General features: G+C 41.4%; 7 protein-coding genes across 17 annotated transcripts; 2 read left to right on the top strand and 5 right to left on the bottom strand.

Annotated features, from left to right (window-relative positions):
- Positions 1 to 35870: 35870 nt before the first annotated feature.
- Positions 35871 to 52656, bottom strand: RNF212 (ring finger protein 212). Its single transcript, XM_058025232.1, has 12 exons — positions 52545 to 52656; positions 50976 to 51037; positions 48268 to 48342; positions 45514 to 45570; positions 42900 to 42958; positions 41463 to 41524; positions 41304 to 41373; positions 40449 to 40494; positions 39632 to 39695; positions 38043 to 38115; positions 37122 to 37310; positions 35871 to 35913 (listed from the first exon to the last, which is right to left on the bottom strand). The coding sequence occupies exons 1-12, from the start codon at positions 52654 to 52656 to the stop codon at positions 35871 to 35873; spliced, it is 912 nt and encodes a 303-aa protein (XP_057881215.1).
- A 2673-nt stretch (positions 52657 to 55329) lies between these two features.
- Positions 55330 to 60687, bottom strand: LOC131083856 (transmembrane emp24 domain-containing protein 11-like). Its single transcript, XM_058024831.1, is given in 6 exon segments — positions 55330 to 55479; positions 56367 to 56513; positions 58582 to 58707; positions 59418 to 59518; positions 60370 to 60537; positions 60540 to 60687. Coding segments are annotated over 6 exon segments (840 nt in total).
- Positions 60688 to 64757: 4070 nt separating this feature from the next.
- On the bottom strand, positions 64758 to 71087 carry LOC131083782 (spondin-2-like). Of its 2 annotated transcripts, XM_058024742.1 has the most exons (6): positions 70908 to 71087; positions 69886 to 70111; positions 69302 to 69525; positions 68843 to 69034; positions 67671 to 67845; positions 64758 to 65638 (listed from the first exon to the last, which is right to left on the bottom strand). In XM_058024742.1, the coding sequence occupies exons 2-6, from the start codon at positions 70106 to 70108 to the stop codon at positions 65460 to 65462; spliced, it is 993 nt and encodes a 330-aa protein (XP_057880725.1). In that variant the 5' UTR covers positions 70109 to 70111; positions 70908 to 71087; the 3' UTR covers positions 64758 to 65459. The 2 variants fall into 2 exon arrangements, with proteins under 2 accessions (XP_057880725.1, XP_057880726.1); XM_058024743.1 differs by lacking the exon at positions 70908 to 71087 and having other exon boundaries at positions 69886 to 70118.
- A 130698-nt stretch (positions 71088 to 201785) lies between these two features.
- Positions 201786 to 438215, bottom strand: CTBP1 (C-terminal binding protein 1). Of its 8 annotated transcripts, none has more exons than XM_058023766.1 (10): positions 438189 to 438215; positions 384766 to 384906; positions 238134 to 238288; positions 229467 to 229611; positions 225429 to 225635; positions 219198 to 219412; positions 215243 to 215373; positions 213002 to 213129; positions 209656 to 209773; positions 201786 to 203258 (listed from the first exon to the last, which is right to left on the bottom strand). In XM_058023766.1, the coding sequence occupies exons 2-10, from the start codon at positions 384812 to 384814 to the stop codon at positions 203075 to 203077; spliced, it is 1332 nt and encodes a 443-aa protein (XP_057879749.1). In that variant the 5' UTR covers positions 384815 to 384906; positions 438189 to 438215; the 3' UTR covers positions 201786 to 203074. The 8 variants fall into 8 exon arrangements, with proteins under 8 accessions (XP_057879749.1, XP_057879748.1, XP_057879753.1 ...); XM_058023765.1 differs by having other exon boundaries at positions 201786 to 203261; XM_058023770.1 differs by lacking the exons at positions 384766 to 384906; positions 438189 to 438215 and adding exons at positions 241624 to 241840; positions 352034 to 352053 and having other exon boundaries at positions 201786 to 203261.
- A 742-nt stretch (positions 438216 to 438957) lies between these two features.
- Positions 438958 to 486714, top strand: MAEA (macrophage erythroblast attacher, E3 ubiquitin ligase). 3 transcript variants are annotated; one of them, XM_058024189.1, is made up of 10 exons: positions 439050 to 439125; positions 446601 to 446694; positions 456478 to 456660; positions 460117 to 460320; positions 473069 to 473191; positions 476113 to 476189; positions 482080 to 482188; positions 485015 to 485148; positions 485832 to 486027; positions 486412 to 486714. In XM_058024189.1, the coding sequence occupies exons 3-10, from the start codon at positions 456553 to 456555 to the stop codon at positions 486505 to 486507; spliced, it is 1047 nt and encodes a 348-aa protein (XP_057880172.1). In that variant the 5' UTR covers positions 439050 to 439125; positions 446601 to 446694; positions 456478 to 456552; the 3' UTR covers positions 486508 to 486714. The 3 variants fall into 3 exon arrangements, with proteins under 3 accessions (XP_057880173.1, XP_057880171.1, XP_057880172.1); XM_058024190.1 differs by lacking the exons at positions 439050 to 439125; positions 446601 to 446694 and adding an exon at positions 438958 to 438976; XM_058024188.1 differs by lacking the exon at positions 446601 to 446694 and having other exon boundaries at positions 438997 to 439125.
- A 14806-nt stretch (positions 486715 to 501520) lies between these two features.
- On the top strand, positions 501521 to 546063 carry UVSSA (UV stimulated scaffold protein A). The gene is made up of 13 exons (XM_058024340.1): positions 501521 to 501741; positions 501976 to 502306; positions 505649 to 505769; positions 506931 to 507368; positions 508435 to 508544; positions 509179 to 509307; positions 522538 to 522649; positions 531152 to 531329; positions 532214 to 532363; positions 536959 to 537142; positions 537989 to 538100; positions 542495 to 542678; positions 545744 to 546063. Exons 1-13 carry the CDS (start codon positions 501644 to 501646, stop codon positions 545835 to 545837), a joined length of 2241 nt encoding a protein of 746 aa, XP_057880323.1. The 5' UTR covers positions 501521 to 501643; the 3' UTR covers positions 545838 to 546063.
- A 12150-nt stretch (positions 546064 to 558213) lies between these two features.
- NKX1-1 (NK1 homeobox 1) lies at positions 558214 to 563641 on the bottom strand. The gene is made up of 2 exons (XM_058025209.1): positions 563218 to 563641; positions 558214 to 558998 (listed from the first exon to the last, which is right to left on the bottom strand). The coding sequence occupies exons 1-2, from the start codon at positions 563639 to 563641 to the stop codon at positions 558214 to 558216; spliced, it is 1209 nt and encodes a 402-aa protein (XP_057881192.1).
- Between the last annotated feature and the right edge of the window lie 13075 nt (positions 563642 to 576716).

Below are 576716 nucleotides of genomic sequence, written 5' to 3' on the forward strand. Positions count from 1 at the left end.
CTCATCACACCCAGGGCAGAGCTTTTCAATTCAAATTTTGCTTTGAATTCCAGTGCTCTGTGAGCTCTTATAGACTGGTCTGTAAAATGGAAGGGTCACACACCACACCAAATGAACTCCCAGAAAGCAACAGCTTTGGAAAATTGATGGATTCCCATAGGTTTCTCAGGGTGAGAGCTACTAAAGATGACTCTGGAGAACTGAAAACAAGATGAGAGGGCACCTGTGAAACCCCATTAGCAGCTCCCTCATGAGCTCCTGTTCAGCTGGTCTGAACCCCTGGCAGGCAGATTTTCTAACGATATGAAGCACAACGACACAACAAATGAATTAAACCAGCAAAGTCCCATTTCGTTTGCAAGGCTCAGTTTTCATTATTTCCCATTGCAAAGGAAGTGCAGGACTAAAACATCTGGCCCTGTCGATGGGCTCTCAGCCAAAGCTTCAACGTCTGCCACTGAGCTGAAACAACAGCAGCCTAATCTCAGTATTGTCTTTAGCCTTCCCAAAAACCTCTCCTCCCCAGTGAGAAAGCAGAAAGAAACCTTCCCTCGGTGTTTTATTTCAGGCATAGCACGTTCAGCTGCATCCAACAGCAGATATTTCCCTTCCACAATCCTCCCACTTCCTAAAGGCAATGAATGTTCAGACCAGGGGGTTCATCAGGGATAAGCAATTCATTTTTTTCTCAAAAGATATTTTTTACCAAGGTCAGTTTTGCAGGAAATGGTACCTTATTTCTGAACTGCTGGGAAATGATTCCAGGGAATGTGGGAGAGCAGCGAGAAGTCCCAGTAGAAATGAAGGAATTTTATGTCTGAGATCCTGATAAGATTCAGGGGAAAATATATTTCAGACTGGATTCTCACACCCATGTTTCTACAAAGTGCCTGAATGCAGATAGCCTTATAAATACATTACATTTTACACTTTTAAAAATGTCTGCCATGTCACTAGTGTGAATCACAATTGATTTTAGCACATCAAAGGCCAAAAGTCTGTTATAAAGTAAAGAGTTGGACAAGTTGGGTGGTTTGCTGAACAATACACACTCAGGCCATTTTGTTAGCAAAAAATATAAAAATAAAAAGCTCTAAGGTCTCACAGGTTTAATCTAAGAAACTTTTGCCTGTTTCAGGAAAGGACAAAAACTCTTGCAATAAGCAGATCACCCGTGTGTAATAAATCATCAAAAAACCTAATTCTATAAATACATCAGCAAGAAAAGAAGAGTTAAGAAAGCCCAGCCAGCACAGGTCAGTGACAGGCAAGGCCCACTTGAATAACCTGATACTTCCTGATTTATTTCTCCTACTTTGAAATAACTGCGTTTCCAGAGGATAAAATGTTTAAAATATTGCTTGCACATTGAGAAAGATGACTACAACTATTGTCCAGCAAAGAAGAGAAGAAAAAATGAACTGATGTGGTTGGTCCCCAGCTCTGCCTGTGGCTTTGCCAGCAGGGCCTGTAGGGGATGCTCAGGAACCCAAAGAAAAATCACATTGGTGCTTTCTTGGGTATTTGGGTTTTAAATCTCTGTGAGTGATCTTGCAGAGAGGACAAGGTGATGGAAAGCCACCACTCATAAAAAACAGCCAGCTCCCCCAGAATCACACTAATACCCAGGAAAGTGCTGCTTAAGCTGCAGCAGCAATCACTTTTCCATGTCATCCAAATGCTGAGAATTTGCTTTCTGCCTGAAACTGACTTCACAGCTTCCTTTAAACAGCCATTACTGCTCCAGATGTTGGCAAATCTTCCTTAAGTCAAACGTGCCCCAGCAGATGTGGTATCTCCCCCTTTTGGTGCTCACATTTTTGGGTGAGCTTTCAGCAGGCACTTCACATTTTTATTTTTACCCCCTTTCCTCTTCCCCCTCAGCAGCACCACAGACTGAATTTAGCTCATGCTGAAGTGAGAAAATTCCAGACAACTCATTCCAATTTTATGTCCTTCCTTCCTTCCTTCCTTCCTTCCTTCCTTCCTTCCTTCCTTCCTTCCTTCCTTCCTTCCTTCCTTCCTTCCTTCCTTCCTTCCTTCCTTCCTTCCTTCCTTCCTTCCTTCCTTCCTTCCTTCCTTCCTTCCTTCCTTCCTTCCTTCCTTCCTTCCTTCCTTCCTTCCTTCCTTCCTTCCTTCCTTCCTTCCTTCCTTCCTTCTTCCTATTGCTCAGAGAATATAAACTACACAGAACAGATGAAAAATGCATTAGTAGCCCCTTTGTTTTTCTTTGGATGACAATACCTAATAAGTTAAGCTTAGCCTATAGCAAAGCAGTCCCAGATGGCCAGGTCTGTTCTAAATAAGCTGCTTTTATGAGACCAGGATGTCTAAAAGAAACACACTTCATAAAGGAAGAAAATGTGCAAGACAGAAAAAGTCCAGTAAAAGAAAATCTCTCTTACAAAACTACTACTGTTCAGACTCTGCATAAACATGATTATCAAAGACATACTTGGGTTTTGTGGGAATTTTTTTCCTTTTGTTTTTTTCCCCAAAGTCTACAAAGGAAATATTTTAGTCAGATATTTATATACATTTCCATTCTCCTGAAAAAGGTCCCTTCACTAGATGTGAAAGCGCCTACCTGATAAAGAGATATCTGAAACCCTTAGCAGTGAGATGCACTTATTATTAATATATTAATTACTGAAATTGCATCATTTTTCTAGAGAGAAAGGTATCAAGGGTATGCTAATTAACTTTCTACTTTAATCCATGCAGACTTCCAACCTAGATTGTACTGTGGCTTTGTAACATGGAGATTTAATCTGATTTTCCTTGCCTTTTACTTTCATAGAGATCCCAGACTATCCTGAAACCATCCTTTAAGAAACAAATAAGCAAACAGGTAAGGATTTAAAGGTTTCTTATCACCAGGGGATAGCATAACCAATGAAACATTCTCCATCAGTCAAGTGTTGCCACTCTCCAAGAATCAAGCAAAACCCATTAATTTGTTCCAAATCCTGTTTAAAGAACACATCCATGAGCAACACAACTATTGGTATCTGCTTCCCATTATTTTGTGCCTTGCAGTTGGATTTTCCATAGTCAAACAGGATTCTCAGTCTTGCTGACATTGGTGGTGAGTTTTTTCCCCAAATGTATAAACCCTGCTGTGTAAAATGTAAAAGAACAAGTTCACATTGCAGCCTGTCCCTCTGTCACATCCTCTCCTTGGGACAGCTATTTTCATGACACAGAACTCTGTTTCTACTCCTTTTGGTTCTACAAATGACCTTGAAAAGAGTTAAATGCCCACATTCTCACACAGTCCTGGATGATCCCTGAACCTTTGTTTCTTCAATAAACCAACAAAAAAGCAAAATGGCAGCATGTTATTATTCATACACAGAATAACCAGAGATTGCGCTGATTCCTTTTCTTTTCATCAATTGAGCAAGAATACTAAAATCTAGGGAGCATGGAAAGATTCAGGTTTCTTAAATGCATGTCTCACCAACAGCTCAAACAGGCAATTGCAGACTAGAAAAATTCCACTCTGAATGGAATTCTTCTGTTTAGGCTGGAGGTACTTTGTTTTAGCAGGGGTGCAGCAGGCACAGTGGTTGGTTTCTTTTCCATGAGAAAAATTAATATGTTTTCATTTCAGGTCAGACTGGGACAATTTTCCTTTTTAATTTCCACTTCAGGCAGCAAATTGAAAAATCAATACTCATCATAGGTTTAATTGCACTGTCTGTGTTCTTTTAACCAACGCTCCAGAACACAGCACAGAAATTGGGGTATAAAAATAGAAAACAGAGAGTGGAAAATCTGCTACCCAATAACTTATGCTGCAAATCTACAGCCCTGTGACTTATTCATAGAATCACAGAATGGTTTGGCTTGGAAGGGACTTCAAAGATCATCCATTTCCAGCCCTTCTGCCATGGGCAGGGATGCCACCCACCAGACCAGATTGCTCAAAGCCTCATCCAACCTGACCCTGAACACTTCCAGGGTTGGAGCATCCACAGCTTCTGTTCCAGGGCCTCACAGTAAAGAATTTCATCCTAATATCTAATATTCATCTACACTCTATCAGTTTTAAGCCATTCCCCCTTGCCCTTGCCAAAAGCCCCTCTCTGGCTCTCTTGTAGCCCTTTCACGTTTTGAAGGTTTTCGTTCACTCACTTTTCATTTCAGTGGGTGCTGCATTTGTTCCATATCTCATTTAAAGAACACATTCCATGAGCAACACAATATTGGTATCTGCTTTCCATTATTTTGTGCCTTGCAGTTGGATTTTCAATAGTCAAACAGGATTCTCAGTCTTGCTGACATTGGTGGTGAGTTTTTTCCCAAAATGTGTAAACCCTGCTGTGTAAAATGTAAAAGAACAAGTTCACATTGCAGCCTGTCCCTCTGTCACATCCTCTCCTTGGGACAGCTATTTTCATGACACAGAACTCTGTTTCTACTCCTTTTGGTTGTAGACAAATGACCTTGAAAAGAGTTAAATGCCCACATTCTCACACAGTCCTGGATGATCCCTGAACCTTTGTTTCTTCAATAAACCAACAAAAAAGCAAAATGGCAGCATGTTATTATTACCACAGCCACCAGGTGAGTGTACAAAGTGCAGGTGCTACTGACCTAGCATAAATGCAATGGAGAGCTGCTGAGCAAATGGATTTTAAACACTGGGAGATGACAAATGCTAAAGGCACAAATTACCCAGCCCATTACTTCAGCGTGTTTTGTTGAGAATAATCACTGATTAAATGCTGGGTCATCAATTGCCAAGCAGTGTTTAGCTCTGTATCATCCCAAAGCATCCCTTATCACGGCAGTGTTTGAATGTTCTCAGTCGGCAGCAGAAACAAGACAGTTGCATTAAGTTAAACCTCAGGATTAAATCTGGTCTCCAGGGCAAAGGCAGAGTGATTAGTACTCCTGTTTATAAACAGAGTTGCTCTAATCTTTTACTTATAAATTTCCTCCTCCATCTGTTATCCATCAGGGAAGTGAAGCTTTGAGAAATTGTGCAGATGGCTTTAAGGCACTGTAGTTCTTTTGCTAAGCAATGTCTTGGCCTGCTGGATGTGTACCTTGGAAATGGAGCTTTATTTGCCAAAACTGCACCTTTTCTAACCCAGGACCCTGCACTGAAGCCCAAGCAAGGCATTTTGTTGTGTTGAAAGAAGCAATGTGCAATCCTGGGCCAAAGGATTAAACTTTCATCATCTGGGTTTGATACTTAGATTCTTGAGAGGAAATGAGTGTTAAGCATCCACTGCATGCCAGGATATATTGAAAGATTCCTTTAGCAATACATGCCAGTATTTTAAAAATAGGGCACATTAGGGGTTTTTATGTGCTAGAGAATATTATCTCTTCTCAGAGCAAAGTTTTTGTGCTGTGCTTGGCTTTTTAGTGAAATGAGGCAATTCTCCACAGTTTTTAAATTATAGCAGTAGAATGCAGAAAGCAGGAAAGCAACCAAGGAAAGAGAGACAAAGGGTGTGATAACAAGCAACTCAACAAGAATGCAGGTCTGGGTAGCTTTGGGCTGCCCACACATGCACATATAATACAGATATCAATCACATCATTGACAGAACCATAAATAGTATTGGGGAAATTATTGAGAGTCCTGGGACCAAAAAAAAAACAAAAAAACAAACACCAAAAAACCTCAACCAACCAAACAAAAATCCCCAAAAACCCAACAAACACCCAAAAACCCAATTAAAAGAAAAAAAAAAAACAAAAAGAAACAAACAAAAAAACCCCAGCCTGACCAAAACCAAAATCAATTGTCCTCATGTTTAAACATCAGAATTCACAAATAATTAGGCATAAGTCTGTTACAGTCAATTCCAGGCTTGGAAAAGGCTTCCAGTCTTAGCCTGGTAGATTCTGTAATTGCAGATCTCTTCCCAACGTGTTTCTGTACATAAATGCAACCTGGTGGGCAAAGTACTGAAAAACCCATTAAGATATCTTAGGAAGTCTGTGCCCTTTGACAGAAAATTCCACGATCTCACAAGCCTGGAAGTTTCTTACTCAGACTCTAGCTTTTAGGATTAAAGGGATGGGTTTTCTGATGCCTCAGATATCACAAGAAATTCACATGAATTCAAATGAATGGCACCATAAAATTCATAGGCACCTCAAGGTACAGGACCTGACTATCTACTGCAATAAACAGATATTAACCTAGCACACTTTCAAGGTCACCTTTGCACATAACATTCAAAAACCTCAGGTCAGCCTGTGTACAGCATCCTGCCAGAACCACCACAAAAGATTTCCAGGACATGTTCTTTGCGGTTAGTAACTGCATCCAATCTGTCTATCATGGATTTCCATGGCACTGCACATGGCCAGACTCCACTCAATCTAAACCATTCAGCTAAATGTAAACCATTCAAATAAATGTATCTTCTGCACAATTTTGCATTTTCCATATTGCACATAATATCATTAAAGGAAATTTCTCTTTTGTTACCCACCCATTCTTAGAAGCCTAACATGGGTGGTTGAACATCATTTGTAGAGAACATGCATTTATTCACAGAAGATTTATATGCAGATTTTGCTATAAGAACTCTGTTCATTGAGGAAAACGTATTTTTGAGATTAAGACATAGAATCAAGGACAGAAAATCCAGGTAAAGTTTTCAGTTCTGTCCAAAGTTTTCTCTGTCGCTCTAGGCAAATCACTTCACACCCCTCTTTCAACTCTGAATCTCTAGGATGAAGACTAAAATGGCTTTTCTTGAGTGTGCAAATGCATACAAAAATGTATTAGAGCCTTTGTTTAGATGAAGAAAACACTCATTTTTTATTTGTGGGAGCCCCTGTAAAATGAAGCTGTCTTGGCTGGGCTGCTAAGTGTCTCTAGAGTGCAAATATAAATTACACACTTGATCCATTAGTACTCCAATTTTTCATGAAGTGTGATTCATTCCACCAGCCTAAAAGCTGCAAGTCCAATCTAGGCTGGCCTTGCAAACCCTGGCCAGCAGAGAGAGGCATCTCCAGAGTGTAATTTTTCCCACTGACAGCAGACACCTGGCGCTCCCTCCCACTGCCAAAGTTCAGCGTTTGTGTCACTTGAGACGCTCCTGCAGTGCCCAGCTGCTCTCCAGGACAGCCCCTGCCTCCTCCTCTGCTCCCGGGTGCTCTCAGCACCCCCCTGCACTGCAAAAGCCCTTCGCTGAAACAAGTAATGCCAGAAAGGGAGATTTCAGCTGCTGCACCTAACGTAGGTGTGCAGCGCAGGTGTCTGAGAGTGAATCGATGCTCCAGGCAGAGGTGCCATCGGTACAAAGGAGCAGGCAAGTGATGCAGCTGCCCTGGAGCAGATGGCCACATCTGCCAGCTGAAAAGCTCTGCAGGCTCCTCCAGCCACACAGACCTTAGATCATCTAATGCTTTGGATTCACAAGAGTTTTTCGCCCCATTTAGAGCGGCACAGAATTTACTTAAGAAATTATTTTAATTTATTTGTTTAAGAAATTACAAGCAGTTATTGGCAAGCCAACTCCTCTATTAAACAGTGCTCCAAAATGCAAAAATGACAGAGCCCTTAATGTGTAAAACTTCCAGCAGAAAGAATGTACAGAGCAAGCAGATACTTACTAATTACAGAAGAATGCCAGCAACACCACTATTTGTTTTAAGAGAAAGGAAGCCCTGAGTGCTAATTCCTCATAAGAGAAACATCTGTCTCACTGGTATTTAGAAATTAAATTCATGTCCCTCCTTAAGACTTGCACTTATTTGGTAATGTGGCAACCTTAATGGAAAATGAGATTTATATGTCTGGCAATTCAACTACAAAGTTAATGACAGCAAATGGGGGATAGAAAGCAGGGTGGGAAGGCTGAAACTGAAGAAGCAGCATCTGACAGGTTTTAAGAAGCACAGTATAAAGGGCAGCCTCCAAAACCATCTGCCAAACTGTCAAGGTGATGGATTTTAAAACACAACTAGATTTTTTTTTTTTTGTACTATAGACTATAATACATGTCAGAGCAGCACAGCAGGCACAGAAAATAGAGGTCAGCGAACCTCATGGCGCTTGCAGTCAGCAACATTCCCATCTTGGCTCATTTGCTTTTGTGCAAAAAGGCTGAAGGCACCACCAGGTGATTGTCTGAGAGCACCCATCTTGCAGAGGCCATGCTGGATGCAAACCTTTTTCACTGGATAATCTCAGGATGCTCTGGTGGAAAAGGACACCCTGAAGTACAACAGAATCATAGAATGGTTTGGTTTGGAAGGGACCTAAAGTTCTTCTAGGTCCAACCTCCTGCCATGGACAGGGACATCTTCCACTTGCTCAGAGCCCTGTCCAACCTTGGGAACTTCCAGGGATGGGGCAGCCACAGCTGCTCTGGCAACCTGGGCCACGGCCCCATCACCCTCACAGGAAGGTAATATCTAATCTAAACCTACTCTGAAAAAAGCAGCTCAAAGAGAAAGTTGCATGGAGAACATGACATTCCGTACCCCATGAAGGAAATCTCTCTATGGATGTGAATTTCTCCCACGACTACTTCAGGTCATATTTAGCACCCAAACCAGTCTTTCTGAGGTCTTTGTTAGAGATGGATGAAAGGCCAAAGCCTGCAAAGCAGGATATTGGTGTTCCCACCCCCTTGATGACCTTGAACTTGTTCACTCTCAGTTTCAGAGAAATGTGTTTTTGTGTTGCAGTTCAGAAGGGTATTTAACTGCACCTCATTTCAGTAAGTGAACAAGGCAGGGGAAAAAGGCTCTCAAGTTACAGGGAAAGGTACTTTTACAGGTAAATTACAGCAACAGGTAATTGTCAAGTGTTTCAGAAAACAAAAAGAAAGCTTTCTATTTTGAAGTAATGCACTAAACTGACTTCAGCCTTTCATCCTGTGGGGAAGAGCAGAACAATTCATTTCAATTCAACAATTTCATTCTTGTATCACTTCCTTTGTGAGGAAAACCACAACCTCCTCTTTGATATCTATTCAATGACAGAATTCGCTAGAGGTACCAGAGGTAGAGCAAGAAATATCTACAAAAAACATTTTTAGTAGTTGCACAGACACAACTTGATCTTGGAGTGTGAACACACAAGTGGTGCTTCAGCAGTGATTTGTTGCATTTTTGGCTTCTGGCAAAATTCAGAGAGGAAAGGCACAAAAATATACTCAAAATAGTACAGTTAGTTCTGATAACCCAGGTTACTCACACTTCCCTCCTTCACCAGTCTGAACCATGTGAGATTTTTTGATACCAGGTGCATGCTGCTGATTTGTCTACCTTGGCCATGGAGAAACACCTCAGCAAAGACAGCAAAGCATAATTAAGAAGCAGAAGAGCAGGACTGCAAGCTCCCAGTCCCACAGCCTGTTGTGGTGGCATTCCTGGGACACCTGAGCTACTCCAAATCCTCTCCACATTCATCTCAGAATGCTGTGATCAAAGCAGTGCTGCTGGTGCTGCGTTTATGCTCCAGTTTTGTTCCTTCTGCTTCCCCATGGCTGCTAAGAGGACAATGAGTTCAGCAGCAGGGTTGTGGGCTGTGTCCTGGGCTGGGACATGGGGAACCAAACGGTGCCAGAGCCCTCAGAGCAGCTCCTCCAGTGCATGCCCGGCCTGCACTCACTCAAGGAGCTGGAGACACCTCCATAACCTCAGCAGGAGCTGGTGGTGGCTCAAAGATCAGTGAATGCCCGGCCTGCACTCACTCAAGGAACTCCAGACACCTCCATAACCTCAGCAGGAGCTGTGGCTCAAAGATCAGTGCATGCCTGGCCTGCACTCACTCAAGGAACTCAAAACACCTCCATAACCTCAACAGGAGCTGGTGGTGGCTCAAAGATCAGTGAATGCCTGGCCTGCACTCACTCAAGGAGCTCAGGACACCTCCATAACCTCAACAGGAGCTGTGGCTCAAAGATCAGTGAATGCCCGGCCTGCACTCACTCAAGGAACTCCAGACACCTCCATAACCTCAACAGCAGGTGTGGTTCCAAGATCAGTGCATGCCCGGCCTGCACTCACTCAAGGAACTCCAGACACCTCCATAACCTCAACAGGAGCTGTGGTTCCAAGATCAGTGAATGCCCGGCCTGCACTCACTCAAGGAACTCGAGACACCTCCATAACCTCAGCAGGAGCTGGTGGTGGCTCAAAGATCAGTGCATGCCTGGCCTGCACTCACTCAAGGAGCTTGAGACACCTCCATAACCTCAACAGGAGCTGGTGGTGGTTCCAAGATCAGTGCATGCCCGGCCTGCACTCACTCAAGGAGCTCAGGACACCTCCATAACCTCAACAGGAGCTGTGGTTCCAAGATCAGTGCATGCCTGGCCTGCACTCACTCAAGGAACTCCAGACACCTCCATAAGCACACAGCAGGAGCTGGTGGTTCAAACTGGATCAGCCTTGACTGAAGCAATGCATGCCCGGCCCACCCCATTCCTGTGGCTCCCTAATTACTCTGTCTTTTACTTAACTGGGGCTATTTCTCCCAGCCAAAACAATCCCACGTTCAAAGAGGCTCATCCTGACTATCAGAGTGTTAACTTTTCCCTTTCTCGTAGATAAGCTGAAGCAGGAAAACAGATTGTGGCTGCTGCACCATCCCCTGTCCCCCCTACACAATGGGAATGTCATTACAGCCCCGCCGGGCCCCCAGGGCAGAATAAAAACCTCTTTCTGCTCTGTCTTACAGGGTGGAACATCATTATTCCGTGAAACATAATAGCTCAACACCTACACCTGAAACACGATCCACTCCCTTCTCTCTCTATTCTCACCGGAGCTACTGCAGCTCCCCTGTTCCATTATGTAAGATATTACTTTCCCTGTCTGAGAGCAGGAGGGAAGACATCAGCTGTTATCTTTCAGCCGATAAAGATCTTCATTCACACCTGATGGATTGCAATTTAAGGGGAAAAAAAACCAAAAATCCTTCCTCCTCCTCCTCCCTGGGGCTCTGTGAACGGCAGTGCAATAACATTGCGTTAATAGCTCCCACTCTAGATAAGGCTGCTCCTTCTGACGGTAGGAAACGGGCTCGAAAGTCACTGAGATGTTTTGATCACCTGTCAGGGAAACATTATATCTAAGTTTTGCTTCAGTAGAAATATGCCATTAGCATCTGCAGCACATTCCTTGTCTGGCTGAAGAGCTGGCACCAAGCACAAGCTTTGGGCATAAATCCACATTATAACAATGAAGGGCTATGGACCTTGAAACCCCTTCATGTTTTACTGGGATATCCAAAAGAGCATTTTCCACTTCCTCAAAGCTTCTGAAAAATCTTTTGCCCCTCAGACACCCTGTTGTGCCTCCTAATTTCCCCTCATGTCATTAGAAGTTAAGAGCATTTGTTTAAGAGGGTCTCTGCAGCTCTTTTTTGATGCTTACCCCCAAATGTACCACCTCACTCGAAGAGGAAGAAAAATCAGATCATCTCTGGTAAAAATTCCTTTGAAAAAGCTCTATTTTAGGTCCATTGATATTTCAGGTGTTACAACTTTTGGGAGTATATGAGTTAATATTGTGAGCTGTAACAACTTTCTTTTTTCTAATGCGTGGTCATAGGGAATTAAAGGCTCCATCCTCCTCACCCTTTAACTCTCTGCTTGTCTCCACGTTTCTCAACACAGAAAGTGCTCCTAGGCTCTGAAGGCTGCAGCTGCCAGGGCAGTGCTGCTCCACTCTCCATCGCTGAGATGAGCTCTAAAAGCAAGCTGTGCTGACGTGCCCAAAGCCAGGAGGGTGGAAGAACTGATTTTTCAGCTGAGTTTTGCTTGCCTTGCCCAGCAGGGTGTAGTTGTGGCTATAACTGTGCACAGCATGTGCAAACCTGTGTGCTCACAGGTATCTCCCTGCCCTGTGGGCACTGTCACACACAGAATTGAACCATTGCACAGTGAATTAGTCCTGATGTGGGACTGCAGCTGCCCCAAACCCAGCCAGTTCTGCTGACAATCCTCTGCCTAAGTCTGGCAGCCACAAGGCTGCTAACAACCCACTGGGCCTGGCTTTCTTCTTTCCCCCATTTCAGAAATATCCAAAACATGTTCTTCGTAAAAGTGGGGAAGAATAGATGATGTGAGACAGGTGAAAACAAATCAATTTAAAAAAAACCAAAACCCTTATGCCTGAATTCTTCCGTATGGACTGGAGATTGACAGTAAGCTGTCTGGAAAGAAAGCAACGTTTTAAAGAAAATGATTGTGGCTTTTTGCTGCATTGCTTGAGTTCCTCAAGGGCTCCAGCTTTGTGAGGTGACAGCAGCACAGCAGGAGTGGTGTGGAAACACCCCATGGATGGAGGATTTCTGCTCTTGGAGGCTAAACCTGGCCCTTCTTTTAGTTAAACACATTCTTTGGCAAGGCTGATTGTCCCCTTCCCATTCCATTGCAGCTTGGCCACTGGGACTTTGAAAGGTTTGTGCTGCATTCCTTTCTCAAGCACAATTCCCACAGACACCAGGGCTCAGAGAGGTAAGCAGAAACAGCCTTCAATTGAAAAATACACTAAATTTTAAGATGAGAAGAGCATCCAGCACTAATTTTTTACATGAAAATGCACTCTAGTTCTCCACACAGCTATCAGCCAGAATAAAATGAGAATACCCCAAAATAAAATTAAAAAAAAAATCCCCAACCCCTGAGTTTACAAGACTTGACAAGTGATAAAACACAATGAGGTGTGTTTCCACTGCATGTGCTGCCTTGGCCTGCCATGAATCATTGCAGCAGCAGAGGTAGGGTAGCTGTGTGAGCAGCAGAGCAGGCTGCCACCTGAATTCCCCTGCAGATTAATAACTCTGTGATTGATGCTCCCCCAGCAGCAGCCCACTGTGAATAACACCTGAAATGCTCAGAACCCCCACGATGTCTCTCTCAGGCCTTTAGCAGAGCTGGCTGAGGCACGAGAGGCTCCTCATGGATTCCAGCAGGCTTTGGTTCAGGCAGATGCTCAGCACAGAAAATCTCCTGATACCAGAGGGAGGGTTTGGGGGTAAATCTGCTGTAAAAATCCTGAATATCAGAGCCCTCTCACAGCCTGCACTTTGCAAAGAGCAGGAGACTACTCAGGAACTGCTGCAAGATGTGTTTTACTTTCAAAGCCATAACTGAGCCTAATTTAAATGGTGTTTTCTGACACGTTTTTTTTACAATTGCTGTGACTGTATTACATTTCAGGCAAGGCAGCGCTCTGGGAATGCAGTGGGAGCAGTGTGCAGAAATCAGTTCTCCTGCTCACAATCCATCAGCTCAGGGACACTGGGCCCAGCCCCTCCTTGCTCACTTATTTCAGAAATTGGATCAATAGTTGCTGCCCAGAGAAGAGCCCGCAGGCTGCAAAGATGAAAATGGTCCCCAGGAGGGTCCTCATGGTCAAACCCAGTCTGCTGCAGACTGAATTATGAAATGCAATCTGAAAACTGTCCCCATCCCCGAGGCAACAGGACTTTGTTTCATGAAAAGGAATTCAATTTTCACTAGTTATAGATGGGAGCAAATTCACACAAATGTGTTTAGCCAGAGAAACCCTTGCTCCCAGTGTATTTTCCACATCCAGCCAGGCATAGCAATGGGAAGGCAGAGCCAAGGCACTCTGAAATGTCTTACGGACAGTTACAACGCTGTTGAGGAGTTTATATTAAATAAATTATGGTAAAGTCAAGGAATTCTCTATTTTAAAAATTTCCTTTGCCTGTTCCCCCATTACTTAAAGATTTCTGGGCATTTCTACTAATTTTTAATTTAAAATACCTATATCAATTAGTTCAACTAAATAATTCTCAAGATTTTCCCTGAGTGTTCATTTTGTGCTCTTGCTGTTCAAGTTGCCTGCTGAGCCCTCTCACAGGGATTTCAGGTGTATTCCCTTTGTTTTAACCAGTACTCCGAGTCCTTGCTCAAAATGATAATTATCATGCCAAAAAAATTGACTGAGCAACATTTAAACTCAGTGGGTCCATCTTCATACAGTAAATTTGAAAATCACCCAGATCAAAACTGGAAAACTGCTCCCTCTCTGTTTACCAGCATAGTTTGTCACCACTTGCATAGCAAGTATTCAGGATGAATCATGGATAAATGATATATCTCTGAAATTTCACTTTTCCTCCTAAGAACACAGTTAAATTTAATTGTTGTTTTTAAGAACAGACCAACAGGCAGCCTATAGCCACAAAATATTCAGTGAAGCACGAGGACACTGACACCCGAGATTTTACCAGTTATGAAAAGATTTCAAGGAATAAACAGTTTTTACTTATAATCAACGCTGCAAAAATCAGAGTATCTTCTCTTGGTTATTTCAGTAAGTGAAGCCCAAATCCCACAGCCTTCTGGAGGCAATGGAAAAGATTGTATCTTCAAAAGCAAAAGGATGTGAGCATTTCAAAACCATCAAGAAGACCCAGTGGCCCATTAGGTGCTCTTCTCTGGCACCAGCTGTTTAAGGAATAATAACAATGCAGTGAGGTTGATGTGAAGTAGAATGGCTGGAACTGACTTCCACAGCTTCCAGCCATGGACCAATGCATGGAGGTAACAACATTTACCTCCAGTAATACCAGTTTGATACCAGGATCACAGAACATCTCAATTGGAAGAGACACACTAGGATATTTGAGTCCAACCCCCTGCAGGCCAGGGGGGAAAGCTAAACTCACAGTCCTTGGCAAGAAACCTCTCCACTGTGGTTTCAAGGGACATTGTGTGCTTTGAAGAGAAGGGGGCTGGCCCCTCTCCCTTTCTGTAAGTGTTGGCCACGTTAGATGAGTATTTTGGTTTGGAGCAGTATTTTGTGTATACGAGTATTTTGTGCACTTGGGGAGCGATCCCCCCTGGCTCCCCTCACCACAGAGCTCACAGAGGCTGCTCAGCTCCTTTTGTGGGAGACAAAATCCAACCCCCTGCTCCAGCACACCTCCAGTGTGGGATGTGAGGCTCCCAAACTGCACCCCCTGGTCACTGCCTCAACCCATGATCCTGATGGCACCTTCTGCAGGAAACCACATTACATACCAATGGAAACAACCGCCCTGAACCACATCAGGACCTCAGCAGCAACCCCTTGGAGACACTAATCCAACCCATTTCTGCTAAGTTATTGTAGGAACAATCCTGTAGAAGCCTAACTAAGGGGTTTGTCCGTCTGCATTAGTCACAGAGTACTGTGGGCAGGGCTGAAGGTCTGGCTCTGTCCTTACCACTTCCTTCTGGCAGAAGTTTTACTTCATTTTGTGTCTGGCTCCTGTGGTCCAGCTCTGACCTCCCTGCAGGTCCCTGTGCCTCAGTTAGGCCAGGATTTACCTGGAACAGCACAAGCACCTGATGGTGACCTGCTGTAAATGCCCGTGTTACTGCACTGCTGCCCACAGCTGAGCACAGCACGGGCTGGCTGGGCACTGGAATGGAATGGTCCAGGGACAGACACTGGAATTGAATGGTCCAGGGACAGACAGACACTGCACGTGAGCTGGTCACACCCTGTGGCACAAATGGCTTCACTCTCAGCATCACCATTAGGAAAGCTGGCTGGTGGGAGCAGCCTGGATCTGGGACACGCAGTAAGAAAGGAGCTGCAAAAGCAAATTTTCCTGAGGAGGAGGAGGAGGAGGATTAGTGTAGGACTTTGGTGATGATGTTTGAATTAGCTTTAACAAATATCCCTCAAAGGGAATAGCTTTTGGCTCTATCCTGAACACTCAGCTGGCTTTGAACTACAAGGGATTCCACAAAATCCCAGTCTATTTGCACTCCTCTCTGGTAGTGTAGGATCTTTTTGTCTTTTTTTCATGCTGGCTGTACAGCTCACGCATTACCTTTGAAATTTCATAACGTGTTATGTAACTTTTTTTCCTTTCTGTCCTGGCCCAGCTTGCTTTTAAAACCAGCTGTGTCTTTTCAGCTGAGGTGAGGCTTTGCAGCCAGCCTGCATCATGCAAACACGCATTGTAACATCCCCAAACCTGCAGTTAGTCAACAAAAGATCAAACAGACTGTGGTGCTTTCATGGCAGCCATCAAAGTCACTCAAAAAGTTTCTCAGTGAAAGCTGCCAGCTTGCTTTTTATTTTCTTTTTTTGTCCAATGACGAAGATAAAGCTATTTATCTTCCTTTCAAAGTTACAAATAAATAAGGAAAAGGACAGTAGTTTAAAATGATATCTTAATCAAACCTGTTCATCTCAGAGTTTATATTTCAAGCCTTTACCTGCATTCCAGAGTGAAGTCAAATGTCAAACTTTGCCCCTTTATCTTCTCTGCCTGACTCAGGAGAAGATCTCTATCTTTAGAGAATGAAACAACTGTTTTCCTTAAAATGTTTCAATAGGCCTTGTAATTTGTAAAACAAGCCACTTCTCTGGCAGGTGCTTTGATTTCAGAGAATTAAAGTAATTGCCACAAAAGGGCTGACAAACCCCACAGCTGCTGGAGTAAAGGGAGCAGGAGCTGCATGGGTGTACACAGCATGCCTGGGCAGGAGAAAAGGTGGGCAGGGAGGGGGGCTGGTATTGACTTCTTTAATTCACTGTCTATTTTTCCATTCAATCTATTTGATCCTAAGAGTATATCAAAGTATTATTTCCTTTCTCCTCTTTCCTAAATCGGCTTTATCGACTGAACCAGTTGTGAGTGTTCAGAAAAAGAACACAAAGCACAGTCAGAGCTGGAGTAAGCAAGATGTACAGATGAGTTCAAGCTGCTAAAAAGCGTTTTAATTTCTTTTTCTTAATTTTTACATCTCAAAATGTTCCTTGAAGGCAGTTCCTCAGCAGGAGCTGAAGGAAAACAGGCTGGTTACAGTTTAATAGACTGGTCCCAGAGATCTCTTCATAAAATAGTTACACTATTATAAATGAGAAATATTGTAAGAATAGCTAAAATGGGAATTTGCACGAAGCATGGTGCCTTTTATTTGCATATGACCTCAATGATTATGTGCAAGATTTGGCTGTCCTCAGGGTGAGTGCCACATTCTGGTTAGAGGAACATGATCCCTTTGTTTTGGCAGAAAATAAATCTCTTAAGGTAATCAAAAATTCATGTAGAGTGTTCTAAAAATATCCCCTCCAAAATTCCCTGTGCCAGACAAAACAGGAGAAAATATTTGCCTTTGACAGGGATATTGATCTATAAAACGTTTCTTTTCTTCTCCCTTCTTTGCCCTCTTGATTCCCTTCCAAGCTCCCGTGTTCTGGTGCTCGCAGAGGAGCGAGGGCTTTGAGGAAGGACCATCCTCAAACACAGCTCTGCCAGCAGTGCCCCGGATTTCATTCCCACTCAGGAAATACAAAATACAAATAATGCAAAAAAAAAAAAAATGCAAAGCTTTGCACAGCTCTGGCAATGTGGAGAGGAGTTACATCCATTTCCAGCTCTCCAGGCTCCTCCCAGCGTGTGCAGGGCTCTTTGTGAGAACAAGGGCTCAGTGTTATACAGCAATGTGTGTGCACATTATTGCCAGCTTGCTTTGGATTCCCTCTGCCCTGCACAGACTAAATGGAAGCGGATCTGGGAAAAACGTTTCACTTCCTGTGAGAGGCAATGCACCCAGGCAGGAACCCTCATCAGGAAAAACACTGCTGGAGGCAGGGATTTCTCTGAATAAACCACAGGTCTAGGTGTTTCAGTCTGTGGGTTTGCTATTCAGTGGTGCACACTAGTGGCTTTATAATGCAGCTTGAGGCACAGCACCTCTGACAGGTTAAAAATCCAAGGTTTGGGATCCCTGGAACAGCTGGGCTGGCCCAGTGCATCTGTCCCCTGCTGTACCAGTGCTGGGAGCTGATTTGGACCAGCTGTGGCTTCCTCGGGTGGGTCACTGCTTGCCTCTCCACTTTCAGGTGAAGTGAGGAGAAACTGCACTGCTGTAACTCTGCAAGATGGGGTTTTCTTTACTCCCCACTCTTCTTCAAAGGCAAAACCATGTCAAATAATCATGCAAGTTTCTGCCTGATATACTCACAAAACAGGGGTCTTGGGGGGGAAGTAAAGTTGGTTTTTGTTCAGCAGAAAACAGCACGTCACTGGAGGGATGGCATTTCCAAACAACACATATCCCACCTGTCTCTTTGACCTGGCACCCTGTCACCCCACAGGAGTGATGGATTAAAGCTTTTATACAGCTGACTGCTGTTTCTGAGTCTCGTTTTTCCACTGAGGGCTCTGTTTCCCCATTAGCGACTGTTTTTATTTCGGGCAGACTCAATGCCTTGTTTGTGTTTGTTTGGCAAGCCGTGGGTCGGAGGAAGCAGGAGACACAGCCCATCCCTTCTGTGGCTGCCTTTTGACAGCTCTGAAAGCCACTGGCAGCCCCTGCTGCTCCCACCCTGCACCCATTATGAGATAAACCAATATCACCTACTGAGCATTAGCTGACATGTGGCTTTTGAGGGACAAAATCAGATAAGAAGGAGTTTAAATATTGAATCTACTTGCCCAGGCTTTAACTTCGGAGGAAGAACACAGAGGCTTATTCTGAAGCCAATCATTTCAAAATGCAGTCAATAAAAGCAGTGTAAAAGAGCAGCTGGTAAGTACAAGCACGTGTCAAATGAACCATTGTGTTTTCTAGGAATGAGGATGTAAGAAAGCCTGGTTATGGGACCACTCTTTTTCCTGGAATACTATACAGCTAAAACAGCAGCTTAACAAAACACCACTGAGATCAAGGGACATTTGCTGTTAAAGCCTAAGGGAATCACAGGCTTCCTTAACTGAGGGACTCTTAAGGCCTGAAGGAGCACTGAAAATGGTGTTTCAGCTTCTTTTGTCTCCTTTCTTATGTATTTTTTATTTGCAGTTATTGGCAGAACTAAATCCCTCTCTCTACTAATTCTCAATTCATACTTTCACATGGAACAGGCTTAACAGTTGTTTAAGACCCATGACAAACTGGCATTCACAAGCCTGGAAATAGATATTTTTGTGCACATGTAAGAACAAAGAGGGTAGCAAGGATTTCAGCCTTAATATTCAAAGGAGTCCTTCAGGTGTTCAGATTTTGTGGCAGGGCTTACTTTGTTCAGTGACTTTTGAGAAATCTTTACCATGTTTCTGGTCCTTTTTTCCATGCAGCCCTCAGAGCTGGCAGATCAGCTCCCCAAAACTTTCATATATTTAAATTAAAATGTAGATTAAATAGATTAAAATGTGTTCCTCTCCGGGGGAAAACACCCTGCATGCCACTGTCACATCCAGTAAAACAGCTGAACTGCTTGGAGGGAGTGAAAGGGAATAATGTCCCTCCTGAGGGGAGCAGGAGGGCTTTCCTGCAGACACCACAGTTTTGGCTTTAACTGCACGTCCAAGTCAAATAATCTTCAACTTCCTTTGCAAAAGCAGGAAGGAGTCAGATGGAAGAATCACTCACAGCGTGGAAATAACAAGATTTGCACAGGTTGGTTGAGTTCCTTCCTCCATCCCCTTCTCCTTCCAGATCCTCCTGAAAAGAGCTAAAACAATCATCTCGGAAAATTAATAATACAATTAATAATCTCTAAAAAATATTCTCTTGAGAGTATCTGTTACTGGCAGTTCATTACTCTACTTTGAATGGGATTCTTGCTTTCACTTTAAAAATGGAGATGGTTTTGCCACTCATGAAGGAATTTGTATTTGTTATAAAACACAGTGTGGTGGGGATGTGTCATTTCAGGAGCAACCTGCCTTTCACCAACACCACTGGTTCCTTTCACAGTATAGTTGGAATCACAGTCTCTGATTTTAAGAGACAGGAAAGCTTCACAGAGTGCTTAGAAACTCCCTCGTGCTGAGCTGCTCCTGACTTCTGGCTTAGAAGATGGGTCAAACGGCGTAATGGTACAGAATTATATCTCACAGTCTGATCTTCATCTCCCCAGGACCTGAGTTAATAAATCAGTGGAAAAGATTTTCATTAGATGTTTAGTTAATTTCTACTTTTATTACTGGGACAATATTTTTCTGTTAACTTGCTGATGTTCAAAATGTTCAAAACTCTTATTTCAGAGATCTGCCAAAGTAATACAAGCAGTTTATAATTTGTAATTGTAAAATAGTCCTTTTTATTTGGTGGAGATACCAGTATTTTGTAATAGAATTTTGTATATTCATGTAATATCTCGTACAAGTATGCACAGAAGAAAATATTGTTGCATTATTTGCCTTTGAATGGAAATTTCCCATGAATATAAATTAAACTACTTCACACAAGTGAATACAGTACAAACACAATAATGCCACTGTGTTTCTTACATATTTTGGCAAATTAGTAGGATCTGGTTATCCAATTTATGATGTTCTGCTCCCATAATAAATAATATGCGAACCCATTAAAGCTACATTTCTCACATATCATTACCTACAATAGACCAGCACGTGTGCAAACATAATCTCCTTCCCAAAGCCAGATACTCTACATCAAACCTCAGGTTTTTCTATGTGGCCTGTTTGTAATATCCTTGGAACCTGGGGAGGGAAAATGATTGCTATGTATTTGAGACCTACAAAATGCTGGGTTAATTTTTCCAAATGTCATATATGTTTCCCACTCGTCAGATTCATCTGAGTTTTCACTCAGTGTCTCCCACCATTAGACACAATTATTAACCTGCTAATTACCAGCAAAGAGCTGTCCCTTTATTGCTGACTTGCCTGGAGAAAAGGCAGCTCAGGGGACACGTTATGGTCTCCCTGGCAGGAGTTTGTAGCCAGGTGGGGATTGTTCTCTTCTCCCAGGTAAAAAGTGACAAAATGAGAGGAAATGGCCTCAGGATGCAGCAGGTGAGGTTTACCTTGGATATTAGGGGAAAAAAATTTTCACAGAAATGTTGAGCATTGGAACAGTCTCAGGGAAGTGGTGGAGTCACCATCCCTGGAAATGTGAAAAAAGGAATGTGGGTATGGTGTTTGAGTGCATGGCTTAATGCTGGTTCTAGGCTGACAAGTGGACTTGATGATCCTAAAGGTCTTTTCCAACTTTAACAACTCTATAATTCTATGAAAACTACAGGTAGACAAAATATTTTCTGCCAATATAATATCTTCCAGCTCTGGCCTCTACTCAGAAATGTCAGACCATTTCTACTCTCCCCTTCCCTTACAGAAAATAGCAGGTAGCTTTCCTAACATTTTTCAGCAATTAATCTTCAGATAATTTTATATTCTTTGCCTTCCCCATTAAAAAAAAAAAAAAATAAACCCACCTTGACAATGTGAAAAATAGAGGATAGAAAGGTTAAATGGTTTGCTCATGGTTGCACTGGAGCTCTGTGGATGAGGCATTTCCTGTGGCACCAGAGCAGTACTGAAAGCCACCCTTCCTTTGGACAATAGACACCAAAACTTTTGCAAATATCCATGAATTCAACCCCAGAGCAGTGCTGCTCCTCCTGCCAGCAGCACCACCTCCCACTGCAAAAAAGCAAATTGCAGTTGGAACAAGAAGAGCTGGTGTTGTCACCTCTGCCTTTGCTGTGCGTGGAGAAAGCAGCACCTGAGCTTGCAAACTCTGCCCTCACCCACAATCATTTGTGAATTATCATTTGTACAAATGTTCTCACCCCGTTCCCTTTCTGACCAAGCTCAGAGGTGTCAGTGCCACTGCAGCCATCCAGCAACTGTTTACTGCATAATCCTCCACTGCATCCCACTGGCTGCTTTCTTTGGAGGGAAACAAACATTCTTACAAATACAGATGACATATGGAATTATAAAACAGCCTGTTGGGTAAATTAAAGATCTCCTTTATCCTCAAAAACATCCAGCTTTACAAGTCTAACGTGGAGTGCTGTACAATGCCAGATACATTTGGAAACCATCCCAGCTATCACTTTGAAACTCTGCCTATTTAAAAGTTTTGGCAACTTTAATCACAGCCACAAAAGCTTCAGCAAAATTGCTGTTTTAATGAGACCAGTTCTGCCAGGAAGCGACAAAGCAACTGATGCCATCTGTTTGCATCTACCCACATTTCATCTATTAATGTGAGCCAAACTTGCAGTCATCAGTATTGTTTTACTGGGATCATTATCTGGCCTAAAATAAGCTATGGGTCTTATTCACTGCTGAAGTAACTGAAATCAGCATTCTTGCACCAAATATAAGCTTGATCCAATGTGTTTTTGGCCAGAAGAGAAACCAGGAATGGTTCAGCTGCACATACCATGAATGCAAGTGAACCTTGGCTAAGCAGATAAATGCTTTCTTCACATATGCATTACAAGCTGAAAGCTAACTACACTCGTGGGTCACAGTGTCTGTTTTCTGAATCGCTGTGAACTTAAAATAGGTGGAATAGAAACAAGTTAAAAGATGTTACTATTTTCCTGCGCTACTATCGAGTTTCTAGTCAATGACCCAACATGAAGTAGCTAAATAAATCCAACTGGCTTCTTTTCTATGCATTCTCTCTCGGCATACTTTTCCCCACTTATTTTATGCAGTTATAAAACCTTTGGACAATTGTAACGATAAAACATGGATATGGGCATTAGTGTCTGTTACTTCAAGGCAAAACCTAAAATCATTAATTGATTTGACACTCCAGGGAAAGGCACTGCAGAGAGGTGTCAGCTTGCATTTGGTGATGTCTCTGTCTGCACGCTGGGCAACTGGAGCAACCAGGGCTGAGAGGGAACTGCAGGAACTGCAGCAATCCCGGGGCTCTGATCTGAGGCTGAGCTCAGGTGCATCTCAGCTCCCACACAGGCAGCTCTGCTGGCACAAATGCCCACTCCCCACCTCCTCACTCCACCTCCCTCAGCTGGACCTCATCTCCGAACCTCTGGGATGCTGACACGGGGACTGAAAGGAAATCAGAGCCAGATCCACCAAGATCCATGCCCTGGTCACAGCCGGGGCTGTGGAGGTGCATTGAAGCACAGCTGACCTGCAGCCTAGAGCAATCTAAAAATTGCTGGGATTTTAGCTGACTAGAGACTGGGAAAGTACAAGGCTGTGGCTAATTCTGAGTCCTGCACCTTCAAGATAGGGTGTTCGTGGGCCCAGCTGTAGCATGATAACAAATAGTGAAAGAGACGTGAGAAAAGAGAGATGTAACCCCTGAGGAATGGGGAAGAGCTGGTGTTGTGGTGTGGCCAATGGACGGTGTAAATTACAGAATATTCATGAGCTCATTACTTGCTGTAAGTGTCTGGTGCTCTCTGCAATAAACGGAGCTTGCTGATGACTCAGATTGAGCCCCGAGTTTCCCCTGCACCCAACAAACGGCTCGTTCTGCAACAAAAAATCTCAGAACCAATTGTTTGGTTGGAAAAGAGCCTTTAGATCACCGAGCCCAACTCATCAAAGACAGCTCTGCACATCTCGTGCTTCAAAACTCCCTGAAGATCATGGAGGGCAGAGGTGGAGCTGTTCAGGTAAGGATGATGTGAGCTCGTGAGGAGCAACAAGCACTGCCTGCCATGGTTGGCAACACACATCCTTCCTCCTGGGACATTTGAACCTAAAAAGATTAATAATTTAATCTCATTTTTGATGGCATGAGATCATCCTCACACAAAAGGAGATGGACAGACAATCTCAACCAAATGTTAACAAAAAATAGGGCTAAGCAAAGCAAAAGAAGAAGAGCTGTAGGCTGTTTAATACCTGCAAGATCTGGAATAAGACATTTCTAGTGGATGGAGAAACTAATTTTCCTGGTTTCCGGCTTGTTTCCCACACATAAGAAAAAATATGTGTGAAATCACTATTCCCCAACATTTAAAAACATATTTTACAATAAGCAAGATGTTAGTTTCCTTGGCTGAATGCAGACATTGTCCTGCAATAGGGATAATTCTTCCCAGTTCCTCGGGCCTCTCATAAATTTATTTCTTACTTGTTCAAAAAACCACTTATGATCACCTACATCCTCTGAGTTAATGGTACCATTTTTTCTTGTTGTTTTCAGCTTATGTTATGATCTCTGAGACTATACTGGATTTAGGGATTTCAATTTGGTCTTTAGTGGCTCATATATACCACAAATTTAATATATATCACTGGGCAAAGGCTAAAAAAAAGAAGTGCAGCTGAGGCTGGCATTTCTGTAAAAGCCCAGAGTGCTGTAGTGCATTGGCAGGCTAATCTGTCATGGCTAAGAATTATTATATTCATAAGTCTATACCACACAAACTGAATCCTCTGATCTAAATTAAATTACTCTGGTTTCATGGCAGTGCTACTTATATTGCATTACAGTCCATTATCCATGGCCTTGTTCTGCCCATAAGTGATGACAGATTCCAGCTCCTTGCACAGTTATATTGGCCATTTGTTTTCAGTGCTACAACAATAGGCACAAACAAGTCTCTTCTGTAAAGCTTGAACCACATATTCTGCTTTTCAATCAAACTTTTTTAAGACATCAATCTTCTTTTTTCAACACTATTTCTTTTATATTGCATGCCTGATCCTTAATCATCAAGATTTCACTAAGCTGTGACATGAGCAAACTTTTCCATCATCTTCTGCCCCCTTAATGCCAAAGTCCACAATACTTCTATTATTCTAAATCACCAATTGTAGTTCACATTTTATTTAAGATATTAGCATGTCATGTTCTGACAGGGCAGAATGTTATAGGGTTTAGTGCTGGTTTCCCATAAACACAATAAGCTGCAGTTTTGAACCCAGATCATGTAAAGCATCACTGGGATGGAGGCTCCCAAGGGCACAAGCACTGCAGCACTGTGGGAGAAGCACTCCAGGCTCCTATAGCAGCCTCCAGGAAAAGAAACAGTGCAGATGAGCAGATTTAGGGTAAACTCCAGAGAAAATTTATTCCTAACCTCCCAGGGTTAGGCATTCAATCAAGCTCTGGAAAAGAAACATAGAGAATAATTATGGAGAATGAGAAATGCAATTTTAATTTTTTTAAAGATTAATATTATTTTCTTAGTGCAAGAAGAGGTTTGTGATGGCTCGGGCAGTGTGGTAGTGGGGTGCCAGCAAGGGAACATCATGCAGCAGTTGCACTTAGAAAGGAAAGCACTGATTTCTAGGAACAGCACATTCCCCTGCTTTGGATGCTGTGCTGCTGTATGGGAATGCCCAAATAATCCCCCCAAATACATTGACAAAACCTCTGCTGTCTAGCATCCATAAACACAGACTTATCCTCCGAACATAAAAGAGAGACAAACCACAGTCTGTTTGATTTTAAAACAGCAATTTAATCACTGCTGTAATAGTCTTTCCTTAGAGTTGAATCCAGCCCACCATCCCTGTTTGGGAAGCTCTGGGGCTGCCTCTGCAGAGCTGGTTGGAGCAGCCCCACTGCAGCTGCCTCACCAGAAATGCAACTGCAGCAGTTCACAGTGGCTGCACTAATTCTCACCAGCTGAGCATTGAGCCTTTATCTTGTTTAGACTGCAGAACAGACACCAGGTTTCAGCAGCGTGAGTCTGCTCTAAACAAAGCGTTGATCTTTTTGGGGTCAGGGTTTGCTGATCCTCCCTGAGCTGCAGGAGAGTGGAGCTCTGGTGGCAAATGACATCCAATACCTGCAGAAATGCTGGATGTGGGAAATGGAGCAGCTACCACATGGGTGCTACTGAAATGAAACCGGCCCCGTGTGCCAGCTCTGCAAAAAAGAGCACTTTGTTCCTGCCTGGCCTTGGCAAGCTTTTAACCCTGGCTAATTCAACATTAAAGGTACACTAGCTGTCTCAGATCCATATTGTTAAAGCCAGCTGGATGTGCCAAGAACTACAAAGGGGAGCAAGCTTTTTGCCTACACAAATAGTACTGACTGTCACTTTGTATCAGGACTTAATCCTGTTAATGAGCTGCAGGCGGGGCAATTTCCCTGATTGAATATGTTTTTCAGAGCCCATTTCCACTCACTGCATTGCCTGCTGATGGCCATAAGGTATGGACTGCAGTCTGGACTCCACTCTCATTCAGCAGCTCATTACTCAGAGTGCCTTTTGCTTCGACATCCACTCAATCCTGCTATCTCTCCCACTGCCACAAGGAAATGCTGTTCCCATTCATTGCAGGCTTTCCAAGCTGTATTCAGGTTTGCACCAGGCTGCACGTTCATCCTTTGTGCTGTGTAAAGGATTCTGGGGGGGTTTCACCTGGTCTCACACTGGTTCTGTTCTGCTGTACTGGATATTGGAAATTTCACAGGATTTCATTCATTCATTCATTCATTCATTCATTCATTCATTCATTCATTCATTCATTCATTCATCAGCAATGAAAATTAAGTAAATTCTTTGGTTATTCCACTTCAGATCCTAAGAACTCACATTGTGCTGCACAGAAACAGGCCCATGGATTGGGTAAGTTTAACACCTGATTATATATAAAGATTAGTCCAGGAAACAGATTTATATTAATAAAAATCTATTCTTATTTTTCATTTATGTTGGATTAATTTGATCCTACCACAGTTTCATGGATGTAGGAGCAACAAGTTTCTCTTTGCCTCTGAAAACAAATGGTTGGATCCATTTCCCTATTTATGTTATATGAACATCCTTGGAAGGAAAAGAGAACTCCAGCAGATAAGAAGATGCTACCTCAGCTCCCTGGAAACGGGGAGAGCAGGTGTGCCTGCATTGGTCCTGCTCAGGGTCCTGCAGCAGGCTCAACAGCTCTTTGCCCAGGCTTTGCAATGTGGCATCCTGGCTCTTCTAGCTCCACTTGCTCTCCCACAAAGAAAGGGATAGGACAGGAGGCAGCCAGGATACTTATTTATCCGTCCTCTGAGTAAGAATCTATTATTTCAGGTAAAACGTTTTGGGTTTGTGACAGTTTTTTTGGTGGTTTTTTTTTGTTTGTGTTTTGTTTTTTTGTTTTTTGTTTTTTGTTTTTTGTTTTTTTACAAAGGAAAACTATAAAAACCTACATATATTTTTCAAGGATATGAATGTCAAGAAAATCACCACTCTTAGGAAAACTCACTTCTTTTCACTGCAAACCAGTAAACCAGTTCTCCTGCTGAAAACCCTCTGAAGAGCAGTGCTGGTTCTAGGCATGGAACCTGCACACACCTAATGTCCCAGACCACCACCACAAATCATTTGCTGCTTGTTTCTAAACCAAGTACCGGAGAAAAAGGGCTATTTTGGATTAAAGGGAAAAAGCACCACCCTGAGCACAGGAACTAACAAAAGGCTGGCCTCCAGCAGGCGACCACCTCATCTTTGCTTGTTTTTACCTGAATTCGATCAGGGCTGCAGTGTGATTTCACCCTTATTGGACACTGGGAAGGCTGCACAATGCAGCACTAAGCTCAAGGAAAAGTTCAGAGAGAGTTCACAGCTGATTAGAGCTCTCACAGCAAAGGAACCTGGATGGTGAAGTGGATCCTTGGGTGTCTGATACGACTGAGCTGCGCTGCCGTGGATTTTCACATGCCTGAACACTGTTGCATCCAGCTGCTGTATTTCCCTCACTGCTGAACCAATAAGTGCTGTTCTTCCCCTCCCAGTTTGCACATAATGTTTACTGAAAAATCATGGAGAACTCTGTTAAAAATATCAGAGTTACACGTCACATAAATGTTTATGTCAGAGCAGCACAACAAGGCATAACTGGGACCCCAAGAATGGGTATGTGTAGCTACTATGCATTTACATAGTTTAGCAAATAGTACATGTTTAGTATGGCCTATTTTTGGTATGACTTCTCTAAATAAATTGTGAAGTTAAAGTGAGTTGTATTTTTGTTCTCTTAAAAATAATTATTGTTAGGCTGAATAATCAGAAGTCAAAGATACATTTGGTATTGCCCAAGAAATACCATCAGGTTTACAGAAAAGAATTCACACACAACCCATGCTAATTGCTGAGAAAACCTTTGTATTTGTTGCCTCACAGTTATAATGATCTGATTGTGAGAAGTCTGGCTACTTAGGGAATGTGTTGCAAAACACATGCATGTGTCCCTGTTTTCACATCACCAAAACCTGGATGTGGGCAGGAACTCTGACTGTGGCTGGCAGCTTTTCACCCTGCCTGACTCCCACAGAAAGGTTTTCTCAGCCTTCAGTACAAAAGAGACTCGTTTCTCCATTCTAAAAGTGACTGTTGGCAGCAAATAGTTGTATCCAAGGCTCCCCTGCCCAAAAGGCTTCCCAAAGAATAAAATTCCCGCTTGGGAATATAAAAAAAATTAAAATTCCCGTCTTGGCTCAGATGGTTGGGCTCACGAGTCGCTCCTGCCCTGCTTGGCTGTGGTTTGGGGCTGTGAGAGGGAGATCAGTGGCTCACGAGATGTTTTCTGTCTCTGCTGGATGCTCTGTGATAACAAAATCTGCCCTGTGCCCACTGACCTGGCTTTATGTGTGCTGTGTTCCTGTGCTCCTTCAGGATCTGCTCATCACTGCTCAAAAGATGTAAGATATTTGTATTCTCTGGAGAGTCACAGTTTTCACTATCTCAGGGTATAAAGAATATGGATTAAGCACTTCATAAAGTTTGGGGAAATAAAGCTAGTACAGCAATATTTCATTAAATGTGACTATGCAGTGTGTCCCATTACATATGGTGTATTCAAAAAGTTCAAGAGCAATTAAGTAAAATAAAACATATATTAGCATATCCCAAGAAAGCTCTAAAGCACTCCATGCAAACTTCTGTGGTTTTTTTCCTTATTCATAAGCTAATTAATTTTTTGGAAACAGGCTGCAATTATGAATTTTGGAAACTAACTGTGAAGCACAGCAGGGACTCCAGTTTACTGCCCAGCAAAAACTGTGACTCTTCTAACAGTTCTGACAGGCACAGCTGAGTCTTGCAAGAGCTATTCCCTTCCCTCAAACATTTATTTTGTCCCTTCAAACAGTCTGTTGCCATATTAACAATCCATGTTGAAAATTTGCACTTACCCCATCATATTGTCAGGAGCTACCTTCTGATTTATATATTTCTCAAGGAAAACTGCAGGCATTAAGCACTGCAAACAACAGGAAGGTTTTCAATGTGTGTATGCTTTACACACAGTCTGTGTCTGTTGGTGACATTTATTTTACAGCCTCTCTCTTTAGTGGTAATATTTGCAGCCCCATCATCAACGACCAAGGTAAGGGTTTTAAGGGAACAGGAGCTTGAAACAAAGATTGCCTCCAAGAAAAAGGGTCTCATCCAGTGTGCAAAAAGGCTTCAGCAGACGGATGCCTTAGCATTAATTGTTATTGGCTGTCTCTGTTTTATGGTGTGAAAGGGAGGGGCTGTGGTTTGCCAGTTTCCAGTTGAGTTAAACTGGAAATGTACAGCAGCTTTCCCCTAAATCTACAACCGTGGTATCAATTTTGACAAGAACACGTGAAGATGCAGCTCCCTGTGCACCCATGGCAGAGTAGCAGCCATCAGCCTGGGCAAACACCCCCTCCTGTCTCACACAATCCTGCAAAATGTGCATGAATGGGCTCTTAAAATTACTTTGAGGGCTCCTGTAGTTCTTTCAGAGGCTGATGTTCTACTACCCAGCATATTGGGTATGGCACAGGTTGGGAAAACACCAATTAGGTTAAAGGGAAAATCCTTATTATATGTAAAAGCTTATTTATATTTCAGTAACACGTTTTCCACAAGAACCATTGAAAACCCTGACAAAGTGATATATGAGCAAATAAAACTTGAATTTACAGCATACAGACTCACATTTTCTGATTTTTTTTCCCCTCAAAACTCAGTGCCAACTGTTTTCTTTGCCATTTTTCTCCAAACCCTCTGTGCCAACCAAATGTCATTGATATGTGACTTTCCACACAGATAGATGGCATTGCAATTTTTCAAAGTACTAGACTGCGGCTATTAAGCATATTGCTTTAAACTTGCACCAAAATGAGAGGATATGAAGGAAGCAGACAGTTGGCAGAACTAGCCTTTCTACCACATATGTCAGCAAGAACTATAGCTTGGGAAAATGATGATTTCTGGAATATAGCACTAATGTATTTACCGTATGCTGGGCTAGAAGCTTTTTACATTCATGTTAGTAATGCAACTTGGTAATTTCACACAGGCAAACTACAGGTCTATTTTTATTTTTTTTTAAGATTTACTGTATAGGGCTGTAACATGGCTAGACTGTGTTATTTTTACCCACACACCCCATAGACTCTACTGGTAAGCTGTGAAATGCTGTCAGAAGGAACAGTAACTGCACTACACTTGTGGAAAACGCAAGTCCTCTGCGTTATAAAGGTTATTTGCCTTGTCTCTTATTCATTTACCTATTTCTTTCTTAGAAAAACTGCATCATTTCTCAATGACCTGCCATTACTAGGAACTGCAGAGATTCTAATAGAAAGATAAATAAACAGATAAAAAGCTGGAAATGCCCATTTCAGAGCTTACGATGAAAGAAGTGAGTAAGGCAGAGCAGGTCTGCATATCTATGCCAAGAATGACACCAGAACACAGAACAGTAGAAGTCTTGACCAGGGGCATTTAAACAACTCTCATTCAGCCATTCCAGTCTCTCTCTGCTTTAAACACCTTCTACTGCTAACATTGTATGGGCAACAGCAAAAAGGAGAACACACAAGAACACCTGAGTACACACAAGGAGCAAGACTTAGGAGGATGTAGTTTACATTGAGAACATTCCTTGATACTCCTGGCTGCTTTTGTTCTTCCTTCCTTTATCCTGTCCTCCATTTCTTAGCCGGGTTGTTCTCCCTCTCCCCTGCACCATCCTGATTTATAATGTCCCCATGGTACAGGAGGTGACACCCCCCAGGCTGGGCCCTGTGTGCAGACTTAGGCCAAGAACAGTTGAAACTGGTCTGGGTAATCCCAAATCTGTTCCTCACTCCCATCACACCAAGCCATGCCTGTCGTCACCCACAATGACTCTTGGAGCTCTGTCCTGCTTGTTTCAAAGTGGTTGAGCTCAGAGGAGCTGGAGATGGCTGAAATATTATTTGTTTTACCGTATTTTGCACAGCCAAATGCATAAAGACACAGATGTACTTCGACCATCTCCAAAGTCAGCTTCTGTTTGGCTCAACACTGAGCTAGGCAAGCATGTGAAACACGGCTAAAATGTGTGCTCGGTTAAGGCAGGGGCCAGAAAAAGCTTTTAGGAATGTCTAGTGGGACTGATTTCCTCCTCTCTTTTGTGTTTTTTCCTGCAGATGACTGAACATGGGGATAGACAGCCCTTGATCCTGTTGTGGAGACTGCCCTGATTGGAAATGTGTTGTGTGCCTTTATCTGGGAGGCCCTGGGCTGGTTAGGACAAAACACTGCCAGTGTGGGGCAATTCTCCAGAGTGCAAGGAGGAGCCTGAACCTCTCAGCATTGCTCATTTCCTGCAGAACTGTTTTACATGTGGGCCTTGACAGCACTGGTGGCTGGTTTTAGAGTTTTGCAAGGTGGACCATGATGTAGGACTGTCAATCCTTTCTAGATTTGGTGGCTTCTGAGCAGTTCTATGGCAGCAAGGTCAGAGGGCTGCTGCTTGCTGGGGACAGGGGCTGTGAGGGACCTGCCCCATGTCCCGTGTGTCAAAAAGGAAAGCAACCCTCTCCACTTGCAGAACAGAAAGATTTTTCCTGTTTTGCTGGTGGTAAACTGTGACTTGTGAGTGACCTGCTAACAGAACTTTTTCACTGACTCCTAACACTGAAAAGCTTTTCACATTTCACACTCAGAGTCATGTCCTTCCCCACCTTGTCACCACACAAATTTTCCATTTTGTTCCAAAAAAGTTATTTGCCCATCCCTCCAGATGCCAGACACCCAGCTGGCACCCTAGGCCCTGGTACTACTTTAGTACTGAAGTTCAGGACAAATATTTAACACCATTTCAAAGGACAGATTACCAGAGCTTTAGACATAACCAAGGGAAGAGTTGCCCAAGGCTCATGTGACACACGAGACAAAGGATCCTCAGGGCAGAACCTTTTCCATGGAGGCACTCAGCAAATCAATCCTGTTGTTACAAAAGGTGTTTCCCTGCAAAATGTTGTAGCAGTCAGGGGTTCCAGTGATGCAGATGATTTACTCACAGCAGTGCTAAGTCTTTCTGGAGTTGGTGGGATACCCAGCAACCCTAAAGGCACAATGTGGAGGAATCCCAAACACTACAGCATGGACATGAGCAGTGTCCTCCTATTGGCACAGCAGTTTTTATCTGCACAAAAGAGATTTGCAGAAAGACTCTGGCACAATGGACCATGAGAAACAGCATGTGCTCCAAAGGCACACAAAGCTGATCCGCAGACTGAAACATGTTGGCATTTTTGACACAGAGACCACAGAAGGAGAGAATTATCAAATTGCATTTCCTCAGGTCAGGAGCAGGTTAAATTCTAGAGGGAAAATAGAGCTATCACAGATAAACCAACAGTGCTGCATCTTGATGAGTTATGGCATTCTTTCCTGACTGCCAGAACAAGAGAGTTCAAAAATAAGTGGTAGCAATTTCACATTTTAATTGGCACAATTGTAGAAAATGCTCCTTGGCAAGTATCAGGTATTATGTCTAACAGACCAAGCATTTGTGTGCAACAGACTTCCTTTGTGTCACACAGGAATAAATAGACATGATGCTGCCTTCTATGGCATAAGCATCACCTTGTGAGGGAGATGTGATGACTGTGAAATGAAGCTGAAGTTGGCAACGATAATGCAAACAAGAGGATACCTTCAGCATGAGTGCTGACCCCATTGCATGAATAGCACGATTCTGTCTGTAATAAAATCCTCTGCTATTGTCTGTGTGTGCATAAAACACCCTTGTAGTGAAATATATACTCGTGTTCTCTCCCAGAAAACTGAAAAAGATAAATTAGTGCCCTCTTATGCCTCAAGGCCAGAAAGCTGCAGACAGAAAATGACAACTGGAGGTCAGTTCAGTCTGTTTCTCAAAGTTACACAGCACAGCTTCTGCTGCTGCTTCCTAATGCTGAAGTCTTGAATATCCACTGTGCATTGCCAAGGTCCTCTGTTCAGAAATTTACAAAATTAATAAACAATTTATTCCTTCAGACCACTACTGCTTACCCTCCCCTGCTTCCATTTTCACCTTTGACATTCCTGAAAACTCCTGTACCCGAGCTAGTTTTAACTTCCAGTGACCTTACATAGTCCCTCACATTTGCTGTTCACCTCCGGGTGCTTTTCTGATGTTTCACATTCGGACTCTGCCTCACATCCTCGCTCATCCCGTCACCATCTGTAGCTTTCCACGCGAGCTCCATCCCGGGTTTCAGTCCCCTTGGCCAGAGAGCAGCGAGGAGTGAATGTCTTTAGAGGGAGCTCAGCACCCTCTGCTGCATCCTCAGCGAACTGCAAAGTTCCTCGCACATAAGGACCAGTTCCTCGCAAAAGCAACAAAAAGTCTGTGAAGAGAGATGCTAGGGGAGTGATACAGGAACTTCTGTGCCTGTTGGAAGGTAGAACAAACCTTGCTTTTTTTCCCTTCTCCTCTTCTTAAAGAGTGAAATACTGAATGCAGTATTTTCAACTTTTTTGAACAAATGATAGATGCATTAAACTTGGCAAATGATATTCCTCAAGCTTTTACCTTTTTAATTATTTTTTCCTACCTATTACTTTATTTTATATAAGAGCCACTTAGATGTAAGTTTTGAAAAGAATCCCATTATATTCAGTTCATTAAAATTTTTTCATTTTTTTTCTGAAGCAAGAGGGAATGACATCCTCTGGGAAGCAAGAGGATGTAATTCAAAAGTGATAGCTCCAGTGCCTTTGATTTCTTCCTCAAACTACATTGTTTCTCTTCAAAGTGAATTTCAAAGCTGTAGAATGTCTGAAGATGAGGTTGCTGGATTTTTTTTTCTTCGGGATTAGACTGTGGGCTCAAATAGATTAGGTAATACATGTTAAGTAGAAGATACTACCAGAAGATACTACCAGACATTACTAAGTAGTTCAAAGCAGCAAGACATAAGTATCTATTTCCATACTACATTTCTTTTCTTTATTGATGTGATGTTCCAAGTTCTCAGCCTATAGCTAAAACACAGTCTGCCTGTGTCCAGCTTTCAGCACAGAAAAGGTAAACTGATGATGACCTGAACCATGAAGATTGTTACTGAATTTGAGTGGAAACCACTGTGGTGAGCAAGAAACAGGAATCATTCTGTTCTCTATGAATATTCCCATCTCTGAATGACAGGGTGATTCCTTGTTATTGTGACTGATGTAGATCTTGCATGTATGACTCTTTCCTACACAAATTCTCTCAGTTATACACACAAATTTTCAGCTTCACGAAGCTCAATTCTGCAATTGATGAGGGTTTGTGGAGCAGGATGGAAGAGAAACAAAACCAATAAAAGCAAAGTATTCCATCTGACTGCAGAATGCATCTTCCAGCAATTATAGAAGTTACAGTGTGACTTCACAGATTTGGATGACAACTCTGCAGTGTGATGGAACAGAGATTAGAGAGAATCCATCCCTTCTTGGGATGCAAACAAACAGAAAACCACTGGGGCACAAATAATGTCAAATCTTGCAATAATTTTTTACCAGCCTCACTTTTCCAGCTATTGAAGCTCACCTGGAATTAAAGGAGAGTTGAATTTCTTTAAGAGTTTCACTACACACCTTTATTTGAACGAGTCTGTGGTAAAATTAAATCTTTTGGCTGGAAGTTTGCTTGGAAGGAACTTGACATTGAGATCCCAGCTAAACTCTGAAGTATAAGAATACTGAGGAGGAGAAAACCTACCAACTTTCCCAGGGTAAAAAAGGAAGTAAAGGCAGGTATACATTGAAATAAGGCAAATGTGAAGTTGAAAATTCCCATGCTGGAGCAGGGCAAGGACCCTTCTCCCTGAGCAGTGGAAGCAACCTGTGATGAACTGATTGCAACTCCCTTTCTCTGATTCCATGCACTCTTGGGGAGGAGGTAGAGCTGGGAAGGAGGGAGGGGTGGGGGAAAAGTTTTCTTAAGATTTATTTTACTTCTCATTATCCTGCTGTGATTTTCTTAGTAATAAATTCAATTAATATCCTCAAGTTGTGTCTGCAGCTTGCCCATGATGGTATTTGGTGAATGACCTCTTCCAGTTCTCATCTCAACTCCTAAACCTTTCATTAAGTTTTCTCTCTCCCATCCACTTGTGATATGAAAAGCAAAACATTTCAACCCAAAAGAAGTTTATCATATATTCAGGGAACTTTATCTCAAAAAAACACACCAGCTTCTAGTTTTATTATACTTAAAATAGTCCAGGTAAAGTTAAGGGTCAAAACAAAACAAAGGCACATCAATTTCAGAGTTGTTTGCAGAAAAAACAATTCTGGCACCCTTCATTCAGAGTCTCCAGCTGCTATTCCTGTGCAGAAGTAAAAGCAGTCTTCACTGTGTTTTGTCTCTTCATTCCAGTTCCCCCATTTCATTCCATTTTGGGAAGAAATCACTGCTACCTAAATCAAATGGTGAACTTTCACTAGCACAGAACAGATACTGTGTTCTGAGCTCAGCAGAGCCTGCTAGAATGTAATATCCCTCAAAACTCAGCCCTTTCCAAGAGTGCAAACAAAAGGAGATGCATTGAGTAAGAACCAAACTTTGGAATTCTGAAATTAAAAATCCATAAAGAAATTGCTTTTTTTTAGGATTGAAGTCTATCTATTATACTGTACAGGCACAATTATTTATCCTGCAGCTAGTCAACATATAATCACGTTTTGCCTTAACACTTAGTATTGAAGGACTTTTATTTATGCAATATATTTGAGGCCAGAATTTCAAAAAACAAAAAAATTTTGTACTCCCACCCAAAATTTCAGTAGATGTTAATCAGAAAGTTCAGTGATGTTTTAAATACAGATTCATGCTGAACAATTTGCTGGTTTATGCCAATTTGACATATTATGGAAGTTACAAATACTTTGATATCCAGAGACTCTGCAGTGCATCTCCAGATCCTTCTTAACCAAAACAATTCACAGATGTTTGCTCATCTCTCTGCTGAACGTCCTCCTAAATTAGCTGATCCTAGAATAAAAATACAGGTATAAATGAAAAAAAAACCCATGGTAAAACTAAAGTTTATTCTTGTAAAATATATGGGGAATTCATATAAGAAAAAGCAAAACTATCAAAAATTTAAAAAATCTACACAACTGATGAAAACTTTTCTGTTGCCATTTTCACGAATGTAAATGTGCTTCTCGGTATTTCCATAAAAGCATTTTTGCCATATTTCAATTTTAGCTACACAAGTGAATCTCTAAGGCATTATTCTGTATATGAACTGAAGTTAATTGCAATCATATAGCCAAATGACATCGATTACTAAAGTTCAATCCACCTACTTTTTTAATAACATTAATTTCTCCTACATTATTTAGAGATCCTATCAGGCTCATGCATTATTTCACATACTGTATCTTTCCAGAAATCTCACAATTAAAACAATTGTGATGGAAGATTTTACAAGCTATAAGCCTTCATTTCTTAAAATATTTTTATTTTGGTTTCACGAACTAAAAACTACTTGGGATTTGCTGGAAGGTCACATTTATTAGTATGGACTAAAGGTGCTTTAGAGATGAATTATTTTTTTAATATAAGTTAAAAATAATATTTCAATGGTGATGCAAACTCAACAATAAGGAGAATTAGGTTTGCAATATGTGATTGGTCAGGGTGCACATGATCTCATCCAGGTTCTCTTTCCCAAAAAGGGCAGGACCATTCAAGGTGCCTTCTGACCAGGGCTGGTCCATGATTCTGTGACTCTGATTCTGTGATTTTATTCATTAATCTGCCCCAGGGCAATTCCTACCCACATCCACCCCCCCTTGTGCTGATGTTTATGCAGCTTTTTGCTAGTTTTATGTTGCACTCAACAATAACACCCTGGACTAGCTCCCTTTTTACTGTGATCTCTGGACATTTACATGGATGTCTTGACAGGCAGATCTTTAAGAAATGTGCAGTTGAGACAGAAAATTTGGACATTACCAGATTTGAATCTCTTAACATCTAATTCTGGAGTGAAGCAAGAACACATTTTCACAGCAGATACCATCCCACACATAAGACCAAGGCAAAATACAATCACAAACACCAACATCTTTTATATTTTGCTGAAAGCCTATTTCCAATTCTGAAATACCATTTTTATTTTGGTTCATTTATTTAAGCTGCTATGCTGAAAATCTTTTCAGGAATGCTAAATGCTTGTTTATAAATCCACTTGCCTTGTTGTCTCTGCAGAAGCCCAGAGATGGTGATTGGCTGCCTGGACAGAGGCAGCTGTGGGGAAGGTGATGTAAATGGATACAGCTGAGGGGTTCTGAAATCAGAATTAGCCCATGATCCCCTCTGGCTGCTCTGGGATCCAGCTGATGATGGACAGGAACTGTGTGGTAATCTCAGCGCAGGGGTGGATCTGTTAATGAAATTCATTCATGCATCTGATTTGAGGCTACTATTATAACAACACAAAATATTTCAATAGGACTTCAATTTGTTGTCTATATATTTTTACTTACTGAATATTTTCACATATTTCAAAAGGCAGACTGACAAAACAATTATGGAATCAGAGGTGGAAAAGAAGTGCTTTGTTACACATATTTAAATTTCTGCTAGGAAGATATGCTTGGCTTAATGATTATAAAGAACATGAGTTTAATTTTTCTGGAATAGTTCAAAGTTATTGATGTTAATAATTCTCACCATTTAAGACATTTTCAATGTTTAAATGATAAAAACAGAAACACCTGTTGCAGGCTGCATGAAAAGTTCAGGTTATTCAGAGAACAGCCCTTGTGCAGATATTGTGCTTTTATCTCTGATTTTTGTAAGAATGACACAGCAGAGACACTGTTAAACTTCCTCATTATAAAATTACCCCTTTTTATAGGAGTACCATGACTGAAGATGCCAACAGCTACAGAAGCACAGATTGTAACTGCATATATCTTTACATCTTTGAAAAATGTGATTTCAAAATAAAACTTTCCCCCAAACTCAAACATTCATGTAGATGATAGCCAGGCTGCACAGCAACACTTCAGATCTAGAATATAACCTCTGAACAAACAGATTAATAAAGGCCAGAGGTGACATTTCACTCTCTTGTAGGAGATGGTAACCTCTTGAAAAAGTATTGAATTACCTTGTAGATCCTGTTCCACTACTCTGACTTGGCTTTATTAGAGCTATCTGAGAAGTCCTGTAGGATACACTCCCTGGTGGAATCAGATTTTTGAAAACAACGTGAATTACCCATTTTACTTAAGAGAAAACTTTGTAAATAAAGATTAGTACTTTTATTGCATGATTTGGGACAAATTCATGATTGATTCATCCAAGAAGTAAAAATGGTGCACAATTACAATAGTCAGTGAGAGAGCTCAGCTGTCACAAAAACATCATATTGCACCATCCCTGCAAATCTGGTTCCAGTTAAACACATGGTGGTTTCTTTCACCTTCTTTCATTTATTAGACTATTATTAGACTATCAGGACAGCTGTGCTGAAGTGCTCCAGTGCTTCAGCTGATCTTTTTTGCCCCATCCACCTCTGAGAAAGAAACTCCTTAGTGCACCATTAAATCATTGTTTCCACTTACCCTTACTTTTGCACATAAACTTTGATTCCCTCAGCCTTGTCCACTGCAAAACTTTATGTGAAAGTTCTGAAATCTGCTGAACATATAACTGTTCTACATAAAATTTTACTGTCTAATAAATATCTATTTATGTTTGGACACAATAAAAAAAAACAGTTAACCTCAGCTCTCTTTATCTTGTTATGCTTAAATTTATAGGCAACCATGGATTTAGGAAGGATCTGAGCATATAAATCAGATATAACATAGAAAAAACAGTTTTTCCTCCTCCATTGAAATTGCATTTGTCTTTGTTTCAGGACACTTACACCATGTAAAAACACAAGAGTGCTAAAAGTTCTTTATGTGGCTGCAGATGGATTCTATGAAGTGCTGAAGCCAGGTGAAAGCTGCCTGAGCACAGACTGCTGCAGAAACATGCTGAATGTAAAACCAAAATGGGAGAGACACACACAGACAGCAGGCCTGCAAAGCATCAGGAATTCTGGGGAAGTCCTCACAAACAAACAGTTCTCAAGAGACTGCACCAGTTCCAGCAGGCTGTTACTCATGCCTTATTTACATCTGAGAGTTACCCAAGCTCAGGGTGTGAAGAAATCAAACACAGGAGTGGCAGGTAAAATGTCTTATACCCTGTAACAGTGATAAGGTGAAAAGAAATAGCACCTTTTGAAAGAAATTCTTGATCTCAACTACCTCATTTCTGTAATTAAATATTTTTTAACTTCCATTTAGTCTCCTCCTTTTTCTTCATCTGATATTTAATATTACATTGTGGGCAATGTTACTCTCTGTTAACCACAAACACACAAAATTAAGAAGCTTAACAGAGGGTCAACAATGTATATTGAAAGTGTTCCTGTTCTGTTCAATATAGTTACAGTATTTTCTTTGCAACTGTTGATTCAGCAAAAATTGGTTTGGTTACAAGTAATCATTCAGGAAAACATTTCATACTTCATTTTAACCATTTCCCAGCTGCTGGACTGAAGTGAATTTACCACGTGGTAAATTCCTCACACTTCAACACAATTCAAATTTTTTAGTAAATTGCTAATGTATGGATTTTAATTTATTCATCCTCCTAATACAACAGAAATGTTACTCAGTTACAAAGTTTACTTTGACTCACCCATACGTCCATCCTGTGGTGGAGTTATTACTGATAATCTTGTTGGACCAGTTGGTGTCTCCAGCTAAATGAACAAGTCATCAACCACAGTGTAATAAGCATATTAATTATTAAGACATTTTAAGATATTTTTAAGGTCTACAGAGCCTGCAGATTTCCAGAACTCTCTGCTGTCATTTTTGTTCATAGCACTAAAATGCAAAAGCTAAGAATTAAGTTTCTATTTTTAAAGATCTATGGGCAGGTGGGAAATATTTGTATTTTGGCTTTATTATATAACCTATCACATTCAGATAAGAAGTGTTATCAGACACTCTCACTTTTCTGTGCTGACATTCCATTTGCAAGCTAGAGCTGTTCCTGGATGTCACCTCTCCTAACCAGGACACCAACACCATGAAAAGCTCCTGCCTTCATTCTCATGTGAGCAGTATCACTCAAACCCTGCAATTCCCTACTCAGCTATCAGAGTCTACACGGTGCTTTCTCTGCTTTCTCACCACTGACATTTTTGCAATATTGAGATTTTAAGAATTTGCATTTACTTTGGCATCACAAGTTTAAAAGCCTGTACATGGCATGTGGAGAATATAATTCCAGAAATTATTGTTGTGATTTATTTGCTTTTGGTTTCTTTTGGGGAGCATCTGATTTCTATCCTGCATCAAGCACATCTGAAACCATCATGCACATCAGAATGGTTTTGAATGGGATGGGGGATGAATCTTATTTTTTGCAGCATTAACAGAGTAAGAGAAATCAAAAGGATATATATGTGTAACTATACATAAACAAGTACTAAAAAAACCCCACTTACTTTCCTCATTGGTGAAGGTACAGGATCAATCTCCATTGCCTCCATCCTTGCAAGAAAGGTCAAAGTATGACATTGTAATAAAAATAACATTTTCATTATAAAGACTGAAATCATGTTGGATTCTAATGTTAAAATTGACCAGTAATGGAAAAGCATAACACATAATGCATAAGACACGTAAGTATTTAGGATTTATTCCAGAACTCAGTAGCAGTAAGAAAAACCTATTCACTGATTCTGAGCTTTGTTTTGGACATTTACAGAGTAAGTTATTTTATGATTAGCATTGTTATTCTTCTATTTGTCTGAATAAATATGCATATTTATGTATTTTTCATTTGTATCCACAACAAGGGCACTCTGAATCTCTGGGTTTTTTTGTACAAAAGGAAGTCACAATCAAAGGTATAAAAATATTTTAGCTTGAGCAAGCTGTACATTCATTTTACTTAAAATTAAATGAGCCTTAGTGGAGTGGCTCATCCCATCTATCCTGAGATCACTACAGTGCACATATAGGTGTCTGTACAATAAATTTGTTTTTCTCTATGATGAATGGAGAGTGTCTCACTAATCTACCTATTTGTGCATTCATCTACATAGCTGTTCATCCTAAAGTTCTTTGGAATAAGGTGCATCATGCCTCAGATTTCTTTCCAGTAACCACCACCCATACAACTGTAATGTACACTTGAATAGATAAGACTTTCCTCAGTTCTTTCATATTTCAACAGTTTGCAAAAACAAAACACAAAAAAAAAATTAAAAAGTACTTTAAAATCACTACAAAAAGTTTACTTTCTGTACAAAATATTAGTGAAGGTTTTAATTGAAAGTGAAAAAGTTTGTACCCACGTTTCAGAAGTGGAAGGACGACTCGAATGAAGAGAATATGAAGAATAAACATTCTGTTTCCTTGAAGCAACTGAAGTCATAAGGAAATTGAATATTAGAACACAGCTATGTCCAGTGACAGGTATTCCACAGTTAATATTTTAAACCAACACTTCTTACTGGATGGATTTCTGCTCGAACTGGAAAATGGCAGCGGTGTAGTGTTTTCAGGAGGCTTCATACTGAAGGGGAAAGAAGAACAACAGATATAAACTGAAAGCTGGTTTGATTAGTTAACATGCCTAACTGGTCAGGAAAGTACAAAATCAAAGCATTTATCCATCAGGAGCAGGTTTTAACATGACACTATTCGCCATGAAGCAAAGTTAGTGCTCATTACATACCCAACAATATCAAATTTAGCACAACATGGCATAACAACGTCATGGCAAAGTACTTTAGAGAACAACAGATGTTAAAATACAACCATTAACTACAGCTAAGCACAAAATTCATTTAATTTCATGAAATTATGTATTTACCAAACTTCAAGAAATCTAGTTATCAAATCAAATATTGGCATTTTCATGCTATTCAACAATAACTTTGCAAAGCTGGTACCCTTGGCAAGAATCATAAAAAGGAGGAATATGTTTACTAGGCAGGCAAAAAGAGGCCCTAGGACACTTCTCTCTAGGTAGAACTCAAAAAAAAAAAATCTAAAATTCAGTAAGAACTCTGTAATTGATATAACCAAGATGCTATTCGTTTGTGATGCAGACAAGAAAATGGAGGCATAAAATGAATAAAAATATATAAACTGCAATAATCCACCACATACAGAGTTTCCTTTATACTGGTTTTCTTTCTGCTACATTACACCAAGCAGCCTGGGAGAGCAAAATACAGTATTATGTGCATTTAAGAGTCAAGGGAAAGTCTGTACTAAAAAAACACAGAAAAGGAATAAAGATCAATTAAAGATCAAATCTGTGTAACTAAAATGCTGGTTTCATGAAGTGGCTTATTAAGGAGATTTAAATAACAATTCTGGCTTTATGTTGAAAGTAAGTAAGATGAAAAGATGAAGGTGTATCAGTCATTTAGCAGAGGGATAAGGATAAGTGACCTCTTGGCTACCAAACTGAAACATTTGAGAAAAGAGAGTAATTCAAGATGAGACAAGAATTTAATTTTTACTAGAAATAGAAACAATGATAACTATGTTACAAAACTCTGGTAACTTTATAAATAGGCTAAGATAGCAGGAAAGGCACCACAGCATTTTCCAGGCTGATGCTATAAAGTCCATTGTAAAATGCACAAACATGGTTATGCAACTGCAAATAAAAAAAACAGAACTTAATATCTATAGAACAGACTTGATTAAAAGTTCATTTTTAGAGTTAACTACAGAGTTGTGTTGTAAAATAAAAGGATTTCTTCCTGACAGGATTGATTACTGTGAATAAAACGGATCTGATGTCAGAAACCACTATGCATTTATTTCTGTAAAAACACACAAGGAAGGCAAACAAAACATGAATTTTCATTCCTTTATCAATTAAAAGTACTGCTGTCTGATTACATTTACTTTTTCTGCATTAAACCTCTTACCATTGTAGCTGTTGAATTTGTTGTGTTACTTTCTTGAGAGACTCTTCCAGCTTTGCTATCTGTGAGATAATCAGAGATTGAAACAAAGTCTGTTTGTGTGATATACAGCTTCATTTTCACCCAGCTAGCATTCTAAAGTGCTGAAAGACTGCTTTCTATTGGTTTTAATGTTAAGACATCACTGCAATTCCAGATTTATTGGAGCTGTTATGGCTGTGTTATGGAGGCATTAAACAGTCAGTCTGGAAGAGATATGCTTCTTTTTGGCACTTAAAGACTTTGTTTGATTACCTTTTCTTAAGTATGCTGGTAATACTGGATAAATGAATACTAGGAAAAGTGCTTAAAAACAGTTTTCTTTTCTTTTGCTTCCTATCTTTCATATCTGATATAAAAGCTTTGTTATGATTAATATAGAGTTATCTGAAAAAGCTACCAATAAATGTACAAAATACATTGTTCCCATATTTCTCATTTCAGATTCAAAATGTATTCAGCTCACTTCAGTATCTATTTGTAGTAAGCCCAAGTGAAAAGTTTTGCTACTCTGTTGAGAAACACAACCAGAAATATCTCCATTAAAAATGTTATGAGCTGGCAAAATGGAAGAATATTAAGGTCAAGAAGACTGGGTCAGCTCCCTAGTATGTGTATTTTTTAGTCTTTCATTAGGTGAACATATATTTTATGAAGGATGTAAAAATTTACTCAATAGTCTGAATACTGCATCGATGTTTTATCCCTCATTTCCATTACGTGACCTTAATCCTTCACACTGTTCTTATTTTGATTTGAAAGCAAATTATGAATTTGCTTGTTAATTTTTCATGCTTCTCAAACTATTATTTGAATCCTTTAATAAAATTACCTGTTTTATAAAATCATACTGTTTGTGGGTGATACTATGCTCTTTTTGCAGATGAAAAACTCTGCAAAACAGATTAAAGAAAAAATGTAATTTATGTAAGATCTGGTTTTTGGTATTTTGGTTTTTTTCTTCCTTCCTAATGAGAGCTAGGTTTGATTAAGAAAGGAACCAGGCAGGAAGAATGTACTTTACCCTGTTGCTCTGTAGGACTGGGTAATTTTAAGACCAAAGTACCTTAAAGAACATGAGCAACTCTTTGATTTTCAGTATTTTGGGATCCTAGCATAACAGGACATCTACACCTGCCAGGAACATGGACAACAAGTGGCCACCACCACCTGCACCCAAATACCTACACAAAGCACAGAAACAACAAGAAAGCAGTTTAATGAAGACCATGAGACCTTGTTGGTCGACAGTGACAAGGATGACAAACTAGAAATAAGGAAGGGGCCCTGGAACAAGACAGCCAAGCAGGAGAAACTGGAATGGTGTTTAATACAACCAGCCTCTCCTGACCCTGATCCAATGCAAGCACTTTTAACATACTAACATTACACAGAATGGGCAAAACAACAACAAACCCGCCCAAAACAGGGGGCCACTGAAGCAGCAACCAACTGTATTTTCAACTGTTTTGGTACTGTCACCTGGACACCTTCCTTAGGTCAGGCAGCACCCCTGAATACTTCACAAACACTGCTGAGTCAATGTCTCAACAGTAACAACTTAAAAAACTGCCATTACAAAGTATCAAAACTCTCCACAGCTTCTTTGGAGATAACATCTCAATTTATGCTGAATTCTATTGAGTTATTTGTTTTACTTTGTCTTCAGGTTTTAGTTTCACCATCTGGAGTTGGTACAATAGATTAGAAGGGGGATGAAATCAGGATTCCTACCTGGTCTGGCTTTGAAAGCAGAAGGACAGGACCCTAAAAGAACTACACACATCACAACACACTATGAGTGATCCCAAAATGCATTCATGGAGAAGAAGGAAGAATGGGCCACAGAACACCTGATTTCCCAAGCTTTCTATCCATGACAATCATACCAGAAACTCTCCTCACACATGAAATGCCAGCTGGGCAGCTACATGAGCTTCTTCTCTGTAGCTTCATACATGGGGCACCCACTCATTGGTCAAGTCACCAATACTGCCAAGTTGCCTTAAACAACATCCCATGTCCTTAGAAATAAAAGAAAAATCCAACAATTTAATCAAATATTTAGAAGTAGCTGAAAAAAGGAAAAGGAATCTGCCTTTCAACCTACACAGGAAGAAGCACAGTAACAAATGCAGTACCTGTTCTCCACAGAATAATTAATTCTGTCCTTCACACTCAGCTATCCCAAATTCAGGGTATCAGCCCTTAGTCTTGTTCTGCATAGCTCAAACTTCTCATTTATTTTGTGTCCTTTTCCTCTGGGCTTATCTGCTAGCACCCCGCTCTCCCACCTCCTCCACTTTCCCCTCCATACAGTGAACTGCTTTCTTCCCTCCCTGTCCTTTGATCCTCCATTTCATTTTAACCACCTTACAACTAGAATATTTTACTAGAAACACTAAGCAGAATTAATAGTCCTCACAGACTAAAAACTGGTATTTATAATGATAGTAATGAGTCAATCCTGATAAATTATTCCAAGTATTCACATAAAAGATTAATATTGTTTCTAAAAATAAACCAAAGTGACAAGGCAAACATAAACAAAAACTGAGACAATCACAATTAGAGTTACCTTTTGTTTGTGGTATTTTAATAAACGCTTACGATATTTTTCTTGAAATTCTGATACCTAAAAATAAATACAGTTATATCAAGCTGCACATAATTACATTTATGCACCTCAGCAAAGAAGTAATGGAAAATAAAAGTATTCAAAGTTTTCTGTCTTTTATAGGCAGTTAAAATACCGTTTTTGAATCCTCTTCAAAAAAATCCCAAACTATTCTAAGTTATTATCACTGATAGAAAAACTCTTATAGAGTTAATTTAATCCAATATGACCTACAGCAGAGCTGGTAGATTTATTTCACCGAAGTTATATTTTAACACTATGTTCAATAAAAAGGTAAAGACATTAGAAAGCCAGTTTAGCTGCAGTGTTTCTTATTCATCAGTGCTAAGCAAACACATAAAATTAATGGCAACATAAAAAGTAATCTGTCTTACTGGCAATTATAATATGCCTTGTAAAAATACCCTGTTAATTAAAAAATAATTGTTAGACACACTGTCTGGTGATGTGTAAGCACTTCTTGTGTCCACATGAGGATCATAAACCATGACAAAGTTAAAAGTAAAAATGACAAGGTAGGCAAGACAGCTTGAGGAACAAATTACTATAGGCAGTAACTTCTAATAAATCTTCTCACATGTAAGAAAACTGCCAGAAAATCTGCAGGAATTGAGACAACCAAGAAGAAACACTCTGAGAGTATAAACCCATAGAGGAGTATCCAACTTAAATGGTTATTTTATTCCCTGTGGAAGGACCTGGGAGGTTCCCACTGAATACTCATCAAAGGATCAGTGTGTCTTTGGAAGAACTGATGGAAGTAATGTTCACTTGGAAAGTGATGGCTCTGAGCTGTCTCTACTCACTCAGAAATGAGTTCTTTGGTCTAGGAGAAACCTGAATTTGTCAGTTTAGTGCTCAGTACCAGTCAAAAAGCAAATCAGATCTTACCAGTTTAAAATGGAATAGGGGCCATCATCATTCTCCTTTAATAAATGCATGTTCCTATATCTTGAGTCTGCCTAACACCTCAGAAAGGACAGAGTAGGTCTGGAAACAGTTCAGAATAATCAGAGGTATGCAAGAACTTCAGTAAAAGAATGACCACATAGAATATGAATCTTCATGGCTGAAAAACAAACAGTTGAAGAAGGGCTGCATCAGCAGTCTAAAACTACTGCTTAGCACAGATGTAGTGCATGAGAATGGATCCTTTTTCCTCCAGAATCAAATTCAAGAGGAAGAAATTAAACTAACAGGTTAAAATCTGAAAAATGAAACAATCATCATGCAGTGAAAAACCTGGGGATCACCCTTCCACAATGAGACAGATGCTAAAATTCAGGGAACAACCTGACAATTATGTGGGGGAAAATATCCACCAAAGCTTCTGAATGCAGAACAATCCCACTGAGAAATCCCTGTGACATGAGCTGCTGAAAGCTGGGAGGCTCTTCTGAAGATGTGTCACTACATCCAGCTCTGCCCTCATGCTTTCCTAGCACCCACAGAAGTGACAAGGTATCAGATTAGATAAGAGATTAGAGAAATTGCTCTTACATCTTTTGATACTGGGACAAGTTCTGAACATACCTCAATGCCTTCACTACACTTCAATATGCTCCCAGCATGTTATCCCAGGCTACAGAAGACCTACCTCAGCCTGGAGAGACTGAGCCCTCTCTTTTCCTTCCTTTGGCACACTCTGGAAGTTTGTGTGACTGGAAGTGTGCAGGTTCCCTGCATTTGCTCAGTTTATGGGGTAACTGCTGATCCTGCTGTTAAAAAGTGGCTATGGAAGGACAGAGGAAGAGTTCACATTTACCTTGTGTCCCTTCTGAGGAGAAGCACTGCTCAGGAAAGGGCCAAGCTCAGCTTTGGAAAAGTCTGTGAAGCCTGGGGTAGAGCAAATGTGAATCCATGACCACTGTTGGAGGACACAGGTGATATTGCCTGGGTTTTGTTCTTCTGGATCAGGAAGCTCACCCAAAGGTCAGCAAGCCCAGCCCAAGGAGATGAGAACAGCCCAAGAAGGCTGCAGCCAGGCCCAGGGACAATGTACTGCTGGTACTGCTGGAGTGGCTGAAACTGCTGCTGAAATGCACAGGGAGAGGGACAAGGACACAGAGTCCCAAAGCCAAGCTGAAGAGATGCAGAAAATGAGGAGGAGAAGGGAGTTTGTATGCATTCATTTAACCCAGAGAGCTACAGAAGTTCTTGACTGGAAACTAAGCCTGACAAAAGTAATCCTATCTGGAATTCACAGAAAGCAGGAGGAAAAGGACCTTGGAATCATTTGCTGCATCTACCTGGGAAAAAAAGAGGTGTGTTTTGATTAAACAAAAAAAAAAATTAGAAGGGAGAGAGAGCACAGTCAGCTCAGAGCTCAGTACTGTGTCCAGCTCAGGTTTTCACTGTGTAACTTCTTATTGCTGTAATTAAGGCACACTATCTAGGCATGTTTAAGCTTCTGGAAGATCTAATTTTTCACTGCATGGCATTGAAAGTGATTTTACACCACTAAAATAACCAGACTAGTGGTCCTTAGAGAGAGTTTGAAAACATAAGCAGTGACCATAATGAATAATTTATGTCTCCTTAAGAACTCAGAAACTGTGGAATTAAGGAAGTTAAGATGGTAATGGGCATACATTCATTTTCAAGCATTCACTCATTCACTTTTCCCATTCACATAAAAGTCAGTAGGAGTTGCTGATTATTTTATAGAGTTAAAAAGTTTAAAGGCAGATTCACCTGTGATATTTCTTTTGAATATTTCTTGCTTAACGCATCTATTGGCATGAACAGTGATTGAATATCAGCACTTGTCTATGAAGAAATGAAAATATACCAAGGTTAGCATTTTTATTAGCAAGTCATATTAAATAAAGTCTTTTGTAAAGAGTTTCTTAAATTGACTAATGAATCTAAATTAAAAAAATTGACAGATTAGACGAGGATAAAGCTGAAATTGAGAATGAGCCTAGTTTTCTTTAATGGCCGTATCAAATACCTGGAAAGCATTGGGATTTTGTTCAATATATTACCCACATATACACTTACAGTGATTATGACAGTACCAGTGCACAGAGGACATTCAAGGAGGGTGCTGTGGCCCTTGGAACAGACATTGCACTCACACCAACAGCCACGCTTCTGGCAGCCCTTTCCAGGCTTTGTGGTTCTCACCACTCCCAGCCACATGGGATGCATCCCGCAATCAGTTTTGTTTCAAAGTCCTTTTTCAGAATGGTTCCAATGCTGACTGGGATCCCTTTATCCCTCCCTGCCCACTGGGCAGCACAATATTATCCCAGAATAAGGACAGAGCCTTAACGTAATTGTTGAATTTTTAAAACTTTTTATGACTTATGTCTTTTAATCAGAGCTGTGCACGCTTTAGGAAAACTGCTTTTCCTTGCTTTCCCCAGCTACTAATTGTTACAGATCTCACAGAAGGTAACTAATTGTATTTGAGACTTCCTCTGCAATTTGACTTTGGTTGACTTAGCCAAAGATTCAAAAATTTCCAGCTGACAGATGGAGAAATGCAGACAAACAGAACAGTTAACCTAACTATGGTATTTCAGGAAAGAAAATAAAAACAATAATATTCCATCTTGAAAACTTAAGAGATTCATAAAAATATATTCAGCTTCTTTAAATGAAATGCATTCATAGGAACCAAGCTCTTGCAATCTATTTAGGGTTCTATCAAAGCAATGATCTTGGTTTAAGTACCTATCAGATTTAAAAAAAATAAAACCCAACCAGCTTCATAGTGATATAAAAACTCTTTCAAATAAAGATTTGTGTAACTCTCTTTATATTTTATCTGCTGCATGGAGGAGTAGCAGATGTTCCTTTGATATTCTGAAATACTGAAGAGCCAGATTCTGATTTATTGTAACACTTAACCATGCTCTGGGGAAAAGCAAGTGGGGATCATGAGACACAGAAGGAAGACATGAAGGTGACAAGAATGCATTACTGTAAAGATGAGAATATTTAATGTGTACATGCTGATTACCCCAACATACAGTTTAATTAGGACTTCTAACACATTTATAGGACCTCCTCTCATTGGGAATTCTTCCATAGCATCAAGCTCATAAAGCTTACCAGGTATATTTCCACTCAGGTTCCTGAATTATAGAGCCATGACTTTTTTATATGCATCTTTAATTATCATTCCAATCATTTTATCTGTTCTTAATCAAGGATAAGCAATCATCATTAATGTCTTTTTTAAAGAATATGGTAATTTGCTTCCTTCCAGCCCTCCACAGCAGTGGCAGGTTCTAATGAAACATCTAATATTTTTCTTAGTATCCCAATCATTGCATTTTTAAATTCCTTCTGAGCTTTTGAAGTAAATGATCAACTTCTGCTGAAATGGTGCAATTTAAGACTGATGTAACTTAAAAATTAACATTGTTTGGAGCAAAGTGTTGAACAAGATGACCTTCAGAGGTCCTCAACAACCAAAATTATTCTTTGACTGAAATGAATAACAACATTTGCAGTGACAATACATTGATATTGAAAGCATATTAAAATATGCCCTTTAGAATTTTTATGAAGGGCTTTTGATTTTTTTCATATTTGATTACTGTGTGCATTGCTCCTTTGTATTATAATTGCATTTTGTTGTTTTGTTGCAATTTTTGTTAGTAACATTTTCTTCTTCAATGTGCAAGACTCCTAGGAGCCCTTCCTGTTTAGCTGTATTGAATTTTATTAAATGTTTTTAATGTTTCTCTTTTATCCTTATAAGGCATTGGCTCTAAGGTAGGCATCGGTCTACAAAAATATGAATGTGTTCACAAACTATTTATGAAATCAGCTAAAGAGAAGATTGCTCCTGGGAGAAATGCAAAATTAAAGATTCCTAATGATTAATCAAGAACGGGAATTAAAAGCTCTTAATTCTCCAGTGAATAACAAAAATTCCCAACAATATTTCAAACCCTCTCTTAATCACACAGCCACAAGGAAAATAGTTAACCTTAAGAGAAAATGGGGAAAAAAACCTAATCCACTTAAAAACACTGCTGAGCCATCAGGCAAGCTTTCAATTCAGTCCATTACATGAAATAATTCATTACAGTTCATTTCTGTGATGCACAAATGCCAAGATCAATAAACATTTTTCCACATTTTGAAAGTAGTCACTGATGTTACACAGTAACCAGCCATATTTCTTGAAATGTTTAGAATGATTTACAGCCTGGCAGTACCTGAAAACCTAAAGTTTCCATAGGCTTTAATTTACAGGAATATTTACAACAAAAAGCAGAGCTGTCTAGTGCCTAAGCATCTTAGTTTAGCAACCTATTATCAGTAAATACTCATGTCACAGTTGGCAAAAACAAAAAAGGAAGCATTCTTTAATGCAAATAGTTTAGCTGTTAAGCAAAGCACAGATTCATGTAATGCAACAAAACTAAAGCTTGATTTACCTCTTTTGAAAGGACTAAGGTACGACAAGCCCTCCTACAGACCAGACATTCATCTTTTTTGCCTGTAAGGTAAAGACACATTTAAAATATAGATCAAACTGAATATATATTGAATACATTGCAAATATAATGTGATGCCTAAACCTCTTGAGCCTGTGGAAGAAATCTGCAGGTTACACAAGAAACATGAATAAACATGAATAAAGAATTTGATTCTATAACCATTACACTGAGTTGTGCAGGAAAAATGTATGTGAATGTCATCAGGTCTTACTCCTCTAAATAAGCATTCATGTAAATGATTTTATGAATATCATTAGTGTCACAGAATGCAGGTGACTTTTAGTTCCCTTGATTTAAATAGGACTACTTGCCTGCTTTAATTAAATGTGTGCTTAAGTGCACTAATGACTTACAGTCAATCTGATATATGGCTTTTTAGACTGGGGCACAGTTGGGTTATCCCAACAAAATATATGAAGCCCAAATGTCAAGAAACTAGTAATTTTGCCTTTTGAATTCCTCCAGCGAGAAAATAATAAAATCACTTTAAAAAACTTTATGACTTAAAGTCTTTATCTGCAAACATATTAGAAAATATCTATAGCAAATGCACATTATTTCAATATTTATAATTTGTAATTCTACTAGCTACTGCTGTTCTGAAGATTCTAGGATGGGTGTTTATAAACATCTTTAAATACATTTTAAACCTCATTACTACTGAATTCACAGTAAAAAGATACATAATTCCTCATATATTTTTCTGCCAAACAGTACTAAGAGCAGAGAGGAAAGTGTTCATGTTCTAGGGGCCTGCAAGCTGCAGAGGCTGCATTTTATGGTCCTCTATCCTCAATAGCACCCCGTGAAAATATCTAGTCAAAAGTTTTTAGTTCTGAAATACAGATTGATCATTTTTTCTGTGTGCCCTTACAAAAACCAGGGCATTTAGCACGATGTGAAAGGGGGAAACATTGATACTCGTCTGCTGCATTTTTTTTCTTTTTTTAAAACAACTTCATTATTCCTCTGCCTTTCCCACGTATCTTTGTCCAAGAGCTTCACATGAGTCCCAGAATATGACTCTGGAATTGTACATAACACAAGAGCTTCAAAACATCACCTCCAATCTTCCCTCCTGCTGCTGAACGTCTTCAGGAACAATACTGAGCCTCAAAACTAATTAAATCCTCCGTTTTTTCAATTGCTCTTTCACTAAGGAAAAAACATTATTTTCCCAAAATTTTCCGGAGCAAAAAGCCATCTATTTGTGGGGTGTTTTTTTACAAAATCATGGATCATAAGCATCCAGAATCCAGTTTTATTAAGCCTCCATTGCGTGTGCCCAAGGCTTGATCTCAAAGCCACATCCACCTGGAAGTGGACACAGTTTTAGTGTTCAAAGCGAATCAACAGCAAGGACTGGAAAGGCTTATCAGTAACATTTGAAAAAGTGCTCAGGGCTTCCTTTTTTTCCACAGCGGGTGAGAAATAGCAATGTTTGGGGTGGATGTGTGCAGGCAGCACAGCCCGCGCCGCCGGGCGCGCCCCAGCAGCCATTATTACCTTTCTGCAGGCAAACCTCACAGAAAACGTGGCCGCAGTTGGTGAAGCAGAACCGCGGCGTGGGGGCGCGGGGCTCGCCCAGGCAGGAGTTGCAGAAGACGGGCACGGCCATGGGGCAGCGGGGCGGCCCGGGGCTGGGGCACAGCCGCTTCGTCCTCAGGCCGAGCCCCGCGGGGCCGTCCCCGCCATGTCCCGCCCGCTGAGGCGGCCCTGAGGGCAGCGCGGCCCGCGCCCCTCCCGCCGCGGGGCCTCAGGGCGGCGGAGCTTGGTCCTCACACGCGCCCCAATAAAATTTGGTTTTTCCGGCCTCTCACTATCAAAGCGGAGCGGTGCCGACACAGACGGTGCTCTGAGAGATTCGCCGTCCCCAGACGTGGGGAACAGAGCTGCACCCACAGGGCTCCGGCCAGGGGCTTCAGCAGGAGCCCCGCCCTGCTCGCTCCTCTCGGGCCAGCAGATGGAGGGGGAAAAAAGAAAAGCAGAGAAAATAGTTGTGGATATCACTCTTTTAAATGCAAGAATCCAAGAAGTTTGTTAATTCGCTGTCACAGGTTTGCTGTGGCATCTTCTGCTGTGGAAAAAGCGCAAAACATGGAGATTTGACGTTCATTTCTTAGACAAAAAAAGACCCCATTGCTAGCTAGTGTTCAGTGATGAAAATTTTAGGCAGAAAGTCCCCTACAAACTTAGTTGCAGTGCAGGCTGTAGCTCTGGGTATGACAGAGCCACAAACTGCAGAGGAAGCTTTTAATTTCCCAAAGGCTTCTGCCCCCAAAGTGCTTCCCAAAAGAGCTCTGAGTCAGCTTGTGCGTTATGAAGTTAATTAAAAATCTTGAAGGAGACTGAAAACATTTCCTGAAAGCAAAGATGATAATGATAATATGATGATGATTATTATTGTTAATAATAGTACCATTAGTAGTAGTAAAGAGCGAAGCAATCACAAGTTATATTCAAGACTCCCAAGTCTCAGTGCTGAGTCTATACTCTTTGAGTATAGACCTAATTAATATGGTGAAACATGATCAGCTCTTTTATGAATTCTGAAATGTTGCTTGTCCTGGATTTCCAGCTGGAGTGTATTGTAAGTGAAATGAGTTATGTTTGTCGCTGGGATGTGGTTAGGAGCCTTACGCTAAATATCAGCTAAAGTCTGAACAACAACCTTGTCACAACACTTTATTACTTTCTGATTGGATTTCACATACCATATACCATACCTAACACATATTTCCTTCTTACCCACTGCCAAAGATGTTATTACAGACATGTTGTGAGTGAGTGCCCTATAGAAGTTAATTCAATAATACTTACTTACTGGTCACTCCAAGCAGCACCTCTGAAGTATCCAAATTTTTAAATATAGGACACAATGCAATGAGTAGCTTTATGAGATTTTATTTGGATTGATTTGGTCCCTGGAACATTGCTTTTTGTCTCTACTTTATATCAACTTTATTGATTCTCACATACTACCAACTGTCTTTTAACTCCCATGTTGGAAATATAAGTAGACTTAAAGGAAAATGTCATTTCCTTGCTAAAGAAAACAACAGGTGGGAAGATAGAAAAAAGAAAGAAAGCTGTGCCTTTACAACAATAATTGGTCTACAGATATTTCACTTTTCACTACCTTTTAAACCAGCAAAGTCTGAAAAGATGGGTAGAAAAACAAACCACAATATTCTGCTATCACAGTGCTCTAGAAACTTCAACTTCCATGTGTTTGTATGTAATCGCCTCCAACTCCTACTACTGCTGCTTTGTCAAGCTAATTAGCTGGAATTTTAACCACAGCCTTTGACTTGTCATTGTATGATGCTGTAGTTACACTGCTATTTGTACATAAACTAGCTAAATTAGGGCATAAAGGTATATGCAACCAAGCTGCAATAAGTAAAACAGAAAATTAAGTCAAAAACTGGTAATTTCTCTAAGCAGTCATAATAAAGTTGCTAAATAATTAAAATTATAAAATTTCTCAGCACAGAAATATTTAGTGCAGGAATGAATTAAAGTAAAATTGACATTGTTTACCAAGAAACCAAATAATTTGGGTTTCTTTGGCATATTTCATGAATACTGTAATTTACATAAACAACTGTGGGAGGCATCTGATCATCATCAATTCCGTAGCCTAATGTTAAAGGCTTTTCTGGAAGAAAAAGCATGATTCCAGATTGCTTGTCTGGGTCTCTCTCTTCTATGATAATTGCTGTCACCACTGATCAGTTCAAACTCTGAATATTTTACAAGACAGCATTCACAATTATATTTACGTGTTACACATACATAGATTGAGTTCAAGACACTCTCACCCAATTAAACACCACAGGGGATGTAATTATTTCTCTGTTTACTATCTCAATCCTAGTCAGTCTGAAGTGCTGAACTCTTCATGGTAGTGCCAAATAAGATTACTCAGCAAGCACAGTAATTTAAAATCTTAGGAAACTTTATTTTAGATTTGTATTTTAGATTTAACGTAAATTAAACATTCTTCAGTAAGTACTGAACTTAAATTCTGCCTTAGTCACTGACTCCTTCTACATCTAGCTTTACATCTGTAGATGGGGGAAAAAATAGTAAAATATGGGATTCAAGGAGAAAAATGTGAGGGGATGCCTGAGGTTGTGACCTAGCTGGAGAAACCAGAGTTAGAACAGAAGATGAGAGAAGGCTGAGAGTTCTATACAAGCAATTTTCTCAGAGGTGCAGGGTTTCTTTGGATATTCAGTATTACATGGTGTGTAATTTTTGAATCTCTGCATTGACTTTATAGAACTTAAACAAGCTTCTTAGATATGAAGAAATCTCTGAGAGATTTGATTTGCCAGATTCCAACAGAGATGAGGATTAGTGTTTGTACTATAGCCCACCACAAAATATTGCTGTTGGTTTCTTCGCTTGTTTTCCGAAACTTTTCTTCACGCTCCTAGAGAATAAAAGAAAAGCATAATTATTACCTTTTGCCATCTGTATGCCTCATGGTAACCAGAAAGGCAGCCCTCTTCTGCATAGTGGTGAACAAAACCATTTTTCCATGTGGATAAAAATGAAGGTTTGTACCTATCTGTGTGGTGGATACGTGCACAAATCAAAACTGAGAAGCAGGCACACTGCATCCTGAAGCAGGAAGGTAAACAGAGCTTCCCTTGTTCACAGAAGATGCATTGTGCTAAACACGTTCCATCAGTACAGATTTTAACCTGTTTAGGTTTATATAATTTGCTGTCAAGAGCCCTTTTGCAGCCAAATTTCTGGTTTTGGGTAACGAGTTGATCCATGTCAAACTGGGTAACGAGTTTTGGGTAACGAGTGGATACATTTCTCAGTCTGTCTGTGTGCATATAGAAAGTGACTGGGTGTACTCCTGTTTGAAGAAGGGATGTATAAATGTACACTTCATGGGGATATATAAATACACACTCATTCATTTCCTTCCCCCCTCAGTGGAGTCTGTGCACCCAGGGCAGTGTGGAAATAACAGCATCACCCACAGTGGTACCTGCCACCAGCTCAGCTGCTGTGGCTGAGTCTGACCAAGAAAACCCTGCTTGGAAAATCCTGCTTTAAAATAACACCTGCTGCTAGAAAATAACACCTGCTGCTACAAGCGTGAGCCCACAGTGATTAATAGTTTTATGTAACCACTAAAAAATATTTTGCAAGGTAATAGAGACTATTTTGGTTAAATATCTATAGATTTTTATGAGTTAGTTAAAAACAGCCCTTCAATTGGATAATAAACCTCATAATACTTCATAAATCAGTAAGCTATTTACAATATTTTTTAACATTTACATTAGGGGACATACATACTCTTTCATACTCTTGTTCTCTGGTTACATGATGAATTTGCTCAATTAGATTCTCTAGTCTGATATTAACTTCATTCACTTTGTCTTTGGCTTGAATAGCAGATTCATCCAAAAAATGTTCTCCAACTCTGATGTCCAAGTGGATGCGCTGCAAAAAGAAAAAAATGTTCTCATTAATGCATCTTCTGCTTTTTCAAAGTTCCTTAGAATAAAAATGAAACAATTTCCCCTTAAGATCATTGCAGGAAAATATGTTTAATTGCTTATAAAAATTAGAATTCCTCCTAAATTTGGATTCAGGTGGAAAATTTGAAGGGTTTCTTAATTTTATTTTTAAATTAGTTATATAAAATTTACAACCTTCACTAATGTTAGGGCATTATTTTATGCTAGTATTGGTTCAACTGCCATTAAAATGTTGCCTTTGTCCAAATACTTTAAAAAAAAGACTGCTCATTATATTTCACATTTCATCCTGATATTGCAGAAATTACTATTTTTAATAGTACTGTTGGAGGCTTTTTACAAATGCACTTCTAGGTTCCCTCACATAACTGTTTTCTTCACATTATTCATCCAAGTTGGAATATCTCCCAATATCCTCCAGGCTATTGTATGATCTATGGCCAAAATGCCTCAAGCCAGCCAAGCAATAGAACCATGGAAAGAAGGGAGAATAGAACTTGCCATTATGCAACTTATTTTGGCATGCATAAAAAATTCTACTAAAATTAGTAGGAGAAGCTTCTCCTAGAGCCAATTGCTACCTAAGAGAAAATAAAAAGGTTTTAGCCAAACAAATACTCTTCAAAACCCTAGAAATTGATATTACCATATTAGAAGTTAGGTCTGCTCAGAGATCAGCCACAAATGAAGAGGGGATTTTCTTGCAGTTGTCTTGAAGTTACCTGACTCTATAGGTAGAAATCCATCTCACAACCTTGTGGTTCATTAATTTCTTTGTTTTTGTTTGAAAGAGTTTAGATAACCATATGGTTCTTACAAAGAACAGTTAAAGATTTACCTTCACTAAAGAATGTTTTTCCTTTTGTGACCTTTATTCCTCCAGATATAATTTAAAAGGACAATATTTTTATTTCTGTGTTCTCAAACAGCATTATTTAGTATTTGTGATATTAATGTTCTCCTTCACTGCATCTCTTGGGTTCTTTTATAGAGGATGGTCAGAACTCTACATGTTGGTGCATGTATCGTAAAATAATGCTAATACACCCCCATCTATTCCAGATAAAATCACCTGCACCTCCTCAGAATCACATTCATGGTGCATAGCTAACTGTGACCAACCAAAGCTTCATCCCCCTTACTCTCTCTAGTTGATAAGCTCCACCATTATTTTTTTTTATGATTAGAGCTAATTGCTTTTGCAATGTATATGATTAAATTTCCATTAATTTCTATCAATCAGCCTGTGAGAACACCTTGTTATTCCAGTGTAATAATCCTACTCCAGTATTGTTATTTCTGGGTTTTCTACATGTTTCTGAAGTGCACAGCTAGGATGAGGTTTAGCTTACCTTAACTCATTTAGAAGATGATATTTATCTGGTTATTTAACCCTTTTTCTGTCAGCTGAAAAGCCCCAAATCACTGTAGAGAGTAATTCTCTCCTGGTTTTGGGAAGCAGCAAATAGATAAAATTTCCAAACAGTACTTAAAAATTTTTTGCTGCAATCAGTAGAGCCATGATATCACCTCTGATGGCTTTTTTTTCCTCTCCAAATCTGTATTAAAACCAGTTTTGCTGGTAGTAGACAATAACAAGTAGGCTGAGATATTCTTTATTCAAATATCTTTCAGAAACTGAAGTGTTACATTTTCACTGGCAATCCGATCTAAGTTACTGAATACATGGAATATCTTTATGTCAAATGCTTGAGTTGGTCAATCTTACATGTATGTCTTTTGGATTCAAATTATTTGTTCTTAATGATCAGACTCTTTCACATTCAAAGCACAATACAAGAATTAAATCTCTCTGTCCTTAGTCCTGCCTCTTGAATGCTGACTTTTAAAATATGACAACAGTCTTTTTATCTTTTTATCTGCATAATTCTATGTTTACTTTCCTTAATCTCTAAAAAACGTTGAATTATCTGCTAGAAGCTAGACCAACTTCTAATCCAGTTTGAAATCTCTGCTGTAGGTAATGATTTCTACTGTTCCAACAAAGACCATTTAGGAAATACACCTACCAGTTTGCTTCCTGCAATCACTACAAATCTTGTGGAGTTAGACTGGAAACAGATGATGTGCTCCCCAGAGATGTAGGATGTAAAAGTAAAAGTCCCTTGTGGCCCATACAGTTTGGACAACAGTACCTGCAATTTAGATATAGGCATTGGGTTTGTAATTTATAATTACCAATAAATAAATCAAAAAACAGTACTGTGAATTGAATGCAAAAAGGAATCAGTTAAGCTGCTGACATCATTAAATTTATCCAAATTTCAGAACACATTTAGAGAAAACAAAACAATTTTAGCTCACAGGGAACATGAAAATATTACAGAATTTTGCAATGTACAAAAGCCAATGCTCTCTAAAGCATTCAAAGTCTGAAAACTGACACCTTGCTTAGGTGGGGACATCAGCTGTCCACTGCTGGAAAAGCTCAGACCTCAGGCAGCTACTCTGTGTGAGGGCTACGAGCAGCCTTGGTGAGCTTGACTTTGGGTTTTGTTTATCATCAGCACTCCTTTCTGCTGCTCAGGTGGATTCTGTACCATCTTACTTCATTAGTGAGTTTTGGGGTTTTATTTTTCATTTACCTTTTTTCTCAGTTGTCACTGATTCTTCTTATGGACGCTGTTTCCCAAATCTGGTAGTAATGCAAAAATTGTCCATACACATATTTATCAAATATCATATTTTTTTTACTTTTATCTTTCAGCATCAAAATATTGAACTAGCTGGTAGACTGTAGATTTATTTCTTCCTCAGAAGTGTCTTTTATTTTTAGATAGTGCTGCCTGCCAGTGCCAGAAGTCAAGTCATAAATCTTAGAGAAACATTCATAAAGCATTTTTACCTCACCAGTAGGGCTTGTGACAGTCACAAACATTCCCAAACCAGGAGCAGATTCAAGAAAGTCATGTGTATGTAAATCCCAGCGTTGTACTTTGTAATTCCCTGAATAAAAACAGAGATAAATCTGTTAAGTAAAACATAGCTTAACATTAAACATCTTTGATGCTTTTTCAGGAAAAATAGACATATGTATATATTTAATGAGTTTATGATTAATATTATTCAGGGGTACTTCATAACAGTGAAATGCAATAAATTTTTACTACAGTAGAAAATGTTCCAAAGTACTACAAAAAAGGGTTAATAAGAAAAACTTTCTAATTACTTTAATGCTCTGGGAAGTTTAACCTCTAGAAGGCACAATGAGACCTCCAAAAGCATAATGTACTGTACTACATTATATTTTATGGATTGTCTTTCACTCTTATCATATTATTTAAAAAAAAATATTAATTTGTATTATATTTTATTATCCCCTTGAAATCTTACATTTTCAGTCTTGTAGATTAATTTAATGTGCTTCTCATATCAGAGGAGAAATGAAACTTTAGTACATTGTGAATTGTCTGTTTTCAGACCAGCACTTACCAAAAAAGTAACTCTCCCATTCATATGGGGAAAGCCATGTTACAGAAATCCTGATATGAATGAGCACATCAGTCAGAACGTGCAGAAGCACGCCTGGAAGCAGCAATCCCACAGCTGTAGAATTAAAAACCATTCTTTTCTCTGTTTAGTCAGTAAAGCACACTGAAAACCTGCTTTTCTTTGTGTGATGTATACACACAGTGTTTGAGGACTTTAAACCCAATCCCTACTGCAGGGAGTTATTTTCAGAGTGCCCTTTTCTGGTTTTTTACCATACTCATCAATCACAGAAATTGCTGTTACATTTCCAGTTACCTTTGTTACAGCATGAGTTAGATCACCATAAAGCATTGACAGGTACCTACCAACTACCAGGGTGTCGCTGGGAATATCTTCAATTATGCATTTCTCTTCTCTTTCTCCCATGTGAAAATACAAAGCGAGTGAAAAAGAAATCCAAAAGTTCATAAGAAATCCTATTAATTTGCTTTTCATGTTTTTTATATATCCCTGCTGTACTGCTTTTGAAGATAGTTACATCCAAGTGCCTGTAGTCCTGTGGTTGTTCCTTGTTTGCTGCTTATCGGAGTATTTTTGAGAGAGAAAAAAACCTGTGAGAAAAGGCAGCTGCTGGTTACACATTTACAAACAACTACAGCATGTTCTGGAGAATGAGATAACATGGAAAAGGCACCTTTAAAATTCTTTCTTCTTTCCCAGCATCTAGATTAAAATTTATTTTATACCCCTAGAAGAGCAAGAACGTGAAACTGAAAGGGCCTCTCAGGTGCTTGAGATCAGTTCCCTAGATTACTGTAGGCAACTATATTGACTACCTCTTTCCATAAACTGCTATATTTTCAACTTAAGTTATTATTTCCCATCAATTCTGGGTGATTATTCCAGAGCTTCACCCCTCCTTTATTAAGCAAACTTTTAATTTCCATCCTAAATCATTGTACAAATGTAGGCACCTGATTAAAACCCACAGGCACTACATAAAAGAACTACAAAGAAGTCAAAAGAACTTGAATAATCAAATAATCCATTAAATAATCAAATAACATTAGTGAATATGATATTGCAGAAAAAAATAACAACATGAACAGTTTCAGAATAAGATTTTTTATATAGGAATGGCTATTTCTTAGATACTTTCTAGTACATTCTCTGAAGAAAGTTATAGTATAAATCAAACAGTGATTGAGGTTCTTATTTTTATTCTTTGTACTAATATAGACCAGTGTGTATGTCTGATGACAAACTCATTTATCACTTAAGTGTTCCCTGTCCTATAAATGGAGATCACTCTGTCTGAAAGGTGGGTCTGAATGGTCACTTTCCAGCAGGTAGGATCCACCTCTGGGATAATTTCCAGTTGGGAGGACCCATCTTTCCTCATAATATTTATGTTATCCCAATTGCACAAGAGCACATATTTTTCTTGTGTCAAAGAAGAGGGGCGCACAGCCCTTCATCTTCAATATCTGTAACCTAAATAAAAATTTTGGGGTAAACTCCTGCTGGATTATTTCACATCTGCAGGAGGAATGATTCGTGTTTATTGCCCTTCACTGCCCCTGCCATCTATGAAGTTGTCTCAATTAAGGAATGTCTGTGTAGCACTGGCACAGGCTTTGGACCATCCTGGGTCCACTCCATTTCACAGCATGGAGTATCTTCATGGAAGTTGTAGCACAAGTATTAGTTCACCTCCAAAAATCACCCATCAGCATCCCCATATTGAAAGGTTGTCAGATGAAGAGAACTGATTGCTTACACATTACTGCTTTGACTTCTAAGGCTGAGCATGGAGGGATAAAAATTGCATCTTGTGGCTGTTAAGTCCTTAGGAGTGTCAAGGGGGATGTTAGGACTCCTTTACTACTTCAGCACTTATCCATCAGAAATAATTTTAGGTTATAAAGGATCTCATCTCATAATACTGGACTTTTGCCCCTCTACCAGAGGAGATGTTGACTGTCATGCACCTGCATAAATTCCCATGCCACACTCATACCTGCAGGAAATATTGATTTGTCTGTACATTGTGAGCTACTTGACCTATCATCTTTTTAGCTTTTTTGGGGTTCTTGTGGCTTCCAAAGTTCTGAGTTCCAGTGGTAGAACACAGGATATACCAAGAGACACCACTTTATCCTTCACTCTGCCCAGACCCATTGGAAGAGGCACATTTCTTCTGTGCTTTTGGCTAGCAAATGCTGGCATAGTAGGGCTGATGGACTTCAAGCAAACAAAAATAATTCAGTCTCTAAGTAATCAGGTTGTTGTGCAGCACACTGAGAGCTTTCATCTCAGCCATTCAGAGTTCTGTAAATTGTCATGGACACAACTTCTGCATACTGCAAAAAGTCCCATTGAACAACATCTGACTGATACCAGAATCGCTGTATTGAGTGTTAGATTTATTTCTTGATAGTGTTAAATATTGTCAAGGAATAGTCTGAGTTACTTTATTATGTTGGATCATTCATGACAGATCAGTTATTCCCAATGTACTTCAATTACCTGGGACTGGGAATATAATGAAATGAAGCTTTTAGCCTTGAATAACATTAGATACTGTCCGATCTTTTATTTTCACACTTATTCCATTATAGGAATTTAATTTCGTGTGGATTATTTTTTTAGGACCACAGTTTAATTCTGTGGTAATTTTTTTGTTACTACACTTTGCCATTAACCACACCTTTCATTCTGCAGAACATTTGCCAAGGCATCAGAGCTGATTCTAAGCTATTCTTGAAAAGAATTGTCTTTAAAAATCCATTTCAAGCTTCTTTCCAAAGTGCTTTCTGAGATTAGCTCAACCCAGGAATTAATTTGCCTATTTCCTTCCCTAAGTCTCATGTATTTAGGACCTCAGCATCTTGGTTGCCAACCATCTGTAACATGAGAAACAAGGGAAAAGGAAGGAAGAGCTTCTCTGTGTTTCTTCCTGGTCCCAAAATCTTCAAGGGAATCCCAAGGCTGCTGAAGCTACAAAGTCCTAACAATATCTGTGCAGGGATAATGTACCTCACGAATCAGTTTAACAGATAAATACTATCAGAAATGTGCTCCATCACTAGAATGCATTTCATTCACTGTATCCACAGCCTTGCCTAGGAATGGCTCCATCCCTGTGGTTTCAAAGGGAATACCTGGAATTATATTTATGGCCAAGCAATGCACAGGGGCATCCTTAAAGAATATATTTACCAAAGTCTCCTGAATTTACAGCTTACAAAAAACCCCATATCCAGGCAACTGGCTGGATAGGAAACTTCTGTTTTTGAAGGAAGATGCAGTGAATATTCATGTATGTAAACAGCCTGAAATAGTAAAGTTATGTATCACTGACTGGAGTTTTCTGAGGTGTGCTGGTTACATATTCTCTTTCCACTCCTTGTCCTTGCCTCATCCTTTCTCCTTCACTGTCCTTTGGAAAACTTTTGTATCCAGGAGTTTGAGCAAACACTGGGACTCCTCCACTCAATTTAAATCTTGTAGGAGTGAAATCCCAGTTTCAGGTCATGTATGTTAATACAAATGCAGGTATTCTTTTACTGGGTCTGGGCCTTTATTTATTCTGGGCATGTGAAGAAGGAAAACTGTAGTCTTTAGAGAATTTCCAGGAAAGTACCTCAAAGGATACATTGTGGGTTTTCAGTTTGTTTTTCCTAAGGCATAATTTAGAATTGCATCTGATGTCTGCCCAAAAACTTTATTGAGCTTAATTTGTTACTTGACAATCAATTTGAAATAAACTCCTACCCTCTGAGAATATTTAAATATATACTACAATACATGGTTATGCTTTCTGATATGATGGTAAATGTGTAAACAGGAAGTAGATAAGTGTAACAGAAACCACAGAATGGTTAAAACTAATAAAAAGAAGAAAGAAAAATACTAACTCTTAACTAAACACATAATAGTGTAGTAACACTGCTCACCTTATAGAGTGGAAATAGAGGGAACTTTAAAAAATAGTAAGTGTGCAGTTTTGTGATTGAGCAACTTGTATAAGTGAACTATTTTGAACAAACAGTGGGAATCTGAAGAATGAGAGAAGAGCAGAAATTCCTACACTTAGTTCTAACAATTGTGTATTTATCAGCATTTGCAGGACCAGTGAAGTTTAGTCTGATAAAATTTCAAATTTATTTGTGTCTTTGCAAGATATCTCTCCTGGAGAAAGAAATACAGAGAAATGTTTAAATATTTCACCTCTGTGGAGAATACAGTGTGCTCTTTTAAGGACAAGAGAAATTATCTTGTATTTGGGATATTCTGGAAAACAACAAGCCAACTCTCCTGTTCAATACCTGTGCTGTATATTTGTAAAATTGCAGTGTGCTGTAAAAGTTTTGTTAGCTGACTTTAAACTTATTCTATTGAATAAGTATTATTCCAAAATTCTTTTCCTAGTTGGTAGCCACAGCTCTTCATAAGACATGTGTTATATTAATTTTATAAGTTATTTGAACATTAAAACTTGCAGTCAGGAACAGTTTCTGACATGTGTTTTGTTAGAGTTGTGCATACCTTAATTTTAGGTAATGTATACACAAATAGCAGCAAACACATATAAAGAAACATGGATACATTTACTGCATATATAAGGTTATTGATATAATTTATGTTATGGTCAACAGTGTTAACTTTGAAATTTAAAGTTATCTAATGAGGGACACACACCAACAATCAGCTTTTGAATCTCAGCTAACACTTTTAATTCAGGTCAGATGTTTTCTACTACTATCCACACTTCAGATTTTTTTTCTAGTAATTTTGTTGGCTGTGTCCTCATGGCAGTTGTTCTTCTCACTTTTGAGAAAGAAAAATAAAAAGACATTTTCATATATTCAAAAGTCTCAAGACGAGTTTTACTCAGTTCCATTATTGTCTTAACCACACTGCAAACATCTGGTCACTCTGACTTTTGTATGTAGTTTCTGAGGAAATGCACATTAAGCAAGGTTAGAAAGATGACAAAAATGCCAATAAATTATAAAAACATAATTTAGAAGGAAAAACTATTTTCTAGGTATAAATAGGTGTAGATAAACAAATTACAATATTTAAGGAGGTTATTAGTTTAGACTTTGTGATTGAAAGATTTTTTCCGTGAAGTAAAAATGAAATACGATCTTCCCAAATGTCTTCTTTTCTGCCACTAGAGGGTACTCCAAGAATTTACAGTGTATTTGGAGGAAGGATTTATTTGGGGGTTTTGTTCTTTAAATTATCCAGTACTGTTGTCCTACTAAACCTTAGGAATTTAACCCCCCAAAATGATATTAAATAAAAACTTTCAAACCCACTCTCATGCAGCTTTTCAGCAAAATAGTGCAGCGTGTCCGAATGATAAAGAATCTTGATTGACATGTAGTTTAGATTTAAACTTATCCTACTTTTAAATTATCTTAATTATTATCTTTTCTTTATTTCAGACACAATTTTCTGGTTCACATCCTGTTTCTTCATCCAGGTTTGGACAAGGCATTCCATTATTGGCAGGCTGAAGAAGAACAAAGCGAGTTCTGATCTTGGTCCCCGTTTCCCTGCAGACCCCTCTGCAGAGCCCCCAGGAGGACCATTGGGAAACCTCACAGTCCAGGGGTGTTTCTGCAACACACAGCAAAGAGGGAGCTTTACATCGAGTTGTGCTTGAGTCAGATACACAGCTGGAAAAGCACTAGGGAATGATCATCAAACAGCATCCTTTCTTATACAAAACACATGTGATATCCATCAAATCAGTGTGTGGTCTCATAAATTAAAAAAAAAATAATCTGGTTTCAGCTCCTAAACTCATCAGCATTATTGTTATTGCAATCTAGAGCCTGTCTGAGGTATTACATCAGTTCTGAAGCATATTATGTCTTGAATGAAAAACAGAATTCCTTAAAAGAAAACTATGCTTAATATGATTTTACTCAAAAATTGAATTAAAAAACATTACTGTCAATTTTTATAACTCATTTTCCTTTTCATGACTAACTAGAACACTGATATTAAAGCTTTTCTTTGGTTTACTTAGGTATATTTATATTTCTTTGAAGGCAGCTATTGTTCCTAGAGTTGTTTGTATCAAAATCCATTTTACTTTTGTTCCAATTTGCTTTGGAAATAAAGTCCCATTTTTTATCATCTTGCTATTTTTTGGTCTGTACACTACTCTTCCCTTTGCCAATAAGGATATTCTGTCACTAGAAGCTTTCTAATGCTGAAAGCATTTCAATATAACTTTCACTCAGTGCAAGAAAAGAAGTTAGAAACTCTGAAGTGCTATCCATAATGTATGCTTCCACCTAAAGTAAAAATCATCAAAAGTAGATGAATATTCCTTAGCAGGTTAAATTAAAATACTGCTTGTCACAGGAAGTGGCATCAAAGCTGCCTGTGCCAGCATTTGTGGGTAAAAGAGGTTTGCACAAGCCCATCCTTCAATGCCACACCAAACATGTAACGCCTGGGATAAATTTCTGGTGTTACAGTGAACTCACCACTTCTGCTGTCATCACTCATTCCTATGTTTCCAGAGGGAATGAGCAGCACTGCTTGACCTCTGGTAATTAAATCTGCCCTTTTGATTCCAGAATAATTTTTTAAACTGGTTTAATATACTGGTTCATATACAAGAAAGTGGGGATTTGTGATTAAAAATTATATTTGGAATACTATACTTTAAATGCAGTTTTAAATTTATATCATGAACAGTGCCAAATGTTCCTTTCAAATCTTATGGGAAGGATATATAACTGTAAGTGAGATGTGTAACATTCACTTTGCTATGTGTTATTTACAAATAGGAATACATTAAACCACTACAAATTGATAAATACATTTATTAAATTATAAATAACACATTAACTGAGCAGAGAATAAGCTGTATTTTAGTGGTTGTAAGGTGACCAGCGCAGTGCTAGAGACATGCTATCTCCAGACTTTCCTGAGAAGCTTCTGGAACATGGCAGATCTTTTGGGAATACATTGGTCCCTTGGAGCAAATATTGTGTTAACAATATATATATTTTAATTCACAGATTTGAAAATCACCCTTATGATTGACTTGAGTCAGTAGTTTGCACATCTTCCTATCTATTCAAGATTATTATCTAATATTTTTGAGAAAATGAAAATGAGAGAGAACTTTATTTTTGTTATCAGGATTTATGTTTCTATTGAAAATATGTCCAAATCAATCAAATTATATAAATTTTATTGCACATAGCTGCCAAGCTCTGACCCAGAAAGAGACAGCAATAATGGTTCTTGGCTTCATTGTCATGTAAAAGCTTAAGGATGAGTATTTACTTCAAAGTTGCAAAGAGTTTGGGAATGCTGATTCTGATTGAGTGTCATTTGTTTCTTATAAAATTCACTGAGCTACACTGATACAAAGGCTTGGGTAGCTCTTACTCTGGATATGGCCCAGTCCTTTGAACCACAGCTGAAATATGCAATCCCTTACTTATTCTTTCAGGAATTCTCTTTCATGTCAACTGGCTTGTTTTATTTCCCATTTGTGAGTCTGGAACTATTCCTGTGCAGATAGGAGAATATTCTGCCTGATCACCTGTTTCACCCACATCACCTGCCAGATTTCCACATACAATGGAAATAACAGAATTGAGAACATCTACTAATCACTTACCTGAGACAGTGTCTATTATTTCATTGCTTTTGGCTGGAAGATTAATAAAAGGTGCAGAAAGACCTAGCTGGGTTTTCTTTATTTTCACCAATGTTACTTGAGCAATTGGTGGCAAAATTTTGAGTTTGGGATAATAAAATGAGTTTGCTGGGTGACTTGGAGAGGAACAAGTGATCTGTGAAAAAAAAAAAAAAAAAAAAAAAGGAATATTAAAAAGACCCTAAGAAGGTAACTGTAAAATCATGTAAATCATGCTAATACTTTTTGGCAAATAATTTGCATACAACCAGATTCTATGAACACATAGTTCACATAACTGTCCTGGTCAGCCCAGAATTTTTAACTCAGGGTACTTGACTGGATACAGAACTGTGGTAGGAGGTCCTGCAAACACAGTAATGTATGAAAAGATTTGACAGAAGGAACTGGATGTTATTACAAGACAATACATGAGTATTAAACAATATTAGGTATGCCATAGGAGCTGTCATATGGATTTGAAAGGCCAAATGCTTCTCTCTTCCTTTCCTCATTATTTATTAGCACAGCATTTGTTGCTGGAAAAACTTACCTTTAAGAAAGGATTAGGTGAATACTAATAGTATTCAAACCATTTGAATCAAAATCCTTCATTTACCACCTCTCTTAAATGGCAAAAGCAAAGTATGGGGCATAGAGAGGATGAAATGAGCAAAAGAGATTGAAAGCAATGTCACCACAGTGAAGTTCTCTGCTTTCCTTTAGGTCCTTTCCCTCAAGTGTTGCAGTTTCAGGTTTCAGCAGTGCTTTCAACTGAAAACTCCTCCTCACAGCAGTATTCACTACTAAGAATTTTCCTGGTTAGATTCACATTTGGTGATGTCAGGACTTCTGTATTTTCATTTTTCCTGGCACTTTAAGGATTGTTAAATATCATCTACAAAAATTGTCAGCTTTTCCAAAAAATGTAGAGACAAATTCTCACAAACCATTTACATTTATCTAATAAATGTCAAAGATTCAGAAGATAAACAAAAGCAGTGGGTTTATCAGCTGTCTAATAAATCCACATATAGAGAGCATCAGCCCTCTCAAATACTGAAACCAGTTTCACTATTTTAGATGAGTTATCTTTTAAAAGGGAGACTCAAAATATAGCAGTATGAAGTGCTAAACTATGTCCATGCACCTACCTCTGTTACTGTGTCCTGTGGAATGGTGGCAAAGTTTGGGGAGGAAAATGTGAATCCACTGTCAGTTCCAGCATCATATGGAAATAGATCCACTGATACTTCATCCATCCAGTGGTCTCCCTCACAGAGATTTAGGCTGTCAATGCCCACAAACCAGTCAGGGCTGGGAACAATTCGTACAACGAACGAAACCTAATGAAACAAAATGATCCATCAGGATTGCATCACTTGCTTTGGAATGCTGCAGTCCTGCTTTTAGTAATTTTCACTCAAAGTTTTTGAAATAATGTCATTTTGCTCTTCTACTTCATGGTAGCTGTACAGTGCTCCCTGCAATGTGACATGCTTTTTAGTAATTCTTTTTCATGATGTTGTTTCTACAAGTGGGAACTCAAATATTTAATTTTGGTTGCTGGTAACATAAAATAAACTTTGAAATGAGTATGTACATTTACTTACTAAGGGATGTCTTGGATGTGCTTCTAATTCAGTTGAGGTTTGTCCTGTACCACTGGAAATTGCAGGAGCAGAGAAGATTCCGTGTACACTCTGAATTTTCTCTCCAGCTTCTTCTATTTCTTTCATTAGTGCCCATGCTTCACCCTTTTCAGCAAAATCACGTACACCATTGCTGGCATATTCATTTTTTTTCCACATGCTGTAGTCAGAACTATGAGTAACACCTATTTGAGTGAATACATGGCATGACATAAAAGTCTGATTTAGAGTGTCCCTATTTCTTCATTTTCTCTGTTTTATTTCTGAGGTTAAAAAAAATGTCTACAAGATTGAGTGAACACTAAAACATTTGGCTTATCACTGCTTCTTTCAGCTGCAGCCAATTGAAAACAGAAGTCAATTGAAAACAGTTGGAGATTTTTGAGAACACTGTGGATACTTCAATATCTGCATTTCATCCTCAATAACTTTGGCTTTTTTTTTTTCTTCCTTTTTCATTTCTTATCTTACATAACCATTGAGGAAAAAGGGACCACAGAGGTCAAGAGGTTTATCTGCTCTTGGCACTGTGCACATTCACTTACCCAGCAAGGACGACCACTGAGCTGGGGGCCGGTAGAGTGGGTACTGCTTGGGGAAGGCAGTCTGGCTCCATTTCCCTGTGAAGATGATCCTGTACCTAGCGAGCTCCTCTGCTGTGCAGAGAGCATCCTCCCCCACGGGCAGGCTGCTGCCACGACCCAGCGCTGTCACAAGAACCGTCCAGATAACTTTACAGGACCAGTAGACAAACATCAGGTTTTCCATTGCCTTCCGCAGGAAAAGAAGGAAAAAAGCATTAGTCATATTAGTCACTCCAAGCTCAACAATTAATAGCAGTTACCTAATAAAATGTGGCATAAGTTATAGCCAAAGAGAAGGCAGATATCTGAAACACTAAAAATTGCTGTGCTTCTGAAAACATTACTATAATGCTTTCAGATTTGTTATTTCCATGGTATACACTGCAAACCTGTAACTTTACCTGGGACAAGTGTTTCTAATAAAAATGAAAAAAAAAAAATCTTATCCTTGTCCATAGTACTACCTCAGAGAAAAATCTGTTTCTGATTTTCTTTTGAAATCTGATTAGAGTCACATCTTGATTTAATTAGAGTAGCAACTGTTTCTGTGGAAAACATTAGTGGTATATTTATTCTTCTAAAGATTAAATTGCAGGTTACTTTGCCAAAAGAAATGATTTATTTTAAATTTGTATTCTACAAAGGCTGTTTTATAGCATAACATTGAAAGTCAAATAGATTTCATATTTATAAAAATTACTTTGCTGTCATAATGTGAATTCAAAGCATTGCAATTCCTTTAGGTTGTTTAAACTACATAGTTTAAAAAATCAGTATTTTTTTTACAGTTACTGTCATAGGTTGTGCAAATTTTGTTTTTAAATTAACATGCTAATTGCATCAGACTGTTGAACTCCACCAATTGTTTAAAATAACAGCCTTAAAACCGATCTTTAAATGTCTTTGTCCTTTGAGAAAACTATACAATCTTAAGTAAATCACTAATAATACATTAGTTTGTAAAAATATCTATGAATACTCACTAAATATTCCTCTGGAGCACTGGCAGGGGGAGAGCACCTGCTTTTGCTGGCAGCTGAGTTGGTCTGCAAGAGAAGACAGTAGGAGTCTTGCTATTTATGCCTTGAGAGGGTCCCTTTGGTCCAACAATTATTGCAATCTTTAGACTTTCCAGGTTTGCAGAAATCGTGCCATCTTCTTGTTTGCAGTCCCTCTGGATGGACCAGCAGAGGTTTCCTGTCTGTCAGCTGCTTCAGATTCCTTATCAGAGGACGGAGATGCCGAAAAGACAAAATGCTTTTTAAAAATACCTTGGATTCTTAGTAACAGTTTGAGTTTTCTGGTGCCTTTGCAGTTCTTTGCTCTTATTAATGCCTCCAAGCTATACAAATGAACTGATTCCAACACTGAAATAGTTCTAGCGAATACTCTTTAAATGAGAAACATGTTTTCTTGTAAGTTTTATTGTCTGACAGATGCTCCTTCCAAACATTTACAGAGAGCTTGCTCACTCTCGCACACCATATGTATGTGTTCAAATAAAAGGGGTGAGGCAGCTAAAAATGTCAAGAGGAAAAAAAAGTTACATTTCATAATTGCACATACTCACACAGGCTGTGTCTCCTGCAAATATGAATTAATTTAAAGTAGTACAGTGTATATTTTTGTGTGTACAGTACTGTATGCTGGATGATGAAAGGGCTCTGTAACATTGTGGTTTCTTTGGAAAGAGTGGTTTTGGGAAGCTCAGAGATTTTTCTTAGCTGTCTTCAGAGTAAAAAACCTCAAATAAAAATCTCATTATTACTGTTAGATCATACATCCTCTATAGTACAGTACATATACCTACATCATTAAAAACTTTTAAATTGTTTATGAAAAATAAGCATTATAGAGTGACCCAATTAAAAAATAATGTTTAATCTTTCTTTATTTTCCCAACTGCTTTTCAAATAAGGGGAAACAGAAGGCTTTGTGCCAAACCTGTAATGTTAACAAATGCTATATGGCTAATCAGCAATTGAAAAATTTACAGTGAACCATGAAAATAACATTTCATAGAGTTTTCTTTAGAAATTGTGAGGAAAGCCACTTAAGTACTTCCCCAGATCTCTAACAGGATGGTGCAGCATGTGGGAAAAGACCCAAACAAACCCAGTTATTTTCCAGATGCAGCTCCCAGGGTTAAGCACACAGCACCCAGCTCCAGTGATCGCTCCTGTCCACCCAACAGCATGCCTGAGCTTTGTGGCACTTCAGCTGGAAACTTCCCTCCCAGCCCGGGGTGGATGCCAGCCAGGAGGTGAATAAACCGGGATGTCTGCATGGAGTTTCTATCAATTATTCTGCTGACAGCATGGAATCGACTGCAAGTTTCAGCACAGATGGCTGCAGCACCTATGGCCGCAATTGTGCTGTGTCTGGGTACATGTGGGAATCCTGAGGCAGGTTAAGGCATCCAGGCATGGACATGCCCTTTATTTCCAAGGTCTCTTCCTCCATCCTTTGTTAATGGTATGCTTTCCATACCTGATTTCTCTTCCAGGAGCCAGACTCCACTAAGAAAAAGAACTGAGATCCTTCATGGATACTTTTATTCAAGTTCTTTGAGTATTTGTTGAAGAATGATACTTGAACTACATCCAGCTCACTCCCTCCTACGCACAGAATTCCAGATCCACAGGTTTCTTAGAGATTTTAATTTAATGACATCCAGCCCGTGCAGCCTGCTAGAACTACACAAATTTCCCACAAATTTGTAAGTATATTGCTAAGTGTATTGTTAAAACTACTCAAGGCTTGCTATTTATTATTAAATAGCCTTAAACTTCAGTAAGTTTTGTTGTCTGTCATCACAATTACTGAGCCAGTGAACTTCACATACTGAAACCTGCTGTGGCACTGCCAGGACAACACAAAATGAGAACAAAGCAACTAGCTCTGGGTCTGGCACAGAAATATTTAATTTATCAGAATAGCCTCATCCTTCCAAAGATAAATTGCTGGCAAAAGGCACATCACAGACTAGATTATTCTGGTCCCGTGGCTACGTGTTCTGAATGCACCCAGGAATGGGACAATGCATGCAGGCTGCAGAACTTGGCACTGGACCTTTCCCTGTTTACAGTGAGGGTTTTACTATGACAGATTTCTCATGATTAAGTTCTTCAGGACCTAGAGCCTCATTCTTATCCTTATTGAATTCATAATGAAATCAATGGGGAAAATACTGTTAATTTATTTAATTATCCTGTCTCCCTACCCCCCACCCCCTAAGGCTGAGTGAAGAGAGAAAAAAAAAAAGAAGAAAAAAACATGCAGAGTAATGTTGTCAGAAAATTCTAACTTGAAGACTCACTGTCCTATTTTTTAAAATGGAAACTGTGCTAAGCATAATCAGTCTCTGACATTGTGAAGGACATCAAAACACCAAATGTGTCTCATAGATGGGAAGAAAAACAAAGAACAGAAAAAAAGAAAATTTCCACTCAATGGATTACTTTCATGGCTGGGAACCACAGATGAAAAATTTCTGTGGGCCAGCAGTAGGAGAAAAAAATGCTGTGGGATCATAACCTATGCTTGCATTCCTTCTTCAGTTTTTATGTCCCATTAGGAATATGCTGAAAACTCATGGAATACTGGAAAAGGAGTTTCCCTTTAGAAAAAAAAATGCCTGTATTATAAATGTGTTTTTTCTTTTTCAACAAAATACCTATTTTTCTTCAAGTTTGTGTCTCTTCTGGTACACCTATTTTCTATCCACATATGTACCTCTACGGACCCTGAATGCTGGAGGGATTAGTCGTACAAAACTTGCTTTATTTAAGCATCAGTGCCAAAGTGTGCCTTGGGTTAAATTTTGCTTGCAGAAGTGTGCAACTTCTGCTGTTTCATGTCAATATGACAACAGTTTTAGAGTTCCTGCAGTCTTTATCCAGATTCAGAGGATGACTGGAAAGTATAAAACAAAAATGGTGTTCGGATACTTTTGGTTTTTAAATGTCAGTCATTACGTTGTCCAAAGTAGTCATTTTGTATTTTTTCTAACCAAAAATAATTAAAGAAATGAGAAACAAACAAACTACTTAAAAATACAGCAGTATCATCAATTTCATGTTGGCTCTGGAATCATTTACAGTGTACTGAAACATTTAAATGAGCAAGTTCAGGCTATCACACAGGAATATAGCACATTAAAAGAATGTAAATTCCATTTTGATTAGTCAGGGAATAATTTAGCCCCTTTTCGGGCAAGCAACCAGATTGCCATGATTAGTTATGACTTTTCTATTAAACCGTGAGATTAAGAGAAAGGAAAATTTACCAAAATGATTAATCTGAAGTTAGTTTGCCCAGATTTACTCATAACAGAAGCTCCAAAACTTTTGTGTGTATATTCCTGAGGTATCAACACACATTTCAGTTTTGTTAAAACAATTTCCATTCTGCTGATAAGGAATATATGTGCAACTTTGATATTCACAGGCTGCTTAACATGCTTATGACTGGCTAGAATCTCTTTGTCTACCAAGAAAAACATAACATTGTATTATTTAAGAAGGATTATACAGATATACTTTCTCTACTGTGGCTACCATGGAGACATATATAATTATGGACACTCATCAATGGCAAAGGTTTGCATTCAGTCAAAACCCTCTGAGCTCTAAGTTGTAAAACCTCAGGACCAGAGTGGCCAGCAGCAGAATGTTTTATGATGGAGAAATTGTGATGTTGGTTTGGGAGCTTTTACAAAAGGAAGCATTTACATAGGAGTTGTAAATGCAAAGGTTTAAGAGAACTGAACACTGGCTATGGAGAACAGGGCAAAACTACAGCAGCATAATTAAAATAATAAAAATTAATTCTCATTTTGTGAAAAATATGGATTGTATTTTCCAGCAAGCCCAATCCTATTATCTTTCAATTCATTTCTAAAGTGAAATGAGCTTGTGCCATTAACATTTGCACTTCTTGTTTGCTGTTGAATTTCCACTGGAAAAAGATTTAAACCCTACAAAACTACTTTTCAAGGTGTTGACCTTCTAAGACCAATCTGATGCTTTCTTTCACTTGTAGAAATATCAGTCCTTTATATCTGTGACAATATTGTAGAAGGCCACCAAATTATATTTCTAAAGTAGCCACCATCAATGCCGCTCTTTGCTTATAATATGTCCCGCTTCACAGTCAGTTTTGTTGATTCATCTTGTATTTTTTCAAAGATCTTAAATCTACTGAATGATAGCTGTGGAGTTATTAGAGTTACATCTTTGATTCATATGAATAATGGGGTACTGAATAAAATGGATTGGTCTTTTCTGGGAACTCATCCATACATCACAGTTTGCACACAGGTCTAGATCAGTAAAAGATCCATTAATTGCCACCACAGCACAGTTTCTTTTTCTCACCCCAAGACTTGTGAGGAGTCAGTGCAGAATAAGGGTTGCACTGGAATGAGGAGTTGTATCCACTGTCAGAGTGGCATCACATTTTTGGGACCAAGGTGTAATTATTTACCTTCTGCTGTGGAAATTGAATAGGAAAACCAGTAAACCCTTCTGCTTACATGTATAATTCTGTCATCATTCCTTAGCTTGGTTATGAATAGGATCTAATGGCACTAAGAAAAACTAGGAATTTCCAATTTAATGACAGCTGATATATAATAGGTTGTGTCATTCAAGGGCATTAGAATATCTTATAGTAGAGACTGCAGGCACTTTCAGTGTTCCATTCAGCATTCATTTGACCTCATCTACAGTGTTTTATCCAGGTTTGTGACCTCATCTAATCCAAACAAGACAGATACTGATAAACTCGAGTCAGTTCACAGGAAATTTTATTCAGCCTGGAGAAGAGAAGGTGATCAAGGCAGGCTGATAGCAGCCTCCCTGTGCCTCTGAGGAGGTCATCAGGATCACAGAATCACAGAATCACTGGGTTGGAATAGACTTTTAAGATCATTGAGCCCAACCCATGCCCTAACACCTCAACTAAACCATTTAGTGAGTGCCCATCTTTTTTTAAAAAAACATCCAGGGGTGGTGACTCCACCATCCACTGGGTAGACAATGCCAGTACTTTATCACTCTTTCAGTAAAAACTTTTTCCTGACATATAACCTGAATTTCCCTTGGCACAGTCTAAGACTGTGTCCTCTTGTCCTGTCAGTTGCTGCCTGGATGCTTCACCACGGTGGACATTGGGAGGCTGAGGGACAATGGACATTAATTGAGGCAAGAGAGGCTCAAACTGGATGTAAGGAAAAACGTTTTCACCATCGTAACATCAGGCCATCAAGTGGTGGAGCAGTTGGTCCAAGGATGCAGGGCAGTCTCCCTTATTGGGGGCTTTAAGGTGAGACAGGACAAAGCCATGAGCAGCCTGATTGAATCTCAAAGCTGGCCCTGCTTTGAGCAGGAGATTGGATGAGACATCTCCTGAAGTCCCTTATAACCTGAACAATCCTATGATCTTGTATTATGAAGAAAATTTGTTTCTGATATTACCTCAATGCTTCAGTTAGTGGCAAGAAATTCTCACCTGTCTAATAATTTCAAAGATTCTCTCCACATACGAGATTTATTTTTCCTAATAAAGGGAATGTAATTGTAAAACTAAGGTTTGTGCAGGAGGAGGATGTAGGGCTCATGATAGGAATTCTCTACACCATACAATGGAATTCAATGCAGATTTGTATTTGCAGGGTGCCCCATGGCAGGAAGGAATGATGAATCTGACTCCATGTTCTTAGAAGGCTAATTGATTATTTTATGATACTATATTATATTAAAGAATACTACACTAAACTATACTAAAGAATACAGAAGGCTAAAAAGATAATAATGAAAACTCATGACTCTTTCCAGAGCCTTGGCACAGCTTGGCCCTGATTGGCCATTAAGTCAAAACAATTCACATGAAACCAATCAAACATTCACCTGTTGGTAAACAATCTCCAAATACATTCCAAAGGAGCAAAACACAGGAGAAGCAAATCAGATAATTATTGTTTTCCTTTTTCTCTGAGGCTTCTCAGCTTCCCAGGAGAAGAATCCTGGGCAAAGGGATTTCCCCAGAAATTTATGACTGTGACAGAATTCCCTGCATTGGAACAAACCAATATTCCATATACTAAAGTTAAATGAGCCTGGAGAATATGGAGAGAATTAAGTGACTGAGAGGTGGTATCTTTGCATTCACAAACAGGGTGATAAAACACAGTTGTGTCTCTTTGGGTTTTGGGGACCACCCCTTCATATGCACATTGTTCTACGACAGCAGCTTCCCCAGGGGTGATGATGTGCTTGTGGAGGGTCTGTGGCTGAAGCAAAAATATGAGTGTAGAGAACTAAATGCACGCCAAAGCACAGTTTATTACGGGAAACCTCAAGTCTTTTGTGACCTCCTCACAAAAAGTAACCAGGCTGGTTTTTTTCAATCTCTTATAAATGGTGTGAAACCAATTCATTTCAAATGGATGTTCTTAATTAACAATCCTCCTATCATTATGCTGCTAGCCACCTTCATTTAAACCCCTTGAGTTGGGAGGTTATCATAGATACATTGTGCTGCATGTAGAAATGGGTTTTTTACTTGTCTATACATATGCCCCAATGCACAGGAAGAAACTTCCAAAAGAATTACCAACTCTGACAGCAGAAAAGAAGTAGCTTTCAGGGCATACCTAGCCAAGAGCACAAAAAGTATTAAAAGTATTGCAGAGCAGAAGAAGCAAAACTATTAAATGTAAGACATTATTGTTTCTGACCACAGGCCAATATCACTTGTCTACAACCAAAAACTTGCTCTTCCCCAGAAATATTGAACGAAATAAAATGTTCTATTTGCCCTTCGGTTCTCAACAAAACTCAGGGGAACGCAAACTGTAAGAACAAATATTTTCTAAATCAGTATTTTTGCCAGCATTGAAGAAGGTGAAATTATATTAAAAAAAAAAGAGTTTGCTGTTTTGAAACTGAAGAAGAAGCGTCTGGTTAAATGATGGGTTATATGATTTCTTGCCATTTTTACTGCTGTTTCAAATCTCTGCATTATTAATTATTCTAATTGCCTGAGTGTGAATTTTATTTATAAATTATTACCATGAAAAATGTACTTTTTCAACAAGGTGATAAGTTTAAGTTTTCTCCATTGTATTCTGCCTTAACTACAAATTAGGGATAAATTGATATCAATTTATATCTCAGGAAGCTTTGCTGCTCATTTACTTCTTTTGCTTCTAAAACTAAATCAGTGTTAAGCACCATTCTAGGACCCAATGTATTGCTAGAAATGCTTGAATGGATTTTTAATTCTGAAGCACTGGTATAAATATGAATTAGCATCAATAGAAACACTCTACAATTATGTCAATGTGAACATAATCTGAATCTGACCTATTCTTTTAAAAGATGTAAAGCTCATATTGTAATTCCTTTTGTCAACAGAAAAGTCATTGCCCAGATCACATTTTAATTAACCACCCTGAATTCCCTTTGCAGATTCAATTAAGGAAAGATATTATTCTTCTCTTCTTGTCCTAAGCTGTCCTTCAAAGTGACAGTGCAGTTTGCTGAATATGGATAATATGGATAATAATCCATATTATCAGTTATGGATTCTGAGGAACTGTTCTAGGAGTTGTTTGGACAACATTTCATAATTATGAATAAAATAGATGATTAGAAAAAAGGGGGAAAATACATTAAAATGTTACCATTTCCCTTAAAACTAAGGGTAAATAAGCACAGAACTGGGGAAGGACTTCAGCAATCTTCTTCACACTTTTCTTTCCCAGTCCCCACATTTAGTGTTCTATATGTGCAGTAATAGCCCTATACAACACTTTTGACATTCCTAACTGCCTCTAGAATTGCTGAAATAAAAAAGCCAGAAGAATCAGAACCAGAAATCTAAAAACATTGATTTACTCAGCTAAATATTGGGCCCAATACTCTGTAATGAGTGAATTGATTCCTGAATATTTTGTGAATATTTTATATTATTGAATATGCGTTGAATTCCATTCAACGCATATTCAGTCACTATAGATCACTCCGTAGTTATGATGTAAAGAAAAGGCTTTTACCTTTTTCGAGTGTGTATCCTCTGTCTTTTCCCAAAGTCCTGAATTCTTTCTCTGTGATTTCTTTCAACCAGACTTGGATAGTTACCAATACTCTGCTTAACATATTTTGTTTTCTGTCACATCTCCTTATTTTCATGTTGACTATTTGGAAGACTTTGATCATCCCCAGAAAAAAATGCAGATATTTTTCCTTTAATTATTATCCCAGTGTTATAAGAACTGATATAAATACAAGCAGTCATTTCATTGCATCTGCAGGCAAGTAGATAATTCCTGATTCTTAGTATGAGGTGCTACTTTTACAAATGTTAGCAAAGGTAACAGCAGTGCCAGGTTTTTCCCAAATAAAATAAAATAAAATAAAATAATAAAATAAATTTCTCATAACAATAGTTTGTAAAATTTATTCCAAAATTCATAGTGATTTCTGAAGGTAATGTTATGTTATATGCACATTGCATCACAAATCTCAAACTATTATCACAGGAATCCCATCATTTCACAGTATCAAGTTCTTTGCACACTTTCTTTGTTGAATATATCAAGAAAGTCCCATCATGTACAGCAAATCAGGCCCTTGGAATTATACTTGTTGCCAACCATTAATCTCTTACTCCAATCCATTATCACTTCAGGGGGATAGTGTAATTCAGCAGATATAACCAAAGCAAAGTACGGTTAAGATTTGCTCTATAAAGGTGCAGACAGGATTTAGGTTTGCTTGTACAAAATATTTGATATTTGGATTTTAAGTCATGTTCATGTTCAGTGACACTAAAATTATACCAAAACAGGAAATCAAGAGGCTTTAAAAAAACATAATTCTTTATGCTCAGTTTACAAGGAGATCAGTATTTTTTGTTGATGGTTTGGTCCTATGGTTTATGCATTTATCTTCCTGGATTGGACCAGGACAGCTTGAGAAAATATAGGACAGCAGACAACTTGGTTAACTGTATAGGAGCCCACAGATCCGTGAGTTTGGAATTTTGAACCACATATTTTATAGATAAATTACATTTTAAACAGAATAGAAAATATACATTGTTTACAGTGTGTATCATATGATAAATGCTTTCTTGGAAAACTGAAATGTTTGAATTCAGCATCTAGAGATAGAAAAGCAGTCAAAAATTGAGGGAAACAGCATTACACACAGCTCTTAAATCTCTTGTAATAGCTAAGACAAATTGTCATCACTAATTAGATCAGCTTCAAGAGATTAAACACCAAAGCTTATTTTTCCATGGTGTCTAGTCCATTATAACAGCTATTTGTCTCCTTCTACCAGCAGGACTGGCCAAATAAATTACACCAGCCATAATTTACTAATGTTTCTTTAGTCTTTTCTGAATTAGGAAGAGAGGCCCACAGTCCCAGAAAGTTTATATAAAAACTTTTGCCTTGATGGGGTTTTGATGGGACTCTGAGGAGGTTGGAACCTTGAGGTAGGACTAATTTTATCTGCAGAATGAACACCCCCAAACCACTAAAGTAATTCTGACTTTGATATTTTGTTACAGCACAGACATCCCACTAATAAATACACCAAATGCAGGTCTTATGATGCAATAAACAAAAGTTTGGAAAACAAATCTTCCCCCTGCATTCCATTTCCTTTCAGAATGAGCTCTCCTTCCAGATGCTCTGGAGCCGAGCAGCTTGCGCTGCTTCCTGGGTTGCAGCAACCCTCAGAGTCTCCCTCTGGGTCTCTAGGAATGCATCCTCTCCTTGACCTCTGAGGCTTGGATCTGCTCCTTTCCACAAGCAAGACATGTGCTTTGTCAGGAGTCTTTCCATGTGTGTGCGGACATTGCAATCTCCTCCTCTTCCTCCCCACAGTCCACCTGACCCAAACTGCCGCAGCCAGGAAAAGCAGAGGCAGCCCTTCTGCTGGTCTGTCACACCATTTCAAAAAAGCAAGAAGAAAAAAAAACCCTCAGCAACCACAAAATAGAGACTAAGACAAGAAAAAAACCTCAGTTTTGTCATCTATCAAGCAAAAAGAAGTCAACATTGGAGGCAGTCTGTAATGCTTCCATCCAAACTGCAAAGTCTTTCCTGGTTCTCTGGCTCAGATGTGCATCCTTTTCATTTTCTTACCTCCAGTAAGACCTGAGGTTGTAGGGCCCTGAGTAAATATATGTATTGTAAATATATGTATGGCAGTAAAAGATCTCTGTATTGTATTGCCCTGATCCTAGTTTTTGTAAATGGGCTGCAGCTGTGACGTCCTTGATTGGGCAGCAGCTGTAGCCCGTGGAGGTAGCTGGGATAAAAGGGGGTGAGGCATTCTGAGAGGGCTGGAGAGGAGTCCTGGATGAGAGGCAACACCAACACTGTTGTGATGATTACAACATCTGGTGACCCCGATGTGATAGAAGATCTGCAGCCATAAGCAAACACTGAGAGGAGGTATGGGAGAAGACAGCAATGCTGCTGTGAAGATTACAACATGGGGTGAGACCTGGATTGGTGAACCCTCCCTAGGCCCTGTTTCTGGGGAGACAGGATGCAAATACACTGGTTCAGGCCAGACTGGTTCAGGCTTCTGCTCATCCTCATCTTTCAGAGTGCGGATTGCACTGTCATAGTCCAGAGTAAGGATGATATAATTGGTATTAGGCAGTACAGAAAAGAGCAGATGGATAGATCTTACAAAATAATTAAAACATGCCTACCTCTTGTCTGATCTTTTAGTCACCTCTCACAGCCATTGATTAATTGTCTGTCCAGCTCAAGGCACTTCTACCTGTTGTCATGACTTCTGACTGCCTCCTAAAATAATGAAATACAAGATTGATTCTAATCTGTGCACAGGGAAAACAAAGCGTAACTTCAAAACGTTTCTATTTCAGAAAAACTCAGTGGAAGAGGTGGCTATTACCAAATGTATAGCATTTTGAAGGAATGAAGGAATTTTGAGTTAAAGTTCTCACCTGAAGCAGGAACAGTCCCTGGGATGTGCCAGAACAGTCTGTTGGATGTTGGGAGAGAAAATAAACAAGAACCAGGAATTGAACCCTTTTGATAATAAGAATGGCTCTGTTATATAACCATCCCTTATCTTTTTTGTAAGCTCAAAAGCCTCCATGGTCTCTGTAAGATTTCCAGAACTGTATCAGTTAGGATAATCTGCACAAAAGTGAGGAATTCCAAATCCCACTTTCTGTAGTTTATCAGCTTCAACTTTGATTAACGTGAGACCTTTCCTCTGCTGGGATTCCCCATGGCCTGAGTGATGCTGGTCCATACCCTGCTCCTCACTGCTTCAGGTTTCTGTCTGTGTCTTATTATTTAGGCACTCAATATACAAAATAGACACATCATGTCTTTACAGCCTTTCTGGTGGAAAGGTTTTTTCCTTTCCGTGTTTCCTTCATGTACATTGTGAACTCTTTCTGAAGTGACCTTTAAAATCCATTCAGACCTAGTATTTTTAATCCATTGTAGCAAATATCTTGGCAGACACCAAGTCATTCATGCCCAAAATGTCAAAGATTAATGTGTTTTTCTACAGAGAATTTCCATATGCCACATGTGTGATTTTTCACTAAAACCCACTGTGGTACTGCCATTCTGAAGCCATTGAGAGCATTTAGGGTATTTATCAGCTTCTATCAGCCTTTAATGAAACAGATTTCATTATCCAACTTTTGCTTTTTAACAGCTGTTCATAAACTTCATACATTTCTGAGGGGATAAGGATCTTTTATCAAAAAATAAAATTAAAACTCCATTGGTAGCTGTTTCCAGGATCTGTGGACATGTTCATTTCACTTCCCAGTCTTCTCATTCCTCAAGGGAAATCCAAGACAGAGATCAAACTGGAGAACATAGAATAAGTCCCACCTGTTAGTACTCAATAAAGTGAGACAGGATTTCTCTAGAGAAATTACAATAAAAGCATGTGGTAAAAGAACAAAAAATTATATTTTCTCTTTTAAATTGTAAATTTTTAAGTAGCTCCAAGATAACAAGTATATATATCAGCATACTAGGAAGATTTTTTCTTTTTAAGTGACCTTCTATTTCCAAAATGTCTAGAGATCCTCTTTTCTGTATAGAAGCAGATGCAACACAAAGAAATCAAACAGCTGTGATTAAAAATATATTAATCTTGCCCCCAAGTCTGAAAGCCCTCACAGATTTAAAACTGGAGGGAAAGAGACCCCATGAGAAAAATTCTAGGAAATCTTATAAATTTAGCTAATTAAACTGTGACTATTCTCACTAGTTTTAAATCAAAACTGCAGATATATTTTTTCAAAGTACTTTTTAGACAGGGTAATGTGGAATTTTAGGTTTGGACTTGTAAATTATCTACCAAGCTATACTAACAGTGTAAATGAAAATATATTATAAGAGCAGATATACTGAAAAGGCAGCCAAAGTATTAGCATACACAATATTGAAAGAAAAAGGGAATGGTATACTTCTATAAACCCACCTCCTTCGATTTATACATCAGACTCGAAGAGTGAGATGGGGCATATTAGGATATCACAAATTATTTTGGCAGTGACAGATGGAAAATCTCTAGAAGGAGCTTCATTTTCTAGAGTGAAGAAATACCCTCTGAGCCATCCACAGTGTTTGGTACAAGTCCTGAAGGCTCCAGTTTTCACTCAAACATAAATGTAGGGAAAGGATGTGGATTAAGACATCTCTTCTCTTGGGAGCGTGCCAAGAAAAGCCTGGAAATTTATTGTAGTTATCTCACAACTGAAGTCCTAGAAAACTTTTAAAAAACATACATAAATACATGAAATTCAGATAGAAAGAAGTATTTTTTATTGTCTTATAGATTTTTATATTGAGTTACTGTTGTCTGACCCTATTCAGTTCATGTGGGTGTTTTCAATAGCTGTTGTTTACATCCTGCATTTTTAACTCTGATGTAATGATTCAGAGCATGGAAAGGTTATTGTGGTAACAATGAACCTTCCTTCTTTTCCAGCATCTTTTTGCTGACCTCTCTTGAGTAATGCTCATGTGTGTTTATAGTTTAAGTGTGTCAGCATTACCAAAGCACAAGAAGGGAGGAGATCTGTATGGCTTAGGAAATGCTGCTCAAATGCAGTTGTCAAAAGAACTGTTTGCTGTGTGCTTTGTTTTTGGGGGTTTTTTTGCATATACAGGCATAACATCTCATATTTTGGAAAAATTAAAATATTTAAGTTAGAAATATCAGGTTACAGAGCACCTCTCATGTGTCCATGATATTCCTCTGGAATGTGTAAGAGTGACAAAATTAATTTATTCAAAAGAATGAATGAAACTCTCAATCATATTTTTTCTTTGAAATTTTAATCTCCTTTCATCTTATTGCATGAAAGTTTAATTTTGTTTTACTGATATACTTAATAACATTGAAATGATGCATTTTTTCTTCCATTCTCTCATAATATGGAAAATTCATTTAAGTGTGAGAGCAGTGCAGTAGATGGAAAATTATTGTTTTCTCTCATGAACTTGGCCTAGAAATGGAGAATGTTTACTCAAATAATCCCAGAATACAGCAATATTTTCAGACTGGACAGGTGCTAAGTATTTTGTTTTGTTAAGCTGGCTAACCTTCCATAAATCAGTAAATCTCTTCCAAGGTTAGTTTTAATAGTTTCTGTCCAGGTTTTCAGTGAGCTATTCCAAAACAATCCTGCCATACTTTTCAGATGACCAAATCTGCTTACTAATGCTAAATTTTCAAGTAAGGACATCAACATGCTCTACTTTTTCAGGGCAAAATTCCATTACTTTTACACTTCTTAGATTGTTGTGTTTCTAAGAATCACAGGGTGAGGCTACATCAACGTTTTAGCTCGGTTGTCAACTTTTGAAGCAAATTCCCTGATTATTCCCATTTAATAATGGGGTTTTTTGTATTTACTGACTGGTCTTGGATTCCCACACAAACTGAATTTTGGAATGAAAGTGAGTAGGAGGTGATCTTTGGCAAGCATGAGTAGAACTAGACCAGCAATAAAGCCTCCTGATATGTGTGCCAGCCAGATCCTTCTTACAAACTGCTTCATTTTATTCATTTGCTTATATTGGTCTGTGCTACTTGCACATGTGGACACTGTTTTTAAATGGGCTTTGATTTCACAGACCCTCACAAGATGTAGAATCAAATTCAAATACAATTTAGGCACTTAAAATGTCATTAAAATGTATATAGGACTTAGAGATAGGATCATCTTTGGGACTTATGAAAATTTCATTAATTGGTTATCTGCATTCTTAACTGCTAAAGTATCTTCAGAATTCAGAACCTTCTATTTCTGTGATGCACTTCCACTTTCTAAAAATAAGTATAAATAATAATATCCAGTTTGACAGGATCTGATGAGGATAAATACATCAAAAAATTGTGAGCTGCTCAAATTATGGAATGAGAGGGTTGAATCATAGATTGCTTTCATAGCTGAGATCAAGGTTAAACAAAGGCTAAAGCTCTGCATACATGATTTGCAAATGCATTTATGCTAATGGCATGATGATCTTAATGAGATGATCAGCTGCATATCTGACTTTTGATAATAAGTCCTAATGTGACTTGCTAATCAATGTCAGGTATGGGAATAGAATGTAGAATTCCTGACTTGTGAATCCCTGCACTAATTGCTAAAGCAGCCTGCCTCCCCAATGTCATCCTTCATTGCAGAATGTTCCATCTCCTCCTTGTACTCATATCATGAATTATTTCAACAGACTTTTGTAGCTCCTCAGTCTGGCAAGAGCAGAAGAATCCACTATAATCATATTTTCTAGCTTCTAAGTAATAAGGACCCAAAACTTGCTATTTCATAGTGGGGAATTTATTTTTTTTTCTTACCATAAACTAACATGAATATTCTTAATTTTTTTTACTGGGCTGTTGAATGTTCTTTTCAAAGACACATAATTTTGACTTCAAGATTCCAGATGATTATGAGTTTGTCACTTCCCATGAGAAGAACTGTCAGTCATTAATTGCCCTCCATCTAGCAAGATGCTCAAAAATAAGGTCAGATTCATTATGTTTTCCAAAGTTGCATTTAATTGGCAGTTTATATGTTTCTGACTTCTGCTTTCAGCCTCAGTAATATCTTGTTATGCCTTTAGATGCTAGATTAAACATTCCTACATCTCAGATCATGGATTGCTGTATAAATCAGACTATGGAAGAAAAGTAGTCACTTTAATCACATTGCTTAAGCCACTGTAGGAAGTAATTCCAATCGCTAAGAAAATAATAGAATTATTTTCGCTTCAATTCTTTCGGTTTTTCTCTTTAATTTAGAAATATTGCAGACAAATCCTAAAACACAACTATTACAAAAATGTGTTTTAAACTGAAAGTGAAATATTTTCCTGGATTGCTTTTCCTTTCCTAAGGACAATCCTTGTATTCTATACCTGAAAACAGGCAAGGAAAGGAAAGAAGCCATTTTTCCTTCTTGAAGCTAAAGTGTGTAATTTTCAGCTGTTTATTTGGGTTTTGTCAACACATCAGAAAACCATCTTAACAACTGTGATTCCTATTAATTAGCTCACTGGAATAAATACAGCTGTCAAAGCAAAATAGGGTATTGTGGAATTTCCACACACACGATAAATCATTACCCCTTCAAAGGATAAATGTTAGAATTAATAAAATTTTAAAAGTAGATGAAGCTGATATCTCGCACTGACAAAAGCTTAGATCCTGCACACTGAATCTAATTTTTGTTTACAGAAAGTATTGCATGAACTAGAAGCAAAATTTCATATCAGGATGATGTTTGTATATAAAATTGCTCCCAACTGAGAATATTAATGTAAAACTGAGGCATAAGGAGTTAAATTACTGAAAACACAAGATTTATTTTTTTTTTCTTCTGAATGCATAGTACTACATACAATGGTGCGTGTGTGGTAATATCTGCAAAACCCAAAATCTATTAAAATATCTGCTGTTCCTGTATTTAATTTTATCTCTACCAAATTAAGTGTTAATAGATGGTGGCCTAATTGTAACATGATGTTTAATTTTTCATCTTAAGCAAAATTTTACTGTGGGGAAGGGGAAAACAGCAAGATGTTTCTCATTTAAAAAGTGCATTTTTGCTGCTGCAGCTGCAGCTTTGGCTTCATTTCATAGTTAGAACTCCCAAAGGGCACAGAAAGAACAGTAACAGCCACTGTGGCCCCAAACTTATCACCTCCTAAATACAAATGGAAAATTTAGACAGCAGGAAAATTAAATGTGGTTTCTCTTCTAGTAAAAATATTTCACTTAAAAAAACCCCAAGAAACCCCAAAACAACACAAAAATAACACCTAACACATTAGATTATATAGTCAGACCAATGTCAGTGAACCAAATTCTAGAAAATAATGTTTTTAGTAATTTTGAGAATGTTGAATTTTCTGTTTTTCCCCTTGTAACACACTTTTCTCCTTTTCACCAGGGAAAATCTTCTGATAAAGAGCTGCATGAGCAGAAATTCAGCTCCCACAGGGGAGGAAAAAAAGAATTCTTTTGAACATGTGCACACGTGTACCAAAAGGTTCCATCACGATAGCAGGAACATCCACAGTATGGATTATGGAATAACATAAGAATGTTCACTTATTGTGAACTCTCTGCTCCTCACCTTTGCCCTGCTGATGAATCCATTCCTCTTGGGATGAGTGGAACAGACTCTCAGAAATCTGCCAAAAGCAGCAGTTCTGAGAGACTGAACAAAAAGATGACTTCCAAAATGAAAGTAACTGGCCAAAAAAAGATCTATAGGGAAGTTTTGTAAAGTAAGGGAAGGGAAGACTGCTGCCTTTCTTTTTCCAAATGCAAGATTCAGTTCTTAACATTTTTGCCTAATTAGAACACATGTAGTAAAATAAATTTTAAAATCCTGGCAAAACAAAATACTACAAACAATAGGGTGGAGAATGGAAAAGTATGAGCAGAGATAAACAGCCTTAATCACAGCTCTTAGCTGTGTATTGGAAACTTCTCAGTGTTACACATTTAGTTTATAAATTTGAATGGAATAGAATGAAATCATATGTTAAATAATAAATGAACCACTGAAAAATAAATTCTGATGACTCCGGAAATAAAAATGTTAATAACTTCAATAAGAAAAGGTCAATAAGTTTTATTTAGCTAGAATGAAATCACATTCTAGCCTGTATTAATACATCTTATAATTCCAGGCACTAATATTCTAGAGAAGATACATTTCTGTTAGTTTTATTCTGTTACAGTGTGAAGAAAAGTCCCATGCATTGTCCTTCCAGTACACCCTCAATCAAACAGGGAAGATCTGAATTATGTTCCTAATATTTACAAGGCTAAGAAAAGAATGCATACACTAAAATTTATATTTTCTAAGGATTAAAAAAGATGGCCGATTTTAAAATCCTTCCTTCCAGAACATCTCCCAGAGGCAGACACATTTCTGCAGGAATTAAACAGAATTATTTTGTATATAATTAAAACTCTGAAATCATTGCTTACTTACCAAATTTGACCTTGGTGCTTAGTGATAACAAAAGATGTAATACCTCCTTTGTTCATCCATTATAAACACATATCAAATATTGCAGGGGGAGCATCTGGTTTTAAGAGGCACTTACTTTGGAATGACAGACCAGAGATGCAATGTACTGAAGTGATGCATTCTGATTTCTATTACTGGCCCTCACAATTATCATTATCAGTATCTCTGTAGTGTGTTTTTCCTATTCTGCCAAACAAACCATATTTCTGTTAATTATATGACTAAATTAGTCATTCCAAAGTTAATCCCTCCTAAAGCCATCAGCAGATGTTCCTTTATAACCATTGATGTCATTCCCTGAGTGACTGAGAGGGAGGCATTGCTGGAGTGCTATGAGAGAATGGTGACTTTGGTGTTCTTGTCTGACTTTAGTGTGGCACAGGGGAGCACCTGCCCTGCCTGCCTCAGACTGGCTCTGCACAGGCAGGAGTTTCCAAATTTCCCAAAGGAAATTCACCCTCACTGAAAACACATGGGGCAAACAGCGCCGTACCCTCCTCCCTGTGTCCCTGCCCAGTTAAACTGCTGCCTCTGGAACTGCAGACTGGTGAAATTCATGCCATCTTTTCTCTGCATCTGGTCACAATCTGCAGGTCAGATTCCCTTCTTCATCCTCGTGATCTTGTTTTGTGCTTCTATGTTTTGTGTTTCTGTGAGATGAGAGGCCTGCCCAGTCTGTCAGAAGAAAAAGGTGTCTCTGCATGGTGAATAATATTTAGCACCTTCCACAAGTGCTCTCCCAGGCAAGTGCTGCAGTCACACGAAGCCTGAGGTAAATGTTCTTACACTGCTGATGCTTATTTTGAAGTCAAAAATAATAGTTAAGTTATCTCACTTATGAGATCAATGTAAGCATTTAATGCAATATTTTTAAAATATGGAGGACGCAAACAATGCAGAGAGGCAATGAGAGGAAATGGGATTTATTTGAACTTCCAGCTCCATCCTTTGAGAATATAGTGTCTTTTCTCCTCCTTGCTGCTCCATCAGTCTGTACCACAATTTACTACTGGAGAAAAAAAATTACTGTTTTCCCTCTAAATAGCTATCATCATGTTCTTTCTCTATAAATCCTAGTGAGATCCCTGGTGGTGGCATAACAGTTTGCAAATACAGAAAGTGATATGGAACAGCTTCATTTCCCCAGCATATTAAAACTACAGTTGTCAGCATTTAATGTCTCTGATATCCTTAACCCCCTACAAGTTGTAGAATTAGCTAAAGCTTTGCCTCCAGGTATCCCATCAGGATGCTCCAATACAGAGATTTACATTCAGTGGAACTCTCTAGGAGTAAAATATCTTTTTTGACATACCTAATGCGTCATAATAACTGCAAATTTATTGTACCAAGCATTAACCACTTTCTCCTTCATACATGCCTGGAGCAAGGAAGAAACATCACTATTACCATAACTGAGCTACACTGAATGAACAAATATGCAGAAGCCTTACTGCACACTTCAATCATTTGCATTATTTTTAAATGATATAATTTTAAAATGCGTTCATTTTAGAGCCATAAATGAGAATGGAGCAGATGGTTAGAGCTTAATTTAGAGTAATTTGTCTATTAAAATACACTGCATTGCCATTGAGTCTTTGTTGTAGCACTAACTCATTACAATGGAGTTGTAATTTATGGGGTACAGGGAAAGGTATTGGACCTTTAGGAAAAGTTTACAATCTTAGAGTATTCACTGGGAGAAGTGAACACAGATAAGCATTTCTGTACAAAATTATTAAGAAAAAAATGGGAAAAGCAAAAATAATAGAATTAAAATTTCCAGTCCTTTCAGAACTCCCAGTGTTCATACACAGAAAGGATATTCACATGCACAAATAAATGACCTTCTTTATTTAATTTTAATAATGGATTTCTTCATTTGCACTGACTTTTAACTGTTGAAAAATGTAGAAACTTACAGCTTCACATTACAGCAATAAAGACTTTTATAAATAACTTTTTAGAAATATTTTGAATAAGCAAGTTTATGCATATTAAAATTCATTACTGTATTGTTCTCTGCATTAAAAACATATTTTAAAGCTTTTTCATCCTAATACAAAAGCCCAATAAGGCTGTTAATGTGTTCAGTCTGTATTAGAATTAATTTTATGTTCATTATCTATCTGTAGGGGAAATGAATGAGCAACAGGGAGGCAAAAAGCACACATGGGATACAGCGATTTAGGTTAATCAAAGCTAAAGGTAATGTGAAGAACTTTAAAGGGACATAAAATATAAAAAGCATAAGTTTCTTCCAGAGAAAATTCACTGCTGTTAATGTCAAACTGGTAATAGGTGAAATAAATCTTTTGGGTTTTCATATACCTTCCCCATATCTAAATTATTTTTTCATTTCAGAAAGGAAATATTTCTGTAATTTTGAGTAGCAAAATCTTTTCCTTCATACTTAGAGGTTGCTCAAAAGATGGTGATTAAACACATAACTATTTCACAAATGAAATTATGTAGAAAACAATACTAAATCTGTTATGAAGCTTGTATCGCATATACACATTCATAAAAAACAGATATGTGTGTATATTTACATATATTTATAACTTCTTATATGAATATGTAGTGCTCATATCTGGTTGCAATGAGAGAACACTGGCAATCGTTAAATATATTTAAAACTGCAGTACCTTGTAACTTGTACAATTATTTAATTGTGAAAAAATATTGGAATAATTCATCAGGGGTGGTGCTAGGTTGACAAGTTCACGTTGTGGAATCCCAGAATGGTTTGGGGTGGAAGGAGCCTTGAAGAGGAGCTGGGTCCAACCCTGCCACGGGCAGGGACACCTTCCACTGGAGCAGCTTGCTCCGTGCAAATTTACCACATCAGGAATTGTCTGCCACAAGTGACTGTGGCAAGGAGAAAACAGAATTTTAGGACAGAAGAGTTCAGTTAAGTGGTTTTTCCGCAAACCAATAATACCCACAAACCCAAAGGCAATTGGATATGAGAAAAACCCACATATCCAAAGGCAATTTCTGATTGAGATATTTTAGAACAATGCTCCTAAAAAAGAGCTGCTGTGCAATATCAATTTTTCTAGCTTAATATGAATGTGTTCTATTTGATAGGAAAGTATTCTGCTCTCCAAGCTGACTGTATAATAAATTAAAGCTTTGCTGAATTTAGAAGATCACACATAAATATTATTAGCATAAAATGGAAAAAAAGTGAAAGGCCAATCCATTCTACAAGGTTGCAAGTTTATTTTAAACAAAACACTAGTTAAATTTCATATAATGGGAGTTTCAGTTGGTGACAAGAGCCTCATGTCCTGGATTGCATGAAACTAGAAGAGGGAAAAAACAAGATAACATTGTGTGATTTCCTCTTTCACATTACTCTGATCTTGCCAAATCTGCATCTTCTCAAGCCTGCTCCAAAACCATGACTAGGTGTCTAATATCCCCCATGGCTTCTATCTAATTTATACAGTACATTTTATAAATTAGTGGATAAGTTTTTATCTTTTTGTCAAATATCCAAGCAATTACTGAAGTGCAAGGCATGGGTGATGACTTTTGGGTAATGTAGTAAGAGAAACCATTTGCAAAATTTTATATGTAGTAAGATCTTTAATTTTTAAGTAGAAATGAGCAAAGAAGAACAAACAAACCCCAAACAGCAGAACATGATGAACTAAGGAAACAGTATTTTCATGGTATGCATAAAGTATTTTAATAAGATGGTGATAAGTACTAATTTTTGAAAGTGTATAAAAATCAAGAGAGTCAGAAATCTAGTCATATATCCTAGCATAATAATTTTAGAGTTAGGATCAAATATTTCAGTTAATCACCAAAAGCATCCCTTCCACTTTGATTTTCTAGAAAAGCAGACTTTGTTTCAATTTCTTTTAAACTGGATGTATAAAACAAAGTCTCTCACAGCTCAGTTCTGATTCTACCTACTGACTACAAAGGGAACAAAGGGGGTAACCAGCTGAGACTTAAATATCTGACTTCTGGGTTTCTGAACTTCTCCAAAACCAATTCTGCCCTGTCAGTTTTAAAGCTGTGATTGTGTTTCATGTCTTGCTTGCAGCATAAATAAATTCAAGCTTTCAGTGTCCCATTTCATGATGGCATGAGCTCCAATGCAAACTGTTCTGCTGTACCAGGAAACTGTGGCACACATCTGGCCCTGCAGCTGGCACACACAGGGCTTGGAGCTTCTGCATGGTGACATATTGGGGGTTCCATGCTTTCCTGGAAAACAGCAACTTCCACCACAAATTCAAAGATCTGAACTTCACTGAGCTTGGCTACAGGCTACTGGGTATTTTACGTAGAGTTTTTAATACTATATATGTGCATGTAGAAACATTCTGGTAGCACATAAGTAACATTTTCAAGCAGTAATCATGCAATAAACTGAAGATTTCCAGCTGCATGAGATCCCTCTATATCAAAGAACATGTTGTGTTTTTGTCAAATATCACTTAGTTTCAACAAAGCATATTCAACTATACTTTTGGAGCCTGTGCTTTTCCAAATTTGAGATAATTTCCTTAATGGTGGTTCTCTATAAACAGAAAAATAAGCAACATGAAGTGTATTAGATTATTTTCAGAAAGATCAAAAATATTGTCAATACTGTTCAATACATTTCATGAAAAATGCATTATGTGAAACAAGCCTGATATCATTCTATAACAGGACTAAATCAAGTCAGAAATTGAACTGTGCTTGGTTCAAACTCATTATACACCTGTGCTCAATTACTGCCTTCCAGTCACACTGAGAGCCTCTGATGAGAAATCCTGGATTCTGTAAGAGCAAAAATACTTTGATGGCATCTCAAAATTTGCAGAATTCCCGAATGAAAACTGTAATCCTCTGGCAGCTGGCAAGACGTTTTTGGTTTGTCACATTGCCTGCATTGGAAGCCTTGGCAGTGGATTCAGGGAGGGCTGGGAGGAGGCTCTTGGCTGTCCCAGTATTAAATCCAACCCCTGAAAGTCAATGGGGCTGTGTGGATGCTGGCTGCATGCCAGGACCCCACTTTGTCCAGGGTCTGCTCTGGACAGGGTGAACATAAAATCAAACAGCAGCAATGAAAGGATGAATACCAGTCCTTAATGCAAAAAATAGTGATGCTGTGAAAGGGCATAAAAACCAAAGCTGTTTGTTCACCTATTAAACATTCCTCCCCTAAACTCCTAGTGTCCTATGTACTCCTGCTTTCCAAAGGTATCTAGAAACAAATCCAAGTACAGACAGATTCTGAACAAGGCAAATGGAAATTCTTTCTGCCCTGGAAGATGCAGTGTTGCAGGACTATTCATTGTGGAGTGGTCAGCACCCCTTCAATGGGCTTTGAAAAGTCAGGGTTTCATTTGATTCCTTGGAAGAAACCATAAATAAATGCTCTGTTCTTTTCTCTAAGGAGTAACAACACTCTAAACAGTGACTAATATAGAATTGCACCACAGATTGTTTCTGAAAGCAATAACATTTTTTATAATTTTAATAGAAATTCATTTTTCTGTATCTCACTAGTAAAAATGATGGCTCCAGATGATTAAATTTGAAGCCTGTGTAAATATTCAGAAAGGTTTTATAAAAATGAAACCTTTTCACCTAGCCAAATCAGTGACATTTTTGCTTATTGCTTTGAAGAGCAACTATAGAGTAAGATTTATTTCAGAAATCTCTTAGAAAAGTGGTCAGGATAATGTTTCATGGAAAAAAATTAAATATAAGACCATTAACTACTGGTGTCCTCAGGCTCCCGACAATGTGGAATAATTTAAAAAATAATTAAGTAGTAGAAAAACTGAAAAAGCAAAATTCTGTTAGAAAAAGGAAGACTTTTAAGCATTGAAAGTAACTGAAATAGAAACTTTTCTTTGTCCTTGAAAATATTTGCTATTCTTTTTCCTAACCAGAATTCAAACTTTAAGTCTGAAACACAAGACTGCGACTCAAAACTTTGAGCAGGGCACCAAAATCTCTCCAAATAGAGACTTTTGTTCTCTGTGTACTCAAAAATTGGTATAGCCCATTAATTAACTTATTTAGATTGAATAGAATAAGATCTTATGCTCTGGGATTTTTAGGTAACGTCTCAGTCACTTGAAATGAGACTCAGCACTATTGACTGCATCCAGTGACCTGAAAATACATTTCCCCCCCAGCTTTTGCTAAAGTCTTCAAACATCAACCCACACAATTTTTATGACAATTGATGTTTGTCTGTAATGTGCATCACTCTAAAACATTTTACAATGCCCTGTATCAGCCCTGAAGAGCAAAGATAATTGAGAAAGCCAGCATGAAAAGTACAAATACTCTCAAAATACTTCATGTCTTCAATGTCTGCACCTGGTGCACAACACATACAAATAACTATTAGAGGTTATATTAAAGCTTTCTGTTACAAGTAACAATAAACTTTGATTTATCTATTCTATATTGGACATATAATTTTAAAAAATTATATTTTATAATTATATTTTTAGGAAATTAATGGGAATGACAACAGAGTTTGAAAGTCTTAACCCATTCCCCTGGAGAAGTGCTGCAGTCTCACTTTGCTCCCCTCAATAGAAAGTTTGGGGGTAGATAACTGACTCTTAAATGCTCCTAGAGAAGAAAAGAAATTACAATGGTTCTTCCTCTTTTGCATAGACCATAAGAATATCACTAAGATCCTGGCATCACAACACTATAAAATTTGGAGGTTGTTCAAGTGTCATGAAATTAATTTAAACACTTCTTAGCAGCTTTTAAATGTGCAATTCAGTACTTTCAGAATTGTGCTGGCTGGCCAAGCTATAACTGGAAGGAAGAACTTAGTAAAGGGAATAATTTGTTAAGAAAATTGAAAATGCCATCACTGTAAAATTCAGGTACCTTTTTTGATTGGTTGGTTGGTTGGTTTGGTTTGGTTTGGTTTGGTTTGGTTTGGTTTGGTTTGGTTTGGTTTGGCTTGGCTTGGTTTGGTTTGGTTTGGCTTGGTTTGGTTTGGTTTGGTTTGGTTTGGCTTGGCTTGGTTTGGTTTGGCTTGGTTTGGTTTGGTTTGGCTTGGTTTGGTTTGGTTTGGTTTGGTTTGGTTTGGTTTGGTTTGGTTTGGTTTGGTTTGGTTTGGTTTGGTTTGGTTTGGTTTGGCTTGGTTTGGTTTGGTTTGGCTTAGTTTGGTTTGGCTTGGCTTGGTTCGGTGTGGTTTGGTTTGGTTTGGTTTGGTTTGGTTTGGTTTGGTTCGGTTTGGTTTGGTTTGGTTTGGTTTGGTTTGGTTTGGTTTGGTTTGGCTTGGCTTGGTTTGGTTTGGTTTGGTTTGGTTTGGTTTGGTTTGGTTTGGTTTGGTTTGGTTTGGTTTGGTTTGGTTTGGTTTGGTTTGGTTTGGCTTGGTTTGGTTTGCTTCGGTTCGGTTCGGTTCGGTTTGGTTTTTTCCCGGCATTCCCTTGACATCTTTGGTTTTAATGGAATTCCAGCTGCCAGGTTTGTGCTGAAGTGCTCAGAGTTCAAGAGAGCTGAGATGTCTCTGTGCCTGCCTTATCTGTGCTGGGGTGGCATTGATGACCTAAACATTTTCTGAATTATTTTTGCTGTCAGGCAGCACTGACAACACACAAAATGTAGACAAAATTTGGCAAGCCTCTGGAGGGCTGAGTATTATTTCTTTGAAGTGTTCTTCTTGACACCTGGAAGCGCCAGTGCTCCAGATGCATCTGATGGAGCATCTGACACCTTGCTACCAATCCTCTCTAAGACAAATTTATTGCTTGGATGAAAAATAACCCAGCAGTTTCTGAGTCCCCCAAATGCAATGTTGAAGACATGCACTTCATCAGGCTCTGAGTGAGAAATGCTGCTGATTGTTTCTTTGACCACAGTTTGCTGTGTGTACAGTGAATATTACACAGTATTAGAGAGGATGTGGTGGGCAGGATGGGTAATGACCTGTTGTCATTATGGCCTGTTTGTCTCATCCCGCCTAAACACACTGGATCAGAAAGAGGTCACAGAAAGGAGAAGCAGATTTCTGAATCCTTGAAGAAAAACGATCACACTGAGCCTGGGGAATACTCTGGAATGAAGGTAGGAGGAGACACAGGGAAATGGGAGGTTCAGCCTGGAAGACTGAGAGGAACAGGAGGATCTTCCTGCGGTTGTCAGCAGAGCCCAGAGTGCTCAGAAGCAGTGAAAGGTTTTCCTAGAAACATAACTAACTTTGACTGGAGCATATGGCATTGAACCCATCTTAGTCACACTTTTGGGAACCCTGTGTTCCCCGGGGAGGCTGTGCAGGATAAATAATCGTCACCACCAGAAACCTCATGAATCATCGGGAACATAATTGAATGCATCATTACCAAAGGAAAAAGAGTGAAAAATTTCCTGTTCTGCTTTAGATTCTTTTTCAGAAACATCAATGCAAAAGAGAGAAAAATAGTACAGACTGCCTACATTCATATCAAAAGAACAAAGTACCCAAAACCTCTAAATATCTTGAGCTGCAAGGTATATTATTCTGCACATAACCATTTAAGAGTGACTGAATGCCCAGCACTCCTGAGGGTACTGCTTTTCAGATGAGCCAAAAATTGTCTCAGTACATAGACAGAGTTGGAAGAGAGAAATGTTGGCACTGGAAATAGAGGAAACCTCTGCTTGCAAAGAGTAATAAGGATATGAGCAAAGTATTCCATAGAAGAAAATGTCATCTGTGAAAATGCAAGAGGAAGAAGAACTGGTTGGGTAGCAGCTCCTCAGAAATAAAGCTGAGTTATTACAAACCACAAAGCATACTGGAATCAGTGATACACAATCACAAAATAATAGCAATCATTTGTTGGAACATATAGAGAGTCATACAAGATTATCTCCCGTGCCTCACCACTCTGAGGAGCCCTCACTTGGTGTACTGCATCCCACCCCAGATTTACTCAGTTCAAGAAAGCTACAGATTGGCAAGACTGCACATCTTGATGCCACATTACTTCTGATTCCTGACTGAGCTGTCTGCCCTTTGTTTGACAGGACACAGAGCTGCACTGACATGTTTTTAGAAACTCAGTGCCCAACACCAAAGAAAGCACAGCTAATACATGGCTAATACAGCTAATACATGTGTGAATTGTCTTCTAACCATAATTATCTCTAATTGATTACAAGGAACAGAAATTCTACATCATGTTTTCCTTTATATCCTCCTGCAGTTTTTTAAGTCAGCTGATGTTCAGCTCATTAAAATCTTCATCCTGCAGAGGACAGCTCATTGCCATTTGCTCCTCTCATAAAATCAGGGATTTTTCCTCTGTACCTTGCAATACTAACAGCTCATGAATAGCATCCAAATTTACACTAACCTTGCCAAAAAATTATTCATGAAAAGATCATCATAGCAACTGATCCAATTCAAGTATTTCTAAACCTCATTGCTTTGCTGGGGCTGAAGGTCAAGAAACAAACACTCAAGCACACTAGAAGTCTGGGCAGAAGAACATTGAGGAACTGAAGGTCAGCAAGTGCTTATCTCCTGTGAGACTAAATCCAAAGAGCCACAAGTCTCTCTATTCAGATTCAATTCCGTCTTTCTTGAATTCTTATAATCAAGCTCAAGCCTATCTTTTTTACATCCCCAGATACACTGTTCTTGCCCATTGGCAAATTTCAGACATTATCTCAGCTTTTCAGATGACATTTCCATGGATTATTATGCTGCAAAGCTGTCAACTTCTAGTGTTCATGGTCTCTCACGTGGATATTGTCCAACAGTTAATCTCTTCTTACAACCCCTGAGGAATTGGAAATATCAATAGAATATCCTGGAGCAGGTTCTGGAAAATTTCTCAAGTCTTTGAAAATATGGCTTACCAAAAAAAAACAAAACAAAAAACAAACAAATCTCCCTGGCCCCGTCAGCTGTTTCTCCTGCTAGAATAAAGATAGATAATTATTTCTGCAATAGAAGGTGGAAAAAAAACATCTGACCTAATTTATGGGCCATGGGCTGATAAATATCACATAAAGACTAATGATTGAAAACCTAAACAAAATTTTTTATTACAACAGGGTTAATAGCTATTAATCCAGTAAAATTAATGTTGACTTCCAGCTGCCTCCTGCAGACTAAGACCTCTTGATGTGTATCCAGGCTCCTTATGGTTTCTTTTATTTCCTTTTAAGTATTGCTTTTTGTGTTTCTGTTTTTTCACATGTTTTTGGTGAGCTGTTGGGACTACAAGTGACTGGAATGTGGATGGTGGGAGCCACATTGGCACTGCATGGACTTTGCCATCACGACCCTTCCAACCTGGTGATCCTCAAAGGGTTTCCTGTCAGTGGTGAAATCAGTGGGACTCGCCCCAATAATTCACATCCTCGGTGTCTGGTGGGATCACAGTAGTTCTTAATAGACATTAACTTTTACATTTCTCCTGCTCAAGCCAAATGGTACCCAAGACTCTTCTTTTTTGAGGCCCTCTGGCTGGTTGCCACTGCTCTGCTGGGATTTTCAGCCTTGCAGAGACGTTGCAGAGTGTTGATAGCATTATCTCAGGATCCACTGCTCTCCATGTCCTGGAAATTTTGCCATTTGCTATATTTGCACCAAAAGTGAATTTTTATGAGTAACTTTCAACCTTACCTCACAGCACAGGAGTTTCCAAAGCATGTCCTGTAACCATTCAGGCACACTTTGGTAGTGCTTTTTTACAGCCATTTTATAATAACTCTGAGATAGGATTGTAACTCAAATTATTCAACTACTCCAGGTGCATTTTCTAAGTATATTAAGTATCTACTAGCAATAAATTTGGCCTCCTAGTTTTTAGATTAAATTTTTTCTAATTTGCCATTGCAAGTCACATCTGTGATCTAATCATTTTGCGGGATAGAAGCATTTTAGTCATGATACTGGTTTCTGGTTTTTCTTAAAAAATTTGGGGATTGAGCACTTGACTATTTTGTGCTCACGAAATAGTGAGAACTTTTTGTTCTCACCAGTTCTAGGCAGCTCTGCTGAAAATTTCAAGGGCTGAAATGATGCCTCCGTTGTAGGCAGCTGCATCCATCTCTCTTAGCTACAACACTGAAGACATTCTGTGTTCTTGTAGGTTTGCAGACTGTGAGGAAATATTTCCAGCTTCATCTTGCCTCTAAGTGAGCCATTTCCTTGGTTTCCTTCTCTGTTGGTCCATGGGCTTCTCACCAGGAGTCTGCATTTGTCCCCTGGCTCCTGAGTTAATTGTCAATGAGCAACACTTGGCTTCAGTTCTTCAGTCTAATGTTGCTGTTCACTTGATATTAAATTTTACCTGGCTCCCTAAACCAGTAGCAATTGAGTTTACTTACTGGTCTAACAACAATCATAACAATTGAATCATTGGCATTGTTCTGCAAAACTTCATCCTCAGCACTTCCTTGTCTTCTAAAGTTACACTGAAGTTTTCTCCTTCCCTTTACAAGGCATCTTTGCAGCCTTGTTGGTTGTTACTTCTTCCCTCTTGAGACAGCATAACTTTAGAGGATAAAATTATTCCCTTTTCTACACATTGTGCTTTATTTTTCTAAAAGCAGGCAGTTTTTCTTTTTGCACATTATTTTCTACATAACATGCACCATGACAAACATGCCTGTCTTTCAGGTCACCTGCTTTCCTCCTTGATTGTCATGTTTTTGAACCCTTGTATTTTAAATTTATTATCTATATAATTATGTTGGTATTAATGTTCATTTTGTATTAATTCATTGTCTTGATCCTTTTATTTGGGCTTGTTTTTAATGTCGTGTTGTCTGGAATCCCACCTCTTGTGTACAGTTCTACTCCTAGCTAAGTATTTCTAATGTATTTAAGGTTACATGTGTATTTTGGATTTCTCAGCAATGAGAAGTCCCTTTTTTGAGCTCCTCAGTTGTGGAAGTGAGGCCAGTGTTCCTTTCTACTCTTATTAGATATGTATTGTTAAATGGTACTGTCTTAGATCCACACCCAATAAAGATGAGGCACTTTTCAGCTAATCCCTGGCAGAGGAATGAATGATTAATTAATTACCTGATGTGTACCAACAGGGTATTGGAGGAGTGGGCCTGCAGGTTACCTGTGCTGCATCCACACTGGGGGGCAAATTTCAAAATTCATTGGTGTGGACATGGAGCCTAGACTGAGAACAGCTTTGGAAAATCACTTTAGCTGCAGTACAGATGTATAATGACATAGATGACTGAAATTAAAGTCCTATATAAATGCCTTTTCTGGACTTTTAGGTGTGCTTCCAATTAATGGCACATTGCTGATTTGCCCTTTCTGTATTTTCCCTCATTTTCCTGTCTTTATCCCTCATTGACTTTGCACCAGACACCAGTCCTGCTTTCCTGTTGCTTTCTTGCTTGTAAAAGTAGGATTTTAATTAGAACTTAATAATTCCCAGGCATCTGAGACTTTCCCTGATACCTCGTATCTTTGTTTCCAGTGCTGATTTTTTTCCATTTACAGCATTTTTCTGTTTGCTGATGATTTTACTAGATTGGGCACTGTCACACTGTCACTTCATTTACTTGCTAGCTAGTTACTTGCTAGTGAGTAGCATGAACATAGGAAAACCCTTGTAAAACTAAAAATTTAGGCATGTAGGTAGCTGAAGATGAGTGAGATTATTTACATCTAAACTATCAACTCATCTGTAAGCTATTAATGCAACCAAGACCATTTTTGCACAACGCCTTGGATATTTTTCTTGTTCTTACAATATGCTTGCCTTAGACATTTGTTCTTCCTGTTCCTTTTATGAGTGGAGGCACTAAAATCTCATAAAATCCATGTGAACCATCACCTCCTACATTAAAGCCTTTCATATCCAGGGCTGCACAAAAGGGGAGTGAGCCCAGCAGGTCACACGAGGGAGGTGTCTCTGCTCTGTTCTGCTCTCATGAGGCCCCACAGGAAATATTCTCTCCACTTCTGGAGGGCCCAGATTAAGAAATACAAGATCTGTTAAAGGGGGTGAAGAGCAGGGCCATGAAAATGGTGAGAGGGCAGGAGCAGGTTTCCTGTGAAGACAGGGGGGAGCTGGAGCTGCTCAGTCTGGGGAAGACTCTGCACTTACCTTTTGAAATAAAAAGGGGCTTATAGGAAAAAAAGGAGAAGAACTTTTTACCAGGTTATGTAGTGACAGGATGAGGATCAGAGGTTTTATACTGACAGAGGGCAGATTTACTCTGGGTATAAGGCAGAAAGTGAGACTGGAAGGGCCTTTGAGCAACCTGGTCTAGTTTAAGTTGTCCCAGCCCATGGCAGAGGGGTTGGATTGGATTTTTGAAGGTCCTTTCTGACTTTAACCATTCTATGATTCTGTGATTCTCTGTCACCCTTTGAAGAGGTTTACAGCTTGCCCAGTCTTCTGAATGCTTGCTCAATTCCTTTCACACCTCCAATCGATCCAAACGGTTCATCAGGAATACTCTTGTCATTGCTTTGTGGTTTTTTACAATGAATTTTAGATTTTTTGAAAAGTGAACTTCATTGATAATGTATAAGTTTAATCAATTAACTTCGTATTGGAGTCCATCTCTGGGGTAGAGAGTGAGATTGGTAATAGAAGAGTTGCTGTCAAATGGGTCCCATCACCTGTGGTGCATCCAATCAAACCTTACAGCATTTCAGTCACTGTTTGAAGTGGACATTCTTCCACCAAGACCACGATTATGTAGATGGGATTCTTATTTCTCCTGACTGCAGCTCTTCCATTACATCAATAAGTGTTTATTGGAGCAGAAAACTGGACAAATGCCTGACATACTTAGTGCAAGTTTCTTAACCATAGCTCTTTTAAATGAAGCAAGGAGAATATATCCTTCTTGGACCTAGAGCTTTCTGAATTAAATTTCTGAATTTCCAAAACAACTTCAGTTTCCAATTTACCACTACCCTTTCTTTTTTCAGGGCATTGCAGTGTCATTTCAAATTCAAAATAAAAGAAAGTTGGAGACTGTAAAAAGTGAGGAACAGTTGAGTCAACTGTAAAAGAAACAAGTGTTATACATAATAGAAGCACACTAAATCCCACTGATTTCTGCATCAAAATTATGTCATAAATGTCTCATGCCACATTGGTTCTTTATGGGTACATCAGTAGTTTATTCCTCTTTATCCTAATCTTAAAGAAATAAAGTAACATGCACTGTTTTCAGTTTTGGCTGCAACAGATCAAGAAGGCTGAAGTTGAGCTAGAGATTATCCAGAGGATAGAAAAAATAATGAACAGAGATCTGGTGCAGTTTTTAGTCTTATTCTTGCTCTAGCTAAATTATTTTAAAGCATCTAAATATTCATTGTAGGCATTGCTAAAATTCATACACAAGTCTTGCATGGTATTTGTCACAGGGCAACAAAGCACAAACTATATCATTATATCTCTTCTCATCTTCCCAACTGGAATAAAAATATGTGGTTTTTTGATATTCCAAAGAGGCAAAATCTTTTATTATTTAATCTTGACCTCTCTTTTTATAGAATAGTGATATCAGTGGGCATAAGGAAAAGATGTATATAGACATAGATAACATAAGGAAAAGTTCTTAACACCATTTTCTTGACTGCAATTCTCCATCTAAAAGAAGAGGCTGTAAAAGTAGGAAATACAGAGACCTTGAGGGTCAATATAATGGCACAATAGGAAGTAACACATACCCAAAAGATGTACAGTACTATCATGAAAAAAATATAAATGAGAGTTTTATTTATAAATACTTGCTATTCATGCAGAATATTTAAGGCTACAAAATAAAAAGCCCTCTTATTAATATATTTGGTAGGAGCCTCAAAGTTTAGATGAGCATTAAAAGATAATAGCAATTTAACAGTTTCTAGGGTTCCTTAATCTCAGAAAAAGGAACGTGCTGTAATCATGGTAACTTTATTCTTGGGTCAGTTGTGTTTAAACAATATAGTCCAAAATTCACTTTACATATCTTTAAAAATGTGCAGCTTTCATATTTCTCCTGGTACATATTTTGCAACATTAGTGTTTTAAAGAGGCTGTTGTCACAACAAAGGCAGCATAAAGCTGAAAATATAATCTAATCAGGAGATATAGTGGAAACATTTCCTGTGAAAAACTTGAGGAAGGGGAGGAAAAAGCAAGGCAATGAAATATTATCTCCAACAACCAAACACAAGAATTGCAAGAAGACCAATTGCCTGAATCATTGCAGTTTGCAGATATTCCATTTTGGGCTACAGAAGTGCCTAGAGCAGTTACCATCAGTGATTTTGGTAAGGAAAATGTCAACAAGGAGTCTCCAACATGTGTCAAATTTAACACCAATTACAAAAGACAGCCAATTTCACATGCTAGATGAGATGCTGAAATATCTGAGGCATACCATTACCGTTAGTGGGTTAAAATTGCTTCCAATCTGCTTGCAGTTACATTTTTAATTTTGTTCAATTTTTCTAGCAAGCAAATCTAAAGTGTTTTAAAACTCTACCTAAAGCTAAAGCTTGCTTCTTGCTAAAGCTTGTCTTTTTTGATCTGGCCCGTAGTAAATTTTCATTTCTGCAGGTGTGGCACTCTCTAAAGCCAGGTTACCACGCCACAGCTCCATATTCAATACAACATTCAGGAGATAAAGGAAGTTTGCCCCCTTCTCTGCACAGAAACACCAATGTTTGGTCATGGCCATTGTCAGTCTGGAAGAGAAATCTTCCTATGAGTAACAGTCCCTGGCTCCCTCACAGGCAGTGGTGTAGAAAACCCTATAACAGCCTGGCACTTGCATGTTGTCTGAAGAAAAGACACATTTGTATGAAAAAAGGAGGAAAAGTTATTATAAAATGGTTCTTTTATTTCCCCTATGGGGAAAATCTTCACTGAAGTCTGAATTTTCTTTGATTCTGTCTGTTTCATCCTTCCCTCAGCTAAAAAAAATATTTGAGCAAGATCATTAGGCTTAAGGATGGGGTTTTTCAGCATTACTGACTGGATGATAATGAAAAGGGTTTCAGGATGTGCTATGAATAGAATGAATGGCAGAATCCTTGTATTTTAAGATGGAAAAGACTTCTTAATTCATGTGCTCCATCCTTTTGATCAAGAGAGACTCTTTGTAAAGCAAGGTAAAATTCTTGGGTATTATATTGAACTTTCTAGTCCACAATACCTTCAAAAGCTTTTTTCATTACTGAAACTAAAGAAGCAAAGATCTTATTTTAAGCATTTTCTCCTAAAGGCCTTATTTACTCAAAAGTAAATTAAACCCTTGGTATCAAAGATAACATGTATGCTACATCAACAAATAAGAGCCAAGATACTTCTGCTACCAAGAAAAATTAGACATTTGTTTATCTGCACATTCTTTTTGCTATGTGAGTGTTAAAATACAAAAAATTGCAAAAAGTTGATGAGTAAAACATTAAAACAAAGCATTTATTTTTTTAAAAAAATTGTTTAGTAGAACAGAGGGAAAGGTCTCAAACCTTTGTGCTTTCAGTTCTGTTAAGCAGATGTGTTCACTTGTGATCTCCTACTTCAAAGATTTTTCCTACACTATTTATTTATATGAATTGCTGAAGGTTTTCTAGCTGCTTTGTACTTAGAGCTACTGCAAAATACATTTGTAAACATCATAGGAAAGAGAAGAGGAATAATCTTTGTATTGACTAGTTCCAAAATATGTCATAATGGCTTTAACAGCACAAGAATCTCTGGATTACCTCTGGCAGGAGAAGGAGGTGGAGGAGGGAGGATGGTGGGTTTTTTCTCTGTTTTAACATCAGTGGTATCATCTGGAGTTCATCAAGCACAGGTCTGTTTCGAGTATCAGTATTTTGAAACATGCTCTGTAAATGCTATGAGGTTACTCCATTGGAGCTTTTTCTTCTTTCTCAGCTCAACCAATTAACTGAATTAAATAGACTGCTGAGACCTTTACAATTCTTTTCCCTACAGCCACCATATCCATATGACTTGTCTATCCACTGATTCTTTCTTATGGCATCTGTCACTATCAGCAGCAGCATTTCAGATTTCATGAGACAGTACTCAGCAAAGGAATGAGACAATATGTCAGCTGAAAATTGACAAAATATGTTTGCCTCAAAAGACACTCTGTTGTTCATAGACTTCAGCTCATTCATGAGAAATCCAAGAGAAATTCTGGTGTAAAATATTTTCTGCCAAGCTGTAGCCCATTGTGTACAAAATAAAAATAAATTTGTGGTGAGACATAGCTAATACCATAGAAGTGGAGACTAGGACTGTTAAATATTTTTCTAATCACTTTGTCCTGTTGCAATGGCTGTGGGAAAATAGCACAACTAAATGAAGGATTTTTAGGCTTTCTTGAAATAGCAGAGATTTCACAGGATGGGTAGGAAGCAGATGCTTTGCAGTGGTAGCCAGGGCCCCTCCACACTGGCGACACAAAACCACGGATCATTCTGAGGCTGTGATCCTGTCCACATTGCACATCTGGCCTGAATTCTGATTTAGAGAAAACATTAAAAACAAAGCAGAATCCTTACTCTCCATCACCCCATGAGGCTCTGAAGCCTTTTTCCCTCCCTTTCCTTTCTATCAATATCAATTTTCCCATCAGTTTCTTTCAGCACAGGGATCAGGTGATGTACTGAAGAAGTCTTTTTATCACCTTCTCCAATTAAAAAATGAGGAAACTGCCCCAGAAAACTCTTATTTGTACCTGCAGATCCTGAAGAACTTCCATTAGCTGATTATAGATTATGCTCAATTTTCTGGCCCTGAACACTAAGAAAGGAACAAAGCTTTGGCTGCAGTCATCAATGTCATTTTCAAGGACTGAAATGCACAGAAAAGCTGAGATGGGAAGGGGCCTTTGGAGATCCTCTAGTCCAACCTGCTCAGACAGCTTAAGCAGATTGCTTGGGACTATGTCAAGTTTGGTCTTGAATTTCTCCAAGATGGAGACTCTAAACCTCTCTGGACAACATTTTCCAGTGTTCAGCTGCTCTCATAACCTGCAAAACCCTGAACATTAGTTGAATTATGTGGTATTTCTCATACTTCTGTTTGTTGCCATGGCCTTTCTTCCTTTCTGTGTGCAGCGCTGAAAACTGAAAACTGTGGTTCCACCTTCTTTACATCATCATCAGGTATTTATACACATGGAAATGATCACCCAGTGAGCCTTCTCTTCTTCCAGCTGAACAAATCCAGCTCATTCAGCCTCTCTTGAGTGTCTGATGTCCCAGTCCCAATGAACTTTTCTTCACCTTTGCTGGTCTCACTCCAGTATGCCCATGTCTCCCTTACTGGGGAGCGCAGTGCTGGACTCTGGACTCCAGATGTGCCTCAGCAGTGCTGAGCAGAGAGCAAAGACCACCTTTCTCAGCCTGCTGGCAATGGTCTTCCTAATGCAGCTCTTACCAGGGTTTCTCTCTGCAAATCTGCTTTCCAGATGATTATTCAGTCATGCTTGAAGCAGTCAGGATCTCCCCTGGCAGCACCATTGGTGCCCCTTTGAGGGACCAGCAGGAAATAACAATCCAAGGGCTGTTCAAGCCTAGGCAGGCTCTCTACAATGTCCCAGCCCTGAACTCCCAGCAATAAAGCAAACATCCCTGGGCAGCAGGTCTGGTCATCAGATGGGACTAAAGCAGGACTTGCCGACTGCTCTCACTTGCTGCTTCCTCCTTGCTCCATCCTTTGTTGGAAAGTGCAAGGTCCTGAGGGTCTCCTGGTCCCTCATCTGAAGTTTGGCACTGAATATATGCAGATCTGCGAGTGGACATGAGTTACCCACGTGATGCCAGAAGCCATCATCTCGGAGCACAGATTCTGCCTGTCCCTGCTGGGGGCTCAGCTTGTTCTCCCTGCAGAGCCTCTGGAAGGTCTGACCAGCCCCTTCCTGGCCGTCCCTGGTGCTGTGCAGTCTGCTGACCCCTCCCGTGGCTCTTTCACCTGGAGCACAGCTCCTGCAGGCTGGAAGGTCATCTCTGATGAGCCTCAGCAGGACTGGGGCTTGTGGATTGCCTCTCACATTTTGCTTGGGGTAAAGAGAGCGTGTCACACATGCCCAGGTATGTCCTGCAGGGTACAGCTCTGTGACAGTGACAGGATCTGTCACACTGGGCTGTAGCAGCATCACTTCATGTCCTCACTCACAAGAGCAAAATGGGTGTTGAACTCATTTTGCCTAACAAACAACACTGTGACTGCATCACCCCAGTCACAAGGAGGCATCCCATGATCTGGTAACAACTGCCAATCCCATTTTTTTATTTTCTTCAAACCAGCAGCCTTGACTGCCTGCAAGATTTCCTCATAGATGTAGCTGTCACCTTCTCTGACCTCACTTCTGTGGTCTCTCCCTTTTTATAGAGTCTAGGCACTGTTGAATGTGAACATCTTCCAATATTTTATTTCATATAACTTTATTACATCCATAATCTCCTTATTTTTATGTCTCAATGATCCCTGATCACATTTCTAACCTCAGAGGTCATCACATGTCTTGTCTTTTTAATTTCTATTTCCCTGGGCTCTCAGTTAAATGGGGCTGGGATGAGAATTTCTTCTGTGTTTTTAATTCTGTGAAGTATTTTAAAATATGGTTTGTGAGAAGGAAAAAAAAACCAGTATGTGAAATACATCTGTTCTTTATCCTTGACACTGGATTTCTAGTTTGAATGTAATCTTATATTTTGCTGATTAGAAAACCCCATGATTTTATTAGTCATTGTAGTGCTGCTAACCTCAAGCACACAAACACTCTGAGCAAAACCCCAAAATTCCTGCAGTGAAGCTGAAAGCCATGAAATCTAAAAATATATATACATGAGGACACTTCATTTCCTGGGCTAAAGTCTTCAGGGCATATTGAGGTCAAATTTTGAGACTTTTTGAGCAAACAGGAAGACTATAAATAAATCTCTTTTAACACAAGTTTATCTATCTCCTTCCTTTTAGGAGCATGGACAATGAAAATCATACTAGTCACAGTAGCATAATAAAAGCTAGCAATAATGCCATTTTCTTGTTTGTGGGCTGAACAATTTGATAGTTTTTTGTCTGTTTAGGATTTTTTGTTATTTTTTCTTTTTTTTTTGTCTGTGTGTGGGTTTTTGTCTTTTTTTTTCTTTTACTGTTGTGTTTTGTTGGTTTTTTTCTTTTTTTCCAAGCCAGAATTTACAGTTTATATTGAACCAGGCTTTATTAATTTCAAGTGTGATGGACCTTAGGTCAAGTTCCAAAGGCGGGGAATAAACCCACAGAAGAAAATTGTTTCAGACAGAAGAAAGATGAAAATAAATCATCTCTGTGGCAGTAGAGGGCTTTGTCTGTGGAGATGAGGCTCAGCAGTACAGTCATTCAGTAGAACAAAAGATAATACTGGTAGGGCTTAACTTCAATGACCCTTTTAAGGCTTTACTACTTGGAGAATTTAAAGGGGAAGGAAAAAGTGGCAAAACCTAACATCAAGAAGGAGAGTGTCATTTCAGAAGGTAGAAAATTTGGTCTGTATTTTTTTCCCACCATCTCAAGCTCCAGCCATTATAATTTGCTAATAGAATTGGATGCTCAAGTCACATATTTGGGTGTTTTGGGCAGTTGTGCTGTCTCGAGTCCAGCTTCCCCGAGCTGCATTGTCTCCCTGCATCTGAATGACATCCAGCCAAACTGCTGCCACCCAGCCACAGGATGGAAATGATTGTGAAGAGTTTGGGGATGTAAGCACATGGAGTGATGGCTGTGGGGCTGCTGTGAGGCCAGTCTCCCTTGAGTTGCAGGAAAATCCTTATTTTTAGAAAGTGGGAGCACATTTGTAGGTGTGCTTCAGCTGCTGTTTTAAACATGCAGGGGCTTATACTCTCTCCATACCTAAATGGGTAATAAAAAAAATGTAGAATCTTCAGCACAAAGGTTCAAACATCTGATGACAATTCAGATCTGCAGAAAGAAACTGGAAGATATGCCAGTACTTCTAGATATCTTGGGACTAACCTGAGCAAACACATCTTAATTACAATACATAAAATATTTTTGGACATCTTCATTATTCTCAAATACTACTTTGATTGAATCTATTTCTTAGGGGGTACCCTGCCCATGCTGCTTCTCTTAAATAACATTCAGCTCAGGCAACCACTGTGCATAAAAGAAAAAAGTAGTGTATTTGAGCTAGAGCCATGAAATGATTCATGAGTTAGAGTAGTGAAGCATCATATATCTAAAACTTTTGGCAAGCCACATTCACAACTCTGCATTAGGTGACTGGAGTCTCAAAGTGATGCCAGGGAAGTATTAAACATCTCAAACTGAGATTCAAAAGAGTGAAGTTTCTGAAGTGGGAACCATCTAGAACTGAGCAATAAAAGGAATGCCTAGGAGCACATCCTAAATCTCTCCTCTTTTCCAACCTGCAGAAAAACACCCTCTGAGTTAAGGGACACTCCTGAACATAGGCACAACCACATGTCCTTCAAAGGGACAACCATAATTATTATTTTCTCATTTTTTGTCCAAATTTACCCCAATTACCATGACTCCTCCCTCTCCTCACACTGCAGCCCCAGCACAAACCTGAACTTTCTCCTTGACCTGGGTATGGAAGAGTCTGGCTCAGATTCTCCCCTCTGTCCGAGGACGTTTCAAAGCAATCCCTCAGCTGCTCTGGGGGCCATCAGCACTCATGAGCCAGTTGCATTCTCCATTCTTCTGGCTGAAAATGCTCTATTGCTCAAGAATGTGCAAACAAATCATGATGCATTGGAATAGCAAAAGCAAAAGTTAAGAGTGATTCTTCATCCTAGTGCAACACAGGAAGGGGACATGGTCCAGTTTCAGTCCCAAAGTCAAACCCTGCATTTCATCCAGTGCCTGCCTCAAGTAAAATGCATTTACCATTATGAATTCACATTGCATTTGCCATATAAACACAGAATCCATTCAGTTTTCTCTTTTGTTAATTCACTTCCCATATAAGGGAACAGGCACAAGTACTGAAATTTGTAGAAGCAGCATGGAAAAAACCACAGAAGTCACCTACATCTAACTGTCCCACTTTGGCTACCAATGAGCCAATATTTGAAAATGCACAATAAAAATATCCACTAGCAACTGACAGAATATAGCTCAGGTCCTACAATGAGGAGCCCCCTCTGGCCACACATGGTTTTAAGGGACTGCTGCCTTCTTTTTTAACCATCTCTTTGTAATACAAAGAAACCAAATACAACATAAAATCTGGCTTAAATACAGTGGTGAAGAAAAAGGAATTTGCAAAACTCTAAAATTCCAACATGCATTTTACCCAAATAAGTAGTTTTATCTTTTTCTTTTAATGTACTCAAGGATATTTTCATAAGTATAAACTAGCTTCTTAAAAATCAAGGGATATATTGTGGCTTATTTCTATGTCACATTTGGAAAATAATGAGCCATCTAAGAAGAAAAGACTTATTAGATTTTTTGAGACTGAATATAATCTTGAATTAGCCGATTAAAGCTGGAAACAGACATTCTGACCTCAGTATAACTAAAACACCCTGCAAGTTATATAGTGAAAGGCTGCTGGCTCTAGGTAGTGCTTGTTAAATGTGTTCTGTTCTTTCCATAAAAACACAAGTCAATTTTCGGTATATGGTTTCAATTTGTTCAAAAGTCTGTATAAATTACATTTTATTTTTCCTTGGGAAAATATAGTTGAATATCACGTCAAGAGAAGTTGACTTTTTTTATTCTTTTCAATTCTTTACCCCACCCTGCTCAGCGGAGCTGCAGTTTTTCCTTTTGTATTTCCAAGTCAATGCCATTCAGACACAGGCTTCTCTTTGTTGCCATTTTTCATGTGCAGCAGCCTCTCCCAGGAGCAGTAATAATCCTCGTTAGCCCTTGCTCAACTCCTAATCAAAAGGAGCAAATTATTTAGGCTTATACTTCATGGCTCCCCCACCTTTCCTCATAAAATATCAGAATACCTCCAGGATCAGGAGATAAGCAGGTCTTTGCTCTCAGTCTGCCCTTCGTTTCTCTCATCCTGATCTCCTCCTTCCGCAGGATGCTGAGGGTTCTTGCCCTAAACCCCACAAATTCTTGAGTAAACCCATTGATATGAATGAGCCTCCTGAGGTGCTGAAAGTTAAATATGTGCTTAAGTGCTTTGCTGGATAATGGCTGAAACACTCAGCACTACGTGGAGTTAAGATCTGGGTAATTTCCTGTACCTCTTATGCCTACAGAAAATGGCACAATTCCTTTATATTACAACACCAGGATTAGCAGAAGGGTCTTCTGTTTGAACCTGGAGGTTAAGGAGGAAATAGAGGTGGAAGGAAACATGAACAGCATTTTTTCCAAAGTTAGTAATTTTAAAATTATTAAAAAAAAAAAAAAAAAAAAAAAAAAAAAAAAAAAAAAAAGGTATGGTGGTAGATTGTGTCTAGTTAGTAATAGGTCCAAATCAGAAATTTCTCACAATTTTAGGGCATGTTTGTTTAAGCTGTATAAGAAAAGTAATGCTGACTCCAAAGGTCTGGATAGAAATACTCATGAAGTGAGAAGTTTAGTTTGGAAATATGGCCATGTAACACTCTTTTATTAAATAAAGAAACACTTTTGGCTTAAAAAATGTTGCCTTAGCTGGTCCTCCAACTGTTCATTTTTGCAGAACTGGATGGGGCCACAGGGTACATTAAGGAAGAGGTGCTGAAGACACAGATCCAAAACCCTGAGATGGCTTATGACCAGCCAGAGAAAGTCCTTTGCTCTGTGTTAAGGGGCTGTCATGAGCATGCAACCAGAAATTCAACCCACATGGGTATCAAACATCTCCATTTTTCACTCACTTGTGAGGGAGGTGTAGCAGTCCTACACCTGTCTCTGTGTAGTGTGGGATTTCAGGGCACACTCACTATAGAAAGGGGACAGGAGGAAAAAGGAACAAGGCTTCCAGGAAGCAAGTTTAATTACCTGAGAAATACAAAAACAAAAACTTGGCACAAGAGGGAACAGCACCTAGAAACATTCTGTCTGCACAGAGGGCCTGCTTTTCCACTTCCTTATGCTTTATAATGTCATGGCTACATGAAGAAATTAGAAATTTGTTTCTCATGCTGGTAACATTTTGCACTCACTTTTCAGAAATAAATGATGGCTCATGACTGAATGGAAAATGGGGTGTCCATATCTGGGGTTGTGCTTCTGACTGGAAAAAAAGATATTCAAAAATGTTGTCATGTCACTAAGAGTCCAAGGCAATGATTAAATATCTGTGCTCTTAAGCCCTTTCATGTGGGTAGGTAAGTGTGTGTATGTATATTTATGGAGAGAGAGAGAAAAGACAGATTATTTCTGACTGAGGCTTTGCTCATGTGTCAAGTAAAAAAGTACTCATTGACCTCAGCAGGGAAATATCAGGATCAAAGTTTCTGACAATCACATTTAGAAAATGTGGATTTTTAATAAATGGAAAATTATTTTATGCACACATCTCTGCCTCTGTAACATTTTAGTTCTTTCTGGATTTTAATTGACTATCATGGCCTCCAATTTCTTTTGATATGACTGTACTCAGAATGTAATGCTCAGTGATATTTTCCAAGATGTTGCAGGGTCCTGCTTCTGAAAAACTGCCAAGGAAAAAGGAAGAGCTTTTTGTTGTGACTTACTTTCCTTTGAACAAACATGTAACACCCATGAAAAGTAGAAGAATGGTCTTTTTAGTTTATTTGAGGTAGGTAAATCCATGTTTACAGCAATGCATTCATAGTACATTTTGACTGGAAGATACAGAAATATCTGCAAAAAAAAAATTTCTAAAACCAGTGAGAAATTCCAGGCTTTCCAGGCTTTCCAGTGCAGAAATTCCAGGTTTTCTTTCTGGTATTTTGTGTTGACACTGTGCTGAGCAGGATGAAGTTCACTTCTGTTATTTGGGGCTGATTCAAAGCCAGGCTGCACCATGTGTGACCTCTTAGTGTAGAAATGCCCCTTTGTAAGGTACCTAAAACTTGAGTCTCCCAATTGTACCTGCCTCAGCCAACCATTCTGTTGTGTTTTGCACAAATAATTACCTGGAGATCCTGGCAGGGAAAAAGACTGAGACAGTCACACCTGAGGGTATTACAAAGGAAATTATAGTGGAACAATAAGATGTTTGAGTCACGTTGGAAATTACCCGACTTATTTAAATCTTAAAAAAATTCTCCCCTCTCATGGATTATTTTTTTAAATAGAAAAATAACTCTATATGTAAAAATAGGTAAATAGCTAAAAGCATCTGATGAAATCATTCTTATCTGAACTGGTTTACCTCTACCAAGTCAACCCATTGCATACCTTGACACAACATTGGCTCTGCAATAACCAGCTCCTGCCTCTGGACTGCAGTTCAGAAAGTGGAATGCATTATTACAGCACAGGGAAATGTTGCAAACCATTGGTGACTCTTTACTCATAAATTACAAATAATGAGCCAATACCATTTCTAATGTAAGCCCTTAATGCTGGGATTAATTTGATGATGTGTTTATGTGCTGAGGAATCTAGGCAATGAGAAAAAAAAAAGAAAAAAAAGAAGGCAATGCCAAACTTGGTGTCAATAACACATCAGAGGACTTTCTAGAGATTGTCCACAATGGTTTCGTTTTGAGAAATTATTATCCCAACAACTCTGCCAAGTCTGAGCAGAGCACTGCATAAATTAGACTAGAGATTAATGAGATTTATGTACCTGGGGTGCTATTCTTACACCTATTAAGATTATTGACTTCAGAAATGTGCTTTTAGAGGATGTACTTTGTGTCCTAGTCACAAAGTGGCCTGGGCTGTTCCAGATGGCTCCTGTTCTCTCACCACATATCTGTCCCCCTCTCAGCCAGCTGCTGCAGCCCTCAGCCCTGTGCTGGACAAAACCTGCAGCATTTTGAATTAACCCCAGGCTGACTCCTGCAATGTTTTACATAAGTTGCATTGAGAAGACATCAGACATTTCCTATTCAGTTTACAATTTGTCAACAAACAGATCATGTTCAGGACTTTGTAAACACAGAAAGCAACTGTTCTTCGAATCTGATGGCTAATGACTTCCCCATCTGTTGGCTGGAAGTCAAGGGCTGTTTGAACAGCACAACGTGTAGAGAGCACAAACACCACCCATAAACTGTCCCTGGTAACTTATCAAACACTTTATCCACATAAACAGATGTTTCAGAAACCCACACTCCCAGAATGTTGATTATAGTACCTGGAGCTTTCTCTGTGTACAAAAATCCACCAGTCAAAATCTTAAGGAAATGTAAAGGAGGGAATACTTAAGGAATGCACAGAGTTTCCACATCTGCCAGTTACAACTGAACTGTGGTTTATTTGTGAAAGTGCCACAGGAAGTTCATGTCGATGATAAAAACTGAGGATTATCAGATACTGAGCAAAAGATGGCACAAGTCAAGGAAAATGTCACAGGAGTTCAATCCTGCTGCACTCCTGTATCTCTCTAGGAAGCCTGTACTTAATGATAAGAAGCTCAAGAAGAGCCACTGCTGACTTCCTGCACTCCTAAAATTTGTTGCAGGATGGAGTGGAGTGACAAGGGTTCAATGGCATTGCAGGAAGTCAGAAACATTCACTGTCTTGGAGGTTATTGCAAATCCATAACCAAGATCCAGATGAGCTGTTGGTGAAGTTTTATTTGCTTCTCTAACTATAAATGCAACATTTTGTGAACTGTCTGCCACGCAAAGCAGACACACATGTTCTCCTCAACTCCCAAATGTTCTGAAAGCATCAGGCATCACATAAGACATTTCAGTTCTGTGACTCTGTGTGTAACACCCATTTCCAAAAACAAAAAACAAACCAAACAACAGGCTCAGGAACATTTGTTTTATTTTGAAAAGATACTGTGCATTTTTTCTGATGAGATTAACTTTTCCAATAAAGGGGTCAGAAAGTAAAAGATGTGCATGTTTGTTTCTAGTCAATGTTGTGAAACTGCTCCCTGTCCCCTCCAAACTACCACAGATCAACTCTCAAGAAGTTGCACAACAGTGCTTGTTTTGAGCTGGAAAGATCTTTTTCAGATGAGCAGAGAAAGATACCAGAAGATACAAAACTAACCAGGACAAACAAAAACGGAGCAATATGCATCTAGGCAACCACGACCAAAGATTTCACCCAATGTCCAAAAAGCCAGTGCTTGTGACAGAGGCAAAGACAGCTTCCATTTCATGCAGGGTGTTTGAGTATATGCTGGAAAAATTAGGCAATGTGCTAAGAAAACTTAAAATATTCCAATGTGCAAAAGAAGAATGAGTTCTGAATAAAACTCAATTGTTTGCACATTCGATTCCAAAAGTTCTAGCTATCTCCACCCATGTACTAATGTGCTTTCCAGGTAAAATAGATCTGCACAACAATACCTCTAATAGCCTTCATGGAGCCAGATGAACTCCTTTCTCTGTCATAGGCACCACTTACACAGAAATCTATGTGTGTAACATATGGCCAGGAACTACATGTTGTGCCTTTTGATGCCCAGGCAGATCAAAAGGAATAAGCCAGGACATTAGATATTTTTCCTTTCTATTCAAGCTAAATTACATTTTAAAATATTCTCTTTGGATTTTTTCAGAAAAACTGCCATCCAACAGGGTAAAACAATGTTAGGAGAGCATTAACCACATCATGACTGCCCTCCAGAAAAGCACCACAGAAATGACCCTTTGCTGGTCCAGCCTCATTGAGTAGATCATTGCCAGAACGAGCTGCAGTAGCCCAGCAAGTCATCTCACAGAGGACAGCCATCCCACAATGATTCTCCCTCACAGCAAAACTTTCATTCAAAGTCCACTATTTTTCACCAGTTACAAAAGATGGATTATTCCTTTTCCCTTTTTGTCTTCCAAACATGGCTTGATTATCAAAGGATTTTCCATTTCAAAGGAAAGTAACCAAAATCAGGGAGGGAAAAGAAACTCTCTGGGTTGTTTCCTCCTCAGTTCATTCTGAAGCAGAACAAGAATTTTTCTGTATTTGGTCACACCTGCCCTTTTAGCTGGAAGGTGGTAGGTGTAAGAGTGGCCTCAAAGCAAGGATCAAGGCAAATTTCCTTACACATCCATATTATTTAGGTATTTATATGTGCATTCACACATTTTATGCATAGAATCATAGAATCAATTGGAAATCAATGGAAAAGACCTATAAGATCACCAAATCCAACTGCTAACCCATTAATGCCAAAGCCATCATGAAACCATGTCCCTTCTCCATGTCCGATACCTTGCAAGAAAGCACCCGTCTTCTTATAGCACTTTTCCTTGTTCTAAAAACTGTGACTAAAATGAGGAAAATCTATAGAATTTACAACTTTTCTTCCTTGAAGTAAGTGTGGCAATGGCAATGTGTGGATTAGATAGGTACAAATCTAATTTCTGCAGAGCATAGCTGGAAGAAGAGATCTACAACCATGGAATAGTGCAAGAGCAGCAGTAGTTTTTTTAAAGCATCAGACATCTAATGCAAGTTCATGGCAAGCAGCTAAGGTTCATATGACCCATTAGTCTTTGAATGATTTTATTTTTCTAGGCTTTTGAAAAGCTTCTATTCATCGCTGACTCTACAGCCAGTGTTTGTTGTTGCTGCTGGAGGCTCTTTTCAGTAAGAGCATCCCATCATGAACTCTATGCTCATTTTATTGAAGGCTATTTTTTGTAGCTCTTCTCATGGAAAAACTCCATTAAATGTTTTTAAACCATCCTTGGGAAGAAGATCTTTTGCCCTGAGGACACATCACTGGAGTTAGGGAGAAAGAGCTCCAAAGTTGTAGATGCATTCAGTCTCACACTCTGCATCCTCCTATGGGGTCCACATTACAGAAACCACAGAACAGCCACTCACTGGCATGCTTTTAATTATCTATATTTTTACTTTACTTTGTGGCTTTCTTGTAGCTTTTACTTCTGTGACATCACTTTTTCTTTTTCACATTGAAAGTGAGAGACAGAAGGGGAAACAGACCCAACTGGCCAGAAACGTTGGGAAAAAGTTTTCGTATTAATTCCAGAGTTTGCAACCTATTTTTCTATACAGTTTCTAATGATAAAACAAAGTCCTCTGCCTCCCTCCCAGACTTTTGGGTTTTGTCTCTGGACTGTGTGTCTGTGCACTTTCCAGCACATGCAGTTCTTACAGCTTTAAATGCATCAACAAACAGATTAAATTATGTGTTGTCCTTAGAAACTGATTGCTTGATGCCTACAAAAAAAAAAAAAAAAAAAAAAAAAAGAAAAAAAGAAAAAAAGAGGTTTTTGGCTCATATGTTAATTTTACTAATTTTATTTACAGACCAACCCATAATGAAAATCTTGTGCTTTTTGCTGTGCAAAAGGAAAACTCAGCATAGGTGGCATGACAAGTACTTCTGCCAATCTTTACCCAAAGAACTTCTCCTGTATTTACTACTTCTTTTACCTGCATTCTGGCTGACAAAGGAGTGGATCAGACACATTTGCTTCACAAGCAATGAAAGCCCGAACAGCTGTGGTTGCAGGGAAGTGTTAAAACAGTGCAAATACCAAATACTTTTTGTGTGATGGGAACCACCATGTGTGGTTCCCATCACACATAACAGAAAACAAACTGAACTCTATCTGGAAAATCTCTCTCTTGCAGTGCTCGAAAAAGGAACATCATGTCACAATGATTCACTGTTACATGCTGATTTTGAGTGAATGCTGGAGAGCACACGAGCAGAACCCCATTATCTGCGTCGCAGAGCACGGCAAAGGCGAGGGCCAGGCCGTGCTATCAGGCCCACACACGATGCCCCAGGACCCACAAAGGGCATCCTGGTCCATGCACTGATGCCTTCCCCCACAGTGATTTGGGGCCCAGCGTGTCCCCCAGCTATTTCATCATGTCTGCCATCACTAGGTTCTCTGAGCCAAAAAAACACTTCTTTTTTTTTTTTCCGACTCTTTGTGATACAACTCGAGGTTTCCTTGTTTGTTTTATGTTCCAGGAGACAAATGATGGGGAAAACATTTCTGAAGCTCTTTCATTTGTCAATGGCAAATGCAGAGATTTATATGAAACAGCAGGAAAATGGAAATATTGACTCTGAGCCTTCAGTTCAGATGAAAAGTGCTACCTAGGTGAAGAGTGTCATTATTGTAATGAATCAACTGCACACACGTCACAGGCATAACAGTAATGTTTACTGCCAGTAACCTTTGCAATAATCATAGTTTCCAATAAGGACTCTTTAGTTAACCATCAAACTCTACGGGTGAGATTTCAAGAGTTGTCTAAGTAAATTGGTGCCAGCTCAGATGGAAAATTGATGAAAGATGGGTGCCTGACTCCCACAAGGCCTTTGAAAAAAGGCTCATCTTGCATTAATTGAAAGTGGGGAGAAAAAGAAATTCAGTATACTGCCACAGCAAAAGCAGGGGAAAGAAAATGGCATATTAAGCAACTTTGAAGGAAAAGTTCTGTGACACTGAAATACAAATAGCTGCAGAATCTTGTTATTTACTGGCATTCTACTTTGCTTCACCGCCAGGAGACAGCAGAAATTAAAAAAGATGGTCTGCAATGTCTCAAAGTCTTTCTTTCTGTTCTACAGAGCCCTTCGTGACAAACTCCATTAACTCACAATCCTGTCTCCAGGACTATTCAACATCTGTGCATCTGTATGGAGTAAAGGGAAGAGAGAGGAGATGCCACAGGGACGGAACCAGGAGAACAGCAGCACATGCTGCTGCTCAAGTTTCTCTCTGCCTCACATTCCAACATCACTGTTGGTGCTCCTCAGTGCATACCTGGAGGGAAAACAGATAAAAATGTTCACTAGAGAGAAGATCAGGGTGATGCTGATGAGGTACATTTCAAGCAAAAACTTTCTACAGCACAACATCCATCCTCATCTTGGGGCATCCATCCTCAGGCTGCTCAATATCTCTTCTATGCTCCTTGTGCTTTTGGAAGTACCACTTAACGGCAGCATGAAAACACTGATTTGCATCTGGAAGGGGACTTAATCCTGCATGAGTCCAGACACTGACCCACACTTGATAAGGAAAGCTTTTTTACTCCCCCATGAGCTTTACTCTCACTGCTCTGTCCATAGAACCTGCTGTGCTTGGGGTTTTTTAAACATCTGTGGGGAGAGCAACAGAAGTCACCACTGGAGGGTTCCATCCTCTGCACTTGCTTATGCCTTGTGCTAATGTCATTGAATGTCATCTTCACACCCCAAATCCTCCCAGGATTTCACTAGGATTGGCCGTTCCCTCCCTCCTCACTAAGGACTGTCCAAAGATATCCACTTTCCTGTGGAAACTCCAGAAAATGGTCACACCACTTCCTAGGGAGAACTGGAAACTGCTGAGGAACCACACACAGCTGGAAATATACCCCAGTGAGAACTCAGGTCTGGAAATTTACCCCAGTGAGAGCTCAGGTCACACCAACCTGCCAAAGCCACCACGTTTCAGTGAGCAGATGAAGGGTTGAGTGAGGGTATTGCTGTTCCATCTGGGTCTGAATATTTAGGGGGTCAGATCCCACAGTGAAAGAGGTTCCCCAAATCAGCTGGCACTGGGGCAGAGACTTTCATTTGACTCACTTATACTTAATAATGGGAATAAACACAGGTAGCCATAAGGACATGGACAAGGCTCTGCACTTACACTGTGCTTACTTCTAAAAATTCAGTGATGACAGTGACCTACAGCATCTTTACTCAACTCCAAAGATCATTTTTCACTTCTGAAAAGCATACATGACCTGATATATGGTAAAAATAAGCCCTGTAGTAGCAATTTCAAGACTTCCATAGCACCATAATGACAGGACAAGAGGTAATGAAGTTATACTGAAAGAAATTAAGTTTAGATTGGCTATAATGAAGAAATTCGTGAGAGTGAGGATGGTGAGGCACTGTCACAGATTGCTCAGAGAAGCTGCCTCATCCCTGGAAGTGCTCAAGGTCAGGTGAGATAGGACTTGGAGCAGTCTGGTCCATGTGAAGGTGTCCCTGCTTATGGCAGGATCTTGGTACAGGTGATCTTTAGGGTCCCTTCCAACTTAAACCATTCTGAAATAACTAAAAATTACCATAAAATATTATTACTACAACGATTCAGGGTTTTTTCACCTTACTAAGCTGTCTTATGAGCTTCCAAATTAAATTTGTGGTAGAGCAGTGGGCTAGCAAGGCTTCTGCCCAGATTTTGTCAGGAAACAGCTGACTTGCAAGACAAAATATTTCATGGGAATCTTTGAGAAGGTGCCAACCCTCACAATTATACTTGACCTTTCTCTTGCACACAGCTTCTCAGCACACTCTGGCAAATGCTGCAGCTTTGCACAGGAAGAGCTGAGAAGCCTAATGATGGACATCAGGGTTTTCTGAGTGTGTTTTCAGCACTCCTTTCATTTCACGATCATTTATTTCCTTCTATTTTTAAGTTATTCTTGTTGAACTTCCAATTTTCCCACTTAGTAGGAGACTGCAGTGGAAGTAGTCTGGTGCCAGAGCATGGAGAGGGATGATGATGTGCAGAATCTTCTTCAGACTGAAAAGCTGCAATCAGAAGATACTAGACACTGTACAAACCTGATTTAAATTAGGGTAGAAAGATTCTCCCATTGCTGAAATGTAAAGAACAGGTAAATATCAATTACTTTGCAGCTGGTTCCTTTCTTGTCTTAAGAAACAGCACTTGATTAGGTGAAGGCTGTTGCTACTCAAAGAAAATTATTTTCCCCTCCAAGTTCAGTATCAGGTTTTGACCTGAGTTTTGACCCACAGGTTACAAGAAGGTGGCAGATGTGCAATGTGAGGAAAAGGTGGCTGCACTACAGAACCAGAGTACAACTACACGATTTCCCTTTTCTCATCCCTTCAGTGATGCAGTGACACCAAGATGGAAAATGCAAAGCTTGACCTTGCTCAGAGCATTTGAAATCCCAGGGCTGCAGCCTGGAACAGGGAGTGAAAAGGGCTTACAAGGAGACAACAACCATGTCAGAAACCTCAGAGGGCCTCATTTAGGTAAGGGCAAGTTTTCAGCTGGAAAATAAACCCTGCAAGTATGAACCTGTAGCATTTGTGAATAATGCCATGCATGGTGAATCCAGGACGATAAAATCCCCCAAAATTTGCTATATGAACAAGGTATTTGGAAAGATCTCTGCTGTAAGATGACAAAATCAGTTTGCAAGAAAAAAGTGGAAGAAAGAAAGCTGACTAAGGTTGTTTTTTTTATTATGAACATCAGAAGTCTCAAGAAACCTCAAACCACTGTCTGTATTTTATTTTAGCTGCATTTGCTGATACATGTTGACCACAGGGAACAATTTCCATTCACTTTCCAAAAATTTAGCTGTCTATACATTTACATATAATATATCAATATCCTGTAGTAAGGAAAGGTTGGCAGCTAAGTTTGAGAGAGTAGATCAGGATTTGAGATCCAACATTTGCAACAATCTGACTGTGGCATTAAAAAAAATTGCTTATTTTGCAAATGGTTCTCATTTCTGGAGCCAAAAATGATTGTAGAAGAATTACATTAGTAATCAGGAATCCAGAGAAGCTTATTCAGCTTATTTTACTGCTTGTGTTGATTACACTGTCTTTTGTCTCCATCCAGCAGTGGGAAGCACTTTATCATCTTCTGGTTTGGAAAAAGACCCAAGCAGCTAATGTACAAAAAAAATACATTCTCCTAGTAGCTACAGCGTGATTAATTTTCCACCCCACAAGATCACTGTGAGTTTGAAAGCACCCTAGAGCTTTATGTGCTACATTATAGTCATCAAGGATCATAAAGCATCCTCTTCCTTCCGCACCACTAGCACTTCAGAGGGCTAGCATGGTTGAGTGCAATGAGCAAAGAGTTGAATATCTGGAGGTTTTTATGATGAACCTAAAACAGCTTGTGTCTTGCCTTTGGCCTTAGTTACATATTGCTGGACACAGTTCTCTGAAGCACTGCAGTCCTAAACTCCAGCTAAAAAAATCAAATAAAAAAATAAATTTAAAAAATCCTGTCCATACGACACCCAGACCTTGATATCTGAATTATAAAATGCTGACAAGAATACCAATGTTTTTTCATCATGGATATTGTGGTTAATTGATGAAAAGCAGTAGGTAACAGCAAAGCATTTTAATTACGGTCAGTAAATCATTTTCCAAAGAAAAATTACTCATTATTTTCGTTCCACATCATTCCCCACAGATAGTGGATGGAGGAAATCCTGCACATTACATTTCCCCTGTTGCTGCAGAGAAAGTTGACCTGGGGACAGCTGCCTTTTACACATCATTAGGACACTCCAATCCCAGCAGCAGAGAGTGAAAACTCTGGGATTTAGGCTGCCTCAGGCTTAGAAGTATGGTCATGCCTAGGGGTACAGTGGTATTTAGAGGCACCTAAACCCCTAAAACAATAAAAGACATTAATACTGTAAGAGTTTTTAAGCTTGTCCAAAAGCAATTCAACTGTCCCATCAATCTGCAAGTCTTCCATCTCTTAGGGGGGTAAAGGCAGCTGCCAAATGGAAACCCACGTGGGACAGAGAGGGACAGGCTGGCGCAGGGACAGCAGGGCACATCACCTTTAGTGCTGCCACCCTGGGAACGGGCCAGATTTCGAAAAGGGGTGTCCAGATTGCATCACATCCAGCCTTGGGTGGCCTCCAGGATGATCCTTGGAGGAGCAGTCCCTGCTGGGGAATCTGCAGGAGAGGGAACATCCACACCTGTATTTAGGGAGCTGCACGGTTTGGAGAAGGAAAGCAGACTCACTGCCCTCCACCAGCGATGACAGCCACACTGAAGCCATCAGGACTACTCACAGAAGAAAAAGCTTAGACAAGACTTATCAATATTAACATCCTGATATTGATTTAGGTCAGTTCTGCCTGCAGTTGTGCTACAAAGAAAAAGATGTACAAATATGTTCAGGACATGACCCTCAGCATTACTTTTTAGAAAATGTGTTTCTCCTTAGCATCTTCTGGTTCTGTGTGCATGAATTAATTATACTTTAGACATTCTGTCAGGTGACACTTAGGAAATTTATACAAAGAATTCATTCCTGTTTTCCAGGATGGTTTTCCTTAAATAATTTAAAACATGAAAAAGGCAAGTCATCTGAAGCTAAGTTTAAATTTCATCTGCATCTTTTTAAATTGCCATTATACTGGATTTTTCCCCATTTATTTTTATTCACATAATTTTTCCCATCCTTTCCTTCCATCCTCCTTCCTCTCCACATGAATATTTTAGGTGCCAGCAGAGATCTGTTTGGCTGCATGACTTCCAGTGAAAATGAAAAATAAAAGCCAGCAGTGGCTTTTTATTTATACCTTTATATAAAAAAATATTTAATTGAATTAAATGTAGCTTTAATTTTCACTTTGCATATTGGGTAAATCTTGCTGAAAGCCTGCTCCTTGCTATACAGTCATCCCTTGAATTTATTTTTTGCTCACTTTGTTCCATTTTCTGAGGTGATGAATTTAACACCTGGTACCATTTTCCTCACGCCTCTTGTTCACTTAAGAATATCAATGCAAGCCACAATCCATGAGTGTTTATGTTCAGTGTCACCCTGACACTTCCAGCTGAAGACAGCTTTGCATCATTTAAATAGATTCATTTTCTTGAGATGGACCCTGCTACTCGTCTCTTCTCCAGCTGGACAGAATAATCAGGTTGTCTCACACCAGCCAACAGAGAGTTTAGTCCTCAAACCCTCAATCTTCCATAAATCTGTCTGCAGAGAGCCACTGCTAGAAATTCTTTGTCGTTTATGTCATATCTTGTAAAATCTATTGAGCCTACTTTGAGCATGTGTCTGTTTTGACTTTTCCTGAAGAACAGTCTCTGGAGGGAAAATCTGAACCCTAGCATTTATCTTTCCATGCATTGGGATAGGAGGTTGTGAAAGGCTCTTTCTCATGGGGATATTTTCCAGTGAGTCAGACTTGCTTTCTCTGGATTGACAGGCTCTGACAGCAAAGTATTAATACTGTCTTGCAGTATTAGTCAACTGGTCTCCAGCTGAGAGCTGAATAAAAAGACAGACCTTCCTCCTAAAACTGATTCCCAGGCAAGGCTCCCATTAAAGAAAAACAAGACCTTTTCCTGAGTAATCAAGAGGGACTAAGAAAATTAAGAAGCATTTCAGGTGTCTCCGGGTACATGGGGAACTGTTATTTGGGCCCACAAAACTTAATTTGGTTTTAAAATATATGATAAGAAACAGAATAGATGCACTGTTTTTGACAAACCAGAGCAGTCAAAAATCAATAGTTTGTTCTGCTGCATGGTAAAAGATTGCTCACAACAAGAGTTGGCCAAAAAAGAAAAGCTGAAACATCTTTTCCTTATTTTTGTCACGGTAGCACAAGTCAGATAAATGAAACAGCTAAGTTAAAACCTATAAAAGTAGCATTCCTTTCAGACTGAAAAATGAAGAGAAAGAAAAATAAATTACTTTACTTTCTAATCCTATTCATATTGGCTTTTTACCAGATTCATACTAAGGTCATTTTGTTCTAAACAATTTCTATATTTTGTATGAAACTTCTTTCTTTCTGAAAGTATCTACCATCTAGCAAGCATACAAATGTCTTCATTTCAGATTGGTTTCTGTTATTTAAATTGGAAATCATAGTGTCAGATTAGTCAAAGAAGTGATTTCTCAGAATCACAAGATCTCTATTGAATATTACAGCTCCTATTTCTCAAACTGGATCTTCATTGAAGAGAATTTAGAAAAGAGTTCTTCAAATCCAAGAGCAAGGTTATTTTACTCAGAAGAATGAAAGAGAGAGGAAAAACGAGAAAGAGGGAGAAAAAGAGCCAAAGAGAAGGAGAAAGAAAATCAGCAAACCTGAATGGAACAATCTAGTCACACCTGAGCTCATTCACTGAAAAATGGTCACATCTCTTGTGCTGCTTTTAGATTTGGGATTTCTGCTGGATGAGATCCGTGGTTGCAGGTCCCAAGAGTGAGAACTGAAGTTCAAATATGCACCAGCCAGCCAAGAAACGTAGCCAGCCCTGATGATAAGCTGCTAGATGCCTTCCTCAGCAGGAAAAATGTCAGGGGAACCTGCCAGGGGAAAGGAACCTGCTGGGACACAGGAGTTGCCTTCCTGCTGGCACAGAGCAGATTCCAAATCCATGGTGACGATCTGCAGGTTGTGGTCATGTTCTTCCTTGGGGTTTGCAAGAGCAAGTGATGGTTGAGCAGAGGGCTGCAGCAGCTCAGAAAGAGCTGTGGAGTTCAGATTCCCAGCCAGGAGGGACATCCCTGTGCTGGGGACATCAGGCCCAGCATGGCCGGCCGGGCAAGGCAGGGATTGTCCCGCTCTGCTGGGGCTGGGGCGGCCTCACCTCCAGTGCTGGGGCAGCTCTGGGTGCCACAAGGCAACAAAAACATCAAACTGTCAGAGAGTGCCCAAAGGAGGGCACGGGGAGGGTGAAGGGCCCTGAGGGGAAGCCATGTGAGGAGAGGCTGAGGGCACTGGGGCTGCTCAGCCTGGAGGGGCAGAGAGGAGACCCCAGTGCAGTCACAAATTCCTCCTGAGGGGAACGGGAGGGACAGACGCTGATCCCTGCTCTGTGGTGACAGTGCCAGCACTGAGGGAACGGCCTGAAGCTGTGCCAGGGGAGGTTTGTGTGGGATATCAGGAAAAGGTTCTGCCCCAGAGGGTGGCTGGGCCCTGCCCAGGCTCCCCAGGGCCGTGGGCACAGCACCAGCCTGGCAGAGCTCAGGGGGTGTTTGGACAATGCTCTGGGCACAGGGGGTGACTCTGGGGACGTCCTTGGGGGTCCCTTCCAACTCAGCTTGTTCTGTGATCCTGTGATCCTAAGTGTGATATGGAAGTGATCCAACCAAAACTTGCTTCTGTCTTAGGGGCTCAATGTGATTCCCTTTTCCCCCTGCATGCAGACATCTCCCAGTCCAGTCGTGTTTAACCCCGCAGCATTTTTCTCCATTTCTATATTCTTTGGGCAACTGAGGCAGAGAGATTAAAAGTTGCAGGGGGGAGGGAAGAGGGAAAGAACTGTTCAGTATTGAAGCATTGTTATTGGGTCTTCAGAAGTGCCTGGATCCATGAGAAATACAACTCTGTGTCCAGAGTTGCTTTTAAGTGTTCCCTGCATGCTGGCTGCATTGTGTGTGCTTAACACTGTTCCAAAACATGGCTCTGAATCATTCCTGTCAGCTGGGTGAAGTGGAGAGTGTCAGAGCAAGAAATCCCAAGTCTCATACTGGCACTGACCATTAGTTTCTTTCTTCCTTTTCTTTTTTCTCGCTCTCATTTTCTTTCTCAATGACCTTAAAATAACGTTCCAAGGAAAACAGAACCATATCTTTTGCTGGAAGAGGAGCAAAAGAATGGAAATTGACTCAATATGTTCTGTAACAACTCACAATTGAAATACATGAAAGGTGAAATCAGACTAATTTAGACCAAAAATACAGCTCTGCCTCTTTTCGTTTTTTTTTTTTTTTTTTTTTTTTTTAATATTGAAAATTAATCACTGCCACAGCTTAAAGGTGTCTGCAAGATTTTCCATCACTAGTAACTCCTATATCAGCATTGGATAGCTTTAAAAAAGAAAAATAAAGTTCAAATATAAATTAAATCAGGGAAGACCTATGACCTCCGTTACACAGGATCAGATGGCCACAGTAGTGTTTTTAGTTTTACAATCTATTAATTAGATCTCTCTATTCCCTTCTCTGGGATTACCCTTTCAATTCCACTTGTGTTCCTGTAGATTTTTCTTCTCAGGCACCTAGACAGGAGGCAGGTCGATTAAAAATGCCATTAACCCCTGCAAAGCTCATTTAGCTGCTACCATTTCTCATCAGGTGGCAGTGCAATGTCCAGAGGGAAAGCCCACACCCCACAACAAAAAGGCAAGCCCTGGAAAACCCTTGTGACTACCGGGGCACCAAACACATTGTGGAGCACGCTTGCAGTGGCAATGACAGCCAAATGTGGCTGTAGCCCAGTCTCAAACTCAAATTCATCTTCCACCTATAAATCTGAGAACTATGTATGGTTAGAACTTCAAGTAGGAAGCCAGTCTGAGCACAGATGGTAATTTATTCTTAGAGTTTACTCAAATCAGGCAGAAGCCAGCCCACCAACAGGTATATAGGAGTAAGAAACACTTCATCCCAGCATGCTCGAATATGATCATTGTTTTCATTTAAACACAGAATTTTTGCATCATTCTTGCTGACCATCCCCAGTAATCACAAATCTGTTCACACTGGGCTTTCACAAGAGCCTGGATAGCACCTGATTGTTAGCAAAAAGGCTTTTCTTCCAATCAAGTTTCATGGCTCGAGAGTATTTATCTTCTGGGGTTTTGTTTTTGTTTTCTTTCTCATTATTTTCAAACACCATCACTCAGCATTTGAAACCACTCCATGAAAAGTCCATCTTTGAGACACCTTTCCTGTCTGAGCACACCCACCATTCTTTCCAGGGTGCCTCCAACTCCATTATAGCTAAAGGATAATACAGAAACAACCAAACCAGCTCTAAACTCACTTCTTCAGACCCTGTGGGTACTTCAGACCAGCAGCAATGATTTTTCCTCACATGCATTTTATTCTGCAGTATGACTATAAAGTAAGAACACATTCATCACCAGCCAGCCCACACCAAGATAAGACAGAACTGCTAATTCTGCATGAATTACTCAGCCCCTAAAGCAGGTAAATGGTTTAAATTATTTGGTGGTTTGGTAAATAAGTTATTTCAAGAAACAGCAGCAATTGTTAGTGTTATCCTTATTTCCATTTATATCCTTATTTATAATGTTATCCTTATTTACAGGGATAATTTTTACAAACAATTACTCAATAATGCACTTTGTTTATTAACTCAGGAATGCACTTTTTTACAATAAGGGGGATTTTATTGATGACTCAGACCTAGAGCAGATCATGAGGCAAGAAAGTGAATTAAATCTTCTCCCTGAATGATAAATACGAAACACAATATTTTATATAATAACCCCATGCTACACTTGGTTTTTCATCACAGCGAGGTCCCAAGTGCTGCCAGGCCAAAATTGTTCCAGCAGGACAAGACTGATCTCATTGAGTGTATCCATCTGCAGTGTGAACCCTTCTACCAAAGGCAGTCAGCTTCAACTCCTTTGTGTCACTGCACAGTTCTTCATCTGCCTTATTTCAGATGTCCTCTGTAGGGTGAGCTGGATCACAACCTGCAAGTGCCCATTTTTCTGAAAAAGCCCTTGCAACATCTGCACACATCTGCAGTGCAACCCTTCCCTGTTGATCAGCCTTGTGGCTGCTGCCTCCAACGATTGCCATTTTAATGGTGTGAGAGGAAATGCGCCAAAATATTCAGGGGCATTAATAAAATTATGTAGGCAGCCAGTGCCAGTCACACAGCAGATGTTTAAGTGCTGCAGAAACACCATGACTTTCTGAAGGATGTACTTGTAGGTGGTCTGGGGAAAAAAAAAATAAAAGTCATTTTTTATGCAGTTACTCATTTCCGTGCATCAAGTATGACAAAAAGGGTTTAGGCAGTGAGTTTGGAAGAGCGGCCAATCCTCCAGAAAATCTGCGAAGAACTCCCAGATTCAGTTGTTGCATTCACAGAGATGTGGATTGCACAATGGGTAGTTTTACTGAAAATAAGCCATTTTTTAAACTTTGACTGAAAAAAAGATTATGAAAGAGATAACTCTCTGTTGATTAGAATAACTGCTTTATCTGGTGATTTCAGAGATATCAATCGCTATGTGGATGAGGAACATGATAATCTTCAAAGACTTCTCTTTGAATTTTTATGTCATTATGAGTACTTTGAAAATTTCCTCAGAGTGTCTATTCAGTCACTAAAACTGCTGCTTTCTTGCACAGGTAGGAAAACAAAGAATTACAGCACTCTTTTGGGGGGCAGTTTATTATTTATCTATTTATTCTTATTTTTTATTTATTGTTGCCATGTTTCCTGAACTTGTAACTACTTCAATGTAACAATCTAACATGAAAAACTGTTTTCCCAGCTCATAAAATTCACATTCTTCAGAGCTGGTAGCAGCTGTTTTGTAGCTGTCATACCACATAATACAAGTAAGGTCATTCCCTGTAGCAAACTCGTCAGCCAAATTAGAGAATTTGATCCGGTGCCAAATTTTAAAAGAAAAGATACCCCATTATGATGAACTGTGGTGTCCAGAGTTTAATGTATTTCTTATTAAACTCAATGGGAAGTTTATTTCAACGAGGGTTGGATGGAGCTCTAATTACCTGTGGACAAATGCTCCCCATATGCCAGTTCCAATGCTAGAGCTGCTGTTGATTGCACGTCCTGACAATGTGCTCTTCAGTCCTGTGGCCAGTGAAACAATTGATTTCTATTGTCAACATTAAATTTAATCAAAACAAATTTTTATATTGAACACCATATACTTCACCCTGGTAATTTAGTTAGAGAGCAGTCCTGTTTCTAGTTCAACCACTGCAATTTTCCACATTTAAAGAGTGTAACTACCAGTGCTAATTGCACAATGACCAGTGACTCTCAAATTGTTTTCCAGACATGGCAAGATCATAACAACCCTGATTACAGTTCTCCTCACTCAAGAACAAGTTGCACGGCCTTTTTCTGCATCGTATTTCTTCCATTGTCAGTAATATTAAAGAGTCTGAAAAATCTTAGACTGCACTACAGGTTCAAGTGTGGGTCTTCCTGCTGGCTCTAGTGTGGGATAGATGAAGATCTAAAAGGAATAAACACAGGAAATAATATGGAAAATCAAAGATTTTAGAACAATGAATCTCTGATGTCACTGTGGGAAATGATCACCTGGACTTTATATTGGGTTTGTTTATATATATATTTCATGTTTTACTCTGATTGGTCCCATGTATCAATATGTGTGTGTGCATGTGGCACGTATGTTTCCCAGTCATTTTTCTCACAGCTGTTGTTTGATGGTTGATCTTTCCTGCCCCCAATGAATCACTGTCCTCTCTTTTTTCATTTCTGTGTCTCTGCATTCAATTTGTCCTCTGTGTTGGGGGCCACTGCTGGCTGAGGATCTGTCCCAGTGGTAACCGAGACACAGCTATTTCTGTTCCTCAGCCCTGCTGAGCACAGGATTTATGGCTCTGTGGGTTTTGGGCACTGGATAACACCACTGAAGGAGCAGTTTGGGAGGTAAGGAATGCTGGGAACAGCTTTGTGTCAGCTCTGCTGAGCTCCAGTGCCTGATTTTCAGTCTCTGGTTTCAGATTTTCCAAATCTAGCTGTCAATGACAGGAGACTCCACTATTTCAGGAGATGTCCTTGCTCTGCCCAGTCCAGAGTAATCTTTCAGACACCTCCTTTTGTGTGCCTGTCTCCACACCAAGCAACGAGTGAAGGTGGCCTCTGCAAAATTTCCCTCCAGGCTGAAATGGGCTGCACAATCAACAGAATTATGAGTGCACCAGGCAAGAATCTGCCTCATGTTCCTTCCAAACGTATAAGAATTATGCTTGTTGACAGCACAGTAGGTCCATATGGAAATGGTAAGCTTTCATGAAAAAGAAAAAAAAAAAAAAGTAAGGCTAAAAATTAAGACATTTTGATTCAAAAAGGAGTCAGGATAACTTCAAAAGCAGCTGCTCAGAACTTTAAAATTATTTCACCATCCAAACTGTCTGAAGGAAATAAAATGTGACTTCAACTATAATAAGAAATCACAAGGTGGGTTCAGCAAGAATAAAACTTGTGAGACTTGTAATTAACAATAAGATATATAAATTAATGAACAACTGTCAGTGTGGCACAATAATCAAACATCAGATCCTCACAGAATCTGTGAGGTGGTCCCACTGAAAAAAAGGTGAATAAAACCTCAATGAACTGAAGACCACAATGCAGACTGTATTCAGTAGAGAATATAAATTCTTTGGCATCCTTGGTAAAGGAAACTAGAGTGTTGCTCCAAGTGTTTTATAAAGCCAGCCAGTATGGCTGAGTGTAAAGTCCAATATATTCTTCCTGCAATTTTAAATCTCCTCTGAAAATATAAATCAAACCTTCTTCCTTTCTGCCCTTCCTAGGGACAGTGATTCCACATCACTAATGTTTTGTCAGTGCACTTCACAGTATATACTTTATTTTTTTTTGGTAAAGAAAAAAAATTAGCTATTTTTTTGATAGCATTATCAACAGCATTGCAAATATATCAAGAAAGCTGGAGTGAAGAATGTCTGTAAGATAAGGCTTGCATAGAGTAAACTAAATTAAACAAAGCAGAAAAGATTGCATATGGTCTAAGTAATGTTATTCTTCCTCCTAATCCTCAAATAGAGTCACTAAATTACACTTCCAGATTTAGTTATGATATTTTCAAATGACTTAACAGTGCATTTAAAGAGGGGAAACTGGCTGCAAATGGGGGCAAGCTCATAATTTAAGGTCACAGTGGTGCCAGTACAGAGCAAATGCTTATTACTGGGGTATTTTTGGTCTTGAGGAATTCTCTTTCCCTAAGAACTAATCCCAGAAAAGCATATTTTCATTACATCTCCCAAATCTGGAATTCAGGCTGTATGTAAATATACAAGACAGAAGACCTTTCTTTTTAAAATGCTAGGAAATACAGAAACAGCTGAGATTTGTTGAAGAAGATTTCTTTTTAAATCATTTGTATGAGCAGCCCAAAAACTAAAATATATTAAAAAATATGCAAATAAGAATGAATAGGAAAGTATTGTATGAAAAAAATGGCATTTTGCTGGAGGCTACATAAAATCACTTCTTCCTTCCTCTCCTAAACATAGCACCTCTAAGTAGAAAAACAAAACAAGTTCAAAAGAAATTTACCAGTTTTGTTCCTTTATAACTGAAAACAGAAGATGGATATTTTTTTAGGATTGTATCATTTTTGACTTCAGATGCCCAGTTGCTCTCCTAAAAACTCCCTCATCTTTTGATATCCATCACAGTTTCAATATTTTTTTTCCTCCAGAGTACTTTCATCTAACATCTGTCTCCTTTTTCTTGGTAGAGAACCACACTGCAGACCTAGAATTTGGAAAAGGTGTCAAGAAATACAGTCCCCCAAAAGCTCAGAGGCAGCACTGTGATTCGCAGAAAATTAAACATAGTTAATTTAGACAGGAGCTAAATAAAGGCTATGTCATACATCAAACTGGGCAACTCTCAGAAGCACTTTGGAGGGCAGCTAGAATCCAGAGAGCCCAGGCTGGCCAAGCACAGGTTTTATTTTAGCAGGAATTTGGTGGGTAAGGAAAGAAAAATGGCAGCAGCAGCTATTGCTGGATGTCTGCTGGGGTGAACTATGATTTCTGGAAGTTACCCCGTTTTTGAGGGTCTCTCCCCACCACGTGCACTCTGCTAAGGAGGCACTGGCTGTAACACAGCACACAAAATTATGTTCTCATATTTGCAAAGTTAGAAAGATACACCATTATATTGTGGTGCCTGAAGTGAGCCCCAAACAGACCCTTGCCGTGAGGTGGGAGGTGTCAGCAGGAGCTAAAACACCTGAAGGCTTTATTCTTATAAATCATTTTACTGGCATTCTTTACTCCCACAAGAAAAAAAAAAGTGCCTTGTACTTGTGAGATTAATTTCTAACAAATCTTACCATCAAGCAGCTTAAAAATGAGTAAATTTAATCTCTGAAGCAACAGTGAGTGCAGGATGATTGAGTTGGAAACAGGACAGAGAGCACAGACACCAGTCTCCTCCCCTAAAAGTCATTTAGGATTTCCCCCAGCATCCAACTCTGCAAGCTGAGACCAAAAGCAGCAAAAGTTCATTTCCTGAGTGTTACTGTTCAGGACTGTCCTCCAAAACCAACTTGGTAAGCTGAGCCTGCCTCTCTGTCTCAGAAACTCTGCTCCAAACCATCTCCTTCCTCCTTTTCAAAAATGAAAAGGACACATTTCCCATCTTTTTTATCTTTTTATTCAGAATTCATGCATTTTTCTTCTTTTCTTTTTTTTCTTTTTTTTTTTTTTTTTAAATCTGTTAATAAACATTATGGACATGATCCCTTGGTCTCCCCTCCTGCACTCACTGGGATGAGTCTGAACACAAAACCCAATCACACCAGACACAACCCTCTACTACACACCACCTTTGAGGTGATAATCTGATGGTAGACTTAATCATTCTAGAACTCACAGAAACTTAAGATAATTGCAACTTTTTTTGGTTTTTTTAAATGTCATAGCAATTTAAAAATCATATGAGTATTCCTCACCATCTTTCCTTTGCTTCTGGGTTTGCAGCGGAGACAACACATGAGAGATTAATCAGAGATCTGGTATTTTGGGAAGATTTGTCTGGAAGCTTTTCACACCTTTACACCCTGCTCCCCCCAGAATGGTTTAGCACTGGTTGCTCACACTCAACATTTACATCTCCCCCCCAGATCTAAATGCTGGCATTTCTTCCCTCCCATGGCTACTTTTGCTGCCAGACCAAGGAATTTGGTGCCCCAGCTCACACGCCAGTTTGGGAGCCTCTGGGAGCAGCAGATTTTTCCTTTCAGACCAAGAGATAAAAGCAGTGTAGCCATTAAAGCTCTGCTTTAATGTCCCAGATCCAACAACCAGAAGCTTTCAACTCTGTTCCATGGAAGGTGCTGTCCTTGTTCAGCTGATTACAACCTCATGAAATCATGGATGCAGGGATGAAAAGATCTCCTCTGTGTTTAGGTCTATCTTAGGATCACTTTCAAGTCCAGATTCAGGGACTAGCCATTAAACAGCCCCAGAGCAGGCTGGCCAGGTGCCTCCTCCAGCCACATCAGCTCAGATGAGCATCCTGCCATGCAGAGGAGCCTCCTCCACCTTCTTGCAGGCATAGCTTTCTTCCTTGCACCTGCTCTGGAGCATCACCTGCCCCTCACAAAATCCCCTGAAATCTTTTTTTCTTCCTTTTCTTCTTCCAAAAGGAAGAGGAGACAGCCTGTGTATCATCACTAGAAGAGGGCTGGAAGGACGTATTTTATGCCAATGTTCAGGAAACAAGCCTATTCCATCGGTTACACAACACCGCAGAGAGAGGGAAGGGTGCTTGCGTTTCAGACTGGTCAAGGATACAGAACCAGCACTTGCACCTCCAATTCTTTCTGAAAAATGTGAAAGATAAAAAGTTAAAACAGAGAGCTCCCCAAAACTACTATTTAAAAATTACTATGGAGAGGTCTGGCTTCTCCAGCACTTTCATAGGTATTGAAAAAGTGGGCACTAAATGATCCATGCCAATCAAACTCAGAGGTGTTTCTGGAATTTCATTACTTGTTTGAAATTACTTGCAGCCTCAAAAGCAGCCAGGGAAAAGCAAAAGAGATCATTCTCCAGGTCTGTGTGCACATTTCATTTTTTTGGTGGGTTTGTTCAGGAAGAAGTTTCTCTATACATAACCTTCTGGCTCCCAAACAGCAGTGGTGTGCTGGGCTCCTTGTGTTGCAGAGGGAAGAAATGAGTAAAAATCACCTCAGGACTTTCCCACAGGCATTGAATGACCTTGGGCAATTCACTGCAGGACCATGTGAAGATCTGATATTAAACAGCAACACCCATTTTTACTAAAATAAATGAGATGCCTTTATGCTAGCATCTGGCAGGCTCCTCTCCTTCCAATGAAAATCTGAGGGCCTTTTAATGAAGTGTGCTGGAGCCACGAGCCCAATTCTGCTTCCAAAAAGAAAAACAAGAAAGGAGAACTCGTTAGATGCCAACACAACCTTTCAAGTACTCAAATTCAGAATCATGAGGATTTTTTCCTTGGTACTTCTCTTTTACCCTGTAAAACAGTGAGATCTTTTTACCCATCAGACACAACTTCGTTCAACTTGACTCTACGGAAAATTCAAAAACTTCCAGCTGCAGAGCCCCACCAAAGTTTACAGCTCTGCAATGATTGCAGCTATTAAAACACATATTTTGCTTAAGTGTTTCAGTGTTTGGTGTTTCTACAAACAGCATTCATATAAGCAGACACAGTCAGGCAGGCAGGAATGAGAAATGGAAATTTTGGAAATGGGCTTTTAGGCTGGGGGAAGGTTCAGGAAGAGGAATTCCTATTAGTGAAAAACAGACCCTGTGCATGACCTATACATAGAGAATCACCCCCCAGAGACATTAATAATTTTAATTCAAACCTCACCACAGCTATCACAATGGGAGAAGTGAATGACCATAACTCATATGGTCCTCACCCTAATTTTCGAGTCTCTATTTTCTACTAATTACTCTAATCAGAAGAGTCACCAAAAATGCATAGTCAATGATTCAGCAGGAAAATTACAATGTCCTAAAAACTGAGTCACATTCCTATGCCCACATTCCTGCATTATCTCCTTTTAAGGATGCTCATTGCTAAGCCAATACAGACTGAAATTAAATTACAGGCTGACTGAAAAATATGAAATGCAAATTTGTCTTGAGGAAACTTCAAGCACTCAAGGACAGTTGCAATCCAGAGAGAATTTTGCTCAAAATTATGTAATTATTGCATTTTAAAGCATTAATTTCTGCCCATTCACACTGGAAAATTTTTCTCTCCTTATATTTTGTTATGTCTCTAGTTATATTTGGGACGATATTTATCCCAATTTACCGAAATCTGTGTTAGCAGTTTACTGTGCATTTCTGACAACAAAGAAGAGAGAGCTCCATCTTTTAACAGGTTTCCATTTTTCTCTCTCAGCAAAACTCTTGCAAACTCCAACTACAAGCAGTCACAAAGGAATATGAAACCTCATGGGAAAAGGCCCATTTGTTACTCCTATTTTGCAGTCTCACAATCAATCACTTCATCATGAAGTGATAGATAGATGTTATCATTAGCAGTTGTTCTGCATTCATGCTAAACCAACTCTCCTTATCTTCTTTATATCTTTGTTTAATGCCAGTATTCTGAACTGCACTGTCAACAAAATACCTCTTTTCCAATGAGAAAATTATTAATTTTCATGTGACTGAAACTAATGAATTTTTAGAACTTGGTTTCTTCTCCTTGATGTAACCTTGAGTCTGAATTTTCATGGTTTATATTACGCAGTTTGGGTATAACACCTCTATAATTTCTTTCCTGCTTAGTACTTATCTTCTCAAAATTAATCCCATCTTAGAAAAGCTTTTTGTCTTAGAATGTCTGCAAATAAATCACTGTATTCTTAGATAATGGAAATTGTCAGTGATTAAATTCAATTTGATAGGGTATGAGTGAAATTCCTCTGACTACTTATCAACAGTATCTTGATGTTAGGTTTGGATTTATCATTATATTTCCTACATTTACAGCTGCCTGCACTTTTCTTCAGTAGTTCTCCATATTTATTTTTGCAGATTGTTTTCTGCAGGCTCGTGAATATATGGGTATTTGGCAGTGATTTTGTAACATATAATCAGAACTGAAAATTACAGTGATCCCATTTGTGTTATTATAGCTGAAGAACGTGTCAGACTTTCCATTTTAAACCTTATACTCCAAAGATTCTGACTGGTCTTTCTTTGCTGCCAAATATTTCTGCAAAATTTTCAATAAGAATAATGCTATTTTATTAGTTTGAAATTTTTCTCAGGATTTCTGGCAGGAAGTGTGAGGAGATAGCTTCTCCTGCAATCCAAAAAAAAAAAAATCTCTAATTTCCTGTCTCTTTATTCAGTGACTCCATTTTAGCAAAAAATAAAGCTAGATGGGTTTCTTTTTAAGGACCTGTAGTATTAATGCAGCAGTGGATAAGAGGGATTACTTGAGAATGACCGGAATTATTTCCTTTCACTGGAAACATAATATATTCCTTCAAGATAGTGCCAAGATTTTTCTGCCAGAGGAACAAGAAAATGGATAAGAGAATCATCTCTCTACTCCGCGCAGACTTATTTCTTTTTAAGGAAAATATCATCCAAAACAAACCAGACCTTGTCATGCTCCAGAGCATCCTCTAGGTAAGGGGCCTGTAGCTGTAAAATAAGGAAGTGCTTGGCTAGAAATGGGGACAGGGGAAGGAACATGGAGAAGAACCAAGGTGAGACTGGCCAGGAGATACTCACAGCAGAAGCTGCATTGACATTTCCCACTGGCCTAATTAAAAGTCAGGATCCTCACTTTTTAGCCCTTTACAGCATCTCCAAACACTGCATACATGTCCTGCCTTCTCTTCTCTTTCTGCCTTCAGCAGAAGGAAAAAAAAACCTGCACAAATGTAGTAAAATTTAGCCTTCCAGCTTCTCAAACCTATTGGTGAAATAACAATGGCAAAATTCCATCCTAGAAGAGAATAGAGTGGGTTATGCCAAGTATCTCTCACCTCATCGCTCAAATTTTAACCTGTTCTGAATTTCCAGCCCTTTGTTCTGCCCAAGGCAGCATAATCAAATTTCCTTTGAGCTTCAGCTGCCGGTTTACCATCAGCTCCTGGGGGACCTTGGGCAAGTGGTAAAAGCCAGGTTTCCTGCAGAGCTGGGCAATTCCAGCACCCTCAGAGAGCAGGAAGACAGGTCAGCCTGCTGTGGTTTGGTGAGCTCAGCCCTGAACGCTTTGGCCCTGGCTAAATTTAGGCTTTGAGGCTATCAGAGATGGCTCTCGAGCACGGAGAAAGAAGAAATGCCAAGAAGCTTTGCCATGTCTTCACTATCTCCATTTACAAACAGGATATTGCAAGACCTCAGTCCTATGGGAATTGGTTGTGCTGAAGGAGAGCTGTAGAAAATGTACTGTGGGAAGAAGACAGACTTCAAGCTCCATTCTGGTGATGCAGAACTCTTGGGTCTGTAAATAATTCAGAAATCTTGTGAGAATATTCCTGGTTCTGAGGATCTCTTTGTTTTCTTTCCACTACTGAATGGAAATCCTTAAAAAATTGAATTTTGCCTCCTAATGTTTGGACACATCCAGTTCTGGTCCTACTTAGTGAGAAAGATTTCTTGCTGAGCTGGGGGGGTTTTGCCAGTTAGTTTGCATAAAATGCCAAAGATTGGAAGAAGTCAGCCCTCAATGTACTTAACTCATATATTTTACATAACTTTTAAAAAGAAAATAGTGGTTATGAAGACTGTGAGATAACACATGCCAGTTTTTCCACTATGAAATACATCCTGCTGTCAGTATTTCCATTCACTCTCATTGCCTGTAATCAAAGGCAGTGGGAATAAACTCTGCAAGTCTCGCCTTGGGTGGATGGACTCCAAGCCTCAGCATGGCAGGTCTGACATGACACATATGGAATACTCATTGCCTTTGAACCAAAACCTGCAAGGAGAGGTTCTCTAGAGCTGCAGACAGAGAAGCTGCCAGCAAATGGGAATGAGAGCTGGAAGTAAAGAACGAGGAAACTTCAAAGCCTCTCTCCTCTGCTCTCTCAGGTGATTCCCTGGCTGCCGCGTTAGATCCTCAGAGTGGCAGGTATTAAAGCAACCTTAAATATTGTATAAAAAACTGGACAAGGCAAAAATCCCTGTCCTAAAAGGCACTGCCCTGCAAATATTTCCTCACATCTCCAAGGCGTCTGATGCCATTAAGGGAGCTCACATTGCCTAAAACTCATCCACAGGGTCCTGCCAAGGGCCCTGTTGGATATTCTACAACAGGTAACCCGTGCTTTAGGCAGGGGAGAGGACTCACTGCTGGGCTGGCACCACAGCACACTGTGTTGGGAGTTGGCTGGCTTAAAAAGACACGGACAAACCTGCCTTTGGTGGTGAAGGAATATTTTTAAGGAGTTGCCTACAAAGGCATCACTGACTCACTGGTATCCCAGTGCATTGCATTCAGGGAGCAAACTAAAACCCCTGACCCCAGAGTGCAGCCCTACAGCTCTGCCTCCCTGGGCTAAGAGCTCACTCCTGAATAAAGCACTGTAGTTGCAAGGGTTGCTTTTTACCTGCAAACTCTGCACTGGGAACCCTCATGTATGTGGCCCAAGCTAAACAGAGAGTTCATAAGCTTTAGGGGGGGGTAGCATATTCCATATTTTCCCTGCAGTTTATTGGCAAATTAATTCTAATACATTTAAATTACATCATGAAGTGTAATGTAAAGATATTTCATGAAGGGTACCTTAATAGGGTGTGAAAACCTGATGAAGGGTAATTCAGAGGGAACTGCTTGGCCCATCTCCTATTTACTTGGAAACATTACTGCCTTAAAAAACCCTTAAAAATATTACTTATTTTTATGGCTCAAAACCCTTTAATTTGAAGATTTTTATGACTCCCTTACAATACACATCGATTTAAATAATGTTTTAAACTAAAACGGATCATTTACTGCCAACTGTGCTTCAGGCATATCATTGATTAGTCCAAGTGTGATAAAACAACCTTGTTTTTATTCATACTTTAAGAGAATAATAAAACCTGCATACTTGAAAATACTGAAGCCATATCTTGGCCCAGAGCTATTTAACTATGAATTATTCACATCTAGTTTATTTTTTCTTTTAAATTCATGAATCCCCAGAATGGTTTTGTAAAGTGTATCAGTGAAACCGTGCTTCTAATTATTAAAGAGAGTGTGGAGGAATCAGAATGAATCATATATGTAACGGGGTCTTTTTATATTTGTCTTCCTTTGCGAGCCACTGTGAATCTCCTTTGAAATTAGTTATTCAATATTCTCACTATATTTTAATTTGTGGTCCATTGAGAGAGAATATAGAGATCTACTTTTTTCAAATAACTTTTTCAAACAAACTTATTTTCACATGCTGTAACACTAGAACTGCTTAAATATAGGGATATTTAGGGATTTCAGAGAAAAATGACTGGTAGCTTACTGCCCAGAACTGGCCTGAGTGATCAGAGGAAATTACTGAAATAAAAGGAAATTTTTTTGTATCTTGATAAGAAATGGTTCCAGTAACAGTGATAGGGTGTCTGTCTGGATATCACACTGCTGCAAGGGGGACTTTTTCCTTAACTGTTGCAAAATGTCATAGCCAAAAATATCTTTTGTAAGTGAAAGAACCCAAACATTCATCTGACTCTTGCAATCCTTCCATCCTGTGTAAGCTTACAATGCTTCCTGCTCACCATGGTCTGAACCCTAACAGTGGAAAGAGTGAGACTGAGATAAAACTTTTTTCTTCCATATGAATTCTACCGAATTTCAGTAGAACATCAACAAATCACTTCATTTCAGTGCACCCCCAGTCCCTACACAAACACACACACAAGACTTTGTTTTTATTTGGAACATAAACTCTTCAGTCTAAAAAAACACTTTTCTCTGTATAGTGCTCAGTGTAATTCTGCACTTGGTAAATACTGATTTTTTCTTTCCTTATACAACCACAGAAAACTATATGGGTTGAAAGGACATCATCTAGCCCAAAAAAAGAGTTCAGAGCAGGTCCAGATAGATATACAAAATACTTTCTGAGTTTTGCATATATCCAAAGCTGGTGTTTGCAAACCTCTCTAGGTCTGTGCTCTCGAATAACCACCTCATGGTGAAAACCCTTCTCCTTTTATCACAGTTTCTTCTTTTTCAGCTCAAGTCCATGGCCACAGGACTCCAGGTTACTATGGAGAGTTGAAGATACTCAAACACCAACAATTCACTGATCACAAGTGCCACCGTATGCCGTTCAGTCTTACAATTAATAAAATCATAAACAAAAAGATATTACAAAAAGGCATTAGCAGAGTGTGTGGAGCTTCTAATGGATCTATGCTGAGATTTTAAATACTCACAGTTCTTTCTAGGACTTACAAATTTATCTGAATGTTTGTTACTGAAGACACTTAAGTGTTTTCTAAGGCTGGAAAATGCCAAGAAACTCACAGAGCTTGCAACAATGAAAAATGAGAAGAATCCAACCTTTTAACTTGGCTTCAGGGCCACATGTGGTTGCACTCTCCAGATGCATCTGCCATACTGGGCTTAGCACAAGATTAGCTTGGAAGAATTGTGTCTTTTCTCACTTTTACTCCACAGCCAGATGGGTTAGAGGACTTGTCTGAGAAGGAGAAAGCTCACATTTAAGTTAAACTCTTTCACTGCATGGCCCTCTTTCTAGACTAAAGGCAATTCTTCAGTACATGGCTACAAGCAAATGTCTGTAAGTATGTGAAATGTCTGTAGGAAAGATTTAGCAGTATCAATGGACAACAAAAATGTGTCTTCAAGGTGCTAAGATTGGAAGATTTAATTTGTTTTACATTCTCTTGGGAATCCAGTGCCAGGTGTTAATCTTTAAGCAGGCATTAGCCTCCTCACTGCAGAATTGCATGTTTTGAAAAGAAATCCTGGCCCCTGATTCAACTCATCAAAATCTATGTGCCTCAAATTCTATTTGTCAGATTTAGTCCCAACACCATGATGTGAATTCTCTGCACAGTTTGAGGTAAACCAAGCCATGTGTTTGAATACTTTCACCAAGGGAGTTGAACAACAGAGGTATTCTCACCTCATTGACATTTTCCTGGTTTTATTTGGCTCATGAAGCATTAAAATGCTGAAATTGGAAAGCAAAAATGATTTTAAGCTGCTGGACATGATGAAAAACAATGCTTTCGTGTAGCATGATGAATTTGTTGGGGAGTGATTACACATTAATAGCAGGTTTGTATACTTAATAAAGTTTGCATAGCCAATTTGCACTTTATTAAGTGCACTCCATTGTTCTGGAGTGTGGCCCTGGTTTGGACTTTATGAAGCATGCAGGAGGCAGTACAGACTTTATGAAGTCCACATTGAGGATAAGTATCAAATTAAGTGGGAAAAGCACACCAAGCTCTGACGTGTGGCTTGGAAACTCTTGTCACTGAGGTCACCCTGGGGCACAGAAATCCCCACAATTCCCACTGTAAAGGCAACCAAAGTATCCAAATGTGGTTTCTGCCAACCACAGGCAAGGAGGCTGGGCACCTAAGGGTGTAGGCTTGTGCTTGAGTATTAGACAGGTACATTCCTCCTTGATGTCTTGACCCCTTTTGATCAGCATCATGTTTTTATCTGCAGTGAGGGTGCATTGGTTTTGAATTTCTGTTCTTTAAGTTTTAAATTGGACAAAAATTGCTGTATCAGAAAGAAAACCCTGCTCAGTGAAAGGCTACAGGTGTTGGCTCCCAAAATCACACTAATTAGGCAGGTTACTTTTTCGTCCTTCTCCTCACACCTTCACGATCCCCTGTGCTAATCAAAGTTTGCGACTCTCCTTTGAAAACACTACAAATGCTTTAATGTCTTCTTGTAAATATAATCTAGATTGAGTTTGGGTTACATTGTAGATAGAAAATGAAACTTCCCTAATGAAAGTTCCCTTTTCCCTTTTTTTTTTTTTTTTTTGTTTTAATTTCTCAATGCATGAGTTGCCAGTGAAATACAGAAACCAGATGTTTTATTAAAAAACAGACACAAAAAATTACCAGCTCTAAACTTGCACGGATTTTTTCCCTATTTATTTTTTTTCCCTATTTAATAAGATTATAATCTAATCCCTATCGATTAGATTATTTTAACTCACTTTTGAGGAAAACTGGCCATTCAGATTCGTATTTTGATTGATCACTCCACAAAGCCTCTTAGTTTACAAATTGGTCATTTCAGAATTACAGTTTTAGTTGTCTTGCACGCAGCAGCTTAGCAGGGTTTGGGTTGCTATGCTGTGAACTCTGGAAAGGATTTTTTCCTTTATAACCCAAAAATTATTTCAAGTATGGCATTGCAATGCTGATGAGACAATCTTTCCAGCTACCAAATCCATGAGCTAAGATGATTGATTTTATCTAGCTTAAATCAGTATGAAATTGATTAAATGACCTGGCAAATTCTGTCACTCAGCTTGAGAGAGACAAATCCAGCACGATGTTCCAACAGCTGCTTCATTGCTCGTCCATTACTTAACAACTGAAACACAGCAGTTTGTGTATGACTGGGTGAGGCACAGATATTGTTTTAGAGCATCATTATGAGTCTGGTAAATAGGTTTAGACTAAGGATACGAACACAAACTCACTGTAATGTCGTGTAGCAGGGTTTGAAGGGCTGGTGATTGGCAGCATAACTGATTGTATTGACCAAAAGAGCCGAGGACATCTGGCTTTCTAGCCCTACAGCTGAGAGACCATATGTTATAAAAAATACAGTGTGAGAGGGGAGAAGACAGTTGTAGACTGATATAAACGAGGAGAGGTCAAGGCTAACACAAGTCCAATCCTGTCACCAATGTTGCTCCAACAAGGCGTGAGTGATGTGGGGCTGTTGGGCAATGCAGAAGTGTTGTTCTCTTGTAAACCAACACAAAGTTGAGCTGGTGGCTGAATATTGGTGAAAACCTCAGGGACCCCTCCTCCTCACCTGGTGATGAGAAGAAAAATAGTTTACAAATGCCTACATCTTACCAAAAGTGTCCCATGTTTGTACCTCCAGCTGTTTCACCAAGCTTCAAGTGAGTACGGCATAATTATTTAAGAACAAATAAGGGCATATTGCAATTTTCAACAGCAATCCCAGTTTTCCCTGCTTACAGCTCTGGAAACAATGCATCCATTCAAATTCATGGCAAGCCCTCCATTCACTCATAATTTACCGTTTGGTGCCCTTTTTTCAAATGCTAATGTCAAAGTTGAGGTCATAAACATAAAATCCTTTCCTTTGCTGTTCACAAAAAGGCATAGCAATTTTATAAACCCTTCTTACAGTATGGGCTGAAAAAAAAGCAAAACCTCCACTGGATTAGGAAAAAAAGTTATTTTTATACATAAAATAAGAAGTGAAGGTGTTGTTTTACATAAGACCAAATGCTACAGGCTGGTGTATCTTTCCTTTTTGCCAGCAACCAATGAAAAGGAAGATATACTGAAAATTGTGTATGAAAACTGTGCACAAGAAATGAGGGAAGTAGAGATATTTGCTCTCTCAAAGTCACAATAATACTTTCAAGGGCTAAAGAAACAAAATTCACACCAAGTTGGCTGGAATTTTGAAATGTGCTAACTCAGCATACTGCTGAAGTTTCTACTGAATTGAGCACTTTTTATTCTTTGAAACAAACATCTGTGATTCAGTGTGGTAGATTTCAGTCTAGAGAGACAATACAACAAGATGTTTTTTAGAGGTGAACGTCAGTATGAATAAATGCTTCTTGCAAGCTCACACACTTTTAACTTTATCGAATAATGGATTTCTCTGCAGATTATTCCTACCAAAAGAATAATCTTTTATATTATTAAATGAAGTCAACAGAGCAACAGGTAAAGGGGTAATTTTTTAACAATATATGGTATCAACCATTTTCAGTTGGAATTTTTACACTAAACTATAGCATTTGTGTATGTCAGTGGTCTAAAGTTACTTAATACACTGACTTGAAAGCTGCCAAGGTGCAAAATGTAGTGCAGCCAAGCACTTCACTACTAGCCACAAAATCATTCACTCCTATTGCTTGTTTTCACAGGTACAGTTAATCAAAATAGCACTAAACAAGAGCAAGGACAGGGTGGGGGGGAAAGCAAATTCATTTCAGAATCCTTAGGAAACTGATGTTATTTTCCACTTCCCAAGATAATTAGCAAATATGATCCCCAAGCTTGAATCAGTTTCAGTCTTGGACTTTTAATATTTTCCTAATCAAATTAGTCCCAACCACTAGCTATGTGTGGCATTTTACAGTTCTTCCACCAGATTTCATAAAAGATTTTATGCAATATGGGCCCCAAATTAGACAACTGCTTTAATTTCAAGGAGCACAGGCTGTAAGCAGAACACATGGTCATTACTCCTTGCAATCCCAGACCCACCATCCTCAAGGAAGCATTAAAGTTCTCTAGATACTTGCAAAAGACCATTGCATAACACTTAATTTAGTGCTCAGTATTAATTTCGTCAGTGGGTTCCGATGATAAAGTGGATACAGATGTTCATTAGCAATGGGAACGCAGGCAAACAATGAAGCATTCCAAGAAGCTGCTACAACTGAGAAGTCCAAGGCTGACCATCACGTGCTGCAGAGTCACAAACATCTCTCTTTAGACCAAAAAAAAAGAAATCTGACCATTCCACCACCCATAGGAGTCCAAACTGGATGTTCTCCTTCTGCCCATGTGTCAAGAGTAAGGCCATTTTATACTGCATATCTTTAAGTCTCAGTGGCCTAAGACAAGTCTGGAAGTGTCCAAAAGGATGTGGCACTTGGGGATAATATTATTCTAAGCATGCAGAAACATTTGCAACCTTCCAGCCAAGCAGGATTTGCTCCTACACATCTTTTCATACAAACAGGCTTCCCTACCATCCCTTTTCCCAAAAAATCTCCACTGTCTGAGAGGCAGGGATTCAGAGCCTGGCTTTGCTGGTCTTATTTCTGGCAGCAACAATAGGTAATGAGAAAGATTCCTCCTGGGGCCTTCTCCAGAGGTATTCTCTCTCCCAGCTTCCCAGTGGAGGAGGTGAACACAAAGAGGATCATCTGCAGGGAGCGACAGCTTCGTTTGTCGTGTCAGACATGCCCGGCTCTATCCCCGTCCTCTGGAGGGAATCATTCACGTGGAGGAGATTAGCCCAGAGGATTAGCATGCAGCCGGATTATCCACACACGGGCTCAGCCAGCTAATAAATCTGCACCTTTGTACATGTTTTGCCTTTCAACCTCCCGATTTCCAGGCTTCTGATAGTCATCCCTTTGAGCATCACCGCGTTTCAGGGGGTGATGAACGCTGGACGAAGAGCTGGCTTTGGCTGTTCTGGCGTGTCTGAGCCATTTCTCATCAGCCACAAGATGTCAGTGTTGCTGAATGTTATTATTCTCACCTGCACAGAGGCATCCGGAGATGCCAGGGGCAGCTGTCAACACCGGGCTCTATGCAGTAAGCCTAACAAAAAATCCACGACAAACAACACACAACCAAGGGCAATAAAAATATCCATAGCAAAGTGTGATTTGACCATGACAGTAATAAGTAAAACTTGAACTACATGGAAATTGCTGCCATCTGCTCTTTATCCTTTTGGTTTTCTACGAGCCCCAACTCATGATCCCATGAGCACAGTAGATGGTCCTTGCATAGCAACATCACCAGGAAAGGAGCAAGCAGAGATGACATCAGGACTGTTTCATCTTGAAACAATCAGTCCATCCCTCCAGAAACGAGGCTGTCCACAAATCCTGGCTCTACCCGCTCTCACTAGGCATGGCATCTGAAATTAAAGCACATGCCAATGCCCATTTCCTTGTTTTACTCCTGGCATTTGCTTCCACACCCGTCTGGCTCTGGCAGCAAGCTCTGCCCACATGGCTCTATCGTGGAGATCTTCCCATGCCCAGACTTGTTTCCTCTCTGTATCACCTCCCCAATTGTATGAGCACACATTTTTATAAGGCAAAATCAGTTTCCTGGACTATCTGGTTTTAAAACACCCTTTTCTCACACCCTTTCCTCTTTCCAACCCTTCCCAAAAGGTCAGGGTCAGGCAGAAAGGGAACTTTTGAACCAATATTGTTTTGGGCTTAATGCATTGTGAAACTGCACCTCGGATTTCCTCTGCGGACCGACCGACCCACATGTTGATTATTTTTCTGCTTCCTTCTTGGTTGCAGGAGGTTTGCTTCACCAAACACTGGCTGGACTTCCACTTCTAAGTATAGCAGAGCATGGGTACATTTAGCATGAGAATTCCTGTTGACATTGTTTGCTGCCATTCATGTCCTCTGAACTTGTTTACTTTTGGAATCACAGGAAACGACTTTGGTGGGAGTGGAGACAGGACTGTTCACTCTGCAAAAAATTTTAGATGAACAGAGACAGATGAATTTATACTGACTTGAAATTAAAAAAATCTGCAGTGGCAACAGGGTTATTTGAGCTCACAAGTAGACAATTTAATACATTTGTTCTGTCTCTATTTTCTTTTCACAATTGGAATCATAGAACAGTTTGGGTTGGAAGGGATCTCAAAGATCATCTAATTCCACCCTTGCTGCCACAGGCAGGGACACAAATCTATGTCCCAGCAGCAATACTCAAATATATCTCCATGAATGTATCTCCCAATATGCAAATATATCTCACAAATCCAAATATTTGAATTATGGGGGGGCATATTTAGGAGCAAAAGAAGATTTTTACCTAATTCTTATAACTTTTTCCTGGCTATGCTCTCTTTTCCTCCCCAAAACAGGGCCTCTTCCTTGCAAAATAGTTTACATAGGTAAAGCCACAAAAATAAACCTCTGAGAAACACTTTCCCACTTCCAAATCTTCCCTTGTGCCGAGCACCTCAGCTAGGAAAATCCATTCCCACTCTAATAAAAATCATTCTTCATAACGACAACTCCTGACAGCTCCTCCCTGTTCCATTGAACATTCAGGTTGCAGAGACCATCAGTCGCTGTATTTGCGTCCGTCCCATCTCTGCATTGTGCTGGAGCTGGAGCGTCCCTGCCTCCCCGTGAGTGCCAGAGGCACAGACACGCTGATATTCACGGCTTCAGGGGCTGGCATGCCCGGCTGCTGGGCAGAGGCACGGCTGGAGCACAGTGAGCACAGGGACCATTTGTCTGTGCCTGAAAACCTGCTGCGTGCATGCCCAGAGCGGCAGGGCTGGCGGGAGCGCGGTGGTGAAATTCTCAGAAAAGCCTGATGGTTTCTGCCGAACTCGCTCGCCTCGTCTGAAAGCTGCATTCGCTGGGGTCATCTGAGGATGAGGGTGACTGGGATTTTTTTTTTTTTTTTTTTTTTTTCTTTCCCTGGGGTCTCACTTGGTTAAGAGTGTTTCCAGGCAAATCCTAGCATTTCCAAGATATTTTATAAATATCCTAGCATTTTCCAAGCTATTACCAAAGTTCCATAGGCTTGCAGAGACTGTGCACTACACACCCCTTGGGGAGATGGATGTTAGTTTTCAACAGAATTCCTGGAAAAGTTAAAGAGGTGACTGAAGCAGGGTTATTTGATCCGGTTCATATGTAGGTAGCAGGCCAGCTTAGCTAAACAAGGTATTATGCTTCAAATAACTAGAGCAGTCTAAGAGGTAAACGTTGGGACGACACGGGAAAGGATTTCATCAGCCCAAAACTAATAAAAACAGGGATGGAAACACAAGACTTAGGAACTAGAGAGTGGAGAAATATCCAGTTTCAGGCACTCTGGTGTAAAGGTGAAACTGCCTTGTTAATGTGCACTTTGGCATCAGCCAGTTCTGGCATCAGAGCCTGCCCTTGGGGGATGCCTTTTTCACCTGCTTTTGTTTTTCTCCACCCCTAACAAACTAGTGATTGTGCTGGTGCAAGGGAGGGTGAGGCAAAACCCTGGATTTTCTTCATTTTTGAGAGTGGACTTACAGAAAGAAAAATACAGTTCTTCTTTTACATTACAAAAGGGCAAACTTCATCCATGTGGTTTAATTCAGTTTCACATGCAATAACCTTTCAAATGGTGCTTGAAAGTCAAGTCAAATTTCAATATAAATGATATAGTCAGGCTAACATTAACGTATGAGACACTGCCCTTTATGTTTTTCTATCATCCCTCTGAATGTGTTGAACAGTAAGTTTAATAGAATCATAAAAATCTTCAATTTCCTCTGTAGATTTAAGCAATGCCAAGAGCAGTAAAAGAGTTATGCTTTTGTCTCGTTTGTAAGGTTTGTGATTGTTTTAACATCTCCATTCTTGCAGGCCGTGTGTACACAGAGCCTAAGCCTATTACCTCTTTGCTTAGAAATACCATCCCAGGAAGAACCATTCAAATTCCAGATTTTTTTTTAATTTATTTTTTTCAATCAAAAACATTGGTAGGGTTTTGGGGGATTTTTTGCCTTGACATCTCTGGTGTAAAACCTTCATCAAAAGCTCCTCTGGTGTTTCCTAAAGAAAAAACATTGGTTTGGCCATGTGAAAAGGCAAAATGAAATATTGCATCTCACCCCAATATTTCCAGGGCATCATTTCAGGGGTGGAAGAGGCAATTTGCTGATTTTATGCATATTTGCCTAAATTTGGCCAAAACAGCCATGCCAACTAACAGAATGATACTTACAGTGAACTTATTAAAGTGCAAAAGTACAACTCCCAAAAAGCTGTGGAGCTCCACTTGCAGTCTGTGGGCACAGGACTGGAGTTACTCAGCCTTCAATAGTAGATATTGCAAGCTGCCCTCGGAAATGGGTCATGGGCACAGGTTTCACAGCACCACAGGACAAGTCTTCCCTGGATGAGAGAGAGAGAAAACTCTCTATTCTTATTTTTTCAGACACCTTACTACAGACACCAGCTCTCTGATTTCCATTTATCTTTGCTCTGAACACATGAAGAACTGTGAAATACTGAAGGCTCTGAAATAGAACATCACAATCATCTTATCTTGGTCCCTTTTTTGGCACAGAGGTGTCTGGCTCCACTTCGCACCTGTATGATTTGTGTATTAATGCCTCTTTACAAGGCCTTTATGAACAGAAATGCAGTAGTTTGGGAAAATTGATAAGATCCTGTAACAATGAGAAGGACTGAAGGAAGTCCAGGATGAAACTAATAATCTCATATTAGTTGCTAAACAAAGCCAGAGGCAATACTTAATAATGGGACTAAAATACCTGTGATCACATCAGCTAAGACTTCAGCATGATGCAAAAGAATTAGTGTAAATCTGTGATTTAAAAAATAATCGTTAATTATTTTATTTCTTAATCTTAAACACTCAATTCTTACAAACAACCCTTAATGAATTCACAGAATGGGGGATTTTTTTCTTGTAGTCATGCATTAGCTATGCAATGTACCCTTTCTAAATTCACAAATTCAGGCTGAAACAGCCTGAATATTTGGAGATGATTTATTGTGTGCCTAATGATTGAGTTATTTTCTAATGACAGACTATTATTTTAATTTCTTAAGATTTGTCTTTAATGTTTTGCATGGTTAGCAATAATTTTGTAGGATTGCATATCTCTAGGTTAGGATTAGCTACAGGAAACCTTATCCTATATTTATTTTTAGCAGAGAATGTCTTGATTTTACACTTTTAGCATCAGTCATGCCATGGGACTAACCCACAAGAACAATCTGGATGTTCCATTTTATAGCAGACATGTGTAATATCAGTAGGACATAAAGCTTTGGGTCCAGAAAATGCTTAATTGTGTTTCTGAATTGGGCCCTGGATATAACATCAGTTATGGTTATTTGCAATTTCATTTCAATATCCAGCTTTTCAGGCTGTGTGTTTTTGTAGTTGCAACTTTCCACCTCCCCCGCACCGATTTAAGTGATGTTATTCTTGGCTAATAGTAATTGTGAGAAAATTGAATTCCATCTGTTTCCACCAAAAGCAGAAAATAGAATGTGAGAATCAATAGAAGACTGCACTTGTTACACACATTTGTCACAATCAGTGACTTTGCTAAGGCAACATGTCCGCAAGTATGATTTGCAAAATAAATAGCAAGTCACAGCATCTGATCACCAGCTGGCTTATTTAAAAGTCAGAGCCTCTTCTGACAGCTACAGATCATGAACTTTTAGGCATTGCACGGCCCCTCCAGGCTCGTTCAAGGGAACAGACGTCGTGCAGCACACAAATGGAGGGAGGAGAATTTTAATGCAGGTCTGGATGTGCGCTCCTCATCACAGTTTTGGGTTTACGTCTGGTGGTTTCCCCATGCTTTCCTTTCTCCTATCTGTGCTGATTACTCCACATCCCCTGTAATTTCACATGTACTTGCTGTGCGTCACCAGAGATCTCTCTGTGACTAATGCCAGCATCATTTCAGGTTTTCTCCTCAGCTGATGTCAGAATTGAAATCTCTGTGGCTGCCTTTGGCTGAGCTGTCCGACCCCAGTCATTCACTGATTCATGGCCTTGACCAAAGCACAAAAAAGCAAACACTGAACACTTCAATAAGTCCTAGCAAGCCTGTGTTTCATGCACAGGCACAGCACCACTCATTTTTTTCAAACACATATTTGAGCCACCTCGTAGGACATACCAGTGTGTTATCTGCCTGTTTTTATCTCAACCATTGGCTGGGTGGATCATTTCAGAAGTCCTTCAGCAAGAATGACTAGATTCCTGCCCAGAGCACAGCGTGTACTCTACCACAGTTTGCAACACCTTTGCCTAATTCTGCTGCAGTCCCCGTGTAGTGCAGCTCATTTTTGCAGATGGTGCTGTGGCACAGCCAGTCCCAGCTCATGGTTTCTGGCTGTGGCAACAAAGCCCAGCTCAGCCATGGCAGCAGAGCATCTCCCATGAACCACCCAGTGTGCAGAGTGCCCATCCCCAAAGAAAGCTCAGTCCTGGGGTGCACGGAGCTGTCAGACTGCCTGCTCTGGGGCTGGGGATCTCCTCAGCACCGTGCAGAGCTCAGGCCAGTGGCACAGATTGAAGGAACAGTCACAAATTTAAAAGGTGAACTGGGCACTCCTCAGCCCTTGGGAGACTCACACTCACAGAACTAGTATGGTTTTCATAAAATGGATGCTCGACCTAAAAAGCTCAAGGGCCTTGATCTTCAAAGTTAATGCCTGTTGTTTGCCAAAATGTGTAGGAAAAAGGTGTGTGTGGCTGCTGCCCTGCAACAGTAAAAACAGGAGTGGTTAACAAAGAACATTGTTGGATGAATAATGCCGTTATGTTCATTAACAGCATGCCTTCATCTGCAACTCTCTTTGCCATACCTGGGCTTGAATTTCAGCCGAGCATACATGCACTGAAACCTGGAAAGTCCAAAGTGGTTAATTACAACGTTCAGCAGCCTAAAAGGACTCCCAAAGGCAGAGATTTAAGGCAGCACAACAGCCTGCAATTTAGAGGGAAGCAAGTAAAAAGGGACAGAGCAGAAGGTGTAACAGAAAGAACCACTTGGCACAAATAGAGTAAATTTAGGTGTTTAGTTTTTCCTCGAGGCTTCACTATATGTTAGGCAGTTACACCATAAAAATTCTTAAATGAGTCAGAGAAATATTTTCTACAGTGCCTAACAAATATTTTCAGTTCAATATTAACAGTGCCAAAGAAATATTTTCTACAGTGCCTAACAGCTATGAAAATGTTGGAGGGAACAAGGAGTCAACAACTTTAAAAGAGGGCAGACACTTAAATTTATATCTGTAATTATCCCAACTGAAATAAAACATATGGAGATGGGTCTGTAGCAGGGTGCAGGACAAAACCCAGTTGCTAAAGGCCAGGCTCCATATGATAAGGACTTTCCATATCAACTGACAGAAAGGTGAATAATTTGATAATTTCATAACAATAAGCCAGAGTTCCATGGTACAGTGAGTGCCAGATGCAAACAAGAGTTTCCAAGCCTTACTTTTTAAAATTTCAGGGGTTTACAAATGTTAGTAGCACACACATTAATATAATTTTCGTAGAGGGTACAGAGAGACATGCAGCTATTATTTCTTTCCCAATCCTTGCCGAGTCTTTCTCTGCCTTTTCCAGCAGGAAATGGCCAGCTTAGGAATGGGGACAGCATGTGGCTCCAGTCAAAGTGAACATAATGGGAAATGGAAAACCCTGAATGGGGCAAAAGTTCATGAGTTTGGTGCCAGTAATCAGTTACTTCTAAGCTTGTTTGGGTTTTGTTGGGGGATTTTTAGGCTTTTTTAAGGGGAAAAAAAAAAGTGAAATAAATCATATCTGGGAGGGAAATCAGGCTCTCTGAGGATGAAAGCATGAGTAAACTGAAGTGCCAAGATCTGAAGGCAGAAGCTGTGGCAGATCCATATCCTGCATTAATCAAGCAGATACAGGGAGATGTACTGTTCTGACCAGCTGGTTATCTGCTTCCTGCCCTCAGAGGCAAGACGTCCTGACCACATGTGCCCAATCCAATCCCAAAATAATGACAACCAACATCTATCTTGAGAACAACAACTGAATCCAGGACACTCTTAGTAAAAATATGAATCCCATCCTTTGTTAAAAGTAAGGGGGTTTTGAAGCATCCTGATTTTAAAGATTTGGTGTCTATTCTTCCTACATGAATTTCTGAGTTTTGAATCTTTCTGGTGTACCCAAGCCTGATTTCCAGGTCACTTCTCATGATTCTTCTTTTCTGATTCTTCTTTTATTACCATCTGCTTCCAGCTGCCTGGTTTCCCAGTCCAGATTGTAGAGATATTTATTGTTTCTGACTGCAGGCAGGTAAATCCCCAACATCCACTGAAGCAAAGTTCTGATTATGAATTGTGTCTGATTGTGTTATTAGGGTTCTGGGATTGCCCCTCCAGGAGAAAAAAAGGGCAAATATTGACCCAAGAAGCATCCAGAGGAGCCACTCTATAAAGAGATGGTAGATAGATAGATAGATAGATAGATAGATAGATAGATAGATAGATAGATGATAAGATATTAAATTATATACATAAAATTCAATTATGTATATATATATAGATATAGAGATACCAAGAACACTCTGAAAATGCACATGTGCTTGTGCATGGGGAATTCCAAAACTAGTTTGACTGTGGCCCAGTAAAGATGAGAATTGGCTTGGCACTCATGATGGTCACGCTCCTGTTTCTCAAAATGAGTAATGACTAAACTCTGAGTACAGAATTTCTTCCTAAAGTCTGACCTAAATCTGCCCTTTTGCAGGTTAAAACCATTGTCCCTTGTCCTGTTGCTGCCTGTATAAATACTCTCTCCTCCTTTTTATGAGCCACCTTAAGGTACCGGAGCCTTTGGAATACCGGAGCCTTTGGAAGGGTTCCCGCGCCAGCTTGCACTGCTGCCCACCACACCAAGCCACAGGTGATGTGAATCCCCTCGCACAGAACCCCTGCTTGCTCTGGGAAATCACCTCCCCAGGGCCCTCTGCTGTTCCCCCTCCTTCAGCAAATGAGAGGGAGCAATCCACCCAGCTCACACTGAATGGCAGAGGTCAATCAGCAAGGTCTCGGCGATGCTGAGCACACCCTCTGAAGGTTCAGGCTGCAATGTGTGCCTGGGGTGTCCTGAGCAAAGCAGCTCTGGGTGATTTGTGAAGAACAAAGCTGGTTCCAGCTCATTCTTGCAAGAGCGTCTCAGCACAGAACTTAGCCACAAAACATTTCCCGTCCTGTGATATTCGTCAGCCGAGCAATCTGCAAAAATCCCTGAGTTTCAAGGGGAAAATGTGACAGATTGTTTGTTGAATGCAAGCTACTAAAAGTGGTAAATGACTCTTTTTTACTACCTCTCCTGATACATGCAGCTGAACATACAAATCACTGAGTTCACTGAAGTCTGGAAAAACTCACAGTTGCGGAGTTAATCATTAATATTGTGGGGTTACAAGGAGGTATTTTTGAGATTGCCACAGCATGTGGGAAATTCCCATGTGAATTCCCTGCAGGTTTTCAAGAAATAGCCTTTTCTATTTGGCTCAGATGCTTTTGTAATTGTTTACATAAATTGAATATGAAGTATCAAGGTCAGATATTTTCCAGAAAGCCAAAGCAAACAATTTACCATTCTGTTGTAGAAGAAAACACCAGAACAATTCCAGCATAGTCCAGCTTCCTTTTTCTTTCTCTTGCTTTATGTGGTATTACTCTATCTTGCAGAAAACACTGGAACTCTGATCACTTAAAAGCATGTCAATCTACTGGGTACAGAATTTCCTCACTGAGAGAAGTAGCAACAAGTTTAACCTCACATACTCAAAGCAAGTCTATATCTGGAAAACAAAATTTCCTACATTTTGTTTTCCAGATATCCACCATGAGCTGCAGTGTCAGCTCAGTTCCCAGCATAAGCTCTGAGAACCTAAAAAATTATATTCATACAATTACAATGGCTTCATTTTTATGGGCTCTCTATCTCCCAGTTCATATTATCAGCGGAAAGAATAGCCAAGAACAATGTTTTCTTTTTCTTCTCAAATTGATAAAGTTTGTACCCAATCAGTGCATTCTCGCTGACATCTTTTCCCAAAAAACCCACTCAGAAAATGACCTTTGTGCTACCTAACCCCAATGGCTTTGGATGCTTTTTTGGATGACTGGAAAAGTCACGCAGTCCTTCGGCTGCTTTGGAAAGAGAAATCCTTTTCCCTACTAACCCTACTCAGCTGGGATAGAAACCCTCTCTGTGGCACCCTGGCCGTGAGCCCTAGTCAGTGTTTTGTCACCAGCAATGAGGGTTTCAGGATTAAAGTAGCCTAATACCAGCCAAAATTGTCAGTACTTCTCCCAGGAGGGGCCAATCCTCTTGACCAACCCCATAATACGTAGATCACAAATCTTGAAGGAGTAAACAGAAGAAGTTGGCATCATATCTGCTTCTCCTGACCCCTCTCATGCCCAGAGGCTCACACTGGGAAGTCGCTTCTGCAGATAGAACCATAAAATCCTTTATGTTGGAAAAGATCTTAAAGATCACCAACTCCAAGTGTTAACACAGCACTGCCAAGCCCACTAAAATATAAGACAACATATTAACAGCAAAAGGTAATTAAAAAAAAAAAAAACATAAAATGAAACTTCTGAGTAACACCATCAGTTTAGAGATTATGTATCTTATGAAAGTCTAACACTTAATTATAGAAAATTAAATAAGAAGAAGTAATAGTTGAACAGTGGCCCCTCTGACAGATTCACAGAACAGAATTGTGTTATGTAGAGGTGTTATGTTAGAAAAGATGTTATGAATCCAGGGAAATTATATATGGGTCAACTTATTGAAAAACAAAACTAAACACAGAAAAACCCCAAAAAACCCCAAAAACACAGCAACAACAGGAAGCCAAATTTCACTTCAAATACATATTCAAGCATCTGCATCTACAATTCCTTCTTCAGCAGGCTGAGCATCCAGAATTTGTACTACTTGAGAAATTTCAGCTGTTAAAAACAGCTGGAAGCAAATATAGGTCAGTAAAAAGTATGTTTAAGAGTTAGACAACTTCGACAATGGTACCACTATGTATTTTCACCATCTTTCTCCTTAAAATCCAGAACTCCTTAGGGTATCAGGGTTCAACAAAGACATGGAAGCCCCCTTAGAGGGTACTGCCAACCCAAACTCCAGGTCAGATTCAACACTGGGCATTTACCCAGGGGTGCTTTAACTAAAATCATGGAAATCCTCACTGCAATGAGACTTGGAAAATAAATATCAGGATGAGAAAATAAAGCCACTGAAATGTAGGTTTGGGCCAGTGCTCTCAGGAAGGACCCAGGCCAATTAGTCTGAGTCCAGGCAAGAATGAGGGAAGGTTTAAACGCCATAAATTATGAAGAATGATTAAAAGGATGGGATTTGTTTAGTCTAGAAAGGAGACAATTAAGAGGAATCATGATAGCAGTCTCCAAACAGAGGGACTTGTAGCTGTGTAAGAAAGGAAATTACCATCTCCTGTGATCCCTGGGAGCCTGAAAAGAAGCAATGGTGTCACACTGGCCCCCGGGCAGCAGGAAAGAAGTTTGTAACATTAACCAGTGATAAGCCTCAAAAACATTTCCTAGGAAGGCCGTGGCACCTCTGTCACTGCAGGTTTTTGAAAACACGTGAAGCAAACATATGCCAGGAGTAGTTAGTGTGAAGCCAACCCCACCTGGGTGAGGCAATGGACTGCGGGACCTCCCAGGAGCTTGCCCAGCCCTATTTTCAATTATTCTGTTCTTCCTTTCTTAAGCTGTGTGGAGAGATGTGCGATTGCTTGTCACAACCTGTTTATAAAAAGCAATTCTCTTGCGAAATTCCAATAGGACACCCCAAGACAGCGCGTTAGAAGCAAACACTAAATCTTATTTCTCTTCACTGCTGCCTTGACACCACAGGCTTCTTGTCCTGTCCTGTTTTTCATCTGGCTGTCACAGGTTGGCTCCAAGATTTTTAAGAGCCCATTCAGAAGCACTGTTAAACTATGAGTCTCAATCTCAACGAATAATTAACAACAAAGTCCCAGATGTTTTTAGAAATAGAAAATGTAGTTAACTAATGCTGTAATGGAGGGGAGGGGAAGGGAAGAGGAAAGGAAAGGAAAGGAAAGGAAAGGAAAGGAAAGGAAAGGAAAGGAAAGGAAAGGAAAGGAAAGGAAAGGAAAGGAAAGGAAAGGAAAGGAAAGGAAAGGAAAAGGAAAGGAAAGGAAAGGAAAGGAAAGGAAAGGAAAGGAAAGGAAAGGAAAGGAAAAAGGAAAGGAAAAGGAAAGAAAAAGGAAAGGAAAAAGGAAAGGAAAAAGGAAAGGAAAAGGAAAGGAAAAAAGGAAAGGAAAAAGGAAAGGAAAAAGGAAAGGAAAAAGGAAAGGAAAAAGGAAAGGAAAAAAGGAAAGGAAAAAGGAAAGGAAAAAGGAAAGGAAAAAGGAAAGGAAAAAGGAAAGGAAAAAGGAAAGGAAAAAGGAAAGGAAAAAGGAAAGGAAAAAGGAAAGGAAAAAGGAAAGGAAAAAGGAAAGGAAAAAAGGAAAGGAAAAAGGAAAGGAAAAAGGAAAGGAAAAAGGAAAGGAAAAAGGAAAGGAAAAAGGAAAGGAAAAAGGAAGGAAAAAGGAAAGGAAAAAGGAAAGGAAAAAGGAAAGGAAAAAGGAAAGGAAAAAGGAAAGGAAAAAGGAAGAAGGAAAAAAGGAAAGGAAAAAGGAAAGGAAAAAGGAAAGGAAAAAGGAAAGGAAAAAGGAAAAGGAAAAAGGAAAGGAAAAAGGAAAGGAAAAAGGAAAGGAAAAAGGAAAGGAAAAAGGAAAGGAAAAAGGAAAGGAAAAAGGAAAGGAAAAAGGAAAGGAAAAAGGAAAGGAAAAAGGAAAGGAAAAGGAAAGGAAAAAGGAAAGGAAAAAGGAAAGGAAAAAGGAAAGGAAAAAGGAAAGGAAAAAGGAAAGGAAAAGGAAAGGAAAGAGGAAAGGAAAGAGGAAAGGAAAGAGGAAAGGAAAAAGGAAAGGAAAAAGGAAAGGAAAAAGGAAAGGAAAGAGGAAAGGAAAAAGGAAAGGAAAAAGGAAAGGAAAAAGGAAAGGAAAAAGGAAAGGAAAAAGGAAAGGAAAAAGGAAAGGAAAGAGGAAAGGAAAGAGGAAAGGAAAAAGGAAAGGAAAAAGGAAAGGAAAGAGGAAAGGAAAGAGGAAAGGAAAAAGGAAAGGAAAGAGGAAAGGAAAGAGGAAAGGCAAAGAGGAAAGGCACTGCAGACTAGGAAATATCCTCCAATCATGTACTGCACTCTGAGATAAGCAGATACTAAAATTAATTCAGTAATTTGGTTTGGATGCACCAAAACATCTCTGGAAAGAAGATGTGTATTCTCTCTTCTGTACTCCCTGCCCAGCATCCTCATCAATTCAGGCCCAAAGCTACTGAGGTGTGTAACTTTTTATCTCTGTTCCATTGGGAGCCAGGCATCTGAGCACCACTGCAGAGCCTGGATTTGTACAAGCCCAGTGTCGTCCTGAAGGGCCTTCCCAAGGCTGGCCATGGACCTCAGGACCCAAAGCAATGTCTGACCACAGCTGTGGCCATGGAGATGTTCTCTGAGCAGGCTACACCTAAGTGCAAACAAATACACTCACACAAACACACATAGTTTGACATTTTATGCAGGCCTGGAGTGTTTGGTTAAAGGTCAGAAAACCACAACAAATAACATTTCAGAGTGTTTTCATTACTTCCTTCCACCTAAAAATGTTCCTCTGTTTTTGAGGCTGCAAACTTCCTTCTCAGAAACATTCAGACACTAAAATCTTTCTCATTCTAGGTCGCATTTCTTTTTCTATTTTTTAAATCACCTCCCTAATTTTTCAGGAATTCATCTGGAAATTCAAATTATTTTTTGGTTTTTTAGCTAATAAGTGATTGTACAATGCCTACATTGAGCAACCATGCTGTTTTTTGGGCTGCCTGTCTGAATTATGTCCCTTTTCCTTTCTTATTTTAAGAGTTTTGCTGCCTTAAATCCCCATTTAGATTTCTTGTGACTGTTTTGACATATGCTGTGTCCTGCAGACACTGCTGTCATTTGCAGGCTTTGTAAGATCAAAGAATAATTCCTAGTCTTTGAAGTTCACCACTTTAAAAATCTACTTCCCAAATTAGAAAGAGTTGGAAGAGTTTTTCTTCAACATCCTGGCTTCCTGTGATACCTTTAGAAGCTTCTCTTCCTGACCACACGAGCCCAATGCCAGCCTTAATGTCACCATTGATTAAATGCATTTTAAATGTGGTGCCTGTCCCTCTGCTCAGTCTCAGCTGGCACTCCACAGTGCAAAAACAAGAGAGGGAGAGAAGAGTACCTCCAGGTTGTAGGTGGAGAGCAGGAAATTCAGTTTGCCACACTGATTGCCCACTTAGTGTCAACTCCAGAAGGAATTCTCCAGTGAAGCTTGGTTGCAGACATCCTGCAGGGTCACAGAATCATGGAATGGTTGGAGTTGGAAAGGACCTTAAACACCAGCTCATTTCACCCCCTGCCATGGGCAGGGGCACTGCCACTGGACCAGTTTGCTCCAAGCCCCATCCAGCCTGGCCTTGACCTTCTGGGATGGGGAGTGCACAACCTCTCTGGGCAATCGAGCATCAGTGATAATTGGTCCTATGGTGGATTTTTTACCTTGATCCATCCCATCACAGTGGGAATCCTTCTCAGCCAGAGTGGTGACAGAGTCATGTTTAACCATCCATAACTCTATGCAGCCTGTGAAGTAATGTGTGTGTTTTGCTGTTTTTAGTGAACTGCTATTTAAGCTTTTTTTTTTCCCCTAGATCACAATATCAGAATAATGATGGGAATATTTTAAACTAATGAAAGGATATGTTCTGATCATTACTCATTAACTCTGGACTGAAAAGTGCTACCATCCAATAATCCTAATCCTAATTACAAGTAATAATGTCTTTCTCCTTGGAATGGATAGTTTCAATTCACTGCAAATTCAAAGCAATTTAACAATAAGACTGACAACGGGAACAAGAGAAGAGCCACATCTATTTAGACAGCACAAAGCAATGCTTGCTGTACAACAGTGGCTTGTGACTGACTGAACAACTGGGAAAACTCAGCAGGGCTGCTTTTTGAAGAGAAAGATGGATAAATGTGAATTCATTTGGGCACGACAAGGCGATAGCGAGCACAGCAGCGACACAATTATCTGCCTTCAAAAGACAATGAGGAAGGCACATTTCTTTATTCATATGATGCCATTAAAAATAAATAAACTAACCAAGTGACAAAGGCACGTGGGCTGCAGTATTATTCCACCACAGAACACTGGGTTTCTCAGAGACCTTCTGCAAGGGCAGGAGTCCCCCAGGCTCTGCTGCAGAGGAAAAGCTCTTCCATGCAATAATTAGACAACAAACCCAACTGTGGAAAGCTTTGGGAGCCAGAGTCCCCCATCCTCATCCTTCACAGTAAATAAAGGGTAAGTGATTGCCTTTGCACGAAAACAACCTTCCCCTCTACACTGGAGAGTGGCAATGGGAATTACAGACGCCTCCAAATTTGCTCAGATCTCATGCACAGTGCTGTGTCAAGGCAAGCCTGGAGGATTATGAAAGAGTAATTGCTCTGCAGTAGTTTCTCTTTGGGCTGCTTTGCTCTTTGGATTGCTGTATGGATTGATCTCCTCTCAGTTCCCTGAGCAAATTGCCTCTCCCAGCTGTTCCATGTGATGTTTTTGGGATATCCTGAAACAAAATGGCTCAAGGCTGAGGTCTGCTGGGACCCTGGAGATGTCCAACCCAGGGTGTGTGTAAGTCATTGTGTGCATATTGCAAAATAAATGTCAAAAGTTTTCTGTATTCACAGGCAAATGCAGAGCAGCCTTAAAAATAAAAATAAATGCAAAGAAATGCTTTACACTTTATCAGGATGAGAGGAAAAGACTTCACATCCCTGCTGATACATGCAGGATCCCCCCTTTCCCCCATTCTGGCTGCATCCACCCACCTCCCCTTCAATCTCACTTTGAACCAAGCAGGACCAGCTGATGTTTCCTCTGAGACCACAAATATGAGAGCAAGCACAGCGAGCAGAATCCCACACCGTCATGGAACCAGGTTTTGCAATCCTTTTTGCTCCACTTCCTCCCTTGAAATTAAAGCCTCATGTGTCACTGTCACCCTGCTCCAGCCAGGATCCTTCTCCTCCTCCCTCCAGCCCAGTTTCTCCTGGTCCAAGCTGACATCAAGGACACAGCTCCCTACAGCAGCAGCCTGAGCACTGGAAGGGGATGTTGAGGGGATTTTCCATAGTCCTGGTGCTAGAAAGAAGAGTTAATTCAATCCATAAGGCAAGAGGCTCTTTCCACATCCTTTTCTGGAATATGGCAAAGTTATTGATTACCTCTCTTTCCTGTAAGGCCTATTTCCTGTGATGCATTTGAAAGCAAATTTAGAAAATACAATTGGCTGTAAAAAATATGAAATACTCTTGTGTTGGGGATGGAAGCTGAGAGGGTTCTGAGGCATTTCAGATCAAGCATTATCAGTCTTCAAAAAAAATTAAATTACACTGTGAACAGTAGTCAGGATTAATGAGCCTTTAATTAGCCCTATTTTCTCAAGCTTTTCCCTTAGATTAATAGACTGCCAAAAAGAAAGAACATAAAGGTGCTCATTCCACCACATTCATGGCATTTGACCATCCTTGAGATTTAGTCTCCCTAGAGCCCAGTTTGCTGCCTAAAAGGGCAGCATAGAATCCACCTCTGGGAAGTGGCAGCCAATGATCCCTGGGCAGTGCAGGGAAGCTTCCATCACCTCTCCAGATGCTTGACAAGAGATCCTGCTTTTGGAAGGCCAATCTAAGATGAGATGAAAGCAAAGGGATGGTTTTACAAAGAACTTAGTCTGAGCTCCTACCCCAGTACTCTTCCTACTCATCTCTCCTGTTTGACACGAAACATCTTGTACCCAGTCCTGCTGTGCCTGCAGCCCTTCCTGTCTGATTTACTGGGGTGAGAAGGACCACAGGTTCTGCTGGAACATAAGCTGGAAACCCTGGTTGGGGAAAAAACTGCTGCCCAGGACAACTCTCAGAAATTCAAAAAAACCCAAGGAACAGACTTGTTCCATGAAGAAGAAAATGTTGCAATGTACAAACCGAAAACACGCAAAACTCAGGCTGGTCAGTCACAGCACTTCATCTCTATGTTTCTGAGAAGTTCACTGAAATACCAATCTTTTATTGCTTTTTGTTTCCAGAAGGGATGTGGCAATTTCAGAATATCAATTTTGAAATGTCACTGTCTTTCAAACAGTGAGGCTTAGCCTTTTCTGCCAGTGCTTCTCATTTCAAACAATTGGCAGGTCCTGAGGAAAAAGCATTTAGGTAAAAAAAAAAAAAAAAAAAAAGTGCTTCTTACAAGTTCTGAAAACCTTGCAGAGCACACTGCAGCATAAATGTGAGCTGCATCAATCAAGTGCAAATATTGCCTTGGTTCTTTCCCACAGATTCCCAAATGACGCATACCCAATGGCTGCTTGTCCCTTCACCCAGCCCTGGAAGTGAGCAGATGACCTGGCATCCTTGCATCCCTGCTGAGTCCAAATAAACCACTCAATAAAATAACCAGGAGGGTCATTCTTCAATTTACTTTTCACTACGCATTGAGCATATAGAAAGGTGGTGCTGAAGATGGTGGCTTGAGAGGACAGTGAATCTTTAATCAGGGATTATATTGTTTTTTGGAAGACATGCACTGGCAGATATTAATCTGTGGTATTTTAACTGTCTTGTCTTTGGATGATATTATTTTCTTTAAAAAAAAATAAGTTAGAACATTAACATGGATGCTTGCTCATGGGAACTGATTCCAGAACAATACAAAGGTCTCAGATGCTCATCTTCAGCAAGGCCATTTATACAGCAAAACCATAGAATGGAATCACAGACTACCCTGACTTGGAAGGGACTCCCAAGGACATCCAGTCCAGCTCTCCTGGCCCTGCACAGCCCCATCCCCAGAGTCACCCCCTGTGCCCAGGGCATTGTCCAAACACCCCCTGAGCTCTGCCAGGCTGGTGCTGTGCCCACGGCCCTGGGGAGCCTGGGCAGGGCCCAGCCACCCTCTGGGGCAGAACCTTTTCCTGATATCCCACACAAACCTCCCCTGGCACAGCTTCAGGCCGTTCCCTCAGTGCTGGCACTGTCACCACAGAGCAGGGATCAGCGTCTGTCCCTCCCGTTCCCCTCAGGAGGAATTTGTGACTGCACTGAGGTCTCCTCTCTGCCCCTCCAGGCTGAGCAGCCCCAGTGCCCTCAGCCTCTCCTCACACGGCTTCCCCTCAGGGCCCTTCACCCTCCCCGTGCCCTCCTTCGGATGTTCTCTAATAGTTTAATGTCTTTCTTATGTTATGGGCCCAGAACCCAAGTCCATCCCAGAGCAGAGCAGGGCACAAAATCTCCTCCCTCCACCATCTCATGATGCTGTGCTTGACACACCCCATTGAAAGCCCAGTCCTGGTTCCAGGCTCCATCAGACAGGAGCTGACATCCTGGAATCATTCCTAAAAATGCTAAAGGTGCAACTTGAGTCTGGGTAGCAAAAAGTTCACAGATCTGTGCGCCCTTAGATCATCTCCCAGGAGAGGATGCTCAGTTCTGTGTGTGCAGAGCTGACAGGGGCTGGGCTCTCTACTCCCTCGCCTTGTGCAAGTGTGTGTTTATCTTCAGGCACAAAGTTTTTTAGAAGCCTTCATTGGCCGGCACAGGGTGGTAGATGGCAGGATTAATGGCTGTTCTTCAAAGCTATAAACTGCACGGTGTGTTTGCTCAGACTTTGAGCCATGAGTTACTGCTGTAATTAAATCCAGAAGGAGAGACCATAATAACATTCTGACTTGATTTCCAGTGGCAGAGCAGAGCACTGATTAAGAGAGCTACATAATAAATGAGAGGCATTTCAGAATCACACTGTTGATGTTATCTGTAATTTTTTTATAATTAGAAAAGCCTAAAGAAAATTGTATATTATAATTACATGCATTATTAATCCTACTCTAATATGAATTCTTCTATGATTACAGGTTGCAGCACGATTTTTGCAATTTTTTGTACGAGGTCCAGTGTTTACCAAGTGTGTCCAGGTTTATAAAAGCCCTTCTAAGCAACAGATAAATTGGGCTATATTATTTCCGACTCATGCAAAAGCAGAGAAAATTCAAGTTTATGACTCAAAAATCCAACAGGAAAAAAACAGTTTAGAGTCAATCATTTTGCTGTTTAAACTCCATGGCATGATGAAAGGAACATTAATATAACAAGCTTCTATGCAATCCTTCACACAGAGGTCTTGAATAATTGAATGTGAAAGGAGGTACACAGGATATTTAATGATTAAAAGCCCACAATTTATGATTCATTCAGCTCTTTTAGAGAAGACTGACCTGACCACAGGGTTTTGTTATTGAAAAAAACTGTGTTCTACCATTTTCCATGGCTGTTTAGTGCATAATCTTTTCAACATTCTTCATTTAAATCAGAATGGAGTTAGCAGAAGATAAACAGAGAAGCTGTGGATACCTCACCCCTGAAGTGCTCAAGGCCAGGCTGGAAGGGGCTCTGTGTGAAAGTTTCTCTAGGGAAACTTGTCCCAGCCCATGGCAGAGGGTTGGAATGAGATGATCTTTAGGGTCCCTTCCACCCAAGCCATTATATGATTCTATGAACCAAGTTGTGCCTTTTATTACCTTTTTTCTATTCACAGTTTAATTAGAGGTAAAAGACCCATAGGAAAAATGGTAAGATGCTGGATTTCCAAGCAATGAAGACTCCAGCATTTGTGTTTTAATACTCCTATTATGATCTATATTTTCTGATCCGTATTGAATAAATCTTTCACCCTTTTGTTCATTATTTTACTTACTTTTTAAAGCAAACAGCTTGGTTAAATTCTATGCTGACCTTTTTCTGAGGTGTTTTGGAGCACTGCAGAAGTCAATATTGTCTTGGCTTCTCTGTGATGGGAAGATGCATTAAAATCCCTTTGAGTGCTTGATGGTTACCACAGTATCTCCAAGGCTTCTTGCTCTCACATGGGACAACAGGCAGAGGTCACACAGTACTGGAACTGAATCATTTGACACGTTTAGGTCAGCTTCACCGTGTCTGCTAATGTCTGAATCCCATTTTAACTAATTTGGTGAACAAACTCCGTATCCAAAAAGAAACAAGAAAACCCTTACCAAGCAGCAAAGCCAAAGCAACATCCCCCCAGCATCCTAATTAACTCAGAGGTAACAGGATCCACTTGGCTTAACCACAGACCTATCCTGAAATATCAGAAATGACAATATGAGTGTGGAAGTGGACAAGTGCAAATACACCCAGGCAATTCTCTCGTTTCTGACCCCGCAATGTCAGTACCACCCAACCCCGGCCAAATGGAGCTCCAGACCAGCTCTTCCCAGGACTGAAACCCACGACCACCAACATCCCAGGACCACCCAAGGCCAGCTCTGCCAGCCAGAAGCACACAGCTCCCACGTGGCTCAGGGAAACAAGGCTAATGCCTGGTGAAGGCCATTTGGAGAATGGTTACAAGCAGGCTCCGAACACGTTCCAGTCGCTGAGTGTTGATTCTGGCAGGCACAGCCTGAGCCAAGCTCAATCCCGCACCGAGCCTCTGCACTGCACTGGGGGGCTCCCTCCAGATGGTTACACATGCCTCTGAATGGCCACCAGCTGGTTAATGTTTTCTTGCCTTGGTTACAAGCAGATAAAACCATTTGCGTCATGGTTACTTCTGACGGAAAATGGTTCTGCTCAATTCACTTTTGGCTCAGTAAAGGGGGGGTGGTTTTAGCTGGAGACAAAAGGGTTATTCTGTCAATTCGTGGAAATGTTTCACACAGGTTTGCCTGGCATTTAAATGCTCAGTCCAAACTCAACTGAACTTTCTTAAGACGATGCAAAGGCCCTGCTGGTGCTGTCACATTAAATGCATTGGTTGTCTCCTTCACTTATTAGTTGCATTTTGCCATAACATGCCCTGACTAACAAAGAGCTTTGATTTCAACTTTTCTGGAGAGATTCCAACCTGGAGGAGCATTAGTCCCCATTTGTGTTTTGTCTTCCTTGACTTCTCGTGGTATTTTGCAATGTTTACCTTGAAAAACAGATACTTCTAAACCCATTTCTTGCAGGTGAGCATTTCCTTCTTTGATTTTTGTAACTGATCATAATTTAAAGAAGGGATGAAGAAACAATATGGAGGAAAAACCTTCTTACTGCCCAGTTGCCCAGGATTGTATCAGGACAGAGGTTCACCCAGCTGGAACAACACTGATTAGACTGGGAAAGGGGAATTTATCTGATCTTACCTTAGGAGTTCTAATGCCAGACCTCATCCCCAGAATATATTTGACTTTATTATGAAGCAGAGAGCCCTTCTACCAAGGAAGATCTTGCAGTTTCTCCCTATTTTCTGGGAAGAGTTTACTTTTGTCTGAGCTGCCACATCCTACTCTATCAAACCCCCTAAATACAGGATTCCTCCATACAAGCATTTTGAAGCACAGGTGTTATTCTTTACAGCTTAAGTGGAGTAACTCAATTAATCTGATGAGATTTAAACACCAACTAATGATTAATTAGTTAGGTCATTTCTCAATTCAGATAATTTCTTAATAGTACTACGTTAAAATTATTAATTTCTCAATACATTACTTTAAAACTCAAAAATTAATATTTTCCTTGGTCATCCACACACAAATCAGATACCTTAACCTCTAAAGTACCCGTATTTCATTCGATAGTGAGATGTACACAAACAGCACCAGGAGTGGACATGTCTGGGTTTGGTCAGATTAATCCTTGGTGGATCTGGACAAATCTTGAGGATTATAAAAACAGACCTGCTACAAGCATGAAGAAATGAGAGCCACAGTATGAAACAGTTCATTTCAATAGGAAAAAATTATTTCTTGTGAAGAGTTGTCATTGACAATGGTATGAAAATAACCACAGATTACCTTAGCTGTGCTGGGAAATGTGCTTTGCTGGTCCCTAAACGTGGAAGTGCAATATAAATCGTGTACATTTTCCTTTTCTGCTAACTGCTTTCTCTGCCATAAAAAGAGTCTCTGACTGCTAAAGCAAATTGATTCCATGTGCCAGCTCCCCCCCAAAATTAGTGAATCTACCAGTGGATGCACTGCCCCTTTATGGATGCCTGCATCACTCACTGCTCTGGGAATGGGTCTGATGGGGTGATTCAAGACCATCTTATGAAGCACACATGCAATTATTGCTGGGACAAGAACCCATTTTATACAAAGCTGTATTTATCCTTGGTGTGAAACGACGCTGCTTCAAATTACCCAAGTGACTCTACAGAGACTGTGTTCAGCAGTTAACTGATTAACATTGCAGTCTCCAGATGGGCAAAGACAGATCACATGGATTTACACATTCATGGAATAGCCAAATTCAGCAGCTCCTTTAAAATTATATCTAAATATTTTCTAACATAGCTAAGAGGTCACTCTGATCTATTTTGGAGTACTTACAAAATCTGTATTGCCTTTGAAAGCAATTTATGGGCTGGATTGTGTTTAAAGGTGCTGTAGTTCTTGCTGAATATAATTGGCCAAATTGCTTGCCAAATTATGGCAAAAACTGATATCCTCCACCTTTGAATACATTTTGCTTCATGTGTTTAAACTCCAGATGTGGATAATACCTATGGTTCATCTACATGTGGTTGTATTTCATCTGCTACCCTGAGTGCCTGAAGCTAAATCAAGTGTGACAGATTGAGAGGTGACACTATATTCCCACTTCAGAGACTGCAGAGCTTCTCATAAGAGAAGCCCAGAAAATATTTATTCCTGCAGTATTCCAAATCACCTAAGAAAAAGGTGAGCATAGAATTTAACCAAGCTGTTTGCTTTAAAAGAGAGAGAAACAAAAGGGAGAAAGAAAGATTCAGTGCTTAGAAACTGGAGACAAGGCAAATAAAAATAATTATCTTCACTAAAAACAGGTCTTCAAACAGCTGGGAGAATCTTCCCAGTGATGGTAAACTCTGCTTCTTCCAGTGAAGACAGATATTGGTCAGGACTGAGGCAGAAGTTATGGAGAAAGGATTCACTGGGTGATGGTCGATGGCCAGGGTTGTGATCTGTTAGAATTTCATTATATGTTTTGAAGTGAACATCCATGAACCTAAATAATTTCAAGCGTCATGATTTTGATTATGTCATCCCTCCCCTCTTTATGAGGCTGTTTATCAATCTGCAGGACCATTGTCTGATCCTTTCATCTGCCCTAAGTCTGCTGTTTCCCAGAGAAGTGTGTGGGGTTATTTACTGGTGTGCTATGAAAGCCTCTCCTCGTAGATGGATGCATGCTCATATGTTGCCATGTTAACAGGAGTTATATAAAACATGCTCTCATTAAAAGCTCCTGCAATAAAAAGATTACTTCAGCTACACAGAACTGATTTTTTTGTGATAACTGAACATCCTATCCTGCATTGCTTCCTGACTCCAACACTGCTGAGAATGTGAAGCTCAGAGAGAGAGGGAGAAAAAGGGAAACTAGCACCTTGCTTAACTTCCAGCCCGGTGCCAATACTCTTCTTACTGCAAGACAGATTAACCAGGGACCCAAAGTAAATTAATTCTCTGTTCAAACATTGCTATCAGAAATTATGTATGGCAGAGTTCCCTGAAAATCACCAGCATATGGAGAGTTTCTTCAAAGATTTACAGTTCCCCAGGCTCTCTCAGATAAAGACAACATATTTAGAGAGGGGAGCAGCAAGCAAGAGTGACGAGCAGCGTCGTGTTGCCTTAACAGGATGTCTACCATCCAAACGATGGCATCTTTGATCACTTGGAGCCAAGCCCTCCCCCAGCAGTGTCTGACAGCTGCCCTCTCTCTCCCTGCCCACCTCAGGTGTTTCATTACACATAGGAGAACAGCAATAAATGAACAGAATTATGCAAAGCAGAACCCTCTCAGGATGGAAATAATGACACAGCCAGGAGAATTTCTCTCAGTAAATCACTTCCATCCCTAGATCTGGACAGAGTTATCAAACAATGGCCCTGGGAGGAATAAAGGATGCCTTTACTTGAAGGCATATCAGCATATGTCATTCCTGGCCAAGGGTTTCCCAATCTGTACTTAATGACCCTACAATCACAGGAACTTCACAATCTCTGCAAGAAACCTATTCCACAGCCTCACTGCCCTTGTCCTTCCAGAGCTTTTCCCAACACTCAATTTGAGTGTCCCTTGTGTTATTTTACAAACACTACTGTTTGTCCTGACTATTATGAACACAGAAAATGTTCCTGTCCTCTTTGAAATGGCACTTTCTGTGGCACTGCATAACCCCAGGCCTTCCAACTTTTACTCACAGATCAGAGATTAAAGAAATAAAATAGGCAAACCCCTCACACCCTTTATCAGAAGAGGACATTAAACTCTGCCTTGTACACCCACAATTCCCTTAAAAATTCATTAATGAGAGCTGGCCATTGGTTTCCCATGCTGAGCAGAGCAGAGAGCCCTCCTGTCTGACCCTGATGTGGGATGTTTGTCGTGCTCACAGCACCAAGCCTTTGCCTACTCACAGGTGATTTTTGATCTGTTTACCAAAAGATCATTTTCTAGAGAACTGTTTTTAGCCAGTTCTTTCCCAGCCTATTTTCTTAGCAAAATATATCCAGTTAAGAATAATTTTCATGTGTCCTGCACTGAATTTAGCCCCGTTTCTTCAGAAATTTGTCTCATGTATCACACAAATATAACCTATTCCTCCAATGTGCTTCCAGTCCTTCCTAGTTTTATGCCTGCCAGGAACTTACCAAGCAAACCTGAAATTTTTTTCCAAATCAAGCTATGCAAACTTTGTGCTTCCCCAAACCAACCCACAAGGGTTTTTGCAAAGTAAGAGAAATTAAAATAGTTTAATACAACTTATTTTTGACCAACCCATTTTGACTGCTACTTGTCTTCCAACTGTTTTTTCAAAAGTTACAGAAAATTTGTTATGGTTGATTTTATTTTCTTCTAGAACTGTTAATCTGACTGGACTGTAATTCCCAAGCTACTTTGGGAAAAAAATAATTTCTCCCCTTCTCCAGTATTCTTCAAGTTTATTTTAATTATCTGCAGACAGCTTTCATTCTCCATTGAGTAGCAGACCAATCCTCCCTTTGATCTTCCTCATTCTATTAATGGATCTTACAGAATTATTTCTGGTTATCTTTGAGGTCCCATTTTGTGACTTGGCCTTTCTGGTTTCATCCCTGAATGCTTGTACTGTTTTTTCAGATTTATTCTCAGAAATTTGACCTCTTCTTTTTTTTCCTGTGTGTTTCTGTCTGGTGTTGAAGCAACAAAAAAACCCTTCATCATGTACCCAGCTCAGCACCTACTGAATTTCCTGCATTCTTGCATTTGGGCAGTGTGAATTCAGCCCTCAGCTTACTCTGAAAACCTGACAACTTTACCCTCTGTTAGTCTCACCTCTTAGGAGTTCTTATGTATCCCATTTGGGTTCACTGGTATCTGTCTTCTTCAAACCCACTGCTTTTATCATGATCTCTCCCACCTTCCTCTTCTGACACAGAAGTCTCTAGGCAATTAAAGAAAAAATCCAAGAAATCATCCAGCAGGTATTACAGTCATCACTTAATGACAGTAAAGGTGGATATGCAGAGGAACAAGGTGCAGCTCTTCAGCTGCCAAACAGGACAAAACAGGAGTTAGGAGAGAAAGCTTTATGGAAAGGAGAATCTAGGATCATGTGCTAATGTAGTGTGAGCGTTTCAGAGGGTTTGTGACAGTCTCCATCCAAAATAATGAGAAATGTTCTGATCCTTGACTCAGCGAGCCATACTCTCTCAGTCCTGAAGTTCTGTGCTCCTGATGACCCTCCCAAAAAACCCTAATAATCTCAATAATTCAACTGAAACCAAAACCAAAACAGGAAGTGAAATCATGACACACTCTTTGAGCAGTGGCACCATATTTCAGCACAATCTCTCTGTGTGTTTGCATCAACAGCTTTCAATTTCTTCTGAGGACAAAGCTTAAGTTTTAATCTTGAACTTCTCCTCTGTACCCCAGCACAGAAAAGGAGCTTATCCAGGTCTCTTTTAAGGTGCTATTCACCATTAGCACATTGGATTTTAAGCACTTGTTTCAAGACACAGTTTCCCCTGATGGGGCAATTAACCCCAAATGGAATAAATTCAGCAATTGGCAATTAATCCAAATCATCCATTCACTCAAAAGAATTTAATCGTTGCCTGGAAGTAGACATTTGAACAGCTGTGAGTTTGGAACAGCATCCCCCCAATACCTAAAATAAGCCAGCAAGACCTAGAATCCTGGAAATCAGCACTGACACCAAGCCCTGTACACTGCTTACTCCACACCAGCCTTCCCTTCCAGCTGCCGTGGATGGAAAGTGAAAGAGGTTGGCCACCTTCACAAGGAGCTTTGCATCATCTCACTGAGCTTCCATTCCTAGAAAGACACATCCCAACAACCCTGTGGCTGTTCTGTATATTCCCCTCTGCAGGTGGGACTGACCCTGACTCTTTAAATGTGGTCGTGTCCCCTCGTGGTGCTGCCCAGAGACCCTTGGGCTGCTGGGGATGGGCACAGCCTGCAGCTGATGCTCGTGGAGGTGGGGCCTGCCACAAGAGCTGACAGGGCATGGAGAGTGCTCAGCAACACTCTGCACACACCTGGGGACAGGTCTGGGGGTGCCCTCAGCTCTGCAGGAGATGGACGCCTGCTGCAGACCTTGGAACACAAGGCTCATGACATTTGAGAAAGAGAGGGACACAGCGGTGGGGTGTTCCAGATGCCTGTAAAACTATAAGTGAGTTATGAAGAGCAAAACAGCATCAGCCTTTTAAATGTACCAAAAAACATAAAACACATAAAACATATTAGGAGAAAATACCTCTCTCTTCTCTCTCTCTCTCTCTTTTATTTTGTTTTTTAATTGGCTTTTTTTTTGCAGTTAGACATTTTAGTCTCTGGCCTCTGGAAGTAGCAGCAACAGCTGCCCTTTTGGGTGGACAGACAAGCCCCAAAATACCCATGTCCAGTCATTTCTGGGAAGGCATCCGGGGGCTGCCCTCTGTCCCCAGCCTGGGCAGGGCTTGGGAGCAGCCCCTGTGCTCAGCCCTGCATGCATTTTGTTCCTCTGGCTTTTGGGGGATTATCAGCAGAGAGCCACGCTCACAAGGCAATTCTCTCAGCATTTGAAGAGGCAGCAGGATACCCTGGGTGGAAAATTCCCTACATCAGAAAGATCCTGTTCCTTGGAGCTGGCCAGGGTTGCTGGCCTGCAGACCCAATTGTGAGATTCATCTCTGCAGCCAAGAATTTTCCCTGCTGGACCAAAGAAAGGCAGGAAGCCATTTCCAAGCAGCAGCAAGCAGGGAAAAAAAAAGTGCATGGGATGAGATGAGCCCAGCCAGTGCACAGCAGGAGAATGTGAGGTGATATTCTGCATTCCCTGTCTGCTGTGTGGTCCAGCAGCATCGGACTGGGATGTCAAGAAGGACCAGGTGTTAAAGGACAGCCTGAGATCTGTCAGGGAGAGCTGCCTGCTCTGACCATGGGAGAATGAGGAATTGGGCTAAGCCCCTGTCCCTCCTTCCACACTGAATCCAGCAACTCTGCCCGGAGCCCAGACACCAAATGGTCTCTCTTGAACAAAGCCCAGCTAGAAGAGATGGTGACTCCCTTTACTCTGTCACCTCTGGACAAATCACTCACCTGGGTCTCAGGTATAAACCCCAAACTAAGCTGGGATAACTTCAGCCCCGTCTTCCACAAACTGTGGGGTATTTCATGTGGGACACTGTAAAATCTGTGAAAAACAGCACAAGCAATTACTTGGAAGCAACTTTGCCTATGCCACCCCCTTTTTTAATTGTTCTTGTCCTCAGAGCAGTCCTGTGCAATGCAGGGGGGTCCTGCAGGGAGCCTGGAAGAGCTGCCTCTGAGGGGTCCCCACTGCACCCAAATTTCACAAACTTGTTCATCTCTTTGCTCCCCACTGCAGCTCTTGGTCCAGCTGGGGAGGGAGCATGCTGAAAAATTAAATATCTCATTAAAAGAGAAGTAGATGGAGGGAGATGAAGGAGAAGAAGGAGGATATGTTTTAAGGATTGCTCTGGTTCTGCTAGGTGATCCTGCAGAATGGATCTAAACACATCCTCTGTGTTAGAGACCAGATTCTGCCTGGATCTTTATTTTGTCCTCTATTTTCAGAGGTCAAACTGCCCCTCCTGTCAACCCAGAGTGGCCTCTGCTGCACCAGCTTTCCTTTTAAATTATCAGCTACCTATTTTTGAGACACTTTAAGAGTCAATACCAGGGGAAATGAGATTTTCTTTGCTTTCCATAACTGCATTTCTCACAGTTTACTGGGCCAGAGAGATGTAAACTTCTATTAGTAAACCAGATTTTTTTGTTACTAAAACAGTTTCATCACTGCTTTAGGAGAACAAATTGATTGACCAGGCTTGCAGGTACAACTCTGGGTGCCTGCAGGCTTGAATCAGTCCCTGCACTGACTGTGCTCCACCAAGAAAAAATCCCATCCATTAGAGCTGATCGTATCTTTTCCCCTCCTTTGCTGAAAAAAATAAAGGGCAATTAAAAAAATATAGTAATCTGAGAGAAACTAACACTGCAATATTAAATGAAATGATATCTGAGGCAGAGTCTCATGCAGAAGGGCATGAGAACTGAGCACTCGGGGGCCACACCATTCCCAGGCTGCCCTGCACGGGCAGCTCTAATCAATGGCACATGGCATTTCTGCCAAACACAGCCCAAAGGCATGTCACTGGCAATTAGAGAGGCTGTGGCAGCCCTGGCCTGGGCTTCCTGCTTTTATGAGTATAAATCTGCTCTTTAAGTCTGTTTGAAAACAAATGTTGTGGTTAAATTATGCAGGGTGCCAAGAATCAATAGCCAGTCTGACACCTCCTGGTCTCCAGTCCATGAAGGACTGAGTCTGAGGCAGAGCTCAGCCTGTCTCTGCATCCCAGAAGCCTCCCAGCTCTTCCATGTGTACCAACCTGCCAAATGTCCCTGCATGTGCTAATATTCTCAGTTACCACCTTCTAAAGCTAGAAATAACATATCCATGTTTTTGTTCCAAACCCACGTCTAACAGTCTGTGATTTCATAGTTTGAATCTTCTCTTGCATTTGTCTAAGTCTTGCATTAAATTGCAGAGGAGGCATGATTTAATCTGAAAGTTATTGATAAAACCAACTAATGGCTGGGATTTACATAGAAATAATACAGGCATCAAAAGCTTTCCAGGAGTTTGAAGCATCAGAAATAATCACAGTGCAACGAATAAGATCATATGAATAATTCAAGAGCTTCAGCATCACAGATTTGGATTCCTACAAGATCACTGGGGTTTTTTTTTTTCCAGAATTGTAAGCTTAAAAAGAAAAAAAAATTGCCTCAGTCCTTGTACATATATTTAGCTCATCTTAAAAAAAACTTTATGTTCCTTGTAGTTCCCTGTGATTTGTAAGAGTACATGTAGGTGTGTCAGGCCAAAACCAGTCCTGCTTTAAGCTAAAGTTTTCTAAAATATCTGTGAACCACAAGGCAGCAGATCATTCTCATTCAATGAGAAATAAAAAACAGGCATCACCCTTAATTTTTTGTTTTATTTTTCAATTTTCAAACTTGTCCTAAATATTTTTGTCTGGCAGAAGAGCAGAATGCTGGGCTAGCCTTGGGCCCCTTCTGGCCACTATAAACACCCTTTTTAAACAATCTCACTCAATTCCTCTTTGAATGCAGCCTGCGTGGGAGCTGTGCCAAAACTCTCATTGCAGTGGCAGTGCCCAGGGCTCTGCAGTGCTGGCACCATCCGAGCTGCCCCTCACTGCTGTCCTCTCCTCAGGCCACTTGGCAGATGTGTCTGGGCAGAGAGAAACCCTGGATCCCCATCCCTGGAAGTGTCCAGCTCCAGGCTGGACGGGGCCCTGAGCAGCCTGGGCTAGCTGAAGGTGTCCCTGCCCATGGCAGTGAGATCAGCTTTAATGCTCCTTCCACCCCAAACCATTCTGTGATTCCGTGATCTTCCTCACACCTGAATTTTTGCATGGCTCTATCGGCCATTTCTATTCTCTGCTGCCCATTTTCACTCTCTGTTGCCCTTTCCTCAGTGCTTCAGCCCCATTTTCCAGTACTCAGCAGGCTGCTCTGCTCCTTGCACTGCATGGAAAGGGTGGCCCAGACTGCAGGAACTGGAGAAGGGCAGGCCCAGGTTCCAGCCCTGTCTCTGAATGTGTTTGTCAGAAGTGACACAGCAGGATCTTGTTTGAGTAGACGATAGACAGGAAATTAACAGTTAAGGCTGAAACTGAAACCTTCATACCTGTGATTAAAAGAAAACAGATATCATGCTGAAAGAGAAATACAATTCCAGCTTTCATGTAGCACTGTCCTTCAAACAGTGCTTCCCATCAGGCATTACTCCTCTGCAGATACCAGCCGTTAATTTCCTTCATTTAGAGTAAAAAATGTCCACAGAAGATTATAAAACACTCTGTATTCCCAAACAGACAGGTCATAATGGCTCACCCTGAATATGCCATTCTGTCTCTCCACGCAGATATTAAATGGCTGAGATGAATCGTGGCTTGGGGGTTTGCAGAGGCATCATGTCAGCAGCAGCAATGGATTACAGACTTCCTCCTTTAGACAGCAAACACCCAATTACCAGCATCATCTTCCTTCATGCTCTGGATAGAGAAGGGAGGGTTGCCATCCATAATTTTTCATTTCTCAGTCGACAGACGCTGATACAGCAGCGTGTGTTGCAGCCGAGCACTGATGCCCAAAGCCATCATTGAATAAAATGCCACCTTGCACCACCCCTGGGGTGAGAGCAGGGATCCTGCTCCATCTTTGCATCCCTGCAAAGTGGGGCCGTGTGTGGGGAGGCCTGATTTTTAAAGATTCTCTAAGCCTTCTGATGTTTACATTCTTATAACAAACTTTCTCACACACTTTCTGTAAATAACTTGTTGTTTTGCATTTTTTTATAGAATAGGAGAAATTCGGTGGGCTGCTGGTTTGTCCAGTGTCGTTGGAGAGGTGGCACTGTCACCCTCCACTTTTGGAAATCTATAAATGTTGGAGTCAGAAAATAAACTTCCCCTTTTTACCTTGAGAACAGCAGCAGCTCCACGTCGTGTTATTTCGTGTCTTGCAGTGACATGGGGAGGCCTGCAGATGCTCTGGGCATATCTGCACCACGAGCAAATACAACACTTGTGGTAAAACACATTTATTCAGAAGGGCCTGGAGGAAAAGGCTGATGGGAACCTTGAGGAGCTCAGCACAGCAAATACCCAGTTCTGCACCTGGGATGGGATAACCCTGTACAGCATACAGCTGTACCTAGGGCTCTGAAATCTTTGGAAATAACCAAAATTTCACTGGGCGAGGATTGAGCAACCTCAGCGTCTTTTGAGGATGGCCCAGCTGTAAGCAGAAGTCAGATCAGATATCTCCCAACCAAAATATTTCAGGGAATTCAAGCCCTGACCTTCCCAAGAGCCCCAAGCATGGGAGAAGTCTCCTCAGCGAAGCTCTCTCTTGCTGGGTGGTGTTAGGCTTTTCAGCTCAAGCTTAAGAGATCTGTCTGGAAACAATAACTAAACATAAATGATTAAAAAAAGATTGATCCCACTTGGAAGCATTTAAATGTGCCAGCTGCTAAACTGACCATTGGCACAGCCCTGGGTGCCTGTTTCAGACAGTGCTGGGCGAGGGCTGTGCAGAGCTCAGGCTGCCCAGGCTGGCCCTTGTCCTGTGAGCACATCAGCAGCCTTGAACCCTCTGTGGGTCTGGTGGCTTGAAAATAGATTGGGCTTTGGTTGGGAGAAAAAACCAAGGAGAACGTGGGAGCAAAACCCCCAAAGGCTTCACTGGGACATGAGGAGGTGACAACTGTTCATCAGCATGGCCAGGAGCAGGGGATCATGACTCACAACAGTGTGAGGGTGGTTAGGAGGGTCTGGAGATTCTCCTTGGAGTTCCTGCCTGGGAAAGGCACCCAAACCTTAGGAAGAAAGGAATGCAGAGTGAGTGGCACCTGGAAGAGGATGGCTTGTTGGTGGGCACATTTCTAACGATAGCATCATAAATTCAGAATGGTTTGGGTTGGAAGGGACATTAAATATCATCTAGTTCCAACCCCTCTGCCACAGGCAGGAACAATTTCCACTGGACCAGGCTGCACAAAGCTCCATCCACTCTGGCCTTGACCATTTCCAGGGATGGGGCATCCACAACTCCTCAGGACAACCTGTGCCAGTGCCTGCATGCTGCAATTTAACCTATGTGCATCAGGCACCCACAGGTATTGGAGGTACAGCTCACAAGCCACTCCAACAACATCCAAACTTCCTCTCCCAGCAGTTGTCCCAATCCCATTTTTGCTGCCTAGCAGAAGCTTCCATTTTTTTAAAGTATTAAGGCACAAGGGTGGCACACATTCCCAAGAAAAACAGGATAAAGCTGCAGATAGGAAGGAAACAATCCCATTAGCCCCTGTGAATAGGAGTGAGCAAACAGGTCTGTTTGACCCCTTTCTGCACCCCTTTGCAGGCTGAATCACTCCAGCATGAAGAGGGGCTCTCAAAAGGGAGCTGGGGCTCATTTGAGGGGCTCCATTCCCAGACAGGACTCATGGCACATTCAAATTGCTGAGAACACAGCGTGAGTTTTCCATACACCCATGCTGCCAGCTGGAAAACAAGGAATGACAGGCATGTGCAGCCCATCCTTGGAAATCATCTCAGGTGCCTTTCACCATCACTTCTGCTCACAGGTGTGTGCCAGGCTGCATGTGCTGTGTGTCTCCTGCTCCCGTTCCTCATTTCATTTGTAGGCAAGGGATCGTGCCTGCTGCTCCCTTAATTATGGAAAAGTTGTCTGTGCACAGTTTAAACAAGCCCCTGTTCTGCTCTTTATCAATATTGCACACACTCCCTGTCTCCCCAACGCTCTGCTTGCAGCCACACAACATTTGTTCATAGCTGCAGGCTATGTCAGCAAGGCTTTGGTGGAGCAACCAAGGAGCTCCCTGCTCAAACAAACAGCACAGGGAGAGTCAGCCAGAGAGCTCTGAGTGCTGCTGGGATGGCAGCAGCATGGAAATGCTGGGATTGGAGCTGGATGGAGCTGCTGGGATTGGAGCAGGATGGAAATGCTGGGATTGCAGCAGGATGGACATGCTGGGATTGGAGCAGGATGGAGCTGCTGGGATTGGAGCAGGATGGAAATGCTGGGATTGCAGCAGGATGGACATGCTGGGATTGGAGCAGGACAGAGCTGCTGGGATTGCAGCTGGATGGAGCTGCTGGGATTGCAGCTGGATGGTGTCACAGACATCTTTTCATGAAAATCCTTTCCTTGGGATTTTTTCCCTTCTGAGAAGCTGTGAGGCCTCAGGGACAAGATGTAAATAATGGTTATCTGCTGCTGTGCAATGCAGCAGGTGGGTCTGTGGATGTTTGGAATTAATGGCCAATCACAGTCAGCTGGCTCAGACTCTGTCCGAGCCACAAACCTTTGTTATTCATTCCTTTCTATTCTTAGCTTAGCCAGCCTTCTGATGAAACCTTTTCTTCTATTATTTTAGTATCGTTTTAATGTAATATATATCATAAAATAATAAATCAATCCTTCTGAAACACGGAGTCAGATCCTCGTCTCTTCCCTCACCTGAAAACCCCTGTGAACACCGTCACAGGATGGAGCTGCTGGGATTGCAGCTGGATGGAAATGCTGGGATTGCAGCTGGATGGAGCTGCACCAGCCCAGGGCTGGAAATGAGACTGCATTGTGGATATTTTTGCCCCCAGCGTCCAGGAGGAATGATGAAAAGGATTCCATCTTATCAGAAGGCTAATTAATTACTTTATTATACTATATAATTCTATACTTTATTACACTATATTACATTACATCTTAGCTGAATCTGCCAAGCACTCAACTGCACTGCACAGAATCTTGTGACTGTCAGCTGACAGTCCTGACACACTCAGACACACCCCTGGCCCTGATAAGCCAAGGAAACAAAACTCCATCACTTTGGGTGAACAATCCCCATGTTGCATTCTACTTTGGCACTAACACAGGCACAGCAAATGAGGTAAGAATTGTTTTTCCTTTCTCTGAGGTTCCGAGAATCTCAGAAATACTCTTGGGAAGAATTGTGCCTTGCTTTTCTCTGTGAAGAGAAACGTGGCTGCAGGACTGTCCAGTGTGGGCAGGGCATTCTGGCAGAGCTGCTGGAGCTGCCCTGGGAGGTGCTGCCCGTGCTGCCCCCAGTCTGGGGCTTCAGCTGTGGGTGAGCATCCAGCACATGCTGCTGCTCTCCAGGAGGCTCCAGGCTGCTCTGCCAGGATGTACAGGGCAGGAAAACCTCCCCTGCAATGGAGGGATGTGCACACCAGCACCTGGAAGGACTTGAAGCTCCCACTTTAGGTGTCCAACTTGGGTTTGCAAAGCTCACTGCTGTCAATACCCCCGGGCAGCCCTCACAGCCCTGCAGACAGGGCACCAGCAGCCCACCCGTGCGTTTGGCAGAGGTTCCTCCTGACCTTCCCATCCCTGGAGGTGTCCCAGGCCAGGCTGGATGGGCTCTGGGCAGCCTGGGCCAGTGGAGTGTCCCTGCCCATGGCAGGGGCTTGGAATGGGATGGCTCCAAGGTCCCTTCCAGCTCAAACCACTCTATCATTTTGTGATCTTCAACAAGAAAGTTGTGAAGCTTATGACAAGTTTCTGTTCTTTGCTTCTCTCCACTTAGAAGAATATTTGTAAACACAAACTGTGCACCAGCATCGTCACCCACACCAAGAAACACTCTGTTCATGCCCTGAGTTTTTTCATCACAGAGGCAAAATCAGGCTTTTGCTGATTGCCAAATACCAGGAAACTTTAATGCATCAGTTTTGTCTTTCTTAGAGGATAAATGCCATCAAATCTATCACTGTGAGTGAGGCCTTACCTTTCATTTGCACGATGATTAAAACAAACTTGTGAATCACATACTTACAGAGGTAATAATTACCTGCAGTTTTTTATGCAAGTGTTGATTTATTTCTGGTGGCTTTAGCACCAATTTTCAAGTGATTTTTGGACCCTTCTGTTCTGAGCTATCTGGACCAACCCAATCTTAAAAAGGCTTTAAAGGTCAGCACTTTCTGAAACTGAAACTTTGCTGAAGTTCTCTTCCTGCACACACACACACACACAAATATCATCATTTGCTTTTTTAATCCCCAGCTGTCACTGCTTAGTCTCATGACCTTAATGAGCAAGAAGAAAGGAAACAGAAGATCCATAGCCCACAAAAATGCTAGCAGGGTGTGACTGTTTTACTGCAGGAGCAATACCAGGGTGCATAATTCAATATACAGAAGAAAAATTGCACTAAGCAGGACAATCCAAACAAATGTCACATCCCTGACAAGTGCTGGCACTTCAGTTTTCACTCACATCATTGGGACTTGCTGCCTGGAGAGCATTATTCAGAGCAAAGGTCCATTCAGAGCCCAGCACCTTGTGACTTGCACGAGGAGGACAGAATGCAATTCCTGGCCAAGGCAGGAGAAGAGCAGCAGCTGGAGCAGGATGTGGCATCTGGACCCCTCTTTTTCTGATTGTCACCATGTGCTGATCTCCTCACCCTTTGCCAAAGACCTTTCTGAATCCACCTTTGTTTTTCCAACAGCCTGAGCCAGGATGCTCATGTGGCCTCAGCTGACCCATATTTTGGGTTAAAACCACTGCAGCCCAGGCATTTTGATGCTACTGCTTCTTGCCTCGAGTAAAACAGCAATGAGTCAAAATTATCTCTTGGCTGACCAAGCCATAACCCCTGAGAGGGCCTTGGAGAAGGCCCTTGTTCTTCCACAGCCATTTCCAGTCCCTGGACCTTTTCCAGTTCTGCTTGGTTCTCCTCAGAGAGTGTGGCCAGCTCAGCAGGAAGCACGTAAGCTGGGAGCACAAAATGATTCCATGCAGGAGCAAAATGAGGCGCAGATGATAGCAGCACTTCCAAATGCATGTAAGTCAGGTAGGAATACTTTCCTTTTCAGATATGACTTGACTCTCAATCCACAGCATGTTTTGGGAGTTAACTTGTGGTAAGACATTAAATTTTCACCAATACCCATGAAAATCAAAGTGGGATTGTTAGAGAGGAAAAAGATTGTTAGAGAGGAAAAAGAACAAGAATCTTTCAGTACCAGGGTTTAGGAGTCTAAGGACCAATGACCAATGCTCTTCAAATTTGGTCCTAAAGATCCAAAACTGGTTTCTATAAACAGAGCCCCAAAGCTCTATGGGCTCTGCAAACTCACCTGCCCACCTGTACCACAGAGTTTTTCAACAGCCTCTCAGGAGTCACATCTCAGTGCCCTGGAACTCCAGAATGGTTCTTCAAGCAGGCCTGCAGGGCAACAGGATGTCTTGTCTCTTGGTTTATTCAGCAGCACAGGGACCTTCAGCTGTGGCTTCATCATCCTCCCTTTGCATCCAAATGCTTTTCCCTGGCACAGCAAGGAATCAAGCAGAACTCAGTGACCCCTGGTATTTAAACAGCTTTGTATTACATTATCTGTCCGTAGTGAAGAGTGTTTTCCTCTTTTCCTGGGATATCTCAAGATGTTTTAAAGGAAGGACTCACAGCGGGATAGCAGCCACAGGACACCTGAATCTTTCAGAGAAAGAGAATTTATTGCTCCATTATCTGGAGAAATGAACTTCTTCCCACCTCAAAGGCGCTGTCAGGATTCAGAGGAAGAAGTTGACAATGACCACCTGTGTTTGAATGGAATTTATGCATCATGTATATGTGTATGTGTGTGAATATGCAACAGGCTGTTGCTTTTAAGGGTTAATCCTTTGTTAATGTGGGTCCTTTTTCGGGCTTGTGCTGCCCAGAAAAGGTACCCAGACTGTCCATAACTCTTTGTCTCTATTGTCTCATATTGTCCTAATTCAAATTGTCCAAATTATTATTACTCTAATTGGATTACTATTTTTATAACCATTTTATTACTCTTAAACTTTTGAAATTTTAAAAACAAGTGATTGGCATTTCTCACACACTCATCTCAATGCCTGCTCAATTTAACCAGCCCCTGTGAAATTTAGGCTTGCAGATCAGTGGGATGGGAACTTGAACTGCAGATGCCAATAGCACAAAGGGTGGATTTCAGTGTCTGGCATTTGGGATTCTGCCTGGGAGTCCGTGGGAATGCCAGAGCCCTGCATTGCTCCTCTGAGGGCTGCAGCTGTGTGAAATGCTGACAGCACTCTGATGGGATCCACCCCTGCAGCACGGCCCTGCTCTGCAAGCTGCAGTGTCCCGCAGCCAAGCCTTTCTAAAATGCTCAGCAGATGATTCATGCGAGTTTCCTCTTGAGGAAAAATAACAAATGGGGTGTGTGGATGCAGTAAAAGCCAATAAAGCTGCAGAAGAGACATCTTGTGTAAAGCCTTGCAAACACAACTGAGCCCTGATGGATTATGGCACCACACCTGCCAATAAAACCCTCTCAGACCATCTCCAGAGGCCTAATGCAGGTCATGGCCTGAGTGTGAGGTGCACTGGATGGGGACAGGCACTCCTGGGGTTCTGGGGGTCCTGCTGACTTGAGAAGACCCCAACAGGCTGCATAAAGCACAGCCCACACCGTGTCCTGGTGTCACCAGCAGCCCTAGGGACATCCCACATCTCTGCTCACTGTGTCAAAGCCCTTGGGAAGGAGCCAAGGCTGGTTCATTGACATGACACCATGGGATACAGAGCAGAAAATGTTGTATTTGCATTGCCCCCAGACCAAGGCAGGAATGATGAATCTGACTCCATGTTCTAGAAGGCTAATTTATTATTTTATGAAACTATAATATATGAAACAAATACTAAATTAAGCCTACTAAAGAGTACAGAAAGGATACTTAATGAATGCTAAAAAGATAATAATGAAAACTCGTGAATCTCTCCAGAGTCCCAACACAGCTTGGCCCTGACTGGCCAAAGAGTGAAAACAACTCACAGCAGAATCCAATGGAACAATCACCTGTGGGTGAACAATCTCCAAACACATTCCACATGAGCACAGCACAGGAGAAGCAAATGAGATAAGAATTGTTTTCCTTTTCTCTGAGGCTTTGCAGCTTCCCAGGAGAAAAATCCTGGGCAAACGGATTTTTCCAGAGAACTTTTAAGTCAGGCCTTGCTCTGTCCCCACTGTCTACAGCTCCTGGTGTACTTAAAATAGCAATTAGAGATGGCCTTAAGTGTTAATAGTCATATAAGCACTTGAGATTAGACAGGCATCACAGTTTTCCCTACTTAAATGCAGCTCGCTTTATCAGTGATCTGCACATTACTCTTTTTTCTATTAAAGGCACTAAAACACCCCTAAATCCCAACATCTTGAAACACCAGTATCAAAACCAGTAAGACAGAAGACATTTAAATACAGATTAAGACTAAGGGACCATTGTAAGTGCAACATGTATATCAGAACTTCACACTCACCTAAGGTGACACGTGGCATTGTACAGCTCTGCACACACTCAGTGGGTCGGGGCTGGCCTTGGGTGGGTGAACCAGTCCCAGGAACAATTCCTGTCAATGCTGTACTGCCTGCATGTATATTTCTGGTGTGGTGGCTTGGAGGAGAGAAAGTGGAAGAGTTTTTTCCCAACCTTCTGCAGGAAATGGGGCCAAGTGCAGGTCCCTCCTGCTGGAGATGCCCAGTGAACAACCAGCAAAAGCCTATTATGCATAACTTAATTGAACACAGTTCAAATGAAACTTTGTGCTCCTGAAAAAAAAAAAAAAAACACAAACAAAGAAAAACAAACAAACAAAACCCAACAACAACAAATCCCACCACCCCTAAAGAGATTTTGAAACTGTGATCAACTGTGCTCCTGAAAAAAAAACCCAAACAAACAACCCCTAAAAGGGAGATTTTGAAACTGTGATCAAACTCTTACATAGATTTTCACCAAATTCAGAGGATCCATTCCATAATAATTTCTTAGGGCAAGTGAACAATCCCACAAGCACTGGTGGAAGTAACTGAGCAGGATAAAGGTGCAAATGCACTTTCCAATGCCATGAAAAATCTAGAGAAAAGCCAAAGTGGATGGATTCCAAAGTATTTGAATGAGGCAAACTCTTCAGTGCAGACATCTGAGAAAGTAATTGATGGTTAGAGCATGAATGTCAGCCTTAAAACAGTTATTGACACACCTTGGAGTCTGTGACAGCTTCACTAAGAGGGGGAAATTGCTTTACAAGAGGAAAGGCACAAAAGTGTGATGAAATGTGCAACTTTACTTGGTAGGTTTTGGGTAGACAATTTAAAAGACCCATTCATTCCTCTTGTAATTAGTTTCAGAATGTCTCCACCAGCAGACAGCAATATCTGCAGTGCAGGTGTCTGGCCAAAGAGGACACCCCAGGCACCCACTAACAGTGGGATGATGAGCTCTGACATGGCTTTCATCTCCTTGATCATAAAGGGAGTGTAAATTTCTGAGAGCTGCAGCCACCACAAGTGTAAGCAGCTTCAGATTAGGGCAGAAGAAAGGTGGGTAGAAGTTAAATGGATGGAAAGATTTTACAATGGCAGCCTTTGGAGTTGCCTTTTCACATACCAAAATGCTTCAACAGCTCATGAAGCAAGCAAGGAAGAGGGGCTTGTTTCATGGTCTGGAGGATTTGCTGCTTTGAGTTATTCCTTCATTAAAAATCAGGCTCTCCATCCTGCATCTTGCCTCTTTTCCATCTGACCCGTGACAGAAGCCTTCCCCTGCAGGCAGGAGCAAGGAGGGGCTGCTGGGCAGGGTCCCTGTCCCTGTGGGGGCCTGGCAGCACTGACAGGCTCCTCCAGATGGAGGAAAAACCTCAGGACATTCTGGGACCATCCTGCTCCAGGAGAGGCAGCTTCTGTCCGGGGCACTCAGCAAACCAGACAAGGGACAATTGAACAACTCAAGGGGACACAAAGGGATGCTGGATCAAGGAAAAGATCTCAACACTGCAAAGAGAGATGTTCTGAGCAGCACAGAGCACACACATTCCCATTATTGGGGATCTTTAGCACAGCCACATCTGGGTTCAGGCTTCAAAGGTTGCTGTCAAATACAGAACCTCACTAGCACAGCAGCAGTTTGTGGTACCTGAAGAACATCACCCCTCCTTGCTTCTCCCTTCCAATGGGAACTCTTGGATTGCTGCTTTTCCTCCAGAATCCCTGCCATGGTGAAAAGCACAAGCTCTGCCTGCTCAGGTGTTTCCATCAGTAACTCACTGAAAATCCCCTCCCAGATCTGCCACTCTCACAGCAGAGGAAATCAAGAGGAGGAAATCAGAGACTTGAGGAGAGAGCTGTGGGAAGGAGCATTTTCAGATCTTGTTGTTTCACGTCTGGTTGGCACACCCCATCTGTAAGTGGCATTGATCCACAGCTACCAGGAGAGAACTGGAGCCCAACAGCTCAAACAGGCAGCCACTCCTGGAAGAGCTTGGATTCATTTGTGAAAAGAAATTTTTGTAGATCCAAACTGCAGCGAAAGATTTTATTTCAATTTTACAAATCAAAGCTGGAATATTATTTTTTGCAGGTACTGCTTTTTCCATCGAAGGAATTTTCAACTGAACATTTATGACAGTTTTTAAAATTGTTTTTTAGTACTTTTGAGACTGTCAGGAGAGGTTTCTGCATAGACTCAGTTTACTTTCCTTTCTCTCTTAAAGATATAAAGTCTGATGCAGTTTGAAAATTCAGTAGCACTTTGATTAAACACTGTGATTATAACACTCAATACATGGTGTAAATAAAAAAAAACAAACAGAGTTATAGATTCCAGAGTCTGAATTGTTTAAACAAACTTTCCAGGGCCCCAATGAATGCATCTCCAGGAGTGGATTGAGATCTCAGAGGAGCAAAAAATCGTCAATTTTGTAATTCAAGAAGGAATTTTTACTCATATAAACTGAATGTAGCCCGGACAAACTCACAAAGCATTTAAACCATGTAAGAGTTTGAATATTCAGTTGAACACTCTAGATGGTGTTAACTGCAATGCCTGGAAATGCAGTTTTGTGTTTGGAAAGCATCTCAGCAGGAATGTGGCACACCAAAGCACTGCACCCTTCTCTTGCTCTTTGGGACAGTTTTCAGATAGGGAGTTTGAAAGGGATCACAGCCTGTAAAAACACACATTCTTTCTTCTGATGTTGCTGATACTGCTCCACATGGTTCCAAATATGAAAATATATTCAAATAAATGCTTACTTAATATCTCAGCTTTTACTCTTCCAGTTGTACAGTTGGATTCTATTGTAGAATTAAGCTTGAATATGTTCAGGCAAGCCAAATAACAACTCACCAGGCTTATTTGTAGGTCAGATTTTGTCTTCCCATCATGAGGCTCTGAATAGACCTTCTCTTCTTGCCCATGACCAAAGCTTGAGCAAGGTCTTTCTGTCCTGAGAGAACTTACCTCAAAGGAGGAATTACTGTGGTGGAGTTCTGTGTCAGCCTCTGACACTGACGTGATACATCCTACAAATAAATCCTCAAATTTATCTATTTAATTATTTTTACCCCAAATCTTTTCAGCAATCCCATTACATGACTGCACCATCAGCAGCTGTCTTGGCATGAACGAAGGGTCAGAAAAAGCAGCTGGAGGGAGGAAGGTATTTCTAAAAACCAGGTTTCCATGCTCAGCATGTCCATTCTGCCCATGTGCTGCTGAGGTTTGCTGTCCAAGGCCTTGGGGGCACATCCTGCCTCTCTACCATGTAAGACAGGTAGGACAGGACATTCCCTGTCCTGCTACCCAGGATGGACAAGCCCAAATCCCCACTGCTCCAAATGCAGCCCCACAGGGTGAGAACTTCTCACCTGAAACCCTGCTGGATGCCTGATACCCTCACTGCCTGAGTCTCCACGAGCAGCACTTCCAGCAGTGCCACCACATCTGCACATCAGGGTTTCATTCCATTTCATGTTTATTTGCATACATATAAACAAGAAAACAGCTAAATGATTGACTGCAGCCGTCCTAGCCAGCTCAAGCTCCACACAAGCAACCTGCTGTCGTGTCCCAGGCCCTTCTAACAGAGGGACAAGCAGGAGCAGGGCCAAGGAAGCTGCCCCAGCTGTGTCCCAAGTGAGAAAGCACCCGGGGCTTGCAGCAAAAGCTCTTGCTCCTGGGTGAATGCAGAGAACATTCCCAGTGCAAAGCACTTACCTTAAAAGCACAGCTTTGAGCACACAACATAAATCAGAATTCTGAGCGCTTCTCATCCCTTACTTTTCTCAAATCCTGCTGGAGGGGCACAGAAAGCTCCAGTTACAGAGCCCCAGAGCTGCTGATGCAGAGCAGGAATGAGCAATAACCACTGCAGCCACAGCACCCTCTCCATGACCATTCTGACCCAGGACTGGAGAAAGCACAGCTTTGATGGGTGATGGAGAGCCCAGCCTGGCTGATGTCTCACTCCAGTGTGAAGGTGGAAGAAAGCTCTTTTCCCTTGCCTCAGCCCCTCAGAAACTCATCGTGGCTGGGAATGTGCAGAGAATCAGACACGAAGCTGCTGCTGGAGCAAAGTCGCAGCGTTTTACCCTGCTGATGAACTTTTCCTCTCATTTCCATTTTCATTGAAATATCAATTTGCATTTATTAAAAAGCTCTTACCCTCCTCTCCAGCAAAAATAAAAAAAAAAAAAAAAAAAGAACAACCACCCTGATCTAAAGAAAGAGATTGGTTTACATAAAATCCTATTAGTTTAGCTGATTGCTTCCAAAACATTTCTGAGAAAGCCTTCCATTACCATACAAATGGTGCTGGGCCTTTTGCAGGCTAGCTGCTAGAAAGCATAATGATTTGGGCAAATATTCATCGAGGCAGCTGCTCCCGTGAGTGGGTGCGAGCCTGCTGCACACCAGGAAAGGCAAGAGCAAGAAGGAGCTGCTCTCCTCCTCTGCTCCTCCCCAAAGGCCCCAGCCCTCTGCCCACATTCCTGCAGCAGCACCCCAAGCAAACACACCTGCGGAGCTGGGAAAAATGGGAACACAGAGGGAACAGGGAGCTTGGGGCAGGAGGAGGCTCCGGCAGCCCAGAGTGAGGAGCAGTGTGAAATGTGCCCACTGTCCTGGCTGAGAGCTGCATTCCTCCCCGCTGCCATCATTTCCCCTCCTTGCTGGAACAACCACGAGATCCCACAGGCTCTGCCTGGCCCGTGGAGCCAGGGGAACCATCCGTGCTGGAGGTTCATAGAGACCTGTGGAGCCTTAACAGCCTTTGGAGGTGCTGGCATCAAGTGAGTCCTGATGCTCTGAGCCACCCGACCTTGGTGAGGATGCCCCTGCTCACTGCAGGTCCTTCCCAAGGTCCTTTCCATTAAAGGTCCTTTCCAACCTGATCCATTCTGTGATCCCTGAGGCTTGCTGGTCACCCCTCTGGGACTGCAGGGTGTAACCTGGCTGATGTGGAAGCAGCCAGCAGTGAGGACATCACCACTGAGGTGGGCAGGAGGTTCTCTGGGTTTCTGAAAGGGAAGCTCCACACTGAAGGTCTTGTGCAATCTGCAAAGGTTGTGCCAAGTCAGGGTTTTTGGTGACTGGATGACCACAGCTCCCTGCTGTCATGTGGATGGTGCCTGACCCTTTCCTGTAAAGGTAAAGCCTTCCTTAAGCACTCCCCAGAGGAGATTTTTGTGAATCAGACAGCCACGTGAACAATGCAAGGATCCACGTCTAAAACACCCCCATACATTTGGTGAAGATCCCAAATCTGGGAAGAGAGTCTGCACACAGCTTGTTTTTGTATTTAAACATCAATCATTGAAATCACCTTTGGGAGAACAAACATCTCATTAATAGCTGTCATGGGATGCAGTAACAACCTCAGCAAGTACTGTAATGCAGAAAGCCACAAACAGATTCACTGGCAAAAAGAAAAAAATATGTGGGGAGGGGGGGAAATATCAGTGAGCACTAAAGATGCAGCATGAGAGAGCAGTAAAAATTTAAACATTCAGCAGCTATTCCACTTAACATTTATAGGCAATTTCCTATTCTAATAAGCCAAAATGAAAAAAAAAATATAATAGAAGAGCTATGGTACCAGGGAGATATCATCAACCATTGCTGAAAATAAAATAAAACATCAGATCCCTAGGACTTTTCATCAAGGGGGTGAGTGAAGGGAGTGTGCCAGTCCCAAGGCTGTGTTGCAACTTCCCTGAAAGCACCTCCCAGTGTCACAGCCCCAGCTCCAGGCAAATGAGCTCTGATGACCCCATTTGAGTCTGACCAGCACTGGAAACCACAGGGTCCTCACTGCCAGCCTGCTTTAGGAGCTCTGTGTGGAAACAGAACACAGGGGCAGTGAGGAGATGCTCTTCCATCTGCAGCATCTCAGCCACCAGTGGTGCAGCACGGGCTGGGCTGTTGAGGAGAGCCCCCCAACAGATGGTGGAATTGTTGCTTTTAAAACAAACACCCAGTCAGTTCTGCAGCTTTGGGAACATTTCCCCAAAGACACCTTTCTCCTCAACTTATAATTTTCTAAAGACTGAACACATCATCTGGGGGTCAAAATGACACCAGAGCTGAGCAGGGACCTTTCTGCTTTTCTGACTGAGGTGACAGAGCACAGAGGGGCCACCCAACAAAAGAGACTTGCTCACATCTGGCCTTGAGCCTGACCTGCAGGGGAGCTGGAGGGATGGATGTGTGGAGGGACAGCCTTCCAAAGCAAACCCAGCCTGTGTCTGCCGCTGTGTTTTTGCTGTTCAAGGCCACCAATAAGCTCAGAGTGGCACTGCCAACACCAACAGCAACCTCTGTGTGTGCCCCTGGCCACGACAGGAGAGCACAGCACCCTGGCAGGGCCGGGGCTGCCCTTCAGCCTCTGCCTGAGCAGAGGGCTGGGCCTGGTGATCCCTGGGGTCCCTTCCATCCCAGCCCATTCTGGGAAAGCAGGACTTGCACTGACAGCCAGGCTGGGCCCAGGGCAGGCCCCAGCGCTGACACAGGACATCAGCGGGTGCAGAGGGGCCACCAAAACCACACTTTCCTTTGCCTGCCTGCTCCCAGCCTGGGTGTGAGCAAGGAGCAGCAGGCAGGCAGCAGACAGAGCATCTTTCTCCTTCCTTGCACTTCCAACCCTGCCCACAATTCTCCAGCTGCAGCCTGTCCCTGATGCCATGGGAGAAATAGGGGGGAGCCAAAGGAAAAAACAAAAAAGCCCTTTCTGAAGACACCAGGCCAGCTGTACACTGGGAGGGAAGGCCCTCACTGACGTGAGACCCCTGCCCATCTGCTCCATGGAGGTGACTGGCCGAGGCAGCAGAGCGTGAGATTTGATTATAATTATTGTCTTAACGCAGAGCTGGAATTGTTCTGAGCACATGGAGCTTCTGGGAACAGGCAAGCATCCAAAATAATCTTTGGGCTGCAAACTCAGTGAGGAAGACATGGCATAAAGCGACAGACATCACAAAACCCTTTGGAGTCTCTTTCCCATCGAGCAGGGCTATCCCTGTCAGTCTGCAATTTCTCCTCCAGACAGTTCCCACTTTCCTGCCGGCCTTGGCAGACACATTGTGTTTCAACAAGGAAAAAAAATAGGTTTATCAAGGGACCATAAACCAGCCCAACCCAATGAAATCAAACCCTGTGGCTGCTGGGCTGTGCTTCTCTCCTCAGTCCATTCTGATCTGGGGCCTGCTGTGACAACCAGTGACACTACAGAGTGCAGCAGCACAATCAGGACCAAAGGCCACATCCATAAAGGCATTCAGGTGCCAGCTGGACATCTGAATATCTCTGTGGAGTGACATGCAGCTCTTGGGACAGAGGCAGGTTTTTTTCCAGAGGAGAAGCCCCCTCTATTCCCATGGATATTGCTGGGAACTCCCTCACAACTCCACGCTGAGCAACACCTGTAGCTCAGGTTGTGGGGAGCCAGAGGGGCCACAGTGCCTTCCCTGGCCACTCCTTTCTCTCTTAATCTCCAGAAGCTGGAAGCATTTATTACTCTCCTGCTTCTCATTAAACAAGCCTGACTTCCTGGAGGCCGCGCAGAGCTTTCAGCATCAGCAGCACTCGGCAAATCGGAGCGAACAGGTCTGCTGGAACATTTCACACTCTGCATCCTTGGGAAAGGACATTTCCAGCAGCCCACACCACACCAGCAGATGCTTTTTGTCTGCTGGGTCCCTCCAGGTGGCAGAGCAGAGCTTGGTGAGCACCATGGGCATTTTACACAATAATTGGCCAGTGTGCACAAGGCTTAGGATTCTGGCTGCTGGCACCAGTGAAGCAGGATTTGGCTGCTCCCCCTGAGTCTTGTTAATACCCAGATATGCAAAGGAATCTAAATGGCTTATGATATTCCAGGTGGGCAAAGCACTGTGTAGGGTAGGAGCTCACAATCCAGGAGAATTATTATTTCTTCTGGCTGCTGCATCCTGCCTAACTCCTCAAGGAGTTATTCCACCACAGCATCTGTAAAATGAGCTGTGAAATTCCTATTGTGTTGCCTTGGCCATGGGTACCCCTGCAAGGGAAATTCACTCACAACACCCTTCAAAGAAATTCAAGGTTGGAATGGACAAGATCAATCTGCAAGCAGGTTGGGTGGTTACTGCTCTGGGAGGGGAATGAGAGCCCCTGTCAATGCCTCATGTTAAATCGTCCTTTTTGTGCCTCTGCAATAACGCATGGCCATGTTTCCCCTTTCCAGAGTGCTCCCTCTGAGTCACATTTCCTGCTGGCCTGTGGAGGAGCAGGCAGCAATAACAAGTGTGAACCCTCTGTGGCCCTGCCAAGTGTGAGCCAGGCTCCCTGCCCTGCTGGGGAGTTGTAGGAAAGGCCCTGCTGGACAACAGGAGCAGGCAGCGCCAACCTTCTGTCCCAGTCCTTGGGTGTGATGTGTTTTTGGTAATTTCCCTGCTGGGGCAGACCTGTGAGCCCTGCCTGCTGTGCCAGGCTCCCCTCCTGCCCACCCCACCTTGCACTGGTTCCCTCAGCCCCTGGGTTCCTGCACATCTCTATTGCTCCATTCACTCAGTTCTTGCACTTCTCTATTGCTCTATTCACTCAGTTCTTGCACATCTCCATTACTCAGAGAGAGCCCTGCCTGCTGATTGCAAATGCTGAACAGCTTAAAGACATTTTAGATCTGATTAAGCACTTTATAAGTTCTGTTCTTGCAAGTATCAGGCCAAATTTCCTCATTCTGTAGGCACAGGAATATATTTTTTGCTTAGTTCAATAAAGCCATTTGTATTCATCTCTACTGATTCCACTATTGTTTTCCCTTGCTCAGCAAGATGTATATTACAGTTTGTTTAATTGTGTGTTTGATCTTTACTACTTAACCAGCTCTATTTATCATTACAATGCATCAGTACATTATAAAGCTTTCAGGCACATTTATCAACATAACAAAGCTCCCACTGCACAAGGGTCCTCCAGGGAAATAAAGCAACAACAACAACAAATACTTCAATGCAATTCACTTAACAGTACAAATATTTGTAATTACAAAAATCTTTAAGAGTTCTTCTTCCATAAATGGCATGTTTTACTTAAAATTGCTTTTATAATGTGATAGCTCCTCCATGTATGCAGCTGATGAGTTCCTCAAATTAAAGAAAGCAGCCAAATTAGCTGCTTTCTCATATATTCCCTTTTGCTAATGTGAAGGCAGAACTCAAGTTCACTGATGTGCTACTGAAAATTTAGTTATCCCTAATAAAGTGAATTTAAAACATTTAAAACATTTAAAAACCACTAGTGTGTGATTAATAACTAATAAATACATTACAGTGTAAATGCAATGCTGCAGATAGCTACAAGCCATGTGGGAACCAAGCTTACAACAATCAATTAACTATTGATTTCAATGCCTGTTAATCATTGATTAACCCTTTACAAATAACAAATACATTACCCTTGCTGTAAACCATCAGGTTCTTTTGCATGGCTCTTCATGATTCTCATGTCCATCAAAGACAAATATGCGTTGTCAATCTATTTTAATTTCAGAAAAATAGATTTATTTTTATATTTAGCATTCTTGGAAAATCTGGTTTTAGTCCATTAGGAGGTTTTTTGTTTTCTTTCTTTTTTTTTTTTTTGCTTTTGCCTCAAGGAAATTATTGCAAACTGAAGGGCACCCCAGGAAGTCAGCTGAAAACTGTCATCTTACCTGATCAATCACACTATTAAAACAGCCAGAACTCTTTGAAGCCACGAGAACTAAAGGTGAATTCATGAATACAACTCTTAAAATATCAGCACTAAGATTCTGAAGGCAAGTACTCAGAAATTAGCAAATCCAAATCTGTGATGTTTTGAGAACATCAGCGTGGCCACATGAACATCACGATGCTGAAGGGACAGCACCATGCTGCATTTTCCATAGCACTGTCCAGAGCCTTCCATCAGAAATCCAGCAGCCTTCCATCAGAAAAACAATGCTCCATTAATAAATGACCCGTCAAAAAGCTGTTGCACATCTACTGCTTTTTTCTAGACCCAATCTACTGGCATTATTATCGTGGCTTATTTTAAGATTTTAATGTCCAGTCTGCCAGCGACACAGAGAAAGAAAATAAATCAAACACTGCCCATGTTTCTCCAAGTTCCAGACCAGGAGATTGCCACCACATTCCAAAACACAACACATCAGATCATCATTTTGGGGCTTGCCTTTCCCAGCAAAACCACGGCAGAGGCAGAGGAGGTGCCGCTGAAGGCACGGCAGGGCCCAGGTGTGCAGGGGGTGAATTTCACGTCCCAGCAGCTCTGCAGAAGAGGCACCACCAGCCACAGGCAGGCTCAGCAGGGCTGCCAGGATATGGTCAGGCAATGGGACAGCGGGGCTGGGAGAGGCTGGCATGTGTGGGAGATGTCTGAAAGGAGCGGCCAAAAGCGCTGCTGTCACCACAGACAGGGAACTGGAAACTTCCCTGCGAGGGCCCCTGGAAGCTGCTGGGAACACAGAAAAACCCTCCAGACTCCGATGGAAGTCTGTAACTTGAGACATTTCCAGTAGGCAAAAGCACAAGGGTGTATTTCACAGAGGACAAAATCTCATAGAGTCAGGACAACAAACAGCATAATCCATGCCCCAGCTTTGCAAAATGCTACGGGCGTCTATGTTTCTCCTCTGATTTCTTTGTTTCATTTTTTCCTCCATAATTGTGCCTCTAAAATTTTTGGCAAATGAATTATCCAATATTCATTTATTTGTTTATAAATAAAAGAAATAATTTACAGACTCCTGTCCTGAACAGATCCCATCTGTAATTTAAGAATGGAAATGACACCTGATTTGTGATTAACAGGGAAGCCAGTACAGGCACAGCTTTTAAACAGCGAATTCTGTGAATTTATCAGCCCCACCAGGCTGGTGAATACCCGATCCTCTCCAAACTCGATGGCAGAATCTGTTGCCAAGCTCGAATGACCAACCCACAAATACGAACAGGGGCATTTACACACTTTCGAAGGGAAAGATGCTCCATGGGCAGCACCTGAACACTCCAAAATACCGTGTAAGAAATGACATCGATGGAGGGGCTGAGAGCAGCGGCTCGGGGCCCGGGTTCCCGGGGCTCCCACTGCTCCCCATGCCCAAAGGGCCTTGCCCGGGTTCCCGGGGCTCCCACTCGGGGCTCCCACTGCTCCCCATGCCCAAAGCGCCTTTGGCCTCCTAGCGGATACCGCGGGGGCCCCTCCGGCCCTCGGGAGGGAAACGGCGAAGGGACCGCGGAAGGTGAAATAAAATGAAGCATTTGTGACAGGCACAAGCAGCAGATCGCCCAGAGGTGTGGAAGGAATCGGGAGGAAACCCAGGGAACCCGTGCGCTGCGGGCCGGGGGATGCGGAGCCAGGGCGCGATCCCGGCGAGCGCCCAGGGATTCTGAGAGGGGGAACTGGGGAGCGAGAGCTCGGCTCTGCCCTCGCTCCTGCTGGAAATGCAGGGCCTGGCACGGGATATCGGAGCCGACATCACCCCTGACTGTGCCAAGGGTTTGGGTTGGCACCGCAGCAGCCGCCACTGCACCAGCCCTGGGCTGCCGTGGGGATGGACGGACGGACGGACATCGATCCCATCGTTCTTCTCCTGGATTTCCAGGTTTCAACTTGCTGAGAAGGTCAGGCAGCAATTTCTGCCCCCTGACACGTTTTGCCAAGAGGCACTGCAATTCTGAAAGTCCCTGGAATGATCACACTGAAAAAGCATTAAAAACCCCCAAGATATCCCAAACAAAACTTTCCACCCAGGAATCTGCATCCCCAAAGGGATTCCAGAGGCCGATGGAGCTGAGCCTAAGCAGCTGTTCGGGAGTGCTTCCAACATCTGGAGTTTTAAACCTCACAACAATAGATTTTGGGGGTGAATTATCAGATGTGGGTTATCAAAGCAGTTTTTCAAACATAGCTCTGCAGGCTGGAGAAGTTTCATCCTTCTGTTCCTCTGGGGAGAGTTTTGGTGGGGCTAAATGTATCTGGAGAGAGAGCAGCACACAGAGGTACCTCTTCTGGATGATATTTTATTTCTGCTCTGTGCATCTCCTAAGTAGCAAATCCACTTTGAAACTAGAAAATTAAAGAATTACAATGAGAGGTTTACTCTGACACACTCAGATCTGCAGAGACTCTCCCTGGTTTGCTCCACTGTAATCTCAAGCACTTAACTGGAAAAACTCCATGCACGAGGAGCCGTTCCTCTCAGGATCTCACTTAGGTCACTGAGGACAAGCAGAAGAAAGAGCCCAGACAGATGAATCAAGATTTAAGAGCAGGCACCATCTAATGGCTCGACAGCCTTTTTCAGAGGGAAACTCTGGTGTCCCCTTAGTTCTGAACTCTGCTGTGTCACACAGACATCACAAACTGCTGGGGGCCACTGCAGCTCCACTGACAATTAACTGCAAATGGAAACTACAGAGCTTTGGGGATCACTGCGACATCAGAAACCTTATCCTACTCCCAGCAAATTGGGATGTAACACATGAAGAGAGTTCTCCAAGTGATGAGGCTCAGCCCAGACCCCGTGTCACTTGGGAAGGCATTCACTGGAATGACACATTTTGCTCCAGGACACATCTAAAAATCCAAGTGGTGTATGTGCCACAATCCAAGGGGGAACAACTTAATACTGCTCTTTGAACAGAATCAAGATTCTATTTTTCTGTAAAATAGGATAAGAACTTACCCACTAGTTACATGATGCAGAACCATGCCTTTTTTCTTTCAATTCACAGAGGCTGAAAAGCTCTGAAATGAGCTCTGAGTCACAGTGGAGGTTTTCACTCTTACCTGTGCTTCTTGCAATATGAGGGCTGCGCCCTGCTCTGAAAATGGCTGGTCTGCAGCAGGAAGAGAAAAAAGAAAAAGAAAACTACAGCTCTTCAGAATACGTGTACTTGCAAACCTCGTTTCAGCCATCAGTTTCAAAGGACAGGCACTCCATGCTGGGAATGGGAAGTGATGGCCTTGGAGCCAATGACACAGTGCTGCGACCTAAGAGACAAAAATCTATCACCAGAACTTCATACACAATAAACACATTTCACATACACTAGGCCTTGAAAAACATGAGCAAGCAAACAGCAAAATGAATTAAAACTTGTATCAAAAAGAGGCTGGAAATCCCCTGACCCCATTTTCACATGGAAACCACTGGTGCTGATAACTGCAAATGTGTTACTGGAAAATACCACGAGCAGATTTTCTTTCTGTTGTGGTTTAAGAGCAGTAAAATACAGCATGGACTTAGCTTTACATGAGGGCTTAACTAAAATCCTACTGAACAGCAGCAGGGACTTAAATGGGATTTCCTCTGGTGCTTTTAGGTGTGCTGAGGAGGAAGTTTGTGCTTCCTGAGGTCCCAGGGATGGGGATGGGAGCTGACAGCTGTGTTGGAGGCAACTGGCTTGAGAATGCAACACATTCCGTTGGGTGGGACACTTTGGAAATGGCTGGAGGGGTTTGGAAACACAAGTCTGGGATGTCAGCTCCTCAGGAGATTTATTTTTAGATGCTGATTTGCTGCCCTAACTCCTAGAGTGTATCTGGGGAGCCAGCTCTGTAAGCTTTCCCCAAACTCTAAAAGGTCTCTGTTTACACAGCAGAAATAAATAGCACCGTCACACTGACACATAATTGTCTGCTTCTAATGCATCAAATGTGACACATAACAAAAGGTTATTGTGGCAATTTAAGCTATGATCTTGCTCCACTTCATTGCTTTAAATCTTTGACCTTTGAGACATTTGATTTTGGGGTTCTTCCTAAACTTCCTTACTTTATTTCTTGAGCCAGCAACTCCTTATCCTTTTTAGGCAGCATATGAAAGAAGGGGGGTGGGTGTGTAGTTAAAGACAGTGTAAGTAACAAATATCTTCAAGGGACTGGCACGCTCAGAGAACTCTCTGCGTCATCTTGGGCACGTCCCAGATGCCTCTGACCATCCAGGGACACTCTGCAGTCTGTTTGTGCTGGCCATGACACCACCCTGACCCCCCAAACCAACAGTGCTGCTTCATCAAACCACTCCAGGGTGGCTCTGAGCACAAGGGTAAAGGCAAAGGACAGTGCTGAGATATGAAGAGGTTTGTTTGGTTTTGTGGTACAGAAAATGAGGGAAGGAAACTCCAGATGAGGACAGATGAGGATCTGCGTTAAAAAAAAGAAGAGCAGCTGGGTGATCCCAAACCCCGAACCGGATACAAAAAATGTGATATATGACATGGGTTTGGTGAGGTGCTGAGCAAGGAGGTCAGCCAAGGAGAGCTGAGCCTGAGTCAAGCTGGAACTCACAGATGGGAAGTGGAACTGCCTTCCAGAAAAGGGAAGAATTCTCGGGTAACATTCCAGGGCTCCCAAAGGCTGGAAGGAGACAAGGAAGGACGGGAGGCAGATGCTGAGGGGCTGATCTGAAGGGTGGGACCCAGCAAAGGTCCATTCTGCAAGAGGCAGACACACAAAGTGTGCAGATGGTGCATCAAAGGAGCAGGACCACTCAATGTGGAGCTCTGGCTGCTAATGAGGTGCTACCTGGGCAAAGAAGGACAAAGAAAAGGAATAATTAATTTCCTTGAGCACTTGTGACTTTGAAGGAAAATTTTTGAAGGAAACTTTACCAAGGAAATTGGAAAGCTGATGGAGGGAAGAAGAGAACAGCCGAAAGACTGAGATCAGAAACTCTGAAATTCCTGCAGAAGATAACCATATTGGACTATGCCATTCCAAAGGGCAGAAATACAGAGCCACAAAGAAAGGATGGATAGGGCAATGGAAGCAACTGGAAAAGAAAACAGATGAATAACACAGTTTGTTCCTCCTGGAAGATGTGTCACTGACCTCAGCACAAAGGCAAAATGGCTAAAATGTGACATGCTCACTAAATCCAAGCCAGCCTACATGACCTCATGTTTAACATGAAACAATAACTGGAATTTAGAAGCAGGGAAAGCCAAATTAAATAAAGCCATTTAAAAATTACAGTGACGGTCATCCCTTGTTTAAACAAGCTACTAAAGGAAACAGCAAAAAAACACCCATCACTTGACATTTTCACATAAATACTAGAAATATTTCTGAAAGATTTACTGAATTCAAAACATGGTATCAGGTTTAAGGAAGACTCATATCACATATCACACTGGACAGCTTTACTAGGTGGTCAGACAAATGATCTAATACTACACTCTGCCCTTAAAACTAATGACTTCTTTGTTTTCAATTTACAAAATAGAAAGGTTGGAGTGAACTGAATAAAGGAAATACAGGTAGTGCTGCCTTCTCCTTCAAGCAGAACAACCAACACTATGCATCCACTGAAATGAGAGGAGAAAACCCTTCAGTCTGAGGAGCAAGCTGGGAACAGATAAACTGCAGCAGTCAAGGTCATTTGGAAAGCCAGCCTTAATAACCTGAGATGGAAACTGGACAAGAAAATAAGGCATTTTTGCAAAAAAAAAAAAAAAAAAAAAAACAACAACAAAAAAAAAAAAAAAAAAAAAAACCCACAAAAAAAAACCAAAAACCAAAATCCTGTAATAAGAGAAAAAGCCTTGAAGCTTGTTAAAAAGGAAGTTAAAGTGTTTCATCCTGAATGGAAAAAAAGCCTCTAGTTGTTGGTTTGGCTGCAATCTTGTACAACCTTTAAACAACATTCTCACATTCTGGATTATAAAGACAAAGTTATATAAAAAATCAAAAGGACCCAAACACAAACCAAAAACCCCAGCCCAAGCTGCAGAGACTGCAGGACTGGGTCCCAGGACCTCCCTGTTGAGAGAACTTTTCCTAACCCCACTTAAACTGTCATGTACCAGCATTGCTTTAACATTTCTCCTTCCTCCACAGCATTTATTACTTATAGCCACTTCCCCAACTCAGCCTTCAGTTGAAACTGAAAATATCCAGTTACTCAGATTTCCTCTCCTGTGAGTCCTGCACACCATCAGTGAATTTGAGAGCCCATCTGTCCCATGACTTCAGCTCCAGCTCAGTTTTTTGAAAATGCCCGACCAGAATTACTCAGCAGATGTACCAGGACCTGTGTGACACCTCTGATCCATTCTCAGTCCCACCAAACCCTGTGCCAGATCAATCTGCCACCACACTGCTCCTTCCCACAGCACCAACCCACCAGGCCTACCCTGGGGCCTTTTCCTGCCGAGTTTTTGTTGGATTTGCCACCACCTGGCTTTGCATCTGCACAAGTGGCACCTTTCTGCTGATTCTTGGACAGCACCAAATTCCTGTGCAGCCCCAGAGCCTCCTGCCACCCTGCTGTTGACATGTTTAGCTTCATTCTCCATCAAGACCCACAATTCAAATAAAGCCACCAAAAGCAGATCATGTAAAGGCAGGCACATTTACCAAACTCCTCTTTCAGCACTGCCTCAGGTCACCTGTAGCCTCTGCTGCCATCACCTTCTCCACTCTGTATTTTCCCACTAACTGCATCCTCTGCTGTCTACACTTATTTAGCACATCCTTCACCAAAGAGAGGAAAAATCTCATCACCACCCAATAAAAGCAGTCATAAAACAGAGAAGGTTGCTCTGGCTTAGCAGTCTTTTGTTTATTATGGGCCACTTTTCCAATCAGTCATTTAACCCAACTTTGGTTTTTCACTACCTCTCAGATTTTCAGACCATAGCCCAAAGTCAGGGTCCATCAGTCTTGTCCCTGCCCAGATGTTTTCCTTTCTGAAGCAGGAAACTGGATTACTCTGCTGCACTCAGACAGAGATAACCTCAAACCAACACAAAAACATTGAACGTGCATTTCAGGCTCAAATCCTGGAAAGATTTTGTGCTTCTGAACTGAGCCCAATTAGTGCACACAATAAATACCATTTCTAGTTCAATTATCAATCCAGTAGGAACAAAATGTACTTACACAGGCCATGTCCAAACGATGCAAGAACACTCCTGGTTTTTCCTTGGGAAATGGGGCTGCAAATGCGGCTGTCAGCAATTCTTGGCAGCCAGATGTTAAATGTTTGTTTTACATATGTTAAAGAAGCAAGTTCAGTCTGACAAAGCAGCATCTTGAAAGATGAATTACCCAAGAAATATGAAATCCCACTTCAACAGAAGGAGATTCCATTTGGTTTTTTGCAAGTTTTTGGCCCCAAAGCTCTTAGAAGTCTTTGCTGGGATAACTTGCAGCTTTAGGGCTGTTTTCTGTTTTGTTTCACAGAGGGAACAGGAACAGTTTTACCATCAAATAAATTATAATAGATGACATTTTTAGCTCTAAATGTTCAAGGCAAAAAACCTCCTCTCTTCCATAGATAAAATTTCACTGTACATTGTGCTCCCTGCATAGAGACCCACAAATTCCAGTTTTGTGATTTACAGCCTCTTACCCTTTCCTGAACTGAGCTGGAGGCTGCTCTGCAGACCTGCAGGAATGGGGGCCAGAACTCCCCACAGATCCCATGAAACCAGCTCACCACGTTCAGGTGGATGCTCTGCACAGACCAACAGTGAAAAAAGAGACAACACAACACCAAGGAGGTTCATGCCCAGGGTCAGGTTTGCCAACCATGGCCTTCCCTCCTGAAGCAGCTGAACTTCTGATTTTTTAAAAAACTTTCAGAGATGAAGGATGCCTTACCCAGGAGCACAGGAAAGGTCTGAACAGCATCCAGCTGGAATTTAACCTGCCTGGAACACACTTCTGCCTGTGCTCAAAGAAACAAACTCCTCCAATAAAGCAAATACAATTAGATCCTGCTGCAGCCTTCCATCATCGCAGAACCAAATAAAACAATGGACACTTCTTGTGTTGGACTTCGGCAAAAGACATTTATTATTATTATTATTATTACTGCTGTTGTCGTGTTGCTGTTGTACCTCCTCTGCTCTGCCCACAGTGGTGGCATAAATGCTGTTACCACATTGCAGCTGATGATGCCGGTGTACAAATCAAAATCCATCTTAATTTCAAACTCCATTAGAAACACAGGAAAAAAGATCAACATTTACGAAATGTAAAGGGAAAAATGGTATGGAAAGAATTATTTTGTTTTTATTTTTCAAGCTTCCAAGACAGTATTACAAACAACAGAGAGCAAAGTAAAGCTAGAAATGAAATACTTGACAGCATCTGTTTAAAAATTACAGCTAAGAAACCTAATAAAAGTTGAATAAACAGTTACTAGAAATAAAAATTTTTACACATATGATATTTGTCTGGGATTTTTATTTCTTTAAAATAATTCATACAAATGGTTACAGTCACAAACATGATTTTAACCAAAAATATTGCTAGCCTACCACATTACCAGGAAGGAATCAATGTAGGCAATGAAATGCTGCTACTTTTCAGTAGTCTAGTGCCTTTTCCAGATACCACCAATAATATATACTTTAACTGGTGACAAAAAGCACAATGCTCGTTTATACAAAACCTTTTTGTTTTCCTCAAAATCTCTTTGCAAGGTTGTCTTCATTTTGAAATAAGGGAATTCATGCCAAAATTAGGAGAAACTGTTTTTCTTTTGTTTACTAAATTATTCTAAAAAATAAGACAAGCAGGTAGAAAAAACAATGCACTGTGTGGCGTAGAAAGAAAAATGGGAAAAATTCATTGTCCTGAGAAGTTTGCCAACTGCCTCATTTTTGGGCATGTTTGAAAATATAAAAGAAAGGATTTTTAATCTCAAAACTGGTTTGCTGAATGCCTCCCTTATGTTTTTCCTTGTTGACAGCTAAGCAAACAAACCCTTTTTAATGTTCTAGAAACTGTACACAGACAAGTACATTCATGATATAATTAACTACTAACTTCTCTTGCTTAACAAAGAACCCATAGGACACAGAAACAGTGAATCAGTCCACTGGACAGGGACAAACTACAATTTATACGGAGGAAAAAAATGTTTCCGAATCTTCTTTTTGTCTCCCACCTTTTCCTTTTACACTGTATATTGGACCAGTTTCTAAAGCAATAATCGTCTCCTCCTGTAAGTCCACGGTTTTGCCTTCCATCCGAATCCAGGGTTTTGCCTTGAGTGGAGCTGTTTTCCGCGCGGTGGCCGGCGTCGGGCGCGGGGAATGCTGCTGTGGGCTACAATTGGTCGCTGGGGTGCTCTCTATCAGCCTCTGGTTTGACAGTTTGGCCGGGGGAGGGAGCGTGGGGCGGGTGGGCCACGGCAGGCAGCCCGTGTGACAGAGACATGGGGTTGGGGACGATGCCTTCCACTGCCGCGGGAATGCCCGTGGAGGCCACGCTGACCACGCCCGGGGGATACCTGCTGGGAGGAGAGCACAGAGCGGCGTTAAACCAGAGGGGAGGAGAGCACAGAGCGGCGTTAAACCAGAGAGACACCTGTGCCTGAACCAGCTGTGCTGTGGGAGGAGAACAGCAGAGCAGGATTAAACCAGAGAGACACCTGTGCCTGAACCAGCTGTGCTGTGGGAGGAGAGCACAGAGCAGCATTAAACCAGAGAGACACCTGTGCCTGAACCAGCCGTGCTGTGGGAGGAGAACAGCAGAGCAGCATTAAACCAGAGGGGAGGAGAACAGCACAGCAGCATTAAACCAGAGGGGCTGAGCAGAGACACCTGTGCCTGAACCAGCTGTGCTTTCTCTGGGTCTGCACTGAAGGCACTTGAGAGAGTAGCTCATGTTCACACTCAGGTGTTCATTATTTCCTATCAGTAAAACAGTCTCACTGCTGTGAGTTCTGCAGCTTTTCATTAGAAGGCACAAAATGGCCAACAATCTCTTGGTACAAGGGCTTTTAACACTAAAACATCCAATTAAGAACTGACACCTGGATTATTTTCCCTTTTAACCCAATAACTGATCCCACAGAGCCCACAATGCAGACTGGTCTGCCCAATTACAAAATGCCACCCAAACCCATGGAGAAGAAGGAAGAAGAAGCATGAAGAAATGAGACCCTGTGCCCTCCATCTTGCTGCCATCCACAACACACTAAAAATCCCAAACCCTCAATTTCTCACCACGTGATACACCTACACTATGATCTATTTCACACTTTGTGGATTCCAGTCCATTTTGAAGTCTGGGAAACTTTCTCCATGGATGAGGGTTTGAGTCAGTGCTGCCCTGGGGGTCAGGGCACCCCAGAGCAGACACAGAAATATTCCCTGTGGTGCCCTGGGTTTCCACATCCACCCTGCCTCCTTCCAGAGCTACAGAGATGCTTCTTTTGCTTTCAGACCAGCTAGAGACACAGAGTTCAGCTCCAGGCTAGATGCCACATGCAGATGCTGCTACATAAAGCAAATCATGCATTGTATTTTAACCAAATGAGACATGCAAGTTTGCCAGATTGTTTCTTCAGATTTAAGAGCAGGAGTAACAGCACAGCAAAGGAAACCACCTTCAAGGTTTGCCCCTCTCAAAGCATAACCTCAACAAGAAGTAATTCCAGCTGGGTCTGTGCAACATGTTCTCTACAACTTTTCCTTTTCTTCCTCTCTCATTCTCATGTAGGAATTTTAAATTTTCATTGTTGTGATTTGAAAAATAATTGTTTACACTATTTTTGCAGTCTTAGCTTCCTGACAGCTCTCCCAAAAAGCCAAGACACCCCCACACTAATAAGATGACAAACTATTGCACCTGAGTAACTTTTTCAGCAGCAAACTTGGCACTGCACTTGTCTGAATGAGAACCAGAGCCAGTTACACAAGGACAAGTGCTTTAGGCAGACTACAAGAAAGAGAAATGCAAACACAAAATTTATGGATGCTTCTAAAGATTTCTTCCTCTATCTGGACAAACACTGAGGCTTAAATATTTTGTACATTCAACAAAAGAATCACCCTCTGATTCAGCTTGATTTTATGATGGTTCTGATGTTATCAGGCTAAAAAAATCTTGCAAATCTACTGTTCCAATCACAACCTTCAGATGTAACCGATGAACACTGGTACTTCACAGTGCTGTATAAAAACAGCTATGCATGGATTTAATAAAAATATGTGGGGTTTTTTTAGTCAAATATCTCAATATCTATTTGCAAGTTATGTCACACTGGCCACCAGCACTGACCCTTTGCCTCCCCTGCTCATCATAAAGTTGCCCACTCATCCCTCATGCCCCTCATTCTCTCCTGCTGCCCTCTGCCCACCCAAGCATCCTGGGGAGAGCATTATCCATTTGAAATCCTGAACACAAAAACCACCACTCACTGCAGCTTTTGCTGCCCAAGGACTTACCCAGGACTACCTGGGACAAAAGGCACTTGTCAAGCTTTTTTCAAGTTCATTATTCTGCTGTTGATCTTCTCCTCATCACAGCTCAGTGCACCTGGGAATTTCACCCCTTTTCTGCATCTTCTCCACGGTAATATCTGTTTGTGCTGCTCATCCCAAGTTCCCTCAAACTGGCAGAAAATTAGTGCAGAACTTAGGCAAGACTCAGGAGAAAATGCAAGCACTCTGAGTCGTTTTCTTGCCTCCAGCACAGAAACATCATGGGAAGCACTTTTGGATTGGGAACAGAGGCAGAGGGGCTCAGCAGGGCTGACGTGCACAGGGACAGGAGGGACAGCACACACTGCCCTGGCCATGCTGGCAAAGCCCCCTGCACACCCAACATCTGGGATGGGGAACGAGGCTGAGACTGATCACACCTCCTGCAGGACAGGTAACTCTGCTCCCAGCTGTACACGTATTTATTTACAGGGCTTCCTATGCTAATTCCCTCTCCACAGAGGTTCCTTGGAATTCATTTGCACTTGCTAATGGAATTAGTTGCTTGTTTCAGTAACTCCATTTGAATCTTATTAATCAAATTTGCTTCAATGCCTATGAAAACTGTCAGACAGTATTGTTTTACCTAAATTTAATTTTGAAACAGCTTTTCTGTTATTCTAGGTGCTGTGCAAGACACACAACACGACACAAATTTCCATTTAAAAGTCCAACACTGCAGCTGTTCTCAACACAATCTCTACTCTCTAACAACACATTCCCTCAGAATCCACACACCAAAGCTGGAAAAAAGTCAAGGAGAGAGCAACTTCTGCAACTGTGTTTTCCTCAGGAAGAAAAGCCAGAGCCTCCCCTTGTGAACATGGACAGTGCTGGATCAGCAGCACTAAGAGTTACCCTATGAGCACATTAAACATTTCAACCTGCACATCTGTAATTCTACCGACTCCAAATATCCTTGCTGAATATAAGGACATTCCCATGGACACCAAGTCATAACCACCAGGATCCTACCTGCAAGCACCTCACCTCAGGTACAGGTTTTCTACAGACTTTTAGTAACACCCAGAGGCCCTATATTTGTTTTTTCTTGTCCTAAAGCCACACAGTGGCAGCAGCCAACATACAGATACCATACTGTTCCACAGAAACTGCACTGAACTTGACCACTCCTAACCCTGCTTTGCAATCCTCTTTCTGTAATTTTTGTCCCTTTTTAATCATCAGTGTTGCTCAAATCCTGTCTCTGAAAGGGCACAGAAACTCCAGCCTCTATCCATGAGCACATGTATTCTATACAACTTCCCCTTTTTCTGCTATTTATTGCTTTTCCAGTCTTTCCATTTTTTCTATTCTTAACCAGCAAATACATCCTCTCCAGCACTTCATGAAGTTCCCCTCTATGTTCCTCCTCTGGCAGCACTAAGTTGAAATGTTTTCCAGGTGGAATGTCCACTGAACTAAATTTCTGTGAAAGCAGAAGTGAGCAATCAGTTACACTTCTTAATTAATTCATACTCTTCCATCCCCTTCCCCTATGTAGTCTTAATTTAGGAGGAAAACCACACTAGCCCTCTTAATTACAACAGATAGGTAACTTTAATTTCTACTTTACTCTCATCTATCTTTTAAATGGCAGAAGCACCTTGAATTCACTGTATCAAGCTCTGTTAAAGTAACTGAGTCTGTCCCAGAAGAGTTGCAATTTTTAAGTGCACTCTGATATCATGCACTGAATCTGAAAACCACCAGTGAAGCACCTCAACATGAATTAACTCCTGAATTACCAACATCCAGCCATGCCCATCCAAGTACCTCTTCAGTACTTAGGTATTCACAGAATCATGGAATGGTTTGGGATAAAAGGGACTTAAAGATCAACTTGTTCCAACCCCCTGCCATGGGCAGGGACACCTTCCACTAGCCCAGGCTGCTCAGAGCCATTCCAGCCCTATCCTCCACCTGCCAGGAGGCAGGAAGATGTGTGGAAATGTCTGTAAATGGTACAACCACTGTTCCTGGCTGCTGAACTTCCCTGTGCTTGTGACAGAAGTGGCAGGGAGTTATTTCACAGCTCAGTAACAAATACACAGGAGTAACACAAGATCAGGGTATGCTATGCCTGACCACTACAAACAATTCCTTCTCAGGAGTATTGTGGATCTTTACTCATGGGATAGGTCCTGTTTGCATGACCTTTAGTGTTGATAGGGTGTCTTGCATTTCACACAGTAAATGGTTTTGTTTTCCCCAGAATATGACGACATTCAGATGATCTAGATTACAATCTGCTGACTAATGCTCAATGTTCTTAGCTTGTGATAATATCTGTAATTTGAGATTACTGTCCTACATCAAAATACAAGTGAATTATATATCCAAAATAAAACAGCCAAAAGAGATATCTGCATTTTTTAATATATCAATTATTATCCCAGGTCTTATCTTCTAATGCAATTACATGAGTATGATACAGTTATTAGCACATCTGAAACACTGTACTGTCTGTGAAAGACTCCAGAACTCACTTAGCTAAACATCATCTTGGATTGCAAAGAAAAGATGGAAAAACTTGGTTTGAACAATCAGTTTAAATGCTGTACTTAATCCAGGTAGGAATTAACCATCAGCAAACACTGCTATTGAAACCAATTCCTTCATAAAACCTGGGCTTCAAGTGATGCATATTTTGCACTTCACACAGTAGTAACTGCCTTTACCCACATTCTAAAGCTATTCTATTGCCCTTCCAAAAAGCTTTTAACATTTATTGTATAACTATTAACTCCTGCCTCAAAATTCCTAAAATTACTTTTATTTTACATTTGAAAATAATGAAATCAGAATTTTACAATAAATTTTCTTTATCAAAAAAATGGACTGAAACAATGTCTTAAAAGGCCACTCAGTTCTGTGTTTACCCTGCTTAAATTGAATACATATGGTCTTTACCTTGTAAATCATTAACTCCCCCAAACATTCCTAAGTTAAAATTAATTTCTGGCTGCAAAGCCTGCTGCTGCTGGACTTGTGACCCCCAAAATGAGAACAAAAAGCTGCATTTTATTTGGGCATGGACCCCTGTTCTCAAATGCCACGACAGGGTTGGAGTTATTACCTCCTGTCCAGCAACACCTGCCTTTAAGCCCCAATTACATTCAGCCATGTCCTCACTACCCCAAACTGCAGTCCCTGAAACCAGATGCTGTGTGGAGGACAACATGTGTGCTTGAGCTTCTCATTTAAGCAAATAAAACCACCCTTCTTGGACATTTAGGGCTATGAGCATTCTGCCAGAAATAAACATCAAGTGCTGTGATCACCAAATCCAAATTATTCTTTTTCCTTGGTGCACTTATGGCTCCTGATGTGGCAGAGGGGGTGACACTCATCCCTGCCACCCCTCTATCCCTTTCTGATGAGACTGTTCCAAGTCACTGGGACAGGATAATTTTGCTTCACTTCTCAGCTGGGTTCCCATGTGGAGTAACACAAAATCAGGAATCCTCGCTCTACTAAAAGTATGGGGAGCCCTCCTAAACAACAACAAAGGCAAAGCAGCTGCCTGAGGAAGGACAGTGGAAGGATGAGGATTAGGATAGTGAGCTATGACAAAATAGTGACAGGACTGCACTGCCCCTTTCCTCAAGGCATTGAGGGAATCTGGCATTTGGAGCTTTCTGCCACCTTCATCCTACTTATGTGCAAATATCATGCTGGAAAACACAAAAACCGCAGGTGTTTTTCATAAATAAAAACTGTCTGAAGCTGGCTACTGGGAAGAATCTGCTGCTAGAATAGCTGCTAGGGGTAAAGGGACAGAGAATGACTCTGGAGCAAACAAAGTCATTCTCACAACTAAGGAATGTGCATATTAGATGTAAAAAATTGCCCCTTTCTATTAATTATTAAGACCTGCTTTCACAGTTGACTGAGAATATATAGATCAAGTCTCTCAAATGCTTCTGCTTAAAAATTAAACATATAATTTAGAAAAAGCTATTTTAAACATATTTTCATAATCACCACAGGCTGTTGCACTGTTTTCAATACTGGGTTACTTGCTCTCTCTTGTGTCTGGAGGCCACAAAACAATGCAAGTTGATTACTCAAAGTCTTTGTGTAACCTACAGCTGCATCATTACCTTCAGCAAAAAACCAGAACACTTCCACTGCAACACTGGAGAAGACCAGAACTGTTTTCCTTGAATATACAAATATTGCTCACATACTAACCCAACAGAAAAAAGACTGTAAGAGCATTTACAGCCAGACACAGCATGACTGGTATCAACTAGCAAAACAGGATTATTCTCCTGAACACAACGATTACAAAACCAATACAGCTGGTGTGCAATGCAAAAGCACTTCTATCATTAATAGCAAACTCTTTTATCTATTCTTGAATACCTACACTGAATTATGGAGGTATTTCCTCTACCTCTTCAGCACACTTACCTGTATGCAGCACCATTAAGCTCTGGATGAACAACTCCAGGGTCCATACTGGCCCAATGTGTAGCTGCAGTCAAGTGATCTTTGTTAACACAGTTTTTCAGACTGTCTGGAATACGACCTAAGATGAAGCAAGGAAGAGGAAATAAAAATGTATTAAAATTGTGTGCCTTATACTCTTAGTATGTTTATGTTAAAAATACTTACAAATATTTGTGTATTTAAATCAATACATAAAATGATACTAAGAGCTTGTTTCTGATCCTAGCTGTAGCCTTTTGCCTGGGACTTAGGCAATAATGGCTGAAATGCTCTGCTTAATTTTGATTTTCCTGTCTCTCTTTATCTCTTGGATACAGGGTCTCAGGAGAACCAAAATCAGTTGGAGTTATCTTTCCAAGAAGCTGTAATTAGGATATAGAGCATAGCTACCAATCAGATTCAGTAATCTAGCCCCCTGCTTTCTGTCCTTAACATCACTTTCCTCCTTTTCCTTCCACCTGTAACAGCAACTAAAAACACTTTATGAAAAATACAGAATTCTGAATGGAATTGTGCCATAAACTTGAATATGACCAACACTTATTCCCTGTCCTCCTGAACTTTCCCATCTTTATCTAAATTGCTCTTCACTTTTATTTACTGCAATGTATCAATCCTCAGCCATGCCTTTCATTCCTACATAAAATGAAAATACACCAGAATTTCCTTTCTTCACTTCATTAAACTCTTCCTTAACCCCTGAAGTATAACTGAAGTTTTAAGACTGGAAAATCTGTGAACCTGAATCCTCAATTCAGCACTGGACAAGCCTGTGACTGTCATCTGCAGAACTATCTTCAGCCCTGCTACAAATGACATGAGCAGATCCAACACAGATTTTCTTCATAGCAATAGGAAAGTTCCCACCTGTTTTAAATGGAGAGAGATCAATTGGAGCATGTCTTTTTTCTGGCATCTGTTTTAATGTGCCTTCACTGAAGTTCAATCTCACAGTGCATTTGCACAGAGGGGCAGAAAGAGGTAATTTTGAGTCCACCCCTGCCACTGCTGGCAATGGGACTCCAGAAAGCCTTACAAAAACTGACCATGCTCCATCATTAAAGAACTCAGCCTTTTGTCTCCAGCTTCCTGCTGGAAATCTGATTAAGGACTTGACTATCTCTGCCTGCTCTTTCTGTCCATCAGCCTGGTCACAATGGGGCTGTAAAAAAGCCTTTTCACAGAACTGCTTTTTGTGCCATGGATAGCACCAAATAGGGTTACTCCATGCTTTCAGCTGATGTCCCTGAACCTGGCACATCTCCTGTGCACAGCTTGAAAGGGCCTTTAGCTCAGGACTGAACAAGGTGAGGTTCATGCTCCATTACAGGTGAACCACCTAGAAATCATCTTCAAAATGTAGCTGAAATATGCATCCATCTAAACTTCTGCCAGAACTGTCCACAAATTTAAACACCATCTTTCTTCTTCTGATGTTTATCCTTCTCAATCCTGTCTTCCTCTTTGCCCACCTCGTTCTTCATTTTGCTAACTTCTGTAGGCAACTGGACATGGAAACCCCCCACAACCCAGGAGTTTTGTTTTTTTTTTTTATTTTAAACTTCTAATTATCTTTTCACTTGCCATGCTTGCCTATCTCTTACATCCATTCCAGTGGTCCTCCTTATTTCATACTTGGAATGCTTCAGAGTTTAAAAATATATTTCAAGGTATTTAATCTCTGCTGGTTATTTCTGTTTTACACATCACAACATCATTGACTTTTAGGCAACAGCAAAAACACTTAACATTTTTATTGTCAGATGGTAGTCATAGCCTTCATTCCTACGCTTCACACCTTTTTCCAATTATTCTCCCTCTCTACACCCTCTCTTCTTTGTGCTCCCCTATGGTTTTCATATATCCAGCTTTATCCCACATTTCCTGTATCTTTCCTACATTTGTTTCACTGCAATTCAATGTCATTCTCACCTCCTTAATGCTGGTCTCAGTTTGATTTTGCTAAAAACCATATGCAAACACTGAAGTGCTGACAGCTTCGATACAAATCAATGATCCAGATCGCTGAGAGCACCATCACACTTGAAGGAACTGTGTCTGCCTTTCTAGGCACATATGCTTGGCTACTGCACAAATTTAACATAAAACTGGCTCTTCTCTATTTTCAGACAATAGCCCATTAATGCTGGTTTGCACATCAATCACAGGTATGGGATGCTGGCTTGTGCAATCTCTCCCAGAGCTGTCTGGGAGCAGGCAACAGTTACTGAACACCCTGACAAACAAACAAATGTACCACTGCAGCTCTGGAGTACAGCCACAAGCACCAATTCCAGGAAAAGGATGGTCAGGCTCTTCAGGTCACCTCTAAAACAGAGCGAAATCGTCCAGTAAAGGACAATTCAGCTCAGGAGTTTAAGAGGTGTCTTTAATTAGCATCCAGAAGAGAATCTTCTTTCTGCACAGGCTATAAACGAAACTAAATTGCCTGGCCTCTCCAGGCACAAGGCAGAGGGAAGGCTACTGCCAGTGCTTTTTGTGTAACAGAGCAATGTGCTGGCACTGAACTGCTCTCAAGGTGACACAGATGGCCCTGCATGTCTGCAGAGCATTCAGACACTATTGCCAAGGGGGACACAGCAAAGTCCAACTAAAGGGAAAACATTAGTGCTTAATGAATCATTTTCCAGTATGAAAATCCTTCCTTTTATTTTAGGCTACAAGGGATTCAAACCCATGCCAAATGGCTCAGTCCTCTCATTTTATTTATTAGCAGTGCATGTTTGAGACGTAGCTGTTTTCTCTTATGTGAGCAGTTTACAATTACATGGCAGTTATATAACAAAGACACTCTGCCCTTTAAAATGCCAGACTTCTTTAGCAGGGCTTTAAGGAGGGGAACATCTAAAACAGAATAACCTCCCAACAAAATACTGAAAACTTTACACAGAGAACTGCTCATGACAAGTATAAAGGAGTGCCTAGGAAAGCTAAGGAAGATACCAGCAATACCAGGAGGACTTGCAAATCCATCAATGGGTAATAGTTATATGCAACAAAAAAAAAAAGCAGATGATTTTCCACATAAAAATACATTTCCTATACATGAAAAAAGGATATATTCTGCAATGCCTGCCTTCCCTACATAATTGCAAAGAACCTCCAAAATTACTTGTTCCAATTCTCAGAATAGACTTAGTGAGCATTTGCTGATTTCTGTGTTCCAAGTATTAGAAACAAAACCCAAGGCTGCTGCTTCTAGGCATCTTTGCAGACTGAAGAAATAGGTTTCTTACCCAGAACTACTCAGTGAGGGAGCTAATGCAAGAGCAGTGTGAGGCAGTACCTGTGATCGCCCTTCGGATCTCCCGCGCCGCTTCCTCCCGCATCTCAATGGAGGCCTGCTCGCTGTACCAGGCTGCATGTGGGGTACAGATCAGGTTTGGTGCATCCTTCAAGGGGCCCTGACTAAAGCTAAATGGAAATTTAAAACAAGATCAAATGACAAAAAAATACTGGGGGGCAAGGGGAAAAGCAAGGTGGGCAATCCTGATGGATTTGTACATACACAGATTAATTTCTACAACACAAAATAATTGCATTTCTATTCCTTATTGAGTTTGTTTATAATTCTGTTAATTTAATGTATTATTTAGCAACAATCACTTTCTATAGACTCAAAGGGTGGAACTTAAGTATAGCAGCAACATTAGCTTCTGTCCAATGCACTTACTGTAACTACAGTCACTGCCACTCCAGTTCTGGGGCAGAAATGCATAAAGGAAAACCCAAATTAATTTAGGATGCCATTCCATTTGTCTAGGTCATCACAATTTTACTTTTATTGCATCAAATAAAAAAGCTCTTCTCTTTCTGTCAGTATGACATTTAATCATTTAAAGAAAAAAATCTCACAATTATTTCCAAATCAGAGGCGTGTCCATCAGCAGCCTCAATTCTTTTTTGATAATTCAAGTTTTTTGTGTTTTTTTTTTTTTTTTTTTAATTTTTAGCTGTTTTGTCTTTCCCATTCCTTTATAGAAACTCCACAGAAAGAAGGAAATTTACAGATTGTTTTTTAGGGAAAGCAATGAATCTGTGTAAAAGATACACAGATACAAAAGATATCACAGATACAAAGCAGAGAAACTGAAAATAATGGAAACTTGCTCCTCCTAGTCATTTCCAGTTTTAATAATCTTGCAGTCAACTGTAACAGGAGAGCAAGTATTTTAAGACAAAAGCGTGCTTTCAGGGTTGGTCATAATTCATAAAAGGATAGATTTCATCTGTAGTTCAATAAACATCAAAATATCTGGCAAAACTCTTGAATAGAGTGCATGCTGCAATCAGATGGACATGCAGCACTGCAGCCAAAGGAAACTGTGGCTGCAATCCTGCAGCTGGATCTCTGCACGTGGCATCTCCATGCAGGAAATGGGGATTCTGGAGGGGCACTGGGCTGCTTGTGCACATCCCAGAGAGCAATGGGGAGTGAGGAGCTGCAAGTCCCCTGAGCTGCTACACTCTGGCTTTGCACAGCACCACGGCATTGCAATGACTACCTTGAGGAGTAAATGAATCCAGGGTATGCAGAAATAAAATTAAGTTTTTCTGATGTGGCATCATGCCTCAGCAGATATAAAATTTCTGACAAAAAGGATATTATTCTATTTTTTCAAAGGTTCTATTTCCCCCTCAAGCTGGAATGAGAGATACTGTCCTCTCTCCAGTCTTTGCAACCTGCCCTGAATCTGTTCTTCTTCAAAAACTTATGTGGATTGTTCCAGTTAAAAATAACAATTTTCCCTGCCCAGCCTGAAAAAGGCTTGTCACATGCAAGGACTAAGCCACAGCAGTCTGTTCTCAGGCCTCAAGGACATAAGAAATGGGCTCATTTTGATGAGGAGTGCTGATATGTCAATGGCAATGCCACTGAGGGGCGTGGTGCATTTCTGCCTGAAACACTGGACTTAGTCATTCAGAAACTCAGGCCTGTGCTACCAGCCCTGCTGCTGGCAGCAGAGTGACTACTCCCCTTATGAAGGGTAAAACAAAATAAAACCTGCACTCTGACAGCCTTCCTGAACCTTTTTTTGCAACCTCTCACACACTTATGGCTTTCCTGCAGAGGCAATCTGGACAAATGTATTTTCCTTCAGAAAGGTGTCATAAAGCACTTCCCACACCACATCTCAACTCTTTGCCTTTGAAAGAGCCTGTTCAGGCATCAGCTGCCTCCAGAGCTGCATCAGTGGCAGAGGGGCACTCTCCTCAAAGCCATGGCCAGGATTTGAACTCAGGTTCCTGATATTTCTACTAAATAAACCCACTGGCTTTGTTTTAGTTTTCTTTTTAAGGAATTAAATCTTGGATGTCACTTTTTTCACTTCTAACCACATACACAAACTCTCTCTAGATTTGCATTAATCCGGTGCTGCACAGATTCATGCTGCTTTGCTAAGGAATATTTAGCTACCAAATAAAACAGAAAACTCAATTTACTTGTTGCTGTTGATTGTATCATGCACTAAGACTTAAAAATAAGAAAGTGAACAAAATAAAAAGAAAAGAAAAGGAAAAGCACCTGAATGGTTCTGACTCATGTACATCTAAGGCTGCCCCTCGTATCCTTCCTTCCTTCAGGGCCTGTGCAAGTGCTTTTTCGTCTACTAACCCACCTCGAGCTGTGTTGACCAGGAAAGCCCCTTGTCTCATCTAGGGAAAGTTAAAAACAAGAATGATGAAATAAAAATAAATGAAATAAAATCGTTGTGGCATTAGTTTTTTTACTCAAAAGAAGCATCCATTACAACAAAGGCTATTCAGCTGGTTTAAACTGTAACAGTTGTCTTCCCTTTCCATTGGAAAGTACCATCAAATGTGATGCTTCTAACATAAAATGCTATTTCACAGCACTTAATAACCTTTTGTTTCTTGTAAGTAGTGTCTTTTAATAGAAGCCTTGTTTCAGATATTGAGCAGTAACATGATCAAAAGGTACAACTGTGCATATGAAAGTGACAGATCATTTTATGCCTTTTTATTTCACTGTGAAATTGCATGAGACAGAAACTACAGCACATTCTTAAACAAATTCATATTTTGTGGCTTTCAACTTTCACACAAATAAAAGCCTACATGAATTTTTCAGAAAAATCAATGCTTTTGGATTTTCAAACACTTTTCCCTTTAGTTGCCAAAACACAGTAGATGTATGCATTATTTATTTTCGTTACTTCAGCTTCCTCCTCCCCTGTGAGACTTCTCAAATAAAGGTCTAAAGAATCCTTCCATTATTCAATTAAAAGGCATGAAAATGAATTTGGTTGAGAACGCCGTGTGCCCAGGAGAGAAGCTGTGCTGTGCATTGTGCAGATTAGCATTGCAGATGACACTACCATCAGTATGGGGAGAACTACAACAATTTACACCATAATACATCCACAACTTGAAAACAAAGTGGCAGTTTAAATAAGAGAAATGGTACTGAAATAAACATAAATTACAGCATCCTGCTTCCAGCCACCCTGGTATTTCATCTTTGACAGATGTCTCAACACTTCTGTGCATGAAGGAAAGCACATGAAGGGCAGGAACCATGGAGAATATGAATAATGGAAATCTCATTTTGTACCAACTCCATCTCTCAACAGAAAAATACGCAAACCCCAACATTCTGACACCAACTCAGCTTCATGAAACCTACACATCAAACTAAACCTTAGGTAAATGGATCCTTACACTCAAATACTGATTCAAAATGCCAATTTCACCAACAACAAGGAGGTTTGAATAAGTCAGTTGTGGTTGTTTTTTTTAATGAGGTCATACAGAATATTAATGTGCACATGCCTGCAGTGTTTTATAAAGAAAGAACTCACCATATTTTACTGGCCAGCTCTCAAGGTTTAATGTGGCCCTGCCTCTGTCCATCCTGGGCCTACAGGAGATCCATCCACACAGCAAAACCCAACTCCAGTTACAGGGGCAGAACTAAAGGATGCTTCTCTCAGCTTTATGTGATTAATTTGGGAATCAGAACAGCACAAAAACTGGGGCAGGATCTTAAGCTGCTCTGGTAACAAGAGATTCCTTATGGGAACAATCAGTGCCCCTCCAGTTCCTGGGTCAGTTGTAGGAACTGCACCAGAACCAGCACAGGAGGGCTCACCCAAGAGCCCCTCACGGCTGTGCAGACACACCATAAAGGTTTGTGGGAGCTCATATACCCTTCCCATTTCTGGGCAAACTCCTAACTGCAGTTGTAAGTACAGCTTGGTGTATTTACAGGCCCTCTGAAGGACATGAACATTTTACTTAAAGTGAACCCTGCTAAAATCTTCTGTCCAATCTGTCCAACAACCTTGCTTGAGTTTTCATTTTAGGACTATTTACAAAACTCCAGAACTAGCACTAAGACACTTTCAAATCAAACACAACATGACTGCATAAATGCATTCTAGAGGGAATGAATTGTGTGAGTCATGATAAACTGTCAGGGTGGATGCAGCCGGAGATGATCCTTAACAATGGGTGGAAGCTTGAAAGAGCTTCAGAGCTGGAACTGCTGACGCCTGGTAAATTCACCTACACTGAACCTGCAGAGCTGCTTTATCAAAGTATTGTGTTTAAACCGCAGTTTTTTCTCCAATCTGTATAACTAAAGATGACCTCAGTCTCTTAAGAGCACAAGTTCATTGAAACACTTCTCTGAGCTACTCTGGGACTCCAAGGACAAGCAGGATGGCTTTACAGAATAATGATAAATTCACTAGAAAAGTTAAAGAGAAGACAGACACCAAATTTTCAAAGACACTTGAAGTGTATGTCAGTTCAGACTCCACAAAGTTCAGGGTGAGATTTCTGTGAAATGAGATGAACCATACTTCTCTGTACTTTGTTTAAAAGCTGGTTATGACATGAGCATGCAGTATTGGACAAGAAGGGTATGCAATGCTCTCTAGAAATTCCAGGCCAACTCCAGCATCTGTCAGCCTAAATCAGAATATGCTCTACACAAACTATGCAGTCAGAGGGTTACAATTTCATGGGTTTCACATCCACTTTACTATCCAGACTGCCTCGCCCAAACTCCTACCCAAAGCAAGAACTATCATCTAACACTTTAATTAATCCTTGCTTTGATCATGAAGGATAACAAATAGGAAGATAAATGCTTACTTAAGATACTTTCCAGTGCAGTGTTTATTACAGGCATTTCATTTCAGATGGCACTACTCAGTTTTAACATGTTTTCCTTTGTTTGTTTCTCTGATTAATGTGCTGTGCCTTCTCTGAAGCTCAACACATTTCTCTGCCTCCACTCCAAAACTTTCTGTGGTGAGCTGGCCCAAAGTTCACAACTGCTGTGTAATAAAGTGACCAATGCTCAGTGGTCCCATGGAATTCAGTGTGATACTTTTTGGTTTGATGTCTGCTTGAAAAGACATCTCACTATGTAATAACCACTGAATGTACCCAGCCACACAACAGAAGACAATATTCAAGGCAGGGTGACAGAGCTTTGGTTTCTTTGGTTTCATTTTAAGCTTCTTAATTTTTTAGAGTTTTAAATTCCAAATCCTGATTTTATGTTGTGATGGATTTGCAAAATCCCTAAACTCTCAAATCAAGAAGTGTGTTGTACTGTCAGTTTTGTGCCATGATCCTACATGATTGTGGAACATGCTCAGTAAGTTCTGAAGTTCTATCAGGAATAGTGGGTACAAACTATTTCTCAGAAGACAAGCAATGATTTTACTGCAAAAGAGTGCTACTGTCATTGTTATCAACATATAAACCCACTATATATAAAGAACAGCCAAATCAACTATGCTGTCTTAGGGTTTCTTTACATTGACTCCATTCTTATGTCTCAGAATTTTACTTCTGGCTGTTACCTACACTAAAGCTGGAGTCAAACATTTTCATTAAATGTTTGGCTTCTATTATCAAATTTTTCAACAATGGAGCAGTTACTACACCCAGATTTTGAAATTATTTTATTATTTTGTGTATTACCTATAACTTTATGGAGAAGTTAGTACTAATTCCAAGAAACATTATTTTTCCCAATAATGCAATGCTGTAAATGAGCTCCATCCATGAAGTGCTCTGTCAGAATCAGGACTGAGCACAGGGGGGAGCCATTTAGTCATAATCCTTAAATTGCATCAAAGGAACTCAAACTGAGGGACAACGGTGAAAGGCAGAGTTGCCACCTGAAAATACACATGTAAAGGAAGGAGCTACTACAAGACACAGAAAAAGTGCTTTTACATCAATGCCACTTCATTAAATCTCAGTAATCTTTAGAAGAGCAAATTATTTCCACAAATGCAATGTTACTGAGCCAAAAAGACAGTAAAAGCAACAATACATAAACAACCAGCTAGTTCCTAATCAATTATAGGCCTGTTTGATCTTAGAGCAGCAGCAGAGAAATATTTCTATCAAATGAGAATGTACCTGTGTACAGAAATGAACGCGATGCAGAGCTGGCAGGCAGCCCTGGTGCGGAGGCACACAGAGATGGTTACCTGCTTTATGGTGAAGTCGTTAATGAGATGGTGATTGTGCTCATTGAGGTTGCAGTGCAGGGTGACACAGTCGCTGTGGAACAGCAGGTCCTGCAGAGTGCTCACGCGCTGCAGCCCCAGAGCCCGCTCCATGCCGTCCGAGAGGTACGGGTCGTAGAAAATCACACTGAAGCCAAAGGCTTTGGCACGGAGAGCCACGGCCTGCCCAACACGCCCTGCAACGAGACAGACACGCCGTGAGAGCAGACGGGAGGCAGCTGCTGGCTGTGAGGTGGCCTCTCCTGCCCAACGGGAACCTTGTACCAAACCCTGACACTCTGTACAGCCACTGCAGAAAAGGGAGGCGTCTCCCCATCCCGCTCAGATCATCGCTGGGATCAGAAATGGCACATCTGGGCTGTTTGACACTGCCTTGGAGCAAAGCAGGAGCTTTGCACCTTTTGTCACCAGCTGTGTGAAATGCCAGAAGATGTCACGTAATCTGCAATAATCTGTAATGCAAGGCTTGCCTGCTGGGCCTGGTTATGGCAAAACACCACTGCCTGTGAGCACATCCTGCCAAGGGCTTATCCCTACCCATGTCAAACCAGCTGGCTTTAATAAAAAGCTATAAAATTAATCCTCAAAAATGGGTGCAATAACAGATAATTTGTTTAATCTGAAGTGCAACCATTCTCAATACATGGAATCTCCTTTCTGGTATTTTTTTTCATTTTGAGTAACATCCTCCCAGCATTAAAATGCCTACAAGAATTCTGTCGTGTAAGGCTTTAAAATAAATTCTATTCAGCTACCTGAATGATAAATAAATAAAATTGGTCATATAGCATCTAGCTAAGAGGACTGCAGTCCCACTTGGAATTGACACTGAACTTTGCTTTTTTGTTCCACTTCCCTTACTGTCAGATTTCAGAGCTGTATGGGCAAGGCTCCACACCACATGTACCAGGAGGTGTGTACTTCCCTTTGACACACTACCAGTAACACAGAGAGGGAAAAACCTCTGAGCACATCTAATGAGTTACAGGCATTTTGAAGAGTGAGAACTAACACACTTTCCAAGTTAGAAATTTACAGACCAGACATTCACATTAGAGTACTGCAAATGTTGGATAAAGATGTTTCAAAAGCATCACTTGACACACCATAATAACAATGCCTAATTTGAAAAACAAACCCCAAGAAAGTCAACAAATTTTCCTTTGTAATGTCTAAGTTTGTTCAAAAAGGCATCAAATCAACCCAGGGAAATCCCATCTCTTTCCAATTGTGCTTGAAGGGATTTACCTCTGCTTTTCAGTTCCTCTTTGAATAAACTTCAGAAGCCACAGGAAGAAAGGTTTTTGCTGATCACTTAATGTGAACACAGCAATTCTGCAGTGCTTAGTGACAGATGTGCTTGGAATATTAAACAGTATATCAATGTGACAGGGGCTGTCTGCTTTTCTTTGGGGACACCAGGTTAGAATCCTCCTCAAAATCTTTCATTTCAACACTTGCATGCATGTTATTTGTTTGCTCGCCAGGCTGTTTTTATAAATTTGAATTAGAAAATTTTCAACACAAACACTGTATTGTTTCCAAATTTTGGCATGTTCACAGCTCAAGGAATCAGTCACACAACTGTAAATATTTTTCATTTTTTTAACAAAGCATATAACTGTTACTCCAGCTCCATTCATTTTCACATGCAACATTCTGTCATCTGTTCTTTTTTTTTTTTTTACACTCTTTACAACACTAATACCTGAGGGGATTCACAACAGCAAAATCTCTTACAACAGCCTCTCCAGTTAAAGCTACACTTCATTCACCCCACCCAGGCTAATAAACCAAAGCCTTCCTCAATGGGCACAGAAGTTTCCTTCAGAAACACCAGGGAATCACATCTCTATTTCTAACCTAGAATTATCCTATTACAAATATTTCATGGGATAAAACTCTTCTGCAATTGACAATTCATATTTAGTCTTAGTCATTAAACAACTACACACAACTGGACATAAGGAATTTGCCAATTCCTTTTTAAATTACCATCTGACATAAAGAACAACCACAAAACTATGACTTTCTTTTTTTCTTTCCTGAAAACTCTCTATTATATAAGACTCTCCTGGGCATGAGGGGTGGTTCAAAACCTACCTCAACACACTGAGGACAAAACAGCACACAAAGCATCCCACCTTTGGGACAACTCTATGGTAAGAGCATATCAAATGGTTATGAATATTCATGGCTGCTTCCAGGCAGGGCAAAATCTTAAGCTCAAAACTTTAAATTAATTTACTAGTTGGCAGTGTGAGAAAAATGCAGAAAATGAATCTTGCATACAATTGCAAAAAAAAAGCAGAAAGCAACAACAGTGTATTTTCAAGGAAATCAAAGTTCTAGCAAAGTCCATTCATCATTTCAGAAGATCTCCTGTTACAGCCTCATCCATTCAACTCCCCCACAAGTCTCCCAACTCTCCTCAACCCAAATACCCCAATTTGTAGGTGTGACTGACCCTGACCCTGCCAATGACCTGACCTGAGTGTGACAGTGCAGCAGCTGCAGGTCAAGGACCCTGCTCAGCCCCTGGCCAATGCACACTCATCCTCTGCTGGTACTGCAGAGTTTTATAAAATGACCCTGGTTCCATGGAAATGATGATGTAGACCTGCCTGAAGACTTGCATGGAAAGAAAAAGTGCTTTCACTTAGCAGCTGTTCCCTGCCTGTGCAACAGCAGTGGAGAATATGGGTAACATTTCCTCCTCCTTGGAGAACTCTGAAATGTGGAGAGTGCTGTTCTGCTACACTTCCTGCTGAGCACATAAGAGAGCCAGTAGGACTGCTAAGAGCAGATCATTTACTGCAAAGTAATACCACCCAACTCTTAAGCCTTATTTACTTATAACACAAGTTAGTAATTTGGCCAAGCATCTAGGTAGGGCAGTGGGACTGCTGAGAGAATAGAGCAGGTGAGGAAAGACAAACGGAGTGATGACATTCACTGTGATGTGGAGACAAATTTATTTAAAAGAATTTCACCTTTCTTGGGTGAGGAAATGCATTAGTCATCAGCATTTCTCTCTGAGAAGGAAGGGAAAGGGAGTGCAACTTCACTGCTGTAAAAATATCATTAGAGCAGAACCAGGGCCAGATGTCTATTCAGCCAAGTACTTACATGCTGCTGCTGATAAATATTCCTCCTTAAAAAAACCCACAAACCCCCGTATTTCTAGATACAAGGTGAAAAGGCAGCTTTTTATATTTCTTTTCTAAATGTGGGACTTACTATCCACACTTGTGATGCAACATTTAAAATGTAGGACACTGGACAGTAATAAAGATTAAAAGTGACAAAGACAGCTGTTAAACGATGTGATATTATTATTTCTGTAAAGCTCAAAGAGTCAGACACTTCACAAAGACAGAAAGAGGCACGGGCTGTGCCCTGAGGAGCTCAGGGGCTAACCAAACAACACAACAGTGACGGATGGGCCCCAACAAGCACACGAAGGAGGCATTATGCTGTTGAGTCCCTGCTTATCTTCAAGCTCAATACAAGCAGAGGATGAGAGATGGGGTTAACTTTAAAGGAGGAACACAGAGTAATAGGATTAAGCAGGACAGACCAAGTGTCAAAGCAGGAATATGCATGAGAGGAGGGAGAGAGAGTGGGTGATGGAAGGAAGGCAAGTGAGTCACGAAACTTGGCTAGATCAGTGGATAAGGAAGTGAGTAGCTGAAACTTTGGAGACACAGTCATTCCCCAGCACAGAGACAGGCAGGAGCTAGGGTGTTTCTCTTTGGCAAAGAGTAAAGCCCAGGAGCAGATGTTGAGAAGGTCTGCAGTTAGCTGTTGCAGCAGCAGTGATAAATTTAAGCAACCCACTGCTGAAGAGAGCACAAGTTTGAAGACAAGAATAGACAAACACAGTTGTAGCTGAGAGAAGATGATCTCAGACACAATTGAGGACAAAGGACAGAAACTGAGACACGACAGAAACAGAGGAAAGGGCTGAGCAACAGATGATGAGAACTGTTTATTTTGTGTGTAATACATCCACTTCATAGCATCTGGGTGGATCATCACTTCTGACACTGACATGTCTAAATAATAAATGAGGCAAAACTCCACATGTAGGGAGAGGACACTAGCGAAGAAACACCACCTAAGGACAACAGTCCCTGGTTGTAAAGGCATGTTTGAGTCTGAAACTCAAGACAGCTAACCTCTAGCAGTGAGCTGGACTAGAAAAGGGTGCACATCATAGCCTAAGTGCCTGAAGTGCTCACACAGAAATTCTGGTACATCTTCTAAGTCTACAATTTTACTCTTCACTAATACATAGATTCAGAGGAGTTTGTTAGAACAGGTCTGACTCAAACTGTTGTGCCTATTCACACACATGCACAAGAAGGAAGAGGGGAAGTTTTCAAAAGTGACTTTACAATTTAGTATTCTTTGAATATTCTATGGTAGGAAATAGATAGGAACAACACAAGGCTAGAGATAATGACTGGTCAAAAACTACAACAGAATCACACCCTTAAAAATCAGCTTTTACTAGCCTTTTTAGTGTAACATGCACACAAAAGGCTTGCTTTTTAAAACTAAAACCTAGCATTTTGTAAAGCTTTATAGGCATACTGGCAATCTGATTATCCACTTATTCCTCTATACTTTTCAGTCATTGAGAACAAAACCAGCAAAACTCACTTAAGGAAGTCAATGATGAAAGAGTTTTTCTTTCTAATCTCAAATCTGAATTTATTCAGTATAAACACCAAACTGAGTTACAGCAGTACAGATATCTCCAACAAACATGCACATTGCACGAGAGCCAAAGCTTAAGTTTCAAAAACCAGGTATGCATTTCCATTTTGGAAACACTGCAGGCAACTGTCTGTGACTTAGGTACAGATGCTGTGACTGTGAGCACAATAATCATTGTGTGTTTTAATCAGATGCATAATTACATTAGTATAGATTTGAGAGAGCAGCTTCACGTCATGACTAACTTCTTGAAAATCCTATTTTAAAGGCAATTCTTTGGTTGTAAAGATGTACTTCTGATGTACTGCATGCTCATTTAAATGAGCACTATGTAACACCAGGCTATTTTCAGCTTCCAAAAGTAAGAGTTCGAGGCTGGAGTTACTTGACAGCAATGTGTAACTGGAGCAGTCATTTAAATATGATGCTTTGTTGTCAAAATCATATTACTAATTCCTGTGGATGAATAGCACAGCAATTACATCCACAGTCTATCAGATCTGTGTAAGACAAGCACATGACTGAATAATTTTTATATAGAAACTGACTTGCTTGTTTTTCTTCTCTACTTCTGTAACAGACAGTAATTAATTCATCTCTAGCAAGCCTGTCCATCTGTTGGATGCTGAAAAACATTTAGGGTCACTCAGAGAGGTAAGTAGGTGATTTTATTAGGTCTGGAAGCATTTCAAAATTTCTTGCATAGATTCTTCCTCTCATTAGAGCTGAAATACAATTTCACATCCACCTCAATCAAATGCACACAAGAACTGCTCTGCAGGGTGTTACTGAAGAAAAGACTTTTTAGTTATGTAAAAAACTGAAAAAGGAAGAAAGCCCAAACAAAATCAGATATGAAATGGAAAAGGGATAAAACATACAGGTAACAGGGCTGAAGTAGGAGGATTCTTGTCCTGGAAAAGGGAAGTGATGGTGTCTCCTCTTATAAGTAGGCAACATGGCAACAGAAAGATGCTGCCATCTTATTGTATGTAGGAGTTCCATACTGTTGTCTCCTTATTGCAAAAGCTTCACACCTTCTTAGTGCTTCTCATGGGCATCTCCTCCAAGCATTGACTCTTTCACAAAGCACCCAACTGACTCCAGGTCCCTTCCAAACCAGCCACCCCACTCTTTTATAGCATCATCTTCTCATTGCTTACAGCTGTGGCCTGTTAAAGTCAGCCTGTTCCTAATCTCTGATAATTGGCCCAGCTGCAACTCCTTAGAGGTAAGATTATTTTCTTATATTCTCTCCCTCCACAGAACGACATACAGAAACTCAAAGAAATAAGAGAACATTAAAATAAGTTTTCTGAGGAAAAGGGAGAACATTTGAGTTATATAATCTACAGGAATAAACGCTTGCCATGGAGTGAACAAATGCTCCATTTCCACAGCCCCAAGCCTCGCTTTTTCAAAGCAATGGGCAGCGAGGAGCACGGAAGCAGCGCGAGGAGCACGTACCCAATCCGATGATGCCCAGGGTCTCCCCTCGGATGCGGGCGGCCCCCGAGGCCACCTCCCGGATCTGCTCCACGCTCTGCACGCGCGTGCCCTCGCGCAGCGCCTGGTGCAGCCAGGTGGTTCTCCTGTACAGGTTCAGGATGTGGCACATGGTGGAATCCGCCGTCTCCTCCACGGAGGCGGCTGGCACGTTGCACACGGCGATCCCTGCGGGCAGCAAGCACAGGAGGCCAGTTGCCAACAAAGTTCATTTCTTCCATTTAACAGCAATACGGGAGCACGATGTTTGAAGTCAACATCTATTTCAACATGTCTTGCACAAATACTGAGCTTCTGACTGTAATGGCAGGCAGAGCACCTGACATAATAGTTGACAACTATGTGCCAACTTATTTCTCTGATTTTTTATTACTAATTATCATGCTTTTATGTATTGCAAACTAAAACACTGAATCACAGAAGGAAAGCACTGAAGATGTCTGATAGTTTAGAACATGGTAAGCATTTTACATTTCCACTGAGCTTGGTGCTTTGAATAACCAAGAGAAACCTGCCTTGCTCTCAACAGTGTGGTCAATGATCAGAGTTTAGGTTTAATTGTGAGTTAGCCTTCCACCACTGGATAAATACCCTCCCAAAAGCTATCTGTGCAAATTAAAAAAGGATAAAATAATTTATAAAGCCTTCACAGGATGACTGTTAGTAATTCCACATCATGTGTAGGTAATCATGATACAGGGAAGGACAATCTGTTACACATTGCACAGAGGTTTTTAGAATTACTACAAACCAGACCCCAGTCCTTTCCTGGTCCCCCACATTAAAGGGAACCCATCTAATCATCAATAGGAAAATGCAAAATCTGCTTCTCCATGGCATGCAAGGGTAATGGCAAATAAGTCCATGTTCCTAACAGCTGAAAAGTCACCAGCTGAAACTAGCATAACATCAAGCAGCCTGAATTGTTACAACCACAGAAAAGTTTGGAAGGTGGATCATTGATTCAAGACTCACAATAAGCCTATTTTACTTCAGAAACAGAAGCAACAATTTATTTCAATTACATGCAAGCTATCCCATTCTGCTTTTTACCTTCCAGTACTCAAGAGACAGTAGTTAAGCAAAATGCTTGAAAAACTTTGTGTCCTTTTGGACTTGTCTCTCTGCAGTCTTTCCATGTACTGCATGTTCTCTCTCTAATCACCAGCTCCCACAAATGTTTGTGTCTCAGTTCTGCTGACTGAGACAACAAACAGCACGCAGTATAATTTCATGGTGGAGAAGAAAAAAAGTGTTTTGTATCCTAAAAGCACCCAAGAACTGTTTTTACTGTTTGGGATTTTACATAACTAGATATTCAGTAAGTCCTCAGCTAATACCTGAGTATCTTAGAAGCAAAGAAGAAGAACAAACATTCTCTTCAAAAACAGCACCAATAGTAATAGGACAAATAATAAGCTCATGCTATATTTATCTATGTTTTACATTCAAATGCTTTTATTCTGCTGCCCAGTACTCTTTTGCAGCTTTCTCTACATCACTAAAAACCTGTACAAGGAACTTACAGCACTATTTTTCTTTCCTCTGCTGCAGAGATAAGCCTGTCTGCTGAGTCACTGCCCTTAAGACTTACAAGAAGATATACCAGCATCATTTGCTGGAATATTCATCTTGGCATCCTGCTAACATCAATGGTAGAAGGAAATTCACCATTTTTAAAATGGGGAAAAAAGCTTGACTGGGAGGGAGAGGTGAAAGACTGAAAAATAACATCCCTCTAAGTACCTCACATTAAACACTTGCATTTGTTTATACAAAAAAAGTCTTTCATGGAGCAACAATGCAGGTTTTAGACGGCAACGTAAATTAAATAAATGTGTCTCCTAATAGCTGCCATCAACAAAATTATGCTTTAAAAGGAGCTTAAAGAATTATATTATGTATTTGGGAAGAAGAGCAATATACCTTCTTCCCTAATAGGTTTCCTTAGGAAACTGAGGGAGCAAAAGTCAGATAAATTCTCTCCTGAACAGCAGGAATTTATTTTTCTCAATTTTTCTTCTACTCTAAAAGCACTCATTTTTGAAAGGCAGAGACATAGCAAACCACAAAAAGCAGCAAGAGAGAGGCAAGGAAATGAAATTTCACATGGGAAAAGACAGCACGCTCTCATCTCATCCACTGATCAATGCTCCCTTTCCTTTCCCACTGCTTTCAGTGATATTGTGCACAGGTTCAATGCTGAAAAATGCAGGTGGTAACAGGCATTACCTGGCTCCCACTTCACTGGCATCCAGCTACACCCACTACTTGCATGTATTTTCTAGTCAACTATTAATAAAGTGCAGAAAAAGCATATTTTATCCAAGAAACACATATTTTCATGCTTTGTAAGAAGATTAAAAGTGCTAATATAAAATAATGCTAAGTAGGAAAAGCTGGTAACAACCCCATGTGCCAGCTCTACAAAAAATAAGAAGTTACTACAGGAGTTCAGGAATACATTGGGCTCTGGTCTAAATCTACATTTCAAAAGCAAATCAAAGCCTTTTATAAAGAGCAAATCACTCTCACATTACCTCCTTAAGATTTGCATTACTTACACCAGTTCAACAAATGGAAGGCTCTTTGTCTCAGTAATGTTTCAGCCCAGCCATTTCACCCAAACTTAATATTAAAATCAGAGATTTTACTGGAATCTTTCCACCATTTACTGGCTTTTGACAGAGTGGACAACAATATTTTTACATTAAAGGATACACAACCAGGTTGGACCCTCAACTTTATAACTCAGTGTGATCACAAGACAGGAACTGAATGATGAGGAAGGTGGCCATTTAGCATTTCATATGAACAAGAATTTCCCAAACCTGCTGTGTACTCTAGCTTGAGGAATTATGTGGCTGCATTTAGGTTGTAACCTGGGTTACAAGCCAGCAGAGACCTGCAGAAGAGACAGACATCAAACCTCCAAAGATCTTCCTCTTATCAGGGATTTTCTCCACAAACTGGGCTCCTGACTGGTCTGAGCCTTTGATCTGCACCTACATTTTGGCTTTTGATCTAGGATTTTACCCCAGGCCACTGTCTCCACACACACAGGTTTTCTGAGGCTCACAGCACATGTCTGACTGTGCACCAGTTAAAGCAGGCAAAACACAGCCTTGCCCCCTCTCAGCCCTGACCTGGCCTTTATAAAACTCAGCAAGGAGTGGGTAAGGCTCTGCCACCATCACAACAGGGGAGTATTCCTTTACCATTAGCTGATAAACAGATCACACTACAGCTCCTCACTACACCGCTGGGGCTACTGCTAGGACCAAGCACTGCCACACTCAAATAAATGTTTCCAAGATCTTTCCAGAGCAGAATGGAAAACACACTTGGTCTACACAATCTTGGAAAAGAAAATCTCTACTCCAAGTGGTCTGACCTGACCTCTAGATTACAGATAGGAGGTAGTTTAAACTAAAGTAAGAAAAGTACAGATGAGATAGTTGCTTTTCTTACAGTCAAACATCAAGCACCATCTCTTCACAGTTCCAGTAGCTGAATTTATTCTGAAGAAGCAACAACTGATTCTCCTATAAAACTGGTATTTCTATTTTATGGACTGGTTTAGTACTAAATCTCATGCATCATAAATAAGTCTCAGACAGTTGATAATGATCTCATTTTTTATTCAAACAGAAGTAGTATGCCAAAATGTTGGAATTATATTTTGTAATTAGATTACAGCAGAAGTAGTTAAAATATACAATTGGGGTAAAAAAGAAAGAGATGAAAAATTATGGCCTTTCTCCTTAGGTTTATATTGAGCAGGCAGATTGTCATCCTGCCACAAAGCTGTTAATATTATCACTTAATTAACTAATGCTAGTATCTCCATAATGAGTTTTATACTCTGATGGGAAAATTATACAGCTTACATATGATACTAGTATAAAATACACAGAACACATTAATACAAAGATTTAGATGCTATCAGATTTCTAGAGGCAAGTGTAAGACGCAAAATAAAGTCTGTAATAGCCATACCTAAATCTCCAGCAGATTTGATGTCAATATTATCAAAACCACTGCCAATTCGGACAATTATTCGAAGTGCTTTAAATTTCTCCAGGTCTTCTCGAGTTAAAGTTATAGTGTGATACATCAGGGCACCCACTGCTTCATTTAGTACCTAGAAATTAAATGAAGAAAAAACAATTGGTTTTTTTGTTTCCACAGAATCTCAGCTTAATCTCATACACATATTCTCAAGTATAAAAGACAGTAAAAGCATTAAATACAGATTCAGGGTTTTTTTTATAGGTTACTTTTCTAAATATCTCTTGGTAAGTCTTTTTCATTTAAGTCTCCATTTTAGCATGATGGGATCAGCTTCCAAAGAACTGCATGATCTGTACTGGTGTTCTCAGTAAGAGGGAAAGCTCTCCTCATTCCCCAGGAAATGCTCTGCAATACTGACCCCAGTCCAAGTGCCACTGCACTGCATCTGCACACACAGAGCAAACACTCCCACAAACAGTGAGTATTTTATGTTTAGGCAGCCGATGTTCAGCTCTGAATGGAGTAACAGAGCAGGATCTCTATACAGGCACCACTGCCCTACTCAACCACTGGATACCTGAACAGAAAACATTCAGTGACCACAAACCCCTCTGACAACAGAGACTGAAACTGGTCACTTCACACACAAAACCAAAAGTGTCTGCCCCTCAGTTCACTGACACTGCAAATAAGCTCTCACTGACAGAAAACTGGATGTCACATAAATTGGTATTAACTGAGATGCCAAACGTGACATTATCCAGGAAAATCCAAAGCCTCTGAGAAATAAGAAATTGCATTAAAGTAAAAATGCTGCAGAAAAAAACCCCAAACTTGTGAGAGCACCAAAAAAGCAAAAATAAAAGACAGTCAGAAGCCCCTGACAAATTAAATTATGTTAGAGTGCATCCAACCTACACAACAGCACTTAAAACCAAGAGGTGTGGAGTAAGGAGAGGGAGAAGGGGTGTGGAGAATGGAGCCAGACCTGCCCCAGCAGTTTTGAATTCTGCTACCCAACAGTGACACTGCACCCCACACAGGTGATATCAGTTTATTTTTCACACAGCAGAGACTATTTTCCTCTTTATCTGCAAACTGCACGATTTTACTTCTTCAAAACCCTTCCCCGTGCTTGCACCTTCAATGCTCTAGCTAATATCCTAATGGTTCCACAAGACACAAAACATGCACACATCATTTCAGCAGCTAAGCCAGCTGTAATGAATTCAAGAGACTCCTATGACACACTTCACATAAAAGTTCTGCAGAGGCTCTAAATTTCTTGTCCAGACTTTAGAGTCTGGTACATGCACAGATTCTGTCATCTGAATTACTTCTGCTCATATGAGCATTTCCTAGTGCAGTGCAAGGTCAGTAAAAATAATCAACATGCATAATTTTTAAAAAAACCATTGCAGCAAATCAGAGTCTTGCACACAGAGGATTACAATTGCTGGAAGCAAGGATCTGCAACAGCGTTTAAAAATACATAAAGAAAAAATTAAAAGAAAATAAAATCAAACCCCATAAAAAATGAAAGAAAAGCACTTATTACTGAATACTTCACAAAATTATTTATGCTATTTCAACATTGTTTCTGGACTGAGAACTTCAGTTCTAACTAAGATAAAGACAAGATTCCTTTGAGCAGAATTTGCATTTACTAGTAAGAACTGCAAAAAAAATTACAAATTACACATCCTTCAAGAATTCAGCTACAACATAATTCAAAGACCAGCTGTAGGCTCAGATCTTATAAAATGATTACACACACAAAACTCCTTGATTTTAATGGTGCAAACAAGTCCTCTGGAGATCACATGCAGCAGCTCAATCAGAAAGACTGCACTCACAGGATGTGTTACCTTGAGCTGTTACACAGGGCTAATAAAAATTCAACTCAGTTTTGGGTTTGCTTTTCCAGTCACACTGCAGCTGGCATGGACCAAGCCTGGGGTATCCCACACAAGAACCAGTCCCTCTTGGGAAAGGAAAGCCCACCTAAATGCCCTCAGGTTATTTCTGCTCCCACTAGAGGCTGAAATAAAATTGTTCAAGGATCTCCCAGCCTCAGTGCGTGGAAATTTCTTCCAATTCAGTTGCAGCACTTGTTGCCTCAAGCCTCAAGGTCAAGTTAAGACACCCTGGCTATCTCCAACAAGCCATGTCCCCTGCTCTGGGCTGGATCATTCACTTTCCCCACCCCTCCCAAGGGTGGATGCCTGTGCTGCAGCAGACACCATCCTCTGTGCAGCTGTCAGATAAGCAGAAACCCAAGCTCAGAATACAAGGACACACCCTGAGGCTGTGACAGCCAGAGCCTCTCTCCCAGGCTGGAAAAGGCCATGGTGGTGTACTCTGGGGCTACAGACCTGCCACTGCACCAAGGACTGCATCCAGCAGGGCTGAAGCACAGCTGAACTGGCTCACACATTTGTTTTACAATCAGTGATTCACTTTGGGAGGCAGATTTTCATTTCATAACCATGCATATTTTATTAACCCAGCCAGTCTAGACTGGCATTTGGACTCCAAGAGCACTGGTGTGGACCCATTATGACACAGTTTTTGGGCCCATCTAGGTTATGGCTTGGCACTAGGAGGAGACAGAAAAGTACTGGAAAGCTTGGGAATGTGTTCAATAAAAGGGAAAATATTTCCTAGCTATAGCTTAATGCTGACACTAGCCATTTCCACAGGCAGTTATTTACCCATCACAAGGGATATGGAACAAGCAAATGCAAGTGACAAATCTCTCAGAATTTCTTTTTAGTGACTGAGCCTCTCCTAGGATTATGGGCTAGTTAGCAAGGAAATCCACTGCTAAAATTGTAATACCCTGCAAGTGTGTTTTATCACATTAATTTGATAATTTAATTATGTTACTGCCTTTTGCTACTGGACATGTGATAGAAATCTGCCAAAAAGGCAAAAAATAGTAGCAGAAAACCTGAAGTTAGAAACATCCAGCACTGGTGAATGTTAATAATGCCACTTAGATTTAAAAAAAACAGTGAAACTTTCTGTATTTTGGAATTATTTGCATAAATTATGTTCTCAGTCATTACATATATTCTATGCACACAAGAAGTCTGACAAGTCTTTCAATGAGTAAAATATAACACATGAAACTGATATCCAGCATAAATATCAACAATTCCACAAAATGAAGTGATCTTTAGAAAAAAATAACTGTGCATAAAAGTAATTCACTGATGATTTAACAAAAGGGATGGATGCATTGAGAAAATCAGGGAGAATAAGTGATTTTTCTCCATCATTTTCCATAATGAACATAATTTTTGACGAATTCAAGAACAATTTTTTACAAGGAGATCAAACTTGTGAGTGAGATAGCAGGCAAGGCAGAAATTCCAGACAAGCCTGAGTATGTGGCAGTCAGACCACGCTCTCTGATGATTTCTTGCAAGGAAAGGCAATGGAAAAACCTGATAGAAAATGAGCAGAGCCAGCTGTGCTCCTCCAGCAGCCACTCCTGCTTCCATCACAGCACAACTGGGCCCTGTGGGAAGGGAGGATCCGAGGCAAAGGCTGACACAGGGACATGAGCTGGGCTCCTTCTGTTACCCAGTTATTATGGAGCTCACCTGCCTGATTTCCATTCCTTCAGACTTCCTTCCAGCTGACGCCAGAGCTCGCTGCTGAAAGCCTTTTGCACTCCCTGTTCCATGGCTGACAGCTTTTCCCAGCACAGCAGCCTGGACAGGTCTTTCTGCTGTTCTTCAAGCTCAACGTGACTACTCTGCTTTCACAACAGGCCAGGTCACCAAGGCTCTCAGGGAACAGATGACAGTAGTAGGAGACACTTCTATTTCCAAGAATTTTACAAATCCTGAGTACTGATTATCCAAGGTCTAAATCGTTCTACATGTTTTCCCCATCTACTTTTTTTTCTTTCTTCTTTCAGTACCACACTATTTTAACCATCATGCTGAACATCACAAACTCACCACTGTTACATACACATCTCATCATCTGGGGAAGAACTCTGAACATCTTGCTTACTTTTAGAAAAACATAAATCACATGCTAAGAACTAAACAGCAAGGCCTTCTCTTCTTGGAGCATCTCAAGACACTTCTAGATTTGACTATGAGAGGCTGATCCCAGACACTCATGGATCAAATCCAGAGCATAGAAACATAACACAGTAAATGAAATGCCAAACTACTTCAGTGCAGAGACAAAAACAAATTATAAATTACAAGATGAATATGACAAACTCTTCATCTTAAAAACAAAAATCATCACTAGAAAGTGCTGTATTTAATCCAGTTCTAGAAACTACAAAGTGTTGCATTTCTTGGACTTGAAATTACATGTGTCATCTCTAAAAAAATTATGTTCCAGTGTCACCAACAGACTTGAAATATTTTGCACATTTGGGTGGAACAAATGTACTTCACCAAAACGGAGTAAGCCTTGCCTTATTTAACTTGCAAAAAGCAGCTGCATGTTGAATTTGTAACCAATAGTCTGTCACATGGGGAAGGCTGCAGAGACTCAGAGCTGCTCTCAAATCCTCCCCACAGCACTGCAAAGGATCCATGTGAAACCAGCACCACTAAAGCTAAAAGGAAAAGCCAGTGTGCTCAAGTGGTATTTAGTGGCTCTCCAAAGCTCTGTTATATTGTATTGCTTTTTACAAGTTCTTGCTTCTCTTTACAAGCTCTCAGCTCCCTGTTAGGTTCCTATGATCCACGGTGCTGTCAGTAACCCACTTATTTCATATAAACTTTACTCAGCCAGGATACTCTCTAGTGAGGACCCTAAACATTAATACTTGAGTTTGTGCTGTCCATAAATACAAGTATAAATATTTTACACAAACATAAACAAAACTTACTTGCAGGCTCCTGAAAACGCACTCTCTAAAAGCCTATATATCCATACACTATATAAACTACATATATATACACATGTGACATATATATATGATAGTGTATTTCTAGTCTTCTAAAAATTAACATTAAAAATATATATACATATAAATACATACACACAACTGCATAAATAACCTGTATAGTCTACACACAACTTGTTTTTAAACACTATATTGAAGCCAGTCTTTCCAAGGCAGGATTTACTGACCATTACATGCAGCTTCAATGACAGAAGTCAATTTGAGAATATAGACTCTGAAAACATTTTTACTGAATAAAAGGCTTCAATGAAAAATCTTTAACAGGAGTTCTGTGTGCTAGTTTGTCTATTAATAGGGCTGGATTGTGTCTATTTGTAAGGCTGAATTCAGGTCATCTATCAGACACTAGAATGGACTGAACATCCACACCAAAGGATATTATGGAGTTATGGAAGTCACTGGTGACAACTCCACCCAGTTTTTTCCCAAGTCCTTCATAAGGAGTCTGATCCAAAGCTCATTCAGTTTTGGGACATTTACAAGGTTTTGGATAAGCCTCGAGGTGACAACTTACTCCCAACCAGACCTTACTGTTCAGAACAAGGCTGCTTCCTTTCAATCTGTGTTCTTTGAGAATTTAAATCTAATGGAAAATTTAAATGCTTCATCTGCATCATGAATATAAACAGCACTGATGGTGTAAACACAAGCTTTACTGCTAAACAAGAATTGGAAGCTTGAAAAATTATCTCACTTAACCATTGCTGTAACAGGGACAAATCAAAGAGGTGAACAACAGCACCATCCTGAATTTGTCTGCATCAGTTTCAAAACATTTGTCACTTTTCAGCTCCTCTTTGAAATGCTCTTTGATAAAACTGCCATCACTAGAATTGTTTCTATATTTAATTCCTATGTCAAAGTGTGACTGAAAAATTTCAAGTTCTGTTAAACAGGAAGTTCAGATTTAAAGTTTTTTAAACTTAGAACTACAAATATGGAAATGCAGTATATCCTTTTGAAAATTATTCCATGCTGGGCTCAGAAAACAGGAGTCAGAGGATCTGACACACTGTACCCCAATCTCTGCTAAGGCCAGGGTTTACCCAACAGACTGTTCCAAGGACTCCTCACTGCTTCCATCAATGTTCTGGTCAGCTGGGTAAATGCTTGAAGCTGTAAACCCCGTCAACCACACACTTTTTTCTTCTACCTGATTTGCAACAAGATGTAGCAAAGTACATAATTACAGAAAAAAGAAAATGGAAAAATGTATCAGCCTCAAATAAACTCTTGACTTCTTTCCAGCCTGTACATTTTGTTTTAAAGACCATTCCTAATCAGTTGTGCTTCCTGTCTTTTCATCTGGGTTTGCAAGAATCACTATTTTCTCTCTCCTTGGCTGAAATGCCTATTACCAGCCCTTGCAGATTGTTTATATTTTTCCCTCTTGATCTGCACAGCACTTCCATGTTACAGAGCACACAGCAAAGCCCAAAAAGCAAAGAACATGAACTCAAAAAAATCCTGGGCAACACAAAGACCTCAAGGGTATGCTTGAGTCTGTTATGCCTTTAAAGGTAGAGAAGTGGAAAAGAGCAGCAACACTGCAGGAATCAGAGTGCTGGGTAGGCTGCCAAGGAGCCAGGAAAAGCAGCAAACTGTGAATGGCACTGAAACTAAGAGGGATTGGGAAAAAGAGGCAAACAGACAACGGAGCATGAGGTAGGGAAAAAAGAAAGTTGACCTGGAATGAGGATGGAAGCAAGCTAAGTGTTTTTAAATAATTTTTTTGGATGAACAACTGTATTTTTGGCAGAACAAACCAAACTGTGTACGCTTGGAAGCAGTCTTAGATAGTTACTGAGAGAACTTATTTACACATCATTAATTGTAAAATAAAAGCCAATTTAACAGCAGTGAGTAACTTTTATAGACAGTAATGCAATCTCCAGTAAGAAATTTGAACACTGAAATCTTAAATATTTTTACCCTAAATGACAGAAGTTTTCTGATAGGATGCAATGAACCGAACTCCCAGTTTTGCCATAAGTTTGACAAACGTAATGCTCAACTTCACACAGCCACATGCAACATCTACAATAAAACAGAACTCAGGGGTTAAGGGATAAAAACATCTATTGCAGCCCTGCAGACTGGCTCAAAAATAAACTGCCTCTTCTAGGCAGAATGGGAAACAAGGAGTGAAACCAAATACCAGTCAAACCTTAGACATGAGTAAATTTCTGAAGCATAATAAATGACCCTAACTACAAAGTTATTTCAAAGTAAATTTCTGAAGCATAATAAATGACCCTAACTACAAAGTTATTTCAAAACATTGGGTCACTCTCAGTAAATGTCAGTATTCATTTAAGCACTGGCAGCCCGATTTTTCAGAAGGAGGGAAATGTATCTTCATCATCCAAGTTGTTTTCCAAAGCAGTGGAATGGGGAACAAATGCTTTGACCTGAGATGAAGCACAGTTCTACTACATGTCATTACTTATTTGCAGCTTTACAACTTGTTACTTATTTTCCACAGTTAATCTCCTCAGCCATAAGAAGTGATTGGCAAATCAACTCTTGGCAGAAGGGAGTTCTGCAACTCAGTTACCCAGCTGGAGAAAACTTTCTCGAATGAGCACACAGAGAAAGGTATTTGCTAAAATCCTGCTCCTGACCCTGCACAGAAAGGGCATTGAAATCCTTGCTTCTTTTCCACCTTTCTTTTTGTGTTAGAATCCCTCAGCCTGCTTGCTCCTCTATGAAAAACTACTTGGCTTGTACTTGGCTGTCTCACAAGCTATAAATTCTCCTTTCTACTCTGTTTCCTTGAAAAACTGAAATCACAGTATTTTAAAGCAGGTCTTGTCCCTGAAACTCTCATGACCAGCAGAAATCGCTTCTGCATGTTCCAAAATGTTCATTTCTCAAACTCTGACCCCTCACCCCCCTGTGATCAAGGCTCTACAACTGTGCAAGCTGAGTTAACATGGGTTCCTCCTTTCCTAGGGATCCTTCTGCTGCCTTTCACTGCTTCCCTCCCAGTCTGATTCTCGGCTCAAGTCTTTCCCCCATCCCATTATAGTCACCCACCCAAGAGTATCAACAGTGTCAATCACCCTTCTGACCCCATTCTAAACTTCCCAGCCTCTGGCCTACTCCCTGTAACTTGGGAAAAAAGCTCGAGTTTCCTCTAAATTAAAAAAATATACATTGTCTTTGAACTTTATAAATTAAGTTTTATTTTATTAAAAATCTCAACAACCATTATCTCTGCAGATCCATTATAAATGAAGACAATTTTTCAATTCCTTGCATATGTTCTCAAGTTAGGTTAACATTCACCACATTTTCCATGCAAATTTTGGGTTAGTATTTGTTTTGAAACTCTCTTCCAGTGACATTTCTCAGTGCACAAGGCTGCCTAACCCAACCTGCACAATTCCTTGGCTAAACAGAGAAACCAAAGTTACCCACACAGACAATCCAAAACCTGTGGTCTGTCTTTCCAGGAAAAGGCTGAGCAACAGAAATGTTTCCAAGGAGCATTTCAAGGTACCATGTAGTAGTATTTTGCCCAGAAGTAACTCTGTCTGTGAATTTAATTCAGTAGGGAGGCAGAGGGACACCATCCAACCCACCAAAGCACAGCTCACCACAGACACTGCAGTAACGCACCACAGCTGACACACACTGCTCCAAATCACTACAATACCTGCATTTCCTAGAACACCTCAGCTGTGCCTCCTCAACATTACCTTTTCATGGATTTCCTGTGTAGACTGAGCATCACAAAACGCCACAGTGGCGACATCCTTCAGAATAGGCATTTCCACAGTGCAGTCCCTGCCGTCCAGCAGCGCGACCAAGGGGCGCGGGTGCATGGGCCCGTTCATGATCGGAGGTCGAATGCCTGCACACAAACACACAATCTTGTCAGTCAGGCCATGCAAATGGCATTGCAGACAGGTTACAGCTACTCTGCTTTATTCTGACGGCAGAAAAAGATTTCAAGGACTGAAGCTAACAAAACAGGAACAAGTTTATACTCAGCTGTCAACCGAGCATAGAAGACCTTATGAGGAAATTCCATGGAGGTTCAGAAGGCTGAACTTTGAAAGATGGACAAAATCACTGAGGGAATACTTGTTTTTTAAAGATACTTCTCACTGTACTAATCAGTGTCTCTGCAACCTTGTTCAACCTTTAGGTTTTGACTGGATTCCACACCTTTGTGAGCTCTAGAAAGAGTGAGAAATATCTTGCCCAGGCTTGCATGAAGAGTGGAGCTTATGGAATATAATAAGCAACTCAGTGAGGATTTGAGTATTCAATTTACATATATAATGATGATTCTGCTGAGACTAAAATTTAACTTTAAAAAGCCTACAGCAGCAAAATTTTCCATTTACTGAGGATCCAGTGTCCAAGTTTACAGGCAAAATTGCTGATCTATGTAGGTCTGCTTAGGCTTAAAAAGTTTTACCAAACCGTTCTATAGAGCTTGGTCAAACGTGTCATACTTAATCCACCACTGAAAACTCTTACAGAACAGGAAAAAAATGTCCCTCCCTAAATCAATGTCACACTCTGAACACCGTGGAGTGACAAACAAATTCATGTCAAGTATCTGGGAGAAGGACAATCAGTCCAAACTGAAGATTTAATTTACATCCTCCTTACAGAGTCTGGAAATGAAAAATAATCCGTAAGATATTTAGAGAGCATCTCTTTTACAATACAGATGCTATAAATACATAGAAGTACTCAAGGGAATAATATTAAACCACTGCATTTACAGAAAGTAGTTGAGCATGGGTGGGAAAAAAGACTTCCTGAAGAGATAATGAAAAACAAAATGAAGAATAAAGTACATTTTTCCTCTTTTAGAATAAGAAGTTTTAAGCACTGCAAAGTGAATCAGGCTAGTTATTTCTTGTATAAAAATTTCAACAGATATTTTTGTTGCAGTGTCAATTTTAAAACATTGCTTATTTTCTTGTTAATCCAAGTTGGTCCAGCAGCAATGCAAATGACTGAGGTGCCCCGGTTAACTCCTACAAGCAATCCCTGCATCTTAAGTCCCAGTCTGTGTCAGAAAGCAAGTCCTGAAAGACTAGTATCTGCATTTCAAGTGGATGGAAAATCAGCAGAACCCCAGCCATACAAGTATGTGATGAAGAAAACCAGCTGCTGGGAAGAGAGATTTTCACAAGTCAACACAAGGAGCGTACGAGTTCCCCTGGGACAGCTCCAGGGTCCCTCTCACTGCCTGGGTGAACCCAGCAGCTCAGGACAGCCCAGTGCCACTGCACTCTGGCATTGCAGCTCTTCACCTGTTCAGTTTTTATACCTGAAGACATGAGAAAAGCAGTCACTACATTTGGTTCTTTTCTGCTCTACTTCCAGCACCTCCCCACCCCTGATGACAGCATGGACTGACTGACTCTGCAGTACTATCACCATTTTTCAGATGGGAACAAACAAAGTTTGTTATGGCAATTGCACTGTTGCAAAAACACCCACTCCTAACCTGTACTATGATAGGTGAGCTTAGAAATGCTTCTGGTACACATTATTTCAGTAATATTCAGCCACCAAAACTAAATGGGAGACATTAATACGTAATTTTTTAAAAAACTGTGCAGCTTGATAGCTTATTATTGATACTTGTTTGAACCAAAAATGGCCACATAACCCTCATACAGACATTTTTAGTAAATAAACTACATACCAGTAATGGGGTATAGGAGACAAACACTAGAATGTACAACATAAAAATACTTCAGGTATTAATGGAACAATTCTATCCTTTAATGGGGATTTAATTACAAAACTCCACATTAAATATACTTAAATACATCCTAGGATAAAGCATGTTATAGACTTGCTCACATTTTTTAAAAAACAGTATATATAACAGCATTAATAAAATGCAATTATGTCTAGAAACAAATGCAAAAATGACATTGCAAGACCTCTTCATTTTGCTTAGAGTGACTGTGCTTACTCAACAACTGAAATGTCATGATCTTGTCAGTACAGCAAAGCCAGAAATTCAATAACAAGTCTGAATGCTAGCTAAAATAAAATTTTAAAAGCTAAGAACTTTGATACTAAATTTGTTGCAGATGAATGAGGAAAAATATGGCACAGGTGATTCCCTCAGAGCTACAACTAAAGCACCTCTGTCAGAGCACAGAGTCCAGACTTTAAAAAGTAGGTGAGATTAAAAACTCTCACTTCAAAGAAACACTTTTCTGACCAGGGCTAGCTCAAAAAATCATGAAATGTTACAGCACTAACTTTAGTGCTTTTGCATGTGGACTTCACAGTGCACATGCAAAAGCACTAACCAGAGCCCTTTCAGATAATGATTTCTCTAAAACACATAAAGGCGTGGTCTGGTTTTCCCCTCACACCAGTATAGCTAAGATTTCCACCAAGTTACTTGTGCAACACTGGTGCTAAGGGGAATGCCAGGGCAAGCCCCAAAGCACAGGAACAGAGTCAGAAAAACCCCAGGAGGAGGAACCCTCCCTGAGAAATTTCAAGGCTTTGTTAAGAATCCCCAGAACTCAAATACATCCAGTGACCTTGACCACAAAAACCCTACAAACCTTTGCTTGCTAAAATCCTTTCTGAACTTCAGCACAGACTTCCTGTTGCACAATCTTTGTGCCTAAATCTCCTGCCCCTGAATGGCAGGCAGTAATTCCCACTTCAGTTAACTTCCAGGAACTTCATCCTAGCGGCAGTCCCCATTTGGAAAGATGTGGCTTCGCTATGAATCAGAACCTTTGCAACAAAAAGGTTCCTCTTCCAGCATTTGGATACATTCTGCCTGGTTTTGATCTGGGAATGTCACACTGCACTGCGCCTTTGGCTTTTCAGGAGACCTTGAAGAGGCAGCAGAAAGCAATGTGGATTTAAGAGCAATGTGGATTCAAGAGCAATGTGGATTTAAGGGCAGTGTTTTCCATGCCTGCATTTACAGTGAATAATGCAGCTCTGTGCCAGAGAGAAGTAACTGCAAAGTGGTCAGAAGTGACATTCAACACGACAAATGTAAAACTGATTTAAAAAAATAATTTCACTTAGCTGGCTTATTTAAAAATATTATGGTATAGCACTTTACATTACACAGATAACACAAATTATACCACCACCCCCACATCCTATAACCTTTGTTATGGGAAAACAATCTTAGTTTATCCTAACTCAAGACTTTCAGGAACCCCTACCAACCTGACATTTCTTAATCTGAGCTTGATTTCCAGGATCATGAATTCGATTTCTCAATGCTTTACAATCTTCAGTATTCTGAGGCAAAATAGCAGCCTGTCATTCCATCCTCATTTCCATGTCTTTAATTTTTCTTGCAGCCTCCTGTAATCTTGAACCAAAGCTTTTATACTTCTTATCCACTGCAACCTCTGTAGCCTGGATGGTGTTCAAATTTTTACTAAAAATTAAACACAAACAATACATTAAAACAACGTTAAGGGTCTGACTCGTGCTCACAGAAGGCAGGAAACTCAAAATTAAAGCTTCTCACTGCATCTGTACCCTTCCCCCTATGGCTGCTGGCTTTCCACCACACCTGCTGTGCTGCCATGAACATTGCAGGGAAAGCAGTGGGGTGTTAACACACACTGCACCTTGCTCAGGACAGCAGGTGTACTGTACATACACCTACCTGCAGTGGTGGGCACCACTCCCATGGCCAAGGCTTTGCCTGGGTGGGCAGGGATCCAGGGACAGTGTGTGATCTCCAAAACCCCCCTGCTGGAGGGCCAAGCCCTCCAGTGGGCACCAGAGATGGAGTGAGAAGCCTTAACTCTGAACTTGATGGTTTAGCTGGGTGTAAGTCAGGCCCTTAAGGTTATCTAAATGTATTAAAGAACAAACCTAGCCCTTTCCCAACAGCTCTAATCCAGCTGTTAGTCTGGGGTTTCTGCCCTGCCCCCATGTGGAACAAATCTGGTGGGGAAGCTCTTATCCCACTAACAGCTACTGTGCCAGTGGCTGCTGGGTTTTTCTAAATTCATTCCAGGTATAAGGTGCAGGGACAGACAGAGCAGCTGTCCTCAGGCAGCAGCTATCCACATGTGGCTCACAGCACAGTGCCTCTGCACAGCTGCAGCCTGGAAAAAACCTATCAAAACCTTATTCTAGTCCAGCTCTGATGGAAATAAACGGGGGAATTGAAAAAGCAGTTTTCAGCTGCAGAACCTGAGAGGAAGCCAGCCATGTGCACAACTGACTGTGGGTCCCAGAAACAGGGGATTGACGAGCCCACCGTGCAGCTTTGTAACCAAACAGGAGTGGGAGGGCTGTGAATTATTTTACCTCCACACATTTGAGAGCCTGGGGACTTAAAGGTGATCAGCCCAACCTCAGCACAAGATGTGTTTTCTTAAACTGGGAGGAAGCCACCCAAGCAGGGCAGTGTCCTCCTCCCCCCCAAACCCAACCAGCATCTCCTGCTCCTCAAGCATTGTTTGTGCTACCCTCCAAGGGCAAGAAGCCAATGCCATTGGCACACAGCACTGCAGGGTAAGAAAGCTCTCCCTGACATAATCCAGGCTGCTAAATGTGTTTCAAACTTTTCATAAAAACAACTTTTTATGGTACAAACTGACAGTAATTGAAGCAATCACTTTGCCCAAATACCAGAGATCTCAAAGTAGTCTGCCATGGTTTACTGACATCAGAAAATGTACTACAATGCAAAGCTATCAAGATTAATAACAATGTAATTTTCACATTTTTCTACTGCTGATTAACTTGACATCATTAGGCTGAGGAGTGTCTCATATGAGGCGCACATGTTAAAAGTAAAGGACACTGTCAGATTTGTAGGCCCAAAACTTGACCTACCTTTCATTTCTTTAAATCTGTTTGCAAAGTCCATGTAATTCTTTAAATGTGTTTTTCTTTTTTCAAAACAAATGCTTCAATTCTTTTTTTCTGAAAAATACATCAATGCCAAAAAGCACAATACTTATCAATAACCCTATAATCACAAACCAACAGGAACATGAAATGGAGGAGAGCAGCCTGGCAAGAGAGTTTTCTTGTCACTGGGGATTCTTACAAGGGCAAAGATTAAATAAGGAAGAAAAATCCCTTGACAATATCCTCCTTTTCAAAGAATTTGTGGTAAAAACTTCCTTTATACATTGTAAAACATCAAAATGATTTACTTTTTTTACAAAATGCAAACTACTGGAAAACCTCATCAATATTTACAGAAACAAGACCTGAAAATGACAGGTTGGACATTCAACTAATTTATAGTCTTGCACATGTATAATGAGACTAACCCCTTTGGCATTTACCTTTATTTTATATTCTTACCTAGGTGTAAATTCAGTGAGAGCTGTCACTTATTTACCATAAACCCTCACAAAAAATTTGCATTATTTTCAAAAATAAATGCTAATATTAATTCAAGGAAAGAATGAATTGTCAAAACAAACAAAAAATATCCTCCCCATAACATGAACACAGAAGCTGTTATGAATTACATTTGCCAATATGCACCATTAAAATTCCTAGAAACCCCATACTTAAAAATCGTATTTTAAGGTTTCTGACCTATCATGCATTTTACATCTTGGACTCTTTTGGCAGGCTCATTGTTTTGTGCACCATGAACTCAAGTTCAAGATATTGAGATTCAAGGTATAGCAAAACTCTAAGAGCAGTCAATTAGAAGTTTAAAATACAACTCAGGTACAAGGATCAGAGAAAAGGATGCAAAGAAAAAAAAAAAAGAACATTTATCATCCTTCAGTATTGTGATATTCAGCATATTTAGATGCTGAATATGCAACACAAAAATTTCATGATTCCACCAGAATCTGAGCCAACACTTTTTGCTGCTGCCTTCAAGATGAGCAGGATGCAATTTCCTATGAATTGGGATGCAGGATTGGAGGGAGGCACAGGGGAGAATACTTTAAAATAAAGAACACAACAAGGGACAAAACAGTGACAGCCACCCTCAGAAGACTGAATTACGTAGCAGATTAAATTTAATTTCCTTCTTTTCTCATCTCATTTAATGCTTCTAAGTATATTTCTTAAGAATTTAGGAACCTGCTGCAAGGCATATTAAAATTGAGAGGAACAATCCCAAAGTGATTTTGAAAGCAACAAGATGGACCTCACAGGGCACATGCAAAAGCAAAGTGAGCAGGAGCTGCACTGAAAGCTCATGTGCAGCCCCCGGGGAAGGCCCCAGGGCTCAGAGGGTAATGCTGAGCACACTGGGACTTCACTGGAAGCACACAGTGGATGGATTCTGCTGCTATCTATGCTTTTTATTTACCTGAACTCAGTAAGAACAAGTCATCTTCCCTCTTTTCTTTTGAATTTGCAGGAGACCAAGAAAAATACAAGCGGTTTCCTGTGCTGTGTTGACCCAGCGATGTGCAGAGCAGTCACACCCAGCTGCACCCTCCTGTTAAGTGTGAAGGCTGAAAAGCACCCAGAGCTCTGCAGACACTCCCAGCTCCCTCCCTGACACTGGATGCACACCAGCACCAGCACAGTGTAATTACAGTGTAATTACAGCCAGCCCACAGCCCTCCATGGGTGCATCTGTGCACACTGCACTTCATTATTGCACTGCCCGGGAGAAAGGAGCCTGGGCACCCAGGCAATCACCCCAGCACACAGCACAAAGTATGTGAGACAGCTCTCTGGCTTGATTTGCCCTTTTGGTACAATCACAACAAAACAAGCCAATGACTTCTGTTTAGGACATTCTGCATTTCCCTGCTGCTGCTAGAACCTGAATCATGATTCCTCATTCCTGTTCCATACTCACACTGCAGGTAAACTTGCCATTCTCAGGGCATTATTCTGACAGTCATGAGGACATGGGGCTTAGCTCTGGTTTTTAATAGTGATCCCTAACCAGTGGTTTTTGTTTTTATCTAGTAATTTTGCTCTTATTTGTCTAATATCTGTCAGTGCGCACACAAAATCTTAAGTGCCTGTCAGGGTACAAAAACACAAACATCCCACAAGGCACATCTTGAAAGCCTTTGATCAGAAATAATGTTCCATTAAGGAGAAACAAAATAATCTGGCAACATTTTATATTACACATGTACTTCAGACTGGAAGTATTTCACATCTGTCAAAAAATTACTCAAATTACATATTTGGAGTATGCTGTAAAGATATGCCTAATCTTAACTAATACTCTTCAAAATAAGACTGAAAACAGTATGAATCACACCTATTTAAAGTAAAATAAACAAGCAGTAACAGCACTATGTACTATGGTAACATGTTTTAATTTCCCACCACCGTTTAAAAAGCAAAACAAATGACAATATTCAGTAACAACTATATCAAGTACCAAACACAAAGTCTAAGTATCTGCAATAAAACACACATTAAAAGCAACGTTGCAGCAGTGTTGTTTTCAAGTAACAGATACATGAAAGCAAACTCCAGAGAAAGGCAAAACATCACCAAGGACTGAGCTCTCCTTGGATGTGCAACATCTCAGTGCCTGTGCACAGTGAGTCTTTATCTGTTTCAAATATTTCCAGCTTTATTAAGTAATAAGTGAAAGAAGGGGGAGGATAAATAAATTGGCAACAGTGGAGCTGTGCTAGCTGAGTTCACCCACATCCATCTCAGCTTCTGAGAAATGCTGGCTAAGGCTGCCAGCTCCTGTTAGTTATCCCACAGGTTTTACAGTCCACACACACTGTGACAAAAGCCACAAAAAACTGCTTGGTCACTTACAGGAATCACTGCAGTGAACTTGGGGATGGGACCTGCAAATTAAGACCCAACGAACTTGAGAGTTGTAACTCTCAGCAGCCACACCTGCCCACAGCTATGGACATCAATCTCCAGTTACTGATGGGGCAGCTTGTCCAAGACGCAGAGCTGAAGGCATGAGCCAAGCCTGCATTACAGACATCCCACAAAGCACCATATGCTGGGTTTATATCAGAATACACCTCCCCTTTCCCCTTCCCCAGGACAGTGACCATGGAGCTGGCTGATTATGGCATCTGGAGGTTAACCCACCCTAACGAGCTCCCAAAGCCTGGCTTAAAATACAACTGGGCTTATATTTCAGACCATAAATTTTATTGGTGGGTGGGTGTGACTTTAAAAAAAAAAGGCAGAAAATTCCTGCTGGCAGAAACTGGAAAAACAATCTGTTTCAACAATTGCAGTAGGAGCAGAATGATTAACTCCCTGAGCCTTTCCAGTAACAATACAGACCATGCCAAGACTTACTGAAACCCTTGCCACGGAAGAAGCGCTCCTGGAGATTTTCAGAGCAATCCTGAGGATAAACAACACCAGAGCAGAGCAGGCTGGCAAAGGAGGGCTGTGCTGCACAGGAACTGCATCAGTGGCCCTTATCCTCACTCCTCTGCCCATGTACTCAACAGACAGCATGCAACCATGCCTTTCCATTTTAAATCAAGTTACCAGAACTAGCATCTGGGCTGTAGTTTTGATAAAAGTTCAACAGCGACACAGTGTTAATTTAAAATGTAATTCCCTCAAGGAATGAGTTTAGATGTGCCCATGACATATGCATTTGAACTATGAAGAAAAAATAAGAGAACGAATTTTTTTCTTCTCATCAATAATGTTACTCTTCTAGCAAGTTATTTTATTCCAGCAGGTTTGGGTTTTTGTTTGTTTTGCTTTACACCACAGCCTGAGCTGGAAATATTCTTTGAGAGAAAACACTGCTTTTTAGCTTTGTCATTACAACTGCTTTCAGAGTATTAATTTCACATTAGGTTTTAAAGACACTGCCAAGAATTTATTACAACATAATTTCTAAATGTAGCCTGTATTAATGGCTACACTCTGTGTTTTTCTCATGTTTTAGATGCTGTACAGGAGTCTGTCTCTGAGAAAGAAACCAAATAATCCAAGTGGAGCCAACATCAAAGGCTTCCTTTATTCTGATCCCAAACACCAAAAGCAATTTCTCCAACAGCACAACTGTACTTTGACCCAAGAACGTTAAACTATTACCTGAGACACTCCTTATTTTCCTTATCAAAAAGTCTGAAGATAAGCAAGCGTGGGGCCTTGGATAACCAAATCATTTCCACAAGGTTTATTTCTTTCTTAAGGTCAGGAGAACACACTCAGATGACACTAAAAATAACAGTATGGAAATGTTTTACATATTGAACACTGGCCAAGTTCTTTGTAACTCCTTAACTTTGGTTTTTTATTTTGGGAAAGCATCAAACGTGATACATTATCCTCTCAGCTGAACATCATGATGCTGTGTGTCAGCAATCTTTACAGTGAAACAACAACCACAACAACAAAAAAAATACTGTGACTTGTTTAGGGATGGGAGAAGGGAGGAAAGCTGGAAACTTTAAGGCAGACAGCTAAAAACTTTAAAAAACAAATATACATATATATATATACACACAAACACATAGTCCAGACTGCTAAAATGAGCATATTTAAAACAGGACAATTCAACACAGTAGTAAGGATTCTGGTAAATAGGGATAATAAAATCCCTCCAGTTACACTCCATTATGTTCCTCTGAAAAGCAAAGCAACTCTAACAAATGCTGAACCTTTGCAAAGGGCTCCTTAAAGCTTTTTTCTCTCTCCCTTTCTGGATCCTCCCACCACAGCCCCTGACCTCTGCTGTCCTCTGCCAATATTATGAAAATGGCTGATGATGATTACAAACTAGAGAACAGTGTAGTAGTAAAACTGAGAAAATTTGGACTATAGTGAAATCAAAATCCTGCATCTCCCATCCAGGGTCCTCTGCAGCTTAAATAATCAAAGTTAAATAAATAGCTTTTTCTGAAAAGATACTCATTTTGAAGGTAAGCAAACAGGATGTATAAAAAATGACAAGCTCACTGAGAACCAGCCAGTAACAACAGTCCAAGTGCCAAATAAAACAGGCAGTTTAAGGCCAAAGCCGGGTTTATGTTATCATGTTACATTTAATCATAATATAACCAAAGCAATGATGTAAGAGAGCTGTTCTACTGAGCTGTTCTTCAAGTACAAATCTGAGTTTCAATTACAAAGGCTCTGGTCTCAACATGACAGTTAAAGCTGCACAGAAAAACAGTTCAAATTGGGAGCTATTTCCATGACTTGATGAGTGAAGCAAAATATTTCTTCCCACACATACCACATACTGAAGGGGTTTAGGGAAGGTTTTTGAACATTTAAAGATCTTTCTGATGGTGAAAAGTCAGAAGTGGTTAAAAATGACCTACATTTGCATTTTTTTTACTAGGGTTTATAGTTTCTTTTAGTCTCTGCAGTTTAACCATTTTCAACTTGAAAACGGTCCATTCACATGCACTAAAATGCTTTGCAGATAATAATAAATTTTTCAGAGCACAAATCATGTTCTGTCTCTGCAAATTGCATAAAACATTTATCAGTGCTAAAAAACATCAGTAACAGGGGAAGGATTATAAAAGGAATTACTGAATCCATTATTAAGAGTTAGAGAATGTTAAGGCGAAAGGGCACTCATCACTCTCGACATGGATTTCTTGCCACGGTCTCTCTCTGACTCTGGATTTCTGGTGTGATCAAGCACTTGCATTTTGGAAAATGCATTCACTATCACATTTCTCTGTAAATACAGTGAACATGACAGTCCACAGTTTTATTCCAGCCTGTGTGGTTTGGCACAAAAACAAACTTGCTGCAGCTCGTGTGGCCGCCAATGTGCAGGCAGAGACATTTCCAAACGTGCCCACGGCACATCTGTGCGTCACACAAATGCCATCTCCCCCTCTCCCAGTGACAGCCCCAGACTTCTGCAGCGACACACTTGCTGAGAAACAGACAATTATAAAAAATGGACCTCTTCTGAAACAAAATACAGACTGACAACAGTTGGAGAAGCAATTAAATTGGTCTGGTTTCCATTCGATCGGATGTAGAAAAAAAATCCCAAAATAAGAAAGCTTACTCTGATTTTTCTAGGTTTTTGAAACCAGAAACAGGAGGGATGGCAGTAGCAGGATAAACAGCACCATGCTGAAAGGCTGCAGGAACACTCTATTTCTGCAAGCCAACAGGAAACACATTACTTTGAATTTTATCAAAGATAATCATCACTGAGTTCATGCAAAGTAAACTGGAAACTCATTTGGTTGCTCAGAAAGTGGACAAGGCATAGGGAAAGATGCTGGAAAACGAGTTTAACTGCTTCCTACTGACTGTGATTTCTGAAAAATTGGGAGAAAATGACAGCTGAGAGCTTACTCAGTGCAATACAACAGCTATCAGATAACTCCCAGAAACCAAGAAACCATTATGACTATTTTCCAGAACATCACAGAAGAATACGAAGCTTGAATCCTTGAACTTGGGATTGATGCAGAGTAACAGGTATTCATAACATGTTATTTTCCCTATTTTCTGGATATAAAGCAAACCAAATTCATGCAGGTATATCACTGCAAAAGCAAAAAACCAGCAGTTACTACTTCTGCTCCGTAACTTTGGTTACAGCCATGCTCCTTTTGCTTAGCAGGTATTTTGACAGCACAACAATTATTTCAGAAGAAACTGTAGCTTTTAAAACATTTTCATCAATCTTTTAATTCATTCTGTTCCTCTGGGTTGGGATTGTCAACTCAGTTACAAAAGGAAGATGAAAATCAAGTGCTGAGAATAACAAATGAAATGTGAAAAATAACTCTTTGTGATGAAAATTGTACATCCATGAGTAGCCCAGGTGAGAGCCATTTATTTCATCTGCACTGTAAACCAGATTAAAATAAGGTACACTCAAGCAGTGATTAAACAGGTGCTGGTCAATGAAGTTAATGCTTTCAGAAGAAACTCCACCTGTGCTCTTTGTTTTTTGAATAATGAATTAGCCTTACTTCCTTAGGAAGTCTACACCACCACAATACATTGTGAAATGTGACCCTCAGGCTGAGATAAAATTCTCAATTTAATCAGCTATACATCCCTTAAAGCTTATGTTAAATGGTTCACATAAAGATAATTAAACTTTTATGTTAAAAATATTTAAAGGACAACATAACTAGTAGCTTAACTCTCTGGGAGGTCTGACAAGGACCCACAGCAGAATGTGGAAGAGCTTTCCACCATATGGGATTTCAGTGAGTAGTCTACCCACCTCTGGATAGATGAATTTGAGAAGGGACACCAGCCACACTCAACATCTGGTTAAAGAATGAAAAACATCTAAGAGGCTGTGCTGGTTACTGAGAGTTTGGATCCAGAAAGAATATGAAGGAAGAGTTCAATCTACAGCAGAAACATTACAATTCAGTACAGGGATTGAGTGAATGAACAGTGGGAGTTCTGCCCTCAGTGTGGGTCTCTGCAGCCCCTCCTGGGCCAGCAGTGCCATCAGGCATTGCAGGGAGGGATGGCGAGGGAAAATCAGTTTAGTACATCTGTCACCAGTTCCTCTGCAGTGCACCAGGACTGGTGCGGGACCCATTCTCTTTGTGAACAGATGTGTTGGGAGAATGAGGGTGGGGGCCTGAAGGGAGGAAGGAATGGTTTTACTCTGCAGGATGAGACACTGTCACACAGGAAGCACCAAGGCCCAGCGTGACACTTCTTTTCACAGCTGCATTATGGTTAGTGAAAAATCTGCTCTGTAAACTGCTGGGAAAAGCCCTCATCTGCTGCACTCAACTCCAAGAAAACCACTGGCAAGTAACTGCAAGAACAGTTTTGGTGGAAGAGTTTGGCATGAATCTAAATCTTTCTTTTCCACCAAAGTTATCTAAAGAAAATATGAAATGCAAAAATAAGGGGATTGCACCTAGAGGGATTGGTTTGCTTTGTTTCACAGTTATATTTTTTAAACTGTCCAGAGGGAATGAACAATATGGTTGCTGAGTGATGCCATGACACTTGTAGCACAGGACAAGTGGCATGAACAAAGTATTTCTGACCTGCAGGTCTGCAGTGCTTTCACTGAAATTTGTTAAATGCTGCACAGACTTATGGCTTTGAAATGGAACAGTGTGTACTTCAACTCACAGAATACAGCAAAAGCAGTTCAGAACTACACCCAAACAGGCCAGATGAACTGACTGTTTATTAAACATGTAAAATGGACTCATGAGCAGTACCAATTGAATTTATTTGTTTTGCACACTCCCTAATAAATGGTTAGTGAAACAAAGTGTCTGAAGCCTGGAACAGGATGGAGAAGAATGAGCCAAAGTGCATGAATTCAAATCTCATTTTTATTCTGCATATCCAATCTGTACAAAGCTCTTCAGACAAAGGTCTGGAGCTGTTAGGAATGAGATTAAATCTCATCCTAAAGAACTTGAAAGCAACTACACTGGAAACAGAAATTCTGCAACTGCTTGTAGCAGATCTGAAATCAGATAGTTACCAATAGTTAAGAGTACTTGTTTAGATAGTTCCAAATCTCTAGAAATGTGGGCAAACACTAATAGCCCAACTGCTCTCTGAGAAGATGTGTGACAGACCTGCTTTTTCTCCAAGCAGCAGCTGCTGCAGGACACCATCACAGCACCATGAACACTGCTCCAATAACTATAAAAGAGCCCCAGAATGTGACTTTTGCCAGTATCGAGGTATTTCAGGAACTTCAAACTCCATTGACTAAAATCACAAAATATCAATGTAATTATTCCCTTACTTTTGTCAGTCCTGATCAAAGCAAATTGCTTAACTTTTTTCCTAGTGAAATGCAGTGAACTCTTAAAGCAAACAGGACACTCTGCCAATAATAATAAAAAAATAAAGAGCAATATCAATAAATACATTAATGAAATGAAAATTAGGTGGTGTCATTTTGTCTTATTAAGTGTTGGGTACTTTCTGAGCTTAAACTAAGGTTTGGTGTTAGTCTTTGTCTCACTGATTCTGCCAAGTTTTACGTATAAAAACCCTTATATGAAGTACAGTCTTTCTAATACAGTGCACATGATGCAGTATTTTTTTTTCTTCCTTTAAGGGTACATTTTTCCCTGTAAGACATAAGGCAAGATAATTTACATTGCATTGGAAAGCATGCATGTATTAATGATGGGGAATGATGAGGAACATAAATAGTTTCCATTTTCACATTCAAAAACAAGTACCTGCAAATTAATGCTAAAAGCAACTGGCCTATAAAGGAGCCCTGTTTCCATGCCAACTGATAACAGAAAGACATATAATTCAACAAAAAAATGAATAACCTACACAACAAGAAAATAAAGAGCAAGGAGAAGTGCTGGAAATCAAGATTCTGACCATACCCAACTATTTTACAAGAATAGCAAAGAACAATTAAATTGCAATTTAAGACATGAATGGTGTGCAGCTAATGGCACTTCATCATTACAATACTTCTAAAAGCTGTCAGTCTCTAGTGAAGAAAAACAGGATCCAGAACACTTCTATTAAGGAGGAGGGAACATTTGTACAATTCCTGTGAAAGCACCAAGTTCCTTTCAGTGCACATCTTTCATAAGGATTTTAATTTTTTGTCCTTAAGGCCTCGCTTGGCACCTCACTCACAGACTTGGGGTCCTGCAATCAGTCAGCAGAACTGCTGCTACCTGAGTGTTCACTGCAAAATCAGGGACATGATGAGAAATGAGCAGATATGGATCTGCACACGAGCGGCTCACATGGCCATGTGCATGTATTTATCTGATGTAATTGAATTTTTCCATGTGTACGAGCAAAATTCAGCTTCACAGCTGATAAAACTGTGCTACCACCAACAGTATTACAGCAAACTAGAAGTTCATGAAGTTCATCAATAAAATCATGGGATATACAGTCCACACATGCCAATTTCTACTTAAAATTTAAGCGAGGAAACTTAGAAATACTGAATTGACAAAAATGCTGCTGATCTAAATATAACCAGCTCCAAGATACTGACATTTACATTCAATAAAACCAGCAGTTTGAGTATATGCTCTTTAAACCTCAAGAAATAAATAACCCCAACTAAAAGGTCCATAAACCCTGTGTTCTAAATGAATACAAACTGAAGGCAGGACAATAAATTGCTGTTTCTAAGTACATCTTTATTTTATCAGGCAACAGTGCTTTTCTTCCTATTTAGCACTTAAAAACATATTAAAAGTCATTAGAGGTTTAAAACAGATAAAAATTATGGTTACAGAACTGGAAGTTGGAAAAACCACCATTGATGCATTTCAGTCCATTTGAATTTTACTGTTTTGTCACTTTCTGCCTAAGTAGAGAATAGAAAATTACAAGTGCTTGTATCCACCCAACTGACTTCACATTTCTGTGAACACAGAGGTTGTTACATGACAATGGGCCTAAACACTGCATGGAAAAATGCAAAGTTCACAGAAAATGAACTTTAGTTTCATTTACGAGCCTCAGTCTGCATAGGGACTTCAATGACATCAGCAGATGAAAGAAAATAATTCTACAGCCATGTTCCAGCTTATCCAGATAGCATGAAAGATTAAGGGTTTCACAGACTTTCTTCTTCTGTCTGTTCAGAATTTACTAAGAACTGAATTTTTAGACATGGGTTGCTTGCTGCCCTTTTAAACAGGCATTGATTTTTCTAGGAAAAGCTTTGCCCTTCAAGGGCAATAAGTGTATGTATTCCAGTAGAAAAGATCTAAGCTGAAAAGTTTTTAAGTCATCAAGATTTATTTTTTTTTTAATAAAACCCATGCTCCCATCACAGCTCAGAAAACTATACAGCAAGCATTCAGCATCCCTGAAATTTTTTAGGTCTCACTACCTTTCTCCAAACTTTCCCTAAGGCTGGCCATAGTTAACTGACTGCATTTCTGCTGGTCTTGTACAAGCTGAAAAATGACAATTCAGTGTGGAGGGGCCAGGATTTCTGCACCTTACTTCATGTATAAACATGTATAAAGCCTAAAACTACTGCTTTTAGGCTTATATAGTAAATTCCTGTGTGGGATCCTTATAGGAAAAAAATAATAAAAAGAAAAATCTACACACAGGCCCAAGACGCTGACTTTCCCAACTGATTAAACTCCATGTGTTAAGTCATGTACATCACAATTACCTTTGTGGCCTGCCAACTCTTCAGGAACTCCTGAAGTACAAAGATATGAATTCCAACAGGGAAAAATGTATTTTAATAAATGCCAATCAATGTGTAATATTACAGAAGTTACCAAACAGCAGCAGCAACCGAAAGCTGCCTGTGCTGGGGCTGGCTGACAGCACCTGCACTCCCAGCTCCACGCTTCCCTCACAATTAATTCCTGCCATGTTTTGGAAGGACTAGGAGTGACAAAGCTGAGGAAGATGAAAGGTCACTTCAGCTTCTCACACCTTCACCTCTTTTTATCTATTGTCAGAGAATCTCTTCTGTTCTACAAACACCTTTCTATTCTTTGGAGCCTTCTGAAAGTCAGTTTTATACTGATGACATCGTTCCAGTACCATGGATGAAATCATCCACAGAGCGCACGGATTTTTCACACAGCACTGCCTTGGGCAAGATCTTAAAAGGCAACAGAGCAGAAGAGTCCATGCTATTTAAATATGAAGAGATGACCAATAATGAAATAAAGAAAAAAATAAATCATTTTCAACAGCAACAACTGGAAGGGCAAACAGCAACAATTTCATGTTCGGCAGCACTTCTTAGCCTTGGCCAGCACTGTCTGTTTATATAACTGAAAGAAAGAATGCTGCCCTGAACTTGCCCATTATCCCACAGAAAAGGCATTGTGGGAATGTTAGCTTTTACCTGGCTAACTTCCAGATGCTGGCAGAAAAAACACCCTTTTAAAATTTTAGTCAACTGAAAAATACTTGACATTTTTCACATTTTACAATTATTCCAAGTTATGTATAAGCTAACATAGGCCTTGAACTAAATCCATATAAAATGGTCGTAGTAAGATGATAGACTGCTGCGCAAAAGAAGGAATTGAGGGGTCTCAGAGCCAAATCAAACAGCCAGTACTGCATTACTCAAACCACAGCAGCTTCGCTGAAAGCAGGTGCATTTCTAGAATAGCACAAATGTTTGCAATGTCCCTAAGAGCACTTGCTGGACAATGAGAGCAGGAACTAAAAAAAAGTGCCATCCCAATTTCAGGAAAGCAGCCTGATGCTGTGAAGCCGAGCCAGCAATGTGTGACCAGTATGCTGTTTGAACCCTGCATTCTGTCATACAGGTGCATCTTGCTATGCATCTAATATCTGCATGGGAACCACGACAGAAACTGCAACACAGAACAATCACAGAATCATTTAGACTGGAAAATACCTCCAAGATCGTGCAGTGCAACCTGACACTGCCAAGGCCATCACTGAACAATGTCCCAAATGCCACATCTAGAGGTTTTTTAAGCATCTCCAAGGACAGCGCCTCCACCACTGCCCTGGGCAGCCTGTTTAAATGCTTGACAACCTTTTCTGTGAAGAAATTTCTTCCAATATCCAGTCTAAACCTTATAATGGTAGGTGTAAAGGTAACTAAGGTCTCACCTCAGCCTCCTTTTCTCCAGGATAAACAACTGGACACACTTCAGCACCTCAATGTCTGTTTTGCGGTGAGGGGCTCACAGAAACACAGGATTCAAGGTGTGGCCTCACAGGGCTGAGTACAGAGGGACAATCAGTGCCCTGGTCCTGCTGGCCACACCACTGCTGACACAGCCCAGGGTGCCACTGGCCACCTGGCAATGCTGTGGCTCATGTTCAGCCCCCCTGACCAGAACCCCCAGGTCCTTTCCACCCACTGCTCCCAGCCTGGGGCTGCTGTGACCCAAGGGGAGGACCTGGCACTTGGCCCTCTTGAGCCCCAGACTCACTGATCCATCCTGCCCAGACCCCTCTGCAGGTCCCTCATGTCCCCCAGCAGGTCAACACTCCCACCCAACCCAGTGTCATCTGTCCAGTGCCCTCAATCCCCTCACCCATCAATTAGAATATTAAATGGAACTGGAGAGAACCAAAGCACAGTAACTCTGGACTTGACAAGACCCCAACAAAAAATGAGCAAAAATCCCCTTTCTGTTTTAAACAGAAGGCATTTTTCTTGCTCTTTTCCATCTGGCACTTCAAGTAGCTGTCTTTACTTCACAGTCATCTTGAAGTTTTTAATAAGTCGTACAATGTGCAAACTCAAACTGAAAGAAATTATCCCTTACTTCTTCTCTTCCAAAGTTCAACTGGTGAGTAAAAATAGCTCCCCATCATGTCTCTGCTCTGCATCCCAGCAGGAGCAAGGGTACTCAGTGCTGACACACCATCGCCATGCTCCAGTGCATGGAGCTGCAGCCTCCTCACTCACCAGAACTCTGCTGGTTCGTTTGCATGTGTGTCCTGTCAAGCTAATTGGCAAAACACAACTTCCCCATTCAAATTTACAGGAGGGGTTTTTGCTGTTTGAAGAGGACGAGCTTTAATGGTGGAAATCACATTTTCAGTTTGGAGAAAGCAAGCCCTTCAGTCACAGTGGAATGTTTTGCACAGCATTGTGTTCAGTCAAGCCACAGGTTGTGTTTTTAATAAGTGCATTTACCTTAAGCCAGTTCACAAATGAAAGCTCACTGCCTCCCACACTATTTCTGTGTGGTAAAACAAAACACAAAAAGATTGACCAAGCATCTCCTCAGGAGCACCATTAACTAAAGAATCCCACTCTAAATTGGTGCCATTTCCAGCAGATCCCAGAGTGCTTTCCCAGGTGAGCTCATCATTTGCATGCACAGGATGCAGGGTGGGATGGGGCACAGAAAAATTAAGTGAATTATGCCAGGTCACTTCTGAGGCTTCTCACAAACGTGACAGAACCACCATGAGCATCTGGAACATTCCACAGCGACTTGGGACATCTGCTACCACTGCCATCTCTGCTGCCCTTTCTCTTCCAATTCCCCTGGCAATAATTGGACCACATTTGCCCTGAAAGCCAGTACCTACATTTGACTTCAATAGTCAACTAAGATTTTTAGTAACCAGAAACTTCTACAAAAAAAAACAAAAAAACAAACAAACAAACACACAAACAAAAAAAAGAACCAAACAAACAAAAATCAAAAACCAACCAAAAGCGACCCCAAACAAACAAAAACTTCAGGAAAGTGATTCAGTTCTCATGTAGGACATTAAATTCCTAACACAGGTCCTTCAGTGATGCCTTTTATAGAGGCACAAATCCCACACAAAGCAGCTGTATTTATGCTCAAGTGTGCTTCAAAACTAGAACACACATGTCTAACAATGTCATTGCAAAGTACAAAGTAATTTGGTTTTCCTGATTCCTAAATATCTTAATGCAAATGTGAAATAAGCTTAGTACACTCAGTCCCACTTTACTTACTTAAAAAAGAGTTCAAACAGGCTTGCACTGCCTTAACTAACTCGACTTAAAATCATACTTAAGTAAATGCAAGCTGTTTCCCAGGTATTATATGGCTTATTCACTCCTTTCACTATGCACTCCTGTGATCAAACACATCTCAGATGTAACAGGTGAGGTTATTTACTATTTATAAAAACAACCACTGTTTAGTATTCTTTTTAGAATTAGTCTTCTAAAATGAAAACTAATTTTGATTCATTCTCTTTGAAAATCTGAGAGAGAAGTAGATGATTCTGACATCATTTTTTCCTGCACAAAAAAAGAAAAATTCCCTTCCGCCAATAAATCTTTAGGGCACTTCAATAGCTGCTGGAATTGTGTAAATACTTCAGAATATTCATCATTTCTATGAGAGAATATTCCCAGGACAGCAAAAAACCCCAAATTGAATTTTCAGTTTCTTGGGAGTTTTTTTTTCTCTGACTGTGAGTGTAAGATAATAGTTTCTATTTCTGTATTTGTTAACATATTTTTTTAATGTATTTTTTTAAACAAAGCCACAAAGCTCAGAAAAATCACTAACAGAATTTAACAGACTTAAAAAACAGTTCAGATGGAAGATGGTAGCAAAGTTATGAAAATCAATGCAAAACTGCAATATTCTCAGTACTTCAAGTTCTCAATTACTGGCTCCATGCAAGACACTCTTTTGTACTTTCTTAATTCAGAGGACTAAGAAAATAAGACTCATGATTTTGGAGAGTTCCCATAATCCTGAGTCTTTCAACCGAGTGGCAGAACTCGTTCCTCAACTGCAAGTAAGGAAACAAACCAATCTTGGAACAGCACTTTGGTAGAAGAGTTATCCTGCAATAACTCAGGATGCAGCCAGAATCCTGTCCATTTGTGAGCCCACTCCAGCTCCCATCAGTACCAACCAGCAGCTGAATAATTCCATGTCCTGCAGGATCCAAATCTGTTAAGACAGGAAAAGTTGTGCCTGCAGCTTGCTGTTCTCCTAATTCCTACTAAAAACCTTTCCTGTTTCTTTCTCTAAGGAGATGGTTCTCACTGCTGAATACACAATGCTGGTTTTAAATTTTAGATGGCTGCAGGGTGGTCACAAGACAAATGCCAAGAATATTTGCACACCTCTCTATTTACAGTAAAAAAATCATCTGGATTCAAAACACATGAAACAAAGACATGGTAAGACAAAGCCTTGAACACAAGTCTGCCAAATACAAACAACACACATAAGCAGACCCAAAAGGCAATGTATTGTGAAACCTTTCAAAACCATACAATACTATAGGAATTAAGTAAACTGCAAACTCCCCTGCAATACTCTCAGTCATAGCTAATTTGTGATTTCCTGTACGCTCAGTACTGACAGCACAATGGAGCCTCTATTGTGGGCCTCCTCCCACAAGCTTTTCAAAAATGCAAGACATTCTTTTTATCTACACTGGCGTGGCCAAAATACATTGAGCTCTACACAGATAAAAGGTCGTTTTAGACGCTGCTTCTGTTCATAAAACTGCAAAATAAAAATGTGCTGCCTGGTGGTGCTGAGTGTAAAGTTCACAAAGGAGCAGTGCTGTGGTGGCTGAACTGCTGACCACACATCTCAGGCAGGGCACATGAAGGAAGCCACTTCAGTTTGAGGGTAACAGAGAAGGTTCCACACTGAGAACTCTGCAAATTCAACACAATTCAAATCAGCTTGGAGAGTCTCACAGGAGCTGAAAAAAATAATGAAAATTTGACAGAATTCATGGGATAAAGAAACTGCAGTATTCACTGCAAATCTTGATTGAGAGTGAAAGTAGTAAGTGCTTTGGGTGCAAGTAACTAATTTATGGAGGTATTAAAAATTGATATTGCATACTTTTTATCTTAAAGGATCCTGAAAGCTAACACAAGCCAACCAAAATGAACAAGACTTTCTGCTGGTAGCAGAAATGAAAGACAATAATCCTGGCACAGGACAGGCTGAGAAAAAACAACCAGCACAGACAGTATGCAGACACAGTAAGCAGACAAAGTATGCAGGAGAGAATTTGGTGGGGACACAAAATAAAACCTAAAATGCTGCACTGGCTTTGATCAGCACCTTAATGACCTTCTTAGTCAAAAAGTAATGTGTTAAAATGGAATTAGCTGCCCAGTTCCAGTCAGCATGGGAACACACACAGAATACTGAATTACTCAAGATCACTTCTCAGGAACCCTGATTATATGAATGGGAAAATCAACGACATGAGAAAGGCTGTGATACACATTAATGCTGCTCACTGAAGCACCAGACACACATTAAGATGGTTGGTAGACCACAAATGCGAAAACGCTCATTACCCGGTTGAAAATAAACAGTTTAACATATCTGGTACAACACATTAAAGTGAAAAAATATTTAAGCATCAGTTTAAGAGTTTGGAGACTGGCTTGTGGTTATCTCTGCTAAACACTTTTGTCCTGCATGACTCTGCACAGACTGAACCGATGCACTCAGCAAGAGACAAACTGGCTGCAACCATCTAATGAAATTTGACTCATCTGGGAATTCTGATGAACTGCTCCACATCACTGTTTCTGCTAAGCCATACATTTTTCCTTGCAGGATTGAGAGTGCTGCAAATATGCCAAAAGCAACATCAATTTTGGACTGTTTGGCTTAAAATAGAAGGTTAATTCTGAGAATCCATATTCAGGTAAAAATACCACAGAAGCCGATGGAAACTTCGCAATTACAAATTAAAGGCACGGGGATCTGCATCAATGGCACAGTCATCACCGTCTGCCAGCCCCCAGCAGCACCTCTTGCTGACTCTAAGTCTGACTAAGAGCTGCCTGGGGCAGTTCTCTCTTCCTACAAAGCCTCCTGCACATCAGCCCAATCCAACTGGAGAGCACACACATCCTGGTACAGCTCCTTTCTGGCTCATTCTCCCAACTCCTGACTCACCCAAGTGCTATGATGACATTCTGCAGAGTGAAAAGATCTATGTGTAGCAGCAGATGATGAAAATCCCCTGCAGTGCTGCTTCTCTCCTGGCTCTTTTCTGAGCCCAGCCTGGCCAGGGCACTGTCTGAGCACGCTGCAGGACAGTCCCCTGGCCATTCCCCTGCCTGGCCAGGCACAGGGTGGGCAGAGGAGTGCCAGAGACAGAACCCAGCCTGGTGGGAATGCAGCAGGGACAGAACCCAGCCTGGGGGGAATGCAGCAGGGACAGAACCCAGCCTGGTGGGAATGCAGCAGGGACAGGAACAGAGCCTGGTGGGAATGCAGCAGAGACAGAACCCAGCCTGGGGGGAATGCAGCAGGGACAGAACCCAGCCTGGTGGGAATGCAGCAGGGACAGAACACAGCCTGGTGGGAATGCAGCAGGGACAGAACCCAGCCTGGTGGGAATGCAGCAGGGACAGAACCCAGCCTGGTGGGAATGCAGCAGGGACAGGAACAGAGCCTGGTGGGAATGCAGCAGGGACAGGAACAGAGCCTGGTGGGAATGCAGCAGGGACAGAACCCAGCCTGGGGGGAATGCAGCAGGGACAGAACCCAGCCTGGGGGGAATGCAGCAGGGACAGAACCCAGCCTGGGGGGAATGCAGCAGGGACAGGAACAGAGCCTGGTGGGAATGCAGCAGGAACAGAACCCAGCCTGGTGGGAATGCAGCAGGGACAGCCTCAGAGACTCCCACTTGCCATTCCACACGGCAGCCACGGGCTCATTTTCCTATTGATCATGTTTGGAGGGTGGGAGAGAAGAACCATCTGCCACATGGCAGCACAACAGCAGCGAGCCCAGCTTCCAGAGGCTCTGAAGCTGAAAGCAGGACAGCTCTCCTCCGCTGCCCCAGGAGCTCAGCTTTCCTAAATCACTATCTGCTGTGGTTAGACCCTGCCCTGACTGCCCAACAAGCCGTGGGTGAGGCCTAGTCCCTTCTGCACAAGCCCAGACACATTCAGGTCAATGTGCACAACCCTGGGCTGCCCACTGAGGTTCCCCCACTGCACACACTCCTTGTCTCAGGAGGTCACACGTGAGCCAAGCACAGAAGGTGCCAAAGCAACGCCTGCTCTCAAAGGCAGCAGAAGTTGTGCCCTTGTCATGTTCTGCACGGCAGTGTGAGAATTCACTGCTATTAAAGCTTTCAGCACATCCTGCCAGGACAAACTCCCATCCCTCTCATCACAGGGTGTGCCTGTGTCCCGCAGCAGAAGATGGAATCTGTCTAAAAACACTGCTGCTGTTCAGGAAGACCATTAGAGCACATCCAACAATACAGAGCTGGACTGCACACAGCAATCTGGAACTGTGACTCAAGTCAAGTAAGAAATGTTTCCCTGCTTCCTTCCTTTTTTTTTCATTGTGAGCTGGCATCAGAGCTCCCCTAAATAGAGCAAAAGGAGAGGAGGGGTAACATGGGGAGCTCTGGCACACAGGCAGAAAGCATGAACAACTTGCACTGCAGACTTATGTAACTTTGCTGCTGGTGACACAACTCGCTCAAGGGTGGTGCAGGCACGATAAGGGACATCCACTGACCTGTAAATAGAACTATTAAAATATGCCTTGAAATACCTCACGTAAAGCAAAATTATATAATCACATTGCCTCCTGCTTTAATACTGAAACAACAAAGGATTCATATGCAACAGAAATGAAAGCTTTCTATTAATACCTCAACTTCAGAATTAGAGAATTAGCTGAACAATTGTCCCCAGTCCCCAGGGCCCGCTTTTTCTGCAGAGGATCCCTTCTGGCTGACTACCCTGGAAGGTTTACTGCAAAGAAGTTCCTCTAAAAGCCCCTTGAAAAATGCAGGTATAAAAAAAGAGATGAAAATGCAAGGATAAGCAAAAGTCATCCAAAATAAATACCAGCATGAAACATGCTATTGTATTAGCTACACTTAATTCAAAGAAAAAAAATAAAAAAATCAAACAATGTCAATTTTCAATTATGCTGATTAGAAACAAACTGGATAATTAGTAAATAGAATAATAATATAGGAAACATGATATGTTTGAAATGAAGTGACAAAAATATTCCAGAAGAGAGAACAAGCTAATTGATAATCTTCCTCAAAAATTAATTTCTCATTCTGCTATAGCAAACATAAACACTTTTTTGTCGCACATCAAAAAACAATTAACCTATTCATCTAAGGCACAGATGTTTTTCAGGAAAGGTTTTTTTGAGCAATTTTTTTTTTTATTTGGCATTTAATTTTACCTTGTGATTTATTTTTTTTTAATTATTATTTCATTACTGCTGGAGCACCCATAGGGTAAAGACCCAGGTTAAGGCAGGCAGGCACCACTGGGCTGCTTGCAGCAGGCAGAGCCTGAGGGTAGGGCTGGGGAATCCAGATCAGATCCTCCCATCCTGACACACCACAGACTGCAGCTACTGGGTGGCACAAATCAGAGGAGCCCAGGGACTGTCTCCTGTTCCTCCAGGAACCAGAGACTCTTGGGTCATGTTCAAAAACAATCTGAACTTTCTGCCCACTTCAACCACCAAACCAAAGGTGAACACCAAAGGCACCAAAACCAAGTCTAATCTGGGGACTCTCAGCACCTTTTTTGTGTCATGAAGGATTTGGATTCTTACTCCATTTCCCCTGACCACATTAACCATCTGGGGAGATGGGCTGAGGATTGCTGTGCACTGGCAAAGATCCTGTCCCAGTCACAGCTCCTAACCTGGACTGGCAAAGATCCTGTCCCAGTCACAGCTCCTAACCTGGACTGGCAAAGATCCTGTCCCAGTCACAGCTCCTAACCTGGACTGGCAAAGATCCTGTCCTGATCACAGCTCCTAACCTGGACTGGCAAAGATCCTGTCCCAGTCACAGCTCCTAACCTGGACTGGCAAAGATCCTGTCCCAGTCACAGCTCCTAACCTGGACTGGCAAAGATCCTGTCCTGATCACAGCTCCTAACCTGGACTGGCAAAGATCCTGTCCTGATCACAGCTCCTAACCTGCACTGGAAAAGATCCTGTCCTGATCACAGCTCCTAACCTGGACTGGCAAAGATCCTGTCCTGATCACAGCTCCTGACCTGGACTGGCAAAGATCCTGTCCCAGTCACATCTCCTAACCTGCACTGGAAAAGATCCTGTCCCAGTCACAGCTCCTAACCTGCACTGGAAAAGATCCTGTCCTGATCACAGCTCCTAACCTGGACTGGCAAAGATCCTGTCCCAGTCACAGCTCCTGACCTGGACTGGCAAAGATCCTGTCCTGATCACAGCTCCTAACCTAAACTGGAAAAGATCCTGTCCTGATCACAGCTCCTAACCTGGACTGGCAAAGATCCTGTCCCAATCACAGCTCCTAACCTAAGCTAGAAAAGATCCTGTCCCAATCACAGCTCCTAACCTGGACTAGCAAAGATCCTGTCCCAGCCACAGCTCCTAACCTGGACTGGCAAAGATCCTGTCCCAATCACAGCCCCTAACCTAAACTGGCAAAGATCCTGTCCCAGTCACAGCTCCTAACTTAAGCTAAAAAAGATCCTGTCCCAGTCACAGCTCAGAGACCCTAAACCAAAACTGGAAGCACTGCTGAGTTTCTCCAGCTCTCCCAGAGGAACACTGGTGAGGGAGCAAAGGGTTACATTTCAGCAGGAAATGTTAATTTTAGATTTATCTGCAACGCATGTTTTCCTCCTGATCAATTCACAGACTAAAATGAATCATCATCTTTGCTCTTGAGGCAATAGGGGAGAAAGAGACCCAAAACTACAGCTGGGAATTTGTTTTCCTGAGCTGTAAATCCATTGCTTCTCTGTCTGGGAGTGAGAAAGCACGTGCAGCTGAGGAACTAAGGCTAAAGGGCTCTGTACTACAGCTTTTATCCTCACCTTAAATTTTAGGACACGTATTAAAAGTGTAACTTCATCCCTACTCTCACACTAAATAAATAATGATGGGGGCAGGAGGTGAGGGAGCCTCAGAGGAGGCTGCTGCACTGCCAGCTGCTCTGGGATGTGAGAGCTTGACACACGCTGGGGCATCACCTCACCAATGCTCCCAGCTGCCTTGGGAGGCAAAAACCTGACTGCTGCTCTTAAAGGCAGGTCTCACACACCAGCAGCCCAGGGCTCCAGATAAGCTGCAAGAAATACAGTCATTACAAATGCACGGTACAGAAGTCAAAACAAAATGGCAACAAGAACTTTTAGTCCAAAACATCAGCACCGTTTCAAATTTGAATTCTCTTATGTTACATACCGCTGTATTTCAGATAAGAGAATTAAGGATAATGTTGCTTTTCAGCATCTTTGCTACAAACACATTAAAATCTATGCCTTTGTACACACTCACTGCTGTTCAAGCTGCTTTCTAGGAAAACAGGCTTTTTACTTTTTTTATCATATTTACAGTATATACAGTAAAATACTCTCCCCAGAAGGGATGGCCCAGCCTAGCCAGTGATCTGCAGTAGATGTTCCTATTTAATAACGAGGGATTGACTTTATGTTTCAAAAGGCTGGCAAGTGCACTGCTCTGTGTGTGCGTGATAGCACTCCACAGCGTGCAGCCCAGTCCCAATCTCTGGGATCACACTGTGGCTAAGAGCTGCAACCCACTCTGTCTGCACTGCAAACAAAACAATGGCTCTCAGAAACTGAGAGATTAATAAATCGAAGGATCACACATTTCTAACAAAGGGCAGACACTATTTTATCTTTATGGTGCAGAAGGACAAGGCAAGAGGTAACCAAACTGACAAGCATAAGGGCACCTGCAATTTGTTTTATCATGCTATCAGAACTCCAAGGATGACGGAGTATCACAGCATATACAATATTTACATTTCTACACGTAGTGTACTGTGTGCTCAGAGCTGCATGCTCCAGCTACTCCGTAACTACGGATGACAACACTGTAATGCAAAATTCACAAAGGTGACGGGAGGAGTTTCATTTCAGAATAGCAGCTTCATTGACTAAACTCCTCTACTGAGCATGACTCCAGCATATCTCGGGATTATTACTATTTAATTTGCCAGTTCAGTAAGAAATAACACATTCCCTGATGGAGAAATACAGAATCTCTGTTATTTTGGGGGGAATGGGGGGGTGTGACAGAGAACACACCCCTGACTCTGCATCAATTTACCCCCTCAATGCCATCAAACAAACACAGAGAAGCCAAATTCATGTCCCAAGTACTATTCTACATAAACAATGACAAAAACGAGGGAACAATTTAACTCCCCCACTTTCTCTCATCTGTTTATCAACTGCAGCCACCTCATAAATACCCATTTCTTGTCCAGGCTGGAAGAGAGGCAGGTGGGGGGCAGAGAGAGGGTTGTTTGTTTCCTTGTGGTTTGAAATACTCCGATGAATTGCCAATGGGCAAAATATTCTGTCACTACCTCACTCTGGGGATGGCTGACATAATAATAAACTGAAGAGGATGCTATCTGTCAAACATTAAGGAATTCCAATATTGAAATCTTGCTGCCTTTGGGGGTCAATAAAGAGCAACATTACAAAAGGCACTAAAGTTAGCAGTTTGGGCTGCTAATTTTACATGCCTGCTTCACCAGCACACAGCTAAAAATAGATAAAACAGATAAGAGCACAGAACAAAGAGATGCACTGGACAATTATCTTTCTGCTGGCAGTCTAATTTATACTCAGCTTTTTAACTCTTCTTTATTATAAAAGAAACAGATTTTCAAAGTATTATTTAATGCAATCTCAATAGAAAATTATTAAAGAATGTTTTATTTTTCTTAGTATCTCCTTGCTCCTGTCCTAGTGGGACAGAATAATGAGATTTAAAATATTTTAATAAGGGCATCAGGCTATTTGCCAAGGGGCTCGAATACTAAGTAAGAATATTTACATGTTTTAAGACCCTGGAGGAGGAATCAGCGCAAAGCTCTTGAAACACATACACACATCACAAATATGACGGTTAATTTTAATTTACTGGAAAAGAAAGTACACACTCACTTCAGTTTATTAGGCCTCATTATTCTCAATGAGGCTAAAGGGATGATTATCTTTAGCTGCTCTAACGTGGCCTAAAAGCAAACAGTCTTCCTCATAAGGACAACGCTTACTGAAATATGTGAATTTGTACTAAAACACTGTGAAATTGATCAATTTAACTTACAACAGGTAAAATTTTAAAAACCAGCACTGCTAACAACATTTTCTACCATTATTCTGTCCAGCTCGGTTCTATGACTTAAATCCTGACTTTTGAAATTAATTTTTAGAGGAAAACAAAGCAGCATAGCAGTCTGACTCATATCTACACTGTAAACAGGCTGATTCTATGCTTTGTAGCCTTCTTTTGGTAACATTTGCTTACAAAATGATAATGTTTATAAACAGAATCGACATTCTGTCTCCTTATGTCTGGGGGCAAGAAAAAAAAAATCACCTTCAGATTAACATGACAATTTATGCCCGGCAATTCTGGAGGCATCACCCTGTGCATATTATTCATGTTACCTTAAAAACAACACCATAAACGCACGCTTAAAAAAAAAATAAAAGTAAGGGAAAGGAAGAAACAGAGAAATTGAGATTTAGGGTGAAGAGCCTTACCTCTGACACACAACCCGTCCGCAGCTGTGCCAAAACCATCCCACCAGGCAGGCCTCAAGCACTTTTTTACAGCAATAAAAACGCCGCTTTTAAACTTCCTGTTTATCCAAACACCGGCCCAGCTTTCCCGCAGCTCGGAGCCGGCACCGCTCACCCCACGAGCGACAGACAGGGGAACCCAACACCCCAAAGCTCCGCGGGGAACCCAACATCCCAAATCTCCCAACATCCCAAATCTCCCCTGGCGGACCCAACATCCCAAATCTCCCAACACCGCAAATCTCCCCTGGCGGACCCAACATCCCAAATCTCCCAACACCCCAAAGCTCCCCTGGCGGACCCAACACCCCAAAGCTCCGCTGGGGAACCCAACATCCCAAATCTCCCCTGGCGGACCCAACACCCCAAAGCTGCCCTGGCGGACCCAGCACCCCAGAGCCCTCCGGGGCGCAGCTTCAGCGCCCTTTCAGTTCGGTACTTCGGGACGACTCGCACCCCCGCCCCTCCGCCTCCCGTTTTTATTTCCCTTTATGTTTTCACCCAACCTCAAAAAGCAGCCACCGGGCAAAGTTGCGCCGGCGCTGCGGCCGCCCAGCAGCCCGGCAGCCCGCGGCGGGGCCCGGAGCGGCGGTGACGGGCACACAAAGCGCGGCGGTGGCGGCGGCGGCCGCTCGCGTGTGTCCCCCCCTCCGCCCCGCTCCCCGCCCGCCCCGCACCGCGGCGAGCAGGCCGGATGGTTACCTAGAGGCAAGCCCTTGTTCAGGAGGTGCGAACTTCCCATGGAGGCGCCGCGCTCCGTCCGCGCCCGCCGCGGGGAGGAGGAGGACGCTGAGGACGAGGAGGATGCCGGGGGGCAGCGCCGCTCGGAGCCGCCGCGGCAGCCGCGGCATATGGCGGCCGCTCCGTGGGCGCCCCCGAACTGAGCGGCGCCTCGGTGCGCGCCCCCGCCGCCGGGCGCGTCCCCGCCGCCGCCGCGCGCACGCGCGCCCGCCCGCCCCCGCGGGAGGAAGGGAGGGGCGGGGTGGGGCGGAGGGGGGGCGTGGGGGGGAGCGGCCGCTGCCGCCGCCGCCGCCGCGCCCCCCAGGCTCGATCTCCTGGTTCTAGGCGGGCGCCGAGACGAACGAGACAGCGGGGCGGGCGAGCCTGGCTCGGCCGCGCGCAGCGAAACCGGGACCTGCCCTGGGACGCGATGTCGCCAGTGCTTTGCTCTGCTTTGTTTTGTTCTGTTCAAACTTCGGCAAAGTTAACGCCGGCTGCGTTCACAGAGTCACGGAATGGGTCATTTTGTAAGAGACCACAGCGGGTCATCGGGTCAAACCTCCCCGCTCAAACAAGGTTTTCCCAGAGCGCCCGGCTCAGGATTGCGTCCAGACGGGTCTGGAAGATCTCCAGGGAAGGAGACTCCACACCCTCTCCGGACAATGTATTCCGTGTGCAGTCACTGAAAGCAAAGAAGTTCCCCGCACGTTCAGGTGGAACTTCTGCCCATCACTTTCTGCCCGTTCCTGCCATCACAAACACCAGCACTTCTGGTGTTTCGCTGTATTTGTGATCTGGCTAAGGCTTTTCTCTCATGAACTAACAGGAATGAAAACAAATCAAGTCATAGCGCTGTAATTTTGCTCTCGGTGAGGGTCAGCGCCTCCTGCAGCACCCACGATCCGCCCTGAAGTGCCCCAGAACTAACCCCGCGGTCTCCGCGGGGTCGGCACCGCCGCGAGCGGTGAAAATTCTAAGAGAAAGATATTCTAAGAAATTCTAAGAGCAGCGAATTGCCCGAAGCCGAAGAATCCAAGGCCCATTTCTTCCCCACGGGAACGCTCCCATCGCGCCCACGTGGCCGCGGTCCCTCGGGGTCACCCCGCGCCCGCCATGCCCTCCCCGCCCCAGCAGCGGCGGCGGCGGCCGACGCGAACCAAAGTGGCGGCGGCGGCCCCGCGGCCGCTGGGTCGGCTGACGGCGGCCCCGCCCGGGCGCGGTGAGGGAGCGGCGGCCGCCATGGCCCCGCCGCCTCCTGCCCCGAGGCTTTTTTTCTCCAGAGCGCCCGGAGCTCCGCTCCAGCCCTCCCAGAAACTTTCGCTCTACTGCCACAGCTGCCCCTTCCTCCTTGCCAGCCGCGGGCGGGAAGCGGAGCTGCGGCCGTTCGCTCGTCCGTCCCCACCCACAGCCCAGCCCTGCCCGGCAGCGAACATCCCTTCTCTGGGTTTTTCCAGAAATAAAACGATCGTTTCCTGTCAGCAACCGGCCCCGGCATCCCTCAGGGACTCGGACCCGCTCGGATAAAGACAGACACTCCTGGGTAGCAAACAAGAGAAATTCACTGGGAGAACGGACAGGGCTGTAGATTTTTTCCCCGGGGTTTTTTGGGATTGGTTTACCTATGAGGGGAATATTTGAACCCAGAGGTTATGAAGGGTGGTTTCAGCCTCTGAGTTGTGTGGATTTCAGGAATCCGCTCAGGGCACAACTCAAGGATTTTAGCATAACAGGCAGCCTTCAGCAGCTTGGCTCCAGCTCCCTAAAAACTTGTTTTCCCCCATCATTTCCCAGGTAGCGTGTCCCTTTCATGGGATTATCCACCGGGATTGGAAGGTGGCTCCCAGGACAAGTTTATGCAGCCTCTGATTTATCTTCATTTTCCTCCTGTATTCCTGGGAAAGCCTTTTGTGGCTCAGCACAGACGTCTCAGACATCCCTCAAAGAACAGCTTCCCTAAATTCTCACTGTGCATCACTAGGGCAGCATCTAGCCAAGCGCCTCATGTGGGGTTTGTATAAATAAATTTGGGTTTAATCACTTTAAAGTGGCTAACCACTTTATTGCCATTTATAAATGTTAGCAAAATATAAAAACACATACATATCAAAGCTCTAAGGAGAAAATAATTATTTTTTTCTCCCTCACTGCTCCAGTTGCCATGTGGCAAAGTATCAGGAATGAACATTAGGGGGTCAAACACGCTTAAACCACAAGAGAAATATCTGTGAATACCAATATGGATATGAAAATCTCCAGAAAAAAAGAAATTACCAGAGGAAAAGGAAAAAATCAAAAGTGAAATTAAGAATTCAGCTGCATTTTTTAATAGAGAGACATAAACAGATCCAGGCACTGAGACCATGTCCTCGGTGGGGTTACATGACTGGGCAAATGTTTAGATCTAAACTGGAACTGCTGCTTCGGGGAGGGAGGGGAGTGTGGCGCAAAATATTATGACAAGGGGAGTGCTCTAAGTGAGGATAAGTTGGCATGATGAACAGATGGAGGATTCAATAACAGGAGGTTATTAATACTGCAGTTTGGTATTCTCTACGCTGCTTCGTGAAGGGATTCATATGCTTGCTCTTTTTCCTCTTCTGATTGTACACAGACCTAACAAATACACACACTGTAGGTACCACGGGACTCAGGTTCCTCCTGGCACACCCATCACTGGTTCATGCTTCCTGGGAAAACACCCTCAGCCGATGCTGACTGGAGCAGCAGCAGCAAGCCCAGCCGCACCTGCTGAAGGCAAGGGGTTGTCTGACCCCGTGTCCCCAGCCAAAAGGTCTCGGCACGCTGCTCCACAGCTGCCACAAGGCACCTGCTCCACAGAATGAACTATGCAGACTCCCAGGATGGAAAAGAACAGGAAATAACTCAAGCAAAATTGGAGTTTCCCTTCAGAACACAATGCACTGCTCTTTCTGCTTCAGAAAATGCAGCTCATTTTGCCCCAAATTCAGCCCCCCTCCCTTGCATGGCTGTCAGTGGCCTAGTTCTGGACTGGACATGAGGAAATCCAGGAGCAGAAGAGCTGACTCCAGCCAAGCCTCGTCCATTTTGCTGCCTGCTTTCTCCAGCAGCTCGCCTCTGGATCACCTCACACTCAGTCATCCTCACAACTTTTACACCATGGCTCACAGGGCTACAATGCATCTTTCACAAAGCCTAACAATCCCCATCCTCGTACTGCAATCTCTTCTTTCACTAGCAGTGTAACACAGCTGAGTGTCTTCTGTGCCCTGTACTAAGAATTATGGCATTTTTCAAACCCCCAAACTGTTCCTTGGCTCCTCACGAGTCAGCTGGAGGAGCACATGTGCTGCACAGCAAATACATTGTTTTAAGTGTATCTGTTAACAGCCACATGTATAATTTAAGTGCAAGTTTTATTCCCCTCAGAATGGGCAACCATAAGGGCATGACCTTGGGCTGTCACAAATTCAGGGCATTAGGGCTCACTATCTTTAGCAGATGGGACTTTGAAGATAGCGAAAGAGGAAGTTTTGCTGTTTTACCCCTGAGATGCATGTTGAATGTTTTCTGAAGTGTAGAGTGAGCTTTGACAATTTTCTTACACAAAGATACTGCTATTGTGTGCTTACAGATTTTCTTTGGTTTGTCACAGCCATGCATGCTGGTTCTTTCATGCATGATTTTGCTTTGTTATCAAACAGACGTCATTCATTGTAACAGTTTTTAAAGCCATAAATTTAAAACCGTTATGCATTTTTAATCAAAATGCAAGATTATGTTTCAATGGAATATCTTAACTTCTGTCAACAGTAAATCTTGCAGATGCTATTATGAGATCCTAGGAGAGATTTATGTCAGAAGAAAAGAATGGTTGGATAAAGAGGGCCCAACACTTAACCTTTATCCTAAAATAGATTGTTTAAATGTATAATCAAACTAAGTCGATTCAATTTATTTAAAACCTGGAAAGAAAACTTTGTTTGGATTTAAATATTTCCTTAATTCTTTCACTTAGATCCTGAGGAGCATTTGTTTATATAACACACAGAGAGATCAGCCTCCTTTGATTTTGCAATTGCGTATTTCAATTACAGCTTCTTTTTTTTTTTAGTTATAACTTCCCCTGTGTGCAACTTCCCACTGCAGGAAGTTAATGCTTTCTGGTTCATGTGAAAAGTCATTTTGGAGAAAAATCTACAGGTTTTGAGGGGAAAATGGGAAAAAAAAATTGACTAAAGAGAACCACCTAATCTTTAAGAAATTGCAGTCATTGCAAGCATGAAATAAAATAGAGGACCTTCATCTACTGTTAGAAAGAAGGTGAAGGATGAAAGTAGTAGATTAAAGTTCCACTTAATGAACAAGAAGTTCAGCTGTGTCAAACACTCAAAGTCATTTTTGAAATGCCAAATGTGCATTGCTCCTTTCTCAGACTGGAACAGCTCTACTAGGTCTATGCTGGAAATACAAAGTGAAGAAGCTTATAGTGAGCTGAATGAATGGAAGAATAAATTCCCTTCAAGCCACTGAACACAAAAAACCCTCTCTCTTCTGATGTTATCTGTATTAAGTGACTAAGGGATATTCTTCTTGTTCTCACCCTCTTCATACAAGTGCTAAAAACATAAGAACCCAGGGTCAAATTAAATCCTCTGCATTTTCTTGTTGTCGTGAAACAAGACATATTATTTTCCGTCTAGTTAGGGGGAGTTACCAGACCATCTCCAGGATGGTCTGTGTTGTGGCCGAAGAGAAAAAGAAGACAGAGATGAACAGCAGAAGAAACCTATCAAGAACCATGAGTGGATGTCAGCCATTGTCCATCTGTTCACAGTGGAATAAATCCAGACCTGAAGGAACAATTGCAACCTGCCCCATATGGCTCCCTCCCTTCTGCGCTGGCAGGGCTTCTTTGGGGATTTGACATTGGATGAGGTAAAGGAGAAGCAGCACAATCTGTGTTCCCAGAAATGAGCAGCCAATTAACATGAAAGGACAAAAAATGGGTTAGTGACCCAGGGAAGGTTTTCTCCTCCTCACCTGAAATCCTGCTCATTCAAACTGTGTAACTGGCATAGCTGAGGGTCCTGCTATTAATGAAATCTTAAAATTTTACATTTAGGTACTAACAAAATTCTGTGGACAGTGGGAATCCCTCAGTTGGTGAGACCACAGATCCAGTTGTCTCCAAAGTGTTAAAGAAGGCATTTAGAATATATTACACTCACATTCCATTAAAAATTATAATGCACTATGCTTTCAACATAATGAACCAGTGTAACAACATTCTGCATTTACTTTTATACAACTGGATTATTGAGTAGTAATTTACTTCTCAAGTTTTAAATCAGTCTGGGCCTGGCCATGAAGCAAAGTGCTATTTTTCAGATGATTAAGGGAAGTAGGCTCTGGCCTTTGCAGAATAGTTATGAAATCTGACTCTCTCTTTAGAATTATAATGAGAACCAGATACTCTTTATGATGCTGCATTCTGCATGCAAAAAAAGAAGAGATCTACATATTAAGGCCAACTGAAGGGATCAAAACCCACAAGTCTGTAGTAGATTCAATAACCTGCTTGGTGGTGGCAATTTCACAGGTAATATGGAGAATAATGAACCATCCCATGGCCTAAGCAGAACCAGTGGATGTCCTGAGTGAACTTGCTGCTGAAGTGTGTTAGTGAGCTGCAGTGTCATTTGCACTCTACTATCCTCCACCTCCTCTTGAGTTCTAACACACTTGGCATCTTATTTTTATCAAAGTTGTACAACAAGTAGCCAGGGAAAAAGCAAAAGTTGTATCAGAGATAGTTCTCAAGTTCCCAAACAATTCTATTTGCATTTGTGAGTGTCATTCATTCACTAGGTGGCACAGAAAGCATCATACTTGCTTGTTTCTTCCTTGTTCCAAACACACTCCACAAGACTGGGGATGCCCTCAAGAAAAACTAAACACATATGAAATCAAAGCCACATCTCACTAAGGTAGAGACTTTGCTCTGAAACTCAGCACAAGTCTTACCCATCTGAAAAACCAGCAAGGATACTAAAGGATGAAAAAAGCAGAACAGTGAAACTGTCCATTTGCTGCAAAGGACCTTAGGCACAACCACACACTGGGATTATGGACATTTATGACATTGAAATGAAGTCTCCTGCTTTGTCAGATTTTCTCAGGATGATGACAAGTCACCAGGCTTGAATTTCATCCTGTTCCAAAGTGAGCGCTGCTTTGTATCACCATGAAATACTGCACTACCAGCATTCCACCATCACCTGCTGCTAAGATAAGAGAGTGGTTCATTAGTGAGCCAGAAGTGACCTCTGGTGAATCCCCACACCAGCTCCTGAGACACAGAGCACCTCCCTGCTGTCCCTGACTGATCACACCCCCTGCAATGAAAATCCATCCTGCTGCACCCCAACACCAGTCAGCAGCTGCACCCCAGCAGTGGAGCCCTTCAGGTGCCTGCAGTCACCCACAGGGTGCACAGCAGCTGGAACAAGCAACAGAAAACACTGACTGGTACATTGAAAAAGCCTGAACACATTTGCCTCAACACAGTAAAACCTGCCCACTGGTAACTGCTAGATAATTTAATGGACAACGATAAAACATGCAAGCTCTACCTGGAGATTAAAATTATTTAATTTAATTTAAAAAGTAGTGTATCCAGAAATTTGTAAACAAAATGAGAAAGGCATCCTATTAAATATGCAAAAAAATACCAATATTATTTTCAGTCAGTGATCTTTGAACTCTAAGAAAACAGGAAAACTAGAGTAGAGAATCACAGTAAGCAAAGAGCTGGGCAGTGAAAATCAATTTCATATTTACAACATAGGAACAATATACAGGCCAGGCAATCCATTACAGTGAATGGTCGATGGTTTCAGACCAGGAAAAGATACTAGCAAGGTTTCATGTGTAAAGCACATACCCCATCAGCCAAAGAAACATATTCCATGTTCTCTGCCTCCATATACCTGGCAACACACTAATATTTTAACCTTCTCCTAATACATTTATTTTTTCCTAACAAACATCTGTAGGAGGTTATTGAGAAGGCCACCTTTTTGCTTTTATTAAACCAAAATACTCTTGTGCAGCTCTTTTACTTCCTCTTCTCAAGACTTAAAACTGAATAGCTGAAAAGGAAACTGCAACTTATCCCTATGCAAGACTCCCCAAGATATAATTCCCATCCGTAAGGGACATCAATTTATGTGATTTACAGAGTGATGTGGAAAAAGGGTTAAAGATATTGAAAACATTCCCTTTGTATAGCTGAATAATGAGAGAGCAGCGAGTTCTCCTGGCAGAAAGATCACACTACTCATACTCATGCAACACAGAATTTCAGTACAGAAGCAAAGGCGATTCAGAGAGGTGATAATCAGTATCAACAGATTTACTGCTGTTTGAGCTGATCTGTGCTGCCAAATACCCTGACTTACAGACTAAGGCAGCACTGAGCATTATGATAGGATGGCGTTATTTAAAGATTAATGGATAAACTTTCCAAAGGCCTTATCATATTACATGAAGAAGATACTGCAGAGAGAACACATCTCATGGAAATGTTTGCTAAATCATTGTCTTTTTAACGGTTCAATTCCTCTACACAGGAAAACACCATCTGACAGGGATGTTTTGTTGAATTTGTATCACAGCACAGCACAACTCTGGTCCTACAAGTGTCTTCTGGGAACTGCATCATCTCACAACAACCATTGCTCTGACACAGCAGGATCACCGGTGCAATTTTACACACAGCTCCTGTTGTGCCAGGCAGGCATTGCCAGGGCGGCTGGGCTGACACATCTGCAGCATTTGTGACTCACTGTGGAAAGCCCACAAAGATTTCACCCTGAGCTGTAAACAGAATTGTTTGAGATCACAAGCTGCAGCCATTAAGCAGCACTGCCAAGGCCACCATTGCTCCATGTCCCCTCTGCGTGTCTGTTGAATACCTCCAAGGACAGTGACTCAACCACAGCCTGGGCAGCTGCTCCATGAAGAAATTGTTCCAAATATCCAATCCAAGCCTGCCTGGCACAACCTGAGGCCGCTTGCCTTGCCCTGTCACAGGAGGAGATGGGGTTGGTGTGGCAGGACCTGCCTTTCACTGACGCCTCAGCTCCCAGATGTGCCCCAGGCCCCGCTGCTGGCTGGGTGCTGTGTCTGCAAACCTCCAGCCCCAGGGACCGCCCCAGAGAGCCAGCACTGCTGGGAAATGATGGAAGGGGGCTTGCAGAGCAAAACTAATGCCATTAAAATAAATTCTGTGACAGTTTTGAAAGGTAAATTTCCTGGAACTGACTATTGAATAGAAGAGGACTTGGAACATTATGTTCCTTTTGAAAGCACTTTCAATTAATGCAGACCATGTTGAATATCTTGCTGCTGCCTTTTTTTTTCTCATTTATTTCATCAAGACAATTACTTGGTTTGCTAACATATGCTGTCTTTTTCATGAAGCAGGGTATCTTATACTGCTTTTATGTAACAAACTATTATTTTTCACTACACTGATGTGCCATCTGAATTACAAGATCACAAGTAACACAATAAACATTAAAAATCTGCAATCGACAATTTTTAAATTTTCATTTTTATCACATAATGCCAAGGAAGATCTTAAGGTACATAAAGCCTATTTTTTCCTTCAAATTATTATGGTTTCTTTGGTCCTGAATAATTCCATGAACAGCTGAAGAGTCACTGATATCAGAATACTCTCTTATTAATTTGTATTATTTTATGTATCTGGAAGAATGATCACAGTACAGGCTTGTACATCACCACAGGAAGAAGAAAGTTCAGCAGATATAGACAAAAAGGAAAATACTTCCATGCAAACAGATTGGGTTCTTAATTAAAATGATTTGATACGCCTTATGAACAGTGCAAGTTATATCACAGATGATGAAGTCACCTTAGGAAAAATGTACTTTAAATTAACTACTGGCAGCTAAAGACAACTGAGCTGTAATAATAAGTAAATGTACATAGATAAGGTATAAATAATTAATTCTCCTTTCCTGAAAGACCTGGAAAGCAATGGGAAGAGGCTGTGTATGGCTGTGTGTGCTGATCTCGCACTGAAGTGGCTTCCAGCCCCGTGACCCAGAAAGGTTAAAGTTTGTGTCTTTCCCAGAGGCTGCACCTCTGTGATTACCATCACAGAGAAGCCCACATCAGAAAGAACTATCACAACAGAGGAATGAACAATAATTCATGCAGATAATAAATAGTCTAAGGAGAAAAAGAAAAACAACCCTACTTTGGTTCAATGAGTATTTTGGAAGTTTTTCCTTTTATGCATCATAACTGTAACTTTTACTCAATACCAAGCACTGAAGGAGATGATTTATTTGTTTTTTGAGGTTTTACAATCACAAGAAGAATTAAGTGTTCCCATTCTATTCCTGAATCTTTCCTGACAAGAGATTTCCAACTCCACTGAAATCTGTGGATATTTTCAGATGTGGACAGATGTCTGAGAGGCCACAGGCTGAGGTCATCAAACTCATCTCATTTGTGACCTAAGCTCGGTCCCTTGGCTCTCTTAAAAAAAAAATATATATATATATAAGGGGAAGGGAAATGATGGAAGGGAAAGGACACCAAAGAAATTGTTTTCCAATTTATCTAGGAATTTTTTCTGGTTAACTTTTAATCGAATAGCACACACAGAGTTCGGTAACATAAAGCCAAGATGATGCACATTGAGAAGATATATAATATATTCTTGGTCATCTATCATACACTGCTCCTCACAGCCTAATTATTGTTTATGGCATTATTAGCAGTCAACTGTCTGTTATTTTCTGCACATCTAACCAACCAGATTTTCAAGAACTCACATTTAAATCTCATTTCAAAGGCCATTTTACTGCACTGAGTTAAATTGCTTAAATTTATATGTATTTTACATAAACCTTCATTTATCAACAAACAGCTCAATTTCTTGGTTCTTGAAACACTCAAAGAAAAAAAAAAAAGTACCATGCTGATGCTGACATCATTTTGGCTGCTTAAGGGAAGATAAAATTGGGTCTCTCAAGGCTGCAGGCAAAATACTACAATGGATAACAAATATTCCTTGTGTATACATGGTTGGAACGGCTGTCTCCATTGGGCACTGACTGTACATTGTGGAGCACAGAATGGATTCAGAGAATATTTTATTGTTACAGTCAGTTCATGTGGACATGCAGTATTCAAACAGTTTCTTTTACAATTGCTGCTACCTGCTCCCTGACCCCAGAGATGCCTTCTTGCTCAACACAACCATCAAACCTCCAAAACACTGCAGAAATCCACCATGTAAATAAATAAATATATATACTCATGGAACAGGGGTCTATTTAGGAAAAAAGCAAAGATTCACTGATGGCAAATTTTCTGAATCTTTTTCCCTCTGATGGCTGCAGGGTAGTCTAAATTTTTACATAAAATCCACTGTTAGGATCAACACTGTTTCTGTTCTGCTCTTAAAAAAAAAAACAGAGGAAAGGAGAAAAGAGGTTTTGCACAGGAGCATTAATAGTTCCACTTGCCCTGTGGCAAATGGGGAAAATATGTCAATGTGAATTACTGTACTGTCTCCATGGATCAAGATTTCTCTTAGTGCTTTCAAAATTCCACTAACAGAAACAATTGCTAAGAGCATTTGCTACTTAGCCTGCTATGCTGGAATCAAATAAGACCCTAGGATCAACTAATGCTAAAATATTATCTTCTATATTGATTTTCTCTCCCTACATTAACTGAGGAAAGAAACAGCTAAATAATTTCAGCTGGAAAGAACAGTCCATTGCTCTCACAAGGACATCCACAGAACTTAAATAATCAAGATAATTGCAAAACAGATTTTTGAGCAGCTTACACTACCAGAAATGTAAGAATATCACAGTATACTACTTCTTTCTGACCCAAACAAGTTGTACTATATATATATATATATATGACTCACTACATGGTTAAATGCAACATCCCTCTCTCCAGAAACCAAGCTCACCCACATAGATGCATTAGAAAAAATAATTCCAATTGTGAGCAGTTGGGCATGCACATTCAGATTCAAACGAGTGAGCCAAATGCTAATAAATACATTGCAAGTCCATTTGCTCTACTGGAAGGCTACTTTATGGGGGTTTCACTAAATTATTTTTTTAATATTCTTTTCCTAATACTAGATTATGGTCTCAATTAATTAATAAACATTATAAACATTAAATTTCAACAAGTGTTGAAATTCTTGGGCCATTGGGCACGTCTGGTATGAAAATTTATTTCTAAACTCGATCTGGCCAACAAGAATGAACAACTAATGAAATCCAGACACTGTGTACTTACACACTGTTGATTATTTCTTCTAAATAGCAAATTATTTTCATTAGAAATTAATAGTCTTAATTCTTATACTACATTCATCACCAGGATTCATAAATATTTAACAAATTCATTTAAGGCAACCATGAAGATGCAACAAATGAGAGCTTTGCAGGATGTCCAAGTTAGCACACTACCGACATTCTGGTTTAAGAAGTTAGTGCTCTACAAGGCTGATAAAAACTAACACATATTTAAAGGATTATGATCAATTATCTTAGGACACATTTGTCAATGAAAAACTCTCTCAGTAAAGATATTTCTAATGGGTATTTGTCATCATCTTCACCAACAATGTGGACATAAATAGAAAATCTTTGCAAAAATTACTAGGAACATCATAAAAACAATAATAACTGACTAAAAAATAATAGCAAAAGTGCAATCATGCAGTCATTTTGGATCACAGATAAATAAAGAAACAAAACATGCTTTAATAAATCCAAGATGGAAAGCTCTGCCATTGGAAAGGCTGCTGCCATGCTGACAGGGTGGGGAAGGAGAGCCTTTACAGGGAGGTGCAGCTCCCAGAACCACACCTCGGCATGAGGAACTCGTGTTTCCTTGAGAAAATCCTTACATTCAAGTAAGGAGGAAATTTTTGCTATTGTGGACAGGATTACCAACATTATAAATAGTGACCTGTTGCTGCCAGCTCTGGCATCCATATTCTGTATGGGTGAAAGTCTGCAAAAAGAAAAACTCGGTGCTGGAGTAAAAAATGCCTCGAAGAACACAATGTACTGAGATTGCCAAAAAATCCCTGAGAGAGATAACATGATTACACTTTGCAGGGGGAAATACCAGACACTAAAAGCCTGCCTGACCTTAAAGGAAGACATCATAACACTGAGCAGCTTAGAACCTCATTCAAAATCTGTATTTTCTAGCTTATTTTGTTGTTGTTGTTCAAGTGGATGTTATTGACTGTACTGCAAAGGTTATGATCATGTCTTTATCTCCTGAATACTTCAAATCTTCTGAAAGATCAGTCTAATAAAACATGTGGGGCTGAACTGTATCAGATATGTACATGACACAAAGAGGGTTTGACGTAACCTGGTAATTCCTTCCTGATCCTGCACTTTGGGGAGTTACAGCTCCAAACCTTGAGGCTGACTAATGGTTGGTCACTGCCTCACTCCTCCAGCATGAAGAGAACAGAGGAGCTGTCTCTCACACAGCATCATCTCCTGCTATCAGTCTCCCCCTGCTCCTGACATCCATTAACAAAAAGCAATTGCTACTGAGCTGTTGAGATGAAGAGAGACGTGTTACCACAAACCAGCTGATTTCCAGGACAGAGCCCATGGTGATCCCACTGAGAGCACCACAGACAAGGGGAGAGACATTTCCACGGGGCTTCAGAGGGAAACCCCACACAGCACGGCAAACACTGACCTTGGGGACTTTAGTTGTAAATTAATAACAAGTTCTTTTTACTGCCATGCAATAACTGACACAGTCTGGGGCTCATGCACTTGGGCATCCAAGTGCACCAAAATGGGATGTCTGGAAAGCAGGGACTAATGAACAGATCCCAGTGCTGGGTGCTCCAAGAGCAGTCTGGAATGAGATGGAGTTTGTGGCACCTTTATCACCCCACACAGGGATGCTGCTGGCAGAAATGTCCTCCAGCAATAATGGCAATGAGTCCTGAGGGACCAGCACTGCTGCCTTGCTCAGATTTAGCTCAGTCAGTGCTTTTCTAAACACGTTGTCTCTCAGCACTGCAAGACTATTCTTGTATTCTGTCAAGCAGAACTGTTTGCTGTCCATCAATTTTTGGTATTTAACTTGCTGACATCCTAACTGATGACACAGCTCAGACTTTTCCACTCCAGTCTGCAAAAAGTTGCACAAGACAGAGCCTGGAGAAATTCTGCTGGCAGTCGCTTTTGGAAGGGAACAGGGGCACCTCAAAACTGGGAGAAAGTAGAAGGATTAGTGCACCAACCAAGATTTGGGAAGCATACAATCAGTTAGTTCCTGATTCTGTCACCAGCCTTCTACCAGCCTTGTGATGCTAAACCACTTCCCTTCCATGTATCCAGGCTCCTCACCTTTAAAGTATGCATAATATTTGCCTATTGAACACTCATGCTTGCTGTCAGAGCAAGTCCATAAAATATTTCGATATCCCCCCACAACTGAGGAGTCGTGCTCCGTGTGACTGAGGAGACCAAGGCAGGCACATGTCCATGCATGGTGCTGATCCCAGCTGTGTCAGCAGTGGGGCATCATTCTGGGTTCACAGTGGATATGCCAAAGATCAGACAGTGCTTCCCTGTAAGGAACAGCCTGTAGCATCTGCAGGAGGCTGACTGTCTGACCTGCAGTTTGCACTGCCCCTGGTCTGTCTCATGTCCATGCACACAGGTCCCCTTATGGTATGGCCAGTAAGTTCCTACTGCTAAAAAAATACAATATAAACTTGAAGGTCTGTAAAATTACATTTGTTTTAATACAACTACTGTGTTTTAAAAGTATCACATCAGCCTCCCACTGAATCACATTATAACAAATTTTTTGTTGACTTCTGCTAGAGCTGAATGTTAGTTACTATTACACAAAGAACAGAGCTGATGAGAGAGGAGTGGTCCTTTCAAAGGTAGATAAACCTGGCAGGTCAAGATTAAGAAAAAAAAACTTTCATTTTAAAAGAAAAATCCAATTAGGAAGTTAAACTGTAAAAATTGTGATAAGAATTCTGTTGGGCAAAACCTGAAAGATCACCAAAACAGTAATAAATTAATCATGGCATACGTAAAGGAGAAATTAAAGTCAATAAAAATTGTATTCATGTGTTGCTAAAGCATTTACACCACCAAATAAACTATTGTTGTTAGAATCAAGACAAGACTGCCAACCCCAGTGTGGTTTATACATTTCTTTTTTAAAGCCAGATATCCTATGTTGTACAGAAGAACTAAACACAGTGGGTGTAAGACAATCCTGCTGCCTATGAGATGGCTATCTCAGCTTTTAGCAATCTGTGTAACTGTACTCCAATCACAACCACAGCCATCAATAATGGATGGCAGTGCCTCCATCTGCCTGTGCTCTGCTCTCATCCTTCATTTTTACCCAGCAAAGACCTGCACGTGTTTAACTCACCATGCCTGTGCCACGGACACCCCACCCCTCAGGCCCAGACACACGGATCCTCTGCATCCAAAATTATACCAAGATCTGCCACAAAATCGACTGCTCGTCCTTCCCAACAGGGCTACTATTAATTGCACAAAATACTTCTTGGATTAAAAAAATAATCAAATGCTTTCCTGGGACCTGAGAAGCACAACACACACTTACCACTTCTGCAACAGTTATGGTACATGAACTAAGTATAGGTCTGTCAACTGTGTATAGGTCTACAGTTTCCATAATCAATTTTTCTTTTTTCCAATCTATTAGGAAAATTGAAAAGTCCTTTTTCCCTTCCTTGATGTTCCTGAACTCAATGAAGATTTGCCATCCAAGTATGCAAGACCTGCATATGCTAAGACTGAATTTTCCAATTAAATCTTTAATTATTTACTACATAAAATGACCTTAACACAAGCTAATTTTTGTTTTTCATAGCTCTTAAAATAGTTATGAACACGAAAGAACAACATCACTGTTATTCAGACAATAGTTTTCAGCATGTTAAACTGAAACACTAGAGGGATTCAATTAAACATTTAATGTAGATGACAGGACAGTTGAGTGTGCCAAAATAAACCTCAGCTCACAGCTGTACTAAAACTTTGAAAGATTTTCAGTAAAATAAATCCATATTTTATTAAAATGCTTGCTACAACTATTGGAATAACATATGCCATCATAAAACAAATGTTTAAATCAGTACTGTACCCTGCCCTGGACAATGCCTGCCTTAAAAATCAATTGTCTTGGTAACTCATTCTGATTTTTAGCAAAATACAGATAATAAGAACAACCTTTTACCACACATTCTCTTGGCTAAATTCTCTCTCCCATTACAAATTAGCTATAGGCAAGATGATAAGGGAAAAAAAAGTGAACTATAAACAGGTATTTATAGGATGAAAAAATGGCCTCTTTGCTGACATCAGTCTCAGAAAGCAGAAGGGGATGATTTCTGCCATGGAATAATCTTTCCAAGGACAATCCTTCCAAAGTGCAGAGCTGGCTGCTCCTGCAGCCACCCTCCCACCAGGATTTACCCATTTGCCCATGGTCAGGTGAGGGCAGCACAGTCGTGTGGATCTGTCCCATCCTTCCACAAGGGCTTAGCAGAACCTGATACCCTGCTTGTATTTCAGTCCTTAACTAATGATTGATTAATCAAATCTCTCTGTTTCCCTGCACGTTGACAGAGCTTCCAAGACAAGGGTGTTAGTCAGTTTAATGGGGAGAATAAAATCTCCACTGGTTTGTCACACAGCTCTGCCTCTCCTTTAGCAGGCTCAGTGCAGGCCTGCTCTCAGTGAAGGCTCTCACCATGATGCAGCGGGGAACGGGCTGAGAGCAGCCCCAGGAGCAGGATTTGGGGTGCTGGTGGGTGAGAGGCTCCACGTGGCCTGGCCCAGAAGCCACCTGTGTCCTGGGCTGGAGCCATGCAGGGTGGGCAGACCAAGGGAGGGACTCTGCTCTGCTCTGCTCTGCCCGGTGAGGTCCCACCTGCAGAGCCGCCTCCAGCTCGGCCCCAGCACAAGCACAACATGGATGTGCTGGAGCAAGGCCAGAGCAGGCCACAGAGGTGACCAGGGCCTGGAGCCCCTCTGCTGGGGGGACACGATGACAGAGCTGGGGTGTTCAGCCTGGAGAAGGCTCCAGGGAGATCCTGAAGCACCTTCCGGTGACTAAAGGGCCTTAAAGAAATCTGGAGAGGGACTTTTGACAAGGACATGGAGCGACAGACAAGGGGGAATGGCTTCAAACTGACAGGCAGTAGGTTTAGGTAGGTTTAAGGATGAAATTCTTGACTGTGAGGGTGGTGAGACACTGGAACAAGCTGCTCTGAGAAGCTGTGGCTGCCCCATTCCTGGCAGTGGTCAAGGCCTGGTCTAGTGGAAGGTGTCCCTGCCCATGGCAAGGGTGCTGGAACAAGATGATCTTTACAGGCTTTTCAACCCCAACCATTCTGTTACTCTGTAAACTAAACAAGTGAAAAACACAAGTTTTGAAATCTGGAGATACTGGTTGTAGTGAAAAGCTGCAGTCCCACTCTGGTATCACTGCCTGCCTTCATCTGCTACTGTAAACAAGCAAGATCTTCTAACACAACAGATCCTCCTCCACTTGCTATTGTCTCCAGAAAATAAAGAGTAGATGGCACTAAACACGACCTCTGAGCCCCATCATCCAAAGATGGCACTAAACACAACCTCTGAGCCCCATCATCCAACCAGAGCTTCACCCCCCTGCTTGCCCACCTCACACAACCATCCCACCACACACCCCAGCTTGGGTAACACTGTGACAAAAAGCCTTGTTCCAACTGAGGAGAACATTATCCACCACTGTCCCCTGACCCCCAAATGCAGCCAGGTTCCCACAAAGTGAACCTGCCCACACAGCAGGATCTGTCTGGGATAAATTCACGCTGATGTTCCCAGTCCCCCTCCTCTGCAGCCTGTCCCCACAAACACATCCCAATCCTCACACCACCCCTGCAGCTGTAGAAGCTTTGCCTTGCCCGTGACATTCAAGTCTCAACCTGAGCTCTGATTTTCCTAGCACTGTCCCTGCATGCCAGGGCAGTATTTCTGAATTCCTCCTTTGCAGCCTCTCCCCTCTCCCACCCATACCATTCCCTAAGATTTCCAAGTTTACTGGAGGCTGTGTAACGACTCTGCAGATCCAACTTACACATATCATTTCCTGAGCAGCTTAATCTAATGATTTGCTTGCACGTTTCATTCAAAAAGAAGGTTTCTTTTTTCTTTTTAAACAAAGCCAAACTTAAGGAGCACTGACATCTTTAATGGGACTTAGAAGGCAGCATGTGAGTAGCATTTAAAGGCCTACTGGGAACAAAATTACAGCTCTTAAGAAGAGTGTGGCTTCTAAAATTTAATTTAACTGTTGCCTAGGCCTCTTCTTGAATTCTTATCTGGACTAATCACTACAAACAATGAGATGACTATTCAGAAAAATACCCATTTTTAGTATTTTAGATGCAGTTTGGGCAATTAAAAAACACAACAACACAGATTAAGCAGTATTTCCTAGAGTCTTCTCTTCCAGAAATACCATCCTGTGGTACATTTTAGTAAATGTGATTATAAAGTCATTTTTATATATGACATTTTAACAGTAATTGTATGAGCACAGCTAAGTAATTGTACTTGAAAATTCGATGATGGAAACAAGTTTTCCTGCATTCATCACTACTGAAATGAGAATGCAGTGGGTCTTTTAATAAATAATAACTTAATTTCTAGATGTTCTAAGTACAAACCTTGCGATTTAAATATAGCTCAGTCTGCTAAATGTTCCTATGAAAAAAAGACAATTTAGCCCTCCATCAATTATAACAGATGGCAAACTGATTTCTGTTCTAGTAAAAAGTTTGCTTGGGTTAAATAAAGTTCTAATTTATTTTTTCTACATTTTGTTTTATTTAATTAAACTGCCCTAGAGATGAAAAATGTGGTCAGGTTATCAAATATTTGTCCATAAATAATGCATAAAAATATGGCCATTTCATTTCTAATCACTTATTTTAGATCATTTTTTTAAAGTGCATTTAACATTAGTGATTTGGATGTTCATATCTCAAACCACATGGACCACATCACAGGAGTGCAGCCCAAAAGAGGTAAGGTTTCAGATTTAAATCCTTAATTGAGTAGGGGAATGCAGTGGGGCACTGTGCCAAGGTGGGATTTGTACCTGAAACCACTACACTTACAGCTTTAATTAACGGAGATTGCTCTTCAGAGGAGAACATTTGAAGGAGGATTTCCCCCATGCCAGCCAGGGCAGGGCAAGGTTTTGGGGCTGCTTTGGAAACAAGTCAGAGAGCTTGGCCATCCTCCCCTGAGCAACCCTGGCTGGTCTCTGCTGGCCCTCAAACCCCTCCTGCTGCTTCCCACATTGAAATTCTAATGGTTTGCTCCTCTTAACTTCCATGGCTAAAATGACCTAATTTTGCACATTTTGACATCTCCATGAGATGATGCAAGAGGAAAAAAAATCATCCTGTGGAAAGTAACATTTCTGTGTCCTACTTCTGATGCAAAAGACCTGCTAAGCCCTGATGTTACTGAGTTGGCTTCATTTGTACTGATCTGCACTATCAGACTGAAAATTCCCATGACATTTCTCACAACTCCATACACAGATTTATGCTTCCTACATACTCTGTGATTTGATCACCTAAAAAACCCAAAAAACCAACAAACTATATGGACTTCTATAACAAATTCATGAGTTGGAATCACAGACAGCACAGTCACTTTGGAAAACCCACACAGATCTCCCTCAACATAATAAGAAAAGACCAGAGTCATTCCACAAAAACACCCTTCAAGTTTTGAAGTGTATCCTAAGAATAAAAATATCTGGACTTTGATCAGAAAAGGAGCAAGTTCCAGAGCTCAGAACCTCCTGCTGGCTCTTCTCTCCTCATCCTTTGGTGGCTGCTGGTACCAGTGGGAATTGCTCACACCGATCTGTCACAAACCACTGCTTCTACATTTCAAACCGAACCTCCTCCAGGGAACCAACTTCAAACTTTTCTGCCCCTCTTCCTCTGGCTGTTTAAATGGACCTTTAACTTCGTAACACACTCAAGAAAACTGGAGCAGAAAAGTCTTTAAGCACAGCCAGCCATTCCCTAGATCTGCAGGAAGAACTGCCCAGCTAACAGCATTTATCACCCCCAAACCCCTGACTGGTGCACCTCATCCCAACATTTAGGTCCCAGATGGGGCAGGCTCATCCAGGCACCCCTGGAGATCACCAGAACATCTCCATGCCCAGCTGAGAATAAACCAAATTTACAGAGGCAGATTTGTCTGCTTCCCCATAGAAAGCACAGAGACAAGCCCACATCTGTTCCCCCGCTTGCACCATCACATCCCAGACAAGGAAAAGCTGAAGATCCTGAGTGCATTTTGCTGCATTTTGCGTCTGCACCACCACGTTTAAGCCCATGTAACTGAGGTTTATTCATCTCCAGGGAAACAGTAAGGTACATTTCCACTCCTGCTTTTACTATATGTACTTGTCAACAGGATTTTCGTCACTTCTGCCTTCAGTTGAACAGCACAAATATTTTGATACCAAAGGTTGCAAAGAAGATGAACAGATTTCATGTCAACATGGACCAGTATGAAAACAACAGACCCTCAGGTCATCGGACTTACTTGAGTTTTTTTGTCAGGTGTTGAACAAGGAGATTTCTTCCTGGGAATGGCCATTTCATGTTCAAACTACAGGGAAGGCCAATATAGCTGTGTCATTGATTTAAAAAAAAACCAACAAACCAACACCTCCCCTAAGTAAATATTTACACTCTGCTGAATAACTGGCATGTTTGGAGCTTAAAATGATTTTAAAAGGGAGTGATCTGCTTAGAAGGTATAACCAGGCATCTAACAATAATTTATATAGTGGCTTTGAACAGGCACAGGACTATAGTACTCCCCAAAACAAGAACATAAAACATTGTGTTGGATGTTGAGGAAAGCAAGCAGGAAAGGAGAGTGATCTCTGAAGTATTCAAGGCCAGGCTGGATGCATCTTGTTCTTCCATTTGGTCTAGTGGAAGGTGGGAAGGTATCCCTGCCCATGGCAGGGGGATTGGAATGAGATCTGTAACATCCCTTCCAACCCAAACCCTTTTATGGTTCATTCTGTGATTCCTAAATGAATTTTATATTTCAGGCAAAGCTTTGTAACTGGAATATAAAGCAAAGTTAGAAGCGTTCCTCCTGCTTCAGACATTAAATAGAAGTGGAGCAATAATGGCCAAATGTTACCTCTCAAATCCATGGGGACTTGAGCAGCTTTTCCTTCTGAAGATGAAATATTGGACTAGATGAGATACTACAGGTCACATCCACTAACTCCACAGAGCAGATGAAGTGGAACACACTACAAGCAATGCACATGCATACATTTGTGTCTGTGACACGTCAATAAAACCCCTCAGTGTTTGGGTACCAAAACACAAATCCAATGGATGCAGCCAGGCCATCTCCAGGATGTTTAAAGAGGATTTTGTGAGTTTTGTGTGAGGCAGAAGCATTATGGTTTAACTGCCAGCCTTTACAACCATGTAACAAAACCTTCTAGCAACTGAAGGCACAAATGTGATGATTAAAATATAGTCAATCCTGCTAAGTTGTCCTCCAGTTGAATGCAGGGAAGTAATTCTTTTCCTGAATGATTTACAAAAGATACTTGTGAGAGGCAATGTGCCCACGTTATTGCCACTGCAATCTTTGTTTCCTTAACTTAACCCAGGAAAATCAAGAAGCTAAACTGACAACACAGAAAAGGAAGAAAACAGTGTTTGCAAAACAAATATCACACTTCTCCCCTCTGGAATCTTATGGGTGTCAGAGCTGTGTTATTTGGAAAACTGTAATTCATCAGAGCTTTCAACACGTGTCTTCTGGAGATACACAGCCTGATGCAACACAAAGTGCAGGTGGCAAACAAAAATGCAATTAATCTGTCAAGCAGCACAATGAAATGCTGAAATACATATCTAAACATTCAAACCCTGAATCTCCTCTGACCAGGATGGCAGTTTTTCCCTGAGTGGGCAATGTGGGAGGCACAGAAGGTTCTAGAATATTGTTTTTATCAGCAACATCCAAACGTGGCAACAGGCTGAGTAATTCTGAGCAATACTCAAATGCAGAGCAGGTGGGGGGTTAAGTATTGACCTGCACACACAAAACCAAGCAGTTTTTCTTTGAAGGAAATAGGAATTATATACAGAATTCCTCATTACAGGTCATACCCAAAGCTCCAAATGCTTCACCTAATTATGTCTTCAGTGCTACTCCTACTGTTTAACTTTTCAGTTCTTCTAATGGCCTACATGGTCCATCAGTCCACCAATACAAAAATTCAGGAGCTTATAATAAGTATTTTAAGAAAAGTAGCACTGAGAGCACCAGAGAAGAAATGCAGTCCATGAAATAAAAATAAAAATAGATGAAAGGCAAAACAGTTTTTAAAAACTAGAAACAGATGGGGTAAATAGCATCAACACAATGTAACTTCTGTATTTTAAAAGAGTAATGAGAAATTAAAAATTAAATCTTGAATCTGCATTTTACTAAATTATTTTAAATTTGGATTTTGTGTGTTATATAGAAAATAAAAGTCAGTCACTGGAGTTTGTGCATATTCCAAGCTTCTGACTACTTTGACATAAAGAATCTATGTGAAAAGAAACCAATTCAATCACAAAAAAATAATCAATGGTTTCCTTGCCAGAGGCAGAAGCTCTGGAAGTGCAAAGTGGTTTGTCATTAATTTTCTTTCCCTGAATCTGCTGACTGTTACAGTGCAGTGCAAGATCCATTAAACTCTTCCATCCAGATTTTGGTAGGTATGGAGCAAACGACGCTGCCAACCCAACACAGCATTACCAATACAGCAAAAATCCCAAACCCCAGGAGTGTTCATCTGAAGGTGCTGAGGGAGGGAAGAGGAAGGGAAGGGAAGGACAGCAGTGGGAATGCTGCCATGAAGGTTCAGGGGAAAGGACCAGTGACAAATGCATCTTTTTAATGAGCACTGAAGGAGTGCTCAAGGCCTGACCACCTCTGAAGGCTCCTTCCAGCCCAAACCACTCTGTGACTGTAAGAACAGCCACAAAAATGGCTCTTGAGCCACTGTCAGGTGAAGACTCTGCCCAGGCTGAGACACCCTACTGAAGAAATAAAATAGTAATAAAATAAAATAAACCAGCCAATAATAATAAACCAGGACATCACCATCACCTTTAGACCCACTCAGCGTGTCCCCAGCAGGGCTGGAAACACCAGCCTCCCTCCAAAAACCCTTTAACCTGCCCTCAGCGCTGGATTTCCTCACTGCCAATAGCCAGCATGACTCTGGAAAACCTTTGAATTTTTCAAATAAAAACTTGGGAAGAGAGCAGTATTTTTAACTAGTCATTTATATGGAAGTGCATTCTTTCAGGTGTTTCATCAGCACTTTGACACAAAAAGGGTTGTTATAATTCTGCACTTTAACGCCAGCAAGTTCAGGGAGGAGTGGGGGCTGTTTCTCTACAGACTTTTTAAAAAATATTTTTGGTTATTTAATAACGACAGAGCAGCTGAAATTCTGCTTTTTTTTTCCTATGGAAAAGAAAAAAAACTTGAAAGAAAGAAAAAAAAAAACCTGAAAGACAACACACTGAAAATTGGCACTACGCATCTAATGCAAATTAAGTGGAAAAAACAAAATCCTTTTTTTTTTTTTTAATGGAGTCAGCAACTGCAAGAAGCCAGATGACCTCTGGAAAAAACCCCAATTTGTACTTACAAATAACAAGTTTACATGTGATTTTGTTTTACTTATTGAGTTCCTGCTATCTCTTCACCATCTGTCTGTTCCAAGAAGGTTTTCTTCTGGCCAACTGAGTAGTGAACATAATGCAGTGGACAGGCTGACTTATTTGAGGTGGGTGATGAGAACAACTTGGACATCCTGACAAATGAGATAAATATCCTGGCAGCTGGAGCTTATTTGATTATAGGGAAAGTTACAGTAAGAAGTAAAATATTGCTGCTATTGCACATTTCGCCTCTTTTTATTTTGTTTTTTTATTCTGGTAACAACTTCTTTTAAAACAGATGCTATTCTCTTTATTTAATATGAAAAATGAAAAATGTGTATGTTGAAACTGCTACAGGTATACAAAAATACATTTTCTGTATTTTCAAACACATTTAATTATTAACATTATGTGTGAGTCCTCATGCTGGTCCATTATGTTTAGAGTGATAGAATATTTGCAGATGGTTAATCCCAAAATAGTTTTATGTCAGTTATACATATTTTTATACCAGTTTTACCTCACTTTTACATTATGTTCTTACAGCAACAGTTTCAAGTACAACTGCAGATCAAGTTTTACCCTCTGTAAATACTTCTGTCTTTACAAGAAATAGGAGAAATTTTGTATATACAATAATGAAATCTATTTTACAAATCACATTACAGACTTTACTTTCAAACCAGTATTAAGGTGCAACTAAAGCTTTTGCTTATCATGAGACTGTAAAATGCCAAACACTACTAAAACAAACTTTCCTTTTTGTTAAATATTTTGAAGAGTGCTAGAGTGAGTGCTATATTTAGTAATGGTGAAACTCAACAGCTTGTAGAATTTCTCGCAGTGAATGCAGGCAAGACTCAAGCACTGCTAACTGCACACTACAGACTTTGCAGCTGAAGAGACAGCAGATAAACTCCAAATGAGATAGAGTTTTTTTCCCATTTATTAAATACACCTTGCATGCACACAATGATGGCGTGGTTCCATTTCTGAGGCAGAGCTCATCCAATAAAAATGTGCACACAGAGGTTTTTGGGAGGTGTATCTATCTGTGTATCTGAGAGAACTGAGACAGCAGAATGCACCTCCACTGCAATGGAACCAAAATTACTTGGAAACCTGTGTTTATTGCTGAAAAATCAACCCGCTGAGAGACAGGGTATCTTAAACATTTCCAAACAACCTTTTATGATCCCTATTCTGGTAACATCTAAATGTGCCAGATGAAATCACAGCCCGTGGCCTGAGCTCAGAATGAGCAAATGTCTCCCATTAGAGATGAAGGAGATAAGGCAAAGGAAGAAAAGGCACAGACAGCTGAAGTCACTTGGTTGATGAAAACAAATCCATCACTGGCCAAGCCAGTAACGTGAAGCCAGTCAGCTTTCCACAGCAGAACAGTTTGGAATCTGAGCCCTCAAACTGGTATTTACAATAATTCACATCCAGGCATCACACTTATTTGTCCACAGAATTGCCCTCCTTCCTCACCCCAGACCCTGAGGACACTTGTGCCAAAACCAAGGAGCCAAACACTTGATTTGTGTTTTTGGAAACCAGTGATAAGACTATTTTTTTATGTTTTTCTTCATTCCTTTCCCCACTCAACTGAAAATAAAAAAAAACATTTTCTTAAAAACACAGAGCAATAACATTTCCTGTGCCTTTGTTAACCCTTTAATCATCATGGCAGTCCTCACACAGCAGCGTGGGTCTGCACAAGCAGGAAACACAGTGTGCCCAGTCACACGGAGAGCCCCAAAGATGCTGGGGCCCAAGGGGGCACACTGGGCCCTCTGCATTCTGCTGGAAATGGTTCCAGAAAGAAACCAGCACTGCTCGTGGCACGGCTGCTCCTCACACCAGCTCGGGGAGGGGAGGACTGCAGGAGCAGGCACAAGGAGCCAGCTGAGCTGGCTTCCAGGTGTGAATCGGGAGCACAACTGCAGAGCTGAGAACCATCCCAAAAATGCAGCCACCTCCTTCCACCTTGGGAAAACAAAAGCCCTGCATGTTATGGATCGCTCTCAGTTGCCATTATGGACCTAAGCACATGGAGAGGGAAAAAGTGCAAAATTAAGTTGCTAGAATATAATTTACATCAATGAGAGAGAAATAAGAAGGAAAAAAACAGTCTCTTGTATTCAGCACAAATTTATCTGTGGCCTGACCAGTGCAAATAAAATAAGATGACAGCACACAGAGATGCACATTAAAGATTTAGAAAGTGTCTTTAATGCACAAACTCCATGGAAATCGGAGTGGAAGCATGTCAGGGCTGCTGCCTGCTCAGGAGTGGAACAAGGCAGAGAAGTGGAGCTGGTGTCAGAAGCCCAAACCTCCCATTTTGCCTCCCACAATTGATGAAAGCCCATTCCAGCTGATGGGAAATGATAATGGCTCTGGAAAGCAGCACCAGGAAGCCCTGAGTAAATCAGTCTTTCCTAGAACTGATGAGAAAACCAGAACATGTTACACTTCCAGCTCTAAATGAAGAAAATCTACTGACTTCGAGTGTGATAAAAATATTACCATGTACTGTCACTTTTTTCACTGCCTTCAATTAATTTTTATCTCTGTCACATCCAGATAAATGCTGGCAATCTTTACTCCTCAAGACTATAAGCTGTTTTTCATTTTTGATATTACAAAGTCTATATAATATGTGTCTGAGAAAGGCTATGATTTAATAGTAGTGTAATGCTTTAAAAATGCATTAATATATAATATCTTTTATTTAATCCAATATATTTCTTAAATTAAAAAACACATCAAATAAAAATCTGTGGGAAGCTTGTCCAGAATTACTCAAACCACACAATAAATCCATCAAAAAACTATCTTTGTGTGGTGAAATCATGAAATGACTTTGTCAAGTGCACATATAATTGTGAATTTTACCCTTTTGAGGAATAGTAAAATTGTTTAAAATGAACTTACTACGTAATTTTGAGAAACTGTGGCTCTATAAATATAAACATCAAATGCAGCAAAATACATGTAATTAAATATATGAAAATTAACCATCAAGCCATGAAGTAGAGAAATTAAAGCGAAGCTATGAAAGCATCTAAGGGGAAGATAAATTATTTGTTAAAAAACCCAGCAGCATAAAGGTATACTTGAAAACATTTCCCAGTTGTGCTTCTTGACCTGAATCTGAACTCTCTGTTGCTTGCCTCCCTCCGTTCCTGGGAACGCTCCTTTCTTACAGCTGGGATCTGCTGTGGTTAAAGTGCACAAAGTCTTGTCCTGGGCCAGAGCAGGGGCTCAGAGCCCAGCGTGGTGCCCATGGCCAAAGGGGATTCCTCACAGCAGCACACAGATCACAATATCCACACCATAATATTTTTCCAGATGTGGAACAACTTTGTGCTCAGGGACCTCCAAACAAGAGCTGATGGCTGGGGGATTAACAATACCCAACATATTTCACTTCTGCTGGCCCCAGTTGTGCCAGATTAGTCTGGAGCTCCATGTCACCACTTTCCTCCACCCTCAAGCCCCACCAAAGATCCTCAGTCACAATTTACACTTTATTCTTGGAGGCGAAAGAAGGGGCAGAAAGCTGAGCGTTCCTGGTACCCCAATGACATATCAAAAACACAAGGGAAAAACACAGCACCAATTACCTTAATTTAAAACCTAAGAAGTGACCCAGGTTCTTCAAGCAGAGCAAGTCTGATACTTAATAAAAATATCTAATATTTAAGAAAGATAAATTGCCGTGGCTAATAAGAAGTGATTAGTTCTGGAAATATGTAAAGTTAGGCCAGAAATAAGGAGTTTAAGCATTATCTGCTGATCAGGAGGACAGACTGGGAGGTGCTTTAATTGCACAGATGAGGCACAACCAAGGCCAAGAAATCAAGTTATAACAGATTTTTAAAAATTGAATTATTCACCTCTTACAAGTCTCTCACTAGAGTCTGTTTTGTTTTCTTTCTTTTCATTATCGCACATTTAAACAAGAGGTTAAATAATGGTGAAATTAATTGAGCTTAAAACAATTTTTGGAGCAGGACTCCACACAGATAAAAATCACATAGCCTGAAAGGCCAACTTTAATAATTTTCTACTCTGGGGCTTAAAGGAACCACAGCACAAGACAACAATCTCTTCACCTGGCAGTAATACACACATAAAAAAAGGAATAAGGCAATTCTCTTCCAAAATTTTCTGGCCAGACCACAGTAAATATCCAAAGAGAAAGAAGGTCTGCCTAGAGATTTCTGTGTAGATTGCATGGTTGCTTATTTGATTTACAAAGGACTCAAAGAGACTTAACACTTTACAAAGCAGACGTTAATATGGTTGAAAAGTGGGGGGTTTTTTTCGAACCTGACAGAGGTTTTTACTCACTTTTAGCTCCAGATCTGAGCCTGTTTTTCATGTAAGGCTTTGCCTACTCACCCTGCACTCCCAAACCAAAGGGAAGGTTGTCCACCTCCCAGAAGGATGAACGAATTCAAAAGCTTAAAATCCCAGAGTTAATGCCACAGGTGCTCTCAAAACAAGCTATTAATGCCACAGATATTTAAAAGAAAATGGTTTAGAGATTGAAATATTGAGATGTTTGATTAAGGTCAAGTGGGAAACTCCAGGGCTGGCACCTCAGCTGTTGCACTTCCTACAGATTTGAAAGGTCACATCAGTGGTGCTGGGTGTTTCAAAACTCACAAATACACAGCACTGAAACACATTTATTGTTAATGTACAGAAGGACTGGGCTGCCAAGGCAGCTGGAAATTCAGTGCTCAAAACACAGCTTGCAGCAGTCCTCTGGATGCTCCACCACCCACAGCTGCTGAGTTTGGGGCTGCTGGAGGATGTGTCCCCACCTACTGCTGTTGCTGCCCATGGATCAGACATCCAGGAGCTTGTTCTGCCCATTTTTCAGTCTGTAGAGCAGATATAATCTAACTCCACAATTTCCCAAGGCACCAAGGTCTACATGTTCACCACTTGCTGCACAACTCATTAGTTCATTATTTCATCATCAGGGTTTACACTGGTGTCCCACTGGATTCATTAAATTGCTCCCCTGCTTCAGTATGGGAGATTTGATGGAACAGCAGCTCAGGTCTGACGTGGATTTACTGAGAATTGTAAAGTGTCTCCACAAAAATTGCAGATTATGAGTCAAAGTTCATATTGTAGAAATTAATGCTTTTAAGAGGAGCTGTTGCACACATGGGACTCCCAGAGCCATACACCCCAAAATCACTGCAGCTTGCTTTCTTCAAGCAAAAATATCCATCTCTGGAGAATCACACACTATTCTGTCCAAGTAAAACTGCACATTTGCAGGTACACTGGGATTCAATGACAATTCAAAGAATAACACACTTTTTCCAGCCAAGTGTGGGAAGGGAGTGTGTGCCTATTGCTTTTCCCCAAGTATTTTCTGCTACACTACTACTTGAAATGCTCTTTTATAAGGAGCACAGCTTAGATATTTTCATGCCTGTTAGTGATGGCTGTGAAAGGCATGTAAATTTAACAAGAGTAAAACACTCTTTGCTATTTTTAAACCTGGAATATTTTATACTGGGGTCTTTTACCACATTAAAACACAATGAAAGCTAGGCAGCTAATTATCTAAGAGGTAACAAAACTTTAAACTACACACAGATGTTGAGCTGCACTAAAAGGACAATTATTTGCCAAAATCACTGCCAAATTAAAGTTCCTATTTGGAAACTTTCACACATTTGTGTTTGGTGCAGCTGCAGCTGTTTAACTGCACATAAATTTTGTTTTCCCCTTTCCGATTGTTATTCAAACGACATTAAAGAGCAATTACAGCAGAATGACAATAACTAGTCCGTTAAAAGTTCAAATTGTAGGAGATCTGTTTTAATTTAAAGTCAATAAAGTATTAGAATAGCAAAATAAATGGATCTCTCTGTGTGCACATGAATGTTCCTTTTCTTTCCGAACACATATTCAATATCTGCAGAGGCACCAGGTGTAGCCCTGGGCTGGGGCTCTGCAGATGGATCCTGGCTCCCCCAAAGGCAGGGAGGCCCTGCAGAGACCTCAGCAGATGTGAGGGCAGGGCAATCACCAACCATGTGAGGGTCAGCAGGGAAAGTGCCGCATTCTGCCCCGGGGATGGAGCAGCCCTGGGTGTACGGACAGCCTGGGGAGTGCGGGGCTGGAGGGCAGTGCCAGGGAAAGGGACCTGGGGCTCTGGGCAGGGGAAAGCTGAAGGTGAGCCAGCAGGGCCCTGGCAGCCAGGAGGGACAGCCCTGTGCTGGGGACATCAGGCCCAGCATGGCCGGCCGGGCAAGGCAGGGATTGTCCCGCTCTGCTGGGGCTGGGGCGGCCTCACCTCCAGTGCTGGGGCAGCTCTGGGTGCCACAAGGCAACAAAAACATCAAACTGTCAGAGAGTGCCCAAAGGAGGGCACGGGGAGGGTGAAGGGCCCTGAGGGGAAGCCGTGTGAGGAGAGGCTGAGGGCACTGGGGCTGTTCAGCCTGGAGGGGCAGAGAGGAGACCCCAGTGCAGTCACAAATTCCTCCTGAGGGGAACGGGAGGGACAGACGCTGATCCCTGCTCTGTGGTGACAGTGCCAGCACTGAGGGAACGGCCTGAAGCTGTGCCAGGGGAGGTTTGTGTGCGATATCAGGAAAAGGTTCTGCCCCAGAGGGTGGCTGGGCCCTGCCCAGGCTCCCCAGGGCCGTGGGCACAGCACCAGCCTGGCAGAGCTCAGGGGGTGTTTGGACAATGCTCTGGGCACAGGGGGTGACTCTGGGGATGGGGCTGGGCAGGGCCAGGAGAGCTGGACTGGATGCCCTTGGGGGTCCCTTCCAACTCAGCATATTCTATGATTCTGTTTTGTGTATATATATATAAAATCTAAGTGTAAATGTTGCAGACTCCTGTGGGTGGCCAGGCCCTGCAGTCCTGGCCCCTGGTTTTGCCCAGCTTGGAGCTGAGTGGGCACAGACTCAGCCTCACACAGCTCACTGCCAGGCTTTTCGTTCAGCTGACCGCACAAATCTCCAGACCACAAAACCCCACGGACTTCATCATTTCCGTATTTATACTGCACCTAAACGCTCCCAATGGGCTTGATTACCTCTTGTACAAAAAAACCCTCATAAAAATTTGGCCTTGGAAATAGATCTGGAGGATATAAATAAGCACAACTGAACAACAAGAATGGACACCACCAAAACACATCCTGATACAACCCCTAAAGGTTCTCTTTATCAAACTGGGCAGACAAAACAGCTCTGTCATAAACTGAATGGATTTATGAGATTTCAGATGTACAAGAACATCAAAGCCTACCTTAAGGGGGCTGATAAAAAGGAGGGGCAGATAGTGACAGGACAAGGGGCAATGGTTCTAAAGTGAGAGCAGGTTTAATTAGCTTTCAGGAAGAAATTCTTTACTCAAAGGGCAGTGAAGCACTCTGAGATCCTGCCTAGAGAAGCTGTGGATGTCCCATCCCTGGAAGTGTCCTGGCTGCTTTATTGGCAAATTAGCTACTTTTAGAACATAGCCTGGAAATAAATATTTTGCCTTAGCAATACCAACTCATTCCCAACTCACCTGTAATCTCCCACTGAGAGATTCATGCATCCTCAGACACCTAAATACTTACAAAATGCATCATTTAAACAACTGGATTACATCCTTATGAGTGAAAGCTATTCATTAAGTATAGCAAACAAAATTCCCCACTCTCCAATTTTCTAAATTCTTGTCTGCATTACTGATGTCAAACCCTTAAGGAAAGATTCCCCAATTCTTTTCTGCAGAAGAGGATTGAAGCCCCAGCAGCACAGCTAGGAGCTCTCATCTGCAGTGTGCTGTGGGCTACTCTCCCAGCTCACACTCAGATGAATTATGGGGTTTTAAATTGAAATGCTTTAAGAGTCATTTTTTCAGACTCGGCATAAGTTCGGCAGTGTTCCAGGCCCTGAGAAAGACTCTGAAGTCTGCAGATAGCAAATCATTAACATTTTGAAGACTCAGTAAAAATGGAATCAGAAGATTTATCTGCTGAAAATTGGTCAATCTAGTCCACATCCTGACTCTGGAAGTTATCCAAGCACCTGATGTTTGAAGAGCAAATTTTCTGCAAGTAAGGAAAAAATATATTTACTTTTGACTTGCATTGTCAGTCCTCCTCATACCATCAAACTGGAGGGTTTTGTCACTCCTAAAATTTTCATTTGCATACTCTATTTAATTATTCAGTTGTAAACTCTAACCTGTTCTATTCTAAATGGGCACTCATGAAGCAGCTACATGTTGAGCCCAGTCCTTTTCAAGACCTGGCATCAATGCTTTTAGTGATGCTAATAACTAACCAGCTCAAACCTTCCATCCCTTAGTAAACCTGCACTTACACCCATCAAATTTAGACGCCTCTTTCCCAATCACTGCAAAAACTCTCTGCCAACAAATTTTGTAGTGTGTTGTTGACATAAAAGTATCAGATACCTGTACTTAGAGAAATTGTCCTTCAGGTGCTACAAACTGTTCCCTACAAGCAGAGCAGGCACCTATATGGAAGCAGGTATTCAGAAAATCAGTAATTTCTCCCAGTCCTGAACTTCATAAAAAAAGCTGTCTTATAATACTGTCTGATCTTGAGTTTATCTGGAAAAAATGGGGTACATCATTTTCCATGGGAAGACAATAAAGCATCTAACATCCTGTGAAAGCATTTCTTGTCCATTTCTGAAGCTAAAAATTTATTTACCTTCTTCTTGTGAGAGGACACTGAGAGGAGGTACAGAAATGCAGAATGAAAAGAAATTGAGGAAAAAGGAGAGTGTCTAATTTCTTTTAACTCTAGGAATCCTGCATGTGGCCCTGAGGTAATGTCAGACAGGAGTCAAAGCAAGGAAAATGCTCTCCTGCACAAACCTGCCTTGCTGGGTATTCTCTGAGTAAAGAACCAAGCCAAGATGAGTATCTAAATTGCTTTTCTCTTTTGAGATTGCAGAGATGTGATATACCAATAAGCTTTCTAAGGTGCCAGCCCAAAAGCAGTCACATCTTTCATGATAAGCACATCCCTCAAAGAACAAAGCAAGCATCAGCTCTTTTTATGTAATATGAAATATTATATTGTAGAAGATCCTTTTGTCAGTATCAGTGTAAACAAAGACCTTCCTTTGCTGTTTGCTCCTCTGTTTCAGAGCTTGAAGAGATATACAAATCACTTCCTTTCCTTCATAAATCAGAGGTGCCACATCTTGTGTCTTTATACAACAAATTCACCCAGACATTTAGCAGCACTGTTCCAGGAAAAAAAATAATCTGATTTTACTAATGAAGTCATTAACAACTGTACTTTGTGTGCAGGCTTCAAAATCTCTCTGTGAAGATCCAAGTAGAGAAAAGACTGAGCAACACATAAAAGAACAGGGAACCTTGATTTGGCCACCAAGAGGTGCAGCAGCCCTCAAAAGAGCAGTGGTCACCAGGTGTTAACAGAGGAGCACAAAAGGGGCAGGAGAAGGAATACTGTGCTCAGGATCCATCTCAGTGCCACCAGCTAAAAAACTAAACCAAATCAAACCACAAATGAACAAAGCAAACAACAAAAAACACCAAAGCAAACCAAAACCCCAAAAACAAAAAACCAAAAAAAAAAAAAAAATAAACCAAAAACAAAACACCAGAAAAACCTGAAAACAAACCAAACCCTGTCCCCCCGCCCTCAAACCAAAAAAAAAAAAAAAAAAAAAAAAAAAAAAAAAAAAAAAAAAAAAGAAAAGGGTAGAAAAAGTTACTATACTTGGAAGGAGGACGAAATGCTGAGAAAACAGTTCTTTACTATAACATTTAGTAAATCAGAAAAAAGAGGACAGCTTGCTTTTGACCAAAACTACTTTTCTGCTCACTTCCCTCATTTCTGCAGGGTTGTCACAGAGGTGACTTCTAAACAGCAATTTCTCTTACATAATGACTTACTGATTATTTATCCATTGCCAAAGAAGTTATCATCTAAGGCAGAATCATAATCTAATCTAATCAACAGGAAAACATCCCAGAGAAAGTTTTAAACCATATGAAACCAGAAATTAGGAAAGAATACGCTTTGATGAACAAGTAACCAGCTTTCTGAAGTTACAGTATTCCCACATGAAAAGAGGACTGCACAAAGCTCCAGAAGCCCACACATTATAAGCTCCGATGTTCCATCCAGCTCCCATCAGAACTAAGTGAAGGATGGTGTTTTTGCCCCGAGGCAGTGGATGGGAGACAAAGGAAAGGTGAAGTAGGCTGAGGCTGCCATGGCTATGGCTGGTGAGAACAATGCCAGCATGCGGCAGACTGGGACAGCCAGCGTGAGCACTCAATTACAGACAGCAGCTCTCAGTGCCAGGGCACGGCACCACCCTGCCCTGCCATGAGATTTGATTCTACAGAGAATCAAAAATGAAATTTAAAAAAATTAAATAAATAAACTTGGGGAAACGATGAAGGCAGTCAGAATGCCCAGTGAGAAACTTTGCAATCAATGATCCATTCTTCAGACCTCAGTTGCTTTAAGCTGACACATTTTTATGAAGTAAAAGCCAGACTAAATGAGACAAGTTTGGAGAACTCAGACCTCCAGGAGTTCTTCAGAAAATCTCACACTACCACCAAAAACCCACAACTGATTCTTTGTATGCCTCCTGCCATAAAAAACCACATTTTCTGCTAAAAGGGCTCAGCTAACTCTAGCATTTGTTGCCACCCATTTTATCCTGCTCTCTGCCACACTGCTTGGAGGAGAAGGATATGGAACATTTTTCACAAACTGTCATACACTTGCAGATCAGTGGGTTAATGTATCAGCCTTTCACCTTTGGAAACCACAGTTCAACAGTCTGAATTACTATGGTAATAAACGTGGTATTGTTTTGGTTCAATACAGACTAGTGTTTGAAGAACTGTAACAAAATATTTTTATAACCTTGTGGAAAAGATAAGAAGTTGGCAATTCTCTTTTATGCCATAGATTTTGTCTGTAATCTCAAGCAAGCTAATTAAACCCAGTCTTTGAAAATAATTACCTGTCTAACACTGATTTTACTAAGTCTGGTTTAAATAAAACTACTTTTTTGATAAACTAAACTATGATACAAGTTTAAATTATTTCCTTAAACAGGTTCACAGCAGGTAATATAGGTTACAGGCCAATAAAGAAAATGTACATCCAGCTCAGGTAAGAGCTAAAAAAATGTGATTCTTTCAGAAATAGGGAGAAAAAACCATTGTTATAAGTCAGATGTTCAGCTTAAACCAGTTTTCACATCTCAATAATAAAGCTGTGAAAAATAGAGCTTGCTAAAATACAACCAAGCCCACACTGGGATACCTTCCAATTGGTGAAGACTTACTCAGCAGCCCTGTGACAGCTCTATCCAGCAGGACATGCATCTCCATGGATTTAACTCCAGATTACTCATGACTGGAGATACAGTGGTGAACTGGAGTCAAAGTGATCTTTACAACCAGTGTGTTTAAGGGACCTCCAAAATCACATCATCCATCCTTCCCTAAAAGTGGATGGATCTTTAAATTATTGTTTCTAAGAACTCAGAGCCCTGGGCAGGATATATTGTTCTTTAAAAGAAAGGCAAAGCCTCCCAAACCCAAACTCACTGCACCAAGCACAGAGCCAGATGATTTCCTGCTTTCGCACAACTAACGGCATGTTAATTCCTTTTCTGTAGCAGGGATTAGGAAAAAGCCCCATTCCATTGATTTTAATGGTGCTGTCACTGTAGCAGAATAATGCTCTTCCAGTATCACTTTGCATTACTGCTGCAACCTCTGATGACAAATGAAAAGTCCTGAATCTTCGCCAAAAGCTGAATGCGCCATTATCTGGTTCTGCACAGCTGTGCAGACATACCCTAACACGACCGGGCCTTGCTACCATTTTGTTTAGGGCTTAAAAGTAAAATAAAAAAAAATAAAAAAAGATCCCATATCCTGAAGGCAAAGACAACCTGAAACTTTGCTCAGAGAAGCATGAAAGCACAATTCCTTTGCCAAATGCACCTCAGAATGTCACATTACCATACGTGGAGTTAGTAATGGGCAGCTGAACTCTGAAACGCTGCTTGGGTTTTATTCTGTTTGTTCCTGTCAGTTCAGCAGATTCCAGAAATGGGATAAATAAATGCATAAAGGTTTATATTAACTCACTCTAAGTTATAATGTAATCCAGATACTACTGGGACTAGAGGCACCTAAGCCTGAAGAGGGCCTTTTGAATCACTGACTCCAGTTTTCAAGTACCATTCACAATTAGTTTTTAAAAAATAAATCACATTAAAGCCAGCTTGGTGTCCAGACCCACTGCATCTGTCAGAGCAATCACTCATGGTCAGAAGCCTCCCAGCCTCAAGCCTGAAAGCAGTAATTGTCAGTTTACATCAATTTATTTCTTATGCTAATGCTGGCATTCAGCTGAAGGAACTCCTCGCACTCCCTCCTTCTTTAATTCTCTGATATCCTTGCAGACAGCAAACATACACAGCTCTCAGCACACGTTTTGCCTGCTGCCAGCCTCTCAATCCCACCATCCCAGGACACACATCCTCCTCCATCACCTTAGCAGATCTTCCCTGCCCTGCCCTGGAATGAATTCTTCATTTGTGAATGTGATGACAAGAGAACACACTTCAGGTCTGAAATGGCACAAAAGCCTTATTCAGTGGCATTATGATTTTCCTCTCTTCAGTGGAAGTTTATTCCACAGAGCATTGCTCTTGGCCTCTCTCATGGCTACATTTCATCAGTGGCTGCCAGGTAACCTGCACCATCTACCACAACCAGTATCTTCTCTTCCCATGCCATTTCCAACAGTGGATAATGTGAGCTGAGAAGCTGATAGCTAAAAAACCCCAAACAGGGATATTTCAGCACATATCCTTGCAGTTCATGGTATGAAATTGAAAACTATTTGTATTTTACCCATCCTCACTATGTTATTCACAGATATTCTGATCCTTTACTACACATTGGTAATTCTCTCCTACTCCACAGTCTCAGTATATTACATCCAACCACTCTTCCTGCAAGATCCCTACTGAAAATATTAAATAAAACACACACCAGGACCAACTCACACATCACTAAAACTCCTCTTTCTGCCTTAGTTCTTTACATCAAGTCCTCTGTCACACTCTCCATCCTTTAAATTATTTTAATGGTCTCCAGTTTCACTAACAATTTCCTGAAGTGATGCTTAACAAGCACTTCACTGAAGCCCAGACTGAGCAGAAGTATCAGTTACCTATTTTAGTAAACTAAGACTAGACTTTATGACATTTCTATCTACTAGATCAGAATCTATTTATTTCCTGTAACCTCTTCCAAAGGATGTGAGCAAGGTGTGATTAACAGGTCAGCAGTCCTTTTAATAGGCTTTGCTTCTCCTGTTAAAATTGTGGTTGTTATTTTGCAATTAGAAATTGCTGTTTCTCTGTCCTCAATGTCATTAGCAATCTTCTCCAAAATCAGTGTGTTGGGAAAGGACATAGGCATCTTGGGCATAAGCAGTTCAAATAAATCTCAACGTCATCCAGGATTAAGGGAGTCCCACTTTTAGATTAAGGCAGCTGTACTTAGATTTTCTCTATTATCATCTAGTTTTCATTTAAATTTACTTTTGCAAGATTAAGTCAGTGTACCTTTTTGGTTACTCTCTCGTAATCACTTCACCTCTAACATGCCACTCTTTCCTCATCTGCCCTTGATCTCCCTGCTTAGCCAATTTATACATTCCATGGGGACTGCTCATTCCCAGTCCCCTCCTGCAAGTTCCTTTTCAACGCTGCCTGCCCACCTCCACTTTGGTTGAGAACACCAGATACAAGCAGCATTTACAACCCTGACCTCCAAATTCACATCCCCAAGCACCTGGGCCCAGATGACATGACCGAGCTACTCTTTTATCTGAGCTTAAAACCTCACACAACTAAATTCAACACAAATATTCTCTAGTGCAGTCAAAAAGGCCAGGAGAAATTAAAGGATTGTGAAAGACCCTCGAGTCAAGGGTCAAGATGATTGCTGTTATAAATTACAAGGGAGCAGCAATCTTATCTCGCTAACGAGGATGAAGCCAGAGTATTAACTCCAGGGTGGGATGGATACTTGCACAGCAGGGACAGCTGCTTCTGCAGGCACTGCCACTGCACTCTGCCAGCACAGCAAAAACTGTTCTCCACAAATCTCAAGTGTCACCTGAAGAACTCTTTTCTCTGTTCAGGTAGGCAGGGATGGAGGCTGCTGCCTGGGTGTCAAATGGCACAGAACGAGGGGCAGTGTTCTGTGTAAAAAAAGGAGAAAAAATGCAAAGATAAATTAACAGAAAAGGAAAATGTAGTGGAGAGAGCCTGAAAAGCAAGGTTTTGACAAGTTTCTCTGTCTTCAGAGGGTCTTACTAAACACTAACTCAGCCTGCTGGAATTTACTGTGGTATTATAAATACTATAAAAGCTGCAACATGAGACCTAGGACAAGGGTGAGTGGCTTTAAACTGGGAGAGAGTAGGTTTAAATTAGATATTAGGAAGAAGTTCTTTAGTGTGAGGGTGGTCAGGCACCAGGACAGGTTTGTCCAATGAAATTAGGGATGCCCCATCCCTGAAAGTGTTGAAGGCAAGGCTGCATGGGGCTTCAAGCAACCAGGTCTAGTGGAAGGTGTTGAAGGTCACTTCCAACCCAAACTACTCTGGTCTAGTGGAAGGTGTTGAATGTCACTTCCAACCCAAACTACTCTGGTCTAGTGGAAGGTGTTGAAGGTCACTTCCAACCCAAACTACTCTGTGATTCTATGATTCAAGCTGGGGTTGAGCAAGAGGTCTCAGATGAGCTCGTCAAGACTGTGAAACTTGTAGTGAGGTTATATATACATCTATAAGTGATCCATGTCACCAAACTGTTAATTCTGTGACTAAAAGACAGCACTGTCACCTCAAGGGCTGCTTCAGTAATTTCTCAGTTGTGCGGCAAGAGAATAAAACCTGAATCCACAGACAGGGAGCAAAGTGCAGTGTTTGTCATGGTTAATGCATGGAAAGTCCTCTGCATATGTGTGTTCAGCCACCTGCCTTCAGCAATTATAGCACAACATACGTGTACCCACACAGAACTAACTGCTCCCAGGTTAGCAGCAATAAAACATCACCCAGTGACACCTCTGTCTGAGCACACAGTGCATTCAAATAAATCCCAACAATAGGCTCGAATTACATTAAAAAATCTCAACAAGCCTCCTGTTCTCCAATTCATGGACATGGCAGACAGCTTCCATTCCCTTTATGGATATATATATATATAATCTTATTCTGAGCAAACTCTTTTATTCCACTGAAAATGGTGTTAATGTTTCTGGTAATATTTCTATTAGCATTTCTTTACACAATGGGTGGCCATAGGGCTGAAAAGCTGTCAGAAAAACCCTGAACACTTACCACTGACCTAGCAGAACAGATTTACAATTAAACCTTCTCCTTAGGACAAAGTGCATTTTTCCTCCTAAAAATAGTCTTAAGTTTGTTGTTAATCACATAAAAAAATAAGATACCATACTGATTTAATCAACTGAGACATTTACAGGACAATATTTATACTTCAAATTTTCTGAAAGCCAAACTCTTCTAGAAGATAAAACTGAACCAATCCTTTACCATGGGCAGTGTCATACAGAAGCAGACCAGCAAAATGTTTACACAAAAAAAAGTGAAGTCAACCTGAGTCCTTTTGGGGTGAAATGGTCATTTATGTGAAAAGTTAGAGCAAGTGATGCAGATGGCTGTAGGCAGAATGGGAGCAAGATGAGACAGATGGGAAACCATGGCACTGGACAAACAGTGAGCATGAAAAGGGCTGAGGCCACTTCCCCTCCCCCAGCTGAGAGTGAGTGCATTCAGGATATTTTTATCCAACTAATTATTGTGCTCTTTTGCTCCATCTGCCGGCTCTGCAGCAGGCAATGCATTCCACACCTATTATAATAACAATACCACATAAAAAAGGAGGGAAAAATATTTACCAGGGTCAATCTCATGAACTTTTATCCACATGTTGTCCTTTGCATTTATAGACAGATAACTAGTTGTCTTGTCTTTAATTCGTTACTCCAGCTTTGTGGGGCATTTTCACTGCTATAAGCCTAAGAGGTATTTTATTACACTGTTAGGCAACAAAAAGATGTTATTCTGAGTATGACGAGTTTTCAGAGCTCAAATTAATTTATTTCTCCATGGCACAATGAAAAACAAGAAGTGGAAGGATTTTCTTACACTTAAAATCATAGTAAATCTGCACAAATAGATTATCCAATTACAGATTTACATGGACACAGGTGCTTATTTAATAAATCAAATTCTATTAAGGAAAAGGGTCTTCTCAGGGTATTGTTATTACACCCCTAGAGGGAATCATATTTCACCACAGAATCAAAGTCTGGGACTGAGTGGGAAGTAAAGGGACCCTCAGTGCATCTATTACATGGACTAACACCCAAGTCACCCCTTTGAAAAGCCAGTAGAGCTCTAAAGCAACTTACTCCAGGTAACTGACCCCAGGCATTGAAACAAATTTGCTGAACAGAGAAAAATGTGAAAGCTGCGGCTGAAGAGTGTTCCACACTCAGAGGGGAACACCACACAAACACGTGGGGTGTTTTCAGGAGGCTGAGAGCACGGAACTCTTGGGCTTGCAGCAAACCAGAGGCATCCCATTAGCACATGAATGGTGCATTGATGGACCAGCCTGCAGCCCTGGTGAGCAGAGGCCACCTCTGTCCTGCCCTCTGCCACCTGCAGCCTGTGGCCCAGGTGCCAGCAGGTGACATGTGCTCATCCCTTAAATGCCACTCACTCTGGCAGAAAGGAAGGCAGAAATCAATTGCCACGCTGATAATTTTTTGGCTGCTCAAAGTTTAGCACATGCATAGCTGTAGTAAGTAGGGGACTGCTACTTTTTATTTTAGTCTGGCAATTTGATTTTTCACTTGTCAAAAGCACATTTAAATGTGACTAGATAAAAGCGTGGTAGGGGTTGGAAATTCTGGTATTCTTGTGAATGAGAGACAGAGGGAAAATATTCCAGTAAGGCTGAAATTTTCTTCCTTTCATAGTATGGATAAAGAGAAAAAATAGGAGATGGAATAGAGCCAGATTAGAAAATCCATTTTGCAATAGGACCTTTACTGAGATAGTAGTAATTTTTGTGATATCAAGCTCAGTATTATTCCAAGTTAGTTCTCCTTACAATTCAGAGCTTGTGGAATAAATGCTTGCTCTGCTTAGAAATTCTTCCCTTACCTGATCCCTCTCAGAGGCAAGGAGCCAAACTAGTCAGTACTTTGGTTTGACACGGTGCTGCCATTCATAACATTTTAACATTCAAATACAGCTAAAAGTTTAAGTTTCTGTTTTTCTATTCAGATCATATAAGTCAATGCTTTTCTCAGTGGTTGTGGGAATGTCTCTAAGATCCTGTGAGAGAGCAGTTTGAGATGCAGAAGCTGCCAAACAACATATAAAGAACAGTAATGACGTTTTTTGGAAAGTGAAAACAAGCATTCGGTATTTCAAATTACACTATTAGATGACTGCTCAACTCAAACCTCAAAGCACATGCAGGCTGTATAAGGTATCACATATCTATCTCTATGGCAGCCAAGTGGTAACAGGGAATGTAAATCTAAAGAAACCAGAATTGTGTATCTGTTGTCAGTTTAGTGTGATTTCTAAAGAGACAAAAGTCTCTTGAATTTTATTTTTAAAGCCATTACTGAGGAAAATACTATCTGACCTCAACAATTTTTTTTTCCACTGATGTTTTTATAATGTGCCTAATTTTACACTGTGACAGCTCCCACATTATTCATCTAAGGTCACACAAGAACACTGCAAACAGAACAATGTTCCAGGGGAACACTGAATAACTGCATTGAATAACAGCCCAAGTGGAGTTGTTCAGCAAGATAACAGAGTGTGGATGTGGCAGCACAGCAGCAGAATTCAGCTCTTCCTGGTACCTCTTGTGTGAGAACAGAATGGGCTCCATGCAGAGGAGCATTCCCACAGCACCTCCTCGTGCAGGGGTTCCCAAATCCAGCTGTAAATTGAATTATGAGTGGTGGGGAAGGGGTGGGGAGTGTGGGTTTGCTTTGATCTGTCCTTTTACAGCCAGGGCAGCAGAGGGTCTGTGCTCCCACCACAGCCCAGCGATTCTGCACAGGGAGAGGCAGGGAGTGAGCAAAGGGTTACTGAGACAAACTAAAAACCAGAGAAAACCAGAGAAAAGCCTGGAAAAGGCCTCCAAGACCATCAAGTCCACCTGTTGGTACTGCCAATGCCACCACTAAGCCACGTCCCCAAATGCCACATCTGCATGTCTTAAATACCTCCAGGGATGTGACTCCACCCCTGCCCTGGGCAGCCTGCTCCAACGCCTGCCAACCCTTTCTGGTACAAATTTTCCTTCATATCAAATCTAAACCTGCCCTGGCACAACCTGAGGCCATTTCCTCTTGTCCTGTCACTTGTCACCGGGGAGAAGAGCCCGACCTTGTGCACCCTCCTGTCAGGGAGCTGCAGGGAGCAGCAGGGTCCCCCCTGAGCCCCCTTTTCTCCAGGTTAAACACACCCAGCTCCCTCAGCTGCTCCTCATCACAGTCATGGTCCAGACTCCTCCCCAGCTGTCTCTGGACCTGCTGCAGCACCTCACTGTCCTTCTTTCCATGCAGGGCCCAAAACTGAACACAGAGACATAAAAGTTAAATTCCAGTCTTCATTAAGATCTTTCATGTCTGTCCTCTGTTCCTCAGTTTCTCATGTAGCAAAAGAAACACTCACAGAATTTTTTATAAAATGCTACATATACACTGCTTACTAATTATTCAATACTTTTATTTATGCACATCCCCAAAATCCTTCTCTGGAATTTCAGATGATGGTATTACAGATGTCTGGCTTTGAGAAGTCAGTGAGACAGCAATTAGCTGCAGGTTTAAATGAAGAGCAACACGTATAGATTCTATATTAATTAGAGACAACTCTTTTCTACAAGTAAAGATTTTTTACCTCTTCCCTGCAAATATTTATGCACTCATTTAAAACCCAAGTGCAACTGTGTAATACAGCCAGCTTAAACAATACAGTTGAATGCATGGTCAGAATGCAAAACAATGTGAAATTAATGTCTGCAGTACTGAAATCTAACACACGTTTCAGGGGAAGTGCAGTAATGCCACGAAGCACGACTCCTTCTCCTGGGCCCCAGTGCTAATTGCTTGTGCACTTTGCAAGATGTTAGAAACTGCAGAAAATCACAAAGTCTTTTCTCAGTGGAAATCATGAGAAAAATATCGTTTCTTCTGACCACAACAATAAATGCTTTTAAACACGCAAAGTCGTCAAAAGACTTTCTAAGCAACTCAGAAGAAATCACTTCAGACAGGATTACTACTTTGTATGTATATCCAGAGCCCTGCAGGCATACTAGAGTCAGATTTGTTAATTCTGCACTAGTCTGCTTTGACTTTACCACGGGGCTTTTGAAATGTTAAAAAACAGGAAGAGATTGAAAACATGAAGCTTAAAGAAAACTCATATTGCTTTATACTGTGAATATCCCCTGTCAGGAACTGGAGAAGCTTGATGTCCTTTCAATTTTGTTTGGCCATGATCAATCTGAACAATTTTTCTCCTTTTTCTTTAATCCACTTTCATTTGCTGAACAGCTCAGAGGAGAAGCCTCCCCAGAACAATGGAAAATCACTGTACACAGCCTGGGACCCAGCACATTACTGCACATGAGCCCAAAGCTGTTCTCAGGAACAGCATCAAGTGCAGATGTGATGCCTTTAGAAAATCCCACCCTTTACTTACTGATGAAAATGAGCAGTGCCAGTGCTCCCAGTGAAACTTTGCATTTTCCACTGCAAAAGCCCAGCCCTTTTTCTGTGTCTCTCATGTCTGGACTATGGGAGGAAAGTCATTGCCCACAGAGCCAGGGTAATGCATGAGTCAAGGCTGGATGCATCATTTATGCGGGAATTATTCCCTCCCTCCCTTGGCTTTTGACCTTTCCCATCTCCAGGCATGGCTGCAGCAGCATGGATGTGAGTTTTTAGTGCAACCATGGTCTAAGATTCTTTTGTCCCAGATACAACACAACTAACCTTTATCTGGGAGTTGGCCTAACACACACAAAATACTTATTTTCTCAAATGTTCACAGCACAGGGCCAACTGGCAGCCTTGAGGAACTCATCACCTTCTGCTCTCAGCTGAGGAAGCCCCTCCTGGCTGGCCAAACTCCCCCCACTCCTGAGAGCAGGCTCCTGCTTGTCAGGGTTTAGACAACTCCTAGAAAATACCACGGACACCATGGATTGACTTGTGTCACAAGGTGCATGAGGTGGTGTGTTCTTCCTCCTCCAGTCTGAATATGAATGAGAAATTTTAGATTATCACACTGATGTCAATCAGGCAATGAACAAGAAACAAAATTAGGGATTATCATGATGATTTAAATCAGTTAGGATTGGTTTTATCAATCCTTTTCCTTCAAAGATTATCTGTTTATTATAAATGGCCATCTCTGGGTCCTTGAAGGAAACAGACCTCACATTCTGTCATTAAAAGTCCTCAGATGCATCCATCCATAAACCAGTTCAGCTTTATCCATACATCCAGCACATTTATCCACATGCAAAGGATACGACCAAAGAGCATTACTGCTCACACACATAACTAACACATGAACTAAGTCAAGGAAAGTAAACTTCTGGAAGGTTCTTATCAGTAAGTGACTTTGATAGCTTTTATAGAAGAGAGGAAACAATCCTGGGAAGGTACCAAGGGAAGTTTTCTCAAGTCTAGCTGCAAAGCTGGAGGCTGTGAATCTCATCTTGCAAAATTGGCAAAAACCTCTTCTCCAGTGCTAGGCCATTTGGTGCAGGAATTCCATCACTTTTAAGAAAGTGTCTCAGTATCCTTAGAAACAAAGTCTGTATTTCTCAAAGTGACTGCTACTTGGGCCTGAAAGTGATGCTAATCCATCCTCTGAAAAATCAGATACTTTCATGTTCTTACACAAACATAAAAGGTACCAAAACTTTCCAGTTCACTTTGGAAGTGCTGGCCCAGAGGTACACGGTGGAGCTGTGACTACACCATCCTCTCCCCAGCTTAAAACACTCTTTAGCTGAGTCAATAAGCAGCCTGCTTCTCAAACTGCTGTAAAGCAAAATGTACTTTTCTGCACTTTCCAGGATTTTCAGGTTTCCTAATGAAGAGCATTTTACCAAAGCACTTTCACACCCCAATGCTTTCTCCCTGGATTTCAGCACACATCAGACATCCCCCTGTTCCAGTCCACCCAACAATACACCTGTTGTTCCCAGCACAACCGTTGGCGTGACTAACAAAGCCCTGCTGTTCACATTTCAGCTTCAAATGCCACATTCTGTATATCCTGAAATAGTTTCTGCTGATTTCAGAAGAAAAATACGTTATTTAGGACATGTGCAATAAGGAATCATCACAGCATTGCTCTCAAAAAAACAATGTTCATATTCTCACTATGTACAGAGAGATGCACTTACAAAAAACCTGCAATCTAGGAAGTCCACAAGAAAACAAACTTCAAAATCTTAACTTCAGTAGAACCCATTTGGTTTTCCTACAATAATCCATATCCAGCAAAATACACTCATACACCATCTATGCAAATGAGAGCCTTGCCTGGGCAATGGAGCTGAAACTACACCTAAACACACAATGATGGGGCAGGCAGTGATTTAAACATCACCAGCAGTGCAAGGAGGGAGATAAATTAATGCCCCCCCCTTTGAAAATTGAACTCATTATGAAAGCTCAGTTAGAGAACAACTTGACTGCAGCCAACCTGACCATATCTCAAACCTCCTGTGTAAGCGTAAGTGGGAAAGATAAATCCTGGTACATGTAGTATAATACCCTGATTATTTATTAAAATGTGCTTTTCCCTATACAAATGTGTTAGATCCATATTAGGTTCTTTCCTGTTAGGTAAAACTAATTTATTTGGTATAAGGCAAATGGAGAAAAAACGAGACCATTTTAAAATCGCCTAAGGTCACTTCATGGGCAAAACAATGTATTTAAACTGCAGAGATGACAACATGCTTAATATGACTACACAGAAATTGCTTCCTTGATGACAATACATTAAAATCCTCATTGAATATTCATAGAATTTTTGACAAGATTGAGTGACACGCAATCCCAGCCCCAGCAAGCAGCGAGCTGATAGCCTCCCTGTGCAAGGATGGATGCCACACCAGCCAGGTCATCTTTGTTCCTCCCAGGGCCAGGAACGGCTGCACAGAACATCCCTGCTCCAGTTTTTAATATCTCAGCAGGCTGACACAAATGGGAGAAAAGGAAATCAAATGTACAAAGCTCCTCTGCGTGTCGGATGCCAGAGTGAGGAACAGCCTTTATCACAACCGTACAATAAGTGAGTGCAAGAGCTGCAATTTCCTTATAGTGACAGAAAATTAGAGAAATAGCAAAGAAAAATCCTCTGAGTGACTTTCACTCACTAAGTTACGACCTCTGCATGATAAATAGGTAAGCAGAGTTTAAATGATGTGAAATATGTCAATTCAGAGTGCATTAGGATGCCATTAACAGACAGTAGCTTAGACATCAGGAAAATATTAAGATGGATAGATCACTTAGCAACAATAGGACAAAGGGGGTTTTAATAAAGGCACTGCAAGACAATGCCAGACTAATGCCACCAATGATCCAGAGCGCCTCTTTTTTGTCAGATGTGCACCAATGTGATAAAAACCAATTGTCATCGAGGCAAACAAGGAGTACACTGTTGGAAACAGTCAGGCCAAAGCCCTGTCTATTAATCCAGTAAAAAAGGTGACTGATAAGTTCTGTACCAGTAACGCACAGCGATTAATACCATATTTCAGCACCACAATAGAACTGTTCCATGATTTCCTGGCTGCAGAAGTGATCCACAGTGCATTGCCTCTGCCATCACTCCCGTGCCAGGCAGCAGCTATGGCAGCTTCACCCGATGCAGCTTTGGGATGGCCCCAGGCCACAGGGAAGGGCACTTGTTTGGGAAACTCTACTGCTCCTCTTAGGGGCACTGGGACCTGACTGAAGTTTGCAAAAGAAAATAAATTGTATGCAACTGTCTCACAGGGTTAAATGATATACTTCTAACTGGTTTTTAAGCCTGGAAAACAAATGAAATTCTAAAATACTTGCAGAAATACCAGCCTGGCATGGGGGACAATAAGGAAGACATACACGTATAACAATACACAGTAGCAAAAATGAAAAGTAAAATTCAGAGAATTCATTTTCTCTTGTTTACTTGTAAGCCCCAGGCTGACATCTTTGCAACAGCTCCAGCCACACAGTTGCGCCTGGTACACAGAAAACTCTCATTTTTTTGTCATTCCAGACCATTTACCTTTGATTTTTACACTGCTGGCTATTCCCATGAGCTGCTCATGAAAACACCTTATCTACATCCCAAAAAGGAGGGTGTTTGTACAAACCCAGAGCTACAGAGGTGCCCAGCAATGCCCCTTAAAGCCATCACTTCCACCAAGTGCAGGGACATGGCATGCAAGGTTCAGAGACTGCTCCTGCTGCTGCCTTCAGCCTGATGGTGTGAGTATGTCAGTGATGTTTGAGGATATTACAATTCCTCCAGAGTGAACGCTTAAACAAACCCCAACAACACCAATCCAAACAAAAAAGAACAATTCTTTCTGCTTGGGAAATTTTAATGTTCACTGGGAATAAAAAATCAGTTGTGACACAGGAGGTGGTGTGAGGGCAAAGCTCTGCCATGTCTGAACAGGCAATAACATCAGCAAAAATAATGGGGATGAATATTTTTGGCCATGGAGCCTCACAGCAGAGCTGTCTGCACCTGCAGCACCAGATCCTGCCACTTACCCCCACGGAGCAGGGCAGCAGGATGGAGACAGGATGGAGAGGATGGAGTCTCAGGAGCCAGAATCCCTCTGACACATCCACTCCTTGTTTACAATTATACTGTTTTAAGTAAGTTGAAAATTCTTTTTAAGCGAAGAAAAAAAGCCATTTGCCAAACTCTCAGCTGCAAGTGACAGGCAGAGCCCAAGTACTGCAGCTTCTCCTCCTCTTTACCCCATTACATGACAGCTGTAAGTGCAGACACCTGACAGCACAGACAGTGACAGCAGCACGCTGCTCTGAGCCATGTACCTCTCACAGACAAGCTGCTGCTTTCGTTTGCTACAGTCCTGCTCCGTGCCTCACACAGCTGCAAACAAACAACAACACCTTCAGGGAAATAGCTGCACCAGAAAGGTGATGAAGGGACTCCTGTGCTGCTGCAGAGCTGCTGTGAATTTCCTCTCAGTAATCTCAGTCTCACAGCCCAGTCTCAATTCCCACAGAGAATCCCTCTGCAGAGGGGCATGAGTTGCACCCCAGCTGCACTGCCGGGGCCCACAGAGGGTGACAACAGAGTTCTGCCATCAGCCTCTTCTGCTGCTCACACACCTGAAAGCAGAAACAGGCTCACTGGCTTAGGCAAACACCAGATTGTATCACAAATCACAGAATGGTTTGAGTTGGGAGGTGCCTTATCTCATTCCAACCCCCTGCCATGGCAGGGACACCTTCCTCTACACCAGGTGCTCCAGCCCCAGTGCCCAGCCTGGCCTTGGGCACTGCCAGGGAGCCAGGGGCAGCCCCAGCTGCTCTGGGCACCTGTGCCAGGGCATCACCACCCTCACAGGGAAGGATTCCTTCCTAATATCCCATCTAATACCCTCTGTGGGTAAGCTGTGTTTTGTGTTTTTGCAGAAGCTGCCATTAAACAGGCTGCAATTTTGCAACTGCTTTGATGAAAACTATTTTTTCCCCCACTATTTGAAAATTGGCCTTTTGGAATCAGCTGTGGTACCTAATATTGGTTTGGTTTCAGTGTCCTTCATCCTGCTGGGAGCAGAAGAAGAGGATGCTTTTACACACTGCCCTGTGCTCCCACTCCAGAGGATGCTCCTCCCATGGCTCTGGCTTCACCATCGCTGCTCCAACCCCTCCTGGCATCAACTGAGGATGATGAGGGCAGGCAGCCCCACCTGAAGCAAACACTCTGCAAAGCTGCAGTAAAATCAGCCCAACTACTTTTAAAAGCAATTTTCACTCACCCCAGATAAAATCAGAGAATGGTGTAACAGATGAAAATGCAAGGTTGCAACTGGAAGTGCTTGCAGAATTAGAGACTGGCTCAACGTAACAAAAAAACCCAAACCACCAACACTGCACTTTTTTCTCAGAACTTGCTAAAAAAGGATGATTGCTGAGAATTTCAGACAACTGGCCAGATCACACCTAGAAGCTGAAAACAGCTTTTGCCTGCTATTTCACAGTGCTTTGAACAAAAAGGCCCCTGCAGCACAGGGGAGCCTCTACCCCATCCTTCCTGGGTTAAATTACACTGGGTTTCTTTCACACTTCATACAAGCTTTTTTTTCCCCTCTAACTTTCATTTCCCCTTCTTTTAATGAAGACAATGCTGAAGATTAAAGTGCATTCAGGACAGAGGTGCTGAAAGTTGGAAATAAACACAGGGAAACTGCAACAGCAGAGGAAATGAAAATTTTCTAGCAACAGGTACTTCAGTGCAGCCTACTGCTACATGGGCTGATGGCTCTGTGGCACTATTGTAAAAATTACTCATTTTCTTCTAATTACATCCAGTGTGCATTTGTACACTCTGAATCATCTTTATAGAAGAAATAGGATAAATGGAGGGAAAAAATTATGAGTTTATAATTGGCATGCTTCAACAAAACAATACATTAAACACAAACCTCACTTGGCAGTGGACTTTTACACCAAGATTGACTCCATCTTATTTAATATAGGCTATATTTTCAGTAATGCTTTTTGCATTCACTGTTTTAACCCTCTGTATTGATTAACTCCATCTCATTTCATATATGCTGTATTTTCAGCATTTTTAGCAATATTTTTTTATTCACTAAAATTTAACCCACTTGTATATAAACACTAACTAGTAATGTAATGTAGCATTAGATGTCACAGGTGTTTACTTGTTTCACTTCTCAACCTTAACTGAGCACCCACATTCATTTATATTTTAATAAATACACTGGTTTACTTCACTACCCAGGTTTGCTCTTTCCACAAGGTGAAAGCATTTCCCCTGGAATCCCCTGAAATCAGTGTTAAAATCTGTGAAAAATTGACTCTCCTTGGTAGGCTGATCTCTGCCTGGCACAGCGCCTTGTCAGAAAGGCTTTTCTACCAAAAACCTTCAGGAATCACACCACAGAAAATCAAAACCCTCCTCCAAACCGTGCTCCAGAAGCACATAAATCCCCACTGAGCACCACTCACTTCAGCACTGATGCTGGACTACAAAGTCTCCAGGTATATTTTAAAAAGCCCAAATTAACTTGATTCAGTAGCTGCAGGAGCTCTGCACTATTTATCCAGCTGCAAGGCCACTTGGATGATTTGTTTTTCCTAAATATCAGAATACTTTGTACCACTATTTGTTAGCTGTTTGATAAAATAACACAATGCAGGAGGTGATGAACTCTTGGCACATCTCTCAATCTGTCACCTCATCCTTTATCCAAAGCTTTTTCTTGCATTCTGGCCATCAAATATAAAATAAGCAAATCTCAAAAGCTAACTCCCTCAGCAGTTACCTGTGGCACAAAAGCTGCCCAGTTCCAGCAGGGCAGAAAGGCTGACGTGAGCTTTCACATCCAGCAGCTGCATTATTACTAACACATTATTAAACAGCAATTATTGATTTGCCTGTTCCATTTTAGTTGGGAGCCTAAAGAAGCTAACAGAGAGCACAGCTGATGGGAAGGGGCTGGGCTCTGCTTTGTGTTTTGTTTGGTTAAAAAAAAATTGTTAAATATTCCCTTAACTCAGGATTCAAAGCTTCAAACCTTTAAACTTTCACGATATAAACCAGAGACTTTTATGTGACTGAAAATAAAAACAAAGATGGATTTAAAAATTCAAACTCTAGAAGAAAGAGGAGCACCAGACCATAAAAGCATGGCTTCCACGTATTGCAAAGTGTGAGTTCAAAGTGCTCAGTCAGCTTTCCCCAGTCTGTGCAAGCTCACAGCTCCACCTCCAGTAGAAAACCACCAACGAAAGAAAAAGCCCAACATCTCACACAGGAGACAGGACTGGCATGCATTCACTTTATTGCAGGATTCCAGTCAGGACCATGACAAGAGCAGCTCCCCAAGACCCCAAACATCCTCACTGCAGCACCAGTGTCTGGCTGGCACTGTTCTAAAGCTTCACTTGTAGGAAGTTTGCCCTATTTTGGAAGGCCACACAGCTTGCATAGATCCCTAAAGAGCAGGCAGGGATTACCTCACAACACATCCACAGGGTGCCCAAGTGCCCAACTCATTGCTCAGATTTGTATGTGGAGCCTTTTGCTTCTGGAGCTTCCCTTCAACCGTCCATGCAGCAAAGAAAATTTCTGCAGATATGGAATTTTTATGCCTGTAAGATTCACCCCCAGGCTCTTCTTACACAGCTGGAATTTGGAGATGTAGAAGTTCTTTGAATGGTATATAAATATATTATGGCTATCACCTACAAAATCCCATATCACTTGATAGCATCACACTTCATTAGAGGAAACCAACAACTTAGCACAGACAATTAACAACAACATTTAAGAAGCAAGAAAGAGAAATTAGTAGGTTTTGTGTAAGCTTTCTTGAACAGCAGTAAGAAGCAATAAATCTCCAGAAGAAAAAAAATAAATATCTTGGCTCCCACAGATATTAAGGCACAAGCAGGTAGGAATAATTATAATCTGGTGACCTGTGTGTGTGAAACACTGAGATGTAAAAATACAATCATGGCTTTGTAAGCCACAGATGGAGAAAGTGTAAATACTTCCACCCATGGCACAGGATTACATCAAATTTTTCAATCACCAGCTAAATGCATCATTCAACATCCCTATTTCAGTGTTTTCTGAGACACTGTGATCTCTGCAAGTATCTGCATCCTTCATTTAAAATTACTTTCCAAGCAGCAGAAGAAATTGAAGTAAACTGAATGAATTTAAATTCATTACCAATTAAGTGTAATTTAATTCATGATTCTCTCGACTTTCTGGTGAGAACTGGGAGCTGCAGGAGGGATGCACACCTGACTGATGGGGCTTGATTTACTGCTGCTCCCCCCAGGAAATCACACACAGCTATATATAGCCATCAGAAACCTCTTGGCCCACAAAAAGAGATGTTTACAGAAACAGATTTTAAGAACAACATCTGCGTAAGAACTGAGCATGTGTTTCTAAAAAGGTAACAACATGCTGGCTTTTAGGAAGATAATTAAACCCCCAAAATTAGCATCCAGGATGGTTAATCAGAGAGGCTCCAGCTCACATGACAGAGCTGGAAACCTAAATAAAAGGCAAGAAGCACCTAATAAACCAGATGAGATCCTGATTAGCCAGATTTCAGAGGTTATAGGTGTCAAAAATGTTAATGACAGGTTTATAAAATGCTTGTACCTGATTTCCACCCCTGTGAGCAAGCCAGGGAGGCAGTCAGGGTCCTGGTTTGACCAGGGACAAGGTAAGGAGGTGTCTGAGCTACACCCTGAACAGGGACAGCCCAGTGAGCAGAGAGAATGCAGAGCAGCAGCCAGCCCAGCACAGGGCAGCCCCTGGCTCCTGCATTTCCCTGCTTCCACAGCCCTGCACAGGCTGCTCCTGCTGCTGCTGCTGCTGGGGAATGAGCAACAAACAGCCTTTACAGCACCACCTCTGCCTGGCCACCATCCAGCTGCTGAGAAATGTGTCAGCACCCTCAGCTACACTTTAAGCTTGCAGTTGGATGGACCAATTTAATATTTATGTTTTTTACAAAAAATTAATTTTAAAAATTTGTTCCCAGCCAGCAAGGAAAAATTGTATTTGTGTTGACCCAAATTCCCGAGGAGTTACCTATAATAATACATAATATAGGATAATGCCTGAATTAGCTCCAACACACAGAACTGGCCAGCAGCTGTGGGAGAGCAGGAATGCCCAAGTGTTTGCCAGGGACGAGCAGTGGAAAAGGTGCCAGCAGTGCACAAGAAAGGAGAAGCCCTTGGGAAAAGCTCTGCCCGGCCCAGCTCAGCAGCCAGAGGAGCACAGGGCATGAGAGGGGCAAGGACAGCTGTGGGAAATCTGCTGCTCCTCATTCTTCCCGCACCCCTCCGAGTCAGCAGCTCAATTCTGCGATGAGTGAAGAGGATGGTGTACATAAAACAGATTACTGCCCAGGGACTGAGAAAGAAAGCAGTAGGTATGGGGGTGAGCAATCTGGTCAGGAATTAAATTTGACACAGAGAATATAAGATATAACAAGATAACATCTGTGAAATTCATATTTGAAGATTATGAAGTTTCAAAAAGGTCTTAAACATGAGTTCTCCTCCTTTTGCTATAATTTTTAAATTGCATTTTTTGAGCAAAGAAACCCTTCCCCTAGCCCACCTTTATTCAAGGTGCAGAAGCAGAGATTCCACATGAGCATATGTTAATTATAAAACAAGTTCTCCTAAAATTCACAAAAGAAAAATAGGAATGCAACTGGGCTTTTATAAAATACAAGAAAATATAAAAATGCTTTCAGCATCTGGAACTACTCCACTCAGCCCCTTGGGGCTGCTGAGATATTCTGCTGCTATCGACTCCCCACTCAGGTCTAATATTTCAAGCAGAAAAAACAATGAAGTTGGGAAAACTTGCCAATATTAACTATAAACTCCACAAAATGAAAAGCAGGTTTTTCTTATTATCTGAGCTGTTTCTCTTTTCAATTAGATGACTAATTGCATGACTATTCCTTTAAATTAGGTGACTTGGAAAAAGAGCACTTTTAACCATAATTTAAAAATAATCTCTTGATACAGAAGTAACTCAGGTAACTGCAGTTCCCACCTTTAAAATTTGGCATGACACAACTTCATCATACTCTACAGGTGAGTAATAAAAACATTGATTAATCAAAGTTTATCTTCCACATAAAGCTACAATCAGAGTAGCAATTCAGCTGCAGAGGACTTGGAACAAGCCATGCTCTGGGGCATAATAATTTGTTTCCTATACTAAACTGGCTGTATTTATATATTATATTATATATATGTATGCATGTATTAAATACCTACATATACTCATAAATATTTATTTTTATACATGTCTGCACTTATGTGCATATATAAAATACATATGTATATAAGAGCTCAGTACCTTTTGCCTGTGGTGCTCACTGCACAGAGCAGCTGCCCTGCTGACGTTGACAGGATCCCAGCACCATAAATCACGAAGGAATCCATCGTGCCCGGGGTGTGTGGGCACAGCTGGCAGGTGGAGGGCAGGGCCGGGGCAGCAGGAGCCCCCCAAGCAGGCACGGCTCCCCCAGACCCAGCTCAGCCCTGCCCTGCCAGCGCCAGCCATTTCAGCTGCTGATGTAAACCCAGCCGGTGTGCTTGTGAAATACCAACAAAAACACCGCGCGGGGATGCCCAGCAACTCTGCCCACTGCTGCCAGCACCAGCTACCTGCAAGGTGTTTTCCTGTGCTCTGGAGATCTCCTGCTAGATAAATAAAACTCTGCATTCAGATTTTCTGCAAACTTCAGCTGCATCTGGGCTTGCTTTGCCACAAAAGGTGGGGGGTTCCCAGCAGCCAGACAAATTTATTACCCTGGAACTCACTGTTTGGGTTTTCAGCTGAAATCACTGGCAAACAATTCAGGTGAAATTGCAAGTAAAAACTTCTGATTTTCTGCCTGGAGAGAAGTATACAAAATCCAGAGCCTTGTTAAAACAAATTTTACAGAAGTTCTATGAAATCTGGGATTCATAAACGCACCCCTGCCATTTGTCAAATTCTATGGTAACTACCTGTAAAAAAATCCATCTGTAATGTGGCAAGGAGCATGGGTGACAAAGAACTTGCAATGTCTTAGACTTATTTTAGAGTCTCCTTGCTTAACAAAGGCTACTTTTACTTAAGAGTGTGTAGAACAAGAAGCATTTGGAAGTCTCTCACTTAGAATTCAATGGCAGGAATTGGTGTTCTAGAAATACATTTCTGTTACCAGACATTTAATTTGAAATCCTTGCATTCATGAAGTATTTACTGCCACAGCACACAAGACCATAAGTGCACTTTTCCAAATATAATCCCCCATCTGATCAGTAATTCATTTTTTATAAAATGTGCTATAGTAATGCCATTCAACAACCTGATTTTCAAACTGAATCAAAGTCTGTACTACCATCCAGAAATAGTTTTGTGATCTCCACTGTCTTGCTGTCAACAGATCACTGAGTTCATCTGAGCTGAAATACAAAGTCACAAACTTAGCTGAAAAATATCTCCCATGTGCTTTCCCCACACAGAACCCAGGCTGGATGATTTCTCTCTCTGGGTAAACAGGTATATATAAAACATACAAGATTCTCTGGGCAGAATTCAGGTTTATGGAATGTCTTGTTTGTTTCCCTATTCGCATCCTCTGGATGAGGCCATTAAAAACATCTCTACCAGTATCCTGTGACAAAGCTAAAAACCTCCAATTTCTCTTGCTGAAGCTCTTCCTGAAAGTGCTAATGGGTAACAAAGCAGAGACTAATTGAAATTGATTTTTGCTGAAGCAATTTTTACATCTACGACTTTTTCTAGGAAGAAAACAAAGAAGTCATTGGCAAACAGTGCCTGAGCAGCAGTCAGGGATGGTTGGGAATCCACAGACAGAAGAAGGAAAAAACAGGTTTATGTTTTGAACAAATTATCATTTCCTAAAGAGAAACAAGCTGCAAATCAATAGTACTAAATCAAACAGTGGCAACCAGTGCAGAATGTTTGCCAGGCTAGGGTGGTCTAAATGCCACTGCTGTGGGACCCTTCCAAGTAAGGTAATTTTTCCTAATATCCAGCCAACCTCCAACATCCATTCAGCTTCCCCTGGCACAACTTGAGGCCATCTCCTCTTATACCATCACTTGTCACTTGAGAAAGAGACCAACCCCCATTTTACAGCAACACACAAAATCAGAAATTATTGGGGTTTAAGTAAGTTTCAATAATAAATTATTATCTGCTCACCCATTAAATAATGGTATCAAATAGTATTTGTTGGCACTCTAGGGAATGATAAAGCCCAAACAGGTGTTGCTTCCAGGCATTGCTGCCACATCAAGAGTGGAAGCAACACGTGGAATGGGTAATAGCAGCACACCAGCTCCAAGGGGCGATGCAAAGCACACTCAAAAGGATGCCCAAACAGCTCACTGCTACAACTGATCCTTATTCAGCAGTCTGGGTCCACATTTAATCACACTGAATCCCCTGTCCATTGTGTAACACACCCACCATTTCCCTGTGTGGCTGCTCTGCCTTCCACCAGCCCAGCTGAAGTCCCTTGAGGAGGGCTCCGTGCAGAGCAGCTCTGTGTGCTGGACAGAGACAGGCTGAAGCTTTGGTGCAATTCCACAGCTGGCTCCCCTGCCTGCACTGCCTCATTCTCCTCGCGACTGCAGGGAAATAATGGCATTTAAAGACAGAGCGAGGAAAGCAAGTGCCGGAGTGCCTGCAGGAGTATTTTTGGGTGGCATTTAGCTGCTGCTGCTGCTTCCCGATGCCCACAGAGAGTGACAAGTGTAACTTTAAAACCGTGAGGGAACAAACAGAAAATCTTTTCCTGGCAAGCTGTCAAAAGAACCAAACACTACTGTAGTGCACAGTGGAGTTTTATTCTGGGTGGGCCCTGGATACAAGCACAGAAAACTGAACAGTATCCATTTCTAAAAAAGCTAAGGGAACCAGAACTTCATTTAATAGAACTGTGAGAAGAAAAAGAAAAATGCCTCTTTACTGGTCAGAACTTCTTTATAATAACTGGGAATTTTTACTGCAACATAATTAAAAACCGAGAATAAATTCCATATACCCAGGTTTGATAGTGCTACAGAAAAAGATCATATCTTTTGAATATTTAGTTTACTAGTATGGATTCAGCTACTGAATGGATTTTAGATCTAAGACCAACAGACATCACTGGAAGTTAGCATCATCCACCCAGAGCTGGGGGAATTTTTAAAAAATCTTCTCTTCAATGACCAAATAGTCAATTACTGTCTCAGAAACTGTAATATTAAACCCATTGCAATGGGGAGATTCTACACCATTAACAAAAAATGACAGTCCTGCCACAATACAGCTCAGAGTGAACACTGCAGTGAACACAAACCAAGTTTCATTTCTCTCTTAACATAAGGGGACGCATTTCTCTATTCAGGTGTGCTTTTAAAATATAAAAGATATAAAATATGAAAGGCAGTTAATGCTAAGTCATTACATAACCAGTTTGTTAGAAGAATTTAGACAACTCAGATTAGTGCAGGCAATGTATGTTTTCAACAAAAAGAAAGTACCAAATATTAAATTAGAAGATGAATCAACTTCAAACTTCTCTTGCCAAGTCCTGCTTCACCTGGGATAAAACCAAGGAGGCACAAACAAAAAGTACTACACATCCAACTAAGAAACCAGGGGGTTTGTTGACTTCCAAATCAATTAACAAAGGAAAGCATAAAATGACTTAGTGGACTTTTCCTTTGTGGGGAAGTTAAGGTTTTGGTAACTTAAATACATCTTTAAAAAATCTCTAAAGGCACAAAATTATATTGTGCCTCCATGACTCCCCATCCTGTGAGGATGTAAAGCTCAGACAGGTAAAACCAAAGTCATGAGCACACCTGCCCTGTGCCCTCATCTAATGATGGAGCTGAAACAGCTGCACACATCTGGACACAGGGCAGGACAGAGCAGGGCCCAGCACCTCTGGGCAGCTCCTCGTGGACACCAGTGGAGCACTGGGAAAGAGCAGACACAACTGCTATGGATCCACAGCCAATGGCATCCCAGCCTCACTCATTAATTACAGCCACACAGCCCGGATTTAATTACCTTTGACGAGCAGGAGCTCAATTAGATGAGTGAGGATGTTGTACAATAGCGCTCCGTTTATGCAGGTTCTGTTATTATGAATCAGAACATTAAAAATGGAGATAGTGCTTATGGTTCCTGATTAGGGCTCCTGTTCAGTGCCATCCCCACATAGAGCAGGAGCAGGACTCTCCTCTGGCAGCCCCATCCCGTGTGGGTCAGTGCCCACCCAGCAGTGCCCACCCCGCTGACCCACAGAGGTCTGCACCCCATGGAAGAGCAAGGTCAGTGACATGTGAACCCCACAGATCACACTGACAGGATGCTATTTTTGTTATTATTGCTACTCCAAACAGTAATAAACACTGACAGGAGCAACCAGCTCATCCTCTGCTGGGCAGGTGCCACTGTGCTCCAAACCCAAGCCTACAGAAGACAGGGCTTGCTGTCTCTCCTCAGTTCTGCAATCCAAGAAACTCAGGTTCAATCTCCTCTTCAGCATAAAACAAAGAGGGAAGAGACTGAAAAATGGAGAAAGGGAAATTTTGGGTTCTTCCTTCACCTGCATTTAGCTGAATGGCTTTTAAAAACCCATACTCTTCTGTATTTTACATGTAATGTTTTTAAGGTCTGCCTGAATTCAGATTTTCTTTGATCCAAACTTTGCCAGTTGTTTGGAGGATATTTGCCATGGCGCCACAACTAAGCAGACTAACTAATCTAAGTTTAAGAAAATAAAGCACTTTTTTTTTTCTGAAGCAGAAAAACAAAGAAACTTAATATTTACCATATGATGGTATCAAATACAGAGAGGAAAAAAAACCCCCACTATGCATTGATTGCCTCTCTGGGAAATGAGGCAAGGAGCACGGGACATTTTAGCAGAGAGGAAAACAAGGCTTTCCCCAAAAGGCAGTAACTGGGATGTACACGGGGTCAGGGTTCCACAACCCCGGGGAGCCCTGATTGACTCTCCCTGCAGGCAGGGAGGGCTGAGCGTCCCGAATGCCTCCATCCCTTCCCAGCTAAAGCCTCGGGGAACAGCAGGAGCCATGAATGGTGCTACTGTTGGGACTTTAATTGGTGGCAAAAACCTTATTCCTTTTTTTTTTTTTTTTTAGTTTTCAGTTACAAGCACCACCAGCAAGAAAAAAAAATTTTAAAAAAACCACCCAACCTCATGACTTGACATTCTTCAAAACAACGTTAGTTAAAAGCAAGGCAGTGAAACCAGTGCTGTGGTACAGAACATATTTGCTCATTCAAGCACCGGGCTCAAATGGGCATTTTGCAATTCTGAACTGGACCTGCAGATTAGTCCTGAAAATAATATTCCATCAGAAAAGCTTTTGGAAATTTAATTTTGAATTTTAAAATAAGCCCGTTTTCCTCCCCGTTTACAGAGAGAGCACCCACATCTGAGGGAAGCTATTTTCCAGCCAGGCAGGGACCGCCCGTGATGGAAGGTCTCCCATTAGGCCGCTCCGGGAACACTGAGGGAGCCCCCGGCTGAAGGGGCGGGCACCGGGAGCAGATGGGCCGAGCCGCGGCCTGCACTGACTGGGGATGGCACCGGCACCATCGCCTGAAGGGGCGGGCACCGGGAGCCGATGGGCCGAGCCGCGGCCTGCCCTCACTGGGGATGGCACCGGCACCATCGCCTGAAGGGGCGGGCACCGAGAGCAGATGGGCCCAGCCGCGGCCTGCCCTCACTGGGGATGGCACCGGCACCATCGCCTGAAGGGGCGGGCACCGGGAGCCGATGGGCCCAGCCGCGGCCTGCACTCACTGGGGATGGCACCGGCACCATCGCCTGAAGGGGCGGGCACCGGGAGCCGATGGGCCCAGCCGCGGCCTGCCCTCACTGGGGACGGCACCGGCACCATCGCCATGGCAACCCCGCCGCCGCCGCCCTCACCAAACACGAACAGCTCACCGGGGTATTTTGGGAAACCCATCGAGAGAGAGAAACTGTGCTTCTCGCTGTCCAGTTATTTAAAATGTACCTACACAAGGTGCTTTCAGGAAATGGACGGACGGCGTTTGCTTGCACCGAGTGAAAAATCATCTTTGCCTGTGCTCTAGAGACTTACAGTGAATGCTGGGTTAACTCCAAACTTTATAGCCCTTCCACTGGAAATCTCCATGCTGATTGTGTGCTGTATCTACTTTGGGGTTTTATTTTCCTGATTAGATGAGAGCTGTCTGAAGCAGGGCCCCATGAAACCCAGCCTGTTTCTCCTCTGGAGGAGACCAGAGGTTACACCTACCTGCAGTGCTCACGGTGATTGTGGTACCACTACTCATTTCATAAACACAAATGCGGAGACCACTTCTGCTTTGCAAAAATCCCTTTATAAGACTGCATTAAAAAAACAAAATAGCAAACTCCCCAGTGTGAAGGAGGGATTGGAAGGTGGGTGGGTGCCAGTGAACTCCCAACTCCTTTCAAGCAGGATATCCCCAAGCTGTCAAACAATAATAAACACTTCATTCTCCAAACACAGTTCTCTGAAGTACTTGTTTCCTTCCAATTGAAATTAATTGGGGTTTAATTTTCAGGAGAAGATTCCATCTCTAATTTCAGACTTGGTTACAGTGATAGACATCAGAGAAATTAAAACTGTGAGATATCATTTACAGAAGGACAGATCTCCAAATGTAAACTGCTTATTGAGTGGTCCAAGTGAAACTCTTGCACAAAGCTTATGAAACTAATAAACATATTTGTTTTTAATAGCATTACCTCAAAACACCAAGAACATAACCCAAAGCAGTTCCAGCTGTTTCATGTATACTTGAATAATTTTGAAAACTTTCATTTCTGACGCACCCCTGAAGGGCCCCACTTGGATTATAAATGTTTTTGTTTTGGTTGGCAGAAGCCCCTGTACAATCTTTGATTTAATATCAGCTTTAAAGCAATAATAAAAATAATAATCTCACTCACATGCCAAACCACCCATGCTGCTGTGGACCCTGGGGAGGGAGCAGCTGTGGGAATCCTGCTCATCTGCTCCCATTGTGTTTTCTTAACTCTGCACATTTGAAGATGCTCTAATGAAGATTTCCCTACCCCAGTGTCTGGGCAGCTGAATTCAGTAGCTTTCCACAATTAAGTACTCCCAGCACTGGCACAGTAGGTTGTGTGCAGCTGCTGCAATTCAGTGTAAAAGACCAGCCAAACCAGCTGAAAAAGACCAGCCTTTGTGAGGAAAAATCACAAAGCCTCCCAAAGTTAGGTACAGCAGGCAACAGCAACAAGATAAATGCCTTGGCTGCTCACTTTTTAAAATTGTTAAATTCTGAAACTCAGTAGGGTTTTATCCTCACATCTAGGAATTGGCAGTATTTAAAATGCATGTGATTTCTGTAGGCTTTCACTTGCTTCTTCTTTCTTAAGGCACTAAGGTTGTCCTTCAAAAAAAGTCTGAAAATGACAGAAAATCTCCCTGCATCCCTTTTCTCCTGCTTGCCACTGCACAGCTCACTCACTCTTTTCCATCTTTCTTGTTTCTTATTTACAACATTCAGCTCAAAGCATTTTCACTCCTTCCCACGCAGAACCCACTGGATGATGCTCCTGCACTGGGAGCTCCAGTGCAGGGAGCTGCAGGTGACAGGACCTTTCCTTTCTACTGCTAAAAATCATATGGTTCCATCCCCAAACTCCTGCACACTCACCCCGTTTTCTGCAGGCTGTGTCAGACATCCTCCCCACACCCCTCAGCACTGAGAAACTGAGGGGTTACTCTTGGGGTTTAACAGTATTGCCTCTTATCTAGCTTAAACTTGTCTAAATTACCATATCTTGGACAATTTATTTGTTTTCATCTTGGATTAGGCAAGTATCTCTCTTCTGTCTCAAATGACATGGCCTTTAAATCATCCTTGTGCATCTTTCCCAGAACTTTCCCCACCTGGTGGAGGGACCCAGCTCCCAGTTCCCTGTGCCTGAGATGGGAGTGATCCCTCATTTTGGCCAAGGCTCTGGGTGTCCATGTCCATCCAGAGTGGGCTCAACCACTGCAAGTATGACAGCAGCATCTGTGCATCTGACTTCATCCTCCAATTCATTAAATCATATTTAAAACAACCCCATAAAACAAGGTGATCCAGAGCTACCTGTGCCTGTGACCTCCTGTCTTCACTGATCTCCAGCTTTGTCTCAACAGCAAACATCAATGATGTCTTTACAGGTTTTTTCCACATCATGGATAAAAATGTCAGCAAGGATTAAGAGAAAAAATTCTCCACAGGACTCTGGTATAAACTGCCCATTTTTAATCCACTTCACCTTCAGAGCGTTCATTTTGCATCATTCTGGTTTTGCACTTAATATGTTTTATGATATCAAGTCAAATGTTATAGAGAAACCTAGATTGTTAAACCAACACTATTACCCTCATTAAAAATAATCCCATATAAAGATCCTGCAGTTTGACAATTTATATACTATAAATCTGTGCAGACAACTTAATTTTCTACAGTTTCAACCCTCGCTGTTGTTATTTTTATTATGTTACCTATTATTATTTTCATTATGGCAAACTATTAGCAGAGGCAAACAGAAGTTGTAATCAGCAGAAAGTCATTTACACCACACAGAAAAATTACTCACAACTTTTTGAAGCTAAACCTGAGAGTTAAACTGGGCACCACTGAAACCAGGTGTCTTGAGTTGCAGTAATAAAATCATTTTAAGAACATCCCCCTCAATCAGTAAATCCCCTGATGCACCACTCACATTCCTGTCACTGCAAACAGGAGCAAGATTCCTCATCTTAAAAAAATTATATTTTCAAAAAAGACATTTTCACTTCTTTATTCCTCAGGTTCCACCTTACTAATTATTATTTTTTAAAGGGTTTGACTCCATGGAGGTAGAGAAATAAACAATAATATTCCCAGAGCTGTGGTGACAGAAAGATATTGGTGCAATAGGAAACTCATTTTGTCACTATACTGCACTGTGTAAATAGAAAGCATAATTAATAAGGACAGGCATGTTAATTTTGGTTTCCTTCAAAACCTGCAGGCAAGGGGAGGAAGAGGGGGAATGACAATATTTGGCAATGGCAACAAAAACTGTTGCAAATGAGGCGTTTTTCAGCTCTCTTAACCAACTTTAGTAACAAGTCAGAATAAAAATAAACTTATAAACACTTTCATACCCTTTACAGTGCTCCATTTAAAAGCATATTTAATCTAAGTCATATGTACCATTACAACAATGCTCTTTTTGCCCTCAATATGAATTAAGACTATTAAATATGTATGTGAAATAGTAGCCCATGCTGGAATATCTCCAGAATTAAATTCTCAATAGGAAGTTTTTTCCCCTTTTTTCGCTTTTGGGGGTTTTTTGGGTTTGTTTTTTGGGGGGTTTTTTGTTTTGTTTTGGGCTTTGTTGTTTTTTTCATTTTTGTTTTTTGTTTTTTCCTGGTTTGTTTTTTTTCCTTATAGGAAGCCACAAATATATTAAAAAGTAGGTCAAGCTCACAACACCCAACAAAAGTAAAAGGATCTGCAACTTCTTGAATTATTTTTTTTTAAAGCATCTTCCTTTAAAATTTAGCGTTAAAAGGATTTCCATTTCTTTCTTGTGAAAAAGACAAATACAGATTTCTCTATCTCCCTGAAAACAAGCATCCACAAAAATAAGGTAACTGCTTAAACACAGCTTTATTCCTGTCCTTGGGAGGCATTACTGCTCTGACATTACATTTACTATCAAGTAAAGCCACTCAAACTGTATGTAATCTAAAGAGTGACTCACTGAGCAAAACAGAGAATTTCTAAGAAAGTAAGAGCAACCAATTATCCAATTTTTAGGAATAAAAATGAATAAAAATACACAAGATTCTGGTTTGCTATACATATTACTAAAATGGACATACACAACAACCTGACATTGTCAGCAGCTGTCTCTTCTTTTGCATTTATTACTTTCTAACAGATGCCAAAGCCAACTTTTATTTGTTAAGAATAAAACAGATTTAGAAAATGAAGGGAGGGAATAACCTTCCCCTCAGCAGTCTGTTAAGCCCTGATGTGCTTTACCCATTTACCTCCCCATTTCCCCACGTGAGAGGCAAATCCTCTGCCCCCAGACTGCTGCACAATGATGGTACAGCATCTTCTGCCAGCAAAACCGAGGAACCAGTGTTGGAAATGAGGAACTGCCAGCTCAGCTCTCAGCAAACCCTCAGCAGCCTCTCCTCCCTCCATCCCAACACAATCACTCCAGGGACCTCCACCCCTATTAAAAGTCACATTTTCACCTTGTAGTGCAGCACTCATCGTCATCCTTGCAGATTTCCTGCATTCCAGCTTTTCAATGAACAGTGATTTACCTAACTAAAAGCACATTTATCAAGACAAACTCTATAAACAAGTGTAAATTTGAAATTTCAATTGCATCTCTCTGATAAAACACTGCAGCCAGATGAAAGGAATGAAAGCAGTGGGGCTGCTGCAGTGCATGGAAAACACCAAGTCCATCTGTGAGAGCTGTGCAAGAGAGGAGCTGGGTGCTTGGGACCGACAGCCCCAAGGAGGAGTGGAGCCTGGCAAGGTTCACCTGTGCTCACCCAAGGAAGCACTGCAGCCTCTGAGCAGGTGCCAGAAGGATCTCGTGCATAAGGGCACAGAGCTGAGGGAATGCAGGACCACAGTGCAGAGCCTGGGCACAGGAACCTCCCTGGAGAGCCCTGGTTTCAGTCAAGGCTGTGATAAAAACCCAGAGAAGGTCTCTGGTGGGTAACAGGGCACAGTAAACATTAAGAGTGATTAACAAATAAATGCCAGTCCACTAAACTAATTGTCAATGCTGAATAACAAGAGTGGCTTTGGATCCTCACACCACCAAGGATAAGCAGTGGAACAGCAATAACCTGGGAAGGAGAAACAGCCAACAAAGGATTAAGAGAAAACCTCAGCAAAAATCTTGCAATAACCTCGGCTGGAAAGAAGAACAAGATCATCTGGTCCAACCCAACCTCCTTCTCAAAACAGGGCTCCAAAATGCAATTTGTACAGTACTACTTGCAAATTATTTGGGAAATAAATGTACTGCTCAAGAAGTTCAGGGAATGCTGTGAAGCTACACCAGTGATGGAATGATGCTGCAACACAAGCAACTAGAAGAGCAAACCCAAGTTGAGGTCAAGATTTATTAGCAGCCAGTGATGAAAACAGTCAAGAGATGCAAAATCATTTACACTACTAAATAAACCATGTGGATTCCTTGAGGCACTCAAAAAGTGCTGGCATTAAACAGGATGAAGAAGGTGACAAACTCCTGATAGGCCACCATGAGATCTGGCTGGATCAAGACAAAAGCAAACAGACCTTAAACAAAATGAGGAGTTGGGCAAAAAATACTGACAATGGCAGATAATCACACTCAATTATGAATAAAAGAGGCAATGGCTTCTTTCTGGAAAAGCACCAAAACTGAGGGGGAAAGGCTCATGAAAGTACATCTAATATAGCTCTGAAAAACTGTCTACAGCTTATCATGGACACATCTTGGCACGAAGAATGAATAATTCCAAGGGCATTTCGTATCTTGATATAATTTACATATATATAAATGTGATGCAAATGTATATAATGTGAATTTATAGAAACACAGTGTTTTACTAGAAGGGCACAGAGCCAAACTAAAAGGGAACAATGGACAAGATGTAAAATGCAGTTGCTCTTCCTGTGCCTCTTGCAGGGGTTTTCCTGATTCATGATGAAAGCATAAAGCAACACACATATTTTATTTATCAAAATATATTGCTGATAAATCTTGAGTGACTTTCCATGGCAGTTCCACTGTTCCTGAAATCACTTGGAGTTTAGGTAATATTTCCTCTCACTGCAACCTGGTTTGCTTAAAAAAATTCCATTACATTTACCAACACTTCTTTAAGCAATGAAACCCAGGCAGAAATCTGTTTATTGGTATCCAAATCCCATATAAAACAACATTCAGTATTTCCTTGCAATTGGCCCCACAATTTGCAAGCCCACAGCACCATGGAAATATATAGGACAAGATATTTATTGCAACCCATCCCAAGTTTCTTGACTGTTGATTCCTTATCTCCTTCCTGGAGTCCTGCTGAACGTTTACATAAGATGATTGCTTTTAATCTTTCTGTGTTTGCTTCAGACATGCCCTGACAACCACTTAGAAAAGTGGTATTTTCCTGACAAAATGAATCATTTGTCTTCTACCACCAAGTTGCAGATCTTTGTTACAGAAATAGAAAGGCTAGAACATGCCCTAGGAAGTCTCTTTCTCTGCTTTGAAATTATAGGGAGCAGATATACTCACTTTGAAAATCCTGTGATAAAAAAAATTAAAATTAAGAAAAAAGTGGCACAATTTCCTGAAGCATGAGCTCATAATGGGAACAACATACTGTGACAAGTGGATTGCAAGAGGAAAAATACAGCGTGGAATTGCACAACTCCTTTCTAAGTCAAAGTACTGACACCATGCTCTGCTGAGAAAACCTTTTGTGCTCCTGATTTAATGATAAATTTCATGTGATTTCTCCTGGTTGGAGGAACGGAACAGAAACAAAACCAAAACACTGTCCTGACGTGTTAGCATTAAACATCTCCTTCAAAAAATAAACTTTGTGTCTTTGATTGTTACATAAAATTCTATTTTTGGCCGGAACAAGAGGGAGAAAAAGAACAAGAAAATAACCACAATTATTCTCAAACCAAGAATCCATTAGAGGTCTAAAAACATGAAGGAGAAATCCTTTCTAAGGAAGAAAATACTTCCATTTCCAGCCCTTTATTCCAGTTTTCACCACCTCTGCTGGGCAAACTGTGGTCAGTGCTCAACTCCTACTGACCCCATGCATGCAGAACAGTCTCGTCCTTCCCAGTGGTAACCACTTCTGGTGTTTTCCAGCTCTGGCCTTCCCAAGGCTATCAGTGCCCAGCTCTATCTTCTGACAGGCCTTTCCTTCCCAGAAATGAGCCCTCCTCCTGCAGCACCCACCCAGGTGCAGATCCTGCTCCTGATCTCAGCAAACTCCATCACTCTTACGGTCACAGCTCACACTCCGAGTTTCTCCATGACAAAACTAATACTAAATTTTGCAAGGGTGCAGAGCATGCATTGTTAAAGACCAAAGCAGAACCATCACCTTGCTCTCCATCCTCCCTGGAGACCCCAGCCATGTATAATTTCCCCCCAGCAGATAATAATGCCATCAGGCCATTGCTTCACAGCAGAGCCCCAACAGAAACTTGTCCTCACTCCTCCTGAGCCCTTTTGCACAGATCTCAGTTGTGCTGCTTCTGCTCTGCAAGCTACAAAACTGAGGAGGAACAGCATCTCCTTATGACCATGAAGTCATCTGCCACACTTTTTGTCTTTTTGATAACCACATTCCCCCACCAGGCTTTCACCAAACACTTGGTATTTTCTTCCCTAATTCTTTTCATCATCTCTCTTTAAGCCCCTGCATTTAATTGGCTTTGGCGACTCAGGCACAACTGAAGGGGATTTTTTCCCCATTTATGTGTAAAAGATGGAATTGCAGTTGCTCACCTACATTTTGTTTACTAAGGATACAGATCACCATTTTCCAGCTCACTGTATTTGCCTTCAAGCTTTCTGCCTTTTATAGAAGCATTATTCCTACATATGTCATCTTTTTTCCCCCTTCACAAAAAATCGCCCACTGATGTCTCTTTGTTAGAATACAACAAATCATAATTATTAGTCAACAGTATAAATGTCCACCACAGGACAAAAGCAAATCTGGGGCTTTTCCTTTGCTGAAAAACCCTTTGGTTTAGAGTTGCTTCCTACTTCTAGCCTATTTCATCTGCCAGTTGAAATACAGAGCGACCTCTCCATATGGCACTTTCAACATACATAAAAAAGATACAGATGCACAAATGTTTTGTCTAAAGCTTGGAGAAATTGGAAAGCATCCTTCAGTTCCAATTTATTGTCTTTGCGCTGATACCGTAATTTAGAAAAATTAAAATGTTCCAAAGTTTGTGTTTGATAATAACCAACATTTCTAAAGCAGCTTTTCAGATGCTCTTTTTGAAAAAATGGACTACATACATCTTTAGTATTAAGCAAAAGGGGTTTTTGTGAAGAAAAATACCAGTTACTGATGTCTATCCAGCGATCAAATGTGCCCCTGTGTGGGCTGTACAAACTCATTCTCAGAACAGACCTACTGATGACTGAGCCACTGCTTTCAGAAAAATTCTTTTTTTTCCTTCAAAATCATTCAGAAAGTTGGGTTGATTTTTTTTAGCAATAATCCCAAAACATTTCAAATCATGTGAATAAAGATCTCAAGTGATTTAACCAAAATAACACAGACATAACCACAGAGAGAAGAGTCTTTTTATTTTCACGAAAAGGACAAAGGTTCAATACCATAAAGTTCAGACCCCAAAATATGTCCTAAAATCTGAAACATAGACTGGATCTAAAATAAAAATCCAACCCCTAAGATGCTTTTGCTTCATCCTCTGCATTCAAGAGCTGAAACCACGAGATGTACACAGTCAACTATTCTGCACTGTTGGTACCCACAAGCACTTTTACAGACCTGAAAGCATGAATTTACTGTTTTTCTGGAGACAAGGAAATAAGATCATCTTGCCAAGGTGTTGCACTCCCCTCTCCATCAGGGACAGCCCGGCCCAGGCATTGCCCTTCTTCTGCAAGCAGTGTCCAACCTCACAAACAAGTCATCCCCAGCAAGGGATGCAGGTCAGTGATGTCCCAACAGCTGGCCCTGACAGGCCACAGCTGGATGAGGAGAATCTTCATGAGCAGCCAGGACATGCTGCTCCCAGCTACCTTTCCAAAGTGGCTGAGTTGAATGTGTCATAGGGATGTAAAAAGCTCCTGTTCAGGCATTTCCTCCCCAAGAGAAAAGCTTTTCTTGCAGGCTCGGGTGACAGCACAAGCAGGTGATGTTGGGCATGTGTAATCCAAGCACAGAGACTGTTGGGAATGTTAATCCAAGGGGTTCCTCCTGTCCAAGAGCAGATGGGTCACCAGAATTCACAAAGACCCATCAGGGCTTTAAGAGCATCCAAAATCATGGCACCATCCCCTGAGCAGGGCACAGCAACTTGGCTCCATCAGGAAAAGAAAAGCAAATAAAATTACACTTTGCAGAAAGCAGATATGAACAACACAAGTGGTTTGTCCTTCCATCTCCCATGGCAGCAATGCCACTACATCTGTCTGAAGCAGTTTCTCTGCAGCAGCACCCTCAAACTGTAACTTGCTCCATGTGCTCTCTCCTTATCTCCAGAGGCTAAACCCAAGGTAATCTCTCAGCAGAAATGCACAGAATGCTGTCCTTGGACCATGTGCAGCACATCCCACACAAGCCCTGCTGATGCTGCATGACCACCAACCAGAGGAAACAAAGCACTGCAAGGTAACAGAAACTGGAGGTGATGTGGGAAACAAGAAATGTTCCTTAGTAATAAACTCAGAATATCTGACAGAAAAACACTACGTTCCGTTATGCCCCCTGGTCAGGGCACTGAGCTCTTTGTGTCCCCACAATGCTTCACAAAGGTTTGAGCCATCCTTTCCCCAGCTGCTCTCCCACATGCATCCTGTCCCACACTAAATTCAGGGTACGTAAGATGTGCTGCACTCCATCCACCAGAGCACCCAGAGGAGCATCCATCTGCTCCATTCCCACTCTGCTCCAGCTCCCACCTGGCTGGCACAGCCCACAGTCTTATGGCACAAGATGGGCATGGCAACCTGGGGCTCAGCTGGGAGCTTTCCACTGACAGCCTGCCAACATCTCCTTGAATCCATTCTTCCCACTATGCTCTCCTGTACCCACAGCAACTGTGAAATCACTATTAATTATGTCCTTTTGCCTGACCCACTTATCTCAGAATTGCAGTATCTGGGATGGGCTAAAAACAGGGGAAAAAAAAGAGGGAAGCTGCTCATTTTGCTTCCTGGACACCTCCTTTTAGAAAAGCCAACTCTGTTCTGATTTTCTCCACTATTTTTTCCTCTGTCTGTCCTTTCTTCTTCAACTTCTCTTCTGTATCTTCCTTTTGTTTCTCTCTGCAAGAAGAGGAATTGCGTTAGGAAAAAGGAACGATGGAGAATGCTGATCTAAACTGCTTCACATCTTCAAATATGTGGAGAGAAAATGATGGGGCGTGGGAAGGGAATGAAGCCCTGTGGGTTTTCTTTTCCAGATGACTTTCCTTCCTTCTGGCTCATGACTGAACGAGATATGAGAGAATAAGAACTGCTGGAGATTTTGGCAAATATTGAAAAGGAGAACATGCAACTACAATTATTTGGAGAATAAGAAGCAAATGCTAAAGAAAAAATAAACCCCACACATACAGGCTATGGGCTCTTTCCAGAGGGAGAAGGTTTTATTCAGTCTGAATTAAATGTATTTTTCCCATTAATTCAAGTCTGGATTTCATATAAAATTCACAAATACCTATGTCAAATACAACAAGGAACACCAGCTCAGAGGCATCAGAAAGCATTCTTTTATTGTAAGAGAGAAGACACACAGTTCTGTTTCCTGAAGGATGGCAAGGAACCAGAAAGAGATGAAAGCACAACCTTAATATTGCAGCTAACAATGTTCAAATGTTCTTGCCTGCACATTAGGAGGCACCACCATGCATTTTCTGCTTACATTTATTTCTGCACAGAAAATAGCTTAAATAGCTTAAAACTGGCCCTGGCACTGGGCACTGCTGTCTGGAGCAGGGCTGATTTCTGGTTCAGAAGAAAGGATTCTCATGGTAGAACCAGAGCACGTGAGCATGCCTGGGCTGCTCCCACAGAAGGTGAGCTGTGCTCAGCTCCTGAAGCAGGAGGCACCGAGCTGCAGCTGCCCAGAGAGACAACACCCTGGACTGGATGTGTCTGTGCCCAGGTCCTGAATCAGAACACACCGAGCTGCAGCTGCCCAGAGAGACAACACCCTGGACTGGATGTGTCTGTGCTCAGGTCCTGAGTCAGAACACACCGAGCTGCAGCTCCCACAGAGATCCCTGAACTGGATGTGTCTGTGCCCAGGTCCTGAATCAGAACACACCGAGCTGCAGCTGCCCAGAGAGACAACACCCTGGACTGGATGTGTCTGTGCTCAGGTCCTGAATCAGAACACACTGAGCTGCAGCTGCCCAGAGAGACAACACCCTGGACTGGATGTGTCTGTGCTCCAGTCCTGAGTCAGAACACACCGAGCTGCAGCTCCCACAGAGACAACATCTGGAACTGGATGTGTCTGTGCTCAGCTCCTAAATCAGAACACACCGAGCTGCAGCTCCCACAGAGATCCCTGTGCCCTGAACTGGATGTGTCTGTGCTCCAGTCCTGAGTCAGAACACACCGAGCTGCAGCTGCCCACAGAGATCCCTGTCCCCTGGACTGGATGTGTCTGTGCCCAGGTCCTGAATCAGAACACACTGAGCTGCAGCTGCCCAGAGAGACAACACCCTGGACTGGATGTGTCTGTGCTCCAGTCCTGAGTCAGAACACACCGAGCTGCAGCTCCCACAGAGATCCCTGTGCCCTGAACTGGATGTGTCTGTGCTCAGGTCTGAGCTGCAGCTCCCACAGAGATCCCTGTGCCCTGGACTGGATGTGTCTGTGCCCAGGTCCTGAATCAGAACACACTGAGCTGCAGCTGCCACAGAGACAACACCCTGGACTGGATGTGTCTGTGCTCAGCTCCTGAAGCAGAACACACCGAGCTGCAGCTCCCACAGAGATCCCTGTTCCCCTGAACTGGCTCACACATCCCTCCTCATCACCCACCTCAAACCAACACAGCCACCAGAACTGCAAACCCACCAACAGGGAATGCAGGGTTTATTTAATATAAGCTGCTCTTGAGATGTCCTTCCATGGGTTTGTTCCCTTACGTGTGACCTCTGGGAAGGCAGCAAGGATGCACTCAAACCTCAGTCACTGTTTGCTTGCAGAGCTGATACCACCCATGCAATACATGTATTACACACACACCTGATTATTTGCCTCCACCAAATGCATCAGAGAAAACAACTTGTTTGGTTTTAACTCATTTACAGTGGAGGTATCTTTAACTGGGAGAAGAGCTTTCCATAGGAACAGGGTTTGCACTTTGTGACGTTTTCAGAAAGGCCTAAGAAATAATATAAAATAACAACTATTTCTGCCTCCTGCCAGGCTTGTTGGAGTATTTTAAAACAGCTCTGCTAAAATAAACCAAGATTTTTTTCCTCCGAACAGATTTCCACTAGGGAACCAAATCCTACCCTTATAAGGCTACAGCAAAACAAAAGTCCCCAAAAAAGTACAAAATCTAGTCCATTTTTTAACTCCGGAAACAGGAATATTAAGACACAACAGGTTTAAAATCAGAATTAGCAATAATCATATGCTTCAGAAAATAATGTTCCCAAAGATCCCCTTCTGGTCCTTCACTCCACTCCTCTCCATCTAGTGAGATCTTGAACTGTTAGAGCTACAAAGCTGAAGCAGAGATTTTAAACCCACAGCCAGGATTCAGACTTTACCCACTGCAATGTTACACACACACAGAAAGGGTTACTTTCACATTAAAGAACTCAAACTGTTATGGCAAAGCAGAAATTATTTAAACGACCTCACCTACAAGGAGTGATCCTCCCTCAGTATTAAAACTCCAATATACACAAAAAGAAAGGAAAACCTCTTAGTGTTAAACATTGGAGAAAGATCTTAAAAATAATGGACTCAAATAGTTTACAAGAATCTAAAATAATGCCTGTGCTAAGCTAACACAGAAATCAAACTATTTGAAAAAAAAAAAAAAAGAAAAGTCAATGTTACATATTAATGTTTTGGTTCTCTCCAAGGCAGGACAAACTGCAGGGGGAAGAAAAGGCTGCAAAGCAAAGGTTGTTTGTTTTGGTTTTTTTTTTTTAATTTTACCAAATTTCTGCTCTGGACCATATTCTATTTAAGAAATTGCATGAGAAACAAATTGCTCGCAGACTGAGTTGAACCTCACCCAAGGTTAAGTGAACACCAAACACAGACCACTTCCTTTGGGTTCTTGGTATAAAAACAGAATATTACCAAAATCTGCAGCAACAAAGGATGCTGCTACAGCAGCTCGTCCGAGCAGTTCCATGGCTGATGTCTGCAGTGTTCCAAGCCTGGGTAAACAAACTTTAAAGGATCTTGGGAGAAAAAAGTTATTTTCATCCTCTTTTTCTTCATTACCCGACACTATGAGTTGGGCTGTATAGAAGGTTTTACTGTAGCACATACAAAGGCAGCGGCACACCAGCCAGCACTTCATTAATTAAAAGCCAGAAAAGGAAGTTTGCTAAACGAAGCAAATGTTCTTATCACTCCTATCTATATTCATTAAAACTGACAGGAAACCAAATATCACCATCTGTCTACTTGCAATAAAGACACTAAAAACAGCTCCGGGGTAGAAGAATAATATAAAGTATAAAACTGCAGTTTTTCAAGTTTCAGTTTTAAATGGACAAGAGAGAAACTGATGTCAGACGAGGGAGAATGAAGGATGACAAGGAGCTGGTACATGAGACTGAAAAAAGAAATTACATGCTTTAGAATATAAATTGAAGCCCCTTTCAAATCTCAGAAAACAAACAATAAGCTAAAGTTTGCACTGTCTTTTTCATTCAGGTCAATGGGTCTGGGAAAAGCCAAGTGTTGCAACGGCAGCTCAGTTGCCGATTTACAAATAACTGCTACCAAAACCAGTCAGAAAATTGTGTTATGCAACATAAACTGCAAATTTTTAATGGTCAAGCAAGTCCCAGGAAACACTCGTGTTCTATTATGTCTTGATACACCCTCTTAGGATTTACAAGAGATCATTCTTTTAATTGTTCCTATATTTGGATTTTGCTTTTAAATCAGAAACCTGATATACAATTGAGTAAGATTTGATAAAAGGAAAAAGATGGCAGAGGTCCTAACTTAGCTGTGAAGAGAAATACAGGCTGGGCTCACACCAGCAGTGGCAGAGGTCAGCTGAAGGTCGCTGATATAAGGTATTTTCCAGCATTTGTACAATTCCTACCTTCTAGTAATCACCCCTTTTTTTTTTTTTTTTCTTTTTTGCACTGCAGGGGAGAGGAAAGAAAAAACAAATAGATGGTAATAAGATATTTAATGACAGAAATGAAAATAAACTACTGCTCACACTCTCAAGAGCACAAGTCCCTGTCGTTAATTCTGCGCTATTCCCCAGCTGCATTTTGCATAGCAATGAAAAGCACTTCCAGTTCCTCTCCATGCTGCATAAAATATTAGCTCCACAGTCACAGTTTTTAAGACTAAATAAGGTTAAAGTAATTTAAGGCTGAGATAAACAGAAAAAAAAGAAAATTGATGGTTAAAAGTCTGCCAGCCCCCTGCGATGCCGAGGTGCCGGAGCAGATGTGGCGCAGAGCAATCCCTGGGACCCACAGGAAACACAAACGGGGTCAGGAGAGGAGGAGCAAGGGAGTTCAAGACTAAAGAGAAGCCAAATTGATTTTTATTATTATGTTCTTCCAGGATAGTACTTTCTTTTTGTTTATTTTCTGTCCTAAGAACAGTAATTCATACCTCGAAACAGGCTCTCATTAATATTCTATGAGAATGCTTTTTTAGCCTCAATACAATTACAGCAGAGCAATTATTATTCTTCTGTTAATACTTTAACAATACTAACAGAACTATTAACAGCTCAGCATAATGAGGCATTTGTGAAACAGAACTGTAAGGTTACTTCTGTTTAGTAAAGAAACCACAACAGAATTACACAAGTTAAATAAAATCTGAGTGTAAAAAAAGTCACTGTAAACTGATGTGCAAATGCGCCATCAGATTCCTCCCTGATTCTGAGGAATCTCCTTTTGAAAGTTAAGTCAATCCTGTACGGATATAGGACAACCAAACATTTTTAAGTGAAGGCTGAAATTCAATAGTAAATTCTTTTTTATGTTCAGTATATAATGGAGACGTCTCTTTGTGCATGCCAATGAAATCATTGGGATGCTTAGAAAGGATTTGGTAGGCACACCTGGAGGTATGTAACAGAAGAGAAAATACAAAACCATCCATAAAAAATTCCTGAGTGTGCTGTAAAAATGCATCCAGGCTGATGCTGGAGAATGTTTGTTTATTCTAAGGTGGTTATACAGCATCTCAAACACACAAGAAACATTGCTGCAATGGGAGGGAAAAGTCAGTGTTGACATCTTACCTTTATAAACCTTTTAATAAAAAGCTGCATAGTAAGGGCAACAAGCATAACCCAGATTATTAGATTTTGGAAAATTTTATTTTATATATGCCTTGTTAGAGCTCCTATTTTCCTACTGAGAGTAGTAACTGTGGAAGTTGCATTTAAAATTATTTGCTAACAGAAAGCAAATGAATACTCAGGTTCTTCAGGAGCATGGATAATCAGTGGGAAAGGTGAAATTCTCTGGCAAAAAGAGAAAGCACAATTCACTCCTGTGGTTCTCCTGTCCACAGCTACAACAGTAACAGGGTGCAAATCAAAGCATCTTCCACAGCACATACTGGAGAAAACCTGCCCCAGACTCCTTGGATCTGAGAATGCCAGGCTGGGAAAAGCTTTTTCAGTTCTTGGGAACTGAGAACAGATCCATTTCCTACAATCCTCTTAAAAGGTAAATGAAGCTGAATCCTGAATCACAGACTCTTAGTCCCTCCCATTCCCATACTGGTGAAGCTGCTCCTGCACTATTTCCCTTTAATTATGGGAAACTCTGTTCTAATATCATATACACACAATACTACCACTATTGTTAATTTATTTAATTATTAATTAATTTAATTATTCATTTAATTATGAAAATATCAACTCATTAAAGACCAGTATGGGGTTTTATTTAATCTTGTACCCACCTTGTCTGTGAGCTGATGAACCAATCTCCTCTGCCTGGTCTGCACCCACAGATGAAGCTGTCCCTTCTGGAAGGTACCACCAGCAGCCCCTTTTGCTGGTTGTACCAACTCCCCTCCTTGCTCACAGGATTATGTAAACTGTGCTTAAATTCAGGATGGGTTTTGCCCTTTTGTACTCAAATGCATCCTCTTCTCTTCATCCTGCTACATACAATAAACCCTGGATTTGTCAGGTTTGATCCTAGCTTGCAGCATGACTTACTTTGGTGAGCACTTTGCTTTAACACCTCCTCGCCCACTGCAACACCTCCTGGATATTATTCTTGAATTTGCTTTAGATAGTCAATAACAGTTTTCCACACACCTTTGTAAAAGCTTCCCTTAAGAATCTTCTTTTAAGTGACTGTTGCAGTGAATATCCCAGTCACAACGCCCTCGTGTCTTTTATTTAAAGTACAGCAGCATCACCTCTGCTCAGCAGTGATGTAAGTAAGGCTTGTCACGCTTTTGCTCTAGAGCATTAAAAAACCTGACCCAAAACCAAGTCCCTCCTAAGTGTACCTTTTAACCCACACAAAGCCAAAACAATTTATTACTATTTACATTGCTTTAATAGCTTTTTGGAGTTGCTATTTAGATGGTCTTAGTAGTAATGACTGCAGCAAGCTGGAACAGGTTCATAGCACTAAAAATAAAACCTGGGTGTCTTGAAGCCTGGGAAAAATACAGCAATGCTCCAAGGGTGTCAGTACAAACCTGCAAAACAAATTTTCCACACAGACAACATTTCTTATTCATCAATTTGAATGGACAGATATTTGGAGACAGAGAATAATTCAGTTTCTACAGGTTTCTTGGACACTCCCATCATCACGCTCCCCTTTCCCACGTGTTTCTTCTCCCACACCGAATTTGTCTGCCCTCTGCTGTCTTTCTTGCCTTGAACCAGGCTCAGGCCAACTATTTCTCTGTGTCCTGGTTTTGCCTCTCTCCCCCATGCCCCAATGATGTGATGCAGGTGATGGCTGAGCCCCCCAGGACAAGGTCTTTGTAAGCGCCAGTGCAGGAGGGCAACAAGCCACCCATTTTTGTCATTTCTTTACACTATTCTGTAATTATAGTCCCTTTTTGGCCTTTTCCCAGCCTATCCCATTATTTCTCTCTCTTTTACATACTATCCATTGCTTTTCAGGGTTCTTTCCTTTTTTATCATCCTATCACCACCAGAGTCTTTAAGAGAAAGCTGAGGCTGTTAAGTGTCTCACACCTGTCATTTCAGCATTATGATTAGAAAGCAGATTCTGAAAATCCTGATGCCACCATAAAACTGGTAAACTAAGAAACCTCACCTTAGATTCCACCACTTTATCACTGCTCTTGTATGCTTCCCTAGATACCTGCTGATCACCATCAGAGACAGGATATTGAACTGTAAGTGCTTGCTCTGAATCAGAACAGCTGTTCTTACAGATTTATTGCTAAAACAACATGGGGTCTGCCAGACCTAAGAAAATCAGCAAGAAATAAAGTTACAGACTCTTGTATTTTGCCACAAGTAACTTTGGTATTTGGAAATCCCCTTTCCTTGTCCATGTTTGTTACTGTTATGCAAAGAGAGTTAATTCTGGTGAAGATTAACACATATGTAAAGTACCCAGATGATTTCTTTGATTGTGATAGGAAACACTTAGATATGAAATTCAGCACCAAATACTTTTCAGCTTCTGAGAAATATGAGTGAAACTACTTTGAACATGATTGAGTTAAGAGCATCACCCTTATTAACATAAGAAAGAAAAACGATTTGTTGGAAAGCACTCACCATTTGAGGTACTCCATACTGTTTTCCAGCGTTATTTTCCCAGAGACACCAAGAATGGTTTGGTTTTGTGGTCTGGGTGGGGTGGGGCAGAAGGCTGTTGATGTTTTGGGAAAACCTACCACAGCTTGCTGTGTTTGCTGATCCTCAGCTACAGCAGTGAGTGGCTGCTGGCAGCCCTAACTTCAAAAACCAGCTGCAGCACAAACTGTCATCATTTCATCCATTCACTCTAGAATTAAAATCTTTTTAAAAAAATGTATAAAACAAAGAAACAAACTTTTAAAAACATTCCAAACAAACAGCAGAAGGTTTCCTCAATGGCAAAGTCCCAAGCCCAGTTGGCCAAACCCTCCCAACCACATAGCCAGCCTCTGGTTTCAGATCCAAGTCAAACTCCACTCCCCAGCAGCCTTATCTTGCCAAATTCAGAGCAAAGGAAACAGGCAGAGGGCTCCAGGCCAGGGAGAGCACAGACACACACAGCAGCACCCCAGGGCCTGCTCTGCAGTGCATTTCATTAAGGAATGCACACACTGCTGTGCTCCAGTCTGAGATATTCAGGGGCTCCAGCACTGAACAGTAACCCCACAACCCCATTTCCTTGGCTCTATCATTAAATAAACACAGGCTCCGAGATGGACTCTATGGATCTATGTCCTTTCAAAAGAATTTAGTAATTGGAGGGGGAAAAAGTAAAACTCCAAGTAAAGTGAGCAGTAAAGCGATGTTCTCATCTGGGAGTATTGCAACAGATGTTTATCATGAGCTACTGCAACAGTTAATCCAACTCCCAGCCAGATTACCTCTTTGCCTTTGGAAACCAGCCTTTTTTCCATGGGCAACTCACAGAAAACAAGGGGATGTGCCAGAACTGACAGCAAGCAGTTAACTGAATGGAGCAGGAGGGAAAAAATCCATAAAGCCCAACCAAATAAACTGATATCTGGCCCAAAAGACTTAGATGAACAGGTGTATGTGTGGGTGGGATTGGAAGGAAAAAAAATAAAGAAAAACATTTAAACAAAGCCTCCATTGACATTCTGGTCACTTAAGTGGGTACACACAAAACGAGCCAAACAGCATTTTGAACAAATCAGCAAATAATGGATTTCTTTCCTTTTTATTTTTTTGAGAGGGTAGGAAATATGATTATTGAGCTTGAATTTCAAAATTATTGAGGTGCCAATAAACCACAGTAACAACTCAGAGGTTATTCTACCCTAGGATATTCTGAGGAAGAATGAAAAAAGGAAGGTACAAATCTACAAATGCAATCTGGTATTTACTCCTCAAAGATGCAAATGCAAATCACAATTTAAAGTATCATTATTTAAAGCTGAAATCACCATTTCATAACAAATGCAAATCCCATCCCTGTTTACAACATTTCCTAAAGGCAAGTGTAGGGCTAGCGAGTCCATGCCCAGAGTACGGACTCATTTCTGCTCCTGATTTCAAAGGCATTTAATTCTGAAAAAGCTGGAGCACACATGGGTGAAAAGAGTGAGCAGTCCGCCCCTCTGAGCGTCCACAAGAGATGAAGCAAGGGAGGTGAGAGCACACTGTTCCCAGGGCATCCCCTGAGCATCACCTGTGGCTGCCCCAGCCCTGGGCACCCTCGCCCTGGCTGCCCCTGGGAACTGCTGGGAGCCACAGGTGAGGATTGCAATGCTTCCTGCAAAAGCCCTGCAATGCTTCCTGCAATGCTTCCTGCAGCCTTCACCTGCAGCCCACACCTTCCCCTGGCTGCTCCCAGCCGTGCTAACACAAGAGTCACAAATTCTGGAAACTTCTGCTCTCAACTTCCTCCCTGACTGAAGAAAATCTCAGCTTGTTGGCTGTTTGGGGCTCTTAAACAGAGAGAAACACAAATGCCAATCTGTCAAGTGTAAGAAGGATGTAAAGAGATTTTGTTCCTCTAATTGCTCAGCAGAACAATAAATGAATAAAGAGCTCTAGGCAGTCCTTTCCACTCGGCAGTATTTCTGCTGGTAATGCAAAACTATTTTCCTTGGTACTTCTCTTAATCAACAAAAACAACAGCAAGCATTACCAGTCCTTTCGTATCTGATGAAGGGATTGATGTTATTTATTCAAGAAAGTCTTTGTAAATATTCCTTCCTTTCCACAAAGACCAATGACCACAGAGCCAGAGCCTGCAGTACCTCCACTCAGCCCCTGGCCCCTCCAGGCCATTGGAGCAGGCACCCATTGGTGTGTTCACTAAAAACAACCCTTTGCAGCTTGTCTTTTTAAGGTTTTTCTTTTTCCTCCATATATCAAAAGTCATAAGTGTCAAGGGAAAGTTTGTGTTTTCTAAATTTTTAGTATTCCAGAGAAATGTATTGACATTGCATTCCGCAAATCTTGCCAAAAACGTCTTTTGTGTTCACAGCTTCAATGTTGATGATAAATTTTAAATACTAACAGTACAAAGTATGATTTAAATCAGAGCCTAAATCATAACTGTAAAAGTAATTTAAGCTAGTGAACTGGAAACCTTAATTTAAATAATCTCATTTTGCCACTATAGTTTTCCTAAAGACCTATTTGCTTTCAATGGTTGTTAGTTCTCACTGAGAAGGTAAATAAACTACATACATCTATTTAAATTATTATGAAGCCTAATATATTCTACATCTTTTATTTTTACATTTTATTAAGTAAATTCACTAGGCAATTATTTTTTTAACTATGATTCCTAAGTGCTTCAAAGATATTTAGTGAGTCCTAAAGCACCTTTTATAATGATGATGATCCCCATTTTATAGAAGGATAACTCAAAGAAGAGACAATTAACTAGTCCTGGCTCTTTCCTTCACCACATTAAACTAGCTCTAAGGTAACATGATTGATCTCCACTATAACCGCAACCTGTTACACATAATTTTTCACTCTGACTGAGCAATTGTAATAATTTGTAATTATTGATTAAGAGATCAATTAGAAGCAAATACTCAGGTAGCGGCAGCAGCAGAAGGCTGAACTAAATATCTGTGCAAGAATCAGGAGGTTTTGCTGGATGGTTTCACCAAGATATGACACTTGGAACTATTTTTACTCCATCTCCTAAAACATGGATGCAAAGGTAGCACATGGCACGTTCCGCTGCTGCCTTCCCAACACCACAGCTTGCTTGATGAGCGACCTCGATTATTCTGCCCTGAACGACAGCAAAAATAGCACTGAGATCTCTTACACAGCCCAAGAGAACACACCAGACTCCCCAGGTTGTACAACCTCTAGTTTGAGGAGTCATTTCTTAATAAGGTGCCTCGAAATGTGCAGGATGTTGTGCCAACAGCACTTAGGGTCAATGTTTCAGAGCCATTTCTGTGAACTGAATACTGCCCATCCTGCTGTGCCAGGCTGACACCTCACCTTTGCACAGTTTCTTTCCTGAGGGGTAGCAGCAGCCTGGAATGGTTACTAGTCAATATAGGCCGTGTATGAAAAGGGGGAGAAGTGCTACAGAATTATTTGCAACATTTTTCCACAGTCTCTCATCACTGTGCCCATTTTTCATTGCGCCCTAAGTTGGTCAATGGCCGGAACTGCATCTTTCCAAAAGCACATCCTGATGTCTCCTACTAAGCCAGTCCTTACCAAGCAGGAGCATCAGTGTTCCTGAAGCTACTCTACCCTCCTGTGAACCTGCTTTTCCTAGGATGCACACAAAAATTGTAGCAGGCAGGCATTAATGACCAACGACCCTCCATCCCACGGTGCAGGAAAATAAAACAGTAAGAGACACAGCGGTCTATGAAGAGCCAGATTTGATAGGAGTGACCACAAATGCCAGCTCTTCCCCTCTGGTAAGGTGGTGACCACTACAGGGATGTAGAGCAGAAGGGTCTCGAGGAGACAACCCATTGCTTGGTCCAGCTGGATTCTCCATCCCAGCGCAAGTCCTCATCTGCAGGTTCGGGGCAGAGAGCGCTGTTCCCTCCAGATCAATTCCAACAGCGTGTGCCAGAGCCCAAATTCCACCGACAGGCCCCACACACACACACACACACAGGGAGTGCTCTGCACAGGCTCCAGGCAGGATGCTGCTGCTGCTGCTGCTGCTGCTGTGGGAAGCGAGGGCTCTGAAGGCAGATGTTGTGGAAATTCATATTTCATCAAAACAGTTAATTGTGACAAGAGGGCTATAAAATTCCTTGTACTGCTTAAATTATTTCTCCACTTAGAGCAACTCCACTACCAGGAAATGTTACACGTTGCACTTTATACCCAACTGGCAGCACTCAGTGATAACATTACAGCTCTGTTAAATAACAGATAAAAAAATCACAGATCTTTAAAAAGTACAAATTAATTTTTCTCCCGTCATTCAACATAACCATTTACAAACAAACATGCCATGCAATTGTCGTTAAAAGTTTTCCAATCTAGCGCTGCATGTGTTTAAATATGAAAATTACACTTCTGAAATAAACATTGCTGCTGTCAGGGAAAAGTGCTACCATAAGTCACATCACTATAAGACAGAAACTGCCACCATGAAGACTCAATAATCCCTCACATTTCACCAAGGGAATGTTCCCTCTCCATTCATCAGGGTCACAGTAAAAGGAAAAAAGCAAACAAAAACCAGCTACAAAACAACCAGGCAGCACCTGCTAAAACTTTGATTGTTTCAGACCCACAAGTAGGTAAAACAAGAAATTCAGAGACTCTTTTGCAATGAATGAATGGTTTATCCATATTATTGGTGCCAAACATCCAGTAATCTATGCTTGGCAAATTCATAAAATTAGGAAAAAATATAACCCCCAAAAAACAACTAACAGGATTTCACTTTCTCTAATCTGACTTTTTTTTAATTTATTAAGAGTTTATTATCTATTCATACTTGGAAAATATGGTTTTTAGTAACATGTATCTACTTTGGATATTAAGTCTACCCTTAGCAACACCTAGAGTAAGAAACAAGAAGGTTTTCTGCGGCCCCATGGGGTCACAAGATCTCTACCTGGTACCAAAGAGCAACCCAGCACTGTGGCAGAGGGAGAGGAAAGCCTTCAGCTGCTCCCCTCACCTGCCCAGGTGAGCACACAGGCAGGAGGCGTGCAGGTAACTCAGCTCTGCAGCGCTCTCACCATCTCCCATATTCCTGTTCCCACCACCAGCAGGCAACGCCTGCCAGCCTGGCTGCACTTTGTTTACACTGCATTAGAAACCACAATTTGCTACTCAGGCTAAAAAAGCCTCACTAGGTATCAAACAGACCTAGACCTTATTTTGTCTGTTTTCTCAGGATGCTCTGAAAGAAGTTTATATAATGCATGAAAATTATGCATGCCGTTATGTAACAAAATCAAAGTGCCATAAAATGTACACATGGGTAGTTCTACTTTCAAACAGCAATAGCTGAACTGTTGCTGGCTTCATTTTAAAAGTACAGATCACTTGTATAAACAGCATTTATTTAATCATAATAATTACAATTTATATATATACTCTCTGACCTTGTCACCTACTCAAGTAATCACAGTCACCTCATTATAACACACTGATAAATTCATGTTAAACTCCCTGGGTGTTGCTCATTTCAGACGATTTGGGTAGGTGATCAGAGAACTGCAGGTGCACAGATTTTCCCTGGGAGATGACAAATCACCAGCGGTGCAACAGGTGCTGCTCCCGTTCATTATCCTTTTTCCCAACAGGATGCCCCTGTCCCGGTGCCTGCTGGCAGCCAGGATGTTTGTGCACCCATGGGTGCTCGGGCAGGAGCTGGGGACACTCCAGTCTGGGGCAGTGCAGCTCCTCCGGCCACTTCCCTCACCCCAGAGGGGCTGGGGCTGCTCCTGGGTAGGGCCAGGCTGAAATTCTTCCATCACTCCATGTAAAAACCTGTATTGATTCTCACAGCTTCAGGCTAGCAACAAAAAAATTAAGTTTTTATGCCTAGCAACGGAGCTGGCCCCACAAGCATCCTTCTGCCTCTGCAATGCACAGCAAGGGGTTAATCACACGTGCAGGTGTAAATCTCACTGACTACACGGTCAGAACCATTGATTTTAACCCAAATTCTATATAAGGCACCTTAAAGATTCAGCAGCAATTTCAGTTGAAAGAGCCATTCGAGCACTGATTGCTGAATGGCCATAATCAATTATTTCTATCCAAATTCTCCACTTCTCACACATCACAGAAATGGTTGTACAAATATACTACAGCTTCCAGTACCATCTCCAGCTGGGGATGCTCAGAGAGTATTTAAATTCCCAGCTAACTACTAGATGGCACAGAAATGACAGAACCCAGTCCTAACTGCAGCCTTATGCAGAGAAAAATGCCACAGAGAAAAAAGTTGCAAAATCTGTCAGCAGATTTCTCTCTCTGAAAACATATCTCCGTCAGAAATAACTTTTGCCACGAAAACCACCAGGAAACTCAGAACTTAAAAACGTGGATGTGCCTTTTATAAGATGTTAAATATACAGAAGAAATACAATAAATACAGTTGGTTGTAAAAGAGATCATGAAAAGAAAGGAGATATGTTGCAAAATAACAGAGCTAAATTCGTCCATGAAACGTATAAGAGATTTACAAGGCAAGATAAAAATAGAGAGTATTTAACTTCATATTTGTTATTTTAAACTCAAACCAAAGTGTGTTCAGATAACCGCACCTAACCACATCGATTTCCAATTAACCGAAGGGGAGGTATTGAATATTTGGCAAATCGGCACAAACAACTTATGGGAAGAATGCCGGCGCTCCCTCTGGGATGTGCCAACCCCCGCAGCCGATTCCCACTGACTTTCCGCAATTCCGCACACCACAGCTCCATTTCCCAGCCGGGGGCACCGCAGCGCCAACTCCGCGCCCGCCAAGTTGGCGGCAGCGCAGCGCCGGGACGGGCGGCAGGGCCGCGCACCGCTCCGGACCGGGGAGAGCGAGCGCGGCCCGGCCGGGATCCATCCCATCCCATCCCATCCCCTCCCGGGGAAACTCCGCCGCTGCCCCCGGCAGGCACAAAGAGCCGCGGCCCCCGAGCAGCGGGCGGGACGCGGCCGGCGCTGCCCCCGGCGCTGCCCCCGGCGCTGCGCTGGCGCGGCCCCCGCCCAGCGGCCGCCGGGGGTGCGGTGCAAAAATAATTATTGGAAAAAATAAAAAAAAAATTAAAGAATGAAAGAAAGAATCAACCATGGTGGCTCAGGACGGCGCGCAGCGATGGGGCAGCGCGCCGGGCACCGAGCGAACAGGGATCCGTCCACGCTCCCACCCACCCGCGCCGCCCTCAGCCGCGCATCGCCCTCACGCCCACCTTGCATCCCGCCCGCCGCCGGCTCCGCACCGGAATCCGCCACCGCCGCCGCCGCCGCTGGAAATACGGGGCAGGCGGGCGGACCAATGGGGGCGGAGAGCGCCGCGGCCGCAGCCAATGGCGGCCGCCCGCCGCCGGCGCCCGGCCAATCAGAGCGCAGCTCATTAGGCGGCGGCGGCCGGGAGCGGCGGGGGCGGGGAGCGGCTCTGGGCGCTCCTCGCCCGCCCCCCGCGATTCATTCTTTTCCTCCCTTTTCCCTCTGGCTTTTCCTTCCCCACCCGCGATTCATTCTTTCCTCCCTTTTTCCTCTGGCTTTTCCTTCCCCACCCCGCCTTGGTTTTCCCCACCCTTTTTTTTCCCTTGTTTTTCTTTCTTATTTCTCTCCTCTCTCTCGCTCCCCTCTTTTAACTTCCCTCTGCCCTTCTTATTTTAGGCAGGGCCTTTTCCCGGATTTTTTATGTACTCCCCCCACTGTACATTAATTATAGACACCAAAAACTTGGGGAGCCCCCAGGGAAGTTGTTCTGCTCTGTGTGGAAGGATGCTCTTGCCCAAATCACCACCGATGGTGGGGAAGCAGCAGACATTGATATTTTAGAGAACCCAAAAAGATGAGGGGATAGAAGCCACTAGAACCGGTCAAACCAAAATCGGAGCTGGTTTTGGCATGGCACACAAGCTCTGTGCATGACTTCAACAAGCTCCCAGGATGCAGAACCAGCCTTTAAAAATAACAAAACGAAACCAGCAGATGTTTCCACCACACAGCTCCACTCCAGCATGCAAAGCTGCTTCATCTGTATCACCACTGCGAAATTCTTAGCAAAGTTTTCTTATTCAAGTCAAACAATTGTGGGTATAAATACCTGCTTTGCTAAAATATAGGGAATAAACAGCCCTTTTAAAAAAATCAAATTTGTTAACATTCGTTCTTGAAAATAAACTTTTCAATCAACAAAACTCATGACTGCTTTATGTTACAGCAGAAAATTATCTGCTGCAGAACAGGGAGATAAAAATGACTCAGAATTTTCTTCTGTTTTTGCAGTTTGGTGACCCCAATAATTCCTCAGTTCCGAGCAAACTAAAACAGTGACAAAGCCCAAAGCCTGCACCTCCCATTTCTGATGCTGTACTCCTTCTTCCTCAGCCCCAGCATTTAAAATCACTAAATTGTGTTTGCTCAAAGCCCTTGCCTGAGCAGGCCACGTTGTGAATTTATTCACAGAGTTTGGCTGACACAGGGTAACACACTCTGTGAAGTGATAAACCCAATACCAACCCAAGTCTGATGATAATTTACAGGAGAAATTTTCTCTTGCAGATCAAGAGAGGTTTTTTCCTAAGGTGCCCCAAGAGCCAGGAACACTGTGTGGCTGTGAACTGCTGACAGGCAACCAATAACTGTGACAAATTATACATTCATGGCATCTGCAACAATCGATAAACTGACTCACCAAATTAATAAAATATAGATCACAAAGCATACATTTTTATTAAAGAATAACTTCATGATAACCAAGTAATGTGGATGCTTCCAAGCATAAGATTAAATTACATGCTGAGCAAATCTGGCATTTTGTGATAAACTAGGAAAATAGTCTTTGCAACAGCAACTGAGGAAGAACATCGCTGACATGGCCTATAAACATGTTTTATAAAGCACAACCCAAAGTAACCAAAAAAAACAAAACAAAACAAAACCAACCAAACCCCATAGTGAAGTGGCAGCTCAAGAATTCACTACCATATTCACAGTAATTACTTTCTAGACTTCTCCTTGTTTTGTAATTTATTCCTTCAAATGCAATGCTGATTTTGGTGTTAGAAGTAATAAAACCAGATTACCTGCATAGGGGGAGTATTTACACCAGATTAAAATTCCTCAACTAGTCAGACTTCAGCAGTCACTACTGGAGAGCACAAAGATTTTTAGCACATTTAGGATGACAGCAAATGTACTTAAATACACAAAGCAAGTGTCTGACCTGACAGGCTGACCCTGCTGGTCATAATTTCGTGCCTGCTGAATAATTCTAGTTTAAAGAACTTGCCTGAACACAGGAACACAGTGAATCCTGCTGAATTTGGAGGTCCTTTGTTTTACACATGATGAAGTTTTCCTGCATGGATATTTTCCCCTACTGAGGAATGCAGTGAGCAGAGGTTCCCCAGCCTTCTGTAAAGCTGGGAGTTGTAAAGTTGGAGAAGTTTCTCCTCTCCCAGGGAGGAAGATGGAGCATCCCTTATGGCAAAGGCTTCTCTACTGGGAAGAACATTCTCAGGCACATCCTCAGTGTCCACTGTTTGTGTTGGGTTATTCCTACACAGCTCTGAATCATCTCCTAAATGAAGAATTTAAAATACTGAGATCATGTTCATTAAAGTTCACAATTATTAGTTCCTGAAACCCCTTCATACTTGGTTTCTCCAGGCTAACTACACCATACCAACTACATTGGAAGGCTGTCCTAAATTAGTTTTAATATCTACAATGCCAGATAAAATGGTGCTTTCAGGGTGTCTTCATATGATTGATGTCTTGTCAGATCTTCCAAATATTTATTTTATTGCAAAATATCCAGCATTTCCTGGAGACTTCCATGAGTATTTTACATCCATAATGTTCATCTTCCTCAACTGCCACAGATTTCCAAGCTAAACACATGAGATGTGCTGTTTCCCATCCTTCTTTCTAGCTAATAAATAATGGAATCTTAATTCTGAACTGCTGTCATGAAACAAAGCTCAAATAGAGCCTAAGTGATACAAAAACAGTATTTGTTTATACTAGATCCGTTATTAACTTAATTCTTTCTCAAACAAATGACATTTAATAATGCATTAAACACATAAACAGGAACATATTCGAAGTTACAATCCCATCAGCTCCTTCTCATGACATTCATCTTCTCAAAGGCAATATCCACATTTCAATCGAATCATTTGTTGAACATCGTTAAGTTAATCAACAGTTCCTCAAAACCAGCTTACTACTTAAATAAGCTGCTGCCTTCCCTAGCTGTGGCAATCTAGATCAGTTTTTAAAAAAAATAATCTATTCTCTGGCATATTATTAGCAACCAGGAATTTATTATGTTACTTTCTTTCAAAATTAAGTATATTTAGAATACATACCTACATATCCCCACTCACAGACAACCATTTATCTAAATATTTCAGGAGGGTTCTGCATGGTGATCATTTCATTTACTAAGAAAATACCCACATTGCTGTGAATCCTTTCAGGCCCCAAAACGTGCCTACAGACAGCAGCAGTGCCTATTTTAGAGAAGCAGCAAACAGGACCAGCCTCAGGATTACACCCACCTCCCTCCACAGAAGATGAAGCCAGAGCATTTTCTCTTGCCATAAATTACCGCTCCCTTTATCAGCAATTATTTAACTTCCAAAAATAGCTGCAACGAGACAAATTATGAGCTATAGTTACCCAAATTTATCCCTGATATTAGGAGTGCACACATGCAGATATGTGTACCTAATCTGCTCTAAAATGTGCAATACTAAGTATTAGAATCACACATACCAGGGCATCTTTATGTCATCACCCAGATGAAATTTCTGCTGAACATCTGTGAGCCATTGCAGTGGCCAGCAATGCCCATTGTTACTGTTTTGTCTGGTGCCAGTCACTCAACCCTGGTACATTTTCTTCTAGCACACCTTCCTCCTTCCCCAATGAGTCCACAGGGGTCAAAGGGACCACCAGATTCCGGGGGGGGTAAATAAATATATCTATAAATCCATCTGTATATCACTGAGGGCAACACAGAAGTCAGGGAAGTCAGGTCAGAAGTCCATCCTCTGGAAATATTAAAGACTGAAAATATTTGAAATCCCATAAAGAGTTGGCCTGGTTTTGCTTTCTATTTCATACAGGACCTTGGGCTAGAGGGCACTTTATGGTCTGACCCAGTTCAATAATCATTTCATTAAGTACTTCAAGACTAAATTGCATCATTCTTTTCTTGGAAAGTGGAATCATTGAATATCTTAGGTTACTCAAAAGCAAATTAGAATTTGTCTACTCCTGCACTACTAGTGTGACTCACAGCAAGCACCTCCCACGTTGTCAGAGGTCTTGACAGACCACTGTGTCTCCAAAAGTACCAGCATTTCTGCTCAATCCCTATCATGCTGTGAAGTGCTGCCTCTCAGACAGCTGCATTTATCCTGTCTGTACATGCAGTTACCACAGCATCACAGAGTGCTTTGGGTTGGGAGGGATCCTAAAGATCATCCAGCTCCAGCCCTCTGCCATCAGCAGGGACACCTCCACCAGACCAGGCTGCTCCAAACCCCATCCAACCTGGCCTTGAACATTTCCAGGGATGGGGCAGCCACAGCTTCCATGGGCAACCCGTGCCAGGGCCTCCCCACCCTCACAGGGAAGAATTTCTTCCTTATATCCAACCTGACCCTTCCCTCTTGTCCTGTCTCTCCACGTCCTCGTCTCTCTGCAGCTCTCGTGTCACTCCCTGCAGGCTCTGGAAGGAGCCCTCTCAGCTGCCTCCACAGCAGAGATGCTCCAGCCCTCTCAGCATCTTCGTGGCCTCCTCTGGATCTCCAACAGATCCACGAATCTCTTATTGTGAGGCCCCAGAGCTGGAGTCAGCAACTGCAGCTCTGGGGGTCTCTGGATTCACCTTCAGCCTCTCCCCAAGCAGCTCCTGGTAGGTGGATGTGCAAACCCAGGGCACCACAGGGAATATTTCTGTGTCTGCTCTGGGGTGCCCTGACCCCCAGGGCAGCACTGACTCTGACCCTCATCCATGGAGAAAGTTTCCCAGACTTCAAGATGGACTGGAATGCACAAAGTGTGCAATAGATTATAGGGAGCAGTGCAGGTGTGTCACTGGGTGAGAAATTGAGGGTTTGGGATTTTTAGTGTGTTGTGGATGGCAGCAAGATGGAGGGCACAGGGTGTCATCCTGGGTTTCTTCTTCATGCTGCTTCTTCCTTCTCCATGGGTTTGGGTGGCATTTTGTAATTGGGCAGACCAGTCTGCATTGTGGGCTCTGTGGGATCAGTTATTGGGTTAAAAGGGAAAATAATCCAGGTGTCAGCTCTTAATTGGATGGTTTAGTGTTAAAAGCCCTTGTACCAAGAGATTGTTGGGCATTTTGTGCCTTCTAATGAAAAGCTGCAGAACTCACAGCAGTGAGACTGTTTTACTGATAGGAAATAATGAACACCTGAGTGTGAACATGAATTACTGTCCCAAGTGCCTTCAGTGCAGACCCAGAGAAACCCACAGGTGAGGGCAGGGAGGGACACAGGTCTGGGCTGGGAGCCAGGCAATCTCTGTGTTCTCAGTGATCCGAGCATTTCTTTTACTCACCTGTTAAATTGTCACATCTACAGCATTTATTATGCAGTTACCATGATACAACAATGAACTCAGATTATGATTTTTTTATGGTTAAGGTTTTCTTTGCAGTCTTGTAGGACATTAAAAGTCACAGATTCATAGGATCTATTTTTTTGCAGAGAAACTTAACAAAAGATAGGAACCCAATAGAGTTTTTTTCTCCACATTTGTTTTCAATGGCAGTAGAATAAATTGCTCCACTAAAAAGCCTTGATACTTTCTGTTTTAAAGCACAAGAACAAATGCTATTTTTAAAGTCAAAATATGTTATAATGATAGGGTTGGGGTTTGGGGTGGGTTGATTTTTGGGTTTTTGTTTTTTTTTTTTTTTGGAAGAGTAAAAATCTATTTTTTTCAGTTACAGTGAAAATTCTGAATGCATATTCACATAATTTTGCAAAACTGTCAACACTAGATACACACTTCTTTCTTTGAACTATCTCCCTGTGTTGCAACCCTCATCTAAATTTGAAAATATTTTGGTAAACATAGATGATGTTTCATGGGTGCAATTTTGAGAGCATAAGGAATTTAAGAAAACAGTTGATACTGCATTAAAATCCAAAATTGGCTTTTAAGAATCCATCAGCATGCTCAAATCAGCAACTATTAAGAAAAACATCCAGAAATGAGTATCTGCAGATAATCTACTTTCTCCTAGATTTTCTTCCCTGGAGTGTTGTTTTGGAACTTTTGAGCTCCTTTTGAAGGATATTTGTACATTCCTTTGTGGTGACATATTTTATACATTACTTAAAGAAGTTCTTCTCTCACTATTACACATTCAGCCTACATATCAGGGTAATTGTATCACAACATTTATCCCAACAGAATTTTACTTCCAGAGTGGGTTGTCCCAAGTATAGTTGATAACATCCACACTTTGCCCAGATAAAGAAAATAGTTTGAATGAAGCATTATGAGCACTAGTAGTATAAGACATTTCTTAGAAGCACAGGGCTGAGAAGATTTCCCTTGGGATATTATAGGAGAGATGTAAAATAATTTATTTCAGGAACTTAAATTTCGTTATTAAGAAAATCCCTGGTTTGTTTTGTTGCCACCACTCTCCTTGGAAAGCTGTGGTGGACTCTGGGGGCTCTGCCCATCAGGAATCCTCTTCAGAATTCAGCCTCAATTCATTCTGCAGTTGTTTGCACCATTTTTTCTTCTGCGCCCATTGGCTTTCAGTTTTTTCCTCTTGCTCCACAGAGCATCTAAAGATGAATATATTCCTCATGTCTCCCTCTGAGATGACAGCCTCTTCACCTTACTCATTAAACTGTGCAGAAATGATGAACTCATACTGATAGAGCAGAATATTCTGTTCACTTGTTTTTATGCATATCACAGGGGCTGCTAAAGCACATCCCATGATCATCCAAGCACTATTTATCTATAATGAGAACCTTGTTGCAAGTTTCCATTTTACAAAACTCTGCTATTACTCACTTAGAAGATATGACCTCTGATTTTATGTTTTGAATTTGATTCTACTTCTATTAGCCCAGTGTTCAAGATAATCTCAGTTATTTCTATGTAATATCTGGATGAGCTATTTTTTCTACAGACTGTAAGAAAGGCTCTCTAGCCCCTTGCTGTACAGTAGAATATCCCTGTTTCAGAGCTGCTATTTTTATTGTTTTAAGTACAGCACCCATACTAATTTGGTGAGCTTGTGTTAAAACTAAATAATCTCTACAGCAACATCTATCCAGATTCCTTGTTATATTTAGGATGCCTTTCAGTTTAGCCATTAGCACAGCCACTCTACTCATGCCAGGCCACCATGTGAGGCAAGCCAAGCTCCACACTCCCCTGGTCACCTCTCCTGCAACACCACACCTTTCAGAAAACAATTCTTTTTGAGTAACACCTGGTGATGAATTTCTGTGGCAATAAATGGTTCTTTAGCCCAATTTCCCAGCAGCAGCCACTCGGCTCCCATCCCACCCATGGCAATGGGACACACGGAGGGAAGCTGTGTCTGACTCTGCCCATCACTCCCCAGCAGGTGCCCGGGGTGACGTGTCCTGAGCAGCCCTGGGCACGTTCTGAGGGATCGGCCGCGTTGGTGATGCTGCATTCCAGCAGCCAAGGTCTCACTGACCTTCAGGAGGCCTCCAAACCCCAACCTCAGCTTGTTTCTTCACTGCTGGTAGCTCATAAGGTACAGGCCTGTAATTCTTAGTAGCAGTAAATACTAATTTTTAAGAGTCTTGAATTAATTCACAATAAGCTCCACAGAATTCCATAAAACACGCAAGTGCTGCTGAGGGCAGTGCTGAAGCTTTTGGGGTTTTTTTGAAGAAGAGATAATGTCTGGATTTCAAAACACTGTGGTGGTTTAGAAATGAAGGTGAAGGCTCCTCCAGAGAGGTGAAAGGAGCTGCCCTGCACACCACATGGCTGCCTCTGGCACGCTGGAGCCCTCAGAACCTCTGAAAGAGATGGTCCTGCCAAAAACTGCTCCTGCTTAAGCAGGTTTCACCATTTTTAGAAGCACTGCCAATACCAAGGCATCAAACCAGAGTCTTTGCCTGTACCTGTCTCCCTATCCCCAGAACAATCAAACACTATTGTTAAATCCTTGGTATATTAGAGCAGCCCAGGACTGCCCCGGAGGCGCAGAACCCAAATCCCTCTTCCCAAGGGATCCTCCTTGGCTTGAGCAGGCCAGCAGGGATTCAGGGTGGGATTTCTCAGAGGTGCCAGGGAGCTGGAGAACCTCTCTCTCCCTCTCTGCTGACTGAGGTGTGTTCCACAAAATGCTGCACTTTAATTATGCAATTACTCAGAACTGCACGACCCAGCTCTGGGGTTTTGCAGACACAGAGACACAAACCCTGCTCCTGGCACCGCCTCCCTCCGTGGTTGAACTCTGGAGCCCCGTGCAGGGAGAGAAGTCTTCTCAAACCCTTCCAAGAACATCAATAAAGCAGCCCTGGTTATGAGCTTCATTCGCTCTGTGCTCATTAAACCACAGCAGCTTCCCCTTGATGCTGTGCTGCATCAGACACACTGAACCTGCCTCTCTCTCTGTGGGTACACAAATGTGCTTTTCCCTTTGTCCTGCAAAACAAATCCTAACAGAAAAGTGTTTCTATTAAAACTAAATGGAATTAAACGCCAATTACCAGTTAATAATAGTCTAAAGATAGCAGTTCAGATCTGTTTAATCCCACAATAAACTGACTGCAGAGCTGACATTGGTTAGGTTTCAGCTTTTGTTTTGACTCAGAAAGAAACTACCAGTTGATTAAAAAACCTAAATTATCTTAAGCATGAACTCCACAATTGAAAATGCTCCTGAGCTTCCCTCCCTGCTCACGAGGAGTCCAACACGCCTCAGTTCCCCTGCCCACCTTCTCATCATAGCTCTGAATGCATGAGGAAGGGTTTTGGAGGTTTTACACATATTTATTAATTACCTCTTGTTTAAGAAAAGAAGATGGACTTTTCCCCTACTTCTCTGTCCCTTCATAAACTGTTTGGATCACAGATAACAGAACATATGTAGCCTACCTGGAATGACAGTACTGTTCAGTTTGGATGATATAAACCTATTTTTCACTGAAAGGAATATGTTTGTTTTCAAAGCTGCCTGAAATACAGACAACAACTGAAGGTAAAAAACCAGGTAAAATACACACTAACTAACATCATTCATTGCATTTTGTGCCCACGTTCTTGCTAGGGTGAGACTTCTTCTCACAGCCCCTCTTTGCAACAGGAGTAAGAATAGAGCAGTTCTGAGAGTTAAATCAGAAACAACAGCTTTACATTTCTTTTTATATTTTTCTGTTCCTATATGCCTTTTTTGAGCAGTTTAATACCCTTCAGAAGCTCAAAAAATTGCTCTGCCAAAAAAAAAAAAAAAAAAAAAAAAGGCTTAAGCATTTTTAGAAGCAGTGGATATACTAAGGCTTCAAACCAGAGTGTTTGCCTGTACTTGAGGCTTCTCTCTGTGAAGACAAAAGCTCTGTAATTCTCCAAAAAGCAGCAACTGATCCTGTAGTGAAGGCTGAACTCTGTGATACCCTGGCACATCCTCTTTCTTTGCTAAAATGCATTGAATAATACACAATGGAAAAATACAAGTGTTGTAATTTAATCTGGGCTGTAAATCCCTGCTGCAGACACATCTCTCCTCCAGCACCCCAATGAACACACAAGGGACAGATGAGGAGGAACAGCTTCCATGGCAGACTTGGAACGCTGTTGTGTCACTTACAACGCTTAGATCATTTGAACAAAATTACTTTTTAGTTAATCACAGAAGAAAACCTCAATAGAGTTTAGAAAAGGAAAAAATGGGAATAATTTAAGAAGGTAGCAAAGTTCCCTGCAGCCGTCCCTGGCATGGACAGCACCTTAGAAATGGGTGAAAAGCTACAGCCATTCAAGGAGAAACTAGTTTCATTTTGTTTGAAGTAGAAATTCCCTACACCAACTAAGCAAACATCCCCATCCCTTTAATAACCCAAACACTTGAAGCCAAAGTAACAAAGCAAACAAACATCTTCAACAATATTTCTTCATTTCTTGCATTGGCATGTCTGGGGCACCCAGAATTTTCTGGTAGCACTAGGAAGTATTGTTTCCTATTTTATAGCAGTGAAGAATCTAGAAAGAAAATTTTAGACCCATGAGAAGATCCACATAATTTGTCTCCAAACATACAAACTTCACCAGGTATACAGAACTACCTGCCCTACACAGTCATATAAACAGACAATCATATAAAGTGTTGGATATGTCAGAAAAAGAAAGAAGTCAGAAAAAAATAAATCAGGTTTAACACTAAGACATGCACAAAATTAAAAAGGTAAAGAATGGATTAATGACAGGGATAATGATATAAGAATAAAAATGAATCATTGAAAAGAAAACAATTTTTTGGGAAAAATCTTTGCAGAGCACCATAGAGTACCAGTGTTCCCAAAGTGATCCACAGTGCCTTGCTAAGCACCTTCTCCATTCTCTTCAATCCAGCACTAACTCTTGATACTATAAATATTAAATATCCGTTGATATCCTTCAGATATCCATAAACAGTAACAGTGTTGCTATCAATGATAACAGGATAGCATTAATATACAAAAAATGGATTTCCATTATGAAATATTATGAGTATTGTGTCTAAATAATTGTGTCTAGAAAGACTGGACTTCAGTCTTTTTTAAAAAAATAAAAATGGTTGCAATGAAAAAAGAAGAAAATTTCTATATCCCAATATTTAAGACCTGCCATTTGCTTATACAGCAACAGATAAATCAAGAGACACTAAACATGTCAGAAGTTAAGCCATCCCCCTCATTCTCCTCAAACTAGTTTTAGTTAAGTTCTCATTTTAAAATTGTCCAGTCCCTCCCTTTGCTGAGTGCAGGACATTTTGAATGTGACATTTCCCCAGCCCCCACAAGAGGAAATCCCATCACCAAAAGGGTAAATTCATTCTCCAGAAGTGACTGCATCTGAAAAGATCAGACTGTCCTTTTGGTCCACTGGGCTTTTGGGGTGAGGAAGAGTGAAATACCTAAAATTTACAGCACCAGTAAACAAAAACAACTGAAATCTACATTGAATGGCTCACTAGAGCATGTAACACTGCAGAGAAATGGGATTTTACAAGGATACAGAGGAGTAGATTTTCCATATTTGAAGACTCAACCAAAAGGGATGGGGGAAGAAGAGCAGATAGTCGTGGCATGAGGCAACAGGAATGGTGCATGAAAATATCTGAGGTTTACTATGCTGATTTGCAATTTTTTATTCATTAGCCAGATATTATTACAATGGAAATATCTGCTTATAATTTTGTTTAGTGCAGTTGAAGCTCTTAAAAAAGAAGAAAGAGAGGGGAGAGAATTGTATGTCAGAAAAGGAAAATAAGAATTCAGAGCCTGTGCTTAAGATAACATCTGTGGTCTCAATAAAATATGTAAACCAACTTGCTATGGCCCATTGTGATCTAGCCATGCCAAAACTTTTCTTCAAGGGACCGTCAACAGAGTAATGTGAAGGAACTTATTGATTTTAAAAAGAAAATACTCATTTACAAAACAATTTCTGGTTTTAATGAAGCTGAAGATTAGAAACTGCCTCACATTACCTGTTACTTACACAAAACACTGCTGCTGAATTGGAAAAGTGCAAGCAAACGGGGATTGCGTTGAATTAATTAAAGCTGTTTTCAGTTCCCCTGAAGCCTGCACAAGAGCAGCAAGGTGTGTCTGTAAGGAACCTCTCACCCCAGGCACGATGGGGATGGGGCAGGGAGTGAAAATCAAAGGTGTCCTCTGCAATCCAGCTCAGCTCAAATGCTTTAAGGGTTCTGACACCCAGGAAACCCAGAAGCCTCAGCTGCTGAGCCCACATGGGCAGAAAACATTTTTATTTCATTTTCACTGCTAGACTTTTATTGATTTACTGTGGGTTTGAACAGATACATTTCTTTTGATATTACTCAACCAACCAGTATCAAAATACATAATTGAAGGTGTTGTATATGTGTATAACATGCACATTTGAGCAGACTGACAGAAAAAGTAAAAGGTTCATTTGCTCTGGGCTTACATGAATTGCTGCAGTTGAATCTTCACTGTTTCTTCCCTGTTTTTAGTAGAAGCACAGAACTGACATCAGTGAAACAATGGAAACATTGATTGGGGAGGATGAACAGGTGATATCCATTTTTCCTTCAGAGCCAAAGAGAACATTTTGCTTTTTCAGGGAACAGCTGACATGGCTGATGAGTGTGTGGTGGGTCACAGAAGGCTGCATTGGCCACTGGGGAATACAGAATGGCCAGGATCATCACCAAATATTGATAGAATTACTACATATAATGGAAAAACCTGAAAGGTTTAGAATTTCATGGTATCCTGTAGATGGCCCTGGGATTAACATCTCCTTGAAGAAAAGATTTGAAGAAGAACATGAAGAAGAAATCACTGTTAGGAAAATTCTGTCCAGTCCTCAATAGAAAGAACCAGAGTGCATCTCACAGAGAGTCCAGAGATCTAGCCTTATCCAAAGAAGTCAAGCAACCATTAATCTCTGAATTTAAAAACATTTTTAAGCTTTTATTTATCCTGGTTGATAGGATTATTTTTTTAAAATAAATAACTTAGTGTACTAACACACAGAAACTAGACTAGGAGCTGAGCTGCACAAGAGGCTGGGTGAATCATTATTAAAATTAAATCTTGCTGATAGTCCTGGATAACCACACATCCTCATCCATGACCTCCAAAAGGCTCCAGGGCAGCTGGGGCTGGGCCAGGGTGCACAGCTCAGGCACCCCAGACTCACCCACAGCAGCAGCCACAGACAACTCTGTCACCTCCACTCCAGCCCCAGGTACTTTATGGATTTAACCACTTTATCATCTCAAATGTCCTGATAACAGCTGGATCGTCTAGAGCTCAGAAAACATGCTACAGTTTTCTTGAAAACACTGAGTATCTACCAAACCTAGGTGATTTGCACATAATGGTAGAGTTCAGGTGACTTAAAATGTTAATTGGTAATTTGTGGAAATATGTCCTGTTGAAAACACAACCAAAGATATGCAGTTTTGTCTTCTAATTATATTCCTTCCTTTAGTCTGTTATATTTTACATATTTTTTATATTCTCACACAACAATGGACTTGCTGTTTCTGGACAAACATGTAAGTGCATCTTCTTTCAGCTCATGAGAGCACACTGAGTTATATTGTCATCTCACCTGAGACCACAAGAAAAAACACCCTACCACCAGTTTTTAATGTAAAGGTTAAGATACATTTGCTCTCAAGCTCATTCTATTAAACTTTTTTCCCCTGATTAATGGTTAACTGGCAATAAGCTTGCACTTTTTTAGTGATATTTATTGCAGATTACAAGCATCACGCTGAGAAGCACATATGCAATAAGGTTTATTTCTATTTTCATGCTATTCCTTGCCAAAAACACACGGTGAAACCCATCTGTTGTATTTCCCTTCTGAGGTTAGACAAGAAAAGGAGACTCTACACAGCACTCTGTCACTGCAAACAATATTGATTAGAGCAGAGTTTGGAGATGGAATCCAAAGTGCTTACTCAGAGCAGGCATTCTGCCTCATTGATGCACACAGATAAAAATGTATATAAAACATGACATAATTGAAGAAATAATGACCAGGGGAACACAGCTCTGGAGTCTGAGATAAGGACCGAAGCAGAAGGTGAACCATCAGAGAATTGTTTCTGTACATTTGCTCACATGTACCTTCAAACATGCAAATTTTTTTGTACCACTGTTTTCTTCATTTGTGCCAATTTAATAAATGAAGTCTCTATCTGAAGAAGTGAGGAATACTTGGGAGCCCTTCTTTGTGCCTTGAGTAAAGGATGCAAGTGCTCTGATAGGGCCATGCACACTGCATTGGTTTTCCCTTTCTCACAGAAAACAGACACTGTCCCTCTTTGCAGATGGCCAGCCTTCACAATGTTTTAACTGTACTCATTTCCTCGCTCCAGACACAAGAAATGTTCTTCCTTTTATCTGTCAAGTAAATTCATGCAACACATAATTCAATGCTAATTTAGTGTGTGAAGGAGAGTAAGTAATGAGGATGTTGGCAAAATCAGCTGAGAGGATGCAAGTGGATTGTGATACACAGAGGAAGAAAGGGCACCAAAATATCAGACATAAATGGGAACAAAAATATCTGACACACAACTTCATTTGAAGGGAACGGGGCAGGCAGACACACAAGAATGGCTTTATGTTGACTACACAGGGAAATATTTCACAATTGGAGACATTCTTGTATCTAGGAACACATGGGCATACAAACCATAACTGAAACATGCAATTGTACCCCCAGAAAAGAGACTGAGCTCCAAGAGAAAATGAATGTGCAACATACAAGGATATAAATTAAAATATAAACAATTCAGCTTCAACACCAAATTTTGAAAAGTTGTTTGCAGTGTGGACACAGAGATCAACAGGACTGCACAACTTCAGTACAAGCATAAAAACACAACATATTTTTCTTTGCCCCCCTCTGAAAAGTAAACACCCACATGGCTTTTTAGGAGTTTGCATTCAGAGCTCCAGAAACCAATGTCCTCAATGTTAAAAATACTGCACAGTGGACAGCCTAAGACACATTTCAGCTTCTAAACGCTCTCTCATCAGGAATGAGTGACTTTTATTGTAAAGATACAGAATCATAGCCAACAGGGTAGCATTCAAGAATGAGCTCTCCCATCTAAACCTCAGATCCAGGGAAGTTGATCTGAGTCCTCTTCAGGCTCAGATCCTTCCTACCACCCAAAGAACCTAAAGGAGGTGTGTTATCCAAAGTACAAGTTCCTTTACAATGGACTAGAAATGATAGAAACTTCCAGATCGTGTCATCTCAAGTAAAACCTTAGATAATTTAATTTATAGATGACCTGTCTTCTTCCACTCATGATCTCGCTGGCTTAACTGTGGCTCATCACATTGCTGCAAAACTCCAGCACAGAGCTCTGAATTCAGGCCAGAAATGAAAAGTTTATACAGCAAATCTCCACAGAATTTGTTAAACCTCCTTCCGCGGATGGGAGTTCAAAGATTCTGTGCCCAAGGGTGCTTAGCTTGTGCCACCTCACTGAAACAGCCTCTGCCAAGGGTAGTGCAAACAGTACCATGGCTATGGAAATACAGACATGAAACAGCATCTTGGAAAACCCCAAAATTTTGTATTAGTGTAATATTTCAATGTGCATTAGTGTAATATTATCAACAACAATATTTCAACAAATTTTGTATTCATGTAATTTTTCAATAATTATTTCTCATTGAGAGATATGCCATCTCTCAATGAGAGATTACATTTCAATAAACCAGAAAGTTGTTCACTGGCTGGGGAGGAGGTTCCTTTAAGTAGGAATGCATGTTTTAATTTATTTGACTCTCAAGTTCAACAAAAATTCTCCTGTTATCACATAGACGTTTGAGGGAAGGCCAAAGCAAACAGTTTTAACAACTTCATTCTATGCATCTTCACATCTCTCTGTAGCTCTATTACTTCCTGGACTGACATTAAAGGCTCCATCAGAAATGCCAAAGTTTGCCAGACATTTCCCCATTCTTCCCTCGCCTTTATCAGTGCAGTAGAAAGATGTTGTTCTTCAAAAACAAAACCACAAGTCAACACAATGCTGTATTTGCAGAGCTTACAGACACATCATGTAGAATTTACACATTTAGGGGTATAAAGAATGCTTGGCACAGACACAGGGTTGTAATTGAGACCATCCCCAGGACCATTAAAGTGATCTAGAAATGACACATCACCCCCTTTTATTTGTAGCTGCCTGTTAGTTAATGTCTGCAAGTTAATGTTTGCATCACTGCCCTTATTTCAGGGCAGATCCCCAGTTCAATGCAATGTTCTGGTAATTACATTTTCAATTCTTTTTTTTAAGTGATAAATCTCATCCTAGTGAAGCTGTACCTGCCTTATCCATACCCAAATCTCTGGCTGTGTACAAAGATCACTTCCATAATGTACTGGATGCAGTCCAAACCTGAGAAATTACTTCTATGTACTCACTCTCAAACATGTTGGAAATCTTGGAGAAGTGTAGTAAAGTGGTTCTGGTAACTGTTTTACTAAAGCAATAAAATCAACACAGTATTTTTACTATTTGTTTAGTAACAGGACTTGACAAATATAGAGCACTGTAATAGCAAACTAAAATACACTTATATTTTTATTGCTGCTGCTTCAAAAATAAGAAATAAAAGACACCACTCGTAAAATTGTTGTAATTAGACATAAGTTTTTTCATTTTTTGGATGTAATTCATATAACTGCTGCTACAAGTTAGACACTTCATGAGGTAATATTTAAATTTAAAAAAAAAAAAAAGCCCTGTACTAACAGAACCAGTTTGTTTTTAAGACCATTTTGCATTCCTGCACACTGGCAGCAGAAATGTATCTGTGGTTTCCATCTGGAAACTCCCGAGGATGAAGGAATCTGTCCTTTATGCATGATAAAATCTCGTGACACAGCAAAATATTGCTGCTGCAGTGTCCTCAAGGTGCACCCTTCAGAGAGTCCTGTGTGCTCACTCACCACTGCTGCAATAATCCATTAGGTAAAAATCATTTACATGCACAAAACCAGCTCAGCTGCTGAATCATGAAGTGTATAATAATCATGTGCTATAGCTTTTTAGCTTGATAATGCTATTACTTTTCTTTCAAATTTGCTCTGTAAATATGTTTCAATTATTCCTTAATACAGACAGTTGCTTGAATAGGCAAATTATGAAACACTAAGTAACACTGTTCTGTAATAACCTGTGGGGGTTTTATTAAACCATATATAGACTTTTCACCTTGCTGTAAAGCCAGCAGTGAGTTAAGCCTCAGCCAGGTGAGTGTTATCATCCTTCCACACGTAGGGAAACAACTACAGGGAGAAATTGCTGCCACAAGGACTGTGAGCACAGCTGGCTGCTCCTTGCTCTGATCTCCTGCACCTTTAATCACACTCCTCACCACTTGTAGGGAGCTGCTCACACATCTGTTCCATGAATCAATCCCATGTTGTGCATTACTGCAACTACAGGGAGCTACTTTTTAATTTTTATATCCTTTAGATCTCTTTCTGTGAATACTTCAGCCGTACTGAGCTAAACAAAAAACCCCCTGAACATTGATCTGTAAAATTAATCTTTTTTACAACACTTACAGAATGGATATTTGAATTTGTGATTATTTCTTGTGCTGCCAGGGCTAATGGGGAGGCATGAGAAAGCACAGCAGCAGGTACCTGAGGCTGTGGACACTGAAGTGCTGGGTTATGGACTGTCACTACAGTGGGCAGTGCAGCTCTAATTTCTGACTCCAATAATGAGGCTGAAAGCCTCAAAGAACTGAAGGACCCTCCAAAGTTCTGCTAATTTCAGGCAAGGAAGACAGAAGCCTTCCACAACCAAGGGTGCAAGAAAAGCTTGCCATGGGCTCAGACCAAAGATTTATCTTACTAAATAGTGGATGTTTTGGTTTTTTCCCCCTGCTGCTAAGATTCAGGGAAAGAACAGTGAGAAAAAAAAAGATGAAAAAGGGCAAGACTGTATTTCAGAATCTCTCCCTGCCACCAGCAATTTGCCATTCAAGAGCTCTATCAATCACAATTGTTTCAGCAAACCCAGTGGATTTTTCTTCCATGAACCTATTCACTCTTTCAGCCTTCCTGAAACTTCAGTAACCTAAAATATCCTGCAGTAGAGCTTCATAACTCACCTGATGTGTGGAGAAATGTTTCCTACACCTGCATGCAGCATGGTGCCTGCTGGTTATGGCTTTGAGAACAGAAACAGCCTTGCTAAGGTAACAGGAGAGGGGTTTTGGATTCCTGTGCAGGAAGCAGGACACTGTTCTCAATCCTAGGGCTGAAGAGAATATTTTAAGTGCTACACTTCCATTAAAGTAGGTCAAAATCTTCTTTATTCCCAGACAGGGACTTGATGTTCTGACTATCAATAGCATGGAGTGCAGTTCTGAGTCAGGTACCTTTCAAGCACAGCTCATTCAGACTTTTGCAAGGAGAAATGTGAGTGCTCCCCACTCCTGCTTGCCAGCTGGATCCACACACAGCCACGGAGAAGATCGCAAAGCTCAGGCAAGCCCTGGGCTGCCTCCTAAAGGCACCTGCCTTCACCTCCAACAGCCCTCACCAGCCTCCCAGGTGTGCCACTCGTGGCTTGGCTGCCTGAGGAAGGCACCTTCAAATCACACCAGCAAACCCCAAAATTCCTGAGTGCATGGCTTACTTGGTTAGGAGTTCTCATCTTTACACCCCACCAGCTGCCTGAATTCTTGTTCCCCCCATTTGACTGGTGCAGGCCACAACAGGCAGCCCAACAGTGTCAATGCTGGCTGCAGCTTCAAGACCAGGCATCAATATGCTGTCAGTGATTTATGATTTAATTATGATATCATGGACATCACTGAGTCCCTGAAACATGAGGTTAGAATGGTTTTTCCCTTATTATGAAATACAGTAAAAAAGATGAAAATTGGAACTAGAGGGAGATAAAGTAGCCAGAGCAAATGAGAGCTGAGGAGTTTCCCAATGACCTGATTCAGCTGACAGCTCCCCATGCTTATGCTCAGTTGCTACACAAAGCTTTTATGGTATTTTGCAGTTTGTTATCCAGCATAATAAAACTTCTGTAAATGCATTTTTTCCACATCACTTCTGAATTGACTGACACCAAATTCAGTGAATGACACCCTGGTTTACCACGCAATCTTTTCTCCCACTTTATTTTCAACCAGACAAATGTTTTTAGAGAAGACACTGTCATATTTGAAAAACATAAAACTGGGGAGGATTATAGCCAAGCTTCCCAGAAACTGAGTTCTGAAAACATCCCATCCAGCTTACTCTAAATGCTTCCATCAAATTTCCTGCCATTTAAAAAATATGCTAATCTCAAGCATTAATGGAACATCTTCAAATGGTGAGTGCATCTTAAAATAACCTTACCAACTGCTGAAACCTCAAGTCTAGATACATTTTTGTCTTAGCAGCAGCTATGCTGATTCTCTTCTTGCTGATAACATCATATGACCAATATTATTCTTAAATAAACCTAGAAAGAAAAAGCTTTAGTTTACCCTTACCTTCTATGGAGGCTACAGAAAACCTTTCAGCAAGCAAAACAACCAAATCAGTGTGGCTCAGCTGAGCTAAATATTAAAAGATATTTCCTTGTACTTGACTAGGAACTTGACTGTTGTTGTGAACAATATCTTTTACAATAAAATTAGCACCACAGGTCACAAGAGATGATGGAGCAGGTGCAGCTGAACACTCAACCAATGCTTGAAGGTAACTGGTTCAAGGGCCTGATATTTTAGGTGTCATAAAAGAGAAAATATTGGCAACAGACCATTTCTTAAATGGTCATCAGTAGATGAGTATCAGAGTGGGGTTTTTTTGAAATCAACTCCTTTTTTCCAGTTTACACTTTCTTACCAAGTTAGTTTTTATTTCCTCAACCCACAATACTTTAATGCTACTGAAAGGACATAATTTAATTGAAATGTAATTGATTAAAAAGGAAATATATCATTAATAGAAACCACAAAAAGCATTATGCATATATCAATGGGGAGAACAAGGTCATCTGGTTTTGGATGCACAATCATTGGGCATTACTGCCAGCCTACAACTCAGATTGTACTCTGATGTCAAGGATATGATGATATCTTCAATGTGCTTCTATGTATAATTTTAGCTTTCCCTCCCTCCCCCTGCTCTGTCCTTCACAGCCAAGGAATGCTGCAGAGAATAACTTCTCTAGAACTTTACAGCTTTCAGTACAATTACTTAAAATATGAGGTCCCAACAGTTTTGCCAGAAAAACTTTGTTTGTATCAATTTGTAAACTCCTTTACATCAATTCAAATTTGTAAACCCCTTTACATCAACGGCAAAGTAGCCCAGCTACATTAAGAATAAATTTATGGACTTTCTACAAATCATGAAAACTCTGCTTCTACTGTTTTTTGAAGTCTTTATTTAAAAGGCAGTTTAAGGTTTGTAAGACCACTGGCATCTGTAAACCTGGCAGCCTAAGTCAGGGTCTGTCCCATGCCTCAGCTACACTTGAAAACTTAAAAAAATTTAAAAAGCCACCTATACTGCAGAAGGAAGGGAGGAGTATTCAGGAGCCTTTTAAATTAACTGCAACTAATAAATCAACCTCCTTTTATGCTGGATGTAATGTAGTTCAATTGTAACACCAAATTAAAGAAAGATTTTCAACAGAAAATATATCTCTGTGCTCATGGAGAAATGCTGATAAGCCTTTCATTTCTGTACCTTGTGGCAGTTCTGGTCTATGGAATTGCTGCACAGAGGCAAAGAATTCAGAGCCCAGCTTTGAAAACACAACAAGCTCTGCCACACTGGCATCAAGAAGAAAAAGAGAGAGCAGATATTAACTGCATCCAGAGCAAGGAGCTGCACAAGGGACACAAAAAGAATGGACACAACATGAGGCACATCAGAGGTCACAGCTACTCCAGACTGAGGAATCAGGGGCAGGAGTGCCCTGACTACCTGTTTGAACATGCTTTTTAAATTAAATACCTCATTTTTGGATACAAAAGATTTGATTACATTTCTGAGTAATCTGTGTTGTATATGTGAAGTCACATATACTCAAAAGGAGTTTTAAGAGATGCATGAAGTTATTAAAAATAAGTACTCCAAAGTGTAATAGTGGTCTCTTGTATGTGCCAACTGGGCTCAATTAGAACAATTCTTAGTTCAAATCTTTCCTGTTAAATTGAACATTCATAATTGAATTCTAAAGAGTGAGGCTAAGCTACTTTCTTTAACTTTGAACTCTATCTTCCTATCAGAAAAATGTCAAATGTTATTAATGCAAAAGGATTAACCGGCCTGTAAGTTAAAGCAAGTTTAAGCTAAGTTACCAGTCTGCCTTGTAAATCATTTTAAAAGCGAGCTTTTAAAACTGCATAAAATGCAAAGTTTTTATCCAGAACAATCCAACAAACTTTATTCAGCAAATATGTTTTCCAACTAGATGGAAATTTCCAGGAGCTACAAGTCAATCATGGCTCAGGAAAGACCACAGCTTGTGTCCAACAGGCTTTTGGCACCACCAGGGGAGCTGGCATGAAAACCCCATTGGTGTTTCTTTTAAAAAGGAAGAATCCACAATTTCAAGGCAGGGCAGGAGTGTTTTTCATGAGTGATCCCTTAGTAAACTGGTAAATAATTTTAAATTATGTGGAGAGCTATGATTTTTAGGAACATATTTGCAGGTGCTTCCATTCATAAAAGACTAATGCAAATAAAATCAAAGTGAATGGAGCAGAGTTGAACATTAAATTTAAAAATTAACATTTAATGCTAATGAATTTCAGTGGAAATCCACTTGTGTATAACCAAGCAAAAAAAAAAAAAGTATCACAAAGCATAATTCAGGAAACATCAGAAAACCAGGAATGAAACAAAAATTATTTTATTCCCTCATTAGAAAAGAGAAGCAGAAAAACAAAGAAAATGAGACTAAGAATTTCAGGGGAAAAGGCAGCTAAAACCACATCTGACTGCAAGACCACACACATCAGATGCAGCAGTGCCTTTCTGGAGCTGCTGGAAATTTCCTTCACCAACTATTTCAGGATACAGTCCTGTTATTGATTACTGTAATCACAAGGAACCTATAAAATAACCACTGATTTATGGTTAACACAGATAAAAGGAAGCACTAAAAAACTAAAAAATTCTCCACTGGATGTTTGCAGCTCTGGAATGAACTTCCTTTCACTTCCCTCCATTGACATCTTGGATGGGGGGCAAAACTCATCCAATCATCTCACATTTTGAGAAGTTTCAAAGACTGACACACAAAAATTAAACAGGAAAGGATTTGGTAAACTTTAAGATTATATTAACAAACATTTCAGAATTCTAATGAAGGATTAGGTACCAAGGAAAGTTCAAACCAAGTTAGCGTCCCTTTCAAAAACATCACAATTTAATTTTATTCAGATACAGCTAAAAGATAAGGGAAGAAGGAAGAAAACATGGCACGGAGGTATGACACACTGCTCTTAGAAATATTTATTTTAGGGCAAGTTTCTTATGAGACCAGAGGGGAGATGTCAAGGACATGAACAGCCCAGTGATGGGGGCACTCACCCCAAAGAGAAGGACAGTCCATAGTTTTAAATCTCCTTCCCAAACTTACACACACAGAAGCACTGGGAACAGAGAAGCTTTAATTTCCCTTTCTGAGTCACTACTGAGCTTAGGTATCCCTTTTTTTTTCCCCTGACACAATGAGTTGAGCTTGCATTACATAGACAGCAGCAAACAACACAGAAAGGGTAACAAACCTCTTCAGAAAAGCAATCAGCTTTGGATTGGTGATAACCTGGAACAGAAAGTTTCCCTGATCCTGGGAACACAACTTCAGCTACTGAGGAGCCACTGTTGGGAGCAGTGCTTGGAGAATCAACTTCAAGGGAGGGAACATGGTTTGGGTCTGGTGATGGACATCTCTCCCTTGGCCAAGGAGCAGTGAGGTGGCATTTCTTATTTCTGTCTGCAATTGCTAAGCACCTTTCAGACAGATTTTCAAAGGAAGCCAGGCTCACCTAATTGTGCCTGTCCATCTACCCACTGGGCCCTCCATAATTAAATCTTTAACTCACCAGCAAATTTCAGCCAAAAGCTGCCAGTAGTCAAGGAGAATTAAAAAAGGGGCAGCAGATGAGAAGGCAGACACAAATTAGAGGCCGTGCCCTGTGAAAGGCTCCAGTAGGACATCAGCAGCAATCCCTTCTTCCATGACACCTGCCAGTCTCCAGACACGGCCTCATCAGCACACAGGCAGCTGGGAGAGGTGCTGGGAGCTGCTCTGCACACCAATTTCTGCAGCAAAGCACCTCCTTCTGTGCCCCCCTCCTTCTGCAGAGCAGGCTCCAGCTACCTGTGAGCACAGGAGGCTTCTGCTGCCTCCACATCTGCCTCCAAAAAGCTCCTTCAGCTTGGGGATCCTGCTTTGTCTTTGTTTGAGGACCCTGCACTTGTCACAAAACGCACACCAAACTGCTCAAATCTGCAAGAGGAAAGAAAATTCAGAAGGTCAGGACTTGGAGCAACCTGGTCTCGTGGCAGGGGTCCCTGCCCGTGGCAGAGGGGTTGGGATGAGAGGATCATTGGGGTCCCTTCCAAGCCATCCTGGGATTCTGTGATCTTTAAAGTGTGCAGTGTACTTGAATTTCATCCATGAAGCACAAAGGGATTTCGAGGCGCTGATGATTTTGGATGGGTTTTGAAGTAGTGAGAAACCTGCCTTTCCTGTAACTCCCAACTTTGGTGTCTACATCCCTTTGCAGATCTGGACTGAGCATGTTGCTAGGCTGCCAACAACTGCCAGGCAACAAATCACAGCACACACATTGAGGCCACGCTTACAATGCAATATATTGAGCATGTTTTATTGTTAAGAAATCAATAATCTGCATTGCCATAATAAAATGTAAAATGTGATTATGTTTTTCCCAGGGGGTAGAAAAAATAAGAATAAAAAAATCTGTACATCATTTTTATTGCCTTTCCAAAGTAAAACTTATACATTCATTCTTCAATCTGTTATAAAATCAAATTAATTTCCACTATTAATGAGCGAAACCTCTCTCATTGCACATGTAATCAAGAGTGATACTACTTCTTTCTGAGCTCCTTTTATTCATTGCCCCACCAAATTATTAAAACAAAGCAGTTACTATGGCAACTAATTCATTCTCTGCATTATTATATTGTTTCTAAACATCACTGTCGACTCATTCTGACTTACATGCCCTAAATTCCAGTGTGAAATTCTAAACTTCTGTCTTGTTTGTCAGAAAAGCCCTTTACAATCTCTGCATTCATGCAGATAAGGACGGCTAGAGCGCAGCTGCTGTTGTTTATTGCAAGAAGCAGTAACTGCTCCTGAATGATCTGAGTTTGATAAATTGCTGATGCCTGCGTGGAAGGGAAGGGCAGCACTCGGGGAACAGGCACGGGAGTCTGTGGGGCACTGCACACACGGGCAAACATGACCATCTGCAGGTTAGCTAAACTCACAGCAGCAGCCAGAAATGACTGGCAGATGTTGTGGAAATGAGGCAACACCTGCCTAAGTGGTATTTGATACCCAGGAAAAAACCACATGCGTGTGACTGATGCAATCTTCAAGACAGAAAGGAACAGCAGGGAGCAAGAAATGGTGATAAAATTGCCTGGGAAAAAGTTTTCTTAGCACTTAATAAAACTATTTCTTCTAATGTGCACTCCTTGACAAAAAGAGGCATTTATCGTGTATTTAATTAAAACTTATAATTATTCTTGATTACCTATTAGCAGGAGTCATAGTCTAATTGTATTTGAGTGTCATTATCTAGCACACAAGGAAACTTTCTGACAAATACAGGTAGGATCAAAAGAATAAAGAGCCTTTACTCTTCATCATTTGCTCTCCTACTGCCATTGCCTGTAATTTTTGTGTCTTCTTTTGCTGTGTCTCCAGTTAACTGGCAGAATGAAAGGTTTGAAAATTCAGTGCATGGGAGGATACTTTGAAAAATAAGCATCAGGGGAAAGAGAAACATGAATAATTTTTAACAGCTAATTTCTGGCTTTAAAAAAACATCCCAAATACATCTGCTCAAAGTCACAAGCAATTTAAATTTAGTTCTCATAGGAAAGGGTGGAAGAAGGAACCTTTTTATTTAGGTATCTGAGCAGGGCCACAAACCACTGCAGAGTTCTGCATCTCCAGTGTCACCAAAGGCTGTGTTCTCACCTGCAGACAGTGCCAGGCATTTTCACAATTAGCAAAGCCTCATGTTTTAAAGGGATTCCAAGAGTATTACAACAGCCTGCTGCTATTTATATCCCAGAACATCTCTGACTGTTTTCTGTCACAGAAAGAGAAGAGGCAGAGGCAGCTTCTCTTTTCCCTAACCTGGTACCTGACTTCAGAGGAGCTGCAAGACAAAACTCAGATTTCCTAAGTGCAAATGAGCTGTCCTTCAGACCACAGGGACTGCTCTAGTGAGGAGGGACATCTCTGCTGGGCACTCCCTCCATGCAATCCCTCCTGTCCGAGGAGAGGCACCCTCCAGTTCAGCACTGACCTCCTGGACTGAGGACACAGGGATAGATGTGTGCCTTGTGCAGAAGCCTCCAGCACTAAAAGACTGTCTCCACTTTTATTTTCTTGTTTCCACTTGCATAATAGCACCCCCATCCTGACTGCACTAAGGGAGGAAACAAAATAAAATCCTTTTTTGCATCTCAGACTGCACTTCCCTGAGGATGGGAATTGCCTCTGTGAAGCTGAACATGACTGCTTTAATTAGATGAATATGTAAATTTTTCAGTATGTTTACCTAGACACTTAATCTTTGTACAGTTCAGTTTTCCAGAGCACAGTGCAAAGCAGCATCAGAGCATCTTCCCTGACCCCAGGCAGAAATAAGAACATACTACCATCAAGTACTTAAGACTTCTAAAGCTTCTAAAATTTTTACCAGCCACGCATCTGCACTGTATAAAAGCTAAATATCTAGCCTGAAAATATTTTTATTAATAGAAGAATAGGAGGAATAAATTCTCAGGAGATTATTCGGGAATTAGAGGATGAGGTGTGGTTATGTACTGGATTCTGATTCTGATACTACAAATATAATTAATACAACCCTGTAAAACCAGTGTCATGCTGTATTATTTTCTGTATTTAACACTGTGTTTGACACTAGCATTCAGGGAAACTATTTTGACTTTACTGCAGTGCCAAGATGCAACTTTCTGGATGGATCACAGCTGAACACAGCTGCTGTCGTAACCAAGTGTATTTTAAGTGTATTTTATTCAATATACCAGTCAGAATGTGACAACACAGATAAAATGCATGATGCTGGACACCACAAAATGGCAGTTTTTCTTTACAGCATTCATAACTTAAATCAGTGACATGAACATTTCAGCAAAACTTAAAAATCTCAGATTCTTTTCTCCATAGATTTTCCCGCCACAGATTTTCTTCCTGAAGCAATGATTTCCATTAGCAGCTACTGTTTAGCATCACTTAGAGCAAAAGGGGCTTCTAAGGCAATTCCCTTTTCATACAACTTGCAATAGCTCTGCAATACTGTAATACTTAAGTGGATGCAAATCCAAAGCCTGTGTAGGTGAAGACTGAGATGCAGGTTGCTGCAGGAAGCCAAAGGAAAGCTAAAAAACACTTTGCACTGTAAATACTGATATAAAAAACAAAGCCAAAAACCAAACACAAGCCTGTGCATAAGCATTTCAACTCTAATTCTAATGAGATAAAGGATGCTTTTGCAGTAGGGTAAACATAACCCAAATATACAGATCATTTTCTTTGGAAAGAGGCAAAAAATCTTGTTGTGTTGAGATTCCTGGTAGCACCATTTGTTATTTTATTATTTTAAAGTCAACTTATCTTAGTCCTTAGAATATGCTCCCTGTTCTTTGAAGGCAACTTTTATCTAATTCTCTGTATTACCACATGTTCAAAAATGCTTTCAAAGTTTTTACAAGCAATACACAGAAAAATAGTATTGTATGGTTAAAACATGCTTGTATGCAATGCACCAAAGTATGCATTTTTATGTTAAAACACTTGTAGCTGAATGTAAACTGGTCACTTACAGAATATTCTTCTATTCTTCTATTCTAAACTCTGCTTGCTTAAACACTTTCACTTGCTACACTTGAAAGGTTTGATGGCTGTTCCTGCAGAAAGATTTTGTAGCTTTAACTATCTAATTCCTAATTTAATTTATACTGGATTGCTACAGAGGAAGGGAATTTACTCCAGTTCAAATGCTTATGTATTTGCTGAAGGCACTTAAGGTTAGAAAATCACATTTTTGCAAAGGTTAATTGGTACTTTATAAAGGAGCTACTTTGACTTAGGAAACAAATGATAAAATATTAGGAATCTTTTAGCTCCCTCTGCTGCCCTAATCCTTCACTAAGCCACCTTCTGAGGTCTGTCCAAGACACCAGGAAATGAGGCAGCCCATTAATCCCTTTTTAAGAAACATTTGGCACATTAAGTGTGCCCAGTACAAATATCAGTACACAGGAACTCTATAAAGTACTGTTTGATTTACCATTGCCTGTGCATTTTATGATTTCCTTTCTTTCTCCAGTATCTCTACAAATGACACAATGAAGAACATGTTCAAATTTGCATGGTAAGAAAACTGAAGCTCTTGTTCTCCAAGGAACTTGACATCTGCAATTCCCACTTACAGAGAGCAAAGGGCACTCACTGCCTGGAAACATTTATTCCTCCTTCCTCTTATTTACAAATCAACTCACATGGTACAGACCAAGTTCAGTAAAAGTGCTTTTTGAAATTCAGGGAAAGCCCTGACCAAGCCATCTTCTCATTAATTGAGGAAAACTCAGCTGCCCCTGCAAGGGGTCAAATCCCAGTTTACACAAACCAGGAAAGATCCACCAATGATCATGAAGAAACACTTGGTATTTCTCAACCTGGTACTTCCCACTAGTGAAAAAGCCAAGCTATTAATACACACACAAGAAAAAGAAATCAGGAAAGTGAATATATTTTTCTTTTAATTAAGTCACTCTTTATTACAAGATTTCTCTATCAATTTGGAAAGACAACCAAATTCAATTCATATCTGATTTTTTTCCCTTTGCATTCCTCCTGGAACCATCAACACATTCCACATGTACTACAAACTGAAGACTGATCTTATTAAATCTCAAGCAGCAAAAAGAAGCTCTAAAAACACAGATGTTTCCTTATAAAGAAAGAAAGCCCAGGCCATATCCTTGAAAAGAAACTATTCATTTATCATGCACTTTTACTGTCCTTCAAAGTGCATCACACTTGGGTATTTGCCACTAATCAAGCCTTCCCAAAGAAAGGCTGCCCTTCATAAAAGCAAAGATGAGAGATTTTATCTGAAATTTCAGAAATTCATCCCATCAATATGCACTTTCTTTTCCAATTTACAGTCCTGGCCAACTCTTCATTTCTAAGGTAATAAAGCATCACTGTTAAAATAGCTAAAACTCATTGCAACTTTTCTTCTGGGCACTTTTAAAAAGATGAAGCAACATGCATATATAAATAATAACATTAACACTAGTGCTGCAAAAAAAAAAAAAAAAAAGGAAATGATTGAGCATTCTGAGTGCTAAGATGCTTTTTGCTTTATCAACACCAGAAGAAAAAAAAAACAAAACAAAAAGCCAAAAAAAATCCACACCTGTCTGGGGACAGACAGGGTCTTCCCAGACTTGTACCTGGCACATGTTGCTGTCTTTGCTGTGTAAATATCACACGAGGTGCTCTGGGAAGAAATTACCCAATTGGGAAAGTCCTCTGAATTTTCCAGTAACATTTCCAGCATTGTGCTGTACTTTCATCCCTAATACCTGTGCAAACAAGCAGGAAGAAATGAGAGAAGCCCCTTTCCTCCTCCACCAGTGTTCCCTAAAGCTTGGAAAGCCACCAAAAGCAGTGTATAGTAAATATATAGTGCTGAGGCAGCCAAAATAATGTGCTTAAAAATAATTCACAGTGTTGAGCAAGCCCCTTGACAGACACTTCAGCCATTCCCCCTGCCTGCACCACCTTCTGTTCCTTCATCCATCAGCACCCAGCAAATGCAGGAGGGGTCAGACAGCCCAAGGGAACTGCCAAGCTATGGTCAGTAAAACATACACCAATTTAATTAAGGATTTCTAGAATATAAGCAAATAAACAGCATTGTTTACAGTTTGTTACAATATAAAGCACAATAATACCTTAATTAGAGATAACAACTTTTCAAAATGCTAAAAACATTTTGAATTTTTCAAATTACTCACAAAATGAACACATTTTATTTTTGCACTGTGACACTTCCAACTGTTCTGCCAAATGTATACTTCTGTAATTATGCTTTGCAATCACCAGCATCACCGGAGAGGGGGACAAAGAACAATATAATCAGCAACTAATTAATCCTTCACATGTCGTGGTACCATTCATCTCCAAGGGAAGAATCCTAAATGTTATTTTACAAATTGAGAAGTGAGTTTAATATTAGCATCTCAGAGTGCCTCAAATCATGTCCTGATGCCACAGCATAATTCACAGTTAGTGGTGGAATTTAGAAAGCAGAATTTAATACCTGGCTTTTTTAAGGGACAGCCTTCAATGGCAGAACATTGAAATGTGCACAAAAAATATGATTGCAAACAGCTTTGGGACTAGAAGCAAATATTCAATTTTATATATAAGAAATCATCAAAGGGAATCATGGGTACCTCAGAGACAAAACAATTTACTGAGCTCCATTAAGCTTTGTTATATTCAAGAATTCATGAAAAAATATGTAGTTAGTAGTAGTTAGCAAGTTATTGCAGCCTATTTTTAAGTGAACTTGCAATAGAAATAAAGTGCATCTTTAAAATATTCTCTTCTAGGAGAAAGTTCCAGAGAAGAAAGCAATGCACAAACTGATGGACAGAAAAGCTGACCAAGAAGATAAACCACCTTTAATAGTTCTACAGCTCACTACATTCCCTAAGCTTTGTAAAACATCACAGATATTTCTAAAATATAAAATATTTAGGTTGTGTCATGAAAGGCACATATATCAGAGAACAATTCTGCATAATTAATTTTTAAACCTGAGCAGGACCATATGTAGAAAAAAAGCCATTACAAAACAAACCAACCCCCTAGTTTTTATCCCTTTTTACACTCTTTGAAATCATCATCAGGGAAATGTGTTTACAAGCCTCAAAGAACATTTGAGCACACAGACACACAGGAGCAGAACACAGCTCCAACACTTGGGGGCCAACCTGGGTTCCCACAGCTGTAAAATGTCAGGCATGATTCCACACCTGTTGTTTTACCCCATGTTTCCACACCTGTTGTTTTACCCCATGTTTCCACACCTGATGTTTTACCCCATGTTTCCATACCTGATGTTTTACCCCATGTTTCCACACCTGTTGTTTTACCCCGTTTCCTTACCTGTTGTTTTACCCCATGTTTCCACACCTGTTGTTTTACCCCATGTTTCCTTACCTGCTGTTTTACCCCATGTTTCCATACCTACTGTTTTACCCCATGTTTCCATACCTGTTGTTTTACCCCATGTTTCCACACCTGTTGTTTTACCCCGTTTCCATACCTGTTGTTTTACCCCATGTTTCCATACCTGTTGTTTTACCCCATGTTTCCATACCTGATGTTTTACCCCATGTTTCCACACCTGATGTTTTACCCCATGTTTCCATACCTGATGTTTTACCCCATGTTTCCATACCTGTTGTTTTACCCCATGTTTCCATACCTGATGTTTTACCCCATGTTTCCACACCTGATGTTTTACCCCATGTTTCCACACCTGTTGTTTTACCCCGTTTCCTTACCTGTTGTTTTACCCCCATGTTTCCATACCTGTTGTTTTACCCCATGTTTCCACACCTGCTGTTTTACCCCATGTTTCCACACCTGTTGTTTTACCCCATGTTTCCATACCTGTTGTTTTACCCCCATGTTTCCTTACCTGTTGTTTTACCCCCATGTTTCCTTACCTGTTGTTTTACCCCCATGTTTCCACACCTGATGTTTTACCCCATGTTTCCATACCTGTTGTTTTACCCCCATGTTTCCTTACCTGTTGTTTTACCCCCATGTTTCCACACCTGTTGTTTTACCCCATGTTTCCACACCTGTTGTTTTACCCCATGTTTCCACACCTGTTGTTTTATTTTACCCCATGTTTCCACACCTGTTGTTTTACCCCCTCTCCTCCTGATCATTTTCTGCCTGGCCTTCCCACTCTATTTTCCCAACCTGGCTGTTTGGTAAATGGGATTAAGGAAGCAGAGAGGTGGCTAAAAACCCCTTTTTTTTCCTACATCACTTTTCAAGGAATCAATTCTCTCCATGGCATGGCCAAGCAGATTTGACCATAGGATGGATGCAGTGAACTGTGCAGGGCAGGGAAAACGAGCCAGACAAAAGAGCATCACTGGATGTGGGCACAAAGCCTGGGGGAAGCCACTGCTGTTTCAGTCCCAGTGGCTGCTGCTCTGTCACCTCTGTCCCTGGCAGTGTTCCTTTCCACATCATCACAGACTTTTGGCCTCTCAGGTTGTTCTGTTGCCCAACAGAATCAGCCCATTAGGAGGCTGAGATTGCACTGAGTGGGCTTAGCTGCTCTAACTGCTGGCTGCCATCAAAAGGGACAGGTTTGTCATTCTTCTTCACACCTTGCTGATTCAGCTGACTAACACAGGCCAAAAGAAATAAAAGCTAATATTCCCCATTTTTTATTGAAGAGTTGGGTACAGAAACTGTAGGATGGGGAACTGAGACTGGGAGCAGAGAAGAGGAGCATGCACACTCCTAGGTCAGTTCTAGCTGATCTAACAGCAGAGATGCTCAGAAAGTGGGGCAGCCTTCCCAGTTTCATCATCCTCTGCAGTCAGCTCCCCATTTCTCTGAGCAGGGATCAGTCTGCAGTGAGCAGGCTCTGCCCACCTGGCCAAGCAGTCTAGGTGGGAAGCACTAACAGCCTGGACCTGGTAACCATGGCTGGGCTTGGCCAGTTTTGGAAGACTGACAAGGAGATTCATCACCCAAACCAAATGTGGAGCTGCACCCTTTGATATCTGGGTGAAATGTCCATTTCTCTGGCTATGTTAGGCTAAACAGTCCCAGCAACCCCACTGAGCTTTTCCAGCTGCCCCTTGCAGGCAACTGCTCTGTCAGCTGAGCAGTGACCTGGACTGAGGAATTTACCTATGGAAAATATGCCAAGGAAAAGTTTTAGTACAAATCAACTTCTCAATATAGCTCTTGGTAGAGTCACACTCACACTGGCACAAAGAAAGGGTAAAAATCCATTGCCAGGGACTCCTCACACAACACAGCTGCTGGGAAAGGGTCTCAAGACCAATATGTGGAGGAGGCAAAGGTTTCACCCCCAGTTCACATCCTTAGCCACGATGAAGAGACCATGTGCCCACCAGTCTGTACTCAGTCTCCCATTGTCTCAAAAAAAAATTAACTATTTCCTTGCCTTTTAGTGAGAAATTAACATTTTAATATAAAAATTCATTTAGTCCAGACCATTCATTAAAAACAGTACAACTTATTCCACAACCTGCTTTCATACCAGCTCGAAAAGCCCTTTTGGAGAAAAGAGCAAGAATATGCAATTTGTCATTTGTGACCTGAGGTAAAATGAGAGATCCAAATGATTACAAGTCCTTCCACTAGAATTCACACTATTTTTTTTTAATACTCATTTAACATTTGGGGGTCTCCTGCAATTTTTGTTTTGTTTTCATCTGACTTTTTACTTCCTTTCAAGGATCAGATACAAGCTGTTAAATCACCCTACATGAGGCAAGCCTGTAGAGAGAGACTCCTGAGAGCACTATGTGGTCATCTTGCCCTTTTGAAATTGTTGTTTTATATAAGCTCACAGGTTTTACAGTGTTTGGGTAGAATGTTGTAAAATGCTAAGATGAAAGCCAACTCAACTCTAGAATAGGTCACAGACTAGTTTCTCTTATTTGTCTGGATCAGTTTCCACCCAAAAACCAGTATTTGTGCACATTCAATATTACCTCAACAGCAACTACAACTCAATTACAAATACACAGAATGACCCAGAGCAAATATCAGTGTTCCACAAAACTAACACAGTTAACATTAGAAATTGAAATGTCCAACCTTCAAATATGCGATCCAGACGTTGCCGCTTCACTTTGTGTTTGTCCATGAGAGACACAAAAGTGGAAGCTCAAAGAATGTTCCCACACAGCTTGGAGATGCTCTTCTCACACCAGGCAGAAATGCTCAGTCTTTTATAAGCTGTGAACAGAAAGATAAACTTTAAAATACATCATTTCTGGCACCTTTGTCCACATGATCTGGAGATGATCTGTATGTAATTCAAAGAATTAAAAATCTTCACAAAGTTCTTAAATCATATTAGGTAAACTGGTATTTATTTCACAGCAAACTGTCCTGTTTGCTGTGAAATAAATATCAGTTTACCTAATATGATTTAAGTCGAGTTGTGTCCTGTCAAAAGCACAGGGCAGAACTCGGACCAATCAGTGTGGAAATGTTCCAGGACAGCTGCTGTTCTCTGTCTTTTCACTTCAAATACTTTTCTGCCCTTCCAATGAGCAAACCACCAACAAATGCAGGCACCTTAGGCAGGCACATATTTTTATTCCTATAAATTGACAGAAACGTGTTCACCTGAGATGAAACTGGAAAGCCACAACTTTGCATCACAAAGCTCACAGTGAGAGAAAATACTTCTTTCACTGCTAACATCCAGGCTCTTGATGACAATGAAATCCAGAGTTTCAGCCTGGAAGCTGAAGGAAGCTAAGTCAGGGGGCAGAGACACATCCTGGTGAGGAGGGAACGCCAACATCTCTATCAAGCAAATGGCATTTGGAGCAGGTTCTGCATGACTAGGCACAGCTCTTTGGCAGCAGAGCCAGGCAGGCACTTTCAGATTCTGTGGAGCTGGGCAAGGCAGCAGAAGGGCAGTGCAACGAGCAGGCTGCATTTGAAGCCAAAGCACTGAGAAGTGGGAAGGGGGGATGGGGACAGAGGAGGGAAAATCCCTCAGTGAGAACCTAATTATAGCAGGAGAATGTAAAATGCAGGTGAGCAAGGGGATGTGGTAAAACTGTGGATACAGATGCTCTAAAAAGCATCACCAGAGCACCACTTTTATTCACCTTTCAATGTCTGAGCAGACTTCGAGAAACAAACACAGAGCACACTGGAGTACAAGCACTGTGCACACTGAAATGAGCCAAACACTCCCTGGTTCTCTTTATTCCTGCCCAGCAGCTTCCAATGTCAGTGGATAGGATTAGATGGCCTTGCAAGTGACTGAACCTAGAAATCTGCTTGTACTTTCTAGAGGCTGAACTGCACTAAAACCAAACATAGGCACATTTCATTAACATATCATCAAGACTCATGAATTGCAAGTGAAATTATAAAGAAAAATATTTTGAGTATCAATAACTGCACATTTGTATTTGTACTATCTTTACCAGTACTGCCCTGCTCGGTGCATTTGCACTTTTAATAAAGTTCCTTCTTTGTGTTTGGGGTTTTTATTAAATTTAAAATGGAGTTAGTGTGCAACATTCATCATGCTTTTAACTCTTTATTTGCCTCATTGTCCTCTTCACTTTCCCCCCACACCTGTTTATCCTGAAATTCAAGATTCATCTGCTGTTTTGCACAGATTCCAATTGAATATAACATCCCATCATGAAAGGGAGAAGAAAAATTGATGAGGAATGCAGAATGCCACTTTTTTACTTTTTAAAAAACAAAGACTGTTGCCATTTTAAAAATTCACTTTTACATTTCTCAACATTGGCATTCTTCCAAAATACAATTTTCTTTAATATTGAATGTGGTTGTGTTATAAGACTGCACAAGCATTACATCAAATCTAACATGGATTTTATAATCTTGTGAGTACAGAACTATATAACCAGCCTTGGCTTAAGCCAACACCCCAAACCTGTACACAGGATCAGCCTTAAACTAGTCTTTAATTTATTTGCTTATCATTTCTGTTTTATAATCTGCTTCCTTCAATTAGAAAGATGATAGCATAAAAATATCATAACATAGAAAGGCATAGAAACATAGAAAGATGTAAAGCATAAAACCAAAACCAGAATATAATGAACATTTTAAACACTAATCTTACTTTAAATTTGTATAGCTTATTTAATTTCCCATCTTGTAGAAACATACAGGCCTGCTGGCCTCCCTGTGCTGTGTTGTTTATTCATTCAGCAAAAGATTTTCCCACTGTAGTCACTGCATCCAAAGCTGGATGACAGCTGTGAAGAACAGACCATCTGTAACTATTGACCTACCACTGAAAGTGTCACCAGATGTTTTCTATCTGTCTTCAGGAGCTTCAAAGTCTGCCATATAAATCAAGTATTTTTTTTTGCTTTCAAGCATTGTTTTAACATTATTTTATTGATAGTAAGTTGTCATAAGTTTAAAAAATATTTGAGCAAAAAATAAATAAACATGTTAACACCATTCTAAGTTGAACCCTCACACAGTTTTATTACACATCATGTTCCAACAGAAAGAGCAGATGATGATATGGGAAGTGCTTCCCAGCAAAACAAAAGCCTTGGAATTGTGGAAGTGTTAGTTACTGCAATTGCTAAACCACAACATGAATAATTGTATTTGAGAAATTCACTAAAAATACACACACAGTGCCTGATGATCTAAAAACCTGAACACCAAATAGTATTTAAGACCAAACTTCTGTAGTTCAATATTTTAAGATTAAGTGAGAATCCAAGGGATTTAAGAGCATATTGTGCTTATCATATACGTCAAGTAGTATCTACAAAGCCATCTGAGATACCATCAATGCACAGAGCCCTTTTGAGCAGTACACATTTTACATCAAAACACACACTGTTGCAAACAATACTAGAGTTTTTCTTTCAGTTAATCAGATTCTTTCAGTGTACTTTTCAAAAGAATAAGTCTTGGGGTATTGCTGGAGCATTTAGCTTTCTTAAGAAAGGGAAAGCTTTACTTTGAGACTTCAAGATAAAAGGAAAAGTGATTCTCCACCATATTTCCAGCAGAGAGGGCAAATCCTACAGGCTAAAGCAGAAAAGATAAACAAGTAAGTCAACTTGGAATTCACTTTTCAAAACAGATAATACTGGTAATGAATGAGGGATAAACATTAGCTGTGAATGAGAAGATCTGAAGGAAGGCCCATTCCAAAACCATTATTTCTCCAGAGTAAAAGGATAAAAAGGAAGGAAACTAAGAAATTATTTTTTTAAGAGGGCAAAACAGTAGGCTAATTATACACACCCTTTGTACGTGTGGGTTGTGACAAATTCCCCAAGGAGGACTCCCCTCAAACCCAAAATGCTGCATCATGCAGTGTTGGACCATTCCCTTTGCATCAGTCTAATGGGGGAGGTTGGCATGGACCAGTTTCATCTAGATCTGAACAGAAAAAGTGCATCACCTGTGATGAGTTACCTCACTCTGAGAGGGATCCAGTGTCACTGTCACATTTTCTGAAAAATCCCTTCGCCGGGATTTCTCTCCTGGGAAGCCTCAGAGGAAAAGGAAAACAACATTATCTCATTTGCTTCTCCTGTGTTTTGCTGCTTTGGAATGTGGTGGAAGATTGTTATCCTACAGGTGATTGTTTGATTGGTTTCATGTGAATTGTTTTTCCTTAATGACCAATCACAGCCCAGCTGTGTCGGGGCTCTGGAGAGGGTCACGAGCTTTCATTCTCATTCTTTGTAACCTTCTGTCTGTAACCTTTCTCTATTCTTTAGTATGCTTTTACTATAGCATTCTTTAATATAATGTAAGTACATAAAATAATAAATTAGCCTTCTAAGAACATGGAGTCAGATTCTCAATTCCTCCTTTGTCCTGGGCACCCAACAAGTCCCACAATCCAGAGAATAAACTCCTGAGCACAGACTTCCACCCACAGGATACAAACTGCAGAAGGCTGATTTCTACCTTTGCCCCACTGTCAGCTGCAGGCATAGATTTGTAGGCCACCCCAAATCACAAGATGAAGCATAAGAAATCCAAAGAAGAAATCAAATTCACAGAAGAGAGTGACAGGTTATTAGAGGATAAGGCCATGAAGATCTGTGTTACCCCTGGGAATCTCAGCCTTCATTAACTCAGCCATTCTAGCTTCCACTCCTTTGTCTGAAGCTACAGTGAATTCTTCAAATATTTCTTCTTTCAACTAACAACCATCAAAAAGTATAATGTAAGGCTATCAAAAGAAACTGTAAGTTTACTTTCCAAATTCCAAGTGCCATCAGTTCTGATGATCAAAATTTTGATAAATTTCCAAGGCAAGTCAGACTAATGCTTTACTTCTCCTTCCCACCCAAACTGACAACATCTCTATTTTCCATCACACCTCACAAGCCTTGAAGTGCCATTCTGCACAGCCCTGGAAGCAATAAATAAATATAATCATAGTGGTTTTCCTCATGATAGAAATACTTTAATTTCCCTAAATAATTATACATTTTGTTTTGCAGTAACTGTTTATTTCAATTAGTAAACAGACCATTTAGTCCAACCCTCCTGCCATGGGCAGAGACAACTTCCACTAGAGCAGGTTGCTCAAACCCCATCCAGCAAGGCCTTGAACACTTCCCATGAGGAAGTCTCCACACTTATCTAGGCAATTGTTCCAATGTCTCATCACCTTCACTATAAAAAAAGCATACCTCAACATCATTACTAAGAAATAGAAATGTATCTAAATTTCAAAATATTTCTGTGGTACAAAACAAAATATTTTGTTATTGGCAAAAAAGAAGGATCTAATAGTGTTGATCAAGAGATAAAAGTAAAATGACATAAACATGCTAAGAGAATTTTCTTTTATTTGAACATTAACTTAAAGATGTATTTACTCAGTAAAGATGTATTTACTCAACTTTCTGAGGCTTTGGGCTCTAATTCTGTGAAAAATGAAAAATAAAGTTTATGATGTAAGAAAGAAACAATCTGCTTTAAAAAGCTCTTTAATTTGTAGCTGAACCCTTCTAATGTCAGTAGCAGCAGTATCAGTTCTGTATAAAACAGAAATTTTGGACCAGAGGACTGGTGTTTCATAATGAAACAGGTAATGCTTACATCTCAAAATTATACAGTGTACTACACCTAAGCATGGACTATAACAAAGAGAAGTATCTGAACGGTTTTTTTCTTTCTATATTCTATTTATAAAAGTATTATTTAGTACTTATCCATTGGTGTCTGAAAAGTTTCCCATTAAAGATATGGAGGAACCTCAAATAGGAGGATGAGTAAAAGAGGACAAAAACTTTTGTTTGGGTATTTCTTCAAAATGCAGCAGGGACTGCTACAACAGCACTGGAACATCCTCTTTGGAAGTTCTGCAGGACAGATTTTGTCCTCACATCCTTTCCTGAAGATCCTGTGACTTACACCGAACACTTCTGCAGTATGAAACCATCACATTACTGTCACTGTGCTCAAAAATATTCCTGCAAAGATTTAAGTTACACTTAAAAATAAGTGTGGCACATTGAGCAGAACAAAAAGAGATTAATTGCCAGAAGAAAAAGTATATGTCAGCCTTTTTGTGCACAAATTGAAGTTATTCCATCTTGTCTTATGAAACCTAATACTGAATTAAGAAGGAAATATATAATTATATTTGCCTGTCAGACAATTTATCTTGCCATTAAGTATGGCTAAGCCACTTTGCCTTACCATTAGATGTCAGTGCAGTCTAAGAGAAACTGTACAGGGAGCTTCAAGATCAATAAATTAATCACAAAAATGGAGCCGTTACCGAATTAGACACCAAAACACAAATTAGCTACTCAGAAAAGGACTGAAACTCCAAACATTCTAATGACATTACCTACATCTAAGGTGAATCTGTCTCAAGAAGATGGAGGAGTAGAAAGAGTGCCTGAAGAGGCAGTAAGCATGGTCCAAAGCATGAAATAGCTTGCTGAAAAGCTCCCCCAGCCTGAAGACAGTATGACTGGGTAGAATACCACAAAGATATGTAAAATACACTCCATGTCTTAACTCAGTGTCTGGGGAGCACACACTGAAATAGCAAGGCAGAATATTAAAAACAACAGGAAGCTTTGTCATGGAGTATGTAATTAAATTGTAACATCTGGTGTCACAGGTATTGTGGATGCCAAAACCTTAAGTGGTTATTAAAAGGGATAAGATAAGTTTATGGAAAACACATCAGTGGCCACTGATAATAACAGCCACAGCACCGACCCAGGTCAGAAATCCATAAGCTGGTAAATGCCAAAGGCAGGGAAAATGTCAGCACATGCTTTGTTCTCACAGTCAGCAATGACTGCACTGTGTTCCACTGACCAAACGTCTGTTTAGTTCAGCATCCAGCATTTGCCCAGAAACGAGGTGCTGAATTAAAAGAGCAAGAGCAGAACAAACAGGATCCTTCCCTCAAGCACAAACCAGTGCCACTTCTGGAGCCAGAACACGGGGAGATGGGGCTGCAGCCCCTTCTGACACCCCTCACATTCTTAGGGAATGCTGAGATAAACTACACAATGCAGAAGAGTGAGGCTCACAGCTCACAGGGATGCACAAAAAACATCCTAAGTGCAAAATAAAACTGAAGTAAGTTATTACTTATTAGTACTACTAACAAGTTAGTACTAACACAGACTCAAAAGAACCTGCTGGAATCATCAAACTGCCCATGTCTCCAATGCAAAGCCTAAGAGACATCTGAAAATCATCATAATTAGAAACCTGCCGGTGCCATAGACTCCACCCTAGCACACAGAAAGCCCTTCCAGCAGTAGGTGTCCTTTATTACTGGCTGCTTTTGTTGTCAGTTTAGCTAAAACTTCCAGGGATTAGATCTTTCTTTAAGCTTTGCCAGGCAGATGGAAGAACTCCCTCATGTTCTTTGCACAGGCACCTCTCAGGTATCACCAAGCCATCCCTTGGTCTACTTACAGCTCCTTGTTACCCTCCTAGGAAGTCATATTTCTGATCCTGAATTGTGTCAAACTTGTGCATCCTTAAATTCAAGAGCAAGTCACCAAAATCCTGGTTAATGAGTGCTAGAAGACAAAACCTTGTAACTGTAGGAGCAGTGACATCAATATCCAAAGCAGAAGAACTTTTAACCACTCTCTTTCACCGTCCTTGAGTACATTCAGGGACCACATCTGAGATTAAAAGACTTTGCCTTTACTCCAGCAGATTTTTCATCACTGGTGCAAGGCCAGTTCTTTTTAGGATGGGGTCTGCCCCAGGAGTACAGCCAACAGCCTCCCCTTCTGTATTTATCACCCAAAGTTTGAATACAATTTCACAGAATCACAGAATCATCCAAGCTGGAAGAGAACTTCAGTATCATCAGCATTTTTTTCTCTATTTATGAATGGAGGTGTTTTTTCCTGTTGATAAATATATTCAAAATAAGACCAAGAATTCTCTTTGTCAACACACAACTAAAACCAAGGCTTATGGGCTTTTGACATATTGTCCACTATTTTTTAAATTCCCTTTTGGACTATTCTTTCTTTTTAATTACTTTAGCACCAAATAAAATGTCTTCCAAAATTTAGTGTAATAATTTGATAATCACAAGCCCTTATTTTCATGGCATAGGACTGTAAAATGGCCTTTTTGACAGGGAACATGGTGAAAACAGTTGAGGAGGTTGTGGCAGTAATTCTGTCATTACAAGCTTTTCATGAGGTATTTGTCTTCACCATAAAGGTTTTTTTCCCAGAGCTTTTTCCCCCCCTCAGCAGCATTCTCTCTCAATTATACATCTGTCCACAAGCCAAAAATTACTCACTGCTGAAAATTAATTTCTGCAGATGTGTATGACTACAGACAGATGGGAAGCATCTCTGCCATCTCAGATTTCTAGGTCATGAATTAAACTTCATTGAAGAACTCAAGCTATTAGAAAATTATTAAAGGCTAGTGACCTAAGACATGAACATTTCTAAGTAAAATTGAACTGATATCTTTAGTGACAGAAAACAATCATTGAGCAATATTGCAGCTATGATTCTCATCAAACAAGATCTCTAAACTTTCATTTCAGGTAGTCAGCACAAGATTCTTCAGGAAAACCAACACTGTAACAATCCTCAGTCTTGGTCACAAAGACTAAGCCTGTGACTAAGATGTAAAGGAAGGAAAATGAAGAATTTGGTGTGGTCTAACATCATGAACCTGATGGGTGCATCTTTCACCTCACCCAAAGCCACTCTGGTTTGTAAAGCAACACAGATCCACAGCCCAGTGCCCTGTCACAACTACTGCTTTATAAAGTACTTGGAACATCCAAATAAAAACCACCCAGAAATGCCAAAAAAGTCAGTTGTTAGATCATGTTAATCACTTCTGCATTGTTCGGAGTCTGAAAAGAAAGAAAATTACACTGAAAGAAGATCAATCTCCATTCAGGTTTCTTTTCTCTGAACAGGCAGAGGAGCTGGAAGCCTTCCCCCTTTTTGGAGATTGGATAGAAGAGACAGCAACTGTGTAAATGAATGAAACACAATCTCAGGGACTTTGAGAGACAACAGCAGCGAAACTGAACTGCCTCTAATTCAAAACAGAAAATTATCATTATTTGAATCAGAAACTCAAATGAATAATATGTATTTAATATTTAAATGCACCTGAGAAAGCACAACAGGATGCAAAGTATTAGTCAGTGCTCATGACAATAAAAAGGCTAAAGCCTTGGTTAATGAATTCTCAAAGAAAGGAAACAATTACTGGTGAACTTCATGAATCTCTATTGCTAGAAAGGATTCAAACCAGCAAGGAGAAAAGATTACTTTTAACCTTTTATTGATTTATTGATGCTTTTTTTTTCTTGTCTCCAAGAAAGACACAAACCCACATCAAACTGCCAGGCACACGGTCTGTGTTCCTACTCCACATATGAAACTGGTTCATCTGTCACAAATCCACTATTAAAAGTATCCCATGGATGTTCAGAAACCTGTGCTTTACAGCTCAAAACCCCTTGTTAAATACACATATGCTTGTGCAGTGGAAAAGAAACAGTGGGCAAAAAAGAAAGCTCTGTTCTGAAAGTAAATCAGAAATCACATCTAAAGACATTTAGGTTAGAGATTTAGTTATGGCTAATGAAGTTTAGATAGAGACCTGTGGGCCTGGTGGGTTGTTCTGCACACCAAAGCCTCATGTTGGACACCACGAGTGCAAAGGGAGCCTCAAAGCTGTTGGGGCTTGGGGCCCCTCTGCTGCGGGGACAGCCTGAGACAGCTGGGGGTGTCCTGCCTGCACAGCAGAAGGCTCCAGGGACACCTTGGAGCACCATTCAGTGCCTAAAGAGAGCTGGGGAGGGACTTCTGACAGGGCATGGAGGGACAGGACAACGGGGGATGGATTCAAACTGACAGAGGGCAGCACTACATTGGATATAGGGAAGAAATTCTTTGCTGTGAGGGTGGTGAGCCATTGGAATACATTGCCTGGAGAAAAGGAGACCCAGGGGTGACCTTATCACTTCTGCAGCTCCCTGAAAGGGGCTGTGCTCAGGTGGGGTTGGTCTCTTTCACCAGGCAGCCCTGACAGAAGCAGAGGACACAGGCTCAGGCTGCACCAAGGGCAATACAGGTTGGGTATTAGAGGAAGTTTTTACACAAAGAGTGATAAGGTTCTGGAATGGGGAGGTGGTGCAGTGCCCATCCCTGGGTGTGCTTAACAAAGCCTGGCTGTGGCACTGGGGGCCAGGCTTTGGCTGGGCTGCACTCGATGGTCTTTAGGCTCTCCTCCAACGCAGGGATTCTGTGATTCTGTGCCCAGAGCAGCTGTGGCTGCCCCTGTATCCCTGCAGTGCCCAGGCCGGGCTGGATGGGGCTTGGAGCAGCCTGGGACAGAGGAAGGGCTCCCTGCCCATGGCCAGGGCTGGAACTGGGGGATCTTTAGGGTCCATCCCTACCCACAGCATTTTATTATTCTATGGATATGTGCATCCCTGCTGCTGTAAGAAACAATGTCAAGTACTGGGAAAACATTTTTGAGATTCAATACGTTACTTTCCACTCAAAAAGCAAACTGAGTAATATTTAAATGTTATGACTGTGCATTATTTCTTCAATATTACTTTTACACCTCGAAAATATTTCAGTGAAATAACTTTCTACAGATAAGGCAAATACAACTGTTGGTCACATTTTTTGTTTGCCAATATTACTGTCCTGTAGCAGCAACACAGCACCACAGCAGGATCAGTATCACAACATTAGAATTTTTTTTTTCCCTATGGAAAGCTAACATCACATCTTTTCAAGATATCAAGGTGTACAATACTGCAGCACTAGACTGGCTACACCTGATATCATTCACTTAAGGAATCTCTAAGCTTTAATTCATTTTGTAATATTTTGTGTTAATTAGAATACTCATTAAAGATTTTAAGAGAGGAAGTTTAACTGTTTCACCCATTGACTACTACATATATAATTTTTGCTCAGTTACTAGAAGGAGAAAGAAAAAAGCAAGAAGGAAACTGATCATTTTGCATGATTAGACTTCCAGAGACTGTTTCCAGTTATGGTTGAAAAAAGAAAATACCAAGGATAAAGCTTTGCTACTATAGCACCTACTCTTCAGACAATAGCAATTCATTCCAGTCAGAATAAAAGATACCTGGTCTGGTATTTATCTCTTGCTTGCTCAGGTGTCTGGGTAAAACCTATTTTTTAGTAGTACTTGAATTAAAAATGCCTTTTTTTTTTTAATTGTCCATTGCCACATATAAATTACATGTGCTTGGGCTTGTTTTGATAGGGTTTATTAAATACATTAAAAATGCTGGACCATTTCTTTCTGCCACTTTAATGAGAGGATAATTTTTATCACCTAAACATACCAAAATGGTACAGATCAAGTGGATTTACTCTGCATTTTCCATAAATCAGTATTTAAAACATTATAAATTATGCAATTTATACATGATCATTGATAACATTTAGCAATAGCATTTCTACATTTCTTTGACATTTCTGAAATGTAATTCTACTGATATCTGGTACATAAATCCTCTGGAAGTTTGTGGAGTCAAAAGACCTAAGTTTCTTTATGAGCAGGTATAACTACATTAAAAAGGATTTTTCCAGTAGATACTGAAAAAATGTCTTCCCTCCTTGCTAAGCAAAAAAGGCAATAGAAGAGACCAAACAAGTGCCAAGTTCCCCTTCCAGCCCTTACAGTTTAATTGAAGCCATCTTTGCCAAGCTTTGCACCTTTGCCCTCAGTGCCATCAGCCACACAATAGTTTGCTTTGGAAGGGACATTTAAAGAGCATTTAGTCCAACTCCCTGCCTCTCCAGGTCAGGGACACCTTGGACTACCTGGGGTCACTCCAAGCCTCATCCAACACTTCCAATGATGGAGCATCCCTGGATGCACAACCACACCATGTTGCATTTTATAGATCCAAAACAGTCTGCAAGTGCTATAAATTGTTGCTATAAAAACTCCAACTATTAGAATATCTGTTTGAAAAACAGAAGCTAATTCTGAATTCTACAAAAATAGCTACAAGTTAAATTACCAGTTTATTTCCCACTGTGGCTCCCTCACCCAGCCTCAAAGGCATCACTGACCATCTTCCCACAGTCAACTTTCATACTCAGCTAGAGGAATTGTTTAATTAGCAATTCTTTCCCCCACACTTTGGTGTCAATCTCCATCTCCTGACATGACATTTCATTAAGAAATTTCCAGCCAACTACACTCCCATCTCAGTCACAGCAATACAGTGCACTGTCACACCTTGCTAAATTCTATACACAATCTTTGTTGCAATTACAGGCATTGCTTATGTAGAAGATTAATGCTGGTGGCTGGGATATTGAATCCTTTAACACAATTGAATGTGGGGAAACAAAGAATTAAAAGTACAATTAGACAGTCTCATGCATCTGAAACTGGCTGACAACTGTTTGCTGTGATATAATATATTGAAACCAACACTACTCATTTTCCAAACTGATTTTGTTTGGTCTATACTCATCATTTAAGCTCATCCACTCATTCTTTTATTCAGTAGGAAGGCAGAGCAGAGTTAAAGTACCTGCAGGCTGCTTAGCTGAAGGTCTGCAAAATTTGCTTTCAGATACACAGTTTTTGAACTAGGTTCTCCTCTCTTCTGCTCACATAGTGCTGAGATATATGATGTATGTAACTATCTAGAGAAAGGACCTTAAAAACCTGGGACCTGTGTTCTTCATCCCTGCATTCAAGAGTTACCTTTAAGAGCTCTCAACCATCACAGAGCAGCAGCCTGCTCCGTTTTTGAGACCCACTTCAATGCAAAACTGCTTGGTGAAGCAATTCTGAAGTGTGCAGAGGGGGACAAACAGGCCCTGAAATCCTTAGGCAGGTGTGAGAAATCTGGCAAAGCTTCTCCATGCTCATGTCAGGATGGAAGATCCCTACATGGGACACACCTGGCAGTGTAAGCCAGTTCAAATGCATGAAACTTCTGTTTTATTGCAGAGGGGTTTTAGTGCAACTACATTCATCACAGCATCTCAATATCTTTCTGAGATGTAACTATAAATTACCACAGTTTATACTTTTCTCTCATGTCTGGGAAGAGAACTCTGTGTGCAGCTAGATTATTTTTAGTTTCCTTATTTGAACATATATGCTGGGTTTGTATCTGTTAGAGAAGAAAGATCAAGCAAATGCACTTGGCAGCTGGTCTGGAAAGTGATAAGACCATAACAGTCTTTAATGGAAACTAATTTCAGTCCTACACTACACTAGGAAATAAAATTTCCAACACATATTAACTTGTGGTTAGTTCTTGATTATTTAGAATGTTTCTGGTACTGCAGAGTGCAGTTTTAATCAAGAAGTTTTAAACTTTTGTAAGTTCATAACATCTTGAAAATAAGGTCAAAGCTGTGAATATAATATTCCTTCAAGATCTAACTAGGGACTTCCAAAAATTTGTAAAAAGACTGGAAGTTAGACATGGACAAAGTAGTTTGCGTGCCTCAAGAATTGTGTTCCTTAATTTGGGAAGAAAGCTGGAGGTGTGAGCCACAAGAAGCAGCACTGCACATTATGGGCAGCACCCAAGCCACCACTTCACATCCTCAAACCTCTTAACCCCTTCTCAGGGAGAGGGGTGCAAATGAAGAATTATTCCTTCCTAGAGGAGACGTGCTGGTGTCAGACTGTGTCAGTAAACACTGAATATGCTTCTTTAAGAAAGCCCTGAACCATGTGACTGTATTGATCTCCTGTCAGAGAGAAAAATGGCATTTCCTGCCTGTGAGAATGTCACACTGTCACCGAGGAGCAGAGACATCCCCTCAGCACCCATCAGCGAGTCCCTCAGCAGTGGCCGTGCTGCTCTCCCTGGCACACTCTGCTGCAGTGGCGACTTTTCAAAAGGCCTAGATAAAAATTTACATAAAGTAGATCAACTTCCCATTGATTTCTGGTATACTATGAGCTCTTCCAGTAACGTCAGATGAATTCTATTTGGCTAGACTCAGAGTACCTGGAGAAAAGCAGAGTCTTGCAGTCTTGCACCCAGGAGGAAAAACAGAAGTGTTCCAAGCAAACCTCACTGTGCTACTTTTAATTATCAGTAATTCAAATTCTTCATGCAGGAATCACTGTACAAAACTGCTGCTCTTGGAATCTGTTCCATAGCTGGGAAACCTCAGTATTTCATGTTTTCCTTATTTTTGGAGCATCCCAGTGCCTGCTGTCCTATCTTCTTTGCCTACGGCTTCCTGACCTTCTCCTTGAGATGACTCCTGAGCTCTGCCTGGTATTTGCTAATTGCTCCTTGATCCTTCGTGGTGTTAGCTCACTGTGAGGACAGGGAAGTTCCTAAAGCCAGCAGGCTGCCTGGATTATCCCCTCAGTTACACAAGAACCGAGGGAAACTTGGGCTCCTTTTGAATATGGGAGCCTGTATGGAAGGGACTCGGGACCAATTGCCTCTTATCCTTTCCTTCCACAGCACTAGCATCTCCACCAAAATACCTGGAACTGTTTCACAGCTTAATATTAAACCCTGAATAGCCAGCTGATATTGTCCTGCCTTCAGAAAACAAAGGAGACAAAACCAAAAATCCACGTTTTGAAACAGCAAATTCAAAACAAACTTCAGAAGAGACGCTCCTGGTGTTCTTTATAAAACAAATACTAGGGGATGCTTGCTTTACTAAGAAACAAAATCTTTTCCTCCACAATCTGAAGAGAGGTTGCATCAACTTTATTAAACCATATCTGGAGTATGGTTAGAACTGCAGCAATGCCAAAAAATCCTGCTAGAGATGCTCTGGCTCTAAGAGCAAACAAGGAGGCCACAAAAAAAGTCTTTGTTTTCAGAAAAAAATGCTTAAAACAAGTAGACTTAAAGAAAAAGCAAACAGTGGTCTACAAGATTACTATAGAATTTTCATATGTAGAGAACCAAGAATGCAAACTATGACTTAAGTGGTCTTATTATAAATAATTTTTATGTTTCAATTTTTATGTTTCAATTTACTGTACACAAATGCATTTGAAACCAAGTAAAATATAATAATTAAGGAATACGCATATGGGGAAAAAAACATGAGAACCAGGGCCCAAATAATACTCATCTTGCTTTGGTTGCTGGTATTATTTCTTCAGAAGTAGTTCAAAGGCTGCCTCCAGAATATAAAGACCCTGCAATCTTTTTTTGAATGTTTGAATAACAGCTCTCCCTACACATAATTAGATTTGAAAACATAAAAGTATTTTGCTTGAATAAATAACATCAGAAGTTCAAGACTCCAAGATGAGTATATTTGCAATTATATCAAAAGCAAATAAAAAATAGTTCCCTGAAAAATCAAGTCTTAAAATAGACCAAAGTACAACATGTGCCTTTGTTTTATCTGAGTGTTGCATATCTGGACTGAGATTGTTAGCTTCTCTGTGTCAAGATCAGATGAAAATTATCTGCATAAAGGGAGTAAAATGTCAAATTCTGAATATCTGACAATTCTACAACAGATGGCCTTAAATACTAGTGATTCAGTTGTTGCTGGCATTGGGTCAGTTCTTTACTTGTTAATTAAGGACCTGAATTTTGAACTATTATTTTGTTATAAAATGCCCATTGGCAAAAAAAAAAAAAAATAGAAAATGCATGGCTAAAGGTTTTAGAAAGCTTGCTCTTTGTTTGTGCAAGAATTTCCATTCTGGCTCATTAATAAAATTCCAGGTTGGGAAAAAACCTCCTCTCCCAGTTGTTTAAATAAGAGCCAGATCTTGCTTTTAGTAAACACTGGCAGTGTGCAGGTGCAGAAATGCTCAGCCCTATCCCTTTAGCTCACGTGAGGATATATTTTATAGTGTAAGATGCTCAGAGAGCAAACGTTCAGCCTCTCCTTTGCACAGCCTGGCTTTGCAAAGCAAGTGACAGGAAGGGTGACAGGAGGCTGTTACTTCTGCTCTGCAGAGGAATATCCAGAGTCAATCCTCCTCCTCCACAGGCTGCAGCTTGCCAGGAGCTCACTCATCATTTCTGTCACAAGGCTGAGTGTGTCCTGTCCTTCTCACAGGACCTGCCCCTGCCTGCGTGTCACTGCTCCGTGTCCCTGGCTCCTCTTCCCTCCTGCAGCTGAAAACACAACGCTCATCTTCTCTGCCCTTCCAATGCACCACCAATCACCCCAGGGTGCTCAGGGCAGCTTTAGCACCCAGGGAAATGTCCCTGTCACCCTTGGGAATGGTCCCAGCAAGGGGGGAAGGAGTGCCACGCCACTTCTTCAATGGCCACAGATTCTGCAACTGCAACCAACTAGGAGAAGTGAAATGCCTGGAAGAGGTAAAATTCAATAGTGCTCATTAAATTCAAGATCATAGCAAAGTTATCCTATAACTGAGGGAAACCAAACAGCAAATAATACAAAAACAATAGCAATGACAACAACCTCCACTGGCATGTCCTCTGTGTGGAAATCCATTCCCCCAAATCACTTCCAAGCCAGTCCACATTCACATTGGTGATGAGACCCTCACCAGCAGTCACCATCAGGAGAAATTCCCCAAAGAACTTGAAACTAAATTTTTCCCTCCTGAAGCATCAGTTTGTTATGTGATGCTTTGGAATCTATATGCAAGAGCACATAAGGGTTGGCAATTACACAGTTGGGTATTTATAAACTCTGAAAATATTACCATATGTTAAAAGCAAAAATGATATACCACTAAATAAACTTTCCCTTTCCATTAGATGCACATTCCCTGAAAAAAATACAATTAGGCAGTAATCAGCCTTGACAATACATATTTAAATGTAAGATAAAATTACTTTTTTTTTAACAGAAATAAATTAAATTTTCTAAGAGCATGCAATTTTCAAGTATTTCTATGCAATGACAGATTTAACAGCCAGAAGATGCATTTGAAGGAAATGGAAATATTAAGCTTAGAAATCTCACTTTTACAATTTCTTTACTTTACAACTACCCAAACACTGCTCTAAAATACCATGGAACATAGATTTCTTTTAAATAGCAGCAATATCTTTGACTTCTGTACAAGGCAAACATAGCAACTTCAGACCTTTTAAACTAAGCCTTGACAGGTATTTCACTTCATTTATAAGTTACACTCACAGAAGTGTTTTATTTAAATGGCCAGTAAGTACAATAATAATCTTTAAAGAATGCACCCTTCTGACAGAAATCCTTCTTGACACATTCCATTTTGGTTTCCGCCCATGAGAAGCAGTTATCTGGTGTTTAACATAAGCTAAGGACGCAGTTCTGGATGTCACACTGGTCAGAGCTGGCAGTGGGTAAAGCTGCTGTTTCTTGGCCTTTTGTTGGGTGGTAGGTGGCCATTTCTGACTGGCTCTGCGTGCCCCAGAGGGCACAGCACAGACACAGCAGGCTCAGGAAGCAGCAAAGCATCTGCCACTGCTCCCAAAGGGAAGCACTCAACCCATTCTAAATCTTCACTCTCTATTGCTTATTAACATAGAAAATTCGACAACACTAAAGAAAAAAATACCAACAGAAAATCAATAATCATGGAAACATCCTATAATCCTGAGAACAAATGCCTGCCCATGGCTCAAGTGAGCAAATTCTGATCACAGGGGGTGGGATACTTTTTCCTGCAGGTCCCAAGGACTGAAAGAACAATGTCATAAATTAATAATAGCGAGTCTATAAAGGTTGAATTGATACTGACATCTTGGATATTATTACAGTAAATGACAGATTAATGGACAAAGGCACGAGATCCCAAAAGTCATCCTAGATATTTAATTACTAGGAAGTAACCAATAATCATATTAATTAGCCCAGCTAAAAATCCCATCGAGCAGTAAATGATTTCAAAGGAAATTTTGGCTATAACAATGACAAGTTAAGTAGTAACTTAGGCCAATGCCAGCACAGAATAAATGATTTAATGATCCCCATAGAAAGTTTTATTTTACTGAGATCAATATCTGACCCCTATTATACACTAAAAGCCATGCCTAAAACCAATTATAAGAACTATTGCTGGTACTCTCAATTACAAAGAAATTCCCTTCTCAATTGTCTTTCCATCAAAATTAAATACATAATATGGAACTCAATGCATCTTTCTGACATCTCAAGAGCAATAGGAGCTATTTATATTTAAACATTTTATTTTAAAAAACCCTGTAAATCTTCAGTACTCAACTTCCTGGGTTATAAAAAAAATCAAAGCATTTTGCACCAATATGTATTTCTAAATGCAACATATTGTTCCAATTTCTAAGTGAATGATGGCATGGGGTCGAAAAGAACGTTAAAGATCGTCTCATGCCAACTCTCTACCATGGGCAAGGAGAGGTTCCAGCAGAGCAGGCTGCTCCAAGCCCTGTCCAGGCTGGCCTTGGACATCTCCAGGGATGGGGCATCCACAGCTCCTCTGGGCACCCTGTGCCAGGGCCTCACCACGCCCACAGCACACAATTGCTTCCTAATATCCAACATAAATTTCCCTGCTTGCAGTTTGAACCCATTGCTCCTTGTTCTGTCCCTGCAGTTCCTGATCAATGAACATCAATAGCAAAATTGATTTATCACTGCACAGGAAAAATAATAAACAAAAAGGTGAACTTCAGATTTTACATTATTAAAAGTATATTTTAAAAATATAATCTCTTTCAAACTTGACTTTCATCAGATGCAACAAGTACCCCATGCAAAATTTTGTGATGTAGCGAACCTTTTTAAACTAAAGTAGTATATTGAGTCTGTACCATTAAGAAACAAAGGAAAAATTTCTTCACTTAGAGGGTGGTTAAGCACTGGAACAGGCAGCCCAGGGAGGAGATGGAATCACCATCCCTGGAAGCATTCAAAAGACATTTGGCTGTGGCACCTGGGGACGTTAATGGCTGTGCTGTGGTTGGACTCAATGATCTCGGAGGTTTTTTACAATCTTAATGATTCTATGATTTTTAGAGGTAATACTTTTTATACATATAAAATCTATATATCCTCTATAAATCCTACTGGGCAATAAAACATTTGTATTCCAATTTTGCACCCTGTCTTTGCTCAGATCACATCTTGCTTGTGCACAAATTCTGCTTGTGAGTGATCGCAGGCAGCAGCAAGGAAAATTGTCACATATCAATCAAACATCACATAAAAAGGCAGTTAAACTGACAAAATAGGACCTGAATGATGAAATACTCAATTAAGTATCAAGCACTAATGGAAATAAGATTCTTGACTAACTTGACTTCCTTATGTTTGTCATGGTCTAAAAACAGGCTGTTATTGCCTTAGTCAAAATTAATCTAGTTTTATATTTATTTTATATATGTGTGTACATACCACTCTAAATCTTCAAGTATCTTCATAAAAACTTCCCACTGTGCTAATGCAACAGGCACTTTAAAAAAGCTTACTGGCTATTTAGATGCAGAGTCATTCTAATGTTGATGTAAGACCAGCTGACTCATAAGTTCATTCAAACATATTCATGTTTCTAGAGTCAACTCACTAGAGAAAGGACAGGAAAAACAAAAATCTAAAACCAAAAGCAAATAACAAATACCTGCTTTTCAAGTCCATATTCAATTTGTACTGCTCACAGTATTGTTTTCGTTCTGTGAGCAATTCTCTTAAAAGCTTAATTTTTTAACCAAGTTTGTTTTCAGGAAAATAAATATAGCTTCCAGAAATTACTTATGGAACAACTATTAATATCTTTAGTAGTGGAGAGTGTAGTCACAAACTAGATATTAACCTGAAAATACACTGGACAATCATTATGAAAATAAGTGAGCATTTAAGGTAGCACATCCCTTAATAGAAAGATGTAAATAATGAATACAGAATTAATAGGAAAGTTCTCCAATTCCATTGCAAAATTGAAATTTAAACCAAAGGCAAACTCATGATGAATTTTGGAAAAAGACTTTCCTATAGCAATATTAATAATTGCTTTCAATTTTTTTTAAATAGACAAAATAAAAAAGCCTCCACATAAAATATAATTGTAAAAATCCTATGTTATCAAAAGAATTGTACAGTAATTCATCTAGGCAGTTCTCACTCTAATGCCACTTAATGATTACTGAGGTTAAAAAATGGGATAATGAAATGAAGAAGATTAATTTTTCAGAAGTTTTTACAGCTGAAAGTGGACACTAAAGATTAACTACAAAGACAAGAAATCCAGGCCCTACAAGGATGAGAAATTTAGACCATCTGTATTACATCAAGTATCACTTTATGCATTATTCTTGGCTTTTCATCAAACTCTGACCCTTATAAACATCCTTTTTGTTTAAAGCTTTAAAGACTACAGCTGTTCTTGTCACTGGTTTTGGAAATCACTCTCAAAACCTTTAAAATGGAACATATCTGAAAAGACTCAGCAAAACTGATATTTACCCAAAACAGCTTATAACTAAAGTAAACTTTCAACATTCTGAAGATGAAAATAGCAAGAACAAATAATCAGGATAAACACAACTAGCTTAAGAAAACTTCAGGAAGAAACTATGAAATATGGAAAAATGATTTAAAGATTATATACTGGGTATTAGTGAATATTGAAATATAAGGCACAGAAGGCTTTTCTCCTCTGAAAATAAAAAGAAGAATCTGTGTACTGGATTAGAATTTATCATACCTGCTGCTTTCTGTGAAAGTTAAATTAGAATGAACCAGTCATAATTCCAAAATAACTTGGAATAACCAGCTATAAAATTACAGTAAGAGAATGTTGGCATTCATTTAATTTATCTGTTCCAACCCTTTTACTGAAGCAGTAGAACAAAGTTACACCAATGTCTGCGTTGTAAAAACAGAAATTAAAAAAATATACTGTCTAGATTCTAAATAAGCACATGTATCAGAAATCAGAAAGGAATTTCTATAGCTACAAAATAGAAACCATCCATCCTCCACACATTTTATGTTTTAATTCACCAATATATAATGACAAATGTCCAAGAGAGCATCTTGCATGGTTTTAAGACCTAAAATAAGCTCGGCAATCAATTTCTGTCTGGAATGATCTTACTGTAGTCCGTACAATAAAAATTAAAACAGAATCAGAAGCAGAGCAGCTTTATTGCTCTGAGGTTGCACCTGAGATAACCTGGGAGGAAATGTAAGAATGAATAAGCAGATTAATAAGGCAAAATGGCTCAAAACCCTGCTCTGTGACACACTGCTATCATGTCCATGAAAGAGAACCAAGTTTTTATCTATTAAACCATTGCCCATCTACTGCTACAGGTTTGGCCAAAGGTCTGCTGGACTCCAGTGCCCAGCCCAGAATAAAGTCATTTTATACAACCACTGCTGCCTTAGGCAATGTCTAGAACTACACCCTGAACATTCTGGCAGCTGCAGGGAAAACTCAGCAAGGCCATCCAAGCAATTGGATTTAATGTCATAAAATAACCTATGGAGTTTTGTATACCCACAGTGAACTATTACTTCAGGTCAGGTCTGTCTTCCCAAGAGGCATGGAATCCTTCTGGAACTCTTCATTTCTGACATTTATTTGATCTTCAAATCTCAAGCACATTTGTACAGCTCCAAATATAATCTAAGTGAAGCTCTTTAGGCTACTCCTCTGGGAACGTTCCAATGAAATTCAGAAACCCACTGTCATAGAGCCACAGAAGATATGGATTTCAAAATGATCTCGTTCCAACCCTCCTGCTGTGGGCAGGGACACCTTCAGCTACACCAGGTTGTTCAGAGCTCCATCCAACCTGGCCTTGGACACTTCCAGCTGCTCTGTGCCTCACCCCCTCTGGGTGAAAAACCTTTCTAATATCCAACCTAATAACCTTCTAATAATTCTAATAACCTAAACCTTTCCTGACACAACTTCAGGCCATTTCCTCTCAGCATCTCAGTACACCTGCCTGTGTTCCTGCATCTCCTTCCTGGCAAGAGGTTAAGAAAAAGGTGACATCTGCAGTTTGCTGACCCCTGACAGACCTACAAGGCCTGGTGCTATGTTTGTAGCAAACATCAGCTTTAACAACAATACTGCAATAGTATGATTTCATGGAAAATTTGTGTGATGTCTTCTGCCAACCCGCTGCCAAGAATGTAAAGCAGCTGAACATCTGCATTCTCAAAATGAAGGTACAAATGTAGAGAGGTCACTGGGCAAACTGCAAACTCTTCCAGAAACACCACAAAGGCTTCTTTCCCTGGAGGTCAGAATTCTAATTCAAGAGATCAGGTATTCCCACCTTTGGGACAAAAAACAAACCTAAAAACAACCAAAAAACCTCACCCTAAACACCATGAGGCTCAAATTACTTGCAGTATTATATCTAGTTTTCAGGATTAAAATCTACATAAAACCTCACAAAATTTCAGAGGAAAAACAGCTTTACTCATTTATGAAAAATCACAACTCAGAGAACCTCCCCTCTTTTTTCCTACCAGCAATGAGGCAGAAATGCACTCTAGAAATGTTCAGTAGAGTGGATTTTCAGGTGATCTCACATTTATTACACAAGCTTAAAGCAGAGCACCATACCTAACAAAATGAGATTCAAGTGATTCTGCCTGTATGCTTCTGATTCAGAATAATTTACAGTCATTTTACTTTCCAACTGTTTTAAGGATTTTTGTCTGAAGAAGAAATCAGAGGGAAAAAGGACTCCAAAAAGACATGATACAGGCACCACAGGACTGCCTGGTTTCACACCATCCAGGAAAGAGCTCTGAAGGATGTGACAGCCAGTCCTCTGATCTGTGATTCCTTGAGCTCTCCTCCCAAAGCACTTCAGTTTCAGTAACAAGATGAAGATGATACCTTTTTCCCAGCCCTTGAGTCTGACACTAAAGTCATTAATACAAATGAAAACAAAATCAGTCCCTTTGTAAAGACCTAAGACCTCAAATATATAATAAAAACCCATTGTATCAATATCTACTAGCATTGATTTAAGTTTATTTTAATTGAGCAAAGCCAAATATTAAATTTTTACTTCTTTGCTTTAAATGCTTCTACATAAGAGCAAAGACATTTTATTTATATATTTATCCCTGGAGAGAGAGTTCAAGTTATTTTTTTTTAAGATGGTGAAACTGAGCTTCAGCCACCTATATAAGATGCATTAAGAACCCTTAAAGAAGCATTTATGTTCAAATATTAGTGTGATAATACTCATACTGTCAACAAGGGAAACTGAATCTGCAAGGCATGAAAAACTTTGGAGGTCACCAGTTCAATGATTATCCTGCAATGATTAGAACTGTGCTTCCCCACAGCATAAATTGTCTCAGTGTACAAAAAGGAAAAAAACAAGTAAAGCAGTAAAAAAAGGCCCTTCCAGTTTGATATTGATTCTCTCAGAGTTGTTCCAAAGGACAGTGTTTCTTCTTGAAGACAAAATAGAGATTTTCTTCTCTCTAGTGACAGCCACACTAACTCAGCTGCCTTCTACTGAAAAACATGTCAGACTTGTGCCTGCTAGAACAGGGTTTTCCCCTCAGAAATGTATTTGGAATATTTTCAGTGATTTTTTTTTTCCTCCCTTTCAGAAAAAAAGGTTAGCCACATTTCATTTTTACCTTTTGTTATAGCTTCCTTCTCCTCGGTCCCATTCTCAGCTACAAACAAATGAAAGCATCATTTGTAACTGTGAAACACTAAAATGGGATTTTCTTCATTACTTCCCATTATAAAGTACACTGAATATTGCTCACACTGCACTCCAAAAATGCCTGTCGTACTTCCTTTTTGTCAAAGGAAACTGCACCTCTACATTAATAGATGTTTTACTTAATTAAAACGAAACAAAAACCTAGCTATAACAGTTATTGATTCAAGCATTTCTAGCACATTTACTGTGTCCTCCTTTTCCACATATAATTTCTATTTGGTGTGTACTGCAAAAAATCAAGACATTGCAGGGCCATTCTAAAATAGCAAAGGCCTTTAAAAATAATGTTTTACTTCTGTGACTTGTTCAATCAAGTCCAATTAAATCACTTGGTGAGAATGGATTACTCCCAGGAGGGAATGCTGCACATATTAAGTCATTACACTTTTCAGGGAAAGTGACATATTCCTGTATTTAGAAAATTTATGGAGCAGTGCAGTTAGTAAAAACTGATTATAGCTGTACATCACTGATAAAAACATTAATGGATTAATAGCATCTATTTCATATAAACACAATTTTCGATGGATGAACAAAAAAAAAAAATCAGTTCTGGAGACATGTAGTTGTGTATATGCACCTAGTAAGCACTACCAACCTGAAGTAAAAAGTAATTTAATCCACATATCTCTGTTCTAGGCATCAATCCCTTAAGTGTTTATTAGAATCATTCCAAGTATTATTCTCTCTCATAGTTAGAACACACTAAATCGTGAAATTCAAAAGAAAAGAAATTCCCAAAGATGTTTTCAGACACCCTTTGCATCCAGAGCTCCCAGCCAAGATGACTTTAGACTTGTTCTTATGGTACCACCAGGAGACATGAAAGACCTGTTAAGTCACCTTAATGGAGAGCTTGTCCCTGGGGTGTCTTCTGCCAGTGATACATTTCACTGACTCTGATAGTAAACAGGTCAGCAGCAGCAGCAACGAATATGCAATGTACCACTGAATGTACATTCTGGATTTATTAGGGAAAATTGAAAGCATTGCAGCACCAAAACCTAATACACCATTAAATACAGCATAAAACACAATAAATACCTCTATACCTTACTTTTATTATATGTTTTACGAATATTTTAAGCCACAGTACATTAAGCTATTTTACACCCAGCATGGGGCTCTGCCAGTGATGCATGAGAGCTCCATCTTATTTCTCCTCCTCAGAATGTTCTTATTTCTATTTCATATGCAGTTTGTCACAACTTTATTTAAATAGCTGTTAAATAACTGTGAATCTGGTCCTAAACCCATTATATGCTTTTACATCACATTCAAGAGGTACAGCACTCAGAACATCTAAGTTGTTTTTCTGCATACATACCTAAAACATAAAGATTTAAGACAGCAGCCAGTACATATCATTGGAATATATTACAGCAAAGTGTAATAACATTTGTGGAAAGCACCAGATTCAGTGCTCAGTACGAAGAGCAAAGAGTGATGTTGAGAAATGTTTCTTTTTTGTAAGTTGATAGGATAAACACACCCCTGGAACATTCTGTCCATGGCAGGAGACTAAAAAAAAAAATTAATGCCAAATTAGTTGTTCAATGCTGACAGAGTGAATGGGACTTTGCCCAAAAAACCCCACATGCATTAGAGAAATTCTGTCAAAAAACAAACTTAGTACTACAGCTTTGTGAAGAATGCACCTCAAACTTCTAAACAAAGATAAATTCTGTCCACTAAAGGCACTCTCACACAGTGATGGACAGAAGAAGCCACCCTTAAATGCAACTCTGGAAACAAAGATGAAAGGCTACCAAGAACTGAAAGTGCAAACCCTCCAAATATCTGTTAGGCTGAAACCTCTTGAAAATAAATGAAGTAAATAAGTATCATGAACAAGAACTTTTAATGTATATTCAAACACTGGCTTTTCCCATATTCAGTAGCTGACAAGAGGCTTGGGATTCACAAATTTAACCTCTAACAACAAAGAAACACAACAAAACCAAGCAAAATCAGATCATACAAACTACAAAAAAAGGAAAAACAACAACTCAAGCTGCCACTGGACTGTTGCATCTTTGGGAGCTTTTTCTTACTTCTCAGAGATATTAGATTGTGCCACGACCAAGCAGTGCAGCTTTATTGAGTTTAAAATAGCAAAGATTAATGCCATACAGCAGCCTCTATGAACTCAGCAGCAGTGTAAGGGCTGGAACAGAAATTCAGGAGACAAACATAACCACAAGGATGGTCATGAATCAACTGCTGCATCCAGGAGGTTTTCACATGAACATTTTTTGTTTGGTTTGGGGTTTTTTTTATACTATACATGCCATTAACTGAACTGCAATATTTAGTATAGTTCAAAGAACTGGACTTACTCAATTCTGTTTGTTTTATTTTTCTCTGCTCATTCTGAAGCACAATACTAACCATTTCTAGATCCATTACTCATGAAGCTTTAGATCTTTGCCTGTGATTAAGCTTTTTGCTGATGGCATTTATATGGGACAGGTACAACAGACAAGTTGTGCAGCAAAGAAAAGCAGGGCCTTAAAAAAAATCCAAATCAGTAAACTTTCAAGACTTTGAATCATTGGCACCTCACCTTTTGTCCTATAAGACAGAATAAAGGTCACTGAAATAAGATGGATCATGCAAATGCCTCCAAAAGGAAGTGCCTGCCTATGATGCATCAAAATTAATCTTCTTCCCCGTAGCTATGTAGAAAATACCATCCTGATGACTTCTGTTAGCTATTGCTACATTTTCTGCTTCAAAAGTATTCATAAACTATTCAAAAAACCCTCATGTGGGAAAATGTAGCTGTTTTTCAGAACATTAATACTACATTTCTATATATCTAAGTCAATTGATTTGATTCTTTACCAGCAATGTAGATAAACACAAAAATAAACTATTTTGTGAGCATTCTGCAGTTCCTCTGAGAGCAGCTGTTACTGTAAACATGTTTTGCTAGAGGCAAACTTTGTTCTTTCTCTTTCCATGTAATTCCTGCCTTTCTCTAATTTTCAAGGTTGCTTTAGTGGGAATAAAACAATAGGCAGCCAAGCCTGATAGCACTGGAGTTTAACTTTTACCAAAATGTTTCCCCACACAGTAATACATATTTTATACACACAAATCTTCTTCCAGCTCCTGAGAATGCAAAGTTTGAGTCAATTCTTGGGTTTGGTGTGTTTTTGGTTTTTTTTCAGGGAAAGCTTTTACAAACCATCACAAACTGCACCACTACAGTACTGAAGCTACTCAATACTACCATGCAGTTTTCTGCATAAGAATTTTGAATTACTTTATGAATTCTGCTTCAGTTACAGTTTAGTTCATATAAATGTTTTATTATCAAAACAAAGAAGAAAAGTTCTAGTTGTTTTTCTAAATTCTCCTAGAAAATCAAGCAAAACACTTATACTGAAGGGGAACTGGTGCAAGAAGGAATTTAATATGGCAGAGATCTTACACACATACACACACTGGTTATTTCAGCATTTCCAAGATTGGATGTGGCACTCAGTGCCATGATTTAGTTCAGGTGTTAGGGCATGAGTTGGACTTGATGATCTTAAAGGTCTGTTCCAACTTAGTGATTCTATGATATGAAACCATCTCACACAGAAGCTCACAAACAGAAGGAGGAGAAGGTATTTCTGCACCATGGACATGGACTGAGCACAGACACACCATGCTTGGCCAGCCCCAATGCAAAAGCCAAATTAAGGACAAAGCCCCACACCTTGCAGCAGTCTCAGCTGGGAGGGGAGGGAGCAGAGGCTGCAAACTTGTGAACCACTCAGCCCAAAGAGATTAAATCAGTGCCTTGGCTGCTGGCACGTAATAATCCAAGCAGTTATCAATGTTTGAAACCCTTTCCAGCAAACCAGAGGAGAATCCATGCATATCAAGCTTGCAAAGGGGAGGATTGATATCAAAGATTCAGCCCAAAGGAACCTTGATAAACCAGAGGGCTGGGCCAGGAAAATGGTATCAATTAGAAGAAGAAAATTGCACGCCTGGAGCAGAGAGACCCCACACCTCAGTACAGACTGGGACAGACTGCAGCCCTGCTGGAAAGAGCCAGCTCAGGGAAAAGCTCTCACAGAGCCAAACTTACCTCAGCAGCAGAGAGAACAGCAGAGCTCAAAAGCAAAGCTGCAGCTTGGAGCTCACATTGGCCTGAGACCTTTCCTCAGGGCACAGGCAGTGCAGCAGTGGAATGGGCTGTCCAAAGGGATGGGAGAAGCTGAACCCTGGAGATCTCCAAAATGAGGCAGACAAAGCCAGAGCTGGCACAACCTCGTGCTCTGATGGAGAGGCTGGACAAGATATCCTGCAGGAGTCCCTGAAACCCCACAGGTTTGTGATTCTAATCCACAAAACCCTTTACAAACATTCTTCCATATCTTAAGACATTTTCCCTCAGCAAGGTTCTCTGTATTAGCCAAGAGAAGTCTATTTTCACATCTAATTTATCTAGAGTAAGAGATTTTCTCAGGCAAGTACAATCAACCTCTGCTAAAACTAAACTTGTTAACTATTTCAAAGTGTTATTGTGAAAAATGCCTCCAGGTTTCAGCAGTTAAGAAATTGGTCTCACTAATCCAAACCAATATTGCTGTTGGGTGAAAGAAATGTCTAGGAGAGTTGCTGTGCCCAAGCAAAAAAAGAGGAGCTGCAAATTTTCCTTATCCTCCCCTAAAGCTTCTGTCTGTGAGAAATTTTCAGCATTAACTGAAGGGCTGACCTTAGACTAATTGATTTATTGGCTTGTGGCACAGCAAAGTATCTCAGTCTCCTGAGGACAAACCTTGGCTGCAGGACTGGTTGTGTTTGGGGTTTTTTTAGCTGAACATGACATTATCTGATATGAAAGACAAAATGAAGTCTTGGTCACAGCAGACACCATCAACATCACATTTGTGATGCTGGAGCCAATTTTAGGCTCAGGCTTCTTCAGGTGCCCACATTCAAGCAAGGTCTAAACAATGCTGATTCCAAGGTTTGGAATTCTGTGTAACTAAAAATCTAGTCCCAGCTAGAACAGACACTTCCATTATTTCATTGTGAGGGTTTCTCTGATCTGAAAATCCATTCCCTTCTCATAGCCTCCACCATGCTACCATAAAGTTGGCTTAACTTTTGATTATTTCACCCCTTTTTGCCCCCACTTCTCCCCTCCACTGAACACAAATTATTAGTCTGTACTCTGAACACCTCTGTAAAACTTCCCAATGACAACTCCTGTCTCTCACTCAACAGAAAGGAATTAAATAATGTTTTCCCAGACCTATGAAGCCAGACTCTACCAAAACACCTCTGGCATTTTCAAGCAAGCACCCTTGAGCCTTCTGCTGTGAGATGTCTCCCTCACACTTGAGATAAGTTCCCACACAAACATCAGCAAATTCGTTTAGCAACAGTGGTTCAGAACTTTGTACCAATTCAAACAAACTCTAGAGCACCTCAAATGCCCAAGTAGGCACCTCAGAGATCAACTATAAAAGCAGATGCTCCACAAGAAAAAAGGTAGAGAATGCTTTAGCACCATCCACATTTTTTATACAGCATCCCAAAGTGCTTTACTTTATCTGAAGGATTAAAACCCACACCTCTCTCCCAGCAGAAGTGTTTAGGGCAAAGCACATCTAGAATAGGCTGTTTTCTACCCATCTAGTTACATCTGAGGCACAGGGAGAATTCAAAGCTGAAAGGGGGGACAGAAAGTACAAGAGGCTACTCTGTAAGAAAAATGGACACCTAGCTGAGGCAGAGACCTCAGGTCTGGTATCTGCATTTGAAATTAATTTCAACATTTAGTAAAAAGCACTAAAGGTATTTTTTTTAAAAAGCAAATTTGTCAGCTCAACTTCCAGAGCAGGTTATTCAAGCTGATGACACTGCTAAAGGTAAGGAGGCAGTGCTCATTTCCCAGCTTCACATCAACAATTACTGTCAAGCCAGCATTCCTACTGCCTTATTCTCAGGCTACAGAAATATTTCTCATAAAAGTATCCCACTAAGGCAGTAAACAAATACATGTTGCCACCTGCTAGAAACAGGAGACAACTGTTCCCAGCCCTGTGCAGAGAGCAGTGCAAATCTGCTTGTGCCATGTGCAGGAGCTGTAAACTACTTGTCTGACTTGGCAAAGAGAATATCAGGGAAATTTTACAAGTCTCTGCACTTGTTTATGATGAGACATCAATTTATATCATTCCTGATTGGATCCATGTGAATATTTTTGATCTATAAATAAGACTCCCTGTTGAACTACACAAAGCTAATTCAAAACAAGACATTCGTTTTCTGGAATGTGAGCAGCTGTGCAAAAAATAATTGGGATTGCTAGTCAAGGACTTCTATTTCAAAGTATTCCCCATGTAAACATGTTTTTTGTTGTCCTACTCTACAATTCATTATTGTATTTCTATGTATAGTATGATATTGTAACTCATCAATGTTATTAGAGTTGAAGGCAGAAAATCTTTTTTCTCCTTGCAGGGGAGCCTAACAGTGCTCCAGCCTCTCACAAATTATCTGTTTTATCCCAGCCAAGATCACAGCACAAAACAATACAGTTTAAACTCACAGAATACAAGTACAGAATAATCATCACATGACTATAAAGAGCTTGAAAAAACAAACTCTTAAATGTGCCCAATAGTGATCCTTGAAGCAGTTCTTGGTATTTTCTCTTGCATCAGGTCTTTGGATGTACTTTATACCTAGCTTATAATCTCACTTCAACTTTCATCCCATTCCTGAAACTCAGCCATCTGTTATGCCTGAATTGCTGTGTCAGTCTATCTGTTATGCTTTCCAGCAATATAAATTTCTTACTTTGTCAAGTCTCAAAGACGAATTACAATTTCTCCAGTGAATAAAGATGAAATTTCAACTCTCAGCATGATCAAACATCCTCCCACTGTCCAGATATGTGGGCTGTGAAAACACAGATTTCTCTTCAAAACACTTTATAAATTACAGAAAAAGCAGCATTAAGAAGGAGCATTTGCTTTCCCTGGCTGTAATCCTCTCTTTATTACATTTTCCCGTGGTAGTCTCCAGTTACAGCAGTTACACACCACAGAAGGTCAAGAGCTGAAATTAATTTTTCTTTAAACTCCTTGTTTACAACAGGAAATGTCTTCAGTCAATTCTAAGTAGAAGTTACAACTTGTACTGATGGACTTGAAGTTGCTCAAATATATTCTAGGCAGTTCAGCCCCCAGTAAAGCAGTTCAGGGTCACTTTCCAAAGCAGCAGCTGGGTCGGTTCCTGACAACTTCTTGTCCGGAGAACATTCAGAGGCTGGCAAACATCTGGTTAGCAGCAACAGCTCTGATTATCTCTGACTTTCAGATTGCTGGAAATGCAAGGCCTGCCACTTGCACACCAGCCAGGTCAGGGATGAACGTCCCAGGCTGTGGTTACAGCCCCGAGCTTTGCACACCCCAAACTGAAGAGAGGCAACAGTGCCAGGTTTAAGAGCATGAGAATCAAAATTACGGAGAGGAAACAGGAAGCATGGGCTAAAAGAATGAGAGTGAGCACAAAACTTGATTGTGGTTTCACTCTCCTACTTAGTGTCACAGCTTTGTCATCAATTACAAAATCCTGTAAAAACTTCTTAAAAATTTTGGTAAGCAATCAGGAGATAGCTCCCTGATAATGAAACTTCTAGTTAAAATCACTTTACCACTGGTTATAGCAAAAATATTAAGTTATATTAATTCTAGTTTTATATTGGTTAGTTTTTTTGAAAACTCTCATATAGCAGCTATATATTAGGGGAATAAGGTGTTTAAAGACTCAATAAACACTTAATATTCAGTCAAAGAACCAGCAGTATTTTCTGTAATTTATATTAAAATCAATGCTAAACTTACTGACTAGTGAAAAAACATGGTTAGTACATGCATCCCAAATTTTCTTCTTAAGGCTTGTTCTTAGTGCCTTATCAATTACATTTCAGTGTACAGAAACTTTAATTGACACAATTAAATCAGATTAAATTAACATGATTAAGGGTGCAAAATCAAGCATGTCAAAGTTAGGAAACACTAAAATTAGAAAGTAACATGCTCTGCATTTTTCCAAATATAAAGAAACCAAATATGAAGTAACATGCTCTGCATTTTTCCAAATATGAAGAAACCCTATGATAAAAGGTTATCATAGGTACCTTATGATAACCTATTATCCCACCTGATTCCTCAAGAATTTGTTTATTGTACATTATTCAAATCCTGCTCCCAAAAATGAAAATCCTAATGTGCTCTTCTGTGGCACTTACAACTGTAATACCTGAATTCTCACACATTCCTTTATTTTCCTAGAATATGTATCGTGAAGAAAGCACCTTTTGCAATCTGCAAAATAATGAAACTAAGGCACAAGAGGGTTAAGTTCAGAGGTATTAAAGGACTCAGACAGCCAATATAAGATTGTTGGACCTGACTTGTCAAAGGGCATGGTTCACACAGCCAAGTATGCAAGGTCTTAAGGCACATCCCAAAGGTATGGGCAGTCACAGCTGCTAAAGGAAGGTCATCTTCAAGTGTCTCCCTTCAATTCTCCCAGAAAAGAGAGTTCATTCTTCACTTGTACAGCTCAGTATTTGATTATCCAGCAAGTCAATATATCCCAAAGAACAAGAATAATACTAAGGTAACCACAAAATTACTGACTTCTGCTGACTTAGTGAGCTGAACCATTTTGGCAAGCAGGAGATTTGATGTAAAGGAAGGACAGTGACAGCTCCAGAAGAGGGAATGGGATTTCCCCTCTTGGAGGCAATTGTTTGCTGGTTACACATGGTGCCCAGCTGAACGGCTGGCTCAAGAACAGATTGCCAAAGCTGGCAACTACCCCAGGAAAACAAACCAAAACAGCCATCACAAACCTTTCCAGCAGTGCAAGAACAGAAGAAACATCTGTCTCATCTCCCCAGAAAACAGCTTTTCTGACTTTAACAGATACCCACCACTAAGAACAGATCTAGCCAGGAAAATACCCCCTTCCTGAAAACACATTCCTGGTTTTCAACACCAGGTAAAAGAGCTCCTAAGCAATGACTTCTCTTGCCATAGCCCTGCACTGACCCATCCCCACAGCAGAGTGCTGGGCTGCACAGAAGTTGACACAAACAAGAAATGACACCTCCGGCGCACTGAATCAAGCAGAAACACTGCTGACAACAGAATATATAGATAAATAATAAAAGATGTCATCATAGTGAACAGCATATCCATTTACCACATTCTGAGGGCTTTACTCTGGAAACCTCATCACTTATTTCAGTATGCACCATGCATTCACTGAGCCCTCCAGCACCCTTTTTTAAATGGAAGGAATAAAAATTCTGTCACATGGAACATTACTGATAGTGAAAAGTTTCATATTTGCCACAGTAGCTGTGCCACATGGGCAGTGACAGTGATGGACAGAGACTACAAAACAAACAGATATAAATTGTCTCTGGGCAACAAGAGCAGGCCTTAGGGCTTCACTCCATAAATACTCCCAGCTATGCTGATGCAACTGTTCCCAGGAATGCACAGTGCAACACAACGCTGAAATGTTTGTGGTTTTGTAGTCAAAGAGAAAACAAACAATCAAACAAAACACCACAAAAATTCCCAACCACCTTTTAAGCACAGTTTACGTCATTAGTAAAGTTTATAGAGCCAAAAGGAATCAGACTTCAATAGAGGATAAGGGAGGAGGGAACATCAAACTGTGTTGTCACGTATGACACATCAGAACAGGGTTTCAATGTGATTCATTTCCCCTGGTCTCAATTCATCTGTCATCTCCTCATTGGGCATGGGAAGGGTTAAAGAACCAAATAATTCAATAGTGCAATTATTTTAATTTTCAACTCCCCTGTTCTTATTTTGACAGCAGTGTCATCATAATGGACTACAGGTTCATGGCCAGAACCTCTTTGAGAGACTTTCTGAGGTTCCTACTTGAATCCAGAGATTATTTTCAGGTTTTGATGAAAACACTTGGGGCAAATTCCAATAAACTAATAACCAGAAAAAAATCCAAGTGCAATCTTCCCAAATTTCCAAGAACCATTGGAAAGCATGAATAACTGTCCTCCTTTTTCAAATCTTCCTCAGCTGGAGATGCACTTCATTCTTCTTACCCTTTTCTGAGGTGGAGTAAAACTTTCTCTATGGAATTCTTGAAAATATTGTAGAGATTTTTAATGCTACATGCAATTTCATTTTAATGCCAATTTTTATGTTGCCTTTATTTTACATCTTTCCTTTATTTTTCTATTTGCAACATCCCACACTAGTATAAAATTAACACTTGGCTAATACATTTGATGGATTTGTTAGTCACAAACTGCATGTTCCAACAATATTAAAATGACATTAATGAGAAAATTGCAAAGCTTCTTTTTAAATCAAATTGAGCCTTTTTCATGTACTTTTTTTAAACAGCTAAATTCCTGACTGAGCTATATTACAAACAAAAGATGTTTGTTTGAAATACTGGAAAGAATTCTATTCTGCTCTTTCCATCTCTTTGTTCCACCTTTGGTATTGCAAATCAGATCAGCTCCTCTGCTCATGCCTGGCAATCAATAAACACTATTCAAGTCTGTATCATTTTTGGCAGTTTGTTGTCGCTTTACTGGCTGTAATTAAAATAACGAGCAATCAAACAGTAACTTAAGTATTGCAAATAAAATCAATTGTGAAACACACAACTTGTTAGCCAGCTTTTACAGAACTAAACACCCAAGTGCTTTTCATATACTCTAGGTATTTCCAGAAAGCAGCAAGTGTACTGCAAAGTTTGACAAGTTGGTTTATTTAACTTCTCCATCCTGGTTGTGCTGAGCTGACTCCCAACTGAAAGATTAAAAGATCAGAGATTCTGCAAATCTATTTCTCATTTTCAAATACCTGAAGTTTATTTTCTCAATTCATTTTTAGAAAAAAAATGTGTAATTCTCATAGAGAAGTGTCACCATTCGAAATATTTCAAAGTGACAGAAAAGTTCAAGACAAATTAAAGTATTTTGTTACCTTCCTGCTTTCCTTTTGTCTTTAAAAACAACTAATTCTTAGGTTTCCTAGTGTCAAATACTTGCACACTACAAATACTTAAAACTACAAAAAAGTTCTGGTATACTCTTTAAAATACTCCTGATTTACTCAAAAACCCCATGAAAATATATGTACTAAAATGCATTTTCAAACCTGAATTTAAAGCTCTCGGGAATTAGACAAATTTTAATTGCCGAAAGGAAAACTTAATAAACTTTTCTGAGAATCAGCATCCCTGGCCCTGCAATTTTCCTGTATCAATGTACACACTGAGAATGAAAAACAAGAAATGTAAATTTTTAAGTAATGTTAACAGCACAAGGAGATACTCATTATTTTAAATTACAATGTGCAAGCACATTTAATTTACAAAACAGTCTGCAAATTCTGTTCCAACTTCTCTAGAATAAAAGTAAAACCATATAAGCTACAATTTAAGACTGAGGCATTACATAGATATTAGTTGTTTATTTTTGGCATACTAGAGAGGTTCAGCTGCAGCATAAAAAATAACAGAAAAAGCAAAGTGAACAACAGTGTAATATCACCTGCCCATGATGGTTAATGTTAATATCAATTCTTTCTACAAAGGATATTTTCAGAAATCATTCTGATAGCTGAACATGACTCTTCTTGTGAATCAAACAACTTCAAAAGTAGCATGAGAATTTCTGCATAGATAGATACAGTGTTATTTACATGCTTTATTTTCTAATTTTTTTAACAAATATCACAAATTTACTACTACAGCATAGAGCCATTTTCTGGAACAGGCCCAAAAGAAATGTACAACATTGTACAGAGGGGTCAATGAAAACTCCCTTTTCAAGCAACAGCACCACTCAAGGCAATCCAGAGAACAATAGGACACACTCACCCTCAACAGAACACAGGATTAAAAGCCCAGATTCATTTCTGAACTTGACCAGACTTTTCCAGCAATGAAAACCCACATGATTCTAGGGGAAGATACCAGATATTCTATTAATTTATTTTTTATGGTTCCTCGGCTAAGTGGTTCCACCTGTCTCAATATCCAGAAGCATACTTTCTTCTACAGACATTTGAAAATAAGAAGGGGGGAAAGAGAGAAGCTTTGGTAGCCTCTGTGGGCATAAATCAGGTTTAATTTAGGACCAACCAAACAAATCCCAGTCCTTGCTGGACCCACATGGCACATTCCAACAGCCTTGCTCTTGGTTTCAGAACCACACGAAGCACTGCCATGTTTCCATGGGCTGCTTCAGCAGCACAAAGCAGGCACTTCTTAAATCATCCAAAAGGAAGTTTCAACAATTTTACACTGAGAAAGAGGCAGACAAAAAGAATCAGGTTTGAAAGTAAAAAAAATATTCAGTCCTATGGTAAAGCTCAAGAATTTATCTGTCAATCAGCCATTGAAAACAGTCTGGGAAATAGTCTTCTTAAACCTGTGGATTAATGAACAGTTCAAATTACACAGTCTAACAACATTTAAGTATTTCCACATCAAAAGTTTGATTTTTTTTTTCCTTAAAATAGCAAGGGAATGCAGTTCCATGCAGACACTACTAAAACAAATCAGCTGTAAAAGAAAAAAAAAAATTAAGGTCCTTTGAGTACAAATTTGCAGTAGATAAAACCTTAAATTAAAAAATACAGTCATTAGTGGGTATGTGCTCTAATTAAGAATTCATTTGACCAATTTTATCCCACTGTTTCTCCAGGTGGAACTCTCAAGATCCATATTAATTAAATCTCACTAAACACTCTGGCCATGAGAATAAAAGAAAAGTTACTGTTTCTCCAGCTTAACTTTGAATTGTCTGGCCAGACATGTGAGATAGCAAAAAAAAATTCCATCAGCCCTGAAATCGTAGACAGAATTGCCCTTAAGGACAAACACATAAATCTAACCATCCCATTTCTGGGCACAGGTTCCAGGTGGAACAGTAAATACACCATTCTCCTCAAGAGGCTCGTTAGGCTCACTCGTTTGGTGTGACTAAGCCTGTGCTGGGAGGACATCAAGGTTTTCTCATTAAATCTCTGTTATTTGGAGGGATGGGAGGGGAGAAGGGGGTCTCCAGAAGAGGACTCCATGAAGGTGCAAACAATGAGAGTGCAGCCCAATTCCCACCCACCTGTGCTGGAAATTCAGGAAATTCAGCATCTGAATCAGTGCCTGGGCAGAAGGAGAAGGGCTGCAAATGCTGGGCTTGCACTGCCCAAGCAGCAATTGCACAATAACACAACAGCTGGCCAAACAGCTCTGGAAATCAAGAAGAAAATTCTTTTAAAACTCTACTTTCTGAGAAAACAACTTAATTCATGTGGAACTATGGACAATAATGAACTCCCAAATGCTTCACCAATACAGTCATGAATAAGCCCATGAGGGCTGAATAAGCATTTACACAAACACACTCAGAGAGTTCATAAAATAGCAGGCCACATCAGATTTAAAAAAAAATAAAATCACAGGATGAAAATGTTCCAGAGCTGCATCTCATATCTTATAAGCCAAACTATAAAATAGGGAAAGCTGGCACATTCTGAAGAGAGATTTTTTGAAAAGGGATGAAAACCAAAGCACAGATGACACGAACTCATTGACTGGTGCTCCCAAACAAATGCCTCCCCATGTCCTTGCACACACTAGGAAGTGTTGAAGAGCACTTTAATGAATGGACAGATTGAATCTTTAACTGATACTCACAGCACTCATAGCTTCACACTGGAAATTGGTTAAATATGTAGTCATTGCCAATAGTTAACTGCCCCAGAACACCTATGCTAAAAAACAAATAAAACATGCAGACAGAGTTATATCCCTTCAATAAAAAGCACAATAAAAAATAAAAAGTGAGAGGTACTGAAACTTCTCACAGTTGTGCTATTCTATTCTTAGGTTCATAGAAAAGGTAACTGGAAGGGAGAGCTCGAGAGGTCACCTGGGCTGCTCCTTCCCTGGCCCAGATCACCTTCCCTCAATCCACACAGAGCTGTCTAAACAGGAGATCAGGGTCTCAGGGAACAGACACTGTGCAGGACTTCCAGGCTGAGGACCCCAGAGTTTCTGTACCATTATGCTGAAAAAAAGAAGTATCTTCTGGTAGGATGGTAATGAAGTTCAACCTGCCTGACTCTTGCTTTGATCCAAGTTCAGTATTTCTTGTGCTCTTCCACCATGACCCTACAAATACTTCTTGCACACCTAAAAGCTGTTACACTGACCTTTAGCAACCTTCTATTCAGATTAAACTTTAATTAGTTCTTTCATTCTTCATTGCAAGTTGGGTTTTCCAAGACTTAAGTCCACATGACAATTTAATACAATTTAAAAATTAATATAATTTAGTAGAATTGCATATCTTGCAATGAAATAGAGCATAAAATGAAGTACTGTGAAACAAACAAAAAAATCTGGAAAGAATCCTAGAACAGCCTCACATCAAACAAACATTTTAAAAAGCTGAATGTGAGAAATTAAAGGGTTTCTTTGGTCTCAATATTGTAGCCAACCTCAGTACCACTACAGGAGAAGCAACACATCACAATTTTATCAGTAACTTTCTCAGATAAAATCATGAGCAAACTGACAAACCAGATGCTTTTTCTCATTTGAGTATCACACTGGCACATACCTTCTTATTGGATTGTTTGCCTTCCCTTTTCCTACAGCTCTCATACTGATGGAAAACAAATCCCCAGGAACAGTTTTGTCCCCACCTCTGCTGCTCCAGGACCACAACACATGACTGGTGTGCAGCTCACACATTGCCCTCGCTGGCTCTATCACTTCGTGTCCCTTCACAGAAAGGCATTTCTATAATTACACATTCGTTTCTTTCTCAATATTAAACACGCTACATTTCAAAAACATCTGACCCAAATAAAAGCTGAAAGCAGCTGTTGTTTTTCCAAGATGATTCTTCCAGCAATCCATCACAGAGAAATAGAAAAAGTCACAAAGCTTCTTTAGAGCAAAAGCGAAATTTTTTGGTTTTAGATTATTTCCAAACTTTAGGTCTTCAACATTGAAAATTCAGTCTCTAAACCACATTACTGCTTGTTCTAGCTCAGAAAAGGACTTTATTTCAGACAGACTATTATTTGTTGATTTCTCACAAATATTCAACCTCTTATTTTTAAACACTAACAGACAATTTCAGAATGCAACTTATACAAAGAACAAGAAGCAATGAACAAAAAATCTAGCACACAAACCAAAAAGGCATAGAAAAGGAATCCTAAAGGCATTATCCTAATTTTGTCCTGCTAATTGCTTGGCCATACCATGACTGGCAGCACATTTCTGTATCACCAAGAATATCCCTGGTGATTCCAATGGAAGTGGAAGGAGGAAACAATATTCAGCTTTAGGAGGAACAAGGCATTAGAGTAGCAGTGATTTGTTTTAATACCCAACAGATGTTAACAAGGTTTTATATTGCTTGGCAGGGTTTTGCTGTGCTGTAAAGCTGACTAAGACACAAGACAGAGGTGCTGGTTATTGCCTTACCTGTCAGGTCCACGTCATCTTTGCAGCTCATCGACCATAATCCAAATCCATTAACGCCACATCAAACTCTCAGAGAGCTGCAAACACTGGATGAATGTGACCATCACCTTAACCTATGACTTGATCAGCATCCGATACAACAATAGTTTTGTACGAAAAATTGAATCTAGAGCAATAAAAGTTTCTGTGCTGTCTTTAAATCACACATTTTCTTTCTGCTGCCTTGAAGTATGGAGATCTATAACTCATAAAAGCAGCAGCCACTTCCCCCAGGAGACACAAGCCCTGAGATATCAGTCTTGTTTTAACAAAAATTTCTGGAACACCCTAGGGTTCATCTGATTTCTTTTCTTTTTAGTAACCAAAGAAAAATCTAAGTATTTCCAGAATCAATTCCTCACCAAAAAAGCAAACCTCCCACAGAAGTGTACCTCTGCCTAAAGTGCATGCCCATAACCAATCTTCCTATAAATTATCTGGACTTGGAACTACATGTAACAGCTGTTTAAATGTTATAAAATCACATGTGAGCCTTATCCCCCAAAACGAAGTAGAGGAAGGAACAAATTCTTTCTCCTGAGCTCATTCAAACACTTGAAGCAGAAAGTTGCTTAATGATTTGAATATCACAGCATAACTCTTAACCTGACTCTCAAGGATGCACAAGCCTACAATGAAGTGCCACACTGAAACACAGAGAACTGAAATCTGACAGCACCTCTCTTTTGCTTTTTGTACTTTCATATATGGAGTAACAAAGATACTTATGTTCAGTCTTCTTGCTATCACCTCACCCCACACATCCCAAATGAATATTTTTTAAGAAGTTTGAGTCAACTCCAATTTTTTAAACACCTGATTGTGACACACCTGTTGTAACATCTCTCATTACATGACCTAAATGTGTCTAAAATGCTTTATGACATTATTGATCTTATAATACACACATCTCCAAACAGCCTACATCTGGAAGCATTTCTGTGTTTAGAGAAACAGTACCCTGTGACATACAGTACCTTGAGTTTGAAAAGCAAAAATGAGCAAATACAAATGATTAGTAGTTTATTTCAGATCTTGCAATAGCAAATCCCCAGTCAAAAAGAACAGTTACATGGAATGATGCCTGCTTTGACAAACAGCAGCCACAAAAATAAGGTGGCAATTTCACACTCCCTCTTGCACTGCAATCTGAGTTCACTCTGTCAAATCCTCCCCAGGTAAGGGATTTACAAGGTACCAAAGAACCATCACTATTAAGGGAAAAGCAAGGCAAAGAATAAATAGGGAAGGTTACTCACTGGAGAGGATGTGGGTTGTGTCAACTCTAGCTATTTGAATGCATGATTTTATTTCCAGGTTCAGTGAATTTTCTGCTCTGCTGGAATAGGTATTAGGTCTTGGCAAATAATCCATCCTCACACCACACAAAGGAGAAGATGAAGACTGTAAATTTTGTGGTTTAAGCATTAAGTACACTTGGTGAAAAGATCCCAGATATTTTCTCTGGAAAAGAAGAAAACTCCTATCTAGATCATCAGGTGACTACAGAACTTGCTGTAGGACACTTTTTCTCTGAAGGAAAAGAAAAATCCATTGCAGCTGGAATTTTCTGAGCAGGATACAGAGACATTGATGAATCTGAGCCTTGTTTCCCATCAGTATGACAGAAAGAATGGTAGATATTTCTGAGACCACTGTGTATTATCACCTTACCTGCAGCCTCTTAGTCCCTCAGAGCCCACAAAATCCTTTGGCTACAACCAGCTCAGCACATCACTGCAATTTTACTGTTTGCTCAAGCAGCACCAGCATCCATCAGCACCGCAGGTCAGGCTTGCAGAGAACTTTGTGTTCACTCTCACAGTTCTGTAACTGCTGCTGGTGTGAATCCATCTTGTGTTTCCTGTCTCATGCTCTGGCACAATCCTCAGGATACACTTTTTTTCCACTCTATACTGACACAGTGTCCAATATGAAACTGGTCTATAACTTGGTTTAGTAAGGGACTATAACCAGGCTGCCTAATCTCCCACAGAGTTCCACCACACATTTCTGAACACAGAAAACTTTCAAGACCCCTTTTTTGGATTGTACCAGGATCTCTGAAAATTCAAACAATGGAAGCTTTTGGCTTGTCAGTTCAAAATTCAGATTCTTGTTGGATCTGTGTTTGGCAATTGGCAACATGACAAATTCTCTTCCCACAGAAGAGCTGCAGCAGGAATTCCCCCTGATGTTTGCTCAGCACAACCTTCCCCAGCACTTAAGGGTCAGTGCTGAGGAGGGAAACCTCCATCACAGAGTGCTCTGGGACGTGAGACTGCCAACTGCTGGGGATGTTTGGCTTGGACAGTGCAAGAGACTTTTGGTTGGATGTCATGTTATTTATTTTGGTAGCATAACTAAACAGTGACAGGATGTTTGTTTATTCTGCTGACAAGCTGCACCCATAAAGCTTAAGAGATGCACTGCATTTGACAAGAAAATACTGCTGGAAAGCACCTTCTTTGATACATCACTGCTTTGTTAAAACCCCATATAGACTCATTTTGTACAGACACCAGTTCCATTACTCATAATGGTTTTATGAAAGAACAATATTCTTCCTTAGAGACTCAGCACACACATAATAAAAGACAATTTCTTTCTTACATAGTGATAGCTAATGTGCCAGTATTTTATTTCACTTAAAATTTGAACTGAATTTAGTTTTAATTTAATCTCAAGTTAACTGTCCTATCCAGAGGTATGTATCAATGCTGAACAACTAAAAAAAACATAATGCTGAATACAATCTGTTGCCTTATCCTACTTTTTATGAGACCCAATTTTACTGTCAGTCCTGACATAAATGTGAACACCAATCTGAAAAAATACTGAACCACACTGCAAACTTTCATGGCACTGAAACCACAGGATTATTTTAACAAGTAGCTGGGCATAACACTATTTCTAAATTAAAATTTTACTGCAGTCTCAAGCTGATGAAATATGTAACATTTTTGCTATCAAAGTGCAGCAAGTCAAACCTAGAACTCTACAAATAACTCTTAAAAATCACATTAAAATTATCGGATCCTTTTAATACCTAGTGTTTATATCACATCTTTAATTTCAAGGCTCTAAAACACATGCAAAGACTGATAATAACAAATAAAACCTAATTTAAGAGAAAAATACTGGATAGATTCTTTACTGTAGGCAAACTTCTCAGGATGATGGGGCAAATTAATATCCACACTGCATATTTTTTAGCCATTTTGCAGTTAATAGGCTTTTTCACATGTTTTTACTGCATAGTCAATGGTTACGATTTGCAACAACAGTGACTGTCATTTTTAATTAGCATTGGGTAACAGCCTACTAACATAAAAGACTTTCTATAGTCACAATAAGTAACCATGGGTGCACAGAAAGCCCTCTGAGCATCTTCAGATATACATTGGCTTCCTAAACTGCAACACAGACAGATTTCTTCCAGAGCTATACAAACCTGGTCACTGCAAACTGTGACCAATTTTACACCAATTATGAATTTAGGAAAGAAGATTGAAACTACAGTGAGCACACTTGTAGAAATTACTGCCTGCACCCTCAAAAAAGCCCATTTGTGATAAGAACATTTGTGATAAGAAAGACAACAGAATTATTCAATATCCGGAGCTGGAAGAGACCCACAAAGACCATCAAAGTGCAACTACTGGATGGTAAATGGTAACGTGTTTTAGGAATTACAGTTTAAAGCCAAATGATGACAACCCCTTTCAGGATACAAAGTCATCTTAATCTGAAAGTTAACAGTTGAGATTCTACACAAAAGCCCTCACTTTTTATAACACAAAGCTATTAAACAGATCATGAAGGAGAGGTACTCTAACTTTAAGGAAGCATTGGAATATTGACATCAGGTATTAAAAAAGTTACTGTTCCAGGTGCAGATGACTTCTTATCAAACATTAATTTCCAATTATGACATTGTCAGAGTTCCCTGTAAATAGCATTGTGAAAATGGTATCAACCAGAGAAGTGGCTTCCCAAAAATGTCTCCAGCAGAGGATATTGCTCCCAAAACATCCATCAGAAATGCATAGCATGGTGCCCTGCACATTTCAGCCTTATCTTCCAATTGTCAGAATGTCATCATCTCTTCTCAAAACACTAGAAAATATTTTGAACTCTATGTCCTTTCATATAATTTGAGGTACTCCAGCCGACAATACTCTGACTCATGGATATTATGCAGACGGAAATTGCCCACAAAGTCAAAGCCCCTGGACAGAAAAGAGCTGGCAAGGAGTTGTTTATTGAGGCAGAAGCAATCATAAACACACTGAGGAACTTCCCAGACTGTACTCATCATTCTCATTAGAACATGCTGCCCATATGTCAGGAGAAGGGTCAGCCTGGCATTTTATCCTGTAGACCTCTACAGAAAACACCCACTTACATCTTCAGGCTTGCTAACAGACTGGCCCTCTCTCCCAAGAGGATCTGAACAACCTCAGCCTACAAACCAACTCAAGACCAGACTGCTGTGCCTTTCCTTACCCAATTCTGTCATTGCTCTATCTAGAAACACATCTAAAAGAACAGAAAATCTTACTGGCAGTTCTAAGAAATTTGTGACTAGCACTTGGCAGAGAAACTGGCAATGGGCTCTAAATCAGAAAAAGAAAATTATGTATATGCATTTAGGACACATTACTGCAAGACAAAACACTATCAGTCAACTACAAACACTGAAACAACAATGCAGAACAGAGGTAAAGATGTAGTCAAATCCAGAACAAAACCAAGTGCAAGTACACAAATCTCAGAATGACATTAAAGACTGCTGGAAATACCTGCCATACTTATCTATGCATCTGCTAACCTGGGTGTGCAATGCTAATTAGAAACTTGAAACCGTCTATTCCTTCAACTTGTGCACTCTGCTGCTAACTTCTCGTCGTCTCTAGGTTTATACTGCTGCCCCCAGCCAAGCAGGAGCAGACAATCCTTTCTAAAAAGCTTTCAGCATTTCCACAGGTTAAGTTCTCCCTTAATTCGCTGGGCAGAGATGCTCAAATTAAAAGCAGTGTGACATAGATTTAATCCAGTCTGATTCAAATTAAGTACCAATAAGGTGCAGAAACCTTGACACACAGGCAGGATGCAAGGGTGTTGATTTTGATATAGTCCTACAAGGATCAGAAAAGTTACATTTTTAATTGCTCCAACAGGGATGAACACATCCTGGTTTTGACATCTTCAGCAGTCTAACAATATAGGGCTGAAAGTAATACATTCTATCCCCAACAGATTAAATAATTTTATCTGCTTAACTTTTATGGCCCAATGACTCTACCATAATCTTTACTTTATTTAAGCTGCCTTCCCAGGAGGCAAAAATCTGCAAAATCCATTTCCTGTCCCACAGTCATAGAGTAAAATAGGAAATGGCAATTGTTTCTCGAGTGAATCCTTCCCAGACACTTTGACCTTAAAAGTAAACAGGATCTTTTCTTTCATTTCTGTGCCAATATTGAGGAAACACATCAACCTGTGCAGAACAATTTAAATGTAACACATCTCTTTGCCTGCTTCTCACAGTCTGAACTCCACTGGTCACCTCTCAACTCACAATATCATGGATGGTTTTTGTATCTGTTTGTACTAGAGGGCTTGAGGAATGACAGAGGAACTGCATTAGATCAAACTGACATCACTCATATGAAAAAGTCAGAATGACAATCACTCCCTGATACCACTCCCTCACTGCAGAGATGAGGGATGAAAGAAAAAAGGATCTTAGAAGTTGTTATTTAAAGAATATATTATTCTAAGTGTTCTTAAGTATAGCTTGTTTTTATCTCTACTTATCTGTCACAGCACAGCATAAACAAAGCACCACAAAAGATACACATACATTTTACAGTTTAAAAGAGGATATGAGAAAATGTCACACCATACTCTTTCTGGAGGCATATCAGTAAGCAAAGCATGGAATTTATGAAAGATCTACCAAAAATAAAGGCATGCAGAAGCTTTCAAACCGTCATTATCTCCTTGCAAAACAATGGGATTCAGTTTGCACAGGCATTACCAGATCACATTATCCCTGGTTAACCTTCCTCTACAGATACCTGAGAAAGGTAGAGAAATTCCTCAAGAACACAGCATAAGTTGGAATGATTTCCACAGAATCACCCCCTGATCTTTACTGTTCTAAAGGGAAACTGTCATGTAGTTGCTGCTCTAAGATTTACCAAGATAACAAATGACATAATTTACAAGACAAAGCATACACTCAGTTTCTCAAAGCTACAAGGATCCTTCTCCACACACACACCTCTTACTGAGAAATATAAACAGAAGCTGTTTGGATACAAAAGCTTTTATTTATTCTATTTTTTATGTGCGAAGACATATTCCAGGCACTGTGTACTCAGAAAATACCATTGTATAAACAAATTTTACAAACTAAGCTATATTGTCCTGTTCTGCACATGAAGAAAAATACTCCTTTCAAAGGGAGTACTGTTGGAAAAATTGGTTTTTAATATTAGAGTTCTTTTTGGAAAAAATTCTGTCCTTTAAACAGAAAAATAAAAGTATATATTTTAAATATACTTAGTGTTAGGGACTATTGCAATTATATAAAAAAAACCCAGTACCCCAAACCAAACTGCAGCAAGTGATCATTTTCAGTAACAAAATACTGACTCTGCTGTCTACAAAGACAAAGATATGAGTAGATAACTGAAGCAGGGACACACGTGAAGGAAACTGTGGAAACTTAAGGTGCACTTTGTACTTCAAACCATAATCTCCTAAATTTTGTCAAGTTTTAGATGTAAATGCTCTTCTCTGTCAATTGATTAAACTGATCAGAGGAATAGCAGCCCATCTTTTCACAGAATCACAGAATCCCTGCGTTGGAGGAGAGCCTAAAGATCATCGAGTGCAGCCCAGCCCCAGCAGCCCAGCCAAAGCCTGGCCCCCAGTGCCACAGCCAGGCTTTGTTAAGCACACCCAGGGATGGGCACTGCACCACCTCCCCATTCCAGAACTTCATCACTCTTTGTGTAAAAACTTCCTCTAATACCCAACCTGTATTGCCCTTGGTGCAGCCTGAGCCTGTGTCCTCTGCTTCTGTCAGTGCTGCCTTTTGTTCAAGATTTAAACTAGATGTATAATCTGTCAATTCTCACTCTCAAGGTACTGACCAGCCAGCAGATATTCAGCTACCCTACAAAACACTTAGTCACAAGTGTCTGAAAAAGCCTCATCAGCACTATGACGTTTTTCTGGCAACATTTTATTATCAAATCACTAGTATTTTAATTATTTTTAATGTTTTAGGGCTTTTGATGCAAATATGTCAGTATCCAACATGTGTGCTGCTGTAAGAAAAAATATTGCTCATCTGAAAATTTCATCAGTAGATATTGAAGGAATTACCATTACACCTGTTTTGGAGATGGAAAACAGAAACAGGTGAATTGATCTGCCCTAATCCAATAGCAAAGAAAGAAAAATACTATTTCTTCCAATTGCACTATTCCTATCCATTAGGTTATACAGCATCCTGTGCCTGAAGTTTTAGGTTGGTTGTTCTTAAATATAAAACATCCTAATAAAGGAAGATGATAAAACAATTTCAGAACACACTGAAAAGGAAATTAATTGTTACACATCAATAGCTATATCTGAGTTTTGCTCTAGATATGGAAGCTTTCTGCTTCAATCTAAAATAGCAATCTCTACATAAATAAAAATTTCCCTGAGAAATAATAATCCATTATTAATACCGACGTACCATTCCATAAATGTCAACTCCAACATGAAGAAAAAAGCAAAATGTTGTCCACTGATAACAGCAATTCAATACTTTTTCCTCCTCTTGCTCCTTATTAGCAGAGGATACAATTGTGATACAAAAGTGAACTTTTAATACTTTTGAAAAAGTGACAATTTAAACAGAAAAATGAATAAAATTTGTTGACCATTGCTATAGTGAAAACAATTTGTAACATATATGAATTTCACTGTTGTTGGGTCTATTTCTTATGATTTGGCCTGAAGTCCAGAAGCACACATTCCATTCATGGGTTTAACCAGCAGTGTTGCTCAGTGATAGTGAAGCCAGTCTCCTGAACAGGTACCTGATAACACCCTCTCACAGCAGCTGATAAGGGAAACTGAGGGATTATGACCCACAAAAAGCTCAAAGTATTTCCTAGCAAATCCACAAACACCTTAAAACTCGTAACACCGTGCTTCTAGGCTGTGTTCAACCAGCAGTTCCCCTGCCAGCTCCTCATAAAACAAGTGTTTTACAGCCTCAGTGGGGGCAGGCAGGAGTGGAAACCCAAAACTTTACAGGATTTCATTAAAGATGTGTGTAATGCATTGCCAAAACCCCAGTACACTTCAGCACCTATTCCTAGAAAGCTGAACACACCCCATGTCCCCAGATGTCTCTGCACTCCCACAGCAAACGTACTTTTCCCTGTTAGAGGGAACTGTTCCCTCTGTGCTGGAAATTGAACCTGACCTCTCCCCTGTTTCCTAAGCTTTCAAATTGCTAATCACTAATTAGCATCTCTGGTGGCTCTCTCAGAACCAGAGTTTTATGTGCAAGCATGGCAATCCTTCCCATGCCCCTTGGAGCTGATCAGCATAATCTCAAGTTCTTCCCAGAGAAGCTCAGGATAACACTGAAGCCTCCCAACTCAAGGAAAATCAGAAATGTGGTCCAAGTCTCTCTGGCTGCAGTCCAAACTCCCCCAATATTTACCAGCTAGAACACTAAGCTCTGATTTTATTTCCTATGACCACCATTTTTGAAGTTTAAAAAAAAATCCTAAACACATATCATAGACATGCTTAAAAATAGGAATGCGAAGCAATCCAAATAAATCAATATTGCTTCATTCTGCATAAACCTAAAATTCATTCACTCTTTACCTGATTTTGTGCTGTCACTTCATAATGTGAAAATCTATGCAGGGTTCTGCTTTTGTTTTGTTGGAGTAGGAGGATTATTTTAATATGCAGAGGATTGATTTTGTTCCTGTATGCATGAGCTGTTGATATTCCCAAGCAGAAAGACTCCTTTCAAGAATTATCATCAATATATATTACAAGAGAGTGTTTACTTCTACCCTGCCTCTCTTTTAAAAGCCTCCACAGTGTTAATTCCCAGAGCAAGGCTACAGGTCTCCTACTCAAAATTTCTCTTTAGATTTTCTAATCCTTTTCTCCTTAATCTCCATTATACGAAAAGAAACCCACATATGCATGGTCTGTGGGAAGCTAAGTAACTTTACCTCTCACCATAGTTACCACATCTGATTTAACCACTGGCTCTGGACATTGAATCATTGTCCTTTAGGATTTCAGATTTTATTTGTGTATGCCTCCATACGTTCATCAAGCATAAAATTCTACAACCAGACTGATTTTAATATCGTTAGTAGACGATTACATTTCAATTTATGCGACTGTAAGATAACATACCATCCACCTCTGCTATTTCTGTACTGTGTACTGCTGTTTTCCAGGATCTCAGAAGCAAAAATGTTTAAATGTTACGTTATTGACAAGGCTTTCTGTCTAATCCAGTTCTTTGAATGATTCTAAAACAATGATACATTCAGATTTTCATTAGTATGCTCAACTATTCTATTAGACTTTTTTGTTTCTCATGGTAACCAATTTTATTTGACTTCACGGAAGCTGTTCAAATATTTAAAGGCACTCCGAGATGGCAGGAGTTTATCTCGGAGCATACATGATGTGTCACAGATATTCCTTTCCTTGCTCTTTTGGATTCCCCCCTTCCTGCCCCCTTCAAAAGCAGCAGCAAACAAATGAGAATCTCGACCTGCCACACTGCACCGGGAACGTGCTCGCTTCATCTGTTTATGTAAATATTCAAGTTACAATGGGCACATTTCGGAAGCAGCAGCTCGGTGGGTGAAACAGATGCTGCTTACGTTCCTTCATATGCACCGAACGCCTGTGCCAGAATGGCCAGGCGCAACGCAAGAACTAAAGTATAAACATCTGCAACACCTCTCTGTTTTCTTAACATTCTTTCACGCGTTTTCTTGCTAACTCCAAAAAGGCTCGACGGTGTAAAACAGAGAGAGAGGGGAAAAAAAAAAAAAAAAGAAAACAAGCCGACAACAAACAGTGAAATTGGAAACATCTGCGAGATAGCTACGGAAAACGGAATGAAACATGAATAAACAAAAACATGGCGAAAGTGGCCTGGGGTTGTTACACTGTCAGATCATTTTTCCAAGCCCAACATCAAGGCTTTTGTTACAAGCAAAGCGGTCATTTGCATGGAGAACCAACAGGGCTTGCTCTCCTTGGGCGGCTCGGCGGCCGTGGCACACAGACAGACACACAGACACACACACAGACAGACACACACGGCGGCCGGCTCGCAGCCGGAGCCTCCCCTCACGAACACCGCGGCCGAGCCCCGGCCCCGCCGCGCTCCGCACCGCCGGCACTCGCCCCGGGAAACGCGACCGAGGGATGAAAAACACGAGACGAACCTTCCTTAGGAGCGCTGCCCCAGCCGGAGTTGTGTGTGTGTGTGTCTCTCTCTCCCTCTGCTCTGCTGTTGCTGACAAGATCAGGCTGAGATTAACAAGTCCATGCTACTCTGCCAACCTCGCTGCTCCGGCGGCTGCACGCACGCCGGGGGCTCGCAATAATACCAAACTTTGGGAAAGTTAAAAATGGAATGGGTTGGAGCAACGTAAAGCAAAATGGCAGGGAAGCAGAAAACATTGCCTGGGCAATTATTGCAGCAGCAAGCAGGGCACTGCTCTGTAGTCAAGGCGGTGTCAGCACTTTCTTTCTAAACCCCCCCATTTTCAGGGTGCTGTAATTCAGAAAGGAAAAAAAAAAAAAAGAAAAAATGCTTATGGCCAAAAATATCGCAGGTAAACCCTCTTCTCTTTGCATTTTAAATCACCCACTTAAACCATTCAGAAAGTTACAGGACTCTGTGCACTTCTCAGGCAGTCCCACATGCCTTTTTTTATGCAAATACAAGTCTTTTTTTCTTAAAGAGGTTTCACAAGAATTTGACCTACATTGTGAATGCCCCCTCCTTTTTTTTTTTTTTTTTTTTTAATAAAAGCAATATAAAACATACCTTAACATCGAAACCCGGTTTGCATAAACATGGGATAATTTCTAAGTTCTGCACACACATTGCCTGAAAGGTGCCAGACTGTTACCAGAGATATGAAAGTGCTCCCACAGATGACCCAGCACAGCCTCTACTGAGGTCTCAACCCCAATTCATTATGGCAACTTGGTAACCCAAACTGCTGAGGGCATGTGCATTTTCCCTGGATAAGGAAAGGGTCCTTATAATCATGTTAAAATAAGGAAACAAAGTGTTTGATCTGTATTTACTACTTTACAACTACACTCTAAACAGTGACACATCAGGGCAATAGCTGCTGCTGTTGTTAATAGCAGGGTTTTGGTGGTGGGGGCTTTTTCTTTTGTTTGTTTGTTGGGTTTTTACTCAGATACAGAAATAACACTTTTTACACAAGCCATTTACACTGACACTTTTCAGTTATGTTTAAAGTTACAATAACAAAATGAAGGGAAAAAAAACTCAAACCATGAACTATACAGGCATATTGCTACTTTCTTTTGAAGTAAAAATACAGCTTTATTGTAAAGTGTGTGCAGCAGCCTAAGCCTGCTGGGCAGGAAAACCAAAGCCTAAGTCTTGGTTGATATGGAATAGCCAAGAAACATGGAGAATCCACGATAATGGGCAATACCACCACACCCACCTGCTCGGAGGAAGAGAACTCTATAACTATGGTAGAACCTGTGCTCCTTCCCCCTGAACCAGCACAGGCTGCACATTCCTGCCTCGGGCCAGTCTGGTCTGCAGATACCACCAGTGATGGTGACACACACACACCCAACTCTGCCACCTGGCACTGGGGTCACGATGGCCACCGAGAGGAAAGAGAAGCAAGCGTGGTGAAATCTCCATCCACAGCAGTTTTCTTCAGTGTATGAAAGCAGAGCACTGAGGGTTCTGCTCTGCTCCACCAACTAACACACAGAGTGTTTATGCTCCTGAAAGATACATCATTTGCATGCAGTGTTCAATGGCAGGCAGATGTTTTTCTCTGATCATTAATCTGGAGCAAAGCGGAAGGCTACTGGAAACAAATGAGTGAAGTTCTCCTAAAGGTTTGGAATATTCTCTGCACACTGCTTAAGTTAAACCAATTGCTAATTCACAATAACAAGACACTGAACGAGGACAAACATTAACACATTATGATTCAACTGGACAATAGGAAGTTCAACTGGACAATAGGAAGAAACACAAAATGGAAGCTGATTTTTCATCTTCCTTTTATGACACCAGGGGACAAGTCAAAAATAAAGAAGATACGGTACAAAACTTCTTAGTAGATCCAACTTCATACTTCCTATTGAAGAATAAAGTAGTAGGATTTATAAGAACTCTAAATGCAAAGGTATATAGGCAATTAAACTAAATTTAATTAAATTAAGACTCGGCTTTATAAGTTTGTATGGTAGGTTAAGCAGAAGACATATATTAACCTAATATTTAAGAAAAAAGTACAACTTTAGTATATTGATGACCATACCCAGGAATAACAATAGCCATAAATATTGTGTTTAATTTAGCAGGAAACCACACATTTTAACAACATCAAAAGATCATTAGCTTAGCTCTCACCCCCACATTTATCATGCCAACATTTACACTATAAACCCACAGCTGCAGCCCAAAGCTGAAAACATGCCAGCAATATGCATAGGTTGTATCAATATTTGCACATGGAGCCTTGAACACAAATTAGTTGACACTCAACACTTGAAGCTTTCTCTCTGAAGTCGCAATATTTAAAGGTTAAAGATTAGACATGCTCCCTCTTGTGTTAAACTAAGAATACACGAATGCATGCTGTTTTCTCTGACATGATGGTTGCTTGGCCATCTGTTCCATCAAGCAACCCCTTTAGCTCTGGCTACTCACGTCTGACAGAGCTTCACCAAAACCCCTCCAGTTTAAAGGCAGATACAGTCTGAGCACATAACCTGTATCCACAGAGTGTCTGTGTTACATTAAACTAGCTACCGTATTATCAGAAAGGACCATTAAGAGATTACATGTAAACAAAACCTGTTGCAAATAAGTGTCTAGGACAAATACACACATGACTTGATCAACTACATGGCAAGTCACACTCGTTCAATCCCTATAGGCATCACAGAGTTAAGGTATGCCAGGTTCAGGCTGCTCAGTACCATTAATCATGGGGAACACTGAAGAGCAAATTTCCTTCTAAATATTAGCTTACAGGATGCTGAAGACAGACAGGAAGAACAGGAATATTTTACAATGCCACATAATTATGTTTGTAAATACAGCAACAATTGAGCAAAGTTTTCAATCCTCCACCCAAGCAGCTCAGGGTGAACCATTCCCTGCACAGAGCCTTAATGGAGTCAAAATCCCCCTTATAAAAATCCTCTTGCAGGATCTGGTCCCAAGATCGTGTCTGGACACGAATGCTAATCCCAGGTGTAACTAACACAAAAGTTTTACTAACACACTTCACAAACAAAGGCTTTGCACCTGGTGTGGGCTTGGTAAATTATGTTTAGGCATACATTTGCTGGTTATGGTCAGCACAAGGCTGAATGCTAGGGCAGCTGTGAGTAAATATCAATAAAAAGTTAAGAGTCAAGAGCCAAAGAAAATCCAATACTCAACTACATGGCTTCCCACATTCCCTTTTATTTACCCCCAACCCTTTGTGGTGGACAGATACTTTCAGTGCAATGAGATCTATGCACATCAGAAATAATACCACTAAATATTCTCAGAAACATACTTGCTCTTTCAAACCAAGAAAGCTAAATGTGTTTGCTCCTCCTGGAAGTCTTGGTGTTTATTTTCCCTCAGTCTTCTGCAGACCGGTAAAAACATAACCACATTGTGCAGAGAGCATAAAAATCATCAGGGTTATTGATAGGTACACGGTTTGGGGGCTCTTTAAAGCTTCAAACTCAAGCAGCACACTGCTTGAAGCACATTTGCTGCCAGTGCATCAGGAAACTAAACTTTTGACATCGACTTCAGCAAGAGAATGAAGTTTGTATGTACCTCACGGGCCGGAGGTATGGGCACCTTTCCCTTCCTCTCATGCTCGCTGTGCTGCAGGTCCGCCCCAGTGCCCTGTGTCCCTGCGGGTCACAGCGAGGTGCCGAACACCGAGACACTGCCCAGAAAGCAGCTTTTACATTAGGACTGACACGCCAAGAGCGGTTTTATTCCCTCGCACACGCACAGAAGTAGAAACTCTGCGGGATTGCCTCCCTTTTCTTTTCTTTCTTTTTTTTTTTAAAGGAAACACTCACGTACGTCCGCCAGAGGAATTACTGCTCGCTTAAACCGGTGCTTGTCACCTTACAGGGACCGGCCAGAGGTCAGCGGGTCACGCAAAGCCTCTGAGCGCAGCCATGGAGATCCCCAGCCCGCCGGGATCCCGCCGGGAGCCCGCGCAGCCAGCGCCGCCCGGGACAGCCCCCGCTCCGCACCTGTAGCGCCCGGCGGCGCCGGCTCCGCGCCCGGCCGGGCTGCGAGGGCAGCGCCGCCCGTGAGGGGACCCCCAGAGCCCCCGGCGGCCGAACGGAGCCGCCCCCCCTCTCCACCCCGTCCCCCGCGGGGCGGGCGGGACCGGCCCGGCTGCGGCGGGAGCTGCGCCCGCCCCACGCCTCCGCTCACCGGGAAACTCGGCGCCGGCCCGGGGAGCCGCGGGCAGGGGGCTGCCGCCGTCTCCGCTATTTAAACCTCTTCCCGCCGTCTCCGCCTCACTGGCTCTCACTCGCTCCCTCCGCCCCGCGGAACTCACGGAGGCGGCCCCGCCCCTCCCGATGTACACACAGCCACACGCCGCCCGCCGCTCCGCCCGCCCGCCCCAGAGGCACGGCCCATTGGTTCAGCAGCCTGCCCGTCAACCTGAGAGGCTACAGCATTGGCTGGTAGCGCTGTCAATCACATCGCACCCCGCCCTGCGCCCCGCCCCTCCCCTTCCCGGACACCTCGGGGGTGTTAAAACGGCCGTTTGAAGTCACCAGCAAAATTTACTTTTAGGCCCCGCCCACTGAGCCCGAGAGCTGTTCTGATTGGGCCGTAGGTAACAGCTCTCTGCAGCCCCTGAGTGGCTGGGTGTCCATAACCCCCCCAAATCCCGCCTATCCCGATGCCGTCATCCCATTTGATTTGTCCGCGCATCTCCGCGGCCCCGCCCGTTCCCGCACCGCTGCCCATTCAGGCGCGGCTCCCCGAGCTCTGGGGCGGTGCCCACACTCACGGCGGAGGAACGTGAGGGAAGGCAGCCGCTCATTGGCCGGCGCGCCGTCGCTCTCCGTCCCTCACCGCCCCCTCGGAGCGTACCAAGCCGCGGCGGCGCGGGGTGGCGGGGGGGGGAGCGCGCGGCGTTGGTTCGGCCCACGTCCATGAGGGCCGGGGCGGGGCGCGCGCCGTTTCCCGGCATGCCGCGCGCGCCGTAGGTAGCTCCCGCCGGGACGCGCTGGGAAGGAGGGCGGGAGGGAAAGGAGGGAGGGGGGAGGCGGCCGGTGCCCGATCCAAGATGGCGGTGCAGGAATCAGCCGCTCAGCTCTCAATGACTCTGAAGGTGCAGGAGTACCCCACTCTCAAGGTGGGTGCCGGGCCGCCCCCGGCGCGGGGGGGAGCGCGTTAACGCCCTCAGCGTCCCGCCCGAGCAGCGCTGAGGGGGAGCCCCTTCTCCCCACCCCGTTCTCCCCGCCTCGGGAGCCCCGGGGCTGTGGGATGGAGGTTGGGAACGATTCCTATCGCGTAGTTCCCGCCTGTCCTCGTTTTTCCTCCGCTTGACATCTCGGCTGGTGCCGCTCCGCTGCTGCTGTTCCCATCCCCCTCCGCGGAGGGAGAGGGACGTGCCTGGAATATGCGGCTGTTCCCTGGTGTCTCCGTGCCCTGAGGGGACGGGGGAGGCCCCCGGGCCACGCCGGGGACACAAAAAGAGCTGGGAAGGAGCTGGGAGAGAAGTGAGGTCCTTGTGCTCGCGGGGCGGTGTGAGGGGGAGCGGGCTCGGACGGAGCCGGGCTGGGGGAGAGGGGCTGGGGCGTGTGAGTGGAATGTGCTCCCTCAGGAACACCGAGCACTGCCTGGAGTGCTCATCCCAGATGATTATCTGCATCTACGTGGCGTTGTTAGGAGACGTGGTAAAGGGGAGGGAGTGGAGGTGGCGGTGTAATATGGTTCCCTGGCTGCTTGGTCCCCCGAAGATGGAGATGAGCTTAAAATATAGAAAGGGACAGACGTACTGGAGGGCTGTGGAGGCGAATAAGCAAAATGCAGTTCGGTAGAAGCTGTTCCTTGAGATGCTGGGGCTGCCTGCGGGAGGGAGGTCCCCAGGGCTGCATCGGTGGGCTCGGGCTTTGAGCAGGTGTTGGGAGGCAGGTGAAGGACTCGCGGTGACCTTAGCGCTCAGTGCCCCGGGAACTGTTGAGCTGCAAGGATGGTGCTCGTAGGAATCAACGGGAACCTTTGTTTGAAGTGTCGTGGTGTGTATACAGGACGTTTGCCACATTAATAGCAGCAGCTGTGGAAGAAGGATCCCTATTGCAGAATGCCTGTTTAAACATCTCTCGTGTCAGGGTGTCCACGTTTTGCCGTGTACAGGAGATGTTAATGCAAAGTCAACTTTGTTGTGCTGAGATCATGCTGTCCTTCACACGCCGAGCATTGTGTGCTCTTTACAGTGTTGGTTCTGCAGGTTCTCTGGCCATGTTCTTCTTGTGCACGTCCTCCTCCACCAGCTCCATTCTGCTCGGGTCTGAGAAGCAGAAGGACAGTGTTGGTTCCCCTTTTACGTGTGAAGGCTCCTTTCTGTCACCCAGAAGTACTTTGAACCTGACAGCATCAGGCCTAAATTTTAAAATAGCTGTAAAGAGCTCTCTGGCACTTTCCATAGCCAGAACAATGTGAAGGCATTTAATGTTAAGAAGATCGTTTTAAGACTGTATTTTAGGTGTATTCCAGTTGTTGCCACAGCTTTGGTTGCTGCATTCCTGAAAAATTACTGGCAGTGAGGATCAGTGAGATTTTGTTTTGGTGCTTATGACTTAAGATGAATTGTCAAAGTGCCAGCCATTTCAAAGGTAGAGAATATTTTGGACTAATTATTTTATTTTCACAAGCATTCTTTTCCCCTAAAATATCTCAACAAAAATATACATAACAGAATGGAATGTTGTTTGTAAAGTTAGCAAGCTAAATAGTAAGAGGGTGATACACCCTTGCACTGAAATTCCTAATTTCCAAGCAAAGGTGATGTTTATTGACTCTTCCCAGCAGCCATTCAACTTCTGGGTTGTTCCTGTAATCTTTAGTAACATTTTTCATTGTTTAAAAAAACCTGCCAGAACAGTGTCTGCTCAAATCTTTTGAATGTGTCCTCTGAAATGTTCTTAGCTGTGAGTCATATATCAAAACATTTTACTGGTGGAGGTGAAAAGGCAGCACGGAGAAATGAACACTAAGGCTAAAGTCTACTAAAGTAAGTTGATATGAAATCTCATTTGGATCTTTAGAAATCAGATGATGCCTACAGGTTTCTGTGGGACTGAGACTGAATTTTTATTTCCAGTTTATTTAAATGCTGTGTAAAATGAATGTGTATCACTGAGGGCTTTTTATTCACCAACACAGTAGCTCAGATGTGTCTCTTGGAGCTCTGGACACTGGTGGTTTTCCCTTATGTGAGTAAAATAGAAAAGATTGCAGACTTGTATTTATATCCTTCCTGTTTCCTCCCTCTAGCTTCCTCATGCCAGCATCACTAGATAATAGTTGTGTAATAGTTCTACATTTACAGTGTGTTCCACAGAGCTTTTCATGTGAGAGAGTGCTTCAAACTGCAGAGGGAAATCCCTGCTCCAGAGCTCAACTGTGCCTGCTGCTGGAGTGGAAATACTTCAGCAGTTCAGCTCAGGGGAAGTAAATGCACTTCTTCAGCTGAATCTAGAGGAGCTCTTTAAGTGCAGAAAATAATTCTTGAATATTGCCCCCTGCTCCCTCCAGTCCCTTCTCAAGGACAAGAAGGTTGTCAGCTATTCTTCTACCAAACTGCTGTGGAATTTTTTTTCTTTTTTTTTTTTTTTTTAATCCTACTGATGGGGAATTCTGCTAGTCTCAGATGAGAGCATGTAAGATGAAAGCTGGCAATTTGAAAGTGAATGAATGCAAACATTGTTATCGGAGTTCTTTGCTGAAAATAATAAATAAGTGATGACAGGAAGCTGGATAATTCATCCATATCTTTAGAGTATGAATGATTATTAAAGTGATAGCAAGCTGTATAGGCTAAGACCCTCCCAAAAGTGGAAGACCCAAAAGCAGGAGTGGTCACTTTGGAAAATATTCTGGTCTGCAGGTTTGGGTTAACCGCTCTGCTACTGCTTTAAAAAAAGTTGCAACAGGAGAGTTGTAGAAGCACAGGATCTGTCAGTGCCTTCTCAGGAGCTGCTCTTTGGTTTCTTTTGTTGGCAGCTCTGTCAGGGAACATACTGGCAGCAGATTTAATAAGATACTAATTTCTCATGGAAATGCGATTTTTGGATTGTTCCAGGGAAGCACGCTGGGTTTCTATGAAGTGCATGTTGTGTCTGTGCTGGGCCCACAGAGCAGCTGAGGTTACCCCTCTGCAGACAGTCTGGTGCAGTACCAGTAGCAGCCCTCCCAGCAGGGTCAGCTGGAGCAGGCTGCTCAGCACCACAGCCAGGCTGCTCTCAATTCTCTTCCAAGATGGACACTCCAGCCTCTCTTGGCAAAGCTGGTCCAGTGTTTGACTGCTGGTGTGGTACTAGAAGAATGTAATCTTTTGTTGACAGGAAATTCTCTCTATTGCAGTTTGTGCCCATTGCCTGTTGTACTTTGATGGGGCACTGCTGAGAGGAGTCTGGCTCCATCTTCTTTGTTGTCCCCATCAGGGACATTCACACACCTTGACAAGGCTTCCCCTGGGCCTCTTCTGGGCTGAACAGTCGCAGCCCTCTCAGCCCCTCTTCCCAGGCCAGATTCTCCAGTCTGGTAGTGATCTCTCTGTACTCATGCCAGCGTGTCCATGTTTCTGTTGGACGGGGAGCCAGAAGTGGGCACAGCCCTTGGGGTGGCTCTGAGCCCTGGTTAGAGGGGCACGATCACCTGCCTTGAGCTGCTGGCAGTGTTTGCCTCACGCAGCCTGGGGTGCTGTCATGGGCAATTTGTCCAGCAGGGCCCCAGCCTCTGTGCTGCAAAGCTGCTTCCCGGGCTTTGTCTCCAACTTGTCCTGGTCCAAAGGGTTGTTATTTCTCTTTATTGAATTTATGAGGTTCTTGTTTGCCCATTTCTCCAGCCCAGTGAGATCTGTGGAATGGCACCACGAGCACCTGGCATAGTAACAGCTCCTCCTGGTTTTGTGTCCTCTGCAGGCTGGGGAGGTGCACTCTGATCCATCATCCAGGTCACTAATGGAGATGTCAAACATCTGAACAATCAACTTTTTACCCAGTGCGGCAGAAGTGCACATTAATTTTTTGCATAACTGGTAGCAGTACTTTATTTTTTCCCCATGTTTATAAGCTTTACTCAAGTGGGTTTTTAACCTAATTTTAAGAGTCAGGAGTACTTTTGTTAAAACTTTGAAAAGGTAGCAGCAAAAGTTGTTCAGTGAAAGTGGTTCAAGCAGGACTTAGGACAGAAGTAGCAACTTGCAGCATTTAGTTCACTGTGTACATCAGCATAAGAAAATACAAATACAGATCCTGATGGAATCATAGAATGGCTTCAGTTGGAAAGGACGTTAAAGATCATCTTGTTCCAGCCCTCCTGCCAGGGTCAGGGACCTTCCACTACACCGAGTTGCTCAAAGGCTTATCCAGCCTGGCCTTGAACACTTCCAGGGAGGAGGCATCCTCAGCTTTCTGGGCAGCCTGTGCCAGTGTTTTACCATCCTCACAATGGAAAAATTTCTTCCTCTCATCTAATCTAAACCTGCCCTCTTAGGTGGAAGCCATTCCCCCTTGTTCTGTCACTACCTGCTGTTGTAAAAAGTCCCATTGCAGCTCTCATAGGCCCCTTTTTGGATTATCTGAGTGCTTTTCAGACAGAAGGCTGGCAAAATAAGCTAAGCCTGATGTTGGTGACAGCTCTGCACTAACTCACCATGAACACTTCTCTCACCCTAAATCCATCTCCAGCCTGGGTGCTCTGACTCACCAAGTGTGTTCAGTGTCCGTGCCGAGCGTTCCTGTGCTGCTGAATAATGCACTTCCTGTTTTGACACATGGTGTGTGTGTGTCAGCAAACAAGTGTGAAATCTTTCCTACTGCTGTTGTTTTCCTGCACTGCACTCTGTTCTAAAAACACTCCTAAGAAAGAGCTAACACTGGCACGTTGTAAGAAGTTTGACATTGTGCAGTAGCTGAAGAAATTGGTTTCTTTTCCACCCCTGCCCACTCACTATAAAATACATTTTAAAATTATTTATGAAGGGAGAAAACCCAGTAAAAGACAGTGTGGTCATCACCTAGAGCTGTTGCTTGGTTATTAGTACCCCTTTGTGCCTGTAGGAAAATACTTGAAGAAAGGCATTCTCAAACATCTCACAGGGGATCTCCTGCTAGTATCTTCCAAGTGAACACTTAGCTGATGTTGCAATTGCTGGTTGCACCATACTTGGTTTGTAGTGTTTTCACAGGACAGTGCCCTGTGGTATTGTCAGTTTGGTTTGTGCATGTTTTCTGGTGCAGGAATAGTATGTGTGGTAGCTAGCACTTTGGGGTCTTTCAATGATACCATGAGACTTGATTTGAGTCTTAGCACAGTGAGTGTTTCTCAAGAGCTGGGAAAGAAGTAAAGATGAGCCCCAAACATTTCCTAGTACTGCAATAGGAGGAGAGTGCTTTGCTTGGTGTGCTCCCTAAGCTTCTTGCCATTGTGCCCCAAGTCAGTGGTTGCTGTGTAATCAGGAGTGTCCCTTTCAGGCTCACAGCCTTAGGGAAGTGCTGCTCTGGCAGATTGGCTGTAAGGGCACGCTGACAGCATCCATCAGTCCTTGTTCAGTCACAAAGCTGCCTGAGTTGTGCACTTGGCCTCCCACAAACTACAGCCTGAAGATACACTGTGTGGGAAGTATTTGCTAACCCAGAACGTGAAATATGTAACTGATTACTTACAATATGTGATATTTCATTTAAATAAAGCCATTTTTAAGATACTTTTATTTTGATAGTCAGTAATTTAACTACTTCACAACTTCTTTGGATTTACTTCAGCTTTTTCAAGAGCTCTGTGGATTAACTGGACTTGTAAACTAGTGAAAATGAAATTAAACCAGATGATACACTGAGTAGAACTTTGGTCGTTCATATATTCTGATATGGGTCTGCTGATTTGAATCAATAATGCCTAATTGTCTTACAAGAAATGCTGTGACTTTGGCTGGAATAGGTTGTTTTGGGAGCAGTTTGATTGGAAATGGGATCTCTAGCAGTATCATGCTGTCTGGGCTGTGCAAACACACAGAAGGACAACGACCTCTTTCATTTAAAGGGGTAAAGAGGTGGTGCTGGGATTAAAATGAGCAAATATTTGGAGAAGAGAGAAGGATCAAAACAAATGGAAGGACTTGCTCAGGACACAGACCTGCTGAGTGACCTTAGCTTTGCAGCTCAGCTTTGGCCAGGAAGCAGTGCTTAGGTTCTTGTCAGTACTCCAGTATTTCCACTGAAAGAAGAAAAGCAAAGACATTTCTTGTGAGGTGTAAGTCCAGGGTGGCAGCTTTAAACAAGTGCCTTGGAAAGGCCTCTGATGTGCTCAGGGTGGTTCTAGCCGGGGCTCTAAAATGGCTGTCAACCCCCTTCTGTAGGGATGTAAGACAATTGTTTGTAACTGTAATATCACTTTGTGAAGCACTTCATTTTCTTGTAGGAGGCCTTGTTCAAAAGTTGATCATACATTCAGAAATAAGTTCCTTGCAGTTTGTGTAACAGGATAATGTTCTGAAGGAGTGTGATTGCTTCTGTTGTAAGTATGTGTGTAGCAGATGGATAGCCCAAGAGTTTTTGCTGTTCATTCTCTCCTGTATTGAAGTAGCAGCTTTCAATAATGTAATGATGGTTTCTTGTGGGACACAGCTGCTCTGCAATACTCAGTACTGTGTTCCTGAGTTGTGAGACTGACTGCTGGGTAACTGAGGCAAGCTACTGGGCTTTACCCTTCCAAAACATGGAAACTGTTTGCAAAAAGAACTGCTTTTTAATAATCCAAATTACCTCCAACTGCTTTTAGGCTTATGAAATTACTTAATTTGGCTCTATATCTCTTCAAGATTTTATTTTAATGCTTTTCTCTAATTAACCTAACTCTAGACGTTATTTTAAGCCATCTATTCCTCAAATATACTACTACTCTTTTAAGTGTATTTTCCTTTTCTGATTTTGCCTAGAACAAGGAAAAACTATTACTGTTTTAAGGAATTTGTAAGAGCTACTCGTCAGAAGAGTTCACTGAAGAGGTGCTGATGCCATTTACATTTTGGATAAGTCCAGTGACAAATAGTGATGCTGACTCTGGTCTGAAGTAATCCAAGAATTGTTGAGGAAAAAATGAACTATATAAAAATGCAGAATTTCAGTAATTCTGCAAGGAAGTTCTTAATTGTTATTTCTTTGAGGGAAAATTTTCAGTAGTTTATTGTGCCCTGCCTCATTTTTCTATGGCATCATACATAGTAGATATCCTCTACTGTTCTGTTTCATTGAAGCAGTGAACATGGTGTTCTAATTTAGTCTCAAGAAAAGAGCTGAAGGTGTTTCTTGTGGGGTTTAGTTTTTCTCTTGACACAGTTTATTAAAACTCTCCAGGAGATGCTTAATTTTTCTAACAAGTTGTTATATTTCCTTGTTCTTGCCTAAAGTGGTGCTAAGTTGTCTTTGCTGCTAGTTTTGTGAAAGGCAATTTCATCACTGCACCTCTCTTGTTTTCCCTAGCTGGCTGGCCAGGCTAAATTTCATGTAGGGGCATTTGAAAAAGGCTTATTTCTATCTGAAAGTCTTCAGCAGAATTGTCTTGGAGACCTGTAGATTGATACAAATCTCTGGTGCTTTTCAGGTGTTGTAAGCTAACACAGTTGAGGAGAGGAAGCTCACCATTTTCCTGCCCCTTGAAAGGAGAGCATAGTTCTGTAATGGTTCCCCCCACCTAGGTAGGACTCTCTTGATTTTATATTTCTTGAAACTCTTTCTTTTTCTTCCTCCTGATTTTGTGACTTCATGTACTTGATAAGATTTTTACAAATCCATTTTTAATTCCCTCCTGCTCATGACTGAGTTAATTTGAAAAGATACACAATGTAGGTTTTTATGTTTTTAAAAGAACCACATTTTCTGTGGGAAGGAGTTTCTTTCAGCCAAGATAGTTTAACACTGAGGATGCACACAGAGATCTGTCAAGTCAGGATATACAGTTAAAAGTTCCCTCTGTAGGAATTTGTACCAGTTAGACCCAATTAACTACTTTATATCAAATACAGAAAGAAAATGGATGTTCTTTACAGAACTGCAAACCTGTGTAAATGATGTTTGTTTCTGTTGTCTATACTGTTTTCTATAAAAATTAGTTTTTAGAAACTTGGAAAATTCCTGTTAACAAGAGTCTGGAGAATATTTAATGATGTTATATAACCAAATACTTCTTCCTTCAATTTCTTCCTTCAGCTGACTTTTTTGAAGTCTCACTTTTACTCTGTAATTCTACACAACCCAATGATAGCTATACAAACTGTTTTTTACTTTTTTCTGCTACATCTGAATTAGTTTCATCCATGCAGTTACTGTGGGCTAGAAACATTTCGAATAATCTTGTGATCTGAAAGTGATTGTGTTTTAGTTTCCATTTTTATTTGGAGCTCCTTAGGGTTGAATCTATATAAGAAAAGGAATTTGGCCAGTGTTGTAGTGTGAGAACTGGTGTGCTGAAAGTCTAAGGTAAGGCTAAAGATTTGGGGGAGAATAAAGGCTTATGACATTTTTTTCAAATCTTCAGTCATAAAAGAAATTTGTAATTCAGTCTTTCAGTATTGGTCTGTACCAGTTAGAAAAACTTGTGGGCAGCATCAAGGTGGTATTTGGAATTTTTCACAGTGGCCATTAGACTTTGGCCTAACATCCTGCACCTCCAAAGGAGTAGACATGCACACATAACACTTGTTATAAAAAGCTTTTTATTTTGGGAGAAATCCCCTTCTCCTGTGTTGAGTCCTCCTCCTAATTCTCTGATAGATGCTGAAGTAGTCTGGGGATTTTGTTGGATAGCTGTGGAAGAAAGACAATGTAGAAGACTGTTTGCATGCTTCTACTTTAAGTAAAATTTTAGTGAGATTTTTAATATATGTAATTGATTTTTCCCTTCCAGCCAATGGCTTATTGATGCAGAAATAGTATCCTGACTAATCCAGTATGGAATAATGTACATCAGTTAATGTGACTTTTAAAAAGTGCATTCCATATAAAGATATTGGAGTTGTTTTGAAAAAACTGCAGTGGGCAGTGAGGTGGACTTGGTTGATAGTTTATTCATATTACTGGATGTTTTTTGGAGATAAGCTTTACCAGGAACTCTTCAAGAAGGACTGAAGTCCTTAGGCAGATAAGGAACTGGGCAAGATAAAAAACAAACATCAAGATTTAGTAGCCAGCTTCTCTAATGGAGCAAGATTGGTGTTAGGATTCTGCTGGCATCCTGGTGCTATTCAGCTGTTTGAACAGCCTGGAAGAAAATGTAAGTGCTGAGATGAAGCATTTTCCTTGATGCTACTGAGATAATTGAGGTATTACAGATGTAGCCAAAGTGTGAACCATTAGAGAAAAAATAGTGAGAGACTGAATGGGTGTTAAAATAAATTAAATTCAGTATAGATAAGTGCAGTGTGATACAGTTTTTAGGTATGGTGGAAAGAAAATTAATTCCAGTGTTAAATATATATATAATAACTGAGTTGGAAGTGATCATCATTGCTCAGTGGGATCTCAGGGCTCCTAGTGAATGCTTTGAGTTAGTGGCCAGGTTAATGGTAACAAACACAGGACAGAAGTGTTGGGAAAGGGAACAATGGAGAACTCTACACAGCTTAAAAGCCATGGTTTCTTCTTCTCTCAAGCAGGATGAGTTACTCTTAATTTCTCCCTTCTCTCATCCTGAGAAAGGGTTTAGCAGAACTGGAAAATGGCTACAGAGGGCAAGAATGATTAGAGAGATGGAACGTCTGTCTTCAAGGAATGGTTCAAAGAGTCTCTCCAATCTCCAGATACGTGAGAAGTATGTAGGAGAAGGTTCCCTTTTTTGCTTCCAAAACAAGAACAAAAGGGTTTCAAGTCAATTGTAAAGTCAAAGCTAAGAGTATTTCTTCACATAGTTGTGAGCCTGTGAAATATCTCCCAACAGGATGTTGCAGTGCTAAAACTCAGGTCAGCAGCAACCAGAGTTCATGAGTGAGAAACACCCTGTGGTGTTCAATTCCCATTATTAAATTCCCATCTCTGGCTCAAGAAGTCCAGTGAAACTTTGGGCTTAGTAACTTTGTTCTTGCCTTTTTTCAAGTGCCATCCTCTTTCTGGATATCCTCAGAGGAAAGATAGCGACCGAGAGGGGATTTTTGGTCTTATCTGGTATGGTCATTCCAATCTTCATATGGGAATGTATTTGATGTCTAAGTTAGCAGAGATGAATTCATTAAATTAAGGTAGGAGAGTACTCCTGCAGACTGTTAAATTCAGGCTTCTGCTCAAACCTTGGCTAACTTCAAAGCTGCTCTGAGTTGCTCAGAGTCCTGCCAAGTTCTGAAAGTTTTTGAGGGTGGAGATTGCATCACCTTTCTGGGCTGCTGTTCTAGTGCTTACCAAATCTTGTGATTGAAATATTTTTTGATGTCCAGCTGGAATTTTCTTTAGTGACAGTTGTCAGCTCAGCCTCCTTCCTTTTTGCTCTGTAACTCCGGAAGGCCTGGCTGGCTCTTATCTGTGACCTTCACCTTTTGGTGGCAGAAAGCTTTTATCAGATCGTGCTGCTTCCAGCTCCCAGAGCCTTCCCTTCTGCAAAGGAAACAAGCCTGCCCCTGTCAGCTTCTCTTGGACTTTGTTTTATCCTCCACTGGCATGGTGGCAGCCTTCTGGACTCCCTCCAGGTTGTCAGCATCTCTTTTTTAGTGGGAGGGGGGGAGTGACCTGAAAACCAGACTCAGTATTCCAGATGAGTCTGCATGAGTGCTGAGCATGAACAATCACTCCTCTCTACCCACTGCCTTTAGTCTTGCTAATGCAGCCTGGCATGGGGTTACCCTTCACTGCCATGAGAGCCTGTTGCTGGTTCATGTCCCACCTGCTGTCCATCAGGACCTCTGCATCTTTTCTTGCACTGGTGGTCCTAGCCAGTTATTCCACATCCAGTACTAAAGGCTGGAGTGGTTTTGTGCCAGATATTGGGCTCTGGTGTTTCCCTTGATTATGTTTCACAAAATTCTTGCTGTATTTCTCCAGTTTGTCATTGTTTCTGAATGGCAGCTCTGACACCCATTTATCAAGCACTCTACCAGTTTGCCCTCTATGTGTTCTGTAGTGCAGGTGGTTGAAGATGACATGTTTGTTGGAGTTGATAACATTCCTGGAGACAAGCAGTACTTGTCATGGGCCATCAGGAAGCTTTGGGACCACTGACCATTATTCTTAGAGCCTGAGTAGTCAGTCCCTGACCCATCTTGTGTTCAGCCATTGAGTCTATGTGTCCTGTTTGGCCACAAGTGAGACAATGTCAGAAACCTCACTGCTGTTGGCATAAAGGGCTGCTGTGTGCTCCTGCCATTCAGAGACAGTTCAGCACTGAAAGCAAACAATTTGTCAGCTTGATTTGCATGTGACAAATCTGGGCTGGTTGTTCCTAGTCACCTTTATAAGATTGGAAATGGTTGGGCTTTTTTGTTGTTTTTTTGTTTTTTCTGTAACTTTCACGAGAGCTGAGGTGAGGTGGACCAGCCTGTAGGTTTTGTGATCTTCCAGGTTCTCTTTTTGGAGTAGAGGCACAAAACTTGCTCTTTTCAGTCACAGACACCTTTTCTTGTTCACTGTGGCATTCCAGCAATGGTAGCAGGTTAACAGTGTCATCCAGGAGCTCTCTCCTTTCCTCCCTTCTGCTCCCATGTACCTGTGTACCTTCAGCTTGCTTTGGACTTCTTCCATGAGTGAGTAGCACCTCTCTGCCCAGACTTGCTGATACACCATCAGGAAGGCTTAGGAGCAGACCTTACCAGTAAAGACAGAGAAAGCATTTAGAAGGGAGACCCTGTTGTCCTTGGTAGTTGGGTCACAAACTCAATTCTGTAGATGCTTTTCATCTTCCTTAAGCTGCTGGTGTCTGTAAGGCCCTGGTAATTGCAATTTGAAGTCCAGCTGAATTAAGTGGATGTATATGCTGGCTGTGATGGTAATGAGAGCTGTATTTCTAGCTGTAGCTCTGAAGGTTTTTGTGGCTGGACAACTACAACACCTCTGCAAAGAAGAGCTCTCCACAGCTGATGTTTGTTTTATGTTGTACTCTCTCCCAAGCAGAGAGCCCTTCAGCAGTGTCTGTATTCAATTTGTTTGCAAACCCCAGGTGCTCAGTGAGTGACTGTGTCTGTTGTAGAAGCTGCAGGTGTGCAACAGGCTGAGGCTTCACCCCGTTCTCAAAATGCCATTCAGCTGCTTAATAGAATTCAAGGTGCTACAAGGAGCTTAAGTCCAGTCTGGATGTCTGACTTCCAACAACATAAATGCCATTGAGGTAGCAAAGCATTTGAAGCTTTGATCACTATAATTAATAAACTTCTATGAGGGGAAAATGGTGTGCATTCAGCTCTCCCTTTTCACATTGTTAAAGGCTGTATGGATGCTATGCTCTTATCACGGGTTTTCTAAAGGCATTTTTCTGTGAGTCTGTAGAGATAAGCAAGAGCTGAGGTGGGAGTGTGTTCAGCAGCTGGTTCTATATATTCCATTTATGGAGAGAGTACAAAGTGTGCACACGTAGATAAATTCAGAAAACCTTAAGAAGAGAAGGAAAATGAATCTCAGTAAAATCTTGATAATGAGTAAAAAAGCAATATGCATTGTAGGATGCTGTGTAAAGGATTAGCTGGTTTAGAATCATAGAAGGGTTTACTTTGAAGGGAACTTGGGGATAATTTAATTCCAGCATCCTTGCCATGTTCATTGAAGCAGGTTGCTGAAAGCCCCATCCAGGCTTTGAACACTTCCAGAGATGGGTCATCCACAGCTTCTCTGGATGACCTGTGTCAGGGCCTTTCCACCCTCACAGTAGAGAATTTTTTTCTCATATCTCATCTAACCCTGCCTCTGCCATTTTGAAGCCATTGCCCCTTGTCCTGTCACTCCATGCCCTTGTTGAAGTCCCTCTCCAGCTCTCTTGTAGCCCCTTTAGGTACTGGAAGGTGCCATAAGGTTTTCCCAGAGGCTTCTATTGTGCAGGCAGGACACCCCCAGCTGTCCCAGCCTGTCCCCACAGCAGAGGGGCTCAGCCCTCTGGTCTCCTTTGTGGCCTCTTTGGCCTTGCTCCAGCAGCTTCAGCTCCTGGTTTGAGCTGGGTGCAGCATTGCAGGTGGGGCTTCAGAAGAGCAGAGTACAGGGGCAAGATTGCCTCCCTTCACCAGCTGCTCACACTTGTTTTGATGCACTCCTGTATGCAGTTGGCTTAAAATTATTTATATTTCTTTAAATATTTATTTGCTGCCTGATAATTAACGCTTGAGAAGTGCATACAGTTTGCAAAACATCAGGTTGCAACATATGCAAGCATTTAATACTGGCTGGTGTTTTTTTATGTTTTTAATGTGTTTTCAAAAAACTCAAGAAAATGGAGTCACTTAGTAAGTGAATGGCTTGCTGAAAAATTTATTTTTATGAAAATATATTTAAATTCACTCTAAGGGTATTTCAAGTTACATTTGATATGGCTCATGAAAAGAAAGATTGTCTACAGTTGCCCAATGTGAATAGTTTTAGCCACTTCATGATTTGAGAACTCTGCCTTGCTTTGGTACCTTATTTGCATTCATGGGCAGGAAGAGGACTGTGTTTGGGCTGAAGGCCAGGTGGTAAACTTCACAGCTGAGTTCCCAAGTGTGCACTTACAAACTCCTCCTGACGTCCTTAGCTCTGCAGTTTTCTACTCCTTGCTCTGAGTGATCAACGTGTAGCTCTCCTGCAGTCCTTCCTGCTCTTCCACCAGTTCCAGCTTGTACACCCAGAACAATGCTCTTCTAAGTCTTGTCTCCACAGCTAGAGGTTGTTGGAGCATGTTCTGGGACAGCACACCACTTTTTTGGCTTTCTGAAAACAGTGAAGTAACTCCTGAAATGAAGAAAATATTTGTTTCAGGTTAATCAGTCATCTCTGCTTTTTTGTTAGTGTTTAGCACCTGGAAACAGCCACTATGGTTGCAGAAGCCTCCAGCCAAGCAGACTTTGCTTCACATCACAACAAAATTCTGATCTTGGAAAAACTTGTGTTACTGGAATTTTACCCCTTGTGTAGGTTGATCTAACTTCAGTCAAATTCCTTTTCACTAGGTTTAAGTTTGACCTGGTTTAGGACATGCTTAGGTTGAATATGTGTCTGCAGCTGTGGAAGCTGATGAACAAAAGGAGCAGAATCTATTTAGTGCCAGTGGATTTAAATGTGCTGCCCACTAATATTTTACAGCTCTCCTTTGTATCCTGTTGTATGCTCACCATATGAGCCAGCTGGGTGTGGCTTTTCAAGCTCTAACGAGTAGGACAAGTTGGTATTGTGCTTATACAGAGCCCATCCTGGTCAGTACTTGCTGCTGTATTTCAGATGTTCCAGTAGCTGATTCATTCCTTTTTCCTTAAGGTAATGCTTCCCTAGGCTGGGCTCTGTAGGTCACTCTTGTCTCTAAATCATGGTGTGGAATCCAGGTTTGGTCCCAGAGTGGTACTGGCAGCCAAGATTCCCAGTCTCTAATAGGTTTATGGCAATTAATGAGATATAAATCTTGCATCTGTCTCTTAGTCTAAAAACTTTGGTGTTCACAGTGTTCTAAAATGGTACCTGAAAATCAAGTGAACTGTAATTAAAAATGTTTAAAATTGCATTGTCCAGAGCACTTATATGTTCTCCTTTCATTAACTTTCATTATGGGTGGAAAGAAATGCTCCTGTTGGTGCAGTGCCTGTAACTTGTGAAGGGTTCTGCAGCAAAGCGAGCCAGTGCTGAGTCTTTTGGCATGTTGGAGCTGTAGGAGTAATAAAAGAACCAGCAGATCAAGATGCAAATTCAAGATAAAATCCTGCTGTGTAAGGAATGTAGTTCTAAATTTTGGCATTCACAGACTCTGTCTCTGTAAAGTAAGTGTAAAATCTGTACCTAGATATGATTCACAAATATTCTCATGAAAACTGCTGGCTCTAGAATAAGAAACAACTGCCTGTGCAAATTACAAAAATCTCTGGTAAAGTGTATTTACTGTCAGCTCCAGTTATGCAAATAATTTCATTGTACCTTTAATTTCCCTTGTTATGACACATTAAATTATGTTTCTCAATATGTTTACTTTTGTTTACTTTCAGAGTATATAGTGGAAACATTTCAACTCAGTCTCTTCCACAGAAGACATTCAGATTGTTTTTATGGTAGGGGAAAAAAAAGATAAGATTCAAGACTTATTGCACCTAGACATTCTAAATGATATATAGTGTTAGCAGCTGAAATTGAAAGTTCAATTGTTCTAAATGTCATATGAACACAAAGTGTGCCAGAACTCTGCATGCTGAAGAGACAGCACAGGAAATGGGTGCTGTTACTGCTCGTGAGCGCAGATAAGGAACTAGGCAAAAGGGAGATTAAACACAGACTTTTTTCCCAACTGACTAGATCTGTGTCCAGCTGACTGCTCAAAATTTAACAAAAGCACTTGCTGTACTAAAAAAGGTACCTCAAATTAATAGTAGCTTATGAAAGTCTTTATTGATGCAGATTTTCAGTGTGGCGTGGAAAGCTGATTAGCAAAATACTTACAGAAATATTTTTTGGTGAACAGTAAGAAAGATGCAGTGGGGCAAAGGAAGGGAAGAAGTTATCTTAATGCTGTCTGGCATCAGGTCTTAGAGCTGGAAATAAGTTTCATGTTCAAAAACATGACATGTCAAAATAATGGCCTCCTAGAGCATTCATTTTATCTGTGGATCTTTAAAATATTTCATATATTTTGTGTAAATGGAAAAAAGAAAAGAGGGTTGGAGATGGAGTGTTGTTACACAGGCAACTAAGTAGGTGCTGAAGCCTATAATTTGTCATGGTTTATGTGGCTTGAGTTTTGGTGGGTGTACTGCTGGGATTTTAGGGTAGAATGTATAAGGAAAAGAATTGTTTTGGCTCGGTGCCTTCTGTGGTGGTCTTGTCCTGTCACTTGTTTAGGTTTAGTTTGAGATCCCAGGAACCCTTAAATAGATCATTTCAGTCCTTACAAGAGGAGCCCTTTCATATCTTATCAGGATTGTCCTTGTCTTTCATTACTACTACAAAGAAGCACAGCCTTTTGTAGGCAATGCAAGTCTTGGAAGGCAAATGCTTTGGCTCATCTTCCTTCCTCTGAACCAAACTGTTCTCTGATGGGGAATTGCAGTGCTGCTGCAGGAACCTCTCTGCTGATAGAGCCCACAAGGGCTGTGGCCCCTGGGGATACTTCCTTGCATGCAGATAATTAGAAAGAGGAAAACTGAGCCCTTGATGTAATTGATTAGAAGTTATATGCTTGAAAGATTTGTAATCAAACATATACGTGATATGTAGCAAACAGAGCCCTGATTTGTGCTTCCTGTTTTACCTTTAACATAGATAATCTGATTGCTATCCAAATTATGCCTTTGATTAATGGAAAAGCAATCAAGATTATCATAACTACCTGAAAGAACTTCTCATGGACTTTTAAAAGATTAAAGATATGGCTGAATTAAGTGTATAGCACTGGAATGTCTTTAAAAATTCCTGTTTCTGTGAAGTAATAGAACTTCCTGTGTAAATTGCTTTTGCTGCCACTGTAGTGGAAGCAGTTTAACACTTCCTGTAAGCTTTCCCCAAATCATTCCCCAGGCTGACTGCTTCCATCCATGTGTCCCTAATGGCCATCAGCAGCAGGTTTCATTCAGCTGTTCCACAAAGGTGTGGGACAGGTAGGACAGGAGAGCTCCAAGACTGGCAAATCTCTTAACTCAGGAATGGAGCATTAGAGGAAATTAACCACTTTAGTCATACATTTTAGGCTTTTATCTCTTAAAATTTACATGGGGTTTCTCTTGGAATTCCTTATAATTCTTGTATATACAAAGTATATACTACTTTTTAGTATCACTTCCTAAAAAGTAGTCTTTCATGGGTAGAGGTATGTAGGAGACTTGTTGGATTTCCTGAATGACTGTTGGTGTACTGTGTATAAATTTTTCAGTAGCCAGTATGCATTATACATGCTTTCTCTCAAAGGTAACTTTCTCTTTTTTAATGAATTAGAGAAGAGAAGAAATGTAAAATTAGAAAGTCAGAGTCTGAAGAGTGATCTCTCAGTTGTGATTTAACTTGCAGCTTTCCTTTTGTAGGTACAGATTTGTTTTTATATTCTGTCGTCCCTGGATTGTTTCCATCAATGCTTCCTACAGCCAAAGCAGGATAGGTGAATCTGGTATCAGACAAGAAACTGCAGCATTTTTCCTGTTGTTTTTTCATAATCTTTGAAGTGTGAGCTCCTTGCTGAGAGAACTTAAACAAGGGTTTCAGTATGGGAACTGAAGTTCAGTCAATGAGCTCTAGTCCCCTGGAACCAAGGTGCTCTTTGGGCTGCATCAGATGAAATCATCAGTGTTTGTAAGCTGTGGAGGAGCTGACTTGTTAAACACAGCAATCCTGATGAGCTGCTGTTTGTGCTGCAGGTGCCGTATGAGACCCTGAACAAGCGGTTCCGCGCTGCCCAGAAGAACATCGACCGCGAGACCAGCCACGTGAGCATGGTGGTGGCCGAGCTGGAGAAGACGCTCAGCAGCTGTCCCGCCGTGGACTCTGTCGTCAGTCTGCTCGATGGGGTTGTGGAGAAGCTCAGCGTTCTGAAACGCAAGGTGGGTGCTGGTCTGCCTTCGGTGCTGTGCTGTTTGCTTGGGTTTTCTTCTCAAGGCACAGGCATTCCTGGATCTTTAAAATGAAACTTTGCTTCGCTGTGCTTCAGAAACACAATTTGGTGGTCCTTGTCTAAGTAGAACAAAACGAACTTCTGTTGAGAGGTAAAATTAATAGATATCTGTAGTCCTGGAAAGGACTTTCTTTACTAACAGAAAAGAAATAGTAGCAAAATGAATTGATTTGTACAATTCCTGCTTGCCTAATGGAAAGGTTTGTGTAATTGAATAAATTGATCACTGGAATAGCAAAACAGGTAGAAGATGAAGCTGAAAAATGGGAAACCCCCAGTGCAGGAATAGTTGTATGCAGTGTTGAGACTTCTCTGCAGAAGAAAGTGCAAGTTTGTCCTGGATTGTTACTTGAATATTTTTACAAACACTCAACTTGCAATTTGAAAGATTCCTAGGGAATATTAAGAGCCTTTTAAACAAAATTTGGCAGGATAACCTACTTCTAGCTGTTAAGCTTGAACAAAATACAACCAGCCTTTCATGCTTTTACCACATCTTTCTTAGAAAAAGATGTATACGTTCTCAGAAAAAGAAGCATAAGCCATCCTTATTTTGGATAGGAATATTACTCATCCCTAGAGTCATCAGAACACTTACTTGAAACAAGTCTTGCAGAAAAATGGAAATAGCTCTGTCGCCTGACTTGAGAGCAGTGCTTCTCCAAAAATAAATAGATGAAACATAAAAGCAGAGTCATTTCATTGAAACTTAAATGAAATAACCAACAGATATAAATCTTGTGACAGTACTATGTGAAGCATCAAAATACCTTGGAGGTTTGCAACATGAAAATAATGCTGTCATATGTGTTGATTTGGGGTTTTCTGCTTGAACAACTTAGGTGTTGAAAAGCTGTTCTGCTGAAGGCTTGATAAATTAATTGCTCTTTTCATCCTTGGCTTGTGAGACTTAAAGAGGTCTTAAAGGATATGTTTTCTTCACTTCTCTGTTACTTACAGAAAAATAGGAGCTATTTCTGACAGAGGTGTTGTATCTTGCTGGTAGGTGTGTAGTAATGATGTGGAGGAGTAAAAGTTATTTACTTGTTAAAGCTTTGCTGACTGTGGGGGTGTGTCTGAAGGCATTGCTGAGTGTTTTGGGTGCAAAGCTCCATTTTAGATTAATTGCTCATTTGTTTTTGACTGCCTGAAAAGACTCTGGGGAATCTTATAGCTACTCGGAAAGAACAAAAGGCCAAAAAAATTATTTAACAGTAAAAGTCCTCTGAAATACAAAGGTCTTGTTTCTGCTCCAAACCCTCAGCTCCCAACTGTCTTCTCTATAATCTCTGCCCCAAGCAAAATTATTGTTTTCTTTAGAGCCTTTGGACCCATGTGGGATCTCTGTTGCCTCCTGTGTTTAGACAAGGATCTCATGAACTGCTGAGATGGCCATAATAGAATTGGATGGTTCCTTTATTTAACACCTTACTCACTCTTGAAAGAGAGCTTTAAAACACAGCAGGTTTCTTAGGTTCTGAATATGATCCTGGGGAAACCTAGGCCTTTGTGTTCTCCCTTTTGTATCCTGTTTAAAATGCTTGTTCCCTCAAGTTCTGTTAACATCCAGCAGGGCAAGTCCAGATAGACTTGCTTCAGAGGGTTTTGAAAAGAATCTGCAGCCTTTCTGAACATACTAGAAGGATCAAAAAGCCAGCAAGAGCTGTATAAGTCCAGATACAAAGCCATATAAGAAGAGCCCTTTGGAAGCAGAAGGGGTCTAACCTTTGTGCCTGGCTGCCTTGAGTTCTTAGTTGTATTCAGAATATTTCTCAAGGTTGCCTTCACATCTGATAATACTACAGATATCTAAAAAGTGAAAGTGTGTTTTGTCTTGAGTTAGTATTTGCCTGCTGCATAGGAAGAGACCCAGTTTATAACTCAAACAAAATACTTGTCACCAAACTCTGTTACAAAGTAAAGCTCGAGTCAGCAGCACAAGTAACTCCAACTTCAGTAATAAAAATAACTTATGCTAGAGATGTTTACATGGATGTTAAGAGACTCTTGTATGGCGACTAGTGTTTCAGATACTTGAATTTGGTATCAAGGGCCAGATCAGAGTCAGGCTTAACTGGGGGGAAGAGGGGAAGAAGCTCAGTGAGCTTTCCTTGCAAGTTTTCTCTCATTTAACTTTGCTTTTCAAATGCTGATCCTTCCAGAAGAAGTCGATGGGTAGGCATGGTAAATGCAATTAGAGCCAACCTGTGCTTCCAGAGCTGGAGCTGTATCATGTATGATACTACAGTTTGAGTTCTGGAAAGGTCTCTGTGTCAGCATGGAGTGCAGAGTGGGCTGCCAAAAGCCTGCCAGGTTCTGCCTCTGCCTTGCAGCTGCCAGAGCTGTGCAGTCATTCCAACACAAGGCAGCAGGTTTAAAGTCACCACAGGGCAGCCTAACGTGCAGTTGCATCACCAGTGATGTATTGCAGATGGGAAAGGTACTAACCATCCTCTGCTGGTTTGCCTTTACCTTAGCAGGCACATTAAAGTTCTGCCAGCTCTCTGGAGTTCTGTAGCCTGACCTGGCCCAGAATTGTCCCATGCTGTGTACTGAGTCAGCTGGCTTGGAATCATGGCTCTAAGGGTGAAGGAAAGCAACTGAGCTGAGTGTTTTGGTTTTAATTAAAAATATTGTGGCAATACCTTGAGGGATTGGTGGGTGTTTTTTTGCTGGGTATGCCAATATGTTGGTTTTAAATCATCAATCTATTTTCTTTGGACAAATGTGTTTTCCTAAGTAAAGCTCCTTAACAAGGGATGCACGTTCCCACAGTAGCAGAGTTATATATAAAATAATACCAGTTTAACAAAACTGATGATTTTGAAAAACTGCTTTCAGATCCTTCAATTACAGGTGCCAAGAGGCCAACCATTTGTATAATTTCCATTATTGCATGACTGATGAAAATGGCTCCAGTGTATTAGAAGTAATGTGGGTTTACTCTGCATCACTCCTGAGTAGAACTAATCCAGCAGGACAGCTGCTGGAGGAAGAGGCCATGCATGGGTTAGAGGTGGAAATTTTGCCTTTCAACTGTTTGGATCAGATTACTCCAAACCTTCACAAAGCTCTTTGCAGGCTATTACAGCAGTTGCTGCCATAGTTGATATGTTTCTGGTTTTGGATAAACTGCAAATTAAGCAGAAAAATGCATATATTCATAGTGTCAAATAGATCAAAACTTACTTGTGTGCCAGAATACCTCCGAACCGGACCAGCCATGCAGAAGCTTATGCACTGCCATAGGCAATATCTCTAAACAAAGGAGACACTACTGGGAGTAGCTGTATAACACATAAAGAACGCTTACAAGCAATGGCTGTGTTTTGCTTTAAGAGGAGGTGGAAGGCATGCAGCCCTTACTGCTGGCTTTTCCTTTCAGGCCGTGGAGTCCATCCAGGCCGAAGATGAGAGCGCCAAGCTGTGCAAGCGCAGGATCGAGCACCTGAAGGAGCACAGCAGCGACCAGCCCGCCGCCGCCAACATGTGGAAGAAGAAGCGCATGGACCGCATGATGGTGGAGCACCTGCTGCGCTGCGGCTACTACAACACAGCCGTGAAGCTGGCCAGGCAGAGCGGCATCGAGGTGAGGCCACACAGCTAACAGTGGCAGCAGAGAGCAAGCTGGGAGATGGGAGCAAGCTGCTTAACCTCAGAGCAGCTATTGTTATCTATTGGTGTGCCTTCCTGCCTAATGTTTATCTCTTAGCATTTTAAGCTTGAGTTTGTTCTCCTTCCTTGGCATAAATTGTGTTTTAATGCATTAAATAAGTCAAAATTGAAGGCATCGTTTTTAGTCGCAAATTAAATACTTTTGGATAAACACCTTTCTCTGTTAAAACTCAGATTAATTCTCAAATGTCATACAAAATTTCTTGTTAGAGGCCTTTAGGCTGCTGATTAAGCAGGTGCTGGAGCTTCCCATCTGTCTAGGCCCACTCAGCTGATACGTGTAGGTGACCAGACTGAGCAGAACAGCATTTGCTGATTGCAGGAACAACTGTTCTATTGTATCATCCTACTGTTTAATGCACTGAGAGAAAGGCTGGCTTTTACTTGGGAAAAGAAATTTTGATACAATTTGGGTTTTTTAGTAGCCATTATATCTTGCATGATCCTAAGAACATTTTGCTGGTTTGCAAATCACTGTTTTGTGATTGTTGCTTTCCTTCTCACTGGTGAGCTAGTTGGTTTTGCTTGGGCTCACAGTGGGTTATGAAGTGTTTGCAGTTTGTGTACCTTGGTGTAGCTATTTTATGCAGACCAGTGAATCCTGATTGTGGTCCTGTGACAGCCAGGAGGACATGAAAACTGATTTTTCAAGAATTTGCTTTTTGTCTAGAGAAATCATGTTTTGCAGATTTTAGGTAGCCTTTGCTATTTGATCCTGAGTGGTCCTTGAATCTTGTTTTGATATGCCTGATTGCAGAAGGTATGCAACTCTTCTAGTTAAAATCTTACTCTAATAAAGATGCTGAAAGTTGAATTCTCTTACATGAATTATGTACTTTGCCTTTCTTAGATGGAATAGTTGAACACATCTCTCTCATTTTGTTGGGGAAAAAATATATTTTTTACTGATGTCAAATTAGAGCATATGTACTTGTTCTTTGTTGTGTAACAGGGACCTATTTGTCATGTGTCTCTTATTCCTCGGCTGCTTTGCTGTCTAATCCTGTTCAGCCAGCAGCAATTTCAGTAAATGCCAAATAGGAAATAGCATGTAGAGGCTGAATAGAAGTGAGAGGGGAAGTGGGTTACAAAGTATTAATAGGAAATAGTCCTGAACAAATCAACTGAAGAGGCTGTTGTGCCTCACTAGTGAAGTAGCCCGTGCATGTGAGTCAGAAATAGCCAAGGCAGTGAGCTGGGATAACTGCAGCTTGACTGCTCAGCAGCTCTCCCACTGCTGGTAGCTGTTTCCCTCTGTTCTGAGCAGGAGCTCATCTCTGCTGAATCATCATGTTACTGCACCTACTAGGTCTGCTGAAAAAGCACTATGGAAATATTTTCACTTTCCTAGCAAGCTCTGTTATGCCTGATTAAGTAATGCTCACCTTTGGTTTGGCCATGAGCGTGGAAGTCTTCATGACATACTGCAAGACCCTGTGGTGAAAACATCATACTTAAAGCTTTCCATTCTGTTTGTTGAATAGAAAATTTTGTGTTGAAAAGCAAGTTCTAAATAAGATTATTTACCTTCTGTCTGCAAGTCTAACTCTTTAATTTACATAACATCAGAGTAATAACACAGAACACAGTTGCATGTTGAATGCAGTGAGGCCTTTTTTGTTCTAGTTCACTCAAATTATGCATTTTAGTTAGTGTTATGGTTTGTTTTGGCTTAATGAAGATAAGACTTCCCTCAGTTTCCCTGATTTGCACTTGGTCTGACTGTATGGCAATCTTCTTTGTGAACAGCTTTTATACAGAGTATGATTCTGGGACATGTTTGTTACACAGAATTTGTGGTTTTGTTGGTTTAGTAAGGCAGCAGCTTTGTTTCTTTTTGTTCCTTTCTTGCTAAAGGATGTGAGCATTGAAATGTTCTCTAATGCTTCCAAAATACCATTTTATTCTCTCATGCCAAGTAATCTTTGTTTACTGTGGTCTCATCTGGAATTCTGATTAATGTCCCCACCACCACTCTTGTCTTGATTTTGTTACGACTGGGTAGACATTATACCCTAAGTAAGAACCTGAAAAAAGTTCTGTTATTGTTCAGCTTGTCCAGCAGCCAGAGGTGAGGTGGGTGCACAAGATAAGCATGGCCCGGTGATGTTCTCTGGTGGCAAAGACAATTGAGCAGCACTCTGGGTTGCCCTGGGGTCAGCAGCAGCAGAAGGGAGGTCTCCAGCCCCTGGACTCACCCTGCTTAGAGCCAGTGGAGTGCTGTACCAGTGCTGGGCTCCCCAGCAGGCACAAGGACCTGTGGGCTCTCCCTGTGCTTGGGGATGCTCAAACCCCACTGGAAGGGGAAAGATCCCAAATAACCTGTTAGAGGTGACCCTGCTTTGAGCAGGGAGACTACACAAGTTCAGAGATCTGAACCTCAACCATTCTGTGACTGTTCCTGTGCTTGTGGGGCACATGGCTGAGGTGCCCTTTGCTGCTCCTTGGGGAGGCTGAAGGAAGCAGCTTTTTCAGTTCAGTTGTAGCTTGGGGATCCCAGTTAAACACTTTCCAGGAGCTGTTAGACCAGTCCTGGGAGCGAGTCTCAGCCTGCCTGGTTGAATTTCTTGTGTGGCTCCTGAACGTGAGAGACCTGCAGAGCTGCCAAGGTGCTCCATGGGTGAAGCAGGTCAGAAAGGATTCTGCTTCAGTGACCAAAGGGAAACCATTAAATCACCCCAGTGTTTGGGCAAACTGTCAGCTGTGTGCTATTGGCAAAGATTGACTGTGTGCCACAGTGTACAATTCCAGTAGGTTTTGATGGCCTGTGACAAATTCTGGGCTATTTTCTAAATTAATTACCTCCATAGGAATGATAGGCTATCAAGTCTTGTAATAGAAGATAAGTGCTTAAAAACCATGATTATAAAATAGGAAGCAAACAGAATGGAAAGCAATGCTGGATGTAAAAAATTACAGGGAAATTTTAAATATCAGAGTTAAGAACTTGCTCAAGTAAGGAATAACTGGGCATAAGGCATTTATACAGCATGAAGTTATGGCAATATAAGAAATAAATTCCAAACATTAAATATTTGTTATATGTCTTTAAAGAAAAGTAATGCTATTTGGGAAAGTAAACCAGAATGTAAGATTAAAATAAAAGCTGAGAGTCAAAGACAGACATGTTTGTGCCAAAGTAAATACGAGGTAGAGGGGATTCTATTGTGGACTTTTTTCTTGATGTCTTCTGGCTCCATAATGATGTGAAAAACAGTTTGGGTTGAAGATACAAACTAAATGTTATGGGGTTTTTTGTTGCATATGAATAAAACTCATCAGTATAGGCTTATTAGAATAAATAGAATCAGAATAAGGTCATTATTGCAGTGTAATACCACATCAATATAAAAATGCCTATTTTCATCTGCAGATTCATATTTTCAGCTAGCTGGCAACGTTGTCTGTTGACTTCAACTTTGTTATTTCATGTTTTGTTATACTGCTGTCTCATTCCTATGCCATTAATTGATATGCAAATCTAGTTTAGGAAGAGTGTGTTCCAGTAGGAAGTTAGTTTCTGTTTGTAGATAAATTTTATAATTAAGCTATGTATATGGTACTTAGTGTACTGTTTCTGGAGGTGGTGGGGTTTAAAATTGTATTTGTTTTTCCAGCCCTTTCCTTAATAGGCTAGGAAGAAAAAATAAACATGTAAAGTATCTTTATATTCTTTGCTTAATTATGTATAGCTGTAGTGATTTTTGCCTGTAGGACTGAAAACAAACCCAGATTCTGAAGCTTCCAGTCTCCCTTATCATATGCTGTAAATCCTCTTTCCATCTTTGCTTAGCTTATTTTAGTAAAAGGCTGTATCTCCTTGCCTTACTGCTCAAGCTGTACAAAAGCTGAACAAGTGGCAATGGTTTTTCTGTGAAGGATATCATAAATTCAACCTAATTCTTGGTGTGTTGGGGCAGGGAGCAAATAATTCAAAAATCTGTAATCCACTGAGGAACAGAAGAGTTACTGCACTCTGGGCAGGGTGGGCAGTGACACTGGAATGTGGACAGTTAAATGCTTGAGTTGAAAAAACTCTTAAATGACTTAAAAGTTGTTAATTTCACCTTAAATCAGGGATTGTGTATATCAATTAAAATTCTGCCAATTAATGTTCTTAGATCAGTAATTAAGTACATGCATCATCCCTCAAGAAACTTAATTAGCCCTTTGCATTCATACCACAGTGTGCTTTTTGCTTTTGAGAGCTGAGGGGGAAATGAGTATTCCATTGACTTAAGGAGTTTGGTCTAGACATATGGCCATTGTCATCCCTGATTGGTATTAGAAGGGCTTCTTGACACTTCAGGTATTGACAATGGACACAGTCCCAAAAAGAGAGTCATTTTCCTGAAGTGGGAGTTCAGGTCTCCAGTTATGTCAGTGGTTTCCCTCCTGAGCTGAACTTCTATATCTGTGGTAATGGTTGTTCACTGGAGAATGTCAAAACAGGGCAGATACTGAAAAGCCATTCTACAAGTGTTGGTCTTTCAAAGTAGTAAATACATTTATTTTAAAAAAATTAATTTTGTTTAAATAAGGAATAGTAGTCATTGGAAAAACTGATTATCTTCCATTCTTCTCTCCCTCCCTTTTGGTCCAGTTATTCTTTTTTACTGCATCATTGCAGCTTCAGTTTTTGTAAAGCTGTTTTTGGAGGGATTAGCCTAACTAGAAAAGATACCTGCTACAAATTCAAGCATGTTCCACTCTCTTAATTTTGTTACAGAAAGCTGTGAAATCTTATTTGATGTCCTGTGGTATAAGAGAAACTTGAATTCCTAAAGTCAAGCTTCATGGCTTTTGACCAAATATCTGATCCCTTCTTTTTCCTATTCTATATCATGTTCCTATTTTCAACCCCAAAGCTGAATGTTCTTTCCTTGCTTTAGAAAAGTGTTCTCAGCACTGTGATATGGATCCTTCAGCTGACACCTCAGTAGAATACTGCTGAAGGATTTCTGTCTGCTACAGGGCAAAATCTTCCTGAAGCTGCTCCTTTTGAAGTAATCCATCCCCTGAAAAACTGTTTCTGCTTGATAACTCTCTCAGAAAATGGGAGATGGAAAATAACCTGCACATTTGAGATCACAAAAAGGAGCAGTATTAAGTCTTAACTCAAAAAGTTAAAAGCTGAATAAACACATTTTTTAACAATCATACAGATGTACCTTTAGAAATCCTCCTTGTTAAGATGCATAGTCTGAGAATGGCTTGTAGGCAAACACACACGTATGTATTAAAGTAATTAATCAGAACACATTTATATTCATAACACTTCAATTTCAAATAGGTAAATAATATTCATCATAATGCTTGAATGTATTATTTACTTTGCTGTCACGCAGAACACAGCCAAGCTGCAGGCTGAATGGTAAAAGGTGCCTTTTGCCAGGAGCTATTTGTGTCCCTCTCCTGTGACTTGCTGTTCCCCCCCAGGAGATGTTCCAGGAAAACTCTGTGTGAAGGAACTCCTAAACTGGCAGAGCTGATTTAGAGGTGCCAGGATTTAGCTTGTGCTGCTTGGAGTTACCTGCAGTACCAGGCTATAGAGAGCTGCTTGGAAACTCCTTTAAATGTGTTGTGGCTGTACCCAGTGTAGGCATGGCAACTCTGAGTGGATTGCTGTAATGAATGTCTGGGTGTGTTAGTTTGAATTTCAAAGTGCTGCAATTCCTGCACAGCCTTACATCTGCAGTTTGTCTCAAGCATCTTGAGGAATTAGAATTATGTAAATGTGGAATAGTCAAGATTGAAGCAGAATAACAAACTTCCTCATTACGAATCATTTGACACTTCAAAAGCCAACAACGTGAATTGTGCTGTGATGTTGAACATCTTGGTTTTTTTCAGTCTATTTAGACTAAGTGGGTTACCTGTAGTGTATCATAACTGAGCTAATTTATTACAAAATACTTACTCTGGAAGGCTGCTGATGCAAGAAAAATTCTTGAATTGAAGTTTTATCTAAATGGGGAATGATGATGTCACCTGGAGATTACCCAGGAGTAGAAGAGGTTTGGGTTTAGTTATGCCTCTTCTTACTGTCCTTTCTTCCTGCCAGACATTCCCTCAAAGTAGAAATCTTACCTCACATTTAACACTTGCTCTTACTGCTACGTTAGATGACAAGATAATGTTTTGTTAGAGTGTGTGTAGCTGCTAAGACAGACTGATCCTGCATGGACAAAGGCTGCAGGGCGTGTGCTCCTCTAGCAAAGGAATGGTGCCTTTCCTCTGCTAGAAGAGGCTGTGACAGAAAATGAGGCACTTGTTTTTCTGCCCAATGATGCATCTTAAGCTCTAGAGGCTTTGTCACACTACAGTAGTGTAGTCATTTATTACTGCACTTAGCATGGTATAACATGCTGATGGGTAAAGGTGCAGCCGTTTGCTGAGCTACAAAAATTGCTGAGGCAGGAGCAGAGGATGCGTTGGGAAAACAGATTGCTAATAACCAACCTCAGTGCTTGCTCCAACTCTGAGGCTCTTCAAGCACTTTATGTCCTTGAGTGAAAGGAGCTGGATGAAACACTTGTTTGTGCTTGGCTCTGGAGCAGCCAGTGCCAGGATATGGATAGTTTTGGTGACCACACTTTGGAGAGCTGTTGGAAAAACTGCATGGAGGGACAGGATGACTGGAGAATGTTATGGGTGGGTGCTTTGGGTATGTGTGAGAGCAGAGGTCAAATACCAAGGAGTTTTGTAATCTAGTCAGATAAATAGAAGTTGGACACAAGTTTAGAGCATGAATCAATCACTAGAACTAATTAACAAAAGTACCAGTATCCTCTAATGCTGCACAACCTTGCTCTTCTGACAGACACTAAGTGTAAGATCCTGGGATCCTGCAAAAACAACCAGACAGAGCTAAAGGTTGGTGCTGTGGTGAGGGTATGGAAGATGCTCTCATGTGAAAGCTTGACTGTACACCATGGGTACTCTGTTTACTTGGTAGACAAAAACATTTCTGCCTCTTCTGTTGATAAATCTGTGGTTTGGCTGTCTGTTTTTGCATTTTTCCCCAATAACTAGCTCTGCAGCTGCCTTTGAGTAGGACATTCTGTCAGTTACTCTCTTTAGTTTCTCTCTAATCCTGTTAATGTGAGTAGCATTATAACACTTAATATAGCTTAATGATCTTCAGACAATGTTATTTTATGAGCAGAGTAAGGAGGCCCTTTACTGTTAATTTGTGCCCTACTTTAACTGGTCTTCAGTAATTGTGGTGGTGCTGTATTGTCACCACCTCTGCCATTATTTTCTTAATTTGTGTCTCCCTTCAATGTTAGTGCAGTTTATACATGCTGTGTTGACTTTGAAGGAACTGTTACTCCAGCAGCCTTGGATTGTGCTCCCAATTCCTGTTACTGCCATCACAACCACCTGCACTGTCCCCTCTTCACCTGCACCTGATTTTTGCTTCCTGCACTTGTTTTCAAGTAGGCAGTGTGACTGTGCTGCTCTCCAGGCTTCCTGCTCCTGCCAAGTGATGCCTCTTTCACTGCTTCCCACTGTGGAAATGCACTGATCTCTTCTTTCCTGTGCTCTTACCTTGTAACTCCTTGTGTTTGCTTCTCCCTGAGCTGTGTAACAGCAATCACAGCCTGACATGATGCCTGCATTGCCTGTGTGTTCATCACAGGGGAAGTATTAACAAATGAATATATTACTGCAGCAGACCAAATTGACCTCTTTGTTTGTAACTGTTCATTAGTGCATTTCTATTTCACTTCCCTAGAACTCAATTGTACTGAAGGTTGTGTTGCTGTGGAGAGAATGAGAGTAGTCATTAAAAGCTTAACACAGCTTTTTCTGAAGTTGTTGTTTGAGTGATCTAAGTGTTCATTGTATTTCATACACAAGTAGTTTACCATGCTGCTGAACACTGGAGTGCATCAGCAAAGGCTTTTTTATGAGGGTAGTGCTCTTGTGCATGTAATGTGTACAGATAGACAGATAGTCAATCTTACTAAAGCTGTTATTGGTACATAGTCTTGGCAATGAGCCACTGATAGCTTGAGGCATACTGGCCTATTTTCAGTTTCATATTGATGTTAGTAAGCAATTAAAAATAAACAATTTGCATTTTTGAAAAAATACATAAACAGCATCCTATGATATTATGAATTGCTTATTTTATACAACACATAGCCTATTTTATGATGCTTTTTTCCACTGAGGATACTTACTTTTCTACAAAATGCTGCCTTTTCTCACTGAATCAGATGTTTTATTTTATCTTAAGCCTAACATTTCTTTTTTGATGAATTAATCTTGTTTTGAAAATGGCTTATAGGAGATCTGAAAATATCAAGTATTGGGTGTTCTAGTACCCATTTCTGGTTGGTTTTGTGCCCTGTTAAAGATTCTCTTTTCTAATGTGAAATATTCTGGGGGTTATATTAATACACAAATGTTCATATGAATTAGAAGGGATTTTATCACACATTCCTTCTGATAGCTTTCCAGACTTGTGACTGGAGATCTCATAAAGTAAAAGTACTTCAGCTCATGTGCATAGCGAGGACCGCTGGAGAGGAATGACTTGACCTGATTGCTCCAAATTTTAAAATGTTACATAAAACTCCTCATGTGAACACTACATGAATTTCTGTAGTTATTTTACTACTGCAGAAAAGATGGTTTTGTTCTTTTTAAGTAATTTCACATACGATCTCATGCAAAGTTGCTATTTTTGTTGCATCTGGTGCTGAAAATTCTGAGCAGCTTTCCTGGTGAATTTAGAGCCACACATGTAGAGCTCTGGGTTTTTTCCAGCTCACTGCTGAATTCTCTTAATTGTGCACAGCCTAAAGTTACAGCCTTTGTTTGGCTTTAAATTCAGTTTAAAATCACATTTTTATATATATTTGCCAGTTTGGTTCACAACTTTAGAATAGATGTAGCTGTGTTTAATTTTAAATTCATGTGAAGCTTATATATCTGCCAGTTAAAACAAATTACCTAACTGCCTTTATACATACCTTCTCATTATTTCACAGCTATTATTCATCACAATATTCTTGTGAATCACTTTTTCTTTTCTGTGACACAACCACATAAATTCATTAAGTCCTGGGCCCCTTTTATTTGTTCTCTTAGTTTTGTTGTTTCAGACTAGTGTTCATTTTTGCTGCAGTCTTTATCTCCAGCGAGGACGGGCCCTGCTGAGGAGTGAGCCCAGCCCAGCCCTGCTCACACTCAGCAGAGTCCAGAAGCTGTTCAGAGGAGGGGATGTGCATAAACATGCCTGGGATGTTCTCACTGAGAATCCATCTGAGCAAATGGGATCCAGCTTTTATGTTGGCCAGGAGTATGTATCTAGTAATCGTCATCATAAAGGCATCCTCATTCCTCACAGGATTTTATACCTAATAATTGGAGTTCTGTGCAGAATCATGGGGTTGGTAACCTCCCTCCCTGGAGGCACTTGCAGCTTAAAAAGAAGCAGTGATATTTTAAAAGCTATATATATGTAAATCAGGCAGAGCACAGGGTGATGGATAGCTGTATTCTTGTTTAAATAAGTATCTCTGCTTTCACTGGAGTGACTTTAGCCTTCATGTGCAGTTTTCTCTAATAAAATGTCTTTCTCTGGAGTTTTCACTGTTGTAATGGAATTAAATAGTTCTTTTTATCATAAAGTTCACCAGTGTTGAGATAGTTACCCTTCTAAAACCTGGTTAGTGACTGTTGTATAGAAGGGAAAGTTAGTTCATTTAGTCCAATACCATTTTTTAAAGCAGAAATTATGAAATTCATGTGGCACTCCCTGGTTTGTACTGTGCTCCCCCGAGTGTGTGGGTAATTGTTACCAATACTTAATGGGATGTATTCTCCTCCTTGAGACATTTGAGGCTATTTTTCAGTACAGCTGTAAAATTAAATGAAAGTTTCATGTAAATCAGTCTTCCTGCCCAACCTCAGGTAATTGTGTATTTGCAATCAAGTGATTTAGGCAAAGTTCTGACAAGGCACAGAGGCTGGAAATCTGTGCTAAGAGTTATGGTTTGATCCAGCACTGAAAAAATCAGAGTGTGGGGAAGGGTTCTCCTTATTCTGCAGCACGGGCAGGAAAGTATTGCAGCCCCCATTTCAGTGTGAAAGCTGAAAGTGTGAAATGAAGGGAGATGTTTCTGTTGTAGAGGGTAATTAAAGAGTTTAGAATTCCTCTTTAGTTTATGTACAAGTCAGAAAACATTTGCAATGGTGCTGAATACTGTCATTTCAAAGGGGAGTGTGTGGCAACAGATTTCTTGCTTCTGCTTTTCCTGCACCTGCAAAATCAAGTGGCAGTATTTCTCTAAAACTGTGTATTTACATTTACTTAATTTTATATGTAAATTATATAAGAGAGGCACTTTGTAGCAGCCTGTGAAATCTTAATCGTGTTTTGGGAGCTGAGAAAGACCATGTTTCTGTATGGTCTGCAGCCTGTGCATCTTGGAATTGCAGAATACTTTCAGAAGGCTGCTCAGGACTGGAGTTTTAACGGGGAGTTGTTTTGACTGGAACAGGAGACACTTGTTCCAAATGCTGAACTGGTTCCTGCCCAGCCAGGATGAGGCAGACAAGTTGTACTCCTGACTGGGCTGTGTAGCAGAGCTGTGCCAGTTTTGCTAAATCCTCTGATTCTCCTTTCTTCTGTTTCCTTAGTCCTGGCTAAGGAGGAAGCACCAAGAGCAGGCGCTACCAGGAAAGATAGGAAAGTATGGTTGGATTAAAAAAACAAACCTGTGTGGCATGTGGGGTTTTGAAAGGTTTATTGCCTAATTGTATCTTAGTATTTTTGCAGTAATCAGTCTGCATGATTAAGATTTCTAACTGCTTATAATCAAATGTAAAAGCTATTCCTGTCTCTACAAAAGGATTTCTTAATGCCCTTTTATATTGTTTCTTAACTTTCTATCAAGTGAACAGGGAAGAAAATCCTATTTATTGGTGCAATTTAAATGTAATTGTTGGTTCTGAAAGAAACTCTTTTAATTTAAAATGTTCTCCTCTGTTTTCTGGATACATAATGTCTATTTAATAGAGAAGGCTGCCAAGCTTTGACTTCTTTTGGCAGCCACGAATCTAATTAGCATTTCTGTTACATAGAACCTGATTCATTTTAAATTTTCAAATGCAATGTAGAAATTCTCTTTATTGAACATTTTTGTCTGTCTCAGCAGCAATTGCAGTCTTTTTGCTCATAGTGGAGGGCTGCTATACCAACACCTGATTGATAAATACAGATAGCTGGGATTCTCTCACCAGCTCGTGGGCTTATAACAAATGCTGCCCTTATGCTTCTTTATTTTCTTTTGTAATGAAGCTTAAACTATAAAAAGCTAACAAATGAGATTAAACCAGTGATTTGTTTCTGCTTAGCACATCCAGCCCTTTTTTGATGTAAAAACAAATGGTTTTGTTTTAATTTGGTGTAAAAGCAAATGCTGTTCACTAAGAGAGCACAAAGCTCAAAGCTTGAGGAGATGCATGGAGATGTTATTGTTTGTAACTTCAGTGGGATTGTCTTCCCACTGCAGCTGTATGGAAGGCAAGCAGGATAATTAATATGACTGCATTATGTGTTACACTACTTACACAGAGGAGTTAATGGGCAAGAGGTTTTTATATGGTCACCTTATGATGCACAGGGGAGTAATGCACTTTCCTTCCACTTGAGCATATCATCAGGGAAGCCTCAGCCCAGCAAAATGATTATTCTCATGTTCTTGTAGGAATACTCTGAAAATACTGTTGTGGAACAGGCTGGCATTCTTTCAGTTCATTTGCCAACACATTGATAAAATAGATTTTTGGGTTTTTAACTCTAAGGGTATGGGGAGAGTCCATTGAAGTCCAGTCTCAGTGTTGTCCTATAAACTTGTAGCTGTCTGGATTCTGAGCTCAGTCTGACTTACCTGGGTTTGATACCAGTAGAGCTGCAGGAGGCCCTTTATTCTTTTGATGGTAAATGGTTTTGTTGGTCATACAACCTATAAAATAAATGTTAATGTTTTGGTTTTAAAATTCAAGTAATGAGAGAAAGATTTAGTAAAAGCTGCAAGTTCTGCTGCACTTTAGAGATACATGTGGTTTGTTTAAATTTCTGTAAATAACCATTCTGCTAACCCTAATATGATTTAGTTCACTTCCCAGTAGTATTAGACTTCCTGTATTTATAAGGAAAAGCTGGCCAATGGAATGCCAGATGTGAATGTGATGTATAGCTGATGCTAGTTCTGGTTTTTCTCTTTTTTTTCTCTTGCAAGGTAAAACTTCTAAGATTAAGTGTATTCAGCTATTCTGACAGATTGAAATGCCATCTATTTCTGAGAGTAGTTTAGTTCACTAGAGCTATGGTAATATTTGTGATGTTCAGCATGTCAATTATATAAAAGTCTGCAAGACTCTAGGGTTAATCTTCGTTTTCTTTTTTGTTTTGTTCTATTCTGTTATGTAACTAGACTCAGAGAGCTGTTGTCGCTATCAGAACATTCCAGTCCATGGAAATATCCTGTAATGACTTTTTTGCAAAGTACAATTCTAAAATCCAGAAGTCTTGAGAACAAAGTCTTTTGTGTCTCTGTATTCCAACTTAGTTGAAGAATTGTTGTGTGAAGTATGAGTACAATTTAACAACATCTTCCTTCCTTTTTTGTTTTTTGAAGGATTTGGTAAATATTGAGATGTTTTTGACTGCTAAAGAAGTGGAAGAGTCATTGGAAAGACAAGAGACTATGACTTGTTTGGCTTGGTGTCATGACAACAAATCCAGACTCAGAAAAATGAAGGTATGAAAATACAACATGTTCATATTTTGCTTCATTTGTTGTCTAAACTACTTGTATGCTGGATGTGGTCAGTATGTTTTAAATTACAGGTCTTGTATAAAAGTAAGGACAGTAAGTATAAAATGTTCTTAAAAGGCATAGGTAGTTGGAGCTAAACAGTCCCACAAATGTCAGACCTGGAAGTGAGTGATAGGTCATCTTCTGGATTCAGTGTTGTCTCAACAAATGATGCTCAAATAAAATAAAATACTCAGTTGGGTTTAGTGTAATCTGAAAACAAAGGGAGAAACATGTAGTGTCTTAATGCATGTAGACTTAAATTAATAACTCTGTGCATCCTGCTGAGACTTTAACTCTTAAAAATGTGTATTAAGAATGAAATTAGGTGAAATTCATTCATAATTTCTTCTCTCAGGTTTAAAATTTCTGAGAGAAATTTGATGCAGATTTTAGTCTTAGTAATTTTTAACTCTTGAATATAAGAAGACAGAACTTGAGAGTAAAGAATTCACTTGCTGTGAGAAAATACAGAAACAAAAGCTGGAATCTAATCAAGCAATAAACACAAAAGTCTTCCTCAAGCCATTGAGTACCATGGGCTGAACATGCTGTGTACTTGTTGCTGTGCAGTCCACTTAATTTTCCTTGTCTCTTAAATTATGCATTTATAAACATGCTGGAATCTTTTATAGGGCTTGCAGAGATCTGTTTTTAACTGATATTGACCAAAATCCCTGCCTCCCTGAAAGAAGATTTATCTTATTTTTTAAACTAAGTGCTTTCTTTAACCAAAAATGTTTGAGTGCCCTTAACAATAAGCAAGGAGTGACATTCTCTGTCACTCAGGGGTGCCAAACTGAGCTGAAGATGGGATGCAAAAGTCAATGAGGCAGTGATTGTTCTAGAGAAAATGCTGGTCTTGTTATGGAAACCATTAAAGGAAAACCAGAATTGGTATGTAAACCACACTGTATAATTATACTGCTAAAAAAAATCCCCCTTGTGTAATCTTAATGTTAAGTAATACAAGAAATATAATCTGAACGTTTTGCTTTTTCATCCCCAATTTTCAACAGGCAGTAAATAAGGAAGACTCTTCCTCATCCTCTTTTTGAAAAACAAAGTACAACAAAAATCTATTTCTGCAAGCCTTATGCTTTTTTAATTTTCTTTTTTTGTTTCTCTTTTAATCACACAAAAACCAGAGCTAAGGCTGTGAGAGATCAGAGTTGGAAGAAGAGAAATTACTATGCTTCTTTTTGAAACACAAACATTTCTGCTGCATCTAGTTGCTTAGCTACTCATCACTGTTAATGTTCTAAAGTCCCAGCCACCACTACCTGAATGCCAGCCTGATCTAAAATCTGAACTGTTTGGTAGCCTGGGAAAGCAGTCCTGTCATCTTTACAGATGTGAGCTATCTGAAATGCTGTGAAGAGCTGCTGTGGGGCTGTGTGAAGGTACACAGAGCTGGAATATGCATCATCTGATTGTCCAGGACTCTGCTTCTGGTTACACCTGTCTGCAGAACCCTGGGGCCATTGGCTTGCACCTCACTTGAAAATTCATTTGTTTGACATGTGGTTTTGCTATGGAAACGTCCTAGCAAAAGAGGAAGCCCTGGGATTTGGTATCATTAACAGTTAAAAAGCTTGATCAGATTTTTAGTAGAAACAAGCTTATTTAAAATTCTAGATGAGGACTTGTGTAGATTTGGTTAACAAAGATAGTCCTATTGAAAATCTCAAGAGGAGAAATTTTTATTTTCTGCTAAATCTGGGCTTGAATACAGAAAAATGCATATTTGGAAAGTAATTTTTTCTGTTCCTTAAAGAAGTTAGTTTTAACATCTGAAAGAATGCATCATTTTTATGTTCAAATGGCTTGTGTTTTAAATCTTAAATAAGCAGTTGTTGCAATGTGTGCATTAGTCACCCCAGGCAGCTAACTGATAGAAATTTGGAGTTGCTCAAATTCCTACTGAAGACACTGAGGAATTTTGATGTGTCAGTGCTGATGGACAATAAACAAAAGGCAACTATTCATTACAAACATGGTTGAAGAAAAAACACTCAGCAAGTGGAGTAGGGGAATACAGGGAATAGAGTTCTGTACATGATTCAGAGCACTTTGGGGTTTCGTTATTTTCATAAGGTAATAAAACAGTTGACTGTGTCCCCATAAAGAAGCATAGTGATTTGTTCTTTTATGGGGAGAGATCTTTTTCTTTTTAATTCCACATATTCACAGTTTTTTTATAGATTTTGTGAACTGGTTGTGGAATTTGATTTAAAGGGACACTCTCAACTTCATTAGGCTTCAAATTTTACCTTTTTCCATAAACAGGTAAATGCCACTTGGTTTTCTTGTTTGAGATTGTTTCCAGCATGGCTTTTAGATGTTTGACAAGAGGAGTGGGATAGAAGCTTGAAGAAAGGGAGGGAGGGAATTGCAGCAACTTAAACTTTGTGCTGGTTTTTGTTAATACTGGGGTTTTTCAAAAGACATTCAAAGGCTTGATTCTTCCTTGCAGCCTTCTGGGTAGGCCTGTCTAAATTAGCACATAGGCCCAAACTCCTGCTGACTCTACTGCTTTAAATTGTGAGAAAGTCCAAGGAAACCACCTACTGCTCTCATTTGTGTCTCAGGTAACAAGGCTTCCAGTCTTTAGGAAGAAGTTCATCCCTGCTGAAGTTGTACAGGAGGCAAGAGGAGGAGGAATTTGTTTGCTTTTATGGAATTCTGTGCTGATCTTGTGTGTAGAGTCAGCATTTGAACTTTTTTTGCATGAATGCCTAAAAGCAAGCAAAGCAGGTTGCATGTTATTAACAGTTTCTCTTTTGTTGTGCACACAAGTCGTTAACAGAGCGTGCGGTGCAGCTTTGGCACCATCTAAGAGCCTGTCTTGTGTTTCATCTCAGAGCTGTCTGGAGTTCAGCCTAAGGATTCAGGAGTTCATTGAACTCATTCGACAGAACAAGAGACTGGATGCTGTGAGGTATGAAATTAGGATGCTTTGCAAACAGTGTTCTTAACAAGATGGTATTGTGCTTCATTAGAAACATGTGATTGTTGCTGCAACACCCAGAAGCCCTGTAAAGCCTTGGAGGGTCTCCCCTGGTATTGTCATCAGTCTTTGGATTTAAGCTGGGCTTGGACTTTCTTTAAAGGCCAAGTGTCATTCCACAGATGCACCTTCTTAAAGAATTGATGTTGTCCCTGAAACTGTCTTCTTATTCTTCTAAATCAAGCTTTAGAAAATTAACCTCCTTTAAAAATCAAATGGATTTTCTGGTGGCATATAGTGTAATATATAAATATATATTCACCCTTAACTGATTTTCAAGAGGTACAGCTGGCTTCTCATGGCAATTCATTACAGTTTTAATTACCAGAAATACTAAAAGGTTAATGAAGCCTTCATCTAAAGCTTTAACATTTCAATTTTGACTGATTCTGCTCTGCTATCTTCATTAAACTTTTTGTTCTGCAAGTTACCTGCAAGGCCATGTTCACTCCTGTATTGATGCCTAATTTAGAGTTCTGTATGGATGTGGGTGGGAGAGGGATGAGCTGTGTTAGGCTTTCCTCACTCCATTCTTCTGGCTCCAAATGAGGAAACCAACTCAATATCCATTTTTACCTGCTCTGAAGTAGTTCAGTGGGACTACAGAGAGAAAGCAACAATGCCCAGTGGGGTTGTGAATCAGTGACAGAAGTGCAGTCACACCTCAGCACTGCCTGACTTAACCACAAGAGAGTTTTCTGACAATGCTTTAGTACCAGCACATGAAGCAATTTATACATCCAAGTTAATGGTCCTGAATTGAAGGTGGAATAATGTTCCAGGATAACAGAGGAAACTAGTCTTGCTGAAATAAGTAGAATTTTGATACTGGGACAAAGAAATGCATTGATAATTTGATAAGCAATGACCTTGCCAGCACCAAAGAATGGTGCAGGTGGCAGAACTACTGGAGCTTACATGTGCACAAGGGAGGGAGAACTCCCAGCAGGTTCTGGTTTGTAAGAATATTTAAACCTAAAGAGAGGTGAGAAGTTTGTGGCCCAACTTGAAGCTTTGCTGATAAATCCTGATAAGAACACTGTTGCCACATAATATTCCTGTGTTAAGGAAGTTGCAAGTTCTGCTGCCTTTAAACCCAAACTAGGTACTTCAGAAACTGAAACTTGTATTTGTGGCAGAACTGATTTTTTGGTCAGAGCAGCACAGAGGGACAGAAAACTACCATCATGTATTCACAGACTGAAAACATTCTAGCATATTCCCAAATCTGGATGGAGAAGCTCTCCTGCAGGGCAGAGTTTTAGGGTTGTTTTCAGGTTTTATTTCTAATTTCATTCAGATGCATGGCTTGCTTTGAGCTAATATCATTCCTACTTTGCCCTACTTGCACTTAAATCATCTTTGCTCTGGTCCCAGCCAATGCAAATGTGCAATCTGATGAATTCCAGCTAATTTTAATGTTAATAATTAAAACCAAACATAATTAAAAACAAAACCTACAAGATAGCATTTAGATGTGTGCACTTACCCTTTGATAGAATTATCAAATCCTAAGGAATTGTCAAGTACTTAAGAAAAGGATGAAAGAGACTCAGCTCCATTATGTCTTCTGAAGCCCACGGTGCTCTTTATACCAAATGAATACTGTGCCTTTAGCTTTATTCTCAGTTTGTTTCTTTGCCAAGTGTGCAGTCATGCATCTTAACAATGAGTAGTCCATGCTCTAAAAACTATTTTCTTTGAGCTACAGCTTGCTTATGTAGCTTGGAAACCAGGGGGCAGGCACAGAGCTGGAATAAGGAAATAGGCTGAGAACTGGGACAAAGCAGATAAGGTCCTTCTGTATTTTATTGTCACTGGATATTTGTTTCCCTCTCATCCCTTTTCCACATCAGAAGTGGTAAAATGTGCAAGCAGTGAGCCCTCAAGAGGCCACAGCATGCTTTGTGTGGAATAACCTGTCTGGGGTTTACAACTTAAAGCTCCTGTCTGTATGGCAAGCAAGGCATCCATCCTGAGTGCTGTTGGGGTGAAGTGTGTGTATTCCATGTACCTGCTGAAATTCAGGGCTGACACACATTTTACACTTGGCAGTTATAGATTGCTACTCATGGCAGGGCTGCTGTAACTTCATAACCAACTGTAAAAGGAAAAGGAGCTGTGGAAGTCTTTCTGTATCTTAATTGACTCCTTTCTAGGAGGATGAGTTTTGATTATTTTGTACATTCAGACTTCAGCATGTCAATGCTTCCTTTCAATAATGTGGCTTAAAAACTCTAAGTTTTTACCATTGCATTCTACTTGTTTGAAAGTAAATAAGTAATGAATAAGGGAGTACCTTTGGGGAGGTGTGGCATAAATCTCATTGCTTCTAGCAAACCCTTGCAACTTGTGGTTTTATTAGCTTGCTTCTGTTAAGTGCCTGCAGCAGGATTCTTTCAGTATTGTGTCTGTGGTGCAATAAATAGGTCAGGCATCCATTAGAAAGCAGAGAAAGAGGCTGTTTACCAAGGAGTTTCCTGGATGAGTGGAACTGGGGGAACTGACATTTTGTAGAAACGCAGCTGGTGTTTAAATAAGTTTGAAAGCTTTTGCTGCCTGCTGAGAACCTCTGAAGTGACATTGCTTTTACATTAAAATGATGTGAACTTTAAAATTATACATCTTATTTAATAAGTGTAGCTTTTAGAATGAGTACAAACAGACTTTCCTCTAAGGTGCCTTATCAGAGTAGCCTTGAAAGTGCAAGTTTCAAGAATGTAAAAAACTGTTCTTGAATACAAAGAGTAAATCTCTTAACCTTAAATATAACACAGTTTTTTGCCTAGTATCATTAGCCTTTAACTCTCAGTCTCTAGAGCTTTTTTGTCAAATTTGTACCTACTAAAGTAACAATGAATGACTGATGACACCAATTTCACACTTTCAGAGCTCTCACTAATTTCATTCTGGGAAATCTGACAGCATTTTGATATTTTGCTCTTATGCAATGCCAGAGATACACAAAGTTCTCAGCTAAAAGCTTAACAAAACATCATGTGCACTTCTTGTTCTGGGAATACAAAGGACAAAAAGGAGTAAATAATAGCTGATGGTGGGCAAAGTTAGGGAAAAATGGCTACAGTCTATCATTTTAGTCAACTTCCCTCCTACAAGGATGAATGAACACTTTATTTTTCTAGTGGGGTGCAGTTGAACAGGGGTACAAATGTACTTTTGAGCCGTTTAAGTATAAATTCTGCTGGTTGTCATAAGGGTCCCAGATAAAGGCATTCAGGCATTGCCCAGAACACTGAGTAGAAACAAGTCCTCTCTTGGTAACCCCTTATGTTTGTGTTCAGTTATTGCTACTGCCCAATAAATATGTTCATTTCTATCTTCAGGCATGTGTAGACATCTAAGCTGGGCATTGCAAATGTGGATCCTTTTGTAACAATTTAGTGAACTGTCGGTCTTCAAGTCTTTGTAAATATTTGCCAAGTACAGTATATCAGCTGTACCTGTGTGGGCTGGAGGGGCACACAAAAGATGATGAACTTTGTTCTTGCAGAGTTTACAGGATCATTCTGGGATTTGAAAAACAAAATTTTCTGCCTATTACTTAGATCTGTCACAGGAATTTAGTGACTTCAGGGATGGTCTGTTGTCAGGATTTAAAAATTATTTTCCTGAAAAATTCAGCCCCCTGCCTTAGCTATAGAGACTCATATGTGCTAATGGTGGTAAAAACATGGCAATTAAGCATTGTAATGTTCACACAGACCTCAGGAGCAAGCCAGCACTTGCACAGAGATGGAATTAGCTGAATGACAAGGAAAGGGGTGAATAATGGCATGAGGGCAAATAAGGTGTAATTCCACTGTTGTGTATTCCCAGGTAACTTACAGTGTTGTGTCTTGCTTCCCAATCTAAAAAAGACTTGAGTGCTATGAATTAATGAACTTGCTCACCTTTGAAAGATGCCTTGCTCCATTTTAATTTCTCAGTGGAGGGAGTTCAGCCATAGCATGCAGACCTTGTGGGAAACTTCCTTGTTGTTTTTTAAAGAACACAGGAGAGAGGGAAAGTCAGGAGATACAGACTAACACAAGGTCACTCTGGAAACCCAACTCCTTGTGGCTGAGCCCAGAGAGGCACCACATCCCTGTGTGCTCAGTGCTACAAGGCTGATGGCAGGGAGGAGAGCCTCAGCCCTAAGCAGGCTGTGCAAGCCACAGAACACAACTGCGCTCTGAGCAGTTCTTGTGAGAAGATTTTCCCCTTTTTCTCTCATGCATGCACAGATAATCTCAGCTGGTAGATCTGAATTTTTTTGTTTGTCTAATCTGTGTTTGCAAAAGTTCTCAATTTCATCTGCAGCTCTCCACAGTTGTTTTAGCTTTCTTCCAGTGTGTCCAGGCTGTCTCTTCTCCAGGCCAGGGGGTTTGTGCTTCTGCCCTCATAACAGTTATCACCTGGGGAACAATGTTTTCATTCCTGAATTGCTCACCCAGCATAGGAAATTGGGTGGAAACATTCTGTCCTACATAACTTCCATTGCTTCCTGGCTTGGGTGGGAGAGGAAGTGGGAGTACTGAAACACTGCTGAAGTGACTGTTCTCATGGTATTGATGACCTCAGTGTACTTGTCAAATTCAGAATTGGAAAAAAAAAATAACAACTTGACTAGGTTTTCTTATTCAAGCCATGAAATGGGGATTTTGAAAATACTGTCTATTCCTAACAGTAATTTAGGAATTAATAAAAGACTATTCAAAAGTTTAAAAAGAGCAAATTCTTAGCGGAGGACTTGAGAGATGACTTGGTATCTTTCCTGCAGAAGTCACAGCACAGGGAGAATTCTCCTACACTTATGCAATGCCAGAAATTCAGTGTAATGCTGGTTCCATACCCAGCCTGCTGTGCTACATCTGTGCACCACTGAAAACAGGAGCTTTAGCAGAAATGCTGAACTAATCACCAGTTTAAAGGCTGAAGGTCTTCCTGCACACTTACACTCCAACTTGAGAATTACTGATCTTGTGAACACTAGACCAGGGAAACTTTCATACAGGCTTTTAAAGTAGTTGTATATCCTCATAATCTGTAATAATTTTGTGGTTTCTTACTACTTCCTGAAAAATATTAAAGTTTGTATTTTTTATTTAAATATGTTTCTGGTAATTCTATCACTTATTTCAAATATCCAAGCTTTCAGCCATGTGTCTATCCCTTACAATCTGTATGTGTTAAAGCACAAAAATTTATACTGAGGTTCTAATTAATTTTTTATTTTCCTGGCTAAAAAAGGTGCTCTTAACAAGGGGTTTTCTATTACATTGCCCTACAATTTCTTGTAGTCTGCACAGGAAGTGATACTGTCTTCAGGCCTATACCCCTGCCTCCAAAGAATCAATTATTCAAAATAAACGTTGCAGTTATTTGAACACTCTTGATGTGCAATGGGTTTGGAACAGCTGATTTTCAGCCTGCCTTTATCTCACTGGTGAGTGTATGCCAGAGGAGTGTCATACACTGAGCCTGCATGAGCAGAGGCATTTTGTCTAATAATTATGGTTAATAATCATTCTTCTAATAATCGTGGTTGTTTTAGTTCTAGGTGAGACAAGAGTTCACACTACAGTAAAAAGATTCTGGTTTCTAAGAAATCACAGTGTAAAAATAGTAATTATTAGTCATTCTTGCATTCCCATTTGCAGGATGTGGTTTTTCCAAGTCCTTTAAATGTACATAGAGCACTCCTGGAGTTCATACATTGAGAGCAGAATCTGTAGGTTTTCTCTGAAGCCTTCCATAATTAAGTGAATGTACTTGATTTGGAGCCAAGGCTGTCTAATAAAGTATCAATTCTCTGTTTCAGACATGCAAGAAAGCACTTCAGTCAGGCTGAGGGGAGCCAGCTGGATGAGGTTCGACAGGTGATGGGAATGTTGGCCTTTCCTTCAGACACTCATATCTCTCCCTATAAGGTAACGCTGAAATTCTGTGCTGCAGCACAATATGAAAACAGATGTTCTTTTTTCAGCACAGGAAAATACATTGATAATATCAAGTTAAAGTTTTTTTTTTAAATTTTACTTCCTAAATTCCACCTTTGTAAGAGTTTTTAATTTTAGTAACCAGTCCTTGTACATTAATCGAGAAAATATTTGTATTGTTTCAGCTGGATTGTAACAGTAACATGGATTGACACTGAGCTAGGCTTACCATGAACCCAGCATTAGAGATCTGTGGGCTGGAAGCACAATAATTAAATATACAGCAAGAGCAGAAGATGGGCAAGTACAAAGGAAAAAAAAAAAGAGAGAGTCTTGTTCAACATACAAACCTGTGGATTTAATACACCAGCAGCAGTTCTCAATTCTGCTCCTCACATTACTGTTGTTGCAGTGGTTGGGATGAGGAAATGAAGGATGATTTGAATGATGTGAAAGCAGTATTTTTGTTCCTCAAAATAAGTTTTCATTTATTTGGACTATGCAAATGGATGTAGATATTAGTGGTAATATCTACATCTAAATTTAAATCAAGCACAAAATTCACAGATAGCTGTTTCTACAGACAGTTCTGTGGTCATGTGCTAATTCACTTCTTTTTAACTTGCTTTGGAGGCAGAAGGTAGAGAAGAGCTGAGTTGTCAAAGCAAGACAAGATTTCCATGAAATGCCAAGCCAGTACTGGCAGTGCCAGTATAAACACATTTTCTAAACATGATGATGAAATCATGGTTTAACAAAACAACCACACAAAAAAACCCTGAAACGAACAACCCAGAGAATCAATTTTAATTTCTTTGCTCATCCTGGAGTCCTGGAAGGATCCTGGTATTTTGCATGCTAGATTTGATCTAAGTCATGAATATAAATGATAGATGTGTTAGAAGACTGGGTGTAAGATAGAATTTATCAATATTTTAGCAGTTAGAAAGAAATAGGTAGGAAATAAGAATCCTGTGTTTTATTCTAAGGGCTGGTTTGGATGGAGTGTTTCAGTGAGGGAGAACAAGGAGAAATAGCTGGGATTGTTCCACATACAACCATACAATGAGAGCAAATTCCCTAGTGCTTATGGATATGACTTAAAGCATTCTAGTTTATGGCAGTGAAGTTTTGAGATCTCTAATAATTACCTAGTTCACCACAATTGCAGCACATGGTTGGTTGGAGTTACCTTTAGTATCTTGACTATGAGTTCTGTGCATAAATGGCTTCCTAAAATGCCTCTTAAGTAAATTCTTTTTAAATCTGTGATAAAGTTGGTGAGATCATATCTCTAACCAGGTGATTTTTATTAATCCAAGGAAAGAAGCATCCTCAATAACCAATGAATAGAACTTTCTCTGGCTTTTCCTCTGTCAGGACTTCAAGGAAAACATTCACTGCTGTGGCAGAACAAGCTGTTTTCTTTGATATCTGTTGAACAATCTTATGTCACTTTGCCTCCCACTAGACCAGATTTCTTGGGGCCAAATCCAACCTGGTCTCCAACAGCAGAGTCACTGAACTGTGAAGGTTGGGAAAGGTCTCTGAGATCATCCAGACCAACCATCAGCCCAGAACCGTGTTCTCATCTTGGTTTTCTCCAGGCTAAACACCCCCAGCTCCCTTGTGCTCAACCCTTCCCCAGCTCTGTGTCCTTCTCTGGAGCCACTCCAGCCCCTCAGTGTCCTTGTGAGGGGCCCAGAACTGAACACAGGACTTGAGGTGTGGTCTCAGCAGTGCAAAGTTCTACAGATGGCACATCCACAGCTTCTCTGGCACCCTGGTGCAGGGTCTCACCACCCTGACAGCAAAAAGCTGCTTGCTAATGCCCAGTCTAACCCTGCTTGCTTTCTGTTTGGAGCCATTTCCCCTGTCCTGTCACTCGATGGGAGGGAGTGACTCCTGTCACAAGTCCCTCTCCAGACCTTGTGTGGCACCTTTAGGTGCTGTAAGGTGTCCCCAGATTGTTTCTCCTGGGTCCCTCGGTGTAGCAGGCAGAGCTGGCAATATGAGCAGTATAGTATTTATATGATAAATATGATATAAAGGTAAATAAGCATTGTCACTCCTCCTGACCCAAGGGCAGGTTATGGATACAAAGGGTAAGGAGGGCAGGATTAGGTGTCTCCCTGCATAGGTGACACTCAGTGTATTTCCAAAGGATCTTCCCTTCTTGCATGACTCTTCAACAGCACTGCTTTTAAAGCTCACTGTATCCTTGACCTGTGGGTTTAGTTCTTACTTCCATGGAAAGAAAAATCCTGACTTTAGGTAACATACAGCATTAAAGAATTTTGTCTCTAAATGAGTAGCTTATGCAAGCTTTCTCTAACCTGGGGTTGTGGCAGCTTCTTCAAATTGAAATCTTTTTGTAGAATTCTGTAAATATTATGTACTGTAATTGACTATCAGCAGAATTAGCCTGCCTTAAGTTAAAAAACACTTCTGACTTTTTGATGTTAATGGTTCAGAGGCTGCAGAAGAACCATTCCACAGTGCTCATGTTGTTTCCTGTGTAGCCCAGCATTCTGGGAAACTAAATGGAAGAAGTAACCTCTTTACCAGGATTTACGTATCTTGATTAGAACATTTGGTAGGTGATGGAGATTGAATATTGCTCCAGCTATTTTAAATAACACTTGTGTTAATAAAGTAGTGCTAAAAGGTACTTTTTAAACACTATATATTGGGGTGTCACTTCTGGCTTGTGATGGGTTTGCACAAGTGAGTTTGGCACAATTTGTCACTCCCAGGCTTTTGCTCCCTGGGACAATCAGATTGAAAGCAACTTATAGTTGTGTTGTTTTTTAACAGGATCTCTTGGACCCTGCTCGATGGAGAATGCTGATCCAACAGTTTAGATATGATAACTACAGACTACATCAGCTGGGAAACAATTCTGTTTTTACTATAACACTCCAGGCAGGCCTTTCAGCTATAAAAACACCGTATCCTTTAAAGCAGATATTACTGGGAGTGAAAAAAAAGCCATGTGGGGGTTTATTTTTGGTTTATGGAGGCTTTTCAGAGAGCTCAAATAAGAAATGTGGCACTTCAATATTTTTGCTCATCAGTTGTTTAAATGGGGTATAAATTGGTCACTATTAAATTAAGGGGAGATCATAATTAAGAGCATTATGGTTAAAAAAAAAGGCAAGCCCAAACAAAAATTTTAAGGTAAAATTTAACATTGTGTCTGGTTTGGCTGTCATTTCATGTCTGAAATTAGTGAATATGCCTGCAAGGGTTACTGAGCTGGGTCAAAATTACTGGTTTTTAAGCACTTAAACACAAATTGACCTGCAAGGTTTCCATGAATATTCAAAAATAGCTGCATCTTTTGAAATTTCATTGGGTTTGTTGGGCTGGAGAAGGGCTGGTGCTGCTGGAGTGCTGCACCTCAGAAGCTGCACCTGTGCCAGACATGAGTTTTGCTCACTCTTGTTCCTTGAAACAGAGCAAACCCTTGATTCTTTTGTGTGGACATGAAACTTGAGTGAAATGTTGTGTGCATTCTGCCCCCTGGGCTCTGCTGGCACAGCTGATGATATTTCACATTCCAGGTTTCCATACCGTGGGAAGCTCATTGTGCTTTCATGGTGGTGATTGTTCCCTAACTTGCTGCTAACAGGCAGTGTTACAAAGAGGATGGGAGCTCCAAAAACCCCGACTGCCCCGTGTGTAGCAAATCCCTGAACAAGCTGGCTCAGCCCCTGCCCATGGCACACTGCGCCAACTCCCGGCTCGTGTGCAAGATCTCGGGGGATGTCATGAACGAGAACAACCCTCCCATGATGTTACCAAATGGATATGTCTATGGCTACAATGTGAGTGCTGCACTGAGGGCTGAAACAGCAGCTGTTGGAATAAGCTAGATCAAAATACGAGCTTAGAAACTCAGAAGCTGGAAGAATACTTCCTGCAGTAATGTTTTGTTAAGGACTGTATATTTAGCTGCTTAAATTGGTCTTAATGAAGATATATTAATGGTCACATGCCTAACTATGTGAATTTATAACACCAGATCAAATGGCATTGGAAATCTTTCCCTCCAGAGAGCAATAATGTAGAATAAGTAACTTCTGGGGGCAAAGATGTTTTGACCTCAGACCACAGCATTTTTTTTAAATTAAAAGTTCATTTCCTAAACAGTTGAATAGTGCTTTGAATTACTGTTGTGAATATTATCTTTTGGTTTCCCTCTTTTTCAGTCTCTGCTTTCTATCCGTCAAGATGACAAAGTAATTTGCCCAAGAACCAAAGAAGTCTTCAACTTCTCACAAGCTGAGAAAGTGTACATCATGTAGGTGTGTGCCCGCAGGATGAAGTGCCGCTGGGATTTTGACACAGAGCATCTTGGCATGCCCTGCAAAGGGGGGGGCCTTAATGTGTGGCAAAGAAGCAAAAGCTGCCACCCTGGGGAGCAGACCTGTCGGTGGCATGATTGTTTCTTGCGACCAAAGATCAATGAGCAACAATAAACACTCTTGAAAGGAAAAAAAAAAAAAAAAGAAGAGAGGAATTATGACTTAAGTTTGTACTTGAATAAAATACACAAAAACAAATTTTGATTGTTAAGGTTTTGTAACATAAGGTCAAAAATTGGACTCTTCTCAAAGAAAAGTACTTTCATCTTCTAAAGGATAGCTTTCTTTAAAGATGGACACTTGCACTGGGGGAAAACTTAGAACAGATTTGAAATGAAATCCATTTTTCTTCCCTCTTTTTCACAATTGTCCAAGACCCTTTTGTTATCAAAGATCTCAGTACTACCAACGTGTTCTCCTTTAAGCTCCTCTTTGCCTTCTTTATGATCCTCTGGTGAAGTAGTCCTGAGCGTGAATGATGTAACTTATTTCCATGGGAAGATATTTTTGATGTCTTTGGCACGGGGTGGCTTCTCTGGAGGATCAGATAGGGACTGCTTTCAAGGAGTATGAAGTCTTTTTCCAAACCCAAATATTTTAAGGAGGTTGCATAAGTATCACGAAGAACTGAGAACATTTCAGGCAAAATCCAATGCTTGTTTAAATGTTCTTTTTCCAGTCTACCATAGTGTTAAAGTCCTTCTAAAGTTATTAGTTATGTGCATAGGGTTCAATATGAAATCATTAGTGCTACTGCCTTATTTCTTGCTTTGAGAATGTACTCACATGACAATGAGCTGGTATTCTTAAGTGTTGGGCGAAGTTTCTGAAGATGCCTTGCAGGATGATTACATAATTTTAGGGTCTAAATAGTATTCATTACTGAAACTAATAGTTCAATTTTAACAACTGCAGAACACATCCTTATGACTTTTCAAAAGAATTAAACCATTGTAGTTTAAACAAAACCATATTGTAGAGGTTTGTATTTAGCGCTTATTTTTGCATGTTGATGTTGATTAGCTAATAAAAGATTGTAAATGTAAGACATGTTAATAAAAATTGTTTTCCATTTCTTGATTATATAAAATTAGAAAGCTGTTTTGTGTTTATATGTAAAAAGAATCAACTCTCGGTGGCCTCTCTGAGAGTTAAGAGCAGAGAACTGTGGAACTTCCACGTGTTGGTTTTCAGTGTTCTGCAAGATTTAAAAGAAAAAGAAGAAAACTAACAACACACATGCATACAAAAATCCAAACCAACAAACCCCAAAACTTCCCCAGCAAACCAAAAAAATGCCACACAGCAACCATGAATGTCATCCTTCAGAGCATTTCAGTCAAATAGGTATTTTTGATTTAAACTTTTCATATATGAACTCCAGTAAACTCCAGGGATTTTCTGTTCTTCCTAGAACACTGCCTCTCACTGTCCTAGAGCCTTCCTGTTAATAAAAGGTTGTGGATGATTTAGGTGTGGGTTTTCCATGCTTTAAAGAATGCACAAAGCACAAAGGACACAACTTCTTTTCATGTTCAACACTTAAAGGTCACAGATATTGCTGAACTGCTGGTGCTAGCCCCTGTGGAACTGTAAATACATGGGATTTCCAGGGAGGTGTGTCTGAAAAAGTTCCATTTTCAGTGGGTATCAATTACTGATGCTTCAGAACAGATGTGTCTGCACCACTGCAGTGCTGGCAGCTTGGCGTGGGCCAGTGCTCTGCACTCACTGCTGCAATGCAGGGGTCTGTTCTTCTCTGGGCATCTTCTGAAGTGGCAAATTTAATGATTCCTTCGGACAAATGCAGTGTACCAGGAGTAGGTGGAGATACTGAGAGAACTTAGGTTAGTAACTGGAGTAACTTGCTTTCAGTTCTGCAGTAACTTCCTTTCCCTTTCCCCTGGAGCAAGGGTTGGAGCACCCTGAGCTCAGAGTGGGGAGGATGTCACCCTGAGGAGCAATGTCACTCAAACCCACGTGGAGCATCCTTGCAGAAGGGCAAGCATAGCTTTGAGCATGGCAAACTCACTTTTCCCTACTTTGCAAGAATTCATAAAAGGCCAAAGCAAGAAAGAAGCAGTAGATTTCTATTGGACCTCAGGGAACGTGTGATAAATGCACAGCAATTGTAGGGCATGGAAATTGTTGCTTTTGCTTCTCTTAAATACCAGTTAGAGCTGTGGTTTCCTGAAACCAGCCTCTTAAGATTTCTGTGACCTGAGTAGAGTGCTGGAGAAACCCACACTCCAAAAAATCCTAGTTTGGGATGGGAGAAGAGAACAGCTGTCCTACAAGGAGAGCCTCAGTTTCTGGGAGGTGTGATCAGAGGGCCAGGTGCCAACAGGAGCACTCAGTCTGTGCTGGTGTGTCACTGTCACCCGTGCCAACAGGAGCACTGAGTGTGCTGGTGTGTCACTGTCACAGGTGCCAACAGGAGCACTCAGTCTGTGCTGGTGTGTCACTGTCACAGGTCAGTGACTGTCACTGCCAACAGGAGCACTCCGTCCCTGATTGTGTGTCACTGTCACCGGTCAGTGACCGTCACTGCCAGCAGCAGCACGCAGTCTGTGCTGGTGTGTCACTGTTACAGGTGCCAGCAGCACGCAGTCCCTGATTGTGTGTCACTGTCACAGGTGCCAACAGGAGCACTCAGTCCCTGATTGTGTGTCACTGTCACAGGTGCCAGCAGGAGCACTGAGTCTGTGCTGGTGTGTCACTGTCACTGCCAGCAGGAGCACTCAGTCCCTGATGGTGTGTCACTGTCACAGGTCAGTGACCGTCACTGCCAGCAGCAGCACGCAGTCCCTGGTTGTGTGTCACTGTTACAGGTGCCAGCAGCAGCACTCAGTCGCTGATTGTGTGTCACTGTCACAGGTCAGTGACTGTCACTGCCAGCAGCACTCAGTCTGTGCTGGTGTGTCACTGTTACAGGTGCCAGCAGCACGCAGTCCCTGATTGTGTTCTGTTACAAGGGAAGGTTCAGAAGGAGCCTCAGCCGTGTGTTAGCTCTGGGTGCTCCCTCTGGGGATCTGCAGTGACCCAGCCCGCTGTGAGTGCCGCAGGGCCGCTGTGCTCCGGCAGCCCTGGCCTCTGGCTGCCCTGCTGGGCTGCTCTCAGGCCGTGGCTCTGGAGCCTCCAGCTGTGGGAGGGTCACAGGTGGTGGCAGTGTGTTCTGCTCTGGTGCAGCTTGGAGCTCTGCACACTGAACATTCCCTGGCTGCTTGGGGCAGCCCTGGGCTCCAGCAGAGCTGTTGGTTCACAGCTCATCTCACAGGTGGCCCCCACATCAAACCAAGAGCAGCAGGTGGCTCAGGGTAAGTATAAAGTTGTTTGAGATGGTAGAAGCTCTCTAGTAGAGCAAAGACTCTTTCCTCTCAAGATCTGGCTGAACTGGAAATGAACGCTATCCCTCACTGGGATGTTTTTTCAGTCGTGCCAGGCAGCAAGGCTCTGGATTTTGGTTGTGGTGTTCCTGTTTGAAGGCAGCAGTCTGTCCCAGCTGTGATCAGGACAGGTTACTCTGATTCCCACAGTTACACCAAGGATGAGAATTGCCTTAACCCTCTGTTTGTTGTGGTCCCAAGCCCTGCTCTAAACGCTGAAGGTTTTCCAGTGCTGCAAAAGAGAGACACTGGTAACTCTGCCCAGTGCCCTGGGCTTTTGGTGCCTGTTTCAGCTTCCATTATCTTCCAGGCTGAGAAGGGCTCAGGATGCTGAGGTCACAACGTTGTGTGTAGGAAATAGCAAAGCTGATAACAAACTCTGGCAAAACATTTTCCTGCAAGCTTTAAAGACTGATGAAGTAGTCAGGGTTTGGATTTTTTTTTAATATAAGCATGACCTTTTCTACTCAGTAATAAAATTACTCTTTGGGGGAAAAAAGGAATATATTATTTGGGACAGGAAGAATGAGAAAATTACAGCTGGAAATCTGCCAAAAAGAAGCCTTTGAACATGCATAATGGACCACTATTCAGAGGGAGGAAAAAAAAAAGGAATACTCTGAGTTGCTTTTATTTCAGCCTCAGGTAGCCTGAGCAGAGGGTGTTGGGAAGCACACTGAACATTTTATTGAGGGGGCTTTGAGACCCACACTGACAGCATGCACTGGGTGTCCTGATGCACAATAGAGGTCACTTGATAGAACAAAATGAGTATTTAAAACTTCTCCATCTGCATTTTCATGTTCCATAACGAGGTATTCTGAACTCATTAATCTGAACACCCAATAAAGCCCAGCCCAGATCCACATGAGGGTTGGTCAAGTGTGATTTTCATCTCCTCCTTGAGCAGATCAATTAGTTTCCAGTAGTTCCCTCTAGTCCCCGAATCTGTTCCTTGTTTGATGATGAGGGGGTCAGAGATTCACCAGGATCTCACTGCTGTTATCCTTTTCCAGAGATCCAGTGTCTGGTTGGTTCTGCATCCTGCATCAGCCACACATAAAGGCATTTTTCTTAATTCAGTCATTTATTGTAAAGATTTTTCCCTATTAGCTAAGCTCTGAGAAATTGTCAGAAGCTCAACTTTCTCTTTGTTTTAGAAGGAGATATAGGATGGGCAGAGCAGGACAGCAGAATTTCTTAACCCTTTACTAACACATCCTCTGAGAGTCAGGTAGGTTCTGTATGTAGAATTATCTCTGGCACAGTCAGGGGGAAAAAATTGCAATCAAGGCCAGTGAGAGGGAGCAAGGAGTTCCAGTTCAGTTCCTGTTGGATGTGAGGGCTGAAGATGTTTTTGGCACAGCAGGTGCAGAGCCAGCACAAAGCAGTTCTGCCTTACAGCTGCCTTTTGTGAGAAGTTGTGTGAGAACCAGGCATTGAAAAACGATCCTAAGAGATGTAGTCCTGATCTCAGTTTGAAGTTCTAAAACTGTACATGGGAGTTCTTAATATCAAAAATAAAATTAGTCCTCACAGCTAGCTGGCAACAAGTTGATTTCACTGAGGAGCTCACAGTTGTGAATCAGGTATTTTCAGCTACACCATAAAATCCTGCTATTTGATCACGTTACAGTTATCAGAGATCTGTATGCTTAGCCAGAGGAAATCAGCTGAAGGATAAGCAGCACCACAAGAAGAACAATAGGAAACAGCAGAACAACAAGGAACAGAAAGGACTGCTGAGCAAGAAAAGCTGTTTGCTTTGACTCCTCAAAAATGAGATCAAACATCAGGGTAGATCTAAGAAATGTTATCAGCCAGTTACCTTTCAAAGAGATTAAAATATCTGAAGCTTTTAAAAGTGAAAGAAGAAAAAATTAACATGGAAGTACTGTGTGACAGAGATCCAGACTTTGTTACAAAACTCACCCAGCACCTTGCTGCCTGCTCCTAATAAAGATGGGAATGTGCAACATGGGTGGGAGGGAGATGCACTGAGGAAACCAGAAATAACTCAGCAACATGGAATTGAAAAAACTGTGCCTCCTGTAGAAACCAAGTGATCCTGGGATTGTTAATTGTTCAGCTTTAATGGAAAGAAGCTGCTCCAGTGTCCAGTCTGGGAATCAGATCACATTGAATCAGAATGGTTTGGGTTGGAAGGGACCTTGCAGATCACCTCATTCCCTGGGCAGGGACACCTCCCACTATCCCAGGTTACTCCAAACCCTGCCCAGCCTGGCCTTGGGCACTGCCAGGGATCCAGGGGAGCCCCAGCTCTGAGCAGCTGAGGGCAGGGTCACATTCCTCTCTCAGGAGTGTTCCAGCCTGCTCCCTGCCTCTTCCCTGCAGTCACCACGAGGCTTGAGCCCAACAGGCTGGCTCGGGGGCTGTAAGTGGACCTTGCCCTCAGGGTGTCTGAACTTGCCCCTCCTGTGGGTACAGAGGGTGCCTGGAGCAGCTGAGCTGCCAGCCTTGGTGTGTGGGAGCTGAGCACGGCCAGCTTCAGGAGGAACAGCCCTGGAATGGGACAGACACCATGGAGAGAGTGATCCTATCTGGTCAGACAGGGAAGAACAGATGAGAATTGATGCTGCTGATGCAAATCTGCTGGCTTCTCTTTTCCAGCAGCACTTTGCAAATGTTGATCTCAGATGTACATACCCTCTGATGATCCAGGCTTTGTGGCATCTGTTTTCTTTGAATATCCCTTGCCAGCTATGTGGCTTCAGTGCAGCATTATCCTACTTCAAAAAACAGTGAATAACCAGGGTGCTGGTGCTACAGGACAGCTAATGATTCACTTTAACTACCAGCTGGAGAGAAAAGCCCAGAGGCTACAGCTGAATTGCTGCTTTGCTCTTTCAGTGAGTAACAGACCTTCTTTGACACACCTCATTTTTTATAATAATTGGAAAGAATGTCACCTGCCCTGTTAAGAGAGAAATTTTCCTACCCTTGGCCAAAACATATTCCCTGAGTCTCTGGAACTTTCTTCTGAGGAGGTAAAATGAAGAGTTCCTCACTGAAGTAAGATTAGCAGCTGCCACATCCAGAAACACCTCCCTTATTCTAAACCAATTAGCGAACGATAATGACTGCTTTCTTTGCACTGGGAAACCATAAATAACATCACCTGTGATCTCTGCACTTGAGGGTGTGAGATGCTGGAGTAAATTTTTATCTGAATAAAGTGTTTGGCATAATTCTTTCCCTCCCTTATTTCCAGGAACACCATGAAAAGAACTCAGAGTGCTGGTGTCAGTTTTGTCTTGGCCAAAGAAGCCAAGAATCTTTGGGCTAGTGAATCTAACACTGAAATTTTGGGTGGCTATTAAAAATATTATTTCAATATAACACCTCAAGCTATAGGTGAAGATCATGCTCAGGTGAAGAGATACTAAAAGATCTAAGCTAAAACAAGATGTCTTATAGAACAAATTTTTGGAATGTTCTAAAACTTTGTGCAAATCCCATTAAATACACCAGTATGGATCAGTTCTGTTAAAATACCAAAGATTAAAAATGCCAACTCACAACTTCATCTGCTCCAAGCAGTTCGAGGGGCTGCTCCCACCATTAGAGGAACCTTCCTATCACCCTTCTTTGTCCTTGGGTAATTGAGTCCTGAAATTTGGAATATTCTTGAAAACTTCCAGTACTCACTTTTAAATCAAGGATGCTTCAGAGAGACACAACATCCTTTTTCTTACACTCTATTTGCAAAACCCTCTGTGCTGCCCCCTCTCCAGGACCCACAGATAACTGCAGGGACAGCCAGGTCCTGCTTTAACAGTCGCTGAGTCACCGGGAATGTCCTGTCCTGCCACCTCTGCTTTGTCTAAAATGTCTTCTCTGGAATGTAATGCCCTCCAAAAGAGCCACTGGCAACACATCTCCAGTGTCCTGATTTTGGATGCCGAGTCTCAAAACTATGGACAATCCAGGGCTGTTTGGTTCAAGCACATCTGTCAGAAAAACATCATCATGACACAGGGAATCTGTTTCCTCACTGGTAAAATATGTGCCTGGTTTCCAGTTTGAATTCATCTTTTGTTCCTTGTGTTTTTCACTGCTATACCCAGAATTATTTAATGTGATCTTTTTCCCTGAAGATAATTTTATTTTATGAACAAGTTACCCAGCAATAATCAAAATTGATTTAAATCTTTACTAGTAGGCACTATTGCAACTATTTCTGTTCTGCTGTTTGTTCTTGTACCCTTCCTAAATGTCACAGAATTTTTTAAAGAACTTTATAAAATGCAGATTCTTTTAGTATTTGCTGTGCTGTTTACACTTTTTACAGAGCTTAAACTACTTAGTGCTTTTTGTTATTGCTCTGAAACTGTTTAACCCTGCTGTTCCCACAGAGTGATTCTGTATAATAGAGACATATTTGAAATTTGCTGATGGCTCTGAAATAGCAAGGGCTGCTGCTTTTCTATGCAGCAAATGCCGAACATGGATTGACAGTAAAATATTCCTGTGCACTTCAAGATCTGTGACACTTTTGAAGAGACAGTGCAGGGTATTTCTGTGTCAGATAGATTTTGTTCCCTGGGGTTTTTGCTGCACCATTTAAAGCAGAGTCCAAGCAGTGATAGGAGCATTTGGAGATGAGAGAAAGCACAGTGATTGCAGAGGATTTGGGTTCATGTTTGCAGCCAGCAAAGTTCCACAGTGTTTGACTCGTGCAGTGGAAGCTCTCAGCACTCCCCTCGTTTCCTCTGGAGCCGCCTGAACCAAGCTGTGCTTGGGGTGCCCAGGGCAGTGTTTGGGCAGCTCTGCTGTGGTTTCAGCTCACCAGCACTGGCCTTTCAAGGCACAGGCACTCCTCTGACAGCAACAGCTTTTACAGTAACAATAAAAAGGGAAAATAATTAAAATAATTTTTTCAGCAGCTTTTTGGTGCAATCAAGTTTTTTTCATTGATCAAATATCTTAACAAGATCAAATATCTTCCATATTGATTTTTTAAATGTACTTTAGAGTTTGGGGAGGAGGGGATGCTTTTGTTGGGTTTTTTTTGGAGGGTGTTGGTTTTATTTGTTTTAGATGGATATTTTTGTGTGTGCATGTTTCTATATTTTGGGTTACTCAATTAATTTACCTCTACAAACACAGTCATTCCTCTTGGAAAATGCCCCCACCTCCAGTGCTTTCTCAGAGACATGTGTTCTCTTTTAAACTGTCATTAAAATTGTTTCTATGATATGATACTCAGGAATGCTTTGTTCAAACAAAATCTCTTCTTTGCCTATTTTATTGTGAGACTGTGGTCATGTTTAAAGGTTCAGATCTGTTTCAAGATTTATTCCTGGCTTGGAAACAGAGTGGCTCTGCACAGGGATGGAAGATGCAACAGAATATGCGGAAAAGGGTTGGAAGTGGGGCTCTTAAGGGACATTTTATATGTATGTATGTATGTATGTATGTATGTATGTTTGTGTGTGTGTGTGTCTGTATCTATAGATAAATATAACATGCCACATTTCGATATCTGTGGCCTTGATAAGGCTGGGTTAATGGCTGGACTTGGTGATCTTGGGGATCCTTTCCAACATAAATCATTCCATGACTTTGCCAGGACCCCCAAGGTTTTGGCACACGCACCCCATTGCCACAGGCTGCTGTAAGCTCAAACCCTCCAGTTTGAAAAAATCAATCTCTCGCTGACAGTGAAAACGGTTCGGAGCTGATGCTGCAAACATCTCCGGGATTTCCAAGGCGAGGCTTTTCCCCAGGAGCAGCCCCGGCCCTCCCTGGCTGGAAGGGCCACAGGTGCGCCTGCATTGCCACCTGCTGGGGGCTGCGCCAGGGCGGGGACACCGGGACACCGGGACACGGGGACATTGGGGACACGGGGATGCAGGGGTACACGGGGACACGGGGATAAGGGGACACAGAGATACGGGGACACGGGGAAAAAAGGACATTAGGGACATGGGGATACAGGGACACGGGGGCACGGGGAAAAGGAGACACAGGGACACGGGGACACGGCGACACGGGGACACGGTGACAAGGGGACACGGGGACAAGGAGACAGAGGTGTGACCGTGTTCACAGGGTCTTAGGATGAGGGAAGAGATAAGGATCTGACTCCATGTTTCAGAAGGCTGATTTATTATTTTATGATATATATTATATTCAAACTATACTAAAATAATAGAAGAAAGGATTTCATCAGAAGGCTGGCTAAGAAGAATAGACAAAAAAGGAATGAAAAACAAAGGCTTGTGTCTCAGAGACTCCGAGCCAGCTGACTGTGATTGGCCATTAATTACAAACAACCACATGAGACCGATCACAGATGCACCTGTTGCATTCCACAGCAGCAGATAATCAATGTTTACATTTTGTTCCTGAGGCCTCCCAGCTTCTCAGGAGGAAAAATCCTAAGGAAAGGATTTTCCGGAAAAGATGTCTGTGACACACAGGGACACGGAGACACGGGGACACAGGGACATGGGGACATGGGGACAAGGGGACACAGAGACACGGGGACACAGGGACATGGGGACATAGGGACAAGGGGACACAGAGACACAGGGACACTGGGACATGGGGACAAGGGGACACAGAGACACGGGGACACAGGGTCACTCCTGCAGGAGTGTCCAGTGCTCCCCCGTGTGTGGCTTCGCCCCGGCAGAAATGCCCCGGGCTGCTCCTGCACGGGAAATCAATGGAGTTTTTGGTGTGTGCAATTCGCTAGGGACACTGGTGTGAAGAGTGACAAAGTTCACAGCCTGATAATGTCAAGTTTTACTCTTCTCTGCAAAGAAACTCTTCTTAAAAGGACATGATGCTCCTCTATAAATTTCATTTCTGTTCACATTTAAAAATGTACTTAGACATAGCTCTATGTCTTTTTGTTGTTGTTGTTGTTGGGTTTTTTGGGTGGTTTTGGTTGTTTTTGTTTGTTGGGGTATTTTTGCGTTTTTTATTAAATAAATAAACCATTTTCTAAATGGCTGTAGAACCGTTTCCCTCAGCAGCCAGGAGCCCGTGTCTCTCAGGGGCTGTGCCCTCTGGCCATGCAGGAATGCAGTGCCAAAGGCAGGGACAGGGTATTTATTTTCCGTGATTTCAGCTGAGCAGAAGCTCTCAGTCACCCAGCTCAGACCAGTGCTGGCAGTGCAGTTTCCTCTGCTATCCCTGTAAATATACCTTGAAACTACAGCCTGCCAGTTTTGTTTACATCTCAGAAAACTAAACCCCATACCTGACTAGAATTCAGGTTCCATCACCTGCAGCAGAACTGGATGTCAAGGATACCAAGAGAATTTTGTGTACAGTTTACCGAGCAATGTTCACCAGAAATGCTGCGTTTTCAGTATTTGGTATAATTTTACCACTATGACTTGTGCAAAGAGGAAAAGCGGGAATTATCAATTTAAGAGGATTTTTAGCACTCAGGTGAGACGAGCTGAAGCTCAGGATAGGGGTGGCTGCAGGAGCAACACGGCTGAGGTCACCCTGCAGGAGGTGCTGCTGCCCAAGGGATGGGATCACATCTGCTGGCTGCACCTGCAGCACCCATTCCAAGCTGCACTGAGGTTCAATTGCCTAAAAATTGTGAAACATTTAGGAATCCTAGCAGGGCAAAATCTAAAATAATGTTGGTCAGTGGAACTGTCGTGACATGCTGCAGAAATGTTAACTCCTGGTGTGGATATATACTGCCTAACACAGGAAAATGCTCATTAAACTCCCCTTTGAGTCTGCACAGATATTCCAGTGAAGAAAGAAACAATTTACCTTCACTGATACTAATCAAGTGTGTCCACATTGGTGAGCAGTTTCAGGAATTCTGTAGGATCATTTTTAAAAATTATTCAAGAGATGAATATAAGCTTTGTATAGGAAGGTGCTGCTTGATTTGTGATGGTTCTCCTACAGCTACTGCTGCTCCATCCAACCCACAAGTGGATATTTAATTATTGATCTAGAGCACACAGAGCAGGTTCATTCATCTCCTCCTATGACAGAACTATAAAATGTTACAGTAGGCTGAAGTGTTGTCACAGTCACTATTTCACACAATTAGAGGAGGTCACCAAGCACCTTTGGCCTTGCATTATTGATGGTTTCATGAATAGACTATTTCCCCTTTGAGAACATGTTCAAATGTGCTCTTTACCCATTACAAGGTAGTTCAGAGCTCTGAAATATCTGTCACCCTTTTGCTCAACTCAGACTGCTGGTTCAGCATCTCTTCAGTTCACACAGGTCATTTTCTTTACAACCCAACTGGCACAAACTGTCACAATTTAATGTAAATGTTTATCATGTTTCTGTATCTTCAGATCTGAAACAAAAGTTATTTTAGCTCCAAATTATTTGTAGGGAAGCCTTTCTTTGCCTAAGTTCCATTTTGGCAGGGGAAGAAATCCTCCTTTTTAATTTCATTTCATTAAGCTGAATACAGCTATCCTAAAATTTCAGGGGGTCCTGCAAGGTGTCCCTCACTCTGGGGCACCCACAAAGTGTCACCACGCTGCTCCTGCAAGGTGTCCCTCACTCTGGGGCACACACAAAGTGTCACCATGCTGCTCCTGCAAGGTGTCCCTCACTCTGGGGCACCCACAAAGTGTCACCACGCTGCTCCTGCTGATGTCTCAGTACAGACATGAGAAATGCAACTCCTGGATTCAGCAATCCCCATAACACGAAGCTACAGACCCAGGTTTTGCTGAAACCAGGTGTAAACAAAAAAACCATTTAAATCAAAGGTTCTGAAGGGATATCAGCTGGTGCTCAGCCCTGCCTCTGCACTCCACAGTGTTCTGTGTTCCACCCCTTGGAACAGCCCAGACCAGCTGGGGAAAATCAGTGCAGCTGCAAGGTTTGTGACTTTTGCAGCTGAGTGGGTTTTTCACTGTTCAGGCTCTCTTCAGCCTTTTATCAGGCTGGTCCAGATGAAGAGAATATTGAAATTATTAAATGGTGGATATTTGCCATGTTCATTAAGTAGAAGGGAAAAGGAGACTCAGCAACTTCAGCCAACACAATTTTATGTAATTGTCTTTGATTTTAACAAATAAATAAATAAATAGCCTGGCTCTCATTGGGATTTGCCTAAGGGACTATCATGAATGAGTTACACAACTCAGCACTCATTCACCCATTCATCAACTGATTCTTTGCAAAACCATATGGCTCCTTGCAGGGATTTCTTTAAACATTATGCAAAAGTATGAAATCAGTGCCTTTGTAGATGCTAAGTCTGTTGCTTGAGGCTCATTTTGAAATTCCATTTCCAGATAGCACAGCAATGCTCCTTTTGCAAGTCATACCCTAACAGAAAGCAGTTGTCCTGGCACTTTCAATCAAATGAAGAAAAGAAATAGATATAAACAGTGAGAGTAAACTGATCTAAACTTTACAGATGAGCTGTGCCACTCAGATGAATTTCACATGGAAATGCACTGTGCTTGAGGGAAGGCATTGGGGAAAGGATAAACATTATTAAAAAGTAGGATGACACTGGTTTCTTGCATTGAGTCAGAAATAGCAGAGCCACTGCAAAATGTATGTATTCATTTACTGCAGTAAACCTGGTTGAAGATGTGAGTCCATGTGAAAAACGCCAATCACTTGTTTTTAAAATTTTAGAAGTTTAATAATAATAAAAGGACTATAAAATAGCAGAGTGATAATAATTTGGACAATTTGGATTAGGACCAAATTAGGACCAAAACAATAAAAACAAAGAGTTACAGAAAGTCTGGGTACCTTTTTCTGGACAAAATAAGCCTGAAAAAGGACCCACGTTAACCGAGGATTAACCCTTAAAAACAATAACCTGTTTCATATTCATACACTTCATGCACGATGCATAAATTCCATTCAAAGAAAGGATTCTCTCTGATCAGTGTCAGCTTCTTCCTCTGAATCCTAACCATGTCTTCAGCTGAGTGAGGCAGGAAGAAGTTAGTTTCTTCTGATAAGAGAGCAACAAATTCTTTTTCTCTGAAAGATTTAGGTGTCTTGTGGCTGCTACCTTGGTGTGAGTCCTCTCTTTAAATAAAGTATCTCACATAGCATAGTTTCTATTTTAACATTATCTTATAACCTAAAACTATATTTAACACACTACTTAAGAAAATACAGCATAACTTTCTAACATAACACATATAATATTCATTTTAATATTTTCAAAAAGCCAATCATAAGCCACGCATTTTTCACAGTCTATTCCTAGTGAAAATTGTTCAGTGCCATCTTTCCCCACCACAGCAGCCAGCAGACACAGCTGCAACACCAATCCACACAAATGGCTTCCAACACCTGCCTGAACTGTGGATTAAAGGAAATACCTGTCATTTAGCTGACATCCTCAAACGGGAAGAGACAGTTTAGATGTCTGTTTTCTTTAGGCTGTTCAAAGTGGGGGTATCCGCAAGGTCTTGTTCGTTCCCAGCGGTTCAGCAGCACCCTCAGAGCCGGGGGTCTGCAGGGAGCCCAGAGCTGCAGGTCCTGCCAGCAGCGAAGCCAGGGCCGCCTCACGGTGTCCCACGGCAGAACCGGACCTGTGCGGCTGGCACACAAGGACACTTTTGGGACACTTTTGGGACACTTTTGTGGCGGTGCAGCGGCGCCCAGGGTCGGGCCCCTCACGACCAGAAGGACCCTGAGGCGCTGGAGCCTGCCCAGGGATCGGGACGGGGCTGGGGAAGGCTCTGGAGCACAAGGGCTGCGAGGAGCGGCTGAGGGGGCTGAGGGGGCTCACAGGAGGCTCAGGGGGGCCCTGTGGATCTCTGCAATTCCCTGTCAGAGCTGGAGGCCAGGAGGGGATCGGGCTCTGCCGCCAGGCAAACAGCGACAGGACGAGAGGACAGCTCTAAGGCGCGCCAGGGGAGGCTTAGTTTGACATTAGGAGGAATTTCTTCACAGAAGGGCTGATTGCACCTCAGCACGGGCTGCCCAGGGAGCTGTTTAAGGAGAGACTAGAGCGGTGATGTTTGGTTGGTGTCAATGATTTGGAGGTGTAAGTGACTCTGTGATAAGCAGGGGCGTTGTGTAGCGGCTGCTCGCCCCTCCAGGCAGGCTCGGGTTAAACACAACACCCCCTCACACAAAACCGGCGGGCTCGGGTTAAACACAACATCCCCTCACACAAAACCGGCGGGCTCGGGTTAAACACATCCCCTCTCCCAAAACCGGGGCGCGGCGCCTTTAAGGCTTCCCCTGCCTATCCCCGGCCGCGCTTCCGGGCGCCGGCACGTCACATGGGCGGGGGAGATGGTAGGTGCCGGGGGGGGGTGGGGAAGAGGAAGGTACCACCCGCCGGTGCGGGGGGGAGCAGCACCCCAAGGGGGCGGGGCTCCAATGAGGGTGTGGTCAATGGGGAGGAGCGCGGGCTCAGCACTCTATGGGCGCGGTTCCATGTGGGCGTGGCTCCACAAGGGCGTGTGTCCCCCTGAGGGGCGGGGCCTACGCAAGAGGCGGGTCCGTGCGAGGGGCGGGGGTTCCTCGGGGGCGGGGCTCCCTCGGGGGCGGGGTTTCCTCAGGGGCGGGGCTCCCTCAGGGGCGGGGTTTCCTCAGGGCCGGAAGATGGCGCCGCCCAGCCGCGGCCGGGCCCGTCAGCCCTGGTGGTTCCCGGCCGGAGCTCTCCCGGCTTGAGGGACCCTCGGAGCGGGTGTCCCGGCAGCTCCGGTGCCCCGGTGCCGGCGGAGATGGAGCAGCGCCTGGCTGAGCTGGTGGAGGAGCTCACCACGTCGGGGGAGCCGCAGCTGGAGCCCGGCAGGATGAAGGAGCTGAAGAAGATCTGCAAGTACGGCCGGAGGGAGGGGCAGAGCCGGGCCCACTGTTGTCCCCAGGTCGGCGGTCCCGGGCGCGGCCGCCCCGAGCGCTGCTCCTGGGCCTGCTGTGGGGACTGGGTGCTGCCAGCACAGAGGCTGTTCACTTAAAATTTAAAATCAATTACGTCCTCGGGCTTATGCTGTTACGTGCTGAGCGTCTTTTTAAATATCTCCCCCTCCTTTTCCTTCGTTGTCCCCGCGCTCAGGGCGTCGGAGGAGCACATCGGCCACGCGTACCACCTGCTGCTGACGCGGCTCCGCGAGGAGCACGCCGAGATGCGCTTCTCCGCCTTCCAGGTGCTGCAGGAGCTGTTCGCCAGGTCCCACCGCTTCAGGACGCTGCTCATCTCCAACTTCCAGGAGTTCCTGGAGCTCACCGTGGGCATCGACCACGAGCAGCCGCTGCCCCCGCCCAAGGAGGTGGCGCAGAAGCTGAGGAAAGCGGCCATCAAGGCAGTGCAGGACTGGCACGAGAAATACGGCGAGGCCTACAAGCAGCTCTCCCTGGGATACCACTTCCTAAAGCAGAACAAGAAGGTACTCGGCGTTTTTTACTCCACTGTGTGGTATTAGGTGATGATCACCAGGGGATGCCTAAAGTAAGGAAACCAATAAATGTTAAAAAAAAAAAAAGAAAGCTGTAGGAAACGACATCGCCTGTAGGAGACTTTATCCTGAGGATTGTCTTTGGAAAACAAACCCCAGGCTTTCTGTTCATCTTGCAGTACTGTAGGTATTTAAAACTCTGTTCTATACTCATGGCTGGGCTGTGCCTTTTTCAGGGTGCAAGCATTGCTCACCTGCTGGCTTTCACCCACTGATTCCTCACTGGAGCCCCAAGGTTTAGCTCTTTTGGGAAGGACAGCAATGGTCATGCACTAAACTGAGGATAAACACCTGCTACATCTTTCCATAGCTAGTTTAAACTAGCTTGATTTCTGTACTGAGCTGCCCCATTCTAGGTCCCCTTTACTGTACAACTTTGCCAGTGTGCATGCCTGCCATCCTCAGCTGTGTTACTGTGCCAGAAAAGAGCTTTTATGACAGAGAAATTTCATGTAAACCTTGGCTTTTAGATGTCACTTCAAGTTACTGTGTTTGGAACATTCTGCTGCTTTAGTCTGTCTTCTGAGGTGCAGCAGTGAAATTTGCAGCACTGTTCTAGCATTCACACTACCTACAGTGATAATAACAGGCTTTCAGTAAACATACTGGTTTTCTTTCTCTTCACAAAGGCAGATTCAGATTCCTAACAACAGATGAAAAGCTTTTGTGATACCTGAAGTATTTCTGTTGTTGTTCCACAGTAAGCTAATGGTGTTCCCTCCTGAACTGTGCTGTGCTGGTTTTTTATCCAGATATTGGCATCTGCTCACAAAAGATGACTGTTTTTGAATTATCGTTTCTTATCTTGTTTAAGAAAGGAAGAAAATTAAATGACAGTGCAAGACTGAGACAAGGAGGCTTTAACATGTAATACAGTTTCACACAGGTGTCCAACAGCTCTGCTGAAGTGTGGCAGGTCTGTCTGTGCTCCTGGGGTCAGGGGCTGCTCCCCAGTAACAACTGGGGGATCCCTCTCCAGGTTTTGAACCAGCTGTGCTCTTTTCTAGAGCAGCTGGATTTGAGCTCCTCTACAAACATTAATGTCAATAGAAGCAATTCAGGTAGCTTGGTAACTCTTGTACTCAAAGGCTTGCTGTGAGCCAACTGGCCTTTTGCCAGCTTAATGCTTGAAGTGTGAGAAGCAACCAGAAGTTTTGAGGAGGCATTTCTACTTTTTTGTAGCAAAATACATCACTGCTGAGTTTTACTGGTTTGGCACAGTAGCATGGGGCAGCTTGGGTGGTGTGCTGGCTCTGTGTGTGGCCCATAGTTGGGTTTTGGTTGGGTTTCTTGTAATAATCACCAAAATCACTTTATAAACATCTTCTGACAGCTGCTGCTCTTTTAGGGTGTGGAGCTAGAGAACTCCCCACTCTGTTCATGTTAGCAGGTCAGTAGTAATGGGGACCAAGTAGGTGCCTCTGTAGATGTTTGACTTCAAGAGCAAATAATGCTTCAGTATACATAAAAGTAATTATTTTCAAACTGCAGTCTCAAAGTTAAAAAGAAGAAGAAAGAGGAAAAATATTTCACATATTTCCAAATGTTTGCATACTTGGGCACAGACCCATATCGTAGTATCTTTGTGGCTGAGGAATGCCTGGATGGAATGACAGAACAGGATTTCAGGTGCACACAGAGAATGGTACTGCTGTATTCCAGTATTTTCACTGAAGTTGCAGTAATTGTCTCAGCCTGCTGCTCAGCATCCTTTCACTTGAGCAGTTTTTTGCTCCTCAGACATTTAGTTCCATAATTGCAGGCCAGCAATAAAAGGCTTCATGGTCCTTTTGGCACAATGGGCAAGGATGGACAGATGCCTCCACTGCAGGTGCTGTGGCAGGAGGCAGAAGTTGTGCTTTAGGAAGCTGTAGCTGTGCCTGGTTTGCTGTGCACTGCAGGCTGACTGGCAGCAAATGGTGGCTGCACTTCCTGGGCTCTGCATCTTTGTTCTGCTTTTGTGAGCAGTGTTGCTCTTTGGGTGGATCTGTTTCTCCCAGTTCTCTGTGGGCAGCTGTGCAAACCTGCAGAAGTCAGATCCTGAAAACCAAGAAAGGTGACTCTGGTGCTCTGCATGGTGCAGTAGGCTGTGAAGCCAGATCTTTTCCCTGCCACCCTTCTGCCCACCCATTCCCTACTGTAAAACCAGCTTGGTGTGTGTCCCTGTTTCTGAGCTGATGGAGACCCTCCATGCCAGCTTCTCTGAGAGCTGTTACACAAAAACCTTTGTGTGACTCCAAAACTTTGTTGTAGGTTGCTGAGAGCCACTCCTGGCTGTTGACTCACTTGATCATCTAGCAGTGGCAAGAATAACAAATTTCACTGAGTGTTTGTGATGGAGACATTGCAAGAGAGTCGTGGGCTGCACAATCAGCAAAGTGCAGGCTTGCTCAGCACTGTCTGTCTGGCAGTTCATAGAAGTTATGTCGTAGCAATCAAAGGAAATTCTATGTTTTTCAAAAGGATTTCCTTCAGCATTAATGCAATCAAGCCTCCCTTCTTTAAGACAGGAGTGAATTTATTTTGTGTTTTCAATCCCTTCTAAGACCATACTAAAAAAAAAAAACAAACCCAAATATTGCTAATATTTTAAGAAACAGCATTTTGAGTTGTTCAGATTAATATTTATAATTCATCCATAAGGAAGTGAGACTGAATGTTTTTCCCCTCACTATCAAAATCCAACAATGGAATTGTAAAATCACAAATTAGTTGTTTCTTAATAAAATTGTAGGTCTTCTCTTTTACTTTCCTTTCTTAAAAAGTTCTTTTTGTAAGTTTGATATATAGATATATGTATGTATATATATACACTGGTTGTTATAGTGCTTTCAGAATTTTCCTAAATTTCCTGGTGGACATGGTGTGATGTTTTCATGTAATCTCAATATCTCCCCTGCATTGTGTCTTCCTGCTGATTCTCCCTGACTCCTGGTCTCCAGTGCTGTGACAGAAGTCTCCCAAAGCCCTGTTTGTTCCTGCGCTCTGGATGTGAAAATCTAAGGGGTTAGGGGGTTTGTTTTTCTACTTTATGATTTCCTTTTGAAAGCCATTGATTCTCAACAGTCCTTTATTAGTAGGAGTAAAAACTCTGTTCACAATTGCTGCAGTTATTGATTCAAGGGGGAGAAGAGATAAAAGGAAATGCTGCTGAGCTTCTGCCTGATGGCTGATGTTCCAGGATTTTTCACCACAGATAAGGATCTTAGGAAATGGATTTTCTATATATTTCTTACGAGGAATGTCACCCTTTTTTCTTCATTTCCTCCTTAGGTGGATTTTCAGGATGTGCATGCCAGAACTGTGGCTGAGAGGAGGAGGGAAGAGGAGAAGCAGAAACGTCTGGAGAACATTTACAAAGAAAAAGTCAAAAGAACTGAAAAAGAAATGGAAGGTTGGTTGCTTTACTTCTTTTAGTGCATTTTTTTGTTTGTTCTTTTGCTCGTTTTTAAAGCAACCTTTTTAAAGGTTATATAAAATAAATTGAGAGAATAGCTATCCAGGTAATAGCTGACCACAGAAAGCAGGAATACTGCATTTGGAGCTCAGCCCTCCCTTTCTCTCACCTAAAGAATATCAGGGGAAAGAAGTGACTGTCCTGTGAGTTCAGTAGGAAGAGATGGGAAAGAAAGAAAATGCTATCAAGTAAAGATCTGGTCTCTAATTCAGTGAAGTGTGAGTGCATGACCCCAAGTAAACAAACCATGAGACTTTTTGCAGCTAGTGACTTAATTTCTGTTAGGCACAGACTTCCCAATGCCTTGTTGGTCTATGGCATTACTTATGTTGTATATACAGTCCTTGTGTTCCAGAAATACAGGCCATGGTCTGCTCAGGAATTCTGGATGCAGTGTCGGATAATTGTGAAAAGTGTCACGGTGCAGCTAGAAACTGTAACTGGGGCCTGAGTCTGTGAGCAGTATGTGCAGAGCAGACACATTTCTGTCACCCCAAAGAGTAACAGAGATAGTGAGTGTATTATGCTGCAGTTTGAAGCGTTATTTAATTTAATTTGTTATATGTGATGCATGCAATTGTGTCTGCATTTATTCTGCATGCTGGAAATGTTTTCATGCACTAGAGTGGAATTTTAAAGAGATTTCACTTTTTTAAAGTAACTTGTATCAGTAGCATCTCTTTGAGCAATAACATACATTCATGGCCGTTCCTACACACAGCAATAAAATTCATGGCTGTAAAATGAATACCCACCAAGATCACTCAGAATATCTCCTTGAACCTTGTTTTCCTTCAACTTCTATGAAACACTTGAGTCATCTTTACATAGTGAAATTTAGAGAGGCTGAGGAAAGGAGGAGCTCTGATTCTACATGTCTGGCATGTAGATTCTGAAATTCTAGATTTCCTGCTTAGGGATTGTCACTTTTATAAGGACAATTTCTGTAGAAGAGGAAGATCTGTATGGCTCAGTTGTCACTGGATAAATGGCTTCCCCCTTTGGCAGTCATATTTGCTTTGTACCTCTGTGTCTGCTCTGGAGACATTAACATTTTACAGTATCTAACAATTGTATAAAACAATTGTGTCTTGATAGAAATGTCCCAAGAGATTGCTGACACACTGACAGAGATGGAGAACTGTTTCCAGCTGCTGATGCCAGATCCTCTCAATTTTGGGATGAACGAGATTGACCCGGAGCTCAGCAAACAAACACCTGCTAATGAGGCTGGACCTGCATGCCCCTTGTCCTCCCAGGGGAAAGTGACCCCGTCCTCCTTGGGGTGCATGGATGATGAGCAGCCCTGCTGCAGCAAGGACATCCTTCCTGTTTCCCAGGGTGTTACAGCTGATGGAGGCAAGGAGGCAGATGAGAAGGCTGAGCAAGAAGAGCTGGATGGAGGCACACGCTCAGATGTTCCATACAGTGGCCCTGATCTCCACGATGATGATGATGATGATGATTACCAGACTTTTGTTAGGAACCATGGGCTTATTTCACATAAATATACTCTAGACCTTGAAATCTCCACAGGTACCTGGAAAAACTTCTGACATGTGGCTGGAGGCAGCCTTTCTCTGAAGTGTTCTGTGCTTGTGGTTTTGTTTCTTTACTTGAATGCTGGGGTTACTGGACACCATTTTGCTTTGGGATTACTGGACATCACTTTGATTTTTTTTTAAATTTATTTTTTATTTTTCTGTTTCTCGTTCCTCTAGTAACTGTTCTTAGTTTTGGGTGTTCTTGTGTGTGATTAGCAGATTTCATTAATTACCTTCTAAGACTGAACTTTTGTAATAGTTGTTGTGAGCCCATTATAGCACTTCATAGTATCTATGATGAGTCTTCTGTGTTTAAAAACAATCTGTTTATCAAATACAACTTTCTTCCTCTTTGCTATTCACCTCTTTCCCTCTGTAGCTGGGGAATAAGCTGATAGTTTAAAAATCATACAATTGGGTGTTTCTTAAACTTCTTCCTTGCAAGTAGTTTTGCTAGCAAGTGATGATACCATTTTTGTATAACTTTGCTAGTGTGAGTTACCTGTAGAAAAATCAGGATGGTTTGTGTTTTGGAAATCTCTTACAGTTCCTGTCCTAAGGGAATTCCATGTGCAGACAGCAAGGGTGATGTCTGCTTTTCTGTTTGCTGACAACAATGGGTGAAAAGTATAACTTTTACTTGGATAATGGCATGCTTGGCTTCTTTACAATCCATTCCCTGTTACTACCAGGGTAGAGATTATTTTGTATTGAACATGAAGAAATTGATACAATAAGGCCCAGTTAATTTGAACTTGGGACAAGATGTAATGAAAATAGTAAGACTGAACCTGTCTGTGATTTATTTGGTCATTCCTTGCTGATGATGGCTTAACAACTCTTTCTGGCATGTTGGACTGAACACTTTTCATATTTTCCTCAGATTTTTTGAGTGTGTGGATAGTAACAGAATAATTAATACTGAGCAGAGAAGCATTCTGATGTTTGTAACTCCCCCTGAAGTGATCAAATGTCTTAGAGTAATTTGCCTTCTTTAACTCCTGTAGTGCAGATACCATAAATGTCTTGCACTAACTCTTTTCCCCTGTTTTGAGCAGATATAAAAGTGCAAGAGAATGAAGATAATACTGCCATCATAAACAGTGTCACGGATGCTCACAAACTTCTCAGAAATAAGTTCTGGCCTTCTGTGCAGTCCTGGATTCAGGTGGGATAAAGAATTAATTATTTTTTCTTCATTTTTTAATAAAAAGATGGTGAAACAAGGGCTGGGATACACTAAAGCTTGAGGGAGAGTGAACCAAAAGGAAATGAAGGTTGAAGAAGCAGGAACAATTAGAGAAGATTTCCATTTCAGTAAGGGTGGACTAAAGGACACTGCCAGAGCTTGTTGGGTAGCTCTCAGCCTTGGGTGTGGTACCTATAGGCAATTCTTTTTTAAATTTTTTTTAAGATAGGTAAAACTTGGCTTCTTTGCAAAGTCTTAAAGTAAAACACAGCTTATTTTTGTTAGACAGCTCTCTATCAGGTTAGCAGTGTATCATGGAGCCTCCTGAGTGCAATTTGGCCTACTGGAGGGCACTTCCAGAAGATGTTTTTAATGTCTGTTCATTCTTTGGCTTCACTAGTTGCTGATAGTTTTTATTAGTTTTTTTTTTTCCTTTCACTAGTTGCTGATAGTTTTTCTAGTCTGGATAGAAAATGAATTGGCTTCATTAATTGTCACTTGTACAACAAATGAATTTGTGATATTATTTCATTAATTATGAGGGAAAACTGGAATATTTTTTTTGGCTCAGATTTCTAGAAGAGAATAAGGGTGTTGTTTTCTTGGTTTGCAGCTGCTTACCAGAGCAGGAGTCAATGATGATCAGCTAAGGTGTGCCATTGAACTCAAGAATAAAATGGAGACTGCTATGAAGAAATACAAGGAAATGGACATTTCCTTTAAAGCAAGAAAAAGAAAAGTGGTGAGTTTCTTAAAATTCTGTTTTACTAGAGAGAACCATTAGTAAAGTTTAGCTTGTATACAGAAAAATGCTCTTTCTCTTAAGCCCTAACCTGGGAAACTTTTCAACAGAGGTTTTATTGTAAAGTACATTAATTCAGCTGATTGTAGCTTCCCTCAAGGAGCAGTAAACACCTGTATGATATTCCAGGGGCCTGGTTATTAGAACAAAACTGTTTATGGCATCCCTGTTGTTGTTAAGGATAGAGAAGTGGGTAAGTGCAGATTTTATTTACTCTTAGTTGCTTTATGTGTAACACTGTTAAATCCTCAGCTTCTTTTGTGCATATTTCTCAACAGACACTGCACTGCTCATGTTCTTTCACAATTTGCTAAACTCTGAGATTCTCTCAGTTCAGGAAAGTAGTCTCTCTGCTTTGTAGCATTTACTCTGTACTAAACATGTAATGTGATTAAGGTTATGATAGGAAAGTTTAGAGCATCAAACTTATTTCACAGAGATTATCAACCTTTTTTCACAGAGATTAACTACCTATGACAGTTCTTGTGAGATAGGTAGACTTTGTGAGTAAACAGGCTGAAGGATCAAATACATTATTCAGAACCAAAAAGAAGTGTATGCCCTGTTTACATAGATAAAAATCAGAGCTGCATGATACTAATTTCTGTTGGCTGTGATGAAATGAAATAACTGCATAGCTTGACATGAAAATGAGTGCTTTGGGTCAGAGTCCAGACTAGAGTCTGGTTTGGATTTACTGGATTGTAAGGATTTGATCTGGACATAACACCTTGAGCTAAATTGTGTAGCCTCATTTAGCCATGACTGAGTGTTGTAGGCTTTGCCTTCATTGTACAAATGAAGCTAAATCAAGATTAATCTGGTTCATCATCTTAACACCTCCTGATGTGCCACACCAGTCAAAAATGCCAACTCTGAATGAAAAGTACTGAGAGACTGTCTTGTCAGAGGCTTTTGTCTCCAGTGAAATATGTGTGCTACCTTTATGCAACCAGCTATGAAGGAATCCAGACATCTGCTGTCATTCCTGCCATTTGCTTGACAGGACTTCATTTGCTGCACCTCTGCATGGAATATTAGTTGCTATATTTCTTGTAAGATGTAAAAGACATTCAAGCCTTGATTTTTGTGTGTGTGTGTGAATAGAATGTGTGTGTGTTTACAATGGTATTGTTACCACTTAGAGTGACCAGTGCTGTCTGTATGCTTCTATAGCATGTTTAGAACTAATAACTTTATTAATTTGAAAGCTAATAAATTCTGTTGTTAAAAGGAGAAAAAGATAGGAAGCACATAATGCTCACAATGCTTTCAAAATGAAGCAATGCAAAATGAGTTAACTTAAGCATTGAAAACAATATATAAATATTCCTAGGGTTTCTCTCCAGTGGAAAATAACTAAATTTAGTGTTAGTGCTGAGCTATTTTAAATTTATAACCTGAACACAGAGAGCTTTGTACAGCAGAAGCAAACTGCATAAATTATATTTTATTCATGTGTCAGATGACTTTATTGAAACATAAAAGCATGGCAAATTGGGAGTCTAGTAGAACAAAATAAACAGAATCTCTTAGGCCATGGTTATTGAATCCCCATCTGTCAGATATTTACATGTCAGCATGTGAAACACTGCACACATCTCCTCTTCACTAGAGCACTGCTGCCTGTGTTAGGTGTGTGGCTTTGTCCAGGTGTCCTCGTGTCCTTGCAGCTCTTGCCATGCCCCTTTTGCTGTCTCTGTGTCTCTGACCCCAAGAGAAGCAGTAGTGGCAGCCTGGCTGTCCTGCACAGCCCTGGCTCCCAGCCCCCTGTCCTTCCAGATGGGATTTGGTGGCACATGGGGACCACAAGACTGGACCTGCTCAAGTGTGGGGCCGAGCACAGCTGGAGATAAAGCTCAGCGAGCAGAGGGGGACAGTGGGCATCCCTGGCTGAGTGCACAGGGTCCCACGTGGATGGGTTTGGGGCTGGTCTGTGCCATCTCTGTGGTGGGAGAGGATGGCAGTTCTGCACTCTGAGGTGGCTGTATATTTAACTGGACAGTGTAAAGGTGAATGGCAGTTCTGCACTCTGGGGTGGCTGTATCTATAACTGGACAGTGTAAAGGTGAATGGCAGTTCTGCACTCTGAGGTGGCTGTATATTTAACTGGGGAATGTAAAGGTGAATGGCAGTTCTGCACTCTGGAGTGGCTGTATCTGTAACTGGACAGTGTAAAGGTGAATGGCAGTTCTGCACTCTGGAGTGGCTGTATCTGTAACTGGACAGTGTAAAGGTGAATGGCAGTTCTGCACTCTGAGGTGGCTGTATCTCTAACTGGACACTGTAAAGGTGAATGGCAGTTCTGCACTCTGAGGTGGCTGTATATTTAACTGGACACTGTAAAGGTGAATGGCAGTTCTGCACTCTGGAGTGGCTGTATCTGTAACTGGACAGTGTAAAGGTGAATGGCAGTTCTGCACTCTGAGGTGGCTGTATCTATAACTGGGGAATGTAAAGGTGAATGGCAGTTCTGCACTCTGAGGTGGCTGTATCCTTACCTGGACAGTGTAAAGGTGAATGGCAGTTCTGCACTCTGAGGTGGCTGTATATTTAACTGGGGAATGTAAAGGTGAATGGCAGTTCTGCACTCTGAGGTGGCTGTATCCCTAACTGGACAGTGTAAAGGTGAATGGCAGTTCTGCACTCTGAGGTGGCTGTATCCTTACCTGGACACTGTAAAGGTGAATGGCAGTTCTGCACTCTGAGGTGGCTGTATCTATAACTGGACAGTGTAAAGGTGAATGGCAGATCTGCACTCTGAGGTGGCTGTATCCTTACCTGGACAGTGTAAAGGTGAATGGCAGTTCTGCACTCTGGGGTGGCTGTATCTATAACTGGACAGTGTAAAGGTGAATGGCAGTTCTGCACTCTGAGGTGGCTGTATCCTTACCTGGACAGTGTAAAGGTGAATGGCAGTTCTGCACTCTGAGGTGGCTGTATCCTTACCTGGACAGTGTAAAGGTGAATGGCAGTTCTGCACTCTGAGGTGGCTGTATCTATAACTGGACCCTGTAAAGGTGAATGGCAGTTCTGCACTCTGAGGTGGCTGTATCTATAATCCTTATTATTACATCCATGCTTCCCATTGTTTCTCATTTCATTTTCCATATCACAGAGCACAAGGCTCCAAGGCAGGAGTTTTTGGCAATCTAAGCCTGTTAGACAATTAGCACAAGTTACTTTCTCTGAAGTTCTTTTTTAGCTTTACTGAAAAATGAAAATGTCAAACTGCTTTTCAAACCACAGGTGAACTTCTTGGAGGTTTGGGGAACTTGCCTTATACAAAGTCTCTTGAAGGAAAGCACAGAACTTTATACAGTGAGACATTTTGACTTAAAATGGTTTATAGTGACATGAGCTATAACCACTTTTACTTTTCTCCTCCATGAGAGTGAAGAACACAAACCATCAGAGAGTCTTAATTACAAGGAGGGCCATCATTTCTGTGTGACACTTACACCCTGCCAGCAGGAGCAGCCTGTGCTTTGTGCTTGCCTCTCAGGAGCTGTGGGAGGAGAGGGAAAAGAAAAACAAAGGTTATCCTTTAACTGATAGAAACAAATGCCTTGAAGCAGATTTTATAATTATAAATCCATCCCAGTTGCCCAGTCCACACATTCCCCATTGCCAGTGCTGTGCCCCCAGCAGATCAGAACTCAAGGCATTTTTTACGAGCTGTTACTTTTTCAAGTGGGTGGAGAGTGGACAAAAAAAAATCACAGACTGCCTGTATTGGTCAAAGGCAAATGAGTTTTTGTGTGCTTACGTGGGTTATGTTCACTGTAATTAAATCCTTGTGTGGGGTGCCAGGTTTCTGACAGTGAAAGTGCATTTTGAGGGTGTAAACATTTTGAGGGTTTTGATACTCATTTTTCTGAGAATCTGGGTTATGGCTGGATCCGGGTGAAGAGGGTGGGAGCTGTAAAAGGCTTTTATTTGCCGGCAGCACGGTGCTCAGACAGGAACCTTCCTTCTCTGAGTGCCTGCTCAGGATAATTCCAGCGCCCAGCAGAGGGAGTGCAAACTGCATGCTCCACGTTTTTCTCTGTGCCGCCTTGATCCAGAGCCCGTCATCTGCTCAGTCTGTGTTTCCAGGTAAACTTACTATGACAGCAACACCAGAGAGATTTCAAGTTAATTGGTGACTTTATGAGTTATTATAAAAGTACAGTTGTAATTATTGCCTTAGGCTGGTGTTTTATTTAAACACTACTGTAGACTCAGTTCTTTTGCAGGAATAACTTACCATCAAATTGTTATTAATTTTTTTTTTTTCTGGTTAAATATAGATTTGTTTCTCAATGTCTCCTTGCTTTCTTATAATACTGGATTTAAAATTTTCTTGTTTAATGTCTGATTTGCTGCTGATTAAATGCAAATGATCTTGCAGTTTTAGAGAGGACAAGTATGTTCTGTATTTTAAATCATGCATGCCACCTTTCACTGACATCCTCTCCATAAAGAATTACCCACTAGGGTAATACTTGACATACTGACATTGTTAATAGAAATGTAGCTCATTAGCTGGATTTTGTACACTCTAAGTATGCTTATGTTTTATGTGATTACTTTGGGAAGTGTGGAAGTTTAGTACTGAGGCTGCCTAAAACTTGGGCAGACAGAATCCAGGAGGAAAGATGATGTGAGAAACATCCCATTCACGTGTCTGTCAGCAGAGGGATCATTTAACAGACCTGGTACACTTTGAATTTTAAATTTCAAATTACATTAACTACCAGGGATATATAGTTTTTCATTAACTGTATTCATTACTTTTTGTTTCACCTTTCCTTATCTTCTGTCAAATCTAAGCATGTGCTTGGATCTTGATTTATTCGTGTACTTAATTTTATCCATGTGAAACATCTGGTTGAACTCAATAATGCCATTAATAATTAGATTTGGAGGAGCCTGTCCTTGTGTTGTCCAGAACCTGATACTCAAACCTCACTATAATACAAGGAAGATTTTTTTCAGAAAGATTAATATCAGAAAATTATTACAAATTTACAATTTAAATATTTGCTGCTAATTATTTAGTCCCAAAATACATTAAAAGGTTGAAATTTTAATATGGTATAAATTAAGCTAAGAGTTCTGCCAGTTATTTGTTACAACACTTGCTGATTTTTTTCCCCTTGTCTTCAACTACAGTTTGGCATTTTAGCAATTCAAATGAGTTATTTCTACCTAATAAATTTGTAGCATTATAACCAGCTCTTTTCAAGTCTGTCTTTTTGTTAAGCTAGTGCCTGCTTTAGGAAAAAAAAAAAAGAGCTGCACTTGAATTTTAGATTTCTTTTCTGCTTTTGTAGCTATAGAGAATCCAGTCCTGGTGACAGCTCTCTGTAACAGCTTCCTGTACTCACATCCTTACAGTTTTTTCTCTTGTTCATTTTAGAGAAGTTGTTTCTGGGGGTTAGAAACAACTGAAACCACATTTACTAAAAAACATGCTCAGACCATGCAGCAAGAGAGACACCTTTGTAGAGAAGTCTTTTCCCCAGGTGCTGCTGTTAGTGTTCAAAAACACATAATCACGGGGATTATATGTGGTGCTTTTTATTAAAGCTCTGGGAATCGGGGTATGTTCAACCCAAATCTGACTCCGACCATACATCCCAAATGATCATGGTTTATGCTCTATCGTTACATAACTTTCATGTTAGTTATTAAACTTATATTGTTCTATTGTATACATAAATTTAGCCCCTCTCTGAATTTCCAACAGAGTTTCTCACTATTCTTCTTATGGTTATATAATAATTACATTTAATTACTAAACAATCATCACGTCTAACAATTATATAATTTATCATACTGCTTACGCAGGTGCAGTTGATCTGGGAAAGCACAAAGCCTAACATTTTAGATTCTATCTTTAACTTTTTCCAGGGTTCCACTATCACTGCTTTTTAACAGAAACCCCAACTCTTACCAAGAAGTTGTCCTATGAAAACTGGAAGCATTTAATTTTAAGGTTTAAATGATAAGTTGATGTTGATTGTTAGTATGTTTTCTATAGAGAAATATAGGAATATTTGATAACTACAGCAGCATTATTCCTAAAGATGTTCTTTACCAGATTTATACATTGTTAGCATGTAATGTGGTCAGAATAAACAGTAAAATTTATTAATAGGTATGTGATCAAATTGGTAGCCCAGGCAACATTTAAATGGTTTGGGTTTTTTGTCTAGGTAATATTTATCAAAAAAGCCAGGTCAACCATAACTGTAAAAGTAAACACAGACTAGTAAATGGGTCATACAGATACTTAATGCTTCCTCTCCCTCCTTCCTATTTTAATTGGTGTTATTTTTATTGTCATGTTTGTCATGTTCTTATTATTTCTGTTAAAGGATCACTTTTCAGCTAAAAGAGCTTTCTATTTTTTATGTTTTATTCGGATGTAGGACTGATATAAAACAAAACACTGTAAAATTAGCCCTCAGAACAGCAGTCCCTTGGTAAAGTGTCTGATAGCTGGGTGATGCGTTTGGTGGATTTTGTTTCTTCCCAAGAGCTGTGTTCCTGTGGTGTGTTCTGTGCTTTGCCCTGGCCATGCAGCCTGCCACTGCTCTCAAGTTATTAAAAATATCTTGTTATGCAGATGTAGCCATGAATTCTTGGGGCTGTCACTGTGACGACCTCTGAGCCCCGTGTGACGCGCAGGTCGCACAATGCAATTTGGAGCTCCTCTAATAGAGTGGAAAATAAAGGAGGATGTCTCCATCATCAGCTTAACCCTTATGTTAAGTATTTAAGTTTTTCAGGCCCAAGGGTCATCTCCCTTGATTCATCTGTGAATACTGAGCAGTGTGTATTCTCTAAGTAGGAGATACAAATTTGCTTCCTGCTTTTTATCCATCCTACCTTACAAGGGGGAATTGTGCATTGAAGTGAATTTTTTTGTGAGGTTCATAGAGGTACATTGCTAAGTGTGTATTTATAAAAATGGAAAAAGAAGAAAAGTTTTAGGCTTGAAACATAAATGCATTAATGCATTTAAATTTAGCTGATGAGCAATATGAAAGTAAATTGTTCACATCTATAATGTCTTGTACCCAAAATCCACAATCAGAAATGCATGTAAGGTTATGTGTATCTTGCATAGAATAATTTTTTACCTGTCTGTAATTAATTAGGTTTATTCAATTGAGATATGTATCTACCTGTTATTGTTTGACTTGGAAACCTTCACTAGTTAAACTAAACTGCATCTTCCCTGAATCTGATACTTTCTGGAAATTGTGGATTGTGCAAGAGAACTTGGCCTTTTTGATGTACCTGCTTAAGGATTTAGATGATTTATGCAACCACCATTTTGGTGGATGGTAGGAGCTCCAGTAGTGAGGTATGAAAATACATCTGAGTGGTTATTGCTAAAGAAATACTGAACTTGCCTTGCAATATCTTCCTGGGGTAATAATTTATCCCATGTACCAGTTTTCTAGACTACCTTTATTTTCTGCCCTCTGAAACTGTGAAGGCACACACTGGTCCACTGGGTCTCTTGGACACACCAGTTTTTTCTGAAAGGATTCATGAAGATGCAGAGTCTTTTGAGCTGGGTTTTGAGCTTGCCCCTGCAGGACTGTGAGAATCCTCTCAGACTCTTGCTTTAGGGAAAACTGGTTCATCAGGTAGTTGTTATCTTGCTAAAGCAATTTGGAGCAAGGTATGTTCATTCCCCAGTGTACTTTGGCAAAGTGTTGGGCTGGAACCCTTCAAGCGTTTATACTAACCCCTGGAAATTAGGAAATAATGTGAGAAGTGCATTCCTAAATAAAAGTCAGCCTGGCCAAGATGCTTATGTGATGTTGAGCAACTACACCCAGAATGAATGGTGATACTTTTACGGGTGAACATAAAATGTGCTTTGCCTGGACCACATATCTAATTTGCAGTCCTGGAGTTTGAATTTATGTTCATATCACAAAGTGAAGGGGAGGGAGGCTGTGTGGGAGCTTCTTATAAATACAGCTCTGTTAGTAGTTTGTGTTTTCCTTGTGTTGCACATGAGAAAACTCAAGCATGGTTTTAAAATCTGTCCAAGTGCCAGCATTTATGTCCATGTCACCCTGTGTTGGATGATATAAAAGAATGGAAATGGAGGAATGTGTCTTTACATTAAAGATACACTGTTTTGACTACTCATTTTCTATTACTGGCACTGAAGATTTTTATCCCGGTCACTGTTTTCTTACATAGAATATCCCCAAATTTCATTTTAACCTGCCTGAAGTATGTTTTGTGTTATGGTTGAATAAAAAATGCATGTGCTTAAGGTTGCCCCTCTAACTAGGTTCTACAGCAATAAATATTCTGGTTCCCCAACCAAAATCTTCTAGAAAAATATTTAGTTGGCTTTGAGTAGATGCACATGAGATATTGGCATGGTGGAATAATTTGCAAGATCTTTCAGTGAGGGTATTAGCATATAAATAGCAGATGCAATGACGACCATCACAGCTGAGTACATTTAATTTTTAGTTTATAAGATAGAATGGGTTTTTAAATGCATAGCCATCAAGCCTGCTGAAAGACAAATGAAGTTTAGAGTTCACTTGTCTGAGGATGCCTTACATCATTTTTTTTTTTTAGAAAAGGGAAACAGGCATGCATAAAACTGAACAAAAGTGATTTCTTGGGTGAAAAGTAATTGAGATTGCAAACCAAGTTAATTAGACCATGCAAAATTTATTTAATGGTCCCAGCTGTAGTTTGCAAGTGGTGTTTTAGTGAGTAGATGTGACTTCTTCATGTGCTATCTTTTCTCTTCCTTCGTTTTCTAAAATAATTAGTAGTGGCTGTACATCTAGCCCTATAAACTGATTGCATTCTATATTTCAGTAATTTTATTGCTTGCTTTAATTATGATTGCAGAGACTCGGGTTTTTAAATCCTCTTAACAGAATGTAGCAGTCAGTTTGTATAAAAGTGAGCAAAGCATCAAGGGCTTTTCTTCACATCTTTCCAGGTGCCGTGTGGTGGGTGGAGGCTTTTTTACATTTGTTACTGGTTGGGATGGGTGAACAAGGCCTTGTACTGGGGCGCTGGTTGCCCTGAGCTGCACTAACAGATGGAGGCTGTTGGGCACTGACTGCAAAGTAAAAGTAACAATTGCATTTCTGCTGGCATCCAGTGCTTTTCCCAGGTTTTTTAATGATGCAGAGTAATAAGGAAACGTCTGTTTTTTCAAGTTTTTTTTAATGAGTTAGGAAGGAAATTGTTTGATTGCACTTGTCTAGTTGGAATAGTCAGCACTATTTTAAGTTTTTAGTGAAAAATCTGGAAAATTGTGAAAATGTTCTAAGTGATCACAGTGAAAAGAATATGTGTATATTTTCTGTCTTTTTTGAAACCATATTCTTATATGTAAATAAGTCCGTCTCAACACTCTGAAAATTGCCTAACTAAATCCCATTTCTTCTCGCAGGAATTACAGCTACTACCTAGTTAGTGATCCTGCCATGTTAAAGAAACCAACAACCAACACATAGTTTTGCAAATACATCTTTCTATGACTTAGATAAATAAATACAAAAATAAATATCAGCATTTCAGAGCAGATTAACAGGCTAAAAATTCCCTTTGCTTGGAACCCGAGGAGCAGTGGTGGTGCAAGCAGCCCCTGGTGTCTGGGGATCTGGTGGCCATTCCCTGGTGACAGAGAGGGGCTGTTCACCCTCCATCTGTGATAACTGTGTTAGAGTTTCCTCATATCACCTGATAATTAGAATGGATTTGAACCCAGGAGCTTCTTTCTCACATTCTTTGACAGATGATTGAGAAACAAGCAGTTTGTGACTACCTATCTTCGAGGTATTTAATCTTGTACACTACAAGAAAAGCTTTCCATTGTGGTATTTATCACTTGCTCTTATGCTTTATTCCCTTCAGCCATGGCACACTAGAAATTTCATTTGTTTTTATCTTAGTATCCTTTGTCATGGTTGCAAGTACCCGAACCCCTCATTCCTAAAAGGATTATAATTTATTTAATTGGCCACTTAAAACTATTGTCTTAAATATTTATTTCTCTGATTTAATGGTGGATTGTTTATTTTAACTTTTTTAATTGACTGAAAAAGTTTTCCTGTAGTGGAAGCCTAAATAGGAGGGGGTTGAGCTTTCCCACTACCTCTGTAGAAGTTGCTTTTTGGAACTTTAAAAAAGCATACATTTCTAACTAATAATATTGCCCATGAGCTCTCCCACTTTCTCTTGCAAGGAAATGGAACAAACATACATAAATGGGATGGTTCTGATAAAGTCCCACTGGAATGAAGTAAATTGAGATATAACTACCTGCTATTACTGTGCAACTTCTTGAATTTCCAACAGTGACAACTTCAATATTTTAAAGTGAAAAGATAACTTATTTCACTTGTTAAGGATTTTATCGAGATAAAGACTTTGTTTGAAGGGAAAAGAGGGCTTAATTCCTGATAGTTAGCTAAGCAGTTAATTTTTTTTTCAGGAAATCTAAATTTAATAGAAGGCTCCAGGGAAATTCAAGGGTGTGAACAATACGCATAATATTTTATGAAAATTACCCCCATATTTAAAATCTGGCATTATATGTTATGCATTGTAGCACCAAGTCCACATCTACCTTTTAGAAAATTAAAACACATAAATTCTGTTTAGTGTTTGATATGTGCTGCACTAGCTGAAAGCCATAATGCCCCTAAAACCTTGGGTTGCTTTTCACCTTTCATAAATTCCTGGGTAGATTCTATACAAAAAATAATTTTCAGCTCCGTGGCTCATTGTTATTCAAAGTTGATTGATTGTCGTCATTTACCCAGTGAGGAAGTTAAGTGCTCCTGTCATTTCTGAAGAGTATAATTGGGACGTTTCACAGGTCAGTGCTAGTGACAGGTTTCCCTTTTGATTAGTGTTAGACTGATAACAAAAATTACAGTTTCCTATGATTAATGTTTTCTATAGTACTTGAATGCACAGTTCATGGATTGTACCTAAACAAAGTGAATTTGCATCTGATTATGCCTTTTCTCTGCCAGGCTTTGCACATGCTTTAAAGTTTTAGATCATGCAGGTAATACAGAAAGTTGCTTCCAGTGCAGTTTTCAGGTGGAGGATTAGTGAGATCCACTGAATTTTAGAATATTACCATACAGAGAGATATGTGCTTCCCGTGATATGAACAAATTAGGTGAAATTTCAATTAAAGATAGTACTCTGCTTTCCCTCTAGTCTCTCAGATATGACATGCAAGGAAGTACTGATATTGTATCCCTGCTATTTTAGGTATAATCTGGCAATTTAAGTTAAGTTATCAGGCTGGACTGATAACTTTTGTCCTCTTGTTGTCTAACACTATTTCTCTGTTCCTTAAACCTGTTGCTGTTTATTTGTTTACAGACTGAGTCAAAACAAAGGGAATACACTGAATTTACTTTCCCTTTTTATGATGTGAAAGTTAGTCAGTTTGTACATTATTACACAAAGTTGCAGACTGAGATCGTCTATGAGAAATTTTATCCTGATTAAATCTTTTTTTAATAGCTAGGTAAGAAATGGAACCTGAACATGAAAATTATAATGATGTCCTGCTTGTAGAATTTTACTTCTAACTTTTACCATCCATTCATTATGTGTTAATGTATGTCTTTGTATTAATAGCAATTAACATTCTTTGTTAGAAGTTAATACAGTCCAGCTTACAATTAATTATGACCAAAAAGAAATACTGGGTTTTTTTCAAGTTATTATTTATTTTAATTTTTTAACCACATTTGATAAACCAAGGTTAGCTGCTGGATTTTTGGCTTCAGAGTATATGTATGATTAAAGGAACTCAGCTGTGACACAAGATTAGAGTAGTGAATTAGATTGGGGAAATTCTGCTGCAGGCAAAACCTGCAGTATGCTCTGGTGCTTGTAACAATGAGTAGTTGGTATGAATATTAACAGAAGCCAGGTGCACTAGTAGAAGTAAAGAACACAGCTGAAAATAGTGAAAATTATGCTATTCCTTGTCAATTGGGTTGCTGCAATGAAGTGGAAGAAGTGATAGCCTGTGCTGAGGTTGGATTTAGTGGATGCCTTTTACTGTTTTCTTGTAAAAGCACATGGCAAACATACAATAATAAAGTGCTAATTGTGTTGTTGGGAATGAGGTGACTCTGAACATGGACAAAGGAAATAAAGCTTAAAGTCTCCATCATTGTTGCCTTTTTAGGACAGTTGGCATTTGCCTTTTTAAAGCTCTGATAGTACAGGCCATTCTGGTGACACAGATTCTTTTAGCTTATGTGCAATTTAGAAATAAAAATCATTTTCAGATATGGAACAAGCTTAGAAGAAGTATAGATTTGATGGCACATACACAGCAGTTGCTAGCTAAAATTATACACAGGGAAGCCACTTATGTGGATGAATTACACTGGTTAGTTGGAACTCCTTTTTTTGTTTCACCTACTCACAGATCCTCAATTTCAGACTGCAAGACAGACCAAGTGCACATTTAGGAAAATCCTGTTTTGTTGGTCTTTATCAGAGTAGTGTGTGCTGTCTGGTGGTGTAAATGGTTGGAATGTACCAAATCACTTAAGAAATGAATGTGTGAAATTATTCTTAGGGCCATTGTGAAGAAACACAATGAACCACTGTAGCATACAGATCTGAATATTCTTACTGGGGTCACTTTTAGCTTGCCCATTCATCAGCTTCCCTCCTGTTTGCCTGCTCTGGTTTTGAACTCTTAAACAATTTGTGATACCATTTAACATGCCACAGATTGGGCGCTGGTAAATGAGTAAAATCATCAAAATGAGAAGAGTTAAGGCTGTAATTTGCTCATAAAGGCAAAATCTTGATGTTATTTTAAGATTTTTTGGTCTTATTTTATAGCTTCACACTTTGTCAGACTTCACCAAGTGCATGTGTTTTACTGGATAAAAGGGGCTTTAAGGAAGCCCTTAGGATAGAGAATGGCTTTAGAGATAAAATGTTAAGCAAAAGCCTAATCTTAGATAAAGATTAAATACATAATTAGGGAAATACTTTTGACATAGAGAAGTCTCAGTAGGGCTATCAGGATGTTTGCAAAATATTTTCAGTGTGAAGGGAAATGAAAAACAGTCTTCACATGGAAATAAAGAGAAAATAACCCCAACAAAAATATCTCTGTAGATGAAAGCCTCGGATGATGATGACGAGGATGAGGATGAAGATGAGTTTGTGGAGGTCCCTGAGAAGGAAGGTTATGAGCCCCACATTCCAGACCACCTGCGGAAGGAATATGGTGAGTTTGCCCAGCTGTGACAAGCTTTATCCCTGTGTGTTACTGCTGCACCAAGGTAAACAAACAGCCATGCTGAAGTAATAAAGTGATCAGCAGCGTGGGTAATCTCTGCCTGCTCTAGGAAGTCCTTACATGGACACCAGAGCAGTGGTTGGCTCTGGATAAACAAACACTTTCAGGGGCAGGAGCAACTGAGACGAGCAGCTTATTCCATTCCATCATCTTCCTCAGGAGCTCAGAGCCAGGAGCAGCACCCTGTGTGCTTGTAGGGGTGCAGAGCACACATCATCTTCCACAGCTTACTCCATTCCATTCCATTCCATTCCATTCCATTCCATTCCATTCCATTCCATTCCATTCCATTCCATTCCATTCCATTCCATTCCATTCCATTCCATTCCATTCCATTCCATTCCATTCCATTCCTCAGGAGCTCAGAGCCAGGAGCAGCACCCTGTGTGCTTGTAGGGGTGCAGAGCACACACTGGGAGTGAAGGGATGGCCAGGTGAGGTTGGCAGTGAGCCTGAATGTCATAAATGCTGGTGCCAGTCTGGGGTAAGGGGCTGTTCCATCATCAGTAGCAGCTGGATATGCACAGCCCCTTCCTCCCATGGAATGGCCAGCCTAGAGCTCTGCAGGGTGGCTCTTTTTGTTCAGGTGTTGCTGCCAGAAGATTTTAAATGCAGATCAGCCTTCAAGTGCAGAATACAGCCACAGAGCACATACCAGATGACAAACTATAATTTTGCATTCTTAGTAAAAGTAGATAATTTTTAAATGAAGTTATACTTACTTGTGTTCTTGTGAAATTGAGAGTGGTGTTACTGAAGAAAGTTCATCTTAGTTTCAGTGCATTGCTCCTTGTCCTTTGTCCCTCTTGCTTAGTAAATCTGCAGCTTTACTTCTGTGTAACTCAGTATATTTGAGGACTCCCAAGATTTCAGTATATTGTGGAGAAGGGTAGCTGCCATCAGAAAGCTTTAAGTTAAAAAACTTCTAAGCATGTCTTGCTTCTGCAAGTCCATGAGTATTTGTGTAAGATTGGTGCTGTTGCTGTGGCTTTATCAGTCCTGTTGATGCTTATTTTTCCCATTTCTGCAGTTTACCTCATAAAAGTCAGGCTGCAGCTACCACCTGGAACTTGTTTTTTCATTTTTAGCAGCAGCCTAAGTAATTCTAACATGCAAAAGTTCTGTTTGTACTTGCCAGCTTCCACTGGAAATGAAATGTATTCACCTCTTCCCTCTTATCCCATCTTCCTCATGGACACACATTTTTCCAAAATAAAGCATCTTACCACCCTTTGTATCACAAATACTTGGCTGCTATTTGAATTCCCTCTTACAGGGAAGGATAAAAGAACAACCCTGCTATCTACTCAGGGATATTTTAAAAATCAAAATGGATTAAGAAATTCCCAATTTGTATTTAAACTATTGCTGATAGGAAAATACATTATAGTGAAGAAGTCAATCAATCAGAAAACAAAACCTCTCATTTTGTGTACCTGTGGTTATGTAGGAGCTAATGGTCACACTTAGATGTTCTTTATCTGATGTGTTCATTAAAAAATAACATTTTGAAAGAAAGTAATCATTTCTGATGCTTCTGAAGACACTCAGCTTTACTTACTGCCATTTAAAACTATTATGTTAGTTCCCAGTTTAGAAAATGGTCTGAAAATAACTCAGAATTCCTGAAAATCACAGCTTAGAAAATGAAAGTCTGCATGAGTGGAATGTTCTAACTGGAACATTAAACCTCCCACGTAAAATAAAATCCCAGTGTTATGTGGAAAGTATGAATGGTTAAAAGCTATTTTTCCTTTTGTTGTTACTTTTCCTGAACAAGCCAGATTAACTTGATACAGTAAACCAGAAAACAAAGCTGTAAAACACGACTGTGGAAATGGATTGAAACATGACATGTAAATTATTGATTTAAATGTCACTTTATTTCCTTTCATTTCTCTCACAAAGATGTGTCCTACCAACAAGGTAAATTTTGTGTTTTTCCTGAGAACTGAAAACTTGTTAAAAAGGAAATTTTATTTAGAAGGACAAGTTCTGTGCATAAGTACATAGACATGTGCAGTTGTATCATCTGTGTGTTTATGTGGTTAATAACTACAGTCTCAAAATTTGTGATGATATTAAATATAGAAATTGAATTGAGCATGGGTGCAGTTTGTGTGGACGTAGGATTGAACAAGTCGATTTGAATCTTGATGTATAAAATGAAATGTAAATTTGTTAAAAGAATTTAGGTGATTAGATAATTGAAGTGTGAAGATATAACCCATTAGAGGTGTCATGCCAAATTAGCATTACCAGAATTTTAATGACCTCCCATTTGTATAATCCTTATTTACACTTGCATCTGATGTCTGCAGCTGACACGAGGCCAGCTCTCCTGTGGGATCACAGGGTCATTTCAAATACACTGTGGTGCTGAAGAGGAATATTTGGCTGAAAAAGAAACACCACTGGAAATAATTTTCATACAGTTGCTCAGATCTCACCACTGGGCACTGATGTTGCTGATAGCACTGATGAGTGACCTGCCCTTGTATGGCTGGCATTGCTCAGCCCTGGAAAATGGAGCCATTATTCATTTAAAGGAAAACTTTTGGGGGAAGTAAAATCTTTCTTCAGGAGATTCTCCACATTCCAGCCACATGCTGGTCAGTTCTTGGTTCCATTGGTATAAAACCTTAGGGTGGATGAGGTAAGGGATGGAACCGTGCAGCCCTGACACTGCTCTTGTCCCATAGAACAGGATTTTGGGCTGATGTCAAAGAATGAGAGATCCCTGCCTGCCCTTGGTGGTCTTGGCCTGGCTTGCAGCTGAGCTCTGACCCACATGGGAAGTGATCTCTTATGAGGGATGTGCTTTCCCACACAAAATGGAGCAGTTCTCAGCTCTAGTCCAAAGCACCACTTTAGCTGGCAGTTCTTGTCTGTCTCGTTGCAAGCATTACTTACCCATGCAATAGTGCTTTGGGGACAGGGGAGTCCTGGTGCTGTTTTACAGGTGATGGAGGAACCCATCTGTCTTGGGACTGTCAGCATGGAAGCAGTCTGCTGCTTATCAAGTTTCATCTTTATCCAAAGTTATATTAGGAATGACTGTGCCATCACAAACCTTTATTTCTACTCTGGTTAATAAGATTATTTCTCTTATATTTGAGCCTTAAGCTGAATGTCTTTAGGTCTCTGATAGCTATTATACAGGTTCACATTGCATCTTGGAGTCTGCTTGAGATTTCTTTCATATGGGAATCAAAGCTACAGTTCCCAAGAGTTACTTCTGTCCATTTCTGAAATTCTTCCCTCTCTTCCTCGCAATATGATGTGCTTTTTCTGGGTTAGGTGTCCCCAGACTGATGGTATCTCAGTCATACTTCTCTGTGTGTTAAGTGGCTGCTGTTGAATCCTTGAACAGACACTCCTGTGCTGGCTAGATGGAAATTAAAAACTATACCTAGGCATTTTCCTTCCTTACTGCAGTGACTTCTCAGTTTGTCTGGGTCCAGCTTTTCAGTCAGGTTTGATTTGTCTGGTCTTCATACCTCAGGAACTTCTGAGGGAATTGTCCCTGCATGTGAAGGATGTGGAGAGCAGTTTTATGTGGACAAACACCTCAGTGCAGACCTCAGCAGAAACAAACATGCAAACTCCAGGTGTGTAAAGCACCATTGTCAGGGGCTGAGTTTGAGACTCTGAATTACACTGTCTAAGCTAAATAAGGCTTTTGCCTGACTTGTCTAAAGGGAAAAAGCATATCAGGCTTTACAGGGGGGGTGTTAGGCAGAATTACTTATTTACCTCTTTGAAATTCGGGTTCCTTTTCCTAAATTTTTCTCAGCCTGACAAATCTAGTATCTAGAATAAGTTTTCTATTAATAATACTATAAATCCTTTAAAAAAGAAATCAGTAGAAAAGATGTAGTTGTTACATGATGTAAATAGCTTGTGTTGATTTATCATAAATGCATTGAATACTGATATTCAGCATTGAAGTTAAAAACCCAGACCAGAATTTCTGTAATCAAATGCATGTTTGGTCTCCATTTCTCTTGGGATATAAAACTGTAGAAGTATTTAATTATACATTTACAAACGAGATTGCCTCTTTATATTAGTGTGTTTTGATATACCTGTATATGCACAAACACAAGTCCTGTATGGAATCACAGAATCATCTTTAAGATTGGAAAAACCTCTAAAATCATCAAGTACAACCTTTGAGTACTGTCATGCCCACTAAACCACAAATCTACTCATTTTTGAATGCTTCAGGGATGGTGACTTCAGTACTTCCCAGGGAGCTCTTACAGTGTTTAACTCTTCTTTTCAGTGAAGAAATTTTTCCTAACATCCAACGTGAACCTCTTTTAGCACAGCTCAAACCTACAGAGACCTAGCCACACTTAGGACAATAAATGAGTAAAACTGTTTGTAATGCAGTATTTGGAATAAAGATCAACTTTTCACATTTATGAAAAAACATGATCATCCCTTCCAACAAAATACTTCAACATCCAAGTAGAAGTATTGACTGTAGATAATTCTGATGCACCCTGATCTGCTGGTCATGGAAACTTTCCTCGTTCTCAGGAGAGGTTCTTCTATGTACATAAAAAATTCCCAAAAAATTTAACAGATTATGAGATATACTTGATTTCTGCTAAAGTTCTTGGAAATTAATACTCACTGCACAAGATGCTGGTACACTTTCAAGTAGTTTGCCACAGCAGTATCCCTCAGAGGGTCTGTGCAATGGCCAGGGGATGCAAAATCATAAGGAAGAAGCTTAAAAGGTGAGGGTGTAAGGCATAGAAAGGGCTTGATATAAATGCTGTATATTTGTGTCTTTTTCTGGTTCTTAGCTATGATTGTAAAGCAGTAGTAAGTAGGGTTAATTAATGAGAGGTAACATTATATCAACATATTCTGTAATTCCAGTAACCCAAAGTAAGTGTTTATGTAATGTTAGTGAACTCTTCTCCTTAGCTACCCTAGTTATCCTTTTTCTTTAATTTGAATTTTGAAAGAAGGATTCCAAGATTTCACATAAATGAAACATAATTACCTTCATAACTACATTCAAAATACTGGGAAGCTTTGCAAAGTCCAAGGCTTCTTGTGCTTCCTGAGTAAAATACCAGCAGGCATTTTCATTGTGAGCACAGTGGAGTGAGAGGGGACATACTGGACCTGAACTGCTGGATTTTCCTGACAACCTGGGACAGTGTCTATTTTAAATCACATCCACTTGGCTTGACTAAGATTCAACAAATGGGGAGCAGAAATTATTAATTTTTTTTTCAGTAAAGGTGAAGTCCATAATACTTGTTTATATTCTATCTCTGTTTTTTCAATTAAACTTCAGTGAATCTGAAGTAGCTTGATTTGGTCTAAATCCACACAGCTGAGGAAACCTGGGCTTGCTTTTTCTCTGAATTTTCACTGAGGGGCTTTTATCTCCCCCTAATCCCACCATTTCTGTCAGGACATAATCTCTTTCTCAAATTTACATTTTAATTACAAGGCCAGCTGAACTAGCTAAAATCAATAATGTCAGCATTCAGCAGCCTAACTTCAGCTGAAACCCCAGCCTCTCTCTTTCCTGCTATAGATTTATCTTGTGGACATGGGCTACTTTATTGCTTCAGGCAATAGGTGCCATTTGGTCAATTTAAACAAAAAGGGGGATTTAAACACTTTTATGATTCTTTCTCAAAGCTGCTATTGGCACAGTTTGAACCCAGTACTGTACTTGTTAAACAAACCACACAGAACAGCAGAATTCTGGAGAGGAATTTTACTTTAAAAGCTGTACTTAATCCATCTATGTTTTAAAACAAAAACAAAGCAACCCCACCCTGACATTGGACACCATTTAGCTGGGGCTGTCTGCCTGGTCACTCTTGTCTTTATCTAGTTAGCAAAACCTGCTTTCATACATAAATACTTTTTAAAAACTCCACAGTGGAGGTGATGTTACTGATGTCTTAGTGTTATCTATTTTTAGCCATTTTTCTGTTAATAGTTTAAAATAAGAAATCAATGAGAAAATATTTTGCTCTTGTAACTCTTAAGAATTCCTATATTGATCTTCCAGATGTGATTTTTATCTGTCTAAATGTCACATTGTCCATTTATCTCTCTTGCCTTTCCTGTCTGTTGCTGACTGCTTGTCTCTGCTGTTCCCCTCCTCCTCAACCAAGCCAGTGTTGTGAGCAAGCAATCGTGTAAACACCATAGGAAAAGAAATGGGAAAAATAGGGTTTTCTGGGAACTTCTAATACATAGCACATATTTTCTCTGAAGATGAGAGGTGTGGTGAGTGAAACAAAGCTGCTATCTTCTGCATTTTTTTTTTTACTATTCGTAAATAGTACAAGTGCTCTCAAACTACTTACTTTAAATAATGCTTTTCAGAAAGTTTCCTTTTAAAAAAATGGAAAAAGAAGGCAGTTTAAGTGCTAAATATAGCCTGAGCAATTCTGCATTACAGATAGTTTATGACATATTCTTAACCAAGTTGACTGAGAAGGGCCAAAGGCCCTGTTTGTAACTGTTTCTGTCATTAAAGGAAGTTTACTTCTCCAAATACTGATGAATCTAAAGTGTGGTAACAGCAATGTTTTTGGTTAATTCTGTTTCACTTTGATTAAAGCACCTGAGAAAGGCATTTTCCCTCTCTAGCCTGTGACCTGAACTGAGATGGAGCCCTGCCCTGCCCCCTTTCCAGAGACATAAATTCAAAGTTCCTGCATTATTATTTCACTGAAGTGCTGTTTAAAAGCACATTTTTGTGGAGGCACCATTCTCCCTCTTGAACAAGTCCACAGCTTAATAAGTGTAATGAAATAATTTCTTCTGCTATTTAACCTAGATATCTGCTTAAATCCATTCCTATTGTATTTATTTATCATTTTCTTTATTCCTGGTCCTTCTGCAGACAGTTTTCTAGTTCAGAGATTGGAACTTTAAATATTTTGGGTGGGTTTTTTTCAGGGTTTTTTTGTTTGGTTTTTTTTTTTTTTTTTTTTATAGTGTTGTTTATAGGCTTGTTGACTTAGGAGAATGTAGAGTGTTCATAGCTTCTGTTAGTGTGTAGTGTGGGCAGGAGTGAGTGAGGGAGCAGCAGTGCCAGGTGTGCTCAGCACCAGGATGGACTCTGGATTTTGAATGAGGGTGGTTGGTGTCTCTGGGGAGAGGCTGTCCAGGAATTGGGTTAAACAGGTGTCCTTGTCAGTGCCCTGAGTTTGGAAACCAGGTTTGGGTGGTGCTCCCTGCACCAGGACTCAGCTCCTGATGCAGGTGTTTGCAAAGTGCATTTCCAGGGCTGGATCTCAGAGGTTGCCACCTCAGCATCTTGGCCCGTGGTTCTGGTCAGGCAGTACCATCTGTGCACTCACACCCCATGGCTGAAAGGGAATGAGTGGTGCAAACCAGTCGAGGTCAGCATGAATTACTGGGAGACCTTATAATGTGGTGAGATGGGTCACAGCAAATTGTTCTAATTTTGTTCATGGAAAATACATTATTCTCTCAAATAAAAATATTTTGTGTACCAAGCCTCCCTGCCACTGTGGGTCTTGCAATTTCCTACTCAGATGGCTGGCCACAGATAAAACATTAGCTTTTCCTTTTCTACTTAATATATTTACTGATGCATTTAATGTATGATATGTAAAATGACTAGCATTTAATGACCAGCAAAGCAAGAATACTTCTGAATGCAGCTTTCAGGGCTGGTTAGAATTGGGAAAAAGATTAAAAGTTACAATTAAGTAATGGCCAATACATTTTAGATAAACGTTAATTATTTTCATAAGAAGGCTCAGATAATTTGCTGTGAAACTATGACTTCTTGTATAAAATTTAGGGATTTTCTCGAGGGATGAGACCTTGCATTTCAATAAATTATTTCATAAAAAGGCTTTCTGAGGGGACAGATCATGTTGGTGTGAGGAATCATATTTTTCCAATTGTAGCTGTCATTGGCTGAAAAGTTCTTGTAGCTACTACTGGCTAATGGAGTTGCTCCTCCAGCTCAGCAAGCAGAGGCAGGTGCTGTCTAACAGCTCAGCCTATCTAATTGCATCCTTGCAGTCCATGCTGAGTCTCTAATGTGGCTGTATAAAGTAATTAAAGTTACCCCAGCACTGCGCTGCTGGTGCTGAGCATCAGTGCCTGGTACTGCCTTGCAGTTCCTCAGGTGCAGCTCAGGCATTTCCTGTCTCTGGGACAGACTCTGGCTGTACTTTCTTCTTCTGCCAGCACTTAGATATTTCCTCCTGGCAAATTGTGTGGTTTAGTATCTGTGGAAGACGAATGTGCTCTAAATAATTCTGTTTCACTCTGGGTGGGATTGATGTCTGACACAAACCGAGAGCAGGAAGATGTAGTCCGCACCCTGAGCTGGTTGGGTGGACTGTGAGGGTGGGAGAAGTGAATCACTCCTAAACATCAAGGGTTTTTTTGCAGGACTTGAGCCCCAGTCCCCTCCAAAAGCCCCAGTGGTGAAGGCATCAGCAGGAGCAGCCCCACTGAGGTGCCACACTCGGCTCAAAGGGAACGAGGATGAGCTCGATCCAACCTGTGCAGCTGCCACCCTGAAACTCCTCAGGGACAAACTCCCAAAGCTGCCATCTCCTCACGCCAGGTCATCTTTGCTTTAATTCCTGTGCAAACCTCTTGCTCTTGTGTTCATTAGTCATGACAGCACACAGAAAAGCATTTGTGAACCAGGCAAGCTGACAAGGCTGGCTTGATCTTGTTTTGAAGTTACGTTCATTGTTTAGTGTTTGGGATTTTGTTGGTGATTGCACCAGGATCTTAAGGAGTCTTATTTGGTGTAAATGGCCTTTATGAAAATTCACTGTCCCCTTCTTTGCTACCAACACCCCCCACCCCATTTATTTGGGTAAATTTTGTTTGTAGCTGAACAGTGTGTCCTAATGTTCAGTTAGCAAATAGTTTCAATATCTCTTTGTTCCCTGTGACTTATGCTGTCAGTGCTGCCTGGAGATGTTACATAGCTTCCAAAGACATACTTTATCAATCCTGTTCAAAGTTTGGTGAAACTCCAGCCTTGCCTAGCATTTGGCTGTGATTTGTGGATAATGCTGGGGTCGTTGTTTAGTGACATGTTCCTGGAAAGACTCTTCTGTGTGGGCCAGGAAGGCCCCCAAAACCTAGCAAACTGGAATGAATTTGATATTTCCAGTTCCACATCTGTGGCTCCTGTGGGAGTGCAGTATGCATGATCCACTGTGCCCCCATCAGATCTCTGGGTTTCTGCCCCCACAGTGTGATGTGTGTTAACCAGCCCTAGCTGAACATGCTGTGAGCTGCAGTGTGTGTGGTGTTGTGTCTTAATGTCTTCCTTTAAAGAAAAAAAGGGACAACCTTGAAAAGTAGTTATAGTTGTACCTGTAAGGTAATATTAGTGTTGGTATAAAAAAAATCTAATGAAAACAAAAAGAAAAAGGAAAAGTTGTTGTGGTCATTGTTGTTCTGTATTGACTTCTCATCAATTTTCTCCAGTGAACCTGCAGCTTCTGAGACAGCAAACTTGGAAGATCCTGACAGTAAAAGAAGAAAACTAGAAGAAAGAGCTAAAGCTCCCCTCATGCCTTTTGGATTAGATCTTCACTACTGGGGAGAGGATCAGCCAGGTGCTGGGAAGATTCTCAAGTAATGCTCTTTTTCTTTTAAGACAAATTAAATAAATAGATAGATTTACTTGTACTCAGAGGTCATGCAGTGGGGTGACTGCTATTTCTTTTGATAATTACTTTTCTTCTTTACCTTGTGTTGTAGGACCCATAAACAAAGTCAGAAATTCTACCTTTAAATGTTATTTGTTTTGAGAAGATGTGATACTAATTAAATATCCTTTGATGCTTCAAAGCACTTTTTTTTCTGCTCTTTTTATGTTTGCAGCATGGCATCAGTTACTCCAATTTAAGCTGGTACCTCATTATGCCAAGGGCTCTGCCAAGTGTGTGGTAGACATTCCCTGAGCTGGAGACTTTAGGATCTAAATAAGTAGCAGGCAAGGTAGGAGAAAGGCTGGGGAAGTGTTTTTGTTGGTAACTGAGGAAACTGCTAGGCTTATTCAGTCACACGAGAGAAAGGTGGCAGTTACAGGATTTGGATTTGGATCTTTCACTTTCCATTGCTGTCTGGGAGGTTTTGGGTTTCATGAAGCACTGCTGATTCAAGGAAAGCTTTAGCACTGCTGGGGAGAAGAGGTGGAAGGTACACATCAGAATGTGTTTCTAGCAGTCAGTTTTAAAGCCCTTTTTACTATATTTAAATGAAAGTTGGGTTTCAAAGTAAATATAAATTTTGTTTAAGTTCACCAGAACTTTGGTATCAGTGTGTACCATACCTGGCTTGAAAAGGGCAAAAATCACCGACTGGCTGGGTTGCAAATTAAGCTATTATATTCTTAGCAGTATTACTTTAACTTAGTTTGTTTTCTTACTAAAACAAACAAAAAACCTCAGCGTGTAGTCACAGTTCTAAAACAATGTTGGCAGAAAGGAACAAGAGGAAATCGTTGCCCCTGCACCTGATTTTGAAAAATGCTGAATATCTGTTAAATTACTGTAAACTGAAGCAATTTGATGCATAAAAGTGCTTCACCACAGTCACTGCAGGCTTTGGATTCCATCTCCTGTGGTATAGGTTCTTCTAAGCCTGTGAAGAGATTTTCAGCAGGGCTTTAAGAAGCATTTGTCTGTGATAATGCCAAAAAGGTAGTAAGGCCTTATTTTACATTGCAAATGAGTTATTCAAGTCATAAGTGAAATCAGAAGCATATTTCACTGCCTGTCTGCCTCGTGCTGCACTGTTTTATTTTTATGCTTCCCAATAAAATAGAGGGCACACTTCTGAACCATACAGTCTATAACTACAGATGTGCCAATCTAACTAAAGATAATTTAAGTAACTGCACACACAATACCATTGACCCCAGGCATAAAATAGACTTACTGAAAAATTAAAGTAGTTATCAGTCAACTCCTTCAGCATTTCTGTATGCACTCAAACTTGCTCTGTAAGATTTTTAGGAGAAGAAAGCAATCTGAAAAATAGACAACACATGTGGGATGTGTATGGAATTTGAATTTTTAAAATCTGAAGGGGAAGAGTGTTTCCATTTTATTTAGCAGTGCATTTACTTAATCACAGCATTTACAATAAATTGAGATTTTAACAGCGAGAATGTAGCCACCAGGAAGATTTTCTAAAGAAGTTTTGTTGGGTTTTTTCAGGGGGGGCAGAAGGTAGTGTGTGCTGCACAGTGTTGAATTGTGTAGAATCTGCTATGTCAGCTTAACAGACTTGTTTTGGATAGCATGGACCTTCCAGGCTCATCTGCTCTCCTCCCTGAATTAAGTCTGCTCACTCTGAGGAGCAGAGTGAAATAGCTGGTGCAGCACTGACTGTGACTAGCATGTCTGAATTAGCCCATTTTGCTTCAGGATCTCTGTAAGCATCTAGGGTTAGAATTTATATTTATACAATGTTTTTATAAGCTTCCTCTCAGATTAGAAATTAAGATGATATAAATTCCTTGAAAGAGTGCAGCAGTTCTCCGGGAGGTTTCTCTTAGATTTCAGTTAACCATTACTTGTCTTTTATTCCTCTTCCTCCTCATGTATTTTTGTGCCATTGCCATTAAAGCCTCTGTTATTTACCTGGATTAGGAGCACTCTAAATGTGAGTGAGTTGTTGATCTTCTTCATCTTTTAGTTGATTATCTGTTCCTTTTCTGATCCATCTTACAAACAGGTTTTACTTGTCACATGCATCATTTTTTCAAACAAGCATCTGCATGTTTGTAATGTTGCTTAACCTACAACAAGAAATCAGAAAACTTTGGGAGCTGCCACTGCTTTGTTCTCTCACCTGCTTCTAAGTCATGTTGGGAGAAAATATGCTTGTAATAAACAGTAATATGTGTTAATATATTTGTAGGAATCAGGCTATTTTAAATTCAGTTCCCAAGTACTGGTCAATGATACACGGGGCAAAACATAATTTTAATATTCTTGACATTTGTTAGGTGCATATTTAGGGGAAGGGAGACAGAGAAATTGTTAAATAGAATTATTTCCTAACTGGAGGGGTTGACATGCGCAGTTGTTAAATGCTTCTTCATTCTCATGTGACTGTAATTTGATAATTGAGAGGGTGAGGGGAGTTCAGACCACCAAAGGACACTAGAATTTTACTAAGACATTCTGTAAGATTGTCGTGAATGTGGGAATCCTGTATGGTGCCTTTTTTAGGAATGCTTTCCCCTCCATGTGGCTTCAGGTTAGTGACACAGAGCTGCTAGTCAGTTTTGCTTTCAGCATTGCATTAAAATAAGCAAATAAGAAATTGATGTCATTATTTTATTTACTCTCTATTGTATAAGCTTGCCACATAATTTCTGGAGCTAAAATACTGTACTGTTCAAATATTGGGCTGAAATAGTATTTATTTTTTAGAAATACTCTCAGGGCTTTTGGGGTTTTTTTGCTACCTTTTGCAGAAGTGTGTAATTTAAAATATTTTGTTTAACCAAAAACTGTGGAAATACATTACGATGTTTATTGTTGAACTAGCTTCCACTGGAACTCCTTTGCCTTTATCCCCTAATTTACCCAAAGAAATTATTTGTACTTTATGGCAGGTTAGCATTTCTCTGGCACTAGTGCAGTGTATTTGATGGAGAAGTTACAGGTGGAATCAATCTGTTTAACAAGAATTTTGCTGAACATTTTTGTGATGATGGCAAATCACAGAGATGTTTCAGATTTTCCTTAATCCCTTTTTTACCTAGTTCTAACCTCTTCACATGGTTTAAATGCCCAACTATTGCATTAAAACCAGCACATAGATATGTTGTAGGTTGCTATGGTCAGATATTTTCCTCTACTTTTTTTTCCCCCCATCATCTGCTGAAAACTTGGTCAGATAAAATTAATCAAAACTTTTCAGGCCCTTTAAAGTAATTCTTTCAAGTATTGGCATATGTGCTTTGCCCAACTGTGACTGGTGTGATGAGTGAAGCCAGTGTCCATGTGTGGCTCTGCAGTGCACAGAAAGCAAAGCAGGAATGACACCCAAGGATTTTAGAGTGAGAGGAATTGGATATGGACAGAGAAAATCCTCTCAAGTAACTCTGGAACTGATTGGGTCGAAGCACTATGTGGAAGAAAGGGACTGTAGGGTTCCTTTAGGAGTTTTATGTCCTTATCGAGACATCTGTTATCTAGGTATCTTCATCTTGCTTGTCATGAGCAGCAGACATGCAGGCTGCAATTTTTTTTCCCTTAGTTGAGCTGTATTTTTTTCCTCTTTAACTTCATATTTCCTTAAATTTTGGGTGGGATTGTTGTTGTTAACTTCACAAATCTTAAAATCAGATACCTAAGCTTAGGTTGGTTACCCTAATTTCATTTCATGATTAAGAGAAAGAAACATTTACCATCAGAGGGATAGTCATTGTCTCCTAAGATTAGTAATTAAAATGAGTCAGGTAATTGCTCTCTGGGGTTGCCTGTTTTTCACTACAGACTGTTGGCTGAAATAATGTGAATAATTATATGAAATTATATTAATGGTGTTGAGAAAATCTTTGTTTGCCTGTCTGTCTGTAAATGTTGGTAAGGTCTCTAATTTTAAAATAGCTTTTCAATGGGTTAGCTTAATTTCCTAGAGGAACACCTGCTAATTTCTCAGATTTATGGACACTGTGTAGGAGAATCTGGAAGAAAGAATCTGTGTAAGGCTCAGCTGATTGTTTTCTCTTTCCCATGGTCTCAGTTTAGTGCAAAATCGTCTGATTCCAGCTTCTGCTTCACTGCTGCTGCAGGAGTCCAGCTATCAGGAATGAGATCAGCCACGTTAAGATCAAACTGTTTCCTCCTTGATCTGTGCTTAATCATAGAAGTATTTTGTTATGAACAATGTTAAGCACAGAATTACAAAGTTATTCACTGAATCTAGAAATTGGATAACTGACTCTGAATGTCAGATCATGAACTAAAGCTAAGATTTGTAATAGCTTAGCAGGTTAAACAGGAAATCAATACTAGACAGGCTTTGGTGTATTTTAAAAATATCTTCATAATACAGGAGCCATAAGAAAGACTGGTAGATTCCTAGGGGTTTTTAAATCACTAGTAATTCCCTTCCTTTCACAAATGAGTTTAGCACAGGTTGAGAATGTGTTTTAATGTGTGATGATTTTGTATGTGAATAATTTTCATTTGTTGTTTTCGCAGATTTACCTCTGAGCATCGATTTTGGGCACCCAGTGAGGTAGAGGAAGAGGTGGAAAATAAAGAAATAACAGAAATGTTAAAAACCAGGTATATAACATTTGCTGGCAAGTTTGAGCCAGTGAAACATAAATGTCGAGCTCCCATGCCTGATGGAAGTCTGTGTGAAAGGCAAGATCGGATCAAGGTAGGCTCTGAGTTACAGCACGTGCAGGGTCTCTGCTGTATGGAGAAGGTCTCCTTAAAACTGACATAAAAATTCATTTCACATTCTAAGTATAGCTCAAGGGAGTGGAATGACATTGTGTTGGGGAAGTTCATTGTTAATTTGTGCTTTGTAAGGGAAACATCCTTTTGGTAAAGAAGCTGTAAACATTTAAAGAACTGTCAAATTTTTTTGGCGTTCATTGTAGGTTATCTGGATTTTATTTATTGCTGTGATGTGTGAATACCTGGCAGTAAGGCAGAGATAGTTCTTTGCTGAAAATTTTTACTCAGAGGCATATTTGGTATTAACTGTTTCTAGAAACTTACATGTTTGAGGGGCAAAGAAATTTTATTTACAAATTAAGTTTTATGAAAGCTAAACTCTACACAGCCTCAAATTATGAGCACTGTTGAGCAGAACTACTTTGCCTAAATACTTGGTTCTAGTATCTCTGTTCTTCCATTATTATCTGAGATTGAAGGATCTAAAACTTAAGTACTTTTAATAGGATTGTTACAGGATAGGGATATAGCATAAAAAACAATATATGATGCAGCATTGGTGCCCTAGTTCCAGCCTTGCTAGGATGTCCTACCTGGTCTCTTGAAATTGTCTCTTTGTTTCAAAAAGAGACATTTGACATTCTGAATATATTAAACACATTATGTTTATAGGATTCTGATGTTTTCTAAAGAGGACTGGGAGTCAAATGTAGTTTTGTTGCTCCAGTTTCCACCTTTAAACTGTGTTGAATAAAAGGTAAACATTTTCTTTTCATTCAAAAACTGTGAAATTTTTTTTCTTTCCCCATATTTCTTTCTCAAGTGCCCTTTCCATGGAAAGATAATTCCTCGGGATGACTCTGGGATTCCTGTAAATGCAGAGGACAGAGCCAGAGAGGAAAAGATGAAATTTGAGAAGCAAGCAGCCCAGCCAGGTCTGTGTCAGCATAGCATCTTGAAAAATAAGAATAAAAATAAAATACTAGGCAGAGGGGGGAAATACCTGTTACCTGTTCTGCTCCTAAGCACATTCTCCCATTTGCATTTGCATTCCTATTGATTTTAAATTACAGCTCGTTTGCAGTGGTTCTTGCTTATGTGATAAATATGGACATGTGTAGACAGAATAACATTAACATTGCATCTGTGCTTTATTTCCAGTGGCTTTTGAAATGTTCCCAACACTGCTCAGACAGACCAGTTATAGTCTTTGTTCTTAAGGAACATTTTTATGGATGGTTGGACCTGTTCCTTGGGAAGTGCTTGGCAGTACCTGGTCTATGCTTTTGCAAAGATGTCTTATCTTGCTGGTCCCTGGCAGTTGTGATTTATGCAATATAATGATAATATTATTAGGATCACTGTGTTACCACCAGTTTTGGGAGGGTGTGCTGGATTTTTGTTTTAAAATAATTGGGAATGGGCAACAAAACTATTGTCCTTCTTCTTGCATCCTTCAGGTGTGGAGGGGAGGGCTCCTTCTTTCCCAAGGTAATTTGGGCATTTTTAGCCAAGGTTCAGCTCTGGACTGGTAGATGAGAAATGCAGGCAATAAGTACCCAGGCAGGAAGACTTCCAAGGGGAATAAAAGGCTTTCTTGCAACAGTACAACTAAACCCTGTTAGTGATGGACAGGTGGAATACAGGCAGGAAGCTACTGGCAGCTGATGGACTGCAGAGGAAGATGGGAGAGAGGGATCTATCCAGCAAAGACACAGTGGGTAATTGGAGGGGACAGCTTTTCTTTAACCTAGCTTCCCTCAGCAGGTCTTCGTTTTCTCTGGTTTGAGCTATTTATTGTAGGTGAGTATTCTGGATTCTAATTAAACTTACCCATAGGCATTAGCATTTTGGTATTATGTACAGTACTCCCTTGCAGGAGTTCTCTCTTCAGGTTTGACTGACTTGGTGTTTGACTGTTATGCATATTGTTAATGAAGCTACTGAACTTTTAATGAAACCTCTTGAGAGCCTGAGGAGCAGTTACCCATATTCAAAACAGAAATCTGTATTCAGAAAGATCTGTGTGGGATGAATGTGCATTTAAACACAGAATTGACCCACCCAGTGTCCTTAATACTTGTGTGACCATCTCTGAGTGGCAGTGCTTGGTGATTACAGCAGCCCAGCAGTGCAGCAATTGCTGAGCACCTTCTGGTATTTGCAGGTGTCAAAGTGCTCCATTTGCAGGTAGTTTCCATCCCTGTCCAGGCAGAGGAAGTGCTCTAAACTGGAATCCAGCCAGCAGCACACACACTGTTGGACTGTCACAGGGAAACCAGGATAGGAGTGTGGATGTTGTGTTAAAAAGGAAAGTTCCCAGCCTAGTTATGACAAACTCAAACTAGCAAATTAAACTGATAGGTGTTGTTGAAATTTCAAACTGGAAACTAATATTCTGGTATAAAAATCACTTGGACTCAAAAATATTGATTTTTTTTTTCCTGTGAAATTGCCACTGCTTGAGGCTAGACATAGTATTTATTTTTATTACAGTGTCAGTGTTGTTAGAGGCTTCTCACCTCTGGTCCACAAGGATGTGTCTGTTAGTCCCAAACCAGTGTTGGCATTGCTCCTTGTGTTACTGAGTGTGGTTGTTAAGCTGAAATGTCACACAAAGGTCCATCCCATCTGGCTGGGGACATGCTGCACAAGCTGTGGCACTCAATTTGGACAAAATCCTCCATGTTTCTATAGCCATACATATACCAGATGTCACTAAATACTTCTATCCGCTTCATTTTTTGTTCTGCCTTGCTATTTTTATATCTGCTTCAGAGTATTTTCATCAACATTTTAATTTCTTTTTTGCTTGTTTTGAGGCTTGTGGTCTGGAGGGGTGTGTTGGTTAGTTTTCAGTGGTATTTGGTTTGGGTTTTTTTTTATTACAAAGGTCTTGAAGCAATTCTGAGCAGTGCTGCTGTGGGAAATACACAACTGGGAACCTACTGGACAGTCAAGAATTTTTTGATTGACAACATCATTAATGTAGTCAATCAAACAGTTTGAAAAATCTGGAAAAAACCACTTAAATTTGGGGATCAGTATTATGGTTAAATTGTATCAAAATTATTCTTGCATCTCCTTCCTGCTGGATGGTAGATTTATTTCTGTCTTTGTGTGATTAAAAAGGGGGAAACAGTTAGATAGAGGTCATATGTTTTGTGTACTAATGACTGTGTTTGGACAGCACTGTCATTGTTATTATGGATCATTTATTATCTTAGTACAAAATGTTAAACTCTGGCTAATGTCCACAGAGAGGTGCTTTGGGGTCTTCAGTCCTGGAACTGTGAATCACTTGGGATTAGCCTGACCCGCTAATCTGCAGCGTTCATCCTTTTCCCACAGTTCACACACAGGAGCAAATTAAGTGCCTATTTTTTGTGTCAGCCCTGAAGAGTATCTGGTTTTTCAGCCCTTAGTGACTTGTTAACAAACAGGTATCAGGACAGGCTGGTGAAGGCAGGCCGCTGGCCACTCAGATGTGAAATAGCATCTCTTTACTAACTACAGTATCGATTCCCGCCTACCCTTGCAAACTGTGTAATTTTCTTTTCCCTGCTGCTAAACTCAGTAACAATGTATGAAGAGCTTTAGGGGCCCATCAATGCTCAAAAAGCCTGCTCTTCCCTGGCATTCTATTGATTTTTCTCAAAAGCTTTTAAATTGCTCCTTCATTTTACTCAAATGCTCATTTCATCTCTACTGGATGCCGGCATTTTTTCCTTGTGTTTAAACAATTGCTCCATTCACGGGGTTCCTAAACTGTGACGCCTTCTTATTACTGGGAGATAAACTGTTTAGACAGTTTTCCTTAATCTTGGATTAATCGTTCCTGTATCTGAATTGTGCTCTTCTGTATTCCTCACTTCAAAAAAAAAAATTCTGTGAGGTCTTATGATCTATCAAGTGTATGTGTTCTATTTTCTCCCTTTGTAACTCTCCTGTGCAGCTCTTGAACAGCTTGGTTTTCCTCGTGCTTTTTGCTGTGTTGGATTTTAATCAGGCCTTGCTTTCATGTATGATGGTAGTTTAGATCTAACCTTTCCTTGGAAAATTGCTCTGCTGTTCCTTAACACCGTGTTCTTAAGTGAGGACATTGCCTCTGACCTTCCTGAAATGTTGTTAGCAGCGTTTGTCACACTCAGTGACCATCTTGGTGTATAAATGAACTTGTAGAGTCCTTTAGGACTGTTTATTTCTCTGTATTTACAAAGTTGTTATGTAAGAGGAGTAGACATTTGGTGTTACAATTTCTGCAGGCAAGAAGGGCTGACTGACATAAGGGAAACTATGACAAATGACTGGCAATTACTGCTGTTAAAAAGCAGGCTTCTGGCATTTCTGCTGAGTGTGGACCATGTTCTTTTTGAGGCAGTACTTCCTAGACTGTTTTCCAACCTAAATGCTCAAAGTCTTTACAATGAAATGAATTTTTTTTAATTTCCCCTTGGCAGATGTCCATCCTCCAGCCACATTTTTACTTTGCACTTTGTGCTACTTTGTTTGATACACAAGACTATATTGAAGGTGAAAAACTGCAGCTTCATTAAACAGTCCACAGTCTTAATTGTTCATGCTTTTTCCTCTGCTGGCATCTAGGATCAGGATCCACTTAGAGTTCTGAAGCATTAAGGTTTTAAAAAATGTGAAACAAGATTTTGTTTAGATAAATTAACTTGTGCCATTGTTAGGGGAAGAAACGTGATTTAGATAATTAATCTGAGGCAATATGGGATATTTAGAAAGTGGTATCTTTTTCAGATGCAAAATGGGTGTCATGGCGACAGGGTCACGTTATCCTGCTCAAGAATTTTATGGAGATGTCTGTTACCAGTTCATGTTTTAAAGTAAATATTATTGATGAAAAGAAATCACAGTGTTGCCAGCCCTACTCTGCTAAAAATTTGATATATTCCATTTTTTAGATTTATTTTTAAGCTTATGCTGAATTTATTTCTGCAGATAAGTTCCTCAGCTACATTGTTGGCATTTTCATTTCTAAATAATAATCACTGTGCTTATTCATCTCTCTTGCATGGAGTAGTGTCCTTGGGACTTTGCTACTGTGCCACTGAAAAACCTCAACTTAGTTCTTCCTACAGGACAGTTTTGTCCATAGCAGCTGCTAATACAGACTGGCAGGGCTTCTTCATCCAGATCTGTCATTTTGGGAAACTGCTTTATCCTCCCCTTCCTTTGTGTGTGCAGCTTGGATCACAGTGTCCCTGCCCTCACCCACTGCTGACAAGAGCCTCTTCCTCAGGGGGCTGCAAATCCCCCCTGGGTTTGGGGTTTCAGAGTTCACCTTTTGTTTTTTGAACAGAGTGGAGAGATCCAGAATTCATGAGAGAAATTGAAGCTGCTACAGGACTGGATCTTGGTTCCTCTAAAAGTAATGGAAAAGGACAGAAAAAGAAAGGGAAGAAGCAAAAATATCCAAATCTGACAGACCTGAAGCAGCAGGCTAACACGTCTCGTTCCCGGCTTGAGAAGAAAGTCTTCAATAAGTAAGAAACTTCCATTATTTAAAGCCTGTTAATTCCTATTTCTGTTTGATTCAGCAGTACTTTCTGTTTCTACATTAACATGCACTTACTAAACACATTCTTTGGCTAACTGCAAGCAAGAATGTCTTCCATATGTCTGGAGGGTAAAAAATAGCAGGTACTGACAAACAAAGTTATTTCTTCGAGAGTGATTTTTAACTAATGTGCAAAATTTCCCTATGAAAGGCTTTTTTCATTCTGTCTCAGTTTCTTAAAAACTTCAATTGCTGGATTGGCTTCTCTGGATGATCATTTATTAGTCAGGCACAGCATCTCAGGTGGCTGTGGGAGCCTGCCAGCCACTCCCAAATGTGCTTTAAAACATACAGTAGCTCCATCTGTCCATTATTAACCCTATTTTTGATGCCTGTTCTCGCTTAGATGTGGCTATAACATAAATTTGCCTGAGCATGCTCTGGTCTTCATCAAATGGGAAGCAGCTGCAGCTATTTAAAGAGTTTCACATGTCAGAAATGAAGTAGTCTAAAGGAAAGTAAAGTTGTCAAATCAAAAAAGAAAAATCATTATTATAAAATCATGAATGGTGGGTTATTCTCTAAGCATACTGGATGAGTTGAACACCATCCAGGACACAATATTTGTTTAAACTGAGTTTTCTCTTCTCTCATGTACTGATTATAATAACAAAGCCAAATCCACATTATTTTTCTTTATGGAAATAGCACATTTTATGTGAATTTCTTAAGTTACCTGGTCTTAGTTAGAAGTCAGAGACATACAGTTCTAGTGATTAGAATTTCATATCATGGTTTACTGTGGTTTGTGCTAATGATTTTGGGTGTGTGTTGGTGCCAGGCATAGGGAATCAAACCTGTCAAGTTTTTAATAGGTTTCATGCTTTGCAGCACTAAACAAGATGATAACCTTGGCTCCTTGTAACAACCCCAAATTACTTGAAATGTATAGGTGATAAACCCAGGCTCTAGTCTGCCAATAAAGCTAAGTGAAATTGCACACAGATCATCAAAGTGGGATCTCATTTCATTTACAGTATCACACAATCCACTGGTGCTAATGTAAAACCTACATGACATGAAAGTGGCAAGGCCACTCTGCACTGCTAAAGGCTCACTTTTCTCCTACCAATTAGGTAATATTTGAAGTGCAAAACCATGACCACATTTTCCTTACTCTGGTAACTTTATTGGCAGACTTTTGTTAAAAGTATACCTTTTCCAGGGTGTTTTTTCAGAGTGTTGGTTTTCATTGCACTTGCTGCTGAGAAAATCTTTAATCCCACCATTTAGAGCGTTATTAAGGAGAAACCTCTTTTAGATGTTTCAAAATTGCTTTGGAAATGAAGCCATTAGAGAGAACATTCCCAAACCAGAAGTCAGCCTGTTTATTGGAGATAACCCTGGAAGCAGAGCTGGAATAGTGTGTAAGGGCTGATCCTGAGGAACACTGCCCAGGTGCATGTCAGCTGCATTTTCCTGCACAGCTGGGAACATCCTCAGAAGTGATAAATGCAGACTGTGACAATGTAGAGTCTTAAGAGCACAGGCCTTGGAACCATCTGCTTGTGTGATGGAACTTGCCAAATTTGTAGAAATCAAAGGAGACATCAGTCAGTGCCCTGCTTTTGAATGGCACAGCCCCTCAAACCAAGCCTGCAGCTGCTCTACCTCACCCATCAGCCATGTTTACCTGGAGATGTGTTGGGGGATAACAGCTTCATAGGCAGGGGGACAGCTGAGAACACCTGCAAACATCAGCCTCAGATGGCTGAGCTTCTGTTCCAGAGGCATCTGAAGTAACCAGTAAAAACTGAACTTTAGAATCCAGTGAGGAACAAAATTCCTGAGGCACAGTGCCCTCAGCTCTGCACAGCAGCTGCTTTAAGTTTCTGATGGGCAGATGTTCACAGCAGAACATTTTCCTGACTGCTCCTGCTGCTTCTTGCTCTTCTGGACTTGTGAGCCCATTCCTCTGCCTGACCAGCTGGAGGATGTAGGGGCCTGCTCTCTCTCTGCCTTTTATGACAGTCTCCTACTCCTGTTCATCATTTTCCTCACCCTCAAAGTCCTGGCTGTGTAATCTTCACTCAGAAGTTTTTGGAGGCGAAAAAAGAGGAGGTGTCTGAATGACCCAGCTCAGAAGCATTGCAGCCCCTCCCTAGAGAAATCTCTGGGCACATTTTACTGGGAGGAGGCAATGGAGCAGCAACAGGGAGACAGGCCCTCACTGGATTTGGATCATTATTAGAAGGCTTAACAGCTCTGAAGCTCATTCCCTCACTTCCTTTTTGAACCTGAAGAACATTCCAGGGCCTTCTTCAGGCACAGCAGGAGATGCAGAGGGCTCAGGTCTTGCCCATCCCAAGGCAGCAGAAATCCCATTTGCCCATGATTTATGAGTGAGGTGTTGGCCATACTGTCCTGCCTGTGCTAAACTCTTCTGCAGCACAAGCCTGTCCTGGAGAGATACCCAGTAATCTCTGTGTCTTCTAAACTAGAGTTCTTGTGGATTAAAAGCTGCTGCTCAGGAATGGGGATGCTGCTGGTGTGAGCAAGAGTCTAACTCAGCCCACATCTGATGAAACAGAGTTTTAGTAACCTGTGGAAGTTCACATGAACTGAACAGCCAACCCTTCCCTCACAAAAACATTCTGGATTGTGGGCTTGATTTCATAAGGGTTTCTGAGTATTAATTTTTTAAGATCTTGTTAGATATTTTCAGGGTTTTTTTTCCTTGGGAGTACTTAGGTGCTTTTGAGAATCAAACTTGCTCCATGTGGCTCTAAGAAATAATCCTGGGAGGGTGGAGTACACAGCCATTAAACTGAAAGATTTGAATTTGTTTACTCCTGTTAATAAAATCATTGCTGAATTAAACTATTTATATTGCTGCAACTAATTCAGTTAACAAGACAAATTGGTTCAGCCACATCAATGCCACGCTCAGCAGCCTGATAGCGATTAATCAAATTCCCCAGCATTCATAAATGTTCTCTGAGACTGAGTAGACTCAACAGAACTGTTATTGTTGTTTTGTTTCTCTTTCAGAGGGGCCATGAAACGGGTCATGAAAGCCATGAACCGGGTGGACCAAAGGAAGCACGAGAAGTTTGCCAACCAGTTCAACTATGCACTGAATTAAATTCTTAATCACCTCTGCCCTTCTTTATTACAAGAGTGCAATGCAAAACCCTTAGTCAAAGATATTTGTATTGTCACTACAATACTGTGCTAGGCACGTTTTTACAGGTGTCATTTTTAAATTGTTTCCAAGTTTAACTTATTTGATAATGAATATTAATTTTGGAAAAGATGTGGTGGTGTGGAATTGAATGCATTTAAAAGTTGATAATTATTTGAAATATGCATGAAATAGAGACTTGTACATAATTTGGGTAAACTGTTCATGCTTTGGGGCTTGGTTCTTTTCCTTCCTAAGGGACTCATGTAATTTATACTTCCTTTGACAGTACGTGTGTTTAATTTTCCACTTTCAGGCCTTCAGGGAAAAAGATACTTTAAAACAAATTGATTGCCGCCAGGGCTGGCAATGCACAGAGCATTTTCTCAGCCTTCTGTACAAACTGAGCCACACAAGCAGCCCAGCAGCTCCTGCAGCACCTCTACAAATATCCTGGTGCACAGTAAAAAAAATCCAAATGAACTGATGCCTTCAGATGATAAAAGGAGCGGAGTTTGATTTCTGCAAACTGAATTCCAGGGCTAAGTCAGTCTTGGTAGCTGTGGCACAGAGGGGAAAGCTGCGGTGGCAAAGACCATCCTGGCCTGCTTCTTCCCAAGGTGGCATCCCAGTGTCTGTCAGAGCTGCTCCTGGGCAGCACTTTGGGAAAGTCTGTACAGGTACAGAGTGTGCTCCAGTTGAACTGCAGCCAAGAAAGCTCCAGAATGAGGTGAAAGTAAGAGGTTTAAGAGAATCACTCAAGTGGCACAAGTGAGCTGCCTGGCTTGGAACAGACACAATTACATCAGGTAAAGCCCCAGAGTCCAAGGCCCTAGATATAAACACAAGCATCTGGAATCTTCTAACTCCAGAGAGGTAATGTGCAGCTGGATCCACTGTGGGTTGTAGTTCTTGGCTGGGTACTTAAACAAATCTGCCAGACTTATTTGCTGGCTACAGTAAGCTTAAGGAGAGAGCATGAAGCAGTGACCAGTTGTGCTCTTGGAACATTGCATACAGATTTCTGAGTAAAGAAAATCCAGAGAATCAGGAGGGTTGTGTTTGAAAATCAATTTCAAGTGACCTGCAAAAGTCTCTAATAAAGTGCTCATTACAGAGTAGAATAGATTCTCTATAGCACAGACTTAGTTACTCACCTGTTGGAGGTGTTTCCTCATGTGTAAGGAGACTAAGAATTAAAAATTGGGAAAATTTTAACAACTCAGTGTAGCTTCTGACCACCTGAGACAAAAGCTCATTTACAGTTCTGCCAAATGCTTTCTGATTTGCACAAGTATTGCATAGAAAACAATTAATGCTGACTTTTGATAATTTTTCTTGCAAGAGCTCTGTAATTTGGAAGACATATTTTGTTCTTCAACACAGGTTGATATACTTCTGAAATACTGAAACTAATACAATAAAGAGGCAGAATTTCAAGTAACATCTACTGACTGCACTGGAAAGTTAAGCCACTTCTAGTGTCAGTCTTGCTAATGTGGTAGTAAAGATTTCAGGTGAAAATGTGGATAAGGACAAATCAAGTTCATCATCAAGTCAGTTGAATCAACTGCTGAACTTACTTGATTTCTTACTGAGGACAAAGTCACACACACAAAATAGAAAGCACCCACAAAGTAGAAAACACACAAACCCAACAGCTCCAGCACCTCACACGTTAGAATGGGATGGTAATCATTGGCTGCTGGGATTCCCAGACAGTCCAGCCTTCACTGACACTTGGTGATTAACCTTCAAAGGGCCACCAAGGTCTTTGTGCCAGTATTCCACAGATTCTTGATCCTGCAAAGGCTGAAGGTGTTAATTATAAAACATGCTTTCTCCCTGTAAGAAGAATAGGGAATTTATATTGTGCAGTGACTCTTAGCCCTCCTTTGCTGGGGCCATGAAATGTCAGCACTACAAAGCAAACAGTAGATGCACTTGACCCCATGGAGTTCCCATTGTGGGTCTTAAATAAAGATCCCAAAGACCAAGACTGGGAATGGAAATGGCAGAAATCTGAGGGGGAAAAAAGGAAAGTATGGTCAGTCAGTTATGTTCCACTGTGAGCAGCCTGGTCTGATCGAAGGTGTCCCTGCCTCTGGCAGAAGGGCTGGAAATAGGTGATCTTTGAGGTCCCTCCTAACCCAAACCATGCTGTGGTTCTAATGATGCTACTCAGTCACATCAGTTCTAGAATTAGCAATTAAAACTTCCTGTCTGGACCCAATTGTCCAATCTGGCAGTTAAACCTGATCTGTGTGCTTTCTCTGTATATTAAAAGCATGCTTAGAGAAAAAAAAAAAAAAAAAAGAAAGAAAAAAAAAAAAAAGTCTTCCTGGAGTGCCTCATTTGTGCAGAAGGAGAATTTTCAAAGTTGAAGTTCCCTGGCAGGTGGCTCAGAAATGGCCAACTCAGACAGAGGTGCCTGGACTTTGGGACAGGTTGATGGCCAGTGCTGACTTCTTTTAAAGCTCTTCTGGTGTTTTTCCTCTGCATCTTTTTCTTCATTTATTGCCTTGAGGCAAGATGAACCATTGACCCTTCATAGGAAAACGTGTAGATGGCACATCCCCTGTAGCACTTCTTTGTGTTCCCATGGTCCAGTGTGGGACAAACCCTTCCCTTGCCCCTTGTTAATTACTGACACTTTTTATCCAATTATTTCTCTACAAGAGCCACTCAGCAGGTATACATGCAGCAGGTCTTGGATGTTGTCTTGTTAAAGCTGGTCAGACATAATTCAGAGATTTTGGGGGAGCTTTCTCCTTTTCCTGAGTTTATCTGTAGCTGTGCTGGAAGAAGAAATTCAAGAAGACATCTCTCCCAAAAGATCCAGTATACCTCCACCAAATAGAAATCCTTTTATGTTGAAAAATTCAAAATAGATGAATCTGCTTTTTTGATACATCACACTTTTTGTGTGTCAGTTTACAAATTTGAGGTCCTGGGCTCACTGGTTCAAATGCTGCTCTACTGTCCCTGTGACATTTGTACTGGAACTTTTCTATTCCTGTGCTCAGGGCTTCTGGGGAAAAAAGAATAAATACAAGTATAATTCTCATAATCTCTGTGTGTGGTTTTGTCTTTGTAACTCACCCCAGCACCTGTGCAATTGTGCTTGTGCTGACTGGGGATGCTGTGTGTGATTTCCAGGTACCTGCACACCTTGAGGTGATTTGGCCCTTGGAGAGTTGTTCAGGTGAGCAGTTGTCATACAGGCTGAATATTCTGTTCTTGAAGGGACTCTGGGCTGAAGTGAGCTGTGCTGGTGCAGGTCAATCATCCTGGTGCATCTGAATCATCCTGTCTGAACCAGGGTTGTGTCAGTGGGACAAACAAGAACTGCAAGCAGGCTTCTCTGTGGTTATTCTTACCTGAGCACATGGTTACACCTGGGGAGTAAAAGCCTGGAAGGAAAAAGACCACAGCATGTATGGTCTGGCACTCAAACACAGAGCATTTAGTGACATAAATGAGCTTGGAATGCACCTTGTGAGAATAAGAATGAGAGCCACCCTCCAGCACATCCAAGGTTTCTGGGCCAGGGTGATGTGCCCTTACTCATCTTTAGCACAATGCCTTGTGACTCCATTTTCTCTAAACTCACTTGAGGCTTGGCTTTATCAACTGGATAGGGCTGAAAGTTTCTGTTAGAAAACTGTAATACTTATTTGTAGTTCTTTTCTTACTGGTAAGCAAAACATACAAATGAGATTTGTAAGCAGTTCTGCATGGACAGTGGATCGTGCCACACAGAAGAGTTTCCACATGGGGGAAAGGCTTCAGTTAATCAAAGTGGGCATTACTGGAAAGAAAAAGAATGAAGACACCACCTTTGTTTTGTGGAAAGCAAAAAGAAACCTGTTCCATTTAAAGTGGCTGTGGAAATGGGTGAGAAGGGTGTTAGTAGTTACAAGGAGCCTCTAGGCAGAAGCAAGAGGTGTTGAATGTCAGGAGCAGCACAGAGCCAGTTCAGGTGTGTCACAGCACAGGCAGATGGCCACTGGTGATGTCCCACATTCTGCACGTGCCTGGCTGTGCTGCAGCTGCCTGTGGGGCTCATGCAGCTCTGTCAGCCTCTTCAATGCTTGTACTCAGAGCTGGCGTGAATGTCTCTGTAGGTTGTGCACCAGAAGAGGCAAGGATGCTACAGCAATACTGCAGTGATGAGAATTGGCCATTTAAACAATCCACGCCTTTTGGAATGCCTCAGGCCTTCAGCACAGTCACTGGCTTTGAGCAGGCAGTGGCAGCCGTGGGGCACTGAACAGCTCCTGCTGGAGCACAGGGCCAGGAGGTGCAGCCCAGGTCCCTCCTCAGCCTCAGAGGGGACAGCCCCGTGTCCTGGCTCAGGACAGCCCAAGGCACCAGCAATTTAGAGCAGGAGAGCTCCCATCACCTGTTCCCCCTGGGAACTGGAATTGGACCACTGTGAAGCTAAAACTGCCTCAGGTAGGAAACTAAACAGAGAGGAAGAGATCTCTGCAGATTACAGTCCCAGACTGGGGCAAGGGAGGGCCAGATCAGCTTATTCCCCTGACACCTGCCAGGAAAAATGTTGTCGTCTTATTTCAAAAGTCCCATACCTTCTGGGTGATTCCTTATGGGCTTCTCCTCACAGCAGTGACTCCTTCTTCACAGCACAGCCAGCAAACCGCAGCTAGCCCACTCTTCTGTAGCACTCATCCTCACTGGGCACAGCTGGGGCCTGTTAAGGGCAGGCCTGTTCCCAATCTTTGGTGATTAGTGCAGCTGCAACTCCTCGGGTGTGATGCTACCTTCTGCACTATCTATATTTTCTTACATTCTATCCCTCCACAATTCCCCCTTTTCTTTTAATTACAAAGTTCCAGCATCTGTGGAAAGATATGTTTGAGTAAATTGATACTATAACATATTCACATATCTCACCAAGGACTAACAGTATGCAAATGTTCAGGCAACACATCACAGTAGGAACATACATTTGTAAGTTCTGATTTAGTTTTGCTTTTCACAGTCTAGAACATCAGCCTAAGGCTTTTCATAGACTAACGTTGTGTTTAGTGTCTTTTGCAGGGCCCTTCAGGTGTGGGATGGGGACACCAAGAGGATTACAAAGGTGGTGAGAGTGTGATGAGAGAAATTAGATCCTGCTGGTACATTCAGAGCCCTCAGAGCATCTCTTACTGGATGTGGTGATGGTCCTATTACAAAATCCTCTACAGAAATTAAAGAATTAGGAGGGAAAAGCCTAAAGCAGCAGCCTAGGTCAGACCAGTGTGACCCCTCCTCATGCAGCGGCCCCTCCCCACCCCTTCAGTTGGGAGAGATGTTAAAGATCCTGAAACAGCACATCCCCTAGGAAGCACATGTGGATGAGAGCCAGGGTGCCTGGCAGCTGGACAGATGCTGACCTGTGGGATAAAATTGTTCTTCCAGGTGTGGGAGTGGGATGCTGCCCCTGCAGGAAAGGAAGGAGAGAGTTCCCTTAATTGCTCATGTTTCTGAGCTGATGCTTTGCCTCCTCTTCTTCAGAGCTGATTGAGTGGAGAAAGAAAAGGATTGGTGTCCTTGCTGAGCCTTTGCTATCAGCTGGGCCTGGGGAGCCCAGAGCCCAGTGCAGCTCAGGGGAGAGGTGGGCAGCAGGCTGTGCCAGGGAGGGGGCACGGGGTGTTAGTGCCAGAGACAGGCTGCCCCAGAGCAGGGCAAACCGAGCTGGGCCATGGCAGCACTATCTGTTTCTCCATCTCTAAATGTCCGTGATGAAATTTCATCACTTGCCTTTCTGGGTAGGCTGCCCCTTGCTTTTCTGCCTGCCAGTGCCCTGAGCAAAAACCCGCCTGTGCCAAGTGTACGCTTTTCCATTATCTGAGGAATCCTCTCTGTTGAGGGGTTAAGGAAAATCTTATTAAATTTTTTTTAAATGTGGTGCTAATTAGTTTGGATGTAATGAGCAGCATTAGACCTGTGGTTGTTTGAAAGGGGTTGTTGAATAACCATTTCTGCCACATTCCAATTTGCATAATGACAAGGTGTTGGCATTGCATCCACCATTCATTTGCTGTATTTATAATGCCATTATGGAGCCACTCTTATCCTCGTGCACTGTAAAAGGTATATGGAAATGTAATATATGATCCTGCTTGTTTGGAAATTGCTTTTGGATATCTTTGAATTTTTGTAATAGTATTTTTGGCAGCTGAAGGCTAACAGCACCACCAGGAGAGTCTGCCACACGGTTTCGCTGGGGCAGAAATTAAATGCTGCTTCCACGTGTGCAGGGGAGTTCATTTTCCCCAGTGCTGGAGCAGAGGCAGCAGAGGTGAGTGTGATCAGGTGTGCTGCAGAGCGTGCTCAAGGCAAACACAGTATTTCACTCCAAATCACCCCTACAAGGCATAATGCTGGTGCTTGAAGTCCCAAAGAGCATCCTTAATCACAGCTCTCAGAACATTTAACAGGTCACGGAGAGTGCAGCTCGGTGCTGTGAACTCCTGGGCAGCACACGGAGCTGGAGGAGCCCGACCTGCAGCTCATTCAGATTCTCTCTTCCTGCACCTCTCCTCCCCTCCTTGGGAACCAAGGAACGGGAAATAAACTTGTCACTGCCTGTGTTACAGTGAAAAGGCAGGAGAGAGTCCCTGTATGAGCAGGATGAGTTTTGTAATGTATGTGTGTGGTTACAGAGAAAAAAAAATTAGAAAGAAAAATAGCTATAATTCATTTATTTGTGCTAAGTTTAGTGTAATTATTTTTCTTCTCTTGAAAAAGCAGCAGTTTACTGAGGGGGTGAATATTTACAGTGTAAACCATCACCCCACATAAACGTTACTGTGACAATATTTCAGTTCTTTGCTCTGGTGTCATCTCTCCCTCATTGTCACTAAAATGTTTCTGTGTCATTGCAGAAAGAAAATCTACAAGATGTATTCTAAAATAAAGTCTATCACTTTGGGTGAGCCTGGCTCGTTTTAGCTACCTGAACATGTGTCACATAATGAGAATAAATTAGTAAATCACATGCAGATATTGCCTGACCCTGCATGTCCAGACTTTTATGTTCTGGCCGTGCTCTGGTTTCTGGCTGGAAATCCTATTGCTACAAGGCTCATCCATAGGATTTCCAGCACCAACAGGATTTCTCCTGAGTGGGCACATAGCCGTAGCCTTCCAAGGCTTTGATGACCTTTTTTAAAGCTTATTCTGTATCATGAACTCACATCTCTGCCAGACAGCACCAGGAAAGGAGAAAAGCTCTTCCTGTCAGGGTTATTTTCACTGTGACAGCCCCCATTCTGCCCACCTGAGATGTCTCTTTGATGTGAGCATGTGGCACACGAGTGTGTGAGCAAGGGGGAAAGGAGTAAAAACCCCACCAGACAGAGAAGAATGTGGTTTATGTAAACCATTTATGTAAGCCCACTTTGAGCAACAAACTGATTAAGATCCTCCTTTTTTACTTGCCCGTCCTCTTCATCCCCAGTGTCCCTCTGTTCCCTGCCTTGCTTTACCTCCCAGAGTCTGGAAAATCTCCCAGTATCAGAAAAAAAACCTTTCTTTTATTTGCTCTTAAGAAAGGCTCTACAACAACCATATTTACTTTTTTATCTTTGAGACAGAACCTGAAGACCAGAAATGCCCAAGCACTGTGAAATAATTTTCCTTTGAGTATTTAAATTCAACTGTTTGAGCAGAATTATTTTGTCATGTAATACAGGAATTAATATTTGTTAATATAGCAGATTGCAAGCAGACATCATGGTGTATTTTTGGAAAATGGATTTAAGTTTATACAGACAAAGCTTATTTTTAACATTTCATTTGTGTAGTATAAGACTAGAAATGTGTAACATGACTGAGTTTAGTCTCAAACAGAAGCTCTGAAATACATGTCAAAAATCTCTAAGAATTAAAAAAGTAACTCACTGCACCCTGCTCTGGTGGAAACAACACAAGGAATTTTTGCAGATGATAGTACAGAACTGGTTTGCAATGACTTTGTGAAACATCATTGACTGCTGAGTGAAATCAATGACAGAAAATATTTTGAAATATTTTTCCATTCTCTCTCAATTGTTTGGAATGTATCTGTCTGTAATGTATTTATGTGCTTCTTTCTGTTGTTTTGATTATAAGACATTTTACTGAACAACTGAAACTTGTTCAGTATAAGCTGAATTATATGAAGTAAAATAGAGCACTTTCATTTTTTTAACCTCATTCATTCACAGAGTGAACAATAGCAAGATGCAATTAATATCTGCATCTTTTCTTACTAATATAGGTTTGCACCCTTGGATTTAGCATTGATTTCATGGGAATTAGTCCAAAAATGTGCTGATGCGCCAGATCATCTCTGGTACCTGCCAAAGACATCACTTGGCCACCCTGAATTGGGGTTTGAATGTGCTGCTGTCTGTCAGAGCTGAGACTCTGCCCTCTGGAAATGCTCTGCTCAGTGTGCCCTTGGATGTGCTCCCTGTCCTGAATCCCCTAACACTTCACATTTTATCAATGAATCGTGAAATAATTAAAAAGACAATTTGACTGACAGAACGGACCAGAGCAAACACCTCCTGCTTGTGCCATAGCCCTCATCCCCTCAGTCAGAGTGTTCCGCTTGCTCTGCTCCATTGATGATTCACAAAATGAGCTCCAGAGCCCTGGGCAGGAGCACCAGGGACACCACACAGGCACCACGTGGGAATTGGCTTTTGGGGGTCACTGTGGGAGCTTTGGGGGCTTTCTGTGACACCTGATGGGACAGCCTGAAATGCTGCATCGAGCCCTGTTTGGCTCCTGCAGAGCCAGTGTCAGTGGGCAGGGATGGAGCAGGGAGCTTCAGGCAGGTGAGGGCATTTTGCTTCAGCACACCAGGGGCTGAGCTCTCACACCTGAGCTGTTCCTCAGCAGCTGCCCTGTGTCGATACCATCATTCTTCTCACTGTCAGCACCCACACACTCTGATCCAGCGCCACGAGCCAGCTGCAGAGTTCTGGTCCAGGGAGCATTGTTGGAGCTGGCTCTTTGGTGCTGGGGCTCCAGATGCCCACTGGGCACAGACAGGACTGTGAGCAGAGTGTGAAACGTGCCCGACACCACGGCAGGCGCTGCACACTGGGGAAGGCACACGCTAGAGTCGAGGCTGTGCAGCTCTGCTCTGGAATTTTATGATCCCACAGCTCTGGATGAGGCACTGGAGCAAGGGTTATCAATAACTGCCTAAACGATGCTGAGAAAGATACCTGCAGCTCTGTTTTCAGCGCTGCCATAAAATGTGAGAAGCCTTGTTAAATTGCATTTAATGACTGGGAATCTCAGGCTAACTGACTCCTTCACCCAGCAGCTGTGAGTAATAATACTCACATGAGCAGGTTTCACTGGCAGGACACTAACCAGCCTGGCGGAGGGCAATCCTGCACTCTGCAGCTCTGGGCAGCTCCTGTTGGAGCCAAATTATCCCCCACTGGCAGGGAACTGCTTGGAGCTGCAGGCAGGGGTTGAATTATCTCTTTATTCAGCTGTGTCGTGCCTCACCTGGGCTGCTGGCAGCACTTACTCAAACCTGGTGCACAGCGGTGCAGGGTGAGAGCGTCTCCCCAGTGCCTGTTTCCCAGTTTGGCTGCTTTTCTTCTGCCAGTAAAAACTGTGCAGAGCAGTACACGGTCTTACATTCCCCAAGCATTACTACTTGTCATGTTTTTCCCTGAAAATTTACTTCAGAACTCCTTTCATCGTAACAGATCTTATGTTCAAAAATGCAAATGAGTCTGGTCAGAGATTCTGGTGCTTGTAGGATTCTGCAGGTGGGGAAGTGAGAACCTGGAGCATCCCGCATTACCTGGAGCATCCCACGTTACCTGGAGCATCCCACATTACCTGGAGCATCCCACATTACCTGGAGCATCCCGCATTACCTGGAGCATCCCACATTACCTGAGGCATCCCACATTACCTGAGGCATCCCACATTACCCGGAGCATCCCACATTACCTGGAGCATCCCACATTACCTGGAACATCCCACATTACCTGGAGCATCCCGCGTTACCCGGAGCATCCCACGTTACCTGGAGCATCCCACATTACCTGGAGCATCCCACGTTACCTGGAGCATCCCGCGTTACCTGGAGCATCCCGCATTACCTGAGGCATCCCACATTACCTGGAGCATCCCACATTACCTGGAGCATCCCGTGTTACCTGGAGCATCCCGCGTTACCTGGAGCATCCCACATTACCTGGAGCATCCCGCATTTCCCGGAGCATCCCGCGTTACCCGGAGCATCCCGCATTACCTGAGCATCCCACGTTACCTGGAGCATCCCGCGTTACCTGGAGCATCCCGCATTACCTGGAGCATCCCGCGTTACCTGGAGCATCCCGCATTACCTGGAGCATCCCGTGTTACCTGGAGCATCCCGCATTTCCCGGAGCATCCCGCATTACCCGGAGCATCCCGCGTTACCTGGAGCATCCCACATGACCTGGAGCATCCCGCATCCTCCCCGCGGCTCCCGCAGCTGCCAAACCCCGCAGAGGAGGCCTCAGCCCCTTGTCTCTGACACCGGCGGCCGCGGCAGATTTTGTTTCCACGGGAGGGCTCAAACATTTGATTCCGTTTGATTCCATTTGATTCCGTTTGATCCCGTTCCGGAGCGGGTGCGAGGCAGCGGGAGGCGGCTCTGGAGCTCCCGGCCCGGCACAATCCCAGACCGGAGCCGGGCTGAGGGAACGGGAGGGAGCCGGGAAAGGGGATGAGCGGGGAGCAAAGCACGGAGACCCCGGGCACCGCTCGGTGACTGCCGAGAGGAGGAGGATGCTCTGCCACCCAAAAATCCCTCCGCAAAATGTCGGGGTATTAGAATTGCTCCCGAGGGAAAAAAAGGGAAAAAACCACCCCAAACAAACAAACAAACAAAAACCCAAATACTAAACATACATAAAAATCCAACAAAAAAAGCCCCACACCTAAAATGAGTGGAAAATGAAAGCTCTTCCTCGGCTGGGAGCTGCTGGGCCGGCCGAGCCACCCCGGGGTACTCGCAGCCATTATAGACTTTATTTTGAAAGTAAAAAAGAAAGTATTATAAAAGACCAACTTTGATACGAATTTAAGAGTAATTAGAGGAACGGCGATGGAAAGATTATTTTATTTTTAAAGTTGTGCAAACTGAATGAAGGAGCCGATTTATTAAATTTACATAAATCCAAAATATCGCACTTCCCATCGGGGGAAGCATGGCAGAGACGTCGGATTCCCTCTATATATGATATTTATTTTGTCCGTAATATTGCGCAAATCGGCAAAGCCAATTAAGAAAATGCAAACAAGGAAACTAAGAAGGGAAATCCCCTCCCTCGTACAAGAAGAATAAAGTTTATTTGCGTATAAGAAATACGCTCTCAGAGTAAACGAAAAGAAAAAGGATGATGCGAGACATCCATCCGAGCGTCTCATGAGGCAGGCGTTTTCCGGAGGAAACTTTCTTTCAAAGATTCACCCGAAAACCAGGGACTCCCACCACGGAAAGCGCCGTTTCTTTAGAGTTTATTGATTGATTTAAAGTGTTTGGCAAACAAAGTGCTCTCTTTATCACCTCTTGCTCTTACTCCCTCGTCTTATACATTAATTATAAAGTTAAAACTTTTTTTTTCTTTTGTTTTGTAACAACCAGAAATATACAGAAATGTTTAACGTAAAAAACCCGCCCTGCACCCCGGGAGCCGCCCTGGCTGCCCCCTCGAGGGACAGTGACGTTTGTAAAAAATGTCCCTCGTCACCGTGAGGTCACGGGGAGCGGCGCCTCTGCTTCTGCAGTGCCCAGGGACAGGAGCGACAGTTCTCCGTTTTACCCTGAGAGTCAAATGGGTACATAATCTTCTTTTCAAGTCTTTCGCTAGTGGCCAGACCAGGATAAAAACAAAGGCAAATAATATTAATAATAATTATTAAATTAATTAAACCCACATAGCAACGAGGGACGGGGAAAATAAAAATACAGGTAACGATGATTTACATCTACTCGTATGTACACGGGGGAGGGAGGTTTCTCCTCCTCCTTCCCTCAGCAGCGCAGTCCGGACACGTCGCGTACAAAAAGGGTCGTAGAAAGGCCCGGAGGGGCGGGGGAGGCAGCCGAGGGCTCCCGGGAGCCTCCGGCCGCTCCTTTCGTGCCCCGGTGGCTCCGGGGCTGCCCCCTGGCCCGGTGCCGCCGCCGCTCGGCGCTCGCTTTCACTCTCGGGTGCGGGGTTGGTGCGGAGAGCCCGGCCCGGCGATCCTCGGGGGCGGCGGCACAGCCGGCAGTGAGGAGGAGGAGGAGGAGGAGGAGGAGGAAGGAGCGTCGGGCTTATAGGTGCGGGGTGTAGAAGGCCGGAGCGCCGTAAGTCTGGGAGCCCAGCACGAAGGGCGAGAGCACGGCGGGGCTGGGCAGGAAGGGCAGCTGGGCGGCGCAGACCAGCCCCCCGGCCGGGTGCCCGGCGTAGCTGCCGGGGCCGTGCATGGAGAGCGGGGCGCCCATGGGCGGCGAGTGGCTGAGGGGGCTGAGCCCGCCCGGCAGCGCCGCGCCGCCCAGCCCGGCCCCGGCCCCGCCGCCGCCGCCGCCGCCCGTGGGCGCGCTGGTGTCGGCGCCCGGGTTCTGCTTCTTCCACTTGGTGCGGCGGTTCTGGAACCAGATCTTCACCTGCGTCTCGGTGAGGCTGAGCGACAGCGCCAGGTTGAGGCGCTCGCACACCGACAGGTACCGCGTGGATTTGAACTTGTTTTCCAGCGCCACCAGCTGCTCGTAGGTGAAGGCTGTCCGCGCCCGCCGGGGCTTGCCCGACTTGGAGTCCGAGCCCGTCCGCTTCCTCTTGGGCTTGGCCTGCGGGCCGGGCTGCGCCCCGACGGGCGGCGGCGGCGGCGCGGGGGGCGCGGGGGCCGGGACCAGCCCCGCCTCGGCCGCCTCGGCTCGGAGCGGGCCCGGCTCGGCCTCGCCGGGCGCCGCGGGGCCGGAGCCGCCGCTGCTGCCGCTGGTGCTGCCGCTTTCCTCGCTGCACAGCTCCTCGTCGTCCTGCAGCTCGCTGTCGGGGCTGCGGCTCGGCCGGCTGCTGTAGTCCAGGTCGCACTCCTCGGCCTTGTAGAGCTCCCCGTCCTCTGCGGACAAGGCACAGCCGCTGTTAGGGCTCGCCGCCCGGCCCGGCCCGGCCCCCGCCCCGCCCGCCCCAGCCCCCCGGTACGGCCCCGGGGTCTCCTGAGGGTTCTCCCACCCGCTGTCCCCGCTGCTCTGGACAGGGCTGCCCGCACAGTGCGGCCGCCCCTCCGGGCCCTCAGCCCCTCCGCCCGACGTGGGGATGCGGCCGGGCCGGGCCCTCGGAGCGGGGCTGCCGCTGAGCCCGTCCGGGCCCTCGGGTGCGGGGCTGCCCCTGAGCCCGTCCGGGCCCTCGGAGCGGGGCTGCCCCTGAGCCGGGCCGGGCCCTCGGAGCGGGGCTGCCCCTGAGTCCGTCCGGGCCCTCGGAGCGGGGCTGCCCCTGAGCCGGGCCGGGCCCCTCGGGAGCGGGGCTGCCCCTGAGCCCTGAGCCGGGGGTGGGCTGAGGAGCAGTGGTGGGGATGGGGCTCGGAACTGCAGCTCGGGGGCCGGGAAGGGGCTGTCCGGCCCGGGGAGGCTTTGCCAGCGCTGCCCCTTCCGAGCCAAACACCTCCGGCAAGAGCCGAGACGCGGCCGGGATAGGGGATGTACCCCCTTCCTTCCACGGCCGGGATAGGGGATGTACCCCCTTCCTTCCACGGCCGGGATAGGGGATGTACCCCCTTCCCACAGCCTGGACAGGCCCTTGGGGGCACAGCAGGGCCGGGATCCCCGCATACTCGAGTATCCCCGGGGTCCCCGAGGGGCAGCGGGGCGCTGGGAGGAGCCCCTGCCCGGGCCGGGCCGGGCCGTGCCGGGGGAGCGGGCAGCAGCGATGTCAAAGAGCTCTAACAATTTTAGTGACGGAAATCTCCGAATCGATGGGCGATTTGCTGGGTTTTGCTCTGGCATTTTTAACCCTTCCTGCGTCTGGTTTGACCTCTTGTCACTTCCCGAGATGGAAGTATTAAAGTGGAGTAAATACTTGTATTGATTAGCAGAGCAGATACAAACTTAATTAAACTCATTTTGTGCAATGTACAAACTAGTTAACGGTCATTTAATTTATTTGGGTTTATATTACGCTCCAATTAACGGGTCTCCATCGGAGAACAGGGCAATTATCCGATATTTAAGGCTATTGGACTTCTGCTGACGATTCTGTCATTATGAAGCCTGAGAGCAAATCGCGTTTTCCGGAGAAAGGGCTCCTCCTCGTCCTGGCCGGGCCCGGGCTCCGTCGGGGGAGCGAGAGGCGAATCCTCCTCCACGGGACGGGGCTGGGGGAGATGGGGGCAGAGGCCCGTGAGTCCCGTCCTTTTCCGCCGGTGCTTTCAGACACGCCTAAAGTTCCCTCTCTCACTTCTGCAACGGGGCTGTAGCTCCGGGAGCCCCTAATCAAGGACTCCTCTAACCTGGTTAACCGAGATACGCAAATAGGAAATGAATCGCTGCTCTGTCACCTCATCCCGTCCGCAGTTTAGTTGTTTTTAATCGCCCCCAAACCTGAACACACCTCAAATTTGCTCTGTATCCTCACGCAGGATCCCCCAAGTCCCGCATGTAAAATTAGGGTGGTTTTAGAAGTGTGTTTTGTTCAACGCGCTGATTTCGGATACGGCTGGTTCAGTGGGGGAAATAAGGGCAGAGTATTGCTGTCCTTGTCACTCCGCAAATATCCCTTAATAACTCAGGGTTCGTTAAGAACCCATTTCCAGCTTTCTGTTCAGCCCGGAGCATGGAAATCGCGGGCAATCGCCGCCGGACACAACAGAACCGGGTCACTTTTCTCCCAGCCCGACCCAGCGAGTGCAGACAGGCGTCCTGCAACCTGTGGGACCTGCTAGAAATTGCGGGGCGTAATTTTTTTACAGCAGCGATTTATAAAAGGTGCGAGTGGCTGCGCCTGCGGGCGGACCCGGGGCTGGCTCAGCCGCAGCCCGCACACACGAACCGGACCGGGAACCTGCAGCTGCCAGCTTCGGGGCTTGATCTTCCGTCCACGGAATCCCAGCCGTGGGTCAGCTAAAAATTTTAAAGACAAAAAACATGCACCGCGAATAGAGTTGCGGACGGAGATGGACGCGCCGGGCTTGCTAATTTTTTTTTTTTTTTTTTTTAATTTTCGGGAATAGGTTAAATAGTAATTTAATGGGGAATTTAAATGTTATTTTTAACATTAAAATAATTTTACGAGGGGGCAGTTGACGAGCGCTGTTTCCCCTCTCATTTGGCCAGAAATCCTTTGCATTTTTCGGAGGGGTTGGTACTTTTCTGGACAGAGCTACTTTTCAGAACATTTCTCCTAGATTCAGCCATCACTTGAACTAATAATAATTACGGTGGGGAAAGAGAAGAATTAAATTCCGTGATTTTCGAGCAGTCCCAGGTCTATTTCTGACCACTGCCATCACATTTAGGCGATGTGTCCCTGTGTGGAGCGCCCGGGGCGCTTGTCAGCGGGTGAAGCGCACCGCGCCGCGATGCCTCCCAACATATTTATTTTGAGAGAAGAGATGGAGTTACATTTCTCTCCTTGTCTGGAGATAAAAGTGTGAGATTAGCGATAGGTTTAACCTCGTCAGTCTTTCTGATCGCCCAGATCTATTTAATATGACGAAAGTCAGATGAGTTTAGAGGAATAATTACTCCAGCTCCGCGCTGCTTTTAAAAATCTCTTTTGAATTCTATTAGTGCGCAATTCCTGCTCTTGCTTTACAGATGAAAAATGCGCCATGGCTCGGACTGGAGCAGATTCCAGACCTCTTTCGCTGCCTAATTTTACTTGACAGAGTCGTGCTATGGCGGGGTTGGAAACCTCCGAGCCCTCCTCTCTCGCCCCAGACACACAAACTATTTTTCCTAAGCCGAGAAGTTTATTCCCTGTAGCTCGCTGCCTCTTCTTTCCCCTCTCTGGACATGGAATAACTATAGATATTTTCCACAAAGACAGCCTTTCCCCGAAACCCTCCGTGATCCCCAGAGCCGCGGTGTTTGGAGGTGAGAAAGTTGGGATATTCGGACCCAGAAAGAAAAAGCAATCTAGAGCTTGGGTCGAATGCAATTCCCGATCAATAGCGAGCCCTAATAAGTGTAATAGGTTTTAATCGAGTAATTATCCGAATTTTGACCCTATAATTTAGATGTTAGGGAAGAGTTTGCAAGGTGCTTGAAAGAGATATGCACAATTCGATAATAGGATATCGATCCAAGCAGTCCTACATGCCACTCTGGGGCGATTTTCCCCATTATCCAGCCTCTTTACGCTGCTAAGCACATTTTACCTTAAATGTAATCGAAGGAATTTAATTGTTTTTCCAGAGATAACCAGCATTTTGTCACAATTAGTCTGATTTGTCCTAAAAAAGCCAAGGGGAGAGAGAAAATTGAATCTGTCGCCCAGAGCAACGGGCGGCAGCGGCGGGGGAGGACGGGAGAGGGTCCGGGGCTGGGGAGAGGAGACACAAAGTCATGAACGCCTGGGGGGCCCGGGCGAGGTGCGGGAACCAAGGGAGGTTTTGCACCCTCGGGGCCGCGATTGCGGCCCTGCGAAACCGGAGGAGCCGCTCCCAAGTTTGCCCGAGCCGGAGCTCGCGGGCAGCGCTGGCCGTCCCTGCGAGGAGGAGGAGGAGGAGGAGGAGGATGAGGATGAGGATGGCGGGGTTCCTCCGCAGCCCAGCCAGGCCGGCATCCCTGCGGTCGCTCCTGCCGCTCCCGGGGCTGCAGGGCACGAACAGCTCCGGGTGTCCCGGGGATGCGGGGAGCGGAGCCCGGCCGGGGCCCGGGGCCCTCCGGCCTGTCCCGGCGGGATGCGCCCGGCTCCTTCCCTGCATCCCGAGAACCCCACTGCCCGCTGCATCCCGGCTCAGAATCCCACTGCCCCCTGCATCCCGGCTCAGAATCTGCTCCCTCCTTGCATCCCGAGAACCCCACTGCCCCCTGCATCCCGACTCAGAACCCCACTGCCCCCCTGCATCCCGACTCAGAATCTGCTCCCTCCCTGCATCCCGACTCAGAATCTGCTCCTTCCTTGCATCCCGACAACCCCACTGCCCCCTGCATCCCGACTCAGAATCCCATCTCACTACATCCAGCAGCAGCAGCGCAGGGCGCGTTTGTCCCTCCCCGAGCCGGCTCCCGAGGTACCAGCGGGGAAAGGATGAGATGTCAAAGCATGCGAGACCCTGCTGGGGAAACCCAGGGCAGCCCCCGGCTCGGAGGAGGCTCCGAGCCCCCAGACCCACTTACTGATCAGCTCTGCGGACTTCTTGCACGCGTCGAAATCTTCGGCGAGAGCCTTTTGCTCGGCCAGCTCGGTCCCCGAGTCCTCGGGCTTATCCTCCGGCCCCAGCGTGAACTCGGCGCCCGCCGATTTGTACAAGCCCGCGCAGTGCCGCCGCTTGCTGTTGAACTTGTTAGGGTCCAGGATGTCGAGCACGGAGAAGGAGGTGGTTCTGTGCACCGTGGGCAGCGCGGCCGCGGCCGCCTCCGGCCCGGGGGTGCTGCTGCGGCCGTCCCCTTGCCGGTCGCGGCCGGCGGGGCAGTAGAGCGGCAGCTCGCCGCGCCCGTCCATGCCGTCCCCGTGGCAGCCGCGGGGCTCGCCGCCCGCCGGGGCCGCCACCGCCGCCGCCGGGATGGAGATGTCGCCGGCCTTGTCTCTGCCGGCGTTCATGACTCCTGGCAGAGCCCCTCTCGCTCGCAGCCTGTCCCCCCTGCCCTCCCCTCTCGCTCTCCCCCTCCTTCCTCCGGCCAAGTTGGTGTGCGAACTCCTCCCCGGCTCCGCTCCGGCTCAGGACGAGCCGCTCGCTGCCTCCGGCCGCCCGGGCCGCGCTGGCTGCGGCCGCGGCAGTCACAGGGCGATGCTCGGCTCCGAGCCTCCCCTCAGCTGCTCCTTCTTCCTTCTCATCATCCTCGCCAGGCTGCCCGGGCGCTCCGGCACCCCCGCCCTCCCCGCTCGCTCGCACGCACACGGAGGCGAGGCTGTATCTTATTTATGCATTCATATTTAGCACCGGATTGTAATTGGCTACAAATTAATCCCTCGCCCATAATAGTCTGCAATCTTCATCACTGCAAGAGAGACGCGGTGAAAGTGCGTGCCGGGGGAGGGGGGCAGAGAGCGAGAGCGAATGAAGGATGGCGTCGGCTGTGATATACTCGGCTGTCAGCTCTGTTTCAGCACACCTCCGCTCATCTGGAAAGCATCTAAATAGCCTTATTTGGAGAAGTGGGAGGAGATGACGCTTTCTTTTAAATAATTGCGGGATCAATATAAAGAAGATATTATACACGGAAAATGGGAACTTAAGGTCCTCCATCCCTAATAGTGGAGTTAGATGATCAAAAGGCGATTGTGTGTGTGTGTGGGCTCGGAGGTGTCAGCCCCCAGCACCTGTTTCCCTTCCCTGCTGGGTTTATTAAATTAGAACAAAAGGAGAAAATTATGGACGGAGGTTTAGCAGTTGGAGCGAAGCTTGTGTCCGCGGACACACACGCCCTCACACGCTTCTTTCTCCTCCTTAGCTAATTAATTAAAATTAAATCTCAAATGTAAGTGCCAGGAAAGTGCCAGAAGAAAATTAATACGTTTAAACGGAACAAGACAAAACACGACGATAAATAAATCCTGAGTAGCTGGGAGAAAAGGTCTATTCCTTCCCATGCAAGGAGTGAAGGTATAACCAGACCTAAGTTCCACTTTCGAAAAATACTCTCTTATTATAAACGGTTTTAATTGTAGAAAATTGAGACATAGGAATAAAATTGTCAGTGAATTATACAACATGTTTTCCCACCCCCTAGCTAATTTCCTTCCCTTTCGTGTACAGTTGTGTGTTCTTTGATCATATCAATTTCATTCTTGTTTTGGACGCTCCAGTCGCTACTCAGTTTGAATTAGCTGCCAGGGGAAAAAAAAAGGGGGGGGGCGGTAGGAAAATAGAGAAAGCATAAAAGGAAAATTAGATTTTTTTTTGTCTTTGAGGCTGGTGACACATACAAGGACAGGTCCTTTGCAATTACCGCGGGCAATGATCCTTTAGAAAGCAGAAATTAAAAGTTGGGAGAAATAATGGGTAAAACAATCAGCTTGTAATTTTGGTAGGTCTTGGACATGATTAGTCCATCAGCGGGCTGGGCCCAGGGGAGTCCCGCTGAGCCGGAGCCCACAACAGCCCCCGCTCATATATTATACACCAGCCCTTAGATTTTAATCAGACACCACAACAGTGTCCTTTCTCTTTTATGACTTTATTATGCTTTATCTTTAAATTATAAATCACCTCCTGGGCTGAAATGGTATGTATAATCTCCGATCATGTGTAGGTAATTACCTCTCCCCCTTGTCCTGACCTCACCGACGGGGCTGCCACCAACACACAGCGAGAGCGAAGTTTTAATCTGCGTGTGCACACTCACACGAGCCCGCACCCTGGGTTTGTTGGTTTGTTTGTTGGTTTGTTTGTTTGTTAACAGCTCATCTTTCCTTCCTTCCTCCGGCCGTGCACCCGCTCCCATCTTTTCTTTCGGATAGATGTTCCTCACTCACATCTCTCCTGCCCGCAGCGCTGGGATATTATTTATGAAAAACAGACGGTGCGTTAGGTAGATGCTGGATCAGATTCGCTGTCGTACTCGACTGTATTTGTACTATTTGTACTTTTTTTTTTTGCGGGGGAGGGGGTGTGGGGAGAGAATGCGGTTATTTGGGGGCGGCGGTGGTATGAATATTTTCTATATTCCTCTTAGGAAAAAAAAATAAAAATATCCAAATTGTGATTGACTCCTGTGGCCGGGCAGGACCGCTCCCAGGCGTGCGGAACCCAGAGCCGCAGCCCCAGCTCAGGTTCAGGGGTCAGCGCTGGGCGCTGGGGGCACCAGGACATCCCCGGGGGTCCCGGGGACCCTCCCGTCGGCCCCGATCCCCCTCCGGAGCCGGGGCGCGCTGCGATGCTGGGCGGGCAGCGCCGGGACCCCCGGCCCGCTCGGCGCTTCTGTTTGCGGGCGGCTTAAAGCGAGTGTTATAAAGATGTTCTATTGCTCCTAATCACAATTGATTGTCAATTAGAGCGTCATTTGTGCAATCTCCATCCATCTGCCATCTCTGGTTATCTGTTCACCAGAAAGTTAGCGCTGATTATGGGGCCCTAGATGAGTTGTGACATGCAATATCTCGCAGTGGTCGGGCGGGGTGAGCGGTCCCAGCTCCCTCTCTGTCCGTTTTCCCTCAGGACGGAGGAGCAGCAGCCTGTCCCGAGCCGCCCGTCCGGGCGATGCTGCGCTGCGGGCCCGGCCCGGAGGGTGCCGGGGCTGCGGGGCTGCAGGGCACCCCCGGACCGGCGGCACCGGCCCCGTGCAGAGCCGGCTCCGCCGGTTTCGGGCCGGGACGCCTTGCCCTGCCCAGGAGAGCTCCCACCGAAGCGTTTCCTGCTCCGAAACAAATCGGGAATCGCACGGAACAGCCTCGCGGGTTTACGAGCCTCCCCGCCGCAGCGATGGTTATCGGTGTAGTTAGGCTGAATTATACCTGCGGGGAGGTGATATTTCCAGAGCCTGAAGGCACCGGGAAATGGCCACAGCATCTCCCGGGAGCCGCCAGCCCCGAGCCCCGTGTGCCCCGTGTGTGTGGCGTTTGGGGACGGGAGCGGTGCCCCGGTCGGGCAGGGCAGGGCAGGGCAGGGCAGGGCAGGGCAGGTGGGACCCGCCGGGGGCTCTGTCCCTGCTGCCCCCGGTGCCCCCTTCGCCCCGGGAGGGAGCCAGGCCGGGCACTCTGCGGGCTCCGGGGTGCCCCTGGTTTTAACTTTATTCATTAATACCTATTTCCAAATTATATTTCAGCCGCCTCCAATCAACCAACAACCTTTTTTTATTTATTTAAATTTTTTTTTTGACTGTTCTCCAGCCATCCCTCTCCCCGTCCCTTGGGGTTTGGAGCTTCGGGTAATTAAAGGCATTTATCGCCGCGGTAAAACAATTTAGCAGCCCTCAGTGCGCCGGGAAGGTCACTCCGGGGGCTGCACCAGGCGCGGAGGATCCGCGTCCCTGCGCGCTGCCCCAGCCCCAGGGCAGAGGGGTCCCGGGGCGGGGGGACAGGACCTCCCTTGGACCCCTTGACTTGCTCATATTGTTTCCAAATGCAACCGGGCTCCAAGATTCATCCTGCTTTGAAAGGGTTTATTATTATTATTATTATTATTATTATTATTATTATTATTATTATTATTATTATTATTATTATTATTATCATTATCATTATCATTATCATTATCATTATTATTATTATTATTATTTACCACCACTACTAGTATACGCTACTCCCTATGGTTCAGGGGCCGCAAGCAGGTGCGGGATCAGCCCCTGAGCCCCACGCGTGGCTCTGGGTCTCACCCCGATTTTGTGCCCCCCGTGCAGGGCAGAGCCGAGGACCCGCGGTCACCTCGGGATGCCCGATTATCCTCGTGAAAGTGGGGATCCATCCCCACACACACACCCCCCAGCTAAAATCAGGGAATTAATTAACTCTACCCACGAAGGGAAATGATTTAGGGAGAAAAAAAAGATTCTGAAGCAGATCTCGCCCTCTATCAATGCGGTGTCAGGTCCTCATAGTAGAAGATTTAAAAGCCCTGGGGATTCCAGGTTAGAGTAGTAATGAGCTTAATTGAGGTTAATGCTTCCTGCACAGCTCCTTGATTATTAAATTAATATTATCACACACATGAATCATAATTAGAAGTTTAAATAATGCTCTGGGGGAATCCTCGGAGGATCTATTAAACAGTTCTCTTCCTCTGTGCGCTCCCTCCCTGCTCCGCGGAGCCCGGGGGCGGCTCAGGGTGGCACAGGGGGGAGATGGCCCGAGTGTCCCCGCGGGGACAGGGACGGGCAGCGCACTCACAGCCCCTCCTGCACCCCCGGTTAGCCAGCCGGGGCTCCTCCCCGCCTCCAGTTTGGGCGCTTATCTCCCAGCGCCCGGGACTTTATATAAAATACTAATAAAGTGCCTTGTTGTCGCTTATCGCGGCTGGCATCGGCTCCGCAGGGCCTTTTTCACACGCCTCGCCCAAGCCGATCCGTTTTGCTGGCAGGAGAACGGAGGCGCCGCCGAGAGCATCCCCGGCGTGCGGGCACGGAGCGGGGACGGGCCGGGAGATCGCCCCGTTCTTGCCCGGGACCGAGCCCGGCTGACCCGATACCGAGCCCGGCTGTCCCAGGATAGAGCCCGGCTGTCCCGGGATAGAGCCCGGCTGACCCGGGACCGAGCCCGGCTGTCCCGGGATAGAGCCCGGCTGTCCCGGGATAGAGCCCGGCTGACCCGGGACCGAGCCCGGCTGTCCCGGGACCGAGCCCGGCTGTCCCGGTACCCGGCCCGGCTGTCCCGGGATAGAGCCCGGCTGACCCGGACCGAGCCCGGCTGTCCCGGACCGAGCCCGGCTGTCCCGGTACCGAGCCCGGCTGACCCGGTACCGAGCCCGGCTGTCCCGGGACCGAGCTCAGCTCCCCCGGTACCGAGCCCGGCTGACCCGATACCGAGCCCGGCTGACCCGGTACCGAGCCCGGCTGTCCCGGGACCGAGCTCAGCTCCCCCGGTACCGAGCCCGGCTGACCCGATACCGAGCCCGCTCCCAGCCCCACGGCTCCCGCCCCTGGCACGGCCGTGGGGAGCAGCCCAGGATGGAGGAGCCTTTCCCGGCTGGGGGAGCGCCCCCGATCCTGCCCCCATCCCCCGATCCGGGTGCTGCAGCATCGGGGACCCAAACGCGCTGCGGGGACAAGCAGCTCGATTATCATCATTATTATTTCTTCTTATTATTATTATTATCATCATCATCATTATTATTACTACTACTACTTTTTCTAAGAGAAAATTGAAAAAGGGGGAGAAGCAGTGGTGGAGGGGGCACACACATCCCCTCTGCACAGTGGGGGCCGCGCATGTAAAGGGAAAAACAAAATAAAAGAGAAATCAGATGGCCGGCACACACGCAGCTCTCTCTTGCTCTCCCTTTCTCTTTCTATTTATTTTCCTCTCTGTTGCTGAAACATATTGAAGGGGGAGAAAAAGGAAACATTAAGATCAACTGTGAGCCTTGCCGACGGTTTAACGATTTCAAATGAGCTCTGACTCTGGTGAAAATCTGACAATTACCCATCAGGATGGCAGATGATGGTTAAAATTACCAGAAATCAATATTCTCACCGGGTGTCCCAGCCTGATAAGAGAGACCAAGACAATGTTGACTATTAAAGTCGACAGCTTGAGATATTACACTATTAGTTATGCTATTTTTAATAATCTATAATATTTGGGCTATAATTAATTAATTATACGGGTCAGATAATATCTGGGGCTGGAATGAGGTCTGAAGGGTCTATTAAGGTTGGTAATGAGAAAGGAGAAATCTAATCTAAGGACGAGGAGCCGTGAAGTAACAAATATACAACAGACTTCAGACAGAGGGAGAGGGAAGGAGAAGGGCTGTTGCAGACCCAGTGCACACACCTCGTCTCCCAGCCAGGGTGCTGCCCTGAGAGCATCTCCCCTGCCCCTTTGTGCAGGCACCCACTGCTCCTGGAACAGGCCTGGCTCTCTCTGGGAGCCCCTGGGAGGGCAGAGAAGGGAGAAGATTGGATGTGTATTAAGGAATTAATGCTAGAAAAAAGGAAAAAAAAAAACCCAAACCCAACAAGTCAATCTGTCCCTGCCCCTAGAAGCAAATTCCTCTTGTTATTGAGATGTGGGGACACTTCAGGCAGCTCATGAAGTTGAACCCTCCTTTCAAATACTGCTCTGCCCCTACTCAAAGGCAGGGTCTGACATTGTCCCTGGCACCTCAACAGCCTTCAGGCAGTGGCTTCAGATGTATCTCAACATCCCAATGGCACACGCATGTGTGTAAACATCAGTGTCTGTGAATATATTATATAGGGATATATAACATATATCCATATATAATGTATTGTATATATGTTCTATATGGATAGATAATATATATCCATATATAATGTATGGATTTTCTTTCTATAGATACAAATATTTATATAGGAATGTACACAAAATATACATGAAAATGAGTAAAACTGACTGTATTGTAATGCAAATTTATAAATGCATCTATTTTTCTATTTCAAAGTGTTAATGTGTGTTGCAGGCATCAGGAACATAAAATGGCTTTATTCCCTTCACTGCAAATGAACTGTCCATTATAAACTCACTCCTTGCTCAGCGTTACTAACCAATATTCCAGGTGTGACACTCAGGGCTTCACCTATTTTACATCGATTATAAAAATCGCTCCTTCTGCTGCTACCATAATCCTTTTTCTAGGGCTGTATTATTTTTCATATTAGTTCTACCCTTATTAGTTACAGGAGGATGTGTTGAACAACATCCTTTTGTACAGAATGATGAAAACCACATTTTCTAGTTATGCTTAGATTAGCCAGGGTACTAATCCCTTCTTTTCCCAAGTAACATCTTAATTCCATAATTTTCAATAGGCCTCTCTTGGTTGTACTTTGGACTGGAAACCACTGAAGTATTAAAAAAACCTCTTGCAATGGCAGACATCTTTCTGAGACAGCTGTTGATACAGTTCCACAGGATTTGTTCCTTCCTCAGTTATCTCTGTTACTGTTTGAAAACCAAAACCAAATCTGAGTAAGATGCTCTGCCCCATGTCTCCTTTGCAACCAACGTGGATATTTCCATCTTTTTCCTCAGCCAGTGCCTAACCCAGGCTGTTATAGCATGGTGAGGTGCCCATCAAAGGCAGACCTGAGGAGCTGCTAGATGGACATGGGAGACAACTTCTGCAGGCAGGAGCAGCCCTGAGGGCACAGGAAGGTCCTTACCCAGCAGATGAGGAAGGGAGAAAAGAGATCCTTCTGTTTCTTTCTTTATTTCATATGTATAGGAGTACACCAACAAGAAGACCTAAATGGTTTACTCCTAATGTTATAGAAGAGGTCAGCAATGCTCTGGTTAGCAATGCTGTGGTTAGCAATGCTGCCAGGGCCTGGCAGTTGTGATGGGTTTGTGGAAATGTCTGCAGCTCCTGTCAGTGGATGTGTGATTTCCAAACACTGCCAGAGACTGGGAAGTGAGAACGTGCATGGGGCAGTCAGAGGGAGCTGGCACTCAGTCCCCAAGTGTTTGAGGTCAGGAGCGGAGCAAGAAGCCAAAACAGCAGCCCAACAACTCAATTGCTCAGCAGGATAAACCTGGTGAATTCAATGACAGCTGCCACATCCTTAATTTGCCCATATTGGCAGGTTCCTTGTGCTGCCAATACTCTGAGCTACAGAAAATGGTGCCAGGGTCTTTACACAGCCAGGTCCCAGTTTTCTGACCAAGTTCTGCCACATCCCAGGATTCTCCCACCTGCTGCAGAACTTCACTGGTGTCCCCCAAACACTGCTGTGGTGACATTTGTTTTGGAAGGGGCACAGCAGGCCCAGGTTGTTCACACAGTTCTCAATTGAATCCCTCTTGTCAAAGGCAACCTCAGATGGCTGAGCAGCACTCATCTCTCGTGATTTTGTTATTAAAGCATTCAGAAATGCAGCTGATAAAGATATGAAGCACACTGAGAATAAAAAGATTCCCTTTTAGATCTAATCTGGAGAGCTAAGTCAAGGGGCAGCTCTATAAACTGGTGCAAATTAGGCAGGCTGTGTCAGCTGATTTACACAGGAGGGGGCTGAATGCAGAACTGCCTGATGCTTTTATTGTGAGACCTTGTTGGTGTTTGAAATCCTGCTCCTGTCAGTGCTGAGAAACTCCTGCATATTCAGGTAAGCGTGTTGAAGGCACCACCCAAAGTGCTTTTGTGACTGGGTTTGAAGCATGCCTGGCATGCAGCCCCTCCCCTCTCAGCACCCTGGCTGAGGGCTGGTAATTCACTATTCAGTTCCATACCGGGGAGGAGGGAAGGAAAGTTTTTAGGCTGCCTAAATGCAGATTGAAATCATGTTCTCTTATTTATAGCCAAACCAAGTGGGTATATTGAAGCATTTTGCAACCATTTTCTCTGCATTTAGAACAGATGCAAAAAAACTGCACTAGGTAAGAAGCAATAGAATTGCTGTGCTACACTGAAATGTTTCTTAATTTAGGCATTTCGATGCCAAATGCAAGTTAGGATTCACATTTTAGCTGTTTATTCAACATGGAAATTTGGACCTGAACTCTCAGCTAGGAACCTTGGAGTCTGAATCTGATTGATTTATAGTTTATTAATTATTTAAATTAAAAGCTAATTTAAAATTAATTATTTAAATTAAAAACTGTAATGTTCATCAAGCAGTTGGATTGATTGCTGGAGAACATCCAAACAACATGGGCTGATGTGTATGTGCTAGGAAAATTACTGGACACCTGACATATGGTATCTGCATTATCAATCCTACAGGATGCAAAATTTATGGAATCCATTGGCCAGGAATCCTAAATGGGAGGAAAAACCATCATAAAGTATGGTAAGTCAGTGACTGATAATAATATGACATTTGGAATCTACCCTTTTTAATATCAGTGGGACATCAGTTTGTGAAAATTAGGGAGAATCAGAGAAATTATTTGCAGGAAAGATATACAACTAACAGCTTGAAGTTCAAAGTAGCAAATAATCCTGTCCTGTCCCTACATGTGAAAAAAAAAAAAAAAAAAGAGTAGTTAAAAGAGTAATATTTATTGTACTTTGTAGTGAATCAACAATCCCCAGAACACTAAAAACAAGTGTCAGCCAGTACAGTAATTGCAGTTACAGAAATAACAAACAGAACTATACCCTCAGCTATTTATAACTGAACTGCACTGGGCTTAGCTTAGAAAACAGTGTAATTCTGTAAGTGGTGTCACTCCCCACTGAGCAGAGCTGTGTGTCAGACCTGGGCTCCCTGCTCCAGTTCAGCCTCTGCTCAGGGAAAGCAGCACTCACTCCTGGTTTCATCACTGGATGATGGAATATAACTACAGCTGTATATATAACATTGCTTGGATAAGCATATCACACATTGAAGGAGAAGAAATCATAAACAGATCTAGAAGTTTGTCTGGAACAATGGTTCTTTTCCATAAATGATGAAACTCCCATTTTTCTGGCTATTGAAACAACTGCAGTTGAACAAGGAATGGGAAACAAAATTCCCAGCTTGTAGATTCTCATAATAAACTTAGCATGGAAAGTACATCAGAACAGGTAGGGATGGGAAATATTCCCAAAATTACAAGTTTTATCTTTCAATTCTGCTGTCCAAAACTTAATTGTCTATTCCACATTAGTTATCTAGGCTGGCACCTTAATTATTGCATAGAAGAAAGTGTTTCCATGGGGCATTTCATTCCACCTGTCTTGCATTCCTTAGGATCCCAGGCACACAGCAAAGTCATGCAGGTGATGACAAGCACCATTCTCTGCCTTTTCAGGAGACAATCCAGTCCAGGTTCCTGGTCACAGCTTGTTTAAACTCACAAGTACACACAACCATTTCCCAAGTGTTTGAGTGAAGGGCGGGAGTACATTTGAAATTGATGTTTCTGGCATGTTCTTTTTGCCTTAGTCCCACTTTCATTCCCAGACTGTAAAGATGATGGGTTTGCACCAGACACGTGTCCCTCTTAGCGAGCCATCAGTTGTGTCCTGCCCCCTGCTTTTAAGCCTCACTGAAACCAAGGGGAATCTTGGTGTTGGTGGACACAGGCTCAGCTCAAAGACTCTCTCCCTCACATCTCCATTTAATTTTTAAGTGAATCAATTGCTGTAAAGCTGATGACACATGTATCTTTATTAGACTGCCCCAGTTATCAGTACAGGCTCACTTTGTACCCCCTTGGGTTGCCAAACACAATCTGTTTGACTGATGTCAGGTCCATTTCTGTGCATGATCATTCTTCCAGCAGTCAATACTGAGGTTTTTTAAGTTATTGACCAGACAGCTATTGGATGAGGCAGGGCCACATGGCCTACTGACCCAAAATACTGTAGCAAAAGTGGTGAAGATATGAAATCAATAACTTTATTGAAACAAATATCCGAGCCGACACTTTCTGCGGAAGGATTAAACTCAGGGGCTCTGCTGGAAATGGGCCAGGCTGTGCCTGGCTGATGCTGCAGGAATTCAGTCAGGCCGATGGGAATGCACACCTGAGGGAGGGAAGCAGAGAAGCAGCGTTTGGTCCAGCACCAGGAGCACAGAGCTGTGCAGGGCAGCCACAGCACACACAGAGGATCTGAGGGGTTGGGGTGCTCACGGGGTGACTCTGCTGAGGAGCACAGAGCTGAGCAGGGCAGCCACAGCACACACAGAGGGATCTGAGGGATCGGGGTGCTCACGGGGTGACTCTGCTGAGGAGCACAGAGCTGTGCAGGGAAGCCACAGGAGGGATCTGAGGGGTCATGGGGTGACTCTGCTGAGGAGCACAGAGCTGAGCAGGGCAGCCACAGCACACACAGAGGATCTGAGGGATTGGGGTGCTCATGGAGTGACTCTGCTGAGGGGCACAGAGCTGTGCAGGGCAGCCACAGGAGGGATCTGAGGGGTCAGGGTGCTCATGGAGTGACTGCTGAGGAGCACAGAGCTGAGCAGGGCAGCCACAGGACACACACAGAGGATCTGAGGGGTCGGGGTGCTCATGGAGTGACTCTGCTGAGGAGAACAGAGCTGTGCAGGGCAGCCACAGGAGGGATCTGAGGGGTCATGGGGTGACTCTGCTGAGGAGCCCAGAGCTGTGCAGGGCAGCCACAGGAGGGATCTGAGGGCTCGGGGTGCCCATGGAGTGACTCTGCTGAGGAGCCCAGAGCTGTGCAGGGCAGCCACAGGACACACACAGAGGGATCTGAGGGCTCGGGGTGCCCATGGAGTGACTCTGCTGAGGACACTCTGCTCCTGCCCTGGTCCTTCCATAACGCCCCAGCTGCACTGAGGGGCTGCCCCTGTGTGTTTGCAGTGCTGAGGGCTCTGCCTGCCCTGGGCTGGCTTTCAGAGCGTTCAGCATCAGTTTCCATCACTGAATTTGGGGAGGGGTTGTGGGCTCTCAGTGACACCAAAGTTCTGGCAGCCCTGGGGAGTCACATGTGTACAGATATATTATTCTGTGTGCACCTATATTGCCCTTGCATCTGTTTGCATGGCTTCACAAGGATGGAGAAACACTGCTAAACCCATGCTCCATGCATAGGCACATGCTTTATTTATTTGGTGAGTGTTTCAGATTTCATGGGCATTTTAAACTAACTAGCATAGCCTTGTCGTCATTAACATGTGCTCAGTGATTATGGTGCTTCTTCAGTGTTGCTTTTCATCCTAAATGCTTGAGCAGAGCCTCAGCCCTTTAGGTGAATCCAAGCATTTCTCAAAGCAGAAAATGTTGTTATCAGCACCAGTTAATACGTAAAATCTTGCCATCACTTACTGTGGAGCCACAACAAAAATAATTTAATAAAATAAGTTGTTTTATTTTCTCAAAAACAACATTTTGTGAAATGGTTGTGAAACACAGAGGAAAGAAAGAGTGAAGAAAAGCCCAATAAACAGCCATTTTATTACTGTTGCTAGAAATAAAATAAGGGTAAGGGAGACTTGGCTACTGTTTTATTGTAGCCGTGAATTCACTTCTTTCATTTAAGTGTCTGTCACATTAGTAGAAAAATACAGATCACTCTGAAGTGTGTACACTGGCAGTGACTATGCCCATTTTTCATTTTAAATAACTTTCAGCTATTTTTTCCTCTCCACAGCTGGAGGTGGCAGGCTGGTGTAGGAAGGGGTGCAAAATAAAAGCAGCATCTTTTTGTGGGCTTTGGGTGAGAATTTGGCACAAGTGGCTTTGCTCAGCTCCCTCTGCAATACATTCTCACTTTAATTGAGGGAATTAAAATGAAAAGAATTAGCCTGAATATATGTGCTTTATTTAATACTGCCACCGTATGTTAAACCTAATAACAAACCCAATTATTCCCAAATCACTTCTCAGTATTGAATGTGTGTTTTGGGGACTGAAATGAAATAGCTATGAAGTCACTTTGCATCAGTGTTTTTGTATGTCAGACATTTCTCTCTCTACCACAGTGCTGACATGATGGCTTTTAAGTCATCCCCTGCAGATATATGTAAGTTTAGCTGGATTAGCTGAGGATTGAAGCAACTTTAAAATGGGCTTGTGAAGTAATTCTTAATAAAAAATATGATATTTACACCATAAACAATACAAAGCTTTTATTTAATACTTGTATTTGGGAGATGAACTTGAAAAATAAAGGCCCAGTCAGAGGAGACATGCAGGAATTAGGGTAGGAATGAACTCAGTAATAAACTCCAAACAGGAGTTAGGCTCCTCCAAAGCATGGTATGTGTTTCCTGCTCACATATGACACCCCTGTGGCACTTTTTAAATCAGCCAGGTGCACTGGCAGCCCTGAAATCCCCTGGGCTGCACCCAAACCATCATGGGCAGCAGGGCAAGGGGGGATTCTGCCCTCCACATCCCTGTTGTGAGATCCCACCTGCACAGCTAGGTTTAAATTAGATATTGGGAGAAATCCCTACCTGGAGGGCAGTGAGGCACAGGTTGGTGTGAGAAACTGTGGCTGTCCCACCCCTGGAGTGTCCCAGGCCAGGCTGGATGGGGCTTGGAGCAGCCTGGGATGGTGGAAGGGGTCCCTGCCCCTGGCAAGGAGTTGGAACTTGGGGGCCATTGAATGTCCCTTCCAACCCAACCCATTCTATTGCTCAAAACTCTACCAAAT

The sequence above is a fragment of the Melospiza georgiana genome, chromosome 5, assembly GCF_028018845.1.
Source record: "Melospiza georgiana isolate bMelGeo1 chromosome 5, bMelGeo1.pri, whole genome shotgun sequence".
Lineage (NCBI taxonomy): Eukaryota > Metazoa > Chordata > Aves > Passeriformes > Passerellidae > Melospiza > Melospiza georgiana.

Coding starts and splice junctions, on each gene's coding strand:
- NKX1-1 (XM_058025209.1), bottom strand. CDS start 563,641: ATGAACGCCGGCAGAGACAAGGCCGGCGACATCTCCATCCCGGCGGCG. Junction 558,999..563,217: donor GAAGTCCGCAGAGCTGATCA/GTAAGTGGGTCT, acceptor CCTTGTCCGCAG/AGGACGGGGAGCTCTACAAG.
- MAEA (XM_058024188.1), top strand. CDS start 439,057: ATGGCGGTGCAGGAATCAGCCGCTCAGCTCTCAATGACTCTGAAGGTG. Junction 460,321..473,068: donor CCAGGCAGAGCGGCATCGAG/GTGAGGCCACAC, acceptor TGTTTTTTGAAG/GATTTGGTAAATATTGAGAT. Junction 473,192..476,112: donor CCAGACTCAGAAAAATGAAG/GTATGAAAATAC, acceptor GTTTCATCTCAG/AGCTGTCTGGAGTTCAGCCT.
- CTBP1 (XM_058023765.1), bottom strand. CDS start 384,814: ATGGACAAACACAAAGTGAAGCGGCAACGTCTGGATCGCATATTTGAA. Junction 238,289..384,765: donor TCTGGATCGCATATTTGAAG/GTTGGACATTTC, acceptor GTTTGTGTGCAG/GCATTCGACCTCCGATCATG. Junction 215,374..219,197: donor ACGACTTCACCATAAAGCAG/GTAACCATCTCT, acceptor AACTTTCCCTAG/ATGAGACAAGGGGCTTTCCT.
- UVSSA (XM_058024340.1), top strand. CDS start 501,644: ATGGAGCAGCGCCTGGCTGAGCTGGTGGAGGAGCTCACCACGTCGGGG. Junction 501,742..501,975: donor GAGCTGAAGAAGATCTGCAA/GTACGGCCGGAG, acceptor CCCCGCGCTCAG/GGCGTCGGAGGAGCACATCG. Junction 505,770..506,930: donor AACTGAAAAAGAAATGGAAG/GTTGGTTGCTTT, acceptor GTGTCTTGATAG/AAATGTCCCAAGAGATTGCT.
- RNF212 (XM_058025232.1), bottom strand. CDS start 52,656: ATGGCCGTGCCCGTCTTCTGCAACTCCTGCCTGGGCGAGCCCCGCGCC. Junction 38,116..39,631: donor ACCACAGGATGGACGTATGG/GTGAGTCAAAGT, acceptor TGATTCCACCAG/GGAGTGTATCCTACAGGACT. Junction 37,311..38,042: donor AGTGGAACAGGATCTACAAG/GTAATTCAATAC, acceptor TTTCATTAACAG/ATCCACCCCTGCGCTGAGAT.
- LOC131083782 (XM_058024742.1), bottom strand. CDS start 70,108: ATGGAAAACCTGATGTTTGTCTACTGGTCCTGTAAAGTTATCTGGACG. Junction 69,035..69,301: donor CACATCCAAGACATCCCTTA/GTAAGTAAATGT, acceptor TTGTTTCATTAG/GTTTCGTTCGTTGTACGAAT. Junction 65,639..67,670: donor AATAATAGACACTGTCTCAG/GTAAGTGATTAG, acceptor TGTGTGTTGCAG/AAACACCCCTGGACTGTGAG.